This window comes from Neolamprologus multifasciatus, chromosome 22 (assembly GCF_963576455.1).
Source record: "Neolamprologus multifasciatus chromosome 22, fNeoMul1.2, whole genome shotgun sequence".
Classification (NCBI taxonomy): Eukaryota; Metazoa; Chordata; class Actinopteri; order Cichliformes; family Cichlidae; genus Neolamprologus; species Neolamprologus multifasciatus.
Genome location: NC_140459.1, coordinates 25566760 through 26143475, shown reverse-complemented (window position 1 = coordinate 26143475; position 576716 = coordinate 25566760). Strand labels below are relative to the sequence as shown.

Genomic DNA, 576716 nt, shown 5'->3' with positions numbered 1-576716 from the left:
GATTCGTGCTTAACCGACACACAGGCTGTACTTCAAAGGCCTTTGACGGTGTTTCAGCGCGCCATTTTGGCGTCACCTCATTCACGGCTAAATAAGCTGGAAAAATGGACTTTTACTGTTATTTAAGAGCTACCCTTGTGTTATTTTCGAATGTTTATGCACTTTATTTTGTTGTTATGGTAGGCCATTAAGGTTTGGATCGGGAAATGCCGAGCTAGAATCGGAGTTTGATCCGCTGAGCGAGACACAAGATGGCGAGCCACCCACGGACCCATTGGACTGTACCGAGCAGGAAAAGGGAAAACGCCCCCTGCTGGACGTTGAGCTCTTTCGCTGAAAAAACTGGTAGGATTAATCCATACACCTCTGCAAAAGAACAGCGGACTTTCAAAGCACTGGATAATCATTTGGAGTAATTCCAGGATTAATAGTTAAAGGACACAGAGACAACTTTCTTTTGTTTATTTGTTTGTTTAAGGGGATTATTCAGCCTTTTGCTGAATTGTTTTTAGTTTTTACATGTTTTTGTAAATTATTTTGGTCAACCTCACATTTTAATGCTCTAATGGTGTTAATGGAAATGTAAATAAGTTTGTTGGGTTAAAACAAAATAAGAACTGGTTGAGATTGAAAGGTGAACCTAGACCAACATTAAATTAAATCTTGGGCCTAAAGAACTGAACTTGATTTAAAATAACACAGTGTTAATGCAAATAGATCAAAGGATAAACTTGAACTTAGAACTTGAAATAAATAAGACAATAACCTAGGTTGAAAATAACATCCTTTTAAAGCCAAATAAAAGGTTTTGAGATAAATAGGATAAACTAACAGAATATACTGAACAAAAAGGGGAAAGAAAATATCTTGTTTTCCTTAAATGTGTGATGTTGGATGTTTTATGTGATGTGTGTTAACTGTCTATTCTCTGTCTTCACAAAATAACAAGCCGGCAATTTAAACGTATTTTCTGGTCTGTGGTCTTTATTACATGCTACACTCATTACTACTCTAGTAGTCGAACCTAACTGGTCCTAGTATACTGTAACGACTCCAGAAGTGTTACAGAAGTGGCGAGCCAGCCAGGAGTAGTAATTGATTCCTCAAGCTTGTTTTCCTGACCCAGACCTCAAAAATAGGCCAAGTCCAGCAAAATGGAAATAGTTGACAGAGAGAATGTTAAAATCCCAAACTCAGTTATTGTTAGTGGGATTACAGGCACAGACGCTAATGAAGCTTTAAAAGACTTTTTAAACAGATATGGTCGAACAGCGAGAACTCTGAAGATAGATGACCCTAAGTCTTCTTACCACAAAAATGCTATTGTAGAGTATGAGAGTGGAGCTGCTCTGTCGACACTTGAACCCTTACTACCCTACACACTTGAATGTCCGAATGAAGTCACTTATCAGATACGAGCCCTGTCACCTGAGTACATCGCAGCTGTTACCAACGTCGCCACCAACAGTTTTTTCAATGAACTGCAAAGCATTGCTAGACTTAGTGGCAAATCTTTTGAAACTGTTCTGCATGAACACCTTTCCCAATGTGCTCAGTCAGTCACACACAGCACAGAAGCAACTATCCCAGACTTACAAAGTGAACCAACAACCCAAGTACAAGCAAATGACCAACCTATCCAAAGTGAAACTGCAGAACCAATCAAAGCTAGCGAACGCATCAGCGATTCTGAGTCAGTCAACCAGACACAACCAGATCTACAAGCTACCATTCCACAGAGCTTTATAACACACCCTGATGTGCAAAAGGTTGTAGTAGAGCACATAGTGCGAAGTGAAGCTCTTGTCTCACCAGTGAGCGCCTCTTTCCGCCTCAGAAATTTTTCGGGCAAACTGCCCTGTCCTAGTCATGAGGTGGACTTTGATACATGGCGCCACAGTGTAGAGCTCATACTTCAAGATCCCAATCTGTCTGACTTTCAACGCTCGCGGAAAATCTTAGACAGTCTTGTACCGCCTGCTGCCAACGTGGTGAAACCTCTGGGCCCTGAAGCCTTGCCTTCAGCTTATCTTGAACTACTCCATTCAGCTTTTGGCACTGTGGAGGATGGCGATGAGCTTTTCGCCAAATTCCTCAACACATTACAAGATGCAGGTGAAAAGCCTTCACACTACCTCCATCGCTTGCAAACAGCTCTCTCAAAAGCTCTGAAAAGAGGTGGTGTCGTAGCTGGTGAAGCGGACCGGCACCTTCTGCGTCAATTCTGTCGGGGGTGTTGGGATAATGCCTTGTTAACAGATCTTCAGCTCGAAAAGAAAAAAGATAAACCCCCCTCATTCACCGAGCTGCTGCTACAGTTGAGAGTAGAAGAGGACAAGCATACTGCAAAAGAAAGCCGAATGAAAAAACATTTTGCTGCCACCAGACCAAAAGTAGCCTCTCACTCTATTGCTGCAAATGCTGACTTTCCTGCGCTCACCATGCAAAACGATCTTACTGAAATGCGAACACAAATAACTGCACTGCAGAGTGAACTGACAAGATTGAAACCCCAGAAAGTAGACCCATCAGTAGATGCTCAAAAAGATCTGGTCACAGAACTAAAGGCACAAATCAGTCAGCTTCAAAGCCATCTCGCAACATTAACCCTGAACCCTCCTAGGAAAAAGTCTAACCCTCCGAAAGCTAATGCTAAGACCAACTCTAAAGTACCAGAACGAACCCCTTTGACACCCCAAGCTGCGAAGAGTAGGCCCAGGCCTGGTTACTGTTTCCAGTGTGGCGAAGACGGCCATATTGTTTCTGTATGCCCAAATGACCCAAACCCGTCTTTAGTCACTGACAAAAGGAAACAGTTGAAGGAAAAACAGTTACTGTGGGATAGACAAAACAAGCAAACACAGCCTTTAAACTAAAGGGAGCTCTCATTGCGGGACAAATGGGTGCTACGGATAAAACTAGTCCCACTGAACCTTCACATAAACCCGGAAAACGATTCTCAAACAATAAATCAGCCACTGCGAAACTACCCAAGGGTCTAATTGGAGCTAAGTACACTGCTCAAGTAAAAATCAATGATCAAGCTTGCAACTGCCTTCTTGATACCGGATCGCAAGTGACTACAGTGTCCCAATCGTTCTATGAAAACAATCTAGCAGACCTTGAAATCCATCCAATACAGGACCTGCTAGAAGTCGAAGCTGCAAATGGTCAGAATGTCCCATATTCAGGCTATATTTGTGTCGACATTACCTTTCCAAAGAACTGTTTTGGTACTGAACTTACCGTGTCTTCTCTTTCATTAATTGTTCCAGACACACGCTCTAGTGTTCAGTCTTCTCTCTTAATTGGCACTAACACTCTTGACCTTGTCTTTGAAAGCCTCTCCTTGGCTGATACAGACCTCAGTATCCTGCCTTATGGTTATAGAGTAGTGCTGAGCGTGTTACAACAAAGACACAAGCAAAAAGAGGACGACAGCTTCGGTCTTGTCACTCTGTCAGGGAAAGAGCCTGAAGTCATTCCTGCAGGCCAAAGTCGAGTGTTAGAGGGTTTAGTCCACGCAAAAACTGAACACTCAGGCAAGTGGGTAGTAGTCGAGACCCCCTCTACATCCTCCTTGCCAGGTGGTGTCTTGGTCACCAACTGTCTACTTACCCTTGCTGAGAAACCCTCACAAAAGCTTCCAGTGGTCCTGCGAAATGAAAGTAAGCATGACATAGTTATCCCTGCGAAAAGTGTCATTGCTGAAATGCATGCTATTCAAGAGATCATACCAAACAGTCAGATCACAGAGCAGTCCAAACAGACTCCCAGCTCGAACCCTGCTGAGCTTAATCTTAACTTTGCTGATTCTCCAGTCCCTGCTGAATGGAAAGAACGAATCACACAAAAGTTAAGTGCTATGTCGGAGGTTTTCGCGCTACACAATACAGACTTTGGTTGCACTAACAAAGTAAAACACCAAATCAAACTGAGCGATGAAACCCCCTTTAAGCACAGACCCCGTCCCGTACGACCACAAGATCTTGACGCCGTACGGAGGCATTTGCAGGAGCTAAGCGATGCAGGTGTCATTCGCGAATCCGAGTCGCCATTTTCCTCACCGATAGTGGTGGTAAGGAAGAAGAATGGAGACGTAAGACTCTGTGTAGATTACCGTAAGTTGAATCTGAACACCATCAAAGACGCCTACGCGCTTCCTAACTTGGAAGAAGCGTTCTCCGCCTTAACAGGATCGAAATGGTTCTCTGTCCTTGACCTCAAAAGCGGGTACTACCAGATTGAGGTTGATGAGGCAGATAAGCACAAAACAGCCTTCGTATGTCCGATGGGGTTCTTCGAGTTCAACCGGATGCCCCAAGGTATAACAAACGCTCCCAGCACATTTCAAAGGCTGATGGAGAAATGTATGGGCGACATCAACCTTAAGGAAGTCCTGGTCTATCTAGACGACCTTATAGTTTACTCCGAAACCCTCGAACAACATGAGACCCGCCTTCTCCACGTGCTTAATCGTCTCAAAGAATACGGTCTGAAGCTGTCGCCTGAAAAATGTATGTTTTTTCAGACGTCAGTTCGGTACTTAGGGCACATCGTCTCCCAAAACGGTGTAGAAACAGACCCCGAAAAAGTAGCAGCGTTAAAAACATGGCCAAGTCCCAAGAACTTGAAAGAACTCCGCTCCTTCTTAGGGTTTGCAGGGTATTATAGGCGGTTTATTAAGGACTTTTCTAAGATCGTAAAACCCCTTACCAATCTAACTGCCGGATACCCCCCACTGCGGAAAAGCAATAGCTCGAAGTCCAACTGCGTCCAATACTTTCAGCCAAAAGCTCCTTTCGGGGAGAGATGGACAGAGAGTTGTCAGAAAGCGTTTGAGACGATTATAGACAAACTGACTTCTGCCCCAATTTTAGGCTTTGCTGATCCCAAGTTGCCTTACGTATTACACACAGATGCAAGCACAATTGGGTTAGGGGCAGCTCTTTATCAAGAGCAGGAGGGAGAGTTGCGAGTAATTGCATACGCAAGTAGAGGACTATCAAAAAGCGAAAGCCGTTATCCTGCTCATAAGCTTGAGTTTCTTGCACTCAAATGGGCTGTAACGGAAAAGTTTTGCGATTACTTATATGGCAGTCCTTTCACAGTAATAACTGACAGTAACCCTCTAACTTACATTTTGACCACTGCTAAGTTAGACGCGACGAGCTATCGCTGGTTGTCCGCCCTGTCCTCTTTCGAGTTCCAGCTTAGGTACAGAGCAGGCAAACAAAACGTGGACGCAGATGGCCTATCTCGTCGTCCGCATCTCGAGCCATTAAATGACCTTGTCTCCCTGAAGGAACAGGAGCGGATCCGTCAGTTTGTGCAACACCACTTGCCTGGCACCGATCCTTTCACTCACGTTCCCACTCAAGCTGTCAGTGCAATCTGTGAGAAACATCTAGTCCTCCAGTCTCTTGACACAGACCATGCTCTCGCCTGCCCACTCGTAACTTCACTGTCTATGTCCGTTGATGCTGTTCCCGACAGTTTCGACCAGTGTGATCCTTTTCTTGTCATTCCAAGCTTGTCAGAAGAAGAGATAAGACAAAGTCAAACAAACGATCCTGCTATCAGTGAAATCATACACCAGCTTGAAACAGGTGAAACATCTCCTCCTACTGTACGCAACGAGATCCCACAACTTAGCATCCTTCTGCGTGAGTTAAACAAACTTGAGTTGCAGAACGGGATTTTGTACAGAAAAAGGCAAGTAGGTGAAGAGACCCAGTACCAGCTGGTTCTTCCTGAAAGTCTAAGATCTATGGTTTTCAAAAGCCTTCACGATGACATGGGTCATTTTGGTCTTGACCGGACCCTTGATTTAACCAGAACCAGATTTTTCTGGCCAAAAATGGCCTCAGACATAGAGCAAAAGATCAAAAGCTGTAGCAGGTGTGTTTGCAGAAAGACCCTGCCAGAGAGGGCAGCGGCCCTAGTAAACATTCAAGTCACCAGACCTCTAGAGTTGGTGTGTATTGATTTCTTGACGATTGAACCAGATCGCAGCAACACTAAAGATGTCTTAGTTATTACAGATTTCTTTACGAAATATGCTGTAGCAATGACAACTCCCAACCAAAAGGCTAAAACTGTAGCCAAGGCCCTGTGGGAAAACTTTATAATCCACTACGGTTTTCCCGAGAAGTTGCATAGCGATCAGGGAGCAGACTTTGAGTCAAAAACTATCAAAGAGTTATGCGACCTAGCTGGGATTCAAAAGGTCAGAACTTCGCCTTACCATCCCAGGGGAAACCCTGTGGAGAAGTTTAATAGAACCCTGCTAAACATGTTGGGTACACTCAAAGACGAAGACAAGAAACATTGGCGTGACTTTGTTAAGCCACTCGTTCACGCGTATAACTGCACAAAACATGAAAGTACAGGGTTTACGCCGTACGAGTTAATGTTTGGCAGGCAGCCTAGGTTACCCATTGATCTTGCCTTCAATGTCCCCCTGAACCATCACCATCAGCAATCTCACTCACAGTATGTTAAAGCCCTCAAATCTCACCTTCAGGAGAGCTACCAACTGGCTACCAAAAATGTAAGCAAAGTCGCTGAACGTAACAAAACTAGATATGACAAACATGTAACCGAATCTGTCTTAGGTGTCGGAGATCGCGTGCTTGTAAGGAATGTTCGGATTAGGGGAAAAAACAAATTGGCTGATAAGTGGGAGTCCATCGTCCACGTGGTTGTAAGTCAAAAAGACAACCTCCCAGTATACACAGTCAAACCCGAGCATCACCATGGTCCCACTAGAACTCTCCACAGAGACCTTTTGTTACCTTGTGGGTTTTTGTCAACTGCCCCTGAAAATCCTCCAGCAGTCCAAGTAAAGCCTCATCGGCCAAGCACACGTCAACACCCAACGACTGATCCCGATGAACCTGAACTTGAATATCACTCTGAGGAGGATAACTACCCTCTGTATTACCCTCCACCTCCTCCCAAAGAGATCTCAAGGTCGATTGAGGAATACGAAGTAGTCTTTCCTCCCAAGGCTAAGTCAAACCATGCTAATGAGCAACCCAAATCAGACAATTCTCAAGTCTCAGAAAGTGTGACAGTGCCTGATATTGCTCAAGAGCACATGGACATGACGGAAACTGTAAACTTACCTGATACTGTAAACCTACCGGATATGGAAAACTTACCTGAAAATGACAAAATACCTGAAATGGAGAAACCACCTGAAATGGAAAACTTGCCTGAACCTGCAAAGGAAGGAGCTCAAATAACGCAACAAAATGAAATGGACAATGCATCGGATTCAACGAAAACTAATGATGAGGAAGCAACTCAAACTCACGTGAATGGAACTGAACCTGTAAACAATGAAACTGAAAGAAATGACCTCGAAGCAGAGCAATCAGTCAGAAGATCATCCCGAGAGAGAACAAAGCCCAAGCACTTAACATACCCTCAATTAGGCAACCCTCTTGTTGGCATAGTTCAGTCTTTGTTCCAAAGTTTAAGTGAAGCTGTCACAGGCTCTATTGAAATCCATGATATCCAGGTAGTCTGATTTATGCATTATGCAAAGGGGCTTGCATACATTTAAGAGGGGAGGGTGTAACCCTGGTTAACATAACTGCCAATAAATAAAAGCCTGTTAGTAAAAACAGTCATAAGAAATATATCACAGGTGATAAATAAATAGATCATAATGGTTAGAAAATTCATTAAAAACATCAGCAATGATATAATTCATGTTATAGGATTTCATTTGTGTTTAAAAACATGTTAAAAGAGTACAAAACTTGCTAATTCATGGTGTTTTATGTTAATTCAGGTAAAATGGCTAAAATATGTGTTGAGACTCTTATTGTGAAAGGGCACGCTGCAGCGTGACTCCTGTGATAGCCACACCCAATCGGGTTGTTCATTCTTTTTGATGCTAGAGAGGGAGAAATGCAGACAGTCCTTGCGGAGCTGCTGCCTAAACGAGTGAAAAAAGATTAAAAACGAGCCAGAAATCTACATAAAGCCATTTTTGTACTCTGGAGAATATATTTTTTGGTTTTCCGACCTGTCCTTGCCTCGGTGACGTTGTGAACATAACCGAACGGGACTTGGTGAGTTTAGAAATTGTATTTTATTTCATGCAAGAAATGTTTTGTTGTATTATATTGCTCATTTCATGCAAACGGAGAGCCAAGGTAGCAGATTTATGTTGTTTTATGTTAAACACGGTGGATTCGTGCTTAACCGACACACAGGCTGTACTTCAAAGGCCTTTGACGGTGTTTCAGCGCGCCATTTTGGCGTCACCTCATTCACGGCTAAATAAGCTGGAAAAATGGACTTTTACTGTTATTTAAGAGCTACCCTTGTGTTATTTTCGAATGTTTATGCACTTTATTTTGTTGTTATGGTAGGCCATTAAGGTTTGGATCGGGAAATGCCGAGCTAGAATCGGAGTTTGATCCGCTGAGCGAGAAACAAGATGGCGAGCCACCCACGGACCCATTGAACTGTACCGAGCAGGAAAAGGGAAAACGCCCCCTGCTGGACGTTGAGCTCTTTCGCTGAAAAAACTGGTAGGATTAATCCATACACCTCTGCAAAAGAACAGCGGACTTTCAAAGCACTGGATAATCATTTGGAGTAATTCCAGGATTAATAGTTAAAGGACACAGAGACAACTTTCTTTTGTTTATTTGTTTGTTTAAGGGGATTATTCAGCCTTTTGCTGAATTGTTTTTAGTTTTTACATGTTTTTGTAAATTATTTTGGTCAACCTCACATTTTAATGCTCTAATGGTGTTAATGGAAATGTAAATAAGTTTGTTGGGTTAAAACAAAATAAGAACTGGTTGAGATTGAAAGGTGAACCTAGACCAACATTAAATTAAATCTTGGGCCTAAAGAACTGAACTTGATTTAAAATAACACAGTGTTAATGCAAATAGATCAAAGGATAAACTTGAACTTAGAACTTGAAATAAATAAGACAATAACCTAGGTTGAAAATAACATCCTTTTAAAGCCAAATAAAAGGTTTTGAGATAAATAGGATAAACTAACAGAATATACTGAACAAAAAGGGGAAAGAAAATATCTTGTTTTCCTTAAATGTGTGATGTTGGATGTTTTATGTGATGTGTGTTAACTGTCTATTCTCTGTCTTCACAAAATAACAAGCCGGCAATTTAAACGTATTTTCTGGTCTGTGGTCTTTATTACATGCTACACTCATTACTACTCTAGTAGTCGAACCTAACTGGTCCTAGTATACTGTAACGACTCCAGAAGTGTTACACCATGAAAAAAGCTCTCAGAATTTTTTTTTCTGCTTTGTTCATAGTTTTCTTTTTCCGTTTTGTATTGCTGACATGGTGTGATTTTTACTTAATGTATATCATTTCAGAGCTTAATGTCAGAAAAGTCTGTGGTAGTTAAAGGTGGTATAAACAAATATTAGAATTCAGTATCAAATACCAAGTGAGGGCACTCAAAGCTGTCCTGCTGAAATCCCATGAAAGCAAGTGGATTTGCTGTTTGAATAAATGTCAAGGAAATGACTTTGTTCTGACATTTTGAGAGCTCTGCTTCATTCAGACAGTGTTTTGTTGCACAAATCTCTTTTCCCCAAGACATTTTTTTTCTTTCTCTCCAGGAACATTCTTTTGTTTCTTGCACAAAAAATGCAGACATCAGGCAGACCTGAGAAAATCATGAATGCACAGCACTGAAAATTGTCCTGAAATAAAATCCATCTTCTTATAATAGTTTAAAAAAACAAAACAAAAAAAAAAAAAAAACAATGAAGCATCTAAAATGACAGAATGGTCTGTATCTGCTGTCCCATCTGTAAAACAACATCAGTCTGCAAACATCACCCACCTCCTCCATGTGTTCTCAGTTGTCATGTAGGACACCATCAATAAAGTTAAAACACTGTAATAGTTTATTGCTGCTCTGTTTATCTGTCCATCACTTTCTAATTCAAAGAGTGATAGAGCTTCAGTGTACACAGTGACACACTTTTAGTTTGAGTATTGGAGCAACAACAGGCTGTCTGACATCACTAGATTTACTAAACCTGCGCAAATTTGCGTAACTTCCCTCAACCCAACACCTGCTAGAATTACTAGCTTTTTTATTTTCTGGTGCAAGTCCCGAGGTGTTAATCACCCCTGCTGAGATTTTCACAGGTCGTCAGCTCCATTCCATTGTCACTGTGTATGTGAGGGAGTGGCATTGCTTGACTACAGCACAGTGCTGTGCATAAAAGCAGACCGACCCAGGCGGGAGAATCATTTCTTGTTCGCATTTCTGAGAACGCACATCAGGATGGCCTCCGTATCACTGCCACGCAGGAAGAACCTCTCCACGCAACAGGCTTTGGCCTTGCTTCAGGAAATGGACGAAGCAGACTCTGATGGAGGAGAGGTTTCATTTGTCTAGCAGGCCACTGATACCTCCTCAGAAGAATCTGAAAAGGAGACGGAACAAAAACCCAACAGAGGCCCCGTGGTACTGGAAAGCCCAGCCAGAGCCAGACGGCAAAAGACGGCACTGTGTGGGTAGAGGAGGACATTGGAATGCCCAGTGCAGTAGCAAATCGTTCGTGCTTCACTGCGCAAGCTGGACCCACAGAGTCTGCTAAGGTTTGTCACTGCCATAGTAGATATGGTATTTATATAAACCCATTTAGAGGGAGGTTCATGTAAATTTACCATTCTCTATTTGTTTATCTTCCGACAGTGTAAAATTACAAGTGTGCTCCAAAGCTTCCTTTGCCTGTTAGACCTGGGAATGCTGCAGACCATCAGTGAGTGTACAGTCCATCAAGCCTGCAGAACAGAGCGGGACTGGAATTTGTCAATTGTTGAACTGATGGCATTCATTTCAATTTTGTTTGTAAGAGCAATCATGTGTCCCGTTGGTGCCATTCTAGATTGCTGGTCAGAAGGATTTCTGGTGCCAGTAATCAAAGAGACAATGCCCCGAGATAGATTCATTTCAATTATGCAACACCTTCGATTTGATGACAAGGACACGTGGGCAGAACGGGTGAAAACAGACAAATTTGCATCGATCTCTGACATCTGGACACGCTTCAACAAGAACTGTGCTAAGAGTTTCACTCCAGGAGAACACATGACCATAGATAAACAGCTGTTCCCTACCAAGGTTCGTTGTCCATTCACACAGTATATCGCAACCAAGCCAGACAAATTTGGGATCAAGTTCTGGATGGCCACGGACTTGGACACCAAATATGCCTGCAGTGCATCTTCTTACTTGGGAAAGGACCCCAGTCGTCAGAAGGGAGAGAGGCTGGCAGAGAACGTGGTCATGAAACTGATGGAGCCGTTTTTGGATGATGGGAGAAACGTCACAACGGACAATTTCTTTACTTCACTGTCACTGTCGCACAGACTGCTGCAGCGCAAAACAACATTCCTGGGCACGGTGAATAAAGTCCTGCTTGAACTTCCTCAACGTGCAAAAGAAACTGCACAGCGAGAGGTATTCTCCACTTCAGTGCTTAGAAGTGGAATGTTTACCTGTGCAACATGTCACAAATTCACCTGTGCCAAATGCAGGAATGATGAACTGGGTGTGCAAACGCTGTAAAGTTTGAAACACTTTGAAATAAAACAGACTGGTGTACCCATATATTGTGAATATGTGTCTTTTGTATCGATACAGCAGGAATTTCTGAAGGTTGTAACACAGAGATCTGGCCTGCCTTGGATCTGAGTAAACAAATGCCAATGTTGTACACACACACGCAGCAAATCTGCATTTATTATTATATATGTATATACATATATATATATGTATATACATGTATATACATATATATATGTATATACATGTATATACATATATATACGTATATATATGTATATACGTATATATACGTATATATATGTATATACATATATATACGTATATATATGTATATATATGTATATACATATATATACGTATATATATATGTATATACATATATATGTATAAAAGTCTATAACTAGACTTTATGTATATTATGTAAGGTGTGGATATATAAATATATGTACAACTCTGTGTATATATGTTTATGGACAGGCATGCAATGTAGTGACAAGGATTGACAAGAACTAATATTGCATATGATAAATATTGCACATAAAAACTAGCATGGTGTATTGTAGGCTGCAGGTACTTTGCTGTTGAGTCTGACAACGATTGGAAGGAAAGACCTTCTCCTGGTTCTCTCCTGTCTCCTGAATCTCTCCTAGTTGGGGGTTGGGGGACGGTATGTTTGCACAACAAAAGCAGGAGAACAATGGGGTGCTAGGAGGTGTTAGGTTCAGGGGAATTTACGCAAATTTGCGCAGGGCTAGTAAATCTAGTAATAGGGACTTGCACCAGGAAAAAAAAGGCTCAGCAATTCTATATGTGACTGTTATTAAGAGTTGAGAATAGGATTATCATTAAAGGTTACCGTGCAGTCAGAGAAATTCATACAGTGTGAAATTATGTTGTTTATTTGATCAAGTATTGGATGCACTTGGGGTCAGTGAAAGCTTACACATTACAGCAAGGGTGGGCAATTCCAGGCCCCGAGGGCCGGTGTCCCTGCAGGTTTTAGATGTGTCCTTGAACCAACACACCTGATTTAAATGGCTTAATTAGCTCCTCAACATGTCCTGAAGTTTTCCAGAGGCCTGGTAATGAACTAATCATGTGATTCAGGTGTGCTGACCCAAGGTGAGATCTAAAACCTGCAGGACACTGGCCCTCGGGGCCTGACATTGCCCACCCCTGCATTACAGGTATTATCACAGACTTTTGGAGTTTTTAATAGAAAATGGATTTTCCCCATTACAGAGAAAATGAAGGATTTTAGCTCGCTATTCTATAGTATGGCAATGAGTGATTTCATTAACTATTTATTCTCAAAGATGAAAATTGTTCTTGTGTAAATGGACCACGAGAAGGGATAATAAAGAAGTTCCAAAAGGTGCTAATAAAGTGAAAAGGTTTTATGGCTCAATGCACTTCTCTTTGATTATATGTGATATTCTAGAGGTGAAGGTGAGGTATTTCAAAACATGAAAAGGTGTGAAGGTGTTTGTATTATCATAATGTGGTTAGCCACAACAGAGCACTGTTATCAGTTGCACTGAAACTCTTAACATTCACCAAATCACAAGTGTTTTGTTTCAGTCACATGCTAAAAAAGAAAGTGCATTTTGAGAAATGAATGAGCTTTGTCTTTTGAAATTACTCACAGAGAAATCTTTGGCCTTAACTTAACCCTCACCATAACCTTAAAACACCTTGCAGGGTTGACACTGAATGGTCTGACCTTGAGGTGAATTCGTTGTGATCTTCCCCTTGGGAAGATTGTAATATCTGGTTTCTATTTTCCCTCTTACTTTTTACAAAGCAATAAGGGTGCACTTTCCTGTTAGTAGGACTGCACTGAACGCTGTAAAAATCTTCTTTTTCATATGCTATGCTACCAGTGAGGTTAGCAGCCAGAGAAAGCCTCTCGGTAAAGCAGCTTCATTTTGACCTGCTACATATTTTGGGGGTGTATTTCCTTCTCACTCTGTTTTAGTTTCCTTCTCCTTATCATATTATTGCCATGAATTAAGCACTGTGCTTCCTGTGCGTTTTGTACTAACCGGTAGATGATTAACTCATAAGCAATTTAGCTTTCTGTGAGCATTTTGCTCGTATGAATTCTACAGTGTGGATGAAAAAAAATTATTCTCACAGAGGAAAATGTCTCTTGAAGACTCCTGCTATAAAAAACAGAAAACATAGTTCCAACCTTGGCAAATGTCTGTGTGGGTTCTCAGTAATCCCGGTCATGGTGGTGTAAGGACCTTGGAAAGAAAGCAAATAGATTTCTTTCTTGTTTGTTGAAGATGTTTCACCTACCCTACCTACCATCTGTTGTTAATGGTTAAAACAGCTATGACTTTACAAAAAAAATATTTATGACAGTGTGGGAAAGCAATAGTTATGCATCCAATCAAAAATTACTTCTACATCAAATTCACACTTTGGCAGCACGAGGTGAGGAAGAATGGAGACTCTTCACAATTTGATAAAAACCCAACAACGTCACCCTGGCAATTTCACCCAGAGCTTACTGGATCGAGATGATACTAATCACCAAGAAGGCACTTAGGTTCGTTATACTCTGTACAGAGACGTGGTTCAATGAAGAGAAAAAAAAATACAGGTTGACATTTTGTTAATAATTATTTAAAACAACATATAAAAGCACAAGCATAAATATCAATATACAAATATTCTTAAAAAAAAAAAAAAAATTCTTAAAAAAGCACCCCTCAGACAGCCAAACCCATCTGTTCTCTGATTGTATTGTTGCATTTGTGATTGACATGACATTGACCAATCAGATGAAAGGAAGAAAAATCGGGTCAAAATTCCACACACAAATCTTTTTTACACACACACAAATCTTTTTTACACATACAAATCCCGATTTACAAGTACAAAACTGATTTACAAGTACAAAATATTTATGACCGCATTTTGAGCCCATACAGAGATCGTAACAAAGCTGAGTTACGTACCAATTAAACAGCGTCACTTGAGTAATGAACAGAGTGGCTCATAGGAGGCTTCTACAGCTACGACCTATAAACAACATTGATTTACCACAGAGTGAAATAATGTACGCACTGCATCGAATACACACATACCAGCCGTGATGGAGGCTTCAGGAAGGTATCTGCGGGTGATCTCTGTAACACGAACACCACAATCAACACAAGTACTGCCAATTCGGACTGAGGCAACAACGACATGTACGCAGCTCCTACCTACAACTCCGGGGGAAGTCAGGTGACCAAAAGGAGATAACAGGTACCAATTTGGGGATGCTCAAATGGCCATTATACCAGCGCCCCCTAATGCGCCTGACTAAAAGTGGAATCACATTTAATTTTCATCCTGCAACAACACAAATTAAACCTGTGAAACAGGGGCGATTTTAGCCCATTTTGGGGGGTGTTGTTATGTAAATGAATCAAAGCACCCCCAAAGATTTCTTACTTTTTTGACAATATTTGCCGTTTGTGGGACACACTACTAAAAATATAAAAAGCATACAGTACTTAATTGAGATGGAACATTTTAACAACAAAAGTATAGATAACCCTAGTAGTGCCCTTTCTGCCAGAGCGATGGTGGCTGAAACGCAGCAGAGCGGAGGTGGAAGTGCGTGGCTTAAAACAGGACATATTAGCTGCATTTAACCTTCAGTTACTCTTTATATAGTTAGGTAGGAGTCAGACCATGTTTCTATTTAGCTGAAAAATATTACACCCAGGTAACCTGCTGTGTTGAAAACGTGTTTCCCGACTATGTTTGCTACCTTACAATCCGTCCTACTCTGTAGTAAAATCAGCGACATTTGACCGTCCTGTTGCTCCCATTGGAATTTATATAACCTATTTAAAGTCTAAAACTTAAAATTGTCCGTAGCCTGCTGTTGTTACCGCTGTCCTGTTTGAAATGGAATGAGAAAAGCTGGTTATATTGTCATATGCGCATGTGCCGATATTAAACCCAAGGTACTAACTAGCTAACTGGCTGGATGCCCATTAACCTTATAACTCCTGTTGTGTGTGTGTGTGTGTGTGTGTGTGTGTGTGTGTGTGTGTGTGTGTGTGTGTGTGTGTGTGTGTGTGTGTGTGTGTGTGTGTGTGTGTGTGTGTGTGTGTGTGTGTGTACACACAGAGAGACAGCCAGGTTCATAATGGATATAAGGAAGTTTTTTCAAAAAGAGGAGCCACATTCAGGTAAAAGAGTAAGATCAAATCATCCATCAATAAAGGATAATGTTGGATCAGTGTTTCAATATCTATATCTTTTATTAGATGTACATGTGGTTTGGTTATTTGCCTTTTGGTTGAAAGTACTCTGAGAGAGGACTTTTTTGTTAGTGATCTTAATAGTATTTTTTCATATTAATGTAATTTTTAAATCTAATTGAATACAATCTATTTGTGATGATTGTCAGTCCAAAGAGGGAGAGAGGAAAGAGGAGGAGAAAGTACAAGGTCAGGGAGAACCAGGTAAGAAAACAGACAGGGAGTACTAACAGGCAAAACAGAAACTGTTAAACTGGCAAAGAAAAAACAAAAAACTAATTTTACTCATACAATCTGGAAGTTTTGTTCTCCCTATATTAAAGCTGCTATACAGAATCTGCAAAACAAACTGGGTTGTCAGCCCCGCCACTGCATTACCATATTGAACTTCAGTCAGAGGACGTCATGGTTGCCAAAAACGTTTTGAAGCGCAATTGTGAGGCTGGTGCCATTCCAGATATGTTGACATTGTACAATCTTCTGGATAATCAGATCTTCCCCACACTGAAAACTGTTATTCCGGTTGCCCTAACAAACCCAGTTAGCAGCTGTAGCTGTGAAAGGTCTTTTAGTGTCTTTCATCAGCTCCATACCTGGCTGAGAAGGACCATGGGTCAAAGCAGATTCCAGCACCTGGCTGTGATGTCAGTTGAGAAAGAGATGCTTGAGAGACTTGACCACCAAAATGTGATAGAAAGATTTGCCAACCTCAAGGTGAGGTGACATAGGTTAAAAGAAAAGAGAAAATCTGCAGAGCCATAGGAGTATCTGCAGCAAAGATCGTTTCATACCATTGTACCATAGGCCAAGGTGTCTCAATTTTTCTAATTTTTTTATTAATATTTTGTACATTTGTACATTTCAAGGACTCTTCTATTTTTGGAGTGTATTTTTTATGTATCTGTATTATATTATACATACGCATTAAAAGTGAATCTCTGTCCAAAAAATGCACTCAGTTTACTTTTTACTCATTATTCTCCCCCAGTAATTAAGGTTAGAATATGTTTTGTTTGTTTTTTTTATTCCAATCCATTCTTCTTTAGCAGCATTTAAATAACCTTTATCAGATTTGATGGTTTTGTTACAGACTTTTCAAAAAAAGTGTTTTGCTTTTCTTTCACAAATGTGGAGATTAAATTCAGTTAAAATATACAAAACAGTCATGTTTTGTGATGAGGACCTAGGCACAGAGAGACTTGATTAATTTAAGAATCTTATGATTTAACAAAGAAATTTGCAGACTTGCACAGAGATGGTAAAATTATGATGACTGATAACGGAGATGGAGACAACAGACAATGAGGACAGGGAGGAGGAACAGGGGTTTAAATGCACCAAGGAGACAGTCAGAGAGAACTCGGGACAACTGGAGACATTTAAGGATGCAGGGACTAACAGAGACGGGGATGACGTGTCATCGTGACGAGTAAAGTTTATCTTTCCTGGCTGGGCAGTTCTCTGGGTGCTCAGCACCCCCAAAGCTCTGATTCTAGAATCGCCCCTGCTGTGAAATGTCTCGTTTCATTTAACTACAAGCTCATTGATGATGTCAAGTACATAACTTTTGTAGTGAAGATATTATGCATATCAAATTTCAAAAAAGCAAATAGGTCAGTAGGCTAACATGATTTCAGTATAGGAATATATACAACATTTGATATTGCCTGCTGCTATTTTTATGTATTTACACAATTTCCAGACTGTGACTACAGGTTGTGAACACTGATTGGGCTGCCACTAAGAAATGATACTCCACATGGAGATTTTCATCCGACTTCCATCTGACCCATTAAAACAATCCTGAATGGGCAATATTTGTAACCGATATTTGTTGAATACCAGTTTTTACATGGTTACTATGTCTCATCTCAATGTCTCATAGAGATGAAACCTATGAGACATTGTGGGACATAGTAGTACAAAATGCCCCTGGGGCAACAAACAGGCTAGTACCGCCCCTGATTGCAGTCACATTATGTAAGGTGTGAGTGAGGGTTAAAATCTTTGGGAAGAGATCCAAGACTGAATTGTATGTGCTAGCTGGTGATATAAGCCAATACCTCTATATTAGTTACTCAGAGTGCGTAGGACATCCTCAGACAGGTGGATGTAGTTAACCAGGTAGAGCAGGTCATCTACTAATACAGTCCTGATCAAAAGTTGAAGACCACTTGAAAAATGGCAAACAATCATATTTTGCATGGTTGGATCTTAACAAGGTTCCAAGTAAAGCTTCAACATGCAACAAGAAATGGGAGTGAGTCAAAACATTTTTGAGCATGCAATTTATTGAAAACAATGCTTAAACTGAAACAGGCTGTTCAGCTGATCAAAAGTTTAGGACCACACGCCTTTAAAAGGCCAAATCTGTGCAAAAACGAGTAATCGTTGTAATTTTCTGTCAGGTAGACACACTGTCATGGCGTTCTGATGGCAAAGGCAAAAAAACTTTTCCTTTTTGAACGTAGTCGGATTGTTGAACTGCATAAGCAGTGCCAAGGTGGGACACAGAAAAACAGCGATTTGGAATTTCTTAAATGATCCTGAGGGTTATGGAACAAAAAAGTCAAGTGGAGCCCACAAAATAATTTCCACAAAAAAAACTGTCTGTTTACGCAAGACTCTTGCGACATTTGTGCAGTGGCAAATCTACAAGTGTGTGGAGAGTTTTTGTAAGTCAAAGGTTCATTAACTCTGAGCTCAGGCTCACAGACTCAAGCTGTCTCTTGCTCGGTATATAGCATCAGGTGGCATGTTACTCAGTCTTCAAGCATGACAGTAGATGAGCAGTACTGGTGGTTTTGCCAAAGCAAGGCAGATTCAGATAGATGAATGAATTTACCACATGCCATGATACATATTTATATTTTTTTCAGTAGTTGTCATAAGAATTGGAGCTTGGTAAAAAAATAAAATGTTCTCCTAAAGTAGCAACAGTTGTTCAATTCAATTCAATTCAATTTTATTTATATAGCGCCAAATCACAACAAAAGTCGCCTCAAGGCGCTTCATAGATACAGAGAAAAACCCAACAATCATATGACCCCCTATGAGCAAGCACTTTGGCGACAGTGGGAAGGAAAAACTCCCTTTTAACAGGAAGAAACCTCCGGCAGAACCAGGCTCAGGGAGGGGCGGCCATCTGCTGCGACCGGTTGGGGTGAGAGAAGGAAGACAGGATAAAAGACATGCTGTGGAAGAGAGACAGAGTTTAATAACAGATATGATTCAACACAGAGAGGTCTATTAACACATAGTGAGTGAGAAAGGTGACTGGAAAGGAAAAACTCAATGCATCATGGGAATCCCCCGGCAGCCTACATCTATTGCAGCATAACTAAGGGAGGATTCAGGGTCACCTGGTCCAGCCCTAACTATATGCTTTAGCAAAAAGGAAAGTTTTAAGCCTAATCTTAAAAGTAGAGATAGTGTCTGTCTCCCGAATCCAAACTGGAAGCTGGTTCCACAGAAGAGGGGCCTGAAAACTGAAGGCTCTCCCTCCCATTCTACTTTTAAATACTCTAGGAACAGAGTATTCCATTCAAGGTTACTCAGAAAGCTCTTACATCCAATGTCAAAATGGAGGTCAAGTGACAGAAAGGAGCTAGCTGAAGCAGTTAGCTAAAAAGCTCACTGTATACAATTAAGTGGAAATCTAACTAGAAGCCAACATGATGTTGTCATGGCGGTGTCCAGGCAGGCAGGATGATAGACCCAAGTGCAGGAAGCAAAAGTAAACCAAAAAAGAAAAACCTAAACTTTTTTGCTGGCACGTGTTACGGCCCTAGCAGGGCCTCCTCCTGAAGGTGCCTGTGTGGGCGTGTCCTTCAATCTCTTCTGCCTGAGGTGCCGCCTTTCTCTTTTACACAGCTGACTCGCATCAGTAATTAAAGGGATTTAAGCTCAGGGACAGGTGAGCTCTGGGCCAGGACCAGTTTTATGGTTATGTTCAATTATATACGGATGCATCGAAGGATTCACCCAGTCAAATTGGTGTAGCAGTTGTGGTCCCAGAGTTCATGGTTAAAATAAGAAAAAGGATCACTGATAGACTGTCAGTATTCACTGGAGAACTGCTTGCAATTCTGTTGGCGCTTCAGTGGGTGGAAGATATGAGGCCATTACAAGCTATTGTTTGTTCAGACTCGAGAGCATCATTGCTTAGTTTACAGTGTAGTCACTCAGATGCGAGAGCAGATATTCTGGCAGAATTTTGGCAAACACTATTCAGGATAAACATGATGGGTCTTACAGTTGTGTTTCTATGGATTCCAGCCCATTATGGAATAAAGGGAAATGAAATGGCAGACAGAGTGGCAAGCCACAAAACATGGGACAGTTGACATGGCGGTTAGTTTTGGTCAAGCTGAAGTGAAGAGTATCATACGGCAAGAAATGAGGGGTAGATGGAAAAAGCACTGGGGGGAGGAAAGGAGAGGATGGTGGTTGTATACAATACAAAGGGGGGTAGGAGAATTGAGGACCACTGGAAATGGTAAATGGACTGGTTCTTATATAGCGCTTCTACTCTTCTGAGCACTCAAAGCGCTTCATACAACTTGTGCATTCACCCATTCACACAAGCACATTTTTCCTAGGTGCTTTCTAACTGACATTCACACACATTCATACTCCGATGGATGCATCGGAGAGCAATTTGGGGTTAGTATCTTGCCCAAGGATATTTGGCATGCAGACTAGGGGAAGCCAGGAATCGAACCACCAACCTTCCGATCAGTAGATGACCTGCTCTACCACCTGAGCTACAGCCACCCCATGGAAGGAGGAGGAGAGAGGAGATGGTCATATCGAGATTGAGATTCGGACATACTTGGTTAAATGCTACATTATTTTTGATTGGGAAACATAATACGGGGAAATGTGCCTTCTGTGGAAACACAGAAACTATAGAGCATGTGATATTGCACTGTCAGAAATATCAGGTGGAGAGGAGACAATTATCCCAAAAACCTTATTAATATGAAAATGAAATTGGATCTGGTTGACCTATTGCAAAAGAATTCTGGCAGGCTTTATTTCAGCTTTTTAAAGCGGGAAGAGTGTTTGAAAGGCTTTGGTTTTTTTTTTTTTTTTGGGGGGGGGGGGGGGGCGTCATTCCAATCCACACTCCATACTAGTGGTGGCGGTAATGCACCAATCACTTGTTTGCCAACCGCCAATAACATTTAAGAAGAAGAAGCTCTGGGCCAGAGTGCCATGTGAATGGTTACAGCTAGTGAACTATGGGGTTTTTTTGTTTTTGGGTTTTTTTTTAGCTACAGAGCGGTGTGTTTGATGGTTGCAGCTAGTGAGCTGTGGGTGTTCTGTTGCGGCTAGCAAGCTGTGCGTTTGGTGTATTTGCAGTTGGTAAGCTGCTCTCTTTGGAGTAAGTTCCCTGTTGGGGGTAGGTAATTCAGGGCTCCACTCGCTGAAGCTTTGCCTTTCAAGTCGCCTCGAGCCCAGCACGCTCCAGAAGATAGGTAGGTATAGTTTGGTGTGCTTAGGAACTGGGTAAGTTGTATTTGTTAATGTGTATGCAGCAAGAGGTAAGTTGTTCAGTTAAAGTAAGTTGTGTAGTTTTCCGTTAATTGTTCAGTAGTCTCTGAGTGAGTTGGCAGAGGGGTGTGGTAGTGTCTTAATTAGGGTGTGTTTGCTAAGCCTTCTCCGCCCCCAAAATGGATGATACAGCTATCAGTGCACAGGTGTCTAGAGGCTCGTTTGTAAGCAATAATATCCACCTGGTTCCAGTTTTCTGTGAATCCAGTGTTGAGAGCTTCTTCAGTGTGTTTGAAAGCATAGCTACTGCATTACAGTGGCCTCAAGACGTGTGGACATGTTGCTGTGTAAATTCATGGGTAAGGCACAGGGAGCTTGTTCTGGTTTGTCTAGGCAGGACGGCCTAGTTTAAAGTGCTGTCCTCCAAGCCTATGAACTTGTACCTGCAGCCTATAGGCAGCATTTTTGAGGTTTGGAGTTGGCACAGGGTCAGTCCTACCTTGACTTTGCTAGGGAGAAGGCAAAGCTCTTTAATAGGTGGTGCTCTGCAAGCCAGGTTAATGATGTGGGGTCATTACGTGAGCTTGTGCTGGTGGAGGACTTTAAGAATGCAGTGCCTGAGTCTATTGCTTTTTATTTAAGTGAACAGAGTGCTTCCACTTTACAGCAAGCTGCCACCCTGGCAGATGAGTTTAAGCTGACTCATAAAGCAAATGTTCTAGGACAGGGGTGTCTAAACTTTTTTCACTGAGGGCCACATACATAAAAGTATAGGAGGGGCTGGGCCACTTACTAGAAATTAGGTATATAGCCTTAACTTTACTGTATTAAAGTTAGAAAATCACTTAAAAGTGGTCGAATATGTTATATTGTTGAATATAATTAAAGACAAAACTGACTTAACACAGCTTTCCATAAACGGATCTTTATTGATTTATTCAGAAAATGCTTTGGTAGCTCATTCTTAGAACAGCAGCCTCAGATTTCTTCTTAGACAGAAGATTTACAGCACAGAGAAAAAACGATAAAGTGGAAAATGGGACGGATACATTTCAAGTTTGTTATTTAAGTTATTAGGCTTATCAACACACCTATTAATGTTCGTTTGAAACCGTTATCAACATTAACAGACTGAACTGGACTTAATAACAGGAGTCCATATCATTTTAGTAAATTATTCTGGTGAGTATCAGCTGCGCTGGGTATGTAAATCGGGCCATCCAGCTGCGGTGCTGATCGCCACTCGTGCCAAAAATCCGGACAAATGTCACTTGATCAAGGAGCAGATCTACATCAGATGAGATCAGCTGACTGCGTGCGCTGTGCACAGCGGTGTGTACTCTGTGTGTTAACAAGAAAAACTCAAAAGAAAGTGGTGCGCAAAAGCAGGGTAGTGACAGAATTGTGTACAGCATGTGTACCTGCACGTGCATGGTTATTAACACATGGGTACTGTGGAATATATTTTTCTCACCTAAAATGCTCGTGCTCTCGTCCACTCCCCGCAAAAAAATAGCAGTTGTGCGGTGTCTGTGGCATCGGTGCTCTCATCACATGCAATGGAGTAAAAATCAAAAGCACAGCTTTATCAGACAGTTGCAGTTTAATGTTGGCTGACGAGTCTTCAGTGCGCCGCACAACTGTATTTCTGGATATGCTGACGTTGTTGAAGTCCTGCACATTATTTCGGTGACTTTAACGAGGCAGTGTTTTGAGGTCTCCATCTGGAAAAAGGCTTGCCATGTCTTGCGATGAGTTGGTTGACCTCATAGCTGGCTATTGTAGCCTTTTCTTGGACCTTTTGAGCATGAAAAAAAATACTGTTGCTGACCCTGCAGGAGAGCTACCCTTTGCTTTAATTTCTGCTCTCGCTCAGCACCAGTGTAGGATGCATAGGCCTGATGTTTGGTTTCATAATGACGTCGTACATTATACTCTTTCATAATTGCCACAGTTTCAGTGCAGATCAAACGGACACTTCCCCTTGAATTCTTTGAAGAAATATTCACTCTCCCACCGTGTCTGAAATTTTCTGCACTCACTTTCTACCTTTCGCTTCTTTGGTTCTGCCATGTTTAACAACTTGGGGTAAATTTCTTCTGTGATTGTCCTTTTTGGTGGAGCAACTGCCTTGATCAACAGTAGCTCCCCCTGGTGTTAAAACTAAGAAGTGCAATACACTCAAGCAAAAGTTGAAGTGCGGGTCATATTCTATTCTATTTACAGTGCTGGGAAGGTTACTTTTAAAATGTATTCCATTACAGAATACATGCCCTAAAATGTATTCCGTTACGTTACTCAATGAGAGTAACGTATTCTGAATACTTTGGATTACTTAACATATTATCATGCATTTTACAACTACGTGAATGTACTATTGCTGTGTGATTTATTACTGTTACTGAAGGTCCGCGGCTCCGAACCGTAGTAAAGGGACCTGACTAATACGGGTTCCGTGTCGGGCTCGTAGCCAAAAACTAGCTTTACTTTGTTGTGTGGGTCAACTCTGCTTGCGAGAGACAGAGAGAGGCGTTGAAAGGCTGCTCCAACGGAACTTATTGTTTCAGAGGAAAACACGAACAAAGTGTACAGTCGAGTTTTATACTTACTAATTGCATACTTACAACTGGGCTCGTCAGGCACTCTTCTTGGCTGCAGTGGTTATTATTATATTTACATGCTTCCAGCTCCCGTTTTTGCTCGATGACAGCTCGTACTTTTCGACTCGCCTTTTTCTCCCTCCTCGCGCTCACAGACACATCACGAGTATGGCAGTCCATTCTCCCTGCAGCACGGACTACATTGCCCATGAGGGTACATTCTTTAGAGCTATACCTGTAGCATTCTGCCTATTAGCTTAGCACAACAACAACAGGCCCTCTCTCACCCAGGAAACACGCAGAGCGAGAGCGTCACCCTGTAACCATGGCAACCTCAATGCTGCTGCCTGGAACTACAGAACGTAGCTGTCAAACAAAACCCAAACAGGCCTGACCCGCCACAATATGAAACAGGAAAGTACCGCTGTGTAATCCATTTATTTCAACAAAGTAACTGTATTCTAAATACCACCTTTTCAAACGGTACCTGTAACGGAATACAGTTACTCATATTTTGTATTTTAAATACGTAATGGCGGTACATGTATTCCGTTACTCCAACACTGTCTATTTATAAAATTACTTGCGGGCCAATTAAAAATGGACGGGCCGGAGTTTGGGCACCCCTGCTCTAGGACATGATATCCATCTGCACCATAGCGCATCCTGGACAGGTAAGAGTGGGCCAGCTAACAAAGCAAATGCAGTTATGGTTTTAAGATTTAGGCCCAAACTATGTTTTCTTCTGTCACAAGCCTGGCCATGTGGTTGCTAATTGTGTCAAACTGGCACTTAAGCAGAAAGCGCATCTGAAGGGAAGAAGGCCTGATTTGAAAACAGTTAGTCGTGGTTCTCAAACTGACAAGGTTGTCAGGCACAGCAAAAGACCACACTTGGGGCATAGTTGCTTAAGGGGCTCCTGTGGTCAGTGTAAGGGGTCAACTAGCCCTGAGCTGCTGCTGGTCCCAGATACTCAAAATGACTTGCAGGCGAACAGAGCATGTATAACACCACCACTCAGACCTGCACCCCTGGCTAACAAGCACACCCGTGACCTGAGCAATAGTCTGAAAAGCGTTTCAGTAAGGCCCACTAGCTGCCTGCTGGGTTCTCCACATGTAAGGACACTGTTTCGAGGGTCTGGGGCCACTCTCTGTCAATGTTGTGAACCCACTGAGATGGGGTTGGCAGCTTCCGCAGGAAATGCCTGACCGTTGCTATGGAGTTTGGTAGGTGGAATGCCTACAATTTGGTGATGAAACGGTTATGGACTTAGTTGTTTTGGTTATCGTAATCATTTGACAAACCACGGGTTTGTATTTATGGGAGGGGGTGTTACAGCCCTAGCAGGGCCTCCTCCTGAAGGTGCCTATGTGGGCGTGTCCTTCAATCTCTTCTGCCTGAGGTGCCACCTTTCTCTTTTACACAGCTGACTCACATCAGTAATTAAAGGCATTTAAGCTCAGGGACAGGTGAGCTCTGGGCCAGAGTGCCATGTGAATGGTTACAGCTAGTGAACTGTGTGTTTGTAGCTCATGAGCGGTGTGTTTGATGGTTGCAGCTAGTGAGCTGTGGGTGTTTTGTTGCGGCTAGCAAGCTGTGCATTTGATGTATTTGCAGTTAGTGAGCTGCTCTCTCTTTTTGACTTACGTTTTACTTTATTGACCAATGCTTGAGTTTTGTTTGTTTCCTTAAATGGTGGTAGCGGCTTGTCCGTCTCTTTTAGTTGAATATTAATAGAAACTTTAATAAAACTCTTTAAGTTAACGATTTTGCCTCTGTCTCCTTTTTCTGACCCGGACACATTTTGTTCCCCCCCCCCCCCCCCCCAATCGCCTAGAACGTAACACACGAGTAAATACAAAACTGAACTGGAAAACCTAGTAACACCACTATGAACAGAAAACACAGGCAGGTATGATGGTATGACACCACACTGGATGGTGAAAAATAGACAAGAAATGCAAGAAGGTAAATGAGAGAATGAAGAGCAGGAGGAAAATACAGCTGACACTAATTAAATAGGCAAGACCAGGTGAGACTACATTGACATGAGACCTGGACCTTTAAAGTAAAACAGGAAATACAACCGGCACTGGGGCACAGACTTGATAATATACAGAGGGGACACAGAGGATAGGGACAAGAATGATATGAGGAGCACAGGAACCAAAACCTAAGAACCAAAACTACAAAACCATGATGAAAACAGAGATCAATAATAATACAAATGTTAACACACTGGGTCACCAAGCCAGGACCGTAACAGATGTGCCTGAAACCCACATGATATCCTTACTGGAGGATATCAAAGTTCATCTGTATTAGCTTTCAGTCTACACAGAACATTACAAGTAAGTCTGGTTTCAAAAAGTTTAATTCATGAGCACTTTAGCAGACTTGTACATTTGTAGAACATGAAGTAAAATATGATTTTTGCTATTGTAAATACTGGCTTAATCTTTCTCTGTTCCCGATCTTTTTCAGGATCTTTGCAGTAAAATTAGTCAAAACCACCATTTTATATCCTCTGTTCTCTGTAAATCAAAAAGAAGGTGAAGAGCTCAGCATGCTTGGCTCAGATACATTTTAGTTTCATGTAGACCTTCATATACTGTCATGATTCCTGATGTAAATAGTGTTTTCAGTGTCATTTTATTAATTTCGATATATACGGTCCAGTTTGGATTGTACGGAATGTCCAAAAACTATTAAAAATGACCACAGACGGACTCTGTAGTGTTTATAAAGAAAGTTCAACTTCCTGTCTAAGAATCCTGCATTTGGGTCTTTCCTCCTGCCTGCCACACAGCAACCAAACGACCAAGTTACAACAAATCCACCAGAGATCAGAAAGCTTGAAATGGACTTTTATACAAATCTGTTTTCAAAAGCTACACGTGATGAGGCAGTGGTAGCAGAACTTCTTCAATTGCTTCCTCAACTCACTTCAGAGGATCAGGAGACTTTAAACACAGACTTGACATTGGAGGAGGTTACAACGGCTGTTACACAGATGTCATCTGGGAGATCCCCAGGAATAGTTGGTTTACCTGCAGATTCTTTTAACCATTTCTGGCATTTATTGGGGAAAGACATTGCTTTTATTTCTTGGGTAAGATAGACAAATGCTAGTTGGGTTGTGAAGGTGGCAGGTGGGTTGAGCAACCTTATTACTGGGCTTAAGCCCGAGTTGTTTTTTTCAGACGCCCGGGGTCTTTTGGAGTGTAATATGTTTCATAGTTAGATGCCTGACTGACAACTGTATAAAACAAAAACTTCACACAATGTTCGAAGCACATAGCGCACAGTCGTAAATTCCCCCTAATTTTGGTATGATCCGAGCTCAGGCACTAGGCAACTGAACACAGCACGTACGCATGTGAGCGATGGGAGAGAAGCTGGTGCCTGCAAGTTTTCTGTTGGAGAAGTGCAGACAGGCAGACAGAGGAGAGCTTAAGTTTGACCAGGTACCAAAGCAAATCATTCGTACTGTACAAATAATGTAAATATGGCGGTGTATCACAAAAGATTGATATCAAACTGATCACTTGACCCATATGATGTTACTTGCTAGTGAATTAACAAATGGTGAAATGAAAAGCCGAACAACAATACTGTTTTTTTTAGAGAGTCTTAGCTTACATGTGTGTTTATTTCATATTTTCAGTTGTTACCCTCCACAGCTAAATAAAGCACTCTAAATCGGTTTCAGTTATGTACTGATGAACACAATGGACATAAGGGGCTTCTTTCAAAGAAAAAACTCAGGTAGATGTTATTTTATATATTATGCTTTGTATGTTGTTCAGTATATTTCTATGCAAAACAAGAGTTATTTCAATACACAGCAGTATGTTCACAGTTGAAACCAGATTTTTACATACACTTTAGGGAAAAAACATTTTTTTTCTGTTAAACATCAATTTAGAGTAAACTTGTTTTGTTTTACATAAATAAATATTGAAATATCTTTTGAATTATCCATCCATCCATTCGCTTTCTCCTATCCTTTTCAGGGTCGCAGGGGGCGCTGGAGCCTATCCCAGCTATCATAGGTCGAGAGGCGGGGTACACCCTGGACAGGTCGCCAGTCTGTCGCAGGGCCAACACACAGGGACAGACAATTATTCGCACTCACACTCAGTGGCAATTTGGATTATCCAATTAACCTATCCCCACAAGCTGCATGTCTTTAGACCGTGGGAGGAAGCCGAAGTACCCGGAGGGAACCCACGCAAACACGGGGAGAACATATAAACTCCACACACAAAAACCCCGGCCTGATGGTGGAATTGAACTCAGGACCTTCTTGCTGTGTGGCAACAGTGCTAACCACCGTGCCACTGTGCTGACTAAATTAAAAAAGTGTTTGTGTTTTTATCTGAAGAGTATGTAAATATCTGGTTATCGCCTTGAGACGACTTTTGTTGTGATTTGGCGCTATATAAATAAAATTGAATTGAATATTTGATGATGTTGGTGTTTGGCTTGATTGTCAGCACAAAGAGGGAGAGAGAGGAACAGAGAGGGAGATGGAGAATGAGGACAGAACAGAGATGGAACAAGAGCCAGGTGCGACAGACATGTTAGTCAAATGGTTGTTTGCCAAAACTCATCAGAACATGTATCTAGTACCTAGTGTATATTTTTAGATACCATTTGTTACTTTTCAAATTCTATATTTATTAAGTTATGCAGGCTTGTTTGCACAACAAGGGTAAATAATTATATAAACTTTTCTGAATCTAAATGGTGTACTTTGGTAGAATTAAAAAATAAGTGTAGTGCAGGTCTATGATGATTTTTAGTGCTACTATCATCTAGTTTTGATTCTGGTTCTGTCTAGGTTAAGTCCTAAGTAGTCCTGATTTTGAACTGTTGTAGTCCTGTTTTAATTCCGGATCAGTTCTGGGTCTGGTTGAATTGGGGTTAAGTCCTCGTGTCTTGATACAGCCCTGATTTTGTTCTGCCTTGCTGCTTAATTTAAAAAAAAAACTATCCCGTCCCACATGCATACTACCCTGTAGGGCTAAACCCTGGGTGTATAAATCGTCGGGCTCCGCATCTGGAGTCAACAGTATCCATGACACACAACGTAATGTTCGATTATGTGTCATGCGCAAAAGCATCAGCTCTAAGAGCCGTGCTTAGAGAGTGCTTTGTAGTGAATCAGAGTCGACTTGAGCGAGAGCCGGCTCCTCACTTAATTTCCTTTCGCTGCTCAGCTCTCACACAGTAGCTCAGCTATGCTCCAATCCCTCCATATTGTGGCCAATCACATGCGAGGATATAGGATAATATCACTATGTGAAAAACAGAGAGGGTGAGAGACGCGACAGTCAAGTGGAGCGTGTGTCTGTCCTCTCAGTAAGTGAGTGAGACAGTAGACAGTGGTGAGGAGGACTGTGCGAGTGCGTCGCAAAAACACATAAATATGCCTGACACCCGTAAACAAAGCAGCATCTGGCTGCAGTTTAAAGACTTTTTTGTCTCTGTCTTGGTCTCGTCTCGGACTTTGTCTTGGTCTCGATAGCCTCTGGTCTTGGTATTGTCTTGGTCTCGGTTTAGGCGGTCTTGACTACAAGTCTAGTATGAACTGAGTGAGAGCTCAGCTCTGTAAGAAAAGGCTTCTTCAGCCAAAGTTTACTGGGACAAAAGTGAGGCCTTATTGGTGGGTAAATGGTGTTCAGAGAACATTCCAACCCTGCCAGCAAATTTCTGTTGGGGAAGGAATGGTATTAAGACATTGGGATTATTTAAAGGTAATGACCAATTTCAGAAAAAGAACTGGAAGGTATACAGGGAAAAAGTTGAGTCCAAGTTGTCTAAATGGTCTGAGCAGCACTGGCTAAAGGCATCTGTACTCTTTTTTTCCTGTATCACAGGGGAGACAAGGACCAAGACCTCTGCATTCAGATTACACACCGCTCAGAAGCTGCTTTATGGATGTAGTTACTGTTGGCTGCCTTTAGCTCAGCTGCTTCTCCAGAAAGCTGGACGTCTTGGACTGGATAAGCACCTGTTTTTGCTTAATACGCCGATTTGACAGGTTTAATACCATTTTATCATTCAGTGTTGGATGCTTGGAAAATCTTGAAGATTTTCCGTGATCCTGACCCTAGACCTGGCCTGTGGCTTTTTGAGGAACCATTGTTTCACAGTGATTTTGTTGCACGGGAGTGTTTTATGTCAACACCCACAATAAGGACCAAGTTCAGAGAAGGAGGAATCCAACCAACCACGGTTTTTCACAGTAGAGTTTATATAGGGTTTATAACAAGGGTTTTAGTCCACTGTGGCCTAATGTGAAAAGTACTTGCTGGATGAACTGTAATATGTTCTTCATAGACTTCAGATAGTTGATATGCAGTGAATATGAAAGTATCAATAAAAATCCATCTAGCCTTTTTCAAACCTTCAGTGCTGTCTATCACAACTTATCCCAAATGGTGAGGCTGGACTGAGATGTGGTGAAGACTGGAGCACAGCACATTCATGCTTTAACAAGAAGGATCCCAATATCAGTGTGATAATATGAGTTATTAGTCCTAAGAACACAATCATGATATTTTTATTAAAAACCCATAAGTTAAGCAATGCAGTTCAGCCAGAGGAGAGTTTCAAACATGAACAAAGCTGAACATTAGTTAGATATGCAATCAACTACAAGTGTGACCAATCACCAACCAGTCTTTGCACAATAAGACTGAGTGATTAGAGACCCTGAAAAATTCTCTGTGCATTAATCATGCTAGCATAAATAAGTTTGTCAAAAACTCATTAGCCTTGATTGAATATCCATTACTTATCAGTGTTTTCATTAAAGATGTGAATGTTTATTTAAGAAATGCTTACTTACTAACTTTTTACTCACATTCACCTTTACCCATGGTATAAAGCTTCTTGCTTTACTTTGCATGAACTCATGTTTGAGCTCAAACCAGTATAAGATTTTGAATGAACCTGTCCCCCTCCTTACTGACATTTAATATAATCAGTTATCTTCGCTTAACATGATCAGTCACTGCACATTTCAGCCAAATAGTTCAAATAGCTAATTTGATTTTAGTAACAAGTACTGTGAAAGAATAATTAATGGCCAATATAAAAGTTTGCTGGAACAAAATCAGTGTTTACCGTGTGGAATTGGAGTTTTAATAGATCCCATTTGTGATGTGGTGGAACAGCAGCCTGGCATCATGGATGTGCAGCTGATAAATCTGCAGCATTTACATAATGCTATCTTTAATTATGGACAAACATCTCTGATGAATGTTCCCAGCACCTTGGTGAATTTGTACCATGAAGAATTAATGCGGTTCAAAGGGGAAAAACAGACTTAACATAGTAGTAACCAGGTTTTTTCATAAGCTTGTCCTTAAAATCACCTGCCTTAACAGATCCATTTATAATAATAATAATAATAATAATAATAATAATGGATTGCATTTATATAGCGCTTTTTGGGGCCCTCAAAGCACTTTACAATTCCACTATTCATTCACTCTCTTTTTTTTTTTTTTTTTTTTTTCCCGCCTGTCCCATTTGGTTCTTTAGCCGTCAGAATTGTTGTCTGAAGACCAACAAGGATACCCAATGGATTTATTTTGCCAAATGGATCATCATGGCATTGCCGTATTGGTCCATTTGATCGACCTTTGTTTTTATTATTTATTTTATTTTCAGTTGTTACAGACGGGACAGACATGAGTGAGGGATAGGAAAGGGAGAAAGAAAGAGGAAGGAAAAGAAAAACAGAAGGGGAGAGGGACAGTGAGAAAGGGGGGAAGAAAAAATATCTCCGGGATCACCTGTTGAGAGAAAAAGAATAGAAAACAAGCAAAAAAAACAAAACAAAGCAACATACTATACACAACACCATCGCATTAATCTAGCTAAGTGTAGACAGCAGTAAATACTAAATATTGAATGTTGTTGTGCAGCACGCAGGACAGACAGCGCACAATGTGCTTTGAAGTAGCAGCCAAGAAAGGTGTGATTTAAGTCTACGAACAGTGAACACCCATGTACACACCTGTGTGGATCGGCGCGCTTGTATTCAAATGGTTTCCCCATGTAATGGTCTGCTAGAGGATGTAGAGAGCCATAGCCCTGTCCCCCAGGGCATGAAGCAGGCATGGAGGAGATCCAGGCCCCAGACATCCAGAGGCCCCAGAGTGCAAGAGCCCAAGGAGGACCACCGGAGGGGCATCCGTGCCACCTTCATGGGAAGGGCTGAGGATCCCCAGACGAGGGGTCACCCAGTAGCCACCGGGCAGAAGCTAGAGGGGGCTGCACCGGCGTGCCCGCCGGCTCCGCCGGCAGCCAGCTGTGCCAGAGTGAACCGAGCCGCAGGCACAGAGGCCAGAGGCCCGAGGGCCCCCCGCGCCCCGGAAGAGGCCTGACCGAGCAGCAGGCGCCAGGCCCCGCCAAGTAGCCACCGGGAGTGAGCCGGCACATGACCTGAGCGCCCAGCCCCGGACACCAAGAACCAACAATGCACCGACCCCTGAGGGCATCAGTCACCGGCAGGGAGTGTGGTGAGGGGAGATAGGCCTCCACACTTTGGAGGGCCTTGGAGTTCCCAGAGAGGTGGAGTCTAAGACCCGACCTGACATATAGACACAGACAAACAGGCACACACAGACACAGACATGCATTCCCACCCTCATGCACACATATACAAACACTCAGCACTCACCCAACGTAGGAATAAACGTAAATGGACATGTACACACAATCACACTCCCCAAACATACTCTATACCCCGGGTCCAGGTACCCTCACCCCCAGAGATGGAAACGGCACCCAGACCCAAGAGATGTTACCCTTCCCTCCGGGGTGGAGGCAAGCAGACCGCCCCAGGCTCTGCAGCAGCAGGGAGGCCAATCGGACAGCCAGCATCTCTTCCCAGCCCCCCCGCCCCGATGGCTAGCAGAGAACGGGGGTGTGTTAAGACCCCATACCTCCCTCCTCCCGCTCAAGTGTAGTGTTGCTGCGTGTTGCTCTAAAGTGTATTTAAAACAAGGGAGAGCATGGTGCTGCTGCCAGAGAGCAGCAGGTGTTAGCATGGCCCCTCCCGAGAACCCTCAATGTCTACATGGATTTAAAATTGAGAGGTGGGCACTGGCGCCAGAGGTAGGTTTGAATACACAGACCGTCTACTGGACGCCGTTAACGTGCCCTCCCTAGGGCCAGCTCCCCCGCTGACCCCAATATGCACCCCCGTCCTCTGGTATCCACCAAGGCAGGGGAGCCCAGGCCCATCCAGACCGGGGCCTACGGCAGCAGCACCGCCAAGCCCCACAGGACCCGGGGCAGCCCGCCCCACCCCACCGCAGAGGAAACTGTACCCACCCCAACATTCAATCATCTCCCAGACTACTCAAGACACAGACACCCAGGTTAAGTTTATTCTCCACCTCTCCTATGTCTCTCCCCCACCTGCAGAGTGGACTCCTGCAAAGATGGAACAACCTCCCTGCCAGTTCAAGAGCCCCCCGGTTAGGCCGATGCACTAGAGGCCCCCTGCGCCAGGGCTGAGCCCCCGAGCACCCACCCGCCCACAACCTCGGCGACACACCGACGAGGACCGAAGCCCCCAAGGCCCAGCCAGAGCCCCAGCACGGAGGCGAAGCACCCCCGAACCCCAAACCCCCACGCCCGCCCCGGATCCACTCAGGGGCGGCCAGGCCACCAGGCCAGTAACCTACGTTCGCCAGCACAGACCATCCTCCAGCCCCGCTGCACGCGGCCACGAGGAGAACAACCTCTGAGAGCGACCAGAGCCACTAACCAGGTTATGAACACAACCCCCGGGTTAAGCCCTCCAGGGATAACGTCTCTAGGGGTCCTCCAGGTGCCCCAAGCCCATCCCAACCTCCACATCAACCACAATAGCCAAGGCGGGACCAAACCACGACCCCCTACCCCCGCTAGGTGATGGAGCCGATCAAAGGAGCCCAGAGGGATTGATCTAATGTGGTGGCAGAGGCTATATCGAGACTTCATATATATTCATTCACTCTCACATTCACACACTGGTGGAGGCAGCTACAGTTGTAGCCACAGCTGCCCTGGGGCAGACTGACAGAAGCAAGGCTGCCATTTAAGCTGAGATTCTATGCACTTTTTTTTTCTGTTTGTTTTTTCTGTGTTGTTGTTGGTTTATTCATTCATTTATTTATTTATTTATTTTTTATTGGGGGAGGGGGCAGGTGGGGTTATTATCATGGCTTTAGTTTTATTACTGATTTCTTCAGGAAATAACTTTTCACAATACTTGTAAAACATGAATTAACCAATTGTTTAAGAATTGGTTAATTCATGTTATCCTCACTGCAAATGGTTAACATATTCAACATCCTTTCCCACTTTTATCTGGATTTCACTCCCAGATAAAACAGTTTCACCAGAGAGTCCCTTCCCTCTACCCTATCCCTCTCTCCAGCAAACTCCCCCAGCTCATCCAAGACAACACTGAGGCATTCCAGCCAGCCAAGAGATATAATCTCATCTCTGACACCTCTTCCCAGTAGGACATTCCCAAAGCACCTCATTTAGGAGACAACCAAATCAGATGTCTGAAGCACCTCATCTCTCTCCTTTCAATGTGGACAAGTAACAATTCTATGCTAAGTCCTTCTTGAATAAAAGAAGCTCAGTCTGCTGATTGTTTCCATGATCTCATTCTTTCACTAACAAATGCTCATGGTGAGCATGGTGAGGGTTGGAACATAGATCCATATGTTGATAAATCAACAGCTTCATTTTCAAAGTCAGCTCTTTCTTCACCACAACAGATGGATATAACATTTACATAAACACATATGTGGCATCAATCCATCAAGCTTCCACTCCATTTCCACCTCTCTTAGGAACAAGGCCCTGAGATACTAAAATTCCTGCACTTGGGGCCGCAACTTGTCCCTGCAACTGAACCAGGAAAATACAAGCATGTCACCTCACACAGAAGGCAGCTCCAGATTTGAATAGAGCCTCAGCCCTCTCCAAAAGACTGACTATCCACTGAGATGAACCCAGCTCCATCTCCATAAGAAGAGATCACCTGGTCAGATCGCCTTCTACTTTCTTTAGAAGTGGGATGTGGTTTAATTTAATTAAGTCTGAAAGCTTAGGAGAAACAATAATACCTAAATATTTAATATTTCCAGATTGTAGTGGGGCAGAAGATGAATTGTGGAAGGAGCAGTTAATGGGAAGAACTGTAGATTTTGGCCAGTTAATTGAATAGTCTGAAACTCTTGAAAACCAGTTTATTAGAGTAATTACCTCAGAGAGGTTGATTTGTGAGTTTTGCAGAAAAAGCAACACATCATCTCCATAGAGACTGATTTTATGTTCTACGTTATTACATTTTATGCCCTTAATTGTTGTAACCTGTCTAAGTGCTGCTGCTAGAGGTTCGATAAAAATTGCAAAAAGTGAAGGGGAGAGTGGGCATCCCTGTCTGGTGCCCCTCAGGAGACAAAAGCTGGAGGATGTCTGGTCATTTGTTCTGATACGAGCTGTTGGGGAATTGTATAATATTCTTATCCAATTTATGAAAGAGTTTCCAAAACCAAATTTGTGTAAAGTTGCAAATAAAAATTTCCAGTTAACTCTGTCAAATGCTTTTTCTGCATCTAGAGATAATATTATGGTTTCAATGTTTTTATTGTATGAGTAGTCTATTAAATTAAGAAATCTACAAGTATTTGTTGAGGAGTGCCGACCTTTTATGAAACCAGTTTGGTCAGGATGAATTAAGAGGGGGGTTATTTTCTCTAATCTCTTTGAGAGAGCTTTGCAGATTATTTTAAGGTCTACATTTATAAGGGATATTGGACGATAACTTGAGGGAAATAAAGGGTCTTTTCCTGGTTTTAGCAGGAGACTAATGTTAGCAGAATTCATATTTGGTGGTAGTCTGCCATTTTTCTTGATTTCCTGCAACATTCCATGGAATACTGGTGCCAAAATTGTCCAGAATTCTTTGTAGAATTCTGCAGGAAAGCCGTCTGGACCTGGAGCTTTATTAATGGGCATACTTATCAGGGCTTCCTGGAGTTCACCTGGCGTCAGTGGCGAATCCAGTGCCATTGCTTGACTGTCTAGTAATTTTGGAAGAGTTACGTTGTCAAGAAACAAATCAATTTCATTTTTAGACGGGTTTATTTGTGGTGAATATAAAGTTCCATAGAAATCCCTAAAAATCTTGTTTATTCTTCCAGGGTCATATATTGTGTTCCCTGATAAATCTTTAGTGGCACATATAGTTGTTTTTTCTTTATTTATTTTTAACTGGTTTGCTAGAAATCGACCTGGTTTGTTACTGTGTTCAAAATTCTGCAAGCGAAGTCTTTGTACAAGGAATTGTGTTTTTCTATTAATAATTTCATTTAATTCTAGTTTTGTTTTGCATATTTTGTTCATTATTTCTTGATCTTGGTGGAACGCGTAGGCTTCTTCTAAGGATTTGATGGTTTTTTCTAATTCCTGAATATTTTTGTTTTCTTCTTTCTTTTTGTGTGATGAGAAAGAAATTATTTTACCTCTCATCACAGCTTTTCCTGCTTCCCATAGAACAGAAGCAGATGTTCCGGGAGTGTCATTAAAGTCTAAATATGAAGTCCATTCCTTTTTAAAATATTTAATAAAGTCTTCATCTTTAAGTAGTGATGTGTTAAATCTCCAGTTTTTACTTGGCGTAGTATTATTCTTGTGTATTAGTGTTAAAGATACAGGAGCATGATCGCTGACAGCTATAGGGTGAATCTCAGTGTCTGAAATGTCACTCAGCAGTGAGCTGCTGACCAAAAAATAATCCAGACGAGAGTAGGAGTGATGAACATGTGAGAAGAAAGTATATTCCTTACTGTTGGGGTGAAGGGAGCGCCATGCATCGCAAAGGCCATAGTCGCTCATATACTGTTTGATTATATTTGTGGATTGCCAATTGCGCTGAGTTCCTGTTGTGTTGAGCCTATCCATTTCTTCATTTAGTCCAAGGTTGAGGTCGCCTCCAAGAATGAGTGTGCAATCAAGGTGTTCAGAGAGTGCACTAAAAAATCCGTGGAAGAATGAGGGTTCATCAACATTTGGACCATATATACTTACAATACATAGTTTTTTGTTCAATATTGATAGTTTAATAATTAGAAATCTACCCTCTGGATCCATAACTGTATCAAGTACTGTAAAATTAACATTTTTATGTATTAAAATTGCTACTCCTCTTTGTCTAGAATTATAACAAGCTGCAAACACATTAGGAAACTCAGGTGTTTTAAGTTCGTTTAAACCTGTAACAGGTCTGTGAGTTTCTTGTAATAAAACAACATCTGCCTGTAGTTTTTTAAGCTGGTTAAATATCTTTAACCTCTTTCCTCTGGTGCCAGCCCCATTTACATTCCATGTGACAAACCTCAGCATGCCCATAATTGTGTGTGTATGTCTAATGATGTAAGCTGGGTGTTCCGTTTAGACGGGTGGAGAAAATGTGGAAACATCACTTGTTTGTAAATAGAAAGAGAAAAAAGTGTGGTGATAGGCTCCATAAGTCTGACTATGTGTGTGACTATTCACTAATATGAACAAGCGTGGCTTGCGTATGTGTCCTGTAAGTCTGTGCTTGCTGTGAGGCTGTTGTAAATGTGCTGCCGTTGAGCGTGTGTGTTTGCGTGATCGTGGTGCGAATATATGGAGAAATAGAGGGTGTTGTTTGTAGGTGAGTGGGGAAGTAGGTGATCACAGCAGTGAAAGACAAGAGAAAGAAAGAAACCACATAAAGTGTGAGCGACAACAAAAAAAAGAAAAGAAACGGAAACATTCCAATTAAAGTAATGACGGAGGGTGACGGTGTTATATCTGCTATGACATCATACTGATATTACTAGGTTCAACCCATGTTAAAGGAGAAAGTGTGAATGAATAAGAAAAGAGTGTAGCGGGTTCTTATCTGGAGTGCAGTCAATATAACCACGGTGTGGTGCCGGGGTCGCGGTAGAGCTGTCCGTCCACGTAGAGCCGGTCCACGGCGATGACAGCGCGGGAGCCTTTCTGCATGAAGCTACGTCGGACTGGGAACAGGACCTTGCGTCGTTCCAGGATCTCTTTGGGGAACTGGTCGTTCACGCTGAAGTCCGTTCCTTTCAGTTCCCTGCCGCGACTCTTCACCTGTTCCTTCTGTTTAAATTGACCAAATTTGGCCACAATAGGACGTGGTCTCCCGGTCCGCGACCTCACGCCCCCCAAGCGATGCACTCTGTCGAAGGCGATGTTCTTTACGGTGTCCTCCGGCAGCTTCAGGTGGATTTTAATGAAGCTTTTCACCGTTGCCTCCGCGTCCTCTCCGGTAGATTCTGGAATACCAGAAAAAACAAGATTGTCTCTCATGCTACGGGCTTGTAGATCGATAACGGACTCTTTTATTTTTTTATTTTCAGTGTTTAGCTGGGTCACGTTATCGGCGAGAGATTTGACCGACTCCCGTAGCGTGGCATTTTCAGCGGCAAGCGTTTCCACCTGCTGCTGGCTGAATTCCAGGGATTCTCTCAGAGATTTAAATTCCCGGTGTAGAATCTCCACCAGGGACAGCCTCGCATCGAAACTGGACAATCGCTTGTCGATTGACTCCAGGATATCTGCGATGTCTTTGCCGGCAGGCGATGTTGTGCCGGGGGAGTCTGCCGGACGACATCTTTTCGATGACGGCGTCTCGGTTTTGGCCGGGGAAGATGCACTCTGGGCCTTCTTCATTACTAAATCTTGGAAGCAGCGTTCGATGTATTCTTGGAGAGCGTCTAAACTCTCCCCGTTGTCCTCCAGGGTGTTAGAGATGATAAGACAGATGTTGTTAGTTATATGACAGTTGGTTAGTTTATTTGGCAGTACTGAAGCTTAAGGAAACTTTGTTAAACTCTACGCTACCATTCGCTTTGTTTTTTCCGCCAAATCTCCGGCGTCTGACGTCACCTACAACATGGGTCGCTTACCTTACCCGTCGCTTACCTTACCCGTCACTTCCGATCTGACTAGATGGAAATCTCTACCCATATCACTCATGGGAAGGGTCGCCACTATAAAAATGATGATCTTGCCAAAAATAAATTACTTATTTTTAATGATCCCTAACAAACCATCACAAGATTGGTTCAGATCTCTGGATTCACATATTTCTAAATTCCTTTGGAAAGATAAACCCCCGCGCATCAGCTTAAAAACGCTACAAAGAACCAAGGATAGAGGAGGACTAGATCTGCCTAATTTTCACCAATACTTCTTAGCCAACAGGCTTCAGTTCATCTCAGAATGGTTAAAATGTACCCTCTTAGATGAGCCCTGGCTAGATGTTGAACAGGCACTATGCAATGATCTAGAGATTTCAAACCTACCATTTATTAGCTCAAACATCAAAAGACATGAATGCTTTAAAAGCATCAACATCAGCTTTTCTCTGTCAGCATGGTGGGAGTTTCTAAAAATAACGGAGTCTTCATTAATCCCATGCAAACGTACACCTATCTGGAATAACCCTGACATATTACAAAACAAAAATATGATTAATTTCCCAGAATGGAGTTGTAAAGGAATTAAATACTTAGAACATATATTAGAGGGAACAGAATTTATTCCATTTGACAGACTAGTTACACAATATGGGATCAACAAGAAAAGATTTTTAGAATATCAACAAATTAAATCCATAGTAAAAAAGAAATTTAACCTCAGTCAAGTTGAATTACAAACACCACCAAGTGTGGTTCAATTTCTTACTCTTAAATCCCCCAAACTATTATCTAAAATATACAGAACACTTTCGAAAATAGATGAATCAATATCCCTTCCTATTGCAAAGTGGGAAGCAGATTTATCAGTCAGCTTAGACCAAAACGTCTGGTCTCAGATTTGCTTAAAAACCTTTAAATTTATTAAAAATCCCAATCTGCAATTAATACAATACAAAATACTGCATAGAGTGCACTATACAGGTCATCGAATGTTTAAGATGGGCTTTACATCCGCCAACAACTGCTCACACTGTCAAGGCAATACACCAGACAGTTACATCCACGCTCTTTGGTTCTGTCCACCAGTGCAGAAGTTTTGGCACGAGATATGTGAGGACTTATCAAAGTGTCTGAAATGTAAAATTCCAACCTCCCCTTTAGTATGCTTGTTGGGAAATTTGGATGATGTCACTACAGAAATTAATACAGTCCACATGGTTTTTATTGCCCTATGCATCGCCAAGAAAACGGTCCTCATGAACTGGAAAAATAAAAATAATCTTAATTCTAGCCAATACAGAAACTATCTAATAGATCACATTAGTCTCGATATAGCCTCTGCCACCACATTAGATCAATCCCTCTGGGCTCCTTTGATCGGCTCCATCACCTAGCGGGGGTGGGGGGTCGTGGTTTGGTCCCGCCTTGGCTATTGTGGTTGATGTGGAGGTTGGGATGGGCTTAGGGCACCTGGAGGACCCCTAGAGACGTTATCCCTGGAGGGCTTAACCCGGGGGTTGTGTTCATAACCTGGTTAGTGGCTCTGGTCGCTCTCAGAGGTTGTTCTCCTCGTGGCCGCGTGCAGCGGGGCTGGAGGATGGTCTGTGCTGGCGGACGTAGGTTACTGGCCTGGTGGCCTGGCTGCCCCTGAGTGGATCCGGGGCAGGCGTGGGGGTTTGGGGTTCGGGGGTGCTTCGCCTCCGTGCTGGGGCTCTGGCTGGGCCTTGGGGGCTTCGGTCCTCGTCGGTGTGTCGCCGAGGTTGTGGGCGGGTGGGTGCACGGGGGCTCAGCCCTGGCGCAGGGGGCCTCTTGTGCATCGGCCTAACCGGGGGGCTCTTGAACTGGCAGGGAGGTTGTTCCATCTTTGCAGGAGTCCACTCTGCAGGTGGGGGAGAGACATAGGAGAGGTGGAGAATAAACTTAACCTGGGTGTCTGTGTCTTGTGTAGTCTGGGAGATGATTGAATGTTGGGGTGGGTACAGTTTCCTCTGCGGTGGGGTAGAGTGGGCTGCCCCGGGTCCTGTGGGGCTTGGCGGTGTTGCTGCCGTAGGCCCCGGTCTGGATGGGCCTGGGCTCCCTTGCCTTGGTGGATACCAGAGGACGGGGGTGCATATTGGGGTCAGCGGGGGAGCTGGCCCTAGGGAGGGACACCCTCCCCTCCCTTCTTTTCCTCCCCATCCCCGGCTGCCTCCCTCTTCACGCTCCACCACACCCACCCACACAGGTAGGGCTTTGGGGTGCGGGTGTGTCACCAGGGTGCAGGGGAGACATTCCCCCCCCCTCTGTCCTCTTCTGGCCACCTGTGCCTCAATTTTATCTCACAACTTAGACATCCACATTACTTACACTCTCATAACACACACATATATATATATATATAGGGCCTTGAGGGTGGGCACGTTAACGGCGTCCAGTAGACGGTCTGTGTATTCAAACCTGCCTCTGGCGCCGGTGCCCACCTCTCAATTTTAAATCCATGTAGACATTGAGGGTTCTCGGGAGGGGCCGTGCTAACACCTGCTGCTCTCTGGCAGCAGCACCATGCTCTCCCTTGTTTTAAATACACTTTAGAGCAACACGCAGCAACACTACACTTGAGCGGGAGGAGGGAGGTATGGGGTCTTAACACACCCCTGTTCTCTGCTAGCCATCGGGGCGGGGGGGCTGGGAAGAGATGCTGGCTGTCCGATTGGCCTCCCTGCTGCTGCGGAGCCTGGGGCAGTCTGCTTGCCTCCACCCCGGAGGGAAGGGTAACATCTCTTGGGTCTGGGTGCCGTTTCCATCTCTGGGGGTGAGGATACCTGGACCCGGGATATAGAGTATGTTTGGGGAGTGTGATTGTGTGTACATGTCCATTTACGTTTATTCCTGCGTTGGGTGAGTGCTGAGTGTTTGTATATGTGTGCATGAGGGTGGGAATGCATGTCTGTGTCTGTGTGTGCCTGTTTGTCTGTGTCTATATGTCAGGTCGGGTCTTAGACTTCACCTCTCTGGGAACTCCAAGGCCCTCCAAAGTGTGGAGGCCTATCTCCCCTCACCACACTCCCTGCCGGTGACTGATGCCCTCAGGGGTCGGTGCGTTGGTGGTTCTTTGTGTCCGGGGCTGGGCGCTCAGGTATGTACCAGCTCACTCCCGGTGACTACTTGGCGGGGCCTGGCGCCTGCTGCTCGGTCAGGCCTCTTCCGGGGCGCGGGGGGCCCTCGGGCCTCCGGCCTCTGTGCCTGCGGCTCGGTTCACTCTGGCACAGCTGGCTGCCGGCAGAGCCGGCGGGCACGCCGGTGCAGCCCCCTCTAGCTTCTGCCCGGTGGCTACTGGGTGACCCCTCATCTGGGGATCCTCAGCCCTTCCCATGAAGGTGGCACGGATGCCCCTCCGGTGGTCCTCCTTGGGCTCTTGCACTCTGGGGCCTCTGGATGTCTGGGGCCTGGATCTCCTCCATGCCTGCTTCATGCCCTGGGGGACGGGGCTATGGCTCTCTACATCCTCTAGCAGACCATTACATGGGGAAACCATTTGAATACAAGCGCGCCGATCCACACAGGTGTGCACATGGGTGTTCACTATTCGTAGACTTAAATCACACCTTTCTTGGCTGCTACTTCAAAGCACATTGTGCGCTGTCTGTCCTGCGTGCTGCACAACAACATTCAATATTTAGTATTTACTGCTGTTTACACTTAGCTAGATTAATGCGATGGTGTTGTGTATAGTATGTTGCATTGTTTTGTTTTTTTTGTTTTTTTTGCTTGTTTTCTATTCTTTTTCTCTCAACAGGTGATCCCGGAGATATTTTTTCTTCCCCCCTTTCTCACTGTCCCTCTCCCCTTCTGTTTTTCTTTTCCTTCCTCTTTCTTTCTCCCTTTCCTATCCCTCACTCATGTCTGTCCCGTCTGTAACAACTGAAAATAAAATAAATAATAAAAACAAAGGTCGATCAAATGGACCAATACGGCAATGCCATGATGATCCATTTGGCAAAATAAATCCATTGGGTATCCTTGTTGGTCTTCAGACAACAATTCTGACGGCTAAAGAACCAAATGGGACAGGCGGAAAAAAAAAAAAAAAAAAAAAAGAGATCACCTGGAGAAAGGCTGTAGGACTTGTGACAGGACTCCCCAGAATCTAAACATTGGTGTTGGTGAAGATAAAGACTGAGATTTGGATGGAGCTCTTACTGCGGTGTCTGTGTGGTGGAGATGGGGAGGAGGCGGGCTGCACGAATGAAAATGAGAATGCCAGAGAGAACAGATTTAAACCACACAAAGTGGAGGCTCATTGGTTCAAAGAAGGTGGGAAAGAAAATGACTGGACTAGAGTAACTTGCAAGTATTGATATTGACAGAATGGAGAAGTGGTAATGATATGAAGAACAGGAAAGCACCCTAACACCTAAGGAAGCTGACAGATTATGGCTATAGATATTTCTTATTGAACTTAAGAATAATCTTCATCTAGCTGGTATTGCTCAACCCTACACACTAGAATGGACTCCTTTCCCACCAAAGAGGTGACATGCAGTGTGTCAAGAGCAAGTTTCGACAGCTGGATTGCCAGGGCCTCCACCCTCAACTGCAATGCACCCAATGCCTATAGAGTTACCACGCTAAGGTGTTCAGGGTGACACATGACCAACTATTCAGCACCACCTCAGTAATCTCAATTATGCCATAACAGCTCTAGTCAAAGAACACTAGTGTCCTCGTGTTGCTTTAAAAAAAACCCTTGTTGATTCAGACTATTAAACCAGGGCAGCCTTTATAATTATTTCAGTTACTGTACCATTTCTGTCAGCTGTCAAACATTCATCATCAACATCTCTATCAGAAGACCAAATTTAAATCTCACCAGCAGTAGAATCAAATCCGGTCCATCAAGAACATAAAACCCAAGGGTGCAGTGGACACAACTCAGTAAAATCGAATAGTGGACTAAAGAAGACAGTCTAATGAAAATGCCATGGCTACTACTTGCTTCTAGCCTACTTTTAGGCTAAAGCCTAAATCTACTTCATATTATACACAAGAGCCATCCTGTTGCCATCTGGTGTGAAAGATGATGTGATGCAGTTACATTAAGATGAAGCAGAAGTTGAAAAACATTTTTTCAGTATCCTGTGGAATTCAAGGACTAAAGCTGTTTTGAGAGCAACAGAAATCCAACCTCTGCTATTAGTATGGTATTCCTAATAAAACTGCTATATGAATGTAAACAGTCTTTTCATCTCTGATGTTGAAAATACTCTTATACTTTGCTGATTACTGCTGCAAGATTACCTTGTCGTGGTGGCATCAGTGCCTTTGGAATTTATAGATGCCACCCAATGTGAACATACCGCTTGAAGCCACAACATTACATTCCTATCTTTTTTTAATCACATCTGGAAGGTATGTGAGAAAATTATATTTGCGTGCAGCAATCAGTGCCATGTAATTTGTTAGCCCAATGGACAGGATTATTTCGTGTGCTGTTTGCACGTGTACATGCACAATTCTCGGACTGATAAGAACAAAATGCTCTGGACAAATGAGTAAAAACTTGGGGACCAACAGTGCACAGAAAATGAGATTTTAAATTGTCTGTATGCAAGGTCCATAGATTCATGTGGGACAAATGCTTCAAGTACCACTAATTGATTTCAAGTTGATTGGAACTGTCCCTGCCATGATGAATGATGTTGGGTAATGAATTGATCACAATCAAACTATATGCAGCCATGGGTGCAGGGAACAACTTAGGATTTTGGTGGTCCTACTGTAATCCCTTATCGCCTGTGCATGCATCTGATGAAGTGTAAGGTGGTTGGTTGCCCTGTGGCCACTGTCTAATCAATCATGCCTGGGTCAAGTGTTTGAGGCTGCAGAGTGTAAGCCAGAAAGGGTCTCCAGGGGTGTTAACGTGAACCACGAAAGGCTCTGATGGAATCTGGGCACAGTGAGAGCCTCTTTTACCCCTTTTAGCTACTGTCACTGCAAGTGTACCGTGAACTGTCTTTATTCGACCTCACAGCCTGAGCTAACAACCGTGTTTGTTTCTGAACGCTTATGTTGTTGTTTTCTTCCTCACAGATGCCCAAAAAATAAAAGAAAAAGAAAAAAATATAGAGAGAAAAACCTGTGTGCTGGGAGCGATTTGTGAAGCTCTGTGCAGAAGAGGAATAAACAGCAGGTCATCTGAGCTGCTAGTGTGATGAGGAAAAATAAGTTTTCTGCTTAGTTCAGCCATGACAAATTGAGACTCTCTGCTCTGTGACCTGAGTTTGACACATCAGCTCTCTTCATGTTTATATACCTATTCAGTTGTGGCCAGATGTGACCTGCTGTCAGTAACCTCTTAAACCTGCCACTTTACATTGGTTACAGTTGTCTGAAACTTAAAAGGAAGCTCCATTTTATGAAACATTTAAATTTTTTCAGCAACCATGCTACATTCCTTGATGTTTACTTATCCATAAGTTATTGCACTTATAAGAAAGCAAACCATTGCTTCATACAATGCTCATGATTATGTGATAAGCACTGAACTTTGTGTAGTCATTGCGTTTACCTTCATATACTAGAAATGGTGATGAGCATGCATCTGGTGTATGTGAGTGGTCTAGGTCCCATTTGTGGGAAATATTTTTGCTAATGACCATACAGCATATGGTGAAGATTGGTTATTAGCATTCCTCCAAAGATTATTTTTGCATTCCAGCATTATAAATAATCACAATTCACATTTGCATGCATACTATAGTAAGCCATAAAAGCAGATGGTGTCACTATGGGTTCCCTATAGTTTGAAATTTATTTTTTTTACATTTTTTAAAAGAGTAGGGATAAATACATCCATGGCCTTAATAAATTAGTTAATAAACAAAATTATTCAAATACTGCACTTTATATTTACTATGTTTATTTATTTTAATTTGTTTTGTTTCATATCAAACAATGATGATTGATATGAAACATAATTGTGACAAATATGCAAATAAATAAGATCAGAAAGGGGGCAGATACTTTTTCCACAGGATTGTAAGTAACTATTTCTTTCATCATTTAAATACAAAAAAAAAAAAAAAAAAAAAAAAAAAAAATCTGAAACAGAAAAGGTCATAATTAAAATAAGCAGATCAATGTTCAGAGCAAAGGACCCTGGGAAAGGTTAGAAGAGGCCCAGACTACAAGCAGGCATAAAGTGCATTGTTGAATGTACATTAGTATATGTGAGAGGGCAAACTCCTCAAGATGGGTGGTGACCATTTAGAAGTCGGCCATCTTGGATACAACTTTTGTTTTTTTCCATAGGAAGAGGGCCATGTGACACATCAAACTTATTGGTAATGTCACAAGAAATAAGTTAGTATGCGTACAATAATAAGTGTTCAACTTTGATGTCCCCTGGTGATAGCATCAAGGAATGCATATTTGGTGCTTTCAGGATCCATTTGCACTAAGGCATTTGACATCAGCTACCGACACCCTAGGAGAGTAAAACACAAACAAACTAGTTTGTGTCTGTCCTCTGTTACAGAGCTGGAGATCTGTGGGTGCATTTAACTGAGAATATAATTGCATACAAGCTGATAGCCTTAGTTTTCTTTTTTAAATAATTAAATGACTGTGGTTACAGACATGTGTCTCTCTATGAATATGATGAAACCATCACTTATAATATTCTGCTAAATCACTTCAGTGTGTGTGTGTGTGTGTGTGTGTGTGTCCCCACTAAGGTGGACTAACACTGTCATACTTTCTAATATCTCATATATGAATACCTTTCCGATGTTTTAAATTGGTGCTTAAGGGGAAATGTTATAAGATGAAGTGACCTCAAACACACTAGAAAACATTAGTTCTCTTTAAAATCTCTCTCAATGTCTATGTTTGTGTGTCATGCACACATAGTGAAATAGGCTAAAAAGGTCTCCCAAAAAAACAACAAAAACAAAAAAAAAAACAAAACCCCACATCATGCCGCGATCCTAGAGAGAAACAAAATTAGGGTTACAAAGCCATTTCCTGACTGATAGAGGCTACGGGACTCTAGCCATTAAACACAATGGAGGAAACTTGGAACAGTAGTGAACCTTCTCAAAAGTGCCCAGACTACCAAAAGTACTCCAAGAACAAATCAGAGACTCATCCAAGAGATCACAAAATGACCCTGAAAGAACTAAAGGCCTCACTTGTCTTAGTTAAGATTAGTGTTCATGATTCAACAATAAGAAAAAGACTGGGCAAAAAGTGCATCCGTGTGGATGGTGAAAACCAATGCTGACCAAAAAGAACTCATTTGACCAAAAAAAAAAAAAAAAAAAAAAAAAAGCATTGTGATGTTCACCAAGATATTTGGTAAAATATTCTGCGTACTGACGAGAAGAAGGTCGAACTAAGGTTTTGGGTCCTGTTACATCAAAACTAACAACATTTCATAAAAAGAATATCATACCAACAGTGAAAAGTGGTGATAGTTTAATAGTTTGGGGTTGATTTCCTGCCAGTTAACGCAAACACGTGTTTGCAGTACTTGTGCAATCAGTTATTAGTTTTACTTGGCAATTACTTTTTCACATAAGCTCAGGTAGGTTTGAGTAGCTTTTTTCCCTTAATAAATTAAATCGTAATTTGAAAAACAGCATTTTGTATTTACATGGGTTGTCTTTTTCTGATTTTAAAATTGGTTTGACAATTTGAAATGTGTGACAAATATGCAAAAATCTGAGACCTTACAGCACTGTAGCTGTCCTCGTTTTGAAACAGTAATGTGTATTTTAGTACAGCACTCACTTTGAATGCTGTTGGTTATTATCAACACACACACACAGCTGCAAGTCACAGTTAGTGCCTGTCTGCTTGTTTGGTGTGAAGGCATTCAGATTAGTGACTGTTTTTTAAGGTCAAGATAGACCCAAGACCCATCAGAGTAGACAGAGCTCATTAAAAACTCACATACAACTTTTAAAATCTGCTTTCATGTTGCTGTTGGTTCTTTGACTTAGCTGTAGTGATATACACTGAAACAGCACTGTAGTAGCTTCTGTGCTTCTCTCAGCTTTTACATGAGAGTGCATCATTATAGAAATGTCTACCTCGGGGGTAAAGCAGGGCTTCCCAAAACTTTTCAGGTTTGTTTTAGCTCACGTTTATAGTTGTTAAATTGGATGCACCAATTACTAGCGTTGGATAATGCCAATGTTTGCAAGCTCATTTCCAAATGGTGTTTGTAAAGCACCATATCAAAATATTCTTCATCCTCCTCATGATGGATCATTTAAATTGAAACTGGAAATACGTTTTGATTAAATTAGAAAACACAACCTTGTCTCAATAGTGACTGTGGAATAATTGGAAACGATTTTTAATTTATAATATACATTTTTAATACTTGAATAAAAATCATTAGCAATCACCTGCTCCAAGTCTAAAAATCATGAGCATTCATATTGAGAGCACATACAAACACATACTCAATCAGCACCTGGAGCTACAAACACATTAGTATAATGAATAAAAGGAAATCAATACTCTGAAAAAGTATTAACTCCACTACAAAAAGCATCTGCTAAAGTGTACTATAGATAAATAATAACAAAAAGCACAAAGATGAAAAACATAACATACAAGAAAAGAATCGGTCATATTTAATAATAAGTTTAACGAAGTGTGAATGGTGGTCTGTCTCTCTGTGTTACTCCTACGTTAGATTGGTCACCTGTCTGGGGTGTTCCCTGCTTCTCACCCTATATTAGCTGGGATAGGCTCCAGCACCCCTGTGACCCTGATAAGGGAAGAGAATGGATGGATAAATGGATAAGTCTGACAACTCAAAACTGTCATGGACCGGGTGAGTGCCAGTGTTTTTCCCCAGTGTTACGCCTCCTCCTCTGGAGCAGAGATGGACGTGTCTTTCTCAGGAGCCGCACCTGAGGCCGACGATTTACGCTGCAGGATTTTTTAGTCCAGCCATGACAACTCTCAGCCAGGACATCATCTAACCAGCGTTAGCGTCGGCCAATTCACGTGTCTTGTTAGATCTCACGCTATTCCTTACCTTGTCTCCTCTTGTGCCTAATTCTGTCCACGGAACACTCATTCCACCCTTCTCTCCACTCGGTCGCTGGACTTCACTGCAGCCTTCATCACCTTCCCTCCCATATGGCCTCATTCTCTCTTCTCGCCTGCCTGCCTTCCTGCTTCCATAGTAAGATTCTCTCAGATCAGACTTCAACTCACCCAGATCTCCTCTGAACTTACCTCCTCCTCCCATGTGCCTCTCCCTGCGGACAAGTGAGCCATAAGATCAGTTTCACTGGATAGTTCCCTGCAACTTATTGATACTCCACACTGATATACCTGTCCTCTATTGCAGTCTCTCTGACCACTGCTCACGACCCACTCAATTATCCCAGCCTGCATTCACTCTCCGCTTTGGACATTATTACCCCAAGCCATTTCACTTCAGCAATAATCAAGTGATGGGAGACAGGAGGGGAACACACCTGGGAGAAATCACAGCTGACGAGACAGGGGAAACGTAAACTGAACACACTCACATAAGACAAGGACCTTCAGAATAAAACAGGAAACTAACAAACACAGAGGACCAGACAAGACACTGAACTCACAGACAGACTCATGAGCAGACACAGTGACACCATGGACAGACAGAGGGACCATAGGCAGGCATAAAACAAAACTCTAACACATAGCAAACCTAAACAAAAGACATAACAGAATAAACAAGAACATAGAATAATATGAAGAAACACAAAACGCTGAGTCGTCAGACTTGGGACCATGACAGAAAGCTAGTTCATGCATTTATTGCGTCTAGGCTGAACAATTGCACCTCATTACATAACTCATTATTATGTCAGACCAAAAGCTCCCTGAAAAGCATTTAGTTGATCCAGAACACTAAAATGAAAGTTCTAACTAGGACTAGAAGCAAAGACTGTATTTCTTCCATATTAGCATCTCTTCACTCAGAACTGAGTTAAACGTTATTTACTTCACATACAAAATCTTGAATGATCAGGTCTCAGGTTCCATCATGTCTTAAAAACCTCATAGTACCTTATTATTTTAGGAGAGGACTAGTTTTCACGGTTATGGTTCCTACAGTTCTGTAAAGTAGAATGGGAGGCTGTAGCTGTCTGGCCCCTCTATTATGGAACCAGCTCCAAGTTTGGATTCTGGAAACAGACACTCAAATGTAAACTCTCCTTTTCTGATAAATCTTATAGTTAGGGCTTGGTCAGGAAACCATGAACCATGACTTAGTTCGGCTGGCAGACTTCCCATGATGCAACGGTATTTCTTTTTCACTCATCATTTCACTCTCTGTGTGCTTATATGCCGTGACTGTTTTAGATCAGTAGCAGTTATTAAACTCTGGGGCTCTCTCCTATAGTCATTCTTTTGTCCTATGTCACATTGCATTTTTCTAGAGAAGCACCTTAATGTCAACCACATATATTTAATTTGTGTAATATACTTTCTATCTATCAGAGGTATTTTGTTATATTTGGTAACTTTGCAATATATTTTAGTATTTATTTAGTTTAGTTAGTTACTGTCCTTACTGTCTTTGAGCTACTGTAAACACCAATTATTATTATCAAAGTAGAAGTGGCACCACATCAGGTGCCACTTCTGTCAGTTTACAGGAGGAAACTGAGGCCAAATCTCACACAAACTCACCAAAATTGGTGACACTGCCAGTGCCATCCACAGTCACAGCAGTCAAGTGGTGTGCTTTTGGGATGTGGTCAAAAGGGAATCTGGATGAACAGCTAACGAATCAGCCATAACTATCTGATGCTATCAGGTTAATGTGGAGAAAAATCTCTGAGGAATGTTTCCAGCACCTTATTTAATGTATGGCATGTAGAATTAAGGCAGCTCTAAAGGCAAAAAGGGTCCAACTTGGTACTTGCAAGGTGTACTAGTACTGTAAAGACCCAAATCAAAAATATTCCCAATTAGCATTAATTAGCATTGTAATTAATTTGCATTGCACAACTTCAGTGAATGTTTAAAAAACACTTAGATAGCAACTAAAACAATACACAGTTGTGCAGTGAGCCAGTAACACTACAGAATGTTTGAAATGTTGATCCAAAGTAACATGCTTAAAGTCTGAAGGAAACATTTAGCCTAAGTAAAAGTCAGAAAACCAAAACTATGTTCTGCTCTTTCAGTTTCCATCCTTAAATCACAAGTCTACACAACAGACAAATATTACCTCTTTAAGTTTCTGTTTTTGGACAAATATTAACCTTAAAACACAAGAGAAATGATTAGACAGGGAGACGTGACTTAGCATTACTGAATACTCTTGATTGAGTTGACTGCTGCATGACAGCAAACTCCCCATTTTTCCAACCAGTTAACACAGAGGTCTAAACAGAGGCACTCGTGGTGAAAGTGGCACATTTTGTTTGCAAGAGGCTCCAACTGTGCCAAAACAATTAAAATATGAAACAAAAGCTAATTTTGCTTTCAAACAATGCAACTTGTGAACAAGTGTACGAGCTCTTCCAATCAGTCATTACACAATGGACAGCAAAAGACAAAATACAGCCTTCAGTGCAAATCAGTGCACCATTGCCCATTACATAGCCTTCATGCCAGTGCCATTTGTTATCTTTCTACATAGGCTGCGTCAAATTTGCCTTCTTGCAATGAATTGGATGCAGAATCAGAAATGCTTTGAGTCAAAAATGGGGAATATGCTGGGAGGAACTGCATCATTGTAAAAGGCTGTACTGCAAACCACTTATTGACAAGGTGAGAGTGATGGAATGCCACATTATCCCAGATAATGTCAAGAGTGGCATGCCAGGCCTCAACATCCGTCTCTCCTTAGGTGAGATCAGCCTCTCAGGAATGTTATGAGGTGTTCGGCATTGTAGGGGCCAGTAGTGGGGATATAGCATGGAACACCATCATTGGAGATGGCAACACACATGGTTATGTTGGCGCCCCTCTGTCCTGAAACTGTGAAAGTGGTCCTATACCCAGTGAGGTTCTTACCATGTCTCCTCACTTTACAGAGATTGAAGCCGGCTTCATCAACATAAATGAAGACATGATGTGCTCCCTCAGCCTCAAGCGCTATTATTGTTAAAGTAAAAAAGGGCAAAATACCAATGAAAACTTTCTCCAGTTGATTCTAGATGTATGTTTCTAAAAATTCCCTGATTTGATGGAGCCTTATGAAATTGTTTGCAACAATCATGCTCACAACAGCTGCCTCCTGCTCAGCACTGAAAATGTATCCTCTACACGAGAGAATGGCAGCCTTTGGGTTCTATAAAGAACACACGTAATGGGAAGGAGGAAATAATTACATAAAATGCATCACTGATGATATTTCTGTATATACTGCGTAGCAGCATTATCTGTTCTCCTGTTGAAAAATTCTGACAATGGATGCAACGGTGTTTCTGTTTAGAACAGGTTGTACTCTTTGTCCAGCCTCTCTAAGTAAAAAGCCATGTTTGGTAACGTGCTCGATAACAGTTGCCAGAATTTCTTCTCAAACTTGAGCCTTTCCATCTACACCTCCACCTCACACACAGATTCCTTTTGATCTGACTCTTCTACCTCTTCCTCTCACTCTCACCTGCCTTAGACCTCCTGCATTCATGTTGGTAAAGAACAACACAGACGTGGCACCTTTTACGGCCTGCAGACTGATTGCCAACTGAAGATTATTGTGAAGGAGTGTCAAACAGGTGCTTCAGTAATTTCATACTGACCTAGGTAGTTTCTAATAGTCAGGAATAGATGACTTCTGTTTGGTTACCATAGCTAAAACAGTGGGCTTTGGACTGCTTGAATGACATCCATTTTAGTTGTTTTGCAAAAGGGTGGGGAAAATGTGTCAATCCAAGAAGAAAGCGTTGGCGCGTTGTCATCTGCTCTGTAATCAAGATAAACTGAAAACCATTGTGATAAAAACGTGGACTTCGTCAGGCCAAACCATGTTGTATACTGCCACCTGTTGGTACACAGATGTTAGCTACGGTCTTCTGGTTTAGAAACCAGTTAACCTCTTAAGCCCCAAGCCTACCTGATCTCCTGCTTTTTTCCCCCATATCAGGGGGCGTTGGGGCTTAAGAGGTTAATTTGGGGCATTTTTAAATGTCAATAACTTCTATATTTGTAGTAAAACAACAAAAGTATACATTAATTCACAAACATATGATTACACATTAGTAGGTATCATCTATCTAAATATATTATTATTACTTTTGCTGAAGAGCAGTAAAGTGAGAAGGATTTTTATGAAAATCCTGTGGAGGGAAAATTATCTTAGATTTAGGACGATGCTAATGATGAATACGAACGAGTTTGCCCACCTTTTCACCTATCACATCATGACTGGTTGCATGCCTTGGAAACATTTCCTGAGCTCACTTTCACATCCTTCTCATTACCTGCTTTAGTGCGAGTCATATAGGAGAAACTCTGCTCATTCCCTGCCTCTGCTTATTTGAATTCAGAGCTGAATGCTGAAAATGTACTCCACCACTCAGTGCCTGAAATAATTACCCCTTGCCAGATCTCTTTTCTTTTCTGAATCATTTCATCATTTTCAGTTTCATACCTTTTTCTTCTTATTCATATGCTCAGTTAAAAAGGCAATGATGCACATTTTCAGAGAACATAAAGGGCACATAGTGGTCCCATCAAACTGCTTTTTAAAATTTTCTTTTCACTCTTTTTGTCGTTATACTGGTACTGAAGCCACACTTTTTGAACACTTTTCCAAGCATGAAAAAGTGTCATATTACTTGATAGCTTGAATAACTACCATCAACTTTTAATTAAAGAGATGAGGGAAACTATGATGTATATTTTAGACCTAATTAGCACACTAACTCAGGGGAGTGAAGTGATTAGATGAGTAAAGACTCCCAATGGATGCTGGAGACAAGCACATATACACATGCCTACACACGTACACACACTTGTATTCTGAAGGCGTTTGCACTTGGACTTCCATCCTAGCAGCACTTTGAGCAGTATTTCAATTTGGTGTGACATTTTCATTTTCCACCATGCAGTACTAGTTTTACAATCACGCCACAGTTTCCAGCTTTTTCCAGCTTTCTTTCTTTCATCAGCTGGAGTCAAGCAAAATTATCTATTGAAAGAAGAAGACAGAAAACATACACTGGATACAACAATCAATAACAATAACATCAGAGAGCTGTTATGTGTTTAGAATAGTAGCTTTCAGAGCCATTAGTGAAGTGACTGCACAGTGAACAAAAGAACAAGAAATGGAGGTTAGCCATTAGCAAAGCTTTAGAATGAAACATTAAAGACAACGGGAAATAAAAGTAGTCCTTGTTTTTTGTTGCTGATGTCCTGCATTCAGTAGTGAGATGATACAGGGGCATACCTTTTACAGAAATAGCCATATTGAAGTTGTGCGACACATCATGAATAATGGAGCAACACTGGTGTCTGTAATTAGCTGAATAAAGAAAAATCAGAATTAAAGATCAATAAGGCTACGTTCATACTGCAGGCGAAACCGCAGCAAATCCAACTTTTTTGACCCTATGTGACCCATATCCGATCATGGTATGACAGTGTGAACAGCCCAAATCCGATATTTTCAAATCCAACCTAGGTCCTTTTCGTATGTGGTACTGAATCCGTTACAATATCTGATGTTTTAGAAAGCGACTGCTGTTGAATGGTCATGTCGCATTAAATCCATCTTTTACGTCACTGACACAAGACAGACGCCAATTATCAGCGCCGGAGAAGACGAACGAGAAAGCATGGCGGCCATTGTTAAAGCACGGGCTCTCTTTTTTTCTCAGTGTCCTTCTTTCTCTAATTAATTTGTCAAAATTCTGTCGGTTACGACCAGTGTTGGTCAAGTTACTTGAAAAAAGTAATCCCGTTACTTTACTGATTACTTATTTTCAAAAGTAATTAATTACTTAGTTACCTAGTTACTTAGTTACTTTTTAAAAACATGATTTACAACCTGAATACGTGATAAAGCGATAGATCTTTCAGCCCAATTCTACTTTTTCTACATAATCCATCATACAAAATGTAATCAAATGGAAAAGTCTCTTTTTAAAACTTGTTTTATTAGTTTTAATCTTTTAACTTTATGCATCAAGCAAAAAAATAATTATATGCATCATTCTCTGACTGGAAGAAATTTGTTTAATATTTAAACCTATTTTCTGCACATTCCAGCACATAAAATAATATTTTTTTGTGTGTTTACACTCACTCTTTCAAATAGATGCAAGTAAAACACAGCAGAAAATAAATAAAATCAAACACTAGCGGTCCTTTTGCTCTATTTTCACCTGTAAAGCAGGAGTAGGGTAGGCGGAGGTTTACCCTGGTGCAGGTGAGCCGCAGTGGTCAGTGGAAGAATCTGCGAGTTTCTCTGTGAATTTCCCATTACGCGGTAGCGCACTCGGTGCTTGCTTGGAAGTTTAGGGGGTTTTTTTCGCTGTAAAAATAAGTTTTCTTCCCACCCACAACGGACGCTAATGTTTTTGTCACTTTTTATGGAATCAAACTCAAAGTAAGGTCAGTACTTCCACGCTTTAAATGCTGCACATTCATACTCTCTCCCGCACTCGATATATTATCCATTGTTGATCTGCACACAGCTGTTGTCACGAACGTTGCACTCACTTACATCACTATCATGAGACATTCTCGCAAATAATCACAGTTTTAGTAACGCATTAACGCAGCGTTCCTACGGGAAAGTAACGGTAAACTAATTACCGTTTTTGCAATAGTAATCCCTTACTTTACTCGTTACTTGAAAAAAGTAATCGGATTACAGTAACGCGTTGGGCGTTACTGCCCATCTCTGGTTACAACTGTGCAGAAATTGATAGACTGCTGCAACAACAGAGCGCGTTGTTCGTGACGTCTTCTTTTGCGCATGCGGGCCACTTTGAGTGCCATGAACCGTTCACACTACAGCGCATTTGCTGTCGCATTTTATTTGTAGTTTGAACAACCAGACAAAAAAAATCGTGTTTGATCAAAAAATCAGAATTGAGCAATAAGACCTCCAATGTGAACGTATCCTTAGTTCACTGGGTAGACACTCAGGTCAGGAAATCACCCAGGTGTTAATGTTCTCCTGCCTTGCTACTAACCAAAAGGCAACAAGCGCTACTAGGAAAGACAAGTACATTAATGACATCTTTGTCATGTGATTGTTGCTGGGTAACCAAAAGGTTCAGCAGGTGTTCAGCCCACTGATCACACCAACATGGGGACTTCACATCACACTATATTTACAACACAAATGCCACACAGCTCGTTTAATAATGGCCCATAAGACAGAGATGTCATTAGTAAAAATAAATACAACACTTGTACATCCCCTCTGCCTTACTGAACGAGCTGAAAAGGAGGGTCATCCCACAGAGAAATAAATTGTATATATTTATACTTGTTTGGGGGGGTAACTACACAAAGAACTATAACTGGTAAGCATAAAGTTATGACAATGATGCATTTTCCTGATATTCTCTGGCCTTTGATAATGTGTTTATTGTCTTTTCTCTATTTCTATTGAACAATTAAAGTTTCATGGGATTACAAGATCTGTATGACCACCTCCAAAGTGACAGATGAGCAGAGGGAGAGTAAGAGAAATGAAAAAGCCACAGAAGACCATACCAGGTACCACTCGGCTAACAACACAAAACTGAGGCTACAATTCCCACGGACTCACCAAAATTACCCAAAAGATCATTGAAAAAATAATGCCTGCTCTGATGAGTCTTAATTCCTGCTGTGACACTGAGATGACAACATCAGGTTGCAGCAGATGGCTGCCCCTGAGCCTGTTTCTGCCACAGGTTTCTTGCTGTAAAAAGGGAGTTTTTCCATCCCGCTATCGACAAGTGATTGCTCAGAGGAGTTGTTTAATTATTTGGGTTTCTCTCTCTCTTTAACCTATAAAATAAAGCATTTTGAGGCAACTGTTTCTGTGATTAGGCACTATATGAGCAAAATCGAACTGATCTGAAAAATGTGTAAAGTATTGAGGCTAGTAACAGTATAACGATATGTTTTGCCACTCTTTGGGCCCCTTACTACCAACTAAGCATCATTCAGAAATGAACCTTGCTGACAATGTACTCATCTTCTAAAGCTCAAATCATTTCAAACATACCGTTTTAATTAAATACGGCACCTTTGGTGGAGCAGGACATTCATATCACTGATGTATAGGATCACTAATAATGTAGTGATTTGACATTCATCCTATTTATCTCCATCTTTGAGTCACCAACTAGCAGTGATGTGCAGCCATATCCAACAAGAAAGTGGAACAGCACAGCAGAACTTTATGCTTTATATTTTTTTCCTGTTTAGTGCTTAGTTAAAACTCATCAATATAAACTATTGTTAAAAACAGAGAAAATCCTGTGAAGGCAGTCTATAGCTTCTCTGTGATGGTGACAGTCAGATATTTTGGGACTAAAATCAGGGACGTTATTAGCATACGTCTAGTTTTTAATGTGAGTTGCTAGGAACAGTTAGTAAACACAAATATTGTCATTAGGTATACTAAATGTTAGCCTCACAGATTTGTAACTTTGTTCAGGAGAATGCCGATATACGTTCATAGGATATACATCAGTGCTCTTATATTGACAAGGAAAATCTCCTGGTGAGACATCATGTTTTTTGAGTTGACAGATAGACTTTTCAATCTTACATACTTTAAGGAGAAAAAGTTAAGTCTGCTCAAAGACTCCCTCTAAAGAAAAATGTTAATATTTCCATATTATTTGTCAGTTTTATTTCATATGCTGAAAGACATATATGGAATTTCTTCGGTACAGTGCTACATATCAAAACCAAGGAACCAGTTCTACTTGAAGGGTGTGGCTAACTTGACAGAGAGTGTGGGAACAATGATAACTCAACATAAGCAACACATAATGACATACCTCTTAAATATGTATTTATAAACCCACCTTATGGGGTGGCTGTAGCTCAGGGGGGTAGAGCGGGTCATCTATTGATTAGAAGGTTAGTGGTCTCAGGCTGCTCCATGTTGGATAAAGCGAGAGAGCAGAAAGACACTATATAAGAATCAGTCCATTCACTATTTACCATAACTTTAGGCATAAAGATTTTTTTTTCTAAACTTCTAAATGAACTGTTTTGATGAACAGAGGGAGATCTTTGTCACTTTGATCTATTACAACTGATAAATTAACCATAACCAATTAACTATCTTTCTGTTAGTTCCCCTTACTACTTCTTCATTTGTGCAGCCCATAAAATTAATTCGTTTAGGCTGTTTTGACAATGGCCTTTCCTGCAAAACAACTGCAAAACTGAAGCACCTATATGTGTTAACATTGGCATCAAGCTTTCTGTGCACTCCTTTAAACTTGCCTTCTTATTTTTAGTATCCAGCTCTGCTGTATACATATATGTAGAGATGTTCAAACCCAAATGCAGTACCATCGGTGAATTGCTAGTACTACTCAGCTCCATAAACCATCAATAGCCCGTTTTATACGGTCATTTCATGATAATGGTGTTCACAATGCCCTTTGATTTGATGTCTTTACTTTAGGGATATACTCACTGTGAAACTCATGGTTGATGCTTCAATTTAAAGTAAAATTTTGGGACATAACTGATTCCGGTACTGATTTTTACTCATTTATTTATTTATTTATTGTCCTATATTTCTTCCCCTTTTTGTCGCAGAAAAAACATCAAATTCTTTATGGAAGAAAAATAAATAAGCTGATTTAAAGACAATGCTATATTTAAGGGCCACCTGTTCAATCATACAAATTTATGACATCCCATCCAAATGTGCATCACACACAAGACAGCAGCATTACTGAATTTATACTTATATGCTGGTAGCGATGAACCTATTTGACACACATCTGATGAATCTGTACCTCTTATATCTGTACTGTTTGTGTGAACTGAACCAAGCTGGTGAAATATTGTGCTTTGTGTGATTTTACATAGCATGCCAGTTTTATGAAATGAGAGACTTAAATTCATGTATCAGCTCTGTGTTTTACACAGACATCACTGCAGCTCTGGTGCTACCTCCACTATAAAACAAAAATCCAATGTTTCCACCTTGTCCTGGGTAGAAGGACACAGGGAAATAAATATTACTGTAGCATTCGTGTCAGTCACTCGATATGGGCTCCAGTATCAGCACGTCTTTTAATTTTGGTGTGCAATTTACAAATCTCTGAATTAACACCCTGGCTTTTATTTCACAGGCGTCATTTAACTCACCTGGGCTGTAAATTTTTGCTGTATCTTTTATAACCACCTTTTACGTAGCTAGTGGGCTCAAGTCTTTTGTGCTTGGCATAACTCGGCATAGCAGTATTGTGGGAACCTGATTAAACTGTTCATGCATTTCTTAAAGACTTTTACAGCCTTAAAAACCCAAAGTAATTAAATTCCAGTGTAATAAAATCAAACATATGCTGCCTTCATACTTGCTGCATGCAGTGGATTTTTAGAGCTCTGTGTTTTTATCAAATGTCTCATAAAGTACAAATGCAAGTGGTGCACTGATTGTGAACAAAAGCTCTTAGCATGTGAGACATTTTCAAACATTGTTCCTGGCTTTTGGTCCTTTTTTCTAAGGGGCAGTGGAGAAGTGAATCGGGAGCGCCTGCTTGCATCTGTTCAACTCCTGCAGTGCAGTGTGACTTTGCTGTGTGCAAAATAGAGCTTTAAATTCTTTCCCAGAGGACTGTTATGTGTGCTGGAGAGAACCTAATGTCTTATGTGAGTAAAACTATTCAACTCCACCAGACCTAGACTAGGCCAATCAATATGCTCAAATAACACCAATATATGTAGAATGGACAACTGACAGCTGAGAACTTTATTTGGAATTCTTGCCAAAATCTTTAGGTTTACTGGGGCAAATCTGTTACAAACTAGTAATAAATATATTCTAAACGTATTATTTTGACATAATAGTCTCATAAGCCTTCATTAGAAAACCTTCATATCTTTACAAAAGTCAAGCAAACAACCGAAGCCCTACTGTTAAGTGAAAAACTTTAGGCACATTATGAAGAATGACATGAAGTGATTGGAGTGATAGAGATGGCCAAAAAACTTTTGATGAGTCACTCTGATGAGTCACAGTGCAAAAAGGAAATTAAATTAATAGATGAATTAAATCTAAAAGCTACAGCAAAATGTTCAAAACATTAAGTCAGGTCAACATTAACGCAATGGCTGTTAAGTGTTTGGAACTACACACTCCTTTTTACCATTTACCACAAATTTATGCTTTATCAAAAGTAATAACCTTCTCTTTTTGCTTATATTACCATGTGTAGAAGAGTCTGTCTCCTCTATTGTATGCAGCATTGTGTGTTATTTTGTATTGTTTTCTTATGTTTAGATTGTGTTTAATTCATGTGCTATTCTTAAGTTAAGGGTTTACTTGAGTTATTTTGTATTTTGGGATTATTTATGAGATAATGTTAAGTCTTAGTATTATTATTAATTGCCTTGAGTTGTAGTCTGGTTTAGGCCCTTTCATGTCTCCTTATGAGTCTCTTCATGTCCCCTGGTGTAAGCCTGTCTGGTCTTCTGTGTCATGTCTGTGTGGTTTCATGTTGTCAAGCCTGTGTCATGTCTAGTAGACATGTTTTGTAGACGTCTTGTGTTCTATGTTCATTGTTTTAGCTTCACGTTCCCTGTGGTGTCATGACATTCATTTGTGTCAGCTGTGTCCCCATGTGTTTCCACTTCCCCTAATTACCTCCTGTGTGTATTTGGTCAATGTGTGGTCATGCAGTCTTTGTCAGGATGTCTGTTCTTCTCATCTAGTCATGTACCTCGTCATAGTTCTCATAGGTTCATAGGTATCATAGCGTTCATAGTTGTTTCTCAGTTTCAGTCTCGTCACAGCTTGTCAGTTATTTCGTTTTCCCCCGTTTATGTTTAGTTTTAGTTTTGCTCCACATTGATCTTGCCTTGTATCTATGTTTCTCTTGTATCAGCCAATAAAGGCTCCCCTTTTGTTCAAGCTCAAGTTCTGTTCTCCCGTGTCCACTCACGCTTCATAGCGTCTGCCTGCAGACTGTGATATCACTAAGAACTCTGTGTTTGTTTTATTTTGTTTTTCATTCTGATTACACAGCTAAGGCATTTTTAGTGGTCAGACTACAATAAAACAATATTTTGAGATTTAAAGGTAACAGTATGTTAAATTGTGTTGTATTTGGTGACATACTAAGAGTAAGTAATGATCTAACATCTAACATACCATTTTTTTTTCAATCAGTTTTACATGATGGAAAAAGTTTTCATATATAGATATAGTCATGCAAAAAAAACCTCTATCTTTCATTTTTAAGGTTTTGCATATAAAATATCCTTTGGCCTGTTACTGGGTTCTAAAATGACTTAAAACAAACTGCTTCTCCACTTCTGGCTGCCTGTGCCTCAATTTTATCCCACAACTTAGACATTCACATTGCTCACACTCTCATAACACATACATATAGGACCTTGGGGATGGGCACGCTACACGGCATCCAGAAGACCATCGGGGTGTACGACCTCAGCCCTGGCGCCGTTGCCCACCTCTCAATTTTAAATACACGTAGACACTGAGGGCTATCAGGAGGGGCTATGCGCTTACCTGCTGCTCTCTGGCAGGCAGCTCCATGCCCTCCTGGGTTTTAAATGCACCTTAGAACACACATGCATCAACACTACATATGAGCAGGCGGAGGGAGGTTTGGAGTCTTCACACACCCCCGTTCTCTGTTGCCTGTTGGGGCGGGGGGGCTGGGAGGAGGAGCTGGCCGTCCGATTAGGGTCTGCAATGTGGGGCCTCCCTGCTGCTGCGGAGTCGGGGCGGTCTGCTTCTCTCCACCCCAGGGAAAAGGGTAACACTACCTGGGTCTGGGTGCAGTTTCCCCCCCAGGGGCAAGGGTGCCTAGACCTGGGGTATAGAGTATGCTTGGGGAGGGTGATTGTGTGTACAGTGTCTATTTATGTCTTTCTCCACGTTGGGCGAGTGCTGAGTAATTGAATATGAGAGCATGAGGGTGGGAATGAATGTTTGTATCTCTGTGTGCCTGTTTGTCTGTGTCTTGTAGCTGGCGCCGATACCCTCTCGGCGCCAGCTACAAGGCCGGAGCTGAACAAAACACCCTGATAACGACTGTGTTTAGTCTGTTCCTTCCCATTCCATGCAAGGCCACCTGGGTTGGCTGGAAGACTGTTTACTTAGCCTGGCAGGGCGAAGGACACTGTCTCAGCTGAACTATCGACACGCACACACATACATATACTGATACTGATAAGCACTCACCGACGCATCACCCTCCCTACCCCGGATCCAACGCCACCTCCAACGCTTACTTCCCCTCTGATGTGGACATCGGGTCAGTTGGAGGCGCAGTCGAAAGATTGCAGCGGTCCCAGATCAGAGGTACACACTGGAACTCTTTCCCATGTTGCTTGTCTGTGTTTATTGTGCTATGGTGTGTTGATATCTGTGCATTCCTGTATTATCCTTTTGTGTTACACATTTCGATGGTTTGTTCCTCGCTACCTAGCCTGACCTGTCTCCCCAATGTGATGTTTGTGTATTGTATGTACGGTCGGCAAGGTCTGTCATCTCGGTTGTGGGCAAAAGACCTGCAACTGACAAATAAAGGCTATCTCATCTCATCTCATCTATATGTCAGGTCGGGTATCAGACGCCACCTCTCTAGGGACATCTCCAAGGTATGGAGGCCTATCTCCCCCCATCACTCCCCCTGCCAGTGGCAGACGCCCTCAGACATCGGTGCATTGGTGGTTCTTGGTGTCCGGGGATGGGCGTCCAGGTACACACCGGCTCACTCCTGGTGGCTGCTTGTCGGGGCCTGGAGCCTGGAGCTTGCTCAGGCCCCTTCAGGGGTGGGGTGCCCTCGGCCTCTGGGTCTGGGGCTCAGTCACTCAGGCACAGCTGGCTGCCGGCGGAGCTCACGGGCACGTCACTGCAACCCCCCCTGGCTTCTGCTCCGCAGCTGCTGAGCGACCCCTCATCTGGGGCTCTCCTCAGCTCTTTCTGGGAGAGTGGCGCGGCTGCCCCTCCGTTGGTCTTCCTTGGTCTCCTTTGCTCTTGGGGTCTCTGGATGTCTGGAGTTTTGATCTCCTCCATACCTGCTTCATGCCCTGGAGGACGGGGCTGTGGCTCCCCACACCCTCTAGCAGATCATTACATGAAGGAACCTTTTAAATACAAGCGCACTCAGGGTCGCAGTTGTACAAACGGGTGATCACACACACAAACTACACCCTTTTTGGCTGCTACCTCAAAGCACACTGTGCGCTGTTGATCCTACGTGCGGCACAATAATATTCAATATTTAGTGTTTACTGTTATATTCACATAGATCATTGTCATGATGTTGTTTATTATATTGCTCTCTCTTTTTTTGCTTGTTTTCTCTCTTTTTTCTTTCTCAACAGGTGATCCAGGTGATTGATATATGTATTTTTTGTCTGTTTGTTTTGTTGGTTTCTGTTTTTTGCCCTTTATCACCGTTCCTCTTCCCCGCTGTTTTTCTTTCCCTCTTTCTTTCTCCCTTTTCTTTCCCCCAGTCAAGTCTGTCCAGTGTGTAGCAAGTGACAATAAAATAAAATAAACTATAAAAGAAAAGGTGAATCAAATAAAACAATACAGCAAGGCCGGGATGGTCCATTTGGTAAAGTAAATCCGCTGGGCATTGTCAGGGTTCCTGGGTCAGTGACCCAGTGCTTTCCGTTTTGTTCATGTTCAGTTTATTTTGCCACTTCCTGTTTCATTTCCTGTTTGTTCCTGTGTCACCTCGTCTCGTGCCATTAGCCAGATTATGTTCAGCTGTGTACTCACCGGTCTCTCATTATCATCCTCATCAGTCTGTGTATTTAAGTCTTCTGTTTCCACTCGTGCTTTGTCGTGTCCTTGATGATGTTTAGGTTATGTTGTTGTTTCCGCCAGCATTCGGTCAGCCAGCCAGCCAGTCCTCCTTCGTTCGTTCGTTCGTTCATTCAGTCAGTCGTCCAGCCAGCCATGTCCTTCCTCTGTTCTGTGTGTTCATTCCGTCATCAATAAATCACCCAGCTTCACCTACCTGCGAGTCCTGCGTTTGGGTTCCTTCTTCCTCGCCTCCACTCCACAACGCCTGACAGGCATCTTTCTTTGCCTTTAGACAATAATTCTGATGGCAAAAGAACCAAACGGGACAGCGGAAAAATGTTTAATATTTTTTAGCCCACTGAATTGTGTTCAATTAATTATTTTTTGTAAATTAAAAACATATACCTCAAACATGCTCTATGAAAAATGAACCTTGAACCTTTTTGTGTTGATTGCCATGTTTATTTTGTGTATGCACTATATCTTTCATAAGTACACTCCCTGCATTTATAAGTTAAAAGTATTGGCAATACTGGCCCTGTATTTACTTGGCAGTAAATATAGTAAATGCAGTATTGCACAGTACTAGCATCCAGGTTCTGCAGCTGCAAAACAAGCCTAAATCAGCACCCCTCCACCTCTGTGCGTGAAAGCTGGCATGACATGTTGGTGCTTCTATACTGTTTGTTGCCAAAAGTGGCACTGTGCAACATGGCCAAAAATCTCTACTTTGCTCTCACCTGCTTAAGACACAATATTCTTGGAGTAGTGTTTGTGTTGTGAATTTTAAGATTTTGCACTATGCTAACTGTGGAGTAACTGAAATGTAACTTATGGGCTTTATGCAGTTTTTCTAAGCATCGCACAGTCAGATTTGGAATGAATTTACTGGAGCGTCCACTCCTGGGAAGACTGGAAACTCTCTTGAATGTTTTCTACTTTTGAATAATCTTCCTCAGTGTAGACTGGTGGATTTCAAATTGTCTGGAAAAGGCTTTATAAATGTTACTAGATAAATGGTCTTCTCTCGTTGGCATTAAGCTACTCACACCTGAATGTTCCAGATCAGCAAACTGCAAAGATTTATTCTATTAAAGAGTTAAGAATCTAATTGCTGATTATCAGTTTTTAAGTGCATTTGATTTTCAGTATCTGGTGAAACCCTTTTAATTGCCATAGAAGAAGAAGGATGTACATCTTCAAACACACTGTATTTGCATTCTCAATAAATGACAACATTTTTTGTATTAGGTTGTTTTCATCAAATTTTAGAACTTGGTAATGACAAGATATTTTTTATAATGTGCTGATACATAAAATCTGTGTGAGTGTGCACTTTCTTTTTCACATGACTGTAGATTCTGAAGTTTATTTTACTTCTTCAAATGGATAACAATCTTTTTTTCCTGTTTTTTCTGACTTATGAAGCCAACTATGTTGTCTACACTGTATTTTTTTAAGGATGTTCTTTGTGCCTTTGTGTGCATTCATTACTTTAGTGCAGCTATACGTAAAGACAGATCGGAATGTTTATAGATTGCATGCTCTGGTTTTGGTTATATAATGGGGGAAAAAGCAAAAACATAATCAAGAACTTCATTTTACCAGGTACATAGAGACAGCAATGCTTTAATCATTTTGCACTTACATCTCTCCCACTTTTTCTGATCTTCTCTCTGTGAATCTGACTAACCCTTTGAATTCACTATGAGAAGCTTCTTCGGTAGTCCAGAGTCAGAACATTACTGAGTATGTTTTTGGAAATGCAAACATGAGCATTTACAAACATGTAAAAGCTCATGTTTGGGAAGCTCATGTTCCAGAAGTGTAAGCTCTGTCTCACAGTGAAATGATTTTTGCCAGTGTTGTAGCTGACTGCCACACAAACAGTTTCAAAGGCATCATAGGGTTTTTGACCCCTAATTATCTTCTGGCATAGTGCTATTAAAAAGGATCTCCATATGCATATTTTTATATTTTACACTGCAGCGCCACATCTCTTTTGCACTATTACGCAGGCTGTATCCCAATTCAGGGTCTGCAGCCTTAAAGGCCGCATTTTAAAGCCGATTACATCACAGCGACGCGACGAAGGCTGTCCCAATTCGAAGGCTGCTCGAAATGCGGCCCTCAAATGCGTCCTTCATTTCCCTGAATTTTACGGACGTGGCGGTGTAGACTTCGTGGCCCAACATATCCCAGAATGCATAGCGCTGCGGTGGGTGTGGATAATTTTGCCGAAAAAAAACGGCAGATGAGGGGCGCCCAAAGAGTAACTTAGTAAACTAAGTACTGAATATTATGTCACTTATTTATGTGCAAATCTTTAATAACGAAGAACATTAAAACATTACTGTTGGCCACATGTCGGCAAAGTTATGAGACATTAGTGACGTTTGTACTAACTTGGTTTTAAAGCCTTTACTTTAAAATATACGCTGTTCAATAGCTGAGCTTAATCAGAAAATGATCAAAGCTCATGTAGAAACAAACAAACAAATGAACAAAAGATTTTCTCCTTCATTTCTGTCAAACAAAGCTGTATGAAACGTTTCCAGCTGTTAGTACCATGGTTGCTAGGCAACCTGGGCAGCGCAACGGAGGCTTGACCGTCCCATTTCACAAGCCTCGCACTTCCGGCCTTAGCGGTCTTTAAGTATGCGGCCCTTGAGGATCGTTGAGGCTGCGTACTTTAAGGCTGCAGACCCTGAATTGGGATACAGCCGCAGTGAGTGATTCACTGAGTGTTATGGTCCCCGTGTCTACCCGATTGGCCTGACAAGGCTTCATGTGTTTTTGTTTTGTTCTCGCTCTCTCTTGCTCTCTCTCTCACTTGCCCTTGGCCCATGCATGTGCGCCTAATCCTTGATCCAGTGTTGCGCAGCTAGGATGAAAACACCTCTCACCAAGAGCAATTCCATGTCAGTGTCCAGTCCCTCTGTAGGAGACTGGTTCCAGAGGCCTGGCATTCATTCTGTTAATGTCAGTCCGGCTATATCGAGCCAGTATCTGTCAAGCTCATGCACTAGCTTAAGTTCCTTTCCGCTAGAGAGGTGGTCCCAATAGCCAACCTCGATAGCTGGGGATCTAACCGCTAGGGGTTCCATCCCCGAGCACTACCTGAAATCCATTGCATCCAAACACTACGGCGCCTCCTGCAGACAGTGGGCATTCAGGAAGGCAGGCCAATATCGTCTCTTCGGGTTGTGCCTGGCTGGGCTCTATTGGCTAAGCCCCAGCCACAAGATGTTCTCCCTTGATTTCCCTCACCGGGTTTGGCTCCAGTGTGGGGTCCCAGTAACCTAAGCAGGGTAGACTTGTCCTTTGAATTAGTTTCTTTCATAGAATTCGATTATGATGTTTTATGAATATAAAATCATTAAATTTATAAATGGAATGAGTGTTTGAGTGTTTCACATTAGTGGAACCACAGAGAAATGATTCATATTTAATTCTATAATATCAAATAGAAATTGTTTCAGCATGTACTTCTACACATTTTACTTAATGTGAGATTTAAATAGACATGTAGATAAGCAGTATTTCAAATAGATATGGAAATAATTGTGATCTTTACTGAGGTACTGTGTTCCAGTTCCTCAGTAAATTAAAAGTACAGACTGTGTCAGGAAGCTTAGCCAAACTGTTTTCAAAGGTTTTTTTTTTTTTTTTGGTTGACCAGTTAGGTCTTTCTGAAAAGGCAACAAAGAAGTCTTTGGGAAGAGGACAGAATCTCCTTTTAATAAACCTTAAGTAAAGTGATTATAATTCAGCACTACTGAGTTTAGTGTGAATAGCATTTAATGTGAAGACTGAAATAGACACTTTTACTGGGATGACAGGTACAGTACCAGTTTCAAATTATGAATGAATTTGATTGGGGTCTTTTAATATTTAGATTCCAATGAGCCAGCCTTTGTTGGAATTTTAAAAGTAGTCTATGTTTTTGTAGTTCTCTTTGGATTGCTTTCTCACTCATTTTCAGAGGAATTTTTCTTTAGATATTTTGTTATTAACAGCCTGTTGCAAAAGCGCATTATTCGTTCACACTCCAGCTGATCCATCTACTACTTGCCAAGGCTTCATCTGAAACGGTCTCAGTAGAGGGGAGGCTGTCATAAGTATCTACCATCATCTCGAGACACTCACTGTCTTTTATGGTTCTGAGGTGCCACACACACACACACACACACACACACACACACACACATTGGAATACTATCAGACATGGACTGGCCTTCCCAGAGCCCAGGTCTCAGCATTACTGATGGAGTGTGGGATCATCTTGACAGAGAATCCAGAGAATTCATCCAAAGAAGAGCTTTGAATGTCCTTCAAAAAGTCTATTCCAGAAGAATACTTTTAAAAAATTATAAGAATGCTTGTTTAAGAGAGTTCAGGCTATGTTATGCAAGTAATCATACCAATGTACAAACTGGTAAGAATTGTACAAATTCTGATACTTATACTGTATTTCTGTGTATGTTTGCAGATGTTTCTTAACCATTGCACTCATTTCCCTATTTCTCATTTTTAGCTTTATAAATATTAATAACTGTTTCCCTTTGCAATGCTTAAATTTTCACTTTTTACATTTTTCCTTTATTTGTATTTGCTATTTTTCATATTTTGTTAGCATGTTTAATTTTTTTGCAAGTTTTTTAAATAGTAGTTTTATGCAAATCTATCATCATAATCAAAGCCATGAAGTGCTGTCGTGCCATGTGCTGTGAACCATGATATGAAGCTGAGGTGACAATGCATGGTAAACATTTGCCAAGAATAAATCATGCGAATAAGCAATAAAGGCTTTTTCAGCTGTGTATAATAGCGCTCAGGCTTCCTGTTTGGCACCTTAAAATGTTTGTATATTTGCAGCTTTAGGACAAAAATGAACATAATGTCACACCAACCTCCAGCTACATGGCTGGAGATGGGCCCATGCAAATGAATGCTATCAGAGACAAAGTGTGATAAATGTGGTGTCAATAGAGATAGTGCGGTGCCACATCACCCTCCCCATCACAGCTCAACAGAGCCAAAAGAAATCTCAGAGGCCCTCACAAGCAGCATCACACATCATCAAGTGCATGAAATGATGTGGTTCTGCAGCTCTCTGATAAACTCTATTATTTCAAGGTTTTGACTACATTATTCTATGCCTCAAAGATTTTGCCTTGTGTCTTTGCGGTCACTCTGTAGTAGCATCAAGTTTTAAGACCTACTTTTAAAATTCCCCTTGCCGTCCTAAAAATGCAGCATAGCTGGGGTTTCTGCTCTGAAATCACCGAGTACAAAGGCTTTTGACACAGTCCTAAATTATCAGTGAAATAGTCTGTCATCTTTTCTGAATAGGCTGTGATGGCAGACAATAACATACCTACCACTCAAGTGCTGCAATGTGCTATTAATTTTCTTGCCAGATCAATCCCACTTAAGCCTGCATAATGTCCCATTTTCAGCCACAGTCTGCGGAGATCTAAAAAAAGAGAGAGCGAGAGAAAATGCTGAACGTGCCCGTTCAGAGTTGTTGCTTGATCCTTTTGCCATTCACTAGCGTCCCTTTATCATAGGGGCCATCAAATATTCCCACAGAGCTGGTTTCAATGCCGTTCCCTGATGACTGAAATTATTTCACTTCTCTGACGTGATTACTATTTATGACCAGCTTCTCAAGATTGGTTGCTGATTGCTTAGATTTTTGAGGATGCAACAACAATAGGAAACTTGCTGCTGCAAAAATACAGGAAAAAATTTTAAGGTTTAAGGGGTGCACATGCACAAGAATATTTTGAAAGTGATGTGCAGTTTGAGTTAGGTGGGAAAGATTGTCCACTAATTTCAGGCTTAGTTGCATATGATGAATTTTCCTCAGGGTGGACAAAAAAAGGTCAAAAAGACGTACCACTGCAAACCATTTGCCAATTTAGGGATGTAAGTGGCTGCATGAGAATTAATGGAAGGCATAAAGACTCAATTACTATTTCTAGCCATGTGAATATTAAGATTATTGTGAAATGAATGGGAATAAGTTCAGATTTCTTTGCTGAGGTACTGGCTTGCGTTTGAGCTATTTTTGAAATGTGTTTAAGTAATATCGCATAAAGACAGAAATCTAATTTGTGTAGAGTCACTAATGATATAAGCCTAATGGGTAATAAGCACATGTAATATGTGCACATATGTTACCTGCAGTAACATGTGTAACATCACAAACATCTGTGTCTTCTAATCCAGCAAATGTTTTAACACTGAATGGTTGTCAGCTGGTATTCTTTGGCTGAAAAATGGTTCCAAAATGAAAGTTGAACCAATGTCACAGATCTTGCTTCGACATCAGTTCAAGGCACTTCTTAAATGTCAACTGGATGTCATTGACATTCCAGCAAGACAAAGTTTGTGTTCAACAATAGTTTTCTCCTGTCTGTTTAACGATTAGACTAAGAAGAGAAAGAAAACACACCTCAGGAGTGACTCAAGCTCATAATCTCACACAGATTACTTCAGATTTGAGTAACAGCGTTCCTGAGTTTAACATGCTTGCAGACAGAGTTGGATGCATTAAGTTCACCATGCAAAAAATGAAATTGAATCTGGATGTGCAACACAATAAATAGCTTTAAAGTATTGATTGCTTTTTTGCTTTAATAACAGTAGTCTGCATTGGTGGAACATCAGTTTATAACCATACACTAACCAGATTAGCTGCGGTTGTTTTTTTTTTGTTTTTTTTTTTAAAGACAAATGCATTTTCCTCTGTTTTTGCAATAATCTCATGCATATTTCTCACTTTCTAAGAGGAGGGCAAGCCACTCGTTCAAGAAAGTTACAACAGAATGGGCTTAACCTACCTATTATTATGGCCCAAAGCCATTTAACATACAAATGATGCCAAATATAAACCAAATATTTTGTCAAGGCAGCCTGTTGCAGTTGCTGTTCTTTTTGCTCAAAACGCTCATTTTTCTTTTTCATTATTGTCAAGCTCTTTAAGTTTGTGCAGCTTCCCCGCTTGAAAGGGATTGACGCATCTACCACAGGTGTTTAACTGGATTTCACTCAATGACCAGGCAGATCTTTTGTTTTCCTTTTTCTTTAATCTTCTTTTTCGGCCATAGTCAGCCATAGGTGAAAAACCTTTAAATACAAACCAAAACCCAAATTACAAATTATGTTTGTTATCACACATCTGCAAATATTGTAAACAATCCCAAACACATTTTCTTTTTTAAACACATCAATGCAGTGCGTAAGCTTTGTAGTACAAGTTTTACTTGAGTATTTTTAAATGTTCAAATTATGTAATTCACTAACAATTGTACATACACCTTGAGAAATACTGCTTTCTATTAAAGTGCCAAATTAAATGATCAATCTGCATTAGAACTTAAGCAGTACAATAGTGTTTATAACCAGCTTCTCTTAACCATATGCAAGCATTAACAGTCTTCCATATGCAGACCAACAATAAACAATGGTGCCGCTCGTAAACAGGCGACCAACTGACGGCACAGTGCTAATGCTACGTAAGCTAGCGGCAGCCGCGATTCTTTAGCAACTCGCTTCAAAGTCTTTTAACATAGTCAGCAACCATTTCCTTACCGGCTGCCTCCCTGGCTTTGTAGATACTTCAGTTCCACACAATATCTATGTTGGTAATAACTTATTGAAAGAATTATGCTGGGCTTTTCCCGTAAGTGGCAACTTCCTGTTGCTCCCCCGTTCGCCTTCTTTTTTCCTTCCCGACAGAAACCCAGACACAAGATTAGTTCCGCCCTCCAGTCTGTCACTTTTACTTTTTTGCCTCAGGGCTCTCCACCTCCTACTCGGTTTGACTTGACACCTCCCACTCGATCTTCCCTTGGAACACAGGAGATCGCCAAGTTCACAAGCAAACCGCAGTTTAACTCATCCCATTGAAGCATGATGCTGCCGGCTTGGTCCCATTTTGCTCCTCCACAGGTAACAGAACAACTAGACGTCTGACGTCTCTATGAAGGATGGTAGCTTGAGCCACCGGAGTCACTCCCTTTGAACCAGAGCTTAAGTCCTCCACTCTCAAGGACTTAGCCACAGAACCGCTGCAACTGGAGCACACCCGGACATTGACGTCCCTCACAATACCCTTTTTGTCTGGATTAGTGCTGACAACTATGCCCATCTTGAAGTGTCCTCTCAGCGCATTCTGATCACTTAACCAGACGACATCTCCAACAGCGACATTTCTGTGTGCAGTGTGCCACTTGCTCCTTACAAACAAATTGGGGCCAGCAAGTTGGCTCCAGGACCTCCAAAACTTGCTCACTTCTGCCTGAATCGCTTGGAGTCTCTTATAGGGGTAAACGGAAAAGTCAAACATCTTGAAGTCCCCATTTTGAGATGCTCGACCAAGCAAAAGACTGTTGGGTGTGACGTAATGAATGCAACCTTCCCGACTCTGAACTCTGGCATCAATCGGGCGCTCATTTGCAAGGTTAGCTGCCACATGGAGAGCTGTCTGGAACTCACTGTAACTTAGCCCAGACTCCCTTCCAAGACTCTGAAGTGCTCTCTTCACAATGCGCACAGCAGCCTCAGCAGCTCCATTTCTATGTGGGGAATCAGCTGGATTAACTTTCCACATCCACTCTGTTTCATTCTTTGCCGCAGTCTCCTCCAAGACAAACTTGTTCTGACTTTCCAAGAATCCGTAAAGTTCCTTCAAGACAGACTTTGCTACTATGAAATTAGTACCTGGGTCTGACCAGATCTTTCTTGGATGTCCTCTAATTGCTGTAAATCTCTGGTAAGCCATCAAGAAGCCTTCAGTCGACAAGGGGTTTACTAACTCCGTGTGAATCGCCCTGCTGGCCATACAACAGAATACAACCCCCCAAACCTTTATCATGACTCTTTTCTTGACGTCATCCTTCACTTGGTAGGGTCCAAAGAGATCCACTGTTGTGAACTCAAAAGGTAAAGCAGGTTGAGTTCTTTCCGGAGGTAAGTCGCCCATTATTTGCCGGCAACTCTGTGCTTTTGCTTTCCGGCAAACCACACAACCATCAACAACTTTTTGAGCAATCCTTCTCCCTCTTATGACCCACGCTTTCTTCCTCATTCTGAGCAGGGTCCCAGCAACTCCCTCATGACTCTCATTGTGGGCCTCCCAGGCTAACAGTGTAGACGTCCAAGCATCATAAGCCAAGATGGGAACACTAACCTGGTCTTTCTTAAAAGCTTGCACTCGGCCACCACAAACAAAGAGCCCAGAGCTTGGGTCTTTGTATACTACCAGTCTATCTGTAGTAGTGCTTGGGAAGACAGCGCTGTCTTGTGCTGCAAGGAAGATGTCTCTTAGGGCATCTTCACGTTCCTTCACCGAAATTACTCCTGCCAACGGGACTGCCTCCCACTTTGGGTCATTAGCAGCTGGATGTCCCCCAAGAAACTTTCTAGCTGCTCTCCAAGTCCAAGCAACTGATCTAACCAATCGAGTTAGGTCACTGAACCGCTTGACATCTAAAAGGTTCTTGATGACTGACCCCGCAGGTGGTCTTCGCTGCTCTCCCTGGGCCTCAGCCCGACTTTGCTTTTCTTCTTGCCCTCTTATCTCGGCCCTTGTCAAGGCAGCGACAAATGCCTTTCTTTGCAGCTTATTGACGTTTTCTTTGGCAGTGGCGGCTAACTCTTTAGCTGACCTAACTGGCCACTCGCTCACAGGCAAACTCAAGAACTTTGGACCATTTTGCCATTCTGAGTCTTCATCTAGATCTCTGGGACTAGCTCCTCTTGTGACTACATCCGCAATGTTCTGAGGGCCAGGGATCCACCACCAATCTTGAATCCTTGTGCTGCTCTGTATTTCTCCACTCCTATTTGCAAAAAAGGTCTGATACCCATAGCTCTCCCGCTGTATTGCCCCAATGACGGTTTGGCTGTCGACAAAGTGATGCCACCTCTCAATCTGAATCCGGCTTTGCGCCTCAAAGTATTTCTTTAGGCGTGAGCCAAACACTGCCCCACACAGCTCTGCTTTGACAACATCCCCTTTGTGGTCCAATGGAGTTAACTTAGCTTTGGACTCCACCAACCTGATGATTGTGCCCTGATCTGAATTCCACCTTAAGTACAACACTGCCCCATAGGCTTGCTCACTTCCATCGGAGAAAGTAATTGCCCAGGGTTCTTCGGTGAAGCATGGGGGAGTTAGCACCCTTGCAAATGTGACTTTGCTGAGCTGGGAATACTCCTCAAAAAGCCTAATGGCGTCCTCCCTCAGGGCATCTGAGAGCGCCATGTCCCAAGTGTCCTTGACCAAGCAGCTTTCTACTTTTGTCTCTTGGAATGCTCTGCGAACTAAGATTGCTCCCTTTTGCTTTGCAGGAGTGACCAAACCGACTGGATCATACAACCCTGACACTTGACTGAGAAGCTCTCTTCGTGTCAGTGGGTTTGGCGTGTGGGTCTTAATCTGCTCCTGGACAAGGTCTTGGCCAACTCGCATCTTTTTCTTCCTCTTAGAGAAGTTGATTGCTACCATGACATGAAGCTTGTCTTCTTCCACTATATAACCCAGACCAAGAGCTTTGTTTTCTTCGTCACGCATTTGGTTTGGTAGAACTATGGTTTTCATTCTTGTCTTCTCACCCTTGTCATTGCGCTTCCTCCTCCCACTTTGACCAGATAAGACCCAAGGTTTCAGCTCAAATCCTCCAGCCTTTAGAATTCGCCCAATGTTCTCTGTAATGACTTCTAGTTGATTCATGTCATTGTGAGAGGTAAGGATGTCATCGACATAGCTGTCTTGCTGGAGTACACGACGTTCCTCCTTGAGGTGGGAAAAGGTAGAAAGGCTGGCAGTTTCACGCATTGCCAGCTGTGCAATGCATCCTGCCGGTTTATCTCCAATATTCACCCTTGTGATGGCATATTCCTCTAGCTCGTCATCCTCAGAGTCCCGCCAGAGGAATCTATGCAGGTGCATCTCTTTGTCTTCCAACCAAACTGAATTGTACATCTTTTTTATGTCACCAAGGGCTCCGTACACTCCGCCCCTGAATCTGAGGAGAACCGCTCGAATCTGGTTGAGGACATCTGGACCCTTTATTAGCAGATCGTTCAAGCTCACACCTCTAAACCTCTGGCTGCTATTCCACACAAGCCTCACTGGAGTTGTAACAGAGTGGGGATTCGGAGCAATGAGGTGACTCACGTACCACACTGGCCCATCCCAGTTACTGATCATGCCCTTGGACAACTTGACTGCGGCTCCACGCTCCACCATGTCATGCACCTGAGCGGCATAAGCGACTTTCCATTCAGACTCCTTGGCCAATTTCTTCTCTGTCCGGAGGAATGTGCTCTCAACTCCTTTTTTGTTATCTGGTAAGGATGCTGGATCTTCAGCCCAAGGGTATTTGGCATGCCAGTGTGGCTCGTCGCTGTGGCCATCACCCATGACATAGGTGAGTCCTTCTCTTATTATTTCAAGCTCTCTTTCCTCAGCCAGTGTCATTTCTTTCCCACCTGGCTGGCAATTTCCACAACGGCAACCCCCACGCTTTGGCTCACATGCAGCACCAATGCTATCCCACTTCCACCACTCTAAGAATTCTCGACTGGCGGTTGAGGTGCTTGACCTCTGAAGCTTAGCAGGAACATGCTTCCTTGTTGAAGACTGGTCTGAGGCCTCGCCAATGAGCTCCTCATACTTGACAGCTGCTGCTCTCATTGACCTGGCAAAGTGTGTCTTGGACATGTGGGCAGAGACAGTGAGCTCCTCGAAGAGCTCAGGGTGAGTTCCCCCAACCGTCTTTCCAAGTGGCCCATCCCATAACACAAGGTCACCGATGACTCTACTCCTCTGAGGCGCTAGCCGACCTTCTTTATGACTTATAAGCAGATGAATGTCTTTTGGTCTTACAAGATCGTTGAGTGGTATATCCGGAAAGAACCTTTGTAGCTGACTCGGTGTGACATGTTTGTGGACTTCTGCTATGCTGTCGAGTCCATAGCAGACCAGTTGGTGTGACCTAAGGGTGCCTCTAGGCGTTCTGACTCGGATCTTTAAAAGATACCGCCTTGTTCTCACGTGCGTTTTCATTGCCCCTACTCCATGAACAACCAGAGTGATTTCTTCACTTCTTAGGTTAAGACTGCTTGCAGCCCTGTGGGTTATATAGTTGGTGTCAGAAGCCAGGTCAATTAATGTCCCAATCTTTTGCCCAGCATTAGCTGTGACCTCAAGGAGCATCATGATTACTGGCAGCTCTCGAAACCCACCTTCGAATAGGAGACTTGGCTGCTCCTTGGTGGTGCTGCATGTCCTAGATGCAGTGTTTGAAAATGCATCCCTGCATTCTCTTGCCAGTTCAGGTGACAGTTTTCTGAGGAACTCCTCCTGATCCTCCGTACATTTCCTGCTGACCTTTCCTCCCTCTGGATCAGATCTGTTTTGCCTCCCTGCTGCACTTCCCTTCCTCACCTCAGCATTAGGGCATAGGTAGTAATGGTGCTCCGCAGCGTGTGCCTCTTTGCAGCCTGGGTTTTTGCACAGATAAGTGGGTTTGCAGTATGACCCATTGTCATGAACCTCGAGACAACTCCAGCATGCGCCTAGTTTCTTAATTGCAGCCTTCTTTTCTGCAAGCTTTAATGTTTTAAATTGCCTGCAGAAGTAGAGTTTCTTTTTATGCTTTCCATCACCGCAGACCACACACCCTTCATCACTACCTAATTTGGTGAGTTTGGTTCTGGAATGTTTCAGCTCCACTCTTTCTCGCTTACTTGGCTCTTCCTCTCTCAGATGATCAAGCTGTTCATATATGGTTTTTTGCTCTTTGAGGAATTCCAGAAGACTATCAAATCGTTTTTCTGGGGTGACCATGTTTCTACTGTCAGCAACATAAATAAGCCACTCCTTTTTGAGTGCTTCTGGAAGTTTACTTTCGATTGACTTTGTCACCAATGGGTTTTTTATAGCTCCCGTGTCACCAAGGTCAACCAGGTCTTGAAGCGCCTTCTCCACAGCTTGAATTAATTCCACTATTTTTCTTGGCTGGTGGCTCTTAACAGCTGGCATTCTCTGTAACTCCTCCACTATTTCAATAGCAATTGATGTTTGATTGCCAAACCGATTCTCCAAAACACGAAAGATGTCATCTGCAGTGTTGTAAGTGGAGAGTCGAAGTTCTCTCGTTATTTTCTCATCCACACTATCAAGTAGCTGAAACTTTTTGATCTCTTTCGAACCAGATGGCTCCGCCTGCCCCTGAAGAGCCTCCCATTCCTTCTTCCATCTGTGGAAGTCTCGTTTATTTCCAAGAAACTTAGGAAGTGCTGTTGGTTTCAGCTTGATGATTGGCATGGGGCAGCTGGAGGTAGTTGGCAATGATAACAGGTGATCAGCATCCTCCTTTATTCTCATCTCCAGAAAGTCAGCTTTTCTGGAAACCAGCCTGGGGACGCAGAGTTCCAGCTTCTGTATATTGCTTTGAAGATCTCTCCGAACACCTGATGGGATCCAATGCTTCCACTTGCAATACCTCTCCTTTGCCACTTCCACCAGTTCTTTCAGGTGGCCAAGAACGAAATCATACACTTCATAATTACTGTCAGGCGTAATGGCAGCAACATGTTCACACTCAGCCTCTGCTGCCTGTAGTGCTGTGGACAATTCTGCACTTCCAAAGTTGGCCCAGAGAGCCTCTCTGACTAGGGTTTTTATTTCCTTCAGTTTTAACTCACATTCACTTGCAGTCTTTGCTAAGTCGACTTTCTGCTGTTCTGTCTGCACGACTGCTTCACTTGTGTCAAACTTTGCCTCTAGCTCTGTAATGAAACCGGCCTCTAGATCATCATTGGCCTCCATGACTTTCTCTGCTTCCATTGACAGTCTATTGAAACTATCTTTGAGTTCTTCTTCAGTCATATCCTCATACGTCCTCGTAATGCTATTAACCACACGAGAGAATGATCTCTTGGCTGTTGTCCTCACTCCTTTGAGTTGTTCAACTGACTTCCCAGCAGCTTGGTCTGCCATTTTTGTGTGCTCAGGCTTGAACTGGGGTTTATTTACTAACGGGAATGGCACATGCAACTTGAGGGATTCTCCGAATTTTCTCTTTGCACTAATTATTCCCTTTTCCCAGGACTCCAGGTCATTACTCCCAGATTTTGATTTCCCGGTTTTTCACTGTCAAGCTCTTTAAGTTTGTGCAGCTTCCCCGCTTGAAAGGGATTGACGCATCTACCACAGGTGTTTAACTGGATTTCACTCAATGACCAGGCAGATCTTTTGTTTTCCTTTTTCTTTAATCTTCTTTTTCGGCCATAGTCAGCCATAGGTGAAAAACCTTTAAATACAAACCAAAACCCAAATTACAAATTATCACACATCTGCAAATATTGTAAACAATCCCAAACACATTTTCTTTTTTAAACACATCAATGCAGTGCGTAAGCTTTGCAGTACAAGTTTTACTTGAGTATTTTTAAATGATCAAATTATGTAATTCACTAACAATTGTACATACACCTTGAGAAATACTGCTTTCTATTAAAGTGCCAAATTAAATGATCAATCTGCATTAGAACTTAAGCAGTACAATAGTGTTTATAACCAGCTTCTCTTAACCATATGCAAGCATTAACAGTCTTCCATATGCAGACCAACAATAAACAATGGTGCCGCTCGTAAACAGGCGACCAACTGACGGCACAGTGCTAATGCTACGTAAGCTAGCGGCAGCCGCGATTCTTTAGCAACTCGCTTCAAAGTCTTTTAACATAGTCAGCAACCATTTCCTTACCGGCTGCCTCCCTGGCTTTGTAGATACTTCAGTTCCACACAATATCTATGTTGGTAATAACTTATTGAAAGAATTATGCTGGGCTTTTCCCGTAAGTGGCAACTTCCTGTTGCTCCCCCGTTCGCCTTCTTTTTTCCTTCCCGACAGAAACCCAGACACAAGATTAGTTCCGCCCTCCAGTCTGTCACTTTTACTTTTTTGCCTCAGGGCTCTCCACCTCCTACTCGGTTTGACTTGACAATTATGTTTAATGCCAACATGAAAGGGCTACTTTTTCTTTCACAATCCTTGAAACGCCAGGTGTTACAAATCTAAGAAGAAATACAAAAGAATATTCAGGTGTTTGAACAATAATAAACTTAAAACACAGGGAGCACTGTGAGTGTAGTTTGATGTCCTTCATAAAACTCTGCAAGAAGACGTTACCACATTCACACTCCTCAGACCACAGTGTGACCGTACTTAGAGTTCTGACCTTGTGGGTGTGCAGAGACCTTCATCTGAGATGTGAAGGCATTTTCCTATTTGTGAGTGAAAAAAAGTGTAATCCTGGACATGTCGACAGAAGATGTTTCTGTGCCCTAAATATTGAAGTGCTAGCCGCTGGAATGTGTCCATCTAACTTGTGTTACTGTTTGAGTCCAGTTTGGATCAACACAGTGTTTGGAATCTTCTATCAGCGTGTGCAGAGGTCATCCGAGTGACTGTAGCTGTGGTAACTGGCTATAATTAGTGCAGTGGTTCCCAAACATTTTTCGCTGGGCCCCCCTTTGTTTTACAGAAGAATGTTTGCCCCCCCTCGCGTGCGCGCACATATGCATGCACGCACATATGCATGCACGCACTCACGCACGCACGCACTAACACATCCTCTAACCACACACACCCATATTTTGCTCAATTGCCGTTTATTTCACACCTCAACGCTGTGCGCCACGTTATTGTTTACATGAGATGAATTGCAGAATGGCAGATAGTCAGATTAACAGTATTTTGTCTCGATCTTCAGGTTTTACACACTTACATATAAACACGCAGTTACTACTACGCAGTTATTTTACATGTAGTTTTTTTTTGCTGTGTAATAATATTCAACATTGCTATCAATACATTTTTCAAAAAATGTCTCTCTGTAAAAAATGAGTTTAAAAACATAAACAACTGTGGGATACTGTTTGTTTGTGATTTGAACCGAGGGAACAAATCGTGGCAGGATCAGCCTGATATTATTTGTATCCTGCTGTAACTTTACTGTATAAAGAGCTAACATCTCCAAAATGTCAAGAGTAGTTAGTCATTACAACAAGTGTTTGTGAACTAAAAATCAAGAATGTGGGATACTGTTTGTCCGTGATTTAAACAGCCCAGCACTGCTCCCGACACAGGCAAAACCAATTCTGCAGGGGAGACCTACCTCGGCACTTGTGCAGGTGAAGCCAAAGGGAAGATATGCTTCACCATATTTTCTAGTCTTTGGCTTAGAATGAAGTTGGTTTGGAAACATATTCAGCGATGCTTCATCTCCTGCTTTGCGTTTGTCTAGGCGCCCCATGCTAGCAGTGTCCAAACGTTTTGGTTTTTTTCCCTTTTCATGCCGTGCCCCCCTTGCAGTGGCTCTGCCCCCCCCCCTAGGGGGCGGGCCCCACACTTTGGGAAGGTCTGAATTAGTGGAGCCTGACTACCTGCTGCACCCCTTCCTGGCCTTGCAGGCAAACACTTTCTCAAACATATTTTTTAGTTCCACTTCTATAAGCACAATTTAAAAAAATAAAATCTTTACACCCTCATACCAGAATGCCAGCATTCTCTTTAGAGTTAAGCTCTTCAGTAATTGTTTTTATTTGACCTCTTCCTTTAGTGTAGTCTTCTATCTTCCCAAGTTATTTTATTTTGCATACATTTAAATCAGGTTTTTAGCTGCTGTAACACAGTCTTCCCCCAACTTTGTAATAAATAAAAAATAAATTAAGAATAAGAAAAAATAAAGTATTATTTTCTTATTCTCATTTTTGCTTTGCATTGCTTTTTGCTTCCACTATTTAGAATCTGTAAGAAAATAATAGCCTTGCTTGTGGTGCATGGTGGTGAATGGTATTTCTGAGATTTAAAATGTATCCGTTTTTGCCATTTTAAATTCTCATGAATAATCTCCTCTGTGGGCAGAAGCGCTGCCTGACAGCAGAATATTATGTGTTTAAACTCAACGAATCAACAGCATTGTCCATAGAGCAGGAATATAAAACTATTTCAGCTTTCTAAAAGTTGCATGAGGAAAACAAATTTCATGAACGACATTCTTGTTAATCCCTAAGGATTTGTGGGACATTTCAGCCTAGAAGTCCTTGTCTGCAAAGCAATACACTAGAGTCTGACCCTGAAAATTATGCAGTCATCTCTTTATTTATGATTTCATTTTTACTGTAGTTTTCTGGACCTTTAATTCACCCCATCAGCAGCAGAGATCATCAACAAAGGGTACTGGTGGCACTTCGTGACTCATGAAGGAAACTGTATGTAAATTACTTTAAATATTGCCTCCCTTCTCACGATACAGAGCACATTCTGCAATCTGAATGTAATGGGTTGGCCAGCTGGAACATGTGTACTTCTCAGGGCTACATTTCTCAGTGAAATGCCCTCTGGTGTGTAGTAAAAGCTTGGTTATTCAACTGATAATGCATGTCAGTCAAGGCACGGGGGTGGGGGTCACTTGAAAGAAAGAGCTTGACGTGCTGGCAATCTGCTTCCTTGCACTGTTTGTTAATCTTTTCAATCCCGCCCGAGAGATATAAGATATTATATTAGATTGTTCAGAGGATCCTGCTGAGAAAACAAATTGCTGGTTAATGATCTGAAGAGGAAGGAGGATAACAGTTATGACAGGACAAAAGGGACACAACCATGACTTGATAGGCCACTGCAGAGATGTTTTATTAAAGAAATGTAATTGTTCCTTTTAACATTTGCTCTTAGATCCTAAGCTCAAAGTTCCCTTCTGTTTTACAATGAGCAGTTTTTCACAAGATTACCATCCAACAGCTTTCCGTCCCATTTGTCTACTGTGCCGTCATGAGGTATTACACTGGAGCAGCTTCTATTACATGAGGTCAGTGCTGCTAAATGATCCCCTTTCAACTAACTCATTCTCTTCCTTTGCATATCCTACTTCCAAAAGAACACAACAGGCCACTTTCCATTTCAAGAAATCTGACTTTTACTTGTTGGCTACCACCACATCTAACTAGTGACTCCTCCTTGCCACTGAGCAGTGTCAGAAGCCAATTGTCACAGTTCAGAAAGCTTCGAGTTTCATTCCAGCATCCTTTCATAACACCTCGGTAACCACAGCCAATATTGTGTCTGTCTTCTTCTATTTATGGATCGAGAAGCACAAGAAGTAAATGATGGGGAAATGCAGTGTGCCACACACAGAAACTGAAACACAATCTGACATAACCCTGCACAGCAGTACATATCTATTGTAGTGGATCTGTATGTTTGTTCACAAGAAGGCAAGATAAACTATTGTAACTCAATAGTTTATCCTATTGAGTTGCATGACAGAAAGACAATAGCCCATTCATAGGATTGATGAATAGCCACAGATTTTAGACCAATGGCGGCACGCTCCACAACCAACATTAAAGCAGCAAATCTCTGAATCAGTGCCTCAATGCATTCTCACTTGATCATCCAAGACTTTGCTAAGATACTTTATGTTGGTGTTTTCCTGAATTTATGATCCATCTATAGCAGGGGTAGGCAACTCCAGGCCTCGAGTGCCGGTGTCCTGGAGGTTTTAGATGTGTCCATGATCCATCACAGCTGATTTAAAGGGCTAAATGACTCCTTGAAGTTCTCCAGAGGCCTGGTAATGAACTAATCATTTGATTCAGGTGTGTTAACCCAGGGTGCGATCTAAAACCTGCAGGACACCGGCACTCGAGGCCTGGAGTTGCCTACCCCTGATCTATAGTTTAACATAGAGAATCACACACCTGCATATAAACATTGTCATCTTCTCCATGCTTGCTATATTACTATAGACATCCTTTGTACGGGATTCTGGCAAGAGAACTGAAGATGACGATGGTGCATAGTATGGATAGTTTGCAGTTTGTAATTTTGGAGTTTTATGTGGCTTCACTGATTTCTGATCCCTACACTCTCTCATTATGGTTGTAAGTTCACAGTTTTCAGTTGTGAAGCATTTCTCTTTACATAGCAAGCAAATGGCTCCTTGGCATCAACAGTAAAGAACCCAAACATTTCCACACACATGCTGAGTGCAAAGTACTGGTCAGACACCATCACAGACTGTGAAAAGATATTAAACTTTGAATAGCTTTTATTTGTGAAAAAAAAATTCTAATAAAATCTGTCAGCCCTCGCGCTCGTGCGCTATCCATAATATTCAGAGAGGAGATATTGTGCCGCATATAGTATTCTTACCTGGCTTGCAAAACGTTGATATGCACAGAAGCAACATTTTTTCAAAGCGTAGTCTGAGTTTGCTTTCATATTTTGTGTTATTTAGTTTCAATATAACATTATCAAGCCCATTCACATCGAGCCTACTAGTTAAAGAGTTCTGATGGAAGCACATGAAATCCATGCTGAAAGGCCCCGGGGAGTATTTCTTTTTTGTTTTAACTCTTCAGAACAGCATTACACAATCAGCAGAATGAAACGATAAGGGACAGATGAGTGGGTGGCATAAAATGATTCATCATGGTCTAATTTCACTTTTTTGGTCACTCTGAATCCTAATGTTGGAGCAATTTATGCCATCCTTTGGATATATTGACTGTAGCCCTCAACTTCAGTCTAAGGACTCAAAAGGCAAATGCACCACTGGCTTGCTGTCAGAGTACTACATCCCAGAGGTTCCTTAGCATCACTGCAAACTCAGACAAACATGTGCCCAGCAGAGTCAGTACAACAGAAGAGTCCAGAGTTTTGCCTCGGGGCGAGCTTTCATGTATTAACTTAAACTCAGTCATGCCAGATGACTACCGGCTACTCCAAGCAAGAGCCAATGCTTTGATAAAGCATTCCAGACCTGTGGGATGTCTGAGATATGGGTTTAGCAATCTGATAAATATTGAAGTTAAAAGTTCAGCACAGTTCACCGCTCTGCAGTGATGGCTAAAGTAAGTTTGTTTGGGTTGGATGTTCATCGGCTCATTCCACCTGGCCAGAGATGAAAAATCGGAGACATCTGTAATTGTCTGGCAGTCTTGCACATTTCCCCCTCGCTGCCGGTTTCCACAGAAACACATACTTTTTTTATCCTCTTTGTGGTTTGTTTCTCTCTCACCCTGTATAATATCATAGCTCAGCAATAATGATATAAACTGTTAATATTTCAGTGGGGGGAAAACCGCACTTTATTCCAAAATTCTACCAACTGCCAAACACTGACAGAATGTGGCTAAAAACTTGCCTATAGTGCTACTGAGAGATGTCAAAAGGCTGTGTAGGGGGAGATTTTCATTTGACAGTCACCAAAAGGCTCGACACTTATTTTCCTGGACTTCCTTACTGTGTGTCTCAAACACCCTCACTAAAAATAGATAAATAAATAATAATAATATTAATAATAGACTCACATGCTGAGGTCAAATGGGTAGATCACAGAATGGGAGAACTGCTAAATGTTCCCAATTAGGATTAAAAAAAAAAAAACTAGCTCGGTGTTTGTCTCAACTCTGAGCCTAGCAATTATTAAGAGTTATCATGTGAGATCTGCTGTACTCACAACCTAAAATCCACTTAAGAAACAATGGATGAACACAAGATTTATGATGGAAATAATGCACCCGAGGGTAAATTCCTCTAAGCTTGGTAAACTACCAAGACTACCCATGGTGAATGCAACATTTCTATAATCTCTAGTCTATTTGTAACAAGGTTTTAACCTTTGCCACAGAATCTACAGCCTCTCATTAGGAAATGGGATGTGTTTGAGCAGCTAAACAAAAGGAAGTCAAGAGTAAAATGATCCCTAACTGCTGAAAGTGTTTTTCACTGAATCTGACAATTTGCTCCAATTCCAATTCCAATTACTATACTACATACCTCAGGCTGCAAAACATTATTTTCAGCTTTGATTAATAAGCTGATTACTGTCAAAGCTAAAAAATAAAAAATAAAAAAAAGTCTACAGGCATGTTATCTCCAGCCAGGAGTCTAAAACTGTTCAATGGACTCCTGGAAGATTGAAACCATTGCATTGTTGACATTTCTTTTGACCTCAGTTTTGAAGCCTCATCATTGGCAATGATTGGAACAAAAAAAAAGGTGTTTTTTTTGTTGTTGTTGTTGTTTTTCAAAAGAAATGGGAGTGCAGAGCCAGGATGTCACAAGCTAACATTAGGTATGGATAGCTCAGCTGATTAACAAGGTGCATTTAAGGTTTAGTATATTAGTAGTGAAAAACAGTTTTAAAACCAAATGTTTTTGCCTGGGAAACAAAATGACTCTTAAAGCAGAGCTTGTCAAAGTTGCCAACTTAGGGAGAACATTAGTACACGATGCACTTTGTCTCTTCAGACGATTCTAGTATTTTATGTTGCCTTGAGATACAGTCATGAGTAAAAGTATAAAAGTATATCTTTATTGCTTCCATAAGAATTAAGAGCAGTCAGCAATGCTGGTAACCACATGTATTTGATTATCAGCACTGATCGTTGATCATGTGCAGTCCTTTTGGGTATTTAAGGAGCTATAATAAACTATTTAATATCAGACAAACATCAAAATATGGGTATAAAAGAATCTCCTATAGATCTTCCTGCTCAGCTGCAGGGAAGGAGTGGTGCAGTGGGTTCAGGGGTGGTGCCAGGGGAGGTGGGCGGACACAGCTGAAAGCGATGCTGCCTCCTGTATTTTAGTAGCACGCCAGAACCTGAGGGAAGAGAGTGGCCCGAGAGCTGACGCTGGGCAGCATGGCTGGAGTCACACAATAGCCTACAGGCAAACTGTGTACACAAGTTCCACTTTGTAAATAAAGACGCTTAAACACATCAGTTGTGCCAGTCTGCATTTGCTGGACTCCATAACCAGGATAAGTGTTAAAACCCCTTTTAATTCTAAGGTTTCTTAGGTTTAAGTACACCAACTGTGTAATGCTATCATATCCATATGACTAAAGGAAATGTAACAACTTTATTCCTTCTTTTACAGCTGTTCTGTCAACACAACATTTACATTTAACAGCTTACAACAACTTTAGAAAAGTCCAAATCTTATGTCTTAAGATTATGTTATGTCATACAGTGCAACGTCTTCATCACATTTACACTAAATTACATTTGAAATTCCACACAGCTTTTCAAGCCCTCAGGATCTGAGACGATATTCGCAAAACATCCTGAGGCAAAAAGAGGCTCCCCGTTTTTTTGGGTGTTGCATGAGTAATTCACAAAGCCCAAAGTGCTAAATGATCTCCAAAGTCTGACAGACAGAGGCAGTCCAGAGGGCTTCCAATCACTACAGACTAATCAACATAAAGTCATTTTTATAAGGGTCTTCTATCACTCACTTGTCTCGTGCTTTAATTTCTTTATCACATGTATATGATCCCTCCTACATGTTTTTTTTTATGTTCTCTTTCAATTTTTTCCATCTTAGGTGGTACTTACTTAAGCAGGATCACCACACACAGCTGTTTGTGTAGTTTATCACATAAAAATGTTGGTTTTGGTGATGGTCAATAACATACAAGCAATTTGGTTCACCTTCAGAAACTGCTGCTGACTCAGGATTCTGAGAACAGCTGTTTGTGTGAAATGAATGGCCCAAAAACCTCTGTGGAGCTGCTAATTAATTTAAGAAGCTAAGTACTGCAAAGTATCATTTGATCAAAATTTTACAAAAAATACATTAATAAGCTTTTTAAAAACTTACTGTACAGCCTGGTAAGATTTACTGGCTGCAAAACACACCAGTGTTGGTGCATATGTTGTCTGATAGGCTTCACAGTAGGATCGAATGTTTGGGATAGGCCTACAGAGGGAATGGTGATCACATGATCTGTCCAGCAGAATCACTATGAATCATTTTTCAGGACATGCGCCAGAGCAGCATCACAGCCGTGCAGACAGTTGTGTCAAGTGCAGACTATTCTGAAATATACTGCTGACAAGTTAACAAACTAGCTTTCCAGTGGTACCACTGAATTATATTTACAGCAACCACACCTGCAAGTAGTTGGAATAATTGACCAACTGGCCATCCAGATTTTGAGCATACAACAATCTCAATCCTTGGGTGACTAGCTTTGATCACAAGGCAATGCACAAATCACCTGGTCGGAGGCAACCCGTCTCGAAGCAATCACTGACTCTAGTCACTCAGACTGTTTAATTTCATTTCTAAACGCAGGCAAATTGCCAACACACTGCAATCAATATGAATCAGTCTGAACTAATGAGCACAACAAATCTGTAACATATGTCTTTGCAATATGGGGCTCAACTCAGTTTGTTGAAAAATCGTTGTAATAATAATAATAATAATAATAAAGCATTTTATTTGAGGGCACCTTTCAGAAACCCAAGGTCACCTTACAAAGAACAAAATTAATAAAATGAACAATAGTCATAAAATACATAAAATAAGTTAAAATTGCAAAACAGAGCTTGACAACAGATAAAATCAGCACTAGAGCAAAAAAGCCAGCTTAAACAAATGTGTTTTGAGCTGTGTCTTAAATACAGAAAGGGAGTCAATATTTCTTAGTGCAGGAGGAAGAGAGTTCCAGAGCCGGGGAGCAGAGCGACTGAAAGCTCTGTTCCCCACAGTAATAAGGCGTGAGGACGGAACAGTAAGATGAATAGCAGATGATGATCTGAGAGGGCGGGAAACAGTGGTGATATGGAGCAGGTCACACAAATATGAAGGAGCAGATTTATGGATGCACTTGTATGTAAGAAGTAAGATTTTAAAATGTATCCTGGCTTCTATGGGCAACCAGTGAAGCTGCTGAAGAACTGGGGTAATATGAGCTCTTAACGGAGTACGAGTTATGACCCAAGCTGCAGAATTTTAAAGAAGTTGGAGTTAATGAAGGGACCTTTTAGGGAGACCCAATAGGAGGGAATTGCAGTAATCAATACGGGACGTAATAAGACTATGGACAAGGATGGCAGCAGCATGGGGAGCAAGGAAGGGACGGAGCCGGTTAATATTACGTAAATGGAAGTATGCAGACCGGGTTATGTAATTAATGTGAGACTGGAATGAAAGAGTATTATCAAGTATGACACCCAAACTCTTAACCTGAGGGGAGGGAAGGGTGGGAGAATTTTCCATGTTAATGGAAAAACTGTGGGACTGGGTTAAGATAGATGGAGTACCAACAAGTAAAACCTCAGTTTTATTACTGTTAGGGTTGTGAAAATTGGAGGAGAACCAGGATCTAATCTCAATAAGACAGTTTGAGAGGGAGGGAGGTGGGAGAGATGAATTGGGTTTAGAAGAAATGTAGAGCTGGGTGTCATCAGCATAACAGTGAAAATGTATATTATATTTTTGGAATATATGACCAAGAGGGAGCATATAAATAATGAATAAAAGAGGCCCTAATACTGAACCCTGGGGCACACCAGCAGAAACAGGATAGAGACTTGAAGAATGGGATTTAAATTGGATAAACTGAGTGCGGTCTGAGAGATAGGAGGTAAACCAGGCAAGGGGGGTATGACTAATGCTAATGAAAGCTAACCGGTTCAGGAGGATATTGTGAGAAATGGTATCAAACGCCGTACTAAGATCAAGAAGGATGAGGATGGATAGGAGATCAGAATCAGCTGCCATCAGAAGGTCATTGGTAATCCTTAACAGAGCAGTTGTATTCTTGTTATACTCTGTTTCACCAAGGAAACAAGGTTGTGGAGCACCCATGTCATTTGGCAGTTATTTGTGAAGGAATTTCTGAATTTCTCGTTCAAAACTGTGAGGTTCTGTCTAGACTGTGGCTGTAAATAGATAATGTGAATTTTCCTGCATGCAGACAGGAACAGATTTGCAACGTTCACAAATTTATCACAGTTAATTATGATATTATCACAAACAGACTGCATGCAATTGGCAACCTGACCCCCTCTTATTCCAAACTGAAAGCTGACAAATAGATTGAGTTTGCCATTTTATCAGTCTTAACATACTAAAGTCCCTTTGAAGATGACAACAGATTGCAAGTGGTTGCAGACCCTTTCAACATCTTCAAGGCCACTAGATCAAAGATTCACTGCAGATAGTCACAGTGATTTTGGTGCTGTGGTTTCAACCACTCTTTTCCCTAGTGTGACTATAGCATAAAGTACAATGGTCGTATACTGGATTAAAAAAAAAGTGTTCAGTCAGTGTCTAAATTAAACAGAACCACCCACAACGAGGGCACAAATAAATAAATAAAGATAAGACAAAAACAAAATGTTTTTACAATATTTTGGCTTTAGAATAGTCTTATCTAGTGTAGAATGGTGCAGGATTACTCAATCAAAAAAGAAGAAGAAGAAAAATTGGTCTATCTATTCCATGCAGCTAAGTTTGCTTTATGAGCTGCTGTGTATAAATGAATCTTTCAAGTTACATTTTCCAGTTGGTTAACTTATATTTTTCATTTACTGGAAGTTTCCCTCAGGCGCTTTGGGAAAATATATCAAGAAGAGTTTTAACAATTTCAGAATGTTCTTGCATGAAAATGTGAATGCCAGGCAAGGAGATGACCATTCATTTATGCAAAGTATCTTTTAATCACTTTTTTTGAGCCCTTGCAGAGATCCTATGATTTTTTTTAAAGTATTTTTAAACATTTGTGTTATTTCTGTGCATCCTGATTTGGTAAAACAAGCACAACATTCAGGCACTAATTTAAAAATATGTATAAAAACAACAGTCCCTGTAATCCATAAGTGGATTCTTACATGAACAGAATAATAATTGGAAATATATTTTGCTGGAACCTTTGGCATCCTTGCTCTGCTTGGAGCTTGGTTGAGGTAAACAACTTTTTATAATTTGGGAAGATACAATTATTCTGCATATAACTAAAAAAAAGAAAAAAACACCTACCCACCACCCCAGCCCCATTCATCCATTGGCAAGCCACTGAAACAACATTCAGAGGGAAGCCAAGAGGATACTGTATTCATGTTGAGAAAACCTAATATTTATTGGCATAATTTCTGGAAGCTGTTTATGTATTCCATACACAATGAAGCTGCTTCTGAGCGTGATGCCATGCTACACGCATTTGCCACTGTAGCTCGTGGTGGCACGGTGTTGCATGAACACAGAATACTTTTGCTGTAACCAAGTAAAATTTCAAAAAGGTTGGAAAAAATAAAGGAGTCTTTTACTGAAAGTGCCAAATCAACCTACAAGATGTCTCTTGTTGCTTTTTTGAATCTCAAATATTGGTTTTGGGATGCTTAAACAAAGGTTATTTTATTTTAATAAATTAAATGTCAAATTGGAGGAAGTATTTTAATGTTAGCATCAACTATAAAGGTTATATTTATTCATCTATAAAAGGGGATGGTTAGCTCGCATGTTGGTAAAGGAATGTGTGATTAAAATACAGTTACTGAGAGGAAGGCTGTCCTGATTTTGATGCTGAATTTTAGTACACGTTTGGATTTCATCCTTATTCTGGTCTCCCCAGTGTTCTCTCATTATGTGATCAGTCCCCTGTGTAGATGCCAAATCACCTGTTTATGTTCTTTGTGGTGCTTCCTTGTTTGTGGTTAAATGCTTGTTCTTCATGCCTGCTTTGGACATCACATAGCATTTCGATCTTGACCCTGAACTCTGTTTTGTGGACTGTTTGCATCAGCTTGCTTTTTGTTTAATCCATTTTCCTTCCTGCATTTAGGTCCTCTTTATTCCATCCAACCTCCACGGATGATACTTCAGATCCCAGTTAATGTCAAAAAACACTGGATCGTGCATAAGTATGATGCTGCACATCCACTGTCTTCCAGATATTTTTCATTTATGGAATTATTTTCTATGCATTGATTTAACATAATAAGTTGCTTTCAAAATCAATCTTTTAATTATTACAATGCTTTAATTTGCTTACATTTATTTATTTTTTTAGATGAGGATGAGCACTAATGACTATACAAACAAAATTACCATGTAATTTTTCCAATTTAGGGATTGAGGAGGGTTTAAATATCTGATCCTTGAAACTGATCCTTTTTATTGTAAAGCATATATAATAGCAGCTGCATATGAAGCAAAATAGGTGTTACAGCTGTTCCTACTGTTTACTGCTCAGTTGTGTGAGTAAAACTCTCATCTTTGCTAAGAGCCCCAGACCCTTCAGGAGGACAGTATCTAGCCAAAACAGAAACTAATTGGTGTTGTGGAGGGCAAGTCCATAGCGTATGACTCATTAAGTTTAGTTTTAATGAACTAGTGTAGTGCATGATTAGGAGTGCAGGACAAAGACCTTCTACCCTGGCACATTAGTGTGCTTTATAGTCTGACAAGTTGGGAAGCACTTTCTGATGCTATGCATACATTTTTAGAGAATCTGAGTAGAGCGAGAAAACTTATGTTCCAGGTTAGTTTAATGACAAGCTCTAATGCCCACTTCCTTATCAAATAAATCAACAGCTGAGGGTAACAAATAATGATAAAGTTTACAAATGATTTGAAGCAAAGAAAAAAAAAGATAGAAAAAAACAGCTAGATTTTATGCTAATATGCAGATGTTAGCACTGGTTTATGTCCCAGGAGTTGTATGATCTGTGTACTCTCCAATCATTATACAAAACACATACATGTTTTTACTCAGCTTACATGCACATTTCAACATTGTATTTTAGTAGATGTTGCAATGTGGTTGCTAGGCAATGAGTGGTTCAGTTCTAAAAAGAAAACAAAGATTTACTGGCAATTAGTGATTAAATGAACATGCTGGCATTGATTTCCCTCCCAGATCTACTTTAATTATGGAGTGTAATGTTAGTGTTGCAGTTCTCTGTAAAAAGATAGCTGACTGATTCCCTCTCAGAGCACCTTGAAGTCACTTTCACGTACCGCTGAAACCTCAGCTAAGCAAATTAAACCACTCAGATCAGCAGGATCGGAGGGGGTTGCTGGGAACACTGAACTTGAGATACTGGGACACCACTGGTGATCTAGTTCAGCCAATGTTTGAGGTGAAAATTCACAAACCCCCAGATAAAGCCTCTTAATCTCTATCTTGCTTCTTCTTGGTTTCTATCTGCCTTTCCTATCTATCTATTCCTCTGCAGGGAGTAGAAAGCATTTGAGCCCATTACATCAGCCAATGCAGGTTGGGGGTTGAAAATGAAGCTGTGCTTTAGTCAGATAAAGACAGTAAAAATGTAAAAAAAAAAAAAAAAGAAGAAGAACAAGAAGAAGAAGAAGAAGAAGAAGAATGCATATAATAGTTTAATAAAAAACAAAAACACTATCCTAACAACAAATAATTAATTCAACAAAATTAAAAGAAATAAATATGCCAGGAACATATTTCAAAAATACCAGTAACTGACTTGTCCCACAGATAAAGCCAGAGTCGCTGGGTAATGCTTGATGACTACAAAAAAAAAACTGCCAACAAGGGAGCAGTTGCCCCCTGGCTGATTTCTTCTTATTTTGCATTTCTCACACTTGCATATTTCAGATCATCAAACACATTTTATGATTACAAAATCAAGTATTTACAAGCTTGATTCTGTAAATACAAAGTCAAGTTTTTTAAATGATGGCGTCACATCGTAAGAGGCAAAAAGCTATCCAAAACCATCCTATGCTTTAAGTAATTGCCCTCTTAACCTAATAAGAAGTTGTGCCACTTTGGTGCTCTCTTCTTTGTGGAATTGTTTTAATTTAGCCACATTGGTGGGTTATTAAGCATGATTGGCTGTTTAAGGTCCTCGCAAAGCATCTCAAATACATTTAAGACTTGAATTCGGATACTCTAGGATACTCTGAAACCTTCATTTTGTCTTTTTTTAAGCCAGAGGTGAACTTGGTAATGTGTTTCAGATCACTGTGCTGATGCATATTGTTATGTATGTCCTAAAGCAGCAAAACAGTCCCAGAACATCACACTGCCACTAAGTTTAAATGCTGGTGTGATGATATGTTAGATTATATGAAAATAAAATACTACACATATGACGATACTACAAATATCTCCTCTTAGGGCTTTGGCACCACATTTCTGAGATGACAATAGCTGAGGCAAAGCAGAGAAACCTAAAAACCAACCAATGTTGAATACACTTATCCTGACAAAGCTAACCCCCAATTCAGAGCCTCCTAAAAATATTACACAATACATCACTTTATGTCGAAAGACACATTATTGTGGAAAACAAGAATTTATGTTACACTCTGAGGCCACTGTAACTCAGTGTGTAACTCAGGTAAGTGATGTTTTTGCAATATTTTTTAGCGGACACAGCTGTAGCCAGGCTTCACAGAGAGGTTAAATGTAAATCTGAGGAAGGATTGAATACAGGAAGGAATGCAGTAAAGATTGCATTAATGTATAATATGTACATGTGACAGGCTGGGGATTTATATGTATACAGTTAGTGACTACAGCTCTATATCTCACTTAACTTAACTTAACTGGCAACTGTTCTTTCAACACCTGTATTAGTACAGAAGTACAGAAGCCACTTTATATTGGAAATATACAATATAGACCCTACAGACCCTACAATGAAACAATCAGGTGACTCCAAGGTAATGCCATCCAGAGTAAGTATCATGTTAAATGCAATGGTTCTAAGGTTTTAGGGTGTAGTACAATGACCTCAGTTTTATCTGAATTTAAAAGTAGGAAATTAAAGGTCAACCAGGTCTTTAATAGGTCTTTAATTGGTGTGAGTCATCTGGCTTAATGGATAGACAAACCTGTGTTTCTCCGAAGTTTGTAGAGGGTGGGTTATGGAGTCCTTTTTGAGTTCTTTCCACTTCAGCATACAATTTCCCAACTTTGTGGGAAAAGTTTGGGGAAAACCCCCGCCTGCTTCAACTGGAATATGTGCAAAGTAAGGTCCATAAAGACATGGATGAGCAAGTTTGATGTGAAAGAACTTGACTGGCCTGCACTGTCTTGACCTCAATCCAACAGAAGAGCTTTAGGATGAATTGGAGCAGAGACTGCAACCCAGGCCTTCTCATTCGACATCAGTGTCAATCTCACAAATATGCTTCTGGAAGAATGATCCAAAATTTCCATAAACACATTCATAAACCTTGTGGAAAGCCTTCCCTGAAGAGTTGAAACATTTTGTAGCTGCAAATGGTCGGCTGAGATCATGATAAAACCTATGGATTAAGAATGGGATGTCACTTAAGTTCATATGCATGTGAAGGCATACGAGTGAATACTTTTGGCAATATAGTGTAGCAACAACATATCTCCTTTTTAAGAGTTTTCTGTGTTTTCCTGAACAGATGGTTAATAATGATCCCGTGTAGCGGGTGAAATGACCATGTTACGCTCAGTATCCACAGACTAGTGGAGTGTGTGATACACTGAGCGAGAATAACAATAGTAAAAACCCAGCCTTTGCTATTTCTTCTCTGCTTTTATCTCAGTGCTAACCCACGTCCACAGTTTCAAAGTGAAGCCTACAGCACCAAGATGCAGAGTGCTTTCATACATCTGGCATAAAAGTAAAAGAAACCATTGATCATACTACTGTGTGCCATTATTCACTATCGTTCCCTCAGGTCCATCTCACGGGCACTGAAATTTCTTGAAATTGTACACACATATAAACACACACACACACACACACACACATATTAAAAGTTCAATGAAGATAGTAATAAAGACACCTTTCCAACAAATAACTGATACTTTTGATCATAACTTAGTTAACTATACATGTGCACCAATTCTTGTCTCTGCATAAATGAGATCATTTATGTTCCTTAATAATAATGTATACTTTATTGATCCCCGTGGGGAAATTCCTCTCTGCATTTAACCCATTCATAACCCATGGGTTTTGTCTAACAGTGAGTCAGAGGAGAAAACCAGGGCCAATAGTGTGAAGAAACGTATTAACTACACTTCATGGGCTGTCGTGTTTAAACACAACACCGCATCGGTGTGTGAAATCGATGCAATAGCTCAATAGTTCAATAATCATTTCAGAGGTGTAATGATATGTAGCACATTACTATAGAGTTATTGACTGCAAGACTTTCTCCAGTATTACTCAGTAAAATGGCTGTCCAGCATTAATGTTACATAGGCTACACACAGATACTGTGTACTCTCTACCTCAGCGATTCAGGAGCACTAAAGATACTGAAGCAAGGTAAGGCTGGAGTTCAGTGTGTTTAATGAATAGTGATGCAGCATTAGTATTCACCGCGTGCAAACAAACTGGCTTCTTTGTAGGCTCTCTTCCCTCTCCATTTGAATGACACAGAGAAATCAAAAGAGCACCGGAGAGGCACAGAGGCCTTTCATCTGCCACCGAGCAAAAGCAAGTGAAAGAACAGGGCAGAGAGTTAGAGGAAATAAGTCGCTGCTTCTTCTCTAGATTATCATTTTTGCTGCGCGCCAAAAATCTTCTATGGTGTCGCGTTTGCTTTCTCACTCTAGTCATCCGCCAGGCTCTGTTTGCACAAAAAAATGGAAGGTCTTCAGAGGGTGATGACATCAAGCTGAGTTCAGATTTGGAGTTTAAGTCACATACCCTCTAGAATGACTGTTTTCTAAAACTGAGTCATTTTCAGGGGGTCACCTTACACTGATAAGTTGAAATGTTTGCCTACTGCTTTAATAATGTGTAAATTATAGAAAATCTATACCCCTCATCTAGTAAAGTGGGATTAAGAGAGAGACTGGAGACCCCCGAACATACTTCTCAGACATCTGAGAGAGGGTAAAAGGTCTTAATGTCCAGCCTTTTATGTTTAAAATAATACAGAGTGCTATAACAGAGCTCATCTATATGTGCTATTGCTAATAGTAAATTATCTTCATTGTTAATCTGTGATATAAAGCAAAATATAAGCCTGAATAATGTGTTAAATGAGAAATTAGATGAGTAATGGAAATGTTTTTCCCAGGAGCCACTAATCTAAAAGAATGTCAGACTTTTTAAATGTACGATTTAATAAAATAAATTGTATTGAGTGTGATCAACAAAACCAGAGTTTTAAAGAGAAGAAGAAAAAGAAAGTACTCTTATGCAACTGGATTAAAAGGAGATTATATAGAAATAGATGCTCATGTGAGAATGAACTGAGGATAAATCTAATCAATGATAAATTGTATGAGCTGAATGAAACAGGAAGTGAAGTATATTCATATGTGACTAAATGTTCATATGTAATGGAATAGTCTATGTTAAGAATAACATAAAATAAAAAAAGAACATGTAATGAAGTGTTTTTGAGGTTTAATGTGGTTTCATCATACAATTTAAAACGTCAGATAGCTACAGAGAGGTTGATAAGGTGTGGCTAAACATCAGGTGATTAGATGCTAACACGTGATTGGATGAGATGACGTCTGGCCTCACCAATGGTAACAGGTGATGTGACGGCCAGCACGAAATTAGGTTAGAAAGGATGACCAGGTATAAAAGTGGTTCTCCCCTTTAACTGCAAGATGAGCAGGTCAGAATTACAGCAGAGACACCAGAAGAATCAACTACGGCTCAAACTGTGAACCTGCAAATTGGTTTTGTAGTTTTCTGCTTTTTTCTGCTTATTTGTGTCATGTTAGATTATAGAATCAAGAGGATTTGGATTTTCTCACAGTAGGTTAATGAGATAAGCATTCCCTTTTTAACCCTTTTGTGAAACAGTAAAAATAAAAATCTGAGGTTACTCAAGCCCTTTAAAAAGTAAGTCTTGGAAGTAAGGAAGTAAGCCTGAGGTCTAAGTGCTCTAATACGGTGATATGGTACTATGAGGTCTTTAAGGTTGGGCTTCGTTACTGAAGATGTGGGGAATTATCTTAAATTTGATTCTGGATTCAACAGAGACCCAATGAAGAGAAGCCAATATGGGATAAACATGGCCTCTTTGTTTCTAGTCTCTGCAGTATTCAGGATCAACTGAAGGCTTTTTAGGGAGCTTTTAGCACAACCTGCTAATGATGAATTACAATAATCCAGTCTTGAAGTAATAAATGCATGAACAAGTTTTTTAGTGTCACTCTGAGACAGGATGTTTCTAATTTTAGAGACAATGGGTAAATGCAAGAAAGCATTTCTGTATATTTGTTTAGCATGTGCATTGAAGGGTATATTCTAAAGCTATATTTTAGACAAATGCAAATGCAAAACTGACTGTTTTTGTAAATTATTTTAGATATTTATCACATTTTCTTTTTTCCCGATTGACAAGACTTGGTAGGACAATTGTTCAAATAATTACCAAATTTCTTATACGAATTTCCTAACCAAAAGTTTAATGATGAATGGACTGGATAGATGAATACATTAGTGGATTGTTTTCTTCATATAACCATTTTACCACAAAAGACTTTAGCTACTTATAGAAATAAAAATCAAAAGATATAGTTGACGTTATTTAAAAGTAGTTTTAAACAATTCATCTCACAAAAATGCATAGACACAGCCAAGTCTATGATTTGGTGGAACAAGAAGAAGACCAAAAAAGTTGTGCTGGACACATTGAAGAGGCTGTGGCAATCGGCATTTGACCAACACAAGTAGTGTTACCATGGCACAATGTTGAAAAAAGTGTGGAATAAGCTCAACTATGGCTACTTTTGTTCTGCTGTTTGTCCTTTAGTTTAGGCCAAAAGAAGAAGCCATTATATTCATATAGGAATGTCAGTGTAACATAGTGAAAAGAGTGCTCTGCACCGCAGTCATTGCCTTTGTTTTTGTACGCTTTCAAGCTCACTTTTCAGACAGTCAGCATTCTTCCTACACAGCCTTATTCCTTTTGGACTATGTGCTGTTGATTTTGTTGAGCACAGCACTGAAGGATGTCTGCATAGGTTGCATACACAAAACGAGGTGACAATGTAAGTTTGCACTATAAATAAATAAATAAATATATGCACTATAAATATAAATAAAAGTGAATTGAACGTATCTTTGTATGGCCAAATACTTACACAAACAGCCACAAATACAGTACTCAAAAGTAATTCCAAATGTAAAAGTTCTTTTTAGATTAAAGTCAAAATACAATTTTGAGAATAAAGTCTTATAGGTCCTTATACTGATCACGTGTATATCTGTGCTAAAAGAGAAATGATTTCCTTGTTAATGAAACAGATTCTGGAGTACAATTTCACTAACTTCACCTGTTGGCACAACCAGGTAGTGCAACAAATACCGAATACATTATATTGCCAGTTAATTTATATTTGGTGAAATTAATGGCACTTAATCAATTAAGAATATTTGTCACCAGCAACTTAATTGATATTGACTTGTAATATAACTGCGGATTTTAAGGTTCAACTGAAATAAGTTGGCAGCATGGTGGCACGGTGGTCAGCACTGTTGCCGCACAGCAAGAAGGTCCTGAGTTCAATTCCACCATCAGGCCGGGGTCTGTGTGGAGTTTGCATGTTCTCCCCGTGTTTGCGTGGGTTCCCTCCGGGTACTCCAGTTTCCTCCCACCGTCCAAAGACATGCAGCTTGTGGGGATAGGTTAATTGGATAATCCAAATTGTCACTTGGTGTGAATGTGCGAATGAAAGTGAGTGCGAATGGTTGTCTGTCCCTGTGTGTTGGCCCTGCGACAGACAGGCGACCTGTCCAGGGTGTACCCTGCCTCTCGCCCTATGACAGCTGGGATAGGCTCCAGCGCCCCCCGCGACCCTGAAAAGGATAAGCGGAAGCGAATGGATGGATGAAATAAGTGGAGAAATGATAACTAAACGTAAATCGAGAGAAAACGACTCCTGAAATAAGTAAGTTAGTAAGTAAGTTACTCTGGTGTTGTTGAAACTCCTGAAACACTCCAGCATTGATAGAGTGCCGCTCCCTCGTTCCTTGTGCAGACACCGGCATGCACAGAGAACTTTAACAAGACAACAGAAAGATTAATGCTAGCCTGTTATCAAGTTACCCACAGAATGAGCATTAATTAGTAACAGCTGATATGAGCCACCACTGGTAGCATTTGCCACTTTAATCAGTGAAAGCGACGATTAGAGACAGATGAATGTGGTAAGCTGCTGTCAATGTTCCACACACTGATCTTTGATAATGATAAGTAGCAGCACTGTTTACAGAATATATTTGCAAGCCTGAAGATCAAAACTCACCTATGCATCCCAAAAAAAATTCCGTGATCAAACTTCAATTACAGCTTGTATGCAGTGAAATGCTTGCAGCATAAAGCTCAGCAGGGGTAAAGGATAGTGTTTCAACACCAGCAGCCTAACTTGAATGAAATTACAACGGAGAAAGAATCAGATTTTAATCATCTTAATTTTAGACCATACTGATCCATTAAGATAAGCTAGGATCTGCCCCTACACTGGTAATTTTATACATTGCACCAATCATTCCTTGGTTACCACAGACCAGCTCCAAGCAAAGATGCACATCAGCTGAATATATCTTGCAAGATGTTACTTTTAAGCCACTTTGTGTATTTAAAATTGTTTAGAAAATATTTTTTTCTAAATTCTATGATTGTGCTCAGCTTGAACAAATTCAGTGGACCACAGATGCTCCCACAATAAACCACTGGTGTGGGACATTTTAATACTTTGAAAGGTTTGTGCTGGATTTTTGTTTTTCTCAATGGCAAAAGGTTCATTTCAAAGAGATGGCTTAGGCCTAAGTAACCTAAGCAAGGCTGATTAGCAACCTGAAAGACTGGAACACAAACGTCTTATGAACCACACAAAGAAATTTTTATTGATCAAATAATTCCATTTACATTTTCCAAAAGGCACCAACAGAATAAATAAGGTGGAGAGATCAGTCAGTTAAGTTAATCAAATTAGCAGAGGTGAGATAGCAAAGAGCTAATGGCACTAAGTGGCCACATCTCTAATTCCAGTAATCACAACAGATGTGTTTCATTAAAAACAAAAACAAAGAAAAACCAACAAAATCAAATGGTTTCTTCACTTGAGACACTTTGCTAGGTATTTTCAGCATCGACTTTAAGTTGAAGATTGTGTGTCGTTGTTGATTTGGTCGCTCCTAAAGCTTTTGCTGTCTCTGCTAGGTTTGTTTGTTTTTTGTTTTGTTTGAAACCTGGTCTTATTAGGAGGATGGATACCATCTCTGGTACTGGAGTTGTTTATGACCATGGTGTCCTTTAAAGCACATATTAAACAAATATGTAGAACTGCTTTCTTTGATTTCCACAATATCTCTAAAATTAGAAATATCCTGTTTCAGAGTGACGCTGAAAAACTAGTTCATGCATTTATTACTTCTAGGCTGTACTATTGTAATTCATTTTTTATCAGGGTGTCCTAAAAACTCCCTGAAAAGTCTTCAGTTGATCCAAAATGCCGCAACAAAAGTACTGCCCGGTACTTCATTGGCTCCCTGTTAAATCCATAAACGAATTTCAAATCTTGCTCCTCACATATAAGGTCTTGAATAATCAGGTCCCATCTTATCTTTATGACCTTATAGTTCCATATCATCCCATTAAAAATCTCCACTCTCAGACTGCGGGCTTGCTTGCAGTTCCTAGGGTATTTAAAAGCAGAATGGGAGCTTTCAGGACCCTCTTCTGTGGAATCAACTTCCAGTTTGGAACTGGGAGACAGATGAAGCTTAAAACTTTCCTTTTCGAAAGAGTATATAGTAAGGTTGGATCAGGTCAGCCTGAATCCACAGTTATCATTAGCAATTAACAAGCTTCAGCGATTTATCTTCGTAACCTTTTGCTGCTTTCCTTTTGCTCACCAACATGTGTGATGTAAAGAAGATGTAAAATATGTAAAAGATGTTAATAACCTCTTCTGTACATTACCAAGCAAAGCTTGGACAATAATGCTGAGGGGACTGTAATTCTGACCATGTCTGGTCTAATAAAACACCCAGTTATTAAGGTGCAGTCCCTGCCAGAGCTTTCAGATGTTTGACTGAATGTAATGAGTTGAAAACACTTCACCTTCATTTTTCATTGTTTTTATTCCCCCTGTAGATATTGACAGTAAACGATGTCACACACTGCTTAAGCCTTTCAGTTGATTTTTTTTTTTTGTTATTAATATATTTTAATATGCTTTTTCTTTTTAATTAATATGGAATCTTGTGTTTCTTAGCCCATGAAAAACTGTTTTCAGTTTTTTTTCCCACAGGTCAGCCACTACAAACGTTTGGCTTATAGATTATGATGCTGAACATTAAACAAAATATAAAGTATTTAAAATGCGCTCAACCTTAAACATATGCAGCAGTAATATTAATCCGTTTAATGCTGATGGGGAACGTTTTTCTGCAGAATAGTCATTTTTACTTTTGATATTTTATGCACAATTTTCCAGTAATACAGTTTTAGGAGCAGTGAGGTGTCTTCCATTGTGCTTTATTGCTTCCTCTCCTGAAAGAAAGTTTCCTTCACCACTTGTCAAAGTCCACTAATAATAAATACTTTATGGTAATATAGTAGATATTTATTTAACTATAGAAGTAATAACATGCAGACAAACAGCACAAATGTTTCAATCTGATCCAATTTATCATATTAAATTGTTAAATATTGGAGGAAGATCTCTTTGTCTGAGAAAGAAAGCTAATTCACAATGGCCTTATTGTTTGTGTGAGAAAAAAACTGTGGATTGGCAGTTACTCAGACCTTGGCCACCATCATCTCTAGGGTTTACAGAGAACAGTCAGAACACAGAAAACATCCAGGGAGTGGCAGTGCTCTGGTTGAAAATAAATACCTTGTTGATGCCAGGGGTCAGAGGAGAATGGCCAGAGAGCTTTGAGCTGATAAGAACGAAACAGGCACTCTAAATAACCACTCATTATAACTGAAATATGCAGAAAAGCATCTTTGAATGCACAGCCTGCACAGATGAGCAGCATACGACCACACCACTAATTCCTGTAAGCTAAGAACAAGAACCTGAGGCAACCCTTTATACAGAAGCACCAAAATTGAACAACAGAATACTGGAAAAACATTTGCTGGTCTGACAAGACTCGATTTCTGTTGCAATTTTTGCATGGTAGGGTCAGAATTTGGCTCTAATAAAACATGAAAACTTGGATCCATTCTGTCTCGTATTAACAGCTCTTCTTGATAGTGGTGGTATGATGGTATGGGGGATATTTTCGTTTTTAGTACCACCTGAGCATCATTTAAATGCCACAGTCTACCTAAGTATTGTTGCCAACTTTGTCCATTCCTTCATATGTCCATCTTCTGATGCCTGCTTGTATCAGAATGTGGCATTGTTGATCATCTCAGACTGTTTTTTCTTTTTTAAGATGAATTTGAGTTAACTGTACTCAAATGGCCTCTACTCACCAGATCTCACATTAATAAACATGTACTATTTGTAAACTGGCATTGAGTGTGATACTCTGGTTTCCCATTTCAGTTGATTGTGCAGCTCTTATGTGTTTAATCTTCTCTGAATTCTTTTTAAATGTGATTAATGCCTCCCCATCTGACGTGTGTTGTATTATGTTTTTTCACAAGATCATAAAAAGAAATTATCTCTTCACTTTTTCACCTGCTGACGGCTAAAAGAATGTGTTGTTTGCACTAATTAAGCACGCAAAGTTAAAAAACATCACTGAACACCTGCGTACAAGTGATGATGTTGTATCAAAAGGTTTTATAGACAGTGAATGTAGGAAATGTAGGAAACGAGTGTTCACACTGTGTATATTTAATGGGCCTCAAGGTCTTCTTGTTGTTTCAGTCTCTGCAGTCGGACTTTCTCTGCTTTGTTGCCTTGGTGGTGCAGGCTTCTCTCTTACAGCATTCAGTATTTTCTCTGCTTCACCACAAGATATGGGATAACACAACATGTTTCCTTGTAGAAAGACATAGGGGATAATATGCTGACTGCACAGCCTTGTTAATTTAAAATTATTCAGATTCACTAACATTCAAAAGATGGTAATAACAAAATCAGCTAGTGCGCACTTTTCATGAACCTATTAGTAATTTTGCATGTGCGCATATTTAAAGGTAAGAGCATTTCTGCACATATTCTGAGACATTCAGAAAGTTGTCCCAGGCGTAGCCAGTATAAAAGATGGATGTAGCCACCCATTAGTTAGTAACTATCTGTTACGAAGCCAAGAGGTAAGTCATCATGGATCACTGATAATCCTTCTTTCTCACTTATAAATTGACCTTCGAATTCGATCCTTTCGAATTCAATTTTAAACTAGTGATTGAGTTATGAATAGCATTTAACGAGGTCTTCTATACAACTGGGAGTATTTTTGAAGTCATATGAATATCCAGCTGCTGACAATTAAAAACAATGTAGGATGAAGGCATGTCCACATCGGCTTTATTTGTCAGATCCAGAAGCTGTGTCCATCTTTTATACTCCCAGGCTATGGTGGGTCACAAGACTGTTACATGTGTCAGTTTTGCAAGTCTCTCGCAGATTCTTTCACATCGGTCATCTTTCATCTGGATTAGTGCAAAATCTCGGTGTATACTCACCTAATAGGGATTGTGGTAGGGGTGTGGTCTCTGACTCTGCTGCAGTGGAGGGATGGTCGGGTGAGCTCACAGGGCTGCCCCGGGAGAACAAAGGGGACAGGTGAGAGGGATTACAACTAATGAACTCTGCCCTTTTTAGTGCCTGGAGTCAGGAAGGGAAGGAGCTGGAAAGATGGCTTCCCGTGGAATATATACAGTGTCGGAGCAGTGGGAAATGCTGTGTTTAAACATAAAGGTACTCAGATTGACACTTGAACACTGAGTGGGTCCTGATCATTTCACAGTGATTTACAACAAAATGTTTATATAAATTTAAAGTTAAGGAGTTTAAATTAATGAAGCACAAATACAGTAAATCATTGTGATGTCAGATTCACATGTAACTATATAACTATGCATGATTATGATGGTACAAAATGGTATAAGTGTACCAAAACCCCTGTTTCTCTATACCAGAACATGTTATGCTGTCATGTTAAACCAGAGCCTTGTGTTTTTATAATGCAGTTCTATTCTTACTGACCAGTGAAAGTGTTTTGTTTTGTTTTTTTACAACAAGCTATGTTCAAATACATCCATATAGCACTTTATTCTTTGTGCTTTAAGTGCTTTTTAATCTGTCATGTATGCTTTCCCACTCTAATGATTTCATTTCAATTTGGTTTTCAGTGTCTTGCCCAGGGTCACTGTGATATGTAGACTGGGTGGACCCAGGATCTAATTCTGGAAAATACAGCAGCTGTAGCTAGCAGACACAGTGTGTGACAAACAGTTGTGTGTTTGATGATATTTGTTGAGCTGATGGAAATGTTTAATTTAAAAGGACCTTCCACATTAAAGTGTTATGCTGAAGTACTCTGACCACAGTTCATGGGCATCTGCACAGAAAACACTGTTCCAAATGGTTCTGGCTCACTTTAACCACTCTGTATAATACAATAAAGGATTTTGTAAAATTATGTTGTTTTTCCTCTCTTAGTATGCAAATAAGTCTTGGTGATGGACGCACCAATAAGATTGTCCTTTCTGCCTTACCTCCACTTGTGCTCAAATCCAGTTGATTTTTGAAGGGTCAGTGACATGAAGTTAACAAGCTTATTTTGAAAATGTAAGGAGCAGAAAGTACAGCCATTTCTGTTAAAACATAAAAGTGTTCAGAAAACATAAAAAGAACTTGTTACTGAATAGTATTTGTAGTACTTGTGCTTTATGTCTGTGAAGGTTCTCAGTCGTCCAGGTCATCGTAGTCTAAGGAGCTTGGAAAGAAAAGCGTCTGGACTTCTTTAAGTTGCTTGAAGATGTTTCACCTCTCATCCGAGAAGAAGAGGCACCTCGACGGGACAAGACTTGGCTGTCCATCTGCATCTAAAGGGCAAAGGTCACTCTTTCGAGGATACTAACGTTCACATGACAGAAAAATAGCAGCAAGAACAAGAAGGTTTACAAGATAGAAGTCTTGACAATAGCCCTGCTTTGATGTATGGTCTGCATTAACAAAAAGACAGGAGGTGGAGGTAGCAGAGCTGAAGAGTGAACATGATTAGAAATGAACACGTTAGTGGGATAGCTCAGATTGAGTGGTTAGGGGACAAGGATAAAGATGGTTAGACGTGCAGAGGAGGGATGGTGGTCATAGTAAATAACCACCATCATTATATAGTTATAACAAAGGATGTTAAAGGTGGAGCCACCAGGTAGGAGGAAAAGAGGAAAACCACAGAGACGATTTATGGATGTAGTGAAGGATTCCATGCAGAGGCTGGTGTAATGGAGGAGGACTTCAGGGTTAGGGTGAGTTAAAGACAGACGATCCACTGTGATGACCCCAAAGAAGAAGAAGAATTTGGTAAATGGTAAATGGCCTGTATTTGTATAGCGCTTTTACTAGTCCCCCCTAGGGACCCCAAAGCGCTTTACACACCCAGTCATCCACCCATTCACACACACATTCACACACTGGTGGACGCAAGCTACAGTTGTAGCCACAGCTGCCCTGGGGCAGACTGACAGAAGCGAGGCTGCCATATCGCGCCATCTGCCCTTCTGGCCAACACCAGTAGGCGGTAGGTGAAGTGTCTTGCCCAAGGACACAACGACTGAGACTGTCCGAGCCGGGGCTCGAACCGGCAACCTTCCGATTACAAGGCGAACTCCCAACTCTTGAGCCATAAATTGATGTCATAAGAATTTGTGTTTACAATTCTGAAGTCGAGTTACAAAATAAGGTTTTCTTTGACTGTATGTAAACATTTCCCTGCATAGTGCTTTACAGTGCAGGGCATGGAACTGTGACAGTTGTGGCTTTATCAGAACTGAGGTCTATGTGCAGGTCAGTGTGTGCAGAAGTACTCATATGAGTCTCGTGTGTCCAGGTCACGCAACCTCTGACAGCACCAGCCTCTCTGGGAGCTTATTGTTCCACAGAGAGCTGAGGATGAAGATGCACGTACTATGCACTGTGAGCCACTGGGATAAAGCAAGTTCATTATTGACTCGCCCTCGGCCATCGCTTCACATCTTCCCTCCCCATCTGAGGATGGGGGAACAGTCTCATCAGTTTTGCCCCGCACTGCCACAGGCTACCCTGACTGATGTAGTGCCTTCTTACCAAACGACATATTTGCCGACCTTCATAGACATTCTGTTATCCTCACCTGACGTAATCAATGATTACCACACTGAATAAGACATTTTAAAATACACACACACGCACACAAACACACCAGCTTTTTAGCATTAGCAAACCTAGCATCTTGAAGTATGTTGCACAGACCTTTTTTCTAATGTATAGACAGAGCTTTGGGTCCATTTCCTTGTCTAATCTAATTTAATATACTGTAATGTGACATTGTGTCCAGCATAAGATGAATCTATGTTATGGATTTGGAGATAAAGCAAACTCAGATGGAATCTCCCAGTAGAGAGCAGAGCACATGCATACATCTTCAGTCACCCTCTCTCTCTGTGATCAATCTGCCAAAAACAAAAAACTGAAAACAATATTAATTAATTCATGTGGCTTCACATCACATGGCTTTAACCTTAACAGAAAGCCAGCAGGGGGGATGAGATGGATCTTTTGTGTTTGTGTTTGCACAGCTTGCCTTCTGCAGAGTCGTGATGCCAGGGTGCCAGGGTGTGCTACCCTCCAAACAGCCCCTCCTGCCGGCTCATTTGGCTCTTGGAAAACAAAATGCCATTTGATTACAGAAATGTAAAAGCTATGGACCTAACACAGCGTGAGATAAGGAAAAAAGCCAGCCCCACAAATCCTGATGAACTCATCCAAAGATGAGCTGTAAGCCACCGCCATCAGATCAGTCATGGAAATCAGCCCGGCATTATTTGTTATTGGCTTTGAGCATGCAACAGCGGCTCAATGTGTCTTCACTTTAATGTGGATATAAATAACTTATGAGTTGGGATGGGTATCGTTTAGGTTTTATCCAATACCAGTGCCAAACCGGTACTTTTCAAACGGTGCCGGTGCTTAAACGGTGCTCAAACCGGTGCTTAAAGAATGGAGAACACAAACTTTGTCCAAAAACCTCTCATGTTCAGCTGTTTTTTTGTAAAAAGATAACAATATTAGCCTTTTCTGCAGCTATGGGGCATATATGGTATCATTCTTGGCTGGAAGCAGTGCTTAATCAATGGAAAAAACACAAACTTTGTCCAAAAACCTCTCATGTTTAGCTGTTTCCCACTTTTTCTTTGGCCATTTTAGCCTTTTTGGCCAGGGTGAAGGGAGTATCTGCCATCAAACAAGAAGACAGCCGCATGTAGCTATGATGATGTTTGCTAGTTCACCTTACATGCATTAATGTAATAACGTGGTTAGCCTACTCAACGTAAATTACACATGAACAACATTAAGTTACTCACACAGAGAAGAACGGCTGCTGCTGCCATCATCAGCCGTCATCATTTCTGCTATACTGGCAGGGCTAGGGGCCAGGACTCTCCTCTTCGGGTTTTTGGGGGATGTTGCTAACTCCGGGTCCGATAACAAGCACCACACCCGCAGTAGATGTGCTCGGTGTGAGGTCTCGCAGCAAGCTATCAAATACGGTGCATTTCTCGGCTTTAACAAAATGCTATACGTCGCCAGGTGTTTCATCAGATTCGAGGTGTTACTTTCTTTGACAGTATCACAGTATCAGCTTAAAGCACTTGTTACAGGCTGCTGAGTTTGCATATTTTGCTGTGAAATACAGCCATACTTTGACCGCTTTGCCTTGGGCATTTTTAATCTGTAGCTCTGCTCTAAAAGAACACACGTACCTGGACCCGCCTACTATCCTCGGAAACATAAAATGATTGGTTAGAATTCAAAGTGTATCACAGCTCAGGAAAAAAAAAGCACCGAAATGTGCGCTGCTTTTCGGTCTGGTTACTACCGTTTATGTCAGAACCGGTGAGATACCGGTACCCATCCCTACTTATGAGTGAGAATTTGAACAGTCAGAAGGCTTGTATGAGCCTGTTGTCATCGCTGTTAGCATGAGGGTGTGATGATGAAAAAAGCAAAACAATATAAAAAATACTAAACTATGTCATTAATGTGGCTAGCTTTAGTCATTACTGCAGGTAACTCAGGTTTAAACAATAGTCCGCTCCCTTTACATAACAAGCTGATAATCTGCCCGAGAACAGTTTCCTGTAACGATATGTGTAAAAAAGCCCCGAGATGACTCAAAACCTCAAGATAAGCAGCTCCATATATCTACAGAGCCTCCTTTTTAATTTCACTCAGTCATCTAGAAACGTCTGAGTTCCACCACTTGAACACAGCCTTTCAGTGTGAGACAATGGCTCCTATAGTAATTACAGTAGACGCTGCTGCAACAATGAGTCTCGCACTGTTCTCTGAATCAGATCGGCGGTAAAAAGAAAAAAGGCAATAGCAGTGGAGGTAAATGAGGAGAAAAAACACACACACTTTTCCAGGTTTGTGAATTGTAATCTGACATAAACAGATGCTTTGAGGAGCGCGTCATCCCCATCCTTTTGTGTGCTGCACACAGTGGCACACACTGTTTCATCCAACATGTGTTATGCAGCTTTTCATCATTTTTAAATGCAGGGAAGGCAGACAGATTCATTTGAAAACACAAGAAGCGAACGCAATTGAACAAGGAAGACAAAAAAGGACAGGCCAACCAGACAGCTCAGTGTGACCTCTGACCTGTGTTCACATTCTTTCACTGTTTCTGGAGTTCATGCACCTGCTGTGTTAGAAATCCTGTCAGTGTCCTTCCTCTCCTTTCAAGGTCCAGTGGGAGTACAGTATATTGCTAAAAAATGGAGCTTGGAGGGTAGCAGAGGGTCGAACAGTGAATCAGCGAAGCTTTTTTATTCACTCATTTAAAAAAAAAAAAAGGAAAAACACTAGATGTGACATCACATGTGAAGCGCCACATGCAGATTAAGTGTGCCGGGCCCTCGATCAATGGGATCATCAGGACTCTCCAATTAAAGAGGTGGTTTAATACTAGAGGGTCTGTTTGGTGGTAGTGATAAAAAAAAAGTCCATTAAAGTTGCTAATTAAATGATAAGCGTAAATTAAAACACAGGTCAAGAGAGTGAACTGTCTGGTGCTTTTTTTTTTTGCACCAATATCTCTTGGATGTATGAGGCGGGGCTAGTGAGGGATTTTTTTCCGGTGCTGGTGGTTGGGGGAGGCGACAATCTTGTTTTTTTTTTAATCACAAATGCAAAAGTGTTTAAAAATGCCTTTTTGGACTTAAGCGTGCGTCTACCACACATCCATGTAGGACTCCGTGGGGGAGGGGAACTGGGGCATGAAATGGGAAGGCGGGTGTGTAAAAATGTGTTGAAGCTCAAGTTTTCTTCTTTGCAGTAATAAATCTGCATTATTATTAATTCAAGATGTAAAAACCGAATATTGTGATACAATATTAATGAGAAATTCCTATTTGTGGCTCAAGATAGCCTCCAGTCCTGGACACATTAACAGCCACTGGGTTGTGTACACAGCCAGATATGCAAAGGACACCCCCCATTCTAATTCTGTTTGCACTTGTTTTATGCGTCTTTATAGTCATGTTGTCAGTTTGCATCTTATTGTGGTTGTTTATAGTCTGTGGCTTCTCTAAGTTTCTCTGTAGTATTTTATGTTTCTTTGTAGTCATGATGTCATCACTTTGCATCTCTTTGTGATTGTTTTGAATGTCTTTGTAGTTACGCTGTCGACAGTTTACCTTCCTCTTTGCGATTTTGTAACTCATCTTACTGCAGGGCATGGATGTGTCCAGTTGATGGGTGGAGCTTACACATTGCGTAACATAACCGTGACGCTAACAAGAGAATCCGTTTTTTCATTCTGGAAGTGTAGGTCATAGAGGATGCCAAGATTTAGCCCGAGTTGTTCTGCTTGCGTCTGTGAAATGCACTAATAAAAACCTCTTCAAAAAGTGTGGCTATGCGGCAACAGCATATTTTATTTCTTTTCCTCTTTTATACACTATTTTGAAAAGAAAACACATTGAATAAATACAAATTTAGAAAGCGACAGATTTTCACTGTATTCTCACAGCAACACATGGTTACTTTTATGGAGCTCTCTCAGGACTAGCAGAGGGATTCGTTTTTGCAGAACCCACCCTAAAGCAGACTTGGGCCACACACTGCAATGGAACACTTAAGACTGGGCATGCAGATGTTGAACCCTACCCCTTTTACAGACACAGAGAGAATGGATTGGCACACTGAGAGACGTTAAGAACATCTAGAAACACCCGAGGGAAGGAAAAGAAATATCTATATACACAAAGAATAAATAAAGAGAAATTAGGTCCAACACAACTTCACTGTACAGATATGTCCATTGGATGTGACCGACCTCTTTCCAGCTCAGCCTCACGTAACCCTTCGACCATCAGCCCCACCCACGATAAATTCAAATATAATATAGTACAACATGGGATGTTCACCAACAGCAGATTGCACCATTTACAATGTTACAAACAAACACAAAATATCATCCAGTGCCTGGCCTATCAGTGTTCAACGTTCATAGTAAGGCAGGATACAGCAGAGATCTTTGTATCCAGTCAGTGAGTTGTACAACAGGTAGTCCGGCTTGCGTTGACAGTGGTTTTATAAAGTAAACTCCACTCCTGTAGTGTTCCACATTTTGGCAGATGTAGAGTGGCAAAAAAAAAAAAGAGTACGGGTTGGATCAGAGCGCAGAGGAAAAGCCAAGAAGGGTGTCAGTAGTATATTACAAATTCTCCCGGGAACTTTCTCTATCAGCCTTTATGGCCGATGTTTCATCCAGGCGTTGCAAACGAGAAAAACAGAGCTGCTTACACGGACTAAGGAGGCAGGAGCAAAGATCCAAGATGCAGGGTCCAGGATCTGGACCGTCTACTTGAGGATTGACGAGATGAAAGGGATAGATGCTATCTGACTTCCAAACAGTCCAGGTACTCCTGGGCCAGGTCATAGCAGAACCGGTACTGTTCCTGGAAACAAAACAGAGGCTTCTTTTTTCATATCATGATTATTAAATATTGTAATTAAAGTGGTTACATCTAGACTATTTTCTTATAAACAGTGCTTGGCCATGTCAAACATACAGTAATGTGATAACTCAATAACGTGTTATTCTTATCATATTTCTCTGTAAACATACTGTTTGAAAAGTTATTTTACAAACAAATTAGCTGAAACACGTTGGGAATGTATGCATTTCCAATCAACTCAGACTACGTTCAACTTGAGATAGGCACGTGCATGAGAAGACAAAGTAAGTCATCATCAATGACACTATGATTTACCACAGTAACATGTAAATAAAGACCAGACTGGCCAATATAATCCAGCGGATTATATTATATGTCAGTGCTGAGCGTGATATTCGTCATGAAAAACAGGAGAGATTTTAATCAGTTTGGTCCACTCTGTCATCATTAAAGAGAGAATAAAATTTTGATACAAAATATACATATTTTTATACTGTTTTTAGTTATCATTTAGGGTTAGGGTTGAATTTTGAATTTTGATTTGAAAGCTATGATCCAATAGGAACAAAATGTAGGTGACGGAAACAGAAGATAAAAATCAGGAGAAACAGATCAGACAAAGTTTATTTATAGATCTGTGGTTTTAGTTACCAGAGTGAAGCTGCCACAAAGACATTTTTAAATTCAAACGCGTTTATGTTTTTTCTTTATAATTCTTCAGTAGAAATCTAACGTACTGATGGTAATGTAGTAACCTAATTTTTTCTTTCTTTTCCGATACGAAATGTCATTATTTCTTCCCTCACTGGTTAAAAATGCTTTTAGCCCCAACCCCCCACCGATGCCCATCAACAGGTTCTCTTTATAGAGTCTGTTACCCCGGTAACAGAGAGAGTTTAAGTGAACTCTTTCCAGAACAGAAAAGTAGGAGTTTCCCCTCATCTCAGGGTTAACAAAATCAGAGCTATTAGCTAAACCTTCCTAGAATAGTCCCAAAGTCTCCTCCTTCTTGCTTACCATTGTCTCCACCATGTTTGGCTTAGAGTTGCGCAGCGTTTTGGCAGCAAAGAACACATCCACCATGCTGTGGTGTCGAATCATTTCCAGGATCATGGTGCAAGCACAGAAAGTACCGCTTCGACCGCCGCCATTCCTACTCCAGAAGGAATGAACAAAGACACACACAGAAAATAGAAGCATAAAGACATGAGTGACCTAATAAAGATGTGGTAGAGCAGCTCACGCAGCCTCTCAGAGGGGGAGCTACAGAGTGAAATGTCACAGTTTGACTGACCGCAGATCAAGCATGCTGCCAGAAAAAGGCCAGCCGGCAGTCATGCAAGATGAATATCTGAGTAAAGTTCTCATTAAAATACAGGAGCTGGGATTTAATCAGATATTAAATGTCTTACACATAGCCTGATCTCCAGAGAACAAAGGCCCTGACATGAGGACAGGGGACAGTAATTATGCGGCGCTGATGCCATATTTATTGGATAATATTTCTTCAGCAAAACTGAAATTTAACTGTTAAGAAAAGAACTTTCTGTAACCATTTAAAGAAAAAGTAGCAAGGCGAAAAATGTGAATGTAAGCTGTCATTACTCGCAGTACGGACTACTTAAGGTCAAATATTCAGAAATTCAGCCTTCAACAGAGTCTGAAAGAGACTGAGAACCTCAGCCTTTTAGACATGAAAACTTAGACCTGCTGTACTCATAATGCTAATGCTTGAACTCAGTAAATACTTTAATAGTGCATAGACAAATAAATGAAGTAAAAATTCCTTTTGCATGATGCAAATTACATGCACGGCACTGTGAAGTGTTTACCCTCTCCCTAATTTATTTCATTTAATTTTTAATGCAATTTTTGTAATAAAACAAATGCAATATTAGACAAAGTTTTTAAATTACTACATTCATTAAAGGAAAAAAATGTTCAAACCTATCTGGCCCTATGTGAAAAAAAGAATTACTCCCTGTTTGTCACAATGAGTCTTTCACATTGCAAGTGATCCAGGTCCTGAAGCAGGTACTCACATGGTGCCCTTATTTAGCACTTTGCTAGTCATTGTACATATATTCAGAGCACACTGTGTACTCTACATCCATGGCCAATTTAAAATTAGTTAACCTATCATGCGTATCTTTGGACTATGGGAGGAAGCTAAAGCACCTGCATGGTGAACATACAAACCTCACACAGCAGGCGTTTTAACCAGGAACTGTGGAGCTGTGATGCAACCTTCATACTTTCTACCCAGTGCTGGTACAAAGCAAACAACCCCAAGTGCTTATTGTAGCAATGATAGCTAAATTAAAGAAACAGAATGGATGGTGCAGGTGTATGTAAGCAGACTCACAGGCAATGAACAATGGTGCGTCCTTCCCCACACTCCCTCTGCCAGTTGTGAACCTGAGCCAAAAGGCTAAGGAAGGCTTTCTTGGAGTCGGGCACATCACGGTATGGAGACCAGCGCAGGAACTGGAAGTGACGCACAACAAGCTGGCCCTCCTGAAGCTGCACAGGAGAGAAGCAGAAAAAGGAAAAAGCTTCATCATGCATGCTTCACACACTACAAACCCATTCAGAAACATATGTGCTTATCAGCCAGAGGCAATTCTGTCAGCTCTCAGACCTGTTCTGCTTCTATACTTGTCTATTAGGAGGTTGTTAAAAAACACATCAAACTCAGTTATCAACAAAAATGTAAACATAGTTTAGAAGCCATCAGATTTCATATCTTCAGTACATTCCTACCAAACAGCACGTAAGTGTTGCAAGCAAGTATTTTGTCTAGTGTCAATTATATCGTCAGTTATATCGTTATTGCAAATTTTCAAATGTATATTGTGATAAATATTTTTGGTCATATCGCCCTGCTCTATTCAATACATTCCTACCAAACAGCACTAACCAAATCTTTTGAATTTAAAGTTACAGTTTTCTACATTTGCACCTAAATAAAATATGCAAAAGTTTTTTATACTTAGACAACTGTTGCTGATTTAAAACATTCGGGGACATGGAGAGACGCATTATCCATCTTCATGTAGTCATGTTTACAGATACTTGATGACTTTAGATCTAATAGCTATCCTCTTAGCTATAGTTTCACCTTCAGCAATTCCTGGTAAAAGGAATTTTAGCTGATAAATAGTTCACTAACGTAGCTATAAACCAGGTGCATCAGAGCAGAGAAAGTGAAATGAAAACACAACAGTTTCGGGCTCTTAAAAAACAGAGAAAGATGGAACAATCTCCTTTAGAGATTGGTTTTAATTATCTCTGAGGCTGTTAGTAAAATCACAAACGGTCGCTTGATCGAGTCATGTAAAAATAATGATTGGTGCAGCTTTAAAAGCATATTTTATTAGCGTATTTGATGGCTACTTGAATGTTTGACCTCACCAAAGCCCAGGCTATGTCCAAAAATACAGTTTCAAAATTTCAAGGTCAAAGGTGTGTTTAACTGAAATTGTACACAACCTTTTTTTTTTTTTAATTAAAGAAAATGTAGAGGATACTAAAACATTGCTTTATAGTGTTTTTAGTGAAGAAGAACTCCATAAGGAACCTTTAATTTTAAGGAATACAAGAAGTAACGATACCTCTGTTGTGAGGTAGAAGCACATCACAAATAAGATCATGTTTGGTAACATGTAGGACCTGTGCTATCTACTGGACAATAGAATACCTTCTTAGGACAGAGTTTAATGGTGTCTTGCTCTGGTGTTTCTGTCTTCTCCGGATCCTGTGGAGTGCATGTGGGAACAGTTTCTGACATGATGTTAAGATAATTGAGGGGCCGAGTGGGATACTGAAGTAACAGGGGAGGTTAACACTACTGTGAGCTAAAGACAAGAGACACATCTGCTTCTGAAAGCACCTACAGATGATTGTTGAGGATCTACTGAGGTCAAAGGATAAGAGGTGCAACTGCTGCTACAGGTCATGCTAAGCTACTCAGACAACACTCATGCACATGAGCGAACACAAAGACTCACTACTGGTAACACAAATATTTCAGTCATACTCAAATGTTGGATATGGTCAAAAAACTTTTTTAAAGTAATATTTGATCGTTAAAATCTCTTTCAGTATTGTATAATTGCTCAAATTAAACAAAAACTGCTTATTAAATAGGTCTCAGGACCACATGCAGCAAATTACTCCGACCGCTGAGAAGAACAAAATCAAGCTGGGACCTAGGTCTCCGTTCAGAATTATTATATGTGTCAGGCTTCAGTTATCCTCTTGAAAATAAATGATTTGATTGGGTGCCAGGAACTACAGCTGTAAAAAAAAGTTGTCTGCTGAGGTAGGGCTTGGTCAAGTGTTTTTGTCCATATTCAATGTTAAAGTAAAAACATGTCATTTGATAAGAAAATTTGATGTTTAAACAGCAATTTTAGAAATTAAGTCTGTCAAAGTGACATATCAAGGGAACCGAGAGACATGCAGGGTTTACACTTGGATCTTAATGTTTCTGATTCTGTACAGGAAAGAAAACGGAGGGAAAGCAATTAAACCCGTTCATTAAGTCAAGTCGGAGAAAATAGTTTGGACACTGGGGAGAAGTTAAATAGTTTGGAATTGTAGAAACCAGCAGTATCTCTCCATTCTGTTGCTGCCTTGTCATGGTAATTCATGAAGTACAAAATAACAGAAACATAGTTGAAATCTCAAACCCAAAAACCTTTAGAGATTTATGTAAGGCCTGCCTGATGCCACTCAGTTGTGTGCATGTAGAAATACAGGGCTTATAGGAAAGGTGGGCTGCCTGAGTGGAAAGTCTAAGTCTTTCTCAAGATAATAAAATGCAGGTTTTTTACTCTAATGATCGACACATATACCTAACCTAATAAGTCTAATAAGTCTTGATTCTATAATGTAGTGACTGAAGAAAACCACTGGCATTTAGACTGATTCCCTATAAGCCTCATTGTGGACTTCTAGAAGAACCAAAACAGGAGGACAGTTGTTGATTTGCAATATCAGGTATATATCTGTAGCTTTCCCCCTGTGTTTCTCTGTTACCTCCACCTGCATCTCATTCTCACTCTGTTTGTCACTCCCAGTGTATGTAAACTCTAGTCCTCTGTTCCACTTTGTAAACTCATCCGTCGTATATTCCTTACTCAGGGCCCTATTCCAAGAATTAGGTTTAACTAACAGCTCCAAGCTTGGTGACCCCAAATGAGGAGAACTTTGACTTTTCTGTTCCTGAAAGAGAGTTAAGCTTAATGGAGTACATGCTGTGAACCCTGTACTAGTGATTTCAACATGCCCAGGGTATGTTTCTTTATCTGGATTCACTTAACATAACACTGGTGTTTATTAGGATAAGTGGTCACACAAAGCTGGTGACCAGCTCACTATGTTAACCCAGGGTTCCCCCTATGCTTAGCTATCCCAGACTGTGTGAATGGCATCGCTCTAAAAGCTCTACAGCTGTGGAAAACCTACCAGAAAGCCTCTACAACAGTTGTCCACATCCAAACTCATGACTTAAAATATCATTAATCAGAGACCCTCAAAAAAGACTTGTGGGCCTTCTATGGCCACTTGAAAGCAGCGTATCATCTGTTTGCCGACACCCCCCTATTAGTGTTGTGAAGTTCAGCTGTCTGTGTGAATTTCACATCTGGCTTCTGCAGGAATAATGACATCCCCTTTGTGGACAACTTCACATCATTCCTTAACCTACGTGAACCTTTTAAAGCAAAATGATCTTCACCCAAATGACGAGGATTCAAGTATTTTGACCACAAATATTGATCTAAGCCTTCACTTGTGACTTCTACAGCATGACGGTGGAAAACTCCTGCTAACCCCTGCTCCATTACAGGTACAGTTATTTTCTTATCATTAATATTAGATAGATTTTCATCAGATAAATTGCACATTTGCTGTTCTACCACTACAACACCAAGTTTTTAGGTCTCAAGATCAGCCACTTCAACTTCACCAATGCCTGTGATTATAAGGCACAGATGGAAAAACCCACATTGACCATATTTCTACAGCCAGGTTTAATAATCTTACTGTACCATGTAAGTGTCAGCCACTGAAGCTCGCCTCTCCTGCAGTTATCGCTTTTTGTAAAAATAGATATTTTAACTCGTAAATCATTTGTTTATAACGGGTTTGTAGCCTGCAGTATCTGGTTCAGTTGGTTTAAACCAGGGCACTGCTGGTTTCAGGGAATTTTAGTCAGCCAACTACAAATTCTTGAATTCTTGATTCTGAGACTGTCAGGCAAACTAATGCTCTTGTAAACTAAGAGCATTAGTTTACAAGGATAATTTAAACTGTATTTAATTTTACTCATGATTCATTTCACACTTGCCGAGTCACTGCTTTTCAAAATTCAGTGTGAATATCCACTTTGCCTTATTGTTATCTACCAAACTCTTAAATCTGGTAATATTTCCGAATGAATTCTCTAATCTGCTTTCATCTGATTAATTTACACATTGATGATCCCTGTAACTGCACTGCCACAGATTTTCTCAATATTTCAAAGTCATTTAACTTAGCACATCAGTTAAATGACTAATGAGGACATAATGGTGGATGTACACTGGATCTGGTCTTGACTCTCATTATATCAATAAACCAATGTAGAATTTCTGACACTTTTACAGTCAGTCTTGTCTTCCCAGAACATTGTGCTAGTTTGATTAACAATAATATGCACAATCCAAGGTTCTTGTTCAACACAATGACACATTTTTATATTTTCTATCTATGAAAAGAAATTCTGAACGTTTTTGTTATCAAGATTAACTGTAGCAAGTCACAGTTTAGTTCTGTTTTTGTGCAACCTGCCCAACAGTTACCCACTACCCACTTCTGTTTTTCAGGGTTTTATCTGATTTTCACAACAGATCTCATTGATATAGTCACACACATGCACACTTCTTCCTGCCCAGCTGACATTATCCCTCCTAAATTGATTAAAGAGGTTTTACCTGTCATCTCCGCTTTACTTCTCTCTATTATAAACAATTCCCTTTTATCTGGCTGCAATCCAGACTACGTTAACCCTGCCAGTGTCTTCCCTCTGCTTAAAAAAACCTTCATAGACTCCACTAATTTACAGATTTACAGTCCTATTTCCAAACTGCCATGTTTTTCAAATATGTTTGTGAAAGTTGAGGCTCATCAGCTTCTTCAGCTGGTTCAGGGAAACAACATTCATTTCATTGATAGCACAATTAACGTAGAATTAGCTTATGCACAAATTGAATATATAGCATCCACAATTACAATGTACGTGACCACTTTTAAGATCACATACTAAAGAATATAAAAATTGCTTCAAAGGTTGCTGCAGCTGCTTTTTAAAAACATTTCGACCCTTTTACAAGAGCGCGCCAAGGTCTGAGGGATCTTCCAGGAACTGTGGAGCTTTTTTGTGGATAACTGATTGATCAGTAGGTGGTGATTTCATACCCACTGATCTCTTACCTCAAAATTAACCTGCTCCAAAGCAGGTTTGGTGTGCAATGTAAGTTACCATGGTAATGCAACCTGGTAAGAAGTGAGCCACCCTGTAATACTGACCCAGAAATAAACCTGAACTTACCTGGATTAAAAAAAGTGAGTATATCCATGCCCTGTGTGTGGGATTTTTGTCATGATGGAACAGGATGTCAGCTTGGCACTGACTATCAGATATAAGCCTTTGGATGTTGAACAAAACAAACTGTACTGGTATACTGGATTCTTGTCATCAGTAATGGCTCTCGACACAAAGGTGGTTGTTAGAGATTCTTGAAAACGTCAACATGGTCCCTCCAACCCACATAGCAAAATTGTTATGGCTCGGATCTGGCCAACACAATGTGCTTACACATGGCCCACATACCGCAAAGAATGACGGCCCTTTAGTGGTCCAGATCTGGTTTGCCAGAGTTGGCCCACACATGGGCCAGCACAAGGCCAGTTGCAGACACACTGACGGCCCTGTGCTGGCCCAGAACAGTTTCAGCTCTGGCCCCAAATGTCAGCCTAATGTGTACCACACATGTAATAACAACATGTGCCGGAACAAAATAGTGCAAAAGTAACATGACAAATCTCCCTTGAGACAGTGAATGGACTGATTCTAATGTAGTGCTTTTCTACTCTCCTAGATTACTCACAGTGCTCTATACAACATGCCACATTCACCCAATCACACACTTTCTCTAAACTGAGCGCTTCCTAACTACATTCACATTCAGTCACACTCTTGACATGCAGATTGGAGGAGCCAGGGATTGAAGTAGCTAACCTTCCAATCAGTAGGTGACCTGCTCTACTTCCTGAGCTACAGCCACCCAGTGGTAAACATGACTAAACCTTCACGAGGTTTTGGATAAAGTGTACACTCACAAACCTGTCAAACCTGCATTTGAAACGTTGGCTACCATAGCAGTATAGTATTGCAACATGACATTTGGATCTTCTAACTAAAACAGGAAAATAGGAACATAAATAGTGTCATCATTGCCAGACCTGGCCCACATCTGGTTGACACACACCCTGCCATGACACCAGTCAGTCAGAAGTGCCAGCTTGGGCAGGCCTGTTTTCTATGAGCCTGGGCCACATAAACCAAAGCACAATCGGGCCAGATGTGGCATGCCATCACATAGACAGTGCCATCTATGCCAGGCCTGGACCATATCTGGATGACATACCACTTACCATGCCAGAAGTCACCCAGCAGTGCCGGCTTGACACCAGATCTGGGCCAGACCTGTCTGCTATGTGGGAATAGTGCATGTAATGCAAATCCTAACATCAACTTATGGAATGTGGCTCCCGTTGTTGTGCATTATGTGTCATGTTTGCTCATGTAAAGCAGGAACAATATCAGAACTCCTATAATTGTTAGAAGAGCAGAAATGTGCTACTCAAACTAAATATTAATATACTGACTTTATAGCAGTTTCCCAGGTAAGAAGCTAAAATTGGTCTAAAATGTTAAGATTCTTTTTTTCCCAAGCTGAGTTGCAAAACTGTTGCAAACACAGTTTGCTGTTTCCACGTTATTGATTTTTCATAGCTAGACTTAGTTTTCTTAGTATAATCTGTCTCCTGATTCACCATACTCATCCAAATATCACCGAGTAGGCCTGGGCATCACTGTGATGTTTTTTGTTATGGTGGTTCCACCTACCCGAGTTATATTCTGAACCCGGAAAAGACGGATTATAACATCATCGTCAGCTGTCCTGGACAGAAGCTCCACGGTCATGGGTCCAAACTGCTGCAGCCCAGGTTCAGGCCAGTACTGCAGACAAGGCTGAGACGAGAGAGGAGGCAAGAAGAGAAGGGAGCAGGTCATTAGCCCACACTTGCTTGAGGCAGTGCAAATAATTATGTCAGCACCCAGTGATGGTGAAGCCAGTAACAAGACACCTGAGTATTGACAGGAGAGACAATTAGCCTAAATGACAATGATTATCTACAAATGGCAACTGTGAATTAAATGAGCAAAAAAACAAACCACTCGTCAGCGGGAACAATCCTTCACATAAGCAGCGGTCACCTAGCTTGAATTATTCATGAGTCCCAATCATTACCATTAGTACATTATAAATTAATGGAGTAAGAGACCTTGGCTGTGCCCGGGAGAGATAAACAGGAAGTTAGCTGAGAGGTTGGACGCTCACAAAAGACAAGGTCTCCTATCACTGCCACTTCAAAAGCGCATCCCCTGGCCAAGTGGGAGGGGATGGGAGGGGAGGGGAGGGGGGGGGGGGGGGCACACACAGGGGAGCAAGCGCTGTCATATGGACGTATTCTGCAGTGACTTTGGGGTTGAGCAGATCCTTAGAGTAGGAAGTGATAACGGCATTTCACACTGACAGAAGGGTATTAACCGGTGACATTGGGCAGGAGGGGCGATAAATATTTATACATCCAGGCAGGAGACAGGCAGCTCCAAGTTAAGAGGACAAATTGAGTGAGTGTGTGTTGGAGGGTCAAACTGTTAATCCACTGGTAGTGAGACAAGGAGGAAGACGAAGAAGAAGAAGAAGAGAGTGACAGAGAAAAAAGGACAGGTTGCAGCTGACAGGCATAGTGGAAATGGTGAGCAGGAACAAGACATGACACGGTGACAGAGGAGCGATAGCGAGACAGCAGAACAAACCCACGCATGAGCAAACATGGGCCCAAACGATAAGAACGTGTTCATGCAGTGACGGGCTGTGCAAATGAATTGGATGGCATGAACAGAGGATTGAAGCTTTGTGCAGATGACCTCTCCAAACTGTGTGTGACTCACATTCATATCTTCTTTTAAAGGAAACGAGGATAAGAATGACATGTTGACGCTGTTAGTGTCCATGCACTATATTAAAAAGTAAACCTTGTAAGCAGTAATCTTTGTTTTGCTAAGATTTTTAAATACAGGCTTCCCAGCTGTGACTACAAGTAGTGCTGGAGCCTTTTTTATGGATACATGTTCTTTTTATTTATTAGCTGACAATATAAGGAGTGTCAGCACAGAAAATGACAAACACTCTATTTCTGTGATTTCAGTTTTAGCAGTGCTCATTTTTAAACAGTAAAAAAAAAAGTCATTATACTTGTATATCGATTTAAGCAATCATCGAGTTTTAGTTTGTGATGTCATTAACAAATGGAATTGATAGAGCTGATTGCAGCATTCCTGTTTATTGTATTTATCTGAATGCTACTCAGATAGAATATTTTGTCTTTCTTCTGGCTGGTAACTTTATTGTTTTTTTATCTATTTATTCATTTTATTTCAAAGTGACACATTATGCCATTAAACGAATTAGCTATGGCCAGCAGTTTTTCAGGTCCGCTCAGAAGAAAATACAAAAGAGCAGGAAAAACTAAAAGGTCCTGAAAGAGGTTTGAAAAGGGGCACTTTTCATGCTCCCCTGATGCTACACTCTGAATTTCCTCCGCAAATCATAATATCGGTGCTGTGGGACTGATTTAACTGCAAAATGACACAGGCAGCAGGCAACCTCGCTTTCACTGGAAAACAAAAATCTGGCAACCAGTTGAGTCAAGTCTGCTGCTGCAAAGAGATGTGTTGCAGATGAGTTGTACTCATCAGTGCAGATGAACTCAGAATGACTGCAGTCTGTCTGCATTTCTAAACTAGAAATTATTTAGATAGATAATTATTTGCAAACCTGCTTGAGAGTAATTTCAGTCAGTCAAGTTGGATTCTTTAGAGTCAGATGGCCTCCCACCAGGTAAACTGTGCAGTTGCCTTACAATCGAAAATGGTCGCCCAGAGTTTAAGTAGGCAAAATCCTCCATATCTGGACACTGCAACTACTTGCAATTGGTCTCCGACAGCAAAGAAATTCAGTGTAACAACCAATTGTTTCTAGATGCAAGAAGGTTGACATCCTATTTTTTTCTAGTGTTACTGAGCCATTGATCAAACAGTTTTTTCCTCAGCTTGTCTTATATTGCATTGGGGGGAACCTGCTCTTAACCTCCTAGGACCTGGCGTCCACATATGTGGACATCACATTTTGGGTTGTCTAGACCAAAATACTCAATTTTGCTCTACAAGGGCCTGATATCCACTTACAAGGACATTATTCTGCCAATGTTCCATCAAAATTTAAAATGAATGTTCTTATATGTGGATCTATTTTTTCTCAGAAACAAAAATCAGGTAATTCTTTGTTTTTACATTCATCAGGTCCCAATCATCCCAAATAGCAAAGAAAAATTAAAAATGCATGCCATGAAAGGGTTTGGGTCTTAGGACGTTAAGACTGGAAACCTTTTGAGGAACTTTGATCAATTCATCCACTTTGTTATCTAATTCAGGGTCACAGGGGGCTGGAGCCTATCCTTGTTGTCGTATGCTGAACCTAATATAGGCACAGCACAGAGCAGAAAATTCTGGCATACTACTTCAAAGGCCACCTTAAAAGTTTCTAAACCCCACGAGCACTAATTTCTTTGTAGGGTAAAATGATCTCTTCAAAAGCTCCCAGCGGAAAGAACCTGGATGTGCTGCTCCAATCTCCAGGACACCTCGGGTTGTTTTAGCTCTACACGTAGCTTTTTATTCATGGTGTGATCAGCTTTAAATACAATTGATGACATTACAGTGACATGAAAGAGTTTTAAAAAATTATACGGCAGCCTTGGCCTCACTAAAAAGCCCAATCCAATAAAATTGGGAATGACAGTTTGCATGCACTGGCTGGACGCTGATATGCTTGAATTTTGACAAGAGTGTCTGTTAGAATTATTTATCAAAGCAAAAATGCTTTTCACAACCCAAATTAAGTTCATCCACTGATTTTTTTTTCTGAATGATGTAAATGTTTTATATTTTGATGCATCTTTTAAAAATTTCGTTTGGAAAACAAGGTGGCCAAGGTCCTCGAATTGCAGTATCTGAAATAGAAATGTTTCTCGCTTATATATAACAGTAAAAGTGCTCCTCATCTCTGCTGCTTGATTTCTGAGGTTGGAGGAAATGCTCCTTGCAAGCAGACTTAAAAGGGAGCTTGACAGCACTTTAGTTTACGGTGCTTTTTTCTGTTCTTTTTCTCTGCTCTTCAACTTAGTGCTTGCCTTGCAGTGCTTGGAAGTGGTAGAAAATTTGTCCTGGCATTCTTCTGACCCTGCATCTTCTTTAGATAATAAATACATTTCACAGGGTAAAAGCTGCACTGGTGGCAGCAGTTAAACCTGACTGTGCTGAATAACAGAAAACATACGATAAATTATATAGATAAACATAAAGCATAAAGCCAAATGCTTCTGTTTTTGGACATAAAAGGGTTTTTTTTGTATTCAGGTAAAAAGAAAATTCAGTATTGGAGTAATATGTATATTTGAGAGTATGCAACTGTATGGATTAATCAAAATCCTGCTGTACTGCAGATGTTCTCAGACAGTGAGACTTAATCGCTGATGTAAGCTGATGAGTTAGATATTAGAACTTAAGCTAATAATAAAATTACTTCCCCTTCCATAATGGGTGTGAACGGTTCAGTCTCAGTCCCTTTTCTCTTACCCAGGCTGAGTTGGACTGGTTGAGCTGATTGAGCATCACCACAGAGGTGCAGCCGTAATCATACACGAGCCTCCAGAAGTCGGTGGTTGTGCCGGGCAGTGGGTGTGGCGTCACCACAAAGGCAGCAGGCCGGAGGAAGCTGTCTGCGAGCGCTGCGTTGATGTAGTTGCTGCTCTCTCCCTCTGTGGTCACGAGAAAGGCCAGCGAGCGGTCCGGGGGCAGCACATCCATGCTGCGGTTCTTCTCACGGTTTCGGGGCATCAGGGAGATGCTGCACTCCTCCACATCCAGGTGAGGAGTCACAGAGTTCAGAGTCTGGGGAGGAGGAGGAGGACCGGGGAAGGTAAAGGAGAAAGGAGTGTGCAGAGAAGATAAATAGAAAGACGGGCGTGTGTTTGAGAATGTTTCCACATTCTAGATTGGGAGATAAAATGAAACACTAAGAATAAAGATTGTGATAAGAGGAGACAGACGCAGCGAAACAGAAATGGGATCAAAGAGGGATTGACAGAGGCAATGAAAATGTTCTCTGCTCAAGCAGCCTCACTGTCAATACCTGACAAGCATACCTATCTTAGAAAACTTTAAAACACATTCATTATCAGTTTAAACCCCCACAGGGTTTAATAGATAAAAACACATTTATTGCAATCTAATACACTACAAAAAGCACATTATCAAGGAATTGGAAATTGAAAGGGAACGATTATCTAAGCTGCCAGATAGCATTGTGAATGATGCCCCATTGGTTTAGATAAAACGAACAGAACTTGTAACCATAATATTGCATTTGGGGAACAAGTTGCCGTTATGAGCGGGGAGCCGCTACACAAAGGTCACCGATCAATAACACATGTATAAAGAAAAGCAACAATACTACATAAAGAACAAATACACAATGTGGATTTCAATCTCTAACGTAAAGCTTCTAGTGATGACTGAGTGATTTCGCACATCAACATGACGTCCAGATGAACAGAACTGACTTTCTGGGATTCCCTCACCTGGACGATCGAGGATGCATACGAGCTGTTTGTTCGACTGATACAAAAATCAAGTGTTTTCTGTTTGGGAATGTGGTAGTGAGTGTTCAGACACCTTCCATTGGAGTTTGTGATACTTTTAACTTTTAATAAGTAATTTAAAGTGTGAAGATTCTCAGGCAAGTTCAGAAGTGTCTTTTTTCCAACTTCTAAGTGGGTTTAAATCTTTATGGGTGTTTTGTTTTGTTTTTTTGCCTTTTGAATATTCATTTGTTGAACTGATTTAGGTGAGAAAAGGATCCAGAACACAGATTCAACAAATATGTGCCTCTGTAGACAACAAAAAAGTAAAAAGTGCTGATTTGCTGTGATTCAGCTAATTTCACAACATGCATAACATGTGAATTTTTAACTCTACCCCAGTTTGAAATGGAAAAACGACGACAGTAATCACAATCCCCGACTTAAACCGTCATCGTCTCTCAGTATTACCTGAAACTCCTCCTTCAGCTGCGAACTGTTGCTCTGTGAGTCGACCTTTAGCATTTCTTTGTAAGTGAGAGCAAACTCAGTCACAGGGATGGCAGTCTCTCCACACAGACAAGCCTCCAGAATGGCATCGTGGATGAAAACATACTGTTCCTGAAACACACACAGAGGGTAACGCATTCCCACTTTTCCCAAGTCACATAAAACCCCTCCGTCTCACCAAAGAGCGCCCTCACTGTTAATTGCCCACTCGTCAAAAACAATGCTGAATTTAATTAATGCTGTTGACTAACAGTCAGAGCTGTTCAATACTCTTCACATTACCATGCTGACACTCAGGTATTGTTTCCAAGCAGAAAAAAGTGTCGATAAAATGGGGTAAAAAAAACAGTCCAGCAAACACACATCAGAGGAGCTAAACACTGCCCACACACACCATTTAAAAAAAAGTCACGAGCTGTGCAATTAACGAGGAAACTAGGAAATCTGTTTTCATGTTCAACAAAACAACAGATCAAAGAGCTGAGGATACATTCAGAATTACAGACATAAAACTGTCCCTCCTCCAACTTATTTATCATTTTTAATATGCTCTATAATTGTACTCATATTTGGGTACCAGTACCAGTTGGTAGACAAGCTGCAGCTAAGAGAAGAGATGAAATTAAAGGGAAATAAATACTATTGTTTGCGTATTTACTGTGCCGTCTCCTATTCCCGACTTATTAAGAAGAGAATGACGTTCCAACTTTTAATAGTTTTATTTATTGCGGTAATTAATGTCTTTCTCCCGCTAATTTATTTGAAGATTGTGAGTTCACTCTAAGCACACTTTGAATAAAAAAACTGTGAGTTGTGAGTTTATTTATACAATTAAAGCATGGATTTTAGGAAATGAATGAATGCTATTTGTCTTTAATAAAAGAAGTCTGACACTGGTCTTCTACAATAATGTAGCTGTGTCTTTGCTAATTCAACATAATTACATTTTTAAATATATATTCAGTGTAGAATCGTTTTGGCATGAAACAGTTACAGATAATATAATTAGTTAAAGACAATACGTTGTACATTTACATAATTAAATAAATGTATAAACAGATGCGTGTATATGTGTATACATCATTTCCCTACATTTGGCTCCGTTGTCTCAAAAGTTGGACGGACAGTATTTTATAGAAATAAATCAGAGCTATAATATATATACAGCAATGCCTTGAAGGTGGCTTTTTACTTACTTTACTTCTTCATATTAACAATCATTTACATGTTTTCTTTCTTCTTTAAAAAACTAATTCTTCCCCATATTTTTATAAAAGTCAGACAGCACGGTTAATCACTTAATTTGAGCTGTTGCAATGACTGAAAACACCTGAATTCAAAGAGTAAGACCCATGACCCATCGCCTTTATCCATGCTACTTTTTTTGTCAGTTTGGCCTCAATCAGCACTATTGTAGGAAAAAAAAGGAAATGAAATGAAAAAACAATTTGTAATTTGTAAAGTTAGGCAGCTTTACAGTGTTCTATCAATAACTAATATTACAGTTGAAACAAAAATGATTTATGTTTATGAACTAATTGTGGTAAATATTTACTACTTATAGGCGGTATTCATAATCATCACCGTTTAAGGTGACTTCTAACTGATAAAATTGGATTTTTCAACTCAGGCTACGTCCACACGTACACGGAGAAATTAAGGAAAATGCTGCTAGGAACATGCCAAAGCAGCAGGTGGCGCTATATTCCTAACCGTGCAGAAATGTTGGCCAATCAGAAGTCTAAAAGCCTCAGTGGGAAATAGCAAACAAAGATGGGGCATAGCAGCAGAACCGAGTCGTATGTGTGGAGGGACAGTAACTGTGTGTGTATATGTAAGCATTTAAACACTGCAGAGAGTACAATTAACAGTAACAGTATTGTAGAAATTCATTTCACCGAAACAATAATGTGCCGCAGAGTGTGACGTCAAAAAATGCGCACACCTTTGACGCTGCGTTTTCTCTGTTTTTCTCGTCCACATGTAAATGCAAAAACAGAGTTTTCAAAAATATCCACCCTGGCCGGAGTTTTTAAAAATCTCCGTTTTCAGTGACCGAAAACGCCGTTTACGTGTGGACGAAAGGTGCAAATGCATAGAAAAATCTGCATTTTCAAAAATACCCGGGTACGTGTGGACATAGCCTCAGTTTGCTGTCTTAATATATGACATGCTACCACCAAACATTAAAAAATTTAATCCCAAAAGGTTGATTCTGTTCATCTGGATGCAACGTTTTCAGTGGGAGAAACGTTTCGTCACTCATCCAGGTGACTTCTTCAGTCTCAGCTGACTGCAGGTTTTCCCAACCTCATAAACAGTACATTTGCACAATGACTGAAACCAACCCACTGAAGGAACAATGGGCTGCGAGGTCTGATCATTAATATGCAAATCCCACTGAAAACGCCAGGTCCAGATGAACAGAATTAACCTTTTGGGATTTATCTCAACTGTTACATCAAAGACTGTGTGTGAACACCTCTACCTTCACCTGAATGCTGTTTCGGAGTCTCACCTTTATTGAAAAGAATACAGTTCTGATGTAAATGGGTTAGGGTTAGGGTTAGGGGGGAAGGAAAAAATACAAAAGATGGAAAATATGGGCCACCAGCAGCTTCCTGCTGTTAAGGCTAAACCTGTGAGCTTCTGTTAAAGCCATCAGCATGGCATCTCTAACCACATTTCCACTCTCCCACTCACCTCAGTCTGGATCATGTTGATGCGACGTGAGCAGAGGGTCTTAACACAGTTGTAGATGTCCACCACTCCTTCACACTCAGCCATATCCAACATGACATCTAGAACGATGTAGCAGCCGGTCCTGCCTGCCCCCATGCTGTCACAGAGGAGAGGGGAGATGGATTAGAAGACCTGAATATACCACTGAAAAGAAAAACACTTATTGGGGATCCTTTCATTAATAAATGAGATTCTTTAACTCGTGTACAAATGGAGCTTTTGTCCTGCAAATAAAGACAGTGGATACACTAACCTTCTATCTTCTATCATAGCTTGAAGTTTCTCTGTTGTGGCCTATGCTTTGCTTTAACACTGCTGTAAAGATGTTCAGATGTCTGTGAATGCTTCACCTCTTTCTAGGTAAAGCTTAGTTACTTTAAAACTGTGCCTGTGGGATATTCTATACCGCTGGGATATCTTATACCCAAAGAAATATTTGTCTTCATATAGCCATTGCTCTTCCACTGAAAGGAAAAAACACTCTCAGCAGTGCGCCAGTGTTAAAAAAGTATCACTTATGATAAAACGGAAAAGCATCACAGCTTAATCAGAATCTGAAATCCAAGAGAGGGTGTACACTGGCAGACTGAGCTAAAATAAAAACAAACACCAAGAACAGATCTCAGCATGTTGGTGATTATTACAAATCCAAAGTGACTCAGTGATATTTACCCCTGCTTATATTTCTCACAGTTGACCTACTATACAGTGCTGCTATTTTGACAGTTGAGTTTTTTGGACTGACTTGGTGCCATATAATACACAGTACGATCAGGTTATAAAAGGCAGACAGCACAAAAATAAAACTAGCTGTTTTTCCATATTATTGAACTAATCACAAGCTCTCTCTCTCTCGCTCCCACACACACACACACATACAAATGGCATTCCCATTTCTTGCTTTGTTCTCTCAGAAAAGTACCTGGCTGGCAGTCCAGTAATACAAAAAACAATTGCAAAAATCATGATTTATGTCCTGGGGTGGCTGTAGCTCAGGAGGTAGAGTATCTCATCTACTAAAAGGAAGGTTGGTGGTTTGACACCTTGCTCCTCCCAGTCTGTTCCCAATCCTTGGGAAAGATACTAATCCCAATTTGCTCTCGGATGCAGCCATATGTGTATATATATATATATATATATATATATATATATATAAAATCACTTAAAGTGCTTGTATGAATGGGTGTGGATGAGTGAATCAGGCACTTTGACTTCTCAAGTAGAGTAGAAAAGAGCTATATAAGAACCTGTTTATTTAATAACCAGACACTAACAAAACAATAGACATACATTTCATTAAAATGTAGTTCCTGACAGTGGAATTTTCCATCAGTGACTTACTTGTCTGTCTGTATGGCTGTATGTTTTCCTCAGGACTGAACAAATAATACCCCTTGTCATAAATCCATTCTCTAGCCCTGTTGGATTATTATTTTCTACAGCATCACATCACAAAGCGTTTAACTACAATACCGCTCACACATTTGTAAAAAGTAATTGTGAACAATAACTAAAAAGTAAAAATGTATTTTAATGAACTGAGACACAGGTTACCCAACTATCTGTTTATATTTAAAATATCTGTGCTCATTCTGCAGCAACTTTGGGGGCCGTTAATAATGGTAAGCAACAAAGAGAATCTTATGGGTCATTTATATGGATACACCGTAATAACATGGGAATGTTTGGTGATATTAAAGTCCTGTTTGTGGCACATTAGTATATGTGAGGGGGCAAACTCCTCAAGATGGGTGGTGACCATGGTGGCCATTTAAAAGTCGGCCATCTTGGTGTATCCAAGATGACTTTTGTTTTTTCAATAGGAAGAGGGCCATGTGACACATCAAACTTATTGGTAATGTCACAAGAAAAACAATGGTGTGCTTGGTTTCAACATAACTTTATTCTTTCATGAGTTATTTACAAGTTTCTGACCACTTATAAAATGTGTTCAATGTGCTGCCCATTGTGTTTGATTGTCAATGCAACCCTCTTCTCCCACTCTTCACACACTGATAGCAAAACCGCAGGAGAAATGCCAGCACAGGCATCCAGTATCCGTAGTTTCAGGTGCTGCACATCTCGTATCTTCACACCATAGACAACTGCCTTCAGATGACCCCAAAGATAAAAGTCTAAGGGTGTCAGATTGGGAGACCTTGGGGGCCATTCAACTGGCCCACGATGACCAACCCACTTTCCAGGAAACTGTTCATCTAGGAATGCTCGGACCTGGCACCCATAATGTGGTGGTGCACCATCTTGCTGGAAAAACTCAGGGAACGTGCCAGCTTCAGTGCATAAAGAGGGAAACACATCATCATGTAGCAATTTCAAATATCCAGTGGCCTTGAGGTTTCCATTGATGAAGAATGGACCCACACCAAACCATCACTTTTGTTGTTCCAACAGTCTTGGAGGGATCCATCCAATGTGGGTTAGTGTCAGACCAATAGCGGTGGTTTTGTTTGTTAACTTCACCATTTACATAAAAGTTTGCTTCATCACTGAACAAAATCTTCTGCGTGAACTGAGGGTCCTGTTCCAGTTTTTGTTTTGCCCATTCTGCAAATTCTGTGCACCGATCTGGGTCATCCTCGTTGAGATGCTGCAGTAGCTGGAGTTTGTAAGGGTGCCATTTGTGAGTAGCTAATATCCGCCGAAGGGATGTTCGACTAATGCCACTCTACAGTGACATGCGGCGAGTGCTACGCTGTGGGCTCTTGCTGAATGAAGCTAGGACAGCCACTGATGTTTCTTCATTAGTGACAGTTTTTTTTGCATTCACATTTTGGCAAATCCAACACTGAACCAGTTTCACCAAACTTAGCAAACAGTTTGCTAACTGTAGCATGGGAGATGGGTGGTCTCATAGGGTGTCTTGCATTGAAATCTGCTGCAATGACCCGGTTACTGCATTCACCAGATATCAACATAATTTCGATCTGCTCCTCACGTGTTAACCTCTTCGACATGCCAATGGCTGTGAACAAAGAGAAACTTGTAAATAACTCATGAAAAAATAAAGTTACGTTGAAACCAAGCACACCATTGTTTTTCTTGTGACATTACCAATAAGTTTGATGTGTCACATGGCCCTCTTCCTATTGAAAAAACAAAAGTTGTATCCAAGATGCCCGACTTCTAAATGGCCACCATGGTCATCACCCATCTTGAGGAGTTTGCCCCCTCACATATACTAATGTGCCACAAACAGGACTTTAATATCACCAAACATTCCCATTTTATTACGGTGTATCCTTATAAATGGCCCACCCTGTATTTACAAAAAGAGTGCCATGAAAAGTTTGTGTGCAGTGGAAACTCAGAGATTTCTGTGACTGACCCTGTTGCATCGACATTTCTCTGAGTTCCTGAAGGTGCAAAATATAGTGTGATAAATATAGTTTTATTGTATAAATAATATTTAAAACCACCTTATCACCCAAATATGGTCACTTGAGGTTAAGGAAGAACTAAGATGTGATGGCCAAAACTGTTAGGATGCCTGGATTGTTGACCCAGGGTTTTGAGTTTATATATATATTATTTATCATTTCTATTCTTTGGTTTCTTTGTTAGAGTTATGTCTTATGGTTTGTCTCTGTGTAATCCTTAGTTGCTTTCTCCCCGGTCTGCTATATCCCCGTGTCCAGTCATTGTCCGTCTGCCCTGGTCCCACGTCTCTGTTCCCTCTGTTGCAGTGCGTGCGTGTGAGTCTGTGTCTTTAGTTCAGTCGGTGTCATGTTTCCTGTTTTATTTTGAAGGTCCTTGTCTGATGTTAATGTATCTTGTTTTGCTTCCCCTTGTCTCGTTAGGCCTGATTTGCCCCAGCTGTGTTTCCCTCCTGTTACCCATTCCCTGATTGCTCCCTCTGTGTATTTAAGCCCTGTGTTTCTCTGTGTCCGTGTCATGATCTACCCTCATCTTGCTGTGTGTTCTGGCTGTCTGTGTAGGTTTATTTTGGGTACTCAGTTTTGTTACTTTTTTGAGTTTAGCAATTAAAGCTGTTTTGAGTTACTTTCTATCTCCGGAGTCTGCACTTTGGGTCATGACATTCATTCATTTCATTTGTGTTTCTCATTAGTTTTTCTGTTGTGAGTGATTACATACGGCAGCTACTTGTGTACACACACTGGATTTTTGCATTCAGACTTGTTTGTTGTAAAGCTGTTTGTTACTGAAACTGGCATTTAATTGATTCATATGACATTTTTTTGACTTTCATCCAGCATCTTAAACACTTTAGGGATCCCAGGTGTTGAAATAAAATAAATTTCATTGGAGCAGAGCAAGTCATGCTCCACGTTAAAGTGAAGGCTGTAGGAACAGTTATCCTGCACTTCATTGTATGTTATGACAAAGAGGTAGAGACAGAATGAAATAAAGGCATTTTCAAACTTGGTTTCGCTGTGAAGTATTGGCACAGGTTTGCTGCTGTCAAGTTCTCTAATGGATTTAATAAGCTGACAGGGTGTTACCATAGTTACCAAATGATTTGCACAAACAGAAACTATGTTACTTATACAGATGGCTTATTATAAGATGCACCAGAGTTGTCTGTGAAGGTTCTCAGTCATCCAGGTCATCGTAGTCAAAGGAGCTTGGAAAGAAAAGCGTCTGGATTTCTTTAGGTTGTTCAAGCAACCTAAAGAAATCCAGATGCTTTTCTTTCCAAGCTCCTTAGAATGCACCAGAGTTCAATTCACAGCTTTCACAGCAGCCCTGACAAATTGTTGGCAGTGTTACATTAGCAATTTCTCTACAGTAGAAGTAAGTTAATCGTGATTGTAGCATGAGAACCTGTTCTATATTTCTTTCTATATTTTCTATGTTAAAAAAATGCCCAAATGGATCAAAAAGAAATCTGTGAGCAAAAGCTTCTGCTGCAGGTCTAATAACAATTATTAGTCGCCAGAAAGCTTAAAAAAAATTCTTCCCTGAAAAGCCAGACGCTGTCCTTGTCCGTTGTGAAAAATCCTACCTCCTGCGTCTTTGTGAATGTTTTTTGGGTATGTGTGAAGCATTTTATTTTATCAACACTTTTGTGCTCTCCACAATACAAACACAGCACAGAGAAGCTGACAGTTATTTTGAGAAATGCAGAAAAACACAAACTGAAGCTAAAAAAAAAAACAATGCAATCTAAGCGCACTGGAACATGTTGAACATGGCGTATTTATAGGAGGGAGTATTTACAGCCACCATATCTGTTAGGCAATTTGCTTATTATCGGGACAGAAGGGATGTTACCTGCAGTGGACCACCACAGGTCCAGCATCAGGAGGAGTCGAGGCCTTGACCCGGCGCAGGAAAGCCAACAGGCCCGTAGCGTGGTACGGCACGCCGTGCTCAGGCCAAGAGGTGAAGTGAAACTGGCACACTTCGTGTTTGGCAGGGTAACCTCTCTAAAACAAACAATGAGTCAGGTGTAATGTGAAGTGATAAGTGATAAGAAGTGAAATGGCTGAAATAAAAAAGACATGAGAGCTGAGCTGCTGGGTACAAATGACGCACACCGGCCACACTCACAGGTTTGATATAAAAATAATGCAAGAGTATGACTCACCCTCTCCATGGCAAAGGTGCGCACAGTGTACTCTGCAAGTGTTTCAGTCTTCAGCAGTGTTATCTTGATGTCACCGTAGAGCTCTGTGTCATCGGGCCAATACTTACAGCACTTCATCTGAACAAAGAAAGTTCAGTTACAGGTTAAATATAGTTAATGTATGGCTGAATTAATATAACCAGGTATTAATTCAGCTCAGTTCAGTTATAATCACCTCACAGTGCTTTATATCATAAGGTAAGGAAGCTACAGTGACAGTGAAAATCTTAATAATCAGACGACCTCCTCTATGAATGAACACTTGGCGAAAGTGGGAAGAAAAACCTCCCTTCTAACAGGAAGAAAGCTCCAGCAGAATCAGGAAAGAGAGGGGCGGCCATCTGCTGTGACCGATGGGGGTGATGGCCTCTACATCATAAATGTGATTTTATTTCTTAAAAAAACACTAAATAAATAGCACAATGTATTTTGAATTGTACAAAAATGCTGGACGTAGAACAAGTTCTTAAAATAAAAATCACATTTATATTTCTTAATTTTTTTAATTGACAAAAGGTTTCATAAAATTTATTTAAAATTGATTCATTATTTCACAGTTCAGGCTTTTATATTTTTTTTGTCCCTGTTAATATGAGACCCTGGCCGACACTTGCTTTGACGTGTGATTGGAAAGTTATTTGAATTTCACAAAAAGAGATGCCGTTCCATTTGTATGCTTTATGTTTAATTTATGCTTCTGGAAGGGAAACAACTGCTAAACTGTAACTTCTATTCTAAAAGCCTGCTTGAAATTTATTGCAGTTTAAAATTAGTGAGAAGAAATCTGTGGAGAAGATTGTGAGGTGCAGGCCTTTCATTTATTTTCATGATTTAAAGCATTCTTTCCAGTAATCTGTCATGCCAACAGTCTATTGAAATGTACACAATACTAAACACAGCTATTTAACTAACAAACTTGCTAGCTAATTTAGGATCCAGAGACTGTAAAGTTAAGAAAAAATGAAAACTTAAATACGATCACTAACCTGAGCTGACACAAGATGTTTGTTTACTATGTACTGAAGTAAAACATTACACTAAAGCAATGTCAATCTAAATGTTCTTTTTAACTAAGCATAGTAAGATTTGCTACAGACTCAATCATATTTAGGGTGAAATACATATTAATATAAAATAGGTCAGTTACACACAAAATATTTAACAACCGCAAACAGTCAATTACTTTACTGGTTAAAATATTTCTTAGGTTTCAATAGAGCAACCCAAGAAACTACTTAGAAAACTACCTAAAAGCTCAGTCACACGAGAGTAAAAATGGGATGGCAACCTCCCTGCAATTAGGGACAAATTGCTGCCCAGAAATTGCATTGATTTTTTTCACATTCAGCAAACAATTGCAAGTAATTTCTGTGACCAAACGGTTGCCCAAAGCCTGAGCATGCGGCACCCTCAACTTCTGGGTAACCACTTTCGATCGCAAGATGAGTGACAGTGCTACTTGCAGTGCAACTTGGACTGCCTTCTAATTTATAAAATCAGACAAACCAGTTTGAGCCAGTCTCTGCTGATGACTGCAACTCTCTTTAAAACTTAACTGGTTGCCAGCTGTTTGTATTCTGGTCGCATTCCTATGTAAAGGCAAAGTTGTGGAGCAATTGTCTACACTTATGCCATTTTGCAGTTGTCCTGCAGCAAGTGCGTCATTCTTTGTGGAAGAGTTTCTGAAGTTCTCTCTCAACTCTATGAGGTTCTGAATGTGTACAGTTAATGTGAATTTCTGTGTAGATTGCAAGATGTTTGCAACAGATGCCAAATTATTACAGTTCACTGTTGTATTACAACAAACCAAATTGCATGTAATCAGCAATTTGTTCTTATTCAACTTTAAAACCGACATGTCCTCATGCACCAAAGCTGCTCTGAAGATGTAGATCATGTGCCCGAGGAACCGTTTCAAAGGCAAAGAGATCACTGCAAACATTTTGCAGTAAGTTTGGTTGTGTTGTGGGCTGTTTTTGCTGGTGTGACTGTAGTATAACAGTTTGTGGTATCCCAACAGTATGACCTTTTCTGTTCACTACTAATAATGCTTCCCTAACTGTGGTATCTTTCCTAGTTATGATATTTTAGAAATTGTACAGTTGCTTTTGTATACATTTTGAGTACAAACTGTAGCTTTCTGCATTCAGCAGATAGGAAGAGTATAAGAGTCTACTGTATTCCAGTACTTCACCATAGGCCTTCATCAACATCAAAGCTCTGACCTTGGACCACAGCCACCAAAGTAAAAGGTGATCACTCATGATGAGACAGCTGCTGCCATTTCCTCCCACGAAAACAGAGCGGAGCAGCTCTTCTAATATATAGCCCTTGATAAAGGGAACTTCAGAATCCATCTCTCCATTCATCTTCACAGGCGGCTAAAGAGGTCACAGGACAAAGGCGAGGAAAACCTACCCTGCCCACCTCCACCAGCTTGGTGATCATGACAATGCTGAAGCAGTTCTCCTGCCAAACCATCCGCCAGAAATCGTAGATCATCTCTTGCTTGGGGCCTGTGGAGGAGGAGATACACAACAGAGTTACAGATGGCAGAGTGGAAACAGGGAGGAAGAGGAGTTACAGAAGGAGAGAGGACGATATGGAAGGAAGAGAGATGATAATAAGTCAGAGAAAATAGCAGCAATAACCATCAATGTACAGGCAGTGTGTAATCCATGCCAGGGAATAGAGTAACAATGTGTCATTCATGAACTATTGCCCGCTCTCTGTTCTAATACTACGGAGAAATGTCATTTCAATACACCCACAAATCCTCCGCCATTGTGCAAATAAGCTTCTGTGTTGCCTTTCCCAGGCACCAGTGGCTGACACAAATCACAGCTTCCAGGAGAAGATGACACTTTCATTGATTTCATTACACTGTTGTGTTAATAATATCACAAGGTCCTCCTTCATACTGACTCCTCTGCCAAACACACTACATGTATTTCAGCGAACGAAGTATCGATTCATTTCAGCCCACACAGTTTGTCTAACAGAAATATCATCTTCTTTCATGTAACTGCTCTAAATGTCTTTGTATGCAAAAACATTCACATAGTAATTTTTCCTGTGTAAATCTGGGCCCAAGATCACAACTGAACCTCACAGACACTTAAATCATCAGGCTGATGATATTTGACATTTTCTATACTAAACAATGAAGAGTCACTGCTACTAAGCCATGACTGCATAATCAGATTCTTACACATCTTAGTCCTCTTTGCATGGAGCTTCACTGCTGTCCAGAAAATGTTACAAAACATGAGTGGGCCACACTTGGGCAGCGGTTAACAAAAAACCCACAAAGTACACACTGCTTGAAATTCTCTTTAAAGCAGCAAATAATTAAAAAAAAAAAAAGCTACTGGAAATACCCTTAAAATGCAATGATTTCCTTGATAAAGTACATATTATTCAAATCTTGAGATATATGTAGGAAAGAACAAGCACACACGAGGTGAAAAAAAAATCCTCTCAAAGCTGGGACTAACGCAAAAACTTCCACTGAGGCACATATGATTAGGGATGGGTACCGGTATCCGGTGCCATCATGGCACCGGTTCTGACATAAACGGTAGTAACCAGACCGAAAAGCAGCGCGCATTTCGGTGCTTTATTTCGGTGCTTTTTTTTCCTGAGCTGTGATACACTTTCTTCTTCCTTACATTTCTATTGGCGGTTGGCAAACAACTGAAAGGTGCATTACCGCCACCAACTGGTATGGAATGATACACTTTAGATTCTAGCCAATCATTTTACGTTTCGAGGATAGTAGGCGGGTCCAGGTACGTACGTTCTTTTAGAGCAGAGCTACAGATTAAAAATGCCCAAGGCAAACAGTGTTGCCAACTTAGCGACTTTGTCGCTATATTTAGCGAGTTTTCAGACCCCCTTAGCGACTCTTTTTCTAAAAAGCGACTAGCGACAAATCTGGCGACTTTTTCTGGTATTATTGGAGACTTATTTATGACGACTTTTTGACGTGAAAACGCGTATCGCTCTCACTCTCAACAAGCAGAGGTGCTGCCGTGGGCGCCTCACCCGTGCCAAAGCGCTCACGGGTGGAGGATAGTCCTCCCCCAGCTGCTATCAGGGCAGGAGACGTTCACACCTGTGCGTCCAAACTGCAAATGTATCGCGCATGAGTTCTTCTTTTACTGTTAGGCTGTTTTGTGGATCACAAGGTTTAAAACTACTTATAAACACACACACTCACACACAAAGTAACTCCACCAGAGTGCCAATTTCGGGTCACTTTTGCCAGTCCAGGCCTGGATAAAGGAGCAGGGTTGGAATTGTGACATTAAAAAACAATAATTGCTAAAATAAATTTAATTTGTAGTTCTAAATAAATTCTAACTGCATTTAGGACGTTTTTTACTCACTTTATGTCTCTTCCACAACGTTATTTCTCTCTCCAACAACGTAGGTTACAATTACATTAGCATGACAAATTATGCAAATTAGGTGATGACGTCATTTGGCGTCTTCTAGCGACTTTTAGGACAGCCAATAGCGATTTTCCTTACTAAGGAGTTGGCAACACTGAAGGCAAAGCGGTCAAAAGTCTGGCTGTACTTCACAGCAAAAGATGCAAACTCAGCAGCCTGCAACAAGTGCTTTAAGCTGATACTGTCAAAGGAGGTCACACTTTAAATCCGATGAACCTAGCCCTGCCAGTGTAGCAGAAATGATGATGGCAGCAGCAGCCGTTCTTCTCTGCGTGAGTAGCTTAATGTTGTTCGTGTGTAATTTACGTTGAGTAAGCTAACCGCGTTATTAAATTAATGCATGTAACGTGAACTAGCAAACACCATCATAGCTACATGCGGCTGTCTTCTTGTTTGATGGCAGATACTCCCTTCACCCTGGCCAAAAAGGCTAAAATGACCGAAGAAAAAGTGGAAAACAGCTAAACATGAGAGGTTTTTGGACAAAGTTTGTGTTTTTTCCATTGTTTAAGCACTGCTTCCAGCCCAGAGTGATACCATATATGCCCTATACCTGCAGAAAAGACTAACATTGTTATCTTTTTACAAAAAAACAGCTGAACATGAGAGGTTTTTGGACCAATTTTGTGTTTTCCATTCTTTAAGCACCGGTTTGGGCACCGTTTAAGCACCGGCACCGTTTCAAAAGTACCGGTTTGGCACCGGTATCGGATAAAACCTAAACGATACCCATCCCTACATATGATAATGGACTTCAAGATTGTGTGTGATGCTCTTAACTTTGTACTGCCCACTTTCTGCCGTGGCCAAACAAATTTCCCACGTGTGAGACTAACAAAGGTTTATCTTATATTATTTTATCTTCTCTAATAGTGATGGGATTTCTGGCTCTTTTTAGAGATCCGGCTCTTTCGGTTCGGCTCACTAAAAGTGCCGGCTCTTTCGGCTCCGAACCGGCTCTTCAGGTTGTTTTGTTGCTTTAATTAATTTATTATTAACAATAATATAAAATTATGCACAAAAGGAATTACTAACGTAAAAAAAGTGGTTTTATTTATATATGTTTATATATAGATATATGCGGTGGCCCCTAGAGACAAAACACGTACAAACTCCAAAACACATTTCTAGCATGAACTGAACTTCCAAAGCAGAGCTACTGTATCACTTAAATTACACAATTGAAAGCATGTGTGTATTGTTTGTGTATTTATACACAAGCACTCATATATATTCAAATAATTTAAAATAAATGTTCATTTACCTGTTATTACCACACACCAAATCCGGTCGTTGGTACTTGCTGGCTTGTGTAGCCACTAGGTAACAAAAGCTCAACACTGCCCCTAGCATATCCTGGAGCACTTCTGTTGTCTTTTGTACGTGTTTTGAGTTTTTATGTGCTTCTGAGTTTGTACGTGTTTTTACATGTTTTGGAGTTTTTACGTGTTTTTACGTGTTTTGGAGTTTGTACGTGTTTTTACGTGTTTTGGAGTTTGTACGTGCTTCAGAGTTCGTACGTGATTTGAAGTTTGTATGTGCTTTGTCTGTAGGGGCCACCGTAAATATACTTTTATTTATTCACTCCACATAAAATGTAATAAATAAATCATATAATACAAAAATCAACTATTCACATTTCAACTTTTAACTATTTAAATTTTCAGCTTTTTCCTTTTACAAATTTAAAGTGAAACAACACAAAACACTGCAAACCACAACACAATTAAATATAAATTAAAATATCAAAACAAAAAGAAGATGCATATTCTCTGTCATATGGACCTGCACGAATAAACTTTCTGAATCCTTTATCATCTGCAACTGAAAATAGTTGTGGATGATTACTTTACCTTTCTAAAGCGATGTTGTTGTCCCTGGCTCTCTTTCTCTCTCCCTCCTGCTCTGTTCCTGTGCTACTGAGTGTAACTACCGCCCCTCCCCCCTCTGCCCAGCGCAAAGCACAAGGCTGCATGCGGAGTGAAGCAGGAAAAAAGTGCGAGAGAGAGGGAGGCTGAGAGAAAGAAAAAAAACCCACGTGACGGCTCGCGATAAGGAGCCGGCTCGCGTTGTTCACGTCAAAGAAATGGCTCTAAGAGCCATTTCGTTCGCGAACGACCCATCACTATTCTCTAATATCTTATCTTATCTGACCTTCCAGTCCGTCCGTGCAAACTCACTGGCCACAGCTCACCAGTGTTTGTCTCAGCAGATTCCCAGATTTACTGGGAAATAGAAATATAGATGCACTGTACGTGCGGGTGGTCAGAAATTAACTTTCTGTAATGGTCATATTGATTAAGCCTCCAAATCCTTTTAATAAAGTCCTGCAAACTAATTCAAATATTCCCCTTTGACTGTTATCTCCAAACGTAGATATGTCAGGTAGTTTCATGCCCTGACACTGAGATTAAAAAGAGCAGCCTGACTGTTTAAAGTCAACTGTGTGAGAAAAAACAGTGTGTGATGTGAAAAAACACTGATCACTTAATCGCTCGCTTAGAATGCAATGTTCTGGTTGGAAGCCTTGGGTCCTGGTATTCCTGCAAGCATAATTCCATACAACCCTCCCACCCGAGCTCCACCTCCTGGATCAATGACATGTCGGCAGCAGAACCCTCCCAGCAGAGCAATGTGCCCCCCACATAGTGGAGAAACTGCTGAGGTAGAGTTCAAGGAACACAGTGAAGTTTTTTCAACAAACTTCAAGAAGTCCAGTGACCCTTAAAGTTTATATCTGAAAGAGCAGAAACAATTAATGCTTGTACACACTGGCTACCAAAAAGGCACTTCAAAAGTCCGTCCTGCCAAAGGAGAGAGAGGGCAGAGAGCTTCAGGTGTTTTTCTTTTTTTTTAATAACTCTAATTTGTGTAAAAATTAAATGAGAAAGGCAACACAGGGTTTCTGAGGCTTTGCGTTTCAACAGATAAATAAACAGAAAGAGATATAAAGCAGTGCTTGTTTTCACAGCTTTTATTTGCACAGTTGTGGAATCAAAAGCATGCCTTTGACTACATGCCCCAGGGCAAACATGCAAAGACAACAGGAGGAGGAACAGCGTTACTTGCCTGTTAAAATCAGAGCATGACAAGAGCTCTGGCTTTCGTAACAGCCGTGTACTGGTCTGTATTGATTCCAGGTGAGTCAGCTCCAGCCTGAGTACTTTTTAATGTGCGCACGTGGGCAGCTACTTTAACCACTGTTTTTCCTCCTCCTTACAGGTTATTCATGGCTCGCGCCCCTGTTAGCGATTGCTGCAGTCTTATTTTATGTGTATTAGATATGCGAGATGATAATTTTTCAGCAGTAGGAGAAGCGCACTAATACATCACCAGAGGGAGGGGACAGTCAGGCGAGAGATGGATCATGTTTGATCCCAGCAGCTGGGTAAATCTGTATGCACGGCATAACTTACTGCCACTGTGGACCGGAGTTTGTGGAGTACACTTAGCATTTCTCCTCCCTGTCTGCCTCTCCTATCACCCGTCTCCTCCCGCTCCCCTGGACATAATAGAGAGCTAGCCCAAAGCACCTGCTGCAAGAGCTCAGCTGTCTTACGACTCATCTAAGATACAACAAATCAAACCCAACACATCGCCACAGCTGACCACCCGGGGCTCACGGCACACGTATGCACAGCATGATGCTAGGAGTGTGCAGAGTGTGAGGGGCAAATTGCAGCTTTAATGATGAGTCACTGTATGTACACTCTACAGTACACGAGTCTCACAGCTAAAGTAATGCTGTTACCTCCTCAACTATAACTTATTTCCATAGTGTTATTTATAATTTCAGCTAGTTTTACATTTTACATATTTATGAATTGATTATGTTTCAAGGACAATTTACTACCTGGGCCCAAGTCCTCAGTTTAGGTTGATGGCATTTTTTTAGTAGAAAAAGCAAATGGCTTAAACATGTATTGAGCTGCGGTTTGGGGAAGGCCTCGGAGGGGACTGGCGGCAGTTCCCCATGTACTAATGAGAAGTAGGGATGACTATCTCACCGCTCACCAATGGGCTCTTATGGAGACGACTGTTGCCATCCTCGCCCCCTTTGAGGAACTAACTAAAAAAGTGAGCAGCTACGACGCACTAGCCTCTGATGTCATCCCAGCTGTGACTGTGTTTGTGAGACTTCTAAACAGAGAAACAGACGAACAAATTTAAAATTAAATTTTGTTTTTTTATAATTATTTATTCTGTAATATGTTGCATACAACATGCTTTTCATTTTAAATAAATGTTCTTAATTCCAAACTAGTCCCTTGTTTGTTTGTTTTTTGTTAAATTATAGGACTAAAGCTGTTACCTGCAAATTTAAATCATGTTTTTATTAAGTACTCGGTATCGGCGAGTACTGAAATGCAAGTACTCGTACTCGTTTCCAAAAAAGTGGTATCGGTGCATCCCTAATGAGAAGTGAATGATTTGATAAGGGGGAGGAAGGGTAGGGCCCCAAAAACAAGAGCGAACAGCTTGTAGAATTAGGGGGGGTCATATATAGATAAGAACCGGCAGGGGCGTGTTTGGAGGCGTGGTCCCACTCCTCAAATTCAGATAGATTCAGATCTCCAAAAAATTAAATATATGGTAACTTAGGAACCCAAACTCATGAATATATTAGACTACAATTGAAAACGGAGATAAAATAGACTTTCAGCAAACAGCAAATAAAGCAGCAACCTTCTGATCCTTAAAGAGCAAATGTATTTCAGAACTGAGTCCCCACTGAGGGACGCTGAAAGTGTCCAGGAAATAAGACCTGCTAAAAAAAAAAGGTTTGATGTCTATCGCTAAATTCTTTCTTCATGCCTTCATCACAACTCTATAGGAGAAGAGAAAAACAATAAGAAATTGCATTTTTATATAACAACCATTTAAATTGAATTATGGCTTGAAGTTATGCATGATTAAACTTAGTTCCACTAAGTTAATAGTGACACAGGCAATTATAGCTGCTAGTTTTCATTAAACGTATATTTAATATATTCTAAAAGTAATTTTCTCAACAAAAATATGTCTTGCTTTTTGCTGTAAGTTGCATCTAACAACTTACAATGTAAAGCGCTGATAAAGTCTGAGGTAACGATAAAGTCTAAGGTTGTCAGACCTAAGGCTGGATATCAAAGAATAATCAGTTATTTTCCATTTTAAATTAATTAATTTAATTTGAGCATCAACTACAGAGTTTGGAGCTATTTTTATTTCTCCATCAATGACAAAAGAAATTTTTTTTTTTAAAAGTATCATATTTGTGCGAGACTGGAAAGTCAAATTAACTTATGTTGGAGCAGGGAAAGAAATAAGAGCTGATCATAGTTTAATGGATTCAATTGAGCTTAATAATATTTTTGAAAAAATGACATCTTAACCCAAAGTAAATTTTTACTTCTACTTGAAAGTCACACTGGCACCCCTTCCACCTCCCGCCTGCGCCCGTGTGTGCACGAAGAGCAAAACGTTAAAGAAAGAGAAGGAGAGAAATTTTCAGAGGTTACTTTTGAGAAGCGGCAGAACTGAGAGCAAAGTGAAAGATGGGAAGAAATCAGAGGGGGATTACAGAGTGAAAAACACATTCGGTGAATAAACAGGATCAGAGTCGGCAGAGAACAGAGAAAATGTCTTGCTCTCTCTCTCGCTCAGTGCACGTCTCTCTTTCATTCTGTCTCGCTCTGAGTGAGGGTGTGCCTGACTGTGCCGCTTGGGAAATGCAGCCTATATAGTGTATCAAAACTACATCAGAGAGATGTTGTGCCACACATGCAGATGGCAGGGAGGAGAGAGACGGAAGCAGAACTTCAGACACAGCGACACTCAGCAGTTTACAGTGTCGGCTGACTGACGGGTACAGTCGGCTGCTCTGAGAGCGTTTCTCACAGATGGAGGAAAAGGCCTGTTTGTGGTGGAAATCCAGATGTGAACGTGATGCAACGCGGGCTCCTTGTTGTTTACACATTATTAATTCAGCTAACTCATTTTCATATTGTCAGCTGGGCTGCTGTTGCGCAAAGTGCGCTGCAAACAATCTGAAATACCAGCGGTGACACACTGCTGCTGGGTTTCGTGCCGTACACTCACCTTGAGTGGCAATGAAGTGGTTTGATCGCTGGTAGCCCTGTGGGACAGAGAGTGGAGATAAGAAAAAAAAAATGAAATCAGACAGAGGGTTAATAATTACAGGGATACATGATAACGTGAACTCTGGGACCAGCTCGGGCCTTGGTGGGACGTGGTCTGCTCCACCTTTGACTGAAGATCTTTCTCTTACAGAACTAATCTGTATGTGTGTGTTTGACCAGCCAAAGATTCTTTGGACTGTTTTTGGGCCCTAGCTCTGGGTGAAGAATCTCACTTGAATTATAATGCAGGAAGAAATGGCATTAATTCAAGTTTCTCTCTGCCTGTCTCCGAGCCAGGTCATTCATTCCAGAGCAAGGGAGCTGCATTTCAAAGGCAGCCTAGTGTGTGCTGCTTTGCATGCAGCCTGGGCTGCTGATCAAAGGTAGATTGACAAGTGAGCGATCTTCAGCTCTGGGAGTAATTCTACCTGAGTGACACTGACTGATCTGGCTGTCTCCTTTCTGCTCTGCTTGGCATTAGTGCAGTTATGATACAGTGTGCACGGCCTGGAAGGCTATTAGTGGCGTTCTGGCCCTCCACCAGGCAAAGACCTGTGTGCTGAATGCAAAGTAGTCGAGCGTGATAGATCCCCAGAATTAAGATTAGTGCGCTCTCTCATGAATCACAGGTAAAGTGATTGCAGCCGCTGTATTCAGTAAACATTTGTAAAAAATACTGTACAGACACACACAGAGCGCAGTCCCTGTAGCCCCTCGAGCTCATATACATGTATGCACTACTGAGCAAGCAGGAACACAAATTACATTCCATAACTGTCATGCCGGAGAGCAATGCCGAGATGGATGGTCAACACTACGAAAGACTGCAGCGAACCCATTCCCATGAGCCTCTGTTGCCGAGTTTCCCCTGAGCTGACCGGTTTCCTGTCTGTCACCTTGGCAACCACAGTTTCCAACAGCAGGCAAGCAGAAAAACACGAAGCGATGTGAATTCACAATGGATTGAAAAGGAAAAAGTAAAGACATGCAGACGTGGAACGCGTATCAATTCCATCACAATAAGACGAAAAAAAAAGATTCTCAGTTTGTTTTGCTTTGACAAATTTGTCTCGTTCCAACTACAACCTGTGACAAGCAAAACCAGGCCTTCATGAAATGAACTCATATTCATCGTGCATCTCAGAACTGCATATCAGAACCCCGTAGGAACTTTAATCATCCTCGCTGATAGCAGTCAAGGATGTCAGAGAGATTTTTGCGCCCTCCTTGTAAAACAGTGAGAATAAGCAATTCAGCCGAGAACCACGGCCTGCATTTGTAAAGCAGCTGCACGAGAAACAAAATAACTGCGGGTGTACGATGAGCTACTTAAGCATAAAAAAAGGCTAAGTATATATTTTAGCACATCTTACTCATATTATATTCAATACTTTGCTAATGTGTTTTAGATTCTAGGGGACACAAATTAATCCTGTTTGAAAGAAAACCAGAAAGAAACATCCTGTGGAGTTCTTTGTGTAAATGGAGCAATTACAGTACATCCCACTCAAAAGCTGCTACAAGATGTTTGCACCAATCTTATTATTATCTTAAAAAAAGAAACAGCTCCTAATATGTTCAATCCCGTTAACATCATTTTCCTCATGCTGGTATTGGTAAATAGAAAGCCTTTCCTAGAAAATGTATTTCTTTTTACTCGAATCATGTAGGCAGCAGCAAAATGCTCGAATCGCTTTGTTGGAAGTCATCTCCTACTGTTGCATGTGTGTCCTGCTCTCAGTAGCACTTCGAACAGCAAAACAGCATCTGCCCATCAATTCACGCAGAGCTTTCATACATGGTTGAAAATTTGGATAGAACTGCCCTTATTAACTGCAGACTATCATAACATTGATGATATATGACTGAATTTCGGGGTGAGGAGTCTAAAATTGGATCAAACTATAATGTTGTCCGTCTGTTCTATCTGTCCTGACTCCACTGAAGTATCTTCTCCACTGCAATAAATTCTCTAAATAAATACTTTAAAAAGCAGTTCTCTGCTGCTTTCAGGTAACAACTGCCTGCAAAATGTAATTCAGATAGGTTCTCGTCACCACTTAAGCGAACTCATTGTTCTGTCAGCGTTTGATTTGACAGACGTGTCGTTTAGCGTTTAGATTTCTGAAGACGTTGTGAAGCTTCAGACGCTTTTGTAGCTATACTTATACAGGTATAGTTCAGGAAGTAAACTGTTTGCTTATTGCCATGAAATAGATTTGACATTTAGCTAATATGGATGATTTAAGATTACTTGACACAACACACACAACTGTCAAATAACATTTTCACATCTTTAATTACAATATTCATCTTTTTTCTTCTCCTGACACAAGCCGGTGTGTGATTAATTAACCCAAAGATGACCTGCTGTGATATGAAACAAGGTCGCAGCAGTCAGATATTGTAAATTAACAAAAGTCTGAGATTTTATATAGAAACGGGTCAGAGCCCAGAGCCAGACAGCCCGCGAGGCTGCGACAGCAGAGATGCGTCAAGCTCAGGTGTTTTATCAACATGTGCATATCTATGACAGGCAGTTAGAAAGTTATTTTTGTGTGCTTTTGTGGCTTACTACCAGGTTAGCTTTTAGTCAAACCGACGATGACATCTATTTTGTGAAGATAATTGGTTTTTTTTCTTTTCTAGTGTGATCTTGCACCTACTATCTTACTCTGAGATGCCTGATAAATATGGGCTCTCATACCACTGGAAAAGCAGGGTTTTCTTTACTGTTCACTGTCACTGTATATATTTATAATGCCTCCTGTCATACTGTGTGTGTATAAACATGAGCTTTGACCTCGTCTTTTCTCCTCTGGAGTATTCTATCAGCCATTTTATACAAAAAAACTGAGACTGATGTTAAGCAAAAACTCCAGGTAAGCATTTGACTATGGATGAGACTGCTACGGTCAGTTTGGGAGAAAAAAGTTAAAACTCAGAGGAACAGTGAGGGCTAAAAGTGGAAAGGCTCAGCAGCTCAGAGAGGAAAAGCAAAGGAGGATGTGCCAGAAAAGAAGAAGAAAAGCCGTGGAGGGCTGGCAGGGAGAGCCAGAGGGGGCAGCATGAAAAGAAGAAGATGGAAAGCAGAAGAGAAGCAAGATACTTACTTCCCTGTTTATCCGAATCTAAGAGATGCCAAAAGGTTGAAAACAAGGGAGGGTGGGGAACAGAGAGAGATATAGAAGGAAAGTAGGGGAGGAAATAAGAGCTAGTTAATGTGATTAAAGACCAGAAGAAAAAGGTTATGAAATGGTTAGAAAGCAGTTTGCACTGGAAACCTGTGGAGAGAATAATGTCCAGAAATCTTTCATTTCCATGTTTTTGCGATAAAGGCCAACTCTTGTTATATAGCAACCGCAGTCTTTTAGTCATTTGTCTTGCAGGAAGAGAATGAGAAGTTTAATCATACGTCTTTACTTAGATTGTTAAAAACGGGCAAAAAAGGTAAAAGAGTGCAGCAGCAGGTCATCATCTGAGAGCAGCAAAAATCCAGCGTTATCCAAGCTCTTAATAACATCAATGACACTTTAATAAGTTCTGCAGAGAAGGAGGGAACATGGTGCCTTAGGAACTACAAAATGTTACTCAATACATGCTATGAATTGTTCATAAAATTGCAGTGAATTCAGAGATTCCATAGAAGTTATGTCCAGTCTGGATAAATTCTTATTTAAAATTTGTGTGAGAAAACAAATGAAGAGGGTGGAGTGGTATATATGCCATAACCACAGTTTTGCCTTAAATTAATAAAATTGTGTTGACTTTTTGACAGTCTAACGTAACAAAGATACCAGTTTTTTTTAGGCAGAAAATACAGTTTCTGTGTTAATTTTATGGTGAACTAAGCTGAGATCTGGGAACACAGAGACACTGCACAAAAAGTTTGAGCAACAAAACTAGTCTGAAAGTCACAGTTTATAATAAAACTAAGCATTTGGCCAAAATAATCTTTACAGGTTAAAAATATCATTTTGATTAAAGGGCTTGTGCATACTGGTGGATTAACCATTGCAGAAATATTAAATAATAGTAATTACCAATATTATTAAATGTGGGCAGCTGTTCCATAAACCGTACATTGGATGGTGGTTTTAATACATTTGCTAAACACTGCATGTACTGTGTTACTATTTGCAGCGTGATTGCAAATCGAGAAAGCCAAAAACTAAATTACATTCTAAATGATGCAGCTGAAAGTTGAATAAACTAAGCTGATGAAACCGGAATTGTTCTTTAATGGTGCTTTGAGTACCATGCAAAATAATCTTGGTCAGATTGCCTTCCCCAGGTGACGCACAATGACAAGTGAGACAATGACAAATATGTTATATTGAGCTTTTTGCTAAACCAGAATTTTATCTCGAGCTTTTTGATTGTTTGCTCAGTCATTCTCAAACTTCCATTTAATCGAAAGCAACCAACTGTAGCTGGCATCACTTCCCGAGTGCCTAACAGAATATCAAAGTCCCCTGAAATTTAATTGCATCTTTTGGAGTTACATCTGTCAGCCTAGATGGCAAAAACAAGGTTCATCTAAAGATTTTACAAAATAATGTCATGTCTTGCTACCCCTGCAAAATGAAAGACATGCAAATGTGCATGTGAATGAGTGAGAAGACTACTAAACTTTTCAGTTTAACCTTTAAAAAAAGCAATGTTCCATTATTCCAGCCTTGGCCTCCTCCATGAATCATTTGGAATCATTTACTGCAGTATTTTGAGCCAAGGGTCTTGGCATGACATGCAACTGGTGCTGTAACCTGCACAGTAAATGGCACAAAGGTCCTTGGAGCACTCGTTCTAATGGAGCCATCATGGAGCACTAAAGGGGATGAAGTGGCCACACACAGTTCTACCCGATGGGACTCGCGTATGCTGAGTCAGGCGACCGCAACCACAAATGCGCCTCTTACGTTTTCTTTTGTTCACAAAACAATTGCTAAAACAAAGGGTGCGACAGAGCAATCAGCCTATTATACGGGCTCATATTAAACCTGAGATTAATACTTCAGCAGACTACATAAAGGGAAGACTGTGGAGAGCTTTTTCAGAGTCCCCTTGAAGTGACCCTTCTATTTATGAGTGAGCGGCAGAGCTCACAGCCTGACCTGCGCTGAAGGAAAAGTCCTTCAGACACTGTTGCTCCATCTAATGCAAAGCTGCAGAGATTGCATCTCAAGGGAGAGCAAACTGCTGCTGGGACTGGAGAGGCTCCCTGAGACACTCACTCGAGCTGAACTGTAGGTGAGATCACAATATCTGAAAGTATATGAAAGGATCAACTGAGTTATATTGGGTCCAATTTCAATGCTCAATATTGCCTTACAAAAGCACTTGGGCAAGGCCTGCTGCTCAGAGCTTATAGGCTCTTGCTGGAACTTTAGAGATATAGCGATAAAATCTCATTTCAAAGCCTATATGTACTAACACAGATAGATATTATGGTACGCTGTGGATGTAGTCATTAAATGATAGTTCGGATTTAGCTGACAGCATGGGGAGGTGACTGCTGGTCAAACGCCAGGTTAACAAAAACAATAAAAGACAACTAATATGAGCTGTTAAGGCAGAGCTGTATGATCAGCAAGGCCAGAGATGTGGGAGTATGAGGCGACGCAGAAGGAAAAATAAAAGTAAAGGTAACTTACGTCTATGTAGTTGGCATTGACATAATCGGAGCTGGGATCTGCAAGGAGGGAGTGGAGCTTGACTCGATGACGGTCATCTACAACGCATAAAACATCACTTATCAGTATGTAGAGGTATTTGCATCCAGTATATATATATAAGTATTTTAGTGTTTGATTATTATCTCAGTCTGTCCATTTCCAAAATACTGGAGTACTGATTCTCCACCTGAAGGAAGGGAGTGTGTTTATTGGTTTGTTTGACTGTCTGTTTGCATGTTTGCTAGCAGCCTAACATCCAGAGTTTTTGTCATTTGCAAAGTTTGTGTGATGGTAGAAACCAAATTCAAGTCAAAGGTCGAGATCACACCAAATGTGAAAATCAGTAAAAACTTTATATTACCCACATTTTTTTATGGATCACCTTCAAACTTCACAGCAATATACCAGGCCTTGGGAGGCATGAGTCTATAGGCTGGGTAAGCATTTGACCTTGACCTTCATTGTTAGCCCTCAAGGTCAAAGCTGACCTTCAAAAAAAATGTCAAGGAACTATATCCGGTAATATACCATATCAAAGGGCACGGAGAGAGCTGTAGAACAAACTTTTTTTCAGTATGATCCCCTATGATGTCACAGTAACACCATAGCAAGCTGACGTCATCATGTTCTAAATTTTGAGCATTCCTTGCTTGTTATTCATTGTACATTCATCCTTTTTGAACAATGATTTATACAATTAATAAACTGTCAGGGTTCAGATTTACCTTTGCTGGGTCAAACAAGCCACTGGTGTTGGGTATCGGTTAGCTAATAATAAAGGTATTAATAACTTTATTGCTATAGCATTTTTAAAACACACAGTTACAGTCAAGCGAGCATATTCATACATCCAAACACATGGCCTAATTCATTCCTGCATACACACCTGTACACACATATTAGAAGAACAAAAGACCAACAAAGAGAAGCCAAACTATAGATATAGGGCGTCAGCAGTCAACAGCCAACCGAGCCTGAGTCGAAGAGAAGCTGGAGAGGCCGCCTACAATTATAAGCTCTCAGTAGCTCTGCTATATATACGCAGGACTCTGGCCATGTAGGGCACAGACATTTGGACAAATATTAAACAGTTAAAGATTAATAACTGATTCAACAACAACAGTGGTAATTACTGTTTTAGGACCGACTGATGATCAAATGCTCTGCATATATTTTTCTGGACTACTTTCCCATTCCCCATGATTACATTTGCATTGCCTGGTAATATATTTTGACTCATCTGCCATAGTGAGATAGAGATGCTGCTGCTGTGCTCACAGTGAGTCGCTGTGTGCTCTTTCTTTCACAAGGAGGAATGAACAATATCCAGTATGCCTCCTTTACCTAAACTATTGGTTTAATAGAACTAAAATCTACCACTAAAGCAATGGTTTACCTGGATCAGGCGGATTCTGAAAACGATTTAAAAATAGCAGAGAAGGATTAGGAGAAAAAGCAAAAGCAGTCGTGACTCCTGCAGATTGCTTTATGACACAAAAGTAATTTCTGACACTTTTGTATAAGGGCTCTGAAAAATACAATAAGTAAGGCATTTAGTATTCCTCCTATAGAGGCAAACATTTCAAAAACATCATTAAACACACGGTTAAACAATCAATTTTAATTAATCATACCTTAATCACATATTTAACAAGAATCAACAGCCATTCCATTGGGAGTAAAAGCAATTACTGGGCACCTCTGGCTCACGGGATACAGGCAGTGGCATTGTAAAATGGTGATTTACTTTACAGTGTGCATATAAAAAGAAATGGTAAGGTATGCTGTAACTTACAGTAAAGAAAAAAAGTGGAACACACCGAAGCACAAACACAACTCAACACATCAGTAGACAAATACTCACGGCTTAGCAGGCTATCGTGCCTCCCTTTGGTCTTGTCCTTCTTTTTTGTGACATCCCAGCCGTCGAAAAAACTCTGCAGATTAAAGAGAACCAAAAAGTTTTCAGAAACAGAAACAACAGGCAGGGACGATGCGTCTTTTGGGCTTCTTGACACTCAGAATGGGAACAACTTTGCTAATGCACTCCAAAGTGTTACCCTAAGGTCGTCTTAGTAGCTTCAGTGTTATAGCATCTTGCCAAGTCATCAAGAGACATCTGCCACAACATAGCGGGGAGCAACTGAGGCTGAGAGACGACATGCAGACGGCGCTGAGAGATGGCTGTGGCCTTGGAAAGGAGAAGGTGGCCCCCTCTGCAGTCATTCTCATTCTGAACACAGTGTGGGACTCGCTGCTTGCAGAAGCGCTTGCTATATAATACCTCGGTGTTAAACTGCCAAACTTGTGACAGCTGTTTATGACACCCATCGACTAAATCTGTTGGTGCAGTGAGATGAGTCATTGAATCTGAATCAATACTATAAGCGAGCAAGATGAAAAATAAATAAATAAATAAAGCATGGGCCTGACATGAGTGGTGTCGTATTCTTTTGCATTTTAAAAACCAGCCTGATCTCTCTGCTGTATCGGTGGGCACATCCAGGCTCTCATACTGAGGCACGCTGCCGCTCGTCTACAGCAGACCAATCTGTCCCGGGCAACGGGTGTTGAATTGGTACCACCTGACATCCGAGGCGAGCAGGAGAAGGAAAGATAATCTGAGGATTATATCAGTCACTGACATCAGCGCTGGTAATGCCTGATTTAATCCTGCTTAACAAACCTGTATTTGTCCAAAACTCCTCGTAGATTTTGGAAACAACATTCTGTTGACCTTCGTGGAGATTTATTCATTTCTGAAAGTATTTGTTTGAGACATTAAGGATTCTGGACTAAAGAAAAAAAAAGATAATGCTCGGAAATAATAGGAGTGTTGGAATGCCATTATATCAGTTTTCACTGACTCTGCCAGCGCAACAAATTACTCTAATCTTCCATGTAATTTTCAATAAAATATATATTTTGAAAAACTGCAAAAAGACATCAAAGGACAGACTTGGGGATTAAACCTCCTGTTACCATCCCATAATCTCATGGCACTGTATGGCAACTACGTGGGAAATGGAAGCCATTCTTCCTTGAAAGTAGTTGCCCCTGACTATATGAGTTCTGGAAATAAACTGAAAAAATGGAAACATTTTGGGTTTCCATGTTAAAAACCAATAAACCTCCAACAGTGAAAGACGAGTGAGACATCCTGCTGCAGTATTTCTTTCATCTTCTGATTCTCATATGAGTTTACTTTATCTCCAGTAGTTCGAAATTCCTGTCAAAACTTTTGGCAACATTTAATGTACATTTATTTGGGTATATATGATGACAGGAAAGTGAAGGGAGAGATGGGTGGATGACTTGATGTAAATGATGAACTCAAACCCAGGCCTCTGCAAACAGCCTTTAGCACCAAGCGTACCATATGACACACAAGTACACAAGATTAATCCATACTTGTTGTTTAAGATCAAACAACTAAGTATGATTGTGTCATTTTAGATTAATCATAAATAGTTTTTAAATATTAGATGGGGGATAAAACAATGAACTGTCAAACAGAATTATTCCCACTATATCTTTAGTTTTTAGTTTTTTTTTTTACTTATCTGTACATAGGACACATACTCTTTGTTCCACCTATGGAGTTATTCTATTTATTTATTTACCTGCAATTCTGACACTTTGAATTTCCTTGAAATGGAACTACAGCCGTGAAAGTTTTCACAGGACTTTCTGCAGTCTAAACAACTAAGTTCACCCAAAGATGCAATAGCTTATAGTGCCACCTTTAGCAGCAGAACTTGAAGTAACTGTTTTTGTATGACTTTATCAGTCTCTCACATTGTGAGCAGAGGTCGCTGAGGTTTGCGGGCCTTCATTTAATATATACAGCTCTCTCAGGTTCACTAGTCTTCCAAGAGATAACAAAATGACACAACATCACTTTTAAGTAGCCACGTCCTGGTGAAGGGGCACAGGTTCTATCCTCTAGTGTATTCACTGACTCTTGCTCCAGATGTTGACTTTCACAACACATACTGTACCCCACCTACCCCAGGGCCTGACTCATTCATAACCCCCCCACAATGCCTTGCAACATGTCTGATCAATGGCAGCAGCAGTGTGACCCTGTGGGAAATAAGGGTTATGAAGTCTGACAGCAGAGTGCAGGCTGATCCCCTTCATCTTGTTTATTTCTCCAGGCGATGAGGAGCCAGACTGAGGAGTGAAAAAGCAACCCATATATTGATTTTGGAGGAGGGGGGATTTGTTGGCCCCTCAGGTGATAGCTTAATGAATTGAAAAAGTGCATCTGGCTTCCTGCAGCTGTAGGTGCAGAGAAAAGAAAATTCCTATCACAACTGGATGATGTTGAGAATTTTATATTATATTAACCAGAACTCTGAGTGGCGTAACTTTGGAAATAGTAATTAGTGCTCTTATAAGAAGAATGTTTAGTATATATGCATTAACTCTGTAATGCAAATGAAGTCAAAAACATATTTTACTGCTCATGCTCATGAATATTCAAGACCCCATTTAAAATGCTTCAAAACAGACAGCACTGGTCTGGAATATTATACAGATGGGTCTGTACACTGTAACATATCGGGAATTTTGACGTGATGCTATCTGACAAATGATTCACTTATTTTTCTCAGCTACAAAAAAATAAATGAAATTTCACAGGTATGAGGCCCTTAGGTGTAATGTTCTTTAAAGAGGTGTGTTGACCAGTGACTTTTGCTCTGTGCAGGTTCTTCAACTTCAAGCTAACAAAATCAATTTGTCATGGAACTGGCTTTGTATACTAGAAGTTGACAGCAAACCAATAAAACAAATACGGAAGCATAATATGATTCAACACTTTGAAAGACTGTAACTTTGTCAAATCAAAAAAGAAAAAACCAAACAAAAACAGCCAAGACCAAAGGTACATATGGCTTGGCAGCTAGCACCAGGACTAGCGACAGGTCATAGCAAACGGTAGCTAGAGAGCATCTGGCAAAAATAGCTCAATTAATTAAAACAAACAAAAAAACACAAACTTGAATACAGAACTGAGTAGTTTGGAACTGATTTAATAGATAAATTGAGTAATAATTAGATGTAAAGTAATAATTAGATGCATGAGAGCAAACTAATGATTGGGCTAGCTAGCAGTAGAAATTTCTAGCTAGTAGAATAAATAATTAAAACTACATAAGTAATTTCTATCGTCTGAATAAACCATTGAATTTGATAGCTAATTTTCTAGAATATAAGATAAACTCTTAAAATGCCTGTCAAAAATGATCAACATTTTACTTACTTCAAAAGTGAACTACAACATTTCACATGTCTTGCTAGTAGGCCCATTTTGTGAACTTGTCAAGTCCTTGACCAAACATAATACTAAAGTCTTATAGGTAAAGATGACAGCAAACCAGACATGAATATCAGACTACGACAAACACAGGCAATGTCATTGCCCCCCCCCCCAAAAAAAACCTAACTTTAGGCTAGTCGGCTAATAGTCACAGAATTTTGCATTAACATTTAATTTACAAATTTCGTGGTAGTACTTCCCCTCTAGCTACAATACTGTAAAAAAGTCTTGTGCTACCCCTCATTCTTACATTGCTTTTTGAGGGACAACCCTCTTCTTTGATTTTTTACTTCCCTTTGTGTCATTCTTTGTCAAGATAAGCTTCAGTAGTGCAGAGGTACGGGTTCTATAAGGTCAATCCATAACTGATAGAGTTCCATCTTTGTGTTTTTTATCCAGTGACTTTTACTCCATTGGGATGAATATCATACCGAAAGATGAAGCCAATCAAATGCTTTCCAGGTGGTATTACCATGGTAGATCAAAATCTGACAGTATTTTTTGGCAATTTTAATTCCATTGATTTTGACAAGGTCCCCAACACCTCGGCTCAAATGCAGCCAAAAAACATGACTGCGTCGCCACCATGTTTTACAGACGGTTGTTGACACTCACTGCTGCACCTTATTCCTGGCATTTCCATTTAGACTGACAACAATTTTATCTCAAAATGTCACTTTTGGATTCATCATCGAATTGTTGCCACTGATTTTCAGTCAAGTTCTTGTGTAATGTGCCAATCTAACAGGACTGAATATAAAAAAGCCAAAGCCTAAAGAAAAACTTTGAAAGACCTTGAGAAACCCGGGAGAACCACAAGACCACTTTAAAATTTTATAAGAAAGTCTGGCTTTTTGGAAGGAAAATATGAATACATGAGGGGTAGTTTCAAACCTTTGCATCACGCTGTATGCTTAGAGAGAGAAGTATACAGTGTTGCACACTATATACCTTTGACTGTTAAATACTGGAAAACTGACATACTCATGGCTTATATTGTGTAGTCATATTTGTTAGTGTGGGTGTACATACTCAAAACAGGGATTGAGACACATTGGACTATGTGGATACCATTAAGCTAACAAAGTGGATTAACAATTTAAATAACTACATACATTTACAGATAGACAATTAAAATTGCAACATAACAAAAAACTAAATTTTTAGCTAAACCTAATGGAAAAAAAGCACAAATGAAATTGTGTGATTTTCATACATGCCTTACCTCATACTCTTGTTTGAAACCATATCCCTCAGCTGTCTTCATCTGGTTGATGTGCTGGAGGAGGTCAGCCACCCTTACAGCAGGATGGAGCTGACCCGTGTGATATGGCGAGCTTTTCCTCCGACAGTGACGTTGGGGTGAGCCTCCCAGTAAACTGCTAGACTCATTGACAGAGCTACGCTGCTCATCTGGGAACACAAACATACAGTTCAAGGCATCCAGCTGACACTGAGGATTCTGCGGCACATGCTCTGTTCTTTTTTATTAATGTAAAAAAGTCTAGGGGGCAGCTTAAAGGAAAAAGTCAGCATTTCTGCAGAGATGTGAGCGCTGACTGGTGCTGCAGTATATTCAAACAGACAAGAGCCTTTCAGGAGATTTCTCTGTCCGAAGCATCTTACGTTTTGACAGGACAGATTGGATATATGTTTGCAAACATGGCTGAAGGTCAGAAAGCAGGAAGCTGCATTCTCTCTAGACACTTTCTCAAAAGTACTCATGTGGTCCTTGCTGCCTTACTTCGAGCATTGCAGCCGTGGGCATCCATGAAGGAGTGGGCCATCCTCTCATCTTGCTGGAGAGTGCTCTGCTCTGTCATGCTGCAATCCAGAGAGCTCAGCTTCCGACTCTTCTCCTGCCTGTAGGACATGGCTGCCTTGTTTATGGCCACCTTCTTCCTACTGTAGAGAGGCAGGAAGAGAGGTGGGAGGATAGAGAAAGGCAGGGAGCAAATACAGACAGAGGATGGCAGAGAAGGTGAGAAGTGAGAGAAAGACAGGCAAAGAGATAAGGAATAAAGGAAAGGAGGGTGGGTGAGGAGATGAGAAATTGGAGTGAAAGGGAAATATAAGGGCCACAAGATTGAAACTGGACGAGGGGAAAAGTGAGATCTGGTGATAGCAAGAGTGTGTCATTGGTTGCAGTAAGGTTCTGCTGAAGTGGTGTGTGTGTGTATATGTGTGCTTGTTTGTGTGTTTGTGTGTGTTTGGTGGTGGGGTGGGGGGTCGATTTGAGAATGTGGTGGAGATAGCAATGCTTATTTCCACTCTAGTAATCCTGGGTCTACAAAGCAAGGGGAAAATGGCATCAGGGTGGAAGATGGAGAAAGGAGTAACTTACGGGTAGTAAGGGTAAGAATAGAAGTCCCTTCTGATTAGCATGAAGGAGGAGGAAAGGAGAGAGACAGAGAGTGAGGAGAAAAAAAAGAGAGGTGACGATGGTTTATCAAGATGGACATCAGAAAGATAAATGAAGATGCTCAGTGTGTTGGAATGTTCCTGGCTGGCCATCGTGAGGCAGAAGACAGGCTCACCTCATAACACAACTCACATTGGGACCAACAAAAGATTTTTAAAAATTTCAACTAATGGAGGTCTAAGAACAAAAGCATCATAAATAAAATTGATAGTATAGAGGTGTGTGTGCATCTTTCATTTGGATTAATCTTATTAAATACATTGAAGGTGCCTTATGTATTACATTTTAGGGAACTAAAAGGGTTTTTTTTTCTAAAGGAAAGATTAATCATATCACATTTTAAAAATCAACAAAGCTAGCTTTAAAAAGATCTGTATTCCGTCACTGCTTTGTTAATCACTGGATTTCCTTTGCGGGTCTGTGTTGTGTTTATAAGCAGACTGTGTTAGGGTTCCTTGGTTGTTGACCCAGTGCTTTGGGTTTACTTTGTGTTTTTGGAGTCTTATTTATTCGTTATGTTCTCTGTGTATTTTATATTTCCTAGTTTAGTTTGCTTACACCCTTGACTTTATTCAGTGTTTCTAGTTCAGGATGTCTTGGTTGTTATTTGGTTCCATTCATGTCTCGGTGTCCTTCCCTCAGCCTTCCCCCAGCTAGGTCTTTATGATTGTCCAATCATGTCTGTGTGGGTGTGTCTGGTTTTTCTCACCCTTTCTCGTCATTTGTCCCTTTTGTCCCTCACTCTCTCTTTCCTCCCTCTGTTCCCTGGGTTCTATCAGTCTGCGTCTCAGTGTGTGTGCTCCCTGTACTTCCTGTTTTACTTTGATAATCTCCTGTTCAGTGTCCATCATGTTCAGTTTCGCTTCCTGTGTTAGATTGTTGATTTGATTGATTTGTTTTAGTTCATGTGAAACTGATCTAACAGTTAAGTAGTGTTGCGAAAAACAAAATATAAAATTTGACTCATTTTTCATGAAGTTACAATAAGAAGAATCACAACTATCCAAAAACAACTGACTTAATCTATGAGATATAAAAAGCAATTAATAAAAAAGCGGTATTTTAAATTGTATGCTCAAAAAATATCTAATCTAATCGAATCGAATCTACCTGACTGTGGCATCTAAATCTATCAAGACTTTTCCATTTTTCATATATTTTAGCTTAATATTTAAGTTGATTTCATCCTTAAATGATGGATTCATTTTTTTTAACACTTGTTTATTTTGCTCTTAGGTTCATTAGCTTTGAGTGAGCCTGATTAAACATAATGAGCTGTTGTCTCCTCCACCTTCACTTCGCAAGTGTTCCCATTAATATCACAAAGTTTAAAGTTGGTTTAAAGCTGAAATGTGGCATGCAGCAAGCACATCCTTTGTTTTTGACTCCTGTCTGCATTTAACCAGCACTCTCCTGAATATGCCACTATGCAGGGATCTCTGATATTCCAAATGATAACTGAAAACATTAATGTATACAGTCTCTCTTTGTACATGCAGAGAGATAATATCGTGTGCCTAAATATAAACAGGTCTGCTCCCATTGCACCCGTACGGCTGTCTAGTTTCTATTGTGGTGGCTAGATTGGCCCAGTGAATCTTATCAGTCACCGCCTTCCTCCAGACATCCCCATTCATTCTCCCTCTATTCACAGCAAAAAAAATTCCTCAGGGCTGAGGAGCCCACCCCTACCCACTGCCTCAACAAAAAAAAGCAAAAAAAACAACCTTCCTAACCAATTACTAGCCCATCCACTGGCACCTCACAGCTGCTTGCCTCATGTAATTGAGTGGGCAATGGAATAACATGCCCCTTGATGAAATATTTCACACTCAGATGAGTGTTCCACTATTGCCCAGCGAGCAAAGGAAGAATACACTGCAGGTGCGATCGACGACAGAGGTAATTTGCAGGTGGAAAGCAGCCAGCGATTCCAGTGCGAACAGGCTGCATTTGAATGTGTTCAGCCAACACGCAGACCTTGAAATTAAAAGATGAGATGAGAAACACAAAAGCTCGGCTGAGGCAGCAGTGGGAGAGTTTAGGATTAATGCTCTACCATTCCACTAACTCTGGTTGTAATTCACTCTCACTGCCAAATGCTTTCCTCAATAGACCCTAGCTGCCAAGTGGGATAGAGATAAATTTACTCCTCTGGATGGCCTATGCAGGAACAATAAGACTTCAAACCATAAATGTTTAACCGTGAAAAGCTCTAACCCATCTCATGTCGGCTGGCCGGCACACAAACATTTTCGCAGCCACTCACCCCTTCTTGACGATAATGACGATGGCCCCCAGCAGTAGAATGAGGACCACGAGGCCGCCGGCGCAGGCTCCAAGGATCAGACCCATGTCCTCAGCATGCTGGGATACCTCCAGAGCCCTCTTCGAATCCTTACAAGCAGCTGCAAATTAGCCATGATGGACAGGTGAGGAAGCGAGAAATTTACAAAGACAGCCTCCACTATCAATAATTATTCATTTCTAAATGCAAACTCTAGGCGCAACAGTTAGTGATTCAGTGTCAATAAATGATCGATTTTGGATCATTACCATAAGCAAACAAAACCGTAAACACAATTGACTTTCTCAATCTGCTGGAATCTTGTATTGATTTTTGGCACACCACAGGATTATTATCACAAACAGAATGTAAATGTTGACTCACCGCAATGACCAAGAAAAGATGATTTACTCATACAACTCAAGCTTGAAATGACTGATTTATAACAGCAGAAGGATGGAGTGGACTGTTCTGGCTCTGAGCTCAAATTTGCTACAAATCTGGAAGTGATAAGTAAAGTATCTCGCAGAGCCTACAGGTAGATGTTGATGTGGTGGAGGAGTTATGACGACACAGAGTGAGGGAGGGATGGGAAATGAAGGTGTGTGGTACATGACGTTGTATAGCTAAAGTCGTGGAGTAGCAGATTTCTGTTCATGAGATGGAAATATTAGATTTTTAACTTTTTAATTTTTTTCTTGGATTTTGAAAAGATAACATTTTACAAGATAACATTAATCCTTCAGAGGTGGAAAAGGAGGACATACTGTGGAGGTCCATTTATTTGTATTTCCCTGTTTTGACGTTGTGACAAAACAGGTAATAATCTTCGAGTGCATGCGCTGCACCTCCTGGTAAATATAACTCATCTGCGTCCTGGTGTGCTGACATAAGAAGCGATCGTGCACTTAATGTTGCTGTTGATCTTTTTGCTCCATATCTTTATAAAAGCTTTCTCTTTTCTGTGTATTAGTTAGGGTGATGGAGTTGTTCTTGAAAATGTCATGTGTCAATGGAAAATTGTACTTAGTAGTCAGTATAATCTTTTAATGATATAAGTTTGAAGATGGTAGAATACTGCATGTAATCATTTGTGTTTAGAAGTATATAGTTGGTGGCATATTGAAAGAATGTCTCATCCCAGGAGGTCTGTAACATTCCAGGGTGTTCTGGCGTTCACCCCCACATCCTAGGAGCATGGGAAAGGTTGTACCTTGTCTTATTGTTTTACGGTAGGATTAACGTAGCTATGTCAGTTTTAGTCTAAGTGCCTTTTTTACATATAGATGAACTGTTGGATTTTCCAGACCAGCAGGTTTAGGGAAGTCATCTATGGGGTCACACTCTTCCCACACACACACACACACACACACACATGTACACCTCCACATTCCAATGTAAGGAACAAACGCTCACTGAAGTGTATAAATAAAGGACCAGGGCAGTCCTCAGTGCTTAGTCTCTGAGCCTCACTCTTGGAGTGTGAGTTCTGGAGGCTGCCCTTGCTAGCAAGAAAATCTGTGTGTTTCTCTTCTCTGATTCTCTACTGAAGAAGTGTTTTAGAATATATCTCTTAACATTATGCTATCAAATATGACGCTCAGAAAATTCAAATGACAGGTAACCAGAGAGATGGATTCCTTAGGGTCTTTCTCACTCGACAGCTTCTGAAAAACATCACATACGGATAATATTCCCTCCCCTGCAATTAACTTGAGTTGACACATTTTTTGTGCCATTGTTTGATTTAAAATTCAACCGTACGTCTTCTATAGGTGAAAGAGTACATTTGAGTAAACAAAGTCGTCACTCTTTATTGAATCTAGATTAATGACTGGGGTAGTGTTTCACATTAAAAAAAAAATCATCTAATTATGGAGGATTGCTAGAGGGAAATGCAAAGCAAGATTTACCTGATATGGCATCCTATCCTAATTGTATGCATTTCAGATTAATTTGGGTTGAGCAGCCTGCTGAGAACAGCTTCAAAGAATCTGCATTAAATGCTTCAAAGATGGCCCAATATGAACTAATTCATATAATGTTCAGTTATGCATTCAAACATTATGGCCATGCTAGAAAGATTAAAGAAACTATTCGAAAGGCTGATATAAGCAAAGCTGAGTATTGAGGGAAGTTCAAAGTTATGCAAGACTGTCTCGGGCTAACGTGCATGGTCGTAAACAAGCAAGCCAGTGTCTCATCATTAAAATGACTTGTTGTACTTAATCGCTAGAGGCTGCCCAAAAATAAAGCCCTTACTAGAAGATATTTGGAAAGGCTTGAACAGCGTTCTCATGCGCTGACATCAGTGTCGTGAATACTCAGCTTCTCTACAAAGAGAAGCTAAACATACTTGGCTTGGGAGAAAGGATGCGGGGTCGGTTATCTCACTGAGCTGATGCAAGCTCTCAATCAGGCTGCTATTTCCTTCCAACCCATATGTCACATTCACATGTCTGTCTGTGCTGCCATCTGAGCTAGACAACAGAGCGGAATTCTTCTCTCTCCATGAATCAGCAGAGCTCCCTGTGGTGTTTTATCAAAAGGTGAAATATTGTTATTAACTATCAATGAATTGAAGAAGTATTATTGCACTCGTGACATTATTAACAAGCCACCTCTTGCTGATGAGAAAACAAATAGAGTTGGGAATGAGAGAAAATACAGAGAAATGTAATCATCACGGGGTCCTGAGCCTGTCTCAGCGTGCTTGGCAGAGCAGGATAAAGGCTCAACAAAGCAAAGATGTTTCAAATTGAAGTTAGTGCCTTCTACCGAAAAGACTTGTGTGTATGCGTGTGTGGAGTGCGGTGGGGGTGTTTGCAGTGAGGCAGGATGCTGAGTTTGGCTTGATAAGCTGTGGATTGGTGGTGACTATAGCTCCTGGCAGAGAATACAGCAGCCTGACAGACTTGCCATAATCACGCAAATCACACTGGGTGAGTCATTCTGTCTTTAGAGGCATATTTAGAAAATGGCTAGAATGGTTGAATTCATGCCAGTGGTCATCAACAGGAAACCATGGGTGCAGTAAATGGCACGTCTTGCCATCATTTATAATTTCCTTGTGTCGGTTTACCATTTATCAGGCAGGACGCATTTGGCTAGGATTTAGTATGCACATAATATAAATCCAACAAACTGGAAAAAGACTGCAATGGACTATAGCGTGCAGGTAAATTCAGTACAACAGCAAATGTCACAGTCTCCACTTTTTGCAAAGACTCTTTCATAAAATTCGTTGCTATCCTCCTTCGCTGAACTATCCAAACTCTTGTGCTTTGCTCTGTTTTCAGTCAATGTTAAGACAAAGTCAAGGAAATTAATCTTTTGTAACTTACATTATTTGTCTGAAATAAGTTATGAAACAAAAATGTAACAAAAAGTGCAGAAACAAATTTAAGAAGTAGCACTCAGAGTGCAAACCTGTGCCAAGGCAGCTCACTCCCGTTAACATACTGGGCAGCTAACGAGGCACATCATTCTCTGTGTCATGACAATACTTTCTTTAAGATATAACGTATTCTGGGATCAATTTGAAAGGAAGGATGTGAAATAGGAAATTGAGTTTAGAGGTCAAATGTGACAAACTATAACGTGATATTTAGAATCCTCATATACCATTATCCTTTCCTAAATGCTGCCAATACAAAGACAGGCAGTAGAACTTTAAGCGTTGTGTTAAAGATAAGAGACAGTTTATCAATTTATTTTCCTCATTTGACCCTAAAGAGGATGTCAGAGGCCCAAAGTAACTTGATATTTAAGATCTCCATATACCATTCTCCATATGTTGCCAATAAAAACAATGGCATTAAGGAAAAAAAATCTTTATATAGCATATCTTAAGATCAATCTGTTGACCTTAAAGGAGAGGTCAAAGGTCAGATGTGACATGATGTTTAAAATCTTTATACTGCACTTTCTATATGTTGACAATAACCACCACACTTGTAAGAATATAAGGCAAATTTAAATGGATTGTTACCATGACTCCACTCTACAGCCTACAAATTTTTATCAGAATTCAACTAAAACTTTCTGAAGACAGACAGAATGACACTGACACTACCTAAAACATAACCCTTGGAGGCAGTAACTAGAAAACATCACAACAGTACAACAGTACCTTCCGATTAGTGGGAAAAAACATAATTGCAAAATGAACCGCAACCAGTAAGTAAGAACTTTTATCTCCAGGAGATAAACTCAGAGAGGGAACGAAAAGCACTTATGCATAGTGTCAACACACTGCATTGCCTTAATACAGACTGGAAGAAAATTCAGCATAGAACAAATTGGAATACGTTAGCCAATAAGAAGCCAGAGCAGAAGAATGACAAATGTTATTAGACTGAATGCTAAAGCAGATTTCATCAGGAGATGTAGGAAGTGTCGACTCTGCATTAACAGCAAAACAACATCAGCAGCAGCTTAAAAAAGGAGCAGATCAGAGACCCTCATGTGACAAAATACACACTTTCCTGGTCACATATTACTTGAAGCTGCCAGATAAAAAAAAGAAGAAGTTGTTTTTAAAAAAAGATCTGCGTCCCTCGATACCTGCGGTAAATAAGAAAAAAAGTTATTTAAGAATTGATGGTGTGATGTGATTCCATTCAGCTGTCAAACCGATTTTAAGCAGAAATCTCAAAAGCTAAATGTAAGATTCACGCCTTTCTTGTGGCTGAGCTGAGGTGAATAAACACCTCCTCTTGTCACAGAATAAGGTGTCTTCTTGAGACAACTTGATGTTTAATGAAAATGTTATTGTTCTGCACAGTTGGCCAATGGAATATTTCTGGGGACAAAAAAAGAAGAGAAAAGCACCAAAACACCAGGAAGTAAAAAAAAAAAAAAAAACACACCCTATAATTGGTGTCTTGGTGACATAAGAACCTGCAGAAATGGTCTTATAGGGACCTCCAAGAGAGGTTTAGTAATATCAGCAGGTTCTCTACCATATGCACAAATACAGTACAAAATATGCCTCCAACCCACCTCTTCTGCTTAAGTGGCAAGCTGGCAGACAATAGTATGGCAGAATTCTTTGATGGCTTAATGTCACTTCTCATATGAAAGAGTTCACAGGGAAGATAATGCAATTTAACTGCCACCGTTCTCTAGAGCATTACTAACTTGAAGCATAATTCAGCAGAGAAGAAGGCTGGAAAAAGTTAATTTCACCTGCTGTATCTCTCCCATCCCCTGATTGTTTGAACTGAAAGGCTTCTATCAGTGTCTGCCTGTCAAGCAAACACTCCTGGTCGCTTCCTCTCTCAGGCACAAGGGGCGGTGGGGGGAGGGAACCTTGTTGCACTGTGGATTTCAAAGCCATCAAAGCCCAAGGAGAGGGGAGGTTGCCAAAATGTCAGTGTCAGTGATTCAAGAGGTACTGAGTGAGAACAGTGATGCATGTTTGCTTTCACCTTTTCTCTACTGTCTCGGGGCTGTGGGCAGATTGGCAAGAGAGCTTCCTCCCTGCAACACCCAAAGCAACACTAAGGCCGTGTCAAATATCCTAAGCCTGATCCAGAACAACTGACAAACTCCCTGACATGCACCCTGCACCACTGAAGCACAAAGGATGTAGTGGTAGTAGTGGTTACGTTTACCTAGAGATTTACTTTGACTTATTCAACATTATGGTGACAAGAAAAAGATGACTGGCACCCTCTGAGTCCCCTCAGTGGTGGTGCTAATGTTTATATAAACTGCTTCTGATATAACTTTTACTGCTTATAGTCATAATGATGGATTCCACAAATAACTGTGCATGTATGAGCAAATAAAGTGCAACATAAATACATAAATAGTGTATCTGAAAATATTAATAAGCTGACAACTGTAAATTTAGATTTTCCTTTACATGGTTTTGCTTCAACTTGATATAAGTTTGAACAAAAGCTGACACACTGAAGTAGAAAAAAAAGGTTTTCAGATGATTTGCTGAATTCTTCAATACAAATAGGTACAACTGCTCGTTGACACAAATATCAGCCAATTATAAGACAGCAAATCAACATGTTCAGGCATGTATACATGATCACGATCATGGTGGGGAAGAAAAGCGATTTAAGTGAATCTGAATGTATGCAGCATGACACCAGACACAGTGGCTTGAATGTTGTGGACCACTCTGTCTATTAGACCACTAGATCAGCAATCACACTAGATATTACTGATCTACTGGAATTTTTTGCCACACATTTTTATAGATTTATAGAGAAAGGTCCATGAAAGAGAACGTATCCAGTGAGCAGCAATTCTCTAGGAGGAGACAAGGACAATGGCCATACTGCTTTGAGCAGATAGGAAAGCAACAGTAACTCAAATAGCCGCTCATTATAACCAAGGTAAAAAAAAAAAAAGCACCTGAGTGCATAGCAAGCCAAACCCTGAAGCTGGTCAATACAGCAGCAGACTGTACGGGGTGTTGCTGCAATTTGGCTCACGAAATTTGGGCAAGAGAAGATTGCAAAAACGTTGCCTAATCTGATGACTCTTGGTGTCTGCACGGGTGCAGAATTTTTTTCATTTAGAGGCCACTAAAAATGGTGGCACACCAAAAACAGAATTTCCCATTTTATTTTACTATTTTGCTATTTTGCTGTCAAATATAGATTACTTGAAAAATATGACAAAAAAGAGAGAAAGAAAAGAATGATATGACTAGTTAATTTCCTGATATTAAAATTGATATCACTGAAAACAGGTACACATGACAACCAAATAAGATTTTGAAATCAATAATAATGTTTCTTTAAAGTGACTGATTGATTCAATGGAGGGGCCAGCAAATTTTAGGGGGTGGTCAGCAACAATTCCTATGTAATATATAATGTAGTACCCAAGGCAAACTTTGAGATCTTGTCCTAAATTATTTGTCAATTCGTTTCACACATAAATAAGAGGGAAAACATTTCTTGAGGGAAAGAAACAAACTCATATGTACAAGTTTTATTGTGACCTGTAGAGGTCCACGTCTAGAATGAGCTCATTAAAAAAATCTTTCTCTGTCTTCAGGAACAGCTGAACAGGAACTGGCATTTTCAAAATCTACTATAGTGTCACATGTAAAGTATACTTTCCAATTTATTCAGAATACGATTTCCATGTGTCAGTGTCTTGATTGGTATTATTATACTGTAAGATCTTTAAACTAATTTTAGGACATTTTTGAGAACGTACAGTATTATAATGATGTTTGAAATGATACATTTGTATTTTTAGGTGTTTTATCTGATATTTGGAATTATTGGACAGCTTGAAATTACATTTTAATTGATTTGTAAATAACCTTAAACTGAACTGCAAGTGATGTCCATCTCTTTATCACCACAGTGTACCCATCTTCTAATGGCTGCTTCCAACAGCATGACATGGTAAGTCACAAAGCTTTAATCATCTCATACTGGTTTCTTGAACATTCAGCTCAATTATATTCATACAGCGCCAAAGCACAACAGTCACTCAAGGCACTTTATATTGTAAGGTAGACCCTACAACAATACATACAGAGAAAAACAACAATCATATGACCCCCTATGAGCAAGCACTTTGGTGACAGTGGGAAGGAAAAACTCCCTTTTAAAAGGAAGAAACCTCCGGCAGAACCAGGCTCAGGGAGGGGCGGCTATCTGCTGCGACCGGTTGGGGTGACATGACAATTAGTTGCGCTTATCTGTACTCTAGTCAGTGTTGGGACTAACGCGTTATTAAGTAACGCGTTACAGTAACTACGTTATTATTGTGGTAACGAGCACGGTAACTAGTTATTATGCCAAAATCAGGAACGCGTTAGTCGTTACTGGGATTTAGATAGGGTCGTTACTCGTTACTTCGTGTGGTGGCTATCGCGGAGCTTCCACAGATTCAGTAACATTAGCAAGTGGTGGAGGCCAGCAGGTGGATGAGAGAAAGGGGACGCAGAAGGAAAAGAGACCCGAGGCAGCCGCCGGTCCGAGTGTGAACTGAACTTCAGGTAAGAAGTTATGACCTGCAGGCTATCTGGGTCAGATATAAACCAAGTTTAGGTGGAGTTTATTTTCGTTATTCTGACTTTTTCCGTACTGCGTACTAGCTAGCATGACGGAGTTTCTATACAGCTGGGTGGGTGCTATGAAGTTAATGATGTTGAACTTTATTTTGTTCATAAGTTATTAGAGTTGCCAACCGTCCCGTCTGGTATTCCAGAGAAAATATTACGCGTTTCTTATTGAGGCGAAAAGGAACAGTTTGTCCCGTAATTCAGCTACAATGAAAAAGGCACAAAGCTGGAGTTATTCTGTGTTTGCTGCACAGCTGCCTCTTCTTCTTTCATTCTCCCCCCTCCCTCTCCCGTTTCTACTTCAATCATGAAAACTGATCAATGATCAGCTGATCGGCTCTCTTGTTTGTTTATCGGTCACTTTGCGCCAGAAAGAGGAAACCAGCCGATGTCGCGTTAAACAACAGCAGCACGTTTAAGCTTGATCAGCTGTTGTTAGAACTTATTTAATATTAATTTCTAGTATCAGCTGATGTTTGCTGGAGCCACAGCTGCAAAATAGCTGCTGGTCATGATGTCGGTTTGGTTATCTGGTGAGAGGGAAACATGAAGATGAAACCAGGAGATGTCCTTACTGAATCAGAGCTGAACAGGTGATGGAGAAACAGGTTTACCTTTTAGGTGACATGAATGAGTTGAAGGGAAGTTATGAACTGATTCTGAGAAACAGATAACCCCAGGATCCTTTTTAGGTAGCTGACAGCTGGTAACTGTGCAGGGGCGGATCTAGCAAAGTTTTGCCAGGGGGGCCAGGTAGGGCATTAACAGGGAGAGGTGGGCACAAAGAAATACTTTTCTTTCTTATTCTCATTTAAAATGTCTAGCTTTTAAAAAATAATTATCTGAATCTTACTACAAACGATTGATAGATTGATGCATATGTACCATCAAAACAGTGTACATCACTGTCACAACAGCGTTTGTTTTCATTCAAGGCTTTATGATTTTTCCTATAATGGCGGGCCGGTCTCTAGTCAAAATGCCCGGGCCAATTTTTTGTCCCCGTCCAGCCCTGTATGCAGCTCATCTGCAGTCTGGTGTTACCTACATCTTCCTATTCAGAAGAATTTCCGAGTTCTGAGTACAATCGAAAGCACCACGACTGCAGTTTTTGTGTTGGATGTAAAAGGCGCACATGACGCTGTGACGTAGGCTAGTATCATGGCAGCAGTCAATGACGGTCCAGGCGTGGGATTTCTCTCGTGGAAATATGCACATTATCTTTTCCTTTCTATTGGTAGGTGGCACAGTGCACTTGTGGCAAGTAAGCAAGCTAGAAGACTGGCAAAGTTATGGAAGCAACACATTAACAAGAGAATTCTGAGTAAAACCAAAGTTACTTTCCCTAGTAACTAGTTACTTTGAAAGTAACGAGTAACTTGAAGTAACTGAGTTACTTTTGATAGAAGTAACTAGTAATGTAACTAAGTTACTATTTTAAAGTAACTTACCGAACACTGACTCTAGTGGCCTCCACAAACACCAGATCTCAATTGAATAGAGCATCTTTGGGATGTGGCAGAACAGAAGATTAAAGTCATTGATGTGCAGCTGATGAATATGATGTGCTGGTGAAATGGGAAGTGAGTATATAGCCACTGCTGTGTAACATATGGGTGGCCTTAAAGTGGCTACATGCACTTATTATCTATCTCCAGGAACCACGGATGTCTGTCATAGAAAGAGCCAGAGGCTCACCAAAGTCTTTAGAGGTCAACCACTGGGACCATGTATGTCATGGAATATATCAAACAGCATTTATGGCTGTAAATAGTTATTTCTGTATTTAAGTAATTCTGAAGTGATAACTAATGTGTGATATTATAGCTTATTTGGTGTGAAAATGTAAGTTTTACCTTTGCGAGCAATCCGAATGCAGTTTATTCTGGTCTCCTGTGGATGAAGAAAAAACTGAGTGAATCATAAAGACACACACTCACAGACATCACATTGCTTCTTAATTATGAGTCATTCTGTTAAAAACAACCACCTTGTGTAAAATGTAAAACACATGCAGCCCAAACCACTGCTGTGTGGAGAAAATAATTGAAATTTCCAAGTGCATGACAGCTCCCTGTGATGTGCGCAACCTCTGCTCCCCTTCACAATGCGAAGCCACTCCTTCCCAAAACAGCCATCTCTGTCCCACAGACAGAGGGGCAAGTTTCCAAATTAAGATTTAAGGAAGCTAAATTAGCCTTTATGGGCAATTATGCTAATCTGTGCTCTAAGATTGGATTCTGACCCTTTCACCTAAAACGTTTGCCAAATTGCCTTTTATAATTGGAAATTTGTTTCAAGTGGATTCTCATCTTCTTCCATCTTTTATAGTGACAGATAAGTTATATTTACTTCCTCCCAGAGGTTATTAAAGCAGCGAAAGGTAGTATGTCATGAGCTAGCCTATCCTCTGTCAAGATGGGATGTAGGTCTTCTGAAACAAAAATGCAAACAACATGCAAGCAAAGTAAGTGATTGATATGAGCTCTAAGTCATCATGTGCAATGACCCTGACCCTAACACTTTTTCTTCATACTTAGCGGACAAAAAACATGCATCTGACTTGCAAGATACAAGTATAGTAGCAAGTATTCTGCCAAGTTAGCCATGTTATTAATAACATATCATTAACGTAAAGAAAACTCTGGAGCATACTAAACTCAGTGTCAGCTGGTGGTCTTGTGGTGTAATAGGAGAGCAATGCAGACTCTGTATATGCATTTATACATTGATGCTGGCGTTGGCCTCCTGCATATCTTAATCTGCATAGGTTAAGTCCAATCTTAACCTACTCTGAGATTAAAAGCAAATAAATCCATCCAGTTTTAGCCTGATATATCTCAATATCTACTCTCCATTTAGTTCTCGATTTGTTTCTTTAGCCATTATATGCTTTCCTGTGTTCATAGGATAGTTGCTACTTTTGTTTTCTATAACATTCGAACTTTGCACACAGATTTATTTATTAATGCATTAATTTTTATAATCTCTTTATAAATTTATTAAAACTTCTTAACTGAAAACAGATGCCTGATGCTAAACACATGGTGCTGAATGTTGATCCTAAAACCCAAAAAATAAGCATAAAGGTGCTAAAGGCTTTAACGGCTGAAAGAAAATTATATTAGTTACAAGCTCCCACGGCTTGTTTACTGTGGATAATAACTCTCATATGACTTATTAGTAGTGCTTAATAATGTGTTAAAATCAAGAATAAAATAGAGGATTGTTTCAGTTTTAGCAGCATAATTAATAAAACTGCAATAACAAAATGATGGCAGTCAAAGAGTGGCGTCACAGAGGTTCCTTGACACTGCATGACTTTTGGAACAGACTGGTTAGCAGGCAAGTTACATATGGAGCTAATGAGTAATAGCTTGCATAAACTGGAGACACGTATAGTTGACATTTAACCAAGAAGCTGAAGTCAGCACCGTCTAGAAAAGAAAGGCTCCCAACCTTTCTTTTGTGCAATAATATTTGCTGAAGTGATCAAAAGTGATAATAAAAATGTAAAAAGAAATACATCCTTTAGCTTAGCAATGCTAGCTATTTTTTGAATTTTTTAAATGTATTTATTTAAAAGGGACATATTAGTTAACATATATCCATGTAAATATGCCAGATTAAGCCAGAAGGCTACATCTGTCCATATAAATATCAGCATAAGTGACACGTAACCCCACATAAACACATTTAACAGGGGGAGATTTCGTTGTACATGACCATAAATGGCTATTCTATTCTATTCTATTCTACTCTATTCTATTCCGAGATCTCAGCATGCTGATGTTTTCATGTTTCAATTCACAGATATTTTGGCAGTAATCAAGATTTTTCTAAAGTGGCCCCTACAAAAATAACAGACGGGGAAAAAAAACACTTGGAAAAGTGTGTTTGTTTCCTGGTTATGTGTTTCACAATAAACTGGCAACACCAGTCATGCGTCTTTCAAGCCCCACTGACAGCATATCTGCCAAAGCAATTACGGTTTCAATTCAGTGGCAGCTCATGGTCCACAGTATGCCCCGTACATCTAATTTATCCAGAGTAATTGTCGAAATAATTAGGTTTTTTCCCTCTTTCTCTCGGAGCTGCCCATCGCTCATGAAACACAGCTACAATTTAGAAAACAGACTTGAGATTTTTTTTTTTTTTCCAGGACAAAAAAGAAAAGTGCAAAGATGAATTATAATATTCGGATTTCTAAAAGCTGCTGCGCCAAAAGACGCTTTCGATTGATTTTAGAGACAGAATCATCTCAAATGCCAGGTCACAATGAGAGAAGCTAACTGTTGACATCAGTGATTTCACTTGGACAGGCAACATCTTGTTTTTCACTAGGACCAGACACTGACTGTATTCATTTATTCTTTTAAGCTCTTGAGGTCCACCCAATTAGACAAACACTGGTTGCATCCTGTAAGGACTGAGACAGCTGGACAAGTGTATAGCTGAGATGGTGGAGACAGGTAGGCATGCATAACAGCCATATGTGCCTAATGATTTAAAGAGCATTTGCTTTCAGTGTTTCTGTGGCTGCTGTCCAGCACTTTCCTTGTTAATGCTTCAGTCATTTTTTCAATAGCTTGAGGAGTTTCTTTTCCGATCACTTTAAGTCTGGGGGAGAGTGTTTGACTTTTTTTCCCCACACAAAATTTACTTTTAAAGAGCTTAAATATGAGGCAATCTGGCAACTGAAAGATTACTAATGAAAATAAAAGGTGCAAACTCTATTCCACAAGTAATTATCTTGTAAAAAAATTCAGCCACTTTGCTCATGTAATGTCTTTAAGTGTTTTAGGTAGAAAAAGGTTTGCCTTTCCATTTTCAATGACAAATAATGTACGATTAAAAAGTCTAAAAATAGGGGCTAATTTAGGCTTTCTAAAAGGCAGATCATACAGTAATGTGCCAAATTCTTGAGTCACCCCTCTTTATATTCTGCTTCCAAACTTTATTTACATTTTTAAAGTAGTTTTGAGCAATAGTTTTCTAGTCTTTCTGAATATCTTTCAAATTTTCCTTTCAACACTGTCTGCTTTTCATTCAGTTTTAGTCCAATCCTTGCTTTATGCACTATATTTCCAAAAGTATTTGTTCATCTGCCTGCACACACATATAAACTTGAGTGCATTCAATTCTTGATCCATTGGGTTTAATGTGATCATGGCCCACCCTTTGCAGCTATATCAGCTTCAACTCTTCTGGAAAGGCTTTCCACAAGGTTTAAGAGCATGATTATGGGAATTTTTGACCTCTCTTCCAGAGAAATATTTGTGATATTGGACAAGAAGGCCTGTCTTGCAGTCTCCACACTAATTCATCCCAAAAGTGTTATTTTAGGTTGAGGTCAGGATTTAAGGCCAGTCAAGTTCTTCCACACTGGAGTCGCTCATCCATGTCTTTATGGACCTTGCTTTGTGGTCTGGTCGTTGCAGGAGGAAGCGGCCATTCCCAAACTTCTCCCACTAAGCCAGGAGCTTAAAATTGTCTAAAATATCTTGGTATCTAGAATTATCAAGAGTTCTTTTAATTTTAATTAAGGCAGAGGCCAACTTCTCAAAAAGCAACCGCACACCATAAGCCCCCCTCCAGAAAACTTTAGACTTGGCACAATGCTGTGAGACAAGTACTGTTTGCCTGACAACAGCCAAACCCAGACTCATCCATCAGATTGCCAGATAGAGATGCATAGACAAGAACATCTCCACTTCTCTAGAGTCCAGTTTTGGTGTGCTTTACACTAGTGCTTTACATTGCACTTGGTGATGTAAGGCTTGGATGCAGCTCTCTATGTTGCTCTCACTGTTCTTATGCTAATCTGAAGGCCACGTGAGGTTTGGAAGTCTATAGCGACTACTCAATATGTTCCTCAGCATCCTCTGACCCTGCTGTGAGTTGATGTTGTTCCTAATCACTTGCTCTTTGTTACAATACCAATAACAGTTGACGGTGGAATATTCAATGGGCTGCAACACGTTCTTGCTCCCAAAGCGTAATATTTTACGGTAGGTGACAAATTGTCAACATATTACGCTTCCAGGCACCCAACACGTCCCTAAATGACGAGATCGGAAAAACGAGGAAACATGAGAACCGTTTGGAATTAATCTACACATGTTCATTCATTTTACTTTAATCGCTTTGGAGAGAATGAGAAGGGCGAGAGCGGATCGTTGAAGGAAACGGATGAACCAGAATTGGTTTGTAAAAATTCTGCAACTTCAGTGGTGTGGAACTGGTTTAGCTTTCGTCCATCAGATACACAACAAAGCACTATTTTTTGTAGAGCATGCTAGCGAGCTGTCGTTATTACCGCGTTTTTTGGAAAATACGGCACACTTAAAATCAATCCTTTGATTTTTCTGAAAATCGACAGTGCCCCTTATAATCCCATGTGCCTTATGTATGAATTCTGGTTGTGTTTACTGACCTCGAAATGATTTTATGTCGTACACGGCGCTCGAAAATCTGTCAAATGTTTTAGTACGACTTTGCTAAGCTACGAACCCGCACCGCTTGATGGATTGTCGGAGCATTACAGCTATCGTAGGCAGGAGTCTCGCGGAGTGATACGTACTGTGCTTCAACATAATATTACTGTATTGTGTGTGTAACACCTCTTTTTAAGTTTTGTGGATATTATACATGGTTATGCTGAGGATATGTCGGCCAGTTTCCACTCGAAATGCCTTTTGGTTAAACTGTCAGCGAGGAATTTGCACTGTTACATTTTTATATAACTTTAATGCACATAAAACTTGTTTAAGTAAAAATACATTGATGGGTTTTTTTTGCACTAATAAAATTGTGGAATTGTAAAATATTTTGTCTCGTGTCAATTATATCATCAGTTATATCGTTATTGCAAATTTTCAAATGCATATCATGATAATTTTTGGTCATATCGCCCTGCTCTAGCTGGAACATGTATTACCGCGGGACTGTCATTCTACTACATTTCACCCATAACCCGGCACGCAGCATAAAAACGAGGAAGGTCACCTTTCGTGTTTCTCAGGAATGCCGTGGGTCATGACAAATCGTTGGGATGTTACGCACTGGGAGTGAGAACAGGCTGGAATCTTTGGTAGCGAGGAAATTTCATGACTTATTGCGCAGGTGGCTATCACTGTACCATGCAGGAATTCACAGAGCTCCTGAAAGCAACACATTCTTTCACAAATATTTGTAGATGGAGTCTACATGTGGCCATGGAAGTGATTGAAACACCTGGATTCAATGATTTGGATAGGTGAGTGAATATTTTTTGCAAAATAGTATCCGAGTAGCAGAGAAAAAAAGACATTGTAATGGTTCTTACCCCTCTGAAGTTGCTGGTGGCCTGGAAGTAGATGAGGTAGTTCTTGGTTGGGTCCAAAGGACTGTTCCAGTAGCCATTGTAGGTGTGATTATCACCCACTGTGAAAGGCGTGGCCTCCGGCAGACTGCTGGGAGCCAGCTCAGCTGTGTAGTAATGTGAAGCCCCTTTGGCCTGAGCCTCGTTGTGGGAATTTGGAGTAGGGAAACAGTCCACGGTACCCAGCTCCCTCCTCTTCACATGACGGGACCCATCCTCTTCCACCACCACTACCTGGTAGGCACTGAAACAGGACAATGTGGACCTTAGTGCCCCAAAAACCTATCATTTAAATATCATTCTAATAGTATATAATATCGCTGTCAATAGTCATAATGCCAGGAACATACCATTCAGATCACACTGTGTTTTTTGCCCTTGTCCTTAAATTGTAGCATCATCATCATATATCCAGTCAGAAAAGTAATATTACTCCAGTATTACTCCAAAGTTTTCGATACATAAAATGGATTAACTTTGGAATGATCTGGCTGAGGAGATTCCGGCCCACAGAGCCAGTGACCTTTAAATTCCAAATTAAAACAAGTTTTTATAGATTGAATTTTACCTGATATTACTTCATGTTATGTTTCCTTTTGAAATCCTGTAATGTGTGGCCATTGTTTTCAGTTGTCTTGTTTAATATTTCTGGTTTCTTTGTTAATTATTTCATTGGCATTGTTTACTTTTTGTAATTTACCTCCAATAAATTGTTGCTTTTAACTCATTAATGTTGAACTTTATATACACACAGATTTGAATATGCCATCTACAGTGTTCATGATTTATTTTTTTTAATTAAACTGTTTGGACTACAGTGTTCATTTGAAGATGGCACCCAACTGAAACCCAAATTCATAAATTATATCAAAATACAAGAAAAACTCGCTATTATTGAATTTCAGCTATTTTTTATTATAATTGATCTGTATTGGATATGTATATTTATTGAATAACACCACTTTTAATTATGTGATGTTTTGTTTAACAATTTTCATCAATGTTTTTTTTATGTTTTTCATCCGCGCTCTGCCAGTTAACTCTTTCCAAATCAGCCTACCAGGTGAAAGTAAAGAAAGTACAAGCAGTAATTATATGCAAAGTAGCATGATTAGTCATCCAGAGAACTCATGCTAAACTTTAAAAAGACTGCATGGTAAGTAGGTATCATATGCAGGTCTGTAAGGCTCCAAACGCAATATGTTATTCCCTGTGTATAGTGTTTATTTAGAGTAAAAGGATTACTTTAGCTGCTGTTGCTTTAGCTAACAGGTGCTAACTAGATCCTTCGAGTAGCTCATGAGCTAGTGAAAGCGCATGAGCATGTGACTGGTTCCAAAAAAGTCTGGCTACTGTGTAAAGTGTGAATCATAACAAAATCAACATATTTGACATTTTCTAAACAATAAATAATTGAAAATAGTACAAACGTATGAAATTGGAGTACGGTGGCTGTAGCTCAGGTGGTAGAGCAGGTCATCTACTGATCGGAAAGTTGGTGGTTTGATTCCTGGCTTCCTCTAGTCTGCATGCCAAATATTCTTGGGCAAGATATTAACCCCAAATTGCTTTCCGATGCATCCATCAGAGTGTGAATGTGTGTGAATGCTACTTAGAACAATGTGCTTGTACGACTGGGTGTGAATGGGTGAATGCACGAGTTGTGTAAAGCGCTTTGAGTGCTCAGAAGAGTAGAAAAGCACTATATACAAACCAGTCCATTTACCATTTACTCCAGACAGGAAAATTAATGAATTTTAGCAGATAGCCGCCCCTCCCTGAGCCTGGTTCTGCCAGAGGTTTCTTCCTGTTAAAAGGGAGTTTTTCCTCCCTCCTTGTCACCAAAGTGCTTACTCATAGGGGGTCATATGATTGTTGGGGTTTTCTCTGTATGTATTATTGTAGGGTCTACCTTACAATATAAAGCACATTGAGGTGACTGTTGTTGTGATTTGGCGCTGTATAAATACAGTTGAATTGAAAGATATGTCCCAAATTGTATATCAGCAGTCACCATTTACCAAACTGTGTTTGTTTGATTATTAATTTCAGTTATGAAAAAATGTTTTTACTACTCATGGCCACAATGAAGAAGCAATATTGTCACGAGATTCTTTCGTTTTGGCTTTAACAGAACCTCACCATGTGATGAATATTTTTCTATTGCACCGTTATATCACTCCCAGAGAAATGCACTCCATGAAGGATTGGATGCTCTTTTCTAGTTGAAAGCCTGGTGCTTCAATTTTTTCTCAAAACCTGAGGTTTTACTGAAATTGAACCAGTGGCAAGGGCCCATTATGGTGACACAATGTCTAACAGTCAGCATACGAATGGTTGACATGGAGCGTCATTCTAAAGATGGGTGAAATGGTGAATTAGGCTTCAGGACGGAATAACGAATAACAGCCCACTTTTTATTCCCTCTTGCTGTTGTGCCAACACATCAGAACGTTCCGATGTCCTTGACCACTGGGCAAACATTAATGAGGAAACCTAATATTAATGGCTTGCATTTAATTTTGAACGCTTTGTGAACTTTGCAAAATCATCATGTTTCCGTGAAGACCCACTTTCTGGGACTTCATGCAAGAACAATTTTCTAGTGCTTCACAGAGCTCGCTTTGACTGCAGCTATAAATATCAGAGCCTGGAAGAGCACCAAATGAATGTCAGTGTAGGAGTGAAGCATGCATTGTACCTGACAGGAGCCCCTCTCCCCAGGGCTGGGCGCAGCAGCACGGTGATGGTGCTCTCCGACTCACTCAGTGGAGAAGGGATGTCTTCATAGTCAAACACCGGAGCTGAGGGCAGAAAGAAAAGTGGAAAAAAATATGTGTCAAAACAGGGCTAACATATGTAGAAAAAGAGCAGGATGATTTTCCGTACTCTTTTTGCAAAGATGAAATATACTCTGTTTAGATTTGGGAGATTCAACAGACACGTGGCTCCACTGCTCAATATTTTAGTAATGTTTTCTCCCCTACATTAAAAGATAAGAGTGTACCATCTTTGTTCATTACCCGCACTTGTCCCCAGCGTACTAGTGTGTGCAGACCTCCCACACAGTGCCATTGACTGATGATGACTAGTAACAGCAGCCAACTACAGAGAAAACAAGAGGCTCTTATAATATAATTAGGACAGATCTCAATGCTGCACAACCTCAGCAAAGCTCTGGGGACAAAGGGGTTGAGTGTTCCCATCTCTGTTTACTACAGGGAGTGAATTAATTGGAGTACGTAGTGAAGCAAATGGTTATCCTGGTACAACAGATAAGCCAAAACAAAAAGGTTCCGTAATGGAAGTGGAAAATGTTTCTGCTGAGGCAAGGCATTAATGCCCGTCGTAAAAACCTGCTTGTGTAACCTGTCATCCGCAAAAACACACACTCATGCTTGCACACAAACATCTGAGGTCTGCATTATATGCAGTCGTGCTCAGGAGTGTTTGAGCCAGTGTGTGTTAGGTGGTTAAAGCCAATGAATAATGAAAAAACTAACGAGTACAGCATTACACTTGCATGTGTGGTACTAAACTGGAACGGGAGCTGGCTGCCCAGAGCTCCTGACAGCACAGCCAGGTGGGAGCATGTGATACTATAGATTTAATTGTACACTCTGACATCTGCAAGCCCACATAAGCCACTTTCTAAACCGAATGGAACAGGTACAGATAATAGAGATGGATGCTGTATTACATACAGTGTGGGGGTCAAAGAATTCTCCTGGAATATAAAAAGCACCGAGATCCAGCAGAACCAAAAGGTATTTTTATTAAGACAATAACGTTTACAATCCACCGATCTCCCTGTTCGGCATTAGAAAACACCAGACTAAAATCAAAATGTTCAATATATTCTGCATGCCTAGGGATAAAGTTATATCATTGTCTGCTTTAGGAGACAGTAATAATAAATAGACATGACACAAGCACACTTGAATCAGAGGAGAAATCAAAAGGAAAAGAAGCAACAACTTTAAAAAGAGAAACTGCTGTAAACCATTAAACTGCCATAAAAGAAACAAATTAATAAAACTTTAACAATGAGCATTTTTTTATATTTTACTTGAATGCACTGATTCTATTACTTTAATGTATAATATTTAATGTATTTAATGTATGAATGTAAAGGAGTTACATTCAAAATTTGAAAGTGCACTGCAATAGCTCAAGGTTGGATCTAGAGTGACTTTTTCACAAATACGGGATACCTATACCACACTAGACAATCCAAAAGTCATTCAGTCTTCCTGAAAATGTGCGCCTTTAACCCCAAAATTAAACAGTAATGTGTCCCCTTAAAAGCAGGTTTTCAACTCTGCATTAGGCTGTTCAGAACAACCATAAACATGTTTGACTTTCCCAAATTCTGAAGTTAACAAGAAGCACTCAGAGAGCGCAACCCTCGGCAAGGCAACTCACTCTCTGGGCAGTAGTGACTTTAAAGGAATAGTGTTGTATTTTGTATAGTTTCATTTTATTTTCTTTGTTCTTTTTTAGAAAATACTTTAAGGAGTTTGTAGTGGAGTAAAAAGTACAAAAAGCAGGCTTTGTTATTTGCATTGCTGAAACCCCTTTTAACTTAATTTTGAGTGTATATGGATTCATTCGCGTTCTCTTGACAGTACTGTTTTTTAAAGATATGACATATTTTGGGGTCAACTTGCAACAAAGTCATGTAAAAGTGAAGTGTTACATTTAGATTTGATATTTGGATGCAAACTAAGACAGGTGCAGTAAATATAATGGCACGTCTTGCCATTATTTATAATTTCCTTGTGTCAGTTTACTATTTATCAAGCAAGACACGTTTGGGTAGGATTTGGTAGGATTTAGAATGCACATAATGTAAGTGCAACAAACTGGAAAAGGACTGCAATGAACTATAGTATGCAGAAAAATTCAGTACAACAGCGAATGTCACAATTTCCACTTTTTGCAAAGACTCTTTCATAAAATTCGTTGCTATACTCCTTCGCTGAACAATCCAAACTCTTATGCTTTACTCTGTTTTCAGTCAATGTTAAGACACAGTCAAGGAAATTAATCTTTTACATTTTTTTGTTTGAAATAAGTTATGAAACACAAATGTAATAAAAAGTGCAGAAACAAATTCAAGAAGAAACACTCAGAATGCAAAACTGTGCCAAGGCAGCTCGCTGTCTTTTACATACTGGGCAGCTAACGAGGCACATCGTTCTCTACGTATCTCTACGTACAACGTATTTTGGGGTCAACTTGAAGGATCTTGAAGGAGAGGTCAGAGGTAAATGAGACATATTTTAAATCTATATGCAGTATTTTATTTTGACTATACACACCACACTTGTAAGGATCATAGTTAAGTTATGAGGGGTTTTTTTTGCCAGTTTTTGACCAATAAATCATTAAGTTGACCTTGAAGACCTCGGTGCATGCAAGCCAAATTTTAATGAATTGCTAACATGACCCCACTCTACACCCCTACAAAGTTTTATCAGAATTCTTTCAAAAACTTTGAATGGCACATGTGCAAACACTGCCAAAAACATATTCTCCTTGGCAGAGGTGGAAAAATGTGGCAAAAATAAGGGGGACAAAAAAATAGAAGTTAAAGCACTTTCTAATAACCTAAACAATATGTCCAGTTCAGACTTTGTGTGCTGCCAGGACCTGCGGGGGTGCAGTGTTCCATCTCTGGACAAAGATCCTGCATAGATCAGTTTGTTCTGGAAGATTTCTAACCATCCTGTTGTTGGACCATGATCTGTCGTGAGGTCCCATCGCTAACCGCTGCAGCCCTCAAGCTGCTTCAGAAATACTACCTAATTATCTGACTTGCTACCTAGACCTTGAAATACACTGCTGTCACACAAAAAGTCAACATCATTAGCTAAACAGCCTTGTTTAGTTCTAGATTTGGCACACAGTTAATTGTTTTTAGGCACTCAATATGTAATTTGACAGAAGAAAATGTCCTTTTGTTTTGCTGTTCGGATTAACATAATCAGGTCATTTTAACAAGAAGAAGCCTGAAACATTATTAAAGCCTGCATCAGGAGATTTTCTACAGATACATCTCCAGAAAGAAGGAAAAAGCAATAACTGCAGACCTTTTGAGGAAGCTTTATTTTCTTTAACTGCTTTTGTGTGTGGATTCCTGAATGAATCCAAATCATCCACACACTCCATTTACCCCCCACGTGCTGTATGAGGGAGACACAACAATAGCAAGTGATGTTTCATCAGAGTAAACACCATTAGTGAAAATGGCCTGCAGACACCAATCAGGGGGAGAGTGTTTCGCAATCCCCACAGACAGAACAGAATCTTGAGATCCATAGCGGTAACCTCTTCCCTGACAAACACCGCTTGTCTAATTTCTGAACAGCTGCGTGTCCTTTGAATGGAAAACGCAAGCCGCGGTGATGTGAACAAAGCTGTTTTCAACCAAACCATTCAAGCTGAACATTTGTACTTGGCTATAATTTGTGCTGCTGTTATTCTATCAAACTAAGCCAGTGTGCCTCTGAAAGGTGTACAGAATGAAAATAATTTGTACAGTTTAAAATTAAATGTGCAATTCAACCAAAGTTCTTCAAAGGGAGGGAATTACATATCATGACATAGTCTCCTATCATTAAAAAAAAAACATGTTTTTTTTTTTCTTTAGACTTGTCCTGTCACAGCCACTGAAAATCTGAATTCATCATTAAATACCAGTCAAGAGAAAATCTCTTACGCACATGTAGACACACACACAGCAGTCAGTGCAGAGACTCACCAGAAATGTTGGTGGTGATCTCAGTGAGTGCAGTCTGGCCAAAGCCCTTGGCAGTTCTGGCCCGGACAGACACCAGGTAGGTGGTTCCAGGATGGAGGCCGGAGAACATGTGGTAGGTCTCATTTCTCAGCTTGGACACTGTACGGCGAGGACCTGGCACATTAATACCTGGATCTGATGACTCAATACTCTGGTAACTGATCTGAAAATAGAGAAAATGATGATACTGTATTAAAACGGTCCAAACCTTATCTAATCTAATCCAGACCTGTGCAAGTCTGTTCTTGCTTTTTTACCAGAAAGGTTCAGGCTCTTTTTGACCTTTTTAACAGGATATGATGTTCTTTTCATGCTTTAGCCCCATGTGACCCTGAACTAGATAAGCTATTAAGAGAAGGGATAATAATGTTAGCATATTAATATACCACTATGACAACTCATAGCATTTAAGAGGGAGCATGTAAGCCTGGGGGAAAATGGTGTGATCGATCCACTATCAAGTAATTTCACCTAAAAATAGAAATGATGACAAATAAAGCTTAGTTGATCACAAAACCCACTAAGCTTGTCATTTTGTGGTTTCCATCAGTGAATCGCAAACTATGAAACTTCTTAGATACACTAATATGCAAAAGTCTTGAGACACCCCTCATTTTGTTATATGAGACTTTTTCTTCTTGATGCATTCTCAATCATCCAGGTAAGTAAATCCCCAAAAGTTGATTCTGTTCATCTGGACGTACCGTTTTGTGGGAGAAACATTTCGTCACTCATCCAAGTGACTTCTTCAGTCTCAGCTGACTGCAGGTTTCCCCAATCTTATAAACAGTACATTTGCATAATGACTGAAACCAGCCCACTGAAGGAACAATGGGCTGAGAGGTCAGTTCATTAATCTTAATTATGCAAATTCTCATGACCATTGATCAACAACCATTGATCAACAACCACTGATCAAAGACCACTGATCAATGAGTACCATTCACAGAGAGTTGGGGAATGGCTGCAATCACAGTATTGTAAGATGGTGAAAGATGTACCCTTAGGCCCCCTCCTCGATTCAGAGATGGTCTTTCCCTTTTCACGTAAATGGCCTCCTTTACTCCATGCTTAAACCAGCGTTCTTCCCTGTCCATGATGTGTACATCCTCATCCTTGAAAGAGTGTCCACTGGCCTGTAGGTGTAAATAGACTGCTGAGTCCTGGCCTGACGAGGTAGCTCTTCTGTGTTGTGCCATCTGCTTCGCCAGAGGTTGTTTGGTTTCCCCGATGTATAAATCCTGGCAATCCTCCTGGCACTTAACAGCGTACACTATGTTACTCTGTTTGTGTCGGGGGACCCGATCCTTGGGGTGGACCATTTTTTATCGCAGCGTGTTTTGGGGTTTAAAAGCCAGAGAGAAAAAATGTGTCTCAATTGCTCCGATAATCCTGACACATACGGGATCACTACAGGTTTTCGCTTAGGCAGCAGTTGTCCTTCTCTCCTGGATCGGCTGGAGCTTTCTTTTGGCACCTCCCCACCTTTGACAAAAGTCCAGCTGGGATAACCACATTTACTCAGGGCTTTCTTGATGTGCTGTTCTTCTGCTTCCTTCTGTGTCAGTGGGGATGGTGTTCACTCTGTCTTGTAGCGTCCTGATGACACCCAGTTTGTGCTCCAGTGGATGATGAGAGTCAAACCTTAAATACTGATCCCGTATGCGTAGGTTTGCATTACACATCAGCTTTTAGATGTCCCCCATTACTGATGGAAATCTCTAAAATGAAAATGAAAAGTCTAAGAAGGCTAACTTGCCATTTTTCATATCCTCCCTGGTGAACGTGATGTGTCGGTCCACCGAGATAATGTTATCCGGGAAATGTGGAACGTCCTGAGACTTGATTTTCACCCAGGTGACATCCACATATCTGAACCAGTGGCTTGGTGGTGTTCCAGGGTAGGATAGCAAAGCCCTCTTTTCTACTTCTTCCATGTACAAATTGGCCACGATGGGTGAAACTGGGGAACCAATGGCACACCCATGTTTCTGCCTGTAGAACTGACCCTTGTATGTGAAGTAGGTGGAATGAAGACACAGTTCCAAAAGCAAACACACTTGGTCGATGCTGAGAGTGGTCCTGTTGTTGAGGTTGGGGTCATCCTGTAATCTCTTACGCACTACCTCCAACGCTTCCGTGCTCGGGATGCATGTGAAGAGAGATGTAACGTCGTACGAGACCATGGTTACATCTGCCTCCATAATGACATCTCTCACCTTCTCAACAAAATCCAAAGTGTTCTGGACGTGGTGTTCAGAGCTGCCTACCAATGGGTTGAGGATTGAAGCCAAAAACTTGGAGATGTTGTAGGTGACGGAGTTGATCATACAGACAATCGGTCTTAAAGATGCACCCTGTTTATGTATCTTCGGTAAACCATACAGACTTTGTGTAGACTCCCCTGAGTACAGCCTGTGGTATGAGGTCCGGTCAATAGCCTTGTCTTGTTCTAACTGCTTCAAACAATCTATCACCCTCTTCCTGTATCCACTTCCTGGGTCTCCTTTCAGGGGCTCATAAGCATTTTCATCCCTGAGTAGTGACAAAACCAGCCTTCAGTGGGTTGGTTTCGGTCATTATGCAAATCTACTGTTTAGAATATTGGAGAACCTGCAGTCAGCTGAGACTGAAGAAGTCACTTGGATGAGTGATGAAACGTTTCTCCCACAAAATGCTCCATCCAGATGAACAGAATCAACTTTTGGAGATGAGAATTTTTAATTTTTTTCTCAAGTGGTCTTGAGAAACTTTTTTTCAGGCCTTTAGAAAGTCTTTCTCAGAGGAAAGACTTCAGAGGAATGTTCTTTTTAAAAAAAAATTGTTCAGCCTCTTAATATCGACTTACGAATCATTCAAGCTTTAAAAATGCACCTAATTCAAGGGATGAACTGGTATAGTCAATACAGACAACTTAGAAAAGAACCACTTTTACATTTTGACACATTTTATTACAAATCCTTTCCCACAAAAACACATAATTTGTTCCAATTTCTTTAGAGACATCTATGAAAAATGCCAAAGATAACACAGTGTGACAGGCATACAATAGTATTTTTGTCCCAATAAGATGATTCCCAAAGAGCTGTTAGCCAAACTTCAGTGTGCCCTTAAAAAACTGAGGAAACTGAACAAGTGGGAGGACAAAAGAAGAAGGGGCTGTACCTACAGCAGGCAAACATGAAAGCCATGACCTTAAGAAGAAGGAACAAAACAGCAAAGACCCAACACAGGACCTGATGCATGTATCTGTTCACTGTCAGGCCGTGCGTGATTATACAAAACACAGATTTTCAAGCTCAAAACCTTTTTTTGCTAGGCCCTCCTTTGTTTTACAAGAAAATTGTTTGCGCCCTCCTCCCCCCCACGCTCGCGCACACACGCACGCACTAACACATCCTCCAACCACACACACCCATATTTTGCTCCATTGCCGTTTATTTCACACCTTTAGTAAACAATTAAGTAAATACAAGTAATCTGCAATAAATTACAGGTAGTAAGAAAATAAACTACTAACTTTTTTACACTACCTGCACACCTACAGGGGTATTTTTGAAAACGCAGCTGTTTCGTCCACACGTGAACGGCGTTTCGAATCACCAAAAACTGAGATTTTTTTAAAACTCATTTTTTGCGTTTATGTGTGGACGAGGAATACAGAGTTCGTCACACAACATCAAAGGTATGTGCCTTTTTTCACGTCATGCTGTGCGCACGTTATTGCTTACATGAGAGGAATTTCAGAATGGCAGATAGTCAGATTAACAGTATTTTGTCTCTATCTTCAGATTTTACACGCTTACATAAACACGCAGTTACCGTCCCTCTATTTAGAAAGGCAGAGGCGTCACGGTGTGATTATTTTATGTGTTTTTTTCCCTGTGTAATAATATCCAACATTGCTATCAATACATTCAAAAAATGCCTCTCTGTGGAAATTGGTTTAAAAACATAAAAAACTGTGGGATACTGTTTGTCCGGGATTTGAACCGGAGGAACACATTGTGGCAGGATTAGCCTGATATTATTTGTATACCACTGTAACTTTACTGTATAAAGAGCTAACATCTCTAAAATGTCAGGAGTAGTTAGTCATTACAACAAGTGTTTGTGAACTAAAAAGAATGTGGGATACTGTTTGTCCATGATTTGGAGAGCCCAGTACATGCTCCCGATGCAGGGAAGACCAATTCTGCAGGGGAGACCTACCTTGGCACTTGTGCAGGTGAAACCAAAGGGAAGATATGCTTCATCATATTTTCTAGTCTTTGGCTTAGAATGAAGTTGGTTTGGAAACATATTCAGCGATGCTTCATCTCCTGCTTTGCGTTTGTGTGAGAGCCCCGTAAAAAAACCTGTCCATTATGCTAGCAGTGTCCAAGCTTGTTTTTTTGGGTTTTTTTCCCTTTTCATACCGCAAACCCCCTGCAATGCCTCTGCCCCCCCCCCCCCCCCACACACACACACACACACACACTTTGGGAAGGTCTGCATGTATGTTTGCACATGTTTCAATAAACTGCTCTATTGCCCATTTTCCTAGCAACATGCAAAGAAATGTGGAGTGGCAGAAGAATTAATTACTAAGTACTGTAATTCCCATGATATTTGAAAACTCTGATGTGCCAGAGAAACACTCGAGAAATAAGAAGCGTTATAAGTTACCTAGTTAAAGTTAGTTTTAAGCCTCTAGGGAGCATGAATATCTAATGTCTGGAACACAGGAAAGATTTCTAAACCCACATACTGTTGGATGCAAAATTAAAAATGAATGTGACACATAGCAGCTTTGCAGTTATGACAATTACATAACATTTTTACATAACAGTTGGATTTTTAGCTGCTGTTAAGCACGTGTTCATATAAGGGAAAAGCGGTGTAGCAGTGATAACATTCCTAGGTCAGACCAGATCAGACTGTATAAGCTCATACAGCTTGTGTGATATGCTTTACAGAATCCTTACCTTGTTACTCACACCAGGTAAAAGATTAAATTTAGATGGCATTTTATTTGAAATCCTTCTCACAGAAATGCCTCTCAATTAATCTTAAGGCTACTGCAAAGCGATGTCGACTCACGGTGCAGGTCTAATAAATCTTGTGCTACAGTTAGCCACAGATAATCAGGTAGACTTAGTGTCATATCTACGTTCTATAGCACTCGCAGGCTGATTTTACACAGCATTCAGGATTAGGTGATAAAGTAAAAACCAGAGAAAAATAACACATACTAAAGATGACAAGTATGAATTAAAAGCAGTATGAGGTTGTTTCCTTGTTGCTGTTTGATGAATGTGTGCAAGTCTGTAAATCAAGAAACATAAAACTGAGGAACTCAGGTTGGCTGTAAAAGAGCCTCTTCCTTCTACCTGACAGTATCTTGACACTGAAATGTTAACACTTTACGTCGGGGCAGTTGGCAGTGCAACCCAAAGCTCTAATGATGTGTCGGTCATGAACAAAATGGCTCTTAGAGCAAGATCTTTGATGTGAACGCAGTGTTGCCAACTCCTCAGTAAGGAAAATCGCTATTGGCTGTCCTCAAAGTCACTAAATGACGCCATTGCCTAATTTGCATAATTGGTCATGCTAATATAATTGTAACCTACGTTGTTGGAGAGAGAAATAACATCGTGGAAGAGACATAAAGTGAGTAAAAAACGTCCTAAATGCATTTAGAATTTATTTAGAACTACAAATTAAATTTATTTTAGCAGTTATTGTTTTTTTTAATGTCACAATTCCAACCCTGGTCCTTTATACGGGCTTGGACCGGCAAAAGTGACTGGAAATAGGCACTCTGGTGGAGTTACTTTGTGTGTGTGTTTATAAGTAGTTTTAAACCTCGTGATCCACAAAACAGCATAAGAGTAAAAGAAGAACTGACTGCATTACAGTCAGTGCGGGAGCAGCGGCTTTGCTCATGCGCGATTCATTTGCAGTTGTGAGGCATAGGTGTGAACATCTTCACTTTTTAGAAATAAAAGTGCTAAGGGGGTCTGAAAACTTGCTAAATATAGCGCTAAGTTGGCAACACTGCGTGAACGGCGCGAGCCAGCTCCTTATCGCGAGCCGTGGGTTTTTTTTCCTTCTCTCACCCTCTCTCTTGCACTTTTTTTCGCTTCACTCCGCCTTGTGCTTTGCGCTGGGCATAGGGGGGAGGGGCGGTAGTTACACTCGCAGTAGCACAGGAACAGAGTGGGAGAGAAAGAGAGCCAGGGACAACAACCTCACATTAGAAAGGTATAGTAATCATCCACAACTATTTTCAGTTGCGGATGATAAAGGATTCAGAAGGTTTATTCATGCAGGTCCATATGACAGAGAATATGCATGTTCTTTTTGTTTTCATATTTTAATTTATATTTAATTGTGTTGTGGTTTGCAGTGTTTTGTGTTGTTTCACTTTAAATTTGTTTAAAAGGAAAAAGCTGAAAATTTAAATAGTTAAAAGTTGAACTGTGACTAGTTGGGTTTTGTATTATATGATTTATGTATTACATTTTATGGGGAGTGAATAAATAAAAGTATATTTACGGTGGCCCCTAGAGACAAAGCAGCACGTAAAAACTCCAAAACACATAAAAACTCAAAACACGTACAAAAGACAACAGAAGTGCTCCAGGATGCTGAGTGTTGAGCTTTTGTTACCTAGAGGCTACACAAGCCAGCAAGTACCAATGACCGGATTTGGTGTGTGGTAGTAACAGGTAAATGTTGTGTATAAATACACAAACACTCATATATGCTTCCAATTGTGTAATTTAAGTGATCTAGGTAGCTGATCTAGGAAGTTCAGTTAACGCTAGAAATGTGTTTTGGAGTTTGTATGTGTTTTGTCTCTAGGGGCCACCGTATATATTTATATATAAACATATATAAATAAAACCACTTCTTTTTTTTTACATTAGTAATTCCTTTTGTGCATAATTTTATATTATTGTTAATAATAAATTAATAAAGCAACAAAACAACCTGAAGAGCTCTTTTTAGTGAGCCGAGCCGAAAGAGCCGGTTCTCTAAAAAGAGCCGGAAATCCCATCACTTCAAAGCTCAGATTTGGCTGGTTTGTCTCTCAGGCCTTATTGGTGTCCGAAGGAGTTCAGGTTATTTAACCATGTTTGTCTCCCGAGGTGTGTTTGTTGTTAAGCAGTTCATGCTGGGACCATTTTCTATCACCCACTCCATCCATTCATTTATGCATTTAACCAAATATGAGGTCTATTATTGTTATTATTATTATTTTTTATTATAATTGCACCTAAATATTGTAATATTAGGGAACAATAGGACAGTTAAAGGTGAGAAAACACACTATGTTTTATTTCAGTAACCTCACTCAGACTCTATTGGTTTCACCCTCTTCAACAGATTTTAGCTGATGAGCCCAGCTTTTCTATGTGATGCCTGTATTACATGAAACCTGTTTTACTAAATAAAAAGATTGCTCTAACAAATGGGTGGTTATTATCATAAATATAAAAAAACTTCAATGAGTATTATAGTCTCTTTTCATGCTGTCTGTACGGACTGTATCTGTGGTTCTGAATTGCGGTTAAAATCAGAAAATTAGCAACAGTGCCCTCATAATAGGAAACATCTTATTGAACTAAATGTGTTTTTCTGAATTACCTGTTTTTGCTAAAGCCATGCTTACGTGTTTATAGGAATTTTAATGCAACCAAGACTTTGTGCATATATAAGCAGTCGGAGCTAGAAAAAAGATATATAATTTCTTTTGGGAGAAATAAATCAACTACTTTAGACCTCTCTGCATTGAATCATACTTGTTATTAATGGCTGGCTCTCTTCCACAGCATGCCTTTCATCCCGTCTTCCTTCTCTCTCCATAACCGGTCGCGGCAGATGGCCCCGCCCCTCCCTGAGCCTGGTTCTGCCGGAGGTTTCTTCCTGTTAAAAGGGAGTTTTCCCTTCCCATTGTTGCCAAAGTGCTTACTCATAGGGGGTCATATGATTGTTGGGTGCTGTCGTAGGGTCTACCTTACAATATAAAGCGCCTTGAGGTGACTGTTGTTGTGATTTGGCGCTGTATAAATGAAACTGAATTGAACCAAATCCCTCTCAAGTAAGCTCAAAAACAGTTAACATACTAGTCTCTGTGTGCATAAAGCAAGAATGAGAGAAGGCAAAGTTAAAATTAAAAACAAAAGAAAAAAATACTTTTATTGATGAAAGAAAAAAGAAGTCCAATTTGCATGGATGCAAAAAGCAAATTACAGGCTTGAGGCAGTTCCATACAAAGTCACTGAATATAACCGATGACTTTTACATCACCGGATGGTATAAATGGAAATTTCTGGAGAAATTTCTGCTTATTCTGTTGCTTTACGATAGTGCTTCAAAGATACAGAGATAAGAGAAATAATAAGAGTGACTGGGTGGAAATAACAGATGTGCTTCGTTTGAATGGCTAAAGTCTGCACAGATGGTGCACTGGCTGTTTGGGGAAAATTCACAGGGACTGAAAAACATTCCTGTGGTCAAATTTTCAGAAAAAATCATTTTACTGTTCTGGATATTCAATTTTCCTTTGACAAAAAAAAAAAATATTGCTAGCAGTTATTTCTGAGCAAACCGCAGAGGTTTTTATTGATTTTTAGAGGGCAAGACTTCTGTGGAATCACCAAATACGATGTGAAATTCAGAACACTGAAGGCAGCAAGAAGCAACAGTAAAGGCAGGCATTTATTGTTCTCATTAGGAGCTTTCTTATCACAAAATAAGCAATTTCTCAGCAACTGTGTAACAGCAAACAAACATATTGTTTTCACATTTTGGTTTCAGCCTCATAAATCCAGAAGTGTAAATTCACTGCACTAGCAGTTTGGAGGTTTGGGGCTAAGGCGAATCATCTGTATGCACACCAAGGTTACCGCAGCACTCGATTCTCTGCCTGGCTCCTCACTTTTCAGGCCTCTGCTTGTGAAAAGAATCTCGTTTTCTCTCCCTGCCCGGTGACCATGTGTTAAGCCACAGTGGGTCTTCACGTGTACTTACACAAAAAAAAGCTCCGAAGCCTGTGCTACAAAGGTCTGTAGTTGATATGGGGCCATCAATAATTAATTAGAAACATTTAAAGTTGCCCCCTTGTGGAGGCATCTCTTAGGCAAATAAGTAATTAGAATGGTTGTCCCCCATGTAATTACAGCCTGAAGTCTGGGCCGCAGCTTCATTACCATATGAACACGTACAGTAAATCCTATGAACTGTGAAAAGTGAGTCCTACCTACTCCAGAAACTCAGCCTTATGTGTGCTATTGGGATTTAGGCAAGACACACAAAAACAGGCCTGGAGGAAATCAAAGAGGGGGAGCAGTGGAGTCTTTAAAGCCCGCAGAAGAGACTTCGCATTGATCTGAGTCATTTTGCTGAAGGAAGACGAATAAAACTAGATATATACAAGGCAAAAATAACATCCTACCCCCAGTGAGGATAAGTGTGCGTTATGTGAATTCAGTTGTTGTCATTGTTGTGGACTTTTTTGCGTTAGTAATGAGGTTAGCTTACCTCATACTGTGTGATGAGACCGTTTGGCTCTACGGGTTCCTCCCACTTGAGGAATATCATGTCGTCGAGCGGGGTGAAGGTCAGGGACTCTGGAGCGATGCCGCCAGGAACTACGGCAGGAGAGAAAACAACCTTCTTTGAAACAAACATTCCACTCGGGTCTCGAGTTAATAGACTCTTGGGCAGGCATGCCGGGGGCTAAAAACACCTTTGACAGAGTGAAAAGGCACAGGGCCAAGGAGGGATGGAGGAGGAGGACAGGGAAGGGAACACAGAGACAGAGCAGAAGGGGGTGATGAAAAGAAAACTCTGAAGCAGCTTGCTCCCAGCCCTCAGGATGAATTGAGATTCTGGCTAATACTGTCTGATAACAGAGCACCGTGTCTCAGAGGATGACAGCAGATTTTTCTTCTTTAGCACCGTACCGACAGAGAAACAGTAAAGTAATCCAACTGCCTGAGTACCCCTCTGCATGTTGTGGTTTAATGAGATGCATCTACATCTATATGTATCTTTTTTATTTATTTTTTGTGCTATATAGATATTTTTTAGGCAGGTGTTGAGCTGGCCAGTTTAGGTTCTGAGAATAAATGAATGTCCAAAGAAACCCTTTGGCATTGACAGCCACTAAAAGGGTGCTGAAAGAGTAAAGTCCCATCTAGAAGTGAAAGAAAATATTCAGCACTGTGCTTTCTGGTTCTGCAGTTAGTGATGTTGAAATAGGTGATGATAGAGCTTTAAAAAAATAACCTCTCTGCACCTACTTCCTCTGTGAGGTTAGCATTTGCTAAATGCTAAAGCTACAGTGGCAGATCTGAAACCTGCTGTTCACAAACGCTGTTTGAGCTGTTTTGCAAAGAAGAATGGGCAAGAATTTCAGTCTCTAGAAAAGCTGGTAGAGACATACCCTAAAACACTGGCAGCTGTAATTGCAGCAAAATGTGGTTCTACAAAGTACTGACTCAGGGGGCTGAATAATTACGCACACCCCACTTTTCAGTTATTTATAAATGTATGATTTTCATTCCACTTCTCACGTGTACACCACTTTGTATTGATCTTTCACGTGGAATTCCAATAAAATTAATTCATGTTTGTGGCTGTAATGTGACAAAATGTGGGAAAGTTCAAGGGGGCCGAATACATTTGCAAGCCACTGTATGCCCTTGTTTGTATTGGCAACATTTAGGAAATGATACTGTTATATGGGGATTGAAAAGATCACATCATAGTTTGAGTCCAAAGATCATGTCAGATTTGACCTCTGAGCTGACGTTTAAATTTCACATCTACGTTTCTTTCTAATTGACCCCAAAATGCTTTATTTTTACTGCACTAAAACTTTTAAAGTACATTTAAAAAGGAAAAAAAAACCCAGAATGAATGTGCACAAAATGCTGTTCCCTTTAAAGTAAATGCTGCCCAGAGTGAGCTGTCTTGGCGGGGGTCTGCTTTCTCAGAGTGCTTCTTGTTTCTTTTTAAAGTTATTTGGTAGAATGACTTTTACACTCAGGGTTATTTTCTTGGTGCATGCCTTATTTGCTCTTCAGATTCAGTCAGCTGTCAGAAGTCTTGATGATTTGCTCGTATAATTTTAAATCCATTGGTCCATCTATGGCAGCAGGCCATCGCATTTCAAATGCAGTAAAACTTGACCAAAGTATGAAACTATCACTGTCATGTTTCACAGATGGCATCAAGTTCTAATGCTTCATCTAAAAACGTGTGTTTGGTCTCATTAAAGAACAAAAAAACAAAAGCATTACTCCAACTGTTATCTGGATTCTCCATCAGAGGTTTAGTGAAGTGCAGATGGTCAGCAGTGTTCTCTGCAGAGAGAAGCGCTTTCCTCTCGTAAGGCTGGCATGAGTGCCATTGTTGTTACCCAGTGACTGAGCACAGTAGTACACGCCTCACCCTGGAGTGATGTGATAGATTAACAGTAAAGAACCTTTTAAGTCTTTTAATAAGTATAAATATAAGCTAAGTACCTTTTTACTATTATTTAAAGATCTTATGTTTTTGGTAATGACATATGAAAGACCCACTTGACAACAACTTAAACACCATTACTATCATTTTACAGAACTCAAAACTTCAGTTATTTTTTTGTGAAAAATCTCACATTACTTTCAATAACAATAAAGTATAAGTTCTGTTTCTATCAGTTATGATGAAAATACATTTTCCCCTCCAAAAATGCACGAGCAAAGTCAGCAGAGGAAAATAAGCTATCACAAAATAAACAATTATCTAATCCATTTTATATTGAAGGCTCAAAATAGTTATTCATTGTTTAGACCTCTCAGTGTGCCCCTGAGAGACCAAAAACAATTGCTCATTGTCCAAAGTTATGGCTGGTATCACAGCACAAGCACTCTACCAATTTAATTGTGTACTCCTGCAAAACTGTCAGAGTAATGACCGAGTTTATGTTAAAAATAATAATAACGTAGGCAGAGAGAGAAGCTGATTATGGTGCTAAGACAATCTGTTGTCTGGCTCTAGGTGACACCCACACCTTTATAAAGTAAAATCATTTTATTGTTGCTTTAGGAGGTATGAGGTTTCTGTCCCATGCGTTGTTCTACACAGTATCAAATCTCCAGGCGCTACTTCGTTATTGTGGGGTGAAGTTGAGGGTGCTTCCACGCTTTAAGCCAAAAGACCCATTCTGGTTGACATCAGTGTGAATGTCTTCAGGCTGAAGGAGGGAGACTCAAGTTCAGATGTTGAAATGTACTTTAAATGAGCTCTAGCAAAATCAGGAAGGGACAAGGGTGCATGGGGTTAGAGGTTAGCGTTGGGATCATCACCAGTGACGACTTAGACTTCACGGGTGTGGAACTACTCAGGATTTGAACATGAACTACAGATTATTTTGTATTTAAAATGATGCGGCACTACTCCTAACTAGTACGAGAAAGAGAAAAATTGTTATACCTGTGCAAACTTCCCTGCAATGCCTTCCCGACACATACAGGATGGATTTGAATGTCTTTGTTATTTGTCTATAAAGCCCTGCCTGGGTTGGCACCTGGGAACATATCAGAGCTTCTATGCTCCTACTGCACCACTGGGACTCTTAGATCCTCAGAATAACTGCTTTAACTGTTTCATGATTGAGGTTAGGGGGTAAAGAATACTGTGCTTTAGCAGCTGTGCCTCTAAAAGTCCTCTCACAATAACATGTTCAGCCTCTTCTGGCACTTCAGAGAAAAAAAGAGGGATGTACATTCTTTCATTGGCCTTTCTTTGCCCTTCGTGTTCTTGACATTTAAGCATTAGGTAGTTATTTTATTTGATCATTTAATCTTAGGCCTTTTTATCCTGTTATCACTTGCTTATCTGTATTTGTGTTGATCCGAAAAAGTGCTACGGAGGTAAATGCAATTTAATGCAATTTGATAAAAGGTTCTCAGAAATGGCTTCTTCCGTTTGTGCATCAGCTATGACTGAATTACCAAAAGCAATTCTGCGGCAATATCAAACTTCTTCGAGCTGTCTGTTTCCCTGAGAGAAAAAGCTGAAGCCGAGGAAGGCGAAGCACCACACATGAAATTCCTGCTGTATCTCTGACAGGAAAATCTCCTTCCTCCGAGCGGCAGAGACGCAGTGCGAGAAAAGCGCTACGCCAGCGTTTGATTGTCGAGCCCAACAGGAAACAGGCAGGAGGAACTGTCACCAGCTGTGGCTCAATTACTGTAGTTGTGGAGGGTGATGGCAGCTCGCCTTGTGACAGGGGGATTGGGGACTGTCACACTGTCAGTCTGCCATTCAGTGGCTCGAAAGCAAAACTTTCCATTGGTGCTGGCATTCAAAATATCAAGTAAAGTATGAAGAAGGAAAAACCCTCTAAAACAATCATAGCTTGTTTTTTCTGACACGCATGTTTTAACTTGTCACTTTGAAACCAGTAAAATCCCACAAACAAAATCACAACACCATGCTCCTGTCTGTACGTTTTCTCTTCATTTATGTAAATGCATTTCCTCCTGCCTTCGAGACAGCAACGTGTAGGAGTTGGTAATTAGGAGCGCTGTCTGTTTGCTTCATATCTCCTCAAACGATTTGTGTTTTTAGGTGCTGATATAATAAAGTCATGCAAATCAATAGTACATTTTACAGGCTGCTTAAATGCATTTTTAAGATGCATTAAGAAAACCTTGCCACTTGCTCATCATCCCCTCTTACTCTCTCCACTGGGTCAAAGCTATCCCTGAGTGGCTTTCTATTACACTGAAAATCTTGCTTTCACTCCATAACAATGCGCGTTTGACCTTCTGTACTTCTACCAGCAATTTGCATTAGAATATACTTAATCTGCTGATGTACACAGGAAAATATTAATACAAAGATAAGCAAAATCATTTTACCATTTTTTCTGCCGGCCATGGCTCAAGCTGATTAATGTTCCACTGGTCTCCATTTAAAAGGCTGATCCTCCATTTACTTATGCTGATCCAGCCTATTCTGTGAGTCAGTATTTGTGTGTGTGTGTGTGTGTGTGTGTGTGTGTGTGTGTGTGTGTGTGTGTGTGTGTGTGTGTGTTTCTGTTGTTTGTTGTTACTGAATGACTAAAGGCATACATTTGTGTAAGAAGTGCACAATAATTATCTGAGCATGAAGGAGCAACTGCACATTCAAGAGGTTCTGAAGCCAGAGCTAAGTAACAATGACAATAAAGAGCTTCAGTGCATGCATAAAAAAGCATCGCTGTCTCCCATAATGATGGTGCAGTTAACAAATGCGAGCCATTTCAGCAAAGCCCTGCATATGTGAGTGCGAGCATTCACAGGGCAAAAATGAAGCTGCCCACTCACTGTCTTCTTCAGTCTGAAAGGTGACGTCTCTGCTCTCCTTCTTGCCCTCTGGGTTGGCGAGCGCTAGCCGAACGTGTACCGCACGAAAGGGTGGCAGGTCTCTCAGGGTAAAGTGAGAAGTGTTGCGATCCACAGACAGGCATTCCCTGACGGTCGCGTTGTTTCCTCCACTGCCCCCTGTTGGCATTGAGTAGCGGTAGCACAGCGACAAGGTGTAGGTGTGACAGCGGGTGAGGTTGTATCCCAGTGGCTCCCACTGGAGGGTCAGCTGCCGGGGCTGGATCTCTGTGGCTGTCAGACCACGCAAGGCACGCATGGGCTCTGAAAGTGGTAAGGAGAAGGAAGTTAAAAAGCCAACACTGTGGTCACATTTACCAGTTTAAAACCCAAAAGCACAATGAAGCATTTTTTAAGTGATAGAACCAGCTGGACTGGATCTTATATTTCACATTTCTACTCTAACTGATCAGTGTGCTACGCTCATAGCTTCCCCTTGGAAAACAACGTGTTTCATTGTGTGTAAATCATCTTCTTTTCTGTCTTTATTGTTAGTTTTGTATTTAGCTTTCCCTGCTCGTGCTTCGTTGCTTCACTTCCCATCCTTGTTCCTCTTTTATAATTGCCTGCCCCAGCCCTGTTGCTTTCAGTTGTGTTCATTAGCTCCACCTGTTCCTCCCAGTTTACTTACAATGCACTCCTTTAACATAAGAGTTATAGCCCACTATATATTTTCCATGTGGTTCCTCGAACCATGGCATGCTGTCAAAAACTCAAAAAATCGATGTATTACAGAAGGACAATAGAGTAGAGCTCATCACTCCTCATAATCATTTTGCAAATAAAACTGACCAAAAAAATAATAACATTTTATTTATAATGATAAATAAAAAATTTTTTTGCTTAAATCATTCACCAAACGAGGAATGATGTAATGTGGGTGACACAGCTGAACTTTCCTTACACTGAGCAGAAATACATGTCCACCTGCTCTGTCTGTGTAGTACTTTCTTTCTTTATTGACTTCTAATGTACTAAAGCGATAAATACACTTTGACTGACACTGTGCGTCTCAGGTCAAGTTGCTCAAATGTAATATTGTATGATGACTATCTCACCCTTTCTTCTGTGCTTGATGACATATATATATATATATATATATATATATATATATATATATATATACACACACACACACACACACACATATATATCCAGTGTATTAAACTGCTCTGCAGAAGGTGATTTGCTCATCAGTTTCACATCAATCTTCTCCTTCAGTTTTCATCAGTTTTGACCCAAGGAAGTTCACAGGTATAAGTCAGTCAAGACTAGTATTTTTTAACTCTGATCACATAGCCTCAGGGATGTGATGGGGACACATGGATGTAAAGTTGTCTGATTTACGCTGGTGCTTTTCCACACAGTGGGAAAAAGTCAGAACCAGACTCTTAAAGTGAACTCTAAAGTTGATGGGGAGCCAGTGTAACTGAATAAGCAACAGTGTGAAATGAATAAACTTAGGGGACTTATTCAGAAGCCTCACAGCAGCATTCTGAACAACCTGGAGACACTACAGGGATGTTTTATTAAGACAGGTGAACAATGAATTAGAATAATCCAGACGTGATGACACTCAATTTGAGAATATTTTTTAAGTCATAAAAGAAAGAGCAAACCAAAGATTAAACATGAGTGTGAGTGAGTGAACGCTGCATCAGAAGTCACCTCAAGGTTCCTGACAGGAGACGATTTAGCAAATGTGGAAATGGGACCTAGAATTTCCATTATCTAAGGTACAAATCTGTCAGGGGCAAAAAGAGGACTTCTGTTTTCTCTTCATTAAGATGGAGAAAATTGTCAGTCATCCAACTTTTACCAGAGTCTAAGCATTTATGTAGGATGTGTAGCTAAAAGAATCTTGGGGCTTAAAAGAGATATACAATTGAATTTCATCTGCAATGCAGTGATAAAAATGTCTTTAAAAGTTCTGACGAGGGAACAAATATAACAGAAACAGTAAATATATAACAGAACCCTGACGCATACCATAGGGAAGAAACGTGAAAGATGGCCTAGAAGCAGCCACACAAAATCATCATTTGGATAATTTAGAACCACTCCAAGAAGAATTCACATAAGAAGAATAGTGTTTGTTAAATGGACACAGCAACATTTGCTACTGACTTTTCAAACTTACACTATAAGGTTAGTGAAACAATGGAAGGAAAATGTAACTGCCTTAAGAAGAAGCTTGCAAAACAACTCCTCGTTGCTTGTAACACAAATGAGGTTCAGCCCTCGCAGAGAATCACATAAGAACGATAAAGCCTAATTACTGCTGTCATGTGTGAACACTGTGATTGCAGTTCTTCTCGTCCCTGTGACACAGAACGTCCAGTTTCAAGCACAAAGAGGTTATTTCTGTCTCCAAGGTTGGCCCGAATCTCCAAGTGTACCGCTGAGACGTTAGATAAACCAAGATGAGGGCAATGCCCTCAGCACATAGTGGCAAGGCGGTACAGAGCTGCAGACAGGGGAAGTAACAGCTATAGCCCTGCTGCTGCTGCTGCTTCACTAAACATAGATCAGAAGCTGAGACGTAAAAGAATAACCAATGTCACGGAGGAGACATCAGCTTTGAGGGGACAGAAACAAGACAGAGAAGGAAAACTCCTGAGAGACCTTGCGATTTAAAAGATGTTCTTCCCAAAAGGGCAAAATGTACCGAGTTAGATTGCTTTGTCCTCTGACAGCTGATATAAGCGAAAACTTCCCCATAGAATAGCAACAATCAATCATAACAAAGAAATTTAATTCCAAAAATATGTATCATGCCCGTCATATCAAGGGTGGCTGAGTATAACTGGATTGATAGATTTTTTTTAACACCCGTGTAGCAGCCCAATCCTGTTAAAACCACGTCTGCCACCAGCAGCTCACTGACTGAATGTTCACCTTCTGCTCCAGACACCATTACTCATCATTAGAGCATCACCACAGCAGTCACTGTCCTGTCCTCTCCACCCGCCTGTCCTCAGCCAATCCTGCCCCAAATCGACATTCTGCTTGATTAGCCTAATCAGAGGGATTAGCCAGAGGCAGAGGGAGTGATGGAGGGGCTGGACAAGAGATGAGCACTGGAAGAGGAAATGATGAATGGGGGAAGAGTCCCAGTGGATCTGCACATTTCATGCCATTGTCCTCATCTTTAACAGCTGCCTCTGTGAGCTGCCACTGAGGTCTGTCCCTCTTGCCGGCAGCTATGTTAAAATTATGATGGACTATCAGTTAACACCCTCGTAGTTAACAGTGAAACCACATGAGCTTTAGACTGCTGACATCTTTGAATGGTTTCTATAGACATTGGCATCTAGAAATCTAACTACTGATATTTAAAGTGCATTGATGTTCTATAGCTTCATGACAGCTTGTTGATGTTTTGCAAAAATATATGCATTTAAACAATGTGGGTAATGGAGTGTAGGTCATAAAAATACTGCCATTACTGGTAAAATGACTTATTTGAAAAGCCATCAAACAGCTAAAAATTTAAAAGATGTGAATAAAATTTTACCATTGGAACCCATTTGCGACACTCTTATTTCAACACTTATATGATAATAGCTTTGGCCATCATATTTATTAGTTATGATAACACTAGACTCCAGATAACATACATTTGTGTAAGAAGGGGCAAAAGGTTATCGATGACAGAAAGTGCATCCTTTTCCAGAAGCCCGCTCTCTCTGATGCTGGCTCTGATTGTTCTGTGTACATTTTATATGCTTTTGTTGAATTGCATGAATGGTAAAAATAACACACTATTTTGGAAAAATCCTTGTAGAGGACGTGTTACATCTGTTTTTACATAAACAGGTGTTCGCACTGCTAGACAATCACTGTGGCAGATGAAGTGGAGGGAGGATTTTCTTTTGTAGATGAAGACCCCAGAATTCCAAGTTGGATTAGAAAGCTTTGGGAGATCTGACAAACACTTTATTTTAGGCATTTGAGATGTATCAGCTAGAAGCAATGTACTCCATCAAGTATTAATAGGTTAATCTCTTTCTCCCAAAGATAAAACTTGAACATATGCTGCCTTAAACAAGAAAAGGAAAGAAGATATTAATGCTGGAGTACATGGCACATCTGCATTCATGCCAAGATCTCCCTTCTGCAGCCATACAGGACACATTTAGACCTGAAGCTAAAGCAGATGGGCACATCATTCACTTAGCATTTGAACTGGAGGTCTGTGTGGTCAGCAATTCTGAACAATAGCCCCATGGGATTTTAATACTCTGCACCAGCAAGGATGGAATTGACCAGTGTCCAAAACGAAATGCTCTCTGCTAAAAAGAAATGACTCCCGGAGACACATTAGGAAGAAAAATTCATCCAGAGTTTGGTGTCACCGGTCCTCTGCTGTCTGCCGCTTTCTCCCTGGGGATAAAGCTTCAGATGTGAGCAATGGGAGCCGACAGGAGGTGGGCAAGTGAAAGACAGTGACAAGAGCGGATCAAAGAGTGTGGCAGGTGACAGGGACGTCATGCCATCTACTTGACAGAGCAGCAGGGTGTCTTTTTCACCAAGATGAGCAGCACTGCAGTTAAAACACAGATGAGAGGGAGAGAAAAGTCTCTGCCCTCTGCTTTGCATGGCGTAACATGAAAAAAATGGAGAACCTTTATACTCCACAACCACTTGTGCTACGCTGTAGTTGATGGCTGGGCGTAGACCGGTCCTAAACCAAAGAATTTGGTGCTTCAGCCTGATTTCTGTACACATCATCCCCTTCTCACTGAACTCTAATCGTGCATGTAAATGAGTACTGATGAAAGCATGGCTAGATCCTGTGTTTTCATTATGAGCCACAGTTAAGTAGAAAGCATCTGACAACTTCTATAACAACAGAAACACCTTTAGTTCTTTTGTGGCTGCAGGCGAAGTACAAGTTAAGTGATATGTCATATCACCACAGAAGCTTGTGAATCTAGATGCGCATCAGCACAAGAAAGTCTTTTGTTCTCTGTATGTGTCATAGCAACTCATCAGCTGTCAGATGTATAGTTACAGTTCCTCAACCTCTAGCATTTTATTAGATATGACACATAGTCACAAATGCTAACAAGCTAATCCTGAGCATGTGTAATAGTTACCGTGATCAGCATTTCAGTGTGCTAACATTAGCTAATCACAGCTAAACACAAAGTTCAAGATGATGTGGGTTAATTCTGCAGGTACTATGGTACTAGGTTTTAGATGTGTCCTTGAACCAACACAGCTAATTTAAATGGCTCAATGACCTCCTCAGCATGTCTCCAGAGGCCTGGTAACAAACTAATCATTTGATTCAGGTGTGCTGACCCAGGGTGAGCTCTAAAACCTGCAGGACACTGGCCCTCGAGGTCTGGAGTTGCCCATCCCTGCCATAGAGTCTTATATTAAAATGGCATTAAAAACATATTTAGGGCTTGAGAAAAAGTTTTGGTCTATATGAATAGTTTGCTCCTTAACACATCTTTACATTGGGTAATTTTCCTTTTTAATGACTAGTCCACTTAGATATTAGTAAGGCTTCAAGTTAGCGGTATGGCTGTTTTAATTGACACATGTGCCGACACAGACAGCTGTTGTTCTATGTCTACAATCTAAAACATTAAAGTGAACCTTGTGAGTGTGTTTGTGGCATTGGTGCCTTATCTGACAAATAATAGACCCGGAGAATGGTAAATGGCCTGTATTTGTATAGCGCTTTTCTAGTACCTAAGGACCCGAAAGCGCTTTACACAACCAGTCATCCACCCATTCATACACACTGGTGATGGCAAGCTACATTGTAGCCACAGCCACCCTGGGGCGCACTGACAGAAGCGAGGCTGCCGGACACTGGCGCCACCAGTAGGCAACGGGTGAAGTGTCTTGCCCAAGGACACAACGACCGAGACTGACCAAGCCGGGGCTTGAACCGGCAACCTTCCGATTGCAAGGCAAACTCCCAACTCTTGAGTCACGAGCGCCCCATTTGATTGAAACATTTGACACTAACCAACTAAAGGTTAGTGTGGCTGTGCATTGTTTCTATGTAGTTCAAAACTTTATCTTCCACCAGAAAAATGCCACGATGATGCTAACGTCCCAAAAATGCTTGCCAAAAAAGTGCAGAATTTAGTGGGTGCCTGTATACCTATGTTGCTTTATATTCTAGCAAATCTCAACTCTCAACTCATGCTACATTAGCTTTTAGCATTTCCTCTTTGCACTGTGACCTTGGATATTCAATAATTGGAGATTATGTATCGAAATTTCAGGAGCAGGACTACTCCTCCAAACACGCTCCTTCCGGTTGTCATCTATATAGGTTCCCCTAGTTCTGCAAGCTGATCATTCTCGTTTACGTGCCCCACCCTTCCTCCTTCTTCTCCATTCTTCAACTTCTTCATTTCTATTTAGTACATGGGGATCTGCCAGGCCCGTGAGCCATCGCCAGTCCCCTTCAAGGCCTTCCACAAACTGCAGCTCAATTCATGTGAAAGCATTTACTTTTACCTACTAAAACGCTGTCAAACTTAGATGAGGATGTGGGCCCAGCTAGTGAAATGGACATTATGTAAGAGGACGTAATGCTGCACCAATAAGTGTTAGGTTATACCTGACAGACAAAAAGAAGCATAGTCTTTTGATTCAAGGTCATCTTTTGAGCATTTCCCATTATCAAAAGTGTAAGAATTTGCTCCTCTTTTCTGCTGTGTAAGTCTAAATTTAATGTCCATTATTTCTATCAACCACACATTCTAAAATGTAAGGGTCTTAATATATATTGTCCCACCTATTGAGGTTTATTCTAACTAATGAGATAATCTCTTGATGCCAGAGCAGCTTTCTTTCTGTCTGTAATTGAAGCCTAATTAACTTTGATGTTGTATACTCTTTTTTTGAGGACACTGTGACCTTTAAAGTGACTTACCTGCACACTTTGTCCTGCTGATCAGTGGGGGCCCGGGTGCTCCGGTGCCTCCTTCCCCAGGCCGGGTTAGCAGGACACTGATGTGATACTCTGTGTCTGGCTCCAGGTGCCAGACCTTGTATGTAAGCGAACCCACACCATGAGTCTCTGTCCAAGTGGACTGGCTAGCCCGGTACTGGATTTCCCGCCGAATGACCGGTCCATCCCCCACGATGGAGTTAGTGTTGAGCTGGATGATCAGATAGGTGGGACCTGCCCGCAAAAGCTGGGGGGGTGCAATCGGTGTTGGTGGCACTGAAAGGCAGAAACCAAAATAATTTCCTCTACATTTTTTTAAAGTACTTATTATTTTAAATTCATATTAGAATCAGGTTTTGGAGGCAAAATTAGAAACAGGAAAAACTCAATTAAAAAATGCGAGTGCGTCTGATGGAAAACAAGTTTCATTTTTTCAGCAGAAAGGAAAAGTCGAAAAATAGGAAAGGAGAAGTAAAGGATGTCTGACATGGATTTTCTCTCTTTGTTTTACAGTTTCAATAACATTATTTCTGCTCTACTGGAGCATTTAGTCATAAAAATCTTTTAATCACATCAGTACTAGGAGAAAGATAGATAGAGCAAGAGTGTGAAAGGCTCTTGAATGCTGAAAAATCTTAATTTTCACTCTAATGATGCTGAATAAGAGCTTATTTGCATGAATAATTGCATAACTAATTCAGTACTCTATGCGCATAAAAACCTACAGCCTTGATAGATAATATGACCCTCATCAACTAGGCGAACATCAAATTAATTCATCACACGACGGTGTGGGTGAGAAACTGGGTGTGCAGTGATTCTGACTGATATATCGCAGGGTTATAACACCTGCCTAAAGATGTTTTATGACATGACATATTGGGACGTAAAGAACGAGACGGTGTTTCAACAAACGATTCCGCACCTTTCAAAACACACCTATTTTATTTTGACAGACAGTGTCAATGATGTTTCTGTTCTGCTCACTCATTAGCAAATGTCAGTGACAATGAAAGTGTAAAATAACCGTTATTTTGGAAAGACTTGTTGTTATTTTACTCCATCACGTGTAGATCTGTGCAGCTGAATTCACCCAACACTGAAAAAGCTTGTTGAAAAGGTGACCATGTCAGATGTTGAACACTGAAAATCGTAAAAGGTAAGAAGGCTAGAAAACGATAAATACATGTGTTTCAATTTTGTCAAAAAGGAAACTAAAGCACAAAACCTCTGCAAACTCTACAGAGACCAGCAGATTTGAAGCTAGGCTCTTCTTATTTCTTGCAAGGCAGCACCGCTTACGCTTTAAATAACAGCCACACAGAAAGACCAGTCTGTGGGTCAGAGTGGGTCAGAGTGGACACTGCGTGACGGTCTGATCACAACCACTTAACAACAAAATTCAATGTCAGTAAACAGATAAAATTAGATCAAACCATTTTAGGGTATTTTCCCCATATCCTCTAAAGGATCTCTAAACCTTTTTCTTCTGAACCAGATTTAGATCTGACATCTTCAAAGGCTACGACTGAGCTCTGACTGGCCAGCACATTTACCCACATCAACAACACCTAGTGCTGGCTGGGACACACCTCTTTAAGGACATCTAGGTAATCAGAATCCAAGGTAATCCAAAATCATAGCTTTTTTAAAGGTATGACTTTGGTCTTGCTTATTAATTGTGACAAAAATGCTTCACAGCTGCTATATGGCAATACCACATTTTGTGGTTGCCAGTTACAGCATTGAGATTCAATACTGCACTGTTTCCAGAGTAAGAGAGATTTTTCCACTGACAGGCTCAATAGTTCTGTGACTTAGGACAAATAATTGAAATTAAGCACCTGGCACATCTCTCCATTTGGGATACTTGGTAGCTGAATTCATACAATTGACATAATAAGTGACATATTTATTAGGGGTGCAACAATACTCGTATCGATATTGAACCGTTCGATACAGTGCTTTCGGTTTGGTACGCATATGTATCGAACAATACAAAATTTTTTATTTATTTTATCAACTTTCCTTCTGACGATGCTGTCTGTGTTGAGAGCTCAGTGGATCTGCGCTCGACAGTGCAGCCTAGGCGGAGTAGTCGAACGCAGATTCACTGAGCGCAGGGCAAGCTAGCAAGACAGAAGTTAAGCTCTCCTTGCAACATGGCAAATTGAACCTCCCCCACCCTCATTCAGATCTGGCGTTTGGAACTATTTTGGTTTTCATGTGACGTATGACCCTGAAGGTAAGCGCGTCATGGACAAAAGTAAAACAGTATGTTGGATGTGCCAGCAATGCTCAATTACATTGCTGGGAACTAGTGTGTTAGCGCAGTTAGCTCGTTAACGTGTTGACGCCGTCCAGCCCCACGCACGGGAAGATCTGCGGTAGCTCGTTAACGGAGATTTGCCGTGTTGTGGCGTTAACGTCATTTCAACGAGATTAACGCTGACAGCACTAGTGGGAACACAACGAATATGACTGCACATTTACTCCGACATCATCCTCGTGCAAAGACAAGTGGAAGCAGACAAAAACAACAAGCAGGCATGCTACAAACTTTACCCGAGTCATTTAGACAGCCGTTAGCACATGATTCTCCTTATGGGGACCTGATATGTTTAATATGCTGCTGAGAATATAGCCCAGAAGAAGCGTATAGTATAGCTTTTATTTTGGAAAGAGCCATCTCTCTGTAACAAACTCTCTTTTCCAAAGATGAGTGATTTCTCGATCAGATAGATTTATTTTTTTTATTACTTTGTTGTTTTAGCAACATTAAATTTAAAAACTGTACTTTTGAGTTAAAATATATATTTATAATTTTAATAAATGACAAATTAAAAAAGCATGAACAATTTTTTTTGTATCGAAAAAATATCGAACCGTGACACCAAAGTACCGAACCAAACAAAACCGTGAATTTTGTGTATCGTTTCACCCCTAATATTTATAATATCACACCCATCTCCGCAGTTCAGTTTGTCTACAGACGGACTTTCAACAAATCAGTAGTTACATGTAATGGCAGATGACCCTGTGGACCGTGACAAGGATGCTGTCAGTCTTTTCAGCTTGATGATCACTGCTATTTATTTGAGTGCACAGACAAGGAGCTAAATGAAAGAGAAGCTGGGACTCAGTGGGTGAGGGAAGAGAAAGAAAGACCATTTCTCAGGAAGCTGGAAGTGCTTCTGCATTCATTTCTCTGCTGCTCAGTGAGAAAGAAAATTCTCTCTGCAAAGAGTGGGACCTGTAGATACCAGGTATGAAAAATTTCCATGTGTCAACTGATGAGAGAAATCCCTGCTGTGCAACTCCAAGAATCTATGGCTTGAATAAAAATTGCCCCCCTGGAGATGGTGTTTCACCTGCACAAAATCAACCAGAAGAAAAGACCAAGACCGCCCAGACTGATGGCGTTGCTCTAAATATGGTAACGCTGCATGTTGTCATCTTATTTGTGCAGGGGGGAACTTGCAAACTCAAACTATTTCATCTGGTGTGCTGCTACGTCTCCAGTAAAAAGACAAGCTGAACAGAGGGCTACCCACGGTCAACAAAGCAAAATAAGCAAAAGAACATGTCAGCGATTGGGTCAGCCAGCAGGTATCCTTGAGATCTGTGCCAGGCAGCTACTTTACATTCAGTTATACAACAATCTACAGCTTCTCGGTAGAAGTACACACAAAACACTTTTACTTTGACACATTCAATTGCCTCGCTGGATTACACTCGAGTTTTTTTGCAGCTGCCGGTAATAGTGTCCTCACACAGTACTGGACTGACAAAGCTTTCCTTCCCCGTTAATAATTTAGACCCCACAAGGTGGGAAATAAACACCAAAGTTTCCTTTTAGTTTCCTCCCAGCTTTCTTAAGTGCTCAGAGAACAAATCTAATGATTTATGCCCATCTGGACGGGCAAATGTGTTGAATAAATGAGAGAAATCAGTAACACACTCAGAACAGCTGATTTTTGCAGAGACAAAACTATGATATCAGAAATAGATGAAGCAGCTAAACACATAATGCACAGCGAAAGTAACACAACTGCTGCAGAAAAACCGAGGAGACCAAACTGAACCAAACTCTTTGTTTATTTCTCTTAAAAATCCTGAAGATTTTACTGTTTTCCACTCAAAGCATTGTATTTCATCCTCGGATATTTCCCATTATTGTGGCTATTGCAGCTGTTTGGATTGCACAAGTGAGCATTTGCTGGAGAAAAAAGGATAATCTACGTATAGCTTATGTTCAACATTTTTCTGGCTGAATGTGAACAGAAATGGGAGGCAAATGCTGATTTTTGCTGACTGAAGTATGGATCTCTGTTGCAGACACTTTCTTTAATTTCAATTTTATATACACAGCACCATATAACAAAAAAACAGTCTTCTTAAGCCACTTTATATTACAAAGTAAATACCCTACAGTTCTCACTGACCTAATCCCAGTGCGTTAGGTGACCCATCTGAGGTTGTGGATGTCTTTCTATTTAGCATGTGTTGTTGCTGCAGAGCTTATGATGAGACATCCATCACATAAATTGCTCTTACCAGAGACACAAAGAAGACATACGGCCCTCTTCTTAACAGCAAAGATGAAGGCAAAAGTAAAACTAAAAAGCTCATTAAAAACTTATTTTGAGGCAAAGTCAGCAAATCTCATATACTGTACATAAACGATGGCCATAGCCACAGGATATCAAACGTGTTTGGATTCTGATCCTGCTGGAGGTTTGTTCCTGTTTAAAGGAAGTTATCACTTTCTACTGTCATCAAGTGCTTTCTCGTAGGGGGTCATCTGATTGTCGTGGTTTTCCCTGTATTATTGTGCATGAAAGTGTTTACAGTTTACCTCTGACGATTAGTTCTCCAAAGTTGGACACGGCGGCACCTCTGGGGGACAGGGTGATGCAGCGGTAGAGGTCCTGCTCTCCACGCTGTGCCTCCACCTGGAAAGTCGCCATCAGCCGCTTGTGACTCAACCGAGTCAGCATGGACGTGTCCAGCAGCACGCCGTTTCTCCGCTGACAGCCAGAAAAGGTCCACAGAGAGAGAGAGAGAGAGAGAGCATTGAGTGCACCAACCCAACCGTATGTGTTTACCTGCATCTGTCCAAGTCATTAAAAATAGGTAAGCATCTGAGAAGCAGACAGGAAGACAAAACAGGGCTGGAATTAACCTCATGGGAGGGCAGGTTAATAAATGTGATAAATGTCACTGGTCACAATAGTTTGTTCGCTTTCAAGACCAGTAACACAGGCCTCCCGGGTTGCTGTTGTTTCCAGCACCGGGGCTCGAGCTGGCATCTCCTACCATGCTAATGTGTCAGCGCTCCAGGCACACTGGAAATTGGCTTAAGCGGTGGAACAGGAAATCAGAGGCCAGCACTCGGAATGAGCTGTTCCAGGTGTGAGATAGAATATATACAGCCTCTCGCACAGTATAAGTAGATTATTATGTAAGCTGTCGCCTGCTTACACTTTTCACCAGCAAGTGGGTTTGACATCCGCATGTTTGAATTGGTTTAGGAGGATGGGGGGGGAAATACACTGCTGTTAGAAAATATGAAATTAGATATATAGTGCCAGAATACTGCCTACAGCTACAGATTATACTTCAATTTAACTTTAGCCTTGGTATCAATAAAATCTGCAATCTTCTTTTATGTAATATCTGTTTAAATTTGTTTCCTACTTTTTTGGTTAAAAAAAAACAACACTTTTTTTCATCAGTTTAACATGACTTTTTAATGTAGAGCATACATACAGTTTATTTTGTTGTTGTTGTTTGTTTGTTTGCTTGCTTTTTATGTAAACTTTAAATCCCACCTGCAGGCTTTTAAAGCAAAAATGCTTCTGTTTGCCAAGTGTGCTGCCGTTCTTCCTGTCTGGCAGCAAGCCCTGCGTCATAATGCAATTAAGAGTTTGTATAATGACTAACTCAGGTTTGGATTCGGCACATGTTGATATTAAATAAATAGCATCTGAGAGTGCCGTCTGCGATTTTTGGGCTCGTGGACAGCAGAGGAAATATGATGTAAATGGATTAAGAAACATTATGCTAACAATTTGTTTGGACTAGCTAAACAGAAGAAAGAGTGGAGGAGAGCAGCTCCAGATTGGTCCAGAGAGGACCTCTGCATTGGCAGGGAGATCAAAGAGAAAACAGCAATTAGCAGTCTCGGTGCTGACGATCAAACAGGCCCTGAACAACAAATGGAGGAACAGAAGGTGGTAATGGCTTATGATATGTCTCCGCTCTCTGTTGTTACCAGTTTTTGGTTTTTTTCCACTAAATGAGAGGAGCAGGGAGGAGTGTAACATGTGCTGACATGGGCTGAGAAGTTGCAGTCAAATTACAGAAGCCTTCTATTGTTTCTTTGCATTTCCACATGTGTGTATAGCTCAGTCAACAAATTTGCAAAGTCTGAAAGTGATTTTTAAAAAATGGCTCTTTCACACACCGATGATCTTCAAAGGCTTCGATACAGAGAAGAGAGGGTGGGGGGTGAAATAAAATTGAGTGGAAACACAGGGGATGGATCACCAAGTATACAGAGATCTCATTTGCAAAGTGTCTTCTCCCTGCTGCTATCATTTCAAAAGCACTTAGATGTGCAGGCTTCAAGGCCAAAAGAAGGAGTGGAGGCATTCAAGGATGGATTTATGAAGACTAATATTAGCTCATATTCAAACTATGAAAACTATTTTCAGTTGCATGAGAGAAATGACTTGAGGGGCTTTTGTAAACTAAATGCCATCCCAATCAAAAAGCTGGAAATGCAGAGGCACAAACTCTCAAACAGCTCTGCGCACAACACAACCATTAAAAGGCAAAAACTCTGAATCACAAACTTTCTGAATTATGTAAGAATGCTAAATCGCACTACTATTACTGACATAAAACATAATGGCTCCCATTTTCTTTAACGACTACTGCACAGTTAATTACGAGGTCAGAAGAGGTGGCTTCACGTCTTTGCCACCAGGTAATTCTGCAATTGACTATTAAGAGACAACCGTATTGACCTTCCATGAAGTTAGAGGACTTGAAATTTTAAACCAAAAAATTTGCATTTGTTAGCATTTTTTTTTCTTAGAGCTCCAAAGCAGGGATACTGCATGAGAGAACTTCAGACGCCAATGAGTTTTGGACACGGGAGGATTCTGGGTAAAAGCCTGACAAAGTTTGACGAGAGCCATATGCTTATGGCTAGACGCCTCGGTCGGAGCACGTCTGCTCCTGTAAGGTGCGTCCAGTCAGCAGTGACAAGTACATGCTGGCAGTGAAATGTGGACAAATCAAAAACTAGCAACAGGGTGCTGGGCCGCTTGCTTCACAGTGGCTTCGCCATCTCTTATAAAATCTGCTGCTAACTTCTTGATGCCAGATACTAAGGGCACCTTCAGAAGTCCTGCAGAGTCCGTGCAACGCCACGCCAGAGAAGCTTTGGTAGGATGCAAATGACTAACCACATATTTTGCAGGGGTACTTTTAACGTTGTGTCAGATCAAGTTTGAAAAATCTATTTAAAATTTTAAGCGGTTTTGGTTTGAAGTCTTCTGAAGTGATGAGCTAAATTCATATACTGAATATACTGTTGGGAGTTCAATAAACTTAATAATCCAGCCTCTGGAGGGTGATGATTTTAAAAGGCTTCCAAGCATGTGGTGTTTGATGGTTAAGACTCTTGAGACCCTTCTGTAGTTTGAAGTAAACAGATATGATGAAGAAAACTGGCTGTGCGAACAGATGTGATATGGTTAAAAAGGAAATAAATAAATAAATATATAAATAAATAAATAAATAAATACTGCATTTCTTTTCTGCAGTATCTGCAGAAAAGAAATACATATTTGTACTGTACCCTACAAAATACCCGATTCCAGTTTCATAACCACCCATCCATTACCATTGTTTCATATTAGACATTAAAATGGCTAAGTAGACTGTGTTGCTAGCTCACAATCAAGTCATTGTTCTTTTTTCTGGTAAAAATCACAACAACACTAATCAGTGACAGACTGCTGGTTCAGAACTATCTGTCCAAAATCTGCGATATAAGTAACTTCTGTGGCCACAGTCATCAAATATTAATACAGATATCAATATCTTATATTTAAAAAAATGCTAAACTAATAGCATGTAAAGGGGCCAACAGTCTATTATTTATTCATTATCAGTAAACACTCCAAATTTATTTTAAGCACCAATAAATAATTTGCAAACATGGGATTCAAATATTGCAGCACTAAGAGCAGTCTCCATGATGATCATCTCTCTGATCCACTTAGCAGTATTGAGCTGTATCAATACTAAAACATAAGATTGTATATCTGTAGTCAAAATGGTACGCACGCTTTAAGTTTAAGTTTATTTAACTTCCATCCTTTCGCGTATCCCTTTTTCAGGGTCGCAGGGAGGCTGGAGCCTATCCCAGCTATCTTAGGGGGAGAGGCAGGGTGCACCATGGACAGGTCGCCAGTCTGCCACAGGGCTAACACACAGACACAGAAAACGATTCACACTTTTAGACAATTTAGACTTTCCAATTAACCTATCCCCACTAACTACATGTCTTTAGACTGTGGGAGGAAGCCAGAGTACCTGGTGAGAACCCAACACACCGTGCTAACTGTATAAGTTGCATTTTCACGTCATTAGAGAAAGTTGGACACAGTTCATCTCAGTCACCTGATGTGATGTAACACAACAGGTTTTAAATGTTTAAAACCTTGTGGACACTTAAGTCATTCAAGTTCAACACCCCTCTACCATATCCAGACTTTAGCTGAAACTCCTATTGCTTCTGATTAGAAATGATGTTTGATGTTCTTCAGCTAAGGGTGAAAACGTGGTTGTGTTTGTTAAGCTGTGTTGTGTCAATCTGAAAATAGGCCCACCATTGGAACACAATAAGTGGTGATTAAATACCCAATTTCATGATACAAAGCCCCTGTCCACTTGAAAAGCTAGCATGGTGTGTAAATAAAAAGAATTTTCCCTTAAAAATCCAAAACTATCCCTGACCTAGACTAATTTCCCCTTTAAAGTCATCTCCTTGTGCATCCTTACATCTGTTTCTTTGCAGGTTCTATTGTTAGATTTCTCATTGGATGTCCCACAGATTGTGCTGGTGTGTTTTCAGTTTGTTGTATGCTGGCACACGATTACACAATGAAATGCAGATTGACAATCTGGCAATTGGAGCAGTTTGAAAGAGACGCTGATTTCTGTGCTTCAAGCAAGTTTTAAGTCCACTGCACCGTGCACAGTGCAAGGTCAGAGCGTGACTTTCGTGGAGCAATCTAAAAGCACCAGCAGCATTAAGAAACCAAGAGATGCACAAGAAGAAGATCTGGAAGGAGACAAATTGCTGCATTTGGGAGAATTAATGGACATTTTTTTAGGCTCTGGTTTGTATTCTGCTATGTTTGAAAGCCAAATCACAAACAAATCTCTAAATCTGAAACAATCACCATATTGAAAAGGAACAACGATGCAGTCTACACTTAGCACTGCAGTCCTCAGTATCCCTAAATTCACTGCGAGCAAATGTTTAATGGTGCGTTTCAAAACTCCACATCAACCCAATCGGAAAAAATCTCATTTACTTCTTTCAAGGTTTTGTGCTCTGGTGGACTGAACTAATATAAATGCCAATGCACAACTGGAATAATGAAGGATAATCACAGATACCACCGTTTTGTCCCTGCTTGCAGCTAGGGCATCGAGTCTCAAGACTTTTCGGTAACACATAGATTTATATTAAATCACAACAACATTTGTGAAATTTTCATACATCATCAGAATTCATTTAAAAAGACAACCCTGTTTATATAATATATCTTAAATCTAGTTACTCTCTAGTTTTTGTTAAAGAAAAACAACTATTCAATAAAAAGTGTAGATTTAAATTATTATGTATGTAGATTATGTATCAGAGTTTCAGGAGGACGTGGGCCTCATTTTAGGTGTTATGTAGAAGCTTAGCTGTGGCCTTGACTGTGCGAGCGAAGATAATTAATACAAAGAAAACACAAACACGCTAATGTGCACAATCCCTCTGTCTCACCTCCAGCAGGAAGGGCTCAGCCTCAGAGACTTTTCCCGTGGCGACACACTGGAATGAGGCATTCTGCCCGGCATTCACCTCCACGTCACCCAGCCGAGAGAAATGAGCCACCTTGTCTGTGGTAGGAGGACAAAACACACACACAGAGATACGCAGTGATGAAAGTGCCATATCTGGAGCTGAGCTTTGCTGTCTAAATATACTGAAAACACAGATGATAAGTTTAATTTATTTAGAGCCTGCACATTAAATATACACCTAGATATAGATAGAGGCTCACAAACATCACTACTGGCTTCTGTTCACTTTTCTAAACAACTATAAATGGTTCACATGAGTATTGTCCAAAGCACTTTTCAAAAATATTTAACCACAAAAACAACAAAAGCTCCGTCGATCAGTTTGGAATGGACATCACAGCTGTTTCATGGCAGTTATGTGGCAAAAAACATGAAATAGGTGAAATATAACTATCCATGTGTCCCTGGAAAAATATGAAAAATGTTTTTTGTACCATTGGGTTTTAGAAAAAAAGAAAATGATGGGCTTTACTTTTATGGACTGCCATTGTCACCATGTCAGCATTTGAGAGCAAAAAGACACAGCTAAGGCTGAAGGCAAACCATTTTTGGAAAGCTGTATTTCTGCGAGATCAAATATTTTTGCTACTTCCTTAACTTCAACTGCTCTTTTTAATGCCAAATTAAGAAGAATGGTAGTAATAACCTAATAATATTCAGTGGAATAAAGTAAAATGCAAAACAGTAAAGCCAAATTTCAAAAACAAGGCTTTTCTTACCTGCTGTTGTTTACATGGTTACATGAAGGGATTCATAAGAGGCAGTTTGAAAAGCGTCTGCATTGTGCTGTACACCTACGGTCAGTCACAGTACTCTCTGGCAGTATATAAAACACAAGTATGTTCGTTCACTGTAATGTGTGGAACACTGCATCTGCATATTGCTAATACATCTATACTGCCTTCTGCTATTTTGAACCACATTTTCAGGTCCTTTCTTTAAGCTACCTTGTATATTTATGAAAGAAAATGCATTTGGTGTTTCTGTAACAGAGGTTCACTGCAATCTTTCTCATAAAAATTAATACAAACATGATAACTGAATTGTTTTTATCAATATTTCCATCTGTTGTCACTTTGTTGACAACTGCAAGGTCAAATCCTGATGAATAAATAAAGAAAAGAATAAATGTTGATGCACAATCAAAATAGGCATTTTATTAAATATGTGTCAGTTTAAACATTTGATGTTTTTTTATTTCAGGAAATATATTTATGGGAAATATATCATTTTTAAAACTGACTTTAAACTGTTTCTGCAATAGCTAGTAGTGGTAGAGAAAGGATACTTTTCCTGTTTGTACAATATACTATCATGTTTGAACAACATAATATCACGTTATTACAATATACATAATTATCACGTTCGTACAATAAAATATTTATATTGTAATAACGTGATAATTATGTTGTTCAAACGTGAAAAGTATATCGTGCAAACATGATAGTATATTGTACAAACAGGAAAAGTATCTTGTTAGAACAATAAACTTTTCACGTTATAACGTGATACACTTGTATTTTTCTTTTGCCTGGTTGGCAGCTCTACGCTTCCGTAAAAACAGGCACTGATGTAACATTTCTTTCTTTTGGTGACTTTCTAATGTGCTCTACACATTAGATTAATGCAACAGGTGAGTTATAGTTTATTAGATAAACCTAACTTAACTAAACACTGTTTAACACAAGAGTTACTGATTGCTGATTTTTTTTATTATTATTATTTTTTTTTAAATTTGACCAATTTGACTACATAATGGTGAATAGTGAGGTCCATCACCTCATTTGATGTAGTATGTTGATAATTTTGGACCAAAGCTGAGCGTAATTATGAAGTAAAAGTGTCTAAATGATCTTTAATGAATTAAAAGAGCCTCTTGTTAACTGAATTTAATATAACTACAACAACTGTTTGTGGTTCCAATGGTTCCCGGCCTCTTCGTGGTTCCCATTTGCCTATAGGATTCCCCAGCTACTTGTAGCTGTCCTCAGTGTCTGTAATGTTGCCTTCTGGTTCGATCCCCTCAGTTCTGACTACTTTCTCTCTCTTTGTTACCAGCCGACACTTCTTCAGTCCGAATCACATTCCTATGTCCTTGCTGTATATCCTGGTGCTGTGGATCAGTGAATCAATGTCCCATTCACTCTTGGCATACAGCTTGATGCCATCTATAGAATGACATCAGTTGATCTCATATAGTTCTAGGCATTAGAGGATCCACGTGTGGGGCATCGAGTCATAGGCCTTCTTGTTGTCCAGACCTTCCCAAAGTGTGGGGCGCAGAGCCATTGCAGGGGGGCGCGGTATGAAAAGGGAAAAAACCAAACAAGGCTTGGACACTGCTAGCACAGCGCTCCCACACAAATGCAAAGCAGGAGATGAAGCATCATTGAATATGTTTCCAAACCAACTTCATTCTAAGCCAAAGACTAGAAAATATGATGAAGCATGTCTTCCCTTTGGCTTCACCTGCACAAGTGCAAAGGTAGGTCTCCCCTGCAGAATTGTTTTTCCCTTTGTTGGGAGCAGCGCTGGGCTGTTCAAATCACGGACAAACAGTATCTCACATTCTTGATTTTTAGTTCACAAACACTTGTTGTAATGACTAACTACTCCTGACATTTTGGAGATGTTAGCTCTTTATACAGTAAAGTTACAGTGGGATACAAATAATATCAGGCTGATCCTGCCACGATTTATCCCTCGGTTGAAATCACAGACAAACAGTATCCCACAGTTGTTTATGTTTTTAAACCCATTTTGCACAGAGAGGCATTTTTTGAAAAATGTATTGATGCAATGTTGAATATTATTACACAGCGAAAAAAACAACTACACGTAAAATAATCACACAGTGACGCCTCTGCCTTTCTAAATAGAGGGACGGTAACTGTGTGTTTATATGTGAGCCTGTAAATACTGCAGATAGAGACAAAATACTGTTAATCTAACTATCTGCCATTCTGAAATTCCTCTCATGTAAGCAATAACGTGCGCACAGCGTGACGTGAAAAAAATGAGTTTTAAAAAATCGCAGTTTTCGGTGATTTGAAATGGCGTTTACATGTGGACGTAACAGCTGCGTTTTCAAAAATACCCCTGTAGGTGCGGACGTAGTGTAAATTAGTTAGTAGTTTATTTTCTGACTACCTGTAATTTATTGAAGATTACTTGTATTTGCTTAATTGTTTACTAAATGTTTGAGGTGTGAAATAAACAGCAAAGGAGCAAAATATGGGTGTGTGTGGTTGCAGGATGTGTTTGTGCGTGCGTGCGCACGTGGGGGGGGGGGGGGGGGGGAGGGGGACATTTTTCTTGTAAAACAAAGGGGGGCCTAGCAAAAAAAGTTTGGGAACCGCTGTTGTAGTCAATCCAGGCGGTGCACAGGTTAGTCAGTCTGCTCTTGCAGTCTTGGGCGACTGCTCTGTCTACTGGCTGTTGTTTCGCTCCTCTGGTATTCCTGCTCTTTCTGCGCCCCGCTCATGTACTGAGCCATACATGAGTTGATCTTAGCCGCAATGATGCCAGACAGAGGCATATTTCAACATTTGCATAGATTTGTGCATTTCCATTACAGGAAATACAATATAGTATCTTAAAAATACTATTAAAAATACGCAATATATCACAGACCCACCCAACAGCCAATCTAATTTCTCTTTGCTTGTTTCTGCAGGCTGTTAGAAATAGAGTGCTGGAAACATTTCTAGACTAATTTTGGCCTGAGCAAGCATTCATTTAGGTTTTCACGCTTCCAAACACTCTTTAAACAATGAGAGTGGGTAACAGAGCTACCCCTTAAAACAACACTAATGAACAACATTCTGAATATAATGAGAAAATAATAACCTACATTATATAAAACACAGAGCATACTGAGAAATTCCCTCTGTGGCGTTAGCAGGATATGTACTGTGGGAATTATTTCTACTGGCTAACCAATGTGATGGGCAAAATTTAATTCAGACACTTTCATGCTTGGTTTCCACGGTAACTAACAGCAACATCTGCAGAGAATGGGATGATAGAAACTGCATCGAAAAAGTTACCTTTTTGCTCATGTTTCTCTTTCCTTCTCTCGGCCTTTTGGTGCTCCGTCCATTCAATCAGCATAGTAACAGTAAGTAATTTCAGGTGCATATCTCAAACCACAACTAGCTCATTTCACACCATAAGTGATAAATTGGGAAGATGGCTAACGTGGCATTAAAAGAATGAAAAATTAACAGAATGGATACCCAATGGACTTTTGTTGTTGTGCCACCCTGAGTATTTTGTATGGAGAAAAACAAGCCAACTTTAAAGTCTTCTCTAAAAGACTAACAGTCTCAGGGCCAATTATAGAAGGAGTCATTTGAGGATGAGGCAGTTGCATTAATAGTGACAGAGAAAATTTAATTTAAATCTAAAAGCCTAGTAGGTTGGATATGTGACTTGGTGAGCCTTAATTAATAGTGTTAAACATAAAAAGAGCCAAGGTAAATTGAGTCTCAAATGTATTCTGTCTGTCTGAAATGCTGGCTTTTTAAATTAGTGATGCTGCCTCTGCCTCCATGATGCAGGAGAGATTGGTTTGACTGAAACACGTGTTTAGAATAAAGGCACGGACTCCAGGGGAAAACAAGACAAATGTCAAATGAGTGGGAATGTAAACCGAGTAGCGGTTGCTTTTGAGCTGAAGCTTTCCTAAAGGGGCATACTATTATTCTTGTTGCCTGCAGGGAAATTTGCACTGCCTTACTAATGTTTACTTACATCTTTGTATGAGTGTGTATGTGTGTGTGCATTTGCTGTTGCAGCTATACATCAAGTGCAAAACTCTGTGCATGTGTATGCGTTTTTCTGTTCTAGATTTTTGTTTGTGTGTGGATATGCTTGGTTGAGCACAGATGAAACACATGAATCATGTGCTTCATGATTCATGTGTTTATGCTGCACATATAATATGTTGCAGCGCCTTGGAGGGACATTGTCCCCTAATGTGAGCTTAGAGGCATGTTGAGCATCCAAACGCCACCATCTGCACGAAGGCTAAACTCAGCCTGGCTCACATATTGAGGGGCTTTGGCAAAGGCACCTACCACCACTCCATCACTAATCACCATGGACAAGTATCCTACTCCTCTCAGGACAGGGTCACAGAGGGCAAGTGCTAAAGTCTGAGCAGAGCTTCGATTCGGAAAAAAAAAGAATCTGCATGCTGGTTTAAGAAAGGGTTTTAGCTCCTCTGTCGGTTTCCCAGTGTGGATTCAAGGAATTATATAATGTGGCCTCGCTGATTTTTAGCAGTGCCAGTAGCCCTAGAAAACGAGATCTGAATTTCATGAGCTCATAAATACTCCACATTATCATTCATTAGCATTTTCCCACATTTAAGCAGCTAAAAACAATATTTCCATTCCCGCTCCCTTCTTACTGAAAGCCAGACTGGATGTTAGTTATAAAGATTGGAATACAGAAGTACTTGGTTTCTGAACAGTATGGATGTCGGTATTTCTGGGTCGTTCAAGCACGACTTTACTATTCTATTTAAAGCCGCATGAAGAGATTTTTGACCACAAGGGGGCAGTGAAACAATCTAGAATACAACGCATTACAGCGCATCTGGTAATATCATTAAGGGCTTTGTCTTTTTGCTTCTCTGAACAGGGTTACTGGTAGACAAGTAGCCAACTACAGTCTCATCAAAAGAATGGAGTTTGATGGCAGTACATGAGATATTAGTGAAATACAAAACGATTATGCTTTGTTAAAAAAAACAATGCTTTAAAGTTTAGCACTAGTTTTATATTTTCATTCACTGAAAAGCTACTGTAACTGAATAAGTTGAAGAATAAGCGCACTTAACTGCCAACAATTAGTCATATAATATTTATATATGCTTGATTTAGTTTAAAGATATACCAACACCCAGTGCAGAAATGGCTTATTACAGAGTAATTATGTAATCTAACACTCTGCATCATATCACAACTGGGCAACAATAATTGGTCGAAATTACAGCATTTAAATGACTGAAACTATTATTTAATAAAACACTAACACCGAGCCCATTATCAGTTGATTCTCAGTACTTGCTGTTTTGGCTCCACGTTATCTGTTCTGGAAGTCAGCATGCATTACTGAAGCTTTTGCAATGACCTCTGCTTCCAGGCAGACCAATCAGTTCACATTAAGCTTTTGTCTATGATGCCCAATAGAGCTAATCATCTTGGTAATGGCACAGCTGTGAAGAAAAAGGTCTCCTATGATGGATCCAGCATCAACTACTGTACACACTAAAACACAGTCGGGGAGTGTAATAGTAATTTAACAGAACATAACAGAATTTTTCAATAACACCCGTAAACCACCAGCCTCCCGATATCCCAGTGATGCCAAAGAAAAAAACATCTCCCAGAGAGGATCAAAGTACAAACACTAGCTGTCCTTTCCCTACCCGTAACATCACATTAGCTTTAAAAGCACCCGGCTGGGAGCATAGCGATCAGTAGAAAAGGTCGGCTGCTCTTCCAGGACAAAAGGGACACCTCCCGCTGTGTTATTGTGGGTCTGACACTTGGACATGTACCAGGTATGTGTGCCGCGGTTGCCCCGCTGTCACCAGAATGGTTTCATAGTCTTCAATCACTTTTCAGAAGCTGTTGAGTTCTGTGGCCTGGACCACCATTGTTATGAGTTGTACAGAAGTGGGTACTTACAACAGGGGTAATTGAGCAGTACTATGTCGTCCAAGGCAATATAACCCTGCCGCTCCTCAGAAACAGTCGCTTCAAAGATGACCTGTGAAGACAAAGGGTAAATTAAATGACTACACCCCGCTGTATGCTGAATGGCAAATAAATTGGTTAAAATTAATATCTAAACGCCTTGCAAGAACAGAAAATTCACATGTTTTGTTTCACTTAGTACAAATTTAAAGGGGAATCTTAATTGTAAAGTTTTATCCTGGCTTTACACCATAATCAAGAATGTTTCATTTCCGTTGTGTGGTATTTTTCAAAAGCAGCAATTTAATCACAGCTAAATTAGCATTAATTATTAGCAGAACCTTTTCATCTCTTTAAAACACCAACAGGGAAATGTCAGGCTTTAGTGTAAGCCCTTCAGAATAAAGACGCCAGAGCCCTCTAGAGCCTCTTTTTGTATTAAAAGGTCAAACAAGCGGCAAAGATACCCATTTCAGACCTAAACACTTCTGAATGTAGGCAGCTACAAAGCAGCTTTTTGCAGAGATAGAATATCTATGCCTAAAAGTATTATGTAGGGTCGACCTTACAGTGTGAGGCGACTGTTGTTGTGATTTGGCGCAGTATAAATAAAATTTAATTAAATTGAATGAAATGTATGCATATATGCCTAATGTACAATGCAGAGCACTGCCACTGGTAGCCACTTGATTTTTTTAAACATAAACATGCATGTTGTCACTTATAATGTATGCTACTATCTTTATAGAACATGTTGCATGGTGTCATCATATAGTAGCTTGTCCAGCAGAGTGGTTCTGGCACCCGGTAGTGGTGAAGTCATGGGAATATAATGGTTTACAATAAACACACAAATGCCCATTTGGTGCCCATTTTATTAATCTGCTGTCTTGGACAGAGCTTTGGAACATGCTCCTGTTGTTGGAAACTGCCAAAGCACGTGCCTCCAGATAAAAAACAACAAAACAAAAAAGGTACATGACGTTGAAAATCCTGAAAAGCAACAAGTGGATCTCTGAGTTAGGATTTCTCTGTCACAAATAAAAGGTAGCCAGCACTACAGAACAGGTGGAGGGGGGGACTTAGCCACTAATAGCTGTCATTCTGAATAATAGTAATGCCAGAAGTAGGAACTGCTCAAGTACATGTACCTACAAACATTCCATCATAAATGCAAAGTTAACGCAATCTTGCTGCCTTAAAATGACAGAGGTCAAAACACTTTTGTTCAATGCATCACCATGTCTCCTCTGTTGACATATACTGGTGAGCAATAATCAAGTTAAGTAATCTTAACTTGATTACTCTTAAGACGACAGAGCAATTTGTGATCTACTAAGCCCAAACGTTCAAGGTTTAGGTGCTGTACAATTTGATATGTTATAAATGTAGACAAAACCCCTATGAATCCTTACATGACTAAAGATCTCTTTCCGTTCCCCGTTGGCCCTTTTATTAAATCATCTGCAGGAGTTCTTAAACACAGCCTAAATATTCAGTCAGTCATCTAAATGAGCCAGCCACACACAGCGACTCGGAGTGAACGTGCAGGCCTCCCAGCATGCAACAAAGTCATTCTAGGTTTCCGAGTAGTAATTACAGTCAACAGATCACAAATCATTCCCGCCGCAAGCAACTCTTCACTTTGTACTACAGTATGACAAACTCTGAACTTGGGGATTGAGTGCATTAACACCTGGTAAGATGAAAGATGTAGCTGTGCTCTGATTCAGACATTTCACCCACACTTAATACTGCTAGTTGTCTATGCTAAAGTCCGGTGGAAGTCAGACTGTGACCGTGTACTTAGACAGGCAATAGAGTGCAATGTTGACAATACATCAGGCTTTAAGTGCCTGAGGCAAATCAATAGCACAAAAGGCTTTGGCAGATGGATACAGACTAAGGCTTTCTTTCCACTAATTTATTTTTATTTTTCATTCCTATGTCAGGCCATTAAAGACGTCTGACCGATTAACTCTACAATTCATCACGCGTCAACACACCCACCACCATCGATTCACTCAGCTCCATGCTTTGAGCCATCATTAAGCCCCTCCACATCTGCCCTCACTTATAGACGAGTGTGTTTCGCTATGACTGTGTCAGACGCTGAGGAATAATGTTGGCATGCAGTAGCTATGCATATTCACACAAGTCATTATACAAACGTTACAGTAGAATCCCCTTGCAGTATTTACAAATAATATAATAATACCAATGATAAGGACTGACAGAGAAACACTACTGGTGGCCAGAAGCTTGGTGCCACTATCAAAGCTATAAACAAACGTGTTAAAAAAAAAAAAACTAAATCAAAACTGAAGCAGACTGTATGAAAATCAAAATTGCCATTGCCAAATCTATCTATCTATCTATCTATCTATCTATCTATCTATCTATCTATCTATCTATCTATCTATCTATCTATCTATCTATCTATCTATCTATCTATCTAATTTAGACCTGCAATGCATTGCATTGGGTTTTATATATGATTGCAAATATTTTGTATAAGCTACTCTATGTATATAAGCTGTATTAAAAGACAGAAACAATTCATAGAGAGAAAACATATAATACTCATATAAGTATGAACAAAGCAAAATCTATTTCAACAAGCAGTATAAAAGATGGATTTGTCTAACTGAAAATCTCAAATTCAAGGTCATTCTCCAGCCTTCTCTCAGCTTCGTTTCTGTCTACTTTGTTATGACAAAAACAGGCCATGAACAACAACAAACAAAACAACCAACAACTAACGCTGCAAACACACCTGTGATGTGTGAATAAAGGTTTGGTGTACTGCGAGCAGCAGGGTGCCATCTCTCAGGAAGGAGCCCTATGTCATTGTCAGCAACCAAAGGAAATGACATGAGAAGCGCATCCAAATCCGAAAGCAAGCTCAGCTACGAGCCAGTGGAGACAGTTGAGAACAGTGCTGCACAAGGGCAGTTACATTTGAGGTAAAAAAAAATCATGCAAGAATTTTAATATGCACCTCCTGTGGCATCGTGTTTGGCTCATAAAATTCAATGCTAGAGAATTGATAGCAGACTAACAAATAACACATTGATAGTAGACTAACAAAATCCATACAACGTCCCATTAGGCCTTCGCTATGAATACATAAAATGAAGAGTGGAAGCTGTAAACTAGATTGCAATAAAAACAAGATTTGCACAGTAATTAATATTTTTAGCTTTTAGTTTTTATTGCAGAATTGCAGGAAACATTTTTGTGTGCACACTAATAAAGAAGCTACCATTTGACACAGACACCAACATTCTTCATGAATTTATTTAATTAAACCAGTTATTAGAATTTTTGATGAATGTGTTGAATAAAAATGAGAAGGCTGTCCTGTTAATTGACTTCTTCAAGTAAACTTAAACTAACACTACTGATCTATATTGGCTTTGTCGCATTAAAACATAAATATATAAGAAGCAAATGGCGCTGCCACTTTCCTTTAACAGGCTGAGGATGAGTACAGTGCCTCCACTGCGGTGTGATATAAAGGACCAGACAGCATATGCTGAAGGCTTTCTTTCCTTCTGTGTGTTGACTTAAATGTGTTTATGCAGTCACATTGAAGGGACTTGAAGGGACACAAAGAAAGAACCCACGATATAAATCATGAAATTTTAAAGGGAAAACTTAGTTTAATGTTAAAGTAAGGTTACTGTTAGGTTCAGGTAAGTCTATGTTCCTTTGAAATGATGAAAATTGAACTGTGCGTGTGTTACATTTTCCAAATATTTAGTCTTCAAAAATCTAATCATGCAGAACAAACTGATAAAAACTGAAAATGTTCCACACGGCTTGATGCATAATAATTTGGACAGTAACATTATTGTCACAATGGGAATCACCAACTGCTCTGTCTCACCCTGAGATACTTTTTGAGATCCAGACAGTCGCTTCTTGTGGCTGATTGTTTGTAGATCAGTCTACCTTCAGATTTGTCTTCAGTAAATGGAATGCACATCTAGTTAGGCTCTATCCATCTAGAAGTCCTAGAACTGCTTTTGTGGCATATTCTGGGTCATTATTCACTAGCAGTACATGCTCATGCTGAAATATAGTTTGGTCTGTTTTTCCTGTTGGCTGAGAAATGAAATGAAAATTACAGTGCTTTTAAAAAGTCTTGTAGGTGCAAAAATGCCAAAAGACGCTGCAAAAACTGTAAAAACATATTTTAGCCCATTGCTAGGTGGTTACTAGGCGACAAGACTGTGTAGTCATATATCATGTATAGCTCAACTTTTGAGCACATAAATAAGATATGATTATTAAAACAATAGGATCCTTTCATAAAGCATTGTAGGTGCATAAATGCGAAAAAATGGTCATTTTAACATCATTAACATAAACCTTCAGAGTGAACTGTTGTAAAATGGCACTATATGAATAAAACTTATGTGAGCTGAATAATTTTGTAATTAAATGAATATAATTCTACAGATAACTAGAAGAGAAATTCTTACTTAACCTCTTATATGTCAGATAGGAATTAATACAGTCAAGTTAACAATGTCTGTTGCTGTTAATGCTAACTGCAGTTGCAGTTGTATCAGTTCTTTGCATTAATACAAATTTCAGGAGGATGATAATAATATGAAAAAGAAGCAATATGGTGCTCTGTTTCAGTCAGCATTAAGTGAATAAAGCTTTGATACACTGGGGAATGTGGAGCTCTTATCAGTGAGATAAAATTGTGCTGGGCTAGATTTGGAGTGAATCCCTCATGCTTAGGTAAGCTATGTGATGGCAGACCTTGCCACTACCAATAAAACAACTATGAGAGGTAATAGCTTAATGCAAATACATTGAATGACTATTGCAGAAATAAAGAAATGTTGGAAAGACAATTTTCGTCTGGTCTGTTTTCTTTTCTTTTTTTTAAAAAAAATCCAATTTACGTAAGCTCTTCTGTAAACTGGCTTTAGAACATCAAGACATTTTTCCAGAAGTCCAACATTTACAAATTTTGTTTTAAAAGTGTCTAAAACAAAACAACAAAAATTCTCTACTAAGTAAGAGAGTTAAGTAACGAAGGAGAGAAGGAAATTTATAGGGGTATGGTAAGGGTGTAATACTGAGATACATTCAGGATTAAGACAATGTGATCAAGAGGACAAAGAGTAAAAAAATAAAGGGTTAATTTTTTAAAGAGTGTTACAGAGAAAAACCTTTTTTTTTTTTCAAAGAGCACATTTTTTTTCTTCCAGAAACCAAGATGACAGAGAATGAGTGAACCTGTCTGAACTCATTTCTCTTCTGTCCCTCAAAGTCCACTCTCAAACAGCAAGTCTCTTCACCAGAGTCAAGCAGAGTCAGGCAGAGGGTCATGAACTCAGTCAAATGACACCTAATGATTTAATCAGAGACTCAGCAGTGCAAGCTTATCTTCCATTACAGGTGCAATGAAACACGGCTATAGTCTTCATCTTTTAAGCTGCGAGAGGAAGGACCTGTTAGTAATGGTTATTAATTGACTGATAAGGCCGCATGTTTAGGACACCTGAGTGTTAAAAAAACTATATACAAAGTCTGAATTAAACAAAATATACACAGAATTAGTGACAAAGGGCAAAAGTCCGATTTATTCTCGGCAATGAGGACCAAGCTCTGGCAACGGTTGTACGGGGACCAGATACCTCACAGCAACAAGACAGATACCCCATACGCCAGAAGAAGCTTCCACAGGACACCCTGAGGGACGAGGTTCAATACCTACAGTCTACACGTGTTTGTAGACTTGTTGGGCAAACCCGGATACACCTTCAAATACCCTTGAGGGAATACTCCAGTGTTCCATGACCAGGACAAAAACCACAATGTTCCTTCAGAATCTGAGGTTTCAACTAACAGACACACTCACCTCCTCCTGGCATGGGCCTACCCAGTAAAGCTGAGAAACCCCTGAAGTTTGAACACACTCGCCAGCCCCCCTTCATGAAAAGGGAAAGTAGAACCACAGTCTGCTAATCCAGAGGCCCTGTCACCGACTAACACACAGTGTTGTAGAGTGGTGTCAGCCACAACAGCATCACGATATCTAGGGCCCTGATAAACTCAGAGAGAATCTCACCCACCCAAGAAGATCTGCCACTAAGGAGCTGATTATTTACCTCAGTGACCTCACCCTGAGTGATTTGTTCCTATGCTCTCGGTCGACTATAGAAGGCATGTCAGGGGGATTGAGGAGCTCTTCAAAGTAGTTCTTCTATCATGTCCTCAGTTCAGCAGAGGTCAGCAGAGTCCCATCAGCCCTCCTTGCTTTGGCCACTGCCAGAGTTGCAGCAACCTTACTGCATGGTAGCAATAGTCCTTATAGGGGTTTTTTGTCCATAAAATGTTTGTAAAGCACATTTAGCCTGGCCCTTCACCTAGAACACATAAGACCCTACAGGGCCAACGACAACACTGCTTCTAGTATCACCAGGGTACACCAATCCCTCTGCAAGATAAGGTGGTGATTCATTCTATTTCAAATGAAAGGATACAATAGAAATAAAAATAGATATAAAAAAGACATAAAAGCACACACAGCAATTATTATTGTTTCATGCATTACTGGGCTAGTCTGTTTTCTGCTTCTGGACGAGTGGTTGAAGAATCACTTCTTCTTATCAGAAACAAAGTACTTCTAAAATGTATGTGTGCTCATGGTGCAGAACAATATATTTTAGACTCTCCAGGACTCTAAGTACTTGTCTCCTAGACTCCTTAATTACAATATTTGATTAAACATACTTTCACAGTTTGAATTAAAACTGGATCTTTTTTATTGTCATTTTTGATATAGTCTTTGTGTGGCTGTGTCCTGATCCAAGATAATAAAGCCATGCTAACTTAAACCTTGATTTTTGTATAAGAAACTGTTGGTATGGAGCACAAAAGATTATCATACAGTTTCCTAGATTAAATTTTTTTCTAAAACTACATTTCCTCTACTACAGCCCACAGAGTTGGACAGCTCATAGTTTGGATAAGTTGTCCTGTCTCTAAATAGATGTGTATCATCTTCTAAGAGGACTTCCTGCCCAAAAAGTTGGATACATCAGAAAATATCCTATTTTCAAGGATTCAATTATATTAACAATGGACATGTAGAATCCCGAACTATTGGCCACGAAATTTAAAATCTTATATCAGTTAAAGCCTAAATGCTGAAGGCCAAGAGCACCTCAGATCACGATCCAACATATCTCTGAAGCAGCCTGTCTTCCCTCAGGAGGTGTTGACACCCAATGTTTATTGGGTATGCTTTGAATTTAATCTATTTAATCTCTACCACCAGTACCACCAGCAGCTGCTTAGGGATGCACTTTCTCCCCCGAGTCCTCTGATATGGTGGTCCTACCCCTGTGTGGAGCTGCTGCTCTGTGGCCTGCTGCGGCTAATCTGTTGGCTGGCAGTGCTGGACAGTGATCTTTATCAATAGCACTGAGCAGATGGATGTGTGGACCCCTGTGGGGCCTCCGGAGAATACTAAAAAGAGGCACAGAGCCTCTCTCTAGGCTCAGCCCTTCGCGCAACAGATAGACACACTTGGTTCCTTTGTTTAAGCCTCTTCACTCATCTGCACACATTTACCTGCTTCATTACCTGGTGCCAATCATCCAGGTTTATAGGACAAATAAAGCAATCTGTCCTGTGTCTACATGTCTGGTGGAAGGACTTTAGATAGAGGTGCCTTCTCATCACTCGCACATCTTGAACATACGTCACCGAGGTAGTAGATTACATTGCTTATGCATGCCTGCATGAATGGTAAACACTGCAGAGCTAAGCAAACTCCCCATCTGGTCTCACTTGTCTGATTGTTCTCGTTAGCTCCCCCCTCCTGCCTCCACCTTCCCCTTTGCTACAGTCCGTGGCATGCAAACTTCTAACATCCATAGAGAAAGGAAGAAAATCATTACTTTAAATCATTTTGGCTGTTGTGAGAGTCGCTCAGGACAGAAGAGCTGAGGATGGTAAAGCTCAGGCTGTCCTCATTGATCTGTGCAACCCTCTAATCTCATTAACTGGCTCTTGATTTATTGAGATGGGGCTCAGAGTGCATCAAGGTTATGGAAGCAAACACCCGGACTGCTCCCCCGCGCTGAGGGTCGCATGGAATTGAGGTCAATTGACTATTCGCTGCACCCACGCTCCCACAATCCCTTACACCGGCTATTGCCTTCTCATTAACGGCAATTTGGGGGTGGGGCGAGGTGAATGGTGTTGGAGGCGACAGGCTTAGTGGGAAGAAAGAGAGCATTAGGGGATAAATTATCAGCCCTAATGAGGTGAGGTAGGACTGGATCCAGTCATCAGAATCTTACAAGCTACACAACGGTGCTAATAATGCAGCACCGACAATACAGGCATCAAACATAGCTATTGATTACACTGCAGCACACAGGTAAATTGACCAATAAATAAAGATACAACCCAAACACACACCCACTGTAATTATACAGCTATTGAGCCACTGTGATATATGACAGAGGCAATTTGCTATTTGTTGCATATGGTTTGAGTAATTGGGAGCGCGATAATAATGCTGTTACAGCTGACAGCAGCCATGTTTTAATAGCTATAGCGCAGGTGTGAATGTGTGCATGAATGGTTGTCAGTTTCTCTGTGTTAGCCCTATGATAGACCAGCGAGTCCAGGGAGTACCCCTTGCCCTATGACAGCTAAGATAGGGTCCAACACCTCCATGGATGAATGGATGGATGGAGGGAGGGATGGAGGGATGAGAAATTGGCTTAAAAGACTAAAGCTGAAGACGAGCTGATAATGCCAAAGGCTGACAAAACCTCACCTTGTTTCCACTGACATCTCAAGGAAGGAAAGAAAACCTTATGACTAAATAAATAGGCTAAAACTAATCTGCACTGGAAAACACAGTGTATATATGACATCAGTGTTAAAAATATTGATATAACTGCCACTAAAAAAAATGCAAAATGGTGCATGAAAAACAAACTGTGTGTATCTATTCCTGAAACTGTTTTTATTATATTAGTACGTGTGATATTTGTCCAAAGTTGATTCTGTTCATCTGGACATAGCGTTTTCAGTGGGCGAAACGGTTCATTCAAGGGACTTCTTCAAGTCACTTCCTTTCTCTATAAGCCACAGAGACAGAGACTAAGCGAAAACCTGTAGTGATCCCGTATGTGTCCGGAATATCGGAAAAGTTGAGACGCATTTTTTCTAAACATCAGGTCTCTGTGGCTTTTAAACCCCAAAAAACGCTGCAACAAAAATTGGTCCACCCCAAGGATCGGGTCCCCGACACAAACAGAGTAACATAGTGTACGCTGTTAAGTGCCAGGAGGATTGCCAGGATTTATACATCGGGGAAACCAAACAACCTCTGGCGAAGTGGATGGCACAACACAGAAGAGCTACCTCGTCAGGCCAGGACTCTGCAGTCTATTTACACCTACAGGCCAGTGGACACTCTTTCAAGGATGAGTATGTACACATCTTGGACAGGGAGGAACGCTGGTTTGAGCGCGGAGTCAAGGAGGCCATTTACGTGAAAAGGGAACGACCATCTCTGAATCGAGGAGGGGGCCTAAGGGTACATCTTTCGCCATCTTACAATGCTGTGATTGCAGCCATTCCCCAACTCTCTGTGAATGGTACTCGTGGCCATTGATCAGTCGTCTTTGATCAGTGGGACTTGATCAATGGTCATGAGAATTTGCATAATTATGATGAAGATGACCTCCCAGCCCATTGTTCCTTCAGTGGGCTGGTTTCAGTCATAATGCAAATGTACTGTTTATAAGATTGGGGAAACCTGCAATCAGCTGAGACTGAAGAAGTCACTTGGATGAGTGACAAAACGTTTCTCCCACTGAAAACGCTACGTCCAGATGATCAGAATCAACTTTTGGAGATTTACTTACCTGGATGATTGAGAATGCATCAAGATGTGTGATATTTGTATTTGCTAAATGTCTTTTAATCACTGTTAGTTATCATTTTACTAACAGTGTAACATCAGTGTCACTCACGGGAATACAGTGGTTCTATTTTGTACATCCATAAAGTCAGAGTAACGGGAAACCACAGAAGAGAACTGCAGCAGCCTTGAAGAGCAAACTGAGCTTCATGGTAAAATCAGATCTGCAATGCTTTAACAAAAAGTGAGTCACAGCTCTGTGAGGGGCTCCTGTGTTTATGTCAAATTTACATTTATTTACATGGATTACCTAGAAGCACAACATAGCTAGATTGAACCAGCTTCAAGCTTAAATGTTGCTCCCCTTCCATGTATTAAAATGCATCAAAAAACAGTCGGGGCTCTTGGCGTTGTTTTTTACACTAACAGTTTTTGACTCCTGTAAAAATGTGGTTGGTAAGTGCGGACATCTCCATTGTTAGGCTCCAACTTGCTAATTTTTTGTTCTTTTTCCAAGCAGAATACGGCAGGAATACAAATCATCTTTTTTATGGTCACATATTATTAAGATCAAATGAATTATCGCTCCTGCAAATATGACTTTATGTTTAAAGGCATTATGTTCACCTGCTTCTGCTTTGTGATAAGAGATTTGTGATTGAGAGCAGCCAGGCACACTGGGAAAAGAGACGCCGTCGTCGTATTTAATTCAAGAGATGAATGAATTCTGATTGGTGCAGGTAAGTAAGTAACATCACAAATAAGGGAATTCACATCTGCAAAACAAGCTAAACTTTTTCATTGTAGCAAAACCAATGATGAGTTGATGGAGAAGCTAATTTTAGATGGAAGTCCGATTCTGACCACTTACACTGTTTACTGTCATTTAACCTCAAATCAGAAAGAATACTCTTTTAAACCAACTCAAATTTAGTATGGAGAATCGCCACTGCTAATGAGAGTGGGGCTCTTTCCACAGCTAAGCAATCTTCAGCAGTTTTAGGGAAGGCACAGCATCAATGGAGGAGTCAGGCAAAGGCCATGTTTGCCTTTGTGGTTTTTTCCCAACATGTATCAGCTGTGCCGTGTACATTTTTCAAATTAAGGTTTTTCCTGTGTCATTTGGGGCAAACAATTTGAAGTGTGTGATAGTGCCATCTTGTGCTGATTCTAAATGCATTGAAAACACGAGAGATTTCTGGACACACAAACATAATCTTTCCTCACCACTTGGATCACTTGCTAGATTCGGCTCCCTGCAGTTTTGTGTACTTCCCAAAAATCAAATGTGGAAGGACTTTTGGTTTAACAGAATGGAGCCACTGAGAAGATAAAGATACAGGGTGTGCTGAAATTCATCCAAATGCTGATTTTTGCTCATTTTCCACCATGTTTAGAATGAATTAGGGAAAAACTATAGATTCGAGTTTAATTCTGTTTTCTGCATGAGCACAATTTATTCCATTCCAACTTTTCATTAAGCCAAAAAGTTCATATAGAAGTGAAGTAGAAATGAACTGGATGAACTTTGCCTACAAGTTAGAACCTGCAATAGAACATGTAACAGACCTGGGTCATTTTCACATCTGTATGCTGCTGATCGCAACAAATGAAGAGGGGCTCCTCCCCGCCTCTACAAAGATCTGCAGATGTGGGTGATGCACAGTCTGACACGAAAGCAGACTGTTTTCTAAATTTGTCATGTAGGAATCTACTATAGTAAAATATTTATTTGTTGTTGTTTTTTTTCCATTATAATTGACATACTTATATTAAATACTGAGGTTATATGGCACATTTGGCTAAATAGCATGAGTGGGACGGGGATTTCAGTATTGTGTGTTATTGAAATTGGTGATTGCGACTATTTGCAATGACTGGCAACCACTGATATTTTCTAGTCACGAGGAGGTGTTCTATTTTTACTGTTTTGCGACTCAGCCATTAATGTCAGAACTGTTTTGCTGTTAAACATCTCACCAAGACTGTAGCTGAGCAGCAAACTCCATTAATCAGCCTTCCATGGTTGCATATGACATATGCGGACGTATGAATTTCCTTGTTCCAGATATGATCTAGAACAGGGAATACAAACTGTAACGATGAATATGATAGACTGAAGGAGTCTTGTGTAGTTGTAGTTCATAAAATAAATCCCAAATAAAATGTAAATGAATATGATTGCATATTGTATTATTTCGTTGCTGTAATGGTATGTTAAATGTATGGTACATGTATGTACTGTACGTTACATATTTATTATTTAGTTGTGCTTGAATATTTTTGTTTCTTGTGCCCAGTCTTCCCTGGCCCAGACAAGACAATATCTCATCATCATCATCATCAGCATAAGCATCATCGTAATAACTGTAATCATCACCACTAGTGGCTGGCACTCACCACATCATACCACAAGTCCTGCAGTTCAGTTGTCTGACCATGAAAAATGTCCTTTGTTATTAAAGCTGACGTTCACAGGTGGGGTTGTTCATGTTTAGTCAACCTGACAATTAAACACTACCAGAAATATGAGAATATGAAAAAGCATGAAAAAAGCAACAGCTCTCCTCTCTCTTTGATGGGAAGTTGTAAACAAGCTAGACAGAACAGAAGACTGCACCTCAAACCAGCTCGGATCAGAAGTATTTTTAACTACAAAAGTACTTTGTTCTGGGACTTCACTGCCCTTCCATGCACATACTTGGAAAACATAAGAAAGCCAGAGCACACCGGCTTTTTACAGAGAACGGAAGGGAAAGCAGCAAAAAACGTCCAGGCAATACCTGGGGGCGATCGTGGCTCAAGAGTTGGGCGTTTGTCTTGTAATCGGAAGGTTGCCGGTTGGAGCCCCGGCTCCGTCAGTCTCGGTCATTGTGTCCTTGAGCAAAACACTTCACCCGTTGCCTACTGGTGGTGGTCAGAGGGCCCGGTGGCGCCAGTGCCTGGCAGCCTCGCCTCTGTCAGTGCGCCCCAGGGCGGCTGTGGCTACACTGTAGCTTGCCATCACCAGTGTGTGAATGGGTGGATGATTGTGTATAGTGTAAAGCGCTTTGGGGTCCTTAGGACCAAGTAAAGTGCTATACAAATACAGACCATTTACCTGACGGACATCAGCCACAATATATTTGCCATTTATGAAACATGTTTAACCACAGCAAAAAAACTGTGGCCAAGCTTTCTGAATGCTTTCGCATTAGTAGTCAGTGAATCTCTTTTTTCTTCTTCTCCCATTTCACTAATTAGGAAATTAGTGGGTAGAATCACCAAGATTTTTTACAAGATTGAATACTAGAAATTTCCAGTTAGCTACCATCTTATATAAATTTATAAAATATCCAAACATAATTCACCTCAGCTGACAGCTGTCAGTAGTCTTTGGCTCATTGTTGTATTTAACAACACAACTACTGAAACCTCATGTGCTTATGTGTTTGTTACCAGTCTCTTACCTGGTATTCACTGGGCCAGAAAGTGCTCACAGCAAGCTCCACCTGGTGCCACTGGCGACCCTGGGAGCCTGAGATATTCCAAACTGCACTGCCCTTGGGACCCGAGTTTACCCGGACATAGACTTGGAGGTCCCCGGGGCTGTGGCCATCACGGCTGTATAGGAAGTAGCTGAACTGGATGCAATGAGTGTCGTTCTCACTGAGCGGGAGCAGAAGGAGCTGAGCCCTTTGGCCACCATAATGCTGCGAAGAATTCACCATCATGAAGGACCCTGGTATGAAAAAAAGAAAATTAACACTGATTAGAGAATAGCCTGTTTTCTTTTAACTTTAGTTCTCAGTATCACAAAAGACTGCACTCATAGTGTTCATTTACTATCGGCAGAGTCTCACAGGCAGCATACTGAGAGAACTTGGACAGAGAAAGGGAAGTTTGAAAGTTTAGCGCTGATAAAACTAAACGTCCTTGCCAAGCAGATTCATCTTCTAAACAAGCGGCAGCTACACTTACACCCACTTTACAAACAGCAGCCATTTCAACATTTTCACCTGCCATATAGACATAACTAACCTGAAATATAAAGAAATAACAAGATCCAAGTCTTTGGGCTTCACCTGTAACACCTCAGCCACGGATAGATATGTCAACCCTAGATATGTTAGTTTTGAGCCGCTGAAGAATGTCTGCCTTCTTATTATTTTTAAACTGCCAAAAAAGAGCCTGAGAGCTAAAGTTGACAGGTTCAAGGTTGTTACCCGGAATATCTGTGAAATCCTCTCTGGCTATTTGTCTGTATTTGGTCCGTCTCTGCTACCTGCTTTCACAGGGCCATCGGTTTTGCAGCACTGTCTCAGATCTGGTGTGTTCAAAAGGACAGAGTGGATGTCAGATTGGACTTTCATTTTGGACTGAGGTTCACAGAGTCACTGCTGGCTCTCTCATCCCGGCAGCACACCAGAGATTCCCTGGCCATGAGAAGAGCATCACATTATACAGTGGGGAAAATAAAGGGTGAGGCTTGCCTTTGACTGTGGCCTTCAAAACAGTATAAAGTCAGTTTAAAGTGGGAGAAAATGGAATGGAAAATACAATCTTTATTTATTTATTTATTTTACCCGTGTTTTCTGCCACAAGCAGATGCCTATTCAGTATTCAAAAACAGCAACATTTCAACATGACATCTTAATACTTCTACGGCCAACATTTTTTAAACAAGCCCAACCCTATATATCAAAGCAAAAACAGTCAAAAACTCACTTTAGAATGAATGATGATGAAATATTATATGGAGGACAAATAGCTTTGAGTTTGAAATTTCCATTGAAAGAAAGTAATTAAAATAACATTTAGGGATGAGTGTGGATATGGAGTATATAGATAGAGGAAGGTCTAGCTTATGTGGCAAGAGTGGTTTTTATAAACAAGTTCTGCAAACAGGTAACCATGGAATTTAAAATCGATAAATTGAAATTTTGAAATATTTGGTCACTCTTTGTATGCGTAAAACCCATTTCATGTTTGAGCTACAGCGGTAGTTTAAGACCCTATAAAAAGCTGTTCATCCTGTAAGAGCTGATTATAAGATGGATAGGCAGTGGCATTTGAGCTCAATAAATAATTCAAATTACACAAAAAAACAGTCATAAGCAGTTTGCAATGTTGCTTTTAGATGTCTTGAGTAATTTCTAAAGCTCTTCTTTTATCAGAATTGTTTTAAGCTGAACTTTTTTTTTGTATTACTTCTAGAACCAGTTTATTATTGGGCTGATATATGTATCAGTATCTGCATTTCTAACATCCGATAAGTAACACCAGAAACACCATTTACCCATGATATGAGTGTTGACGTTACATAGTAAAGGTCATTCTGCAACTTCCCATTTGCCAGTACACGTTTGGAATGCCACATGCTCCAAGCAGCGTCAGGCTGAGCATAAACATATAAACAGATACTTAATAACTAATGTTAAATAAATTTGTTTGTTTTGATGTTGTAATATCATATTTTTAAATCAGTTGAAATTACAGGTCCCAAGGTCAGTGCACTTTAGAATCACTTAGAATATTATTTCATTACTTACTTAATATTATACTATCACCATGAAAAACAACAAGCTCTTTCACTGGTGGAAAATCGGTGGAGATACAGAGAAACCTAGAATCTGAAGAAAAGAATGACAGCTGTACAGTACAGTGGGAAATATAATTATTTGATCCTCTGTTTCGAAGTTTGCTGACGTACAAAGAACAATCTCTATTTTTTGTGGCGGTTAATCTGTACCTCTAGGAGAAAAGCAACCCCAAAGCATAATGTTTCATACTTGGGTTTGGGTTTCATTGGATCATACTCTGCATTTCTCTTTTACCAAACATGGCAGGCCCAGTTGATGGCAGATAGCTTAATTTTAAATCTGACCCCAGAATTTTCTACCAATCCTCCTCAGAATCATTTAGAGGGAAAAACGTAAGATGGGCCTTTACATGTGCCTTCTTAAGCAGAGGGACCTTGCAAGATTTAAAACCATTATGGCGTAGCGTGTTACCAGTGGTGTTCTTAGTGACTGTCCCCCCAACTGCCTTCAGATCATTAACAAGCTTTTCTCATGTAGTTTCAGGCTCATCCACCACCTTTCTTTCTTTCCTTTCATGCTCCAGATCAAGAATGGCTTTGTAATCCTTTTCAGCTTTACACCGATCTATCATCTTGTCCCTCACATCATTTGAAAGCTCTTTGGTCTTGCCAATGGCGGTGGAGATGCTGGAAGACATTGATTCTGTGGACAGGTGTACTTTACACACATAAAATACTAATTCCGCTCACTGGCGTGCCAATCATTTTCTAACTTTTATCTAACTTGTTTTTCCAGATCTTTGGTTGACATTTTTTCTATTTCCATTAAAATGAAACTAACCTAAAATTATATTTTTATGTTTGTTTTTTGAAAGTGAGCAGACTTATGAATTCAGCAGGGGGTCAAATAATCTAAATGGAAATGTACAGCTTAGGACAGTGGTTCCCAAACTTTTTTGCTAGGCCCCCCTTTGTTTTACAAGAAAAATGTTCTGCCCCTCCCCCTCCCCCACGCACAAACACATCCTCCAACCACACACACCCATATTTTGCTCCATTGCGGTTTATTTCACACCTCAAACATTTAGTGAACAATTAAGTAAATACAAGTAATCTGCAATAAATTACAGGTAGTAAGAAAATAAACTACTAACTAATTTACACTACGTCCGCATCTACACGGGTATTTTTGAAAACGCAGCTGCTTCATCCACACGTAAACGGCGTTTGGAATCACCGAAAACTGAGATTTTTTAAAACTCATTTTAAAATGAGAAAATGAAAACTCACATGTTTACGTGTGGACGAGGAATACAGAGTTCATCACGCAACGTCAAAGGTATGTGCCTTTTTTCACGTCACGCTGTGCGCCACGTTATTGTTTACATTAGATGAATTGCAGAATGCCAGATATTCAGATTAACAGTATTTTGGCTCGATCTTCAGGTTTTACACACTTACATATAAACACACAGTTACTGTCCCTCTATTTAGAAAGGCAGAGGCGTCACGGTGTGATTATTTTACGTGTAGTTGTTTTTTTCCTGTCTAATAATATTCAACATTGCTATCAATACATTTTTCAAAAAATGCCTCTCTGTGCAAAATGGGTTCAAAAACATAAAAAACTGTGGGATACTGTTTGTCTGGGATTTAGACAGGGGGAACAAATTGTGGCAGGATCAGCCTGATATTATTTGTATCCCACTGTAACTTTACTGTATAAAGAGCTAACATCTCCAAAATGTCAGGAGTAGTTAGTCATTACAAGAAGTGTTTGTGAACTAAAAATCAAGAATGTGGGATACTATTGGTCCGTGATTTGAACAGCCCAGCGCTGCTCCCGATGCAGGAAAACCAATTCTGCAGGGAGACCTACCTCGGCACTTGTGCAGGTGAAGCCAAAGGGAAGATATGCTTCACCATATTTTCTAGTCTTTGGCTTAGAATGAAGTTGGTTTGGAAACATATTCAGCGATGCTTCATCTCCTGCTTTGTGTTTGTGTAGGCGCCCCATGCTAGCAGTGTCCAAGAGTTGTTTTTGTTTTTTGTGTTTTTCCCTTTTCATACCGCGCCCCCCTGCAATGGCTCTGCGCCCCCCCTAGGGGGCAGGCCCCACACTTTGGGAAGGTCTTGCTTAGGAGATGAGGTGTGGCAATCAGTGGGGAAAAAATGATAGAAAAGAGCAGAAAAGAGCTATCAGCAGGTTGTGATGTTTCTGTCAAGATCTTGAAATTATTCAAATCAGACATTCTTTAAAAAAACTTTTAGAATAGCCCCTAGAGTCCCGTGAAAAGCTGTGAGGGCATTCTTAAACATGCTGGTTTAGATGAGGAACTTGGAGTGATCTTCAAAGAAAAGTAGTCGAACACCACTAAATGAAGATTAGATAGCCCTAACTTTTGTACCTTTATATATGTATGTATATATATGCATATACATATATATATATACATATACATAAAAAAAAATTCCCCACTTGGCGGTCAATCCTTCAAACTCGGGTCCTCTACCAGAGGCCTGGGAGCTTGAGGGTCCTGCACAGTATCTTAGCTGTTCCCAGGACTGCGCTCTTCTGGACAGAAATCTCCGCTGTTGTTCCCGGGATCTGCTGGAGCCACTCGCCTAACTTGGGAGTCACCGCACCTAGTGCTCCGATTACCACGGGGACCACCGTCACCTTCACCCTCCACATCTTCTTGAGCTCTTCTCTGAGTCCTTGGTATTTCCTATTACTTGGAAGTGTTCCTTCTTCCTGATGCTGCTGTCATTCTGAACCGCTACATCGATCACTACGGCCGTCTTCTTCTGTTTGTCTACTACCACTATGTCCGGTTGGTTAGCCACCACCATTTTGTCCGTCTGTATCTGGAAGTCCCACAGGATCTTAGCTCGATCATTCTCCATCACCCTTGGGGGCATCTCCCATTTTGACCTCGGGACTTCCAGGTTATACTCGGCACAGATGTTTCTGTACACTATGCCGGCCACTTGGTTATGGCGTTCCATGTATGCCCTGCCTGCTAGCATCTTGCACCCTGCTGTTATGTGCTGGATTGTCTCTGGAGCATCTTTACACAGCCTGCACCTGGGGTCTTGCCTGGTGTGATATACCCCAGCCTCTATGGATCTTGTGCTTAGTGCTTGTTCTTGTGCTGCCATGATTAGTGCCTCTGTGCTATCTTTCAGTCCAGCTTTGTCCGGCCAGTGGTAGGATTTCTGGATATCAGCCACCTTCTCTATCTGCCGGTGGTACATACCGTGCAGGGGCCTGTCCTTCCATGATGGTTCCTCGGCTTCCTCCACTTTCTTGGGTTTCTGCTGCCTGAGGTATTCACTGAGCACTCGGTCAGTTGGGGCCATCTTCGTGATGTATTCGTGGATGTTCCTTGTCTCATCCTGGACTGTGGTGCTGACACTCACCAGTCCGCGGCCCCCTTCCTTCCGCTTAGCGTACAGCCCCAGCTGGTGTTTTGCGCCTCTGGTATTCTTGCCCATCCCTTTCTGTGCCCTGCTCATGTATTGGCCCATGTGCCTGTTCCTCTTAGCCGCTATGATGCCTGACAGGAGCTTCCACGTGGTGCTGAGGCAGGTTATTGGTCGGTAGTTGGATGGGACCGGTCCCTTCTGGGGGTCCTTGAGGATCAGGACTGTCCGGCCTTCGGTTAGCCATTCCGGGTGTCTCTCATCAACTAGCAGCTGGTTTATTTGTGCTGGCAGGCACTCGTGGAGTGCAGTCAGCCAGTAGGCGTGAACCATGTCAGGGTCTGGTGCTGTCCAACTCTTCATACTGGAGACCCTTTCTTGGATATCGGCCAGAAAAAAAAAAAAAAAAAAAAAAAAAAAAAAAAAAATATATATATATATATATATATATATATATATATATATATATGTGTGTGTGTGTGTGTGTGTGTGTGTGTGTGTGTAGATAAATTATCACTAACTAACTAACGTTTTTTAAACCATTAATGACTACAATGACTTTCAAAATGTTGATGTTTTATTAAAGAAATATTGAAAAGATAGGAAGACAAAGCAAAAAAGACACATACAGATAATGCAGAAAGTAAGAATTGTTACCTTGCAGTGCTAAAAGTAGCTTTAAAGATCAAATAGTTTCCTCTTTAATTTCTAATCTTTCAGTCATCATCAACATCAGATGGACTCTGATGTCGCTCACAGGAGGGTGAAAGCATGCTAATTGAACGGATAACCTTCACATATGGCACCTTGTGGCGGGTGATGCTACTTGACATGGCCACGGAAGACAAGCACATGGGTAGTGTAGTTGCTTAGGTACTGTAGTTTAGGGAGAGTGCAATCAGAGGCCTGCCTCCTGCCATTAATCATACTGACATAGTTATTAGGCTATAATGGCAACCGAGGGAATGCTTAAACCGGAGAGATGGCTGTAATATTTGCACGGTGACGTGTAGGACACATACCAGCACACACACTCCTCGCTGAAACACACATAGTTTACAGCATCAGAAGCAGACCTGGGGCCTAGTCACACTGACCTTCCCTTGAGAAAAGTGGCTTCTTCTTTTAACTTTCCCAGCAGTTCTTCTACTTTCTTTTGCCAACTTACATTCTTATTCTTTTATATTTTAAGCCAGATCTATATTTTAATTTCCCCAAATACATGCGGTCTTAAACAAGTTGGTTCATATATTCACATAACATTCACCATCTGTTTTAACGTAAAAAACCCCAAAACAAAATCACATCATTAGCACGCCATGAATGGACTCCATTCCATTAAAAAAGGAGACATTTTCCAGAATGCAGTAGGTATTATTTCAGACTTTAGAATGCAGTGTGCTGATAAAGTAGAGACAATCTATTTACACTTTAATGTGCTCTGAATGAAGAAATCTTCGACTGAGTGCAGTTATTTATTTAGGCAAAGGCAAATGTGAAATGAACTCAATTACACTAAGTGTAGTTTGTGTTATCAAGTAATTTTCCATGTCTCAGCCATGATACAGTGGCATCATTTGGAATTCAAAATCATATTACCAGGAGTCTGATGTAATGCGTAGCCTTGAGTGTGCTCAGCCTGCTCAGTCAGGGGCTTTTAATTCCATTTATCAGCTGCTTTCTTTCGAGAAATATAAAAATGAAACGGGTCAAAGGGTGAGACAGATGCACGGACAACCTGGATATCTTTGAGATTTAACATGCATGTCACAAAGCATTGTCGACCAATGTACATTCCCTCCCTTGGCTCCTCTTCTCTGCCCCCAGAGCACGGATAAGACGTCAAACTGCCAGAAATATCCTGTGATAACAAGCAGCTGCTCTCCTTTGAGAACTCATGGTATTCTTGGACGACACTGAAATTTTTCTCTGCTTCACCTGCTTGCAGGCGAAGGCCGTGCAGGCTCTGGCTAAGCCCCCGCCGCTGCTGCTGCTGCTGCTTTGATGTGCGAGTTCTCCAGGCGGGGCTCTTTGGCTAAATTGCTTTTTCTTCAGCTATGAGAGCTGGAGCCTGTCATTGTTGGAGGGCAAGTCTCCAACTGTCCTTATGACGGGATTTCACTGGGAAGTGTGGGCGCTCGGAAATTACATAGGAAGCAGCTACAAGTAACGCTCTGTCTCTCATTTTACGGAAATATCTTTAAGCAACTTGTCTCCTTTGTTACTGAAGCTCCAGCCTCCATTTGATTGTACTGAAGCCATCTGGTGGTTAAAAGAGTGAAGGACACAATAAGTCCTTCAACCTGAACAAACTAGGTTAGGTCTTAGTTTTTTAAATTTTTCCTTTGTGCTCCACCACAGTGCATTTTAAATCAAACAATAAATTATTAATAAATAATAATAATAATAATAAAATGATTTAAGTGAAGACTTTAATTTGAGTGGGTTAACAAAGGCCTTGCATTCATTGTTAGAGAATTATGACCAAATCTATACACATTCCAACATTTTCAGAGACTATATTTGGACAGTTATCTGAGAAATAGTTTCACGGTTCAGTAAAACCGGTTGCCTTGTTATTAAGCGCATAAAATACACTATATTGCAAAAGGTATTCACTCACTCATCTAAATGGTTAAATTCAGGTGTTTCAATCACCTCCATGGACACAGGTTTAAGCCTAGGCATGCAGACTACTTCTACAAACATTTGTGAAAGAAAAAGTCACTCAGGAGCTGGTGAATTCCATCGTGACACTGTGATAGGATGCTACCAGTGCAACAAGTCCAGTCGTGAGCCTAACAAGAGAAGTGCAAGCTGTGGTAGCTGCAAAGACTGAACTCACATATATTAAAATTATTAAACACTGGATGTCACTCCAGTTCATAGGTGTCTGAAAGCAGACAAACAATTACTTTTGGTAATATAGTGTATCTCCTGTTTATGTCAAGCATTGAATTTGCATTTCATAGCTGTTCAGTGTGCTCTCAATATGCGTTCCAAAGAGATTTTAAATTCAGTTCAATTCACTTTATTTATATAGCAATAAAATCAAAACCTAAGTGGCGTCAAGGCACTTTTTAGTGTAAGGTAAAGACCCTACAATAATATAAAGAAAACAGAGAAAACCCCAAAAATCATATGACCACCCATTAGCAAGCGCTTAGGTGACAGTGCGAAGAAAAAACTCCCTTTTAAGAGGAAGAAACCTCCAGTAGAACCAGGCTCAGGGAGGGGCGGCCATCGCCCACGACCGGTTGGAGTGAGTGGAGGAAAACAGGACAAAAGCATGCCGTGGAAGACAGCCAGAGAGTAACAGTAAATAATAATCAAAAGCAGAATGATGTATAAACACATAGTGAGGGGAAAAAAGTGACTGAAGAAGAAACACTCAGCGTAAATCTGAATTTAGAAGCAGAAAATTTGAGGCCATCCAGGTCTTTAAGTCGTTATACGTCTTCTTGAATAGAAGTCATTTGCATTTGTCATTTGCATAGTAGTTCAAATCTATGCTCTGCCTTCTTATGATACTGCCTAAGGCAGGGGTCTGCAACCTTTAAGACCCAAAGAGCCATTTGGACCCGGTTTCCCCGCAAAAGAAAACACTGGGAGCCGCAAATACTTTTTGACATCTAAAATGAAGATAACACTGTATATATTGTTTTTTTACCTTTATGCTTTGTGTGAACAACTAAGGTGTGTTGCTTATGAAATCCACGAAGTGCTACAGAGAAAATCACATTTTATTTATGTAATTAACACATTTTGAACTTTCTTAAAGAAATATAACAAAAGGAAAGACACCCAGCTGAACTAAAATGATCCAGCAAACAAAAACTGTTGTGAGCCGCCACCCTCATATCGCCTTTGGACTTTTGGAGCCTTGACCTGACTTTTAAAAAATAATTGGAAAAAAGCACTATGCTGCTGAAAAATTAAGAATAGATATTTGCAAAATTGTGCTTAAATATGTATTTTATCTGGTTAATGTGTGTGGCGGGCGTGGTCTGCAGCGCCGCTGCAGGGCAATCACGCCGCCTTAACGTCTGTGCCATCTATGCTGTTGTGTTGGTGTGTGTCGGGCTGTGAGCTGAAAAGCTACAGCTGGCTGTATGCGTACAGCAACCGTGTGTGAAAAGTGGTCAATAAAGAGATGCTGAAAAGAGATGCAAACATCGTCGGGTCTGCCGTGATATGTTTACAATGGAACTTCTGCTCCTGAACCTCTGCGCACAGCGTCTGAAAATCGGGACTGTACGAAGTCACTTTGGGTGTTTGTTTTTAACATAGTTCACGGTGGAGAACAGCTGCCGACATAATGCGGATCTGAAGATCCATAATTGGCCTACCTGGGGTTGAAAGTCTCAATAAATGCACGGCATTTCGGCGGGTATACCGGCTTCCGCGAGTGTGACGCTTATTTTGAGCGATGAAAAAATAATAAAATATAATTTTATTTTTACATTTCAATATCACAATAATCTTCCAATGTAGAACTACAAGTTAAAAAAGAACTAACATAAATAAAATACTCTTCAGCTAAATACTTCTAATTTATTTTCTCAAACCACGCGGAGCCGCACTATAAGGACTAAAGAACCGCAGGTTGCCGACCCCTGGCCTAAGGGAAGCATGTATATTGTAAACAGAAGTGGTCCTAGCATGTAACCCTGTGGAAGTCCATAATTAACATTAGTGTGTGAGGAGGACTCTACATTTACATGACCAAATTGGAGTCTGTTAGATAGATGTGATTCAAACCACTGCAGCGCAGTACCTTTAACACCTACAGCAAGCTCTAATCAGTGTAATAAAATAGCATTAAACGCTGCACTGAGGTCTAGCAGGACAAGCACAGTTCACTGTCCAGAAGGTCAAAGGTTAACTTCAAGTTCAGTGCAGCTTCAATTTATAAATAGCAATCTAATAAGTAACGTATTTAAAGACCTAATAAAATATCAGCAGTAAAGGAAGCAAGCTCCTGAAGGTTAGTACACTAGCGCAAATTTCTCAAAAGCATTCATCGCACCTCTTTCCAATTTAGGTTGATGGAGTAGGTCAGCATGATTGATGCAGTAATTAGAAATTTGATAAAACTCATGAAGATATTAAAATCTCAGATAACCTTACTCAACATCCTTGAGGACACAGGCATCAATAGAGACACCGTGTATAAGCACAGACAAGCTTCTGTAAAAAAAAAAAGAAATAACAAAAAAAAAAACACCCAATGCAGAGAAATTCTCCATAAATCCATAGAAGCTGATAAGGCTCCATCTATTTCTCCCCTGACCCTGCCAAGGGCAAGGGAACATGCATTAAGAGATTAGGGGACGGCCTCGGTTCCCTGAATTCATATCAGAATGTGGGGTGGAAACCTGAGTCATAGGTCTGGCCGCTTTTATCACACTTACACCAAGAAAAACACGAGAGGAGCTGAAAGTGGAAGGGACGAGCGAGAGAGTACGGCAAGAAAAGAAGGAGCGATAGCGGGGTGCTTTTATCTTTATGTTTGTCTCTGTCATTTTTGGTTAGCATCCCTCTGCTGCCATCAATAACTCTTTGTACAACTCAGGCAGGCCTATTCCACACAATGACAACACCATCATTTCTTGAAAAAGGCCAAGCATAACCTGATGCATTTTAATCAAATTGTTATCTAACATTTTCTGCCTCCTTATGCCTCCACGTAGACTCGCTGTGAATACCGGTTTATAGCCTGCTTTCTCGTCATTTTGACTGTGTGATTGATGAGAGCAAGCCCGATCTTCATTGACGCTCCCTCCTCCAGGACACCTGCAGAAGGTCATTCAAGATTTTCAATTTGGACTCTGAATTTGGTCTTTCAGATCTCCATTTGCTTTCTGCCTTTTATTCTTTTTTTTCTGATATTGCAACTTGGAGCTACTCTGACCACAGATGATATTGCACACCCAAGAGGAGTGAAGTGCGGCCAGTGTAGATGATTAGGAGGGCGCAGATTGGTCTCGCTGTTTGCTGCTCTTTGTATCTCTGGAGGTGGTGTGTGAACTGCTGGCGGGGACAGAGGAGCTGGGGCTTGTTTACTGGAGCCAAAAGACAATGCAGATTTTACCACTTACAAAGTCGCACAGTGCTTGCTGCGTACAAATGGGAAATCTGCAAACCAACAGCAGCTGGTCATGAATGCGACACTGGCAGAGCCTAAACGCCCTGCAAACAATACAACTCTGAGTGCAGCTGACGGCTCCAGCTAATGAATTCTACAGGTGAGAGTCGAGAGCCAGGCAGACAACCTGGAGACCGCTGACAACAACAGAGTCATTACTGTGTTTCTACGCTGACACTTCCAAGACGCGCTGATTAGCACCACATACTGAGTGAAATGTGCCAACAATGCGTGCTTTCATTAGACTATGCAAATGCTGCATCGCATCACATGGAGCTGCATCACCTGATCTGATAGCAGATTAAAAAGATGCACAAGTCAAATTCATTAGTGTTCGGTTGCTTCTCCAATGCAGTTGATTAATAAATAATTAAGTCAGCTAATTTTACTTTTTTTAGTGCCTCTAAAATAATATCTGGCCTTTTCAGCTGCTAAATGTTTACTGACTAATCGCTAAGTGTGTCTATCTACCATTTTGCTGCTCAGCAGGTAGTGCGTAGAGGGATATGAGAGATTTCTTTGTTAGAAAACAGATGCCTGCTGTGGCAGAAAATGTGAAATTGGGAGTCAGAAAGCTAAGCAGACAAACAAATAAACAAAAAAAAAAAACACCCACAAAGCCCCGTAATGCTTAGGAAAGCTACAGATCCTCTGATAGTCTCTATAGGTGTTCCACTATGAGACACATATATCATACTAGTGTCATTTTAGTATCAAAATAGTTATTAAAACATGTATTGATGTACTATTTAGGATCTTTGTGGTAGAGATTAAGTAAAAACACTTTTCATGAAATTGAGCCAGGGGTGCACACTTTGTTCAATAAACCTATAAAGACCACCAAGTCCGCCAGAGCTTATAGTTTACATTTTTACATTTTTTAGAGCATTTCAAGTTGCTATACATCAATACAACTGCTATATCCCAAGTTTTAATAATATGTATTCATTAAGTCCATAGTAACTGATTGAAATTGAAATTGAAAAAAATGCAATAAACTACAAAAAAAAATCATGTTTTGTTTTGGGTTTTTTTACACATATTTCTCATTTTTCCTCAAAACTGTAAATGCAAAAAAGTTGCACAAAATAGTTTCTAAACACAGGAAATTTATTTTGAGTGTCTCACGTTTTGAGATTTTTTAGATTTTTATAAACTGCAGGGAAAATGAAAATAAATATTGTTGTGCACAATTTGCAACAAAACAACATGTGCATCAAAATAAACTATTTCCAACAGTGCAATTTAAGTTCTCAGCATCCCAGAAACTATACAAAAATAAAGTCAAAGCATAAAGTCAAACATGACTTTCAAAAACGCCAGTAAATCTTTGAAAGACCCTGTAGGGAAAACACAATGACATTTCCCACAAAAAGTGACATCACTTTCAATTTTTGCAGGTAGTTTATGTGATAGTTCACGCTAACAACGTGATGACTTTTATTCCAACATAGGAACTGCTATGAACAGCTGATCATACCAGCAAGGTGTGTTTCTGGATTGTAATGTTTTTGTTGTCACCAGCACCTTTTACAAAGTCATTTGTGAAAGGAAAGCATAACCTGGGAAAAGTTGAATGCATAAAATGTAAGTAACACAATGTATTTATCAAGTGTCTGTATTAAGGGTGCACTGTAACAATAGAAGGGTAAATAAGATTTACCCAAGCTGTCCAAAGTAGGATTTGAATAAAAAAGAAAACACTGTTGATGTAAAGTTTTCTAACATTCTTTGTATACTTGTCATGATTTTATACCCAGCTCAAAGTCAACATCACACTCAACAATAAGTCCAATGAGGCAATTGAGAAATGCACAGCCAAGTTGTAAACACCCCACCAAACTTACTGAGCTGAATTTGCCTAAACAAGGCAGAGTTTTGGATAGTAGGTCTCTTTTTTTCCTCTTGTACTTTCCCACTGTAGTGTATATTTCAGTGTTTGTCTGTAACGCTACCGATCTCCCACTTGTATCCCCATGTAATGTCTGTGTTGCGTGTGTAAGGTCGGGGGGGAGGGGCATTTCACTGCAGGGCAACCTGCTTGTGGCGAATAAAGCTTTGATTGATTGATTGGTTGATTGATTGATTGATTTATTGATAGTGAGAATGCATCTGCAGGATTCCCCTGACATTTTCTTTGTGCAAACAGCCTTAATAAAACCAGTATATTGTGGATGATTGATATGGTGACGCCACTCAGCTTTTGCTACAATTAAAACTCCACAGCAGCTCAAGAACCATTTTCATCCCAGAGTATTTCTTAGGAGGATACTTCTATCAGCAAACAAGGTCTTCTGCAGGTTTTCTGACTATCCAACACCAATGTATTTCGTTCAGTGGCCCATGCAACATGTAATTCATTAAATGTAGAAATTCTGCTGTTCTAGTACACAGTTCTTTTCAATACATGCATGACATATGGCTCTAGTACTATATGAGCAGCCCTTATTAATGCCAATACAAAGTATGAGTGTAGAATAGCTTGTAAAGATGTTCCAACAGCGTGGGATGAGGGTAGTGATATGGAATTTAAAAAATGACACTGAATAACCTCTGTTGGAGGAAATTTAGCATGGAATTCAGCAGTGGCATCAAGTAAAGAAAGAACAAATCATTCATTATTTTGCAGGCACTGTTTTTGAGGCAATTATATCTGCAGCCTCAAAAGAAAACGTGTTCTCAAAATTTAAATATGAAAAGCTGCAATCAAGATTTTGTTTATTTCATCCTTGCATGGCTCAACTACTATTCAGCAGCATTGTTTCAGCAGCAGATCAAGGAAGCCTGACGCCAATGACCACTCAAAAAAAAAATTCAAGCTGGTTCCAACTTCTCAAACATAAAAGCTCATGGGCCACCCACATGTCAGTGTACTCTCCCTAGAAGAGGTGCTTAGTTATAAGAGATGGACTTCTTGCAGTCATTGGGAGCGTGGATTTATTGTTTCCGCCAAGAATAAATCCTGATCCTAAACTCAACCCTAAACATTGGTCCTAAGTCAGCCAGAGTTCAGGACATCTGACAATGACATGAGTTAATGGAAGTGGACTTACGATGCAGGGGAATCTTCTCAGTGGCAGAAATCAATAGTGCATTAGCAGCCGCCCAGCAACAACGTGTGGGCTGACTATCCTTTCTCATATACAACTACCAGCTCTCCACCCCTCTGCTGCATCTTGATATATCCCACCCGCCCTCAGCGTCTTCATCTAACTCCTGTGATCTACTGTTTGTTTCATCTCGGCATACTGAAGGCCTTTGGGGGAGCTGCTGCTGCCCTATTTCTTCTAGGTTTCTCTGGCCATTTACTAAGCAGAGCGTGTCATTTCCCAGGCTCAGTCTCTCACTTGTGCTACAGGATCAGGGCTCAGAGCAGGGAAATGGTGGACTAACAGATTCAGCAGCAGGGAGCTCTCCCATGGGGCGAAGAATGATGTATACTCGCTGAGAACATTCATCACCATACATGGTTTGACAAGGCTGCAGCTAATGTAATATGTGGAATCATGTCTTTTCTCTCACAGTCATCGAAATCCCCCCACCTCTATCGAAGATGCATTTGATAGCACAAAAGGCAAAGGTGACATAGGACAATCAACATACATGTGGTTTCAATCAACATACAATATATATACATTTATTTGGGGGGTTATAAGAGATTACAATGATTCTAATACAAAATGTTCCCCTTTTCTTTCTCCTTTTTTCCTGTGAAATACTCGAGAGCAGCAGTGTAGTGGTGCGTATACACAGATATACGATGTATACCCACTTCGACACAGGGGAGCTGTTTTCTGTATACTTACCTAAAAATAGGCACAGACACATCAGTGCACATCTTGCAAAGCAAGGCTGCACTCAATCATGTTACGGTCTATGCAATATGTGGTGTTTTCTGTGCAAAGAGACGTCCTTTCTAGCTTTAACCTTTAAAAAAATACCTCCTAAATAGCTAAACTGTTGAAGTTATGTGATACACGGTGACAATATTGCTTTACATTGGGAGCAATATGGGTACAATTTCATGTGGAAAAATCCAGCACAATCAGTACATATCCTCCTGCTTTTAATCAGGCTGTATGTGTAGTTGTAGGAACTTAGAATTTATGTTAATATATGCTGTTTTTACTTATCACAAAACTGAACTATTCACTAGAAAGCATATCTTGTCTTTACACCTTTGTGCCTTGGTTATTTTATGTTTCCTTGTCTGGTGCTTCTTGTTAAGTGTTAGTATTCATGTTGTGTTAGTCTCTATTGGTTATTTCCTGTGTCTTGTGTTAGCTTTGCTTTCTGTCTGTCCTTTCCTGGTTTCCTGATTACTTTCACCTACCTTTCATTTCTCACCTGCTTGGCATTCCTATTCAGGTCTCAGTACATTTAAAGTCGTTTTCTTGTCCTTTGTTATGATATCTCTGTACTTGTGTGTCCAATCCTTTCCTTTTAGATTTTGGGATTTTAAATTTCAGTTTTCTTTGCCTTTGGAGCATTTTTTGTATCAGCAAATAAAAGCTCACTTTGAAATCATCCTTGACTTTCTCATATCTGCGTTTGATCCTCAATATGACACATATTGAAGGTATTATCAAATGTACAACAAGTGTATAATTGTTCTTTTTGTATTAAAAAATGTACTCACCACTTTTTGATTTAAAGGAAATAACAAGTATATGAAGCCTAGCTGCTCCCTTACTGAGTTGTAAAAAAAAAAGAAACAATATCAAAAATTACTTTTGGATTACATACAATACAAATAGTTCCCTTTACGTCGCCCATTGACACAGCTTCACACATTGACATAACCAGTAGCTCCAGTCCAGTCTCCAGTCTCATAAATGTAAACACTGCACATGCTAAAGTTACATGTTTAATACTAACAATTATTTGATGCCCGCATAAGATAGCCTTTAAGTTATCATTTAAGTAGCACCAATAAAATTAATGTGGGTGCTAGGCATCCAATGATACATGTGTAATAATAATAATATATTATAAATGTTGTTGTTTGTACTTTACTAGTCTTTATATATAAAATGCAGACAGATGCTCGTATTTGATTCTGTTTTGATTTTTACACCAGATGTTGGATGTCCATTCATCCTTTTGGATGTCAAAGAAATGTCAGTATGTTGTATTCAAACTATGAAACATTTATTACACGTCAATTTTGTGAAATCCTAACACGTGATAGCCATCTGTTATGTTATATCATTAGACACCACTTCCTGAAATGAGTTAACACGACTTTTTATGAACCATGTGATATATGGATTGTGTTTAACCTAATTCACCAACCCTGATAGACACATTTTAACGTCATAGTTAAAACACAAACTCTCTGCCAATGAAAATGAAAATAAATAAGAGAAAAAGCTTAAAGGGGAAAATGGGGAAAACACACTGTCTGAGCCTATGCATTTCTTTGATATGCCTTGGCATGCCACATAATTACTTTCTTTATAAAACTAATGGATACAACTAAGGTGAGAAAGGTGAGAAAAGCGTATCCTTTAGAAAGAAAGCATATGCTTCAGTCAGCAATATTATCAATTTCTTGATGAGTATAATAGGGTTTGTAGAGGTGCAGAAAATAGACACGGGTCTAGGAGGCTACGATATGAGAGGCTTCATCTCAGACTAGAAGCTGAAATCTCTCAAACATCAAAGAAGGAAAGAGGAGACTTACAACATCCCCTAAGTGCAAGGTACATTACACAATGCAACATGAGAGCGTGTTCTCAGGTAGAGTAACCTGAGGTAAAGGGAAGGAAGAAGCCAATCGATAAAACTGGGTTCTGTGCCGGATCTGTCTGAAGTTCTCAGCATTTCTTGATGCTTGGCAAAGACAAACAAGGCTTTCTGTTCCCTGAACCTATCCTCTCAAGCTAAACCATTTCCTTGGCTGTATTTGCCCTTCACTGATAGGGACGGTGAGAAGTGGGAGGGAACTTAAAGCCTGAAATCTGATTTTCATCAGTTGGTGCACTGCAGAGCTGCAGCATCTGTGTAGAGGAGGAGATGGAGGGGTTATCTGCCAGGTTGGATCAAAGCCCACTGCAAGTCCCACTGCCCACCTACCTCTGCTACCCACCTCCACACTCAGAGCTGCTGTGATAAGACCCTATCAGTTACAGTCCTACAGTGTGCCAGCAGTAGATATGGCAAGGTAAAGTGCATCCGGAGGAGAGAGGCTACCATCTGGTCCAAATCACCTTCAAGCTGCAAGGACCAATCACGTCTTTCTCTGCACCTGTCCCCTTCCATAGCCCAGCCACAAAGCCCTGACCCCAGCAACATACTGTCAGCCAGGGTTAGCGTGGGCAGGAAAGTGCTGAAATACTGAATGTGGGACAGCGGCAGCAAAGCCAAGGAAATTGAAAGAAGCATTTCTGCACAATACAAGGTTTTGAAGTCAAGCACAGATACAAATGTTTTTTGACTGAAACTGCTGACAGCCGTGAGTGTGTGTCACACACAAAACCTCTTTGACTTCACAAAAATCCCAAATGAAATATTTCAACAAGAATTTTCTTCATTCATTGATACACAGAACCAAAGAATGAAATAAAAAGCTGTAGGAACTGAAATGTTACATGAATGACAGACTATAATTTATAACCAAATAATAATAATGACATTATTTTAACACAACAAAGCAAATATCTAAGAGTATCTAAAATAGTCTACACTTATGAGATAAGAAGTTTGTAGTGATTTTTATTATTATTAATATCATTATTTTATTCTGAATGAATTTGAAGAGCTAACATTAGATGCATGTAAGTAAGTAAGTAAACTTTATTTATTAAGCGCTTTTCACAGACAGACAATCACAAAGCACTGTACACAATTATTAAAATATTAAAATAAACAATAAAATCAATAGACATTATATACAATGTAAAAGATTAAATGTAAATAATGTAAAAAATATAAAATATGTCGATCAACAAAAGGCTTGTTTGAACAGAAGAGTTTTTAACTGTTTTTTAAAAGAATCCACAGAGTCAAGCAAACGTAATTGTAGTGGTAAACTGTTCCACAGCCTTGGTGCAACAGACTGACAGACTTGGTGCATGGTGTGTACAGTGAGTGCTATTTAAAGGCTGTGCAATATACAGCACTGTAGTTACTATTAAACCACTATTCACACTGAACATATGTAAAAATCCAATAACCCGCCATTTACTGCATTACAACATAAAAGAAAAAATTACACTCTGGCAGTAGGGGGCACACTAATGCTGGCATCCAACATTCACTTCAGGCTCTAAAAACAACGAGTGCGTGTGTCCTTAATCTCGAGCCAAAAGACATGGAAGCCTGTTGACTTGGGGAAAAAAAACAAAAAGCGGGGTGTTTTAAATTTTAAATGTGTCAGTGAAAGGCCGACCGTTAACTGTCAGGAACCCTTTCAAATCCCTTTTGGGACTGAAGCAACGGACTAACGGCTTAGCATACCCCACACAATGGTGTGCCTGTGAGTTATTCAAAATCTCCCACACTTCAACCCAGTTGGCTGCAAGAAGACACAAAACCAGCCAATAGACCCGCTGCAGGATTCAAATGAGCCAAACAAAAAGCAGCCAGCACTTTCAGTTCATTTGTTCTCACAGATGAGCACACCACTCACTGTTGTTCATTCAAAGGTCATTGCTCTGCCAGACACAATTGAAAGGCATTTGTAATACCCAGGATCTTAATTCATATCCTGCGAAGCTGCAGTTTTAATGGTACAGTTTCCAGCAAATATGGGGATGGAAATTTAAATCAATAGTAATAAATCAGCATAATAAGCACCTCAGCTGAAGTTGGAGGGAAAACGCATACTGTTCTTAAATTTATCATTTGACATTTATGAGGGGAACTCTTAATCCTCAAATCCACTAACTGTCGGAGCAGAGCCGTCCAACAGACTACAAATCGTAGCCATTGACGTCCATAAAAGGGGATGCAAAACCTGACCCTGCATCAGCAGTAGCCTCAGGTCTGTAATTAGAGGCAAACACAGAAATAAAATCCTCTGATGAACGTTCATACGATGAAAATATCCACACAAAGTTACATTAAAAGTCCCACAAGTAATTTTGGGGGGTTATTTCACAGAAAAAAAAATATGGCACTCATAAATATACATTGATTAGTGTGTTTTTACTTCTCCCAACAAGCCCATAAACGTAATTAATCCATTAAAAATACATAGGAGGGAGTGCTGGTTTATGGAAACCACCATTTCACCACAATAAAGACAGTGGCCAAGATGGGCATCGGCATTCCAGCTAACTGTGTCTAGTGACTGGACACAATTATAGTACGTCTGATAATTTGGTTTTAATTCAAAGTTCACAAGTAGCTCTTTAACATTTAACATTTGTACATGTATATTTTCATCATCTGTTTCTCATTATGTCTTTCTCCTCTTAATCTGTCTCCTTCACTGCTGCTTTCTCATCCCTCATTCTCATCCCCATCCGTTTCTTCCTTAACCCCCATCTCCTGACCTGAAGTCAGGGCTCTAAAACATGAAGAAGTGCCCAAACATCCCTATTCATCCCGATATTGTCACACTTACTTACTGTCAGCATATTAGATGTGCGACACAACACTTTGATAAATAGTTTGATTACATTTTCACATCGAATGGGAGTTAATTCACTAAATCTTCAACAATGTTGGGAACTCTTCAAAGGAAGGTTCACCTATCACCAGCTGACTCTATGAAAGTAGAGTCCTTAATGCATCACTAGCACAATATTTATTTATTTATTTATTTTTTGTTCCCAACAACATCACTACAGCATGTTGGGTAAAGCCTCATCAGCCAGAAATTCTGACTTAATCCGGCATGCACTCTAGAAAAACAGAATTCAGTTGACTGCAATGTGCAATCTATTGACATATAAACACCTTTTAATACCTTTAAATTCATTATTTTGCCCTGAGATCACAGTGTGTTGGGTGCAAGTCCATGGGCTCCAAAGGGAATGGCTGAGGACAAACACAGAGAATATTTTAGCATGATCACTATACAAAAAGCATTGGAGACAACCCAAGACAGCTCTCTTATCACTTTTATTACAGGGAACCAGACTTTGGTGACAGAGGGGAGATGTGCTTTCAGCCTTACAGTCTGGGTAATTCCTTGTCTCTTCATCTGTTGCGCACTACAGATGAACTTAACACCAACAGCCCTCCAGTGTGGTCCCAAAATGCCACGGAACAATAGCTGTGGTGGCGACTGCATTGTGTGTGTCCGTGTGTGTGCGTGTGCGTGTGTATCAGAGTTCAGCAGGGACTCCGGCTTTGTTTGCCGGCTGTTGCCCTCCTATGGGAAGAGTGACGAAGGGGGGGTGGCAAGCAGACAAAGGTTCCTAACAGATTGGAAATGAGGTAGCTACTGACACATTAAATCCTCTACACACATTTGACGACACTGTCTCTCTCTCTCTCTCTCTCTCCCTTGCACACGCACGCACACACACACACACACACACACACACACACACACACACACACACACACACTATTATACACAATCTCATGACAGTTCCCAAGTGGAGCACGACGGGAACGAGGAGAGCAAACTGGAACTGGGTCAAAAATCCAATTAATCCATGACAGAAGAGATGGTTTGAAAGATACCCAGATAGATGGTGGAGGAAACCACAAGAGATAGGAAACAATACACCACTGCCCCTTGACCTGTGTGTGTGTGTGTGTGTTTGATCAAAGACAGACTGTGTTATGTAGACCTGAAGGGCTACAATAGAACTGGAGATAATGTACTAGAACTGTTGGTATTTTCCATTCTACCCCAAACTGTTCATAAAAAAGCAGCTCTGACTTTCAGTGTTTTGTTTAGGTGATTGCAGAGATCATTATTTCTCCTACCACAGCCACATTTTCTAACGGTCTTTTCTAATCCTTCCAAAGCTTTACACAAATCCCACCCCCAAAGCATTGGGAGGCCATGGCTGCGGAACTTTTGAGGCTGTTCACACTGGGTGAAACCGTTAGGGGAAAGTGCATGTTTGGGTCCCCAGGGGGATCTAGACATGTTAATGTGGGACGAATGGGTTTCAGCAGTTGGGTGACAGCAGGGATGTCAGCAGGACTGCGGAGCAGTCACTATGGGTGATAGATGTCAGCTGGGAAGATAAATAATGTAATGTCTGTGGAATGTAATAGCAGCTGTATGATTCAAGCCAGTGGCACTCCTGGGGAATGTTGCATTCTAATGGAAGACAAATTCACACCCGTCAGCTGCTGCTTCCAGAGTCAGTAGCCCACAGAGACAAAAATGAAGGAGAACAGAAAAGGAAAAAGGAAGAAGAAGAAAGAGATAGAAAGGCACACAGCAACATTTAGCAGATAGTTAGTTTAGCATTGAAAGAGTAGATCTACACTGAATGCTGGAAATTATGCTGTTTCTAGTCAGCCCAGCTCCCCATGTAAAATGAAATGTGTAGCTTTTTGGGATTCAGTATAGATTTAACCTTAAAGCCTATGACCAGAAACACGATGATGCTGGTGACCCGTTCACTGGAATTATTTTGTCAGCTGTCACAAAGAAACGTGTCCCCGCCACTCCCCGGTGACAGTCAGTCTATCAGTCAATCATCTTGGAGTCTTGTGTCATTCAACAACGCTCAAATACTTTGTTACGTATGACATAAATGACAACCTAAACTAAACCACGAGGAGCAATATCATTATCAGTAGGTAATGCTAAAAAGTAGACAAACCGTAATAAGTTTAAAGACCCTGGTCAGGTTACCAATCAACAAACTTGATATGCTGTTTTATAACCATTATTCAGTGTTTACCTAACATATCCTGTTTGACCCCACACCCTCTCTGTGGAGGTGCACCCTAAATTTTCTGTGAGCTCTAAATTGTTTTTCCCATGATTGAGATACAAATGAGTATCACTATTATCTACTGCATGTTTAAATGTTATGTCTACACTGGTTTGCTGAAGTTATCCTGTTATCCTGTATAACTGTTGCAACATCTTATTCTGCATAGTCTGTGAATCTCTAAGCTTCTGTGCTGATAGAAAAATAGCAATAAAAGTTGCACAACATCGCAGGTTACAAAAATCAAGAGGTGCACAAATGGTGGCTTGTGATATTTGTCACCAGATGCTCTAAGACTGTATGTTACTGACCAGAAAGCACCACTGTCTGTTCTATCACATTGCTGGAGACCCTATTTATATCAGGGATAATATGGTAACCTCTATGGCCAAAATCTGGGCTTGCCCCTCTTGTTCAGACCACCATGAAGGTTATTTTAAAGGAAGATAAATAGGTCCTTCAATCTATTTACCAGCAATCTGTGCTCAGAGAAGCATAGAGCATACTGAATGACTTATCCTTTGTCCTAATTCAGTAGCTTTTACATTTTGACCTTACCCTTGTTGGTTAAGATGGATTGGTTGTGCAATGAGTTGCCTTATAAAGCTTTAAATGTCATTTGAAGCTTTTACTAATGGCACTAGATGGTATGTATATATAAATGATCAGTTGTTTGAGAATTGCAAATTGTGTCATATCATATCATATACCTTCTTTTCCATAATGGAATAATTCCATTCAATTCGGTTCAATTAATTTTATTTATATATCACCAATTCACAAAAACAGGCACCTCACAGTGCGTTATATTGAAGGGTAAAGACCCTTCAATATTAGAAAGGAACCCCAATAATCAGACTCCCCCATGAGTGGCAACAGTGGGAAGGGAAAAAGCTACCTTTTACCAGGATGAAACCTCGGAGAGAACCAGGCTCAGGTAAGGGCAGCCATTCGCCATGACCCTTTGCCTTCTCTCCCGTTTCTCTATGCTCTCTTCTCTCTCACCCCGAGGACCAAACAATGGGAGAGAGTGCCAGAATTTCATAATCACTAATTATTAAATGCTGTAGTGGTGTATAAATATGGAATGAGTGCAAATGCTGAGATCAAATGCTCAGTGCAGAAAAGAAACCTGGGCTTGTTGCTGTTTTCATCTATCAGTGATGAGAGCTTTTTTGTGGAACAAAAAACTATTTTTCCAGACCAGACAAAAGTCTTCTAATTTAATGAAACATGACTTATAAATGAGCTTGAAAAGAAAAGCGTCTGAACTTCCTTAAGTCTTCTTGAAGACGTTTCACCTCTCATCCAAGAAGTTTCTTCAGTTCTTCTCAGACTCTTCCATTTGACCTCAGTAAATCTCATGACAGGGTGGGGCTAGGTTTCACAGTGGGTTCACCCGAAACCTTGGCTAATTGTGACCCACACCCATTTTCACACCTTAACTCGTGTGATTAGGTAGAGGATCAATAGGGGGTCCATGACCCTCTTGGGGACACTCCCATAGGGCTTAAAATCTGTGACTCTCCACCAATTTGGCTTAGAACTGAAGAAGCTTCTCGGATGAGAGGTGAAACGTCTTCAAGGAAACTTAAGGAAGTCCAGATGCTTTTCTTTCCAAGCTCCTTAGATGACTTATAAATTATCTGCTTTAATCCATGCATTTGTGAATAATACCATGCAGTCAAGCACATTAGGTTTGTTGCTTCCTTTTTCAGTAGAGCCAGAATATCCAGCAACCTCTGTGAGAATACAGTTTAGATAGCCGCTCTGCATCGTATTGGCACATGGTATTGAATAAGATAACACCGGAAGAATCACTTCTTTAAACTTTGTTACAGCACTTTCAGAAAGACATCTACTGTAATGACATTTTTTTTGTAGGGCTATGTAGTCCATTATTGTAAAACTGAATATTATCAAATGATGGTAAGACAAAACAGGGTTTTAAAGAGATACTGTTCAGTTCGGTTTGTATGCCATATGTCAAGACAATATTGAGAGTGCGATTCAAATGAAGACCACGTACATTTTAAGAGAAGCCAATTGACTCGAAAAAAAAAATGTTGCCAAGGGTAAGTCTTTTAAATTAATTAAAACTCTGTCTAGGTTTTTGGCTGACTGATAAGAACGAATGAAAGATGGCTGCAATTCCTCTTCCTCAGCCTGTGCTCCCAGGATTTTGACAGTTAGTATTATTCATGGGTGTTGATTCCTTTAAGCTAAGATTTAGCCCCCTATAATAATATTTCTCTGAGGCAGAATAAACCAATCTGCTGATTAATTATTAAAACATTTACTAAGAGGAACAGACAATATGTTTAATAGCCCACATCTAATTGATTTACTCTTTGGTACCATTGAAGGTAATATATTGTGCTTTCTTTGTTAATTCTTACACTTCAAGATATTTTTGTCTTTTGGTTGTCTGGGAGCAGACATTGTGTCTATGAGGGTGAGGTCTTGGGGGAATGACAGTGTAAGGGAAGTTGCAAAGAGGTGTGTAAGACTGTAATGCTGCTTCCTAGTCTCAGCTCTGTGTAGTTGTGTTTTGGGGTTTTAATAAATTCAGCAAAATTTCTAGAAGCTCTGAGTTCTAGAAATGAGAGCTACACTAGCTAAACTGAGACGGATGCCGTCAGTTTTGACAAGACCAGGTTTTCCCCAGAAAGTTCCCAATTTGCTATAAAGCCGACATCATCTTCTAGACACGACTTAGACCGTCAGCGGTTTAAGGACAATATGTGGCCATGCATGTCATCACTACTCAGACTGGCGAAGAAAAGTGACCACCGAAGCAACTGGGTGTCATTACTGTCAATGTGGGTTACAATATTACCAAATCAATCTTGCAGAATCGATGCGTATCTTTAGCATGCAGATTTAAATTTGCCTCGGTGTCACCTGCTCTGGCCTCTGGAATATGTTTGACTTTCCTCGACTGTATAACATAGACAACATTTGCAGCAAACTCAGGAACGAGTCTGGCAAAAATCTATAAAAATTTTGACGGTTTTAACTTTTTAAACATACATGAACAAAGTGAAAGAATAAACAGGACAAAATAACAGACAGAAAGGTGAATAAGATGATATGCCAATATGGCTTGCTTGAGAGGTGGGGAGTGGAAAAGAAAGAAACCAAATGGGTGAACGAGAGGGCGGATAGATTAATCTAAGGAGCAGAAGGACATGTGGAGTGAGACAATGAAAGAGAGAGAACAATTTTTGAGAGGGTGCAGCCTCTAGTGACACTCATTTCTGGTGTCGTCTCTGCCTTAATCAAAACTCTGAGGCATCTACGGGTGCAGCAGAAGGCACCAGGAATGTGCTCCTGTAGTCTGTAGACGGGTGATCAATCAGAGCTAGTGGTCGCCACACAGATGCTCTGTTACACTGTAACTAACACACACACACACACACACACACACACACACACACACACACACACACACACACACACACACACACAAAACCCCTAAAAGTGACAGTGATGAATTAGGAAACGCTCAGACAGTTTAGGAGTCACTGGCTTTCCTCATCTGCATAATAAACTGTCGCATGATCTCATCTTGCTTTGTCCCCCCTTTTCTCCTTTTCTCTTCGTCTAACCTTTGTCTGTTAGGTTCCCCCTGACTTAACTATACTCTTTGTGTTTTAGAGGCTAGCTTGAGTTTCAATTTGTCTTTTTTTAATTTACTTTTATATACATATATTTTAGAACGGTTAGAAAATATAGCTTGGTAGGTATGGGTAAATGTGAAAAATGGAGACAGTTTTCTCAATCTGCATCAAAAATTAGTTAAAATAAAGTTATATTATATATATATATATATATATATATATATATATATATATATATATATATATATATATATTACCCAAACATTACACTAAACATTTAAATCTGCAATAAAAAAAATAAATAGAATGCACTTTAGGTGGTTTCTGAGAATATTCTTACTGTGGCACTTTTCTTTGTCCCCAGCTAAGCAGAAAGATGCTGCTCTTCCTGCTACTGTGGAACCAGGGCACCTTGAAAATAATGAGATCCAGTTGGCGAGAGAACGCCTTCTCATGACATCCCACTCAAGTTTAGTTGATACACAACGAGGTCTAAAAACAAGCACAACTCCTCAAAAACAGAATGAGTGGGAGGAGAACAGGAGGATTTAATACATACGCAGTTACAGAGCTACTGTCAGACACAGGAACAGTAGTGAGTGTATCTAAAAACTCTTGCATACTTGTTATTTGAAGGTGAAGTTTAACCATCTAAGAAGCTAGTGAGAGGTAAAAACAGCACATATTTATGATTTATTTGTATTTTTGCACTTCTTTCCAGCCATGACAAAGATTACATTTACAAACATACTAAACCTATAATTACCCAGGAAACCAGACTCAGCAGGCCCTACGGCCCCAAATTTTAAGGCAATTTGAATAAGTGCAAATTTATTTCAAAATAGGAACTTAAAATGCACTAGGATCAAGGTGCATGTATGCTGAGTCGGCAACTTCTGATTATATTTCTGTGTAACCTTTATATTTCCCAGAGGACGTTCCCAAAAGACTGACATTCCCTTACCCCTTCCCAAAGGGATTTACTGTTCAATAACTGGAATACCAAGGCTAAATAGTAGGGGTCATAGCTGGACTGGCCATTGGGCATACTGGGCATTTGCCCGGTGGGCTGCTGGCGATTTTTTGTTTTTATGGGCCGATCGACTTTTTTTTTTTTTTGGAAGGGTATAAATAATGAAAGGTGTTGGATTGGCCAATTGGTCATGATCGACTCTGGGCTGGACCAATTACAGCCGAGGAGGTCGGATGCACCCTCCCCCTTGTTTAGCAATCTTATAGGCCATCCATCGGCTTTGTTACTTCGGAAACATGGCTTAAACAATTTCCACGATGTAATCCGATAACAACCGATCTCTTTACCCGTCGGCTTCCCGTGGCTGTCACGCAACAGGTGTTGTGCCAAAAAGTGATTGCCTGCCAAAAACTGATTTCCAATGTTTGTGTGTATTTTTTATGTGTAATATCTATGTTGGTAAATAGACTTCGGTGAACAGCGTTTACAAAGGGGCTATATATGGAATTAAAAAATTATCTGTTTTTTCAAGTATCTTTACAACTCTGTGTTATTGTACTTACATTATAACCAATCCGGTCCTTTATTCCCACTTTAAATATTTTTACAGAACTACTGTAATATTTGAGCCATTTCTGCTGTTCAACTACTTCTTTTTTTTTTTTTTTCCGCCTGTCCCATTTGGTTCTTTAGCCGTCAGAATTGTTGTCTGAAGACCAACAAGGATACCCAATGGATTTATTTTGCCAAATGGATCATCATGGCATTGCCGTATTGGTCCATTTGATCGACCTTTGTTTTTATTATTTATTTTATTTTCAGTTGTTACAGACGGGACAGACATGAGTGAGGGATAGGAAAGGGAGAAAGAAAGAGGAAGGAAAAGAAAAACAGAAGGGGAGAGGGACAGTGAGAAAGGGGGGAAGAAAAAATATCTCCGGGATCACCTGTTGAGAGAAAAAGAATAGAAAACAAGCAAAAAAAACAAAACAAAGCAACATACTATACACAACACCATCGCATTCACATGTTCAACTACTTCTTACAAAAGACATTTTTAATGTTAATTAGACTTTTTTTTAACGGCATAAATAAAGGTTATATAAAAGTCACTGCCAAAGACTGATTGCGGCTTCTACCTTGTTACACTAATGTTGTTTGTAGCTCAATATGACTTTATGTCATTCATGAGGGATGCATTTGACATATGTTTCACATATTATAGCCCAACAAGTTACTTACAGCAATTTAAATACGAGCAATCAGTTTTTGGCAAATACCGGAAATCAGTTTTTGGCAGACAATCACTTTTTGGAACAACACCGGCTATTGCAGTTAATAATACAACAGTTTCTTGCCATTTTTTGTGTTTCTTTTTATCGCTGTGTAACTGAGTTCAATTGAAAGCCTGCATGCGCTAGTACCGCTTGCCACAAGTTCCCAGAATCCTTTGCGGTTTTACCCCTGAGTGACGTCACATTTTTGGTGGGCCGGTCTCTAGTCAAAATGCCCGGGCCGATTTTTTGTCCCAGTCCAGCCCTGGTAGGGGTGCAACAATACTCGTATCGATATTGAACCGTTCGATACAGTGCTTTTGGTTCGGTACGCATATGTATCGAACAATACAACATTTTTAATTTATTTTCTCAACTTTTCTTCTGACGATGCTGTCTGTGTTGAGAGCTCAGTGGATCTGCGCTCGACAGTGCAGCCTAGGTGAAGTAGTCGAACGCTGATTCACTGAGCACAGGGCAAGCTAGCAAGACAGAAGTTAAGTTGCAACGTTGCAAATTGAACCTCCCCCACCCTCATTCAGATCTGGCCTTTGGAACTATTTTGGTCTTCATGTGAAGTATGACCCTGAAGGTAAGCGCGTCATGGACTAAAGTAAAACAGTTTGTTGGATGTGCCAGCAATGCTCAGTTACATGGGTGGGAACTAGTGCGTTAGCGCAGTTAGCTCGTTAACGTGTTGGCCGTCCAGCCCCACGCACGGGGCGATCCACGGTAGTTCGTTAACGGAGATTTGCCATGTTGTGGCGTTAACGTCATTTTAACGAGATTAACGCTGACAGCACTAGTGGGAACACAACGAATATGACTGCACATTTACTCCAATATCATCCTAATGCAAAGATAAGTGGAAGCAGACAAAAACAACAAGCACGCATGCTACAAACTTTACCCGAGTCATTTAGACAGCCGTTGGCACGTGATTCTCCTTATGGGGACCTGATATGTTTAATATGCTGCTGAGAATATAGCCCAGAAGAAGCGTATAGTATAGCTTTTATTTTGGAAAGAGCCATCTCTCTGTAATAAACTCTCTTTTCCAAAGATGAGTGATTTCTCGATCAGATAGATTTATTTTTTTATTACTTTGTTGTCTCAGCAACATTAAATTTAAAAACTGTACATTTGAGTTAAAATATATATTTATAATTTTAATAAATGACAAATTAAAAAGGCATGAACATTTTTTTTTGTATCGAAAAAATATCGAACCGTGACACCAAAGTATTGAACCGAACCGAACCGTAAATTTTGTGTATCGTTGCACTCCTACTAAATAGGGGTATAGCCCCAGTCACTATAACACTACTTTTTTATGTGTTGCAAGGGTGTGTTTGACTTGACTCTTTGTCAAGCTTTTATACCTCTGACATTTATTTCAATTATTATTTTGTGTTTAAGAACAGTTTTCTTGTTGGCAAGACAATCATATGACAATCTAGGAAACATGCATCATTGGAAAAATACATCAATCTTCAACTAGAGGATTTTTACATGTTGATTGATTTCATTGTTTCAGTTTGACATTTACAGTGATTTGGTTCAGTCAAGCGACATCCCATTTGATTTGTCTTCATGATAAAAATTTCTTAATGCACTTGCTGGTCACGCGTATTGTCATTTTCGTTTTATTCATTACAGTGTCTACTGAAAGACTGTCATACACACCCAAGCAGAATTACAGACTAGTAATCCTCACCATGTTCTGCACTCTGAACATTGGCAAACGCTGAGATGAAAAAGGGCTGGCCTGGCTGAGCTAAGATGGGAAAACAAAAAAAAAGGATGATCCCAGTTGAGACACTAAAGATTTTGAGAAAGGGTGAATTAATGTAAGCTTCTAAGGAGTAAGTGCGTATTTTACAACTTCTACATATGTCTTTTACATTTATATGTAAAGATTACAAAACAATTGGTTATATTCCTTTCCAAATTTGTATCCAACATAAAAATCTACAAGCTATAAATTGATGGCAAATCCATTATGAATTTTTTTTTATATGCTTCAATCAAACAATGATAATGGTACAGGATATTTAATTGACAGCAAATTATTCAAATTATATGAGAGAGGTAATTGCTCAGTAATTTATAAAAAAAATGCTTGAATGGTTTCACATGACCATATTAACATTGTTAAAAGAAGCCAGTCTAATACAGGCTCCCGTAAAACTGTAAAATTGTTTTCAAGGTGACTGATAATCTTACAATAAAGTATTTATATATGGTTTAACAGTGTGTGAGCTCATCTTGCAATGGTCGCAATAAGGAGCAGTGTAATGTTGGTTTTAATAATTTAAAGTCACCATCTCTCCTCTATACAGTACGCTAAATAAGAAACGGTATCTGATTGTGGAAAAAAAACAACATTCTTGAAGAGAGTTGCATGTGAAGTGAGATTGAAGCAGTCAATCTGAAGTAAATCTGAAGTCTGAAGCAGCAGATGGAGAATTTGAAGGGAAAAAAGAAACATTTTACAGGCTGTAAACAAGGCATATTTTATCACTTCTGGATGGTTTTTGCTACAACGGAGCTTCCTTACCTTACACTAAGTATTTAGCAGTTTCATGATCTTTCTGGCCCTTACCCCAATTAAATGAGAGGCAGCAAGGAAAATGAGAACCTGCACAAATTAAATACTAATTCATTATAATTCCTTTACAGATACGGCTAATGTGGCATTCAAAGACCACTCGCAGGCAGAAATTACTCAAAAAACTAATTCAATGTGCAGCGCCGAGAGAAACTTTCTGGAATTTTAATTACTTTATCGCTCTCATTTCCTCTATCTTTACAGTATTTCGGTGTGAACCAGAGAAAGGAAAATGAGATAGACCAAGAGCAAGAAAGCAAAGGAGGAAAAGTGAATGGGTCGAGGTGATCTATTTTAGAGTTGTGGACTATTCTCATTCTCTTCTATGACTTTTTGGCCCCAGGAATAGGGTTGTTTTGGATTGCGGAAAACTGGATTACACAACCCTCTCTTGTCCAATTAATTATCCACCTGTTTGGGGAATAAACCCTTCTTATCTCCCTATGCCCTCGCTGTGGAACTATTCACCTTTTTCTGACGGCTGGAGAGTTTCAAATCCAGCTCTAGAGAATATTGGAGAGCAGATGAAAAGACCTCCACCAAGTCCAACACGGTCTAATCAGAAGGGATTGTTCCACATCCAATTAAAACTGTACAGAATAAATTACCAAGCTTGGATTCATCTAAGCTATTGTTGAAAAGTGATAACGCAGGCCTAATTGGTTTTGTGAGGAATTTTAGAGATTTCTCTTGACCATCTCTACAGTTTAATGAAGTGGTGTACTTGGTTTTTTTTTCTGTTTGAGATTTTGGGGTTTTTCTTTTTGCAGCAACTCTTTGAGGCCTTTGTTCTCCTCACAGAGCACAGAGAGTGCAGAAAACAAAACTTGGTGCTTATCTAAGCCGAAGGCAATTTTCAAGGTCACAACCTTCTACTCGTTGTTTCACTCTAGCTCGCAGCAAAAACTGCACACCAACAACTATAATACAGCTAAACCCCCAGGTCTTGCCAAAAATTTGCACTAGTGTGGGCAGTCAAATCAAAGTCTTCCATGCTTCTCCGTGAGTGCTGCAGTCCCCAGTTAAAGCAAGCAGCCTGCCATAGTGAATCCCTGAGTCTGAATTAGGGCTGCCAAGTACAATTCAAACATTAGTTCCAGTAGCTGCCTGCATATTTCCAGTAGTTGTTAAACTACTGTACCTTTGCTTTCCTTATTTTAAATGTATCTACTCTCACCACTCCTAGCACAAAACCTTAAATACTTTTAAATATTAATGACCATAGTAATAATAATAATAATTTTTCATTATTTCTATAGAAAAACAGCAAAGAAGCATAAAAAATTCTCAAAAGAATCCAGTTAATTACCACTGTAGCAACGCAGTGTTAACCTTAACTTTAAAATTATTACAAGCAAAAGTTCTTCAAATGCTACTTCACTGGCTGTTTTTCTTTTGGCAATGACCAAAAAACTCAGCACAAGCTTCATTATAATATAGTAATATATTAGTAATATATTAGTCCAAATGGGTAAGATCACTGGTTTTCCTTCCACCACTGTTACACACACTGACTTAACCATATAATATAAAGATAGGTAACACGGCATTGGCATAGTTTCCTATATTTCCTCACAGTCCTGAATATAAACTTTCAGGATTATCTCACTCCTGAATCCCCATCTTCCATCTAACTTTGTACTGTTCAGTGTTTTTCGCATCAGTGTAATAAAAATTAAAAAACGATAATCCCTTAAAATTATGGACATCAAATTGGTGCACAAAAAGTTAATCTTTTTTCTCAGCCATTGCAAACTGTCCATCAGAGTGTTTCTGACATGACATATAGGAATGTTTTACAGTTTCAAGGGCTACAGGATCTACATGGTGGTATGATGTTGGTACATATACCCTTGCTGATTAAACTAGATTTGAAGTCTTTTTTTCACTCAATGTTTTCTTTCTCTGTTTTTGTTTGGTTTAGTCACCAGAAAGCTTGGTTGAGGTTACGAACACATTGTGAACACTGTTTAACAGGTTACCAGGGGACCCAACCCATCGCAGCAGATGGCCACCCCTCCCTGAGCCTGGTTCTGCTGGAGGTTTCTTCCTGTTAAAAGAGAGTTTTTCCTTCCCACATAGGGGGTCATATGATTGTTGGGTTTTTCTCTGTATGTATTATTGAAGGGTCTACCTTACAATATAAAGGCGCCTTGAGGGGACTGTTGTTGTGATTTGGCGCTGTATAAATAAAATTGAAAAAAGAAGAAGAAAATATTCTCAATCTTGCTGCATTTATAAATTAAACAGCAATTATTTGCAAACCTTTGACAATGCCTCCTATCCTGCAACCTGTGTGATCAAAAGTGGTCATGAACCCTCAAGCTCTAGACAACCACTTAGTTTCATTCGTAGAATGTGAAAAAAATCAATACAATCACCAGGCAGCCATCATTCATCTTTTTATTTTTAATTTAGTTTTTGTGGATGCAAGGAGGTTGATGTCCTATTTTTACTCATGTGACTGAGCCATTAGTTTGATTTGAATTAGGAGATAGCTTTGTCAACCTAAGTGTGTCCAGTGTTGGGTAGTTTTTATTTGAGCGGATTTAATGTACGTTTGCTTGAGAGGGAGTGATCATCAGTCAGCAGAAGGCAAGAAGATGACAACAACGGTGAGCAAAAGAAGAAGCCCATTACCCTTGTGGGGAAGCCGATTGTAGGGAACTGATGCGCATGGGCTGCCTGTTCTGCCTGTGTCCGATAACCCCCCCCCCCCCCCCCCCCCCCCCCCCCCGTATCATCACTCTGTGTCAAGCTGTATCTAGCACTTTGGGCTTGGAGGGAAAAGACAGTCAAAGCAAAGGCAGCAACAACCTGTGGCAAAAGAGAGCCGAGAGCCTCAGACAGAGACAAGAATGAAGAGAGTCAGGCAACCACAGGGTAACCAATATGCAACACATGAGCTGAAAGGACATGGAGTAGTGGGAATTACTATGTGTGTGAGATTAATCGCACACAATTTGCTATGAGAAAGCAGGACTGCAGGGAACAAATGTTACAGGCATTAAGATTCTGGCCTTTACCACTACAATGGTTTTGTTGTTTGTCAATAAGCAAGGTTATAACTTTCTGAGTTATTATATCTGAAATGAAATGCAAACATTTGCTGAATATACTTGTCTTAACAGGATAACATTTCTTGCGTCATGGCAGCCAAACCAAAAATTATGAGCTTCAGCTAAAAGGCCAACACTGAAGAAAACATGCAGCCCTGTAAATACCACAATATACCAGCTTTTGACTAGTGTACAAATCAATTACAAACTTTTATCCCATTGCTGTTTCAAATAAAAATGCAAAAGATGAAAAGAAAGAGAATATTTAATTATTTAATATTTAATTTAATATGTAATTATATTTAATTACTCCAGAGTAATTAAACTGCTGACGAGCTGATTATTTACCTCCAAAAATCCTTCCAACATTTTGGTGGTATGGTGTAATGGCTGTACAGTACATGTAATATCTGTTGGGAAGGTGGCGCTCCAGAGGGTTTTGGTATAAAAGAATAAAAATTTTAGCTTGCCCCAGTACAGTGTAATGCCATTTAGACAAGCTCGGCATTGACTGATGGCATGAAATCCACACTGAAATGAATTCAAAAAAATCAAGTGTACCTTTGTAAGCTGATCTAATGTGTCAAAATGCTAAATAGTAAATAGACTCATAGTTACATAGCACCTTTATACTATATTTGAGTACTCAGTGCATTATACCTTGAAGAATAGTACATTGTACAATATAATAGATAATACCATCACCAAACTGTCTCTATTTGATCTAATTTACATACCCAGGTTTTTTTGCACTATGGTATAATGGCTGTGTTCCAACATCAGGTCACTTACTAACTGGAAAGCTGATGGTTCAATCCCAGTTTGCTCCAGTTTGCATGCCAAGTATTCTTTGGTAAGATACTAATTCCATGTTGCTCTCTGATGCATCCATCAGAGTATGAATGTGTGTCTATATAAGAGCACTATATAAGAACCAGTCCATTTACCAACCTAAATATAAGCTTGGTTAACAGAATACATAGTGCAACTATTTCTAGACTATGCAGCCTGGAAAAGAGAAAATGAAAAATAAATGAGTAGGTTAACTAATGAATGACAAATCATTGCTTGTCCGGTATATGTGGAGTTTTCTTAATACCAATACTGGGCTGTACAGATCTTGTAGTTATCGATATTGACACTGTTACTGGTCAGACGTTGCTCCCTGAAAGGCCCCCCAAAAATGGGGATGGATCACCCTTTTGCAGCAGAATCTGCTCTCATAACAATCCGTTCTTAGTGACAACTCCTGAGTGAAAGAACCACATACAGAAAATAAGAAACACATTCACATTCCATACAAATGAAATGACTTTTTCAACTTTTTCAAAACCTTTTAGAAACAGAATGCCAGAGTTAGTGGGGGTCAGAAGTTCATCGTTCTGACCAGTGTGGCTCCTTGCATTATTCTGCTAGATACCTATTTTGAATCTGAACAAAAGCTAATGTGTAGAGTGCTCACGCTGATCTGCTATGATCGCCACGCCTGAAATGAGTTGGTCCTCTCATACACAGTGCATTCCCACAAAGACTGTATGAATCAAAGTGTTTTTTGTGGAACAGTCCCCACTGTGAACCGAGCCAGAAGAGACAGAAACACACAAAACACCCATTTATTGGATAGGTCTGAATTTCTGTGGAGGCAGCACAGGCAGATATGAATATCAGAGTTTGAGGATCAGGAGAATGCAAAGAGGAGGTGGAAGCTCCCACAGTGTCACACAAAGCATCTAAATGAGATAGCACTCATGGAATCTTAGTCAGTGACATGGTAGGAACACAGAATACCCTAAGTGAGTGTCAGAGGAAATTAGAGGCTTACGTGAATAAAGCCCTGCTGTGTAATAGCTGATAGGCTAGCGGTAGCCGTGGGAATAGCTGAGCAGACTGAATCAGAGTTAACAAAACTCAAAATAAAGACGCTTATCTGTTTAATTACCAGACAGTGTCAACATTAAATCACACACACTCCCACCCTGCAGACATGTAGTCTGAGCCCAAGTGCAATGCAATTAAAATCATGCTATTGGTGCTAAAACATGACTTTTACAGTACATTAAATGCCACAGTGCTTTGGCAAAGGTATTTGTTTTGTCTGATTTAATTTCTGTTAGAGAAAAACACACAGTGTGAGATGAACAGTGGGCGACTGAGCATGAGACGCTGCAGCTTTGGAAGAAGCTGGCAACCTTATTGAATTCGAAAACCTGCTATGGAAAAAAACATAATCATTTTAGAGCTCATTGTTGTTGTAACCTAAAATATAAACTGGCAGAGTACAAAATACATGTGGCAGCTGATGTGGGCCACAAATACCATAATCACATTCGAGGGCTTACATCAGTCATCCAATTACAAATTTTACTTTCTACAAATAAAATGTTGATTGATTGAGTTTACGATGCAGTTAACTTCCATTAGAGGCTTAAACATTTACTCAAAAAAAGTTCTAGTTTTTAAATGTGTCAGGTCCTTTTGGACCACAGGCCAGACCCTGTGGTCTCAGCAGGCGCTAGTTACAGGAGTTACAGAGTTGGCAAAGTTCTCTGAAAGATTTTGACTTTGTTCTGGAGTTCAATGGAGCTGTGCATTTCCTGTGTGTTTTCTTTTTGCAAGCTACATAGCTCCTGAGGTTTTGATCTGGCTGGAAAATATCACTTATTGTGCATTATTTAAATGGTCATTAGTCCTGGGAGCCTCATCTTTCCTGCACACGGCTCTGGGCTTTCATTATTACATCAGTTATCAACCCATTATATGTAAATGACTCATGCTAACTGTGGAACGTATAATATATAATGCATCAATTACACTGATGGCAAGACGTTAGCAGTGAAGGGATATGGAAATATTTCCTAAAGATAGCCTGCCAGCACCTGAAGGATGAGAGGAAAGGGAGGGCTAAAAAAGGGGGTTGGGAGGAAAATAGGAAATGTTGAAAAATCAGAGCTTTGCAAATAAGATGCAGTTAAGTCCAGAAAGATTTGGAAAATAATACGTTTCGTGATTTTGGCTTTTTAATGAAATATCTGACAGAAGTTCAGATTTCTAGACTGTTTATAAAAAACTCTCAATATGAGGAGGGGGAGACCATCAGTAATCTGGAAAAAAACAAACACAATAAAGCAACCAGAAAAAGAGAAAAAAAAAACACTTCACAAATTGCCAAATTACTAATCGGGTAGATTCTCATAAAAACGTCATGACCTGGACAATTCAGCAACACCAAAAGACCCAAAAGAGATGATAAAAGCTGGGATAAGGGAAGAAATAATTAGGAATAAATATATTAGTGTTTTATCTTTCTTTTTTTTGTAATTTTAGTAATGTTCTCTTGAAATATTTTCTCTTCTACTGTAAAGCAGATTAAGTTGCACTTGCTTTGTGAACTGTCGTGCATAAATAAATGTATTAGAATTATCATTACTTATGAGCCGTAGCAGCACCTTTTCAAAATTATGAAAAATAATAATAATAGAGCCATTCTCATTGCATTGTAAGAAAAAAAATAATGTTAAACTACATACACAAATATTAATATATGGTACAGCAACAAGTCTTACAATTTAAATGGGATAATTACTATAATTATAACTGTACAAAATGAAAATGTGTGATACATTGATTTGATTTGATTTGATATACCTTTATTAGTCCGACAAGGGGAAATTTCATAAGGCTGCCGACCTATTGCACGCAATGGCGGCGCCATCTTACCCTGCGACCATACATACAATTACACAAACATCACATGGGGAAGACAGGTCAGAGAGGTATAACAATGGAAAAATGCACCACATGAGGAAAAGATAGGAGAAAAAAAAAAAACTCCCCCCAGACTGAGCTCCAACAGGGAGATCAGTTTGAGAACAGAAAAAAAAACACCTCTGCACATAGCACATGAAAAAATTCTCACACCAAAGAAACACATGACAAGCAACAGGGGTGGGTAAAGGGTGAGAGACAGCCGAATTAGACAGTACATCCTTTTTTTTTTCTTCTTTTTTCCAGTTTGATGATTTTCCACAGAGAATAAAAGTAAAATATAATCATGAATGGCAAAATGTCAAATAGTTAAAGTCAAATTATGCAAATGACCCATTCTTTCTTTCAGAACTACCCTAATCTATTATAGACATTATCCCTTATCCATTATAGACATTATAGTGTGTTGTGAACACAACACACTATAATGTCTTTTTTTAATAGCCTGTGCAAATACTATATCAAAGGTGAAATATGAATTAATGTATCAGTTCAGGTATACAGGGATATGGGTGGTCAGGATATGAAAATGTTTGCAAATTAGCAGCTTAACCTGAGAAAGAATATGAGCCATAAGCCACAACGCTGTGCAAAAACCTGAGTACTCAAAGCTCCTGATTTATGCCACATAGCAATCCATTTGTAGGTATACTGTACTCTTCGCTTCAGAACATTGTTGCCATAAATAAACCTAGAATGATGCAGGATGTGGAAAAATATCTGGTGAGCATCAACCTCCTCCACCTGGAATTTAGTTCAACAACAAGCCTACGTAGTTTGTATATTTGCATTGACATACATATCTATCTTCAAATTTTTTTCAGCTGCTGTTTTCAGGATCTTTCATGTGTGACTCTCTTGGCTGTTTACATTAGTTAAATAATGAAAGCAACTACAAACACTCAGTGGTAGCTTACATGCATCTGTGGGTGTATGTGGCAGTGCGTGAACGGAAGTGCAAGAACAGAGATAAAGCAGTCAGAGAAAGACGACAGCAGGGAGTATGAGCAGCCATATAATAACCAGTGGTAGTAATAGAGAAAAGAGGCTGATTTGAAGAAGTGGGACCTGTTTGTAGGAAGAGTTGCTTGCACTGCAACGTGCTGTTAATACCAGGTATTAAAAGCTCAACCAAACATTGAAGGGCATAGGCACAGGCTAATAAATAATGCAAATCCACTTAAATGCCTTTCATAAACTGCAGAGAGCTCAGACAGGGCACAGCCAATGACCTCCTTGTTAGCATATAGGACTCACGAGCCATATTTGAAGGCATAAAAAGTGAAGCAAAAGAATAATAAAACAAAAAATTTTGCTAAGGACACAAGGACACTGATTACCATTTTGGAGGTCTTTTGGTCATGGAAAACTTTCTATGATTATAGGCATTATCTAAGTGTCAAGAGACTATTTTACTTTGAACTAAGTCATTAATAGCATGTCTAAAAAATTATTTTTGTACATCTTAAGTTATACAATTGCTAACTCTCTCCATATTAGCTTGCTTACTGTGCAGTAATGTGAACTTATTATATTTAACAGACCTAATCATTAGCAAAACAGAAAAAAGACAACAATTTCAGGAAAAATATTAAATTAAAACTTTTGCTTGTTTATGCCATATTTCATCAGGGTAGTAGGCTAGCAAACCAAAAATAAAAACACTTAAGGATGGCTATCGTGTGACAAAACATTTAATGTGACATGACATGAATGTGTATGACAGCTCCTTTGTTTAAGGTAGAGAGATGTATGTTATGTGGAGTACACTAATATCATTTTGGGTACACTTTAGAGAACCCTAAAGCGTCATTAGCCGTTTCTGTGTCCGAACTCCGCTTCAAGTCCCAAAGTCAAAGGAACACTGTGGCATCACTGAGAGTTACAAATTGTCAAAATTTTATCTTTAATGTTTTATTAAAGTGTGTGGCTGCTCTACCAGATGTAACAATTAAGTTTAACATGCAGGCAGTTAGAAGTTAGCAGGAAGTTAGCTTGCTAGTTTCCACCTAAACATAATATACCATGTTCTGACTGAGGAATTTCTGAAAAAAATTAAAACATACAGCTTTGCTATCACTTCTGACATAAGACAGGAAAACTAAACAGTAATGACAACTGTAGGATTATTGAAGTTGGACTAGCTGGTATTTAATGATGTGCTTCGTGGTCACTAGCTACACAGCTATGGTTAGCATAATCTAAACACATTAGCACAGTGAACCTGGAGGATGAATGCTAACTTTTTTCTACTCAATAAAAGTTAACGTGAGGGTTCCCGATGGTTAGGCACAAACACAATTGCATGGCAGGATGCTTTATAAACGGACCAAACTTCAGTCAGGAGAAGAACTGAGATAATCCATCCACAATACGAGGTTAGGTTATTTGTTTATTGCTGCATGAGCTGAGCTGTCGATACATTGTAAGGTTTAAAACTGAGCTTTAAAACGAACAATGTTTTAAAGCTCAGTTTAAATAAAAACCGAGAGAGGTCGACAGTGATCACTGTCTTTTTTAGGGACTTGTTCAGATTAAATGGAACAAGATATCATGCATTAAAAACATATTAAAAAGACAACAGCCTTATTAAACGCCGCGTAGTTTGAAACCCGGAAGCAGGTTTTATCAGGTCTCACTTAAAGACCGGATGGTTGTGGAAGTACTAAGAATATTTGTATTGTAAATTCAGCAGCTGCTTCCTCCTTGTCAAAATGGCAAAATAGCAAGTGGGTGTCTAAAGCTACTGTATGCAAGGCAAAATTTTGTGTTGTGTTTGGTATAAAGACAATATTAAACTAACTGAAGGTAAATGCATGTGTCACACACCTGAAGCTTGAGAGACACTGGCTATGTACACTGGCTATGTATGTCACCATGTTGCACTACAACAGCTTTCTGAAATAACATACCTGCCTTAATCCAACACGTGGGGTCCATCTGAACACAGAGACAAATGAGAGAGGGCTGACATCCCACTTCAAATTGTCTTCACACTAACAAAATAATGGCCAAGGCCATTGGGAGCAAAAAGGGATGTTCTAATGCCGTGACCAGTTTCACACTGGCGTCTATTTACAGGCCTATCACTACAGTTATGATAATTACAGAGCAACAGAGTTATTATCGTACCTGCTGCTGAGATAAAGTAATCGCCTGTATATGTGAGGACAAAATAGACACCTTAATTTAAAATGCTAACCCATGCCTGAGATTGAACACGGCATGGTGTTCTATGGAGGGGAGGACAAAAAAAAAAGGAAATAATTTGCTCAGCACACAGTCAGTAGCTGTCATTGTCAAGACCAAACTATCTAACATACACAGCTGCAGTGTGACTCTGTGGAATTTAGCAGAATGAATCTCATTTGGTATATGAATTTACCAAAGATGGGCACTTTTGGAAAGAATGATTCAACTGCAAATAATCATTACATTTTTGCCACACATATTAATCACTTCAAAGGATAGTTGTGTTACGGCATGTGCCACTGGAAAAACCTGGGTCAGAATCAGCCGATTATGGTGGTCAGCTTTAAATAAACAATGTTGAATCAGATGGAAGCAGCCTAATCACATCTCTGTCTAGGCGCATAATAAGACAATCAAAATGCGCCGTCAACATAATTTCTCGAATCATGCCACTGATTCACAAGTCTAAAAATTCCTTTACCACTTGATGACATGATGTAGTGCACAGGACCGGTGGCTTAGGGACAGACGACAAGGCTTTTAGAGGGCTTTGTTATCTTCAGTGTTCTTCTATCGCAAAGTGCAATTTCACTGTTTGTCCTGAGCCTTTATCATTTGATGTACCACAAGAGGATAAGACCGAGTCAACCAGTAAAAAGTTCCACATGGAAAAATCTTACCATGTTTCTTGACTCAGTCTATCAACCCCATATTTACGGGTCTCGGTCTCTCTCATCAGTGACAGAGACACGCAAGATTGAGTTTGATCAAAAGAAGCGGATTTAGAACCTCAGAGCGAGCAACAAGTGCAAAGTGTAACTATTCAAAGGAGGCTAAAAAGGTCAAGAGTTCTATGCTGAATAATCAGAAATGTGTTCCTCAGAAAATATGCAGCACAGCGTGACACTAATTCATAAGAGGCAAAATCTGATGTAACCACCACATTTTTTTAGAAGCAGAGCTTAAAATATTCTTTGATGAAATTATCTTCCAAAGAAGCATGAAATGGGTTTTGACTATCACTAGTACAAAAACTTCACGGACGTTATGACACAAATATCAATGACCAATTATGGCCGAGTCCCAAAGAAACTCTAGAAACCAAGTATCTTGCAGATTATCTTAACCAACAGTGTAGCTTTCCATATTAATAAGATAACAAAGATAATTAATTTGATTCAGTTCCACTTCAGAAGGAATTCATACTCAAAATAAGCTGTCCTAAACTTAGGCCATCTTTAGTAAACTCTGCTTAGTTCTGGGAACTAATTCGATTTTACAGTGTGGCAACAGAAGCCGGTAATAACAGTTTTTCAGTTGCTAATATCTGATTAACTTATATCTGATTGGTAGAACCATTACTGTACCTCCACAGCATCATTTGTCAGAGTCTGACAAATGCAGATAAATTCAAATAAGTAACAGGATCAAGAGAAACTGCTTTCTGTTAATGCTCCATTTAAATGCAGAGTCATTCTGCCTCCCCTAGTTAGTGTTTCTACTTTGCACACTGGATCATCAAAGCAAGCAGAGCCAGAAGAAAACCCGGCAGAGCGGAGATAGGGAAGAGGGCAGAGGGAGGAAAAGCCCTAAGAGGAGGGTTTCAAATCAGAGGAGCCACAGAAGTCTGCTTAGTTTTACTTGATTTTTCCCAAGTTGTTTCATAATGGACTATGTTTTGCAAAGGCATTCACATTCTCAAACATGATATATCCTGCATCGAGGTTGCTTTTAACCGAGCGACTGTTTTACTTCTGCCTAAAAAGGCTGGGGTTTTAAGGAATCTAAAATCAGATGCATTCTCAGAATAGACGCTTGTGCTTTTACGGCCCCCATTTACTGTGACAAGGTTTACTCTGCTCAACACTTATGTGTTTCCAGAAACATTTCAAAGTTGATGCAAATAAAAAATATATAAACATGTCCTCTTTCATATTTATTTTGAAAGCTGTAACTACTGAACAACAGTATCTGTCAAACTGCCAACACTCAATTAACGTGTTCTTGAAGTCTAGGTGATTACCCTCATTTTTCAGACTGGTCTCTGTTACAAAAATTATGTAGCACAGTGGGGCGTGTCTGACTTTGATTTACAGGTGTGGCTGTACTTCTTCAAGCACAAGAAGATTGTCCCAATGAGATGAGGTAATTAAGTGTACTGTTATGAAAAATAGACTAGCTGCCAACTTGGTGTGGTTCATTAAACTGTAATTAAATTACCTGACAAAAGCTTGTCATTTCAAAAACACACTCAAGATGCTCCACGATACAGATGATGCACAAAAAGTAATTACTAATGGGGTCAGCACCCGTAGCTGTACCAGTTACTATAGATGGATATTTTATATTAAATAGAAGGATTCCAATGAACAATTTTGAACAATTTCTCTGCTACCAACCTGAAATAAAGGAAGTGTCTTTTTTGATTTCTAGTAACATTTATGAATATTTATCACAAAGGACATTAGAACTATGAAAAAGGAAAAGGTAGGTAACAAAAGGTTGCACATCCAGCTGTGTGGATTACCCTGGTTTATGGCTCAAAAAGGAGTCCACTTTACTCTTGACCAAGAAATATCTTCCGGTTACCTGTAGAACAACTGGCATTTATACCTCATACAGCATTTTTAACTCTCGCATCTCTTGCAAACCTGAGATGTAGAAAAAATTTGGGGGTGTTGCCAGGTCTCAAAGGAGGCACACAGCCACTCAAACTTATTTTGACAACATAAAGAACATTTAACCATTTTGTATAAGAGTTAAACTAAATTTAAACACCATATTATATAAACAACAGCAGAAACACTCTCATACACACCAATCATGTCCCATTTTCTACATAGCTCCAACACTGAGTCTTGGGATCTCACTTCCTGCATTACAATGATGCTGGAAGGTTCAGAAGAAACTGAAGGGCGTAACGTGTTCCTTTTTAGCTGCAATGTTTCATGTCATTGGTATTCTACTGGCTGGTGGGCACAAATCAATACTATTGAGCTGCTGGTGCCCAATAAACTAAGTTGTTGTCTCAATTGCAGTCTCTTTAACATCTCTGAGAGAATTTAAAGCCCTTGGAAAAATTCAAGGTAAAATGTCTATCTGCAGGGTTATCACACAAGGTGTCTTGAGAAATGCTATAGCTGTGCATAATTACCCTGGACTTCAGAATGGACCAGAGGCTTGACAGGCAGATGGTTTTCTACTGATGCGTCAAAACAACAGAAAAAACCCCACAACACAACAAGACAAACATGTTTTTACTTTAGCAGACTGCCTGACAGCCAGCTTGAACAGCAAATCTATTCACTTCCTGTGTTACATAATGATGCTTTGTTAAAAAAAAAAATAAAAAAGGCTGATGAAGGCTAATGCAGGAATGTAGCTCTATGTATTCTAACTTTTATTTTCATTGAGCTTTTTTATATATTATTTTATATATTTTATAAGATATTTGTATGGGAAACTTTCCTTAGAAATGTTTCTCTTTGGAATGGTTGTTGATTGGTGGTTTTAAGGGCTGCTAGTGCTGGTGATGCCGATGTTGCAGTGGTAAAAATACATTAATATTTTTGCATTAATATTAGTTCTGCATTAATAATATGTGTCAAATAAAAGCAGTCATTGCTATTAAAATGCAAGTTAAAGTAAATGCTCCCTCACTTTTTGTCATACATGTACTGGGACTGGTGTATGTTCATATTCAACAATGCCATAGTTTCAAATAATGAGCGTGCAGAGTGATCCTCACTTTTAAACACTCAAACAGTATCTTCTCTGTTTGCTGTGCACATTACCGGGGTTGATTGTAAAGGAAAGTTACATTTATTTGGTTTTCCTAAACAGAAAACACAAGAAGTGTGGGAGTTCAATTTTGGCCAACAAGGTATGCTAAAAAAGGTACTGCTGCATCTATAAAAGGCATTGTTAAGGACTCAGAACCACAAGCATCACTGAAATGTTTGTTTAGTGTTGAAAATCACACCAAATGGCTTGTGAGTACAGTTTTACTCAAGATAATCTACATGTATAATGTAGCTAGGCTGTGTCTTCAGAAGTTTACACACTCTTGCAATTTGTTTCTATGTGTGTAAGAGTGATTAAAATTAATTGTAGCCCAATGAGGCTTCATAAAACCTACTTAGTAGTTTTTTTTGTTTGTTTGTTTAACTAATGGATGATTTATCAAAGTAGAAAGGGGAGCAGTAAAGTAACTGCAAGAGAAAGAGGTGATTCTGACAAGCACCAGTTTGTGTCAGTGGTAAACAGGAAACAGGAAAGGGGCAACCAGTCAGAAGAATGTGGGCTTTCGGGGAGGGATGCCTGGAAGAGCTAAGAGGATGAACACAGGGCCTGCAGAATGGGCTAGTAATATGTATAGGTTAATAACATAAATGTGGATAACAGTATATCATGCAAAGCTATTCTAGTGGAATTTAGCATATTAGGTTGCCTTTAGTATCAAAAAAGAACCATCATTAGATGCATTATGCTGTAATTCATTAATTTCAAAAGAAATTGTGCAATAAGTAAAGTAAAGAAAATTTTAGCTGTCCGTTTCTTCTGCTCATTCAAATAAGTTTATCCAATCCCCGCTGCCATAGGACGAGGGGCAGGGTACAAACCCGACAGGTCACCAACCTGCCACAGGAGCTTTAAGAAGAATATATGTTAAATCCTGAACTGACAGTAAAGTTAATAACAGAACTTCGAAAGTATGATATTTAACTTTGCTTTCTTCTGTTATGACCAAGTACCAGTATGACAAGTGAGACCTGGAACACTACAGTATAGAGGTTGTGAGTAAATGTACTTACACTGCACCACTTACTCTGGTTGCGATTACAAGGGCTTGCGCTAGAAAGGCTATTTTTGATTAGTATGCAGCATTTAAAAATGAAGTGTTCCTTTGAAATATAATTCACATTGAACTTTTGTTCCAGGAATACATTAACTCACTGTACCACTTTCTACCAGATAACACACAAGTGACTGAACAGAGGCAAGGCTGGAACGCAAGAAAACAAATTTATATTACATATATGAACTCAACAGCCACTTTTTTGGGCATACTCGCTAGGTCTGTGTTGGATGCCCTTTTGCCTTAACTGTTTCAATACCATTCTGCAGGTATTTTGAAGTATATTGATGCAACAGCATCATAGGGTTGCTGTAGAGTTGTTGGCTGTTGGCTATGTCTGCTACACTCTTAAAAATAACAGTATTTGCTTGGTTACTGCTATTCTACATTGTAAGGCAACAGTCCTTAACGCAGTGCATTTTTTATGCATGACCTCCAGAAGTGGGCTCACAACAGGCTCCTCTAACAGGATCTCACACAGTTTTATATCAACTCTTCATCTGTTATCTAGCAGAGGAACATTCAACTCATTCGAGCATGTCCTCATCCCGTCTGAAATCGACCTTCTCTAATGGGTCAAAGGAAGATGAAAAGCGAGTTTTGTGATGCTGCTGCCCCCTGAGAAACACCAGGAAGTGTAATCAGCAATGACCCATGCTAGACTCCTCCAATCCCAGGGAGTTCGTTAACATACCCATTCTGGCCCAGGGGAGGTATGCCCGGAACAGCGGAACAAGCACTTGACAACAGCAAATGAATTATGAAATCCCGGACGTCTGCCAGCTCCTTTCACAAATCGCAAACAACCCAACCACTTTAAGTCAGCAGCCTATAACAGGCATCACACGTTTTCCTCTTACATGTGTGCTTTTACTACGAGTTCCAAAAAATAAAGTCCCCCTAAAATGAACATATATGTGAAGAGAAGATAAGAGCCCCCGCCACCTGGGGCTGACATGTGGACAAACTTGAGCATAGAAACACAGAGACTGAATGTGGGGAAACAAACTGTCAGTAGGTTGATGTTGCAGCAGGTAATAAGATTGTTTTGCATAAATCACTGGGAGGAACCTAGTGAGCAATCAACTGGCCTTGTCTGTCAGTCCAAGCATTCCTTCAGACCCTGTCTCAATACTGCGAGAATGATTAGTTTTTCTGCAGGCGATCACTGCGCAAGAACTCAGGCTTCTTTTTTAGTTTCCTGGGGTGATCTTGCTTTAAGTATTTTTTCATTAGTTTTTTACTAAACATTAAAATAGTTGAGGTGACCGCTGTGATTTGGTGCAATATAAATAAAAACGAGACAAAAGGGTATCTCTATAACGTATTTTCTTTTTATTCTAAGGGTGAAAATCCCAGAGTAAGATTAAGATTATTTATTTGTCACTGCAGAAAGATAGAATGAATGATTTGGTGGCTATTTTTAATGTTTTTGTTTTTTAAAATGCACAAAAAATAGCAGTAATAACAAAAAATAACTATTCAAGAAAATAGCAATAAAAGAATTATATATAAATATTTAGGAGGCATAATAATTTTTTTTTAATTGTTGTTTCCCAAAAACACTGTAAGTTTTTTCCTTAGGCCCCTGTAGCACAGGCCTAGAGACTGGTTGGCAACTGTTGTTAACACCGTTGGCTTGTGAGTTTTTGCTGGAGGGTTGCTGATAGTCACTGTGTAGTCAACCTCTAAAGCTCCAGTCATGAAGGCCTAGAGACTGGTAGTCACCAGTCACAAGGGAAAAAATGCATTGTAGTTGCTGGAGCTTGTTACCAACAACTCACTAAAAGACATGGAAAATTGCAACACACACTGAAAACAGAGACCGCTTGCCTTCAAAAGTAAAACGTGTACCTTTTGGTTTTCAGGGTAACTTTAACACAGAGTGTTCTGTTCATTAGGGCTTGTGTAACTTGTTACATGTTAGTCCCTTAAAAAAGCTTCTTTTTGAGATTCTGATTGCTACACTGCATATAGTTATTAAAGAGGTTTAGAGTGACTTTTTTTCTATACGCCAGAGAGAAAATTTCCTTCATAAAACAGAGGTAAAACAAGAATTACAGACTATGTTCAAAAACACATTATGTTCCATATGAATGGGAGCAGTTGTCAGTCCTTTTGGCGTGAATCATTCAGCCACCAGGAAAAATAACTGCTAGCTTTATGTAACACATTTGGTTCCCTGTAGCTGTGTATGGATGACGTTAATTGAGCTCCACCGGCTGTAGAATGGAAGAGAGCACTGGGGAAAAACCAACCACAATTAGAAAAAGTTCCAATAATTTCGGTTAAAGGATATTTTTGGTGCATCTTTGCTTTCTTTTCCTTATCAACCTGTCAAACAAACTTTCATTAAAAGTCCTAGAGATCAACAAACTCTAGGTGCCACTTTAGCTCAGTTACCTGCAGCCCTCTACTTCCTGCCTATGTTCACCGCTCCACAATGTAATGAAGCTAAAAATGCCCCAAAACTAATAATAAATAAAACCTCAACAGTTCTTTGTTGGCAAATGTGAGGGCGAGCACTTTTGTTCTTTTGGGTCACTGGTAGCTTCACCTTAGAACTCTCCCATGGATGCCATTTTTTGCCCAGTCCCTTTCTAATTGCTAAATCATGAACGACTGGCAAGTTAAGCCTGCAGTTCTTTAGACGTTTCTCTGGGTTTTTGTGAACTCCCAGAGAAACGTGTAATTTTGGTAGGATGGCCACTCCTGGGAAGGTACATACATTGTTCGGTGGATAATGACTCTCAGTGTGGTTTGCTAGAGTCCCAAAACCTTAGAAATGGCTTTGTAACCTTTAGAGAGAATGACTGTGATTTTCATCTGTTCTGGAGTCTCTTTAGATTGTGGCATGTTTTTGCTTTTTAAGATATTTTAGCTCACTTCCACTTTGTCCTTAGGTCTAGTCAAGTCATTTCTTGATTCAACAGGTCTGAGGCAGTAATCGGGCCTCAGTATGGCTAGTGAATCTGTAATCAGCTTTCCAAAAGTTGTGGTTAACCACAATAATTCATGATTCATCAAGGGAGATGATTACGATTACTTTTTCTCTTGGTGCCAGTGAAATTTAGAATTTTTTGGATAGCTGTTTACCCTTAATACATGCTGTCTTTGACTAATGAAACATTTAAGCGTGACAAATATGAAAAAATATAAGAAACTGGACAAACACTTTTTATAGCATCGTACATAGAGCAACATTAATGGTAATATTCTACAGCTTCCATGGAAACTATTTGCTGGGCTTCCACTTGCTTGTAGTAAGTATTGTCTGGACTGTTGTTGTCCTCGCAAATTTGTCTATAGATAGCAAAATATTATCAAATGAAAGGGGAAAACAAAAAAGCATAAAATGCTGTGGGAGGAAATTGCTCTGAAAGTCAATTTAAGAAGCTCTTTATGTGGTCCATCCAAGAGTCCAAAAACACTTAGTAAATTGTCTGTTCTGGATACAAAGGCATCCCAATAAATAAGGGCTTCACAAATCCGTTAAAAATTGAATATAAATTTTTAATGTACACCTTGTTGATTAACTGGAAAAATTTGGGTCGTGCCCCACTCTTCTAAGGTATGCTAAGGAACGATTTTTCCAAAATCTTTTTACTAAATATACAGTGCGTAAGATGTCAGTGCAGATTGCAGTTAGCTGAAGTTTTAGTCAGGCAAGAAAGAGCAAGAACATTCAATTGTTTTTAATTTGTTTGATCTGAAAATACATTTTTTATATCCTCTATATTTTAAAACATTTAAATAATATCAACACAAGCAACGAATCAGGAACAACAAACACATATGTGTCAGTTCAATATCTTGTGTTTTTTTTTTTTCGTTTTTCCTTTGAGTCCCTTCAAAAACTCAAATTCAACTTTAGTAGTTGTACTCAGTTATTCTGGACTGGATTTGCCCTGCAGTTTGTCACTCTCTAGGTAGACTGTCAGTCCACTGTTTACCTTGGTAAGGTGAGTTCATTGAGGATATTCCCCCCTGAACCTTTCATTAGTAAGATTCAGCGTTGCCTTTTTTCTTTTCTGTTAGCTGCTGTTAGCCAGAGTGACTGATCCATCATTGAAGTGGATCTAAATTGTTGGAATCTTTATCACAGGGAAAGCATGATTTTAATGTTAGGTTCGGGACTCAAGTCTAACATCACCCGACATAACTGAAAACCAGCAGCAGTTATTGTTTAGTCAGCAGTCTGAAGATGTTTGTTGCTAAAGACCGGCCACATTTGTGAAACATGATTAGTTGGAAGTGAGACATTCTTCCTAGTCACGTCAATAAAATTCGGCAGGGCAACAGGGGGGTTCAATAAACTGGTGCCCACTCCTATGTATTTTTCATGGATTAATTCTAGTTCACAAGAAGGCATTAATTTGTTGGAAGACGTAATTACACACTATGCTATGTATGTTTATGAGTACATTATGAGTGTCCTTTTGTTCTATTTAATCACCTTAAAAAAATTACCTTTAATATTACATGTAAGTAGCCCTGCGGCAGTATGCTGCCTCTCGCCCTAAGACAGCTGGGATAGGCTCCAGTGCCCCCCCCCCCCCCCCCCCCCCGCAACCCTGAAAAGGATGAGCGGAAATGAATGGATGAATAAATGGATGGATACCCCCCCCCCCCCCCCCCCCCCCCCCCCCCCCCCCCCCCCCCCCCCCCCCGCAACCCTGAAAAGGATGAGCGGAAATGAATGGATGAATAAATGGATGGATGGATTAAATGTAAGTAAATATTTTACCTACCTTTTTAGTGCATTTTAGGTGTGAGTGTATATGCATTTCAATATGTGTGAGGCTTATAAATCAGACCTGGTACATACATGAAGAAATTGTAACTCCTAGTGTTTTTGTTTGGAAACACCTGCCTGCTACTGAAAACAGGGCGAATAACACCTACAACACTGAACCAAACTGTACATTTACCAAAACAGTAAGCTTAATAAACTGAAATTATTTCACCTAAATCAAGTGAAGAAGAAGAGTGGGCGATAATTTTCTGTGTGAGCGCAACCTTGCTCACATTACAAACAGTCATTTGTCCTATTGTTTAATAAAAAATATTCATTACTGCAGCTTTAAAAAGCTATATACCTTTTCTGCATTCAATCTAAATGACAAAAACCCTGTGAAAATCAGTTTGAATTTAGAGCCACAGTCAGAAATGCTCGTTTAATGTTCTGCAGCATATCTAAGAACCTCTATTCTTCACACCAAGGGGCATTTTGGGTATTTCATTCAAAAGTGAATAGCTTTCAATAAAGGTGTGAAAGAAGCCAGAATACAAGAATTCATTGGGCCCCGATTCCTCACAGCACATTTGAATGGCATACAGTAAAATCAAATGCCTTCCTTAACTGACTTGCAAAACTAGATAGTGCACTGTGCGTATAAGGCAGTCAAAACACACTATTTGCCATACAGCTCGCAGAAGGTGATGAAGGTCACTGATCCCCGAGTTATCATTTGCAGCAGCCTATCTGAATATCGTTTGCAGCGGCATGGCCAAGCACAAATTCTGCTTTTCTGCTTAACAGCATCAAAGGTTTGCAGCTTATGATTTAAATCAACTACTGCTACTGGTTTACTTGTTGTTTCTGCTGCATTTCAATCAAACTCTGACTATGGCTAACCATGTTAATCTAATTATTTTTTCCTTTTGCCCTTGTTGGACTGCCATGCTTGACAGTTGGTATAAGGTGTTTGTGAGGTGTTTAGGTTCGTATGAGGTGTTGTTGCTAAATGTGGTGCTGTGCATTAGGAGTATTTCTCCACTTATGTCCAATCAGTCCAAAGGAAATGTTTCCAAAAGTGATGTGGTTTGTTCATCCTGTCATGCTGTTCTTTTTAGAGGAAATAACTTTGTCCTGGCAAACCTTCCAAATAAGCAGTATTTGTTCAGTTCTCTTGTAATTGCATCGGATGTTTATTCTGAGATGTAGCTCTTGGGCTTTTTGCAATTTCTCCTATGTTTGACTCTCATTGCACAGTCTGACCTTAGGATGACTTTGATGTGAAGTCCACTTATAGAAAGACTGTGGCATTTTGTTAACACACCTGAATGTTCCAGACCAGAAAACTACCAGAAAGAAGCTCTGGTTCTATCGGGTGGTTGCACTTGCAGATGATCAGTTAATCGAGTGGACAAGATTAGAAGCACCTGGCTGCTACTTACCATCACATTTCCTCATGAAGCACTAAGGTCATATTAAGTTTTTCACAGGACTTAAGCCATAAAATGTCATATAAGGTTTCAAACATTATTTCTGATATGCAGTACTGCAGTACTGTACTATATCAGAAATCTTTCTGATATAAGCCTCGTACACATCAAATAGCTAAATCTCCAGCTGCCAAATATCTGGCAGCTGGAGATTTAGCTATTTGATGTGAGCTTTGCAACCTGTTTTATACCAAACTGACAACTTGAAAAGTCTGGAAATACAAAATATTTGGCAATATTTGCCACATAACATAACTTTGAATTAATAAACATTGTAGACAAATACACATTAAAAATATATTATGTTTATTCAATTCTAGAACTACATTTACTTTCAAAATCTTGTGGTTGTTTTGGGCAAAACATTTGAAAATATCTGTCATAAAACTAGCAGCAACATGAGTGTAGCTCCCTTTTCTTCACACCCTCCCCAGTTGAGAAACCATTGAGTTATCCTGACAGGATTGCTCCGAAATGGATTAAGATTTGAGTTTTGGACCTGAAGTTCCCCTCCAGAATGACAGAATGCCTCAAACTAATTCGCAGGAAATTTGTTTTTATTAAATATGTCATTATTTTAGTGTGAACATCCACAGAGTATAATGAACCATCTGGAAAATAACACAGCACATAAAAGCAGTGGCAAGCCATTTTATAGCTGAATGGTGGGTTATTCTGCATTGTGTGTTTTTGCACAACAACAGTACTGTTTATAACTTGGTATCTGGGCTAGATGGTAAATGCCTCCCAATGTGAGCCTTGTGGGGCTCACATTGGGTTTTGCAAAATAAATAACTCAAGTATCAAGAACGAGACTGCAAAGCTAAGTGGGTTGATTGATGCTTTTCCATGAGATTGGAGTTTTAAATGTGGGTGCTGTACATTTTTTGTGGTTGTGTACAGCACAGACAAACATTTTTCTCAAGGCTTATGGCACAGAGGTGTGCCAAAAATAAGACTAATGAGAGGCCAGAGGAGCGAACGTCCATGCTGGAGCCAGAAATCTTTCAGCGACTAAGCTAATGGTGAATAAGAGACTGGCAGTGGAAGCTGGAAGACCTGCAGGGATCACCTGCAGCTTTTCACCTACTTGGTTCAAATATTCATTAATTACCTCAGCAGCCTTTGGGATATATATAACATAGTGTCGCAAGGAACTGCAGATTATCATTCCTACTGATGAGCAATAATTTTACCTCTTAACATCAGTGCACCTCTGGGGTCGGATTTAGGGGCAGAGTTTAGGTTTGTCATAGATTTTTCACATATTCAGAACATCCAAATGAAAAAGCTTCTAACAGAAAAAGACAGAATCTATAAACTGTATGAGACTTTACTTTTGATAACATGTAGAATATGTAGAATGTGGCTAAAACACATTGTTTAACCATTTTACCCAATCACATTAGATCTATTATGTGACACCACACTGCATTAGAACCCTTATATACCCTTATCTCCAAAGAACCCAAATTTTTGTGGTCTGGAGGAATAGTTCTCAGGCTGGTCCCTGAATCAGCAGTTTAAGTTTGTTGTGGACTCTTATTGCAGTACTTAATAGATGACTTAAGTGTGAGTTCTGTATAGTTTAGCTTTTCACTCTACTGCATCTGAGTTATTTCTAGTTCTGGCTTTTGTTATTCCTAGTCTCATCTGTGTCTTACCACCTGCATCTGCTTTGTAGTTTTTCTTCAAAAAATTGTCAGTTACAAGAATAGGGTAAGCAAAACTGAAGCAAAAAAGAAAGAAATGTTTAAAGCATTATTAAGCTGCATGGCTCGCTGTGGCTGTAAGGCAGTAAGTAAAGCCAGCAATGGACTGTCAGCACTTTCAGGCTTTGGAGACAGCTGCCATTAAAATGACAGAAAGGAACCTCCAGCGGGTTAGGCTTGTTAATTTTAAGAATACTTCTGTTGGTTTATGAAGCAGTTTAGGACCTAAATACACTTCTGAAGTGCATTAAGAAACATCTCCAGTGGTCTGGGACAGATCTGCCTACTGTGTCCTATCTCACTCAGCTGTTATAAACTGGGTTGAAATGTAAACTTGTGTTCTTATCTGTTATATTATTGTTAGTCCGTTAATTATAGTCAGTTACACTTTTCTCTTTCTTGTTTCTTATACACAGTTTTCAGCGTTTCAGCCTTTTCTGTCTCTGCTGAACTACTTTGAATTGCTTATTGCTTTAGAGAGGATCTACAGACAAATACACTTCCCTTAAGTAGTAAAAAGCCAAGCCAATGATGTCTAAATGAATTCTACCAACCACAAACCCTGTATACAAAAACATCCTGCTGCTTTCCTCTGCCCATTGCTCACTTAAAAATTGGTATGCTGTATATTTGCAGCAGAAATTCTTTTTTAGAAGAGCTCAAAGTACTCGGTGTAGAGCAGATGTTCTTTTCCAGCTGCTGCTTTTCACACATGAGAGCTACCCAGCGTGAGCACACTCTATAACTGGTCTGGACTGAGCTGCTCCACTGCGGCAGGTGTGCAATAAAATTGTGATCAGTGACACAGAGACACTAACACAACTACACTCCTGCCTGTCAATGGAGTTTTTGGGGTCAGTCTAAAGCTGGATTTATGCCACTGTACTGCGGTAAATGTTACATTGACAGTTTTACAATTCTGTTAAAATACACACCAATGTGTCAATAAGAAGGCTGCAACAGGTTTGGCTTGCTGCAACAATCTGCCTGTACACGCCAGCGGTTGTTAGACCTGAATTTTTGCATTGTCCAAAGGTCCACGAAACGTTTCTCTGTCATGTTGGGAGAAGTACTGCATAAAAGGATGTTTCTTTTGTTTTTAGTTTGTTTGTTGGCCCGGTCATGAACAAAGGAGGAACTGTGTGAGGGAAGACGAGTATGTTCATGTTTTTAAATCACTGAATGTGTGAACAGACTTGTGGAAATTGTGTTGCTGTCAATGACTTTAACTCTGACACCCGCAGAAGCCTACCTCGCAAAAGATCCGGAGTTGGATGTGGCCAGTTGTAGGTCCTGATCAGCTGCCAGTCAAAGTCATCTTCTTGGCCCTGTCGATATTCACACAGCCCAGGGTCCGAGTCCTCATCAAAGGTGCAGCCAGCTACAGCAAGGGGCAGAAAAAAAAGCAAACTGTTTCACAGGAAGTAAAAAGTATGAAACTCGTAGCTATCAGCAATGTGCCTTTACAACTTGCTACCAGAAGAAAACTGGTGAAGGAATGCATCACAGTCTCCATTATTAGTTATATCACCACAGGCCCATTGTAAATGTCTAAATGCATCAGCTCCTCTAGAAGCTCTGCAGCAGTAAACTAAATTGCAGCTAATGCTTGGCACCAGGCGGTCGGCATGAAATGCCTATCTCATCTTTTCCCTCAAAATCTATCACCATTTGGTGCAATTAGCCCTGTGGTGTGAAAATGACACAGTAGCCACAGGTCACCCAAAGCCACAAATAATGGGCAACAGTGCCACAGCAGCGAAAGGGATTCTTCAGCTGATGGAGGACAACAAGCCCAGCTCTCAGCCTGTGAAGGTGACCTAACCCTAGCTGCCATCTAATGGTCACATTTACCATTGTGCCATTATCACACAAACCACAGGCTTTTAGAGGCACCAGCCGGGCTGTTAAACGAGGGGTCAAAAAAATGACATGTTCTATTTTAACTGGTCAGAAAACACAGGTGCACATGAGAAAATGTAAAAATTAATACTCTGGACTTGGGAGGACCAATTTGTGATCATACATGCGTGTTAGCCATATGCTTCCATAAAGAGTCACAACTAACAATTATCTTTTTTATTTCTCTCTAGATCATTCTATCAATTCTTTATTCAGTAAACGGAATCACAATTTCCCAGAGACTCTGTGAGATTGCTTGTGGTACCCAAAAAGCAGTCTAAATAGCGAGATAGTTTCAAAAGGACAGAAAACTCACAACAGAGAAGCCAGAAAATGTTTGCTGCCAATGTAATGACTTAATTATCAGAATTGTTTCTGTGGGTCGACTCGTGGATGAATCGCTTGCAGAAAAGCATTGGTTTCATTTCATTTCATTATGTAGCCATTGGTTGTCTCCAATATGGAAACAATGTCTGAGTAATTGCTCAGATCTTCATCATTAACTGTGGCTCCTTGGGGGTAGAGGAATGATGAAGAAACAAGAACTCTCGAGTGCTGCACAGGTATGAAGATTCACATAAACAAGAAAGCAGAATAAAACAGAGAGCGTTAGGATAAAAAAAAAGATTTTAGATGTGCACGCTTCCAGTTTCCTTTGCTACAAGTAATTGGTACTAGCAATGACCTTTGCTTTTAGCTTCAAAAAAAGAGAAAGCTAATCAGGCTAAATTTGATTTTCATGACCTACCTAGAGCAGCTTGCTTGTGCCCAGTTGCCCAGGCAATGTCATTATGTTTTGAAATTTTCAATTCCACGTTATTTATAATGGCATCGTAATCAATAGGGCATATAAATGGAGCAATAACAAAAAACCTAACTTGGAATAATCCACAGCTTTCCTAAGGTGACTTTGTCAACAAGGTCCTTGTTTCTGCAGCCCGAGCAGTCAAATTCAGCACAAATGGAAAAAGCAGGAATGAATCTAACCAGTGCTTCTACAGACTCAAATGAGTCTCCTCAGGTTAAAAAAAAAGTGTGATCTGTGCAGCTCCACCTGCCCAGAGAGTAGTAGCATGGGACCTGCTGCCAGAGGGTAGCTTAGAAATAATGGTGTGGGATGCAGGGGAGATACTCATTTATAAGACATACGGTGCAGCACCAGCCTGTCACCAATCCTCTGAAATAGCCATTTCTCAGTCTGGCCCTGGCTTAAAGACAGGCCTAACGCTGTTCTGTCTAACTACAAACACCCTGAGCTCACTGCAGTCCCAGGACCCTCTTCACTAACAGATCGTATTAAGGCTTGGCAGCCATGCTGCTGGTGTTAAAGAGCTACTCTGACTCTGTGCCAGCTTCAGCTTAATAGCATCCCGTTTGGCTTGCTCCCTCAATACTGCTTTTGTCTTGTGCGTAGAAGCTCCATCTGTTTTCTGTAGTAATGTATATGTTTTGAAGTCAGAGGAAGTGTTGGATGTTGCATTAAACTAGCAAGGCTGCTAATTTTGGACCGCTGCTTTCTCTATTCCTGCTGACAAACAAATATCACCACCACACCACCAGTGAACTTCCCCACTGCCCCGGCCTTCTTCCCCTCTGCCTGCAGCCAAGCAAGTGTTTCCGGGTGTGTAAGCATATCAGAGCCTTAATTGCCTCCTGAGTATGGGCTGCTTGTTGTGCTGCGTCGTGCCCGGTTATCTGAGGATGAGAGGGCTGGGCAGTGGAGCGGGGTCTGCAGTTGAGGCCTGCTTTTCACTGAAAGCCCTCCAGCTCCAGGAAGAAACGTCACCATCAGACACGTTTCACTGACTCCCCTCATTAAGGCTCATCCTTCCAAGTCTCCTTTACTTTTTAGCACACGCGTTCCCCTCAATGCCCAAACGAGCTTCTCTGGCAGCAGGAGGGAGAGCCCATGTAATTAGAAAAGCCACATGCGTTCTGTTGAATTCATAGTGATGTGTCTGTGTGTGGACAGCACACGTCAGACACACGCATTAGCTGGGTGCGTTGGCTGTTTTGATGTTTTCTTAAAAAATGACTAAAATTATAATGAATCTGTCAATGTCCCACAGGCTGAAGCTGTAACATCAATGGGAATTATTTGTGTTCATCACAGCAACGGTGAATATGGCCAACGTGAGTGCATGATTGCTGCTTTTTACAAATAATATCTTGAATGTGAGAAAAAAAAAAAGCCTTTAGAATGCTAATTGCTTATCAGAGGTGAGCGCAGCCCTTTTAGGCACAGTCCCAGAGCAACGTAGGACCTTGCAGAGCACCAGTAACACCCAGAGATGTGGGCCCTGAGGTAACTTTGTGAAAAATTGCCACATCTGACAAGCTCCTCAAGGGGAGAACAATAAAAAGGAAAAAATGAATAAAATATGCAAGAATAAGGCAGTTGCCTTTTTAAAAGGTAGGAGAGGTAAACACAACCTGAGCTTGTTCAAAGATACAAAACAGAGAATATGTTATCTGTCTGGGTTCCCCTTAGAAAAAGTATTCAGGGACACCCAACTTGTAACTATGGACTGTTATAACCCTATTAAAGCAGACATTTAAATTATCAAGTCATCCATTATCCAAAGCTTGAGGTTCATTTTGAAGTCGCTCCTTTGCTCCAGGCTTAAATAGATTGCAGTGTTTCATCAGATCCCACGTTGGCAAGCCATGAAATGTGTTTTCTTACTAGTTTTGTATGAGACTGATGCTCAGAGAAATCCTCCTAGAGTTGTATGGTGTGATTTTGTCTGAATTCCAATAAAAGTAATCCTTCTTATGTGTTTTTAAATGTGTTAATAAATATCATGTTCAGGCTTCTTTCGGTTTAGGTGGCGGTTTAGAAAAGCAGTCGTGCGTTGTAGTTTTTACCAAATGTTGGCAATGGTACACTTTGTCTAGGGACTGTTTTCAGTAGTGGATTAATACTCTGCTGTTTTTGTAGCTTTATGTGACAAAAGAATGCACAAGAAATCCATACGTGTTTTTTTTCCCGTCTTACCATGAGGTTTGCTTACAATAGCAGGAATATAAAGTATCACCTGTTTCAAAATTTGAAAACATATTTAATGTAATGATTTTCAAATATTGTCATTATTTTACATTGGTTGAATGCAATAACCTACAGTAAGCCATTATGTGTGTGAAGCAAACTAATATGCGCAGAATGTCAGTAAAATAAAATAATTCACCTGTGGTTTCATATGATTTAGCATTGCTTCAGAAGCAGGACATAGTAATCACAATGCCATCACGTTGAATATTCACAACAAGCAGCCAGGGAAGGTTCACCTTGTGCTGCCCAAAAAGGTTCTGACCTGTGGACACCTGTCTAGCACCAGTTTAATTGGCAGCAGATCCTTTGCGTTGCGAGTGGGGCCTCCGTGGATTTGACTTGTTACAGTGGATCCTGTTAACCTGGCCTTCAAACTCCCCTGATCTAAAGGGCTTGTGCTCTTAACCTGGCAACAGAAGTGAGATAAGTTGTACCTAAGGCGTTTTGTTGAGATGATTGTCCTGAGGGAGGAGGCTGCTCAGCAACAATGAATACCATGTCCCAAATGTTAGTAGAAAAACATTGCATTGTAACAGGATGATTAAGATTTTATTCATCAAACAGTGAATTTTGGGGTGTGCTCCCATGTTTAGTTTCCTGATTTATTTTGCTAGTCTCTTGTCTCGTGTGTGATCTGTGTAAATGTGATTCCCTTGGCTAGTCAGTGAAAAGGGGCCAGATGTGATGAATTTTCAATATTCTATTTTTAAATGATTTATTAAAGTGTGTTTCTTTTTTTCTTTTTTTTTGTCAATTGTGAAATCATTTTTTAAAAGTATGTGATGACGTCTTCAATCTGAGATAGGCTCTATTTTTATACCTTTTTTACTGACATGTTATCGAAAATTCATATTTTATTTTTGCATCATGTTCTTCTTCTACAACCCCAATTCTAATGAAGTTGGGAGGCTGTTTAAAATGTAAATAAAAACAGAATACAACAATTTGCGAATTGTTTTCAACCTATATTCGTTAAATACACTACAAAGAAAAGATATCTCTCATTTTGAATCTGATGCCTGCAACACGTTCCAAAAAATAAAGCTGGAACAAGGCAGCACAAGACTGAGAAAGTTGAGGAATGTTCAAAAAACACCTGTTTTCAACATTCCACTGGTGAAAATTTTAATTGGAAACACTTTGTCATGATTGGGTATAAAAGATACATCCCCAAATGGCCCAGTCGTTCACAAGCAAGGATGGGGCCCGAGCTCATCTTAGATGGACTGACTCAAAATGGAAGTGTGCTGTGGTCTCACGAGTCCATATTTCAAATGTTTTTGGAAATCATGGACTTTGTGTCTTCCAGACAAAAGAGGAAAAGGACCATGCAGATTGTTATTACAGCAAAGTTTAAAAGCCAGCCTCTGTGATGGTATGGGGGGGTGTTAGTGCCCATGGCATTGGTAACTTGCACATCTGTGAAGGCACATACATGCTGAACGGTACATACGGGTTTTGGAGCAACATATGCTGCCCTGCTTGTCCCCTCAGCAGTACAATGCAAAGCCATATTCTGCATGTGTTACAACAAAGTGGCTTCATAGTAAAAGATTGTGGGTACTAAAATGGCCTGCCAGTAGTCCAGACCTATCTCCCATTGAAAATGTGTGGCGCAATATGAAGTGCAAAATATGACAATGGAGGCCCCGGACTGTTGAGCAACTGAAGTTGTAGATCAAGCAAGCTACAACACACAGCTTCAACAATTAGTGTCCTCAGTTTCCAAACGCTTATTGAGTGTTGTTAAAAGTAAAGGAGATATAGCACAGTGGTAAATATGCCCCCGTCCCAGCTTTTTTGGAACATGCTACAGGCATCAAATTCAAAATGACGTAAGGTTTGCAAAACAACAATAACATTTATCAGTTGGAACATTAGATATCTTGTCTTTGTAGTGTATTTAATTGAATATAGGTTGAAACTGATTTTTATTTATGTTTTACATGCCGTCCCAACTTTATTGGAATTGAGGTTGTACAATCAAGGTAATAAGCTGCATTAACTGTATGGGTGTTGGGACTATGACCAGTAAAGGCAGCGAGCTGGCTGATATGATGGTGAGAAAGAAACTTGTAACTTGAAGGAAGAATATGTCAATTGTGTTGTGGAGGTGAGGAGTGTCAACATCATGACTTTGAAGGTGGAAGTGGAAGGGGGGATGTCCAAAGTTTTCAGTCATACCACAGGTTGGCAGTCAGAAGAAAGAGTGAGTTCTGGAGTAAGCTGAAGTAGGGGAACCTCTGGTTGTCCCCAGGGGGAATGTGATTGGTGATTCGAGCAGACTTTAATTGGCGTGTAGGTGAAGGGAACACAGGTGACAAGAAGGCATGGTTTTAAGGAGGTTTTAAGGAGAGAAATACATACGGACAGATGGTAGTGAAAATTGCAAAAAAAACAGTTGATATAATGAACACATACTTTAAGAAGAGAGAAGAACATATAGTGACATAAAATAGTGGCGAAACCTTAACTCGTCTTAGATAGGAGACTGCAAAGTGGTTTCAGTGCAGAATGACCCTCTGTGTAGCAAGTTTGGGGGGAAAGGCAGTCACCTCAGATGACAAATCTGTGGAGGTATAGAGACGTGCAGGAGAGCGAGCAGTGAAGTTTCTGACCAGACTGTTTAACACAGTCTTGGAGAGGAATGGAGTAGAAGTGTATTGGCACCAGTTTTAAAGAGAAAGGGTGATGTGCAGAGCTGTAGTAACTGCAGGGGGATAAAGCTGATGAGCCATACCATGAAGATATGCGAAAGGGTTGTTGAAGCTAGGCTGAGAAAAGAGATGACGATCAGTGAGCAGCAGTGTGGCTTCATGCCAAGGGAGTACTACAGATTGATTTGAGAGGGTTGGGGAAGTATAGAGAAGGTCAGAAGAAGGTTCACTGTGTCTTTGTGGCTCTAGAGAAGGTACGTGAATGGGTGCCATGACTTTCTCATGCTGTATGTGAGGCTGGGGTAGGACATGTATTCAGTTCAATTCAATTTTATTTATACAGCGCCAAATCACAAAAACAGTCGCCTTTATATTGTAAGGTAGACTCTACAATAACACATACCGAGAAAAACACAACAATCATATGACCCCCTATGAGCAAGCACTTTGGCGACAGTGGGAAGGAAAAACTCCCTTTTAACAGGAAGAAACCTCCAGCAGAACCAGGCTCAGGGAGGGGCGGCTGATCTGTCGTGACCGGTTGGGGTGAGAGAAGGAAAACAGGGCAAAAGAAATGCTGTGGAAGAGAGACAGAGATTAATAACAAGTATGATTCAATGCAGAGAGGTCTATTAACACACAGTGAGTGAGAAAGGTGACTGAAGAAGAAACATTCAATGCATCATGGGAATCCCCCAGCAGAAAGACAGGTTGGAATGAGGACAGTGAGACAGTGGGGAGGTGTATGGTAGGAGTGACAGATATTTTCCTTTACATGAAATAATCTAAATGATTTGAAAACTGATGCACCCATGAAACTTGATCTAAAATTTTGGTTTGTCAAATCTAGGTCTTAATTAGAAAACATTGGGGTAAAATTATCAGCATGACTGATAACTGAATGACTTTGTCATTCTGGACATTGTTGCAGATAAGGGGGTCAAAATCACACCCTCTTTTCCTGTTTTATTGCATCTTTTCTTTCAGTACTTGAAGGTTCTGCCAGCATCTCTATAGAAGTGAATGAGAAACTTTTTAATCAGAGCAATAAGGTAGCTAATAGGACACTCTTTTGGGGCAATGGCTACCCTAAAAGACGAATAATGTGTTTTGGATTTACTATGCTTTTAGCATCCACAGAAAGTGTTAACTGAATTAGCAGGCATGTGTAGGGTTAATGTCAGGAAGTAACAGGAGGCGCATAACTCTGAGTTGAGCTCTGAGTTGCAGTGAGACAGCTAGGAGAGGTAGTGTAGTGAGATTAATGGCAGAAGGTGCAAACCAGAGTGGCTGTGGAGGACCCCGGGTATGACTGTCCAACTTAGCACACTTCTACAGTGAACACACGACCCTGACTAATAGCCCACACAGCAGGCCCATCATAAATACGTTGTGATGGAGCGGGAGGAAAACACAAGCCTCTTACACAGTATTTATCCTGGAGAGGGAGAAATAAATTACAGGGGCGAGACAGAAAACGTGAGCGGGGTGAAGAGCCCTCATACTGAAAGAGGAGAGGGAAAGAGCAAAGCCAAAGAGGGGTGAGGATAATGAGAACAAATCAGATGTGGTGCACAGCATGTAGAACAAGAGGATTCATGGGAAACAAGACTTTTCTTCATCTCAGATGGCGTACGGTGTAAAACACCAAGAGGTAATCAAAGAAATCTGAAATGTGAAAGGTTTTCGATTGATCACACTGTTCCAAGCTGTGCAGTTCTCAGACTTAAATCATCTATATACAGATTTAACAAGGACATTCATTTGCAATTACTCTAACATGGATAACAGTGATTACACAGCACAGGGCAGAGTGGCGAATTTTCTCACCAACATAAATCCCAGCTAGTATGGATGGCTGCCAAACTGTGAGATTGCCCTTCACTGCTCATTTGAAGAACATGAACTTTAAATAGAACTGAAACTCCCATTAAAACAACACTGTTGCCTCCGTCTTTCCAGATTAACTGAATTGCTGCTCTTTTTTCAGTTTCAAGGAACTGAAACTGAAAAAAAAAAGGAACCGCTATTGTTGTCATCTGGACTAGTTCAGCCTGACCAAAACTATCATTCTGATCATTCAAAACAATCAGATAAAGCTATGCCACTGCTCTGCCACTTCCATTCAAGCATTTGTAGGCAATGTATCAGACCTGACAAGTTTAGTTATGGGGGGACGGGGACAATACAGCTCATCAATACTCATCCAGCAGGAGACTTACAAGCACTGCAACTGCATTCTCACAGGCCTCAACGAGGATGATTGGAGGCAATGCAAGAGAGGGCCAAAGAAAACTAAAGCACACAGTATGACAGACACACAATCATCTTTGTCAGCTGTTTGATCGACATGGGTTTCTGACAACAATGCCAAAAAACATGGCACCCAATATGTGTAAATCTGTTATACCTTTTCATAGAACTTTGTTTCTGTGTCGTCTTATTAAATGTTAAATATCATGAATTGTTCACTTGGAGCTGCTTTTTTTCTCAGCTTTTCTGTAACGTGATGTCTTTTTACACACTAGCAATGCCAGATTTTTATTAATGCTACCTGCGTGCTGTGACGTCCATTCTTGTGCATGAGCCAAAGAAAACGAAACATTTGATAATAAAACTAGAAACACTGCATGATACCTTTAACTCGAATATTTCACATATACACATGGTATTCTCCAATAAAATGGTGTTACTGTAGTAAAAGGGAAATGAAGTGTGTGAGAGACATAATCCAGAAAGAAAGCATTGTTTTAGAATCGAACTGTGTTGGCTGTTTTACACAGTCAGCCCCTGACATTCAATATTACCTGGGAAAAGAACAACCTTTGTGCCAGTTTCAAAACACTAGGGGGAATAAAACACATTAACAATAAAGATATTTTTTGTGCTATTTCTTCTTTTTTCCTCTTTGTTTTGTTGCCTCTGAGTGTTTTTGTACCTGTGTGCCAGCCCTTTCCATCCTACTTTTTGTAAATATGATTTATCAGGCAATGCTTGGAAGGGATATAATTACATTTGGCACAATTGTCCTCTTGCACTCAAGGATGGTCAGAGATTAAGGTCAGTGCGACCTGTTTTGGGCCAGAATTCAAGAGTGAATAATTTAATTATGACAAATGGCTCAGAGAACAAAATGTCCAGAACAGTAATGATCAAATCTGTATTTGTAAATTCAACAGTTTCTGGGATTTTTGTACACTCAGTACACTTTACCAGGAAGATTTACCAGCTTAAATAAATACTAATCTATCAAGGGCAGCATATAAATTCACTTTAACCAAGGTTTTTTATACTTAAATGACGACAATAGTTTCAGTGCACAACAGCCTGAGCACACACCCGCCCACATGCACATTCAACCTTTTTGAAAACAGAATTAAATTAACAAGTGATCCCACTTAAAAAAAAATCTTATGTCTCAATCCAGGGGTCGTAAATACGCAGCTCTTTGGCTTATCTCTTGTGACTTCCTTTGACTTCGACAGATAAATTATAAGAATATCAATACATTTTAGAAATGATTTTTTTCCTGCAGTTGTAAAAATGTGTAACCTAAATGGTCAACTAAATTGTGTATTATAGCCGTAAACATAGGCTAAATAGCTGTCCAGCTATGGGTTTCAAATCCAAGAAGAAAAAAAAGATGGCAGTGGAAAACAATGCTGCTAGCTGGAGTGGTGGTGAGAAATTTCCAGAACAAGCACACTGCATTTCCTGTGATGAGTCAATGGACCTGAATGATACTGAACAGACAGCACTGCTGTGCAAAGATGTGAACTATGATGTGCAGCGGATGTATGGGGAGAGGACATTTGTGAGACTGTTTAAAAGGCAAAGGAATAAACACCAGGCACATGGTGTCAATAGCTGCAGATGGGGCAGCCACTATAAAGGAACACAGAAGGGCTTTGTGACTTTATTGCAGAAGTGACTGGCTCAAAAACTGCTCACGTTTCATTGTGTCTTACAACAAGAAGCCCTGTGTGTGCAAACATCCTGTCCTGAGTGTGGAGGTGATGAGCCTCATCATCCAGATTGTGAATAAAATAATGGTTTACACAACCATCAGTTGTGCCCATTGCTAGATGACCCAACAATGTGTACTCAGATGTGCTGCTGCACATCAAGTCCAGTAGCTGTCTAGACAGCTCAAAACTTTTATGCATAGCAAAGCACTGACCTACATGCATCAACAACCAGCAACTAAGGGATCTAACTTGTCTGAAAAAAACAAGCTTCACAGTGGACATGAGGCATTATCTAAACACACCGAACACACAGAACAAAAGTCTCCGGAGAAAAGGAAAAATAGCTCTGCAGATGCTGAAAGATGTGTTAGCGTTTGAGCATAAGTTGACAGTGTTCAACAAAGATGTACAGAGAGGCAAGCTCTTGCACTTCCCCTCCCTGAGAGAGTTCAAAGAGGACACAGTCACCATTTTAATTATTTTCAAAGTGCCACCATTGGAATTTAAACTGCATGTGTTTCTCTGACCTCTGGATGATGACCCATCCCTGTTAAAGATGTCACTGTATGCCTGTATTTAAAGAAGACCTTGAAATTGAACTGCCTGACAAATACTTCTGAGTAGGGATGGGTATCGTTTAGGTTTTATCCGATACCGGTGCCAAACTGGTACTTTTGAAAGGGTGCCGGTGCTTAAACGGTGCTCAAACCGGTGCTTAAAGAATGGAGAACACAAAATTGGTCCAAAAACCTCTCATGTTCAGCTGTTTTTTTGTAAAAAGATAACAATGTTAGCCTTTTCTGCAGCTATGGGGCATATATGGTATCACTCTTGGCTGCAAGCAGTGCTTAAACAATGGAAAAAACACAAACTTTGTCCAAAAACCTCTCATGTTTAGCTGTTTTCCACTTTGTCTTTGGTCATTTTAGCCTTTTTGGCCAGGGTGAAGGGAGTATCTGCCATCAAACAAGAAGACAGCTGCATGTAGCTATGATGATGTTTGCTAGTTCACCTTACATGCATTAATTTAATAACGTGGTTAGCCTACTCAACGTAAATTACACACGAACAACATTAAGCTACTCACGCAGAGAAGAACGGCTGCTGCTGCCATCATCATCCGTCATCATTTCTGCTACACTGGCAGGGCTAGGGGCCAGGACTCTCCTCTTCGGGTTTTTGGGGGATGTTGCTAACTCCGGGTCCGATAACAGGCACCACACCCGCAGTAGATGTGCACGGTGTGAGGGCTCGCAGCAAGTTATCAAATACGGCGCATTTTTCGGCTTTAAAAAAAAACGCTATGCATCGCCAGGTGTTTCATCAGATTTGAGTTGTTATTTCCTTTGACAGTATCACAGTATCACCTTACTGTCACGGACCCGGCTCTGGAGGACTCAGGGGTCCGTGAGCAGTGGTTATTGTTATTGTTGTTATTATTATTATTATTATTATTACAACTATTATTTGGGGGTCTGTGTCGTCTACTGTTCTGTCCACGTTTGTATGTAGAGTGCGTGTGTCTGCTTCTCTCTCTTCCCCCCGCCCTCGGGGCTGTTGACGAAAGCGCGCATCGTGGGAGAGGCGTGTCCGGGCGACTGTCGTCATCGGGAGTCCCTCTTTGCTGTTGCAGCTGATTACCTGACCAGCTGGTGGTAATCATCCCTATCCCTTAAAGAGATATTTAACCTGGACTCGCGGCGACAGTCGACTTGGGATTATTACTCTTGACCGGTATAGTCTGTGCTAGGCGTGTAGTCTTGATAGTCGGCTAGCGTTTGTGGCTGATTGTGGTTTTTCTTCTCCAGGAAAGTCGAGCGAAGAAGCGAGGGGAGCACACAAACTAAGGGAGCTACAGCACGGGACGCACTGGGAGCAAGGGATGAGCACCAATGGCGAATTACACCTGAGTTAATTGTTGGACTTACCTGTCTATTCACTGTAAATAAAGTGCACTGTGACATCGCAGAGTCCTGCGTTTTGGGTCCTACTTTCCTCATCCCCACGGTCTGCCAGCCAGACCGTGACACTTAAAGCACTTGTTGCAGGCTGCTGAGTTTGCATCTTTTGCTGTGAAGTACAGCCAGACTTTTGACCGCTTCGCCTTGGGCATTTTTAATCTGTAGCTCTGCTCTAAAAGAACGTACGTACCTGGACCCGCCTGCTATCCTCGGAAACGTAAAATGATTGGCTAGAATTCAAAGTGTATGAAGTGTATGTCAGGGAAACAAAAGCACCGAAATAAAGCACCGAAATGTGCGCTGCTTTTCGGTCTGGTTACCATCATGGCACCGGATACCGGTACCCATCCCTACTTCTGAGTGTCGAAGTTCAAAAGTCTGACAGCGGAGCTTGAAGAGATTGCATCTCAGAAAGCCACAAGTAGCGCAATATTAAAAAACTATAAACCTGACAAACTTGTGTTTGAAACATGGAATATTAATTACGACAGTTATATGACCACACAGAAGTATGCATTTGGTGTCTTGTATATCTTCAGGTCAACTTGTCCCAGCATGTTTTCTCAAGCATAAACTATATGAAATCCAACTATCGGTCCCACCTTATTCTCCTGTGTCTAGATGAAAAGTTGCACGTTACAGCCCTGATATTAAGATAATCTTTAATTCCACGACAATGAGTTAGTGTCATTTACAGCTTTGCGAGTTCATTGCTGTGTGATGTGTTGAATGTTGAACGCATTCAGGGCCCCAAGTGTTAAGATTCAGATGAGTTAGCATTTTGTTTTTAAGATTTTATTTTATGTTGATTGTTGAGCTGTTAAATTGTTGATTGAAAATTTTACACTTTACTTTTTTGGCAATTTGTAGCTGCAACAAAATGCAGCTACAACATTTGGTTAATACTGTATGACCACTGGCATAAAGTCCTTCTACATACATATTATAATTTTTGTGGTTAGACCCGTCAGTCTCCATATAATTGGACAAGTCCAAAGTTCTAAAAACGCCATACATTTTTCAAAGACATCTGTTCCTCCTACTGAAAAGAAAAATAATGGATCAGTCTTGCAAGCCCATTGATGTAGCACATTTGTCCTCAGGAAACTAATACGGAGGACAAATGAGAACTGAGTTTGATGAGAGAATATGGAGTGAAAAAATGTAACCACATAGCTACTTTTCCACATTTCCTGACTGTGGTACTTACGTATAATAAATAGGGAACAAAGATTATACGGATAAACATTAACTTACAGTGTTGGAGAGTAACGGAATACATGTACCGCCGTTACGTATTTAAAATACAAAATATGAGTAACTGTATTCCGTTACAGTTACCGTTTAAAAAGGTGGTATTTAGAATACAGTTACTTTGTTGAAATAAATGGATTACACGGCGGTACTTCCCTGTTTCATATTGTGGCGGGTCAGGCCTGTTTGGGTTTTGTTTGACAGCTACGTTCTGTTCTTCCAGGCGGCAGCGTTACGGTTGCCATGGTTACAGGGTGACGCTCTCTCTGCGTGTTTCCTGGGTGAGAGAGGCCTTTTTGTTGTTGTTGTGCTAAGCTAATAGGCAGAATGCTACCGGTATAGCTCTAAAGAATGTAGCATCATGGGCAGTGTAGTCCGTGCTGCAGGGAGAATGGACTGCCATACACGTTATGTGTCTGTGAGCGAGGGAGGGAGAAAAAGGAAAAGTACGAGCTGTCATCGATCAAAAACGGGAGCTGGAAGCATGTAAATATAATAATAACCACTGCAGCCAAGAAGAGTGCCTGACGAGCCCAGTTGTAAGTAAGCTATTAAGACTCGACTGTACACTGTTCCTCCAAAAACAATAAGTTCCGTTGGAGCAGCCTTTCAACACCTCTCTCTGTCTCTCGCTAGCAAAGTTGACCCAGACAACAAAGTAAAGCTAGTTTTCGGCTACGAGCCCGACACAGAACCCACCGTATTAGCCAGAGGTCCCTTTACTACGGTTCGGAGCCGCGGACCTTCAGTAACAGTAATAAATCACAGCAATAGTACATTCACGTAGTTGTAAACAGCATGATAATATATTAAGTAATCCAAAGTATTCAGAATATGTTACTCTCATTGAGTAACGTAACGGAATACGTTACAGAATACATTTTGGGGCATGTATTCTGTAATCTGTAATGGAATACATTTTAAAAGTAACCTTCCCAACACTGTTAACTTATTATGATGGATGCAGCTTTCAGGCCACAAAAGTCAAGCCAATGCATTAGTGTATTAAAGCACCTACAGCCAGCAGTGCCTATTCTGGTTGCAACAAGTGAGATTTTCTATAACAAAACAAACCCTCTGGCTCCACTGATTTATGATCTCAGCAAACACTTCCCTGATATGTTTAATGTATCAATCACTTGTTGTAAGTGTTACTGAACGCAACATTTTATCCATTTTGCAATCAAGGTTCCTGTTAAAGTCAAAAAGGATAATAAAGCCCTCATTACTTGGTATCTATGTTAGTTTCTCAGACAGATTGAGCTTGAGCTCATCACTCCTTTTTCAAAACCTTAAGAAAGGAGTGACATCGTGGGTGATGATCTGGACCATGGCATCACTGACCTCCTGGACAGTCTGAGCTGCAACCTGGCAGCATCACAGAAACCAAAACAGCATGGGGACCAGTCAATGTTATCAATTCCTTCATCCTTCAGGAACTGCATGTATACTCTTGTGCACGAGCGGGAGCCGAGAACCCACTGCACCAGTGTAGGGTCTGACAAGAGGTCCAAGGATTTTACCCTAATACCCAATGGCAGTCATCCTATAAATGTCTGTGTGTCCCTCCATGAATACCACCACTGACCTACAGCCAAACCGGTCAACATTCTCGACAACTTCTCCAGACACTTTCACGTCTGTCACATGTGTTCAGGGTGAAAATACTCACATATGTGAAAAGCACAGGGCACCAGTGGTGGACCAGCTCATTCTGTAGCAAATATGTTGCCCTGGTGTCTGGCACTGAGCACAGGGCCCATTAGAGGCCCATTAGAGTCACACTAGTGCCTGCTGGAGGTACATTTGTAGGGCTCTGGCAGTGCTCAGCATGTTCCTCCTTGCACAAAGGAGCAGATACCGGTCCTGCTTCTGGCAATGGCACATATTGATGAGCAATCCTGGGGGAGTAGAACTATTTGTGCAGTCTCTGTAGGCTGTAGTGACACTGACCCTGACCAAATGCAGAGTAAAAGAAACTGTCAAAAAAGTATTCCCTTAATTCTTAGAGTGTACAGGGCCCATTATCATCACTATAACGAGGACGAAGTTGATGATGACTGACTTATCACTGCCATTTATGGTTTCCAAGTAATCTAATAAAGAATTAAAAGGCAAATCACACAAATACAACACAGTGAAATCATTTTTCTTTGCCTTTCCACACCCTAACAGATCTAAAGACTTGTGTAGCTGTATTGACATGCAAATAAGTCACTAAGGGTGTGTCAATGTATATTAACTAAAAGCATACATGTGGCAGAATCAAGTGGGTGACTTCTTTAGAGCACAAAGCTGTATAAAGCTGCATATGAGAAAAGAGATCAATCAAAATATACTTGAGGAAGCTACAGGTGCATTTATCATCATTTATCATGATGGAGGCATTGACTAGTGGCATCCAATCACGTTATGACTGATGAGCTAAACCGCTGCACTCTTGTGACCTTTACAAGACAGTAAATGTAGAGCAAATTATCTGGTAACAGTGATATGGCTGCCCAGCCTGAGACAAACCAGGCCAGAAGTCTCCATTAAATGAGGACCACCCATGTCTCTTCGATGCCGCGTCCACATTTCTTAAGCACTTCATCATCCATATTTTGCTAAACTTCTTCTTCCAACCTAACATATTGTGACTCACAGCACTGGACTGAAGTCACGATGAGCAAAGCAATGAATGGCAAAAATCTAATTTCCCTCTAACTGAGTGCTGCACTTTTCCCGCTTGGGTTGGGAGCGGATGGCAAGATTGGCACTGCAGGGCATACGCTGTTGTGTGAAATTGTTTCATTGCTGGTCCATGATGGGTCCGGTCACTAACTGCAACACAGAGAAGCCAAGGCTTTCTTAGATCATCTAATATCTTTGAGAAGGTAATGGCTATTTTTTTTTTAACCTCATAGCACAAAGTAAGAATAGTCTGCCTGCAAGGACTGAAGGAGCTGTTGATACACACAGCTCAGTGATTTGCACAAAAGAACTGCAGCTCCTGTTAAAGGTTGATAAAGGACATTGATTACCTAATGTGCTTTAAATTTGGCTAAATTCCTGGGCAGAAAAAGAAGAATAATGTTTCCACCGTTTTGTTCCTGAAGAACCTGAACTGACACTGCAGCACAGACGAAGCGGCCCGTGCACTGCGAGATTAAAGGAATGGCCCCATGATGCACCAACAACCGACTAGAAAAACAGATAGATAGAGAGGGAGGGAGAAACGGTTGTGGCTGGGAGATATACAACATCCTTTGTCAGCATGGAGAAGCTGTATAAATTTTCTGCCAACAGTTTATTTAGGTAGGAGAAGAGAGCGACAAAGCACAGACAGTGGACAAAGCAGATACTTTTCATTAGGCCAGGCACTCCTTTCATTTCTCATTTAATCTGTCCTTCTCCTCCACACTCTCCACAGAGACATCAGTTACAGAACTCCATCTCCTGCAATGTGAAGCTGCGCCCTAAAACCTATCGGAACTGCTTAGTCTGTTAATGCCATTGTTAGAGATGACATGAGGAGAGGGCTGCATGAATAGAGGTTGATGAATAAAAACAGACCTTGTCCGATGAGGCTCAAATCGCGCTAATTAAGAAGACGGAGGGCTTATACTTCAGCACCTGCATTACAGCGCTGGCTCGTTTAAACTGATGGAGAAAGGGAGGAAAATGACACATACTCTCATCTACTGTTACATATGAAAATTTAATCTGGAGCGCTGGAGGAGACACTGTTTCCCCTTCGAGTGTAAAGCTGCTGGTAATGTCAAATCTTTTTCATGCCCCGCACCAAGAAAATTCATTTAAAGAGTGACCTAAATGCATTTGTTGAACGCGTTACATATCTGTGTATTAGTGATGTGTCTCTGCTTTGTGCTTGGATTCTTCCACGCCAATTAGAAGGTGCATTTTAATCAATGGTAAGAATGTAACACTGTTCAGAGAAGGCGTGGCTCCACTTGAGAATCAAACCCATCTAATCTTTAAGACTTCAACTGCAGTGGCTGCAAACATAGCCTGCATCTATCCGCTGAATGCTGTTTGCACTTATGTCATCACATGCATAGATTTATTTACACATGATGGTGCACGATGTTACAACAGCCAACCGCCCGATGGCTCCGATGTCGATTTCCATACAATCAAATGATAAAAATAAACACTCGCGCCGGTTTTGAGGAGGATGAACTCAGTCATGTGAAACGACAAATGAACAAAGATTTCTACTGCACCAGCACTGATTTGGAAAATTATTTTTGGCAGGTTGCTTTTTTTTAATACTGGCTGCAGAATATGTTATGTGCCCAGGCCTGCTAATCACAGCGGGTGGTTGGCCACAATAGCAGGATTTTTTTTTTTACTATTTATTTATTTATTATTAAACACTATACCCAAAAAGAAAAATCAAGTAGAAAAGGAAATGTGCCCAGAATACCAAGCGAAGAGATGCAGGGATTTAGATGACAACCCCCCTCCTCCCTCTCTCTCTTCAGAGATCCACAGGCCCCAATGCCACTGCTGCAGATCGTCCCATGGGCTCTACAAGCAGCTGCAGGGCCTGACCCCAATTACTAAGACAGGGCCTGCACTGCACAGGCTCTCTGCCATCTCTGTCCCAATAGGCACATGGCTAGACAATACACCTAAGCACACCTCTTTCCATTTATACAAACAGTATGCTCCCACAAGTAATTTCGCATATCAGGTCCAAAGAGTGTTGACGCTCCTTAAAAATTGAAGACCTTACAAAAAAAACTTCTGCACCAGCATTTTCACAGATTACTTTTACAGTTTATTAAGGTGATCAGTGGAGGAGGAAATATTAAGAATTCAAACTTTTTTCTTAAGTATAAGCAATATTTACTGTGCGGCCCACACTAGTAAAACTGTTAGCAAAAAGTCAGAGTCAACAATGAATATTTGTGTGTAAGTACTTTTGACAAAAAAGCAGATTTTTTTTATTCAATGTGACACAAGAGTTCATAAATTCACAGAGCTCGTAAATTCAGCTGGGAGGGATTTAAAGAGGTAATGACAGTAATGTGTTTTTAAATGGACTTTGATAACACCGAAAGTCTTTTTGCAACCACTGCTATTGCCTGGTGGCCTTCAATTAGAAATCAGATTTAAGGCACTTCTGCACTGGTTCAATTTTTCTGACCTGTAAGCTATGTCCGTTTTTTTTGTCCTGTTTATAATTTCCATGGACATTCAGAGGGTGTGACAGGATATGCTCCCTCCCAATCCTCAATTCTCCGCCACCCTTGTAGCGTCAAAAGAGCACAGCACCACTTGACATTAATCAAAGAAGCCCACTAATCACTGACATGTATAAAAATGGCTGTAATTTTTAAACAGTTCCTGCAAAATTGCCTTAAAGCTCTTTGAAATAAAGCTGAAAGCATGTACTTGAATCTCAAATTGATTGCTTTATTCACAATCCACTGTGGTGGTGTACAGAGGAAATGTAGCACAACGTAGCGACAATGTAGCTAAATGGGGTAGCTAGCAGATCATCTTTTTTCGCAACTGTGGTAAAGTTAGCTAATATTAGCCAAAGGAATTATTTAGAACACTACACCCAACTACACAAGTGAAGGCTTTCTGGACAAATCTGAACATGCCCAAAGTTATAACGACTACAACATCATCAAGGCATTTGACTTTTGGAGAGAACTGGAAGGAGATTTGGTTTGTCATGATGAAACTCAACACCAAGTTGCCTTTTTATTGCCAGGGTTACATTATGCTAGCTTAAATGCTAACTCGAACCAGCTACAAGCTAGATGGAAATGCACCCATTACTAATACATTTGTGTGATGCATTGTGTTTTTACTGGACAATCAAATTCATATTTCTAACAAGTTAATGTGTACTGTATTGGAAATAATTTCAAACAATTACCAGCCCGATCCCTTTTGTACAATGTGTATGTGTTACTAATGCCAGAAGGAATCATGAATAGGAGGATTTGAGTAGGGCACTTCCAGGACTCTGTTGCATCTAGGCCAAATAATTAAGCCTTGATTACAGATGAAAAAACACCTGGCACCATTGTCAGGTTAAAATGATCACAAATATGCGGAAATGCTGCTGTGCTAAAAAAACAGCAACTGTCAAATAGTTAAGGAAAATATACAAGACCCCCAAAAAAGCTGTTGTAACAATAGCACGTGATAAAAAAAATCCACAGATACACTCATTTGCACACACAAACAATATGCTAAACTGGCATAATAGTAACCACAGCGATGAGAGCCTCTTTATGAAAGAGATCAGTGCTCCTCAGAGATAGTCGCACTGTCTTTTGCTTCGACTTAATTACAGCTCACACCTCCCCTCTCACTATGCAGAGGAGAGAAAAGAGGGCTTTGATTCTGATGCCCTGTGGAACACTTGATCCTTTCCTTCCGGCATTTAGTCACTTTTCTAAGCAGTTTTGTCTTTTGCGCTCACGTTCTACTTTTTCTTTTCTTTTTTCACGCTTTACCGAGGATGTATCAAGCATCTTTCTTGTAGCGGCAAAAGGTTATGCCATTCAGCTGCAGATGTAAGAACTCTAAGACATGGGAACAGAAAATGTTATGGAGTAACAAGAAGCTTTACATGACATTATAAGGAGCGCTTCCTTTAGCACATACACATTTAAATGAGCACTTGTAATAAGAGGCTTAGCCATGAGAATGCTGTCCTTTATTATGATAGGAAAATCCTACCCAAACGTCCAAAATGTTCAAATAGCTGCTCTTCCGTTTTTAGAAGTATTTTATCAGCTCTGTCAGCTAGTTGCATCCAGTTGCCTGCAGTTTGTCAGAGTAACCTTGAATTCTGTGCATAAGGTAGAAGTAGAAACTGTTCTTTCTCATGATAAAACATCTAAATGCTGCACATTATTCAACAAGAGCCTGTTACTCAACCACAGACTGCATATGGACATACTCACCATGATATCAATCACTGGCTAGAAAATGTAATCTTTGAAGTCTTGTGCTGAGCCTTTTTGCCACTGACAAACCTAACCGTGAAGCAAAGGGATGCAGAATATTCACAGGGTAGCAACTTGTCCCAGCCTGTATATCTAAACTATATATGAATTAAATATCATTAAACACTAGTTTCATGCCTTTTGCTCTGAAAACCTTTCACTTGGAGTATTTTAACATAGACAACTGTGTTGACAAGTAACTATGGAATCATTACAAAATCACCAGCAGCACAAGTCAATTAAATGCCTCACACAGCAATGTTTTTCATATACTCACCATAAGCTTTAGGTCAAATCAGACTAAAAGGCCGTCAAACTGGCTGAGCAACGGTGTTATTTATTGCATTTCTTTTCAGTCGCAAGCAGAGCTTCTTCTTCTTTCACAAGTTGTTTTATTTGGGTTTGACACTGGAGGAAAAATACAGATTTCACCGAGGTGAAATGTTCTCTTCAACACAAGGAGGTGGCTCGCACAAAGGCAGCATCATATAACTGCTCTAAAGACACGGGGAAAACAGGAGAGGTTCGGAAGGTTGAGACTACAAGATTGTATTGAGCAGGGAAGGTCACGATGGGCAGAATATCTGTGGTATTGTGCAAAGCTGCCACTATGTATTGGCCACAAGCTCAATAAAGAAAGGAGAAGGTGTGTAAAATTACAGTCCCTAGATTTTTTTTCAAGTTTCAAGCTTTCCCACAATGACAGTCCACACTGACGTGAGAAGGATCAAATCATGGTCCTGTACCTAGAATGATGGTTCAAAGGCCTAATGTAATTTCTGAAACTGGAAAATATGAAATCCGCTCTAACACGATTGTAGCAAGTAAACTAATAACACAAAATTTCATCAGAACCGGATGCTTATATACGGCGCTTATGCAGCTCAGTGTAAAAGCTTCTGTTTGAGCATTTTTATCCAACACTATGTGGAAACTGTAAAACGATTACACAAAGCACACTAGCTAATACAAGCTAGTGCAAGATAGCTTTATTGCACCTTTCGAAAAACACAACAGTTCACATTAAACTATTCTACACAGAGATATTCTATAAAGAGCCTCATCTAGGACTGATGATGATAGTTCAACACAATGGTAAATCTATAACACACCAACAAAGAAGAGGTAGTTAATTTCACTTTAAATGGATCATCAAATCAGTAGAAAACAGACTGCAGTCTGCTGGTTTACGTTTACCTTGGAAATAATTTTTTTCAGCTGATGCTTGGGCAAGAAAAAAAACATCCATTACCCATACAACTCCACACGGTCACAATAAATCCGTTACGTTGTACAAAAATTGAGATACTAAAATATTTAGGATGACATTTTGAAAAAAATAAATAAATAAAAAGGCGTTCTGAACCCTCTGGTATCTTGACAAAGTGTGTAGCAGTGTGAAGCCGTCATTTTAAGCATCTCATTGCTCAAGAGCCACAAAAGAAATACACTGATCGGTAACACTATCTAAAATATGGATCATCTCTTTATAATGCAAAGCTCCAAGAACACCAAGGCACTGAACCAGCTTCCAAAATTCTCCGATCAGTTCCAGCTGAGCATCTTTGGGTGTGGCATGGTTGGCAGTACGAGGTAGTGCTGCACAGCGGTTTCATTGTTGATACTATTATTGCATCCTTCTACTTTAACTAAAGTACTTTTTACCATATTGACCCATTCATATAGTGCTTTGATTGAGTTCTTTGAAGAATCCTACACACACAGTCAGATCCACACCTCAGGGACAATTTAGAGGTCAATATATGACCGAGGACATGGGAACTAGAGGAGACATGGATCAAACTACAGCCTCCCCATATTCTGGTGTAAATGTTCAAAATTAGCTTGCATGCTACTTAAAGCCTGAAACATCCAAATATTACAAACATTCGCGCTAAATTACTTAATATTTTTAACTCTCATGTTCCCTTCCAGGCAGCATCATAACCCCTACATCGATTGCAGCCAGGCTACAGACACACACAAACGGAACAATATAAAAGAAAACTATGTCTCAGATATAGCTTCTGCAGCAGGGCCTGTAATTACCACAGCCAGGGGCCAGCTCGACTTCCTCTCTTGTGTTCAGTGGGCTGGCCTTGACACCTTCACAAGGGCCCTCAGAAACCACAACAGCAAAACGACAATGTCAGCACTGCCCCTTTTCTGGCGTGCTGCACAACCCTCCCGTATGGCAGATAATAGCCTCCATCAGGGGGCAGTATAAGCTGATAATTAGGTGCTTAACTCATGCAAAAGTGCAGATCTGATATATAGGCCTGTCAGGTCACTGGGGAAGAGTTAAATGAGTGTAGAGCAAGGGTAAAGTATTACAAGGGATGGGAATTAGTGTTGCATATTAATAGTGGACAATATAGAAACCAGTGCCCTCAGCCCACATGGCCATCTGGGCTGAGCTATAGAGAGCAACTGGGACTTGGTGGAGGCTAACTAGAACCCGTGTGTGTGTGTGTATGCGTACCTTTATGTGGATGGCAACCATGTGCATAAGCCTATGCCTAATGTCTTTGGAACATTAAGCAAGGAATGCAATCTTGTGATGTGTTAATGGCCATTATGACACTTAAGTCGCTGTTCAGATAATATTTTAAAGCTCTCTGTCACCCGGCGTGGACCACTGAGATCCCCTGACAGCCCAGATCCATTCTTCATTTAACATCGCTCTCAAACAGCTGTCAGTACTTTACATTGCATCCAGGCAAGGTGGCCAAGAAGACATTTCGTTTTGCTCTTTAAAATGTACAATTTGGCATCTGACCTTTTCAACACGAGATACTTTCACATAACAAAGTGAGAAAACAGTTTAAAACAGAAGAAAAACAGTGTAAGCTCAAGCTAATCTTCAATCACAGCATGTTCACACCACATAACCTTTAGTTCTGGGGTCAACAGACTGCAATCATTTGTTTGAAAGTGAGGTTATTGTGTGGTTCAGGCTTTCAGAGAACGTCGCTTACTGCCAGTGGCCGTTTAATGTCATCACACTGTAATGATTTTATAGAGTTATCATTTCAAGTTTGTCACAACTGATAAAAAAACTGGGTCATGATACATCAGCTGATACTGGTGCGCATTTGAAGACACTGCGTCCTTTCAAGGTGAGGTCGTGGGCGTGCTGCCAGCAAACTCCCTCAGCAGGCAGTATAAGAAAAATGTCATGAACTGAAAAATCCATATGTCTTCCACTGATCAGGCCAGCTATGTCAGCAGGCAGAACACAGAGAGTGGCCTCTCATTCGAAATAACTCTCACACTCCATACAGAGTATTAACATTGTATCAAGCTAACGACTAAGAAAACATTCGCTTTATAGTGGTAATTACAACTACGGTGTGAAGATGGATAGATACATTTGCTGATAATGCCATCATCTGAGTAATTATGTGGGACCACACAGAAAATGTTTTGGGGATTTGGGTGCATTGACCATTGCTTTGGCCTCTCTTGTAGGTAGCAACTCATTTTATCTAGTTGACTGAATGAGGTGCGACATGTAAAACATATTACATGTCAGTTTTATAGATACCACTGCTTTCCCTGATTGCTTCAATCCCAGTGACACAAGCTGAAATCAGTTTTGTCTTCCAAACCATGTTCTGCCAAGTCTCAGTTGATGCATGGTTTATTTGCCTGGGTCCAAATTTTTAAATTAGTCCACTCCCCTCGTTGCCTTTTTCATCTGGCTTTGTGACACAAAGCAGCGTTCTCTTAAATGAAAAAGCAATTAGTCCAATGACGGCCTAAAGGGCCCATTATATTCAATGTCAGCTAAAAAATAATCCATATTTATCTTATTCTGAGCCTTTGTCCACTGTGTGTAACACACTGTTTTAGCTCTTCCTCCATTAAGGCCATGCCTCTTTAAGCCAACTTGATTCTCTTTTGCTGCTCCTTACAATCATGGGGTTTCAACAGAAGGCAGGTGGGGCTGCTGTGTTCACAGCCAGAGCTGCGTGGTTGAAGTAATCATCATAAAGAGTACAAAAAAAAATTGGGAACTGATATTTTAGTGGAGTCTGTGGCCTGAGCTTCTGGCTCATCAAGATTACTGCACTGTAAACAAACGCTCAAACTACTTTTCTATTTGAGACAACAGAACTGTTTTTTAATCAGACATTTTCTTCCATTTGAGTAAGTTCAACTTTTTATTTTTGATCAACTTCAACTATTTTGAATATTAAGTACCAGCTAATTAAATTGATTTTACTCATTTAATTTTACTCATATATTTAAATTATGTGGCAGACATCTTTAGAAGGTTTTGATTCCTGAAAATAAAAAAATATTATTGTTCATTTAAAAAATCTGCATAAGCTGTAAGTTTTAATGACAGTCAACTGACCTTTTTATCTAGATTTTAATTGGGGTTTTTTCTTCTAATAAAGACTTCATTATTGAGGTCATTTCCTGATAAATATGGACGCCTGCCCACTTCTCTGCAGTTGTTTGGTTTTGAAATGTGACCGGGACTGAAGACTCATTAAAAAGAGAGAAACACCGGGTGTAAGGTGGCTCTTCAATCATCACTGTAGACCGTTACCAGCATTGCCTGTATCAGTAAGTATTCTAATTTTCTTTAGATTTCCCATTTTTCAAGTCATTTTAGTGAAATGTCAGCAAAGCAATTCTCCTTCAGTGGTACTGTTAGCTAACAGTTTATAAGCTAGCAGCTAATAAGCGGCGTTCACCTCGGTACCTGAGACAGACTGCTATGTTCTTAAACTACAGACAGTGTGTTATTCTGAGATATTTGATTTTTTTTCCCTTTTTTTGATACAATGCTTTGTATTGTATAGAGACAATATGACAAAGTCGTTCTCATTTAAAAGGGATGAAGTTAATGAAGATAAACTGATGAAAAAGGACGGGATTAATCGTTGGGTAAGTGACATGAGCTGGTAGAAACAAAGACCATGTGTGATAAGATCATGTAGAAAAATGGTTGAACCTTTTGCTGCTGTACGTCAGCCTTTTGAAAGTTAGAATACAACATCTAATATTACTAGAAACAAATGTGCAAGCTCACTTTGTTGTCACCATAATAAAGATGCTGGCAGGTCAAAACTTGGCGCATCCCGTTCACTTGCATTGAGGAGCAAATGTCAGTGTATGGAGAAGAGCCCCAATTATCACTTCATTATACTTCAATTAAATTAAAACTGACCATGAGCAGTTTTGCTGTATTGAACTCTTCATTTGTCCCTCCCAAATGTAGGAGTACTCAGAGTTTCAACCTCCAACAGAGCACGACCAGCACATTCTACGTCAAATTTGACAGCTGTGTTATTCAACTGATTATTTTTTTAAGTACAAGGCTCCCAATACAGATAAGACAGCAAAGGTTTTGGCTCAAATGTAAAACTTGAGAATAGAAAGTGATTCAACATGAACGTCACACTGAGATTTTCAATTCTAGAATTAGCCCACTTGGTTTAAAATGATTGCTTTCCTCCTTCTTTTCTCTTGCCGTTCAACTCAATGTTAAGCATCCTTTGTTCACTATATCGACTCTCCCTCCTCTGCACATAACCATCTCTCTATTGGTCACTTGGGTTCAGTAGCCTCAGAACTAGCTATTGTCTAGAACACATATTATCAAGTTATACCTACCCATATGTAGTTTGCACTCAGAACAGCTACAAAAATACAGAGTTGTAACTAAAATAATCCAAGCTTTCAAACATAACAAACATAATTCCTACACATCAAAAATTGTTGGGTGACGGTTAAAGAGATAAAAGTATTATATGACGATTTCCAGAACCAGAACTAGTATAAACCGTCTGTCTGTTGAAGATAATGATGATGAATTGGGGAGATGATTTGTTATAAAATCATCTTGTGAGTTAGTGGATTAGTTTGTGATCACTCTGTCTCGTTCATTCAGGAAAAGTCTGTTTAACCAGATCAGAGCTGATGCAGCTACTCTGGTTATAGTAATCCATGACAATGACGCAGTTCATTACCAGCCTGTGAAACCTCTGTGGAGGTCTCCCAAAAACTGCTGATGAGCGTTTTGGTAATGTTTAAGTGATCTATGCACTATATGTACTACTGCAGTTAATACCAAGGGACTGAATAACACTGTATTCATTCACAGTACAGTAGTCTGGATACTGGTAGAATCAGGAGTCTGAGTCACTGTATAAAAGCACAGTATCTTGTTTTGTTTTTTGTTGTTATTTTATTGAATTTTTTGGTTGCAATAACTGGATTAAAATACATTTTTGATTATCTATTATTTCTGATTATTATTTTCAATATAAATGTTAAGAATACCAAGCAAATAAGAGAACCAGGACAGTGCTATATGTACATTTAAGACATTTACAGTGTAATTTATCAAATCTGCTATTGAGATATTCAAAAGTACGTTTTAAAATTATTTATTTTAATATTTCTTGAATATTGACAGTGCAGTATGTTATTGATGGAGGCCACGAAAATACTGTTGAACTAAAGAAATGTACTTCTTTTCAAATGTAGCCGTACTTAATTTTTTTTTAAGTTTTGGGAGAAGTGTTTTTGAGTTTTCAAATTTGATGTTTGACTTTTGTTAAGTTAATTGTCATTTGAAACTTTGTCCATGTTTAGCGTTAGTATCTGTGATGATACAGAATCTAATCATATATGAAATAAGGTCAAACAAAATCTGTTGCCTTTATCAGTGAACCTAATTGACAACAAGTTTGATCCGCACTAAGCTAAATTCAGGGTATGTCCAAAACATAAATTGATTCATGAAACTCATTAACCAAATTTTCCTATACTACTTTAGCTTTGTATAGTAGATACTTGCTACTGTGACAACAAAAATAATATAGCTGAGAAAAACAATAACACTATTATCCGCTTGCTTTAACAGCATCAGTTAACATCAATAACTTAAGCCATTACATGTCATTGTCCTGAAAACACATCAATATGTATGGGTTTTGTTTTTGTTTTTTCAGAAAGAGCTGCGCATCATCAGAAAACCTCCAGGGAACTTCGGAGTCAGAGATGCTATGAGAAACAAGCATTATTGAAACACTGATGCATGGAGATGGTTAGAAAGGACTCACGAAACCCTGCGGAGCACTCATGGGCGATAATGACCATCAGCTCTCTGTGTGGTAGAGTGTGGCTTCAAGAGCAGATCATGGGGAGGACAAGCAGCCAGGCACGCTGAACCATTGAAGGAGTGAAATAGGGTGAAAAGGAACTGGGTAGCTTTCAACATTGCTTTGGTCCTGGGTTCTACAAAAAATAACTCCAAGTCTTTCCACTACTCCTGTCTCCCCCCGTTCATAATCACCATTGGTGGTGTTTAGCTTTTCCTTCAATAGCAGATTCCCTTGTTTCCTTCTTTCTTCCACGAATTTCATCTTCATTATCCACAAAAGCTCTTGTTCTGCTTGGTGTCTTGCTAATCTCTCAGTGAGTGCCCAAAGGCATAAACTCGTGGCAGTCAAATATGGCGTAAGTGAGTGTGTCCACAGTGTGAAGAGAGGCCTCTATTGTATTTGCAAATGAACGGGTGACACATGGGACAAGAAACACGTGTGCTTGGAGAAGAGCTGCTTTTCATTAATCTTGGAGAGTAATGAAAAAGCACATTAGCACAAAGGCTAATCAGCCCACCAACCCTCCCAGCAGTGGTTCCACTGAAGCCATTGACCGTGTTCCTGGCTTCATTCAAAAGCAAATGGGATGGAAAAAAAGAGTGGTTTTGTAAAAGCGAGTTTCAGTACAAATAGGCATGAAAAGAGAACAAGGAAGTGTTTACTTTATCAGGCTTTCTTTGCACCTCTCACATCTGACTCTGTGCAAGTGAAAATACTTTGAACTTCCATTTTTGTGGAAAATGATGCCGTAACATAATGGATGGAGTGAGATAAACATGAGCCTCCAGGCTGTTCTTTATATTTTTTCCCTCATATCAGCACAATCTGTCTTCTGTAAATTGTGAAAACAATCATCAACTGCTTTTTCCCCCCTCTCTGGGCTGCTATTAAATGACATTAAATGGCAAATTTAATGAGCACAGGAAAGACAGAATTGAAGCAGGATATTTGCTGCAAAATAAACAGAAATAAATGCATTTCAGCTGGCAAACATGCAGCGGTATTCCAAAAAGTGCTGAAACATTTGTCTAGCTCAAGAGCAAAAGAGCAATACTTTGGAATAATCCATTTAACTCGATTTCTCCACATCATATTGGCGATGGTCTCAGTACATATGTCTGTCACTTGATCCCATTAAAGACAAAATACTTGTGATTTTAAAATTATAATGCACTCCTGTCTGATCACAGCCGTTTTGCATGAGCAGGCTCTTTCAAAGGCATTTCTCATTTCAGGATAAAATGTCCTGTGATGAGATTTACAGAGCAAAGCTCTCTGCTCTCCAAAGACAAAATGAAATGTTTTGACTGGGAAGTGTAGGGGGAATTGCCATTTACCTTTCTACCAGTCATGTAATTGATATAGAACCTGTCGTCCCCTGTGGATAATTCAGGCCGATCGACATACTGGTATCGAAGTAGATTAGTCTCTAAATTTCAAGACTTCTTAATAGAGAAAGATCAAAGATTTAGTCTTGGAGATAACATAAACTCTGTGTTTTCATTACAGCATAGAGTTTAGTAGAGTGAAGAGGGTTTTTTTATTTCCAAATCTTTCTAAAATTTACTGCTCATTACATATTTTGATAAATAAAATAATGGACTTCTTTTAATACCATAAACCAGTGTAGGACGGTTAGCATCAGCCAACCAATCTGGTCATGTCATATTCTGGATTATATCATATTAAAATAGATGTTATAGAAAAAAAATAAGTCCAGAGAAGCCAGGCTCCATAGTGTAAATTAGGCAGGTGATGTTTCATGTTCACCTTAAGCTCTCCTGTTTAAATAAGAGAGCTTAATAAGACATTGCTTGAGTCTTATATGATGCAATGCTACGTGTTTTATTTTGCTCTACATAATTGCACGGGACTCAAAGTATTTTCCCCAGACAGTCATTAGTGTCTACCAGGCCAAAGCCTTGCTCTGCCAGGCAGCACCCGTGCAATGATCTAAGAACACAGCAGGTGCTGACTGTGTAGCAGCAGCACTATAATGCTGCGCAGCCCTTTGGAGAGTAAAAGAATGCAGCAGACACTTTGGAGGAAAATAAAGAAAGGAGGATGAGATCAAATGAAACATTCATTATTGCCCTGAGGAAACTGAATTGTTGCAGTAACAAAATACCAAAGGAATGAAACAAAAAACAGAATGGAAAAGAATGATGGGGAATTGATGTATGGTTGAGCATGGGGTAAACAGGGAAGATTTAATCATCCTGGAGCCAACAGTCTGGCTGTGTTACGTTATGATGAAATGTATGGCATCACGTCAGGAGCTGTGCCGAGAAAAACTGAAACTATCACATGGTGTTTCATATGCAAACAGTGTTATAAACAGTGCAAATGCTACATTCAAAGCACTGTAATTAAAACACTAACAATAATTAAAATCCTATTAGTTTTTCTTTAGTGAAGATATTCTACTTAATTGTTGTCGCTCATTAAAAGCACAAGGAAAGCGCTATCCTTTACCATTTTATTTTTTAATAAAGTTCAATTTAACTGTTTTTCCACAAGAAAATTGAGTATAATTGGACGTTCAGCGTTTCTTTTCATTTTTAACTTCTAACACTACGTCCAGCTGTTTGAAACTGTGCAGATAAAAACAAATAGCAAAGTAGCCACCCTGTAGTCTGAAAGGTGAAACACAGGTCAAGAAAATTGTTCAAATTACATAATTGCTATCAGTGCGGGAATCACTAAGAGGATCCTATATTTTATCAGCTACTTGCTTCTTACCTGAATAATTATGGTTGAGGTAAATGGGCATGTCGTCCGCAATCCATTAAGCATTAGGCCCTTAAATCTGCCCATTGTTTTAACTGACTGGTCTATAAGACATAACAAAATTGTATATATCACCAGTTGCAATTTCCCAGAGTCCATGAATAGATCTTTAGGTAAGGTCAGCACATACTGGTCACTTACAAGACTCACTCAACAGTGAGACCTCATTGCTGTAGCATACATACATATGTAATCACTCAGCATCTGTCTGGACATACAGAGGTCCTCTGTACTAAGTTTAGGAGAAAGGCAACATGCCTTCTCTACCAGCTACATACTTGATATCTTGTATTTATGACCGAAGAGAGTTGGGATGTTTAGTAGTTTTAGTAGTTTTTACCAATATTAGTAGATTTCTGAATACCTACTGTAATTCAATATCAAAACAAAATGATAACCCTGTGTAATTATACACAGTAGGGCTGCTCGATTATGGCAAAAATGATAATCACGATTATTTTCACTGAAATTGAGATCTCGATTATTTGACGATATTTATTTAACAATAACAATGTAGTGAATAATGACTTTAAAGATTGTCAAAAAATAATATAAAATAGTGTGCAAATACTGATAACAGTGCAAATGTTTGCAATATAAAAAATAAATGAAAAATGTAAACATCTATGTTTAGTGAACTTTGCAGTGTTGCTCTGTGGTGCAGCTATGACACCGTAGCAAAGTTTACACACTAAGTCTACTTAATCCACGTCTGACTCCGCGAACCCATAATGTTCCCACACCACTGAAATTTTTTTTTTTACCTCTCTTTTCAACCAACGGCAGTCACTCTCCTCTCCAAATAACTTCTGCTTAGCTTTCCGAGCTTCCCTCGGGTCCTCTTAATCCCCAAACCCCCGGGCCTCGGACCGGTACCGGTCCGTGAGTCGTTTGGTACCGGGCCGCGAGAGTTGAGGATCAGGTGTGAAATGTATAGTTTTCAGGGTTTTTATCGGTTTTTGTTATCGTTTTTATCGTTTACTCGGTTTTCCTTGGTCTTTTCACGTGTGTTATGGATAAATTTTCTTTTTTTCGGTACCAGTACTAGTTTTATTTTGTTGTATTTATCCGCGACACCTTAAAGGCCGGTCCATGAAAATATTGTCGGGCATAAACCGGTCCGTGGCGCAAAAAAGGTTGGGGACCGCTGCTCTTAATTGTTGTGACACGTGTTCGAAATGCAGAGAGGTGCGCTCGATTTGCCACAGGGAGCAGCGCGAGAGTAAAGCACGAGGGAGGGGCTAATAATCGGCTCAATAATTTTTAATGATCTTTGAAAGCCCAGATCATAACCGTGATTAAAATTCGATTAATTGATCAGCCCTAATACACAGTGTGTTGACATTACACAGACTGAATGAATGAATGATTAGAATGGTTGTTGAGCAGCCTACTGATGTTACTATTAAGTATAATGTTTGCTATTTTAGAGTAGCTTAAACATTTTCATTACATTAGCCATTAAAAACATCTTAGCCAATGAAACGTTGTTGGTTTTGCTTCTTCAACAAATAAAAATGGGTAGAAAGCTTGAAGAACTGCAGTGTGTGCCGTATTTAAAACAAAAGTAAAAATAAAAATAAAAACCTGTACTGTCATGAATTCAGAATTGTAGTATTGAAAGGTATAGTAAGCATCACTTCTGGTGACACTGCTGGCATAGAAAGGAATGTATTTCTGTATGGTTTTCAGAGTGGATAGTGTATGATCCTATATCCCTGCTATATGTATTTTTCTGATTGAGCCAGCTGTGCTATTGTGTATCATTTTCAAGTTTTCAAATTTGTCATATACAGGTAACAATGGCACATCACTCCCAGCAATGACATTCTTAGGCTCTGAGCTCCCCTAAATATCACATGTAAAAGAAAGCAAAAATGCACATAAGTAATACTTTGAAAATAAAATAAACAAAGTATATATTTATGAAAAAGAGTGGAATAAATTGATACAGATTATTAAAAATACTGTAGTGGCTGTAGTGCAGAGGTAATGCCATATACATGTACAGTGTTCTTCCTACCTGAGAAGATCTCCTATTTATGCCCAAATGACATTTTGTCTTCCAGTATGCATGTTGCGCATACATGTAGTCACTTACTAAACAAATAGACACCTGAATACTAAAGTGTTACTAAGGAAAGGCCCATATTTATATAGTAAATGTAGTTAGATATATGTAATTATTATATACTTATTATATTTCTATTGGTTAATCAGCCATAACTTTTGCAGTAAAAAATTTCACATTCATCACGACATTCACATTGGACATGTGTTGTGTGGATTGGGCTTCTCCTGATGCAAAACATGGGATCCAGGGAATATGGAGGCTTTGTCATTTCCCTGAAATCCTTGTCCTATTCTTTCGGCCGGTCCTGTAAATTGTTTTGCTGTATACCAAGGCAAATCATCCCACTTATCTGCAGCAATATTTGGCAGTGTAGTGGCATAGAGTCTCTACCATCAATCTGAAAAGTACAGAAAGGTGTTCAGACCACAGTCAGACTTCAACTTATTCCAACATATGTATTCTGATCGGTCAAAATGCTACTTCAGTCAATCACTTGAGAGCACGGTGATATCATGTACAGGAGAATTTGTACATAAGAAGAAGAAACTGTTTCTGTGAGCCAAACCCAAGACGGATTCGCTCATGTAGGAAATAAACAAGATGCAGGTCTGTCAATATATGATGATGTATGATTTAAAATGCCTTGAAGGAGGACTGGATTCATTATCTGTGCAGATGATAAAAACACTCTCAGACCATCATACATACATACACACATGGAGAGGGGAGTGCAAATGTATAACAGATAGGTGCTCAAGAGAGCTTACGGCAGGAAGGCTCGAGTGAGCTTAAGAGGCGAGAATGTCTGAAGTGAGAAATGAGACAGGGGGAGAAGAGGGGAAGTGAAGAAAGAAACATAGCTAAGCTGCATTCATGTGGGAATCTCTGTTGGAACGACCTGATTGTTAAAAACAACACCACAAAAGTGTTTAAGTGTGTTTGTAGTGTTCCAAAGCCACCGAGTGAAGGGTTCTCTAGAGCTCGCTTGCCCAGTTTTTTAACATTTCACTTCTGAAGTGGCACATGCAAGTTCTAGTTCAGCTTTTAGAGCAGCTCTGTCACATAAAACACAACACTCTGTGAGCAGAGTAGGTGGCAATATAATGCACCATGGTGCTTATGCACATTTAAACACCTCGTTCAGCTGGAAAAGTGAAAACACCTGGTGGTTTTTTAGATGCTATAAAGTAAAACTCTCTCAGCAAAAAAAAAAAGAAAAGAAAAGAGAAAACACCTGCCGATCACATTTCTCTCATTTTTCTCTTTTATCCTTTGTTCCCAGCAGTTTTTATAGCCCTGCAGATGCTGAGAGTCAAAGCTTATTTGAAGGCTATTAAAAAATTACAGATTGTCAAACAGGTGAAACTACAATAATTAGTCAGCTCAGTTTAATAACAGGGAATGGGTGAAACATCCTGGTGTAAAAATACAGAGATACAAATCAGTACTGATTAGGTGTTGGGGTAATTTTCAACCAAATATGCTCAAGATTTCTTGCTCCAGAAATTTTATATATAACATATAGAACAATGATATGACAATAAAAAAAACTGTGTAATTCACTGCAAGACAATTCTGCACAATATAACACAATATGCATGCAAAGTCAAAACATACCAGCATGAAAACTGCAGAAACATAAACTGAGGTGTTGATGTACTGCTGTATTAACAGTGCTTAATGTAATTTAAATCCTATGTTTACCCTTTGTGTCTTCTCCTTCACCTTCATTCAATAAGAGCCACCACGAGGAGTGAAGAAGCAGCAACTGTTTATAAACAATCTGTTTATATTATATTATATTATATTATATTATATTATATTATATTATATTATATTATATTATATCTGAGTTTGATTAATATAGCAACCTATTATATTTCTACCATATTTGTTTGAGCTGCAACTCATGACAACTGATATTTTTAATATATTTTTTTAACACATTTGGATTAATCTGGATAATAAATCATCATTAGATTCACATAAGGGAGGTGGTGTGGTAGAATCACTAACAAATGTTTAGTTGAACTTAATATACTTTTAATGAACAATGCTATTTGATCCCATTGGAATGAGAATGTTCTCATCAATTAGTAAAAATCAGAGCAACAATTGTTATCATGTGTCAAACATGTAATCAGACAGAAAGTACTGATGTGTTTTCCATAACACCATCACAAACTAGTAATCTATTACAGAACTTAAAAATATAAATAAATTCTAATGACTTGTAAACATCAGTAAAATTTCAATTCACTAACTACTAAAATACTAACTAATTACTTATCAATTTACAATTTATTATAAATTATTATCATGGTAAAAAAAAAGAAAAGAACATAATTACTGAAGAACATGCAGCTTTTCTTTTTCCTGCCTGCAAATGTAATTATTTGTCAGGATATTGGACTGTTGGTTGGGGAAAAGCAGGAAATCTGGAGGCATCACTTTGGGATCTGGACGACTGTAATAGTTTGCTTTTCTTCAGTAGATAAATTGATACACATGAGCTGCAGGCCTACTTTTGGGGTAAGTTATATTTATGCATTGGATTGGAAAGACAAACTGCACAACCCTGCACTCATTGCTAAGCTGGCACTTCTTTTAATTAGAAACTAACATCGAGCAGAAAATTAAAGACTATTAGTAATTTGCCTCAACAAAACACTGCTTATGTTTTAGAAGCTGCCATTTCCTGCGTCCTCTAAACACAGCATCATTCGTTCTTCTGAGGTTTTCTGTTCTTCCCTGTTTTTTTTTTTTTGCTCTCGCAGGAGTTCACACTGCCCCTGCTGGAGGAGACGCGTCCTTACTTACTCCTTGTCGTCACTGCAGCATTCGTCTAAGTCACAAGTGGTAATTAGTCATGTGACAAGTTGAAAAAGCAGCCCCACAAGGATGCAGGTGTTTGCTTCACAGGCTTATTTGCATTTGCATTGCTATCATTTAAGTTACAATTCTCGGTGGCGAACACCACGTTTCATCACATGTGTGAGGGAATAGAAGGATGAAGGGGAGGAGCAGCCTCTGATGATTCAGCACCCCCTCTGCGCCTCCAAAAGTCTCTAATTATCTCCATTTACCCCCCACAAATCCCTGTAGGCCTAGCAGAGGCTTCCTTTCCCTTGTACCCCCCACAGTGGAAGAATTATCCCAACCATCTCCCATCCCAACTGTAAAACAGCGCATCTAGACAACACCCAGCCACCCACTTTCTTCTTCCGGATTTCATCACCCTGCATCTCAGCAGAACAAGGGAAGATTTAAAAAAAAAACAAGAAAAGACAGGAGTGAGGATGAGCACCAGAGATGTCGGAAAGAGTGATGAAACCTGAGATGTTTTTCATGCAATGGCGCGCCGCATCTTTGTGTACAAAAGGCAATTTAGCCTGAATGAAGCAGCGGGCGCTGAGATTTGGAGGGTATGCAATTTCAGCAGGTAGGGCCGCGAGGGGAGGCAATGGGGCTTTTGATGTACTCTGCTTTGACGTTTATGGAGAGCAATTTGAAAAAGCATGCATTTACCCAAACGCAGAGACAGATGGAATCACACAGCAACACTTCTGCACAGCAAAAATGTGAGAGCACGCGCTGTTTATTGGCACATATGTGCACATCATCACCTAGGCAAGAGTGTTCGTACACCTTCATGGAGAGACTGAAAATACTCGGCAGCTAATATGCGCACTGACACATAAATATAAGCAGTAATCCACAGTATTTTATGTGTGCATAACTGTGTCGCGGTAACAGACAAAATTATACAACAGTGTCTGGCAGCCTCAGATGGCAAGAGGATGTTCAAACTGTGCAACTATTGATCTGATGATACTTTGAAAAGGCTTCCAAATGAAGCAAACAATCCATAGCTGTAGTTACTGTGTCAAGTCATTTCCAGAAAGCGCAGAGGGGAAAAAAAACAAACTAAAAGAGCAGCCTGTGTCCAAACATTAATGGAGCTCAATAAAAACCTGCGTGAGCCACATCAAGGCGGGTTTAGATTGCTCACAGCGGGTTCATTAAGGTAACAATGCTGCTCTGTATAAAAAACACAAACAAACACTTGGCTTCTGGCTGCTTTTTCCTGGGAAAATTCTCTGTTCCAAAGGATGCGGTGTATTTTAGTTCATGTTTAAAATAAATAGATCTCGGTAAATACCCAGAGCCCAGAGATTTAAGGAGGATTCTGCTCCATTATAATTCTGCTCGTGTTCTTATCCAGAGGTAGGAGGAAGTCATATCCCAGCTCTTGGACATGATATGCGGTGCCCAGTGAGTTAACCAACTCATGCCTAATTTATCACTACCTGCTAATGACATCTAGGATGTAAACTTACATTTACTCTATAGCTCATTTTTCACAGCCCAATGCACATAACAGTTTGGGGATAATTGGAACACGTGACATAGTTTTCTTTGTGCACTCCAGCAGATACTCACATGCCTCTCCTAATTTTACAAGTTTCATGCAAAATATATCAACATCTGGGTTGTGATTTGAATACATATCATCCATATGGATATGGATGATGTAGCCATTTTTTCTAAAGAGGCAGCACAAAAAAAATGAACCTGCTCCTCAGTAATCACTTTTCTGATTAGTTTATTGTCTCAGTAGTAGTTTCACTTCTCACTGATTAAAGCATTATGTTCATTTTGTAAGATACGGACATATTTACAGTAAAACAGACACTAAAGCAGGGCATGATACAGTGTAGAGTGCAAGTCACCATCATATGTCTTCTCAGTTGCTCATCAAGTTTAAAGTATACAAAAGCACAATGCTCAACACAAAGTTGAGAAGTGACAACTGTCACTTTAATATTCCAGCATTAATTAAGGCTCAGTTGGAGATGGGATCAGAGATGACCTCACAGGACATAATGTAAGGGGTTTTCTTTTGTTTTGGGAACACAGATATGACTACATTACAAAAACATTATGAGCTTTCCCAATATGCAGTAAATTCTTAGGTGCGTTTGCTGTTTTGTGCCTGATATATAGCATGTGTTCCGCTTGAAACATGTACTACGCCTATTTAATCACCTTTACTGTTACATGCAGTATGCTGACTTGGCTTTTGCTACAGCTGCAGCTACATGTGCGAGTGTTTATTCAGTTTAGCTGTAGATGTTAATCGGGAACGATAATGTGAGCTATTGTGCGAAACCACACAGGGTAGAATCAAAACAAGCAATTCCCAAGCATCAAGGTCATCAAATCATCAAGTCCCAGGACAAGGTAATAGTAACGACTAACATCCAGAACTGCAGGGTTTACAATACAAATGTGTAGTGCTCTAATTCCTGAACACATGACCAAGTTAAGTGACGTTACTGCAGTGGACAGTATTGTTGTCAAACTTTGGAGCATTGTTTGTGTGGAATACCAAACATTTGTGCATTTCAGTCCAACTTCTTCAACATATTGAACTAGCAATTAAAGCTACAGAAGAGAGGAAGGTTTAGTTTTTCATCACACATGTAATAAGATCAAGAAAACATCTAGGACTCCAACAACAGAGGCTCTGGCCCCTACATCGCCTTAATTCAGCCTGGCATTACATGAAAAGGGCAATGACACCGGTTGTAGTTCTCCAGTACCTTTTTTCCACAGATGGTGGTGGTGGTGCCAGTGCAGAGCCTGTTCTGCCTTATGCCACAGTCACACTAGGGAAAAGATTGGCTGGAGACTAATGCCAATGTCTTTGAAATAGCTGCTCATAAGACAACGACCGGGTATGCGGCCACTAACAGTCAGCTGCCACCTTCAAAGCAACTTTGGTCCATCGAGACGTAAAATTGGCAAAATGCTAAAATCAACCTGCTGTCAGTGTGCTACAGTAAAAGGTCATTATTTGCTAACTTTCTCCAAAAGTGTTTGCAGTTAGTCTGCAATTGGTTGAAGCTAGGGCTGCTCAATTAATCGAATTTTAATCACGGTTATGATCTGGGCTTTCAACGATCATTAAAAATGACTGAGCCGATTATTAGCCCCTCCCTCGTGCTTTACTCTCGTGCTGCTCCCTGTGGCAAATCGAGCGCACCTCTCTGCATTTCGAACACGTGTCACAACAATTAAGAGCAGCGGTCCCCAACCTTTTTTGCGCCACGGACCGGTTTATGCCTGACAATATTTTCATGGACCGGCCTTTAAGGTGTCGTGGATAAATACAACAAAATAAAACTAGTACCGGTACCGAAAAAAAGAAAATTTATTCATAACACACGTGAAAAGACCCAGGAAAACCGAGTTAACGATAAAAACGATAACAAAATAACGCTGAAACCCGATTAAAAACCCTGAAAACTATACATTTCACACCTGATCCTCAACTCTCGCGGCCCGTTACCAAACGACTCATGGACCGGTACCGGTCTGAGGCCCGGGGGTTGGGGATTAAGAGGACCCGAGGGAAGCTCGGAAAGCTAAGCAGAAGTTATTTGGAGAGGAGAGTGATTGCCGTTGGTTGAAAAGAGAGGTAAAAAAACTTCAGTGGTGTGGAAACATTATGGGTTCGCGGAGTCAGACGTGGATCAAGTAGACATAGTGTGTAAACTTTGCTACAGTGTCGTAGCTGCACCACAGAGCAACACTGCAAAGTTCACTAAACATAGATGTTTACATTTTTCATTTATTTTTTATATTGCAAACATTTGCACTGTTATCAGTATTTGCACACTATTTTATATTATTTTTTGACAATCTTTAAAGTCATTATTCACTACATTGTTATTGTTAAATAAATATCGTCAAATAATCGAGATCTCAATTTCAGTGAAAATAATCGTGATTATCATTTTTGCCATAATCGAGCAGCCCTAGTTGAAGCAATTTATTTTAAATCAGAGTGCTTAGTGATTTATCTGTGAAATTGGTGATTGCACACAGAATAATTGCAAGATGATTGCTTTGAGACAGGTATCGCTCCTCGTGAAATTGAGGGTTTTGCATGCTCAACCACGGGCCAACTAGTTGGTCTCCACAACTACCTGATGATAAAAATCACTACAATCAATTTTTCATAATCACCGGGAGGTTGGTGGCCTATTTTTACTTTAGTGTGACTAAACCCGTCCACGAGTTTGAGAGGTTTGAGAAGGATGTGTTAGGAAGGATGTGAGGACATGGAAGTTGAAGGAATTTTCTTGGAAGTAAATACAGAATGCAAATGATCATTAACTTAATTTTAGTGGTTCCATGTTTTGCAACCTGAAATTGTGTGGTGGTATTAAGTAAGACATTTGAAGAGATCTTTACCACTAATAAAGATTGTTTTTCCTTTTGCATTTCTGCATCACATTGGCAAAATTCAGACAGATTCTCTTTCTTCATTTTTGCTTTGGCAATGCATAAGGCACAAGTCAAAATCCAAGTTGTACTAAATATAAAACCACCTACAAGAGAAAATCAAAGTAGGAGAAAAAAACGATTACACAACTGAACGCTGATCTCAGGGAACTGCAGTCAAAAATAATGTAAATCGAAAAGAAGAAGAAGAAGAAAAAGTCTTGAGCATTATTGCTGTAAGAGGAGTACTGTGAATCTTCAAGACTAAAACCACACAGTGTTTGCACTGTGGAAGGAAGTTATTCAGAAATGAGCCAGTGTCTGAAAATCACCGGTCCAATCATGAGTGTCCTGCATGCTTTGTGCCCACAAACAACAAAACAGACCCAATATACGAAAAGTGGTTTAAATCGTGCATTTGTACCAGCCAGACAGGTTAACATTAGCAGATGGGGACAGTCGAAAGCAGCTGAAGATTTGAAAAACAAATGACAGCTAGAGTCTTCATTGCAATGTGTCGTTACTTCTCCTTCCAGCATAGCCATCTGTTCCATTCTTAAATTCAACACTTCCCTGCAAAGTGTCGTCTAGATGTCCTAACGCAATTTTGGCCTTTGCTTTAAAAACCAAAATGAAAAGCGCCCAGGAAAAAAACATGACAGTGCCATGCAATCAAGGCTGCCTCCGTCTGTGAAAAAGACTGTCAAATCTTCAAATCAACTTGAGTGAAGGTAAACACCAATCCTTGCCCTATTCCACATTTCAGACCGTACAGCAGAACAGCAGCAGTTTCTCTTAAATCCCTGCGGTTCATAAAATATTAACCTGTTACTATTGGGAAGGTGGCTGGGCATCGCCAGGTTATTTGAGGGTGGAGGCAGAGGCCCCACACTGAGGCCCCGCGAATGCACAAAGTCACACGACCTCAATTAATCTCTGTCAGTCCTTGGACAATGTGACCTATACCTGTCCCACCTCATGATGGAGTTTAATGGGTGTGGGTGGCTTTGCTGTGGTCGCCATCATCCACTCAATTTATGGATATTCTATAGCAGGCTGCAGTGCTGAGCCTGAAGGTGGAGCAAAGTATTGATTTAGCCTTCAGAAATACAGGCATTACATCAGCCATTCACAGAATTAGTTTAAAAGTCTATTACTCTGCTGCTTCACTGTCTCTTCTCTGCCAAGGATGAAAAGGAGAGCTGAAATAATGTTTGAAATAATTTAATAACCCGACATTTTTTCTTCCCTTCATCTCCCTGAGCCTCAAAGCAGGCACGTCCACCCTCTGAGAGACATTAGCACGAGATGCCGTGCGATACTGCCACCCCGCCATTGTTAAAGTGGCCTTATAAACAGCCGGAAAAACACAAATAAGCTCAAGACACGAGGTCACTGAATTAAAGGAAGCCCATGTTGTTCTTACATTTTCTAATGCCGTCTAAATATCTTCAGCTCAGCCCATGCTTTAACAAAAATAAGACAGCTTACCTTTTAAAATATTTTGCATGTTTTATGGTAAACATTGGCAATTATTTAGTAATGAATATTCCTTTCCTTGTGTGTGGAAGGTATACTACAGCTCTTAACTAATTCACACATCACATAGACCCTTGGGAGCTCAGCGGAAACTCAGCCAAGGACAAACAGAGGACACTTCACTCACACATTTCAGCAGTGTAGCGACATATCAATACAAAGTCCTTTCTTCAAATGGAAATACAACACAAAGTAGAATTTAGTCATGTTTGTGACTTGAGGAACGCTTAGGACATTATCACATCCCACTAATGGTCAGCCTGTAAAAGGCCACAAGGAAAAAAGATAATTATTATATATTTAAAAAATGGAGGCAACACACAACGCTCTTCCTGTCTCTGGATTGTGCTCTCTCTTGGTGCCTTGCTCGAGGTTGCGCCCACTGTCCATGTTTGCACAGTTGGTGCTGCGCCACCCTGCAGAGGGCAAGCCACACTTCATCTCGCGTTACCATCACAGCAACATTTGAACAAGAGGCATAGCTGGGCAAAGCCATCATCGATGCAAGTGCAGAATAATGTTCCAGCATGTGGGTCCCTTCGTGCTTATGCATGTACTCACAGCTCATGTTTGGTGTGCGTTAAGGAAAGGAAAGAGAAGCGGGGACGTGCAGTTTTTGTAAAACAGACAGTCGATTCTGTATGTGTGAGTTTTCTAATCCACTTATGTTTGCACCCTTAGGCTATCACAGAGTGAAGTTCCAGAAGGGAGCACTGAATTAGGCTAACCTGCCAGCTAATGCTTTATTCAGGCAGAGAGCACTGACACAACAAAATGAATCATTTATTCTCGGAGAGGTGGAACACATAAATACATCTTGACCAACCATGGCTCTGACAAGATTGGTCACAGTGTTGAAATCCATAGGTTCAAGGATGAGGAGGAAATAAAAGGAGATGACTTTAGCTGCAGGATGTCCAGCAGCTGCTTCACCTCAAGCAAGGGTCTGTAGCTACAGACTAAATTAACTACCTGTTAACTGCTCCATCTGGCCAAAAGCCCCAAAGAGCAGCAAGATCGTTGATAGATTCATACTTGAAGCTAAATCTGAGAGGTGATTTATGACACTCCCTGACGCTGTTGACACAAGCTGTGTATCCCATTTGAAGATGGGCAGCATCTTTTCTGTCCAGGCTAAGTGGAGAATAATTCATTTCTAACTCAATGAACATGGGAGTCACTTTCTGGAGAGCAAGACATTAGCATTACACTTTCACTTACACAAGCACAATTCTTCAAAGACGGGTTGGGAGTGCATCGTCAGAGCTTATTAGCTGAACTTTTGGCTGCCAGATCTGCTTGGGTGCGCAGGTTAAAGGTCACCCCACAATGGACTGAGAAGAATGTGGTCCAGTTACACCACACTCTTATACACACATTAGGGTTGCAACGATACACAAAATTCACGGTTTGGTTCGATACTTTGGTGTCACCGTTCGATATTTTTTCGATACAAAAAAAAATGTTCATGCCTTTTTAATTTGTCATTTATTAAAATTATAAATATATATTTTAACTCAAAAGTACAGTTTTTAAATTTAATGTTGCTGAAACAACAAAGTACTAAAAAAAAATCTATCTGATCGAGGAATCACTCATCTTTGGAAAAGAGAGTTTATTACAGAGAAATGGCTCTTTCCAAAATAAAAGCTATACTATACGCTTCTTCTGGGCTATATTCTCAGCAGCATATTAAACATATCAGGTCCCCATAAGGAGAATCATGTGCTAACGGCTGTCTAAATGACTCGGGTAAAGTTTGTAGCATGCGTGTTTGTTGTTTTTGTCTGCTTCCACTTGTCTTTGCACTAGGATGCTGTCGGAGTAAATGTGCAGTCATATTCATTGTGTTCCCACTAGTGCTGTCAGCGTTAATCTAGTTAAAATGACATTAACGCCATAACGCTGCAAATCTCCGTTAACGAGTTACCGCAGATCGCCCTGTGCCTGGGGCTGGATGGCGTCAACACGTTAACAAGCTAACTGCGCTAACGCACTAGTTCCCACCAATTGAGCATTGTGTGGCACAACCGACATACTGTTTTACTTTTGTCCATGACGTGCTTATGAAGACCAAGATATTTCCAAACGCCAGATCTGAATGAGGGTGGGGGAGGTTCAATTTCGGGTAGCGTTGAGGCAGTTGCCATGTTGCAACGAGCTTAGCTTCTGTCTTGCTAGCTTGTGCTTCGCTCAGTGGATCTGCACTCGACAGTGCAGCCTAGGCGGAGTAGTCGAACGCAGATCCACTGAGCGCTCAACACAGGCAGCATTGTCAGGAGAAAAGTTGATAAAATAAATTTAAAAATTTGTATTGTTCGATACATATGCGTACCGAACTGAAAGCGCTGTATCGAACGGTTCAATATCGATACGAGTATTGTTGCACCCCTTCATGGGTCCAACTGAAGGTCAAAAGGTCTTCAAGAATCCAGGAGGTAATGCCACTTATTTGCCATCGGTGATCAGGTGCGTCTGTCATCGCTGAAAAAAAGTGAGACCAGGGACACTTAAAGCTAAGAAGATCCCAGTCTGGTGATAGGGGCTATAAAGCCTTCTGCAGCCCTCAGGCTAGATTCTCTAGTAGGGAGAATTAGGGCCTCTTAATCTCTTTTGTCACTGTTCCACTGAACTCAGCCAAGAGACAATGACTATTTCAGAGAGAAAAGGGACTGATTTTCCACATTAAATACAATAATGGCACTCCATGGTTTGATTATTTTGGGCCCTAAATGATAGAAAAATGAACCAGTGTCAAAGCTGGCAAGGAGAAAAAAATGTTCTCACATATCCTGCAGTATATGCTTATTAAAGGGTACGTTTGAATGTAAGTGGGAAGATCTGTCATTTAATCTAAACATGCATAAACATAACCAAAGATTTTAGATTCATTCTGCAGCAACATTAGGAGTGAATGTAAAAGCACCAAATCGAATCCTTTTTTTCTACTTTTATTGCCGATATACAATAGTGTGCAAAAGTATTGAGCCACCGCTCATAGGCTTGTATTTTTGCTTCCAAAAAGCCAGACTTTTTAAAGTGCTCTCCAGCAATATTTCTCCAGGTGTATTTCTTTAGATACTGCCCTCATTTTCACTCACTTGCAGTCTAATTCTTGTACCTGATGATTTTCAGAGGAATTTTTTTGTGAAGCCACTTAACACTGACCTATGAATCATTCAAGCAAAAAAAAGGCAGCCAACTTCAGGCATGAACCAGTTTGTGTTTACACATAATAGACAACTTAGAAAAGACTCATTTTTACATTGTATCTTTAGGCCCAAGCAGCCTGTCACAAAAATCACACAATTTGTTTCCATTTCTTTAGTTGAATCTGTGAAAAATACCAAAGATAACAGAGTCTGACAGGCATAAAATAGTATTTTTGCACCAACAATGTGATTCCCGAAGAGCTATTAGAGGAAATCTTGGCACATCTGTCCAGCGTGTCCTTAAAAAAGTTGAGGTAACTGGAGAAGTGGAGGGCAAAAGAAAAATGGATGGCCGAGAGAAAAAAAAAATACCTACAGCAGATGAAAAGTATCAGAAAATAACTTTCTGAAGAAATAGAAAAAAATGCAACAAAAGACCTGAGAGATGCATTTGGCCCTTTGCTTGATCCATCTACTGTTCACTGAAGCCTCATCAAAAATGGTTTCAGTGGAAGGGTGGCTGTCAAAAATCGGTTCTTAAGGCAGGGAAACTGGAAGAAAATGGGTTCATGGGGTGATGAATCCTAATGGAAACTTTCATGTTAAAATCACTGTCAGTATGAACAGTGGAGGCTGTTTTCAGCCAGCAGTGTTGGACATCTTATCAAAATTGATGGCATTTCAAATGTAGGAAAGTGTATCACCTTCTGATCCTCCCTGCTGTTTCATCTAGAAAGCATCTAATTGGCATGGCTTCATTTTTAAGCATGACAACGATGCTACACACACTTGATTGAGTAATAATGGAACACAATCAGTCGTGGATTGGCCTCCCCAGAGCCCGGACCGTTAGTGGACATTTTTGAAGCAGTGTGGGATCATTGAAAGAAAATGGAACAAAAGGGAAGAAAATTCCAATGACAAGCTTTGGAATATCCTCCAAGAAGCCTGGAGACTGCTTCAAGAAATTAACAGAAAGCTTGCCTAAGAGTTTAAGAGCGTGTTGAAGAACAATGGTGATCTTGCCAAATATTGGCCTTCGAGGATGTTAGAATTTAGCCTCGTATATTATATTTTTATTTGTTTTTTGGGCATGTTTTCCTCGCAAAATGTAAAGAAATGAGGGGTAGCTCAAGGCTTTTACACAGCGCTGTGAGAAGACTGTACATTTGTAAGCATTACTACAATCTCTAGACAGTGTTTTGCACATGCTGTGTCTCAGCAGTGATTAGCATGTAGCACTAGGCGGGCAACTTGGAGACGCACCAAACCGCAGTCCATAGGGAATGAATGGATGCGATCTCCGTAATCCCGGATCATCCAGGCCCTGATTGAGGTAAGAGCCAGCCGTGTCTCTGTGCATCGCCCATCCTGTTTAGCTACCCAGACGCATTAATGCCAGTCATGCATGGGAATCAATCAGGGCCCGTGGACATAATCCTTACCCGAAGCTGTGTAAATAACTCAGCTCGGCTCAGAGGGGGGCTACGACGGCAAAGTCACATACTGAGTGAGGGGGATACAGTTTTGGCATTCATGAATCCTTGTGTTAGGCTTTGCAGAAAAAAGCTATTGAAAGTCACTCAATATGCATCAGTGAGAAAGCGTTTTGAAATGATCCATTTATAATGCAAACACTTGTGTGTTTGCTGCTCTTATATGTATATGTGTGTGTGGGAAGGTACATATTGCTTGGGCGTCTGTATGTTTAAGGGTATTTGTACTTTTTCCCACTCTGTCAGCACTTTGGTATGACAGCGCTGCTAGTGAAAGGACAGGGCAATCTTACTTGCTGTTTGTTTGGCGCATTTCTCCCTGTCGCTCTGTCACTCTGATTCAGCATCAGAGCCTCTGACTGAGATGCTCTGACGGCTCCTCTGTCACATCGGCAGAACAGCGGGAAGGCTGACTGATGGCCAAAACAGGTAAGAGGTGTGGGCTGGTGAGTGGGTAAGAAGCAAAGCTGAGCAGAAAACCCCCACGTATTTGTCAATGTGTGCATTAGAAAGCACAGAGAGGAAAGAAAAAAGTCTTTGTCGAAGCACAGCGATTGTGCATGTAAGGGAGGACGAGAGAGATGCCTTTAGCTATTCCTGTTTGTCTGCTTCTGTGGCTCATAGTTCTGAGACTTCATGAGATTTGAATCATGTTGCAGCTTCAGCCAGATTTCCAAAAAAACAAAACACAAAACCCAGATAGATAGATTGATGTTAAGTTAGACTCTTTTTCTCCAATTGATCTTTCTGAGTTAACTTCAATAATTACTTCCTCCAAAGCATCAACGTGTCTTTTAGACCCCATTCCTACAAAACTGCTCAAAGAAGTCCTGCCATTGATTAATTCTTCGATCTTATATATGATCAACCTATCTCTAATAATCGGCTATGTACCACAGGCCTTCAAGGTGGCTGCAGTTAAACCTTTACTCAAAAAGTCATCTCTAGACCCAGCAGTCTTAGCTAATTATAGGCCAATCTCCAACCTTCCTTTCATATCAAAAATCCTTGAAAGAGTAGTTGTCAAACAGCTAACAGATCATCTGCAGAGGAATGGTTTATTTGAAGAGTTTCAGTCAGGTTTCAGAGCTCATCACAGCACAGAAACAGCTTTAGTGAAGGTTACAAATGATCTTCTTATGGCCTCTGACAGTGGACTCATCTCTGTGCTTGTCCTTCTTGACCTTAGTGCAGCATTCGATACTGTTGACCATAATATCCTATTAGAGCGATTAGAACATGCTGTAGGTATTACAGGTATTGCACTGCAGTGGTTTGTATCATATCTATCTAATAGACTCCAATTTGTGCATGTAAATGGAGAGTCCTCTTCACACACTGAGGTTAATTATGGAGTTCCACAGGGTTCAGTGCTAGGACCAATTCTGTTTACATTATACATGCTTCCCCTAGGCAGCATCATTAGAAGACATAGCATACATTTTCACTGCTATGCAGATGACACCCAGCTCTATCTGTCCATGAAGCCAGATAACACACACCAATTAGTTAAACTGCAGGAATGTCTTAAAGACATAAAGACTTGGATGGCCACTAACTTTCTGCTTCTTAACTCAGATAAAACTGAGGTTATTGTACTCGGCGCTGAAAAGCTTAGAAATATGGTATCTAACCAGATTCTTACTCTGGATGGCATTACCTTGGCCTCCAGTAACACTGTGAGGAACCTTGGAGTCATTTTTGACCAGGATATGTCCTTCAACGCACATATTAAACAAATATGTAAGACTGCGTTCTTCCATTTGCGCAACATCTCTAAAATTAGAAATATCCTGTCTCAGAGTGACGCTGAAAAACTAGTTCATGCATTTATTACTTCCAGGCTGGACTACTGCAATTCATTATTATCAGGATGTCCAAAAAACTCACTGAAAAGCCTTCAGTTAATCCAAAATGCTGCAGCAAGAGTACTGACAGGGACTAGAAAGAGAGAGCATATTTCTCCTGTTTTGGCTTCCCTTCATTGGCTTCCTGTTAAATCCAGAATTGAATTCAAAATCCTGCTCCTCACATACAAGGTCTTAAATAATCAGGCCCCATCTTATCTTAATGACCTTGTAGTACCATATCACCCTATTAGAGCACTTCGCTCTCGCTCTGCAGGCCTACTTGTTGTTCCTAGAGTATTTAAAAGTAGAATGGGAGGGAGAGCCTTCAGTTTTCAGGCCCCTCTTCTGTGGAACCAGCTTCCAGTTTGGATTCGGGAGACAGACACTATCTCTACTTTTAAGATTAGGCTTAAAACTTTCCTTTTTGCTAAAGCATATAGTTAGGGCTGGACCAGGTGACCCTGAATCCTCCCTTAGTTATGCTGCAATAGATGTAGGCTGCCGGGGGATTCCCATGATGCATTGAGTTTTTCCTTTCCAGTCACCTTTCTCACTCACTATGTATTAACAGACCTCTCTGTATTGAATCGTATCTGTTATTAATCTCTGTCTCTCTTCCACAGCATGTCTTTTATCCTGTCTTCCTTCTCTCACCCCAACCGGTCGCAGCAGATGGCCGCCCCTCCCTGAGCCTGGTTCTGCCGGAGGTTTCTTCCTGTTAAAAGGGAGTTTTTCCTTCCCACTGTCGCCAAAGTGCTTGCTCATAGGGGGTCATATGATTGTTGGGCTTTTCTCTGTATCTATGAAGCGCCTTGAGGCGACATTTGTTGTGATTTGGCGCTATATAAATAAAATTGAATTGAATTAGATATGGTTTCAGGGAGACATGGTCATCCAGGCGCCTGAACAATTAGCAGTAACACACTTCTAATGAGCAGCTGAACCTTGAGGAAACTGGCAGCAGAGGGCCGTGCGTGGGATACAGCACAGCCAGCACTGAGTTCATGTGTTTTTCATACATACAGGGCACTAGCACTTCATATTTGCCGGGTTTGTATGTGTGAAAAAGAATATATTGCACTTTTCTTAGAAAGCGCTTATACATTAGGTTTTACAGCCACTCTTAGTCTTTCAACTATCCAAACTCTTGTACAAAGTCAAGCAAGAGGCCATACTGATCGAAAGTGTGTCTCTAGGTACTATTAGTCCAGTAACAATGTAACAATATGTTCCCTAACTAGTTTTGGCTGAGATTAAATAAAAAGAAATCATCTCATTTAAGAGTATATATTGAAAATACTGGGATAAATACTGTGATACAATTCTGAGCTTTAAGAACAAGAAATTTAACCTTCATGACTGAATCTCACACATAACACAATGAATGCTGGAGGAGCTGTGAAGAGTTAAGCTTGGCTACTTTGATTTTTTTCCTGCTTTTTCTGAAATTATTGAACAAAAAAGGCATTGGATTAATTGCTGAAAACCTTTGATACGATCCCGCCTGGATTACGACTCTGACATCGGACACTGGACTAAAAACAGTAGCGGAGCTCACTGTCCACCAGTCAAAAAGCAGTTAACAGTTGGCAGAACAGACAGCTGACCAGTTAACAGCTGACTGAATTTGCTTACCAGTGAAAACAAGTTGCGTGCATGGAGCCAAAGAGGATTCCAACGGCTGAGGAAGATGAAGATATTAAAAAGTCACTGGAGTTCCAAGCAGAAGAGATTTCTGCTATCATGCTACAGCAGAAAAGTATCCTGGACATTGTCAGTGCTATATGTGTTAATTCTTAACAAAAAAAATCAGCTTGGTTCATTTACAGTGAGGGTTACAGGGATCATACAGTACATACTGACTATTCCTAAATCTTGAAATATAGAAATTTGCACATCCAGGGAATTTCCAAAAAGCACAAATAAACTATGGGACATATTCATTGCAAGTTTTTGGTAAGAGGGGAAATTATAATTTAAGGGTTTTTGCAACTTCAAAACTGTTAATAATGTGCATATTCAGAGGAACAGGTTTGGTGTGTGGAGTGAAATTGTGGAATAGTTTAAGAGTGGAGCTGAAGTACAAACGTAAAGCAATTCAAAAAGAAGAAGAAAGAAGAAACAAAGATATTACATTTTGATGAATTTCTCTCTTTATTTGTTATTTTATGTATATTAAAGTTCTGCAACCCACATTCTACAATTGGAGCTTCTTGTCTTTGATGAGTGGATGTAAAGATTTATAAAGAGTTTATGACTTATGGAGAAAGGGTGAGAGAAAATAAGTGTGTGCTTCTTCCCACTCCTTTTCAGGTATGGAAACGAAATCAACAAATGTGCAGCAATATTGTAGTATACTTAGCTTCATGTTATATATGCTTTCATCTTTTTTTAATCGCTCCTAAATGAGTTTGTGAATACTGCTTACATGTTTAAAATAAGTCACTGCTATTAGCAGTAAGAGAGTTTGTGGCACCTTAATCCTGTTAGAGTAAAATAATCAGGAATCAAGAAAACTTACTAGAACTTGGTGCAGACATTTTGTACTTTAATACTTCACTGTGCCACTTCAGTTGTTAACAATATTATTTTCAGTCAGTTGAACTGGAGCAATGGTGCCATACTTACTTTAGCTCATTTGAATATAAGCATGCCCCCTTTTTTTATTTGTGAACTATGAGGCTCTAGACTATGTAACCCTTTTACGTTATTTCATTTATATTTTCCTATAATGTTGTTATTATAATTAAGTGTTGAGCAGAGACTAATGCAAGTATCCATGGCTGTATCCGTTAAGGGTTTTCTTTGTTTGCCAAAAAGGAGTAAATCAAAGCATCCAGCTGTGTGTGCTGCACGCAGAATAAACTACTACTGCTACTAAACTCAAATGATATTTCTGGGCCCCTGAATTTTACCATTTTTATTACTTTTATCATTTCCCTAAACACTTGAACCCAACTAACACACTGAATTCGAAATTGGCAACAAAGAAAATATTTGTTCGACACAATATGACAACATGAAGTTTACCTTTGAATCACTTGAAACACAGAAACACAATATAGCAACACAAACTTTACAATAAATGACCTAAAAGAAGGTAACATTTTGACACTGAGACCATTTACAAGTGGAAACGTAGGACCAGACACGGTTAGGATTTTCCTTCTGTGGTACAAATTTCCAACAGAGCAATCGATACCTGTGCAGACCATGTGACACAAATCAAATCTGGGACTTCCAGGCTCCTGGGGTTGGATTCAGTGCATGTATGTTTTTGGTGGGGGTTTTTTTGCATATCATATTCAATAACATTTTACAGACCTTTACAATGAGGTTAAGACACAGCAAGGATATATATTTTGTAAACAGCACATTTAAAATGGAGCATTAAACAGTTTATATAATGAAATATGATGTGTCATTGCAGCAGCTTGCACTGTATGACGGATATGTCACTCAGTGTCAGCGGTGTATCCACTGGAGAGTTGCCCTTTTTAATCTCATGTATCTCATGCTCAACGACTTTTATTCACAGGCAGAAAAACAGTTGTCAGTTTCAATTTTCTGTATGAATTTTCTGTCCTTTTTCATGAAACTATAGATCCCTTTAATTTTGAAGTAAATGTATCTCCTGAAGCAACCTGTTTTATTTACTATTTGATTGTTTACTTATTTTCGTTTGTATTATTTCCAAACATTCCCTGGCCTCTGGTTTGAACTTCATCTGTCCACATGTGTCTTCTCTTCAGTTACTCCAGCTTCATCCCACAGCTCGAAGCCGTGTATTACACTAACTGGTGATTCTACAATGGCCGTGAATGCGAGGGTGAACTGTAATCTGTCGTTGTCTTGACCTCTTCAGAGTGCTACCCGCCTCTCAACCTACGACAGCCGTGTCAGCTCTGAATGGCTTTTCATCAATAGATGGAAAATAGATGCTTGATTCTTTTTTAAATGGGCCCATTTACATTTATAATGAACTGAAAATAATATTTTTACTGCACTGAAGCATTAATTTCATTCTTTGCACATTCTTCATGTTTCATAATTTGTTTTATGTTACTTGTTAATTAGTAGTTAAACAGATTTTCACAGATTAAAAAAAAAAACATTACAGAATAAACCAACATATTTTAAGGTCAGTGTACCCATCAGGTTCTAACTTATATCATCCAATATCCACCAACGGGATCAATCTTATTTTATTTTATTTATTAATGTTTTGAAATGGGATTTTCTGAGACACCCACAGAGTGTGAATGCCATCTCAGTGCCAGGAACATGCACTGCTTACAGACAAAAAAAGATAGACGTGTACACTCACATCCTTTCTCATCTAAATAGACAGGAGAGTCTAAACCCTGAGGATAATGGGCAGACAGTGCTGTGTGTCTTCTTTCACGTTGGCAGTAAGAAGAAATGAGAGTTAAGACACTCTGGAGACACATTCTTCAAGTAGACAGATTGCTTCTACAAATACACCAGTCTCCCTGTGGAGGAGCATGTTCCTCAGAGGAGGAGCTACTCTAAAGATATTCAGCTGAATTTACTTGAAGATCAGAGGGAATGGAAACAGGTGGGGTGGGGCAGTAACACCCCCCCACCCCCACCCCCACCCACATAAACCTGTCTTTACTTTAAAGTACTGACTAGAATAAATCGAATAAAGCGAACAATGCATAGTGCCTCTAGAGCAACAGGCAACATTCACTGATGGAGAGTCTAAGGACATTTCTCAGCAAAGCCAACCCACTTAGCCATATAACACATTTCTCTGAACCCTTGAGAATGATTATAATCATAGTCTATTGTATATGAGTCATCAGGAAAGTGGGTAATTTATTTGTAAGACAGATGATATGCTAACTTTTCCTGTAACCTCTTCTGATAGAAGCCTTGATCATTGGTTTGTTAATGAGGCATCAATGATTGCTAGTTCAAATTTTATGATTTTTAGGGGAATAAAATCTGCTGTTAGGAACTAAACACCATCAATTTTCTTATTTTGTGTTCTCCACTCAATAAAGCAAAGTCTATATTACATCAAAGCAGCGTTATCAGCATTAAGATCCATTTCAACACGAATCTAGAAACTTGGCAATCAGCAGCACATGACATGAAGCATCACAGCCAAGAATTATATCGTCTGATGTTCTCCAACAAAAGCAGTTTTACAAGTTTTCAGTAATAACTCTTATTCATGGCCGAGGGTCTTTGCAATCAGCGCTGCTTGTGCTAACTGGCTTCAGCAATCAAGCCTATTGCACCGTGATCAGCAGAGTCTGGTTAGTGACACGGCAGCAGGTATGATGGAAAATCCACAGGAAAAAAAAAACGTCCTGTGCTGGCCAAGTGAAACACAGCAAAACCTGTGAAAATGAACGAAGCTATAAAAGGTTTGGTTGATTCAAAAGAATGGGAACCTGAGACATCAGCGCTCTGATTTAGAAGCGTTTGTGTAGCAGACGTTGCCATGGAACTGCCAGCAACCTTTTTGTCTATATTTACGGTAAATCCAATCTGACACGTATGCAACATAAACCTGTCTGATATATTTTCAGCCTCCTGCTCATATATAATGCACGGGGCTGTCAGTTGTGACAGCTCACATTTATTCCATGTGCACACTGACTGGCATCAAAGGCACAATGGAAACAGTCATTGAGTGGTATGGAATGGTGGCTACATCTGGTATGGCATGAGTTTCTACTTCCTGCTAAATTATCAGAGTATTCAAACCCTGAAAAAACTCTGCATCTATTCACTGCTGTTCATCATTTCACAATTTCACCATCTATTAACCACTGACTAGAGCGGCTGCTACTAGATCTGATTATATCTGTTGTTATAAGTGCAATCTGTTAACTACAATGGCTAAACAAATTAAAAACACCACTGGGTAGGAAGTCTAAGGGGAGTTTAAGAGTTAGATAAAAAGACTAATCTATAGCTGTAAATAGACTGTGGTTTAAATGGCTAACTAACATCAATGAGCTGACCACAGCTACCTGACTACACTTATTTCTTTCATGAGAAGGTTCAAGTCAAGCTACTGGGATGGAAATATAATAAAGTATCTCATGAAAAATGAGATTTAAACAAACTACGGTGAACCTACGGTACAATGATTTTGTTAGGACCGTAAAATTCTTTAAGTATTGCTTTTCTCTTCAAAACAAACAACAGCAGAATTTAATATACACCTCGCTATGAAATAAATTGGGTTAAAAAGGGACTTTGAAAGGATGCAGACCTAAAAGAGATTTGACACTGGATTGAGATTTGCATTGAATTGCATCCAGGATGCCACAAGAGATTGACACTAGCTCTCTAATATCCTTTTAATAACAGGTATGTATAAGCGAGCCAATTCGTCACCCTAATAGTTGCTGCATGTCGCCCTTCATTGCATCTAGTGAAAGTGGAAGCAAGAGATCACATCCACAGACCATCAATCAGTCTGGAGTTGGGTAGCTTCCTCACATTCGACCCAAGGTCAGGATGTACAGTCCTGGTAAATTCTCCACTTGAGGACACACTCCTCGAGTTTGTACATTCATCATGTCCAACCCTGTAACAGGCAGGCAGACAGCCCCATGAAACAGCCCAACTGTTGCATCATTTCCACAGTTAAAACTAGTTAAAACTGACTTTTGGCACACTCCTATTTGAAGGACAATACTTTAGTGAAGATGCCCCAGAAAGCTGCTGAGCTCATCCCCAAGTAGGAGTGTTGTTAACTGCATTTTCAGCTACAGATAGAGTCTGTTACACCACATGAACTGCTCCCTGTCTCTTACACCTGCTTTACAAAAATGAAGATTCTCCCTTGGGTTCTTCGTACTTTTGAAAGAAGGCCAGGAGAACAAATATACCAAGTTTGATGTTCTGTGTGTCTATGTAAATGCACTCAGTGTGACTATTTTCCACAAGGGAAATTGTCCCAGTCCCAGTTTTAAACTATCAGTGGACTGACTTTGCATCAAGTGTAGCGCAACGGAGAAGACGAATAAGGCGTAATCCCTGCATTATCTTGATAAACGAGCAGTTCTTAGCAGGACGTAATGGTCTCCAAAATGAGCCTTGTGCCATTGTGCACATTAATGAGAAACCTCTTTCTGCGTGTGTGTGTGTGTGTGTGTGTGTGTGTGTGTGTGTGTGTGTGTGTGTGTGTGTGTGTGTGAGCTTGTTTGTTTGGATACACGGCGTCCCAGAAATGGAGCTCCGCCACAGGGCCCATGCAGCTGCAAACAGGGGCTCTGCTGTGTTCAAACAGTGGACAACAGGCTCTCTATCCTTTCCACTGACAGCCTTCTCACATTCCTCCTTTCTTAACCTCTTTTACTCTTTCCTGACATTCTGCTCTCAGTCTTTTTCTATCATTTTGACTCTTTGTTCTTTCAGGTTTTTATTCCGGAGCCTTTTCTCTCCATCCATCCCCAATGTTGCAGTTTCCTGTAGACTCTGATAATGAGTGTATGGTTTTGCTTCCCTGCTCTCATTTTCTCTGTGAGTTGCATGTCGTTATGCCATCGCAAAAGTGGTTTAAATCCTCCGGCAGGGCCCGCCAGCGCTGCTGCAGCTGCCCACTGGGCCGGAATAAATCCAGGAGCCTCCAGTCTCGCCTCTGAATGGGTCCACACCCCTGAAACCGAGCCCAGAACAAAACATCCACCCGCATCAATCCGACAGCAATGAACCCAAAAGGCCTTCCTTTGGGGGGTTAAGCTTCCCTCCCTCACTTCCCAACCATGCTTTCACAAAGGATGATTTCAGCTGCCTAATCAACTAGAAAAAAACTTGTGCCCTCTTTCCAGTTCCTGCTACAACCACTTCCCCCCGTCTTCCCCTCCCTTCCTCCTTTAACACGCAAATTTCACATGCCAGTGATTTTGTTTTTCATTACATGAACGGAGAGGGTGATTGCTCTGAACAACATTTTCTCCCAAGCATATTTGAAATGCCAACATCATTAAGACCAACTGTCAAAGTCAGTGACAGTGAAAGGGCCTCTACCTACCCAATCATTACAACCTTATGCCAAGTCTTTTTTTAAAAAAATCTGGAGAATAAGGTTGTTTTTTTTCTGTCAAAGCTCTGCAGGCTTACGTCCCCTCCTCCACCTGCAAGGGCTCAAACACCTGTGGTAATGATCTCGGTGACAGAATCAGGCAATTACTGGACAATTTTATTCACGCCCCTGGCGAGGTCAGAACTCACACACGCACATACACCCACACGTTTGCAGATTCCCTTTTCTTTTCGGCAGGAGATACGAGATTTTGGGCAGAGCGTTCAGCCGCGGCGCCCTCGGGCAAACCCAGTCGCCGAATTCCCCTGAGCCCAGCAGTCTTGTGTTGCGCCAGCAAAACTTAGAGGTCAGGCCTGAATCAGGTGTTCAGTACCCCTGTCAACTCCACCGAGTTGACAGGACTTTATAGCTAGGGTCAAAGCTGAGGGAAGCCACAGGGGTGTTAACACAGCAGCACACACTTTTATATAAAGTTGTGGCTTCAAACTATGGTTAGAAAGGTACAGTAGCATGCAGACGTTTTTTTCAAAATTTCTGCTACTACAAATATGGCCTGATTTCAGAAAGGAATAAAGTTAAAGATGCCACGGTTCTTGGTAAATGGCCTGTATTTGTATAGCGCTTTTACTAGCCCCCCCTAGGGACCACAAAGCACCCAGTCATCCACCCATTGACACACACATTCACACACTGGTGGAGGCAAGCTACAGTTGTAGCCACAGCTGCCCTGGGGCAGACTGACAGAAGCGAGGCTGCCATATCGCGCTATCGGCCCTTCTGGCCAACACCAGTAGGCGGTAGGTGAAGTGTCTTGCCCAAGGACACAACGACCGAGACTGTCCAAGCCGGGGCTCGAACCGGCAACCTTCCAATTACAAGGTGAACTCCCAACTCTTGAGCCACGATCTTCCGTTTCTTACAGACTTAACATTTTAAAAAGGATTAGGCTCACTGCAATGTCGGGTTAGGTAGTAACACCCTCTTTGGTAAGTTTCAGTTCTTAAAGGTTTTTTGCCCGTTCCTTTAGTTCAGCAATATTTTAGGCACTCTTTTGTTTGAGGTTTCATATTTTCAAAGATATGTATATTCTGGGACTACGAAAGCCTACACCTCCTGTGGTTTTTGAGGTGAAGTCATCCTCTTTACAGCAGTTTTACAGATGCTGTAATTAAGCTAATTCTTGGCTCAATCAGTGAAACGATTCCCGTATTGCTGGTAGCAGCTAGAGCCCGACCAATATTATCAGTTGATATTAGATACGTCAGTATCGGCAAATAATTTCATTTATCAGCCAACAAATGAAAATAAAGCTAAGCAAGTAAAGCAGGGATGGAAGAAACACCCTTCAACCATGTTGAACCATGAGTGTTGATGTTGAATAGGTTGTCTACAAAGGACCTATTTGGGAAGTACCTCGGTAGGTTTCCAGGTTTAGCTAACATCTCTGAGTTTGTTAACCCTGGATTGTCTGTTCCCAAAACACAGTTAACTTCTTTTCTCAGCAGTAACCAGGGTAACCGACTCAGTGAACTAGACTGGCAACAGTTTCTCTACGACTCCTCCTCTCCTGCCACTAACTTCCTCATTTATTCAGTTACATTTTTACAAACACTGAAATGCCAGTTAAATATTGGTTTCCTATTTTTTGTACTTTACATGGGAAAGATGGAGATTATGTAACAGACATTAAAAATGAGCTCAGAATAAAACCTATATTCTCCATCTTTCTTACTCTGTGATTCTGTGGACAGTGATGCATCTGTCAGCCTGTCAGCTGAAAGCTACACTGCAAACAGTTACTAGATATCACAGTTTAAATAAAGACAAAAATTATTTTAATTACTATTTCAATAAAAATGATCTTTGTGGAGCTTTAGACACAGAAAACAGTGACCAATCAGCTGTCGTGCTGTAATCAATCACACAGATGAAAGAATGTCTGTCACAGCTGACATTTTGCAGATGTTTGAGTGAAGATGAGTAAAAAAATCCCTGCTATGGCTGTAAGAGAGCACGTATCAGTAAAGGCTGAGATTACTCAGATTAAAATGTTTAAAGTGGAATATTAAAGCAGAGTTTTTCTGTAAATGTCATTAAGGATTTTTATTCAGTAATGGCAGTAATAACCTCGATAAAAAATACGATTGTTACATTCCACATCATTAGATTACACTTTAAGTGAATAATTATTCAAGCAATGAAATGATCATAAACTGTAGCAAAAACACATTTTATTTAATAAAAAACTCTCTTGAGGGCAGATCCGCTCCGGGTTTATTGCTTTCTGGGTGACTCATATCACAGGTCCATCGGTAAACTGTGTCTGATCTCTACAATTTCATCTTCAGCTCATGTTGCCTACATGTTGTTCCTGTCAGGTTACAGCTGAATACTTAACCTCCTAAGACCCGAACTCTTTCATGGCATGCATTTTTAATTTTTCTTTGCTATTTGGGTTGATTGGGACCTAAAGAATGTAAAAACAAAGAATTACCAGATTTTTTTTTTTTTTTTACCTCATTTTTGTTTTTTGAGAAAAATGAGATCCACACATGAGGACATTTGTTTCAAATTTTGATAGAACAGTGGCAGTATGATGTCCTCGTAAGTGGATATCAGGCCCTTGTAGAGAAAATTTAAGTATTTTGGTCTAGACCTCCCAAAACGTGATGTCCACATATGTGGACGCCAGGTCCTAGGAGGTTAAATATGAAAATAGCTTCGTCTATTAAAAATTCAAGTTGAGTAAATGATGACAGGAGACTCTCACGGCCGTGACTCTTGGTTTGGAGTTTTCTGTTTATTATTACTTTTGGATTTTCTGAAGTGATACATGTTCAAGTTTGGAGGGGGGGGGGGGGGGGAGGGGGGTGTTGCTGCCTTTTTGTATTTTGCTTATTATCTGAAGTCCTTCAGACTGCGGCTGCTTTTCACTACAGCAGCCGTAATGCTCTGACAATCCATCAAGCTGTGCAGCTTACCAAAGTTGTACTAAAACATTTTTTAACCGAAATCGGTTCGAGGTCAGTAAGCACAACCAGAATTCATACATAAGGCACACTCTCGATTTTTGAGAAAATTAAAGGATTTTTAGTGTGGAAAATACGTTATACAGAAGAAAAGAATATATCGTGATATATATCGTTACTGCACATGCTTCAAATTATATCGCGATATGAATTTTAGGCCATATCGCCCAGCCCTATGATTAGCCAGTATTTAGTTTCCTGGTTAGGTCTTGTCCTCATGCGTTTACAAGTCTTGTTTATTTTATAAAGGTTCTTTATGGTGGTTTTACTACTCCTATCCCCTTTAGTTTGGTTTATTTTCCTTTTTTGTGTTTCCATTCAGTTTCTGTATTGACTTGTCTTTCCAGGTTTCCCTGTGTCAAGTTAATCCTTGTTTCTGCCGTTCCTGTTTTATTTGGTAATGGTTGTTCTCTGTGTTTTGTGTCGAGTTTACTTCCCTGTCTCATTATGTCTGTTGTCTCCAGCCATCCCATCTGTTTTCTCCCTCCATGTTATAATGTCAGTGTGTATATTGTCTTGGCCTCCCCTTGTTCATTGTCCCACATAACTGTTTGAACTTTGTGTTCTCCTGCTCCCAGTTTACCTGTTAATCCACTTCCTGGTCATTTCTAGCATATTGGAATTCCTCGATCAGTTCCCTGTTTGTTCCTGCTCACACAGACATTATTAAAAACAATTATATATTTTCTATCAAAATGTGTTCAGCCTGTGATGATGGCAGGGTGGCACAGCTAATTAAAATGACTCATCTTCCCCCGCTCCTTTATTTCCACACTAAATATCATGGCCAGCAGTGAGACATGCTCATATTCCTTGGTCCACTGGATTAAAACAGACTTATTTGCCACAATGAATCCTGGTGTCAGAGCTTTTCTTTCCCTTCTTTTATTCTGATCACTTCACTAACAGGAATTTCAATCACAGGCACCCAAATTTTCCATCTTACTCTGTTTATGGCAAAAATATGAAACATTGTTTTAAATTAACTGAAGACTTAATAACACAAAAGTCCCCCTGTTGTTGAGTGATTACTGATTAAAACATGAGTAGCACTGTCAGCAGCCTTAGCATAGTTATACCAACCTGAACCTTTTTTTTTACTTTTTCATAAATAAGAAATTGTAAATATTATTTTTTTGATTCTTCTTTTGAATTACTCTTAGTTTCTGAAGCTGAAATAATGATAAAAGTGTCATAAAGAGTTAGTGGAAGTGGCAGGGAAGATTTTCTGGATTTGTCCTTAAGGGAACAAAGCAGAATCAATCTGTTAGAGAAAGTGCTCACCTGACCCACTACAAGTTGAGGAGCTGAACCCAATGCTACGCACAGAGCAGACCACCGCAAAGCACACTGCATTTGCCCCAACAGACTGACTGCACACAACGTCCTCTCGACTTCCTTTGAAAACAAAGCCTGCTTATCCCTTTCTTAGATACAGCCTGTGTGTCGTCTTCCTGTTCAGCCTCCTGTCAATGTGGGGACCCGGCTGTCTGTACTATTCCAAGATAGACACGGGCCATGTTATTCTGAAGTCCATGACCATCCCTTTAGTCTTACTTACATTCAGAAACAGAATATTTTCCCCAGACCACTCAACAATATCACACTTTAGTTTTCCCGTCCTTCTACCCAAACACAGCAGAATTGTTTATGTAGGTGTCAGGATCACGGGCTATACTGAAATTCTCAGGTGTAAAAAAAAAAATCAAATAAGACAAATACAACGCAAGACGAGACAAACATAGAAACCAACCAAATGATAATCAAACTATCTTACATCAAAGCCAGAGTAAAAAGATGGGTCTTTAAACGAGATTTAAAAGACTGAACAGTCTGAGAAGAGCGAATGGCAATAGGGAGGTTGTTCCACAGTCTAGGAGCCACAATAGCAAAGGCACGGTCGCCTCTGGTTTTCAACCTAGACTTAGGTTGCATTAAGAGCATCTGGTTAGAAGATCTTTTATAGAGCTTTTATAGGATTATACAAATGAAGAAGTTCTGTTAAATAGCTAGGGGCAGTGTTATTTAAGACTTTATAAGTGAATAAAAGAATTTTAAAATTTTATTTTATGCCTTTCATATAAAACTAAAAACTAAATGTTGTATAAACTGCTGGATTTTGCACGTTTAGTTGATGCCAGCTTTGGTTCAGCAAAGCTGTGATGGGAATTTCTTCCTGTTTTTACACTGATCTTGACAGATTAGTTGTAAGCAATAGCTGAAACATTAGTTAAAGCTGAGTTCCTAGACTATTTGGCAGCATTGAAAGTAGCTTTACTGCTGAGCAGTAGTAGCATTAGGTAACATATATTTGTTGGAGCAGTAGCAATGGTGTTAATGCTTTGTGTCAGCAGTAATAAAGCAAATTAGTGCAATTAAGTCATTAGCAGCAGCAGCAGCAGCGTTGCAATAACTATTACTAAAAGCACGTATTCCTTCTGCTTGTCAATAGTAGTAATGATCACAGTGCACATATGTAGCAGGAGTAGTAATAGACTTTGTATTTAGGCCAACGCCTAAAAAGTGAAAAGTGAGAAATTTTTTATTGTGTGACATGTCGAAAGGACACATTTTAAGCATGTCTATCCTCATTTGTTCCTGAGAGGGCAGTATTGTTGCAGGCCATTCTCACATCTGTGCTACATTAAGCAGTCCAGTAGGTGAGCTATTCAAACATGCCTCTAACCTAGTTGAATACAAACAAATCAACAGAATTAGACAGGGGACTTAAGTAAGGATTTGCATGCTGGTCTACCCATGTAAAGCACAAACCTGTTAGGCTTCAGTCACACAGGAAAGGATGTCTGCAATACTAACCCAAACCAAACCCAACATCATCAATTCTGTGCCCAGCCAACCAGCCGCACTAAACCTTCTATTAGTGACTCGACTTAAGGCTCTAATTTCTTCGCCTTCACAGATTCACCCTGCCTTGTACTGTAATCCCTCTCCAGCGGATTTTTAATTAAACACAGACGACACATGTGGGTCAAAGACAGCTGCCAGGCAAGGACATAGAGGCAAAAGGAGACTTGTACCTGTGTCAAAGTAAACAGAGCTCATCAGCCAAAATGTATGCCTTTCTCTTTAAACGGGCTAAAAATGAGACGTCACTTCTGACAGGAGCCCTGATCCGCACCCTCGGTTAATTGTTCCACCCTCCCAAAGCACACTCGTGCCTTCATACACAATCCCTTTTTAAGTCAACTGTTACCATCCTTGACCACGACCTCTGAAAGCAGTCAGCGCTATAAAACAATCTCAGGAAAAGTGAGGGACTCTCCATTTCCTCTTCCTCCCCAGTTCTCACCTTCTGTCACTATGATTGGCAGCTTTGATTAACAATCTAGTGTCCTCGCCGAAAGTGGGTGACAGAGTTTGGGGAGGGGGGGGTGAAAATATGAAAACAATGCATAGCCTACTTTTGTGTGCATATAATTAGAGATGTCTGGGGCTTGCTGTAGAGCCCAGTGGGCGTGGTACAGACTCAAGCAGGAGCAAATTATGTCCAAATCATCTCTTAGGAATGACAATGAACAATGAACATGTCACACATTGTTCTACTTAAGTGTCCCTCCACTCAGCTAACCACACGGGGGTCTCTATAGCTCTTCCCTGCACTTCAGCAACAAGTTAAAATAGTAGAGACCAGGGAACATGGTATGTAAAGAAATGTAAAAACTTTTTTTTTTTTAAATTGAAAACATAATTTTTTTCTGGTAGCTGTATCTGAACAATCTACTAATCTGCTGCTTCAAGGCTAAAGTAAAGCTTTTGCATTCCATGTATAACACGGCTTGATACAACAGTAAAGCACCAAGCTTTATTCACTAGCTCTGTCACTGCACAAACATTACAATCTTGAACTACACAGAACGTAACTTAGGGTAACTTACCGTACAGCTTTTAAGAAAAAACATGGCCAGTTTCTATATCAGTGAGTTTCATTTTGGAAAAAGGACCTTTTTGACATAAATCATCAGTTTGAGCAACATATTAGCTTCTCACCTTAAAGAATTAACTGTGGTTAACCTTTTCTTTGTTCTCTAAATTAAGAAAAAATGTGTTTACCTTAAAGGGATTTACTCAAGGCTGAACTTAGGATTTGGAATTGAAGCTGAATAGACCAGTAACAATCTGTCCTAAATGAACGAGTCATCTTCAAAAGACCCATATCAGCTAAACTTTACGAGTAACCTATTTCCTACACAGAGCCGGTGCTCCACTCTTGGCAGTGCTCCTTCTTTAGTTTCATAATACATTAACACTAGCACAGAACTTCCACATGAAACAGAAAAAAAATCACCCAGTGAAGCTTTTTGAAGGCAAGCGTTCTGCTATTCTCATCACTTTTCTAGGTCAGCATACAGGATGCTGTGTTTAAAGCAACTCACAAACAACATATGTCAACTGTTGCCTTATGCAAGGGCAAACAAAGTAGATCTGGTTTTAATGTCTACTCGGGTCATCCCTGAATTATCCCTCTAGTGTCTGGGCCAGCGCTATCATCCTCAAATGCCCTATTATTATTGTGTATGGGCTCAGTGACCCCAGCTACAGAGCCATCTGCTCAGAGTCTACTGATGCTCAGATTAGGGGTGTAGGCCAGAGGAGGGTAAGGGGACACACATGTTTAGTTGCTGAGATGCCTCTTCTAGGTGCTGCTCTGTTAGATCAGGTGGTAGGAAGATGAAAGCTAATACGCAAAAGTTTTGACACAGACAGGAATCCAACCACCAGCTGATTTCCATGCTGTTTTCCCCCATACAGCTTCTACCAGTGTAATCAATACCCCCTTCCTGTACGCCACACGCTCCTGTCCTCTCCCACTTCCTTCACTTCACTGTCTGGCTCATTTTCCACCATCTCCACCTGAGATGCAGTACCAACACTTGACGGCCTTGCTTACTGAATCGATGATTCGGGGCCTCCTGGAACGGCAAGCTTATAAAACCCACAACACTGCACTCTGTGTGCTGGCGGCGAAACATCCTCATAAAACAGAATGAGGATTTTAGAGGTATATGCCTCCAATCATCCTTGGCTTTAGTAACACGTTCTTCTGTGAATGTAAAGATGCTTTAGCTTGCTCATTTCCATGCAGTGCATGAATGTAATCCTTTATGTTTATCTCTCTGAGTTCGGAGGCCACGGGGGGCTGCAGCCCACTGTACTTGCGTGATGCATACGCCATTTGAAAGGCACACGCAGCAGATGCTGGCCCAAGTGCAATTACTTCTTATAACTGCCAAACTATGGCTGTTGCCTGAATCATTGCCAAGGTGTCCCAAAGTGTCAGAGGGACAATAGAAACAAAAGACCCAGAATTTTTAAAGAAATATGCATGCCAAGTTATTTATCATGGAGTTAGAAGTAGGACAGATGGATTGGGAGACGAGAAGGCCAAGATGCATTAATACTGCCAGGTTCACAGGGCTGATTATCAGTGGGAGCGCCTACACTGGAAGTGTTTATTCCTTTCTCTTTGAAACTTGTTTATCCAGGAAAATTCAGCTTTGTCACACATCACGCTGAAAACTCAGACTGAACTACTACTTTTGAAAGTACCACTGAAATATGCATCAAGCATCTTGGCCAGTTCATGATCCACAATTTCATTTCAAAAACATTATAAACTGACTGTTTTCTCTGCCACGCACACTGCGAGTCATATATTACTTGACCGCACACGCAACAGGCGGCTTGAAATTCATATTGCAGCCATGAATGCTTCCCACGTAGAGATTTAGACACTTTGAGACTCGGGTCTCATAACATGACATACAAACTAGCAGCCATATAGGAGCTGTGCAGAAAAGTCTGGTTTTATGAAGCATGTGAGGCGTACCTGGATTTGAATGGTAAAGTATTACCTTGACCTGCACTTTGAGGGTCTCGCGCTTCATGTGCAACAGGAGGAAAGATGCATGGAAAACAGCAACACCGAGACACAACGTGGCAACGCTAAAGCTTTACTGACAGAGAAGGAAATAAGAAGCTGGTGACCAAGACGTCCCGCAGTGATAGCAGGTGCACAGGTGCTGCTGCTCATACTGCATAACCTCCCATGCTGTGCACAGGAACCCTGACAGGGGTGAGCAGGCATTGCCACAATGCCCTTGTTTGCTTCAGTGAGGGGCATGTTCTATTATTTATTTAATAATTTGACTTTTTTTTCCTTACAAGTTTCCTTTCAACTTTTAATATCTCTCATGTGCCACAGGGACACTGGGAGGCCCACCAGTTTGATAACTTTAAATGCCTACTTTTTAAAGTGTAATATCTACAGCTACCTTGGGACCTTGCTCCATATCGGTGATTTTCTTTTTTCTTTTTTCTTTTTGCTATCTTACAAAAAGTGAGGGGTAAGATATAAGAAGAAGTGAGTTTGTGGTTTGGCAGTTAATCTAACTTGAGTTTATCAGCGATGTGGTTTACTACATTAACGACACGGAGGACTAAACATGTGAGCCCGAGAGGGAAAACTCTGGGAGATAAGGAGCTGGAGGAGAAGGTAGCCGAGCTGAAAAGAAATAGCTTTTGGCATCATGTGGTTATTTTTCTCCAGAAGCTTCAGAAAGGAAAGGAAGCATGAGGAATGCCATTCCTGCAGTTTGCCCTCAGATGTCATTTCAATCTAAAGTGACATTTGCTGATAGCACCGACGCAAAATCATCCCGCAGCCGAACTCTGACCCCGTCTGCTGAATCTGCTGTTCGGTCATCTCGCGCTGCAGCGGTAACCGAGCGACAGTTTCCACTCTGCTGCCAGCACCACCGCTGGCATCGACCTGTCATCAGACTTGACAGTTCCAACCAGAGGTTTCATGGCCGGGGAATAGCTTGGACAATTGGTTCAGCCGCAGAGAGTAAACACACTGTCAGCTAGGCAGAACAAGTGACAGAGGAATATTCATAAAGATTATTCATGGCTGGCTGTCAGCAGCGGTGACAAATCTGGGAGGTAATGGCAGCAGCAGCCAAATCTGACGGAGAGCAGGACTGGACTAAACGGACAGGCAGCCATCACTGCAGAACAGTCATGCTCCTGCATATCTCTTCTCTGTGTGCACCTCATCCCTAATACATGTGCCCAGTCGTAGCAACAACTGCATCATCAGTCTCAACTGCCATTCCTAACAAGTTGGCCCCGTCTGTGTGCTGAGAGCAAATGCTTCCAGAACCAGGGGGTAAATTATCCTTGAAAGGAAAAGAAATCCTCCCTCAAATACTCCACAATGTTATCACCATCAATCTGTGATGGTGAGAGCATTCTAGGGTTGAAATTTTGACGAAGTGCTCTAATTTACTTTTCTGCTATACCCACTTTCCCTCAAATTTGTTTTTTACTTCCTCTTTTTAGGGCTGGGTATTGCTTGGAATTCTGGGACGAATATCAAAGTTTAAAGCTGAAATTTAAAAAAAACAAAACAACTGTGCTCTTGTTTATAATTTCCATCCAGGTCTGCTGAGTAGATTGATGTGCTTTAAAACCTATGCTCACCTCTATAATATCGTAATATGTACATTTTTTACTTTACAGAATGTTCTCTGAAGTTCATTCAACAGACAAGATATATTATAACTGGCCTATAAAAAAATAATAATTATAGAGTTAATTTTTTGCATTTTTTATTGAGTCAATCATCATCTGTACCTTTTATAATTTAGATTTTTTTTTTAGAGCTCCACCAATTGCAAGATTCTTGGGTGATTCCAATTTACAATTATTTAAGTGTGACCTGACGATACGGATGTTTTCTGAGTTTTTTCTCGTTTAAAAACAAAACTGAACTTTTCTTCAATGCTATAATTTCATTTTCAGAACAAAATAAATAACATTACAATTTGTTACTACAGCGAGTTACAGGATCTTCTTTTACTTAACCGAAAAAGTTCTCTAGTACTGGAAAGATGTCAAAATAATAACCTGAAAATTGGCACCCACCCATCACTGGGCTGGCTGTGGCTCAGGGCAGCCCAGTGATGAGCAAGAACTTCAACTTCATTCAATATCAAGCAGTGTGTCTGCAAACTTTTTGATTATACTTAACTTGCATGGCCCAATTCCATTTCGTATCACAAAAGCAATAATATAAAAAAGCCTCACCATCAAGGGATACCCAACAGTGTTTAAAAGGTTTCAAGTGTTCGAGGCTCACTCCGTCACTTTTGACGGGGTAAGTGTCGCTGCCTGGTGTGATATTTCCTTTCTGAAGGCTGTTTGAGGAATTAAGAGACACTTTTGCTGACATAAAATGTAGTCAAGTTTTCAGAGACAGTGTTGTCAGTGCAATTGCTGCACCGTGATCTGGTAAGCTGCCTCTGCAACTGCTTTCAAACCATCAGTGCCACACGCTCAATGCTTAGTGGACAATTTGAGACATGATCTGTGGCAAACAACGAGCTCTCAGCCTCTCAGGAGAAAAGAGGGGTTGGAGGAGTGCAGAGAATTTATCCTCAGTGCTCGGAACTTCCCAAAATTTGGCAAAGAAACAAACAGACGTCTATCATCTGAAGGTAAGAAAGTCTGGATGCTTTACGCTTCTTGGCTTTTGTTGCCCCAGGCAACAGTTCCGTCTCCTGAGACTCTATAATTGTACAATTAACATCACTTTACATACCTGTGACACACAACAGCCTCCAATATCAAAATTCCACCCACAGATGCGGTGTTCATGCTATGCGGATTTATTATCTTCAACGTTTTACTGATTTCACAAAACATTTCATCTAGCGCATCATTATATAGATGTCGAAATAAAAGGCAGAACTGTGTATGCAGTAAAATGAGTCACTGAGGAAAAACTGAGCAAAGGCAATCAGAAACCCAGCAGCTTCCTTTGAAGTCATCTAAAGTGAACTCCAATGCAGGCATTCATTACTGACGTAGAAAAGTAAGCAAATTAACTTTAGCGTCTAAACATGTTTAGAGATCAGCTTGACAGACAGCATGGTGCCTGCTGGCATTCCTCCATCTGCTCAATAATGATTTGTTGTAGATGGGGAAAAAAGTCAACACAATTGTAACACCTGGAGAGTCGAAGTTAGCCTCGTATCTCTCCACAATGACGCCTCACAGATCCAGTCCAAGGCCGGCTGGTAGCAGTATCAGCTTCAATAATAATGTGCTGGAGTTACCGGCATGAGCCAGCTTATTGTAGGTTGTTGTCTTAAGGGTTTCTGCAACAGACAAAAATATTTCCATAGTCTACATACCACCAATGAACCATATTTAACAAAAACAATGCCCTGTGTTGTGAAATGTACTTAAAAGTGTGTTTGAAAATCTACCAGGTTACTGTACAGATTCATTACTAGCAAAAGCAGTTGCCCATTACATTGACATAAAACAACCCTGCCTGATTATATTTTTTTTAAAAAGCTAGGTTGGTATGAGACTGCACTGGTAGTTCTCTGTAATAAATAAAGGCAAACATAATTCTAGCATTTTTATGCTCATTTTTTGGAGATTAGCATTAAGAATTTCAAGTGTGCATTTTCAGTAAAAACTAAAGCCTACTTAACCCTATAATTCCCTTTGTATCATGTTTGATGCATGAGTTTCTAAGACCTCTATCTCATCAACATGATCAATGCTTGCCATAATTGCAAAATGTTATGGACAAAACTCTATATTTTGTCTATAATTGACACTGTTGTTAACAAAAAGTTCCCAATGTATCAAATGTGATACAAAAAATATATAATAAATATATAATAAAAATATATCATACACAACATGATATAGCAAAAAAAATGTGGATTTTGTTATAAGGGTAAATAAACATCTCAGTTCCAAAAAAATCAGAATTTTCTGGCTATAGTAAATTAAATGTCAATTGCAGCTCTGCCACATCACATGTCCACAACACAGATATAGGACTTACACTAGGACTTAGCACACACAACAACAAGACAACCCCAGACTATTATTATTATCCATCCATTCACTCTTTTCAGGGTCGCGGGGGATGCTGGAGCCTGTCATAGGGCAAGAGGCACCCTGGACAGGTCTGTCGCAGGGCTAACATACAGAGACAGACAACCATTTGCGCTCACATTCACTCACACATTCAGACCTATGGACAATTTGGATTAATCAGTTAACCTATCCCCACAAACTGCATGTCTTTGGACGGTGGGGGGAAGCCTGAGTACCCGGAGGGAACCCACGCAAACACGGGGAGAACATGCAAACTCCACACAGAAAGATCCCGACCTGATGGTGGAATTGAACTTAGGACCTTCTTGCTGTTCGGGAACAGTGCTAACCACAGTGCCACCGAGCTGCTAATATTATCATTATTATTATTATTATTATTGTTGTTGTTGTTGTTGTTTTTAAACTTTCAAAGCAATTCTATTTTACTTTTACTTAAGATTTCTAGGATACCTTAGTGCTTGCATCTGATTTATGCAGTGTCACTGGATGTATTGCGGAGTCACTACTATTGCACTATAGTGCTGCTGCTGCTGCTGCTGCTGCTGCTGCTGCTGGCACTTTGATGCAATAGATTCACACTTATGAATTAGGTAGTCTGTCACCACTGACAGTAGTTGATTGGAAAAGAAGGAATGAAAAGAGACTTCATTTTGCTTGCACTAATAAATACATGCTGCTGCCTACAAGGTGCAATCATTGATCAAATGTCATCCCCTTATTTTTCAATATTGTCATAAATACAATTATTTCAAATTTCTTGAAATATTTTAATATAATTTTGAGGCTATTCATATGTAATGCAAAATAAGGTATGTGTGAGATGATCACTGTAAAATAAGGTATGTGTAAATGGAGATCACCTATCTGTCAACAACCTAACATAAAGGTAAATGAAACCTGACCCTGTATTGTGTATTTATTTACCATGAGTCTGCGCTCATTAACACGAGTTACAAACTTTTCCATTCTGGACATCATTGATTTAACTTTGATATTTTTACATTCTCTAACATTTATGTTTTAGTTGGCTTTACTTTCATCTTCTTTAATTTCTCTTTTGCTTTATAAATAATTACCTCTTTGTAAAATAACTCATCTTGAACTGTGGGCAGTGACATACTTATGTCAATCATGTTTATGAAAAGTGTTACGCAACCCCGTGATTACACATTATTTTTTACACTTCGTATTCAGTCATTGTGTTTTGTTTTTAACGCTTTGGTTTGGTTTAAGCACCAAAACGAATTAAAATAGTTTTGGGTTCAAACCACAGACAGTATAAAAAGGCAACTATTGCCAGCGTGATGTCACATGATTGTGAAGTTCTATTATGAAAGCTTAAACTAGCATTTTCACCATTGCAATCTGGGTGTCCTAAAAGTGGACATGATGAGTACAGGGGACTGACTATGACATAGTATGGACACCCCTCACTGATTGTCAAGCTTGACTTGTGATTGATAGCTACATAGCCAATGCACTACCCCTGGATAATCCTTCTCTCTGAGTCTAATGATGACCATCATTTCCAAAAAGACCAGAAAGCAGCAACTGAGACCAAAAGTATAGCAGGAAAGTTTTTACTGTGTGTACAGAGAAAGGGAGCAGGTGGACATTTTCCCACAAACTTGAAAGGTAAATCCATTTTCCATGTATTTTTGCTAGAGAATGAAAACATTTTTTTTAATTTAAAAAAACAACAACAAAATTTAGGACAGTAGAAAAAACTTGTTATTTAAAAAATTGCTAAACAACAGGGCTGGGAAATATGAAATTTGTTTTAACAATGCTAAATTCATTGCATGGGAATGAACATTGGATGTAGAGCAGGGCGATATGACCAAAAATATTTATCACGATATACATTTGAAAATTTGCGATAACGATATAACTGACGATATAATTGACTCTAGACAAAATGCTTTACAACTCCACAACTTAAAAAAAAACAAAAGATCAATGTATTTTCACTTAAACAAGCAGCTGTTTTTTATGTGCATTAAAGTTATATAAAAGTTATATAAAAGTTTTATAAAAAGTTAACAGTGCAAATGCAAATCCCTTGCTGATAGTTTAACCAAAAGGCATTTCCAGTGGAAATTGGCCGACATATCCTCAGCATAACCATGTATAATATCCACAAAACATAAAAAGAGGTTATACACACACAATACGGTAATATTATGTTGAAGCGCGGTACGTATCACTCGCGAGACTCCTGCCTACGATAGCCGCAATGCTCCGACAATCCATCAAGCGGTGCGGGTTCGTAGCTTAGTCGTACTAAAACATTTGACAGATTTTCGAGCGTCGTGTACAATATAAAATCATTTCGAGGTCAGTAAACACAACCAGAATTCATACATAAGGCACACAGGATTATAAGCGGCACTGTCAATTTTCAGAAAAATTAAAGGATTGATTTTAAGTGTGCCGTATTTTCCAAACAACACGGTAATAACGACGGCCCACTAGCATGCTCTACCAAAAATAGTGCTTTGTTGTGTATCTGACGGACGAAAGCTAAACCAGTTCCACACCACTGAAGTTGCAGCATTTTTACAAACCAATTCTGGTTCATCTGTTTCCTTCGACGATCCGCTTTCGCCCTCCTCATTCTCCGTGGCCGCCATGCTTTTTCCGCCATGTGCGTATGAAAACAAAGGCACTGCGCATGCGCGTTTTACCCATATTCTATCGCGATATTTCATTTTCTTATCGTTGCCCAACATTATACCGGTATTACCATGAACGGTATGATATGGCCCAGCCCTAGTTGGATTTAGATTCATCTGCATAGTGAGTCAATTCTGCCAACTAATAGCAATTCTAATGAATTGGAGGGTGATGTGAATGCTTTATCCAACTTAGTTAATATGTTAACAGCTCAAACATTCACCAAGAGTAGTCCGGTGTTAAAACAGAAAGCAAAGTGGCAAAAGACTAAAATACTGTATACAACTGATGACTACTGAAGATACATCATACTGAAAGATAGATGGAGCACAAGAACCCGGCGTTCAACCGAGACGGGCACAATGAAGTTTGTTGACGGCGAAACTGCATTTCATCAACTCCAATTCCATAGAGAAAATTGCCTTCAGTACCACAGCGGCAGGCCTGACTTCTCCCTTCATGATAAGAGGAAATCATTTGGAGATAAACTGAAGTAATCATGCTGCAGTTATATATGTATAAAAAACCACTGAAGTTTGTGAACTCTGTCTGCCATTCGCAGGTCTGAGAACTTCCAAAAAGCCCATGAAGTCTTCACACTGTGATGATTAAAACTAAAATTTTAATTTGGTGAAACACCTTTACAAGTTTGCTTTTGCCACGCTGCCAATGAAAGTCTGAGAGACGAACAGAATGAGTGACAACTAACAGCCAAGGCAATTAAAATTTCTCAAAAGCCATCAAAGTGGAGGATTGCACTGACTTCCACCTCATTCAGGGCTCCTTAGCTAGCACTCATTTGCCTGCCAGCCTGCTACTGACTGTCTGAATATGTCTACACATTTGATGCTTGACCTATCCATTTGAAGGGAAAAGAAGCCCTCGTGTGTTCTGTAATATTTATCCCAGTTAATGCTATAGTGCTCATCAGAAAGGTTAAGAGTGAAACATTGGCTGTGCTTTATCATTTCAAATTGATCTTTTTTGCCATTGTATCCATTTTATTCAGCCAAACACATAATTAAAGCCAAACTATCAAACGGTCATAACTGAAATTTTTGCTCTTTCAAGGCTTCTAAATGTCCAGTAGAATATGCGGATAGGTTATACTAAATCTATACCCTACATTCATTGGGTTTTTCTTCTTCAGTTTGAAACAGCACTTGCTCTTTTGTCATCTCATTATTGCAAGCTGCAATTATGCTGTACTCATTTTCTTTAAAAACGTGCAGCTATTATGGAATTCACAATTTTTATATTAAAAAATCTTTTGTTATTTCCCCCAGTAAAAAAACACATCTCATTTTTGCTTTTTGTGTGAACACACACGCCATTTTCTCTATTTACAGCCCTCACATTTGCCCCAGGAGAGCTGTGTGTGTGTGTGTTGGACTATTTTAGCACTGAGCTGGATCCACGCCACTACACACCAAGAACTCCCCTCTTTACATCCTCCCAACAGACCATGAAAGCGCACCTTCTCGTGTCAGCGCTCACTTTCGTTGCGATCTTTTCCAGCTTACTTCCTCCAATATCAGAATCCTTGGAGCCGCATGTCAGCGCTGCTCAGTGTCGGAGCTCACTCACGTGGTTTCGTTTCAAGATTAAATTACATTCTTGCTTTTACTCCTCAGAGCCCCCGCTAACAGGGGGCCGGGCACCTTTAAACAACACGCCAGGTGTCACCTCAGCGATCACACGTTCTCTAGGCCAGACTTTGGAGCTGAGGTGCAAACACAGCTACACTCGGCAGAATTAGAAAGTGGGGCTGCCACTGCACCTTCTTGTGTTTTTGCTCCGATCAACATTAAAGCTGCATGACACAACTTCTTGGCAGCCTCAAAAGGCAGCAAAAGGGATATGTTAAAACTTCAGTACCTGCAAATCCGACAACAAACTGCCAGGCTCAGTCTTTGATGATTTATTCCAAGAGCTGTGTGGGGAACCTTAAGTACCAACCAAAAGTGTTCTTAGCATCACATAACTACAATTGACAAAAGTTTGCAGTGACAGCTTGGTCAGATGAATGACAAACGAACTCTGTAAAACACAACTCGAATCATTTTCCTTCCACCTTAAAGGATTTTCTCGAAGAATTTTTCCTCATGTGAATCTACTGTAGGTTGCAAAGCCTAGTTGCGAATATCAAGGGGGCATAAATAGAAGCAATCTGATTTATATGTAAATCTCAATGTGTACCCACAAGTGGTAACCGTGATGATGCATTACAGTCCTATTTCCAAACGTTAAAGCATTAGTGTCTTAGCAACTCATAGGCAGCCTGTCACGCAGACACCTAATCTTTAGGTCACTGTTGTCACTGAGAGATTAAGTTGCTGACCCCAAACTATAACGGCTCTTAACTTGAATCCAGCTGGGGAATTAATTCACAGTCTTTCACTCCCCTCAAGTCTTAAGCATAAAATACATTTCAAAATGAAAAGGCATGTTACCAAGTTCGCTTTACTTCTGCTTGCATTTCATTCAGTTCAATTCAGCTTTCTACCTCAATATACTTGCAATATTAGAAAGAAAATTCAACAATCACATGGCCCACTATGAGCAAGCACTTGGTGACAGTTGGAGGAACAACTCCCTTTTAAGAGGAAGAAACCTCTATCAGGACCGAGCTCAGGGAGGGGCGGCCATCTGCCACGACTAGTTGGGGATGAAGGGAAAGAGAAGCAAAGAAAGACGGGACAAAAAAGGCAAACTGTGGAAGAGAGAGTCTGCATTTAAGAATTCCTAATGATTAAATGCAGTAGTGGTGTATAAACACACAGAGAGCAAAAAGAGATGAGGGAAAAATGAATGCTCAGTGTATCATGGCAAGTCCCCCAGCAGCCTAAGCCTATTGCAGCATAACTAACGTCAGGGTCACCTGATCCAGCCGTAACCATACGCTTTATCAAAAGGAAAGTTTTAAGCCCCATCTTGAAAGCAGAGACAGAGTCTGTCTCCTGAATATAAACTTGGAGCTGTTTCCAGAGTAGAGGGCCCTCACGCCTGTTCTACTTTGAAAACTCTAGGAACCAAAAGTAAGCCTGCAGTCTGACTCTGAAGCCCTCTTTTAGGGTGATTAGATACTATGAGGTTGTTAAGTTATGACAGAGCCTGATTATTCAAGATTTTCTACTTAAGGATAAAGATTTTCACGGAGCCCTGCAGGGGACATGGGAGAAAAAAAAAATTAAGACGGACTTTTGCAAAAGTTTTTACGAGATCTCGCAAAACAAACTCGGGATCTCGCAAAAGTTTTAGCTGCATTCTTCGGAGGCCGCCAGCTCGAAGCCGACCGGGAGGTCGAGGCACGATGTGCCGGGAAAGCGGTGTTCCACCCGGCTGTAGTAGGTCTCGACCTCCCGTTAGCTTCGAGCTAGTGGGTGTCAGATCTCCGAAAACGTCGTAGCACTTTTGCAAATATGTGATGTCTCGTAAACCGAGCAGGTATCTGAAGTTTACACAACTACATTCACGCCTCAAAATATCTTAAAAGTGTATTCTGTGACCCAGAAAGAGTAATATTACAACTAAGTAGCTGCCGCCATTGTTGGAATTCAACTTTTGCGAGATCTCGCTTTTGCGAGATCCCGAGTTTGTTTTGCAAGATCTCGCAAAAGTCTGTCTTAATTTTTTTTCTCCCATGTCACCTGCGGGGCTCCGTAGATTTTAAAGCCAATGAGGAGAAGAAGCTAATATGGAGGAAAAAAATGTTCTCTCAAGCCAGTCCCATTCTAACTGTTCAGCATCACTCTGACACGTGATGTTGGTAATTTTTGATTTATTGCACGAATAAATGAAAACAGTCCAACATATTTGTTTAATGAGCACATTGAAGGACATATCTTGGACAAAAATGACTGAATTCTTCACAGTGTTACTGGAGGCCAGCAGTACAGTAACCTTAGTTTAGTGTGAATCTAGAATTGGAAAAGTAGAGTTCATCCAGGTCTTTATGTCTTTATTACTTTTCTGCAGTTTAACTAATTGGTGCAGTTATCTGGCTTCATGGATACATAAAGATGCGTCTCATCAGCACTGCAATGAAAATGTATGCAGTGTTTTCTAATAATATTGTTGACAACTTTAAACAACATGTAGAGGTCTTTATTTCTGATGCTATTCAACATGCTAAGGTTACTGCTACCATGATTTTTGTATCAATAGAAAAAAAGCAGCAAAATTTGCAACAATCATTTGATTATCTGATCCAAAGATAACTAATCGGTGAATATCATGGGTGGTGAGCTGTCTTTAGCACTGAAACAACATGAGCAGTATCTCAAGTTATGATGCAGTAGTGCAAAATGCTTTGACCACGATGATGCAAAATGCTTTAAGGAGGTTATAAACACATGGAAAAAAATGTTGGCAAGTAATGATAAGATTTAAAATTCCAGCACCCAATCAGAAGGTCTAAGAGTGCATGAGAATGACTTAAACAAGGGACATCAAGGATGTGCAAACAATCTGGACAGAAGCAAGAAGTAGGTACTCTTTCTGATATACATCCATATATAGATTAGAGCTGGGCGATATATCGAGTTTTTAAAAAATATCGATATATTTTTATACGAGATATAAGATGTGACAATATCCTTTATATCGATATAGTCTATGTTACTTGTGGAGCCGCAAGTTTGCCTCTCTTTCGTCCACTTTTGTCTTTACGCAACATTACTCGGCCTCGCCCCTCCTTCACTGAGCACAACTCCCCCTCCTCCCCCATCGCTTCACCTGCAGGAAGCGACAAGATGGACACGGCAAATCTCCGTTAACGAGTTACTGCGCATCGCCCCGTGCGTGGGGCGGGACGCCGTCAACGTGTTAGCTAGCTAACCACGCTAACGAGCTAACCACGCTAACGCCATGCAGCCCAGAGGCGCTGCACAGCCTAAAATCCTTTCATTTTCTCAAAAGTTGACAGTGTGCCTTATGTATGAATTCTGGTTGTGCTTGATGGCCGCGAACCGATTTTATGTGGTACACAGTGCTCAGCAATCTGTCAAAAAATGTTTTAGTAAGACTTTGCTAAGCTACGGTGCTGCACCGGTTGATGGATTGTCGGAGCATTACGGCTACCGAGGAGCCTCGCGGAGTGATACGTACTGTGCTTCAACGTAATATTATCCTACTGTGTTTAAGGACCATAAATGGCACCTGCTAAGAGACGTGGTTATGAAGAGGATTTCAAACTCAATGCTGTCAGTCACACAGTAGAAGTTGGGAACAGAGCAGCTGTGAAATCTGTCTTTGTTATTATGCTCAGCGTCTGTTAGTTTACATTTTGACTGCACAATTGTGAGCTTTTTGTTATGCACAAAAACAACATAGTTTTCTTTTATTTATGGAGCATTATTATTTAATAAATGCTCATAATTTATTTTTGAGTAAATTTTATGTACATCTATGCTCTATGTTAATAAAAGTGCCTGTGTGACATCTGGGACACAGCTTTGACTAAGAACTCTCTTTTTGTTCTTACTTTATGGCTTTAAAAAAAAAAATCGAGATATATATCTTATATCGCCATCCAGCTAAAAAGTATCGAGATATGAATTTTGGGTCATATCGCCCAGCCCTAATATAGATATTCAAAATGTTGGATTTTTAAAAAAAAGATTTATCCGCATTTGGTGATGGCATTCCAAATACGAACGCTGTCGACAGAGAATCTGCTCAGTGCCCTCTGGTGGACAAACCACTACTCATAACGTATAACTTTTTACATTTTTCATGTATCAACTGTTATTAAAGCCGATAGATCTGCAAATAACTGATATTGTTCGATATATGGGGCCAATCATCTTTGGGGTTTGGAAGTGAACTGACATTTGAAGAAAATGTCTTGAGCTGTAGAAAATCACGTTCATTTTTTCCAATTTTATGACAAAGTCACACCATAAATTCACAAATTCATCTATACTGCATTGCAGTTTTGCAATGACAGCGTTCTTTGACGGATATACTTAAAAGAGAAGCAGCAGGTGAAAATGCACTTAGAAGAATATGATTTAAATGTGAATTTACACACTTTTTCACTCCTACTGTGTGACAACAGCCTTCAGTCTGTCACAGAAAGGGCCTAGGTCCACCGCAATGACCCAAGACATATGCAATTAGAACTAGCTTTGACTTTCTCCATGGAAATCAGTGTCTATTCTTGGTGATATGAATAAAAACGAATGTGAATCAGTGGTCTTGAAACATTTTGTCTGCTATTTCATGCGAGATCAGAAGACAGGTGGCTTTTTACAATAAATCTTGCCCACAGAATCCACTCGATCCTAGAGAGCAGGGAGTGGCTCGGTGCACGGCTGTTCAGCAACTGGCTCTGGTGATCGTGTAACTGATACCTACGTACCAAAGTATTTATATCGCACTGCCAACATTCACACAAGCTGAAAAGCATTTGAGAAAAGTCAACTTGCACTTTCACATGAGACAAACTTGATAAGGGGCTGACTGGGGGCTGTTTTTTTTTTTTTTCCTCTTTCTAATCGTATTCCACAAAATCCTTTAAAAGATAACGTCCCACGGCCTTTAGGAGTCTTCACTCACTACTAGCCATTTAAGTGTTAAACTAGCCACAGGCAAAATGAAAAGAATTTGAACTCACAGCTCAGACGGGCTCTGTGGTTTTCAGGTAATATAGCTTCAAAATGTGTTTTCCTCTCTGAGAATACTTCAAAACTGTCTATCAAGAGTTTAACTGATCCACACAGAGAATATCTGGACCAGCTGTCAGTGCGGTTATTCCGAGCACAAACACTGACATTACTAATTCATCTCCACGGTTGCTGCTTTGTAGCAGCAGGCAACACACTCCAAAACAGCTCTGAGGGATGACTGTGTTACAAAGTGAACAAATCACCCGATGCATCCGCAACATAATCATGCAAGATGTTCCATCAGAGCTATTAACACACAAGAAAGTTAAACATCTGCAATATAAGATCCAATGAGGGATGACTTATTACTGAGAGGAGATTTACCTTCTGTGAGACATTGGTTTAGAAAAAAAACACCTAATGAAGCCTGAACAACTGGAAAAATAGCAGTAAACGTCAAACGCAGGCAGACACTGCTGAATCCTCTTTTTTCGAGCTTTTTGACTTTTTATATCTGATCTTGAAAACCGAGAACATCATCTGAACCCCCCCCTCACACACACACACATACACACACAACACTGAGCACTGTCATAAAATGATGCTGTGAGGATGCAGGCAATGTCACGTTTAATGTCCAGTGAAATATTAACGTGCCACTGTTTGCACAAAGGAGAAAGTTCACAGCACCGAAAGCGAGACGGGAGCGCGTTTAAACAGTTGAACGCGCACTCAGAGGCAACTTTTTTTTTTAGTTAGGGAACCACAGTCGGAGCAGAAGACAATTTGACTTCAGCATAAATCTGTAAATTGCAGGGACATGGCGGTTTTAACACCTCACTGTCAACTTTAAGACTGTAACTCTTGCCTTCGGACTATGCCTCGCCATCCCCAAACTAAGTATTTCTCTTTTCTCTTCTTTTACCTGTTGGTCCCTCCATGCTATCTGCGTAGATCCTGATGGCCAGCATCAGTAGCAATGCTGCTGAATACATGTTGGCAGAAGAAGTAAAGTCCAGCTCGTCACAAGAAGCAAATCCTAGAGGAAACTCCAGCAGCAGGAGCAACAACAGCGGCAGGACTGGAGAGAAGTTGCGCGCTCAGCTCCATTCATCGCCGCCTGCACTGATCCCTCCACATCCCGCACAGGGAGCATCTGATTTCAAGCTAAAGCGTTCAAAAGAGCCCCCCTTTCCTGTAACGGCTCCGCTACTTTTTTTTTTTTCTGTGTGCACTGTGAGCAAGCGGGACGCAGGAATGCGGGTCTGCGGCGCCTCCATGTGGCGAGGAAGGGGAGCTCACGGTCGGAGAGCCACACGAAGCCAAGCGCTTGGTTTTAATTGCGCGGAGGCAGTCAGTTTCTTCAAGAATCACGTTTAACTCAATAAAAGAATGCAAACATAAGGAGATAAGCCATGATGAAAACAAAGAATATAAAGTCATAATGTTTATATAAATATTTATTATAAAAGGCAGAATTCATTTTTAGGAATTCCAGATGATGAAATGATAAGATAAATATTAGAAATATCAGATTTAAAAGTCAAAGTCATGAGCTAGTGTAATGAAAATAAACTTCAATTTTCGATTAAATCTGAATTCTGAATAAGAAAATTTTCAGGCAATGGAAAATGATTATTTGAGATTAAAAAGTGAAATGAAATCTGAAGCTACAATGGCCATTTAGTCAAACAGGAGAGAACAGCTGGTCATGAGATAGCTCAGTATGAGTCAGGGTTTGTCCAGGTCCAGGTGTCCAAGTTTAAAAATATAAAAAGAGTTTATACATAAGTTATTATGGAAATGTTTAAAATATTAAATAATAATTCCAGCTCTTACTGCAGTTTTGAATATGACTTTTTCTTTTTTAAAAAAAAAAAGCATAGCCTCCAAAGTTTGTGGGGGCGAGCTGTATCAGCACAATATTAAACATACATTTCAGGGGGATATTTTTCCTCAGTCTTCCCTTTAAGTGCATTTTTGGCTTCCAAGCAGCTTTATTTCAGCTTGGCCCTTGCTCTCCATTATTATGCTAAAAAGCAACAGATTAAATTCTGACTCACTTGTGGTGAGATATTTAAGCACTAACACCTTGCCAAAGGCTGCCAGAGCACTGTCTGCTCTCTGCGGTTATATATGTTATATTATATTGTGTATTAATATGATGTGGAAGTAGCTGTTCTCTCTGTCAATATCTAGCATGCTGCTTTGTGGCAGCAGGGTGGCGATGTGATGAAGTGAGAGTGTGTTGTACCTGGACAGCTTGGTTTCAAGCCGCCGATGAAAAGCCGATGGCAAAGTCAGCTGCTGATTCTCATCTTCCAGCTCCAGCAGTGCCGTTCTGCAGGTGACCTCTGACTTTGCCTCTGGGGTTTGTTTTAATTAATGTTTGCTTAGCAGACATCACCGGCTTCTTCTTTGAAATATTTTTGAAATATTAGATACAAATAAATGATCATTCTTTATGAATGCATTCTGCTTCTTGTCTTTTTGGTCTTGATGATTTGATCCAGTCTCACTTTTCAGATTTAAGTCAGCTTAAGTCAGAAACAACAACTCTTAACCCAAACAATGAGTTCCTCAGTTTTTGAGAAGCATTTTTGTGGTATGGTTTTGGTCCACTTGTGCCATTTGATGGCAAGGGTCACTGGAAATTAGGCCAGTAGTTCTGAAGTTTGTCCTATAAGGCAAGATTTCTACCCACTTTGGAGTGATCCATTGGAGGATGATAGCGCTGTCACAGTAATCAGATTTTGACAGTGTTGACAAGTGAGATTTAAACCACTGCCATCAGCAAAACACCAAATGAGGGACTGCCTTTTGGAGAGCAAATGATTATTGCCTTCAGCAGCATTTTAGAGTCTTGTAGAAAGAAGTGTACTGAAAATGTTCTGACAGGTTTTTTTCTTGAAACTGTCATTCATCTACATTATGACTTTCAAGATAGAAAGAGCTGGAGGTACAGATTTAAAGATGGTTTGATTTTCACTCGGAATGACCAGGATTAGAAACAAGTATATCAGGTGGGCAGCTCAGGTTGAGCAGTTTTCAGGCAAAGTTGAGATGATTTGTGTGCAGAGGTGAAAAAATGGTGACTATGAAGCTGCCAGGAGGGAGGAAAAGAGGAAGACCAACTAGAAGGTGAATGGATGTAGTGAATGAGGACATGTAGGGGCTCGATGTGACAGAGGAGGATGCAAGGTAGATGGATGATCAGCTGTGGCAATACCTAAAGGGACTTGTCAGAAAAAGAAGAAGAAGAAGAAGTAGAGATATGGCAATTCATTTTTCCCCAAGTATCCAATGGGAGGGGAGGGGGGACACTCATTCCAATATTTTGTGCATATAGCTTTCAGCAAGCAACATACAAAGCTTGATATATGATTTGTACATTCAGATTTAAAACAGCAATTCACGTCAAGATAAGTAATTTATCTAACTGCTGAACTACCTGTGACCCTTTCCATTGGGTGAAAGAAAAAATCAGACAGGCTTTTATGCTCTGCAAGCCAACAGAACAAAACAGGTGAAAACTGCTGAAGTAGACGTAATATCAGCTGGAATAATACCCAGATTTTGAGGCAGGGTCACTCTGTGAGATGGAGCTTTAGATGAACCTGGCAAAAAAAAACCCAGTGGTGATAGCTGACATGCTGTTTTAGCCTACAGGTTGTTTGGGAGGGTTCCCTTTTCTTTTTTGATGTACACGGAGGATTCAATTCCCGAAGTGTGACAGACTATAATCCTTTCATTTAGTTACCAAGTACATGAAAACTTCTCCCTTTTTTCACTCTAGTTTAGGAGGAAAGACCAACAGGGCTACTGGAAGAGTTTGTAGACCTTTCTTGCAGCCCTAGAGTTGCAATGCAATGGGCCGATCGTGGCTGAAGAGTTGGGTGTTTGTCTTGTAATTGGAAGGTTGCTGGTTCGATCCCCGGTGCGGACAGTCTCGGTCGTTGTGTCCTTGGGCAAGACACTTCACCTGCCGCCTACTGATGATAGCCAGAGGGGCCGATGGTGCGATTTGGCAGCCTTGCTTCTGTCAGTCTGCCCCAGGGCAGCTGTGGCTACAACTGTAGCTGCCTTCACCAGTGTGTGAATGAATAGTGGTATTGTAAAGCGCTTTGAGGGGTCCCGAAAAGCGCTATATAAATGCAATCTATTATTATTATCATTAGAGTTCTTCAAGCTGAAGCTAGCATTTAGAGGCCACAAAGCTAAAAAATAGGCACATGGCTCTGAAGGCTGCTCTCAAAATAAGTTCACCACAGTTATTTTATTGTGAATAATCCTACTACGGTTTCTAATATAATATTACGTTTTTCTATATATGACTTTTCTGATTTATAAATTGTTTAAAAATAGAATACAAACTATAATTAAAACATCTAAAGTGTATACATAGAAGTAAAATGTGAATAATATAATAGCTTGGAAACCACAACTTGCTATTTTAATTCAGCACATCACAGTCCATAAGTCTCTGAGACAAACTCTGAAAACCTGCTCACAGGAGCATTGTGGATCGCCAATAAAGCCAGCATGGAGATTTACCAACAGTGTTAATTAGAACCACACAAATGAGTTAGAAAAAACACTCACATTACCTGGTGTTGTACCACCCTTGTAGCAACATCAAGAAAATGATCCCAATATACAGCATACAATATAATACCTGCTTGTCTTCACATTTTTTGGTCTGAAAGTGAAATGGACTGTTGGTCCTTTTATTGATTTGAGCTCGGGTAAAGTAGTCCTAAGCCCTTACAGCTAGAAAGGCTGAGTAATGCAATGACCCAGACTGTGAAAGGTACTTTTATCCTCTGGCCTTTGATTCTCTGCAGGACCATTTCAAAGTGACAGGGCCATAGTTTGGGAGTCGGTGGATAAATAGCCATGCAAACTCTGTGATGGTCACTCAGCCTTTTATTTTGAAAAATTAACAACCAACTGCAGGGCGAAGTGCAGCCAACTCTTCCCTATACCTGTTAGATTTGTGCACTGGCCCATATCCACTTGGCTGTAGCTTCAGATGGTAGTGAGCCATGTTGCTGCTCCAAAGACAGGAAAAGCAGGATCAAGACTCTTTATTACCCCCTGCCTATGAAAAATTGATTTTGTGGCCTCAAGGCTTTTAACTTGTGTCTAGGAGATATTTATTTTAAGACGAGAGTAGGAGAAGGGAGGACGGGAGAGCTGCTTCATTTGCTAGGCTGTAATAATTCAATGTAATTTTTTATACTATTGGGAGAGATTGATATATTGGTGTGAGTGATATAGTGGTCCACATGCCCTTCAAGTCTAATAACTTCCTCCATGTTCATGTTAACAGCTCGGCAATAAAGTACTTATATTACATGTTATATAACCAGTTAATTTGTTCACAGTAATTCTGCTATATTTCATGTCAGCTGTGTCACCTGTATTGTAGCTTGGAAACTATAAAGGCGGTAAGCTCAGAGCCCCAGCTGGTGATCATGATTAGGCAAACACCCACCAGCAGAAATAGCAATTTGTTACATCTGCAGAGAAGCACAGAGTTATTCTTCTTACATGGCCCAAAGTACCTATTTTTAGGGTTTAAATCACTTTCTTTCTTTTGGCCTGTTGCAGTCTCATGTCGGGCTTAAACATGAATTGATTTTAATTTGAACTTTTCTTCTATCAGAGAGAATTGTCTACTTGTTACAGAGTATTCCCAGTCATTCCCAGACATTGTCTCCACTTTAATTTCTGTGGGGAAGAGTATGTGATTTCCCCTAACCACTGACTAAAGCGTGTAAACAACTTGATGACACTGTTGGTCCCAAACATGGCGTTGACTGGCTAATTGTTTGTCTTCCTATGGCACTCGCTGGACTTGGGTATCGTGTTTAGACTAATTATTCAACTCAGTAAAGTAGATGGAGTCTAAGGGATGATTTTTGAAAACAGTTTGTGTGACTCTGCAGCATTTTTGTGCATAATATTTGATTTTCAAAGAGTGGGTAAAACCATCTTTGAATATGCACGAACACCTTGAGTTGGTGCTTGACTACACATTCTCTTAATTTTAAGATTTTACATATCAGTACATAATATGTTTCCAGTCCTTACCTACATTTTGGTTTGGTTTAGTTTTTTACTAAACCTCTGAATAGAGTTTGGGAGGGGAAAATTTTGTGCTTTCTATATTATTGTTGCAGTTTTCAAGTCAACTAAAGCGTGAAACAAAAAAAGAACAAAAAGCTTGTTTTTCTACCACTTTGTATGTACAACCAAGTGCAACTTTTTATTGAATTTGTGTGTGAAAAGCTCAATTCACATATTGAACCAAAACATACTGAGCACGATAACGGCTACTTTCTTGATGTTTGAGAACTAATGTGTGTTGGCATCAGTCTAAAACAAGTCAGCAGGTCAGTTAGTGCAAAGCTTTGTCATAGTGAGTCTGGGCAGGGTCAAACTGACAGTTTTCATTGTCAGTTTTACAGTTTATGGTTTATAAGGAAATCTTGTTGCACCATAGGATACTTGTGTCACTTGTTGCTTACAACAACTTGCTACACTGTGGCTTAAATACTGCTGAGCTACCAGCAGTGTTCCGTTCACTGTCTACACTATGCTGTAGAAATTTCAATTGGAATCTGAAGGCTTGCGAAATCGGTTTAACTTTATTTTACTCTGTTTGGTTGACCACTCATCTCACAGGTGTGGGTGGAGCATTTCAAAAGTAAAGGTGGCTTCAAGTCCTCATTCTCCAAAGGTTTTCAGGCAGGAGCGTGGGACAGACACAAAGTTTAAGTTCTCTGTCCTGAGTGAGGACGTTAAATGGTTATCGAGAAACACAGCTGAGTAACAGCAGATCAGGATGGATAAAAAATGAACCGTGCTGATATAAGCAGAAGAAGACATTGCCAAAAGATAATCCTGATCAAAGGGGTGACATTTTCTGGAGCAGCAATCAAAACCACTGTTTTGCCCGCAATGCGCTGTAAGAAATTCTTCTAATAGCACTAAGGCAGTCAAGCGTAGCCTATAGGCCTCATTAGGAAAAATATAGCTGGCTGTCGTGGCAAATATAAAAGGGATAAAGGTTTGGCTCCAGAACCAAAACAGTGAGAATGTCTTCAGTAGAGATGGAAAGCATCTGTTATATAACATTTAAATATTTTAGTGTGATGATCATCTGTGCCAAAAGCAGGCCTGACTGAACACCAGAATCAGAAGGCATTAAAGGATCATTTGAAATCCTCAGAGGGGTGCTTTCAATACAGAGGATCATTGACAGTGGTGGTGACCTACTAATCATAAGTCATAATTAAGACATAAAACTAATGATCAACAGGAACATCTTTCTTCCTCTACATCAACATTTTATTGACCTACCCATTGACCCTGACCTTCTTGAAGGCAAACATATTTTTGAGGCAATTTGTGAAATAACTGATGATGTCTCCTAAGACCAGTAGAGGTCACTTAATAAAATGTAACTATGGGTTGGTTCATGTAAGATATTCATTTTCATTTTTTATGGAGAGCCATTAGGGACAGCTATTAACACCGTTTCTACCTGACATGCTCAGGCTACACATTTCTTTTTAGGTATATATACACTCTTACAGGTGCAAGCTTTAATATGTTAGTTGGTGAAGGGAAACTTTAATTTCAATTCAACTCAATTTTACAGTTTCATTATTTAATAAATAAAGTATTTATTAATGCAATTTTATTTCTCTTGCACCAAATCACAGCATCACCTCAAGGTGCTTTATATAGTTAGGTAAAGACCCACCAATAATACAGAGAAAACCTTAACAATCAGATGATCCAATATGAGCAAGTGCCGTGGCAACAGTGGGAAAGAAATACTCTCTTTAAACAGGACAGAAACCTCTGGCAGGACCGGGCTTGGACAAAGACCTGATGCGGAAGAGAGCCATAAATTAATAATAACCAATGATTAAATGCAGAGTCGTGTATAAACAAATAGTGAGTGAAAAACTGTGAATAAGGAAGAAACACTCAGGCCGTCATGAGAAGCCCCCAGAAGCCTATAGGCCTATTGCAGCATAACGAAGATAATTGCCTTCATGGATAGATAAAGTTGGGTATCATCTGTAAAGAAATGAAAATGTATGCCATGCCTTCTAATGATACTAAGGCAAGCATGTATAATGTAAAGAGAAGTGGTCCTGGCACTGAACCCTGTGGAACTCCATGTGTGGAACTCTCCATTTACATGAACAAATTGGAATCTACACAGATATGATTCAAACCACTGCAGCGTAGTACCTTTAATACAACATGCACTGATCACAGGTGGTCAACAGTACTGAAGGCTGCACTGAGGTTAAGAATGACAAGCACAGAGATAAGTCTACTGTCAGGGGCCATAAGAAGATCATTTGTAACCTTCACTGTGACTTTAATACCACACAGCAACATATATGCATGTAAATTTACTACTTTGGTTATCGTGGCAATATTGTTTTAAGTTGATATAGAAAATTCTCCCAGGAGAACCAGAGCAAAATATTCTTTTAAAATCCTGTTTTTTATCAATTAGTTCTAAATAATAAGTAATCAAAACAACCACCAAGGATCATCTGTATATACTGAATTCTTGGCCAGTTTTCCTATAATTTTACTTAAACACTGGACTATATTACACAGATTAAATCCTATCGTACATCGAGACCAGTGCACTCCTGGTGTATGGTGTTCTAGTTTGGGTGCACAAAGCTACGGACACCCTACCAGGAGTGCACTGCTGCTGCTGCTGTTGTGGTGTTTGTGTTGCATTTGAAGTGATTTAATATGAGTGGAAAGGTAAACGGGGGGTTGCAGAGGAAGCTTTTGAGCAAGCGGATGCTAAGCTGCTGCGGTAGCACTTTTTATCACACGCTTCCTGAGTCAGACCTTTAGCTGTGGTCTTATTATTCACAATATGTTCTGTATACAAGTAGCTCAGTAGATATAAGTCACTGGTCAACATAAGGTCTCGGCTGTTTCATAATTTATCTGGGCAGCAGAGCAGATAGCCTGAGTTTCCACTTGTTACTGCGCTGCATAAATTACATCTACCATTTTAGTATAAACAGCCTGTTTTTAATGTTAGGGTGGCCTATTTTTAATCAGTCATGTGGTCAAATATTCACACCAGATTGTGTTTTCCTCCACAGCCAACAGATTTTTTATTTAGAGCGGCCTGCTTGACAAATCTGAATTGGTACAGAACACAGCACAAAAACAGTACTTACTTTCATGCATTTAAAAAAGTTTGACCACTCATTTTTCACAGTTATTATAGTGCATGGTGACAAATTATAGGCTCAGTTATGTAAGCACTGGGTATTCAGCACAGTTCTGCATGCACCTGTTTTTAGCGAGTGATGCGGGTGGGCGGGAAATACCAGTGCAAATGCCTGGGGTGGTATGCAGGGAAGTAAAGTTTGGAGCGTTAACTGCAGTCACATCACAGTGTCTACAGTGGGTTGACATTTTAACCGCTGTTCTGCTAATGGAATGTAAGCAACACCTGCAACATTTACAAAAAATTTGTATGCAATACTCTCTACGCATTGGTTAATGTGCTCAATAAAAAAAAGAGAGAGAGAGAGAAAGAGTGTCATGGTCCCCATGCCTCGCCGGCTGACCCCACGCTAGGTGACATGTTTTGTTTTCTGCTCCCTGTCTCTCTCTCCTCTGCTGGGGCAGTGCTCATTACTGGCTCCCACCCATGGCCCAAGCCCCTGTGTTCAGTCACCACACCTGCTGATGATCCCCAGTACTCCTGAGTCCTACTTAATAATAATAACAATAATAAGAAAAATCACGCTCTCCAACTGTCTTTTTTCTGGCTCTAGGAACCTCTAGAAGGCCAGAGTCCTGAGATCGTAGAGCACGGGATGGAACATAAAGGTGTAAAAGGTCGGAGAGGTATGAAGGTGCCAATCCATTTAGAGCCTTGTAGGTGAGCAGCAGGACCTTAAAATCTGCTCGAACCTGACAAGGTAGCCAGTGAAGAGATCTCAGAACAGGTGATGTGCTCAAATTTACCAGTTCTTGTTAAAATGCGAGCAGCTGCGTTTTGCACCATCTGTAGACCCCAGAAAGAAGAGCGTTACAATAATCAATACGTGAGGACACAAATGCATGAACAAGAACCTCTGCAGTGTCGCTTGACAAAACATGTCTGATTTTGGCTATGTTCCTCAAATGGTAAAAGGCAGTCTTCGTTATCTCCTTTACATGAGACTGGAAGGAGAGCGCCATGTCGAACCACACGCCCAAGTTTTTTACCTTGTCCCTGAAATGTATGGCACTGTCATCAATTTTCAAGATGAAATTTTGGGACAAGTGCTGAAATGTTTGTGGTCCAATGACCATCAACTCTGTCTTATCAGTATTTAGGAGCAAGAAATGATCAGATAACCAGCCCCTAACTGCAGATACACAAGATTCTAGTTTAGAGACTTCAGCACAATTTCCAATGGTTAGAGGAACATAAAGGTGCAGGTCATCAGCGTAACAATGAAAAGTTACATTAAAAGAACGTAAAAGAACACCAAGAGGCAGCAGGTACATACAGCAACGGTCCAAGTACGGAGCCCTGAGGGACCCCATGCTTCACTGCACAGGTCTCGGGGAGATCATAATTAAAACGAACAGTCTGAGACCTCCCAGACAGGTAGGATCGCAGCCATGATAAAAACATTTCCTGTAACTCCAATAAAATGTTCAAGCCTATCCAATAAAATACAGTGATCCACAGTGTCAAACGCAGCACTTAGATCCAGCAGTACTAAAACTGAAGTGCGATCGCTGTCTGCATTTACCAGCAGATCATTTACCACTTTGACTAAAGCTGTTTCTGTGGAGTGATTTGGTCTAAAAGCAGATTGAAATGGTTCAAACAGATTGTTTGTTGACAAATGCTCAGTGAGCTGCTTAAAAAAACACTTTTTCAAAGACTTTAGACAAAAAAGACAAATGTGAAATGGGTCTATAATTTGCAACCATGTCAATGTCCAGTATTGGTACTTGGTACTACCACAGCTGATTTGAAACATTCAGGGAAGACTCCGGTCATCAATGAAGTATTTAAAAGAAACAGAATGTAGGGTCCCAATACTGACCACAACTCCTTTATAGCCCAGGCTGGTAGAGGTTCCAAAGAACAGGTTCTACATCGAGCTGCTTTTACAACCTTAGTTAATACGGACAGAGAAACAACCTAGAAGTCAGAGAACAGTTCATCAGTACCAACAGGCAAAGCAGCTGAGTAGTCTGACGAACAGCTTGAGGAGGGAGTAATCTGAGTCTTAAGTGTTTCAGCCCTGTTTCTGAAAAACATAAGAAAGTCATGAGCTGTCAAATTAGGACAGCAGAGAGTTGACTTACTCTCTGTAAGTTGTGACACTGTGTTGAATAAGAGTTTTGAGTTAGGCTTATGACTCATGATGACATTTGAGAAATAATTTCAATTCAATTCAATTTTATTTATATAGCGCCAAATCACAACAAAAGTCGCCTCAAGATAGATACAATTTGCTGTCTTTACTTAAGACAGCGGTCCTACACTACTCATCGCTGGATCATTGAGCAATCTGCATCTTTCCTGGATCTGTCCCTGCAAACCTGAAAACCCTACCCTGTGCGCGAGAGGCTGCAGAGGAGTGGGGGGGCACTGTCTTAGGGCGAGAGGCAGAGTATAGCTGGACAGGTCACCAGTCTATCGCAGGGCTAACACAGACACAGACAACCATTCACATTCACACTTATGGGCAATTTAGTTCCCCCAATTATTACTTATTTTTTATTTTTCTTTATTTTCAGTTATTACAGTCAGAACTGACAAGAAAGAGAAAGAAAGAGAGGTTAGAAAGAGAGTCAACAGAAAATTGATCCATACTGTAAAAACTGAGGTGGTTGAAAAAGTTTTGAAAACAGTTTCCAAAATCTTTCATTCTTAAGGAAAAGAAACCTCAAAGGTGTAGTCTTAGTTTAGCAGTGTTAGCTTTGGCTACATGAAGGCAGCAAACAAACCTATAAACACAATGACAAATTTTGTTGAGCCTATCAAAAGGCAACAGAAAAGAAGTAAAACATAAAAATAAGAATTAAAAACAAAAAAAAACATAAAAATGCCAAAAACAGTTTCAAAAGCAGTTTCTCAATTTCCCACTTCAGGCAGGTCAATAACCACAAACTGGTCCTAGTGAATTCATTTTCATCACTACAAGCATTCTGACAATTTCATCAAGTTAGTGTCAGACAGACACAATTTATCTTTTGTAATAAAAGCAGCAGTTTCCAAGGCCCATTTTACAAGCCTTTAAAATCCTAATATTCCCTGCAGTAAAAAAACAAAAACAAAACACCCTTAAAATACAGTCGTCCACTTATTTATTTCGAATGTAGCACTTACCCAACACAAATAATAAGGGTTGATAGAGTTTAGTGCTTGATATTAAACAGTATAATCTGTTTTCCATTTTCATGGCCACAGCGTCACCCAGCTCCTCCATTTCTCCAGCTGAGCAACAATGACCAGTCAAAAGACCCACATGATTTGCCGTATATAAAAGGCTTATTTCTTTGTCGTGTTGTGCAGCATGGCCTTCAGCTACATTAGCATCAGCCTTCAGTTCCTGAAAACGACAACAGTGAAAGTGTTTCTTATGTGTTGAATTTTCCATCGAACCCAATTGCAAAATGTCTCATACATGTTCTCAGTCTGTGATTTGGTAACTTCTCTTGTTGCTCTTTTTTAATTGTAACAACAACAACAACAACATAGAAGAGTCGGCATTCTGGCAAAGGCAAACTTGGCATACATTAAAAGAACCTCTGTTTAACATACAAATCTTTATCCGGTCGTTAAGTGATGACGTGACGAATCCTACTTCCGGGCCTAAAGTAGCCTGCGTTTAATATGGCTTTTGTGTTGTTAACATGTTTAATGTTTTGTATTTTCTTCTATTTAATCTCAAAAAGCTCCTAAAACAGGCAATGATCACTGTTGGCCTCCCTCTGCTTTTATTACCGCTAATCATTTATTTAAGCTCAGTTTTTAAAACCTTAGGATGTAACTACAGCCCAGCCCATGCAGCAGTATATGAATGACTAACCTCGTATTGTGGATGGATTATCTCAGTTGTTCTCCTGGCTGAAGTTTGGTCCTTCTACAGCATCCTGCCATGAGATTACATTTGTTCCTGACCACCGAGAACACTCACGTTAACTTTTATCGAGTGGAAAAAAAGTTAGCTTGTTTATATTATGCTAACATAGCTGTGTCGCTAGCGGTCACGTAGCACATAATTATATACCAGCTAGCCAAACTTCAGTAACCCTACAAACGTCACTGCTGTTTAGTTTTCTGTCTTCATTTATTTTGGAAGTGATAACAGAGCTGTACGTTTTAATTTGTTTCAAAAACCCCGCAGTCAGGAAATGCTATATTGTATTTAGATAGAAGCTAGCGAGCTAACTTCCTGCTAACTTCTAACTCCGCTAATTGTCATAAATTCCGTTTTCATGGATGCCTGAATGTTAAACTCAATTGTTACACCTGGTAGAGCAGAACGCTGATCATTTTATTAAAGATGAAAGACTTTAGACAGTTTTTCAACTCTCAGTAATGCCATAGTGATCGTTTGATATATGGACCTGCAGCGGAGTTTAGGCCCAGACACGGCTAGTGACGTCAGACTTAACGATAGTGAGACTACAAACAAACTCGTGGGGACAAAACATTCAAATATTTCAGATGAATAAACCCAAGTTAGTATTGATTAACAAAAAAATTTGTGCTTTGCTATTATAATCTTTTGCCTTGCTGGCTTTGCAACAGTCACACTACGGAAAAACAATGGTTGCAGATTTTGGCAAAACCAAAATTATTGCAGCTATGTGCAAAAAAGTAGCAGTCTCAGTCTCATTGCCTCTGAAATGGTTTCTTTGCAGGACAAGTCTGCAACTACTTACAGTCAGTTGAGGTCTTCAAAGCGACTTTAGTCCAATAAGATAAAGTCTGCCTGTGATCAGTCTGCTATGAGTTTGGAAATGAATGGGATCAAGTTGACAAATGTATACAATCTGTTTATGATAAAATATTGATATATTAGCAAAAATTGCTAATTTGGTGCAGTTTTTTGCAAATATGTTGCTGTCAACACACACAAAAATACACTTTGAATATAAATGCAGAAATTTGAATGAAATTGTGAAATATCTCCCCAAATAGTGACGACAAACAGAGGCCCGGCAGATGACTTGGGATCATCTGCGCATAGTGGCATTGATTACAACGTACTGGCAATCTCTCTGCATTTTTAAATTAGACGCTAATTACCTGCAAACATTAGTCAATCTGTCTGAGAGTGATTGCACTCAGTATGTTTTTGAATACAGGTAGTACAAATACACAAATTACATATTCCAAATAGATGTGGTGACTCAAAACTCTTTAAACAGTACAAAGTCTCAGTGGATAAACAGTCTGGTGAATTGTTAAGCCTTAATGTGTATATAAGTCATAGCAAATGACCACATGAGTCCAGATGCAAACGGGCCTACATAAACAAGTCAAAAGTCTCATCCATTGGTTAGAATCTGAAATATGTTATACAGATAATTGTTGGGTTTTTTTATGTTTTTATAGTAGCAGAGTGTGTACGTTCAATAGCTGTTGCACTAAAGCTGTGTTATCATACTCAACACAGTCTACTGTAGCCCTCAGAATTCATGCTGTAGTTTGATCTTTTACACCAAAAATGTTTGATTTTTCTCCAGCAAAGCTCTTAAAGTTCCAAATACAACTGACATCTCTGAACTGACCTTTCGCTCAGCCTTCAGTTCAGATCACAGCCAAGTCAAGAGGACATTTAAAAGTAAGTAGTAGAGTTTTTATTGAGTGTGGCACAATTCCAACCTTTTGTAGTGTAGTTCAGTTAGTGAGAAATAAAAAAAAAGCCTCTCATTACTCTGTTGTATTGATTCAACACTGTAATTATGGAGCATTTGGTGGACAACGTTTTTTATTCCCACACATCAATTTTCCAATTAACCTGACAGAGATTTGAGGGGGAATTTATTCTGTGTCAAGAAAAAAAATGGAACTGCTGTGCTAGGGAAACAAACGCGGTGGGAATAACGTGTTAAAGGCAGTCACTGTGAGAAGAGTACTGATGCTTATTGGTGCTTGAGTAAAGCAGGCGTTGCACATGTCAGGGTGTATAGGGGTCGTTTGAGTGACACATTTTGAAAGAATGAACAAAACCAGTCAATAAAATATTTACTGCATGCACAATTGTTATCCTAATCTCTGCAGTTAGCTCATGGGTGTGCTATCCTGGTGTCTAATTGTTGCTAAATCAATGGTGAAAAATGTGGTGCACTGTTGCCTCACACTAAGAAGCTTTTCCCTGTTCCCACATTTTCTGTTGGCTGCATTTGTACACTCCCACAGTAGGGAGGATAGGTTAACTAGTTTCTTTAGCAAATCTATGAAAAAAGTGTTAGATTTTAATGATAAAAACAAAATCATAAATTTGTAAAGAAACACTCACTGCCACATCCAAACATATGTGAGGCCATTTTTCAATGAGCACAGCTGTCAGAGTCCAACATCTGAAATATTCCACAAGACCACAATTAAAAATTGATGTTTGATGTTTTCACTGTCATGGGATGCATGTGGTTAATATCTTGGAAGCGTGTATTTTGGCACAAATCATTTTATGTGATTGTCTCCTTTGTCTTCTTTCCCTGTCTCTGTAATTTCCCTTTGCTGTCAGATGGAGTCTAGGCAGGACTCTGGCTCTCTGGCCCACCCACAGGTGGCGTCGCTCCTGCCTCCTGGTTCAGCCTCGTGGTCCTGCCAGCTCACCTGTTTTCCATTAGCTCAACACCTCTCAGGATTTAAAATCCCCATTCTTTGGCAGGTTGTTGTCACCCTTGTGGTGGTAATTAGGTGCCTTATATGTGGCCAAGTACTCAAGTGAAACTGCACCAACCAGTCCTCTGGTGCCTCACTGCTTGGTGTCTGTGCTGAAAAGCCTTACAGCTTATACTTACCGAAATCCCAGGCACTATTTTCCTGATTTTCAGTTCTTTTTGTCTAGTAATTATGACATTTAAACCCCGAACAAATATGTCTAGATGCTAAACCAACCAACCAGTAACAGAAAAGCAAAGGTTTAACCAGGGGTATTGGAAAAAGATACAATCATACATGCACTAAAGTATGATAAAAGTTTTACCATATTGGCAACAATTGTCAGGATACATTTAAGCACAATATGCAGTAAAATCAGCATAATACCCTTCAGCAGTCCAGTTTAACTGCATTAGCAACGAGCAGGAGAGACTGCAAAGAAGAATGCAAATTTTCCAACCAGAATTCATAATGAGACATGATAAAACATACATTTTTGTTATGCCTACGTCACAATTTTAGATACTGGAAATTTTGTTTGGGAGTTTTTCAGCACTCATTACAGATACTGAAATGCACCAGGTAGCAATCCTAAGATAGCATGAGTCCTGAAAAAAGTGCAGTGCTGTCAAAGAAAAGGACCTTGTAGTGACCAGTAACTTTAAACCCACTATTTTCTCTACATAAGTGAATTTGATCTCACTTTGAATGATTAACCACATAAACACAATCGTCATAAAACAGCTACTTTAAAGAAGTCTAAAAAAAAAAGCAAACTATGAAATGGTGTCTTTTGATTGGAAATAAACTGGCAAGTAGTAATAAAAATAATCATCCATCCATCCGCTTCTCCTTTTCAGGGTCGCGGGGGGTGCTGGAGCCTATCCCAGCTGTCATAGGGCGAGAAGCGGGGTACACCCTGGACAGGTCGCCAGTCTGTCGCAGGGCCAACACACAGGGACAGACAACCATTCGCACTCACATATTCACACCTGATGGTAATTTGGATTTTCCAATTAACCTATCCCAACAAGCTGCATGTCTTTGGACGGTGGGAGGAAGCCGGAGTACCCGGAGGGAACCCACACAAACACGGGGAGAACATGCAAACTCCACACAGAAAGACCCCAGCCTGATGTTGGAATTGAACTCAGGACCTTCTTGCTGTGCGGCAACAGTGCTAACCACCGTGCCACCGTCCTGCCTAAAAAATAAGAAATGCCTAAAAAATAAAAAATAATCATCAATAATCATAATAATCATAATGATAATGTTAAAGCAATCCACTGACCTACGTATTCATTCACCCATGTGTATGTACTAACACGAACTGCAAATAACTAAGTCAGCATACTTTCAGTGAAACAATCTTGATAAACCATAAATAAATACAAGCAAAAATACAAATGAAAAGTAAAGTACAGTGCTTCTCTGTATCTGACTTCATAAGATAATGCATTTTGTTTAAATAGTTCAGTTTCTACTGATACAAAGGCTAAACAGTCCTGCATGTGTTCTTGTTTTTAAATGTGACATTTACTGTATCACTGGTTAACAGCAGAATTGGATTGTGAAGTAGTAGCATAACTTTATGTTTTACATAAATAATACCATGGGTCAACAAAATTTCAAGGGAATGTTAAGGAAGCTAGCAGGCAGTGTGCCGCTTAAAATATTCCCATAATATTCAAATGCTGAGGTCACATAGAAAAAAACATCACTCTCATGCAAAGACAGCCTTAAAGCAAAAGCGACAGATGTCAGATGAAAGTGCTATTACTGACCAAAACAAAGCTGGACTGAAGCTTCACAGGGAGGCAAACCCACCATGAGGCCGAAAATCAGCAGTTGTCAAAGTGGAATACTGGGGACATGTTGCCTTGGCTCTGAGCCTCATCTGCCCTGGCCTCAGCTCTGATCCAAGAACCAGTCACCTCCCCCCAGGAGGGAGCAACTTTGGGGGGGGGGGACGACACTGAAGCTGAATAGGAAGGCTGAGACGTAGGGCTGCGTCATGCATCTCAATGCAAACCAGGCACGTCGGCCTGTCACCCCCAGAGAGCTATCTCTCTTCCCTGCCCGACACCCCAGTGTCTCAGCCAGTTCAACACTCGTCAGCATTTATTTTCATAAGCAGAGGAGCGCCAAGCTGTCACCGTCCTGGCGAGAGCGCCACTCGCATTTCTGCTTATGTGTGTAAAGCTCTCACACAAACACATGGGACACAGGAAGTTCCACTTTGAAAGTTTGCTACCTTTATTGTCTTGTTAATGCTACACTGCCACAGAACACATGCACATACAACTGTAAGCTTTGGTAACTTTAACATAAAAGGCTTCAAATGTCAGATATTCACCTCAATCATCCACAGACAGAGGATTAACAGCTTAAAAACTCTTTATCCCCAAAGAGATGATTGACTTTGTCGTCTTTCAGCCCTGGCTCAGCTCAGCAGGAGAAGGTAAGGCCATAGACTTTCTCCCATCATGTCGCACTGTTAGTTTCTTTATATTCACTGGGTTTTTTTGGTTTTTTTAGCTGCACTTCCATGGGCATAATTGTGGTATGAGATGGTTCTCTGAGCCGGAGCTGTTCTCATCAGCACTGAGCAATTACATGTCCCCCTCGGGGTGTTGATAAAAACACACGCTGAGAATCAACTCTACAATGCCAGGTGATGGCGGGGAGACTACAGCAGGCCCATATTAAACAGAAGCGGCCACAACAATGTCGAGGTGAATACAGATCACTTCCAGACAGGCAGAGGCAGCCCACACAAGCCACAGCAAGCAGACAGTTCCCCAGTTCCAGACCGGGACACTGGGTTTTGTCAGTCTGCTGACCTATGAAAGGAATCAGTCTCCATCTCCCTCGCCTCATCATAGTGGCCAGCCAAGCTGATCGAATAGCATGACTAAAAATATCAATTCCTTGTGGCAGTGTATCTGTATGTATGTGTGTGGAGGGAACACCAGGTGTATGTCTTTCTCGCATAGTACACCAATAATCACTCATAATAGACAGGTGTGGATTATATTGTGGGGTTGAAGTGATTTGTTTAATTTCACCTCCACCTTAAATCTCTGTCAATTTTTCATGTTAAGATTAAGTGTTTGACACTTTCCTGGTAAAAATAAAACAAGATCACAATTACTGCAGACCCTTTAAGTCGGCAGTACTGTTAAAGCTGCAGCTTGTGGCCCATGTGTCAGTCATGGACTTGGTGTGACTTAAATATGCTTCTCTTAGGAATACGCCAAACATGGCTGTGCTGTCCTCAGATGCCAGTGCAGAACTGGAGCTGGCATAAAACTGCATGCATCACATGGTTTTTACAGATACATCACAGAATTGTCCGTGCATTTCGTGTTGTTAAAATGTCTCAGGATAACATTTTTATGGAAGCCACACCAGATTTTATAGAGCAAATGAAAAGGGGCACTATAGAGAATCAGGTCGATTTTCAGTACTAAAGATCTCCTGCTCTGTGTCTGGTGTAATCCCAGAGTTAATGGTACTGGCAGTTACTTCTAATGTACCCACGATTAGAGCAGGGCGATATGACCAAAAATATTTATCACGATATACATTTGAAAATTTGCGATAACGATATAAGTGATGATATAATTGACACTAGACAAATTACTTTACAACTTTACAAACAAGCAGCTGTTTTTTATGTGCATTAAAGTTATGTAAAAATTTTACAGTGCAAATGCGAATTCCTTGCTGACAGTTTAACCAAAAGTTTCCAGTGGAAATTGGCCGACATATCCTCAGCTGGCTGACCCCAATTCATAACTAAAAATCTATAGGTAGTACATCAAGAAGCTAAAGGAAACTGTCTTGTGTGAAACAGTTTCTAAGTAACCAAGGTAACAAGGTGAAACTGTTTCACACTACCCAGTAATGAATGAGAAACACTGAAATGTGTCACACTTAGAGTTTTAACTGAGGCATCGATGACATAAATAAAAATGTAAGGTTATGCTTTTGAGATAAAATAAGATGGGAGAAAAATACGGTGATCTGGCATTAATTATCGTATTGTTGTATTCAAATAAAAACTCTTTTATGGGGATGTAATGTATTGACTTTTAAAATAGCATGGGTGAGTTATCTACAGCTCCCTTCTGTTGGCAGAGCAATAAAATTCAGTGCAGAAAAGCAGACTTTGTTAAAACAATTGGCCAGGTTATTAAAATGATAAAATGATCTGATAAAATCAGATACATATGATATTTTGCTATCATATATTGCATAGAATTTTGAGACATTTAAATTATTGGAGGTGCAAGATGGGCTGACTTTGACAGTGTTTTTAAAGGGTAAATCCCTGTTTGAATGCTAAAATCACAAAGTATAATTCTGTCATAACTTAAAAGAAGAGTAGATAAAAATTCTGCTATTAAACTGCCAGGAAGTTTGTGGGCAATAAACAATAACAAAAAAAGGACTGGATGGAGACTGTGAAGATTAAAACTAAGAGCTATAATACACCAAATACTACTTGGTTGCATTTGAGGCATATGTATTAACAGCCACCTCGACACTCAGCTGGGAAAAGGTGAGTCTAACTGCCCACGTGTGGCTTTAGTGGGCAGTGTCGACAAAGACAGAAAGTATTCATTGGCCAGTGTTGTGCCCAGGTGAGCAGCAGGGAAAAACTCCCACTTGTGTTTTGTGATGGAGATGGCATGAAGCATGCAACAAGAACACAAGTACCCTGTGGACCTGGCTAAATGCCATCTCAGCTAAAATATGATGCACATTGGCCCACAGGTAAAAACAGTATCTGTGTGTGTTTTGCAGTGTTGCACTGCTCACAGCTAGGCTGTAGAGAGACGGGGCAGTGGTCAAGAGGAGAGATGTTTATTTTGACATAGCCATGGACCGAAAGAAAAAAAAACTTTCTGGAAGACAGTGTGCAAAAACACTTGTTTTAGTTTCCCGTCAAAAACCTCTCTTCTAACTAATTGGTTGTCCAGTCATTCAGGCAGCCTTTCATCATCCCTCTGTCCTCGGCATGCTGGCTCACCATTTTCAGTGTTTCACTCCTCTCAGCAGTCTCTCTTTCTCCTCTACCATGTGTGTGTGTTGGTTTTGGTTCAGAAGCAGGGCCTTCCACTGGTTCCCATCTTCTGCTTCCACGCACTTTGTGCAATCACACACCTGTTCCCGATATTCTCATTTGTGTTAACTACAGGCAGACCTTCAGTCTTCCCTGGATCATTGTGGTTAAAAACAGTGAGTGTGGCTCTTTTATCTCTGTGTATGCGCTTCTTGTCTTACCTGTTGTTTCCTTCTGCTGAAGAGACCCTGACCAAAGAACACTGAGTTGTTTTGTGTTCTTGGGAGTGAATTATTGCATCTGTGTGGATTTGTGGATGACTCTATCATGCAGAAATCCCAGGACCTTCACTAGTGTTGATCTTCTGTTTGAAGTGTTTTTTCACTGTAAATAAAAGCACTCAACTGAGCGAGTTTTGCATTTGAATCCTATGTTTGGTTTCAGACCTATGATGCTTTACTCCTTTCTAATATGACACACTATTCAAACACATTCTATTTTTTTTATTTAGAATGCCTTCCATTTAGTTCCTCATAACTTTAATTGATTATCCCTATCTTGTTTTTTCTTTTTAATCAAACTAATGTAAGGTTTAAGCTTGCACTTCTATAATTTATATTCATCTCAAACTGTAAAGCCTACTTATTTGATAGGTTACTTTCTGCAATATTTCAGATCAAAACTCTGATCTTTATGATCTGGCCCATATAATTACATATTTCAATTAGCTAAACCATTACCTAATTCCTATATTAGGCCTACTGTATTCAGTTGTGTAGCGAGACTCGGGTTGCAGAGTTTAAAAAGCAGAGTTGGTATGTTCTGAGGGTCTTGGGAACATGAAAAGTAATTTTATACATATTTGTAAATTAGTTTGTAAAAGAGCCAAATTGCAGCATCATTAGTGACTACTAGAGGCCAATCAAGCTTTTTACCACCATCACATTTTCCGTTGTCTGCAGTCTATTGTGCTGTTTACTCCCACATAGCATTTTGTATCATTCTGAGCAAAAACGTTCTAAATGTCACATTTAAAACGTGATCACATGACTGGATTTTTATAGACCCATTTTAAATTGAGAACACTGACTGACCAGGTGGCAAATGTAATAGTAACTGAAAGCACCTTTATGGAGAAATTGGAAATGGTAATTCTACTTCTGCTAGTTGTGAAAAGAAGCTGATACAGACAATACTGTACCTCATGGCTATTCAACTACGAAGTTAGTTGGGCCAGATTTTCAAACCGAGGAATTTATCTGGGCCAGATTTTTTATTTTTTTTGAAGCCAGTAAGCAGCAGATCATAATCAATTTCAAATCCACACAACTGTATTGAAAAACAAGTAATTTTTTTTATTCCTTTTCCCCTGTAAATCTGGTGACCTCTCACAAATGCACACCAAAAGGTCCATTTTAAAAAAAGGGAGCTATAACTAAACTATTTTTTGCACATTTGAAATAATAATAATAATAACAAAAAACATTTTGATAATTCCCTTTCAAATTAAAATAAATATTTCGCTGACCACTCACTTTTCCTGCCATGGATGGAGCCCCATCCGTCACAAGTATACAGACACACATATCCAGACCATTTTCCTCAAAAAGAGCTTAAATCTTCTCAAACATTATTTCGCCAGCTGTGTGTCCCTCTAACGGTAGTAAGCCGTGAGCTGTGATCTCCTGCTATAGACATTACATCAGTTTTCTTCAGGTCATCTAACAGCATTTCAAACTCGTCTGACGCCAGAACTTCAACTCTACTAATATTTGAACTGTCCTACAGGGGTACGTTTTTAATAGCAGATGTCACACTTACTTTAATTTTTTCATCACTTTTCACCGCATCCACCACAGCCAGCATGCAATATTTCACCGTTTCAGAATCTGTGAAAGGCCTTTTCTTCTTCGCCAAGAAACAAACACGAAGGGAAGATGCTGCAGCTGTCTCTTGGGCTGTACAGGACCCTCACCATGGTAGTACAACTCCGGTTGTAATATTATTAAACTTGGTAAAATGAATAAGTATTTGTCAGTCCAGGCAGGGTTAAACCGACAGTTTTCATTGTCAATTTTGCGCTTTTGGAGTGAGAAAGACATGCTGTTGTCGCATCATATATTACGATGATTGTTTAATATGTTTACATCACGGTGCATTGTGGGTTAAATATTGCTAGGCTACTAGGAATGTTGCATTCACAGTCTACTCTACGCTGTAGGAATTTTTTAATTTTTTAAAAAATTAATTAATTATTTTTTTGCGTTTTCTGTGTTTCTGCCAGGACCACAGGCAGGGCCACTCGCAGGTTGCTTCTGGGCCGCATTTGGCCCGCGGGCCGCCATTTGAATAGGCTTGCTGTACCTGGTAAGCTCCACTCTAGCATTTTTCTTTCTTATACAAGGATATTGTTAACTCCCTGTACCTTCCTTACAATCAATAGTTCTTGAACAACAGGTCACATCCTTGTTTTAAAGTCAGCCAGACATTAACAGTTTTTTATATTTTACATGTCAAAGTTCAATCTTGAGTTGAGGCTAGGGCTATGTCCACACGTAAACGGCGTTTTCGGTCACTGAAAACGGAGATTTTTAAAAACTCCGGCCAGGGTGGATATTTTTGAAAACTCAGTTTTTGCATTTACGTGTGGACGAGAAAAACGGAGAAAACGCAGCGTCAAAGGTGTGCGCATTTTTTGACGTCACACTGTGCGCCACGTTATTGTTTCGGTGAAATGAATTTCTACAGTACTGTTACTGTTAATTGTACTCTCTGCAGTGTTTAAATGCTTACATATACACACACAGTTACTGTCCCTCCACACATACGACTCGGTTCTGCATCTATGCCCCAGCTTTGTTTACTTTTTCCTGTTGAGGCTTCTAGACTTCTGATTGGCCAACATTTCTGCACGGTTAGGAATATATCGCCACCTGTTGCTTTGGCATGTTCCTAGCAGCGTTTTCCTTCATTTCTGTCTTTACGTGTGGACGGGATTATTTTTTAAAACGAAAACGGAAAATCTCCGTTTTCAAAAATACCCGTGTAAGTGTGGACGTAGCCTAGATCAATTCATGCTTTGAAATGCCATACTAAAATTATGGTACATTCACTTGCACTTTGAAGATTTTAAACTACCACCAGCACAGGTTTATATGAGTGGGGGGTGGGGGCAGACTTTTAACATTATACCTACCTCTAAGCTAGTGGCACTGTTTTATTTGATTTTAATTATTTGGGAAGGTAGAGTTCTTTGACTGGAGCAGTAGGAAGCTGGTTCGTGGTGTGTATTGTCAGCCACAGCGGGTGGAATTCCATTCAAGTTTTCTACTGTCATGTTCTGTGTGAGGAGAGCGTTTCCTACTGATCACCATACACCAATGTTTCACTAAATGAAAGTGGACGGGATTCTCTATTTCAGGCCCAACTACATTCATTGTGCTCAAACATCAGGCAGCACATCAGGGTGTCAGGCAGTAAATCATATCTTTTCCACTTAAAACAGCACATCATTTTATATTTCACGTATCTGACAAATGGCTGACATTGACGTTGGTTTTGATGGATGCACCTGGTTTAGACCTGACATGCTCAAAGTCACTGTGGAAGTTTTTGGAAACACGGAAGAGTGGTAGAGAAGCATCTAACCCGTGTGACCATTGTTCTTCTTAATCTCAGTTTACCTTCTCAAAATCAACTTTCCTTTTGTTCCATTCTGTGTTACAGCATCGATGGGGAAACACCAAATATTAGTAGGAGGCCATGATGAAAACTATATCAGTAAATAAGTACAAGTAGTAAAGGCATACATCTTTTTTGTTGACTCAGACTCTAAATCCATGTACATAAATTATGTAGCTATAGGTGCCTCTCATGGTTGCTACTTTTGTGTTCATCATAGCACCGTAGCACTGTAGTTCACAGAGTTGGGGATGGAGAGCTTATGTATTGTGTAGGTTTGAAATAGAGATTTGTCTTTAAAAGTTTGTCTCTAACATTACGTCTTGATGCATTCTCAATCATCCAGGAAAGTAAATCTCCAAAAGTTGATTCTGTTCATCTGGACGTAGCGTTTTGTGGGAGAAACGTTTCGTCACTCATCCATCCAAGTGACTTCTTCAGTCTCAGCTGACTGCAGGTTTCCCCAATCCTATAAACAGTACATTTGCATAATGACTGAAACCAGCCCACTGAAGGAACAATAGGCTGGGAGATCAGTTCCTTAATCGTAATTATGCAAATTCTCATGACCATTGATCAACAACCAGTGGTCAGTGGTCAGTGGTTGTTGATCAATGGTCATGAGAATTTGCATAATGTGGCTCCAGAAATCCCACGTTAGCATTTTTAGCAAATTTGTTTTACCATGCTGTTGTTTGCATTAGCTCCAAGCCACATGTATAATTTCAGAGGTGCAAGCGTTGCTGTCTCTAGAGTTTGAACACCTGGAGTTTGGCACATTACATTTGTCTGCTTTGCTGAATCTGTCAGAATGCAACACGCTGAACGATTTGCTGTTTGTGACCTGCTTTCCTAACAAGAATCAATACAGCTTCTCTTCATGGTTTGAAAAAGACATAAAATAGATTTTTTTTTCTTTTTACTGAGTTTTAGTCAGTAAGACATACGAAGGTATGTATCTAACTCAGTCTTTGCTTCTGTTTTTAAATTCTTTTTAAGTGACAGCGAAATAACAGGTGTATGCTGTTAGTGATATACAGGCAAGCTGCGATATTTGTTTGAGTAGTTTCATAGACGAACGCAAACAAAACTGAAAACAGACAAACAAAAAGCTCGACTGCACACTCTTCTTGTTCTCTGCTTTCTGCATTGTGTTGCTGTCTTATCTTTTGACACTATGTGCACACAAACACGCACACAGCTTTTCAGTTTCAAATGGGAAGTCCCAATCTGTGATTGACAACATTTTTTCTTGTGTTTCTTTTAATGGACAAATAAGAGGGAAAATCCTCAGCAATTTTGCAAAATCCTCTTCTTTCTCTACTCATCACTTTCCTCCTCTACTTTTTGCTTCCTACAATAGCAGTCATCAATTTATGAAAATGTTTACCTCCCGGGACTACTCTTCTCTCCTCTCTCTGCTGCTCTCGCCCCCTCAGTCCTTGAAATTTATATCTAGAGTAGCTGTCCATCACTAAAATGGCACATCCGCACAGCCTCCTTATGTCCTCGGGCTTTTTGAACTCTTCTCATGCAGTGTGCGCTTCATTACTCTTGTGTGCTTCCTTCCTGTAGAGCTTTATTTGTCATTCGTTTTAACCTGCTCGCCGTACTTCTTGCAGATGATATCACGCTCCCTGAGTGGCCATGTTGAATCTGACAAATAGCTGTATGTGTTAATTGGACAAGAAAAGCATACTGTCAATGTCCTTTCACTTTTGCTGATGTTTAGCGCTGTTCAACATTGAAATAAATGCTCCATAGAATTTTTGAATCAGACAAATATCTGTGATCCCACGAGTTTTGTCGTTCGTGTCGTTGCTGTTGATTATTTTTGTAATCTCACAATGCACGATGGACACACGGGAACAAAGGGTCATGGTCGGCTAAAGCATGTGGTAATGAACCAAATGTGAAAACAACCCACGAGTTGAAAGGAGCTGAGCGGACTGGACAGAAAAATAACAGGAAAAACAGCAATGGTATGGCTAAGGGAAACAATTTATGGTGATGAAGCTACATCAGGTCTCTGCAGCTGAGTTGCTGGTTGTCTCACAGCGAGATAAGAAGAGGCAGATAGGCTCTTTCACTGACAGACAAGGTGACAATCCGGCCTCAGTTTGTGTAAACAAGAACGCCACTATCTCTCCCTGCCTGACCACGGGGTTAACACCTCTGTCCATCAGCCGGGCACCCATCATCGCTCACCGGGGCCCTCCCGTCTCACCCGTCTACTCGTCGAGAGAAGAGAAGTCGCACCCTGTGCTGAAGGCGTGTGCCAACCAGAGTGAGACGATGTGGCAGAACAGGCTGCCACAGTTTTATTCGTTCCCCCGACTCCAAAAAAAGATTCAGACGAGGTTTCTTATGTTCCAGTAACACATAAAGAGAATTCAGAGCGGCTATGGCTGAAACTTAAATCCCAGCTGTAAAAAAGTGGACCTGCTTAAGACCTACATCAGGACTTGGAAATTTTCTTTGAAGTGGAGGACTTGGATGCTTAGTAAATAAACTGTCATAAGATGTGAGACTATAATCAAACTGTTTATCAGATTTTTAGAACTCTCGATTAATTCAAATTTGCCTCTATGGCACATAAACACTACCTACACTTGTTACTGGTTCAAATACATAAAACGTAATTAGGCGGAAAGGTGATGTCCATCTTGGCCACAACACATTTATGATGGCAGGTTTCACAGACCCGCACCAACTCCTATGTATTTCTAATACATTAAATCTAAGTTTATGAGAATGCATCAGTTTCTTGGACGACATAATTAAAAACTGACTGTACCTTTAAGCTTTTGTTTCCTCCTAAGGCGGGTTACATTCTTGTGATGCTAATTTTATCTAAGCTAGTTGCCACAGCACTTACTGCAAAGTAGCGAAAAAAGTTTCAAACATTATTTAATTTCATGTTTAATTGATGATATGTTATATATCATTGCATAGGGCTTATTCAGTCAGACACATTAATTAGTATTCATCAGGAATGTTTCTAATGAAGTTTGGCACTCATGCCTCAAAACAAGAAGGCTTTGGATTTGAAACTAGTCTGGGTTCCTCATGTGTCTACATGTGGGTTCTCTCTGGGTACTCTGGTTTGTTCCCACAGTTCAAAAACGTGCATGGGTTAGGTTAATTGGTGATTATAACTTGACCATAAGTGTGAAAGGCTGTCTGTCTGTATCTGCTGGACCAGACTGGAGATTCAAGACTCAAACCCTGGACAGGTTACCAATCTGGTCACTGGGCCAGGCACGTACACACAGACAACCATTCACTCACATTTACATCTCCAATCTGATTCACACCAGACTGTCCAGCCTGTCTCTTGCCCTATGACAGCTGGGATAGGCTCCACTGCCCTGAATTGGATAAGCAAACAAAAATGGATAGAGGGAGTCTGCTGTGTTAGCCATGGGCTAATTTTAGCAGAGCAATAAAAGACACATCATCAGAAGTCACAGGGGGAAAAGTGTGCATTCTGCGACAAGTTAACAATTGGTTGCTGGAGCTTGCTGGTAGTTTCTACCATGAAATTGGTTACAAAGAGATACACTTTGATGCTCTTTGTGGCTTTGTGGCTGAATTCTGAGATTAAAGTCAGAATTCTGACTTTAATGGCCCTGTGGCCCTAATCCTCTTCCGTAGAGCTGCTAATTTTTTTGCGGGGAGTAGACGAGAGCACGAGCGCTTTAGGTGAGTAAAAATATATTCCACAGTACCCGTGTGTTAATGTGCAGGTACACATGCTTCAAATATCAATAATGCGCATCAATTATGTCACTACCCTGCTTTTGCGCACCACTCTCTTTATATGCACAGTGCACGCACATGTAGTCAGCTGATCTCATCTGATGGAGATCTGCTCCTTGATATAGTGACATTTGTCTGGATTTTTGCCACGAGTGGCGATCAGTACCGCAGCTGGATGGCCCGATTTACATACCTGGCGCAGCTGATACTCACCAGAATAATTTACTAAAATTATATGGACTCCTGTTATTAAGTCCAGTTCAGTCTGTCAATGTTTATAATCGTTTCAAACGGACGTTAATAGATGTGTTGCTAAGCCTAATAACTTAAATAACAAACTTGAAATGTACCCGTCCCATTTTCCCCTTTATTGTTTTTTTTCTCTGTGCTGTAAATCTTCTGTCTAAGAAGAAATCTGAGGCTGCTGTTCTGAGAATGAGCTACCAAAGCTTTTTCTGAATAAATCAATAAAGATCCATTCATGGAAAGCTGTGATGAAGGCAGTTTTGTCTCTAATTATATTCAACAATATAACACATTTGACCACTTTTAAGTGATTTTTCTAACTTTAATACAGTAAAGTTAAGGTTATATACCTAATTTCTAGTAAGTGGCCCAGCCCCTCCTATACTTTTATGTAAGTTTGGACACCCCTGGTGTAAGCAATGCATTTACAAGACACTGCAGCAATCTGCATCAACCAAGACAATAGCAAGGAGATTTTGGGTACAGCATGCTTGATCAGGATTTATTTTAGAATACAGAGCACTTCATCATCTAAAGCTTGGTTCAGATATGAATTTTTAACTCTTGAGATTCTTGTGACACTCGCCTCACCTTACCTCCAGAGCTGTACCTGGCTGTCCTGAAAGGCCGATCCTCATGAGTATTTTTTTAAAATATGTCACTCAGAAAACATAGAGCTAATGTGACATTATTAAATTGTATACTACAAGCACCAAAAGTAGGGGTGAAGATGCTCTGTCAAGTCTTTTGGCAGCAGCAACAGCCATCACTTCCTCTGCATAATTGCCACTTGAGGCTGATAAGGGAGGTTTAAATCCTGCTTAGTTAAGCTTTAAAGTGCTGCTTAAGAAGGCCGAGGCTGCGAGCCACAATGCTCGTTTTGTAGGCTTTAAATGAGAGCTGCAACTAATTATTTTTGTTAAATTCACAGTTTGAAGATTAGTTTTCAATTAATCATGTAAATATTTTTCTTTAAAACATTAGCAAACTGTGAAAATACCCACAGAAAGTTCACACGGCCCTAGGTGATGTCTTCTTATTTCTTTTTTGTCTAAATAAACAATAATCAATAAAGTATGATACATAAAATAGCATTCAATAAAATATCAATCACAGCAACCCAACAGAGGATCTTGACACTGAGGGATGGTACAAGGCTCAGAATACCTCTGTAAATGCTGAAAATTGGTTTCATACATGAAATTGGTGCCTTAATGCAAAACAATATTTGCATCTGGATTATTTAGTCATATTTATTTTTGAAAATATCAAGAGAGTGCCTCCCATTTGTTCTTTTTCCAATGTGATGTGTTTTGGTTTAATCAAGATATAACATATCTAAATAAGGTAATGAACAAATATTTCTGGTTCAGATCTGGATTGACTCCAAATGTTTGTCACTTGTAAGCAATAGTTAAAGTGGTAATTACTAATTTGGGGGTTCTAAGATCCTGTCTGTGTCATGTAAACACAGACTGCGCAACGTAGGCTCAAGGCAGTAATGACCTCTGATCTATTGATTCATATCCTGGAACATGATTTTTCATCTCTCTGGTTTCATGCGTACTGATTTGTGTCCATGTAATTCAGATTTTCTTTCACAGGGTGAGAAAGCTGACATTTGGAGGTCTGAAGGACGGTTTAGTGGTGGGGTTATTCAATTTGCCACTCAACCCAGAGACCCAGGTTTGGATAACACATGTCACACTTCAGTTTAGTCACTTTTTCAATACTTTACGAATTAATGTATTTTTTTCAAGATCTCAATGTATCTTTCCCCTTTTCTGGTCAAAATATGTGCTGATGGTGTGAAATATGTTGCTAGAATTACATCAGTTACATATTTGTTACAAATTCCTGTTCATGACTAAGAACACATATAAATACATTTTTACAAAATTCCAAGTCCGATATGTTCTGGCAGTTCTTTTCCTCCCCTGGTGTTATAGATATAGCTTGAAGCCACCTTGCCTGTAGGGCACACTGACTACCAGATGTCAAGTTCAAGGATTTATTCTCAGCTAAAGCTGTTAAGGCCGAGGTGATACCGACAACATGTCAGCCGTGGTAACCTCTCTTTTAACAACCTTTTATCGCCTCCAGAGACTTTAAGACATTTCAGATATGCAACTGATGCCTGCGCTCAGCCTGATTTCTTTGTCTTGTGCAAAAAATGCGACGCAGTCTGTTGAACACTTCATGATTATTCCTTTTTCACACCACACAGTGTTTATACTGTTTCAGTGTCTCAGCCTTTTAGCATTAACCGGGCCCCCCAGCTGCTTGACAATCAAACCACTGATGCCTTTTCCCTTTTTGTACTCCACATATAATAAGGTCGTCTAGGTCTTTCTCAGCCTTGTGGTTGTGTATTTGTCTGTCTTTGCACTCAACCAAAATCCTCACGCCTTCCCCTTATGTAGCCTGTCGGAGAGCGTTAAGGGCTACAAGAGCAGCGAAACGTAATAACCAGTGAAGCCCTGTGCCCTGTCAGCACGACTCATCCTCCAAGAAGGCCTGCACATCAGTCCATAGCAGCCCAGATTAAGTCATGCTCCACAATAAGTCTGACACATGGAGCAGTTGGAGATTATAGCAGCAGACCATTTCCACCATCTACTAATGCAGATCGTCTAAAGCCCGTAGTGGAGTGATCAAACAGCGCACTCTGGTGGTGAAATAAAAAGAAATACTACTTATCTTTTTTTGGTTTTATTTAATCTGATATTAAAACACATTACAAAGTCAGTATGCAAATACTCTCATCTTTTTAAATTAAATTATTGGAAAAAGCACAAGTCATGAACAGGTTTTTGTTGATGTGAACTTTAACCAAGAGCTCAAATGAACCCATATCTGCTCCTTAAACTTCAGTTTTGAAAGCTAATAAATAAAATACTACTTGACAAGTGTAAAATACAGGCAAGTCTGACATTGAGTATATTATGTTCTTTTATATCCTCAGTTGAACAATCAGTCCAGTAGCTCACACCATCCAAGATACGGAAAAAAAGCAACAGGTGTTCACAATAAATGAAGAGTGGAGAAGATTTATCAGGCAGCATGAAACTGATGAGAATACAGTATGTGGATAAATGATACCGCTCCAGTAAGGAGTTCAGTCTGTTTCCACTGAAGTGTTGAGAGCGAGAGCAGGCATCACTGCCAACATCCTCCTATAGTCCCACGAGGATGTCACACAGTGCAAAAACAAAAACAGTTTGCCAAACTACCACGCAAAACAGAGTGCAATTCCTCCTAGCCTCAGGTAACACCAACACTGTTACTGGTAACGAGTCTGATGAACAGAAGGGACTTGCAGACTGCCGCTGCCCAATCTGACTGATCATCAGCACCTTTTCTAAAGCCGTCCATGTTGACTTTACTGTTACAGTGCTTTCTATGGCCTCAGGTTGTTAACAGAGGCTTGAAGTAAAATTATAGTTCATAAAGACAAGATCCCATTTGTATACTTTTGGCCATTATTTTCCTTTTTATTAGACCCCCAGGGACCATCAGTCCATCAGCAGAAAATTGAATAAATATATTTATAATTCAGGTCATTTTCAAGTAAAACATCCAAGTATTCTCTTATCTTATCTGTCAGGATATGAAATATTTAACAATGTTTGATGGATATTTTACTGTGCCTGTCTGGTTAATCGGGAAAAAAGAGACATGAAGACATTGTGTGAAACAGTTTGATGTGAACCAGACTGATGGTGTGGAACAGCTCATAAACAAAATATGTGCACCGTTTTAAGATCAAAGTATGTGCTGTTCCAAACTCTATGTAGACATTGTAATCAAAGTAAAAGTGGGGATTTCGCACAGCATTTGCTTCACTTCAACATCATCTAACTGTGCGTGTTAAGCTTTTAAATACATTTATCTTTATCGCATCAAAAATTTGTGGATTTTAAAGCGTACAAGTTTCTTTGAAGTCACAGTCCCAGTGTTCCCAGATTTCAGTAGCAGTTACTTTGGTGAGTACAGGGTTAAAATAAAAAAAAGAACAGAAATAATGGCCAAAACTATACATTTTAGAGCCAAGTCATTATATGCTCGAACCTTCAACTGGAAAACAAACAGAAGCATTTCATATATTGCAGATCCCTCTTTGCTTCAATAAAAATGAACAAGCTTAGCGGAGCATGAACAAAGACACAAAAAAGGAAAAATGGCTACCCTAAAGCTTGGTTTTAGTCCAAGGCAATTTGTGGATTTAGAAATCCTGTGTATTTACAGTTTGTCGAGTCCGTGATGGCTCAGTCCATGAGTTCATACCTGCTGTGCTGGATAAAGATGGTTGTGTCTTATTTGACCTTGTTTTCTTCCTGAGTGTTTTCTCCTATCACCACTATCTGTACGTGCGACAGCTGTCCGCTAGCATCCAGTTGCATCTCCTGAACCCTTTCAGTGTGTGCCTCCTGCAGCTGGTGCTGAGTCTCCTCCTCCGTCTCTGCTGACATGGTCATCTCCACCCCACTCTGGACCACCATGGTGGCCCCTTCTCTGCCTGACTCCCCGGTCAGCTGGAGCTCCATCACTCCCACTGCCTGCTCCACAGGAGTTGGATTGATCTCAATGACCGTGTGTTCCTGGCTGCCCTCCACTTCCCCCTGCATCACCTCCTGTTGCACTAGCATGGTGCCGTCTACCACTTGGCCTTCTATGGGCACCACCTCTGCACCGCTGGCCTGCTGGCTTAGCTGCACCAGCTCCATGGGGCTCATTACTGTGCCCAGTTGGCCGGAGTCCTGCAAAGCGGTAGTGCCAACCAGTGTCAAACCTGAGGACGGATGCAGGGTGATGGTTTCTGTCTTACCATCTCCAGCCACCATGTAGCGGGTGAAGACCTGCGAGCCGGCAGGGAGTAATGTGACTGTGTTGGAGGACTGGGACAGCGAGGCAATAGGTAGGCCTGCCACGGTGAATGGCTGCCCCACTGAGGACAGCGAGATGGGCGAAAGAACGGTGAACTGCTGAGGCTGCAGAGTGGCTTGCTGGTTTATAGAGGTGGTCAGGAGGGTGGTGGTGGAGGCAGGTCTCTGGAGTCGAGGCCGCTTGGTCGGGCGTTTAGTGGAAGTTTTGTTTTTGGCAGGCTGGGGGCAGGTGAGAAGAGCTCGTACTTGCTGCTGCTTCTTCTGTTCTTCCAGCTGCACCTCCAGGTCTGCAGAGACATGACAGGACTAACAGTGAGGGCTGAGTCAACCACAAGAATGCATTCATTTTCAGCCGGGCAAATTTTTACAAGATTACAACGTGCACGTTCTTATATTGATCTCTAATATCAATATTTGTCAGACAGGCTAGGCATGTATAATCCAGCAAATGTCAAATCTAATTTCACAACATAAACCCTGACTCAATAAAAACGTCATTCTTCATTTTAAGTATTCAAAAACAGTTTTGAGTTACATGATAGATGTGAGTGAAATAAAAATATATTCACACAGGAATTTTGACTGTTAGGATTCTGAATTGATTTACGACGTTACCCACCAGAGCTGTTATTTGTTAACTTTGACTGGCAACAGAAAGTATTTAGTGTGAACTTTGTCACATTGGGTGACACAGTGGTGTAGTGGTTAACACTGTTGCCTCACAGCATGAAGGTACTGGGTTCTAATCCACCAGCTAGTCGCGGACTTTCTGTGTGGATGTTCCCTCCATGTCTGCTGGGCTCTCTCCTGGGACTTTGGCTTCCTCACATAGTCCAAAGAGAACATATGGAGTTGGGTTAACTGGTGATTCTAAAGTGACTAATATTAACCAGATATCCAAACCTCTTATGTGTTCTCTGGATCCTTTATGCAAACTGTGTCTGCGTCTTTCTGCATTCACGTAATTATTTTTTTCCTTATTTTCTATGTAGCCAGTTAACTCTCCATCAGTGTTCAGCATAAAAGCAAAGCTTCCATTTGCTTCCCTCTGGGTTCAAGGAGGGCCAACCGAGACCATCGCTGTCTTGGTTCAGGCAAATGATAAATCTAATTTAATTTCTATACAGCGATGATCCTACCTTGTTTGTGACAAAAATAAAAAAATTTAAAAAAAAAAAACTAAAACAAATACCCCTAAATTCTCCGTAAACTTAGTCCATAAATGACAACTAAAAAATGACTTGGAGACAGAGGTAAATAAATAAAAAAATAAGAACCCAAAAATGATATCCAGTCATGGAGGAAGCAAGACTGTACACCATCTGGGAAAATGATCTTGACTGTTATTACCTCGGATGGGAGCAGTGGGAGTCATCACTCTTCTTCATTATCAATATAGTCAGACTCACAGCACAGCTGCTGCCACTGACCTGTGTCACTGCTCATTTTATCAGAAAAATGTGTAAAGAGAACAGTTATAGTGTGAATGTGGCTGCATTTTATTTTTTTAAATGATATAGTGATAATAATGATGACTGTGAAGGATGATCTGCAGCACACAACCTTTTAATTATTGCTGGGTAATGGTGTAGTGCATTTGGGAGCAACAGCCTCACAATCAGGAACTGAAAGATTGCAAATTAGAACAACTGTCTGAAGAATTTTGCTTAATCAAAGAATGGAACTCAAGATGGACTGAAACCAAATTTTGATTCTCTATTTTTGTCTTTTTCTTTTAAACCTCATGTCTCTCACCAATAACAAACAAAAGTAACTTGTTTTCCTGCATATATGTAACAATAAAGTCATTGACTTTGGGCTTTTTGCCTTTTTGAGGAGTAGACAGGAAAAATGGGGAACGTGAACATGGGAGACATGCAGCAAGGGGTTGGACTCAAACCCAAGCTGCTAAATTTGATGCATGAAACATGCCTAAACAACGATTTACTATGAGTGGCATTATCTTGACCTTCAATAGCACTGTCAGGAGCCTTGGAGTCATCTTTGATTGGGTTTTTCTTTAACTGACACATTAAACAGACATCTAGGATTACCTTCACTTGTCTCTGCACTATGACAACATCCTGACTCAGAGGGATGCTAGTTCATGCATTTGTTACATAGAGGTTGGACTAGTGTAACTACTGATTATCAGGGTGCTCTAAAAGGTCCCTGAAAAGGCTACAATTCATCCAGGACACAAGCGCAAGTGTACCATATGACCACATGTCTTCCTACCAGAAACTACTTCAAGATCATTCTCACTGGCATGTGCGGAGTCCTAAAAGATTGTCCCTAAATATCCCGAAGACCTCACAGTACCAATTTATCCCAGTACAACACTTACACTTCCTAATTTCCAAAAGTAGAATGAAAGGCAGAGCCTTCAGCTGTTAAGCCCCTCCCTGTGGAACCAGCAGCCAGTTTGGATTCAGGAGACAAATTCAATCTTTCGATGGTTTTGAATTTAGCCTCAAACCTCAACTGTCACTTAACCATCACTTAGTTATGCTACTTTGGGCTCAGGCTGCTAGGGGATTTCCTAGGATCCACTAAGCATGTCTTCTATAAGCTATTCAGGGTCACTCTCTGTGCTCTTTTTTTTTTTTTTTTTGCCTTCTTCATCTCCTCAATCCCCATCAGCAGAAGGCTGCCCCTCCTTTCCTGTTAAAAGAGAAATCTTCCTTCCCACTCTTGCAAAAGTCCTTGCTAACTGAGACTCACATGATTACTGCAGTTTAATTCAATTACCCTTTACTTTATTACCTAAAGCCATGATTGTTTTTAAGAATTGGCTCTATACCAAATGATTTAAATAAAATTCGTATAAATTTAGCGGCTCTATGTGGCAGCTCCTGAAGTAGAGCCTTGTTTGTGTTCTGTACTCACTGGTGAGCATGCTGAGCACCTGCTCCTGACTGGGATCCATCTGCTGCTTCCTCCTCTCCACAATCTTCTTGACCACATCAAGCAGATCGAAGACCTGGGCGAGGTTACTGAGCACGGCCACCTCTACCAGACAGGAATCTGGGATCAGTGCAGCAAGCAATCAAAAAAAAATACTTGGTCAGTCAGAAAGGAGGAACAGATTCAGCTGTTTGCACAGTAAATTGGTGTGGTATTACTCTAAAAGAAGCTTTTCTAAAAAGCTTTCTGCTGTTGGACAGTCATTTTCAGTTTCCAACAGCAGCTGAATTTGCTCCTTCTTTCCATGCATTTCTTATTCACATAGGTCAGAGTGTGTCCCACACAACGCCTCTGTTTTGGCGATGCAGTTTCCCAGTGCATGTTGGCGTCGTTCTGTACCTGTGTCCTGTAGGCTGGCCGGATCCATGCGCTGCTGCACGCTGTTTAACAGCTCCACAAGCTCCGTGTTGATGTTGGTCACCACTTCGCCCAACAAACCCACATCTGCAATGCCCTTCCAAAAGTTCAGTGTGTCCTCTGCGGACAAACAGACAACACAGAGCAATCTTACTCATTAGTGTACACAGTGTTACATATATCTATGCTGTTGGAGATGATTTCCATCTCTGTGCTGTTATTATACTCTTAATCTGTGTTTGGATGTGTGCTCAGTGTTACCTGAGATCTCAGCTGATCCCTTTTTGTCTGCAGACTCCGATGAACTTGAGCTCCAGTCCGACTTCCCGCTAAGGACCTTTGCTCGGTCTTCTGCAGCTGCCCCACCATTACCCAGGATCACCTGACCTGTAACTTGTACAAGACAACAGACATGACTGAGGAGAAGAATTTTAAATGCAATTCTGGATTTAAGAGGGAGCCAAACTTCAGTGTCACATTCCCCCACCACACTTCTTTATCTTTAGTGATCTTTTCTTTTGTTGTTGTTAATTTTACCTTATATCCTGCTGGGCAGCTTTCATCATGTCTCACAGTTTATTAGCATTTTTCTGTATCATATCATTTCTCTGTGTGGGCTGAATAATCTAAAGCATTAAATGATATGCAGTGTATTAAACACTGATCACAGTGTGCACACCCAGCAGTAGTTTGCAGGAAATTATAAAAACATAAAAGATCAAGGCAAACTAAACAAACAATTTGTCTGCATACAGACAGATTTTTTTTTAAATTATTCTTTCATTCAGCTGCGCTGTCACTGTAAAACATGTCAGTGTTGGATGAAAGCAGGTGAAAATATTGCTTTTCTTCACCACTAAGCTTGTTGAACAGGTGGTTTGATAATACTGCTGTTGGCTCTGTAGCCATGAAGGTAACAGCAATGAGCCCCGTTGCTGTCAACTCTAGAACAACGCTCTCGTTTTCTCCAGCTGGGTTCAATGTCTCGATTTTGTGCTGTTTGCGTCAGACAGAGAGGAGAGGCTGCGCTGTAAATTACACCACTAATGACAATGTCATCTTCACTGTTGTTGTGTTATCAAATTTTTGTTTAGAAAAGCAGAAGCAGCTTTTTGTTGTATAATAGTTTACATGCGCACAGGTGCACCTAAACACATTGTGCAGTTTGCACACATTTATTTTCAGTCTAAGGCTACGTCCACACGTACACGGGTATTTTTGAAAACTGAGATTTACCGTTTTTGTTTTAAAAAATAATCCCGTCCACACGTAAAGGCAGAAATGAAGGAAAACGCTGCCAGGAACATGCCAAAGCAGCAGGTGGCGATATATTCCTAACCGTGCAGAAATGTTGGCCAATCAGAAGTCTAGAAGCCTCGGTGGGAAAAAGTAAACAAAGCTGGGGCACAGAAGCAGAACCGAGTCGTATGTGTGGAGGGACAGTAACTGTGTGTGTATATGTAAGCATTTAAACACTGCAGAGAGTACAATTAACAGTAACAGTATTGTAGAAATTCATTTCACCGAAACAATAACGTGGCGCACAGTGTGACGTCAAAAAATGCGCACACCTTTGACGCAGCGTTTTCTGCGCTTTCTCCGTTTTTCTCGTCCACACGTAAATGCAAAAACTGAGTTTTCAAAAATATCCACACTGGCCGGAGTTTTTAAAAATATCCGTTTTCAGTGACCGAAAACGCCGTTTATGTGTGGACAAAAGGTGCAAACGCATAGAAAAATCTGCGTTTTAAAAAATACCCGGGTACGTGTGGACGTAGCCTAGAGAAACGCTCGTATTGTGGAGAGCTCCACCACCAGCATCATCCTCCTGCTTTGTTTTCCATGACACTAAAAAACCTCCACATTCTTTCAGCAAGCTCATATGTTTCTTTTCTGTAAAAACGCAGACCGCATAAAAGACTTTTAAATAAGGGTTTAGAAGTAAACTCGTAACTGTGCCTAGTAGAAACAGTCAGTGGCCCTTATGTTAAACCTATCTTTTGACTGAAAAACACAACAAATATAACAAAATACTCAGTTATGGAATATAACATCACTGCTGTTTAAATGAGCAAATCTGGATTCACTGCACCTTCTATTCAGTTCAATTCAAATTTATTTATACAGCATGAAATCACAACAACAGTTGCCTCAAGGCGCTTTATATTGTAAGACACAATAATGCACTATATTCTGATTTTTACCTTGAGAGGATGTAGGTGTGGTAAGTCCGGTGCCATCTGGAGGGAAGCGTGTGTTGTTTATTAAAAGGTCAAACTTGGTGCTGCGACATGTGTTAGTGCACAGAGTGCTGTGCTGGTAGAAGTCCAGCTGACCGGAATCCATCATTTTTCTGGAGAACAGAAATGAGGAAATATATAAAAAAGGGGAAAACATGTTTGTTTGACCAGAGATGCTATCATCGTTGTCAAAAACATTTGCATCTTTTAGAAGTGAAGATCCATTACTGACCAGCATTTTCTGATTGGCAGTGCAGTGCCTTTCTTTCAGTACACTTATTCTGTTTGGAACTAATAACCACAAGAGCAACTGTGTCAAGTGCAACAACTAAGTCGTGTCTGAGAGTTGCCCACACAGATATCCTGGAGAGAATATTAGAAGACGTTTACATAAAATGTGCAACAGACTTAAGCAGTGCGTCTGCAATATCTGTATGCATTTAAATGCAGTCCTTTCCATACTGGCAGGGCAAAATCCACAGTTGGTGTTCTGTGCAAACCTGTATTCTAGAGTTACTGTGAAGCTGATAGAAGCTTTAGAAGGTGCATGTTTTAAAGCTGCTGCTATTTTTAGTCTCTCTGTCTTTGTGTATCTCTGAAAAGTATTTCCTGGTTGAATGACAACAGTCCCCCCCCCCCAAAAAAAAGGAGTTTTATGCCCACTGCCTTAAGACACTTCATAAAATGTGTCCCAACTATTTTGTCTCATGCCAAGGACATGAGACAAGAACATGAAAAATGTTGGTCTTGGTTTAAGTGTGTGCATATTCCTGCATTTATTTCCACTTTCTTATTTTAACTCTGCTGTAGGGCTATTCCACATGTTAATTTAATGCTGTGTTTTAGTGCTGATTGTTGCCAGCTTTGCTGGACTGCATTATATCACTGATCTCCAGCCAAAACAGTTGTAAAACAACAAGTGCTGCGAGAGCACAACCCTCTACCAAGGCAGCTCACTCTCTGGGCAGTATTTACTTAATATAATGAAATCCTATTTGGTATTATTTTGAATGTGTAGCTTTCATTTCATTGTTTAGTAAATTCATTTAAATGTTCAATAAAAAAACCCAAACTTGTTTTGATCACAAGTTTATCTCCCCCCCCCCAAAAAGACAATACTCAACAAGGAATATTATACACATGTTTTATATTTCAGTGGTTGAGTCATAATAAAATAATGTGTTTTTATATCATATTTATATTTCCTATATACATACATCTTGTCAGTACACACAGTGGCAGTAAGCATGATTTTAAATAGCTCTATGTAGTGTAACTATCACTTTGACCTTCAGATTAACATTTTGCTCTTGAACCAGAGGCGAAAGGTCAAATGTAAAATCATATTTTAAATCCTTATAAATGACATATTTACTGTCATATACACTTCAGCGTCTGGCACGTGTTACTTTAGCCTAAGCTGTTGTTGTGATGAAGGTAGAAACATTTATCTGGATTGTTTCTGCTCTCCTCCAGTACATGAGGAAAAATATCTTCACTCCTAAATGTTCAAGACGTTCTTCAGAGTTAGCCTTCTCACATGCAGCAAATAATGTACAGCTTTAGCTTTGGACATCTGCCATTTCTGGAAACAAGGTTGAGACGAATAGTTTGTTTGGATCAGAAAACAACAGGTCCCCTGAAATGTGTACAGGGCTTAAAGTAAGGGTAATTTCTTTATGAATGTCTATTTTGGGATTATTTTAGTAAACAATGTATTATTAACTATATTATAGAAGCTATATTACTTCTCAAACACTTCAAACCTAGAAAAAAAAAGAATCTGTTGGCTCACAGCTTTCTTGCTTTTGAGACTTAGGATCACCCAGTGCTACTACCTTCTGGCTCTGGCTGCCTGCAGTGCGTCCACATGACAGGAGATGCTGTGCCATTGCCAGTAACCATATAAGAGTCACTGGTCAGAAGGAGACACTGTTGCATCTATGTAAAGCTGCAGGGGTTTTTTTGATAGTCAAAATCCTCTGCTTCTCCTGTGCATCAGTGGCGCATATACAGATGTTCTACTCAGTAAAGAGAATCTTAACCCTGCACATTGTTGGTGACAGACTAGTAACCTTTAGACTGCAAGAGAGACTGAAAATAGCTGTGACACAATTCATCAATTTGAAATAGAAAACTTAATGTGAAAAAAAACCCACTTTGCTCATTCTTTCCCTGCCACCAACAACTAATTTTATCCAAGTCCAGACACAAATGTCAAAGGCATGAAAATTATTCAATATCTGTCAAACTGAGTTGATCACTACACAAGATGTAAAGCATAGATAAAATATTGTTGTCAAATGATGTCAAATAAATCCAAGAAACTGAAAAGTGTGTATAATAACGCAAACTGTATTATTTGCAGTGCAGTCTTCCAAAAGCCATGTGATCACTGAAGCAATATACGGCTAAGTCACAGCACACACAGAGGGTTTTTTACATTAAGAAAATAAGTCTACTTTACTCATCCAAACGGTAGTGTATCCCTGAAACTAAATAATTATCCATGAATTTATCTACAAGACACAATGCCGCAGATCACAGTCAGGTTTTCCACTACAGGCAACATCTTCCACAAGCGCAGCTTAAACATGATATAGAAAAATCTATTTCGACCAGTCAAAGAGACAGGAAGGCCCGTGGTTTATCGTTATCATCTCACTCGCGCTCAGAAGTGAGGCAACAGTGGCTCGTTAGTTTCCTGTCACAGAGCCACAGAAGAACATTTGAATATTTATTCTAGATGGATGAGTCACATCTCAACTCATTACCACGTGGTGCAGTGCAACCAACCAGCACTTGCTCATCTAAGGGCCATAGTATGTCAGTGTTCTGTCTCAAAAATAAATCCCCTCACCTCAGCATGACTCCCCCCATCCTGATGGCTCTCTTCCAGTCTTTCAGAGTAGCTTTTCCAGAAATGTGCACAAACTGCTTGGGACTGATCAACTGGTCTTCATACTAGTGGAGAGATTGCCAGTTTAGTAAATATGTTCAATAAGTGCAATGATGAAACAACAGAAATAACTAAAAGCAACACATTACAGTATCATATGTCTTGTCTTTGGCCTTTAATATGAAATGTAATAGATATGCTGTGGTTCGTGAATCATGCGAGCAATTGTAGCAGCTAGAATAGCGAAATAATTTTTTACTGTTTTATATCAGGAGAAAAAAATATAAAATATGCATAAGTTTTCTCAACTTTAAATAATAATTTTCATGCGATGTACTGAATTCTGTTTTTTCAGTGCTACACTTCCTATTTAATGGCAGTGTATGCTCGATGCTCACAAGACAACAAAGAATTTCATGTGGATCAGAAGATTGAATGGACTTAGTAGTTCATTACAAATACAGTCTGACCTATGTAATTCAACTCATAACACTGCGATCAAAAAATGAGCATTGTTGTGAAAGCATGAACGAGAACATTTATCTCATAACTGCTCGGTCGTTTCATCCATGTCTGCTTGGAGCATGGTTATTTGAAACCTGCTACTTGCAGTGAGAAGAAATGAACTGGATGACTCTGTAGATATAGTGGGACACTTGTCAGCGCTACATGTTTATTTCCTGCTCAGAGACTATTGAATGACCTAGTTGTCACGTTGCTATATTTGGCAATGTTTTAATGATTTGTCATTTTACTCCATGTGAGCCAAAAGAAAAAAAGGGATACTAACCTTCACACATTTCACATTGATTCCTGGGCACACAAACTTTTTCACTAGCAACACAGCTTTACAGTCACCACACGTTATAGGGCAGCCAATTTCAACGTCGTCTCCCTCAGTTTGCTCTACAGGGAATAAATGTATGCAACATTTACCAACAAGCTTTATGTAATGGAATCTGCAAAACTCATGGATCATTAAGTTCACTCAAGTTGTCTGAATCATTGTGACAACTAGGGCTGGGCCATATCATACCGTTCACGGTAATACCGGTATAATGTTGGGCAACAATAAGAAAATGAAATATCGCAATAGAATATGGGTAAAACGCGCATGTGGAGTGCTTTTGTTTTCATACGCACATGGTGGGAAAAGCATGGCGGCGACGGAGAATGAGAAGGGCGAAAGCGGATCGTTGAAGGAAACAGATGAACCAGAATTGGTTTGTAAAAATTCTGCAGCTTCAGTGGTGTGGAACTGGTTTAGCTTTCGTCCGTCAGATACACAACAAAGCACTATTTTTGGTAGAGCATGTTAGCGGGCCGTCGTTATTACTGTGTTGTTTGGAAAATACGGCACACTTCAAATCAATCCTTTGATTTTTCTGAAAATCGACAGTGCCGCTTATAATCCCGTGTGCCTTATGTATGAATTCTGGTTGTGTTTACTGACCTCGAAACGATTTTATGTAAACGGCGCTCGAAAATCTGTCAAATGTTTTAGTACGACTTTGCTAAGCTACAAACCCGCACCGCTTGATGGATTGTTGGAGCATTACGGCTATCGTAGGCAGGAGCCTCGCGGAGTGATACATACTGTGCTTCAACATAATATTACCGTATTGTGTGTGTATAACCTCTTTTTAAGTTTTGTGGATATTATACATGTTTATGCTGAGGATATGTCGGCCAATTTCCACTGGAAATGCCTTTTGGTTAAACTGTCAGCAAGGAATTTGCACTGTTACATTTTTATATAACTTTAATGCACATAAAAAACAGCTGCTTGTTTAAGTGAAAATACAGTGATGGGTTTTTTTTTTTTTTAAAGTTGTGGAGTTGTAAAGCATTTTGTCTAGAGTCAATTATATCGTCAGTTATATCGTTATCGCAAATTTTCAAATGTATGTTGTAATAAATATTTTTGGTCATATCGCCCTGCTCTAGTGACAACCACTTACCTGGATGAGATTCAACAGCCATGACAGCCGCATCTGTTTCAGCAGACTCGTCTCTGAAAAGATAGATAGTTGGGACATTTTCTCCTGGTACAACAGAGTAAGCATGGGAAATGAGATGAGATGAGATAGCCTTTATTTGTCAGTTGCAGGTCTTTTGCCCACAACCGAGATGACAGACCTTGCCGACCGTACATACAATACACAAACATCCCATTGGGGAGACAGGTCAGGCTAGGTAGCGAGGAAAAAAACATTGAAATGTGTAACACAGAAGGATAATACAGGAATGCACAGATATCAACACACCATAGCACAATAAACACAGACAGCAACATGGGAAAGAGTTCCAGTGTGTACATCTGATTTGGGACCGCTGCAATCTTTCGACTCCGCCTCCAACTGACCCGATGTCCACATCAAATGACTAACCATCTGGAATCTCTGTAGCTCTGATTGTGGTCTTATACAACTTTGAAGTGAATTGTAGTTTCTCAGTACATACCCAGTGGTGATTGGCTGGAGCTGGAGGATGACCTGAGTCTTATTAGGGTCATCGGGGTCACCTTCACCACTGTCGTCCTTTACCATCACCACTTCCCCCATAGGTACAGTGACCTCATCAGTGGTCGCCATCACACTCATTGAAGTAGACTAGAGGGAGGGGGCCACTTCTGTGCAACAGCTACCTAGGGGTTTGTTCATCTGAAAGGCCATAAATATATTAAAAAGAAAGTCAGATGATGGTTATAAAAGGTTGTACAGTTTTCTGATTGTTTGCATTTCAGTTCAAACTGAAATTAAGAAAAAAATGCTTCACCTACAAATAACTGAATATCTGAGCCCTTAACTCATCTTTAAAAGCCCACCATAGGTATATTTGTTAACTTCTGCTAGCTAACATCGGGTGAGCTAACTGACTTGTATAACATTATAAGAAAGAGATGTGACACTCCAAAAATACTAAGATGCAATTTATAGCAGAATTCCAAAAAAGCTCAAAGAGGGTGGGAGCAGAATAACCTCAAGGGGATAAAATATTTTTAAAGCCTTTTTGAGCTAAAGTCAGAAAACTTTGATAACCCATCTTGAAGTATCTCTAGGCATCCCAAGATGACTGATGAGTTAGCGAACTTTGTCCTCAAAGGACAAAGAAAAAGCCTGAATATTTTGTGAGCCTCTGCACTGATTACATTCAATTCATTGAGGTGTTCCAGCTGAGATGAGAATGTAAGTGCACACGTGCCTACAAATAATAAAGACTAGTTATGTAACATATATTGGCATCAGCTGGATTTACTCAGATTTAGTCAGCTGTATTGGCTAAAACAGCAGAAGTTGGACCTCAAGATTTGGACTACCTTTATTTATTTTGACAGGAACTGTGGGGCCTTCATTGTTCTTTCCATAAAACGTTACCACTGTGCTTGGAGAACAGGAAACGCCTGATGAAGTTTGACCCTACTAAAAAAAAATTTCTTAGTTACTACAATCGACTTCTTTACCTTGGCTGACTACTGTGTAAGGCCAGATCCTAATAAGCTTTTGTGAGTCATCACTTTCAGCTGTGTTTTTGTATTGTAGTGGCTTAGATAAAAGAAATCCTGGTAAGTTTCAAATATTTATTAGAGATGGACTGATCCGATATTATGTATCGGTATCGGTCCGATACTGACCTAAATTACTGGATCGGATATCGGAGAGAAATAAAAAATGTAATCCAATCCACTCAAAAGCACCTCACAAAACTTGCGACATAGCGTAACCCAGCTCATAACCTTAGCACGTCGGAGGAGTATGCGTCGTGATAGAGCGGCTGTGGCATGCGAGACCTGTCGGTGGTCTGGTTGGGGATTTGGAGCCTCGCTACCAAACCGGAATTTAATCTCAGAGAAAGTTATCCCAGATAAGTAAAGCGTGTGTTAAGTTCATCTCTGAATGTTTGTAAAGCATTCCCAGCGAATGCTGGGAGCGACTGCCTCTCATTCTCTCCCTCTCCTGCTGCTACTTCAATCATGAAACTGATCAACGATCAGCTGATCGGCTTTTCTGTCGCGAGTCCGTCTCTCTTGTTAGTTTATCGCCTACTTTGCGCCACAAAGACAAGCTGTTGTTAGAATTTATTTAATATTACTTTCTACACCAGGATCCTTTTCTACATAGCTGACGGCTGGTAACTGTGCAGTGGCGGGTCTAGCCAAGTTTTGCCAGGGGGCCAGGTAGGGCATTAACAGGGAAAGGGCGGCACAAAGAAATACTTTTCTCTCTTATTGTCATGTCTAGCTTTTAATAAATAATTATCTGAATCTTACAACCAAAGTTTTCATCTGATGTAAAATGTATGGAAATCCATTATTAACTATAAAGTCAAATTTATAACCTACTAAGCTATAGTACTTTTTCCTTTGGGAAGGTACCATCTGTGCAGTCTGCAATTCTGATGAAGAAGGATGTTGAATCTATTTAATTATTATAGAAAAATTATTGATTTCTGTGCGTTTTCTTTTACATGTGCATTAAATTAGAGTTGATTATATCAATTAAACATTATAGGGCAGAGAGTGGGGGTGGTTCCCTATATTTTTTTTTCCTTTTTTGCTCGAAGTTGGCAACCTTATCAGTTAGGTTGCTTAATATTTCCACTAAGTACTCTTTAAAATACCAGAATAGGGAGGATGGTGTAGGTTTAAGTTTATTAGATTGATCAGTATTTCTGATCTATGAAATATTTGGGGTGCAGTGTATTTTTTGCATACAGGTATAACAGAATAGCTTTAGTTTTGCTTTGTTTTTTAAACTTGAGTATGAACTTATACAAAATGCAACAAGATATTTAAAAAAAACATTTTATTGATTATAAAATACGCTATATCGGATTTATATCGGTATCGCAGATATCCAAATTTCTGGTATCGTATTGGACATAAAAAAGTGGTATCATGCCATCTCTAATATTTATGCAGCTATATACAAGCTGATTAAAAAATAAACAACAAAAACAACCTAACACTATTTGTTTCACCCTGTATATATTATCCAGACAATTGTAGCCTGCTTCAAAATCTGACAATTGTGCCCCAAGAAATACTCATAAGATGATTAATGTGAAATTTTCAAATCCTGTTATTATTATTATTATTAATAACTCTGTTTAAATGTACATATTTGATGCAATTTAAAAACTAAATTACACAAAACTACTTGTTTCCTTTTACTTAATTGTTAGTGACTTCTTAGAGACCACTTGTTGAAGGAAAGCTCCTCGCTTCATGGCCCACTCTTTGCGAAACTCTGCTACTGACATTAGTTGAACTCATGTTACTTTAAATTGGATTGGAAAAATATCTGCCAAGATTAAAATATAAATCTTATTTCAATGTTGACGTGATGTTTCCAAGTAAGGTGAGCTTAGCTAATTCAAACCAAAGAATGCCGCGTTTTGTAAATGGCCTGACTGGTTGTTTGAGACTAATATTAACTGGAGAAATAGAAGTAATTTTTACATAACGGTTTGCTAGTGTGCACGTAAGGGATACACGCGAGATTATATAGGCTAGTAAATTTTCAGAAGCTGTGTTTTGCCGAAATGTGAAACCACGATAGTCAGAAAAGCAAGCTACTTTTTTTTAAAGGATAAATTTTCTTAACGGATAAATTTTCTTAGTATGATAGAGCAAGAGTGGGTTTTTCCCACGCGCATTAGGCGTTAGAAACCGCAGTTTTATGTGTTTTGGGGGCTACTAACCAACAAGTGGCTATAAAACCATTCACAGCTCAATTAAAAGTACACCTTTACGTTTTGCTGCAGATAAATTACTTTTATTAAGTTGGCTTGGTTATCGCTACCGCACTAGCCAGCTGACTACTTTTCGCCGTCGGAGCTCCTCAGACCAGGCTCGGCGGTAGCCATTACTGCTAACACAAGGGCGTAACTTGATGTGTGGGAATCCAAACAATAGCGTGAACTCCACTGCCCGAGACGGGTAAAGCTTTGCATTTACAGTGTGACGGCTACGTGCCGCTTGTCTATGAACCGTACGTCCCTTCGTAACTCTGCATTTTAACTCTCCGCTCCCCCTCAAAATGACGTCTCCCTGTGCGGCGGCACGTACAGCAAACAACGGCACGGCGACGGCGTTGCCCCTCCATTCAGTTCGAGCCTGGCTGACTGAACCCCCTCCGCAATGTACCCAAACCACCCCGCTAAAACTACAGCTTGTGTGGTGAGAGCGGTCGCTATTTTACAGTTGTGTATATTTAAAAACACACAGTAAAAAAATAGCTCGTTCTTACCGTTTTAAGAAGACAAACGCATCCCTAGATAGAGGAGAGCTGCGGAGCATGCGCACTCAGTAGCTATAGTTCGACTTCCTGCTGAACAGCGCTCGCCCTGTTTTCACTCTCGTGTAAACCCTGTGTAAACCGCAGGTTTTTAACCAACACTGTGACTCCTTATTAGCGAACCTATATATGCAGGCGAGAATAAGTGGGTATTACCTTGATATATGTTTTATCTGGTCATATCTCAAAGACTTGTATGTTAATTTATAATAGAGTGTACTCTACATAGATCATATTGGTACTATCATACTTATATTAAACTTAAGAAGACAAATGCTTATTTCTGCAACGCGGGAATTATGTGTATTATCGCCAATAACGAACATGTATCCCAACATGGTTTGTTTTCCTGTTGACAATAGATATTGGGGCGCCAAGACATGTGATCATCGGCAGCCCCAGAAGTAAAAATTATGCTTCCGAAATCTCTTGATGGCGATTCCGCAAAAGAAGTGGAGACCCCACCTCTCCTGTGCCAAACATGGCAGAAGCCCTTTTTAACAGCTACGCCGGACATCCTGCGAGCTCACCAGAGGTAACCTATTCTTCACTCAGGGTTCATGATGTATAACCCTCAAGTTGGCACAGAAAACTTTCACAATATTTTGTATAACTAAACACGACAAATCAGCCCTTTATCTTTCATTTATATATTTATATAGTCAACGGGAATAAAAACTTGACCGTATTTGGCTATTTAGTTTTGGACACCGAAAAGCATGATGGGTAAAAAGGGCGGGGCAATTGACATTGAATGCTGCCATTGGGTGCTACATGCACTCGAATTAATGTTGCATTCATGCAATGTGGGAAAGTCAATTACATGGTTACAATCGTAATCGTGAGATTTTGTGAGATTCTTTCAAGAGCGATTACAAAATCTTCACAGTTTTTCGACCTCTCCGTGAGCCTTACATAGATTACCGAATTTAATTGAAAAATAAAACTTTGTTATATTTAATTTTATCATATACTGTTTACGCTGAATTAAAAGTGAATTACACATCAATAGAAAGATCATAATACTGTGGTGTGTGTGTGCAGTGTTCGTGTTCTCTGTTGCTCAGATTCCCAGGCACAACTTGAGGACCTTTACTAAGTTATCTGAATAGTAGCATATACGATCATATACATTTAAGTATTGCAATGATCTTTTATGATGTTCTCATAGCTGAAGAAAATACATCTGCTGAGGCATCAGTAATATTCTAAAGCTAACCTAGTGTAATACAGGTCCTAATTCTTGGTTTGGATCGACCTCACCAACAACATTTGTCCAAATTTTTACCCTAACTACCATAAATTAATCAAATCCAGACAACGATGATGGTTCTTAAATCTGTCAGAAGAGGGCGCCAAATCCTTTTTAAGAAGACCATCCAGTCCAAACAATATTCAACGTACATCTATTTATTCATTTAATAACCAATATCCCTTATACATAACATAAAAATAAATAACATTTATTCAGTAATACTGTGGAACATGACCATCGGGGGATCAGAAGCTGTACTGTTGATGTTACATGGTAGAGAAACCCTACCTGTGATTATTTTGATCAGTTCACTGGATATGACACTATTAATTACATGGGTGATTTGTTTCTTTTTTCTGTCTTTTTTTAAATGTTCTTATTTGTTTTCTTTCTAAGACTGACGAGAGATAATTGGTATCAATAGCTGCTTTTCCACAACAGGAACAACAGTGACTATGACCTTTGGATGGACTTGCTATGTTGTCAAAGTAAGGAAAAGGGAAGAATTATTTGACCGACCAAAAAGTCCATACACAGAGGCATGTAAAAAGCTTTGGTAATACTTTTCAAAGTTTCAGTGGGCTACAAGGGGGTCGGGCTTTTAGAGCAGGACATTTCTGATTGGTTAAATAGAATATTTGGAGCATTTCATGCTGTTAGTCACCTCTGGCTCCTCTTGGCAATAGATGTTTATTTATTATGTTCCACGGAAATAGTTGGTTACTGATTCTAAAGCCCAGTTTGAGGGACAATAAAGAGAGAAAGCAGCAGTGGTTAAGTCAGTTAGAAGAAAAATGTGTACTGGAGAAAAAAAGGTTATTTTCTTTTTACCTTTTCTTTCTACAGGTGTTAAAGTCTAAAGCACAGATATACAGATTCTCTGTGGTCAGTAAAGAGATAGAACTGCCAGTTTTTGTATTCCAAAAAGCTGCTCACAAACTAAAATATAAAAATGTTAGGTTTTGGCTCGATTGACCAAAAAATAGTTCCAGAACGATAACTCCACTTACATATACAAACTGAAACATTTACATATTGGTGAACTTTATGAAGCTAAATTATTGGGCCAGAAGTGAATAATGATCTTCTACTATTTATGTTCCTATATAGAAAAATTAAACAGAATTTTGGTGATATGTTTAAACATAAAAATACTTTGTGGAAAGTAAACAGGAGTTAAACAGCACAGCCAAGGGTATGCACAGTTTGTAAAGCAAGACAAACTAGTAACACAGGTTTTCATAAACTGAATAGAGCTACCGTTTTCCTTTTTGCATTAAAAAAGATGCTAGAATAGCTTTGGATTTCAGTTTAACATATATTATACAAATAATGCTGAAGCTGAATCCAAGTGTAATATAGTAAAAAGGGATACTAAACCAATAAACTAGTGATGCTTAAGGAACGATAGGAAGTATGTGTTTTACAGCAAAGCTACATTTAAATCATACGTTCAACAAAACTGGCAGAATGAAATATATCTATTTGAAGATAGAATAATTAAAGATTATTTGTCTACATGTGCATCCCCTGGAACACGTTAGGTTGGCACCAAAAGTTCAATATTTAAATCATTTTTTCGGGTTTGGAAAAAGTCAAAGACAAAAATTAAGATTTTGTAAACTAAGTGCGTGTCTGCTACACGATTCAGCTTAATGTCTTCAAACTATGAAGTCTGTTTGGTCAGAAGTGTTCGCTGCTTGGTGTTTTTGCAGTTCATTTGTTGAAATAAGTCAGATGGAGACCGTCATTACCCTAAGCTATGCTAACTGCCTCCTGACTCCAGAACACTAGAAGATAATGTCACATCAGTCTTGTCATCTCACTGGGAAAGAGAGATTGGAAAGAAAGCAAATAAGAATGTTTCCACAAATTGTTTTCAAATAACACAGAGAGAAGCTAGAGTTGGACTGAAAGTTAGTCATTCACCTTCATTGTAGTAATATTACTACTTACAGTAGTGCTGTTTGTGCTGTAGTTGATTTATATATATATATATATGTATATGTATATATATATATATAAGTTTTCAATTGGTCTTTTTATCCCATAGATTCAATCTTTCAAAATAATACTTCTTCCTGTCTTTCCAGTGTTTTCTTCCCGACTACACGAGTCTGTAGTCGTCAGTAACGCTCACAGCACAGTGCTAACACACAGTATCATACAATACAATGTAACCCTTAGAGGCAAAAGTGAGAAAGGTAGTTGTACAGACTGGTTGGTTTTCATTCAGCACGATTTCAAGGCTCGCCACCCCAACACTGTATTCCTCACCTATACCAAGAACTCAAAATGATAACAGTTGATTGTCAAACAAACACAGACTTTCACCAGGGAAAAAAAATGCAGTTTGAATTAGTGCAAAACAATAAATGAAAAATGAAAGGGGATTGCAGAAATGAGTTAGAATACATTCCTTGTCAAATACTAAGCTGCAACCACATGATGTACATTTTATTAACTGTCTCAGACAAATGAAAAAGAAGTGTCAGACTGGTCACATGAATGCTAAGTAAAAACATTAGAATGCATATTTTCTTGCTGTTTACAGTGTAGTGTGTGTTGTAGAAGCCCCAGGGAAAGCAAACTGTACGCAACAAGATCCAGGCTGGTAAGCAGCAAATTATTAGCCTCTAGAGCCTTAAAGGAATTCATGATCCTCTTTGTTAAAGGTATTCACTGCAGGTTTTGGAAGTCATGTGTGCAGACACCCAATCATTCTCCATTACAGCTGAATAAAATCTACAGTACATTAGTTAGTTAACAAACAATGTGAGCAAGATTACCTTGCACTTCTTAATTATATATAGGTTGGTAAAAATTCTGCTTTTGAACATTGATAAAAGGGATTTCTTCTGTTATACTTATATAACAGCTCTAAAATAAAATAGTCTACTACTGTAGCCCTTAAAAAAACAAAAAACATTTAATATTCTTTAGGATTTTGCTGAAAAGATACTGATATGTGGGGGCCAAAGAGGCAAACTAGGCTAACTCAGCATGAAGACTGGAAGCAGGAGTGACAGCTATCACAATAGCTAGCGATACTAGCGCCTCTAAAATGCACAGCTTATCTTCCTTGTTGAATCTGTGGTTAAAAAAAAAGTCTAAATCATCATTTTTTTCTTATTAATAATTCAGCAGGGATTCTGGAGAGAGTTTTTGAGTGTCTCCAGCCAGCAAAGAAAAACTAAAGTCACAACAAAGATTTGATCACATTTGTTAGCTAACAAGGAATTTTAGTGACTTTGGGTGTGGGTATACTGCAGCTCCGAACTGTTGTTTTAGAATTATATTTATGTGCGTAAAATCAGCGTGAGAAAATTAATAATGGGAAATTCCTTTGTCACATTTATATAACAGGTCTAAAAACATCATAAAAAACACAATAACAACAGAACACTTACATTAGTGACTTTGGAAAACAGTTGCGTATTAACAACTTAACTGGTTGAGTGCCTCCAGCTGTTGAAGAGTAATAGATAAACTTGGTAACTTCATATTTTAGTGGCTTTTCAGACACGGTTTAAACAAGAAAGTGCCAGTTTAGGGAACCAGTAGGCAAGTGATACACATACAGGAAAAATACACACAAACCCTTTTAGTTGGTGTTCAGAGGGAGGGGTTATAAGTTGTTAATTGAAATTTTGTCTGTTACATTTTTTGACAACTTTAACTGTGTTTTATATAGCTGTCCAGAACAAAAACAGACAACAAATGCTCTATTTTTTTGATTCTGTTTTGATCCAGCCACAGAACATTACCAAGGGCCACCACTGTCCCACAGGCCGCACTTTGGCAACCATGAATGTAAACATAAAATTATTTTGCTTAAACATGTTACTACTCTCAATTCTTTATGCTAAGCTAAGCTAGAGCTTTTCTCTAATTCTCTAAGCACTTTTAAGGCCCTACAAAGAATTTTTATCAGGTTCATTTGTACAGCAAAAAGAAAATGAAAGCAAAAAAGGCAGAAAATGCAGCTAAATCCTTTGTCATGGTTTCATGACATGACATTTGTTGGGCTGATGGCCCAGATAAGCTGAATTAAAGCCAGTTTAGAGGCCTGCAATAAACATATCAAAGCTCATTAGCTTTTGCTGTGCATATCGTCTATGTCTATATCAATGGGGCATATTTAGACCTTAAACTTCCTTTTCTCACATTGCCACTTACTGCTATTGTGAATGTTGTATGTTACACTTAGTCTAATTACAATAATCTATGTTTATGTATACACTTTTACTACAAATAATCTCTACCTTTTTACAAAAAAAACATTATTAATCTATTCACAGAATGGTCAAAGGTCAATTTGGCATAAGTGCACACACAGCTTACAGTAGCAGGAGGAGCACATTGATTTAATATGGTGACACTTATTGCAGAGTGCACTGTTCACACTATGAATTAAATAGCTTTCAGTCACCTTTAGCTCTCATCTTTATAGATTTAACTATTATTTACAATGTTACAGCCACTTAAGACTGCAGGCAAAGCATTGCACAAACTTTTGACAAGTAGAAACCCATAATAGTACCATATGAAATGTGGATGATGCCAGACCATAATAGTCCATTTGTACTTTCTTATGCTCAGTAGTCCTTTAGCTCCATTGCTATGAAAAGGAGTACTGGCTACACTTTAAGCAACAACACCTGATCACATTGGCATGCTTTCTTTTTTTTTTTTTTCTTGAGCAAGATGAGGCTCAAAACAGCTCGACTCATGCTACATCATATCAAATGAACAATACAATACTTTCCCAACAGGTACACATTGGTATTTACTCTCGCATCCTGATTGAAAATAATGGTCTGAAAAATCAACACAGAAAGGGCACAAAACACAAGGTGAGGAAGTGATGGATGGTGATATCACAGGGTGCTAAGCCTCAGTGATTTGGTTTTGATGATCGGCTGTGAGACAAAGTGAGCTCTTGGTGTGATAGGATAGTGTCGGAACACAAAGACTTCTCAGTCAGCAGTGGCAGCTTTTTTCAGCTGATGGAGGGGCCAACTCCTCTTCATCCTCTGCAGAGTAGAGAACCTTGGCAGTCAGGCCGCTCTTCACGCCATCCCACCCATCACGGGTGACGATCTCCCCCATCTTCATCAGCTCGTAGATGTCCCTGGTCAGCAGCTCAAAGGCCCGGTCCACATTGCTGTTGCACTTGGCCGATGTCTCCACATAACGAATGCCCAGCTCAGCGGCCAGCTGCTCTGCCTCATCCCTGCTCACCTTCCGGTCCTTGTTGAGATCACTTTTATGGCCGATGAGGATGTAGACCATGTGGTGAGGCAGGATGTGCTCACTCACCTCCTTGTGCCATTCCCTCACATGGTCAAAGGTTTTACGATTGGTGAGATCAAAGACAAGCAGGCCACCTACAGAGTTGCGGTAATATGATGTTGTGATAGACCTGGTGGAAAGACACATTACTGGTGTTAGAAACCAAAGACAAACATCTCTAGACTTATAACTTCTAAATGTCTTGGACAGCTCTATGAACTTGGATGGTTCCTACCAGTTTACTACCCTTATACTGCTGTTTGTAACATCACAATATGAGTTTCATTTTTGTGGTGGAAAATTCATATCACTTGAGGTAAGTCCAAGTCTTCTCTTAAGAATTGCCAAAGCAAGTCAAGTCAAACCCTGAGTCAAATCAAGTCTTTGAAGAAAAGGGGTGGCTGTAGCTCAGGAGGTGGAGCAGGTATTCCAGTCTCCATGTCAAAGTATTGTTGAGCAAGATACTGTACCCAACTTGCCTGATGCGTTTTTCGGTGTGTGAGTGTGTGTAGGTGAATGGGACATGTATAAAAAAGCGCTTTGAGTGCTCAGTTACAATAGAAAAGTAGTCATAGTTCCCGTTAATCAGTTTATAGAAAACAAACTTAAATATTATAGCCAAAGTGAAGCTCAAATGTCAAGACAGCAGAAACTAAGATAAGATCAAGTCCCATTTGACACAATCCCAAATCAATTTTCACAGACTGTTTTCCAAGTCAGTCAAGGAATGTGGTTGCATGCTCTCTTTTAAGTCTTTCAACTGTCTATTTGCAAGCTAACCACTTAAATGACACAAGAATTTCCTTTCAAAGCTGTGTTACTGGTGTTTTACATTAGTAAGACTCATGGAGTTACATCTGTGCTTTAGCTGGCCTTGCCATTCAGATGAAACTACTTATTGAGACTGTGTGCTCAATATGAGGGGAGTTAAATATGTTAAAACTGAAGCATACTTAATAAATTGTGTAAATTGTGTACTTAAGTGAATTGTGTCAGGACCTCATTTATGATGGTAATATATCACTGAATGGCATAATACATAATTTGATAATAAATTTGGACCTCACCCAACATTTGGGACTTTTTTGTGGTCAAAGTCCATGAAATGTACAGGTCTAATAAATATATCCAAGTCATATTGCTATGGAAGGTCTGTTTCTCTTGGCTTCTTAAAAAAATTCTGTAATTTTATGAAGTCAAAACTTGCAATGTGAATGCTTAATTAAATGGAAACTAAACAATGCCATCAAGTGAAATAAAATACAAAAACACAAAGGATCCTTTGGTTCATAACATCTGGTGCATTATATCATTCTATTTATGAAAATATATGCCATACAGACTCTGATCTCTGCATTTGATGCTTTAAAAACCACAGATTCTACAACCAGATAGGCAGAAGTGAAAGACAAGTGAAGTGAAGCCTGGAGGAAAACACCCTCAGAGGCTTCAAAAGGGAAAGCAGATCTAAGAGCTTCTCCAGACACAGGAGTTCTTTATAGGAAATGATCCATGACAGTGGGCATGAAAAGCAGAGCAAGCAACAGGATAGATCAATGAAAACAACAACAAATAGATTTGGATCGGGACTTGTCATCCCCGCGAAGGCCTGGAAATTGTATATGAGGGAATCAAACTGGGGCCTAAATATGAGGAGGCTGCCCATCATCCATGAAAGCATGATGTAAGTCGCCGTGTCCTGTTGTTATACAGGTCAGGACATCGTAATATCTTCTATTGGCCTCCTTTCTCCGCTGTCTAAACTCATTTCATTACATGCTAACGAGACGGGAAAATGGCCCATATTCAATTTAAAGGGACTGAGAATAGTAGCCAAACACGACATTAAACCGAGGGCAATTATTTATTTAAAAATGTCTTTGAAGGACTATGGCTGTATACATATTTAGCTCAGATATATTCTATTTAAGATACATTTCACCTCATTATACCTGAATCGTTCCTGGCCAGCCGTATCCCAGAGCTGGAGCTTTATTTTCACCCCGGGTTCGATGTCAAGCGAGCGGGCATAAAAATCTACCCCGACCGTCGGGTCCGCCACATCGCTGTAAATTCCATCCGTGAAACGCTTCAACAGCGAGGACTTGCCCACTGTGGAATCCCCGAGTAGAATGATTCGAAACTGATATTGCCACAAAATATCCATGGCATGACTAGAGGGAAGATACCTGCGGAGTGAGTGTGTGTGTGAAACAAAGCCCTGCGCGCGGCGTGTTTACATGGAGCCCCGGTTGCTGCTACTGCCTTCTGTTCAGGAAGAGACGCGGAGCACAGAGCGGCAGCAGCAATCATGTGATAGACCTATGCTCTACTAGTCGAATATCACTCCAATAAACCCACTACAACCTCATCTGGCCTGTGTATGTTGTAAAATAATCTTATAGGGGTTTAAAAGCAGCAAAAACAGAACAATATATCTATATGAGGTCCGACTTGGCCATGTTTTGAACAGTTTCCTTAACCACCCCATTTATTTAATATATCGTCCACTATTGATATCACAAAACCTAAAACACGCAGTGTGTTGCTGTCCGTGGTTCTGAAGTAGCCTATATTCACTTCCAACGATGGTCTGGATTTGCAGCATATTTCTCTAATTGCACACAGTTTATTCTGTGCCGTTGTACTCTGTGAAAAATGCGTGGCTAGTTAAGTGTAAAACTCTATTGCCTGAGTCTAAGTAAACTTCAATAAATACAGCAGGCGTTGCTTAAAAAAAGAAGGAGGAGTGTGATACTACATATCCCACTATTCAACCGGTCCGCGTGAGTAATGCGCGCCAATCAGCGCGCCGCTGCCGGACATCAGTGTGAGTCAGAGTGAGTATATAAGAACAGCGGGCCTTGCCGCTTTCTCTCTTCCTCCTGTAGTCTTCCATGTGAGCGGAAGTCCCCAAGAAAGAGCTATGGTAAGCTTTATGCTGGTGTTGTCGATTATTAAGGTTATGTGTCCAGGTATTTAAATTAATTATGCGCAGCTTTTAAATCCAGTCCATCTTGACACAGAACTCATTATTTAGTTATAACATTAATATAGCGCTTTTAGCGTAAGTGAGTGAACGACCTTACGTTAGCTTGTATCTACAGCCATAATGCTTGAGTAGTTAATATTTTGGGATATGTAGTATAGTCTTGTTTTTATAATCAACACTTCTTGCTGACTTGTCATATCATTGGGAACTCGACAGTAGATGTACCTAGGCTTTAGTGGCCATGCTAAGGGTTAGCTATAGCTTAGCTTGCTGATAACTTAGCTTGGACGCTAATGGGTTTGTACCACGTGGCCAGGGGTGGATCTTGAGAAATTCTTAGGGTGGCATGGAAATCAGATTAGGTGGTAAAATCAAAGCCATTTATTTAAACGCATGCAGTTGTTACATACTTATGTATTATATATGTCATTATGCAATATATTGTTTTAGGATTTGTTTAATAATTGTAGTTTGGCTCAATATGTTAATGCTAGCTCATTTTAATAAACATTAGCCTTTAAGGCCTCTGACGTTAATAGCATTGATGTCATTGTAACAAACTTAAACTACCCTTAGAATCAAAATTAGACTAGATGCAGTTTGTTATGAAAGGTGATGGCACAGGCAACTGTTTTCAACACAACTAATCTTTAATCTTCTTTATTTTGTCTCTAGGGTCTATTTGAAATGGCAGTTCAACCTTGTTTCCCAATATGCAGAATGCAGGTGAGTCTTTAAATTAAAACTAGTTGTCCCATCGTGAAAAGGCTCCTATCGAAGCCGTTCATGCTCCCATGTAGCAGTGAACGGTCAAAAGGAAGCCGACATGAAGACTTTCACCGACGGTCGCTGTTCGGTTTTGAAAATGACTGCTACAGCAACATTTAGGGGAAGGACATTGATCAGTGACTTATCCCAGGATTAAATGCAAACTTTCAAAGAAATGTAAGTGATTTGCCTTGTCTTCCAACAGGTACTGGGCGACACCAAAGGTGCAAGGCCAAAACCATCAAATGAGAACACAACATGCAGGTAACTCTTCAAAATATTTCAGACAATCCTGGCTGTGATGACAAACTTGCCCTCACTGATCTAGTCTTGATTGAGACTTATTCTTCCTGAGCCACATTTATTAAAACTTGATGGGATTGACTGACTTTAATCAATGTTTGTTGGGGCAAAACGACTGACCAAATTTTCTTGTTAGGTGAATGGAGACCTGTCGTTTGTAAATGAAAACTGCTCATTCAGGTAAGAGTTCACCTTTTACTTCTATGTTTTGTAATTTTTTTTTATTTTTTTTTTAAAGGCCACTTATGTCCCTGTTCTAGCATGCTATCCTAAGGGTCGGTGCTTGTTTGTAGCGCCATGCTCTCCAAGTGCATGCAAGAAAACAGGGTGGTCTTTGACTGCTGTGGCCACTCTGTGCCATCAGCAGCCACTCAGCTGTCCTACAGACGTCTGCTAGAAAAATAGACTAAGCTAACATGCAACTTGTGATCTCACTTTTTTTTTTTTAATTGAACTTTAGGCGTCTATCCGCTTGACCTCTTGGTGTTGCAGAGCTGTAACGAAGTGCATTCACATCTGTAATTTACAGGTATGTTGATGCTGAAATTGGTCAGTGGTTATTTTGATCTATGATGACCTTAATACATTGTTGACTTCTGGATGAAGCTTGCGGATATGGGACTGAGATCAGCGCATAATGAGAATGTTTACAAAAAGTTTCTGAATTTGGCTAACCTGAGGTGTTTATTTTTCAGGTATGGTGCTACGTTGGGAGTGTCGTGACATTTCCATGAGAGAATGCTGCCAACTTTCCAGCTAGGTACAAACACTACTGAAGAAAACCAACTTGGATCGGAGCGTTCTTGCAGCTGTGAAATGCATGAATCAGTTGACCTGGCTCTTTAACCTCCTAAGACCTGAACTCTACCGTGGCATGCATTTTTAATTTCTCTTTGATATTTGGGCCGATTGGGACCTGATGAATGTAAAAACAAAGAATTGCCAGATTTTTTTTATTTTATTTTTCAACCTAATTTGTTTCCAAAAAAAAGACCCACATATGAGGATATTCATATAAAATCTCAATAGCAGCAGTAATAGTAGCAGTACAATGTCCTCATAAGTGGATATCAGGCCCTTGTAGCACAAAATTGAGTATTTTAGTCTAAATAAGCCAAAATGTGACATCCACATATGTGGACGCCAGGTCCTAGGAGGTTAAGGGCTGAACCTAAGAAAATGAACCCTGTGTGACGATTGCAGATTGTAATAAAGCTGACTTGACTACCTCTGGAAACTTGTCTGTAACATGATCAAAAGAATGGAGACATTGAACTATGCTACAAACCGTTTGTAGCACATTTATTTACATTAAGGCCACAACAGTACTGTGGTGGTAGAGTGGCATCAGAAACAAAAATAAGTTTCTTTACAACAGTATGCCACAGGTGACAAACCCTGTGAAAGTCAATGAGGAAGCTGGAGTAGAAAACTAATCACACCATGCTGTATGCCTGCAGTAGGTCACCTAATTGGAAACCTCAAGACTTGGAGTTGTACAAATAGCAAAATAGGTAGACTATAGTCCCAATTATTGCTGACCTGTTGCAATAAATGTGAAGACGTGAAGCTAAACTTCAGATATGATCGTTAATGAATTAAACTTACAAGATGGATAATCGGGAAACCCATAACTCCCATGTTAAACCAGTTTCTAAAGTGCTGTTGTAGAAATGAGTGACAACTGAAGTTAACCACTCAAATTCATAGTTCTGTGTTCTGTAACATTTATAGGAAGAGCAAAAATGAATATTAATAGTTTAAATTTTATTTAAACACTACGGTTTTCAGTGGTTTGTTTCATGAGCGTAGTTTACTCTAGAGCTGAAAGTCCCATAACTTAATCTGCAGCTGCCTGTAGTCACTTCTTTACTCTAGGAAATGCCAGCCCTATCTGTGTGAACAGTACAGTTTTCCAACACTTGAGACAACTGATGGTAGGACACTTAATTAAAAAATGTGTTAAAATATCTTCCACAGATGGGTCATTCATTGGAGAGTGAAGGAAGTTTCAGTTCTGATATCTCAGAGTCTGGTGTGCTGCTGCCGCTCCGATCGCTGTATGTGTCCCTGTGTGGCACAGAAGCAGTCTCAATTAGTATGCATACCTTTAGAACATGAGTAAACTGAGACATACACTATTTACCGTGGAGATAGACGGCAGCCTTTCTGTAAGTAGCTCTGCAGCTTTCCAGCAGCAGCAAGCAACAAACCAAGGTAGGGGGGTGATGGCTTGATGGGGCGTGAAGTGAACTCGGGATGGTACTGCACACCAACAAAATAGGGGTGATCTGGAAGAGGAGAAAACAATTTTAAACAGAGTCTGTTGAAGGTTTCACAGAAAAGGTTGATATATTAAAACTGAAAATAATTCTGTTTGCTTTTCTGTACCATCAAGCTCAATGACCTCCATCCTCTCTCCTTCCACATCCTGACCTACGAAGCGGAAGCCGTTCTCATCAAAGTGGCTCTTAAGCTCAGGGTTGACCTGTTCACAAAAACGAGGTATACATTTGGATCACAGGTTGAGCAGGTGACCATATGCCAAAAGATTAAATGCGGTGCTTTGGGTTCAACCCTGGATCGGCCCTTTGCTTATACGTCTGTCCCCCACTAACTCTATCCAATTTCCTGTTTCTTCACTGAACACTTAGTGATGATGAAATATTAGTTCAGCATTACCTCAAATCGATGTCTGTGCCTTTCATCCACATACTCTGCATCTCCATAGAGCTTTCCTGGAATACAGAAGAGCTGTAAGCACAGAGCAACAGTTCATCACCGGCTGGTCCAGGTTGAACTAAAAGCTTTTCTTACGCAGTGTGCTGTTGGTGGTTTTGAAAATGGTCCGTCTTTTCCCAAGCCTCATGGTGCCACCCATCTGTCCGGGGTTGTGTTCTGGCATATCAATCACCTGCAAAGATTAAAATGAAAGGATGGATTTTAATATACAGTTACAGTGCATGCAGGAGTCAGGTTGTTTGTGCAATGCATAAAACTTACCACAGGATGCTTTGTTTCCGGGTCAAATTCAGTCGAGTTGGCATCTAAGTATGAAACGGAACAATCTGCCATTAGTTATTTTAATCAACAGTCAGCCACCAGTGCCCACCTTTTGTGAGTAGGAGAGGCATTTCAAGCTGAAAACTGACTATGCTTTGAAGAAAGCTCCCATTCCCACACCTCTCTCAAATAACTATGCTGTATCAAACACGTTGTTTTGACAGACTATCTTCTGTATTTTCAAGGTTCAATATTAGCATTACGGCTGCTGCAAAGTTGACAAGAAGGCGGACACTGGCTGGAACCAGTGTTTATGGCGTGAGTTTATTAATTTATTGAAGTTAGAAGTAATGTTTTTGAAGATCAGAAGGTTAGGTTTAAGTATTATAGGAACCGCCTTTACAAAACTAAAAGTACAAGAACTGGACTGATGCACAGTGGGAACAGACATCTGAACCTTTGCTAGTTAAGCTGCTAAAGAAACAAGTACTTGTTCCCCCCCAAATACATTTCCAGGCACAACTGGCGCTGCAATTTCCCACAAAAATAGTATGACATAAGAAATTTTTTTTCCCCCAATTCCAGGCGAACCTTAACAATTGAGATCGAGGGTATTGCAGGAAAATCGGGACTTTTGACTGAAAAACGAAGAAGGCAATGTGGTTCTTTTTTATTCCTCCACACACAAGGACACACAATCAGATTATAATGGTCCTCTTTGGATCTACCTATACGTACCCACAAACATTCTCAATGATGAAACCTAACATAGATCCTATGTTCATTACCTATCCATCCAAAATTATTGTATACATGGAACAATATACACTTTTCATCTATGAAATTTCAGTCATTTATTAATTACCTACATCACTCGGCATTCACATTAAAAGGTAATGTAAATAACATTTAGCACAATGCAGCGTTTTCCTGCTTTGTTTCTTCTTCTTTACTGTGAAGATAATATCAAAAACATTACCTGTCCAGCCGAGCACGTTCCTGGCAAACTCGCATACAGCCAACTGCATTCCAAGACACACACCTGCAGAAATATGAACACCAGTCAAGTAGTGTTTCTGATGCTGCTACTTACTGACATTAAATATGGAGTAAGATAATAAAACATGTAATGTGATCCGCAGAAACTCTTGTACCGAGGAAGGGTTTTTTCTGTTTCCTGGCCCAGTTGATGGCATGAATCTTTCCTTCAGTTCCCCTCACACCAAAACCTCCAGGAACCAGGATGCCACTGAGGACAGTGAAACATTGTCATGTTGATAAAAGTCCCATTTTAATATTCAGGCTAGATTATCTAGTGAGACAGGACATTGTACTCCAACAGGGCACTCACTCAGAGCTGCAGAGTTTCTGCCACGCTTCGTGGTATTTCACTGGGTCCTCCTGCAGAGTGCTTGGCTCCAAATTAGCAGAGTCTATATACTGAGAAGAGGAGATGTTCACAGCTTACATGATTGGTCTAAAGGCACAAGTCAAGTTGTTTAAAACACCCCCCCCCCCCCTCCCAAAAACAAACACAACCAAACAAAAAATCCCAAACTAAAATCAACTATTTAATCACTAATCATAACTATCAACACTTTCCCCTACTCTAGAGCCATAATACCTTTAAACTTCAGGGTACTGCAAAGACTGTCATAGCCATGGAATACAATGAGGAAGCACTAAATCTAGGAGGAGCTGGCTTCACTTTGAACCATGTCTAGATCATTTGAGCTAAAGACTATGATTCTGTGTACATACCTTAACCTCCAACTTGTGGCTGATGGCGAGTGCAGAGTGTTCGAGAGCCTTTATAACAGAAGCATAGGAGTCTGAGAACTTTGTGTACTTCCCCACCAGTGCGATAGAGCAGTGCTCTAGCAGTCTGTCTGACCTGTGAGGAAAAACATGGGCATCCATTTATTTCTCGGTCTTCTCTGGAGGACAATGACTTCTCATGGGAAAGGTTCAACCCACAAAGGTGCTCACTCACCTGTCAGACATCTCCTTCCATTTAGTCAGCATCTTCCTTGGTCTGGTCTCTATTGGCATATTCAGTCTCCTGCTCAAGTAGCTCACCACACCCTGATCTTCCAGCAGTAATGGCACTCTGTAGATAGATGACACATCGTGCACACAGATGACCTGGAAGAAGACAGGTCATCCATTTTAGATGTTTATGGAGAGAGCTTTATGGCTTAATCGAGCCTGACAGGTGTTTCACCTACCTGCTGAGGCTCCACGTGGCAGAACATTGAGATCTTTTCCTTGACAGAGTTCTCCAGCGCAGTCGTACAGCGGCACATGATCTGCCAGTGACAAACAAACAAACAGAAAAACCTTTAAAGATCCGATTCCAAGTTTGTCCAAATTTGAACTTTGCCACATGTAGCACACATGAGGCTGGGTTCAAGTAAGAAAACATGTGTCCTCTTGCATGACTTCTCTTTTTAAATTTATAGAAATCTGTGTGAGCACCTTTCTTCATCTTACAGTCCTGATTATATGCAAGCTGGCAATGGCCTTCATCTCCATTCTGACTAAATTTCTCTTTTTTTGTACTGTGACTTGTAGCCAAGGAGGCTTTAATTTTTACTTGATTTAATGTTTCAGCAGGATCATGTCCATTCTGTTTCAGCAAAGCTTCCCAGGAAGTTAAAACCATCATATCATCAATGCAGAGTACCAGCATGAACGCATCACCCCACTATACCAGTGATCTAATAGTCTTGCTTCATCCTTTAAAGGGGTCATGTTTTAGTGCAAATACATCATGTACAAATACAAAACTGCTTGCAATATTATCAGAATGCTAGCACTCCAATTACTAATCACAGTTAAGGGTCCGTGGTTGGTTGATGGTGACTGTACAAAGAGTTTGCACAATTTTTCCATACAGCGGTAATAAATGGTTAATCCATTTTTCATTTGAAGAAGCAGATTGGAGCAGCATTTAAAGTTCAGGCACCTGAAGTGTGTCAAATATGGAAAAAACAAAACAAAAAAACCCCAGATAATCAGAAAAGAGGGCAAATACTTTCATGGCACTTAATCCCTGGTTGCCTATAGTGAAATTATGAATTAAGAGTCAAAGAATGTTTTGCACATAAAACATCTGAGTTTCAACATGTAAAACATGCCACTCAAAAATCCATTTTAATTCAGAAATGTAATTTAAATGCAAATGAGGCATCAAACATGTTTATGTAATAGCAACTCACTCACCAGATCAGGAGACAAGCCTAGGCCTCTCAGCTCTCTCACACTGTTCTGTGTCGGTTTGGTCTTTTGCTCTCCTGTTGCGCTGGGCTGGACACAACCATGCAAACAACAAACCGGTACATAATGAGACAGTCTACAACAATCACCCTCTAAAAGCTAGTTTTAGAAGTATCTAAGCAACACCTCATTAAAGCAGAACAAAAATCTGGGCACAAGTTTCAGTATTTTTCTTACTAAATACTCACCTTTTTTTGAACAGGGCTGAATAAGAGTGCATATTTGCATTAAAGCCACATTCAGGTATGCAGCAGTTTCACGTGTTTGTTAATTGTGAGGTGAGATATAAAGTATGGCTGTCTTACCTGTGGTATCAAACTGACATGAATGTTACAGAAATTCTCCCTCTTCACTTTAAACTGGAACTGCCTGAAGGCCTCGATGAATGGCATGCTCTCTATGTCTCCAACAGTCCCTCCCAGCTACAAACACACAAACACTGGCAGTGACCATCAAGGAGGAGGGGGGTGGGGGGGATTACACAATATTAAAGCTAGACTCTAATGACATTTAATCAAAATACAGGGAATCTCTGGTGATCAATAACAGTTATTCAGCCCTTAACAGCCTATTGATATTACACTTTATGGCATACCACACTCCTGAAAATGTACCAAGTGAGACACTATAACAGAGCAGATTATCCTACCACACTCATGAGTTTTCCCTCCCGCAGACCGATGGTGTGGACTATAATTTGCTTTCAATACTGAATAGTGAGGGTGGTTTTTTATGCTCACAGTGTGCCCCCTGATGCATATGTCGTGCACCTCTCGAGTTTTGAAACCTGGCACATTTGGCTGGAGCTGTTGTAGCTGGGCTGAAGACACGAATGTATTATGTCAGTTTTTACTGCCATTTTATTTACATTCCAGCACAGAAGCTCAGAGATATACGGAGGGAGATTGTGTAACTATTTGAACACCCCCCCCCCCCCCCCCCCCCAACCAACCAACCAACCACCTGAGCAAGTCGTATTCCCACAATCCATCCCTCTGTATAGCCAAACAATGTAAACGAACACCAAGCACCATAAAGTCTGATTGATGCAGACTTTTTGGACGTTCTGTAGCAGACGAGGTCTTCCCAGCTGTTAACCCTAAAATACACTGGATGTTGTTGTGGTGGTTTTATACTGAAGTGGTCCAGAAATGATTGCGCACACACTCAAAACAATGCTTGTGACTCCACCAGATCTACGGCGGCGTCCCAGAAGAGGCTTTCCACTCAGCATAATTTAAAATAGGTTTTCTTTTGTTTTGTCTTTTTAACAGATGCCACCTCAAGCTGCACGGAGCAAATAAAAAGGGCAGGAAGTCAGGCACAACAGTACAGAAAATTCAGTCATTTTTCAAAATACAAGACCACACGCCGAGTAAGACAGAGCTTCTTCTGAAAGATTCTTGGGAGTCCTTTTAAAACCAGACCGAGGAAAGAACGCAACTGTGCTGGAGACATGATGTTGCAGAAATACAGCCAGTGTATTTCAGGGTCTATCTGATACCCTCATTTAGGTGGTGTTCCTGCATTATGACAATAATGTTGGTCCAGGAACAACATTGCAACTGACCAATCATGTTTGATTGGTCAGTTGCTCCTAGCCAAATTTAGGTTACTCATGTTGGTCTGATTGTGATTTTTTTTCAATAGCATCAGGTAACTTCTTGTAACATGGGGATATCAGATTGTGCATACAGTGGCTTGCAAAAGTATTCGGCCCCCTTGAACGTTCCCACATTTTGTCACATTACAGCCACAAACATGAATCAATTTTATTGGAATTCCACGTGAAAGATCAATACAAAGTGGTGTACACGTGAGAAGTGGAACGAAAATCATTCATGATTCCAAACATTCTTTACAAATAAATAACTGAAAAGTGGGGTGTGCGTAATTATTCAGCCCCCTTTGGTTTGAGTGCAGTCAGTTGCCCATAGACATTCCCTGATGAGTGCTAATGACTAAATAGAGTGCACCTGTGTGTAATCTAATGTCAGTACAAATACAGCTGCTCTGTGACAGCCTCAGAGGTTGTCTAGGAGAATATTGGGAACAACAACATGAAGTCCAAAGAACACACCAGACAGGTCAGGGATAAAGTTACTGAGAAATTTAAAGCAGGCTTAGGCTACAAAAAGATTTCCCAAGCCTTGAACGTCCCACGGAGCACTGTTCAAGCGATCATTCAGAAATGGAAGGAGTATGGCACAACTGTAAACCTACCAAGACAAGGTTGTCCACCTAAACTCACAGGCCGAACAAGGAGAGCGCTGATCAGAAATGCAGCCAAGAGGCCCATGGTGACTCTGGATGAGCTGCAGAGATCTACAGCTCAGGTGGGGGAATCTGTCCATAGGACAACTATTAGTCGTGCACTGCACAAAGTTGGCCTTGGAAGAGTGGCAAGAAGAAAGCCATTGTTAACAGAAAACCAGAAGAAGTCCCATTTGCAGTTTACCACAAGCCATGTGGGGGACACAGCAAACATGTGGAAGAAGGTGCTCTGGTCAGATGAGACCAAAATGGAACTTTTGGGCCAAAATGCAAAACGCTATGTGTGGCGGAAAACTAACACTGCACATCGCTCTAAACACACCATCCCCACTGTCAAATATGGTGGTGGCAGCATCATGCTCTGGAGGTGCTTCTCTTCAGCAGGGACGGGGAAGCTGTCAAAATAGCCAAATACAGGGCAAACTTGGAAGAAAACCTCTTGGAGTCTGCAAAAGACTTGAGACTGGGGCGGAGGTTCACCTTCCAGCAGGACAACGACCCTGAACATAAAGCCAGGACAACGACCCTGAACATAAAGCCAGGACAACAATGGGATGGTTTAAAACAAAACACATCCATGTGTTAGAATGGCCCAGTCAAAGTCCAGATCTAAATCCAATCGAGAATCTGTGGCAAGATCTGAAAACTGCTGTTCACAAACGCTGTCCATCTAATCTGACTGAGCTGGAGCTGTTTTGCAAAGAAGAATGGGCAAGGATTTCAGTCTCTAGATGTGCAAAGCTGGTAGAGACAAACCCTAAAAGACTGGCAGCTGGAATTGCAGCAAAAGGTGGTTCTACAAAGTATTGACTCAGGGGGCTGAATAATTACGCACACCCCACTTTGCAGTTATTTATTTGTAAAAAGTGTTTGGAATCATGAATGATTTTCGTTCCACTTCTCACGTGTACACCACTTTGTATTGATCTTTCACGTGGAATTCCAATAAAATTGATTCATGTTTGTGGCTGTAATGTGACAAAATGTGGGAAAGTTCAAGGGGGCCGAATACTTTTGCAAGCCACTGTATTTCACGGGTTATCCTACCTGGCTAGCTAGCATTACATTTGCATAATTACACGTTAGAATGGCGTGGTGGCCATTCTAACGTGTAATTATGCAAATGTAATAATACATGTTATTGAAAAGAAACCTGTTTTTAGGATTAAGAAATCAAATCAGCATAGAAAAAAAATGCTTTTTTCATGTAATCATACTTCATTCGAGCAGCCAGCCTACCTCAATTACACACACTTGAGGTTCTATATCGTCATCATCAACTGGTACTTGTGCCTGTTTCATAACCCATTCCTGGATTGCATCTGTGATGTGTGGCACCACTGGAAAAGAGCAAAGCATAAAATGCGTGTTCGGTTAATGACTCCTCTTTGACATTACCATCCTTCTCTAAATGACCTGACCGTTGCATACCCTGCACAGTCTTGCCCAAGTAGTCTCCCCTCCTCTCCTTGTTGATGACTGACTGGTAGATCTTGCCCGTGGTTAGGTTGTTGTCTCTTGTCAGCCGGATGTCGAGGAAGCGTTCATAATTCCCCAGATCCAAATCAACCTCACCCCCATCATCCAGCACAAATACTTCACCTGGACAGAGTGAGGGGTAAACATTTAGATGACAAGCCTGCACATGTTCATTTATACTGAATATCTCCGCTGACGTACCGTGCTCATAGGGCGAAAAAGTGCCTGCATCTATGTTGATGTAAGGGTCAATCTTAATTGCAGTCACGTGCAGGCCACATGACTTGAGGATCGTGCCCACACTGCTTGCAATGATGCCTTTGCCGATACCTGAGATGACTCCTCCAGTTACTAGGATGTACTTCATCATTGTTGCTCTGGTACCTGGAGGTAAATGAGTGATTAGAAAGCAACAGTAAACCACTAATAACTAGTCAGACATTTAAAATAGTCATTTTCAGAAGCTTACCCGCAGTAACTTATTGGCCCACGTTAAATGTGAATTAATAATTCTTTGTTTGTTGATAACATATTTGTTCAGTTGTTGTTGCTGTTCAATTTCCTCCAGGCACTTTGGTCTTATTGATGCATTCACTGACTATTGTTCCTCTTAAGACCTTATCAAAGTAAAGGTCCCTAGATAGGCTATTATCATATCATGCGATAAGATGAAATACCAGAATTGCCGGACAAAAACAAAGATAAGATATGATTATAACAATGTAGCGTATTAGCAAATATTGGCTTCAACCTCTAGTTGCGGTTAGCCATTACATTTGAGCATGAGTGACTACAATCTTGTTTCCCTTAAAGAGTTATCATGTGGCCAAGCCAAATTCTACTTTGTTCAGTCTATGACCAAAAACAAAAAAAATCACTGAGTGTCTTCACTTGTGTGCGTGCGTGTCTGTGTGGCTTCTTTGTAGAATAACTTTAGCATATCAAATAAAGTGAAGCAAATTGCTACCTTCATCCTAGGGCTGTGTTGTATCATATTGTCTGCGATGACACCAGTACAAATTTTTATGCTATATAACAATGTTGTATTGAAAAATTATTGGTATAGCAAAATCATCAATCACACGTAAAGTGCAACCAGGCAGCAAAGTCTGGGATGCTAGTAGCTGGTGTATTATAATTGTAACCCCATTGTAAACAAATGACTCCACTGGGAGTCGCTGGAGCACTATTTACATTACATACCACATGCAGAGAAAAATGGATGGAAATAACTGATGTCACTTCCATATTGCAAGTTAATGGCAAAATCCTTTTTGTTTTCTTCCTCAACTTGAGTCTTAATACAGTGGGATATATGACAGTGAATAATCCAATGGTACCATTTTAATGTTTTTGATGTAAAAGACCAGTTGTGTGTCTGTGTTCTAATAATTCAGTGGGAAAAAAAAGTTTTTGTCTTTTTAGGTAAACTTTAACCATGTGGGACATGTGGCTGATCAAAACAAGATACATTACTAAAAATAAGAACTTTTTTAAAACATTTTCTTCATTTTCATAGCAGACTCAACTTGATTGTGTATTAAAAAAATACTGGAATGAAGGAAAGGCCAACTTGCTAAAGAATGAAGTAGTTAAAAGCTTTGGAATTTGGTGAAGTTTTGCGGCCATTATCATGCTGCCTATTGACCTGGGTTACATTGCAATATACGTATGATGTGCAGATGTTTAACAGGAAAGCTAAATATGAACAAATCAGTATTCAGCAAAGAAAAACTCAGTAAAGTTAACAGACCAGACCACGTATGTCCTCCTCCTTGTACAAAAAAATGGACCCCCACACTAATTTTGTTGTTTCCAGGTAAATAGAACTTAAGTAAAAATAAAAGTAACGTTACATAGGCTCGAAGGTCGACAACTAAATGTGTTTCAAAGTATGTCTAAAAACACACTGTGTTGTATTACGACCCTGAAAAACTTCGGGGGTTTTGTTTTTTATACATGAAGCATGGCTCTCAGGAAGCACGAGCAGACCCGCGCGGCACAGTTGCAAATTTAACAAAACCAGCCGGTACAACTAGCTTTTAGCTAATGGTCAACATCGTTACGGGAGTTATTTTCAGCTACAGCAAACCAAGGCGGTCATTAGGATCTAAAATAGACAAAGGAGATGCATAAGATTTGCTAAACAAGGTACCAATTTCGTTAGTTTCTTTAACTACAAAGGGTGGCTAATGTTCCATTTCTATCAAGCCTGCCAAATTGTTACGATACCCAACAAGGCTTTCAAAATAAAAGCGAAGTTGGGTATTTAAAAACGCGCACATAACAATTTATATTCTCAAATTTCTAAACGTTGCCAACCAAGTCTAAACTAAGCCCTATGTTTCTTGTTACGAGAATGTGAGCTGTAATATAACCAATCATTTCTACAATAATATTAAGAAGATATTCCGAGTAGAATTTTATTTTGTTTTATTCTTACCGGAAGCGAGACGTATTCGTTTACCTTGACATAATTTTATACCTAGCCAACCACAACCTCTGTATCTCTATCAGATTTCAACTCACCGAAATATTCCGCAACCAAAGACTCCTCTGTAAAAGGATCGTCAGCGACGCAAACAGTTAGCAGGACCTTTCGAAATTTCGAATTTTGGTACTGTGATTCTCTAAAATCCTATCTATCCACAAACTAGCCCCACACGTGTATGAAGCACGACTGAGGGCTGTTCTACGTCATTCAACACGCTTACGACAACGATATGTTACCTTCAGGTACGCCTCGGAAACTACTGCGGCCTTCGGGGGGTTTTTGGTTTCCACGAGGTTGACCAAATAAAAGCCTGTATGCGTCCCTGTATGCAGTTCAGCACAGAGGAATCTGACTAGCTGACAAAAGACAAACACCTATTATCATAGAAAAATGCTGATACTTAAATAAAAAAGAAAAAGAGACAAAAAACCTACCTGATGCAAATTAATTAATAAAGTGGAGACTTTATTTCTGAGAGGCCAGTCAGAATAATTTTTAATCACATTGTCTGTAGAACCACTTTTTTGTCGTTTTTTTGTGCGATTAAAAAATGTATTTATGTTTATTAAGTCCAATTCCTCAGATTTACAATGACCTTTTTGTTCTTTTTTGTTGTTGTTTTAAATCATTGGCCCTTGAAGGCAACACTGTTTGTATTTTTGGATCAGCAGGGGGAGCTCATGTTTCATGGTTAATGGGCGGAGAGGGAAAAGATGGCATCCCCACTCCCCCTCACACACACCAGGCATCTATCTGCCTTATATCATCTTGCTTGGAGCCCCCTTGCATTGTGCATATTTTAAGTAGCTGAGAATCTCAATGTCTTGCACAATTTATGTGAAAACAAATTTGTTCACACCGCATTCATTCTTTTAAGTGCACACTACACCAGAATAAGTACAGCACAATCATTGTTCAATAATAGAATAAGCTATGGTGTCCTGACAATAGACGTAACAGTGTATCAGTGTGAATCCAGTGATAATGGATGTTTCACAGAAGCAACAAAGCAAAGCTCAATTGGTCTTGGAGCAGAAACACATAAATGGCTCGAGGCAGAGTTGAGGTTACAGCACACCAGCTCCCCCTTCTCCTACTGACACAGAACGAGACTTTATACAATAAATGACCAGAGTGCAAAGTGGTTAGTTACAGTGTGCTGCGGAAAGGTCAACGATCTTGTGGTGTGAATCGTGGTGTATAATCTTCATTATGCTCAGTGAGATATGAAGTCTCAATTTTGCCACACTGTGACTCACTCAGGTTGAACAACAAGATGTCCACAGCTTGTTTGGATCATCCACAACTAGGTTCATTGGGTGCACTGTGTGGGTGAGTGCTGCAAATTAAAATAACAAAAATGATGGACTTAGTGACTGATGGCTGACTCACAGACAGATAGCTCCAGAGCTGACTGATGCTTCTGTGTAACACCCAAATCATACTTGTGAGCCTTAGCAGCCAGCTTAGTCTCTGGAACACAGGAGGGGGGCTTAATGAGAGTTTTAATTCATTTTTGACCAGCGCTGTGATTGAATTAAACTCCCACAGAAGGGCTGGATCCTCTCCTCACCACAAGCCATTTCCTCCTATTAGAGATGTAACAGAAGCAGCAGGCAGGGAGGCAGGTCAGTCTGATATGACTGTATTTTTTGGGGGGGTAGTGTTTTATGGAAACATATAACAGGGCTTACGTGTCTGCTGCTAGCTTTACCTTGTGGTCTGCTAATGTGTTGATGCAGCTGCATGGTGTTCTGTTGTATGTTTTTAAGGAACCTTTTCATTATGCGGGAAAAGAAATGACCAATGTTTTCATCACAAATATTATATTAAATATACAATACAATAGGTTACTGTCAAAGAGCTGTTAGCCGATAACTTGGCATGTCTTAGCATGGTTTGGAGTTGTATTTCAGTCAGTTCTGTCTTTCCAAACATCTTTCCAAAACTGATGGAATTATGAGCATAGAGAAGTACCATCAGAGTTTGATTCACCACGCAATACCATCTGGAAAGAATGTGATGGGCAACAACTTAAGTTGTCAGCATGAAAATGATCCAAAACTCACTGGAAATATAGTAAAACCATACCTAGCTAGCATAACACACAATGGGAGACTATCAGTCATCATGGACTGGCCTCCTCGAGACTCCAGACTCAAAATGAGAGATAGCTAAAGATTTTTGCACAGTGCTGTAATATTTAGTTCGCCCCACATGTATCACTGAACTTCTGTCAAAATATTGCCCAGGTTAGCCCAGGTTAGCTTAACCAGAATTAGCTTCATTGTCATGCTATTGCTCTCAGGTTCAATTAAATGTGGTTGAAATAAAATAAATACAGCCAGTAACATAATTAGGGCAGAACAGATACATGGATTTTAAAACCATTTAGATTTTTTTCTCCAAGACCAGGAGGTCATGTTTCTACTGAAAGAGAGCTGACCTGTGTCTTCTTGTTTCACATTCTTAATGTCTAACAGCTACTCTGATTTGCCCAAAGCCCAAAATATTGGATTTAAAATGTGCTTTCAGTTGTATTTTGTTGTCCAACATAGTCAGACTAGCTGTTCACATTTCTCTAGGCTAGCCTCAACACAAACTCCAACTCTGTACTCTCTTTAGTGCTCCATGTATATAGTCACACTTATTCTATGATGGTGGATATCAAGGTTTAGTTTGCTATTTTTTGTGACTTCCATCCGTTCCTGAGCAATTTTGCACCAAGAAAGAAATATATATATTTTTATGGTATACAAGCAGTAATTACATAACATAAAGAGTAGAAGAAGGGGCAAGCAACCTTGCTCTGTGCAAAGTGAAAATGTATATCACACTGAAGATCACTAATTACTGTGTGTTTTCTTTGCTTAACCTTCATGTGTGACCTAAACAGATGTCTAGTCAAAACTACGTGGCTATGTATGACCTTTAATTTTAAAGTTGTGATTCCTACAACTGTGTACTTATACCTGAAAGGGATATTTCTTCTGCTGACAAATTTGAGTGTGGGAATATTAGACAAAATTTCTTCACTAAAAGTATTAAGTCATACTGAATCTGCTGTAAAACTAGGGTCTGTGGTGAAAAAAAATATAAAAATCTATACTACTTTGTTTCGTAGAAGGTTGACGCACCTTTATTTTTGCTGCACTGCTGAATTTTTCCATGTCCACTTTAATTTCTTCCATATAGCAATATTACCGGGTATCTCAAATAAGGTCAGCCGTAATCATTATCCTTTCAAAATCTGTCATGTTTTATTAACTTACAAGAATATTTCTCCTACTTCATATCTTCCTGCTGCTCCGCTTCCTGCTTTGCTTAAGAAACTCATGAGCATCTTAAGAGCCTTCCAACCAATTTTGCTTCAGAAAAGAAGAATCATTAGTTAAAATGCTAATTAAAAACCATTCTAAGACTAGTTCAACAATGGGGGAAAAAATCTGATGTAACAAATAAAAAACACTTGTGTGTAATAGATTATTACCTCAAATATATCCAATTACAGGTCACTTTATTGGGTACACCAGATCATTTGCGTGTTAATGGAAATATCTGATCAGCCAGTCACATTGCAGCAACTCCAAGCCTTTAGAAATATAGACATGGTCAAGATGAGCTACTGAAATTCAATCCAAGCCTTAGAATAATGGAAAATTCTTATTTAAGTGACTTGTTTTTTGATGTCAGATGGACTGGACTGAATATTTGAGAAACTGCTGATGTATTGGGTTTTTCCTGTGCAACCATCTTTAGGGCTTACAGAGAGTGGTTCAAAAAAAGTGAAAATATTCAGTAAACAGCAGTTAATTGGGAAAAAATGCATTGTTGATGTCAGCAGTCAGAGGAGTATGGTCAAACTACTTCAAGCTGATAGAATGACAACAATAACTCCAATAACTACTTGTTACAAAGTATATAGAAATGTATTTCATAATGCAAAACACATTGAACATTAAACCATATGGGCTACACAACAGTGAGCTAAAACAGGAAACATTGGCCATAATTCACACATCCTCATCAAATTAGATAACAGGGAATTGTAAAATGTTGCCAGTCCTGATAACTTTAAATTTCTGCTGCAACATTCGGATGGTTGGGTTAGAATTTGGTAACATGAAAACATGGACTGATCCTGCCTTGTATCAATGGTTAAAGCTGGTAGTGATGGTGTAATGGCGTGGGAAATATTTTCTTGGGACATTTTGAACCTCTTAAGCCTCAACTATACTTTCAGCATCCATAACTCTGCTTGGATGTGCGGACGTCCATGTATCTGGCCATTTTTTTTTTTGACTGCACAGACCAGACTTGTCCACCAAGAATTTACATTGCAGTGTACCAACTGAGCATGCACTCCAGATGGCAGTCTAACAGGAATGATTATTTGGTCATCAGGTAAGTCCAGCTTTCTATGTCTGCAGTGGAGTATAATCAAGGCTTTAGTATAATCGAAGCTTTGCGCATCTTTTAAATACCACAACCTACCTGAGTATTGTTGCTGACCGTGTCCATCACTTTGTTACTACAGTGTACACATCTTCTGATGGGTGCTTCCAGGGTGATAATGTACCTTGTCACAAGTTCCAGTCATCTTAAACTGGCTTCTGGAACATAACAAAAGTAACTTCATTCCATTCAAATGGCCTCTGCAATCATCAGTTCTCAATCCATCAGAACAACTTTGAGTTTGTGGTGGAACAGTAGAGTCACCTCATATGCAGCCAACATAACTACAGCAATTGCGCGATGCTATGATATCAATATGGACCTGTGTCTCTGAGGAATCTTTCCAGCACCTTGCCGAATCTATGCCATGAGGAATTAAGGGAGTTCTCAAGGCAAAATAGGGGCCAACACAGCACTAGCAACATATGCCCATGAAGTGAGTGTATACTTAAAAAGTGATTTATTAAGGTTAACAAGACTATTAGTAAATTTGCAGTATTTATTTATTTAATGCAATTTGTCACCATCACATTGAGTAAACATTAATTATCAAAATAATTTACTGCTTTATGTGCAGTGGAGACTTGCTGTGGAGGCTGTTTCCAAGCCAGTTTGTGTACACTGCAGAGATCAGTGTCCCATTGTACTGTTTTGAATTGTTTGCAAAGACATGTTGCCAATTAGAATACACTGAATTTTAAACTGTATATTGATTGCTGACTTGTTTCCCAGGCATTGTCCACTGAGGCACAAAGAACATAACAATTTTTCATAACAATTAATTAGATATTTACCGCCAATTTAAAATACTGATCACATGTTTTGTGTGTTGTACTGTGTTATATTGTGGAGTGTCTCTGAATTATCTATGAAGACCAACCTTTTCTATTCTGCTATTTGCAGTGGTTAAGCAGTTTTCTGTGGTTGTTCTGTCTTGGTTGCATTTACAGCTTATAATTTCATACCAGTTAATTGATATTTAGCAATTACCCAGTTACTTTGACTCAATTTAACAAAGAGTTTAATGTAAAACATTTTGTCTGCAAATTTTTTAATACTTATTGTTTAGATTTGAACATACTATCGATAATTTTCCTTGTTGGTCCTACACTTTTCTCTCTTATTATTAGGGTTTGCACATAACTGATTTCTAATTTAAATATGTACAATCAATCTGATACAGTATGTCACAAAAATTAGTACAGCCCTCACATTTTTGTGCACATTTTGTTATAAGGGCAAGATCAAAGTAGCATGGAAGGAGGTTAGCCAACTATCAGAGTTGCAGAAAGGTGCGACAAAGAAGGTGCATAACAAATACAGCAAGCTGTCCATACCTGAGGCCTTGGAAACTGCCAAGCAAAGACTCACAGCCTTGGCCAGCTGCTTGAGGAGGTACACCAGAGAGATAGAAGGCAGGAGAATAAACCAGCTGTACCACAAGGTGTACTCTCAGTGGCAAGGGAACAATACGAGAACGGCACCACCAAGGCTGGAGACGGAGCAATACTGGAAGAGCATATGGGAGAAGGACGCAACCCATAACGCAATGCTCAGTGGCTAGCGGATCTGAGGGCAGACCATAGCAACCTCCCTGAACAGGGTCCAGTAACCATCACAGTGGCAGACATCCAAGCAAGGGTCTCTAGTATGAAGATTTGGACAGCACCAGGCCCCGACATGGTTCACGTCTACTGGCTAAAGAAGCTGACTGCACTCCACGAGCGTCTGACAGCACAAATGAACCAGCTGCTAGTTGACGAGAGACACCCGGAATGGATAAATGTAGGCCGGACGGTCCTGATCCTCAAGGACCCCCAGAAGGGACCGGTCCCATCCAACTACCGACCAATAACCTGCCTCAGTACTACATGGAAGCACCTGTCAGGCATCATATCGGCTAAGATGAACAGGCACATGGGTCAATACATGAGTGGGGCACAGAAAGGGATTGGCAAGAATACCAGAGGCGCAAAACACCAGCTACTGGTAGACAGAACAGTCAGCCGAGACTGCAAGACCAGGCTGACCAACCTGTGCTCTGCCTGGATTGATTACAAGAAGGCCTATGACTCAATGCCCCACAGCTAGATACTGGAATGCCTAGAATTGTACAAGATCAACAGGACCCTAAGAGCCTTCATCAGGAACTCAATGGGGATGTGGCGTACAACACTAGAGGCCAACTTCAAGCCTATAGCACAAGTCACCATCAAGTGCGGGATCTACCAAGGAGATGCTCTATCCCCTCTGCTGTTCTGCATAGGCCTGAACCCCCTCAGTGAGATCATTGACAAAACTGGCTACGGATACCGACTACGGATACCGACTAAGGAACGGAGCAGTTGTCAGCCACCTCCTGTACATGGATGACATCAAGCTGTATGCCAAGAGTGAACGAGACATCGATTCACTGATCCACACTACCAGGATATACAGCAATGACATCGGGATGTCATTCGGACTAGAGAAGTGTAGTCGGATGATAACAAAGAGAGGGAAGGTAATCAGAACTGAGGGGATCGAACTACCAGAAGGCAACATTGCAGACATAGAGGACAGTTACAAGTACCTGGGGATCCTGCAGGCGAATGGGAACCATGAAGAGGCCGCTAGGAAAGCTGCAACCACCAAGTACCTGCTGAGGGTCAGGCAAGTCCTGAGGAGCCAGCTGAATGGTAAGAACAAGATCCAGGCTATCAACACCAACGCCCTGCCCGTGATCAGGTACCCTGCTGGGGTAATAGGCTGGCCAAAGGAGGAGATAGAAGCCACTGACATAAAGACAAGAAAGCTCCTTACCATGCATGGAGGGTTTCACCCCAAGTCCAGCACCCTGAGGCTGTACGCTAAGCGGAAGGAAGGAGGCCGGGGACTGGTGAGTGTCAGCACCACAGTCCAGGATGAGACAACGAACATCCACGAATACATTGGGAAGATGGCCCCAACTGACCGAGTGCTCAGTGAATACCTCAGGCAGCAGAAACCCAAGAAAGAGGAGGAAGGCGAGGAACCATCATGGAAGGACAGGCCCCTGCACGGTATGTACCACCAGCTAATAGAGGAGGTGGCTGATATCCAGAAATCCTACCAGTGGCTGGACAAAGCTGGACTGAAAGACAGCACAGAGGGACTAATCATGGCAGCACAAGAACAAGCTCTGAGTACAAGATCCATAGAGGCTGGGGTATATCACACCAGGCAAGACCCCAGGTGCAGGCTGTGTAAAGATGCTCCGGAGACAATCCAGCACATAACAGCAGGGTGCAAGATGCTAGCAGGCAGGGCATACATGGAACACCATAACCAAGTGGCCGGCATAGTGTACAGGAACATCTGTGCCGAGTATGGCCTGGAAGTTCCGAGATCAAAATGGGAGACGCCCTCAAGGTTGGTGGAGAATGACCGAGATCTTGTGGGACTTCCAGATACAGATGGACAAAATGGTGGTGGCTAACCAACCGGACATAGTGGTGGTAGACAAACAGAAGAAGACGGTTGTAGTGATCGATGTAGCGGTTCCGAATGACAGCAACATCAGGAAGAAGGAACACGAGAAGCTGGAGAAATACCCAGGGCTCAGAGAAGAGCTCGAGAGGATGTGGAGGGTGAAGGTAACGGTGGGCCCCGTGGTAATCAGAGCACTAGGTGCGGTGACTCCAAAGCTAGGCGAGTGGCTCCAGCAGATCCCAGGAACAACATCGGAGATCTCTGTCCAGAAGAGCGCAGTCCTGGGAACAGCTAAGATACTGCGCAGGACCCTCAAGCTCCCAGGCCTCTGGTAGAGGACCCGAGCTTGAAGGATAAACCGAGCTGGGTGTTTTTTTGTTATATATATATATATATATATATATATATATATATATATATATATATATATACATAAAATCACGGTTTCATTGCTATGTAAAGAAACAGTTGTGATTACATTTATTCATTCTGGTTATTTCAAATTGGAAGACAATCCACTGTTATATCTAAACTAGTGTGAAAGTTAAACCTAGAAACGTTGACCTTAAAAATCACAATAATTCTATACTGACTATGAGAATAAAATTCAGTCATTCCACTAGATTTATTTATGATATTTTGTGGTGTAGCTACACGTGACCTTGCAGTGTCCGTCTCATAGCTAGCACCTTCATGTGTCAGCTTTAATTTATTTAAGTACTGTAAATGAAACGGTGACCAGAGTCATGGTAAAAGGAGATATAGATGTTCTTCTTCCTCCATCCCTGTCTTTAATATGCGCATAATCTGTGGAGCTGCTCTAGCAGAGATGTAACAGAATATATTTGTACCACAAAAACACAAGCCCAGCCACAAAGCAGCACCACACTGATGCGGTTGTTGCCCTTTAAGGCTTATTGCTTCTCTTTCACATTTATCTCATTTAATTATGCTGAGAGGATGACATCAGAGTGGGACATTAGTACACACTGAGATATAGCTCTGTCGTGTGGGAACATCAGTGGGCAACGATACCCCCCTCTCATGCAGACTGATCTTTCTCCATCTTCCTCCGTTCATTCACTTGTTAATTACATTACTCATCTCTCTCCTGGCCTCAGCTGTGTCAATGAAACAGCTGGGGTTGTTCCTAGGGTACCAATCCTAGGAATCATAAATCAAAACCTCTCCTGCTGCCATCAACTAAGACCCAGGGAAGGGAAAAGTGAGCACTCCTCTTGTTATCTTTTCTTATATTTTAGGACCTCAAAGAAATTGAGAGAATAGTTAACAAGTCATACATGCTGTCCTTGATTGTCTTATTACTTTTTTTTTTTTTAAACTTGGCTTAGAGAAGGGTTAGTGTCTATTAATCACTCTCATTTTGACTGTCCTGACTGTGACCATGTTATACTACATTTGGTCATATCATTGTTTAGACAACAAAGGTACCAGATCCAGCACAGCACTCAGGGCTGGACTGATAATCTGGCATACGGGGCAATTTTCTGGTGGGCTGACACACTTTTGGACTGACGGGCCAGCCTGAAGGGCAGCTGCACACGGGGTGTGCGAGCACTGACAGCAGCCCCTTCATTCATTTTCATGACTGATGCTGGATTTCCCAATCAAATCTCTTAATGAGATTGGCCCCTACCCTATCTTTGTTGTGCGTCATGTAGATTGGAGAAAAAGTTTAGTTTGGAAGAAGTGGTGAAAAGGTGGAGCTGGAAAGCTGAGAGAAAACAATAAAAAGAAACTAATAATAGATGTAGCAAAATGTACAAAATTAACCAACAGGTTAGCTGTCAGTGCTCCTGCACTGTGAACAGTGGTACCAGCAGCAATTAGTAACCGGGCCTCCCAGTCACAGGGGGCTGTTGCTGCTGGCACCAGCTGCGGAGAAGAGAGGAAGAAACTAAGGCTACGTTCACACTGCAGGTCTTAATGCTCAATTCCGATTTTTTGATCAAATCCGATTTTTTTGTCTGCTCGTTCACACTACAAATAAAATGCGACAGCAAACGCGCTCTAGTGTGAACGCTCAAAACGGCCCGCATGCGCAAAAGAAGACGTCACACACAACGCGCTCTGTTTAGACCCAGAGCAAACGATATTGTTTGACTGATGGCCCTTAATATAAAGACTTCAGACTTTATGTTTCCCAATTTTTGCTTTAAGTTATTTTGCTATTTACATAATAATGTAGATAACCTAATAATTATCCTTATTGCTGTTTTAGAAAGGAGCGGTGCTTCAAAGGATAGTTGCAGATTTCTGTCAGAATCTGCAGATTATGCAGTACAAATAAAATGTTAACGTTTCTCCAATGTTGTCTTCCCAGCAGTTTCACCGGATGGCCAGGAAGCGTTCACGATGTCTTCTCGGGCGCTTCTCTGGCGCTGATAATTGGCGTCTTTCTTGTGTTAGTGACGTAAAAGACGGATTTAATGCGACATGACCGTTCAAACAGCAGTCGCTTTCTGAAACATCGGCTATGTATCGGATTCAGTACCACATACGAAAGTGACCCAGATCGGATTTGAAAATATCGAATTTGTGCCGTTCACACTGTCATACCATGATCCGATATGGGTCGCATAGGGTCAAAAAAAATCGGATTTAATGCTCTTTCGCCTGCAGTGTGAACGTAGCCTAAGAAGGGGAAATTCACTTGGTAAGAAAATACAAGTACAAGAAGTAATTAGGAGCACATACACACACGTACACGCGGCTTAGGCATAACCGAAAAAAGTAAAGTTCAGGAATTTTGTCATCAAGTATTATAGTTATGAGGACAGGAATGACGATGACCATGGTATGCCAATCAGAATAAGATCAGTACCATTTGAGCTGTTGAGCTATGTTCCCACTTGTTAGCATCATAGCGTGCTGAGAAACCAATGGGAAGATACTCAGTGTAGTGCAACAGCCAGAAAACATCAAGCCATATTCCATAAACCCCTGTTTATTAGCTCAATCCAAGTCATTTACGGAAAACAGGACTTTCTTGTATGTAGCAGCACACACAGGTCTTCCATGTAATAAAAAGACAAGTTGGCAAAGGTGTTGAGATTTTTACTGGTTCAGAATAAACTGTATTGTTTTAAAGGATATTAGATACTTTCTTCTTGGCAAATTCACACTTCAGTTAGGACTCTGGATGTTGAGAAAATATTTACACTTCAGAGCATAAACTTGCACATGCGTAAGCCCAGAGTGTATAAAGTGACCAGGTGTCAGGTGTTCCCCAGGTAAGTGAGTCACACGCACCCATTTTTCCTGATTCTAACACATCTACTTGGAGAAAATTTTTTTACTTGCTCTCTTATATACTGCTCCCCCTAACAGGTGCCATTGTGACGAGATAATCATTCACATCACCTCTAAGTGGTTATAAATGTCTGATTGCTGTATATCAGTACAGAAGCTCAGAAATTCACAGATCATACAGACAGAGAGATGTTACAACAGTTTGTAAAGATGAGACTTTGTTGAAAAAACGAATTCTTTGCTTCTGGACTTCTTCTTTTCCTCCTGTACCCTTGCTGATGTGGAGGTTTTGTCTGGGTGTCAACACCTATCATTCAGGAGAAAAGTGCAGCAGGTGCCTGCTGATATCACAAGTGACCATTGCGACAGGTATAATTGGGCTCTTGTTTAACACACTGAGTTGTTCTTCCTGCTGCTGCAGACCACCTAAGTGCCTGTTTGTTATATTTTCCCTGGGAGAAATAGCCCTGTGGTCACATAGCTTGGTGGTTTTGAGAGATTGGGGGAGGGAAGCAGAGGGGAAAATCACATGGTCCCTGGAATGTTCGGCTCTGTTGTGGATGAGCAGCAGGAAGCACATAGCCATTAGAATAAAGGAGAGGAGCTCAGTTAAGCTGAAGCTGAAAAAAAGGGATAATGTTGCTGAACTTTTCACTATGCTTAAAAATAAGCCGCCAATGCAGCAACATTTGTGTCTTGATAATATACTGTATTGTCTTTGACTCACTGATGATAGGTTTACAGTCTGCTAAGAATGAACAGACTTTAGCATAGTCAATGAAGTCATGTAAAAATTTACACTCATACTATTACTCTTAAGAAATTAATTTAAATATATATATAATTTGAGACCATATTATTTTGAAATATACAAGGGCTAGCTAAGTGAAAAATACAGGGAGGGCCATTTATATGGATACACCGTAATAAAATGGGAATGGTTGGTGATATTAAAGTCCTGTTTGTGGCACATTAGTATGTGAGGGGGCAAACTCCTCAAGATGGGTGGTGACCATGGTGGCCATTTAGAAGTCGGCCATCTTGGATACAACTTTTGTTTTTTCAATAGGAAGAGGGCCATGTGACACATCAAACTTATTGGTAATGTCACAAGAAAAACAATGGTGTGCTTGGTTTCAACGTAACTTTATTCTTTCATGAGTTATTTACAAGTTTCTCTTTGTTCACAGCCATTGACATGTCGAAGAGGTTAACACGTGAGGAGCGGATCGAAATTGTGCTGATATCTGGTGAACGCAGTAACCGGGTCATTGCAGCAGATTTCAATGCAAGACACCCTACGAGACCACCCATCTCCCATGCTACAGTTAGCAAACTGCTTGCTAAGTTTCATGAAACTGGTTCAGTGTTGGATTTGCCAAAATGTGGACGCAAGAAAACTGTCACTAATGAAGAAACATCAGTGGCGGTCCTAGCTTCATTTAGCAAGAGCCCACAGCGTAGCACTCGCCGCATGTCACTGGAGAGTGGCATTAGTCGAACATCCCTTCTGCGGATATTAGCTACTCACAAATGGCACACTTACAAACTCCAGCTACTGCAGCATCTCAACGAGGATGACCCAGATCGGCGCACACAATTTGCAGAATAGGCAAAACAAAAATTGGAACAGGACCCTCAGTTCACGCAGAAGATTTTGTTCAGTGATGAGGCAAACTTTTATGTGAATGGTGAAGTTAACAAACAAAACCACCGCTATTCGTCTGACACTATCCCACACTGGATGGATCCCTCCAAGACTGTTGGAACAACAAAAGTGATGGTTTGGTGTGGTATATGGTGTACAACGATAGTGGGTCCATTCTTCATCAATGGAAACCTCAAGGCCACTGGATATTTGAAATTGCTACATGATGATGTGTTTCCCTCTTTTTGCACTGAAGCTGGCACGTTCCCTGAGTTTTTCCAGCAAGATGGTGCACCACCACATTATGGGTGCCAGGTCCGAGCATTCCTAGATGAACAGTTTCCTGGAAAGTGGATTGGTCATCGTGGGCCAGTTGAATGACCTCCAAGGTCTCCCGATCTGACCCCCTTAGACTTTTATCTTTGGGGTCATCTGAAGGCAATTGTCTATGGTGTGAAGATACGAGATGTGCAGCACCTGAAACTATGGATACTGGATTTCGTGCGAGAGAGAGGGTGAGAGAAAGAAAAAAAAGAAACGAAAACCCACAGCTCCCAATAAGTTTTTTTTTCTTTCGCTCGCCCTCTCTCACGCACTTTTTTCCACGTCACTCCACACGTGAGCCTTGTGCTTTGCGCTGGGAAGACGGGGGAGGGGCGGTAGTTATACTCGCAGTAGCACAGGAACAGAGCGGGAGGGAAAGAGAGAGAAAGAGAGCCAGGGACAACAACATCACATTAGAAAGGTATAGTAATCATCCACAACTATTTTCAGTTGCAGATGATAAAGAATTCAGAAATCATTATGCCCATATGACAGAGAATATGCATGTTCTTTTTGTTTTCATATTTTAATTTATATTTAATTGTGTTGTGGTTTGCAGTGTTTTGTGTTGTTTCACTTTAAATTTGTTTAAAAGGAAAAAGCTGAAAATTTAAATAGTTAAAAGTTGAAATGTGAATAGTTGGTTTTTGTATTATATGATTTATTTATTACATTTTATGTGGAGTGAATAAATAAAAGTATATTTACGGTGGCCCCTAGAGACAAAGCACGTACAAACTCCGAAGCACGTACAAACTCCAAAACACAACAGAAGTGCTCCAGGATGCTGGGTGCAGTGTTGAGCTTTGTTACCTAGTGGCTACACAAGCCAGCAAGTACCAATGACCAGATTTGGTGTGTGGTAGTAACAGGTAAATTAACATTTTTTTAATTATTTGAATATATATGAGTGCTTGTGTATAAATACACAAACAATACATATATGCTTTCAATTGTGTAATTTAAGTGATCTAGGTAGCTCTGTTTTGGAAGTTCAGTTAATGCTAGAAATGTGTTTTGGAGTTTGTACGTGCTTTTTGGAGTTTGTACGTGTTTTGTCTCTAGGGGCCCCGCATATATTTATATATAAACATATATAAATAAAACCACTTTTTTTTTTTACATTAGTAATTCCTTTTGTGCATAATTTTATATTATTGTTAATAATAAATTAATTAAAGCAACAAAACAACCTGAAAACAACCCGAAAGAGCCGGCTCTTTTTAGTGAGTCGAGCCGAAAGAGCCGGTTCTCTAAAAAGAGCCGGAAATCCCATCACTAATCCATTGGGTATCCTTGTTGGCCTTCAGACAACAATTCTGATGGCTAAAGAACCAAATGAGACAGGCAAAAAAAACAAATAACCCCCCCCCCCCCCAAAAAAAAACCTATATATTATATATTATGTTTAATCTACAATTATATTCTCCAAAATCATATGTTATTAGTGTTGTTGTTCGTTTGTGAGATTCATACATATTGCAAAATAATTCAATTCAATTCAATTTTATTTGCATAGCGCCAAATCACAACAAAAGTTGCCTCAAGGTGCTTCATAGATACAGAGAAAAACCCAACAATCATATGACCCCCTATGAGCAAGCACTTTGGCGACAGTGGGAAGGAAAAACTCCCTTTTAACAGGAAGAAACCTCAGGCAGAACCAGGCTCAGGGAGGGGTGGGGCCATCTGCTGCGACCGGTTGGGGTGAGAGAAGGAAGACAGGATAAAAGACATGCTGTGGAAGAGAGACAGAGATTAATAACAGATATGATTCAATGCTCTCCCTCCCATTCTACTTTTAAATACTCTAGGAAAAACAAGTAGTTCTGCAGAGCGAGCGCGAAGTGCTAATAGGGTGATATGGTACTACAAGGTCATCAAGATAAGATGGGGCCTGATTATTTAAGACCTTGTATGTGAGGAGCAGGATTTTGAATTCAATTCTGGATTTAACAGAAAGCCAATGAAGGGAAGCCAAAACAGGAGAAATATGCTCTCTCTTTCTAGTCCCTGTCAGTACTCTTGCTGCAGCATTTTGGATTAGCTGAAGGCTTTTCAGCAAGTTTTTTGGACATCCTGATAATAATGAATTGCAGTAGTCCAGCCTGGAAGTAATAAATGCATGAACTAGTTTTTCAGCGTCACTCTGAGACAGGATATTTCTAACTTTAGAGATGTTGCGCAAATGGAAGAACGCAGTCTTACATATTTGTTTAATATGTGCGTTGAAGGACATGTCTTGGTCAAAAATGACTCCAAGGTTCCTCACAGCGTTACTGGAGGCCAAGGTAATGCCATCCAGAGTAAGAATCTGGTTAGATACCATATTTCTAAGATTTTCAGGGCCGAGTACAATAACCTCAGTTTTATCTGAATTAAGAAGCAGAAAGTTTGCGGCCATCCAGGTCTTTATGTCTTTAAGACATTCCTGCAGTTTAACTAATTGGTGTGTGTTATCTGACTTCATAGATAGATAGAGCTGTGTGTCATCTGCATAGAAGTGAAAATGTATGCTATATCTTCTAATGATGCTGCCTAAGGGAAGCATGTATAGTGTAAACAGAATTGGTCCTAGCACTGAACCCTGTGGAACTCCATAATTGACCTTAGTGGGGGAAGAGGACTCTCCATTTACATGTACAAATTGTAGTCTATTAGATAGATATGATACAAACCACTGCAGCACAGTACCTGTAATACCTACAGCATGTTCTAATCGCTCTAATAGGATATTATGGTCGACAGTACGAATGCTGAACGCTGCACTGAGGTCTAGCAGGACAAGCACAGAGACGAGTCCACTGTCAGAGGCCATAAGAAGATCATTTGTAACCTTCACTAAAGCTGTTTCTGTGCTGTGATGAGCTCTGAAACCTGACTGAAAACTCTTCAAATAAGCCATTCCTCTGCAGATGATCAGTTAGCTGTTTGATAAACAAATAAATAGCTTTTATGCTCAAAACTGAAACAAAATGTAGCTGTCAATGTGAATGGATAGCTGAATTAAACATTATCTGACTCCATGTGTTAGCCTTTAAGATATTGGTGACCTGTATGTATCCTGCTATGTATCTTGATTTCTTGAAATTGATTCTTGATTATTTTTTAACCCTTGGTTAATATCGATACAATGTGGAAATTCATGCAAAGATCAACTGGACAGTAACGTTTTTACTGATATAAAAAATAGCAAAATGCTAATATTAATTGAAATATTGTACTTGTTTATCCACAGCAAGATGAATAATGATACTGATTATAACATATCAAATCTTACCATAAAACAACAGGCTGTAACTACACATCAGTTAAAAACACAGGGTTATTCCAGAGCATGTGACCATAGGTCAGGGCAGGAACATACATCAACCAGTAAATTGAAAGCTTTGCTTTTACCACAACAGACGGATGCAGCTCCATTCTTCTCTCCTCACTCATGTACAGACCCCAAGACACATAAACTTCGTCAACTCGTGCCTGACCTGGAGTAGGCCCTCCACATTTTCCCCGAAGTGGAAGCCTTCTTCCACCTGGCTACCTGGCCTGTGAAGTGCGATCGCTCGGTAGCTGGAATAAACCTCCAGCACCTCTTCTTAAAGACAGAGACCACCACCCCAGTCTGCTAGTCCAGAGCCAGTGCCCCACATCTCCACATCACAGTGTAGAGGCGTGTCAACTAGAACAGCCCTACAACATCCAGGGCCTTTTGGAACTCAGGGACCAGACCACCAATGTAGTAGTTTAGCTGCCTCAGTGACCTCACCCCACTGATGGGCAAGCTGCCCCCCTCGTCCCTAGATCCTGCTTCCTCTACAGAAGATGTGTCAGTGGGATTCAGAAGGGGACATCCGCATAGTTAGCCAAATCAGCCCTCGTGATCAACTGAGTGACAGATGTTTCACCCAGATCGCCCTGGCATCCAACAGAGGTCCTTAAAGTATTCCTTACACTGAATAACTATGTCACCTATCTGCTCCCACACCTGAGTTTTTGCTTTAACTACCACCAGGGCTGCATAGTGCTTGGCCTCGTGGTACACATCAGCTGCTTTCAAAGTACAACAGGCCAAAGAAGCTGGAAAGGACACCTTCTTCAGCTTGATATCTCCCTTCAACTCCCTGGTTCAGGGATTAATACTATAACAGGCACCAACCACCTTGCAGCTGCAGCTTCTTGCAGCAGCTTTAGCAATGGAGATGTGAAACATAGTCCATTTGGACTCAATGTCCCAAGCCTCTCTTGGAATGCTGTTGAAGCCCTGTCATGGTGGGAGATAAAGATCTAACTGACCAGGGCCTCTGCCAGGCATTCACAGCGCATAGTCAGAATACATTTAGATGTGCCAGGTCTATCCAGTATCTTCTCCTACCAAATGATTCGACACTTAACCAGGTGGTGATCAGTTGATAGCTCAGCTCCTGTATGCACTTGAGGGTCCAGAACATAACATATGGCTGCAGATCATTTTTATTGATCATTATTATTATTGTAGGGTCTACCTTACAATATAAAGCACCTTGAGGCGACTGTTGTTGTGATTTGGCGCTGGGTAAATAAATTAGAAATGGGTCGCATAGATCACCTGATATGACTACAAAATTGATCTCTGACCTGTGATATAGGGTCTCCTGGTGCAACATGCACTTATGAATATCCTTATATTCGAACATGGTATTTGTTATTGATAAGTTGTTTTGCTCAGAAGTCCAATAGTAGAACACCACTTGGCTTCAGATCAGGCAGGCCGTTGTTCCCAATCCAGTCTCTCCAGGTCTTCCTGTTATTGCCCACATGAGCACTGAAGTGTTCCAGTAGGAAGAAGAAATCACTAAATGGAGCACCCTTGAGCACCACACTGAATGACTTCAAGAAGCCTGGGTACTCTGAACATGATTTTTCATGATTAGACATACAAGTCCAATATAGGGCAGCACAGTGATATAGTGGTTAGCACTTGCAAGAAGGTCCTGAGTGCAACTCCACCATCTGGGATGGAGGAACAGGAACAGTTTTCAAAAGGAACAGTTTTACATGTTCTTCCTGTGTTTGAGTGTGTTCTCTCCAGGTACTTCGGCTTCCTCCCACAATCCAAAGTAGTGCAGTTAGTGGAGTCAGGTAAATTAGTGACTCTAAATGGACAATAAGTGTGAATGCATCAGTCTGCCCCAGGGCAGCTGTGGCTACAACTGTAGCTTGCCTCCACCAGTGTGTGAATGTGTGTGTGAATGGGTGGATGACTGGGTGTGTAAAGCGCTTTGGGGTCCCTAGGCGGGACTAGTAAAAGCGCTATACAAATACAGGCCATTTACCATTTACCAATGCTTGTCTGTGTTTCTCTTGTTAATCCTGTGTCAGATTGCTGACCAGACTGGTGACCTTTCAACTTATGGCAGCTTGGATAGGCTCCAACAGTAGCTTCAGATCACCAGTGTGTTTTTTAATGGTGTAACTACAGAGGCTGCATTTGATTGTTTACATGGTTTGGATCTATTAATTACATACATTTACTTTATTCAGCAGCTAAATGCCAAAAGTGGAGGTGGCTGGGTGCCTTGGTGGTGGGATCTTCCGTGTGTCAATGGTTTACACCCCTGGTTTGAGCGGCACCTTAATATGAGTGTATTTAAAGGTAAGCTGCAGATGAGAATGGGTGATTCTCTGGACTTGTCTTCCTTTTTGGCATAAATTTTAACAGTATATGTGCAATTAAATTACAGAGTCTTCTATTTGATGTATGTTTTATATATGTGCCCAAAAAAAATGTATGCTCTGCATCACGTCTCTGTCTCAAGTATACCAGACTTGAGTGCCTTCTTGGTAATTAGCACAGTTTTAAACTAGATATTATCTGGGTGAAATTCCCAGGGTGACATTGTTGGGTTTTCCTTGTAATTGCAAAGCCTTCAAACTCCCAATCAACACACTACAATCTTTGCATGTGTGACATCATCCTTGGTTCCCCTTTCTGTTTTCCTCATCATTTCCCCCATTTGTGTTGCCACACTCACAAAAATGTTCTAAACTTAACAATGGAGAGAGCTGGCATTCAAAATATCTAATATCGAATTTCTTTTCACCATCTTTTGCAGTAATGACAGCATCCCACACACTGCTTAAAACAATATGGGTTGATGTCTACTATACTTGACTTTCTCAGTCTTTAATCAGTAAGGTCAGGCTACTGTGGTAGAAAGTCTATGACATCTGTATATGTCTGAAATAAAGATACAATAACAGTAGTTCTTGCTTGGTTCTGAGGTCTAATAGACTCATTATTGTTCCTCCGTATGAATCATTCAGTACAAAATATGCAGCACACAGGGTGGAGCATGTCTCTGAAGGATTCCAGCAAACATTAACAAGTTGGATAACCACTGCCTAAATGGTAAAACAAAATATCAATATCAATATTTAATATTATTTGAAAATGTAAGTTGTACCACTGTCAAGGGCAAACAGTTGAACGAACTTGAAGGTTCTAACGAGTGGGAGAAATAATCTTTTCTTATCAAGCAAATTGATCATTCCACAGGTTAAAAATTATATACAGACCCTCTGACCTCTGTCCCTTGTCTTCTGAGTCAGATGGCCTCCACTTCCAACTTCGCTAGTCTGTCCTGCTTGTGATGTTCAAGCAGGACCATTTCCGGCTGTACCTCAGGGGTAGAGCAGGTCATCCACTAATTGGAAGGTTTGGTGGTTCGATCCCTGGCTATTTCAGCCTGCATGCCACAATATCCTTTGGGCAAGATGCTAATCCTAAGATTCCTCTCCAGTGCTACACTTCTGCCCTTTTGAAAAGTTTTGTTGTTGCTGGCCTCTAGCCAAGCCTCGTGAGGGATCCCATCCACCCTGTGTATGCTGGCTGCCAACCGAGTCTTCGGAGAAACTCTGCCTCCTTTGCCTCTGGTCACCTTGTAAGCATCCACTACTGGCCTTAAGGTAAGCCTCTGGAAGGATCCAAACTTCTATTAACTGCCACCTTTCTGGCCCCCAGAAGGGGTCAATGTCCTTTGTTACTGGCCAGCCTCCTTCATCATTGCCTGCTTCCTATACCTCTAATCATTGAGAGCCAACTCTCCTCTCGGGGAATACTGAGGCATTCCCAAGTCAGCTAAGGCACATAAACGCTCCTGTGTCAAGGGTGCGTACCAACTCCTTACCTTACGACATTCAAGGCATTCAAGAGGCATCTTGATCAGATGCCTGAACCACCTTAACTAGTTTCTTTTGTAGCTGTTATCGTCCCTCCTGAATGACTGAGTTCCTCACTCTATCACTAAGGTGAGCCAGGATCCCTTTACAAGATACAAGAAGCAATTTGTAATCTTATTATTCTGGTCACTACCCACATCTCTTGATCATATGTAAGGCTAGGAATGTAAATTAGTCAGCTTCACCTTCAGTTGGTTTTCTCTTCATCACACTTGTAAACTCTTTTTAGAGTCAATTTATATGTATAAAGATGCAAAAGGTGAATAAAAAATAAGTATATTATCATTTCAATCTGCACAGGTGGATGACATCACTTGGGCGATAATTACCTATACATTGACATTTCCTCTACCGTGATAACTTTGTATTCACTGAAAAAGATTGTCTAATCTTCAGCTTGTAGAGTTTCAGCTCATATACAGAATGAGAAAAGGCCCTCCATGATCCTCATATATACAAGAAGTTTGCTATTGCCTCTGGCTTATCAAATTCCCTGTAGTCACAACAGGAAGAAAATCCTAATTGACAATTTCACACTGGTTCATTCCCTCCCCCATTTTTCATTTACTATCATTAGTGCTTGATGGGTCTTAACTGTATTCCGTCTCTTTATTAAAATTACTTACACATTTTCTCCTCTTCCCCATATCGCCAGCACTTTGCTTACTGCTATGCCCTTGTGAGGCTAGTCTTTGAGAAGTGCTGAATTGGTTGTGTAATTGTCTGTTATGTAACTGGGTGAATTAGGCAGGAGATATGTTTAAAATGAGGGCATGGATTGGTGGCAGTGAAGAATACTGTGTTCTAGCTTTTTGCCTCACAGTATAAAGGGGGTGGAAGGTTAGTCCATAAATGTGTGTGTATGTGTTTGTGTTTGACTGTCAATGTGCGTGTGTGTGTGTGAGAGAGCAAGACAATAGCAGAGAAGGATGGGGAGGGAAAGGCAGAAACAGATAAAGCGGAGTGCAGCAGAGGCATAGATGCGTAGGCATGGTGTAACAGCATGAGTCATCACAACTTAGCTGATGGACGTGTGGCCTGAATCTGAAGAGGCCCCTCTCCCTCAAACCTACTGCGTATCTGAACCTTTTACTGTTAAACTGTTTAAAGTGGTAATCCCAGATTTTTTTTAATCCTTAAAGATCACTTGTCAGTCAAAGTAGCTGTAGGATTGTATACTGCATACTGGAGTTTTTATTACTCATGCTGTAATTTAGTGTATGTTCATGAGGCACAGTGGGTCAAAAAGACTGTATGTTAAATGTGCTGTTCCTCAAATTTGCTATTCCTCGTTCAATTCAATTCAGTTTTATTTATAAAGTGCCAAATCAGAACAACAGTCACCTCAAGGCGCTTTATACTGTAAGGCAGAGCCTAAAATAATATATACAGAGAAAAACCCAACAATCTTACAAACCCCATATGAGCAAGCCCTTTGGCGACAGTGGGAAGGAAAAACTCAGTTGTAACAGGAAGAAACCAGCAGAACCAGGCTCAGGGAGGGACGGCCATCTGGTGTGACTGGTTAGGGTGAGAGAAGGAGGACAGGACAAAAGACATGCTGTGGAAGAGAGCCAGAGATTGATCATCATCATCAAACCTCTTCAATTGCTTGCTAAGCAAACTTCTTAATCTGATTTTTTTTTTTCAAGTAACGAGTAAAGTAAGGTATTACTATTGCAAATAAAGTAATTCGATTACTGTTACTTTCCCATAAGAACGCTGCATTACTGTGTTACTAAAGAGAGAGACACTCTCATTGTCATGAGAGTGTCTCATGACAATGACGTACAAGTGTGTGACGTCTGTGGCAGCAGCAGACGTGTGTAGATCAACAATGGATAATATGGAGTGTGGGATGATATGGCTCATAAATCTTCCATTTGTAAAGTCTGTAATCTCTAACGGTAAGCAGGAAAAGTATTACACAATTTAACATTACAATAATTTAAATAAAGTTCAAAGAGCGACCAGTATAAGGTTGGTAGTGCTTCTCACTGAAGAAAATGTCTGTATTTAAAAAAAATAAACCAATATATTTAGATAATTGCTGCTTTAGTTTCAATATGCCTCTCAAAATTCAGAAATTCATTCATGTGAACTCCCCCCCAGAATTTCTTTTTTGCAAATTTTATTCACTTAATAACCTAAACAGTTATGTGGATACTTACATGTGCATCATTTTTCTAGTTTCTGTTGGAGGGAAATATAATTAAATCTGTTTTTCTAACATCCATCCATGTTCCTCCGCGTATCTGGGGCTAGGTCGTGGGAGAAGCAGCCTAAGCAGAGAAGCCCAGACCTCTCTCTTCCTGGCCACCTCCTCCAGCATGTCCTGCCTCGGGGCCTTGTCCCGGTAGGACATGCATGGAACACCTCAGCCAAGACGTATCCTTGTCAGATGCCCAAACCACCTCAGCTGGCTCTTTTTGTTGTGGAGTAGTGACTCGACTCCGAGCCGCTCCCGGATGACCCAACTACTCAACCAGCAGCTACCATTTGGAGAAAGCTCACTTCCAACAGTTGTATCCACAATCTCGTTCTTTTGGTCACGAACCAAAGACTGTCACTATAGGTGAGGGTAGGGATGTAGATTGACCAGTAAATTAAGAGCTTTGCTTTTATGCTTTGCTTTTTGGTCTAATTTTGAGCGCACGTAAAAGAAAATTTGAGTGAACAAAATTTATTGCTGCATGCAAAAAATGTATTTCAGTGTTTGCTGTTATCCATACACACACACACACACACACACACACACACAATAGCAGCCCCTTTCGCTCAGTTTTTGCATTTGCGCTTGCTCGCATTGTGTTGCTCGCGCTCTCAACATCTCTGCCCGTGCGCGTTCAACTATTTCTGTACACCGTTATATTTGTGCCACAAAACCAGCCAATCACAGACTTGGATGCAAAAAAATCTGATTGGCTGTTTTGGCCTCCAATCCGCACGAAATGACAAAATGCAATATCCCAGAATCCATCAAGTCCAAATCTCTAACAAAGCAGTGGCGGAGGAACACAGAGAGGCGGAGTTTAAAATATTACTCTTTCTGGGTCACAAAATAAACTTTTAAGATATTTTCATGTGAGAATGGTGCTGTGTAAACTTCAAATACCTGCTCGATTTATCAAGACATCACATATTTGCAAAAGTGCTCTAACGTTTTTGGAGATGCCTGTTACCCACCAGCTGACCGCATAGCTGGATTGGCCATTGGGCATACCGGTATGATTTTTCATTTTAAGTTTGTTTGTTTGTTTTTATAACGGTATAAACAATGAAAGGTGGTGGATTAGCCAATTGGTCATGATCAACTCTGGCCTGGACCAATTACAATACATCCGTATTGAGGGGAAAAACGCGATTCGTCCCGTACTTCAGCTAGAATGAAAAAAAGACACAAAGCTGGAGTTATTCTGTGTCTTTGCTGCACAACTGCCTGTTCTTCTCTCATTCTCTCCCCTCCCTCTCCTGTTGCTACTTCAATCATGAAACTGATCAATGATCAGCTGATCGGCTTTTCTGCCACAAGTCCCGTCTCTCTTGTTTGTTTATCGCCCATTTTGCGCCAGAAAGAGGAAACCAGCGGATGTTGCGCTAAACAATAGCAGCACGTTTAAGCTTGATCAGCTGTTGTTAGAATTTATTTAATATTACTTTCTAGTATCAGCTGATGTTTGCTGGAGCCACGGCTGTAAAGCTGCTGGTCATGATATCGGTTTGGACATGTGGTGAGAGGGAAACATGAAGGTGATACAAATCATACATATATAACAACAAGACAGTGTACATCACTGTCACAACAGCGTTTGTTTTAGTTCAAAGGCTTTATGGTTTTTCCTATAATACCTGGTGATTTAGTCGGCCGGTTTTTTGTCAGTTCAGCCTTATACATTATGTTTAACCCAAGTAACCACCCGGTCAGCTGGTGGGTAACAGGCATCTCCGAAAACATTAGAGCACTTTTGCAAATATGTGGTGTCTTGATAAATCGAGCAGATATATGAAGTTTACACAGCACCATTCTTGCATGAAAATATCTTAAAAGTTTATTTTGTGACCCAGAAAGAGTAATATTTCAAACTCCACCACTCTGTGTTCCTCCGCCACTGCCTCGTTTGAGATTTGGACGAAATGGATTCTGGGATATTGCATTTCGTGCAGATTGGAGGCCAAAACAGCTATTCAGATTTTTTTGCATCCAAGTCTGTGATTGGCTGGTTTTGTGGCACAAATATAACGGTGTACAGAAAGAGTTGAGCGCGCACAGGCAGAAATGTTGAGAGCGCAAGCAACACATTGCGAGCAAGCGCAAATGCAAAAACTGAGCGAGAGGGGCTGCTATTGTGGGTGTATATGGATAATAGCAAACACTGAAATACATTTTTTGGACGCAGCAATGAATTTTGTTCACTCAAATTTAGCTTTTCTTCGCTCAAAATAAATTTCTCCTCAAAATGCAACACTTGCACCTGCAAATGTTTTTTTATGTGCGCTCAAAATATTTTGACGTGCGCTCAGAATAGTGGCACAAAAATAACGGCATATCGGTACAGTGTCTGCATTACCGCAGCTGAAGCACCACTCCATCTGTCGATCTCTCGGTCCCCTCCCTCTTCTCTCACAAACAAGACCCCAAGATACAGAAGGGCAGGGATAGCTCAGTAGTTAGCGTGATGGCCCTCCATGATCGGAAGGTCGGGGGTTCGATTCCGCTGAACAGCTACCCGGAGCAAGGTACTGTCCCTACACACTGCTCCCCGGGCGCCCAACGGCTGCCCACTGCTTCACTGAGTGAATGCAGAGAGGAATTTCCCCACGGGGATCAATAAAGGATACATAAATTAAGTTGTAAAGCAATGTGAGAATTTTAGTTGCCACTTACTAATGTGAGACCTGTCAGTGAAGAGTTGGGATGCTTCATCCTGATTGTATACTGATTGCAAAGTACTACAGGAAGATCAGTAAGTGCTCTTCATGGTCTAATCAGGACTAAGCATGGGTTTTGTCATACAACTTACCTTAATAGAGGAGTACATCTAATGAGTAAAGGAACTCTTTCAGGCGGCTGGAAGATTGCACTTCAAACACACAATTTCTGCTTGTAACCTCGAAGGACGTGACAGAGCCCAGAATGCTCACTTTTGGCTCTTTATTTTATTCACAATGACTGTGTTGTCAGTTTTTCGTTTCACTTTTCTCATTGACACTTCGCAGTGCTTACTGCTCCCGTTCTCTGCTGCAGCCACTCTGTCCTCCTCTCCGGCCTGGCCGCTACTGAAATAGGGGTTTGATGAGCAGATTAGATGTTCACCGGCTGCAAAACCCAGCCTTCCCTAACACCACACCCTGAACCCACTGCTCCACTCCTCCTCTGCAGCCAAGCCACCAACCACACCTTGCCCCACTGGTGTTTTCCAGAAAATAGTTGACATTACCTGATTCAAAGATTCTGAGTTGCAAAAAATAATAACAAAATTTTTTAATCATGCAAAGCTTTGTCACAAAATGTGAATTTTTCACATCCTAAAAACTGCCGGAGGTCATGTCTTGTGGTCGGCCCAGGGTATACCCAGGTATGTCACAACAGCCTTTAAAAACTGTGTTTACTTGTTTAGCCCAAGCCTCTTTGACTCTAAATTTAGCAAGAAGCAAGGTAGAGTGTATTCAGGTGGTCAGACCAGCATGATGAATATACTACAACATCATCCAAATAGACATTACAGTTTTGGTATGTCTCCCAAAATACCTAGTGCATTGCACATTCTGAAAGCCATCACAGTATACTGCAAAAAAAGTGATCTGGGGTGACAAAAGCTGAAATCTCCGAGGCTCCTGAAGTGAGAGGAACCTGCCAATAGCCTTTCAGTAGATCTAATTTTGCTATATATTTAGCTGCTCCAATGCTGTTAATGCTGTCTTCTATACAGGGTAAAGGAAATGAGTCAGTCACTGTAACTGTCATGTACCGCTGTAAGAGGCAAGGCAGCATTGGAACCAGAATGCAAGCCTCTCAAGCAGGACTGAACTCAAAACTCAGCTTTAGTGCTGGAATTATATGAACCGAGAAAGACACAAGAAACTTAAACTGAGACAAACTAAACAGACGGGACACACAGCCTGAGGATGAGGAAAATTCCAACAAGGAACACAAGGAAATGCAGACAATAAATACACAGAAGGGCAAATGACGGAATAGACCACAGGTGGGAACATAGCTGACCATCGTTTAACTAACGAGACCAGGAAGCAAAACTGAACAAGATGCACACAAGACAAGAGACTATCAGAATAAAACAGGAAACACAAGAAACCCACAGAGATACTTACCGACTAAATACAGGGAATAGAGGGAGCGAGAGAAACACATACTGGGGAACATGGAAATAAACATGGGGACAGAGACAAGACTAGAACAACACAGAGTGAGGGTCAGAATTTACCAGACATGATAGACTACACATAACCGGGGGAACAGACAAATGACCATGGACACAAGACTGACTTCACAAAGAGATACCAACACAGTACACTATACACAAGAGGACGGGACACAGACGGGGAAATGATAACAGAACACCTAAGGCTAGATAACAAACTGGGAAACATCACTGGTAGATTCAGGAGAGTTTTCTTTAGTTGAGTTCTTTTTAGCATTTTCCCTGCAATGAAACTGCTTTAGCATATTCACATGACACAGATGTTTCTGGTGCCTCCAGTCAGGCATTTTAATAATGTAATCTGTGTCATTTATTTTGCTTTTCACAACATATTGGCTTGTAAACTCTGCTAAGAGGGCTGGACCAGGGTTAGGCACCAATACAACTTTGTCATTGGGTTGGAATGAGCGTAGTACAGCCTCCCTGTCCTAAAGCCGCTTCATATTAGGCTGAAAAGGTGACACGGAGGTTCTGGCTATGGAGGCATGATGTAGACGCTCTTGACATTGCGTGACAAACTCAAGCGCATTTCTTTGAGATCGTGAGTCAGCATCCAATTGTGCCTTAAGTACCTTTAGAAGCCCTCTGACAGTATGCCGAAACACAAATTCAGCAGGGCTAAACCCAAGGGATTCCTGCTTAGCTACACAAGCAGCAAAAAAGAGGAAAAGTAGCCCTTCATCCCAGTTTCTTCAAGTCCAGACAATATTTGTGCATCATGGCCTTCAGAATTTGATGCCATCTCTCTAACACAAGTTAGGACTGGGGATGATAGGGACTAGATAGAACATGCTGATTGCCAAATAACTGTAGTATCTTTAAAAATCTTAGACTGAAAATTAGTGCCTCGGTCGGTCTGCACCACACTAGGAAGTCCAAATATTGTTCAATATTTAAGCAGAGCTTTTGTTTCTTTAGGAACAGTGATTGTCTGGTGAGGAATAGCCTCTGGGAAATGTGTGGAAGCACATAATGGTAAGTTAAAACTAATTCCCATTTTGGGGGGTTTTGGAGCAGGCATACACAGCCTATAAACACACGTTGAAAAGATTTGCCAACCAATGTTTGAGGGGTACACTTGCTACCACTTGGTTGGGTTTACCAGCAATTTGGCAAACACTGCACATCTTAAAAAATCTGGCCACTTTTAACTTTTTTATACACCAGAGAATCTTAAACTGAAAGAGCTGCACAGATTTCTTGTGTTTTATCAACCAGTTTGCATTGTAGAAAGAGATCAAGAGCAGAGCCACAGCAATGCATTTAAATGCCCTGAAATAAGCTTCAACCTCAGTTTCTCAAAATGGAGGAACTAGGGTTATGTTCTTGCTCACATCGAAGGCTGAAACAGAGACATAAGGAGAGGACACAGCGGGAGGATGAGTAGAACCTTGACAATCCTCCACAGTCAGAGGAGAGGGCTCAGTGCAGACCTTTTCAAACTCTAACTCCAACTGTTGCATTCTAATTGCAGTTTCAGCTTCAAGCTGTCAACACTTGAGTTTCATTCCAACTTGTCCTACACATATAAGCAGTGTTGGGACTAACGCGTTATTAAGTAACGCGTTACAGTAACTACGTTATTATTGCGGTAACGAGCACGGTAACTAGTTATTATGCCAAAATCAGGAACGCGTTAGTCGTTACTGGGATTTAGATAGGGTCGTTACTCGTTACTTCGTGTGGTGGCTATCGCGGAGCTTCCACCACAGATTCTGTAACATTGGCAAGTGGTGGAGGCCAGCAGGTGGATGAGGGAAAGGGGACGCAGAAGGAAAAGAGACCCGAGGCGGCCGCCGGTCCAAGTGTGAACTGAACTTCAGGTAAGAAGTTGTGACCTGCAGTCTATCTGGGTCAGATATAAACCAAGTTTAGGTGGAGTTTATTTTCGTTATTCTGACTTTTTCCGTACTGCGTACTAGCTAGCATGACGGAGTTTCTATACAGCTGGGTGGGTGCTATGATGTTACTGATGTTGAACTTTATTTTGTTCATAAGTTATTAGAGTTGCCAACCGTCCCGTCTGGTATTCAGAGAAAATATTACGCGTTTCTTATTGAGGCGAAAAGGAACAGTTTGTCCCGTAATTCAGCTACAATGAAAAAGACACAAAGCTGGAGTTATTCTGTCTTTACGCTGCACAGCTGCCTCTTCTTTCATTCTCCCCCCTCCCTCTCCCGTTTCTACTTCAATCATGAAAACTGATCAATGATCAGCTGATCGGCTCTCTTGTTTGTTTATCGCCCACTTTGCGCCAGAAAGAGGAAACCAGCCGATGTCGCGCTAAACAACAGCAGCACTTTTAAGCTTGATCAGCTGTTGTTAGAATTGATTTAATATTAATTTCTAGTATCAGCTGATGTTTGCTGGAGCCACAGCTGCAAAAAAGCTGCTGGTCATGATATCGGTTTGGTTATCTGGTGAGAGGGAAACATGAAGATGAAACCAGGAGATGTCCTTACTGAATCATCAGAGCTGAACAGGTGATGGAGAAACAGGTTTACCTTTTAGGTGACATAAATGAGTTGAAGGGAAGCTATGAACTGTTTCTGAGAGACAGATAACACCAGGATCCTTTTTAGGTAGTTGACAGCTGGTAACTGTGCAGGTGCGGATCTAGCAAAGTTTTGCCAGGGGGGCAGGTAGGGCATTAACACGGAGAGGTGGGCACAAAGAAATACTTTTCTTTCTTATTCTCATTTAAAATGTCTAGCTTTTAAAAAATAATTATCTCAATCTTACAACAAACGATTGATGCATATATACCATCAAAACAGTGTACATCACTGTCACAACAGCGTTTGTTTTCATTCAAAGGCTTTATGATTTTTCCTATAATGGCCAGTCTCTAGTCAAAATGCCAGGGCCAATTTTTTTGTCCCCGTCCAGCCCTGTATGCAGCTCATCTGCAGTCTGGTGTTACCTACATCTTCCTATTCAGAAGGCAGAATTTCCGAGTTACAGTACAGTAAGTTGAGTACAATCAAAGCATCACGACTGCAGTTTTTGTGTTGGATGTAAAAGGTACACATGACGCTGTGACATAGGCTAGAATCATGGCAGCGGTCAATGACGGTCCAGGCGTGGGATTTCTCTCGTGGAAATATGCACATTATCTTTTCCTTTCTATTGGTAGGTGGCACAGTGCACTTGTGGCAAGTGAGCAAGCTAGAAGACTGGCAAAGTTGTGGAAGCAACACATTAACAAGAGAATTCTGAGTAAAACCAGTTACTTTCCCTAGTAACTAGTTACTTTGAAAGTAACGAGTAACTTGAAGTAACTGAGTTACTTTTGAGAGAAGTAACTAGTAATGTAACTAAGTTACTATTTTAAAGTAACTTACCCAACACTGCATATAAGTGTCACGATTTTTAACTGAGTAGTCCAAATAATCAAATAAACAGTTATCTGTCATCGAAAGTCAAGTAAAAAACAAACAAACAAATATCTGGATACTCTTGTTGGGTTCAGTTAGGATCATAAGGAGACTGGCAATGGTAACTCAACTTAGAGAAAAAACCTCCACTCAAAATGAGACACTGACAACAACTTAAAGGGAAAAAGTCATTTAAGTGTATTCAACATTTAAATTGTCCAAAAACATAAACATGAACAAAACATTTAAACCATTTCAACATTTAGTTCACCTCAATGATGTTACCTTCAACAATGTCCAATATCATCACTTTAAGTGTCCATGAATGTGTTTGGTACGCTGTCCATTTCAGGTGAGTGCACTCAATATTCAGTATTTGGTAAGAGTTCAAAGTTATTTGGATTGTCTTTATTCAAATTTCTGCTGACCCCCTCCCCCCCCCCCCCCCCAAAAAAAAAAAAGTAGCAATATGAATCCTACCATCCTCCAAGGAAACAGGTGGCCTTAAGACTGAGAGCATACTTCTAGACATCTCCAATGGCATCCAGTCCTTAGATGGCACTACTCGGTCCTTAACAGCAGATTTCTACCACATATATAAAACCAACAGCCTGGATATTCTTCACAGAATATATTAACTCCGTGGCTCAGCACGTTACAGGACTGAAAGTTCCACAACAGCTTTGCACACCTTGAGCAGTGCTATGGTGTGTTTACGGTACATGGGAAAACTCAACACTTAACAAAACAGTAACACTAAAATAAAAGTTAAAATAAAATACCATTGGCAATAAAATAACCATGGGTTACACAGGCGTACCTTTAGGCATGCTCCAGCAGATGGATTGCTGGTTTCAGAATAAAATGGCTCAAACCGAGGAAGAGCAGAAGGTAGCTTTATCTCATCAGGTTTGGCAATAATGGATGTACTCATCCTATCCCCAGATGTAACATCAGGATGAGCAGGAGCTTCTGCAGCAGAGGTGGTAGCAGCTTCTTCATTTTCCCTTTCCAGAGAGAGCACTACTTTGTCAGTCAGCCCCTTTAAAACAACAGATTTAAGTTCTCTTTTGGGCAATTATTTCAACATAAGAATTTTATAATGAGCAGCAATTGCACAGAAATCATCCTTCCCACAAACCTGTTCTTTGGTAGGATTCACAACAAAATTCCCCAAATTAAACTCTGCCATGTTCAATAGAACAATCTCGGATAAGCCCCCGCTTACGTTAAAACCCTTAGTGTGGAAGTCTAAGAGGTACAAGGTGTGACACAAAATCTATAAAGTAAATCTAGCAACCCACAACTTCAATCTACTGAACAAAATCCAGCTCAGCATTCTCTGATTAAAAAAATAAAAACAATTCTTTTCCCACAAAGTAAAAGTACAATGCCCAAACTCCCTGGCTGGTCACAAAATAGGAGAAAACTAGTTTAAAGAAAATGACAGAGAGCCCCTACCAAACTGCCCATCTAAAACAGAAAATCCCAACACAGATCACCAAAAAAACAAACAAAAATAACCACAGAATTACACTGGGTACACAGTAGGCCTCCGAAAAAACAAGATGAGAAAAGAAAAAACTCCATTCTAGTAAATAGTGCACTTAGAGGTCAATGGCTGGCTTTAGAGCTGACTGGTACACACAAACCATTGCATCAAAAACACCTTTAATACCAACACAAAAGACAAAGGCATGACCCACTGCAATGAATGGAAAAAGATCCTTCTCGTGATGCCTATAAAAAGAAAATCTGGTTCCTGAAGGCAGGAGGGTTTTTTTACTGAGCCTAGACTGGCGCAACTCAGGTGCTTCCTTTGGCAGACCCAAATCTAATACTAAGTCTTTTAACTCTGGCTGGGACAATTATTGGGGGCCCCAGAACCACTTGAAGATGGCTCTTCAAAGTCCTGATCACTAGAACATTGTGCATCTGGAGATAAAACATCATCAGACTGTTCGCTATCATCAGCTAAGCCAGGAAAAGGTGGAGGTAGTATTTCACTATTTCACTTCTGGAACTGTATCCAGAAATACTGACTAAATAGTGACATGAAGTGTCATCAATGTTATTCTGTGGCTCCCTCAATACCACTGAAATACCCAAGAGCCCAAGCTCTTTCTCTTTCCCTCAGTCCATGCTTTAGATTAATTCAGGAAACTTATAATAATAATAATAATAATAATGGATTGCATTTATAGTGCTTTTCGGGACCCCTCAAAGCGCTTTACAATTCCACTATTCACTCACTCTCACATTCATACACTGGTGAAGGCAAGCTACAGTTGTAGCCACAGCTGCCCTGCGTCAGACTGACAGAAGCGAGGCTGCCATATCGCGCCATCGGCCCCTCTGGCCATCACCAGTAGGCAGTTGGTGAAGTGTCTTGCCCAAGGACACAACGACCGAGACTGACCGGCAACCTTCCAATTACAAGACGAACACCCAACTCTTGAGCCACGATCGCCCCATACTATGGGTTATCTTGGTTGCCCAATTTCATAACAAAATGAGCAAATGTGTTTTGTTTTGCTGCTGCTTGGATGTAGAAAAGCATTCACAGGTATAGCAAAAAACATCTGGACACATCATGTTTACAGCTGGTAGAGTAAAACGGGTATTATTTCTGAAATCAGCAAGCCCATATTACTAAAGAGCAAATGATGCAGTGTGGTGACGTAACCCTATCACCAGATGTGTGAGTGTTCTGTTGACTCATCTGTTCTACTTCTGGCTGTCTCGTTGGGGAATAATAATGATGTTAATGCTGTAGCTAATAGTTGTTGTAAATGAGCCCAGAATGTTTAATTTCCCCAGCAGAACTGAATGCGTACATAAACCAAAGGAAGAGAAGATTTCCCTCATAGAAAACTAATTGATTGTATAATTTTCATAGAAAAATGATTTCTTATGTCTGCTGATACAATTCAAGCTATTGTTCATCACTTTTGTATTTAAGGAGTGAAAATAATTGAAAATACTACTAATATGATCCAGAAAAAACTCCCTGAAATCTACGTTTTCAAATTATTTTCACGTTTTAAAGCAATTTATTTAATTCAGTTTCATTTATATAGTGCAGATTCACAAAAACAGTTGCATCCACCTGTTTTTTAGCCCGTGAAAAACACACACACATGAACGCGCGCGCGCACACACACACACACACACACACACACACACAGTGGCGGTCCTAGCCTGTTTAGCGCCCTGGGTGGACACTCCCTCTGGCGCCCCCCCCCCCCCCCCCCCCCCCCCCACACACACACAGACAAAACATATTAAGGATTGTACATTAACATAAAACTGTTGTACACACACATATGAAGAGAGAGAGAGTATGCATTGTATGCAAACGGCTACCAAACAGCCATCATAATTCATCATACAATGAGAACAGGATAAATCAACAATTGATGATGACTAATTAATATTAAAATCTGTAACATAATGAATTGTTTGGAGCTTAGTGTGTTACTGTTGCTATTTTTACCATTTCTTCTTGGAGCAACTGTAACCCACATAATTTCCTTAGGGATTAATAAAGTATTCTGATTCTGATTGTTTCAGGATGACCTGCCATTATCCAATGACACATCTGCTTACCTGTATCTTTTGCTCGTTTCGCTTCCTCTTCTTTTCTCTTTTTTCTAAAGTGAGCACCTGGTGGCTTTGAACTTTTCTTGTCCATCTTCCATTGGTTATAATTTTGCACTCCAGTATGAACACCCATCCCTCAACTCGAGGATCACCACAACATAATCTAACACACCTACACCTTAGTTCACAGATTCACTTTGTCTAGGGTTTATTTCTGAGATTTCACACAACCCAGGATTCAAATCATGAATACATAATGGGCTTGGATTTACAACATTATAAATGAAATGTGCTCTATTTGGAAGCAGCAGGGCCCCCCTCCCCTTTCGACGGGTTGTGTGTGAGACTTTAAATCATCAAACTGTGAATTTTAAATTGTTATTGATCCCTTTACCCCTGGTCTTAAAGTGTATATTTATTTTCTTACTCTTCTTAAATATATTTTTTGTTTACTTGCACTGCTGTAACTGGAGCCTCGTCGTCTCGTCTCTCTATATACTGGACTGTAGCGGAGATGACAATAAAGTTTACTTTGACTTCAGCAGCGAGCAGGCGCACCGAGGGCTCTCGCGCTCACTTTTCGTGTATAGAATTTCGAAAAAACATCGGTGCAAATTATAAATCTGTATCATGATGTCTGGTGTTTACGTGTTTGTTGTTTTGTTTTTATTTTGTTTTATTTTGCGAGTTGGTTATTGGATGCTACTCCAGCCGTTCAGAGAATCCCCCGCCACCCCGCCCTGTCCTCCCTGTGCCGCAAGCAGCAGGCGCACCTCGCAAACGAAGGGCGCCCTTACTCCCAGCAAATGGGCGATAGAAAACGATCGGTGCCTATGCCATTCCCAATATGCGCTGGCTGACGTCGGGGCAGCATTTTTTATTTTTTTTTGCCGATGCCCGTGATGCCGCCCCCCACCACGATGCCGCCCCGGGCAACCGCCCGTGTCGCCCGTATCTGAAACCGCTACTGCACACACACACGCACCAGTGACTTTATTAGGTACATTTGCTCAGCAGCTCATTAATGGAAATATCAAACCATGCATCAAAATGGGGAAGATCAATGCCAGACAGACTTGAGTATTTCAGAAACTGCTGATGAGTATCTGGGTAACTGCTGATCTACTGGGACTTTCCCACACAGGGAAAGAATGGTTCAGAAAAGTAAAGTGAAAATATCTAGTGAGTGGCAGTTCACTAGGTGAAAATGCTTTATTAATCCCAGAAGTTAGAGAAGACTAACCACACTGGTTTGAACTGACAGAAAAGGCCAGTAGCTCAAATACCCAATCGTTATACCCAAGAACATTTCCAAACAAAAATTGAAATAGTAAAAGCAATACTTTTATATAAAGCAGGTTACAGACATCATTTTACAATTACAGGCCTCTTTTTTATTTCACTCTTGGTGACTGTAATTAGCTAAGTTTCTTTAGCGATGACTCCATGTTTGTGACCATTTCTGTAGAGCTCTTAACGCGTGACGGGTGTATGTTTAATGGTCACGTGCTGTGAAAGGGACTGAAGAGCGGGTTGGCGTGAGTAGTGACAGTGTCCTAACAGATTTCAAAGTTGTTAAGTTTATACTGTTATTCACTTTGCAGAACTCTGTATGTTTCTGTTTGCTTCAGAGGGGAGATCACTTGCTGTGTGATTCCTGCGAGTGTACTTGTCCTAGCAAGTGGAGAAACCGAAGTGAGTTCATGATGTTCTCCCATAGAAATGTATGTTTAAAAGAGAGTTTACAGTGTACTTTATTGCCAGTTGAACTGCAAAGTTGTGGGATGTAAACAATGTGTTTATTTGTTTTGTTTTCTCTATTTTTTGTATTTGTTTCTTGACAGGTCACTACTGTTGTCTATACTGTTTGAATTTAACGTGTACATATGATAGTTACTGTTGTCTCAGACCATGAAAGACAGTTTTAGGCCGAGCCAGTGGGATAGTTAAATTTTGCAGTTTCACTCAAAACTACAGAATTAAAACTTTGCTCCTCCAAGTACAGTCGGAGAATAAAAAAGCCCACAAAAGGGTATTTCCTGTGTCCTGTCTCATTCCCCATGACCGGACCACATAAGTTAGGGGGAAACCTGAAGGAGTCGCTTGTGATGAAACGTTTCTCCCATTGAAAACGCTACGTCCAGATGGAGAGAACCAAATATTTGGCATAAAACAAATTTTAAGTTTAATTAAGAGTTAGGGCATCAGAGGAGCATCTCTAAATCAAACCTTAAGCAAGACAGACTGAAGCAACCAGAGACCACACAGTGGGCCCCTCCAGACAGCTGAGAACTTAGGCTACGTTCACACTGCAGGCGAAAGCGCATTAAATCCGATTTTTTTGACCCTATGTGACCCATATCCGATCATGGTATGACAGTGTGAACGGCGCAAATCCGATATTTTCAAATCCGATCTGGGTCACTTTCGTATGTGGTACTGAATCCGATACATATCTGATGTTTCAGAAAGCGACCGCTGTTTGAACAGTCAGGTCGCATTAAATCCGTCTTTTACGCCACTGACACAAGACAGAAGCCAATTATCAGCTCCGGAGAAGCGCCCGAGAAGACATTGCGATTGCTTCCTGGCCATCCCGTGTAGATGTCAGTGAAACTGTTGGGAAGACAATGTTGGAGAAACGTGAACATTTTATTTGTACTGTATAATCTGCAGATTCTGACAGAAATCTGCAACTATCCTTTGAAGCACTGCCCCTCTCTTAAACAGCAATAAGGATAATTATTAGGTTATTTACATTATTATGTAAATAACAAAATAACTTAAAGCAAAAATTGGGAAACGTGAAGTCCGAAGTCTTTATATTAAGGCCATCAGTCAAACAATATTGTTTGCTCTGGGTCTAAACAGAGCGCGTTGTGTGTGAAGTCTTCTTTTGCGCATGCGGGCCGCTTTGAGTGTTCACACTAGAGCGCGTTTGCTGTCGCATTTTATTTGTAGTGTGAACGAGCAGACAAAAAAATCGGATTTGATCAAAAAATCGGAATTGAGCATTAAGACTTGCAGTGTGAACGTAGCCATAGACAGCATAAAATATGGACATGTAATATCTCTCACCCGTTTCCTCGGTTGCCATCTTGGTAGCAAACAACTGCATATCAAGCTTAATTTTTTTTTTTGAATTCAACTTCTTAACCTTCATTCATATAACAAATTTAACCAGCAGCCTAGCTCAGAAAACTCAGCTATGGTGCTGTTTAAGTTTTCTTTTTTCCTCCCAAAACCAAATCCACTCATTACCGTCATTTGATTAAAATTTGACAAAGAATTTGAGCATTTTAAATGCTGATAAAAAAACAACAACTGAGCTTTGTTCTATTAGCACAAAATTAGGATGTTCCTGCCTTATTACTACATTGGCATTTACAGTTTAAACTGCTCTAAATCAGACCAGCATCAGATTGATGGCTTCCTTTGACCATTATGTACTAGAGATAACCCATAGCTCTGTGATTCTAAACATGATATGATCTAGTTGTCCACTTATAATTAGGGATGCGTTCCCAGCAGTCCAGTTCCTTGGAATCGTTAGTCTACCTGCCTATCTGCTTATTGCTCTTACACTCTCGCTACAGTCAGCTGATTTCAGTTTGTTGCCGGAGGAGGAAAATACTGGCGCAGTCTGCAGTGTGGATATGGACGCTGTTGCACAAAAGCTCATGAGCATGATGATAAAGTCAAGACTGTTCAGGGACAGAAACAACTGCATCATACTGTTAACATAACTCAGCTCTTTGCAAGCACAGACAGCATGCTAACACTAAGCAAGCCAAGAACCCAGAGTGATGCTAAACCTGAATAAATGCTGACACCAGCCCAGCATCGCAATAAAGAGCCCTCATTTGTGGTGAAGTCAGCCGCCGCTGAACTTCAACAGGTAACAAACCGATGAGCAGTCAGACCGCAGCCGCCGTTTCTACCATTTCAAGCAGAATCACCACATTAAAGTCTCTTTGCACTGGTTTTCACCTTTGCTTTGTGCTCATACCTAAAGACTAAGAGAAAGATCATGTGTGTCCTCATTAGGATAGGGATTTGTGTTGGTGTGTGGGGCTGTAGCTTCAGGTTTATATTGTCAAAAGGTAATTATGAGACAGTGTGCTTCAGATCATTTTACAGAGTAACATGAAAGTAACATAACAAGTAGTATAACAAATGTCTTTCTCCTGGTCGTAATTAAGTAACATATTGCATTACTTTTAAGAAAGGTTTTCTGTGTAATATGTGTAATAATTACTTTTTTTGAGTAATGACCCCAACACTGATCACAACAAAGAGGGGAAATTCCTCCAACATGCACAAACATTTGATGCATGTAATTATTTTGCATGAATGTGATGTCTTGGATATGCTGCTTAAGGTGGTGACTCTCAAAGCAGAGCCAATGGGAATCGATAAGGGAATTGATAATGGGATTGGAATCGCTAAATTCTTATAAGGATCTCTTTCATATCAGAATCTCTGTGGTTATTGCACTTAACAAGTTCTCCTGAGAACATTTGTTCATGTGCTGGATGCATTTTGTATCAAGACAATGACATGTACTGCTGATAGAAGATAAACAGAGTTGTCTGATGCCTTATAGTACATCTTATCAATGAAACTAGCTTCTGATTGGCCAGTAGTTACAAGTGAAAGGCCTGACATCTCTGTAACTGAATATGAATGAGATAATAGTTTACAGTGAACTAAGTGGGGAGCTGAACTGACTCATCACTGGTTTTCCTTGGGGCATGTCTGACTCTGCTTGTTTGACAAAATCATTTTAAGTTCAAGTGAGGACAATCCTCATCAAAGGCTCAGTAACTAAAGCACAAACAAAAACTGGTCAAGACTGCTTCTGGCAAGCCACATGTGAATTATTAAAAGGTCACCATTAGCTTGATACGGGCAGACAGATCTATTGGTTCCAAATCTACTTTGTGTACCAAACGATGACAAGTTGTTTCTCCCAACATGACTCTGTAGAACAAAATGTTTCACTAACTTGGAACACACAGAGCCTGCTGATAAAGCTTTGGGTTTGCATGTAAAAACACTCATTATGCTGTTGTATTCCTTTTCTACTTCCAATACAAATTCCTGTAAATCTTGTGTCATCATAATAGGGGAAAACAAATACACAGCATGAGAGCAGCAGAGAAAAACACACTCCTCCGCCTGAGGAGAGTTCCATAAGTGAGTTGTGAAATGTAATATTTAAGCTTGTTTTTTAAAAAAATAAAAAGCCTAGTCTTTTCTTTTTATTTTATTTTATTACAATAGAACAATACAGAATGCATAAAACTAGTAAATAAAACATATGTAAATATATTATGAACAAAAAAAGGGGGAAAAAGAATTACATGGTTTAATTTGAATGCTGTGTGCTCCTCTGTTCTGTTTCCTGTGTTTCCAATTGGCCTCTGCCCTCCTCTGCATTATATTTTGTTTTCTACTGTGAGTTACCAGAAATAAAAGCTGAGTTTCGAGTTCACATTCTGTCCCCCAAGTCCTGTATCTGGACCCAGTCCTGCCTACTGTATGATACAATGAGACAAGAAGAAAAATAAAACTGTAGAGAAACTATCATAATGAGTGAGACCATGTAGACACATAAATGAACTTAAGCTAGGGGAATTGACAGGAAACACTGAGGGAACAAAACAAGCACTAAAACTAGGATTGGGTTATATCAATAACTGAAGTCACTAAAATGCTGACTAAAACAAATATTAATAAACAAAACAACGAACACCAAACACACAATACAATGCAAAAGGCTCAAAAACCCTGGTAAATGACCCTCCAGTCCCTGTCATGATGACAGGGACACTAGTGAATACCAGTGGTGAAGGAGCCTGTCAAACTGAAGAAGGATACTTTCCAGGCTTGGTAGGCTTGGACAAAAGGGGCAAAAGGGCTGGGGTTTTACCAGTTACAGAAGCAAAATGCTGGGTGTGAGAGACGTTTGGGAAGGCATCAAAGATGTTATGGCAAGGCATCCAGCAACTCAAAAAGGAAAAGCAGAGTATTGCTCTGCTTGTGTTCAGTTTGGGAGGAGAAATACTGCTTTAGAGTCGGGATACTTTTGACGAAAGAGCACTTTGGAACCCCTAAGCCTGACCAAAGCATCCTATGTGAAGACGACAGAGCCTGAATACTTGAGGTAACTCCCACCATGGACCACTAGTCCTTCAACATCCCAACGCTCATCTATGGTGAAGTGTAACATATGAAAGAGTAACCTTTGAATGCAAGCAGCCAAAATGAGTTTCCTGTGTAGGGTTGATGGGCTCAGCCCAAGAGACACATGGTGTGAAGCTTAGACATCTGGAATGATCTTGAAGTAGATACTCTTTCTTCTGTGAGCCAGCTGAGGTCTTTTAGGTATCTGGTTAAATGCCTCCTGGGGACACCTTGAAAACAAGTGAATAATAGTAATGTCTTGACTTCTTTATCTAACTTTCCTGACTAAATACCTGCAGATCCAGTGATGTTCCAGTCACCCTCAGCTGTATTTGAGTTCTGTGCTAATTAACAAATGTTAGCAAGTTAACATGCTAGAAGATAGTAACTGACAAAGAAAAATTGCTCAACTATTATCATTTTGCAATTGTTGAGATGGTGACCTTAGGTTTTGCAAATAATGCAGAGAGATACCAGCGTGACTGCTACATTTGGATGAGATTACCATTACAGGGTAAGAGTTATTTTTTTAAAATGTAGCATGTTATAAACAAGGCCACTCAAAAATAAAAAGTTTTACAAAAAAAATAGTATTAGTACTATTAGTACTAGTAAAATAGTATTATCTATTATAGTAGAATGACTGTCCCAGCATGTCGAAGCAATAATTAGCATCTGCACCTGGCTGCACTCTGCAGAACTGTGGGACTTTGTTTTTGATTGCTTTCCAATTTGTGACCCAGTTTTGGGTGTAATGACGCACCTGCTGAGAAAAGCCTGGGTTGATAAATGTCTAGGATTCAAGATAAATACTGACTGGAGATAATGGTTTACCCACCTTTGACTTAACAGTGCATCATTGCTTAATTTCACAATCTTAAATGATCCTTTAAAATGCTCTTTTCCTCCCAATTTCCCCTCTCTCTCTTTGGTTCCCATTTGCGTCAGTGATCAGACATAATTGGTTCTGATTCACAATAAGCCGACGGCTTGAATGTGCTGTGCGGGGAGCAGTTGAGTAGTTAGAATGCTGACTAAGAACGAGTTGCTCTCAGGTCCAGAACGCTGGTGTTTATTTCTGCAAAGAATCCGAAACACTTTAATACATACTCACACATTTATCCTTCCCACCCTGACAAATGTTGTAACATTGTAACTCAGTGTCTTCCTCCTCTTGTGTTTGCTTTAGATGATATTGTTTTAGTGATACATTAGGAGGTTTTTATTGTGGTCATAAAAATATCAATCAGAACCAGTTTAGGGCTACTGCAGGGACAGACACCCCTACTTGATTGTGTTTTCTGGGGATACAAAAAGACATATGGAAAAGTAGTCTTGATTCTCTGTGACCTCAGTAGAATCTCCTAATGAATTTATGAGCTCTGTCACTATTTTCACAATTTTAAGCGTAGAGGCTAAAGATGTGAAATAAAGATGGAGTTTGGTAGTTTGTTCCCTGGCCACTCCAGTCAGCATGCCAAATATTCTTGGGGAAGATACTGAACCCCAAGTTGCTCTCCGATGCTTTTATTGGAGTATAAATGTGTGTAAATGCGTTGGAATGTTAGACAGAAAGCACTTAGGTGTAGAAAAAAGTGCTTGAATGAATGGATGGATGAGGTATTTTGTATAAAGCGCTTTGAGTGCTCAAGTACAGAAGAAAATCACTATATAAGAACCAGCCCAGTTAATAAAGTTACATGTGCACTACATATGCTGCTCTCACACTTGGCATCAACACTGACACCATTGATTATAGTGTAAATGTAATGCTGCAGCATCTTCTCCCTATTTATATATCTTCCATTCAGTATAGCAAAGGGATTAAAAGTGTAATTTTAGTAGTAAAGCCTGAAGCTCTAAATAGAGTGTTCAGTAAACCCAGTCACAGTTACAAGTCATTCCTATGTAGCTACTGCTTATGTCCAAAAAGAAAATGAACAGAAGACAGAAATTTAAACCAAAGTATAATCAAAGAGATCAAAATTCAGTGCTTGTTAACGATGAATTTTGTAAAAGAAGCCTGTTTACTTTGTCTATCATAAAGTATTATGAGAGGTCCATATGTATAACACATTTTAAAAATTGTAAATAAACAGTGGGTGACTGAACATTTACCAAATATGAAAATCAGAAAAAGTGAAATAAGTGAATAAAGAAAAAAAAGGATAAAGGTGAGCTAATCACATAACAGGCCACTTGTGATATGGCTGGGAAAAAAATTAATTAAAGGTGAACAACAGGTGAAGACAATCATGTAAGACACAGGAGAAGCTGCATTCAAAAAAGGGACTGAAAGACAAATAAAACCGAGACCACATTAAAAACAAAAACGGGGCAGCAAGAACAAGAGGACAAAGGCATAAATAAGACACAGATAAAAAGAAGGGGAAGAAAAGCAAAGAAACACAACACACACAAATAAAATACAACCAAAGCAGGAACCATAAGTCAATAAACGCAAGAATCCATTAACAACTAATCTGCCACCTCAGCAATAATTGAGAATTATCTGAGCAGCCTATGTTTTGCAGGTGTCAATTTTTCATTTGTATTAAGCCTGTGCCCACTGGCTCATATCTGGTCTTGCCTGACTTGACTTCTGCTATTGTAGCCTATTCAACTCATAAGAATGTATGCAAACGCTCCTACTGAGATGGTGTGTAAAATTTGGTTTGTAGTTTAAAGAATATATTGTGTATCAACACACTAATCTTTAAACTAATGCATTCAACAAGATGCACATACAAACAATCTCTTACAGTTCAAGGATGTCTTTACTATCATTATACAGTAGCAACAAAAATTAACTTGCTACTTTTGGGCAGTGCAACTGCAATTGTAATTTTCCACATGTCAAGAAATGAAATTATTAAATTATGCATGGAATCCTAATTTGCTAACAGACATTTATTTTTTCAAATGAGAGTGAAAGTATCAGTATTCAGTAAAGCAGTAAATCAGTAAAGCCATCCTGGTCCAACTATAATTTCCACTCAACAACAGCATTATATGTGTAAGTGCTCTTCTCAGTCTCACCCATCACACCCCCGCATATGATAAAAAAAAACACACAGTTCACATTCGCGAGCTTCGCAAGAGAACAGAAGCATATTCCTGGGTCCCTGTGGGAGCAGATGTCACCAGCACAAACAAGCGACAGATTGCCTCAGCCCATGGACAGGCTGAAGGTGCTCTGCAGAGCAGAGGGAGGTCATTACTGCTGGGCTGCACAAGAGGAGGAATCATAGAGTGAGTGGTGGGCAGGGGCATAGAGGCTGCAGGGGCTTCATACAGTACTTATTCTCTGGTAGCCCCTTTCCTCTGTTAAAACCACTTATTGAGAGTTTTTTGTTTTTTTTTTAACCTGCAGCAGATCAACTGTGAGGCCATTTAGTTGCTGAGGCATAAAATAACATAGACAGAAAACTCAGGGGGAAATATTTGCAAACTGGAGAGATGATGACCAGCATGACCTGTGCTCTAAATGCCAATGAAAGATTGCAAATGAAATACGCTAATGCAGATCCTATGCGGGACCTCTGTGTGTGTATGCTTTACTACAATAAACTAAGTATCTTGCTATTTCTACTATATTTATCAGTGAAGAGTCCACAGGATAATGTTTAGATTTTCAATGTGAGCTTTGGGGTTTTGGAGGCCAAATTACAGTTACAAGTGGGGCTTTATTATTATGGCACCTTGTGTACACTGTACAGTTTAAAAAAGACAGATGGTTTGTTCAGAAGGGTTGCCAAGAGAAAGTTTTTTTTAATCTAACAAGAACATGGTAGTATGGCTTATGCACAGTTGCAGAGTACAATTGACCAAACCAAAAAACAAACACAGCTTACAAATACCTCATACAAGCTGTTAAGGTGGAGAAGTGACAATTTGGGCTTGTTTTGTGACCACAAGACCTTGGTACCTTGCAGTCACTGAGTCAGCCGTGAATTCCTCTGTATACTTAAGTATTGTAAATTGTGAGGCCATCTTCCTGACAGCTAAAGCTTGACTGAAATTGGGTCAAACCTTAGCTTGATTAATGATCATCCTGTTGATCAATGATCCGAAGCACACTAGGAAATCTAACTATCAAACTGTTACTGGCCTGGAGATTTCATTAATATTTACTTTCTGTTTTCTTTTCCTTCTTTTGGATTTCCACTTTCATGTCAACAGTGTGGAGTTTGCATGTTCTCCATATGTCTGTGTGGATTCTCTTTGGGTACTCTGGCCTCCTGTCTCAGGTAAAAACAAAGCAAAAACAAAACAAAAAACCAACAACTTTGAAGTAGTTCCTGCTGTTGCATCCATCTAAATTGATCTACATATAAGCAAAGAATGATGACAGTCATGCTAAAAGCTGCAGATGTGACACTGGATTAGTGATCTTCTCATCAAAAAAGACCCTGAAAAAAAGAAACAAACAAACAAAAAAACCAGTGTAAAAGTAGGTCAAATACACAAACAAATCCAGAGAGCTAAAGGGAGTAGGTCGCAGTCAAAAGGAAAGAGAACAGAATAAAAACTAGAAATGCAACAAATAAAAAGGACAGGGATACAATGACCAGTCTTGGCAAATGTAAATACTAAAAATACTCAATAATTGCATTTTAGTTGTTGTAAGTTTAAAAGTTTCTCTAATTATACTGTAGCTCATCCATATATGTAAGTGTGTTCTCACCAGTATACTTTAATGTTTTTGAATTTAACACTGATAGTCCAGCAGTCAGAGCAAAAATTATTAACTTCAAAGAGCAAATAAAAAAAACAACATTTAAGAAAAACAACCAGAGGGACTATTTGTCTTCAGTTGAGAATTTTTCTCTCAAACTTATGTTTAAGTGACTGTGGGTTTGATAAAATATATTTAATTTTTCTTGTCACTGGAGCCACAGCTGCAGTCTAGTGGCAGCCTAGCAGGACATGCTCCACTGCCTCTAAGTCTTCCCAGCATCAAACATTATATAGTTTAAAAGATGGTAATATTTAATGACAAGCCACATTTTCCCTCTCCATAAGGAAAACTTTCAACTACAGGATAAATGGCAATGAGTGGTGCTTTCAGGACATTTAATGTGGTGATGTAGTTTGTCTCACACTCAGAAGGTAAAACAAACATTTCAGATCACTAAATGAAACATTATCTCTCTTACAAGCTCATCAGGTCAATCCTTATGTTCCTTGGCACTATGTTGTGTGGCAGCTATATGCAGTTGTTTTTGATTTGTTTTAATTTTAATGGCCATCTCATTACTCTGACTTTTCTCGCTCGCTGTGATTAATGTGAAGACAGAAATAATTACTTTTTGTTTTTGTGTAAGTCTTATGAGGACATGTTTTACAAATCAGCTAGTAGTTTTTCATCAGCAGTGGTTATTGTTCTCTTGATATTGGAGAATCTTCATCAGCACTGATAGTTCTACTGCCTGGTATGAGGTCTGTAATCCCAGGGGAGCTGCAGAGGAGAGAGACTAAGAGACTTTACACTCTGTTAAAGAATAAAGGTGGTCATACCAAATATCAACTTATAGGAACTTTGCATGTTTTCCAATGAATCACAAGCTATTTCCCATTTTCCAAGCAAAAATAGAGTGGTTTCTCAAGACTTTTACACAGTACTGTACACTGATCAGACATAACATTTTGACCACCTCAATAATATAGTGTTGGAAGCTGTATTGCTGTCATAACAGCACCAACACATTAGCAACAAATCCTTTAGGTCCTGCAAGTTGTGAGGTGGGGCCTCCATGGATAGGACCTGTTTGTCTAGCATATCCCACAGAGGCACCCTGACTGGTCTACCTCTATGCATCCCCATATGGAGCAAACTATGCACTATGTGTTCTGGCATCTTTCTATCAGGACCAATAGCAATTTGAGCTACAGTAGCTCGTCTGTCGGCTCAGACCACACAGGCCAGCCTTTGCTTTGCTCCCTATGCATCAGTGAGCCTTGGTGGCCCACTCATTTGCCACTGTTCCTTCCTTGGATCACTTTTATCAGATACTGAGCACTGCAAATCAGATACATCCCACATAAGCTGCATATTTGGCCCTTATCAAATTCACTCAAATCCTTACTCATTTTTCTTACTTCTGACACATAAAATCTCAGGACCTCTCTCAGACTTCATATATTGACAGCTATAGACCAGGTCCCTTGACTGATCAATGGCACATCAAGGTGACATCAATCCTATGCATGGGATGTTAGATCAGACCACAATAATCTAATAATAAAATGTGTAAGTGATAAAAAAAAATACTTTTTATGTTATTCTGAAATAGAACATACAGTTTTATTTTGATGTGGTTTTCCATGGTGTTTATTAAGCTGTTATTCTCGTTTCATCTTCAATGAAGATGTGCTGGAAGGAACATTCCAGTAGAGGAGGGTAGATTTTTTCTTATCGTGTAGCATTTATTCTGTGGTCTTGGAGAGCTGAATCATGGTTGTCCAACTCTAGATGCTGGCTTGTTAACTTGGTTCAGACACAGCCAGGTGGAAACCTTTTGAGAGCCATCGGTTTCTGGTCCAGTAGGGCACGGTCCCTCTTGTAGACCAGGTATTCAAGTCAAGGATGTCAAGGGCCATGGAGCCTGTAATCACAGGCTCCATGGCCCTTCTTCATCAGGTCTTTGTCTGCCATCAGGGGAGCTCCACCGGTGCAGTTTGGTCATGCAGTACCAATGCACCTGACACCCAAGGAGGTGTGCAAGTTCTGGCCCAAGCTGAAACTTGTGAAGAGCTGAAGTTTTTTTGTGGGGTTGCATAGTGTGTTTTATTTTTTACAACTTTGGCCCCTAGAGCTAGCTCTGTTCCTTTTCACTGAGGGGAGCATTGAAGAATGTCGATCCCCCTTGATACAGCAGCCAGTCATGGACGATGCCAGATGAACTTGCTTGGCTGAACAATTTAAAGCCCCACTCATCTGGTTTGTTGGCAATATACTGATGGAGAGTGCCAGCCCTGTTGGCTTCATATGAAACCATGACCTCAAACACACTGTGGTTGAAGGTGGATGGTATCATGAGTATCATGACACAGGACCATGTGATTTTTAGCCATATAATTGTTTAGCGTCCATATCGTACTTGTTAAACATGAAATTATAATATAATTTTGACAACTTAGTAATATTAATTTACCAGCTGCTGTAATTTGATTAAAAGGTAATCAGTTTTAATATTTGTGATTTCCACATGTTATTCTTGATTTTTACAATATTTACTAATATTAACTCAGAAAGTTACAAAAATGACATACTGAGGAAATGATTTCAGCATATTCTTGCTGTGCTAACACTTAATGTGATTTATCAACAGCAATGGATAAACAAAATGGGTCTAGTGGTCTGATTTTATGGCAAATAATCAATTTTAATAACATTTAGGTTATGTTAGCAGAAGCACCATAAAGTGACAAATCAACCGTTTGGTTGACCACTTTTTAAAAAAATTATTAAACTTTTTTAATGCTGTCAAGTGACATACATAGCCCTGAAATACTAGAATAAATATTATAATATTATTTATATATTATTTTTTATACTTTTACATTATTTTATTTCATATACTATTTAGCACTATAATACATTTTCAGGGCTGAAAGCTATTCCAGTTCCCAAGTCCAGGCTGGCAGTCCATCACAAAAATACATATTGATCACCAACAACTTCACATTCTGTGCAGGTATGTGGAATGTTGTGGTTGTTAAAGTTGCTAAAGTTGTTGTTAAGTTGTTCTTCTATTGAAACACTATTCATCTTGACTCCTGTCATGCCATTTACACAAACAAGTAGCATTACATTGATATATTTTGTTGTTTATTATTTGACTGCAAAACCAGATTATTAGAAGCAACACATTTTCTCTCTACTTTACACAAACTCACCAAGTCATGCATACAGATCAAGGACAGTGAGTACAGTAGCCTCAGGCCCAGATAGTGCTCCTTCTCAACCAATGGTGATGTTACATAATTTGTCTGAACCCAAGAACAGAGGCCTGTTCATCTGCTTTACCGAGCCACAGTAGGGAGTGGGATGCTTTCTGTGGAAAAAAGGAAAATCAGAGAAAGTGGTAGTGGTGCCGGTTCAGGCAGTGCTGAAGACTAGAGAGACAGACACGTACAGTTTTAAATAGCTGTAGTCCCACCCCCCATCCTTGCACATGCAATCAGCCACTTTCCTGCCACGGGGTCTCTGACTGACAGTGAGCTATCAGGCATCCACAGATACTCTCTGCTCTTCTATGGCGTGTGGGTGGGGAGCAGTATCTGGACATGCACAGCTGTGTGCGTCAGGTGGTTAAAAGACGTTGGTGTGACGTGAATGTTTAGTCTATCTCAGTGGGGATGCTGGGACTTAAAAGTGAAGGACATATTAATGACCTTGTGTTGTGATAAAGCCAAGAAATATGGCTGTTGTGGTACAGATTCTTTCTCTGGCTTTATTTGAATGATGTTAACTTAAAAAAAAAAATCAGCGATTTAAAAAAAAAGACAAGGTTATTGTATTGGCCATCTGCTACTTTCATGCAAGTAACCTTATGCATATCCAAATTTTGTATTCCTTTAATATTCCCTACACAACGACACTAACACAGAGGCCAGTGGAAAAATGCCATATGTTTACAGCTCATCCAGTGCTCCATTTCCCTGCCTGCCTTCACCTGTCCATCACATTATCACTACCTCTGTTCTCTTTCTCCTTCTCTACTCCTTTCATTCATTTCTTTTCTCCAAGGTAGCCATCACCTCCTCTCATTGTTCCCCACTCTTTTGTCGTCCTATTCCACAAAAGAAAAGACTTAAAGCTGTAATGTGTGTGTATGCTTGCATATAACAATGGTGCTTCATTTCCTTCAGACTTGCTGCCCAGATATAGTAGCTGGTCTTCGACTGGCTGTCTATGTGTTTATGCGGAATTAGCACACTGTCTCTTTAAGTCAAGAGTGTGACAGCTTGCAGCTATGCTCGATCCTTGCCCCCCTGCCATTACGTCCACACAATGCTGTTTGTTGTAACACACACACACACGCACACAGTTTGAATGCCGTGTCTCATGCACAATGACACACAGACAAACAAAACCAGCCCACCAAGAGTGTTTTACATTTGTTATTAACATATTTTTAGTGGCTTTTTAAAATGTTTTTTTCTGCACTTTGCACAGTTTTCAGTATGTGGTAGCTGCATGACTGTCTGGAAAAAATGATAGTTTTTTACATTTAACCATAGAGCTTAACAGTCGTTTAGCCTGCCCAATACAGGCTAAATCAAATAAATGTAGTCTGTGATCTGCTTAAAACTCTGGTGTCAAAGCTATGGGACTACAATACTTAAAAACTTTGTTAAAATTGTTTAAATTACAATGGGTTTCAATCATCAATAATCAATTTCCTCCTGGAATATAATTGCTTTGACATTTTTATTGATGCTGTCAGAGAAGTATTTTAACACAGATAACTCATTTAATTACAAAGCCCCATCATGAACTCAGTAACATCTTTACTGCTGCGTATGTAATTATTTAATATCCCCACATAAATGCTGTTTGGCAGGAAAAAACCTTTTTCAGTAGCTCAGATAATCTTTTAAAAATGCCATGGTAAAGGTAATATGTTACCTATGAATTACAGCATTTGTCATGGATGTCATTCATTTACGTATCTCACCCTCTCTGAGTCAGCACTCAGCGATACATATTTATACTTACTAATTTAGTCAGCAGTGCTTTTAGCACGATATTCTGGCCTCACAAATCTCACGTATTCCTTCAGTTCAATGAATAGCAGTTGGAGGAATTCAGTACATGAATGAGTCTTAATTTGGAGTATTCTGAATCATCACTATCACTAACTGAATCAATAGGTTTTTTTCACTGAAGCTTCTCTCAGCTGCGACTGAAAGCTCAACACTTAAAAAATTCTACACAGTTGTACAGTCAGGGAAAATATGTATTTCAACCCCTGTAGATTTTGTAAGTTTGCCCACTGACAGAAAAATGTTCCGTCTATAATTTCAGTGGTAGGTTTATTTGAACAGTGAGAGACAGAAAAATAACCAAAAATCCAGAAAAGTACATTTCAAAAAAGTAAGAAATTAATTTGCATTTTCATGAATAAAATAGGTATTTGATCCCCTATCGGTCAGCAAGAGTTCTGGCTTCCATGTGTCTTTTATATAGGCAACCAGCAGATATTGGGAGCCTTTTACTTGTTACTTGCATTAAAGAGAGCTGTCTACAGAAGCAATCAAACTACAGGGTGGGCCATTTATATGGATACACTGTAATAACATGGGAATGGTTGATGATATTAAAGTCCTGTTTGTGGCACATTAGTATATGTGAGGAGGCAAACTCCTCAAGATGGGTGGTGACCATGGTGGCCATTTAGAAGTCGGCCATCTTGGATACAACTTTTGTTTTTTCAATAGGAAGAGGACCATGTGACACATCAAACTTATTGGTAATGTCACAAGAAACACAATGGTGTGCTTGGTTTCAATGTAACTTTATTCTTTCATGAGTTATTTACAAGTTTCTCTTCGTTCACAGCCATTGACATGTCGAAGAGGTTAACACGTGAGGAGCAGATCGAAATTATGTTGATATCTGGTGAATGCAGTAACCGGGTCATTGCAGCAGATTTCAATGCAAGACACCCTACGAGACCACCCATCTCCCATGCTACAGTTAGCAAACTGCTTGCTAAGTTTTGTGAAACTGGTTCAGTGTTGGATTTGCCAAAATGTGGACGCAAGAAAACTGTCACTAATGAAGAAATATCAGTGGCTGTCCTAGCTTCATTTAGCAAGAGCCCACAGCGTAGCACTCGCCGCATGTCACTGGAGAGTGGCATTAGTCGAACATCCCTTCGGTGGATATTAGCTACTCACAAATGGCACCCTTACAAACAGTTCAGTGATGAGGCAAACTTTTATGTGAATGGTGAAGTTAACAAACAAAACCACCGCTATTGGTCTGACACTAACCCACATTGGATGGATCCCTCCAAGACTGCTGGAACAACAAAAGTGATGGTTTGGTGTGGTATATGGGGTACAACGATAGTGGGTCCATTCTTCATCAATGGAAACCTCAAGGCCACTGGATATTTGAAATTGCTACATGATGATGTGTTTCCCTCTTTATGCACTGAAGCTGGGACGTTCCCTGAGTTTTTCCAGCAAGATGGTGCACCACCACATTATGGGTGCCAGGTCCGAGCATTCCTAGATGAACAGTTTCCTGGAAAGTGGATTGGTCGTTGTGGGCCAGTTGAATGGCCCTCAAGGTCTCCCGATCTGACCCCCTTAGACTTTTATCTTTGGGGTCATCTGAAGGCAATTGTCTATGTTGTGAAGATACGAGATGTGCAGCACCTGAAACTACGGATACTGGATGCCTGTGCTGGCATTTCTCCTGTGGTGTTGCTATCAGTGTGTGAAGAGTGGGAGAAGAAGGTTGCATTGACAATCCAACACAATGGGCAGCACATTGAACACATTTTATAAGTGGTCAGAAACTTGTAAATAACTCATAAAAGAATAAAGTTATTTTGAAACCAAGCACACCATTGTTTTTCTTGTGACATTACCAATAAGTTTGATGTGTCACATGGCCCTCTTCTAAATGGCCACCATGGTCACCACCCATCTTGAGGAGTTTGCCCCCTCACATATACTAATGTGCCACAAACAGGACTTTAATATCACCAAACATTCCCATGTTATTACGGTGTATCCATATAAATGGCCCACCCTGTATTCAGATTCCACACTCTGCACCATGGCCAAGACCAATGAGCTTTCCAAGGATGACCGGGATGACAATGTGGACCTACACAAGGCTGGAATGGGCTACAAGACCATCTGCAAGCAGCTGGATTTGAAGGTGACAACAGTTGGTGCAATTATTTGCAAATGGAAGAACCATAAAATATCTGGCGATCTCCAGTGGTCTGGAGCTCCAAGCAAGATCCCACCTCGTGGAGTTTCAATCATAATGAAAATAGTGTGAAACCAGAACTACTTGGGAGGAACTTGTCAATGATCGTAGGCACAACATTATTATTCCACAGATGTTTGACTGGATTGAGATTTGTGAAATTTAGAAGCCAAATCAACACATCAATCCACTAAAAAAAAATTCTAAGTCTGCTATGATGATAGCTTTATCCTTCTTCCTCCAGAATGTCATCTGCTGCATGTCTAGCATCGTGTTACCACTGCAATCACTACTGCTGTCTGGGAGCATCCTACAAGCCATTTCTACAGAATATCCTGACCTTAATAACAGACTCTTTACTTACTATGTTAGAGCTTGACATGTTTATTAAGGGTTCATGAATTTAAGGTTTACATTTCCACCATATGGTAGTTGTAAAGTCACTTCAGTTATTGGTCCATGTGATGGCTGTATCCCATGCACCAATACTTGCATGCCACATTTTAGGTCTTTTTTTCTCTTTCTAAGGATTTGTTTTAAATTAAACATTTCCAAACTGCATGTTTACACACCAACCCTCTGTCTTCTCCTCATGGCATATTAAATTATATCCAGCTAGTCACTAAAGACATCTCTGATTTTCTTTTTCTGGAGGGTGTAAAAGGGTGTTAAAAATGATATATATACACTCATGCCTTTCGATATTCTTGTGGTGCTGCAACTAAACAGATTATTTGATTAGTGTCTTCAAGATGCAATAAAATAAAGCAGACTTTGTTCTGTGTTCCATCTTTCTCACTGCCATCCCTCCTCCTTCTCCACCCAACAAGAACACGGTTAATGATTCATAGACTGAATGCACTTGCTATTGTAACTGTAGCATTGTTATGTGGATGTACAGAGAACAACATACCACTTTCATTAGGGGTTGGCTGCTAAGGGTTTGTCAACCCATTGGTTGGCATTAACTAATACTATGTGATCAATACATGATTCCCCCTAAAGAAAATGTAAATTCTTATTAAATTAATTTTTAGAACAATCTGAAAGCTAACTAAATCCTACTTTTGTAATATGGTATAATGCCCTGAGTGGGATTAATTTCTGGAGAGATCAGTATTAGTACAGACATGATATTCTCATCAATTTGTGCAAGACTTGCATGGTTAAGCTTTGCATGTAATTATATGTGTGAAATGTAATCATTGATCCTCAAGTCTAGCCAGAGTTTTGCATCTCTTTTTGTTCTAGTTTCTCATTGTCATTTAAACCCAGTCAGATAATTTTCTCTGGCTCTTCCTCAGATGCTCTCTCTCCCTCTACGCTTGCATTTTACTCTTTTAATCTTGTTCTCTTTCTAAACTTAACACCCAAGGGATCCACCTCTTCTTAGGTTACAAACTTCCCAGCTGCCGTGCCTTCATTTGCTAATATAACCAAAGAAGAAAAGAAAGCTGTCTATAAGCCTTCTTAAAGTATCTCTGCTTAACAGACACCTACAAGGGAACAAAAGGAAATGGAATCTTTCTCCAGCAAATCTTTCCATCAACTGGGAACAACGATAAGAAGCTCACATCCAACAGTCTCTCAAATACTTTCTTTTCTCTCAGGCAGTGGACTACCTACTACAATACACAACATCTTATCCATAGGCTGCTGACATTGTTCCCACTCCTTGTATTTGTGAGAAGAACACTCGCTGGGAATGAAATTAAAAGAATTTGCCATGAACTTAATTGTGGCACCAATTCAGCCTTAGAAATTAAATTTAGAACATGCATAGCTCAACCAGTGGATCTGTTGTGTATTCATGACATTTCAATATCTCAGATTCTTTGAATGTTTCATTTTGAATTTGAGTAAACCAAGACTCTCACTGTATAAATTCAGCTTATGTGTAAGTTCAAAAAGGAAGCTCTGTAATCACTCATTGGCCTAATAGTCTGTTCTTTACATCACTACCACTTTCTCAGACTGTTAAACTAAATATTGACACAATCATACTAGTCTAATCATTCTTTTACACCAATCAGCCTGTGCTCTGCATAGTTAAAAACCCTTCTGCTCTCCCCTCTGTATATAGCCCACACTTCTTCACCGTCACTGTATATCACCCTCATGTTTGCTGTAAATAAACTAATTTCACGTGATTTAGTGTTCGCGTTGAATCTGTCCTTGGATCTCATGTCTGACAGCGTTTGCAGTGATACTGATTGTCCTGTCCTGTCTCCTGATGTGAGACAGGTAATAAAGGCAAAAAAAAAAAAAAGACACACCTTTTTCTGTTTTTGGGAGTCAGTTGGATATTCATCCCCCACAAATTATCTACTTGTTGACTGTGAAAGGAGTGCTGGAGCCAATTCCATCTGCCAAAGATGATGAGAAGCAGGGTACACCCTGAACAGGTTGCCAGTCTGTCACAGACAGGGGTCTGTAACTGTAAGTTGCTGAATCAACAGAGGTGTCGCTCAATAATGCAGTATATAGTGTGCGTATGGGTGAATTCCACAGACACAAATATCTGCCATTTCATGTGAGATAAGCCTGCCAGGATAATTAATCACAGATTAAGCCACATCATATTCTTTGTCAGGTAGTTACATTAATTATGATTAAAGACTCCAGCACCACAGACATGGACAAGCGATCCAGTTAACCATCCCGATGTCGTTAAATCTACTCACTGAATGAAGTTGTCTAATAATGACAACTGTGAGCCTAGACAGAATTTTAAAAGGCATTTAAGTCTTGTTTGCTATGGTAATGGACAGGATAACAGAGGAAGACAGGAGGAAGTCTCAGTGGAATATGATGCCTGCAGATAATATTGCGATCTGTGGTGAGATTAGCGAGCAGGTGGAAGAGAGTCAGGAGACCTGGAGGTACACACTGGAGAAAAGAGGGATTACTTCCCCCAAAAAGTAATCCCGTTACTTTACTGATTACTTATTTTCAAAAGTAATTAATTACTTAGTTACTTAGTTACTTTTTAAAAACACGATTTACAACCTGAATAGGTGATAAAGCGATAATCTTTCAGCCCAATTCTACTTTTTCTGCATAATCCATCATACAAAATGTAATCAAATGGAAAAGTCTCTTTTTTTAACTTGTTTTATCAGTTTTAATCTTTTAACTTTATGCATCAAGCAAAAATTTAATTATATGCACCATTCTCTGACTTGAAGAAATTAGTTTAACATTTAAACCTATTTTCTGCACATTCCAGCACATAAAATAAAATATTTTTTGTGTTTACACTCACTCTTTCAAATAGATGCAAGTAAAACACAGCAGAAAATAAAAAAAGTCAAAGACTAGCGGTCCTGTTGCTCTATTTTCACCTGTAAAGCAGGAGCGGAGTAGGCGGAGGTTTACCCTGGTGCAGGTGTGGCGCAACGGTCAGTGGAAGAATCCGCCAGTTTCTCTGTGAATTTCCCATTACGTCATTGCGCACTCGGTGCTTGTTTAGGGGGGTTTTTTTTCGCTGTAAAAAGAAGTTTTCTGCCCACGCACAAGGACGCTAATGTTTTTGTCACTTTTTATGGAATCAAACTGAAAGTAAGGTCAGTACTTCCACGCTTTAAACGCTGCATGCTCATACTCTCTCCCGCACTCCATATATTATCCACTGTTGATCTGCACACAGCTGTTGTCACGAATGTCGCACTCGCTTATGTCACTGTCATGAGACATTCTCGCAAAAAAATCACGGTTTTAGTAACGCAGTAACTCAGCGTTCCTACAGGAAAGTAACGGTAATCTAATTACCGTTTTTGCAATAGTAATCCCTTACTTTACTTTAAAAAAGTAATCATATTACAGTTACTGCCCATCTCTGATTATGACCATAAATGCTTTTTCTTTGATGCAGCAGATCTTGTCATTTAAAATTTCGAGCTTCTCCCATAGGTTCTTTGTTCCAAAAAGATCATTTAAAGGAAATCGATCTGCAGTTGAAATTGAGTTGAATGCCCAATCACACAACAGGACCAAAAAAAACCCAGAATATTTTGTTGAGTGATGAAACTCAGATCTCAGTGCAAAATCTCAGCTTTAGTTTCTAATGACTAACAACATTCTTGCTGGTTTAACTGAAGACAATTGACTTTCTGCTGTCAAATTAGATTAACTATTGTTACAGTGGCAGTACAGGTAAAGGCTAACTGCAATAAACTGATTTTTAAAATTTGGGTCAAGCCAACTCTTGCAGTCAGAAGAGTTGAGGTTGATCACTAAAGACCACCCGCTGCCTGACCTGGCGCCTGCTACCAACAGATGATGTGGAAGAGACTGTGTGTGCTGAAGGGCTCTCAAAGAAACACAGAGACTCCATAAGAAAGGAGAGACTGTCTGAAACTTCTGTTTTTGACACGGCTTTTATTCAGCAGCATCTGCTCTATCCCTTCTGTCTGTTTCCAGCCAGATTCAATTGGCCGGCAAGAAAACAAACCCTTCCATTATGGTTTAGTCAATAAACTTGTTCAAATGGCAATGACTTGATTTGAGTACTGTGACTTTGTAGGGTATGACATGATAACTTCACTTTTCTAGAATAAATGGTGTGTCATGTTACTGCAGAAGCTTAGGGGCAAAACAAAAAACAATCCAAACCATTATAACTTGTAATTTTTGGAAGAAAAGTGTTCAGTGAGATGCCAACAGGAGCTCACAGGATAAGTGAAGAACTATCAGAAGCTAAGAATTGCTTTCTGAGGGTTACAAGAAATCTGGGGAGTATAATGTAGCTATACTCTGCCAGAGGTAGGTATTATAAAAAAATAATTGATTAATTTTAAAAAATGGCACAAAAGAGGCAGCTAAAAGGGTGCTGAATGGTCTTTAAAAAAAGGGTTAAAAACATAACAATTAATTAGATTGTTTTTAAGAGTATAATTACCAAAATAATTTTAAAGGTGAACCAACATATAGACACTGCTATTTTAAAGGGCAGAACATTTAAACATATCCTGTTTGTGCAATAATAGTCATAACAGGAATGACTATGGTGGCAAAGGCATAGTTCATTATATACAGAAATGCCAGCATCTTTACAATGCCTTGTGGCTTCTATAGTCATGAGCTTTTATTTTGAAGAACACACTATGTTTAACATACTATTTTGATGGTGAAATTTTTGTTGAAGGCTTATATTAGTGTTTTTAAGACATTATTTTTTTAAGTCCTAAAAGTTAGCATCATATACATCATGTCATAACCAGAACATTTCTGAAGAAATGCTGAGTGTGCAAATCAACTGAAGGTTGCAGGAAGTATCAATTGCATATTGCAGGTAGCTGGGAAAATGCTAGAAATGTGTGTTAAAACCTACATAGCAAGCAGGTCTGGCCCAGATCTGCCAGCACTGCTGGCTGACTTCTGGCATGGTAAGTGGTATGTCATCCACATATGGGCCAGGCCTGGCATAGATGGCACTGTCTATGTGATGGCATGCCATATCTGGCCCGATTGTGGTTTGGTTTTTGTGGCCCAGGCCCATAGAAAACAGGTCTAGCCTGGATCTGGCATCAAGCTGGCACTTCTGACTGACTGGTGTCATGGCAGAGTGTATGTCAACCAGATGTGGGCCAGGTCTGGCAATGATGGCACTATGTATTTTCCTATTTTCGTTAGAAAACCCAAATCCCATGTTGCAATACTATACTGCTATGGTAGCCAACGTTTCAAATGCAGGTTTGACAGGTTTGTCAGTGTACACTTTATCTAAAACTTAGTGAGGGTTTACTCAGCTTTGCCAGTTTCCTTTTGTCCTTTACCTTTCCTGCATTCCCACAACCCCAGCTCTTTAATATTTTGAAATGAAGCCATGGGAAAGGTGAGCACAGAAGGACATTGCATATGAGGGTTGTTCATATCAGCAAATGTGGAAAAAGAAGTTTCTTCATAAGTGTAGACGAAATCACCAATAATTAATAGACGTTCTCTTGAGAGAAAAAAAAAGTCAAGTATCAAATTTCTGTTGAAGCAAAGTGTCAAATTTTCTGTAGCACATGCTGTTATAACAAGACAGTTTTAATGGTTAACTTTTTGTTGGAATATACTCAGATCACAGCTGGACCTTCATGACTGTAACCTTAAAAATCCATGGAGTATTGAGCTGTAGCAGCTTGCGCAGACAGGTGGGATGAAGCAAAGAGAGTAAAAGAACAATGACTGAAAGCCACTGAGCTGCATGGTATGCCAGGCTGAGATCTTGTTATTGAATTTGATGTCAAGCCCTTTAAGAGCAGAGATCCTGTAAGACAAACAGAGAATTAGATTGGAAACATGGCCTCAAGTCATATCTGTCTTACCTCTCCCCTTCCCATCTCTATCAGTTTGCTCTCTCTGGATTTCCTGTTGCTTTTTTTTTGCCTGTGTGTGTGTGTGTGTGTGTGTGTGTGTGTGTCAAATGGAGCTTGGTTCATGTATTCAGAGGCTAAAAATGAGGAGGAAATAGTTGTTTCAGTGAAACAATGAGCCTGCCTACATGCGCACATACTGCCTGGGGAGGCTGAAATTGACAAGGCAGACAAATGGGAAGAGAAATGAACAGAGAAATCAAAGGGAGATAGAAACAAGCATATCTGTCTCTGTCAGGTTTGTAGAGCCAGAAAAAACTTAGAGGGCTGTTCAGTGGCTTGTTCCCAGAGGCAGTGGTTGATATTTAGGTAGATATTGATTGGTTGAATTTAACTATTCACCTGATAAAAGATGGGTAAACCCTCTAATAAATCAAAACAGCAGCATTTGGCGGTAAAATCATATTCTCAGTAAACTAAAAATGGAAGCTGATTTAGAAGATGTGCCATATGTGTGCAGAAATTACCTTAACTTATGCACACAACAAAGGCTCATTCAAAATAAGCATCAGATTCATGAAATGTGTGGACTGGCCAGTTTTGTTCTCATCACTATGTTCAGGCTGGTGAATCAGAATAATTCTAAACTGACAGGCGTGTGCTATAGTGTACACTCATACACTCAGCACAGGCATGAATTTTTAATAACTTCTTTGGACTGTTCCTTTTCCAGGGTGGAATGATTGCACTGCAAATTCAACAACTGGGTGCACAAGTTTTGTTTTATTTTGGATCTTCTCTCATCCATACATGATCAAAAGTATACATGCCATTAAAATGTTTGCATGAAAGCGACTCAAAGACAGACTACTGAGTTTAACTTGAGAAACAAAAAACAAACTCTTTAAAGCAAAGTCCAATTAGGCAATAATAAGTCCAAAATACGGGAGATAATCAGAGAGAGTGGAAACACAAGTTTACCAGGGCACAGCTCAACTTAATTAGGATAATACCAAAGGATATAAAATTAATGACAAGGCACAACAGACAGAGAACTAACAAGGATTAACAAGGAATAACAAAATACAACAGAAGGTAACTATATGGGAAATCACATTACAAAAACAAAGACTAAACAGGAAGGGGAGGCTACAATAACTAAAGCACAAGGAATCAAATATCTATAACAGAAGTCAGTAAACACTAAGAGAATTAAACTCTTAGTGTTTACGCTTAGACTCTTAAATTACCCAAGTAATTTAAAAAACTAAAATACAGGAATAGTTTGATACAGGACTGTAAATTATAAATATACTAAAATAATAACTCTCCGAAATAACAACCGTTCTATGTCAGAACATGACATACAAAATATACTTACATACACTAATCTTTTAATAAGTTGGCCTGAAAATTCTACAACATTTAATGTAATGATCATGATCGACTAAAACTCATAAAAATGTATTAAATAATGACTATCAAGCTTTCCTTAATCCCCTTGCGTTAGAAAAACAAAACAAAACACTGACACCATACAGACTGTCATGGTCTGGATAGTTTTCCATAGCATCGGCTCCTCCCCACTGGGTGGAGTCTTTGTTGTTCCTCACCTGATGGCAATCATACCGGCAGTATTTATGACCTGCGCACTCAACTGGTCTTCGCCAGATTATCTGCCAACCTTAGTTAGTTCTCAGCCTCACGTCTGGTCCTTGGTGAATCATCGTGTGTATTAACCTTATTTCCTCTGTTTTCTCGTCAGCATCTGAAACCCACCTACCAAGCTCTCCTGGATTCAAGTTTGCAGCTGCCGGTAACCTCTCCCTTTTCGAACTGCCAGTCTCTCCTGCCTGCCTCCCTGCATTGCATGCAGCACCCACCTGGACCTCTCCTGCCTTCCTCCTCCAAGCAACCCCCACCTGCAAGCTTTGCCCTGACCAGCCACATTTTCCCCTGCCCAGCCCCTACACCCAGTTATCCCTGCCATCTAGTCATAGTTTTTTCTCTCGCCTCAGACGTCTAGTTTATGTTCCTTAATTCTAGTCTGAGATTTCTGTTAGCTTCTGAGCATTGTGAATAAAGACTCTTTTTGTTACACCGCACCTCTAGCCTCCGGCTTTGAAACTGCACTTGAGTCCATCCCATTTCCACGGGCCACTGTGCCATGACACAGACTGACTAACAGTCTACACAACTGTGACTCTTAATTATTTCCATATCATATGTTGCTATATTGATATAAACAGTCCTTTTTGTTGCTCACCACACTACCCCTTTCCTCTGTTACATTATCCAGGCATTCCACAAAAAAGGAAAAGGTAAAAAAACAACAACAATGTTCTGTGCCAGTATTCCACAGTCGATTAGTGCATCATTCCCTTTGTCCTTGTACCTGAAGTGGATTGGGGAGCAACAGTCTCCAAGCAACTCAGAGTGAAGAAGGCAGTGACAGCAACCTCCAGTCACAAGATCTAGAGCTGATAAATGGCTGATCAGTCGCAGAGACGGGGCAAAGACTGCAGGTCAACAGTGGCTGAGTGGAATGCAAAGAGCAACCACTTACTCACTTTAAACCACACACTGACCAATTCTGCGGGCATTATAGCACTGTATTAAAAAACTGTAACATATTACTAAGCTGTACTATATAGTATATATATATATATATATATATATATATATATATATATAGTATAAATACAGTGCACATAATAAAATGTAGTTATGTCTTGTATTTCTCTACTATTTGGGATGTTCCTGGTGACAAATTTTTTAGTGAACTAAACGAGGAAAACAAATTAGACTAACCAACTAGTCTAACACTTAGAAACACTCTGAATAATTAAGTTTAATTTAAAAACCACTTAATGAACAAACAAAGGCATTTAAAACCATATAAACACATTGAATCCACATGAACACAAAACCGCATGAACACATGAATCATGCCACTTGTGTAATATTACTTCAAACACACAACAAAGAAGAAAACCAATGTTAAATGTGATATAAAAACATAATATTTCAAAAGATGTTGTTAAAATCTATTATTAAAATCGGACAAATTACCATCGTAAAAAATGAATGGTGTGTAACTGAAAAGTGTGGCGCATGCACAATGTTTGAAAATTCATGACAAACAACATCATAAATTTTAAATCTAAAAAAACAAAACAATAAAGCATCCATGCATCTTCTGCTTATCTGAAGTTGGGTCGCAGGGGCAGGGAAGCCCAGGCCTCACCATATCACTAAGGGAGAGCCCATCAACCCTTCAGAGAAAGCTCATTTCCATCACTTGCATCAGTAAACCCATTCTTTAAAAGAACTAACAATAATAGACTTAACAAAAAGATCAGGCCTTGATTAACAGATTTAAGGCATTTCTCAACAATGAAGTTTCATCTAGTGGCAAATGGCTGCATAACATTTAGGACAGAACAGTCTAATGGCATTGAGCATCAATTGAAATGTAAAACAATTAAGCAACTAGTACATCTGATAACAATTAGTGACAATAGTGGCAATTACTTGTCTAATCAACTAGTTGCAAACATCCCTATTTGCTGTATAATATGTATCTTAATATAATGTGTATAATTATTTGTATACATTGATAGTTTCAAATAGTGTAATGTATAACTATGCTTAATCATTGTGTAAATATATAATGTGCTATAATAACTAGATGCTACACTATGGCAATGATGTTGGGTGGCAAAAAAAGAACACAAAAAAGAACAAAAAAGAACAAATGTACTGTATTTTTCACTTTTGTACACTATACAACATTAGGTTTTTATACTGTACTCCAGCGGTCCCCAACCCCCGGGCCTCGGACCGGTACCGGGCCGCGAGAGTTGTGGCTCAGGTGTGAAATGTATGGTTTTCAGGCTTTTTATCGGTTTTCAGCGTTATTTTGTTATCGTTTTTATCGTTAACTTGGTTTTCCTGGCTCTTTTCACGTGTGTTATGAATAAATCTTCTTTTTTCAGTACCGGTACTAGTTTTATTTTGTTGTATTTATCCGCGACACCTTAAAGGCCAGTCCGTGAAAGTATTGTCGGGCATATATCGGTCCGTGGCGCAAAAAAGGTTGGGGACCGCTGCTGTATTTGGTTACTGTTTAACATAGAATAATATTTCATTGTATACAGTAAGCTGGGCTGCATGGTGATGCAGTGGTTACTGTCACCTTACAGCAAAGAGGGTTTTTAGTTAGAACCCAGAGGCAGCTAAAACAAAAACACCTCTATGTGGAACTTGCATATTCTCACCTTGCCTGTGTGGATTCTTATTAAGTACAGCAACCTCCTCTAGCTGATCTGTGGGAACACCTAAAGATTCCCAGTCCAGGTGAGAGACTTAATCTCTCCAGCTTGTACTAGATATGTGATGTTAGATGACAAACTATATGACAAAACTAAATTAAACTATTTGAAAAAAGGAAATCTGTCATCCCCATTCATCCTGTGTATATTTGAAAATTGCAGCCATTGTTGGTAGATTAGATTCTAAACTAAACTAGTTACTTTTTTTGGTTCAGTGTTTATTTAAATTTAAACAAACAGCTGATAGCAAAAAAAATAAAATAAAAAATAAACAGGTGTTTAAGGGTGACAGTGTAATCTAGAGAACTTGAAAACCAATATTTTTATCAGTGCATCATGGAAGGAACAACCAGACAACCAGATCAACAAAAAGAGGAAGAATATTCGTCAATTGACACCAAGGACTTACTCACATCCTCAACAAGCTGGATCTTCTGGGCATGATCTATCAGAATATAAAAACACTTAAAATAGATCTTCAGTGTCAACAAAATTGATGCAGATAGAAATTCAAAAACTGAGAATAAAAACAAACTGTCCTAGACATACAAACAAGAAGTATGCAAGATAAGTCGATTTTCTCAGAAATCCACAAAAATATGACAGATCATCTGGAAACACTGATTAAAAACCTCATGCAATCCCCTCAGACATAAGGATATACATTTCTTCCTCGTCGTGGATAAGCTCTGCACTGATGGACGGCTATGTCGAGCTTACATGACTCTACATAGGGGATTTCACCACTACCACATGGCTCCTCTGAAAGGATAAATAGACAAAATAAATAAATAAAAGATCTCACTGGGTAAAAGAAAATAGTTTCATGAAACTCAAACTTATTCTTTTCTTTATTTCTTATCTCTCCTTTTCACTCCTTCACACTCACATATCACTTCCTCAGAAAACAAACACTATACCGTCTCCATCTGCTTTCTCTTCTTGTATCTCTTTGTTATGGTTAATTGTTTTGTTGCTCATATGCCTCATCAGCACCCCTATATTTATAACCCAACGTCTCACCACAGTACACTCGCATGACAGCCACTATAGATGCATGGCAGCTCCCCACATACAAGAAACACTTTCATAGGTATTCATTAGGGGTGCAACAATACTCGTATCGATATTGAACCGTTCGATACAGTGCTTTCGGTTCGGTACGCATATGTATCAAACAATACAAAATTTTTAATTTATTTTATCAACTTTCCTTCTGACGATGCTGTCTGTGTTGAGAGCTCAGTGGATCTGTGTTCGACTATTCCGCCTAGGCTGCACTGTCGAGCACAGATCCACTAAGCGCAGCGCAAGCTAGCAAGACAGAAGTTAAGCTCGTTGCAACATGGCAACTTGAACCTCCCCCACCCTCATTCAGGTCTGGCGTTTGGAACTATTTTGGTCTTCATGTGAAGTATGACCCTGAAGGTAAGCGCGTCACGGACAAAAGTAAAACAGTATGTCGAATGTGCCAGCAATGCTCAATTACATGGGTGGGAACTACTGCGTTAGCACAGTTAGCTCGTTGACGCCGTCCAGCCCCGCGGTAGCTCGTTAACGGAGATTTGCCGTGTTGTGGCGTTAACGTCATTTCAGATGAACGCTGACAGCACTAGTGGGAACAAAATGAATATGATAGCACATTTACGCCGACATCATCCTAGTGCAAAGACAAGTGGAAGCAGACAAAAACAACAAGCACGCATGCTACAAACTTTACCCGAGTCATTTAGACAGCCGTTAGCACATGATTCTCCTTATGGGGACCTGATATGTTTAATATGCTGCTGAGAGTATAGCCCAGAAGAAGCGTATAGTATAGCTTTTATTTTTTGAAAGAGCCATTTCTCTGTAATAAACTCTCTTTTCCAAAGATGAGTGATTTCTCGATTTGTACGTTTGAGTTAAAATATATATTTATAATTTTAATAAATGACAAATTAAAAAAGCATGAACATTTTTTTGTATCGAAAAAATATCGAACCGTGACACCAAAGTATCGAACCGAACCGAACCGTGAATTTTATGTATCGTTGCACCCCTAGTATTCATAAACTATAGGTTAAACAGACACACATCCAGATCTCATGCTGTATATTCACACAACAAAATTTCTTATGTTGTCTTTAAGTTTGGTTTCATAGAATGCATGTGGCATTCATTCACAAGCAAAAAGAATAAAAATTCCAGAGTACATAACAAAATTAAAGGCAGATATTCTCCTGCTAAAAGAAACTCATCTTCAAAAATCTAAAGTAAATCATCTTATAGTTTCTAATGTTACCCTGGTCTCAAAGAAAAAAGGAGTTTCTATCTATGCTTTTGCAAAAACATTCAATTGTCGGTCAATATTCTCTTAATAATAATGACCCAGCTTCTTTCATAGAGTTTTTGCTCAAATATCTGACGTTACTACCAATTCAAAAATCATTATTTGAGGAGATTTGAATACTGTATTAAACCATTTAATAGGTTGCTCCACTCGCCTCTGCTGTTGCTAAGATGAACTAAAGTTGACTAAAGTTAACTGGTCCTTCCTATTCATGTTTCTTCACAAATCTGCCTTTGGAAAATCATTTATTTATTGGATAACAGCTCTGTATAACCTCATCAAAGGGCATTATGGGATGATTCCACAATGTTTTACCCTTGAAAATGGGGCCAGACAACGGTGCCCACCCTACTTTTTCATGAACAACTAGCCCCTGAAATACATTGTAATTTCAGCATCAAACAGGTTGACAACATTTGGTCCTTTGTTCTAGAACACAAAATACATTTATACACTGATGATATATTACTGTATCTACAAGAACTCAGGACAGGGAGTATTTAATCTCATAAAAACTTCCTCACAAATATCAGACTAGACTTTACTAATAAATTGGTAAAGAATCAATTGTTTTGATAACGGAGAAATCACGGAATCAGCCCACATTCCACACCTTTCTTTCCCAACTGGCAATATCAAGTACCTAGGTATAAATGTTTCCTTCAAATTGTCAGACTTCACTTAAACGTCAATCCACTTTTAGATAAGATCAATAGGAACATCAAATGCTGGAATAATCTTCTGATCTTCTTATTAGAGTGAATAACTAAGACTGAAGTTTTACCCCAAAGTATTTTTTTCTCCATGATTCCATTCAGATCTACAGCCAAATGGTTTAAATCAGTAGACTTCTACATCAACTGGAAAAACCAAAAATTTTAAATCCACTCTTCCAAAAAAGGCAAGACAATGGAAATGTTCTTTAGTATCAGCAAATACAGAACACAACAGGACACCTGTTAGTACTTTCGTTTTCAAAAATCCTTTTTGTCATTGTACTCTATATTGTACTCTAAGGTACTTCTGTGTTGTTTTGCTTTTCTATTCCTTATTGTGTTCAGATGGCATCATTCAAACTATGAATGTTTGTTATATATTACCTTGTTTTAGTCTAAAGTACTTATGTGAAAGCAAGTGGCTTTTTGTCCGGTTGTTTGAGATCTTATTCTACCTTTGCTGAATTTCTCACACATGATTGCTTTTTCAATATATGTTTTCAGTCCAACCAGCAACTGGTCCTCATCTACACACACAAACAATAAGAGCAGTGGCAGGGCGCCACTCAGGCTTGCATCCCGTTGTGTCACTGCATGCTTCTAAATAATTCAGTGTCACTCAAATATTGATATGGAAATCACAGCTGACTGAACTGACAGTGAGCAGAGAGAAAGGCAGCAAAAATCTACTGTCCTAATTCAGCAGTCCCTTTCTTTTAACATCTCTGCTCCATTTGACTGATACGTTTTTATTGCAGCAGCTTTTGATCCTTATTTTATGGACATTTCACATGCAATAAAACTAAAAGATCATCATCTGGTTATTGAAGCCCATTTTACAGAAGAACAAAAACATCTCCTGTGATTTGAGCACTTGATTATAATGCACGGCCTTGTGTCTTGAATTGTATTGATCCACTGCTGCATGACTCTGATTACAGAATCAGTGCTTCCTTTTCACACCTCATGGCTAAATGAATACTGACATGCAACACTCATCATGCACTCAGAACCTACACTCATGAAGATTACTAACAAAATCAATTCTGCAGTGTGAAAGACTGATTTTGTTTTTGCTAGTTGTACCTGGAAGGGATAGCAATGTGTTCTCACTCCTGTGTTGCTAGTGGATTATTACCTGATTAGAAGTACAATAGCGAGAGAGTGAAATGAGTTCCATTTTAATTCTATGTACATAAAAAGGATTATAAAAAGCTTGATTTCCCAAAACACTTCCTCAACATAGACAACCGGTTAAAAGTTTTAGGACACCCCAGTTTTTGTAGTTTTTTTTTTATTGAAAAATAAGCAATTGGAAATTTATAGACCAAAATGTATTCTAAACTTTTGGCTCATCAAAGTAGCCCCCTTTGGCAGATATAACAGCTGAACACACCTGTGGCATTCTTTCGTCAATAGAAATCAAATATTCTTCAGAAAGTTCCCGTATCTGTTGCAGAAGTTCCCATAAGTGTGGCACTTGTAGGTTGCTTTGCTTTCACTCATCTGTCCAGTTCATCCCAAACCAGCTCGCTGGGGTTTAAGTCAGGAGACTGTGCTGGCCACTCCATGTTTTCAAGCTCACCATCTTGTTCTTTTTCCAGAGGTAGTTCTGGCATAGCTTGGATTTATGTTTTGGGTCATTATCTTGCTGTAGGATGAACCCCTGACCAACTAGGCGCATACCAGAGGGTGAGCATGGCGCTCACTCTGTACAGGTCACCAACCCTGTATCCAACAAAACAGCTCCAGACCATCACACTTCGTCCTCTCACCATTTTTGTAGCAACATACTACTCTCTGAGGTACAATACTGTTCAACTGATGTTCACAAGAGTTAGTACCACAGTGTGTTCCAACACTGCTTTTATCCCTGTAAGTAATCCCGAAAAGATGGAACACCTGTAGGAATTAGTAGCACAAGCTTTCAAGGCTTGATCAACCTCCATTGCTGCAGAACAGCTTTAAATTGTTAACCCATTTTGTGTTCCCTGAAAAATGCCATTTAGTATAATTCTGAAATGAACATTATTTTTTGGTTTGGGGTAGCCTTACCTTTTTTTAATCTCTGGCAATTCACCACTTACCTTCGTACCATTTCAAGCTATTCAATGGACTTGAATGACTTGAATTGCAATAAATAACTGGGAAAAACTGGGGTGTTCTAAAACATATTATATTTATTTCCCACTGCTGTTTTTTTTTCAAGAAACCTAGTACAGCTATACTTCTTTCAGACTAGAGAGCCAAAAGTCTAAGTGAGAGGTCAGGATGCGTCTGAAATTAGCACGTAATTGAATCCAGTGTTATTTTTTCAATAATCTGTTGAGGGAAGTGTACCAACATTTCTTATTTGGAATTTCTCTCATATCATTTTTATATGAATTTTACATAAATTGATTTTTTCCAATTAATTTTAGGTACAATGCCATTACTTTGTAGATTACAAACCAAGGAAAGTAAGATTTTTGGGTGTAGGGGGTATAATGGGTATATCAAGCATACACCGAGAAATGGTGTATCATTTAGTCAGGAAAATTCCTGGAGATATTGAACATAAATAAACATGTTAATAGTAACAGTCATTCTGGACTGTTACTATTTTACCTTGCTCGAGTATCGGGGTCTTTCACTTATAAATTATATTATTTTTTAGGGTACGTTCAACTAACACTTAGTCATTTTAGTAATTATAACATAAATATCAGTCATAAAGATCAGTCTCAAAGATCTACTCTTTACTTTGGGTGAGTTATGGTAAAACCAGAAAAGTGTTCTGGTTTTACTTTAACTTTATAATTATATTTATTGAGGGTTTTTAGTTCATTGGGCATTGTGGAGGTTTCACCTTTTGTATTTGCGGTAACCATTATTTTACCTGCCTGCAAGAAACATCCAACACTGAAGTGTGACTGAACATTCCCACTCGCTCTGCCCTGTAAGTGGGAACCTGTCCTTCACTCTCTGCCCACTGACTAGCTTTCATTCTGCTTTGATCATCTCTGCAAGTACAAGACACAGGCTCTCTTGGCAAACAGAGGAATGGGAGGTTTTCTGAATAAAGCTTGGTCAATAACACCCACATGGATTATTTGTACACCCAAACTGTCACATCTGTGATACAGACAGAACTGCCTCTCCCCCTTGCATCATTGTAAAGTATATTTATAGTGTATGCAGGTATTATGATGGCAAATCTGTTACATAAAGGTCTTTCAAATCCAGGTTTCTTTGTGCTGCTCTCAGCTATATAGTATGCAAACAAACAGGCACACAGAGGACTGTGCGATCCAGACAGATTTCGATTGGATAACAACTTACATAATCAGGCTGTCTGGGAAGAGTAGAGTAGAGGGCATAAGGCAAAGACAGTCTGTGTCATCCAAGTGAGATGGTTAGAGAGTGAGTATTTCGAGAAGATTCACCAGACTACCTGGTTCTTAACATTAATCTGGCTAAGTGTGCAAAGTCCTTCCAAAATGTAGTAACTGCAAGCTGGTTTTACTCTTGTGACTTATTATATCTTGTTGGAGCTTTACTAAAACAAGATATGCTGTCTGAAAGAAGATATGTAGTGTGACCCTATCAACATGATAATGACTGACTTAAAAGATGATGGGCAATCATGATCAGAAATGGGCCACTAACACCCTGCAACAATCTTCAGCAATACTAGCAGCTCTGTGAAACTATATTTGAGCAAAACAATGGTTGGAGTTAAATTGTAATGTAAGCATAGAATAGCATGTAATGTCCACCCTGATACCCAGGCAAAATATTACACAAACCTGAAATACTTGTGGTGATAAAAGAAAACTACCAAAATCTAATTTTATGGGACTCTATTAAAAAATAAATAGAAAAAACATATTATATCACATCACAGCTGTGGTGGGTTGTTGATGAGCAGCACACTGTTGCCTCACAACAAGGTCCTGGTTTTGAATCAACCATCTAGCTTTCTGTGTGGAGTTTAAATATTCTCCCCTTGTCTGTGTGTGTTCTCTTCAGGTGCTCCGGCTTCTCCCAAACACATGCAGTTAGTGGGATATGGTTAACTGGTGTCAACATAAGTGTAAATGGTTGTCTGTGTTAGCCCTGTGACAGACCTGCAACCTGTCTATGGTGTGCCTGCTTCTTGCCCTATAGCAGCTAGAATAGGCTCCAACTCCCCTCCGTGACCCCGTGTAAGAAGGAGAGAATGGATGAAGTATTGGTCGAGAGACAACAGAATCCTTTAGATAAAAATACGTTTTATCACTATATGTTTGTGGTCAATATTGTTGTCAAGTCATATGTTATGTTCTGTCAACCACATTAATAAATAAATGAATAAATAAATTGGCAGCTCCAGTGTTTTCCTGCTGCTCTCATAAAGAAAACAATCTGCTCTGAGGACAGATTTCTTTTACTGCACAGGAGTCATCTGAGATCCTGCTTGAAGAGCTGCAGATCTTCAAGCAGGAAAATGGCAACCATCCTTATATTTACTGAGATGAACAGAAGGCTTTTGGAAAAATCCTGACACAGTGTCGGTAATTCCAACTTGTATTTGGATTTCATCTTTTAACATAGAAGTGTAGTGGCTCATTCTCAGTTGCAAATGCCAGAAAATCAGTGCTACGTTTTCTGATGTCACAGAATGAAATATATGGAATTCTGATTTAGAATATTCAGGTAAATGTTTGACCTTGACACTAATTTGTAATATTTGTAGGATTTTTTTGTGAGTCTTGTAAAATATGATAATATGTTACTTCTTTGTTTGTTTATTTATTTTTCATTTATGTTTTGCCATGCATTGTCTAAGGTAGATTTGGACCAGAGCCAAAAAAATCACATAGGACGATGTCTAAGGGGAAATGCCAAAGCCTGCTTCTCCCAAAACACTTTCTCTGATTCTTGTAGAAGTTCACCAGGCTGTTTCTGAGACAGCCAACAGAAGCATTCTCTACAGCATACCCTGTGTGTGCTCCAGGATTTTCTTCTGGTACAACATGCCCTAAACACTTTACACAGGAGTTATCCACAAGACTGATTTTTTTTTTTTTTTTTAATCATTGCAACTGGGTCCTTTTGATGCAAAGAGAAAACAAGCAGACAACGCTAATTGGTTGACCAGTGGGCCAGAATAGAAAAATGAGCAACAGCGGAATTGAACCATGAAAAAAAATTAAAAGATCAAAAAATGCAGCAGGAAAAGCACAGTTGGTGGCTACAGTGGACACTTCATTGTTTAAAACACTTGAGCTCTTTGAAAGTTAAAACTTTGCAGCTCCAACGACAACACAAGCAAGATGGACCCAGACACCATATAGTACCATATAGTTTGTATACTTCCTCCATTTGGCAACGGAACTATCTGCAGACAGACAGGCCGCCTGTTGGCAGGCCAGCAGGCTACCTCTCACCCAAACCTCCTTTGGAATGCTCTGGAAACTGGCTGAGTATCAGCCAGTTCAGACCCTCTGCCAAATGTTCCCAGGACACGCTCAACCCTCATTTTCACATGCCACACCTGTCCTGATTTCCCACCATCTGACCCTCACCATCAGGTGTTTATTGGCTGTTATTTCACCTGAGTGTCGGCTGCATACAGCCTTCCACTTATTGTTTTCTGGTTCCAAGTATGTTTATGATCACCCAAATACATGGCTACAGTGTTTGTTATGGAGAAACTGTCATTAGTTCCCAAGTCCAATAATTACAAACATTTTTTTCTATGTTTGTGCTTTCTATCTTAACATTCACACATGATCAGCCAACCTTTTGATAAGTAGATGACCTGCTCTACCGCCTGAGCCACACAGTTCAATTCAGTTCAGTTTTATTTGGTTGTACCAAATCACAACAGCTGCTTTTATATTGTAATGTAAAAACCCTGCCAAAATAGAGAGAATACCCTAACAATCAGACAGCCCACTTTGAGTAAGCACTTGATGCCATTTGGAACCTCTGGCTGAACCAGGCTGAGGGAGAGGCAGTCATCTGCTGCTAAGCAAGGGGAGGGAAAGAAGACAAAGACACAGTGGAAGAGAACCAGAGTTTAATAATAACTAAAGGTTAAATGCAAAGTAATGTATAAATACATAGAGAGTGAAGAGGTGAATGAAAAAGAAAATAACTCAATCCCACTGCAATAGCAGCCTCCAAGTATTGCAGTGTTTCTAAGGAAGGGTTGATCCAGGCCTAACTATAAGCTTTATTAAAACAGAAAGTTTTAAATTCTAATCTTAAAAATAAAGTGATTGTCTGTTCCCCAAACATAATATCTAGCAAACATAATAACGTCTTCAACTCTTCTGGCATGGTTTTCCACAAGCTTCAAGGGTCTGCTTATGGGAAGTTTGGGCATTTTTTCAGAAGCGCATTTGTGAGGTTGAGGTTGGATGAGAAGGTATGGCTCTGCTCTAATTCACCTCAAAAGTGTTCTGTCAGGTTAAGGTCAGGGGTCTGTGCAAGCCAGTCAGGTTCTTCTACTCTAAACTCACTCATCCATGTTTTTCTGGACGTTGCTTTGTGCACTGGTGCCCATTCAAGTTGAACAGGAAGGGCCATCCCCAAACTGCTCCCGGTCTTGTTATGCAGAAACATTAAGAGTTTCTTTCACTGGAGCTAAGGGGCAAAGCCCAAAATCCTGAAAAACATTTCCACAAAATGTTTCCCCCTTCCACCAAACTTGCAGTCAGACAAATACTGTTTTTCTGGCAACCACCAAACCAAGACTTGTCCATCGGATTGAGAACTGTGAAAACTGTGATTTGTCACTCCAGAGAACACATTTCCACTGCTCTAGACTCCAGTAGTGCCATGCTTGATATTTGTGCTTCCAACACTTAGCATTGTGCTTGGTGATGTACGATATGGATGCAGCTGCTTGGCAATGGAAACACATTTCATGAAGCTCTCTATCCACTGTGCTTGAGCTAATCTGAAGGTGACCTCTGCATTCTATATACTTCAGTTTCTGCTGTGATTTACATGATCTTTACACTTTGTTACAATACTATTAATAATTGAGTGTGGAATAGGTAGTATTGAGATAAATTTCTCGACTGCACTTGTTGCACAGGTGGCATTTTATAATGGTACTAAGCTGGAATTCACTGGGCTCCTGTGAATCAGTGAACCAGGTTTTCACAGATGCCTGTAGAAGAGTTCTGCATGACTGGGTGCTTGATTTTGGATAGGCAAAATTGCTATATGCCCCACATAGACTAGCCTACATGGGACCAACATAGGTTTTAATTGGTAGCGTATAATATTACCCAAAGATGGTAGTGGGTTTGCCCATTGAAAACATATATAGTGTCCCCAAAGGGCAAAATTGTACTTTTTGTGCCTTTTCTGGGCACACAAATGGGCGTTTGCCATAGATTATCACTTTAACAGGAAGAAACCTCCGGCAGAACCAGGCTCAGGGAGGGGTGGCCATCAACAGCAACTGGTTGGGGAGAGATACAGGAAGACAGGATAAAACACATGCTGTGAAAGAGAGACAGAGATTAATAACAAGTATGATTCAATGGAGAGAGGTCTATTATAATATAGTGAGTGAGAAAGGTGACTGAGGAAGAAGTACTCAATGCATCATGGGAATCCCCGGCAGCCTACATCTATTGCAGCATAACTAAGGGAGGATTCAGGGTCACCTGATCCAGCCCTAACTATATGCTTTAGCAAAAAGGAAAGTTTTAAGCCTAATCTTAAAAGTAGAGATAGTGTCTGTTTCCTGAAACCAAACTGGAAGCTGGTTCCACAGAAGAGGGGCCTGAAAACTGAAGGCTCTCCTCCTATTCTACTTTTAAATGAGCTAAACATCTACTGATTCATATGCTCTCCCCCATCCTGCTTTTAGTCCTTGCAGTTTTTTTTCACTGGACAAAAGCTGGTCACTATTTTCTACTGCTGAGTGAGAACCAGTGGTCACTCATGTCCTGTTATCTGTGACACAAGTCTGTCACGGCATCCTGACACTGCTTTAGACATGGTCAGTTGGGCTGGTCATGGGAAGACAGCTTGTCTTCTTTCTACACACAGCAGGCTTTGTACAAAAAAACATGGATCAGTTATGAGGAACCTATCACTGTGAATCAGCTCCTGTGTCCACAGCATAAGGGATTTATTCACTGTGGATGTTCTTTCAACAAAGCCTTTGACAGTGTGGAAGACCCCTGGCTGTGCTGCAGTGGGGGAACAGAGCCATACAGATTGAGAGGGGAATACCACTCGGTTTGTACAGCACAGAGCAGCATGTCTAAATATATCTGTTTGATTCCAGGCTACAAAGGAACTCTGGCTTCAGCGTGGTAGGCCTTGTGCCTTTATCATGACTGACTACTGAGTGTATTCCAGCACACATGCAGTGGGAGAACAAGAAGAGTATAAATACCACACTACAGAAGGGCTAACTTTGAAATATGTAAATATATTACAACTACATTGGGACAGCTCCATTAGCTAGGCATATGATGATGTTAACACTATGTGCCAGCTTGAAGATTGAAGAAGTGCACTTGATGTGCAGTGGCGATTAGAGCTGATAAGTGTAGAACAGATAGTCCCTAAACACCTAAACTCTCAAGCTTTGTGCATGATGTTTTCATGGCAGGAAAATGATGGAGAACAGAGCAAAAACAGGAGAAAACACTTTTTGTACATTTTGTCTTGAAGATTAAATTTTTAATATCCGAAGACTGCATTTTTCCGCAGTGAATAACTTTAGATAATGAGATCAAAGATCATAAACTGAAATCTCTTATTTTCAAAAGGTCACACCCGTTGCTATGGCTCCAAATTATATGTATCTAGAACTTTAAATCTACTGAATAGACACAGACTCGTTACGTTTTGCATCGTTTAAATGTTCACACATCTGTGTACATAAAAGATGACTACACAATTAGGTCCATAAGCGTTGTTGTTATCCATCAATTCTCTTCTGCTTATCCTCATCAGGGTTGCGGGGGTGGGGGGGTGGGGGGTGGGGGGGCTATCCCAGCTACCATAGGGCGAGAGGCAGGGTACACCCTGGACAGGTCTCCTATCTGTTACAGGGCTAACACAGAAACACACACAACCATTCACACTCACATTCGCACCTATGGGCAATTTAGAATCACCAATGAACCTAACCCCACTAACTGCATGTCTTTGGACTGTGGGAGGGACCTGGAGTACCCGGAGAGAAGCCACACAGACATGGGGAGAACATCCAATTTTCACACAGAAAGGATTTTTCTGGTCAAGTGAGGTCTTTTTCAATGTGTTGGAAAGATTTGGTGTAGAAAGTACACAGCACTCACCACAACTGACTGATAGAAAATCTCCAATATTTTATTACTTCCACTGAAGGATCTCAGTGGCCCTATTAAATAAAACCTGTCCATATCCTCATTTTGTAGACAACCACTGTGATTTTTCCAGTACTGCTTGCAGCAATATGAGCAGTATCAAGAATGACAACATATGCCAAAACGAGTCAGCACAGTTGATTAGCTTCTAGATATTCATACAGCGCAAGTTGTTTACATATACAGCTAGCTGTTTCATATTTTTTAACTCACCACTCTAAAAGCTCAGAGTGACAGATCTGGCAGAAGTGGTGATATGGCTCCTCTCATGCATCTGTGATAATGAGATGAGTTGGGATTTGCTACAGTCTGTGGCTTCTGCTGCTGCCATGATCATTTGTGTCACCAGATAAGCCTCCCATTGATTAAGGCTGTGAACAAGCCTAGCCAAGCTGGTTTGCTCACTCTGGCTGGCATATGTCAATCCTTGTGTGACTCTGCATGAGACTTTTTTTCGGTTCTCGTCAATGCTCAGCATAAAGGCTTCAGTGACTTTGAAGCAGACATTAGGGGAACAGGCAAAATCAAAACATAGAAAATAAGTAAATAAACAAACACTGTCAGATTCATGAATGGCCCTCTTCCTGTACTTGAGAGCTGATTAACAGGACTTTTGCCCACTAATGAATGCTTTCATATTAAGCATTCTAAACTATTGAGGTTTTCAGACTGAAATGCTCTTAAATTTATACTCTGCTGACTTCAACATCATGAAATTGTGTCTGTTTCTCTCTTTCTCTCTCTCTAGATAGAGATATATAAAGATAATATAGGGTCTGATAATTTGAGACTTTGTACATGAGGAGAAGGTATAGATTCGATTTTGGATTCAACAGGGAACCAGTGAAGAAAATCCCTGCCAGTACTCTAACTGTGTGAAGAAAACATTGATACAAACAAATGTAGGTCTATTCGACATTATTCAAATCACAGGAGCACAATACATTTAATACATATGGTGTGTTCTAATCTTGGTAGTAAAATATTATGGTCAACAGCTCTGCCAGAGGTGAGGTTTGAACATCTATAACCGAGACCTCTGCCAGATGTTCCAAGTGCACCTTCACTAAGTGTGCCATGTCTATCCAGCATCCTCCCTCACCAATTAACCGCAGGTGATCATCAGTTGACAACTCGTCTGTGTCCAGATGTGTGTCCACTCAAACACCCCCTTCAGTGACCCAAAGAAGGATTCAAAGCCACAGGGAGGGACTCACTTTCCACCAGGAAAAACCCAGACATACTGGCTGCAAGCCAAGGGGATACAGGAATATCCACGCCTGTCCACCGCCTCTCACCAAGTGCAAGTACACTGGTCCTTTAAAAATCCTTCTGTTCTTCAGGGTACATAATGCATGAATCATCGCCTTTCTGTAGTTTTGGGATTTATCTGTCCCAGTGATCCTATAGGAGCTTTGTTGTGGGGAGTTTGGTATTGTCTCCCAAGCCAAATTGGTCCTGAGTGAGGGGCCAGATGAAGAGCGGTTCAGTAGACCCCTATGGGTGAATAAGGCTGGTCCAACTGACACAACAGAGTAGACTTTGTCTTATCTGGGGTAGAAATTTTATAGTGCTGCTCTGATGTATTTCACAAAACAGACTAAGGGCTAGGGATGGGAAGCAAGTAGTCCAATTCCTTGGAATCTTTACTCTGCCTGCCTACTGATTCCACCTAAATGTTCTTGGACTTTCGCTATGATCAGCTGATTTCAGATTGTGTGTCGAGGAGGAAAATAGCGGCGCACTTTACAGTGTGGATATGGACATTACTTTTATTTATATTGCACAAATCTTTTGAAATCTTTTTAAAACACTGTAACAGTTTTAACATAAACATCTCCCACAGATACATCCTATCAAAATTGACTAAGAACATAATGAAAAGGTAAATTACCATTACCGTCTATTATCATAACCCACGCATGAATCAAAAACAGATGAGATGAATGAATGAATTAACCACAGAAAATCAAATTAAGTTGTTTGTACTTCTGTCCTTAGCAGTACTGCTGACACTGTTGCAAGACGTTCAACCGGCCATTACAAATAGCTGCCATGAGTTCTACTTCACCATGGACTCAGAGAAAAATAAAGAAGCTCCTGCTCAACATTTGCAGCTGCCCATATAGACAAGCCAAATGTCTTCTGGAGGAAAGCTTTATGATCAGATAAGTCAAAGATTGAGCTATTTAGCCACAATGACAAAGGTATGTTTGGAGTAGTAAAGATGAAGCTTTCAAACCTAATCACACTACTATCATGCTTTTTGCTGCCAATATCACTGGCACACTGCACAAAGAGGATGGAATGATAAAGAAGTACTACCACCATATTCTTCAACTTCACCTCAAATCAACAACAAGATGGTTGAAAGTCTGAGACAAATATGTGTTACAAGAGGACAATGATCCAAAACACACATTAAAACTGGTTTTGGAGTGGACCATGTGAACTATGTAGCATGGACATCTGAGTCCACACCAGAAATCTAACCAGTTTAAATGAGCTCTACCAAGGAAGAGTGGCCAAATAACCAGCCAGCCTCTTCTGTACTCTTGTTCTTTAGAATTGTTCCATTCTGGGGAAAAAAACCATTCAAAAAATGATTAAAGGCCTCGAATTGCTGTGGCATTCATGCCCATTATTTAAAGTTCTGCCCACTTCAAGATGGCCTCAAAACATTGCTTAAGCAAACCTTATTTGCACACCTGTAATTTTTAGCAGCAGCTTCAATATGTCACCAGTTTGTCTTTCACTTTGTTACAAATAGGAACAGTGGTAATTAAAGTAACTATGACGTTAGTCATTAGTGTTAATTAATTTGAACTGGCTAGAAATGTCTACATCTACTTATCTATAAGTATGTTCTTCTGGTTACATGCAGTCCGGTGATGTAATGAAACCACAAAAATGTATGTCTGCACGATCATGATTAAAAAGTGTAATTTAATATTAGTTGGACCAAACTGGAAAGCATATTTAATTTTTGAATTATACAGGCTAAAGGTCTTTATGTCTTTATTTTTATTTCATTATTTTCAACTTTGCTCTGCCATTTGCTACTCTGCTAACTCTGCAGCTACTGTCGCTTCTCTCTGAATCAACATCTGTTTTAGTCCCTGCAGGCTCAGTACCTGCTGGAACAAATCACTCTGCTTTGATAAAATGCTGCCCAAATACATAGTGTTACTGTGTGTCATTGTTCCGCTGGTTGAGTGGTTTGGAGCTGTGTAACTGCTGCCCCACATTGCCTAAGTGTTTTGAAATTGAAGGTAGAGAAGTGGGTCACAACACAAACAGTAAGCAGTGACGTTGCCTGTGGATAATCAAAACAGTTTACAGCTGTGGATAGCAATTGCTAACACTACAGTGACACATAATAATGATGTTCTCATCAGTAATGTTCAAGTTTGGTATTTACAATGTATTTTTAACTTAAAGAGGGAATGAAGAAGGGTTTTTTTGCATTAACTTGTGTTTAATTAAATGTGAAACGCACACTGTTATGTGTCTAGAACAGTGTTGGTCTGTTAATGGTTTAGCAATGAAACACATTACTACAGTTGTCACATTACATTTGTTTGTAAGGCAGTGCTGTAATGCATTATTTTTCTTAAACTGAACAATCACAATGTGAACACCAAGCTCCAAGCATCACTTGAGTGATGCTTGAGCTAATGCTCTCCTAATGACAACTATGTAATTCAGTCAAACGCTCCAAAAGTACAGAATGTATATAGGCAGGCATACTGTTCGTTGGTAGTCTTACTGACCACTGACTACTACTTTAAACTGCACTGTATATTTTGTATGAAAGATCGCTACAACCGCCATCATGTCAACCAGTGGTTAGCGGAGTCCTTATATTAAGCTGAACATTTCTGTCGCTCACAGTCTAACTAGGCCTAAACAGGGTCGGATCTGACTTAAAAGCCAAAGGATGTTGGATGTTCTAGTAACAAAATTGTTGATCACATGATAGAACCACCCTAAAACCGGCTGCTGTTTATTATGATTGTTGGCTTTAATACGGATTTAGTTTTTCAGTTCTATTTATATAGCTCAAATCACAACTCAAGGCCCCTCAAGATGCTTAATATTGTAATATTTAATATGTAATATTTACTGAGGAGAATGCATATGACTTCTGTACAGTGACTGTTTTTTGCAGCCATATAAATCCCCTGCTGCTGGAGATTAGAAAGAATGCAAGAAGGAACTTCAGCACTGGTTTCATTTTCAAAGTCTGTGTCTGAAACCAGTGACTAAGATGCATGTGAAATGATTCTGAGTATTTTTCCCTATTTGTTAAATTTCTATTTGTAAGAAATTAATGAAGCCATTACTAGTTAAGATTAAAGGATTTTTGTCAGCCTGGGTACAGAACTGAAGAGAAGCATTTTCTTCAATCAGTGATGAAATGCACCATGTTTAAGCTTTACAAAAGCCTTTTTTATAGAGCAACAAGCTATTCTTCAAGGCTAAATGAAGGTCTTCTATATTAGTGGGATGCCATTTCCTCTCTTACGAGTGTTCTGCGTAAAGATGTACGTTTGAGAGTTAAGCCAGGGAGTCAAGTGCTTCTAAATATAGGCTTTCTTTTTCAGAGGAGTCCCAGTATCCAAAGCCAGTGTGAGTTATTTCAGGTAGCTCCTCTGAACTGCCTTGACACATGGAATTGAAGAAGATAAAGGTGGAGGATATATCCTGAAACTTAGTTACAGTTCTTTCGAGAGACATCGACTGTAAATGGAAATGAGTGCGATTAAAGTTGTGAGTGGGTTCTTTTACATTTTAAGAGAAACCAATCGGTTCTAATAATTAATTAAATACCATATTGCGTCTGTATTTTCTGGTATCTACATGGATGCTAAAATCACCAACATTAATTGTTGTTGAGCACTAAGTAAGATAAAAAGTCTGAGAATTCAGACAAAACTTCTTTAACGAATATAATCATCATGCTGTAACCGGATTTCTGTAAGGCAGAGTAAATCAATGTGTTGATCAATAATTAATTCATGTACTAACAGGGTTTAAGAGGTGACTTAATGTTTAATAATGCACATGTCACTATTTTACTCTTCGGTGCAGTTGTGGATACCATATTGTTCTTTCTTTGTGATTTTTTTTATATATTTAAATTATTTTTTGTTGATTTTAGGTTTGGTTTTTGGTGGTCTAAGGGGATGGTGTTTTGGGGGATAACACTGGGAGGGAAGCTGCAGAGAGGCGTGTAAGAGTGCAACTGCATTACCTTGGACTCCAGTAACACTGTGAAGAATCTTGGAGTTGTTTTTGACCAGGATATGTCTTTCAAATGTGCATTTTTCTAAAATTAGAAACATATTCTTTCAGAGTGATGCTGAAAAACTAGCTCATGCATTTGCATACTTCTGGGTTGGACTACTATAATTCATTGCTGTCAAGATGTCCTAAAAACTCCCTGAAAGGCCTTCATTTGATCCAAAATAATGCAACAAGAGTGCTGACAGGTACTAGAAAGAAAGCATATTTCAAAAACTGGCTTCTCTTCATTGGCACATTGTTAAAGCCACAATCAAATTTAAAATTCTTCTCATCATATGTACAAGGTCTTGAATAATCATGCTCCATCTTATCTGAAAGACCTCATAGTATCATATCACCCTAATAGACCACTTTGCGCCCTGGTTAGTGGTTTATTTGTGGTTTCTAGGGTAATTAAAAGTACAGGGTGGGCCATTTATATGGATACACCATAATAAAATGGGAATGGTTGGTGATATTAAAGTTCTGTTTGTGGCACATTAGTATATGTGAGGGGGCAAACTCCTCAAGATGGGTGGTGACCATGGTGGCCATTTAGAAGTCGGCCATCTTGGATACAACTTTTGTTTTTCAATAGGAAGAGGGCCATGTGACACATAAAACTTATTGGTAATGTCACAAGAAAAACAATGGTGTGCTTGGTTTCAACGTAACTTTATTCTTTCATGAGTTATTTACGAGTTTCTAACCACCTATAAAATGTGTTCAATGTGCTGCCCATTGTGTTGGATTGTCAATGCAACCCTCTTCTCCCACTCTTCACACACTGATAGCAACACCGCAGGAGAAATGCCAGCACAGGCATCCAGTATCCGTAGTTTTAGGTGCTGCACATCTTGTATCTTCACACCATCGACAATTGCCTTCAGATGACCCCAAAGATAAAAGTCTAAGGGGGTCAGATCAGGAGACCTTGGGGGCCATTCAACTGGCCCACAATGACCAATCCACTTTCCAGGAAACTGTTCATCTAGGAATGCTCGGACCTGGCACCCATAATGTGGTGGTGCACCATCCTGCTGGAAAAACTCAGGGAACGTGCCAGCTTCAGTGCATAAAGAGGGAAACACATCATCATGTAGCAATTTCAAATATCCAGTGGCCTTGAGGTTTCCATTGATGAAGAATGGACCCACTATCGTTGTACCCCATATACCACACCAAACCATCACTTTTGTTGTTCCAGCAGTCTTGGAGGGATCCATCCAATGTGGGTTAGTGTCAGACGAATAGCGGTGGTTTTGTTTGTTAACTTCACCATTCACATAAAAGTTTGCCTCATCACTGAACAAAATCTTCTGCGTGAACTGAGGGTCCTGTTCCAATTTTTGTTTTGCCCATTCTGCAAATTCTGTGCACCGATCTGGGTCATCCTCATTGAGATGCTGCAGTAGCTGGAGTTTGTAAGGGTGCCATTTGTGAGTAGCTAATATCTGCCGAAGGGATGTTCGACTAATGCCACTCTCCAGTGACATGCGGTGAATGCTACGCTGTGAATGAAGCTGAATGAAGCTAGGACACTGACACTGATGTTTCTTCATTAGTGACAGTTTTCTAGTGTCCACATTTTGGCAAATCCAACACTGAAGCAGTTTCACGAAACTTAGCAAGCAGTTTGCTAACTGTAGCATGGGAAATGGGTGGTCTCGTAGGGTGTCTTGCATTGAAATCTGCTGCAATGACCCGGTTACTGCGTTCACCAGATATCAACACAATTTCGATCCACTCTTCGTGTTAACCTCTTCGACATGCCAATGGCTATGAACAAAGAAAAACTTGTAAATAACTCATGCCACAAACAGGACTTTAATATCACCAACCATTCCCATTTTATTACGGTGTATCCATATAAATGGCCCACCCTGTATAACGGGAGGCAGAGTCTTGAGTTTTAAGGCGCCTCTTCCATGGAAACAGCTCCCAGTTTGAATTTGGGAAACAGACAAATCTTTTCCCCAGAAATGGATATTTTTATTTAATCTGGGTCAGAGCAACTCAAAATGCTTTTATTTCAGTGACCAGCTGCAGCCCGTATAGAATCAGAATATTGTTACAAATTCATATGGAGCAGTTTATGCCTTTTACTGGTTAGAAATTCCATACAAATGCTGTTTGTCTTATACGGTACAGAAGTGTGTGTAGGGTGCAGACTGCCATGGATTCTTGCACCAGTTATGGTATACCCATTATTTAATATTATGGATCTAGAGGTTGAGATCACAGGCTGTATAATAAAGATGTACATACCTGCTATCAGTCACTGGTTGTTAGACTACCACTTTAAAGCCTCACATTGGATGGTGAAATGTTGTTCTTTTGATACCAGATATAATTATATTCAGATGCAAATGCTACCTATCTTGGTTTAGTAACTGAGACCATAAACTCATTGAAAAATGCCCTCTAAGGTACTAAATTAGGATTGGGGTCATCGGACATGTTTTATCACAATAGGAGTTAGCCCCTGCTAGGCAGGTGTAAGGCACGTCTCCTTGGGCTTCACCTTTCAGACTTAGAATGTATATAAAAGATGGAGCTAGCTTTTAAGGTTTAGCCCTCAGACATAGAAAGAGAAAATACAACTCTACCCTGCTTACACTGCTTTATTCCTGTCAGCATCTATGAATGTGACATTTTTGTGTTCTGCTGTCATGGCAGAGGGCATCATATGCATGACATATAATTTAGTCTTTTTTTTTTTAACACCCAACTGCCTGAAATTCCCCAACTTCAATATTTGTCTGCGTCGGTGTCAGCAATTACTAAAGACATGACTCAAAGCATATGCTGGATGACAGTTATACAGGGGTTTTTTGAGATGTCCAGAGTGATATGGTTCATTTTGATAGATTTTTTTAAAAACATTTTATTATGATGAAGTATGTTGAAACTTAAAAAAAAATAGAAGTGTTCTGTGGAATTTTCCTTCCTTCCTTTGGATGGTTCACAGTGGGTCAATCCATTATTTTCACTCCATCTATCGACCAATGACCAACAAAAACATAGACACTGACAAACATATTAGCTGAAGGATGACCAATACATACCAGCAAGTTTTGTGCCATCAGTATCACCAATCAATCTTCAGACCTTCAAAAACCCAGCTTGATTGCTTATGCCCAGTCATTGCAATGGTGACAGTGTGCCAACAGCAGTTTGATAAAGAAGGGGGAGACATGAGGCAGGGGAAATTAGAAGCACAACCAGCTACTGTGACAAGTCAAACCAAAACCCTGCAAAGACAATACTCATGACTTTTTCTTGGTCTGAATGACTGTACAACATACCTGTTTAAGAATAAGAAAAAAATATGAAGTTGTTGCACAACTTTTGATTTTTTGCCCCCCAAGGATATGCATGATCAGAAATGTACAAACAAATACTGAAGGTCAGTATGACACAAACAAGTGCAGGTGACCTTTTTACTCTTATTACGCTGTCATGCTTAAACTGGTATTGTAATTTATTTTTTCTTATTAACTAAAGACATTTTAGTTTATTTCTATTTCTTTGGTTTGGGGGTGTGTTTTTAAAGTCCTGTAAGCCATTTCAGCTCTGTTTGTATTTTCTTTACTGGCATCTGTACAGCTATTCTCTTCATAACTAGCTGAACAATCAGAAACTGATTAAATCACTGTTCAGAGTCAGGAGTTATGAGCAGAAGAGTAAAACCTTGGTGCATTATTAATAGATATTTGCATAGCAAAGCTTCAATGGAACCAGATATGCATTCCAGAGCAATTTCCGGCATATCATGGTGTTAAAAATAATTTTAGTATAATTTTTGGCAAGAAAACACATCAACAGTACAAATGCACCAGAATAGATTTGCTTATATCTTTCTAAATGTATTTTAACCCTCTCGGGGCAGGCGTTGCCGATTTGCAACAGTTAAAAACTAACAACCTGATTACCCCACATACATATTTTATACATTTTTTACTCAGAAGTACCACTGCAGGACTTGGTTGTGCATTAGCAACAAAAAGTTTAATTTGAGCCTGAGAGGGTTAACACACTATTAGTCTTGATAATCATAAGGAATTAAGCCTACAATCCACGAAGACTACATGTCTTCCTTGATTCAACTATATCATATCTGTGAAGATTTTCCTCCTCATATTGAGGATTTGTACAGTTAAGCTCATTCATTAACGTCATTATGTCCCTTATGTCCTTTAACACAAGGTACAAGGGTTCATCAAAGGGAACAAAAACATTGCCATGCTGTCCTAGTGAATGTTTGAACAACATGCAGTTCTTTGGAGTGTGGATTCATTCACAGTCCAAGTGACTCAGCACTTGTGCATCAGCTGGCTTTGAGAAACACTGCCACCGATCCCTGGTGTGGAGGCTGAACATTGGACTCCTCCTCCGCCTGGACTTGTTTATTTGTCATCCCACAATGCACTGGGAAACAAGGGAAGGGAGGGGCGGTTGGGTTGTTTAAAAGAACAACAGCAGGGATCTTTCAGCCAAATGGACATGTATTTACTTTGAGATATTTCCTCATCAGTCACTGTAATGAGAATGACAAAAAAGACAGTTTTCTTCAGAGGTCTCTGTACAGCAGAGAATCTGACACCGCAGATTTCCCAAATATTCTCTTTCATTCTGGTGAATGTGTGCAGCAGTGAATGTTTACTGGCAACATACTTTTTATTATTGCCTTTGCTCTCATTTATAGGATTTACAACATTACTTTTGGACACGAGTCTATAGCCAGCTGACAATCAATCTTTTAATTTAGCTAAAATGATTTTAGCTGATCAGTATTCTAAAATAAGTAGACTTAGATTTCCCAGTAATGCCACACATGTACCCCCACCTGTCACTGAACAACCAAGCAACCAACCAGCAAACAAGGTACATGCAGGCAGCTTGTGAAAACCTCCCAGATCATTGCTGACTTCTGTTTTGACTGTGTGAGGCTGAGCCCCCAAAGGAAATGCATATATAATTTCTGTTCCTCAACCTGATAAAAACAAGAGCAGCAATGGCATCCTGAAAATATACCCTTCAGGGGGATTTATTCACACACTGATTTTAAAATTAGTCCAACAAACAAGGAGACAAAGAAATGCTTTCTCATGGCTGTTGATTTGTTCAAGTCATACCATGAAAATGAAAAGATTCAGGAGGACTGTATACCAGCACTATACAACAGCCATTTCTTATAATGGCCATTATTGTAATGACCTTGATTGTCTTGTTAAACTGCAGGATGTAATATTTGGCAGTATTTTTTTAAATCAACAGTCAGTAAATTGACTATAAAGTGTAAAATGCAAGGGGTCAAATGTGAAATTCTGAGGAAAAAAAATTCTACAGCTCCATTAAATTGATTTATTTTTATATTTATTGTTGTACACTCTCATAACAAAAACAGCTTAAAAATTACAAAAAACAACTGTACTAATAGCAAGTGGTTAAGCACCGGGATAACTTAAAGGCATTAACCAGTGGTAATGACTGTGCTAAATCATATATGAAAATGGTTTCTGAAAATCAGCAAATTGTTGATAATGTTGATTTTAAGGGGAATTTTTTTTTTTAACAACTTTGACTTTTCTTATTACTTTTATTGTCAGAGTACAGTTTACCTAGTTGTACCCATGACTGTTTACTACATTAGTTAGTGTACTGAAATGTGGTAATTAAAAGCTATACAGAAATATGACAGAAGTGTGCTTATAATTACAGAAATCTGATTGTGATTAAGGTGCTTAAGTTCCCTGGGACTATCAATGTCTGTATAAAGATTTTACAGCAATGCATTTAATAGATATCATCATAAGGATTCCCTCTGGGGTGCATGGCTATATACTATATATACTATACATACTATACATTGTAGTGATATTTCCTTAAACTATGGATAGTCCACTCTGTAAATGATGTATATTCCCAGAGTTCGTTATGTATATGCTGTGTTATTACTCCTCAGGGTTGATTGTGCTCCACAATGAATATTTAACAAGCTGCCTATTTATGTTATGTTGGCCTGGTGAAATTAAATAGGACTTAAATCATTTGATTAGAAATGACATCAGTATCTCTTTTTCTTCACAGCTTGCAAGCATCACACTGCTCTTTTCTTACCTCATTATTGTGTTTAGTATTAAAGAATATACCTAGGGTGACCACATGTCCCACTTTAACTGAGACTTCACTGCATTTTTTCAGTGTTTTTCTGTGTCCTAGATTTTGAGACTATGTCCTGCATTTTGATCGGTTCTACAGTTCTTAAAAATCAGTTTTGAATGACAAACAGCTTTCCAGAGGCTGGCTCTTATCCAGTGACTGCAAGAAAATGTAAGCGAGGTTGCCTCCCCAGAGGCTCCATTTGATGTCAATCACACCATGAACATCAGGGATTAAGCACATCTTTCCTTTGCCCGACTAAGAAAATTAGGAGTCAATACAAAGGTAAAACATTAAGCAAATTTCATCAAGACATGATGAAAATTCTCCCAAAGTAAATGTGAAAATATTTTTACCCAGATAAAAATGGCAGAAGGTAAGTCTCAATTTTTTTTTCATTTTCTTTGACAGTTATTTTTACACTTCACATGAGGAGAATATGAGAGGCAACATATGAGTCTCCAAAAGAGTTAATATGGAAGCATTTCAGCTCCAAACCAAAACTGATAAATGGGAAGATAATGGAACAGCAGGAAAAAATAACTACAGATCAAGAGAATTTGAGAATGTGGTCATAATAATGACTTTTAAGTATACTGTTGTAGTTCAGTATATAGATCTACAAGAAACAATTGAATAGCTTAAACATTATTGTCTGGAAGCTTGTTTCTGACACTGGTTTCAAGATACTATCACATATATTATGCTATGATCTCAACATTTTGAATTAAAAGATATTGAAATTTAATATTGAAAGTTTTACGAAATTTTGAGTTACTTCTAAAAGTAACTTAAAATTTTGAGATACAATATTGAAATTGTCACTTACAGTAGTGGAGACAAGCAGAGAAAAGCTTTCATATAATTGCGTCTTGAAGGCGATAGTACAGCTGAAATTGTTGTCCCTGTATTTTTTAATCTAGATTAACTGCTTTTAAAGAGAATTGCTGGATGTTTTCTTATTATGATAGAAAGACACAAGGGCAGACTGCCACATGCCACAACAGCAAAACCTAATACTTTGCTATGCTGATATTTTGCTATATCAAAATTTTTAACTACCACACTCTGAGACACAACAATACATCCCACGTTACCCAACACAAATAATCTTTTCATTTCACTTGTGATTTGTTGGAATCTGCTGCTCCTAATAAAACAGCTTGATTTAACCAATTTTGTCAAATGCACACTTGATACATTTCACATTAGTTTGTGCTGAATTCGTGACATTATCAAACCTCATGATGTGTAATAAACAAATTCTGGACAGAGACCACTCATTCACCAGCAGCCTATGTGTTGCAGCTGCTGATCAGCTCCAATCTTCTGTTTTTGATTCAGATTTTTTTTTCAGTTTTGTTTATAATTTTCAAAAAAGATAAAATGAAATAATGTAAAAAAAATAATGATTAAATTTTAATTCAATAGTAGCGGTTTATTGTAATTGTTTCTTTTTATTTAAAGCAACAAGATATTTGTCAAATTGAACAACTGTCTTTTAGATGCATTTGTGTATTTCTTTTGTACCGTTTTTCTGTGCCAGTTGCAGCAAAGTCAAGTCAACTGAATACTGCAAATTTCCCACAGGTATAGCGAGAGGTATAGGTGAATAGGCAAGGTACTTTCCTACCTGTTACCCAAGGTATGCTGGGATTACCTCCTTGAAACCTAATCCTCTTTCCATTACCTTAAGTAGGAGAAGATGCATTTATTCACATTTAGATTTGAATAACTATCTGATCTAGTAAAAGGAATTTAAAAGCTTTGATATTCCAAGCAGGGGGACACAATAGCAAGTCTTGTATTTGCCACTATGATCTTATGTAAACAGTGTGTGATCTCAAACTTGGAAGTATTTCTCAATATTATAAATATTGGTTATAATGTACAACTGTATAATCCATGGTCTCAGATCTTCATTACCAACAATAATAATTAGCAATGATATTAATCTGCTCTGAATATCTAAGGTTAATGAGTTATTTGTCTTCAAAACCAAACAACTTACCACCTCATTATGATTTGAAAGCATAGACTGTCATGCTACGTGCCTTAGCTGTTGTGTTTGTGATAAACAGTCACAGCAATAAAAGTCAGTGGATTGAACTGTGAGTCAGGGAGCGTCTCAGGTCGCTTGGCACGTAGCACCACGCTGAAGCATGATCACTAGGGTGGGGGAGGGCAGGCACCACTCAAACTATTTCTGCTCGGCTGAAGCACTCAGTGTAAAAAAAAAAAAAAGAGGAAGCCAAGGGAACACAAACAAAGACACAGCCCAACGGCTCTCTCACCACACTGCCAGGAAACTGGGTTGGGTTTATATAGCATGGGGGAGGGGGGCAGAGGGGGAAGGGGAGAGGGAGGGGCGCAAAGAAGGAGTAAAGACAAGACTCGGAGTAGTATATGAAGGGATGAAGGACCAAAACCCAGCAGGTGTGCTCTAGCAGCATGTAATGTGTCAGCATGGCTCAGTGCCAAACCCACTGTAGCCTCTGCAGCACAGAAGTATACACTGAATTTTCAACAAAGTTGCAGTGATGTTGATTTATCTTTCACCTTGCTGAACAGTGCTGTTAATTCGCTCATCTCTGAGCTTTGGCAGAGTTCCTGCATCTAATATCATTTGATTCCAAAATGTCTGCACCCACTCATATAAACGATCTCCTTTCTTAGGTGTGATAAATTATTAAACTACGATCACATGGCTATTAGTTTAGAAGGAAAATTGATCTGAAATAATTCTCTAATGTAATTTTCAACTGCACCTTGTTGATTATCTCTGTTAACACAGATGCTATTTGTAACATTAGTTGGTATGGATGTCAGAATTCCCCAAAGGATTGCACTCTTTGTGTAATCTTTGGACCAACATGCTCCATAAAATACATGCGCAACAACAGACTTATACCAACAGCCTACAACTTGTAACTCAGATGAATACGATGATTATGAAGCCAACAAACGTGTTGGCTATAACTTTAGCACTGTAAAAGAGGAGTTGTTCTCTTTGCTTTGCCTGGTTAAATAAGTGAAATACATATTAATAAATAATTCCAGTATATGTGTGGAAAAGTATAGACTACTGATAAAGCACTTGAACATTTTTTTTTTTTTTCGTTTAATAGAACTGGGCATTTGGGTGTTTTTTGCATTTATGTTAATTACAACATCAATAAATTCTTAGCTGCTTATGCATTTCACATCAACCGTTCCCAAAAATTAGAATGATAAAACACCTTTTTATTACAACAGATAGTTACTGTATACAAGTAATATGTCTTTTAAGTCCAAAGTTACTGTGTTGAACACCGCATTATAAAGTCCAGCCCCAGGCTCTCCAATCATAACATATGGCATATCTTATCATTCACCGTCACAGTGAAATTATTTACAAACAACTGTGGTGCTGTCACATGGATCCAGCACTGTTGCTGTTACAGAGGTGCCTCTTTTTACCTCGGACAGCCTCCCTCTCTTCCCACATTCAAGTCGTCACTCTACTTCCCCCATCCCCCTCCCCCATCCACGTGTTCTCTCTCTCATCTGGATGGGTATGTGCAGGGCTACTTCAAACACGTGCTCTATGCCACCCTGCCCCCTCCCACTACCACCCCCACCACCTCTCTCCTCTCTCGCTATCAGCCTATTTTCCTTTGTTCAGCCCATCCTGCGCTGTGCTGTGTGATTTACTAAAGCCTGGAAGACATGTGATCACTCTGCTGGATACCAAGAACTCCAGGCAGCCAGTGTTTTCAGAGGAGAAGGAAGAGAACGAACAAGGAAAACAATCTGACACAAGCAGCCGACTACTAGGACATTCTGTATGATCTGAGAACATGTTGAATCTGCTAGAGGACACTGATTATGCCTAACAGGAATGAATGTCAAATGAAATGTTTGAGTACTATATGTGACACTGAACGTAATTCACTGCACCAATCCAAAACATTTTTTTAATATCTGAATATCTAAACACCTACTCAGCCAACAAACTGGGTTGACTTTTATGATGAACACACAACATATATGATTTTAACACTATTTTAGATTTTGGATTTGTTTTAGGTTTTTAATACCATGGAACAAGGGATGCATCAAAAGTGAGACTAAAAGGGAAGCCTAACCATCCTACTGGCTCTGTAACTGACTTTGCTTATAATCAGAATTTCTGAGTATGTAACTGCAACTATCATAGCCATTAACATTGATAGACAACAAATGGCACTTTATTTATTGGTTTACCAATTTACCCATTTTACCTTCATATTAGGACGCCGTAAATGCAGGGTTTTTAGAAAGTGCTTTGGAAAAAAACATTACTGGGTTGCTTTTCAGCGTTCTCCTGCTGTCTCTGCACTCCATCCTCCCTCTCCAGGCCCCACCATGCTACTGAAAAATGGAGACACCATGGAAATGATGAGGCTCAGCTGGTGGTGACAACTGTAGGAAATGGAATATATTAATTTACCATCAGTTACCATTGCTCTGAAATTCCATTCAAGATGCTGCCTCATGGGGTAAGAATGATCATGAAAATGGTGGTGGATAATCCCAAACTACATCTAAGGAACTTGTTAATGTTCTCAAAGCTGTTGGGAACACAGTCACCAAAAACACCACTGGTAACACACTATACCATAATGGACTGAAATCTTGTAGGAGTCCCCTGTTCAAGAAGGCACAGGTACAGGTCTTAAGTTTGCCAACAAACATCTCAAATAATTTAGAGAAGGCTTAGGAGAAATTGTGGTCAAATAAAACCAAAACCAAGTTCTTTGGTATCAATTCAACCTGCCATGTTTGGAAGACGAAAAATGCTGAGGGTACAGGATGACTTCACCTTATTGAGGGGCCAATGGACGGGGCCATGTATTCTAAAATCTTGGACAAAAAACATCCTTTCCTTAACCACTGACCACTGTCTGAAATGTGTTGTTGTTGAAGCAGTGAGAGTTCCTTTTGCTGAGGGCAACTCCTCAGAAACAGCCACTTAGCCCAATGCAAACACAGACACCACTGCAACCAATGCTTTGCATTGCGCATGGTGATATGAGGCTTTATTCAACCATTAAAATCCCTTTCATAAAGCTTGTATGCACTCTTCTTTTGCTAATCTGAAAGATTAGCAAAAGAAAGATTTATATTTCTTCTGTCGTTAATGTTTTACGAGAAACAGCACTGTAATAATATTTAGATACTCGGAAAGACTAAGTAGTAGGAACTGTCTTAAATGATGATGCACTGCAAGGTTAAGTGCTGAGCCCAAAACCACAGCTAAGGAACTTGTTAATGTTCTGAAAGCAGTTGGGAGGCCATGTAAAGAGTGTAACTCTCCTCCACACAAACCTTTTCTAAAAGACTGAATATTAAAATACACAATTACCCATTTGTACATTTCACCTTATTGCCTTATGAACTGCAGAGCATGCTGTTATAGACTTCACATTCAGACAAACTTTTACATTTGATGGGAAACATCAAATGTAAAACTTTGTCTGTGATCAATACGTTTTAAAGATTATATATAGTATTTCCTTATTCTAGAGATGGCATTGTGCTAAACTCAAAGGACTTTGTTCATTCTTAAAGGAACAAAGTATTTTGGGTCTTCTTTTGGGAACAAATATTTCAAGCTGAACAGAATTTATTACTTCTTGTTTTTTTCATGATAGTGAACAGCTTGTTATTCATCTTATCGTCACAGGCCTCAAGGGCTGGTTGTTGTTGAAGAGCAGCCAGGCCAAAAGTTTCCTAACATGACTGAACTGAGAAAAAAAAACAGAGCAGAGATACAGCATTCCAAGAGTGCTAAGAATAGCGAAGTGGACCCTGTGCTCGCAGTGCTAAGTTCACAACTAGTCTTGGGCAACAGGCAGAGTGAGTCTGAGCATATTGCCAAAACTGTAGCAGGTCGATGTGTGCGTGCTCAGCTGAATGTTTGCCTTAAGTTCATTTAGGGTGACGTATAACATCTGTTATTTACGTCTAAGTGATTTGATGCCATAATTTCCCATTAATGTGTCATTTATGACAGAAAATGGCATTTATTAACCCTTTTGGTAAATGTAACAAGTAGTTATAATAATTCACACAGTTTTTATTTAAGTTTTTATACTAGTAATTGTGTCACCATTCTGACATTTGCTTCAGAGATAAAATTGGTATATTTTGTTAGCTACCCGCAAGGATTTATCTTCCAGATAGATGTTCAATGATGATGGAAAGATGTTCAATCTGCAGAGGTTTATGTACTCCTTTGGTATAGCAGTGTTTCCATCAAAATGCAGCACAAACCTTAATTAAATTTTAACAAAATCATTTGTCTTTTGTTGTGATGGGATTTAGGATTGGTTCTTGTAGAGAACCTGTTCCCAGTAGATCAGTTCCTTGGAACTGTTAACTACCATCCATTCTGCTTATCAGTTCCACTTCCACTACAATCAGCTGGTTCAGTTCATGTGTAAAACACTAAGCTAGCCCAGCTACAACCCAGTGTGATGTTAAAGATGAGTGAATGCCAACCTCAGTCCAGCAGCCATATCCTGATCTTCAACAAGTAATAAATGGATGAGCAGTCAGGCTTGCAGCTTCAATTTGTACCTGTACATTATTTTAAAAGAGAATCATTAAGGTGATGGCTTTGAAGTGTCTTTGCTCTGGTTTTCATCTTGTCTTTGTGTTGTTGGCTTTGTGTCCTTATTAGATTATGGATTTGCCCAATTATATTTATAAGCAGAAGAAATGTCTGACAGATGATCAGTGGAAACACCTGATCGGAATGTTATGTGTCACGGTAAAGACTAAAGTACATGTTATATTTTTGTTTTTTATTTGTAATAAATTTGCAAGAATTTTAAGCAGAAATTATTTACTTTGTCATTCTGTTTAGAATGTTGAGGCAAAACATAAATTTAATGTTGAAAAAGTGAAGCACTTTGACTACTTTCCGGATGCACTTTAGGCTTCAAAGGTACATTTGAGCTACCCAAGCAAAAGGCAAAATTGTCCTCTGTTCTTTTCTTTATGAAATATGTTATTAGGTGAGGACAAATGACAAACACATCTTACCCACAACCAAACACATCTGTACCAGTGTCTAGGTACTGTCCCTTTAAAAGAGCCAAGAGCCTTTTTTTCCACTTCCTCCATGTACAACAGGTGACACTGGGGAGCCCATGGTACATCCATGTTTTTGTCTGTAAAAACCCTCATTGTGCTTAAAATATGTTATGGTAAGGCAGAGGTCTAACTGGGGTGAAGTTGGTTCTGTTTTCCAAGCAGGTGTCTTGTTGTACTGAGGAATGGCTTCTTTTCTGACAGTCTCCATTACCTCAGTTGTAGGTATGAAAGTTAAGAGAAAGACCACATCAAGGGACACTATGGTTTCATCTGGGTCAAGAGTAAGTTTTGATGTGCAAACTGGAAGCTGGTTCCACAGAAGAGGGGCCTGAAAACTGAAGGCTCTCCCTCCCATTCTACTTTTAAATACTCTGGGAACAACAAGTAAGTCTGCAGTGCGAGAGCAAAGTGCTCTAATAGGGTGATATGGTACTACAAGGTCAAGATGGGGCCTGATTATTTAAGACCTTGTATGTGAGGAGCAGGATTTTGAATTCAATTCTGGATTTAACAGGAAGCCAATGAAGGGAAGCGAAAACAGGAGAAATATGCTCTCTCTTTCTAGTCCCTGTCAGTACTCTTGCTGCAGCATTTTGGATTAACTGAAGGTTTTTCAGGGAGTTTTTAGGACATCCTGATAATGATGAATTACAGTCGTCCAGCCTGGAAGTAATAAATGCATGAACTAGTTTTTCAGCGTCACTCTGAGACAGGATATTTCTAATTTTAGAGATGTTGCACAAATGGAAGAAAGCGGTCTTACATATTTGTTTAATATGTGCATTGAAGAACATGTCTTGGTCAAAAATCCCTCCAATGTTCCTCACAGCATTACTGGAGGCCAAGGTAATGCCATCCAGAGTAAGAATCTGGTTAGATACCATATTTCTAAGATTTTCAGGGCCGAATACAATAACCTCAGTTTTATCTGAATTAAGAAGCAGAAAGTTAGCGGCCATACAGGTCTTTATGTCTTTAAGACATTCCTGCAGTTTAACTAATTGGTGTGTGTTATCTGGCTTCATGGACAGATAGAGCTGGGTGTCATCTGCATAACAGTGAAAATGTGTACTATGTCTTCTAATGATGCTGCCTAAGGGAAGCATGTATAATGTAAACAGAATTGGTCCTAGCACTGAACCCGGTGGAACTCCATAACTGACCTTAGTGTGTGAAGAGGACTCTCCATTTACATGAACAAATTGCTAGACTTGATGGAAAGCATTAACAACATGCTAGCTCCAAATAATCATGTGCAGTTCTGAAAGCAGTCTATGGACTAACCTCATTCACACGCCAGCTAACAATGTTAACTTGGCAGCGAGTAGCCTTCAGTAATAGTAATAAATCACACAGCAATTGACTATGTGCACGTCAGCATATGCTACTTCCGGTGCGGAAACTCCTGTGGGGAGCTTTGTTTCCGGTGTCCTATTCACGCCTTTTTTTTCTGTCCAAAACAAGTTAAGCAAATGAATGAATCATGTAAATCACGGAGATTTACATTTCTATAGATGTCTTGTGCATTTACCCAAAATATCTGTAAATGACGTTCATCGACTTGTCGATATTTTTCCCCGCGCCTCAGAGCAAAAGAGAAAAGTGATTCAAATGTTATATTTCTCAGCTGTCCCTCGTTTATCTAAAAATAACCAGCGATAGGTGAAATCAAGTAGCCAATTTTATTTTTTGATGGTGCAAAACGTTTTGTGGACATCGTGGACATACAGTACTGCACTTCAGAGTCACACTGCTAGCGATCGATGCAGCGATTCTGTACTGTACAGGAGAGACGTCACAGAGGAGATCGTCTGCAGCGATCAGGACGCAGGACACAATGTAACGTAAAAAAAAAAAGCATGCAAACTTGCACTAAAAAATCTGCGAAACAGCGAGGTGAAAGGTGAACTGCGTTATAGCGAGGGACCACTGTAATTTTTAAGGTAAGTCACAACATACCCTTCGTAAATACTAATCTATAGAAACCCTTACCAGCAATCATTCATTTTTTGTGTGGCTTTTTTCACGGTTTGTTAACATGCTGTGTAGGTGTGTACTTGACAAGCTGATCTGACATAATGGGGAAAACATCTGGTTTGACTATTCTTCACCTGTAGTTTGAATGCTGAACATTTGCCTGTTTAAATCATAAGACCAGTATGTGTCTTCTGCTGCAGTAATGCAGTTCTGCTTGTGTTGAGTGATGTAAACAACTGATTGATCTAAACTCTTTAAACGTCAAAATTGATCATTAGATTTTTTTATGACACAACAGTGGTGAGTGTTCCCACCTTCTGCTCTTTGTAACTTAACGCGATCTTTCCGTTTTCGAGTTTTGGACATGATTTTGGAGTATATCTTCGCAGTAGCGATTGACCGCAAAGTAAAGCTACCGGAAATGTACAACCCCACATCCGGTCTCAAACCAGGAAGTTAGCATTTTCTCGTGCACAGGGTCAATAGTGCATCCAATATAGTTGTATGTGGAATAGATTTTAAAAGTAACTTCCCAACACTGAAGCCCTCCCATAGGGCTTAAAATCTGGGACTTTCCACCAATTGCTCTTAGAACTGAAGAAGCTGAAGATGAGAGGTGAAACATCTTTAAGGAAACTTAAAGAAGTCCAGACAATTTTCTTTCCAATCTCCATTGCATTAGCTAGTTACACAGTTAAAATGAACTTATTACAGACTAAGCAACTTTTTCTTTATAAAAATAACTATGGTTTAACTGATCTAAAGGACTATCTAGTCATGTATTAATCAATATTGTTTGACCCTGCGTGACAAGTATTCTCCCATTTTGAAACAGGACTTCTGCTTGGACTTAGACAGCCTTACATTAATGCATATTATCTTTTTTGAGTCTTTGCAGTTGTATTTCCACATTGTTACACTTCAGTTAGCTAAGTGTTTAATTTATTAAGTCCTGTTTGTGGTGTTGTTTTAAGCAGATTTCTTCTGAGATATTTGTGTTGGCTATAAATTGGTAAAATAAAATTAATTCTCCACCAACTATTTCCCCAGACCTTTTCCATTTCCATTTCCAAGTTACGGACACTGTTGGAGAGTCATTCACACTTTTTCCATCACGTGCTGGACAGTCACAGATATACATTTAGCAAAAAGCTCAGTCCACCATGATTTGCCCATTTCTACATTTCTACTTAAGGTCACCAGACTTGATGGATGTACTTTTTATTATATAATGTGGTAATAGTGAGGTAATAAGGTGGAAACAGGAATATAGTATTGATAGATAAAAAGCAAGTAATTAAGGCTATATTAGTAAAGTCATACAGCGAGGACAAACAATGGAAAATGGATATTTTATCTCAACAATAGAGATAACTGAGTAATATGGCACTGAACTTCATATAAATTACTAATAAATGAGACAGTCATTTGGGGGTGACAATGTGTAAAAACATATGCCTGTGATAATAATAATAATAATATAGTATATAATAAAATGTAAAAAATATAATATATAATATTACATCTTACTGCATAAAGTAAGATAGGAATCATGAAAATGTAATGCAAACAAAAACATTTTCAGTGAACTGATAATGTCTTAAATTCACTTCATGATGAAAAATATACTGTTCATATAGTCCAAGACATGTTATCTTCTGAGAGAGGTAATGTGTGTAAGACTATGGTTTTGAAGTAATGTGATTAAAGTACACTAACCTGTAATGCAGTAAGAATAGGGTGTTTGAAGAGGTTAACCTGTGGTATGAAAGGGTCAGACACAACCCCAACAGGCACTCGGCAAAAACATAACTTAAGAAATGTGTATCTGGTTAATAACATTCAATGACATCTTCATGCATTGTATATACATTGGTACATGTCTTTTGGAAATGCGTATTTCAACAGAGATCATGCAGCAGTGACTCATATGGCAATATCACAAGTCAATATGAAAAGACAGTTTTGATGACTATGTACGAACAGCCACATTATGCCACTATTAGTCATTACACTGTAAAAAATGTCCATCTAAACAAACTATTCAAGCTGTATTTATATGTAAAATTATACAGTTTTCAAATTATATAGTTCCATTCAAATTGTAGTGAAAAATACATCTAAAAAACATAAATTAATAATTGAATAAATAAACAAATAAATATGCTCATTGTTATTTAGCTTCTTTTTCTTTTTAAGATGCCAGGAAGCAAGGCTGTTGTCACACACCTGTTTTCACGTTAATGGAGGAGAAGGGTGCAGCATAAAAGATGAATCTACAATTGCCACATCAGACAATAGAAAAATGTATACATTTGAAATAGAGAAACTTTCATCCTCTGTCAGAGTAAGAGCATTTGTGTACTGACAGCTCTAAGACTGGTGTACAAATATTTTTTTCAAAAGATCTCCAAGATATACTGTAAACTGTGAAGATATTTATTTAACAAAGTAAAACAAAAGTGGTAAATACTGCTAAATAAAATGCCCATAATAGAAAATAAACCCCCATGATTGCTATTACCAATGCATAGATAGAAAATACAATGCTTAGTTACAATCAGTTTCAATTCATATCTCGTACAAATGGTTGTATAATTTGAATTTGGAATTTGTCGACACTGCCATGACAAGAAAGAAATCCTTATTCGTTTGACAGCTTGGCTGATGCAGCATCAGCGTGGAGCACAACCAAACCCACCGAGCCAAGAATCCAAAGATCCAAAGAATGTCAAACAACTAAGGCTGGTATGTGGGATGATCTCAAATCAGTCAAAACTTGTAGTTTCTTTTAAACAAATGTTTTTTGTTTTGAATGTGTACAGGAGAAGCTTAGTATAGGTACGAAAAAAAAGATGTGACATCTTTTATTCTTACTCTGATGCTACCAGCAAGGTCTGCTCAACCTTGCTGTCAGCTCACATTGGTATCAGATACGGGCTGTGTCCTAGAATAGATATGAATAGTCATCCAAAAGAATCACTAAGCAGTAAAGGTCTGTCTTGTCAAAAATTTATTTTTCTAAATGCAAGTAAAAAATACTGTCAAGAGAAATGTGATCATTCTCAATAAGTCCTTCAACACCAAAATGACAAAATAGGTCATTTTCCAAAAAGTCCTGCTAGACCATTTGAAAAATAACTCATTATAATCGTTATAAAGCTGTGGTTATGTGATTAAGCTTAGGCTACATGTGACACTTTCTGTTTGGGGTAACCTTTAAGCAGTGTTGGGTAAGTTACTTTAAAATAGTAACTTAGTTACATTACTAGTTACTTCTATCAAAAGTAACTCAGTTACTTCAAGTTACTCGTTACTTTCAAAGTAACTAGTTACTAGGGAAAGTAACTTTGGTTTTACTCAGAATTCTCTTGTTAATGTGTTGCTTCCATAACTTTGCCAGTCTTCTAGCTTGCTTACTTGCCACAAGTGCACTGTGCCACCTACCAATAGAAAGGAAAAGATAATGTGCATATTTCCACGAGAGAAATCCCACGCCTGGACCGTCATTGACTGCTGCCATGATTCTAGCCTATGTCACAGCGTCATGTGCGCCTTTTACATCCAACACAAAAACTGCAGTCGTGGTGCTTTGATTGTACTCAGAACTCGGAAATTCTGCCTTCTGAATAGGAAGATGTAGGTAACTCCAGACTGCAGATGAGCTGCATACAGGGCTGGACGGGCATTTTGACTAGAGACTGGCCCACCATTATAGGAAAAATCATAAAGCCTTTGAATGAAAACAAACGCTGCTGTGACAGTGATGTACACTGTTTTGATGGTATATATGCATCAATCGTTTGTTGTAAGATTGAGATAATTATTTTTTAAAAGCTAGACATTTTAAATGAGAATAAGAAAGGAAAGTATTTCTTTGTGCCCACCTCTCCCTGTTAATGCCGTACCTGCCCCCCTGGCAAAACTTTGCTAGATCCGCACCTGCACAGTTACCAGCTGTCAACTACCTAAAAAGGATCCTGGGGTTATCTGTCTCTCAGAAACAGTTCATAACTTCCCTTCAACTCATTTATGTCACCTAAAAGGTAAACCTGTTTCTCCATCACCTGTTCAGCTCTGATGATTCAGTAAGGACATCTCCTGGTTTCATCTTCATGTTTCCCTCTCACCAGATAACCAAACCGATATCATGACCAGCAGCTTTTTTGCAGCTGTGGCTCCAGCAAACATCAGCTGATACTAGAAATTAATATTAAATCAATTCTAAAAACAGCTGATCAAGCTTAAAAGTGCTGCTGTTGTTTAACGCGACATCGGCTGGTTTCCTCTTTCTGGCGCAAAGTGGGCGATAAACAAACAAGAGAGCCGATCAGCTGATCATTGATGAGTTTTCATGATTGAAGTAGAAACGGGAGAGGGAGGGGGGAGAATGAAAGAAGAAGAGGCAGCTGTGCAGCAAAGACACAGAATAACTCCAGCTTTGTGTCTTTTTCATTGTAGCTGAATTACGGGACAAACTGTTCCTTTTCACCTCAATAAGAAACGCGTAATATTTTCTCTGAATACCAGACGGGACGGTTGGCAACTCTAATAACTTATGAACAAAATAAAGTTCAACATCATTAACTTCATAGCACCCACCCAGCTGTATAGAAACTCTGTCATGCTAGCTAGTATACAGTATGGAAAAAGTCAGAATAACGAAATTAAACTCCACCTAAACTTGGTTTATATCTGACAGATAGACTGCAGGTCATAACTTCTTACCTGAAGTTCAGTTCATACTTGGACCGGCGGCCGCCTCGGGTCTCTTTTCCTTCTGCGTCCACTTTCCCTCATCCACCTGCTGCCTCCAACACTTGCTAATGTTACTGAATCTGTGGAAGCTCCGCGATAGCCACACGAAGTAACGAGTAACGACCCTATCTAAATCCCAGTAACGACTAACGCGTTCCTGATTTTGGCATAATAACTAATTACCGTGCTCGTTACCACAATAATAACGCAGTTACTGTAACGCGTTACTTAATAACGCGTTACTTAATAACGCGTTACTTAATAACGCGTTAGTCCCAACACTGCCTTTAAGTAATAATTACACATTTTGGGAAATACCTTATCTGCTTTTGCTTCTTAAGTCTAGCGTCACTCAAGTGTAACAAGTATTGTTGTATTAATTTCTCTTAGATCCAGATGTCTTTCTCTGGTGTTGCAGTCACATCTAATAAAATTCATTCCTGGATTTTGCTGGTGGAATTTCACATTTCCATTTGATGACTGTCATACATGATAGCAAAAGTAGGCTAATCAGAAAAAGACACAAAAAAGCGAACAAAAAACAGTCTGTATGCAGTTCACGTGTCCTTCCCATGCTCACACAAATTCTCTCTAAATACTCTGGCTTCCACCCACAAACCCAAGAAAGTCATGGGTTAAGTTTACTGCCGCTTCTCAATTGGCTGTGGGTGTAAATGTGAGTGTGATTGGTTGTATGTCTCTGGATTGGACCAGTCTAGACTAGTGACCTGTCCAGGGTGTATCCTACCTTTGAAAGGTGGGATAGAGCCCATCACCCCATGATCCTATGTTGGATAAGTGTAAGAAAATGGATGGATGGATGGATGGATGGATGGATGGATGGATGGATGAATGGATGGAAATCCAGGGGTAAGCAGGATATGGTTAAAGTGAGAGTACAAGAAAAGGCTACAGTGGTAGCTGGACACCTCTACAAAACGAAAAGCACGTTTTTAGTAGCAAAATGTTTTTTTACATGGGAGAGCACTAGAGATACACAGTCCATTCCCCATAAAAATTTGAATTACGTAACTCTTTCTGATAAACATAGCTTGAGATTTGTCAGTGTGTTTCTCTCTGAAAAGGAAGGTCTTACGAAACACTATAAATAAACAAACAGTATTACACTAGTTCCTGTAGCAGCTTTGTGTTATTGCTTTTCATATACAGAGCATATTAGTAACAACCTCTTCATGTTAATCTGCAGGTGAGAGTGTCAGTAGGCAATAAGCAATGACTTAACAGGACCAGACCTGATCCAGGCAATCAAGACTTGCAAGGATTGCCTAATGGGGGCCGGATGGGGTGGTGAGACAGGCCAAATGGAACTGCTGAAGCACAACACAGCTCACATCAAGAGACCGAGGAATTTGAGAGCAAGACCCCCTTCCCCCCATGCTAACACAGACATTAGTAGAGAAACAGCAACTTGAGCACAGATGCATGAAAGGATGTGGTAGCACACGCTCAAACATAGGGTTATAAAACAACATATGCCCTTGTTTCTACTACATGGAGCAGCAGGTGTAGTAGCAGGTCGGTCTAGTATAAGAGAAAGGAAAGACAAAAAAGAGCACTCTGCTATTCACAACAAGGAAGCAAATACTGTGCATACAGTATATATATTTCCTTGTTGTAAATCAAACAGTATAATGTATAAATAATTAAATTCTAATTATTTAAGGATCCTTAAAATTGCAAAAACTTCAGTTTAAAAAAAACATTCAATGAGTAGAAGCAGTAGCCTATTATACTGTAGTTTTCCTTGCTGTACTGTCGACTGAAACACATTTTACTGTACCTAAGAGGCAATTTATTTCAGTGACCTTTTTACAAATCTGTTTGATGGTGCCTTCTCTCCCTCTCTCCCTGGATGAGGCCAATTGGCAGAGAGGGACAGCAGCTGGAGCAGTGGTCTTTTATACTCTATGTGATTACCCTGTGTGCGGCTCTGTCCTATTGCTGACAAAAGTTGCATTTTTTTAAATGCATTAATTAATGAATTAATTAAAGCATTTTAAAAATGCATTAATCATGTTGTGGCAATACATGAAGACCTTATTGGAATAAACATGCAACAGAGTGATATTCAGTGTGAATGAACCAGGTTGAGTAGCGCTGTGGGTGGTTGGAAAGAAAGGGGTAACAAGAAGCACTCGGTAATATGAAACCTGCACATATACAGCGTGAGGGACTAATAGAAAGAAAGAGTGCTAAAGAGTCAGAAATAATTGGTCAAGGGATGGTTTTGTCTTTTATCTGCTCAGATACATATAAACAATTTACATCCAATCCAGAAGTTGCAGAGAAGCTATGGTCATTACATAATGTTGCACAACAGTAATAACATGTAGATACAAAGCTGCAAAAGCATAGTATGTTGGACCCCTGAGTCATGGTATAGATGGAATGCAGTCTACACGAGTAAAGATCAATACCAAAGTGCAGCTGTGTCATTGGCTAACTGTCAGAACACATTTCCTGTCTCACTAAGATCAGCAAGTAATTCTCAGACAAGGTCAAATAAGCAGAATAGTCTGAAGAGTGTTCCCATTATTACATGCAGTAAAATGTTGCAGTTTTCCATAGAATTCCATAAACAAATGAGTTACACATTGTCCTGGAGTATAAAGGCTCATATTCTTATCATGAAACAAGCAAGTTGTCTTTTATCATCACACCTACCTAAACTTAAAACTGATGAAGATGTATTCAGTCGATTTGCTTAAGTCATGTGCACATGTGTTATTTGTCTCCCATGTGTGGAACCTCATACTGGAAGCATGGATGTTTTCAGCCTATGTGCCACTCTGCAGCTCATAATGTCAACCTTTTATATAAGTCTGTAAATACTGAAGCCTGAATTCAGTCCCAAATATACTGTGTCTACAGTGTTGGGGAGTAACGGAATACATGTACAGGCATTACGTATTTAAAATACAAAATATGAGTAACTGTATTCCGTTACAGTTGCCGTTTAAAAAGGCGGTATTCAGAATACAGTTACTTTGCTGAAATAAATGGATTACACGGTAGTCTTTTCTTTTTTCATATATTAGGCTGTCCCCTCTCTATTTTTGGTAATTCCACGCCATTAAGAGGCTCTAATGCCTATGTCTCAATCTCGCGGCCCATGTCACCCCCACTTGCGGCCTGCATAATGACGTGAAGAAATATTTTTTTTAATTATTGTTCAAAAAATTATTTAATATGAAGGCAACAGGCAGAGCCCTAAAGAATGTAGTCTCATGGGCAGTGTAGCCCAGTTGTAAGTAAGCTATTAAGACTCAACTCTATACTGTGTTCATGTTTTCCTCCAAAACAATAAGTTCCGTTAGCGCAGCCTTTCAACACCTCTCTCTGTCTCTTGCTGGCAAAGTTGACCCAGACAACAAAATAAAGCTAGTTTTCAGCTACGAGCCCGAAACAGAACCCGGCATATTAGCCAGAGGTCCCTTTACTACAGTTCAGAGCCGCAGACCTGTTTTATATATATGGTTTTCTATACGAGATCTAATGACCTAATGTCCACCCTACTGTTACTCATTTTATATTACGATTTAGAAATCCAGTTTGTATTGCTATGGCGAGTAACCTTCAGTAATAGTAATAAATCACACAGCAATAGTACATTCATGTAGTTGTAAAAAGCATGATAATATATTAAGTAATCCAGTATATTGAATACATTACTGTCAGTGAGTAACGCAACGGAATACGTTACAAAATACATTTGGAATACATTTTAAAAGTAACCTTCCCAACACTGTGTGTCTACAACCCAGAAGAATGCTTTGGCAAAACTGTTCACTGAATGGACAGATAGCATAATAATCAGGCATGTTCAAATGTTTGTGGTTAAATCTATTACTGGTAAAACAATATCTGTAGTTTAATATACTACTGAGATGAGCTCAAATGTGAGGTCATCTTTCCAACAGCTGAAACTTGGTCGAACCTGCTTTATTTAAAAGGACAGTGAAGCCACGCACACCAGCAAATCTACAACAGAATAACTAAACAGAAAAGAATCAAGCTGTTACAATGGCCCCAGTCAAAGTCCAAATCTTCAGACTGGACTACATTGAGTCCTGTGAAAACTTTCCTTTTCACATCAGTATAGTTATGCATTGGCTTGGGAGGCAGAGTAGGTGCTCAGAGGTTGTTTTTTAAGATTCCTTAGGAACCATGAAGTTTGGCTTAGCAACACTAACATGAGGACACGGCTAATCTGCCTCCATACAAATGTAACAAAGCTGCCAGCATTTGTAAATCCCACTCATTCACTTAATTTTCCATTTTTAAAAAATCTTAAAATTAACACTTGCTATTTTGCACAGGTATTGGATAATTTATTGACTAAATAGAGTGATTCTCCCCAGTTTAGTAGCCACATAATGAGCAAGAATTCACTCTTCCTAGCTGAGAAAGTTGTAATAAGTGTGATTTAGAAGTGACTTTGGGTGGATTTATTTTTCTTTAATAAAGGCTGAATAAAAGAAGAAAAAGCCAGCTTGGCTATGTCTAAAGATAAAATAATCTAATCTATATAGCTATCTAGCTATCTATTCTATCTCTCTATCAAGATAGATGTGTAAAAATTACAAAATATAACTTTATATCTGCTTTCCATATATGTGAATTATACAGTCTTGGCTTATATTCTTCTCTCTCTAAAAGTCTGTTCTTATACAGCACACAAAATTTAATTTTGAAGAAAATATACTTTGTCTGAGACTATGTTTGTGCTGTTTCAAAAACACTTTGTAATGAACATATCTCTATTATTTAGTTTCTTTCTTTCCGGTTATTATTCGGATAATAATCATATACTGGATGGATTGGGACTGCTGGCCAAATAATGTGAAATTAATTTAAAATAATGGTTTGATATAAGTGTTGAAGACTCTTTTCCTTGGCTGAACTCTTGAGGGGTTTCCAGAATGGACTCATCTTTTGAATTCTAGATTATGTGACTACAGTAAAACATGTTTCCTTCAAAATATAACAGAAAATGAATTTTAGCTATACAGGAACTACATATATCAATCAATCAATCAATCAATCAATCAGTCAGTCAATCAGTCAATCAATACTTTATTTGTATAACACATTTAAAAGACCAGAGGTACTCCAAAGTGCTTCTCAATAGTAAAATATGAAATAAAATGAATTACATATGGGTACAGATACATAGAGTGCAAATACATTTCCAGACAAAACATCTATCTATTATTGTAAATTATTAACTCGTTACATTTATGCATTTATGCATTTATGCATAATGCTATTTTAATTAACTTACTTATTTAAAAGTAAGTTATAACAGAATTAAATAAAGGGCAATAATTCAAGTGAGAGAGGCACAAAGTACTGAGAAAGGAAAAGTATTCAGTAATTGAATCTCTGGAAGTCTGCACCCTAAAGAACTACAGTTGTAGTTGTATTCATCAAAATAACCAGTTGTACTCACTGAAATCAACATCTCCTAAATAAAGTGAAGAGCCTGTGGCTGCAGACCAAATCATACAGTCTTCTCCCAGACAATAAACACAATGGTCAAGTGAAAAGAGGATTAGAAAGAGGCTGCGAGTCTGGATGACTTTAGGGGCCCAAAAATAGGACACATTCCTCTACGGCAAAGGGTGTGTGTGTATGTCAACAGGAATACATACCAAGCTCCTGCTGAGGGGGCCTAACTTTCCCCACACAGGAAGACAGCCCAAAAACAAAAGAACTAGCTGGTGTGAGCTGGCTCTGGAACAGGACGGAGGTGGATTGATTTCGGAACACAAAGGATTTTCTGAATTTTACTTTGAAGTTTTGACATAAGTACCAAGATATTTCACTGTGAAGTTAATGCGTAATTTTTTTGTCTTTGTCTGTTAGTAGTTTAGTGCAACACTGTCTCCTAAAAATAAAATGTATTTATCTTATATTATGTATAAGGCAAATTATATTATAATGTCTGTGAGGGGTATACAGTTTGAACGGTGTACAATTTCCTCATGGATACGGTCCAGTGATTTTATTTCATAGTTATTATTGTACATGTACCCTTACATTATTCTCATACCTATATGCTCAGGACAAAAATGCACTGATTATGGCTTTAGGTAATATTATTTCCTCAAGCTAATAAGTCTAGGAACAGAAAAACTGTGAAATTTTGCAGTTGCAGAAACTGGTGCTGTATTTGCAATAACAGTAACAATAATAAAAAGTGCTCCATGTCCCAACTGTTTTAATGATTCCTAAATTCTACTTGCTAACCTTTAATTTTGTAGTGAAAAATCTCTCTATATAGAACATGAGTATAAATGTGTGCGTGAAAGATTTCAGTGTGGTTTTAGAGCTCAACACAGTTCTGAAATTGCCTGTTAAGGTGGCACATTAGGGTCTTTTAACAGCTTATGCTGGTTACCAGTCCATTTCAGGGCTCTGTACAAACCTCTGCACAGCTACCACAAAGACATTTCTTCTGCTGGCTGTGGCAAGTGCAGGTATTATTATTAAAAGGTGCTATGTGGAGGTTCTCGTGGTTGTATGAGTGTTGCCATTTTTACCTTCGCTGTTACCCGACACCTTCATAGAAAAAAGGATAGTTTCAGGGCATACATCCATACATTCCATTTTTTGTAGATATCTTTAAATAGCGTCAGTAGTCATTTATTTCAAAAAGAATGTAAAAGGTGCTAAAAACAAAAACATATTGCAACTTTTCAAACATCTCTGCACTTTTGATGTTTTATTTATAAAGTCCACAATGGGGTTGGCCCAAGGCATTAAAACTTTTAACCCTAGGCGTAGTAGCCTGTTCCATGTAGTTCATAAATGTAGCTCTTCTGACTATTCCTAATGCTATGTTTAGACTCCACAATAACAACATGGCAACAGGAAAATGAAATGTAAAATCAAAAAAGAAATCACCAACTGTATCATTGCATTATCAGTGCAATTTGTATCGGTGTAAAGTAACTACATCCTTATTTAGAACGCTTCTCAACAGCCAGCTAAATAGACTTATACGTGGTTGCTTTAGCTTTCTTTATTTTACATACACACGACAGCCAGTATCATCCCAGCCATTGTTTGTTTACATTCCTGTTTTAGGTAGTCTTTAATGGCACGTCATTAAAGATGACATCACATAGGTTGCCAATGACAACTGGCAGGCAAGCTACAACTGGTTGGTGACTAAAGTCAAGTCTTCCTTTAAGCTTGCCCAGGTCCATGAAAGAACGTGCCAGGGTGACCTTCTTGTGCTGTGCAGTGTGAACTTGTCATATGCCTACACTTAAAAACAAAGGAAGCAGAACCTTCACAGTCCTAGCTGAACAGCCTACCTGAAGTTTAGACTGACTTAGAGGAGTATTATACTTGGTTGTGCACAGGAATACAGATAACTGCATAGACACCGCAGATAAGTAGTTAGTCCTTTTTTTGAAGTCTGCCTAAATGGCTTACATAGTTAGTGTAGTCACAAGAAACTGGAAAGCATAGAGGACCCTCGCTAGTATGGTGGATCTGTTTTTTTTTTTTTTTTAAACTGTCTAGATTAAGATGTTAGCAGTTTCAGAGCCTGGGTTTGGTTTATGCTACTGTGTCCCTTAACGTATATCATATTGGCCATTGTTGTAGACTGGCAGTGTGACCAGGAAGCAGAGGGTTGGTTGCTTATGGAAAATACTACAGAATGTAAAGTGGACATGGTAATGACAAAACCAGAAGCATCATCAAAGGTTGCAAGAGAAAGCCACACAATGGGAAAGCAGCCCTAGCACCAGAGAGATGAAATGACTAAAGTTCTGTAAGCTTATCTACAAGCTACAAGTTACACAATGGAATTTAATAGTAATTTGTTGGAATTTACTCTAAATCCCCGTCCCTTTTGTAATAGCCTATTTTAACATTTCCTTCTAGCAGTTTGCTCTTTGTCTTTTTTGTAATTGTAATTTTCAGCGGGTTAGTTTTTTTTCTGTTCTCCTATTCTATGAACAGTCCATTTATTTACTGTTTCTTTCCACTGTAAACACTTTTTAAAAAGTGCTCTATAATGAAACTTTATAGTGGACTTTACAGTACAGAACTATTCCGGAGTAATGCTGTAAAACACCTTGCTCAAATGATTTCCTCTACAGCTGTGGGGCTTTTGCTTTGCCTACAGTCTTTACCGATGCGCTTTGCACAGAACTCTTCCAGTTAAGAGAGTATGGATCATTGCTAATAAAAGTATATAAAGTGTAATGAAAGCAGGCGGCAGTGAAATCACCCCGGGACCACAGCGGGGCTGAACGGGTCTCTTCTGCTCTGGCGTATCCGTGGAAGTAGTTAGCGAACGTTTCTTTGCACAGTGATTAAGGGGGCGGACCAATAGCAACAAAGGAGACGGAGAGGAAGGTGGCTCCTCCTCTCCCTATCTCTCTCTCGCTCTCTCTGTGCTTTATAGATGTACATAATCCCTGAGATGACCCAGAAAACAAACTCCTCTGACTGCCGAGACATTGCAGAGTTCGCCGCAGGGCTGCATGTAGCCGGAGCATCAGCTGAAGGAACTACGCCGGCACTGATCCAACTTCTCAGCCGATTCCACAATAAAATATCGGGTAGGTGTCATCTTGCTATTTAAAACAGGTTGAAAGGCACCTCTTCGCCTTTGTCCTGTGGAGTATTTTCGTATTTCGCTACATAATTACACATAGAGAGACTGGTTGGATTCGGACGGAATCAATCATATTTCACCTTGCCACTTACTTTAACGGCATTATAGGTTTTCTGTTGCGGTCTTATCGCACCAAATGATAAAAAGAATCCGTAACGATGTGGATAAAAAAAGAGGTTTTGTGCTTCTGTAATAATGACTATTATCGTCCCTCAGACTATCAAAGTGCCATTTGAATTATAATAACGATCAGTACATAAGCTCCACAGAGGGGATATAATTAGATATCACAAGAGCAGAATATTATAAGGATGGTTTAGGCTATTGAGGAAAGTCTCTTGTTTTATCAGCACTAAAAGGGTTGAATTGATACAAGCAGCCAGGGGCAAAGGCTGAGTTCATTCTAGGATGGTGGTATTTTAAAAACCTGAAACCTCTTTGTTTTTCCACACTCAAGCATTCTTTTCATGGTTTGCTCTAGATCTGTTTTCACAACCATCCCATTTAGAGGCAGCTCATGGAATAATGTCATCATTTTAACAAGCTAATTATGTTCACTGAGTAGGATCTGTTTGCCATGTAGGAAATCTTAATGTGAGATGTTTAGTAAGGACAGAGGTGTTGTGTGTTGAGCTTGAGGGGGGTGGTCTTGAAAAGCATTTCTCTGTGTCCTTTGGGCTGCAAGGGTATTGCTGCCCTCCCTTGTTAGTGTGAGACTGAGGGGTAATTCACTGATGGTGTAATTTTGGAGGCTTTGACTTTTCTTTTTTTTTTCCACACAGGAAATTAAAGTGTTCAAATAGAGAAGCAGAAATCATAGAAGCGAGGAAAATAAGTTTTGAACCAATTATGTTTGTTTTGTTGTTTTGTTGTTTCAAGGGACTTGAATTAAGTGATGCAGTGTCACACCTTTGTTAAATCATAAGCCCCCGAAGAGAGGCATGACAGCAAAATGGTCTCACCTGATCAGCTAAGATCAAGATATCCCAACTTGGTCACTGAATCGTAGTTTTTCCATCATCTGCAGTCAGTTTTTGTGTGTTTCTGTGCCTTTAACTGGTAACTGAGATTTTAGCTGTCTTAATTTATACATGCTAACATATAGATGTGTTTATAGGTGTTATTTGAAAAGACTGTAGGGACCTATACAATAGATTTACAGCACAATTGGGTTAAAATATTGTGCTTGGTCAGCATGTTTTTATATACCGTTGTATATGCATACACATACTTTTTAGGATCAAGTTGGATATAGCTGCAGGTTTAAATTGTTATTTTGCTCTAAAATTATTTTTATAAATCATATGTAAATAGCTGGAGCTCCAGGAACATTTCATGTGTCTAAATTATTACATGCAATGGTGACATAATTACATGGAAAATGCAAAAATGGAGGTTTAGATAAGATGCACAATTACTTAAATAAGCTGGTGTAATACATACAGCAGTCCAGATCTTCCACACAACTTTTGTTTGTAATGCAGGTTTTTAAAGTTTTTATGTCCAGCCCAAATTAAACCTGTTGACAACACTTTTTGGTGAATTGTACCAAATACAATTGATTTTTTTTTTCCTTTACCAAATATTAGATCATTGGAAGATGTTCAAACGGTTAAATTTAATTTAATTGCATTGATGAAAGTTAACAACTTTAGCATTAGCTATCTTGGCAATCCAAAAAACCTGCTTGAGTTCTCCTTGAGTTATTCCTTATTTGTTGTTCTAGAAAGCCCTTAAAAAGCTGGTTTCTCACTTGTCCTTATGAATAAATAGAACTTTTGCAATATGTAAAGTGGGTTCTTGCCAGTTTAAACTGTACATATATTAAACTTGTCTACTTTATGCAATGGGTTCTATTTCAAATCTAATGGTATATTGTGCTGGTTGTTATTGTTTTGTAGGGCGACATGGCTGAACACATGATGATGCCCATGAACCATGGCTTCAGGATGGGCATGACTGGGCCACCACAGCACAACTGCCAGCGCAGTCTGCCCAATGGCCAGGTAATGCACTATGGCAGGAACCCTCAGAGCAATATGGAAGCTGCCATGAGACAGAGACCGGGCATGGTGGGACCTGGAGGGATGGTCCCTGTGAATGGAGCTCCCATGGCCAACCACCACCACCAAATGATGTCTGGTAACATGATGTACAATGGCCAGTGTCCACAGCAACAGCAACAGCACCACCACTTGCACTCTCAGCAGCAGCAGCAGCAGCAGCAGCAGCAGCAGCAGCAGGGAGGACACCCACAGCAGTACCTCCCTGGGAATCTCACTTCGCAGCAGCTCATGGCCAGCATGCACCTGCAAAAACTCAACACTCAGTATCACGGACACCCGCTGAGCTCAACTAATGGTCACCATCTGCCGAATGGTCCACAGTACCGGATGGGTCCGGCCCAGCTTTCCAGCATGCAACACATTAGTGGGCCTTTGGGGCTGAATGGTATGGACATGGATCTGATCGATGAGGAGGTTCTGACTTCACTGGTACTGGAATTTGGTTTAGATCGCATTCAGGAGCTACCTGAGCTCTTCCTAGGACAGAATGAGTTTGACTTCATATCAGACTTTGTGTGCAAACAGCAGCCGAGCACAGTGAGCTGTTGAGGAATTTAGTTGAAAAGTGTTTGGTTTGTTTGGATTCAACAGCCCAAAGAATGACTGAATGGCCACAGTAGCACAGCGAGAGGAGACAATCCCCCTGTTCTGTTTGGGTATTTCTGTATCTGTGTATATGACAGTGTCTGGTACAACGTCACGATGACATGCCTGTGAGTTGTTGAAGAACTGTAATGGGCAAAAACGCAGAAAAACCACCAGGTTTCTCTGCTTTGAGACGGTGCCAGCAAGATCCGCTGCCTTTGGCCAAATTGGGGCATCCTGATGCAGCGGGCTCCGTCTGTACCCATCTGGCCCACAGCACATGTGCCTACAGTGCCAAGGCTTTTGGACAATTGTAAATTTAACAAACACAATGAGAAAAGCTGACCTAAAAGACTGTCATTCTGGGTCCACCAGATTTGGTGTAATCTTTTAAAATGTTTTATCTCTGATGACAATTTTAACTAGTAGCAGACTATAGATCATACAAATTTATAAAAAGGTAGTTCTCTGAATTTGCTTATATGAGGAAGTAAGGATTTTTGTGTGCATATTGAAGGCTGGCTCTTCAAAACGGACTTTCTTCAAAAGATGACATTTCCTTGAAGAGCAGGGAAATGAAGTTGTGCATCATTCCAGAGTGGCACATTTTAGTTTCTTTTGTGGGTAAAATGTGCTTCATTGATTATTTCACTTATAATGTCATTTAACTGACTGGCTAGGTGAAATCTGCATTGCATCTGTTTCCTGCTAAGTAACCATGATTGAAACATTGGCAAAGTAGCACATTTCCTTGAGTCTTGGCTTTAACAAAGCTTTTATTTGTGCATCAGTCTCACCACTCCATGTCTGACATTCATATATGTGTTACAAGACAGGTTACTGCTGTATAGAACTGCAAGAACAGATACAAGGTGAATGCCCTCTTAGCATCTCAAAAACTGCATAATTATGGCCTATTTAAAGTGTTAAGGAAAGTTAGACCCACAACAAAATCAGTTACTGGTGGCATAGCTAATGCTTAAATTTGTTTTCCAAAACAGGATTTTTAAAAAATGCATTTGATTGCAGTCTTTGTGTGCTTAGTGTGTACGTTTGTGGAATTAGGTATTTAAATCCCACCGAAGGGCATCCTCATCCCAAAAGTCATCGGTTGGTAAACCGATCAAGAGACTGCGCAGAGAGAGGGAATGATAGAGAGAGAGAGTTTGGCCTGTGGACACAATGCGTGGACACAGCACTCGGTGCAGCACTTAGTTTAATCATTATTTAAATCTGTCACTACCTGTGGCATTGATTTCATTAGACTGGAAGAGCAAACAAGTAGCAAAGCTGATGTTTTTTGCCATAAATGAGCTTGTTCTGCTGTGTTTCTACTGACAGGATTTGAATTACATGTTCTCACATGCTTGTCTTTACTGAGGTCGGCTTGTGCATTCTCTAGTGACTCCGTAATTATAAAATGGACATATATGATGACTTTTTCTAAAAGTAATTAGGTTTTTGGTCAAAGGTGAAGCCTTTCCACAGCAGGTTGGATGCGTGATAACTTTCTGTGCTCTTTGTGGAACTGTCAGAAGAGCCAGGGCGACACTGTGTTAATCTGTTCCAACACACCTGTGCTGCGATTCCTGCGTCTCACTGGAGATCTGCCATCTTGAAGCTCTTGAGTCCAACAATGGGCATTGAAATGCTGTTGTAAAGAGAGAATAAGTGCCAGCACTCTGCTTCACTTTCTCCCTGCCAGAATTGCAGACACACTCACAACCTCATAGTTAAGGTGGAACTTCTTCTGGCCTTAGCAAGACAGTGGCCTCTGATTACCGCTGTATCAACAAGCGCAGCCTTTTTGTGTATTGTATCTTTGTACTGTAGACTAGAGCTGAAGCTGATCTAGATACATTTAAGGTACTTTCAAAAAAAATGTTTAAAAAGGCATTTTCAGAAATAAATGTAAGTCAGTGGCTGATTTTGATGTATTGACAAGAGATTATATCCTACTTTTTTTGTTTATTTGTTTGTTTAGCAAAAAAGTGTGTAGATGTTTTTGGGTGCAGGGCGTGAAGCTTTAAGACCAAGTGGACTGCATGTGTTGAAGGATGCAAGAGGAATGCCACTGCTTTCTCACAAAGCAGCTGAGAATGTACAGCACAGTACTTTGTGGGAGCTTGTCTTACAATGGTAGATAAACATGTGAGATTGTAATCCTTATTCCAAATTACACACCATTAATTTGGGTGACAACCCACCCGCCTACCCTCCCCCACACATTCTCCTCATCCTCCTCCTTTCCCACTTCCACAAAGCTTTTGTAATGTTATTGATTATATTTGAAGAAAATGTATTTATTTTCAAATAAAATATTTATTTAAAGTGCTGTTTTTAATTGTATGTCAGTGATTTCTTAAACCACTCTTAAAAGGAGCCAAACATGTAACTTGTCATAAAGATACAGCACTGTTGATATATACCGAGAGCCTTGAGAGATGCTCTTTATTTGCCTGATCTTTTTTTATTGGTTCTCAAGACTTCCACACCCACAATAAGCAAGCAGAAGAGCAAAGTACAAGTTACATATCCTAAATAGTAGTGAGTCAGCACTCTGTCAACACAGAGAATGTTTTTGTTGATTCATTGTGTTATATAATTTTAAAAAAAAGTTCAACAACCTGCAAAGTAACAGCATACCAGAGTAAAGATTTATAAATACATACATACTAAATGGCTCAAATGGCTCACAGAGACATCCTCCCACACTGACATATTTAAATGACAAGTCTTGTTTTCTCTTAAGGCCTTTATTTCTCTCTGTTAGAGCTGAATAAAGAGCTCACTGCACATTTCCAGCTAGAAGTTTTGCTCTACCATTTTTCTAAAAGAACAGCTCTGTGGGGACTTACGATTAAAAAAAAGTCTAATTGAAATTCTAATTAGCTGTGCAGTAAAGTCATACTACTAGACCTCAAATACACGTGCTGTTTTACATGGTGTTCGTCAAGGCAGGATTTTGTCCTTGAGCTGTTTTTAATAGGTTGCTGAAAACTGTGAGAACTGGTGCAGGCTTGCAGGAACCCAAATCTGTAGAAGGACAGACACTAGTAGCATCTAAGATTTGTGCCACTAGCCATGGGTTGCAGACAGTCAAGTGCTAAGTAACCCAAACCAAAATGTTGTCCATCCTCTAAACAATTAATCCATGATGTTTTATTAAGTAAAATCTAAGAAAGAAGCCTGCATTACATTGCCTACACAATTAAAGTTATTTTAAAATGACTAAAGTAAATGAATTAAAACACATAGGCTTTATACTGGAATATAATGAATTGTGAATAAACACTATGTAGCAGGTTCAGAAATGTGCTGGACTTAGGAAACATTTTTGTCTTCATGACAAATGAGAGAAACACAAATAAAGATAAATAAGGTGTAAAAACAAAGACTATATAAAATAATTTAAATAATGAAAAGGTAATGCTATGCAGCAATGTGCAAAACTTTTAAAGCCCTTGTAAGGATGCTTTCAAAGTTGCAGTGGTTCAATCAGCTATTTCATAAAATTGAACTCAAATCACTTCTCATTGACTAATCTGCATATAGTTGTTAACCCTGAAGTCATCATAGGTACACTATGATGCAGTCTCCCCCAATAGACCGCTGAGACCACCAAGAGTCAAACCCACTGCCTTTCGGTTTCATCTTGAAATTCTCTCCAGGAAATTTCTAAACAAAGTCATGGACAAAGTCTGAGTCCAAAGCTCACAGGGAACAGTGCTGACCAAGCTGTCAGTAAAGGTGGAAAGGACTACAGACTAAGCAGATTTCAAAGACGTATACCAGGAATGATTACTTGGCCATCATATCTGTCTGTGTATCTATCTATAATTGTCTCAATGTCTGCAACAGAAGGATATAATCAAGGCTTCAAACCTCAGACTGTTAAGGTTGTTCCAATCACGTTGGACAACTTGGAAGGTTCTGCGGTAACAACAACATTTCGGGCTGAACATTCGCTCTCTTCTTGTATTTGCAGCTACATCTTTATGACTCTAGCTAAATGAAAGTCTAAAGCAGCTGCACATAATTCTTTGCTAATCTATTAAAATGTAAGCCTTGCAAGCTGAATTAAAGTACCACTATGGTGCCTTACACCTGTTTCCTGTTCTGAATTAGGTTCACCTTTTTCTACACCAACACTTGCCAGCAAATAGTTGAATAGATATTACACATTTAAGAAAAAATAACAGTCTCTAATTATAACAGACAGAATATCAACCAAATAAAAAAACAGATTATATAACAGTTATAAATTGATTTACAAGTCATTGAGTGAAATTAGTATTTGATCATTAAGCAAAACATGGCTTAGTATTTGGTGGAGAAACCCTTGTTAGCAAGCATATCTGTGAAACATTTCTTGTTACCAGGTTTGCATACATATCAGGATACATAGCAGTAAGATTGAGACTAGCTAGGCCATTCCATGACCTCAGTTTTTCATTAGCCACTCCATTGTTGCATTGAAGGCCGATTTAAGATCCATCGTAAGTGTTCTAGCTAAAGGAAAGAGGTTTTCTTAATCTGTTACTACCAAAAGGGCTTTCTGAGCTCCCTGCTCGAACATGACATGCCCAAAATGAATGGAGTATTTCTCTGCAAAAACAAACTCTGTGTAAACAATCTTGGTATTAAAATAAACTAACACTTGTGAGATTTCATCAGAGGTGTAAATATTGCAGCAGATGTTACTGTGTCAAAGTGAATAAGCTGGAACACAGAAAAAGTAAGTCAATTTTTTCCTCCAATTGTTTTTATTTTTTAGCATATAACCCCTTTAAAATTATGCTTTAGTTCAGATTTTAATTCAGAAAATCAGTAATCAACATATAAACATCCTCTGTGCAAAGATTTATGCTTCTAATGTGAAACAGTGAAAAATGACTGTACATTTAATAAATAAATATTCAGGCATTGTGCAGTTTGTCCAATTTTGGCACACTAGAGACCATATGTCAGCTGAATTTTTTAGGAAGTAAACAGAAAAAAATATTTAATTCCGTTTGAATGCCCAAAATAATGAATCAATGAATTGGCTTCTATTGGCTGATTTGCAAGATTGACACCGCTTTTTAATAATTTGAGCCAATAGAATCACGGTAATGATGCCGCGTTCACGTCAGTTCCACCAATCACAAGTTGCAAAGCGAAAACCCCACATGGCCCTAAATTTACAACAGGTGGCATAACTGGGCTGAAAATGGCGATTGTTGGCGGAAGTGGCTCAGATGCATGGTGTTAGTGAGGCAATTATCAGAAGCTACATCTACTATCTACAGCAGCTATCAGCTACTGGTGAAAAACAACAAAGGGAACCGGAAATGCAAGCAAAGCTTTGTGTTAGCGCATTTGTTAAGCTACACATTTTTGTGATTTTCTTTCTTCTATTGCAGCTGGTTCAGTGAATTTTGGCCAGAGGATGGTGAAACTTGGTGTTTTGGAATCTGTGAGAGCTCTGCTAGCTAACCAGGCTTCGTTTTAGTGATGGGAATTCCGGCTCTTTTTAAAGAACTGTCTCTTTCGGCTCTTTCGGCTCCCAACCGGCTTATCAGATTATTTTCTTGCTTTAATTAATTTATTATCAAAAACAATATAAAATTATGCACAAAAGGAATTACTAATGTAAAAAAAAAAAGTGGTTTTATTTATATACGTTTATATATATATATATACGGGGCCCCTAGAGACAGAGCATTTGATTTTTTTTCAATTATTTGAATATATACATATAGATATATGTAGCCAAGTGAACTAATACTAGATATGGAAAGGGTTTAAAAAGAGGGGATTGTGTTTTTGACTGATTGCCTGTCTACCAGAGGTCTGTTGTAGAGTTGTCATGGTGATGACTAGACCTCGCATTTTGGGGGTACACTGTCCCTTTAAGAGACACTGTAAGCCAGAGCACGCATGCACTCAAGTTTGCGTCACACACTGAGTGCTGTGAGCGGGAGCACTGGAGAGTAACGGTGTGTTCACACCGAACGCGATGGACGCGAACAAAAACGCCCCAAACGCCCCTAATTTGACGCGTGCACATTCGCGTCTCAACGCGTGTCCAAGAAAAATCCAACGCGCTTCAAAATATGATATTTTGACGCGCGTGAACCGGAAATGTGGGAGGGATGTGGGAGGAAGTTGTGCCAGACCGGTATCTTTGCAAGATGGCAGCTGTCGAGTTAGCGCTTGAAGAGAGAGTCTCCCTTCTGTATGTACTGTGGAGAGCAGAGCAGCGGCGTAAAAGACGCCCTCGCCGTACCTGGGTCCATCAGGTCCTCCAGAGGCGTGAGCAGTTTGGTGAGTTTCACCATTTGCTCCAGGAGCTCCGCCTGGATGACGGCCGATTTCAGCGATATCACCGTCTTTCACTCGGCCAGTTTGAGGACCTGCTTCCCCGGGTCGGTCCCAGAATCGCCCGCCTAGACACCAATTACAGGCGCTCAATCCCACCTGCAGAGCGCCTGTTCATCTGCCTGAGGTTAGTAAAAGTATTTAATACGGTAGTCCTTTATTGATACCTGTGCTAATACATGCTAAACTATCCATTTATACACTGCTAACATGGATGTGCTATGCTATCAGTGAATGCTCTCTGTGTTTACTGAAAGCAAACTGTGGTACGGAGACGACTGTTTATAATATTTCTAGTGATACTCAGAAGGTCTCATCAAGTCCTGATTTAATTCGATTTATGCTGTTATCAGTGTTTGAATGATAGCATAGATGTGGTGTCATATCAATGTATGCGCTCGGTGTTTGCTGATATCAAACTGGAGCATTAGGACCACTGAGTTAACCTTTGTAGTGATACTCACTCCTTTTTATTTAGACGGAGCGGAGAAGTGTGTGAAGGCAACTTGTGTTCTCCACAATTTTCTGCGCTGTGTGGACGAGAGAGGGGCACCTGCTGTGGTGGAGCCGTTGCAAGGCCTGGGTCGTATGGCAGCAAACAACTCCTCCAGAGAGGCTGTCCTGGTGAGGGAGAAATTCATGGCTCACTTCTCGGCGGAGGGAGCTGTGTCTTGGCAACCAAAGGAGTAGCCTGTTTGAAGTCCGAGTGACTTCCCCACAACGGCCACCCACAAACCTCTAAAGAGTGTTCCTGTCCTTTTAATTTTTTCTTAATAAATGGAGCTCTACTCCAAAATAAACGAACCTATTTTTACTCTCTTAAGTAACTTGTCTTCACTATGTTCCTATATACAGTGGTGCACAAGTTTGGGCAACCTTATTAATAGTCATTATTTTCCTGTATGAATCACTGTTACAATGAAAAATGTCACTTACATATATCATATAGGAGACACACACATTGATATACACTAAATATTTATTTCATTTCTCTTTTTTTGTGTTGCCAATTTATGCACCTGCTTGATTTAAACAGTTATTGCACACTTTCTGTAAACTGCATTTCACTTCTCAAATATCACTGTGTGTGTCTCCTATATGATATTTAACTGACTATTTTTATTGTGACAACCAATGATTTGTACAAGAAAATAATTACTTTTCACAATGTTGCCCAAACTTTTGCATCCCACTGTATTAGTATGTTTTGTCATTAGTATAATATGAAATAAATTCTACTTGTGTCAAGTCGGGTGCCAATATTTGCTGTGTAGTAGAACAGAGACATTTTGTCATTATAAATGTTTATTTGAAAAAATATAAATTCATTAACAAAAACATTTATCATAAATATATGAAATTTAACTATTTACAGAGAGACAGGAATAAAAAGGACCCAGCTTGGAGTGGAAGAGCCTCAGGGAGAAGGAGGAGAAAAATAAGAACATTGTTTCTGCCCTGGAGAGCTGCTGCCTCATCAGAAAACTACTGATCATTAGGGTCCAATGTTTCCAAATTTAACACAGCTGTGCTGTTTTCAAAAACTAATTTATAAATTTGAAATTTCACGAATTCTCGTGTCTGAGGCGGCATGCTCTCCAGAGCAGGAACAAGGCCGAGGAGGAAATGTTCAGTTGGAGACGGGCGTGGCCTCTTTAGGGACTCCAGGATGGCCAGCTCCACCGCCGATGGACCGTCCTGGGACCCGTCCCTCGCCCGCCTTCGAGCTGTCCTCCTCTGTGGGCCTGTAAAACACAGCACAAAACAACACAAAGTAATGAGAAGGCTGCTACTAGATTTTCATTTTCAAAATTGAAAAAAAAAAACAGGATATAAACTGATTGGTTGTAGATATTTAGTAAAGGTGATCACAAGGGAATTCAAGCAAGTAAAAAGCTGTCAGTGCTTGATGTTCATACCTGTGGGTGCAGCAGCAGGAGTGGAGGGACCAGGGACTGGAGAGCCAGGAGAAGAGACAGCTGAGGACTCTGCTGCATGATTACTTGACTCTATGAAGACAATATTAAATGTTAATATTATTATTAATGTTAATATAGGTTGAAGACAACAGTCATAGAGAATATTATATTATTATATACTTATATACTTATTATTATATACAGTGGTCTCATTTATTGCAGCACATGAACAGTAGTCACAGTTCTCACAAGTTGATTCTCAAAGTGAAAACCTTTGTCGATTTTAAAACGTAAAAGTATTATGCCGCGCTTTTTCTCCGTCTGCGGCGCCACTTTTGTGCGCCTTTTTTGCTCCCGGTGCAGGTGTGTATTTCCGAATGAGGCTCATAGTTATGAGTGTTTTTGTGCTGTTTTTTTCTATTGGACATGATGGTTATCAAAACCAAACATGATAAGTTTGGCAAGCGCAGGAGACACGACATGGAGGAGATTTGTCATTTGGGCTGCAGAATGCAATGCACATCGTTGAAAGCTGTACGGTGCCATAAAAAAAATCAGCGAAAAGGCAGGCAGTGACGGATGAACAGCGGGACTACTGTATACTGTTTATTAATAAACAAAATATGTTCCTGTATGACAACACGCATAAATTAACTGCCTACATTAACTCAATGTAAACATACCTTCTGACTGACACTCCCCTGCTGCCTCTCCGGGCTGTCCCTGGTCCTCGGGGGAGAAGTTCTCCACGGTCCGCACCATATTACCGCTAGTCTCCCGCGGGGTGAGGAAGGGGTCCAGAAACCCCATGACCGCGAAGAACTTCCATTTTCTCCCCGATCCTGCTGCAGACCCACTCCTCTTCTCCTTCTCTGTCTTCTTCTCCTTATTATAAGTGTCCCTGAGGCTCTTCCACTTTCTCCTGCAGATGTCCTCTGAATAAACGCATTATCTTGTTAGCGGAAAGGTATTTGTACATCAGTGGGAAAATAGCGGGACAGTAGGCGGGCTTGCTAGCTTTTGCGCGGGTTCATCGGGTCAGTCTGAAAATTAAAAAGAAGGAATGAACTTACCAGGTTGCCCGATCTCCTCACTTATGTGTCTCCAAGCTAGGTCCTTTTTATTCCTGTCTCGGTAAAAGTAGTAGCTAGCATCGTACAGCTCCGGGTGATTAGCCACGGCACTGATTAGCTTTTCCTCCATACTGAATGAAGAATGAATTCGGGCTTTGGCTGGACCTGCCCCTTTGACCTAGGTCAGAGCCACGTCACCAGGCCCCTGATTGGTTGTCGGGGCGCGATTTGACGCTGGAGTTCAGATTTTTCCAACTCGAGCGGTAGACGCGAAACGCGCGTATGCACAAAATGCAACACAAAAACTCACGCGCGTGGTTTTATTCGCGAGTCAAACGCGCCAGACGCGCTACACTGACGCGCGTTTCACGCGTTTTGGCGTTTTCGCGACGCAAATCTGCTTCCGAATTTTCGCGGGACCCGCAATCGCGCGTCATCGCGCTTTTCCATTGACTTTACATGTAAACCTGACGCTCTATTCGCGTCCATCGCGTTCGGTGTGAACACACCGTAAGAGACTGCAAAATATTCTGTGGCTAGCTACACAAGAGGTAAATGTGCTAAAAAAGTGTAGCATACTGCAAAATATTGTCACCAGTGTTGTAGTAGACTGTAATTAGCTAAGTTTCTTTAGCAATGACTCCAGGTTTGTGACCATTTCTGTAGAGTTCTTAACGCGCGACGGGTGCATGTTTAATGGTCACGTGCTGTGAAAGGGACTGAAGAGCGGGTTGGCGTGAGTAGTTACAGTGTCCTAACAGATTTCAAAGTAGTTAAGTTTATACTGTTATTCACTTTGCAGAACTCTGTATGTTTCTGTTTGATTCAGAGGGGAGATCACTTGCTGTGTGATTCCTGCGTGTGTACTTGTCCTAGCACAGTAGCTGTGTGGAGAAACCGAAGTGAGTTCATGATGTTCTCCCATAGAAATGTATGTTTAAAAGAGAGTTTACAGTGCACTTTATTGCCAGTTGACCTGCGAAGTTGTGGGATGTAAACAATGTGTTTATTTGTTTTGTTTTCTCTTTTTTGTTGTATTTGTTTCTTGACAGGTCACTACTGTTGTCTATACTGTTTGAATTTAACATGTACATATGATAGTTACTGTTGTCTCAGACCCTGAAAGGCAGTTTTAGGCTGAGCCAGTGGAATAGTTAAATTTTGCCGTTTCACTCAAAACTACAGAATTAAAACTGTGCTCCTCCGAGTACAGTCGGAGAATAAAAAAGCCCACAAAATAGTATTTCCTGTGTCCTGTCTCATTCCCCATGACCGGGCCACATATATATATAGCGCTTTACTAGTCCCTAAGGACCACAAAGCACTTTACACATCCAGTCCTGGCTTGTGTAGCCACTAGGTAACAAAAGCTCAACACTGCCCCTAGCATCCTGGAGCACTTCCATTGTGTTTTGGAGTTTGTACGTGTTTTGGAGGTTTCACGTGCTTTGGAATTTGCATGTGCTTCCGAATTTGTAAGTGTTTTGGAATTTGCATGTGTTTTGGAGTTTGTACGTGCTTCGGAGTTTAAACGTGTTTTGGAGTTTGTACGTGTTTTGGAGTTCGTACGTGCTTTGTCTCTAGGGGCCCCAGTAAATATAAAAACTTTATGAAAAAAAACCAAACTTAAGACGGTTCTATATATGTGCCTCCTTGTATAGGGTAACCTTGAGCTGCAAGATTTCAATACATTATGGTGTAGTGTATTACCAATGGTGTTCTTGATGAGGCATGGAGCTCCAGATGAAGGGCAATTGACGGTGAGTTTATATTTCGTCAGTTTTCACCTTCTGAGCAAGTTTGTCAGTCAATGTTCTTGCCCCTAATGTCCTTTGTTGAACAGGTTGGAATGGAAGTAATTCTGACTTTATATTCAGTGAAGTGACTTTAGGAAGTTCAGAACAATTGGACAACGGGACAAGAGAATTCTGCATCTTCAAAAAACCAAAAAAAACTTTTGAAAGGCCAGCTGAATCCCAGACTGCATCAACGGGTCCTGTCCAATCCAAGCCAGAGCCCCTAGGTCCTGAGCTGCCTGACCCTGAACCATAATCCTATGGATCCCGAGCTACTTGAGCTTCCCAAATGTGTGGACCTAGATCCCAACCAGTCCTGTCACCCTTCATCTTGACCCTTGAGAGTCTCTTCATCCACCTTCCACCTCCTTTTCAACCAGATGGCTTCTTTCTCCACCAATGCTAGCCAATGGTTGGGGTTTACTGGCTTCCTATGTTCCCCCTGAACTGTTTTGCCTCCTCTACTGGCTTCTTGCTAAGATTTTAGAAAAGGTATTTGCTAAACACCTTACAGCTTATAGTATTTGACTTGGACAAACTACAGTACACTTGACAAATGTCAATCTGGCTTTCATAGAGCTTATACTACTGAAGCTGCGCTTCTTAGAGTGTCCAGTGACATTTTGATACAAAAAAATGCAGGAAAATGTTCTGTTTTGCAGATGTTGGACCTTATCTGTGCTTTTGATACTGTTGACCACCACATTTTGCTTGATAGATTGAAATATTGGATGTATCTGCTTTGAAGTGGCTCACATCATGTCAGTCTGAACTGTGTTTTTCTGTAGTTGTTTCTAAGTACAGGTCCCCAGCCTCTTCTCTTAGCCAAGGTTTTGTATTGGGGCTTCATTGTTTCTATTATATCTCCTCCCTCCTCAGGCCACTATGAGGATATTTAAGGACATTTGCTAACACTGCTATGCAGATGACATTCAATTAGGTATGTCTTTTAACCCCTAGGATAATTCTAAGCTGCAGATCTTGAATGGGTGCTTAGACTCTATTAAAAGTTGGATGACTGATGACAGGCAAGATGGTCAACCCAGTTGCCACCCGTCAAAGAAGGCCTTGAGTGACCAGTGAAACCAATCGCACATGCCGTTAGCCTGCAGGTGGTACGCCGTGGATTCGGTAGACCTTGACCCCCAAGCTCCGAAACGAACTGGGGGCCCCTGTCCGAGGTAATGTCAGCGGGGGGACCAAAACATGAAACCCATGTCGACATGAAAGCCCTGGCCACTGCCTACGGCCTCGTGTAGGCCGGGGGATCGCCTCCGGCCACCTGGTTGTGCGATCCACCACAGTCAAAAGGTGTGTGAAACCCTGCAACTGCGGAAGAGGGCCAACCAGATCGACATGCACATGGTCGAAACGCTGACCAGGGACGCGGAAGGGTTCGAGGCGCGCCTGCGTGTGTCTGTGGATCTTTGAACGTCGGCATGGAACACACAGTCCTTCACCGATTTCTGCAGGCCCGGCCAAACGAACCTGGTGCTGACCAGCTTGACTGAAGCACGTACACCCGGATGAGAGAGGGCGTGGACAGAGTTGAAAACGCGAAAGGAGAATGACCGGTCGCGGGCAACCCGTAGAAACGTCGCACAGCAAACGCGGACCACCCTCCCACACCGGCGTGTCCTCCAACACGAGGCCTGTCTGCGCGGAAAAAAAGTGCAAGGACGTCCGGGTCAGCGCACTGCTTAGTGGCCATGGCGGCATAGTCGACGCCGACGTACACGGGAGAAACCAACACGTGGGACAGACAGTCAGCAACCCAGTTGGACTTACCAGCCATGTGCTGAATGTCCGTCGCAAACTCCGAAATGGCCGCTAACTGGCACTGCTGGAGCACGCTCCAAGGGTCCGAAATCTTGGACATAGCGAAGGTCAAAGGCTTGTGGTCGACATACGTGGTGAAACTGCGACCTCGCGAGGTTTAGAGCCAACAATTCTCTATCGAAAACGCTGTACTTGCGTTCGGCGTCACAGAGCGTGCGACTGAAAAAGGCGAGTGGCTGCCAGACGCCGGAGATGAGCTGTTCCAACACGGCGCCCACCGCGACATCCGAGTCAGTGTCAACAGAGTCCATCAGGCGCTGAAAAGTCTGCGCGGCACCTTTCAGCCGGTATTGGCATGCATAGAAACTCAAACAAACCGAAGGGAGTGATGATGGCAGTTTTAAGAACGTCCTCGGCGCGCACCAGAACCTGGTGATACCCCTGCACCAGGTCAATTTTTGAAAGCACAGAGGTACCAGTTCAATTCCTTTGAATTGTTTGCCTTTTTTGCAAACGATTCCCTTATCGATTCCAGTCCCCCCGAATGACGTCACCACGTTGCGGAGCGTCATTTACCTGGCAGGACACATGGCGGCTCAAACGCTAAAAAGTTTGGTCATACTTTACGAGAACAGATGACAACAGGGTAACTTGCAATACTTGCAAAGTAGATATTTCATTTAAGGAAGGAAACACTACAACTATGCAAAAGCATTTGCTCACAAAACACGCGATAACCTTAAAATGAATGTTGTGTTTTTAATTCCGCTCCGGACTCGTGAATCTCAACCCAGCAGCAGCAGTAAAGTTGGCACGTCCTCTTCCGTTAATGCGGCAGGTAAATAATCAACTAACAGTGCATATTATGTTAGCGCGATATGCCTACAAAACCTGCCATTACTGTGCATTTAGGTGACCATGATGAGAGAGACAGACAGAGTCTGGCTGGCGCTCGCTGGCAGTTCTTGCTGCAGTCTACCGGTAGCGTCTCCTTTCAGGCCAGGATAGACGAATGTCACCGAGCAGTGACTAAGTTTGTGGTCAAAGGCTGCCACAGCAGATGCCCCCGATTTTTGGTAAGTGAATGTGTTTAATTGTAGGCAGGGACATTACTGGATATTCTTATGTAATTGCTACAGAATAATTTATGTTATACTTTGTTATTGCTACAGAAGAATATTTATTTTATTATTTTACATTTACAATTTTTTTCCCCAGGGACCCTGTGACACCCCATTGAAGAGGCATAGGCTGGATCTCTTAAGGATCTCTTAAGATCTCACTGTTGGGTTTGTAAGGCCATGCTACTCCTAAATTTCTATCTTGTTCAAAGAGAAGATATAAAACAAAGTTCTAAGCTAATCGACCTTAGTGTTCTCCTTTTTTTTTTAAAAAGAATCGATAAAGAATCGAATCGTTAAACAGAATCGAAAATGGAATCGGAATCGTGAAAATCTTATCAATACCCATCCCTAGGTACCAGCGAGGTACCTAGGGATGTCCTGAATGTGTGTAACGGGGGTAACGGTCATTCTCTGTAATGTTATTTAAACACAGAAAATCCCTGCACGGACGCCACCGTGCGTCTGGTTTGGGAACCATGTGAAGTGGAGAGGCCCAGGCGCTGTTCGAGCGTTCCACAATGCCCATGGCCACAAACTCCTCTTGAGCGACAGACAGCTTCGCGGGGTCGAGGCAGCGCAAAATTCTGCCAGGGGGACTTTAAATTGGCCATAGGTGTGACTGTAACCATGTATGATTGTCTGTGTCTCTGTGTCCTCACAGAGTGTGACTGAAGATGTGTTCACGGTGTACTTCACCTTTTGACAGCTCCCTGCATGGCCCTAATTGAGTAAGTAATTAATAAAATGCATAGAAAAATTTAGGTACAAACAATTCTCTGTCATCATTCAAAACATATGAAGAAGACATATCTCTGTTAATGTACAGTATTCTGAAAATACAGACATAAAACCAAGACTTTCTGTTTTTTGTTTTAATTAGAGCACACTGGCACATTTACATATTTTGAAGTAAATAAACAAATATAGGAGGAGCACCATTAATTATATTTAAGCATTACAACAAAAAATAACTGTACTGCATGGTTGAGTGGCTGGCTAACTTAATAACAGCCACTCAACCATGCAGTTGTTGGAGCAGTCACATTAATAGGAATAGGAAAATAAATTGCACCAAGGTTATCTTTAAGTTTCCTGTACTACAAGGTGTCTGCTCTGACAAGAGTTTCATAGAAAATGAGGCTGTATCTTGACTGCACAGGGTGACTTGACAAAATAGGTGTATATTTGAATAAAAATAATGTCTTCTGTAGCTCCAAAATTGCACTGCATGTATTATTATAAAAATCTATGACTAAATCAATGTTTACATTAGCAGTAACTAGATCAATCTATTTGAATGATTATACACAGTTTTCTAGGCAGCAGGGTGAAGCGGTAGTGTAATAAGGAAAGAAGAATAGGGTTTTGTTTAACCAGTAGTTTCCGATGTATGGAATTTCAATGCAGCAATTATAAGGTTACCAAGACAAAACTATCCACCAGGTTGACCTAAGCAGAGAAGTCTCACACATAACTCTGTAAATCTCCAATCACATAGGCCAACAGACCAGTCAGCAACTCCCTGGTAGCCCCAAATCCTTTGCTTTCTCCTATCTCCAGCACACTATGTGAGTGGGGTTTTAAATGTACACATGAATATGATAAATGTTGAATTCCATTATTGGTGGTTGTGGCTCTAGATGTAGAGCATGTCATCCACTAATCATAAGATTGGTGGTTTAATCAATCAATCAATTTTGAGTGCTCAAGCAGAATAGAAAAGCACAATCACTTTCCACAGAAAAGTTCTGGTTTTAAAATTATTCTGTTTTAGAACAAACAGCTCTTGTTATCAACATTGTAGCGTCACTTTAACAGTACTTTTTTCCTTCATTTCAAACAAGCTGCAAGCTTTTACTGACTTTTGCAAGTTGTTATATAAGTCCAAACAAAGTGGCAACATCACAGTTTTAAGGTTCTCATTGTGAATGCATTTCTCAGATCCCTCCTTTCTCCTATTCCCTTTCTTTTGTGTCTTTGTGTATGTGCATGTGTAATACTCTGAAACAATCCTGACATCAGGATTTAAAAAGTCATAATACATAAAGTTAATAATGGCCAGGTACAATGTCTGATTTTCTGAATACTTTATTATCTGTGATGTTTGGTGATTCATTCTTCAGAAGAAGACAGCAGACAGTCTCGCCTGTGCTCCAGTGAAAAGATACATGCTCAGGCGTGTCCAACATTACCTTAACTTATTTGAATGTGGATTTGAAGTGGTATTAATGCTTAGCATTCATATCTTAAAAGCACTTAAGTTTTGTATGTTTGGACAGAGTATGACTAGCTGTTTACCAATGGTTACCATGGACTATAAATAAAAAATGCATTAAGCTTCCAGCTTTGAAAAATTAAGATATTGTGGAATTGCTTTAAATCTGGTATATATTATTTAGTTGAAAAGAAAGAAAATGATCTTGCTGTACCAAAACACTGAGAAAATTCATTTAATATGTATGATTGATGTTTTGGATATTAATAATAAAATAGAATAAAAGGATGAGGCACAAATAGAAAGCACAATGGGTCACCAACTGCTGCACCCGTAAGAAAACAAACAAACAAACACACCCTCAAAGAGATAAATATGAAACAAACAGATGCGTGTGTGTGTGTCTTTTTTTACAAAACATACTTGATAATGAGGGTGAGAAGCTGCAATAACATCCCCTACAAGCCAGAGGCAGACAAGAGACCTGGGAGATCCGTGCCATCCCAACACACACACACAAACATCTCCTTTCTAAGGAGCAGCAAACTTAGGATGCAGTCAGCCTAGCCCCCAAACCTCCAACAGACTCCTGCCAAGCAGGGTGTATGAAAGAGGGGGCTAGGAAGATCCTCCCCACTTACCCCCCATTCAGTATTAATAGTAGACTTGTAGTCAAGACCGCCTAAACCAAGACCAAGACAATACCAAGACCAGAGGGTATCGAGACCAAGACAAGACCAAGACCAAGACAAAGTCGAGACAAGATTGAGGCTGAGACAAAAAAGTTTTTATACTGCAGCCAGATGCTGCTTCGTTTACGGTTGTCAGGCATATTTATGTGTTTTTGCGATGCACTCGCACAGTCCTCACAGCTATCTACTGTCTCACTCACTTACTGAGAGGACAGACGCACGCTCCACTGTTGCGTCTCTCACCCTCTCTGTTTTTCACATAATGATATTATCCTATATCCTCGCATTTGATTGGCCACAATATGGAGGGATTGGAGCATAGCTGAGCCACTGTGTGAGAGCTGAGCAGCGAAAGGAAATTAAGTGAGGAGCCGGCTCTCGCTCAATAGGAGTAGACTCTTCTGATTCACTACAAAGCACTCTCTAAGCACAGCTTTTAGAGCTGATGCTTTTGTGTATGACACATTATCGAACGTTGCGTTGTGTGTCATGGATATTGTTGACTCCAAATCTCCCTCCCACTATGTCGATCTGAGACAGTGAAACCGAGACAGCGAGACCAAGACAAGACCAAGACCACATAAAAGTGGTCTTGAGACCGGTCTCGAGACATCCAACTCTAATTAAAAGTAATATGCTGGGGTGCGTGATTATATGACGTGTAAAGCATGTGGACAATTCTGTTAAAACTGAGGGTACAGATGTGTATGAGTACCTGACTCCTGGTCAACAGCGCTCATCCACACCTGGCCCCCAAGAGCCTCAATTTCTGAGCTTCAGATAAAACTGAGGGGCAGATAGCAATGAAGAGGTAAGCTGGGCCACTTCAGCAGTCCCACCAACCAACCTTTGGGCTGGTTGGTGGGACAACACACCTGCCCCTCAAGACCCCAGATGTATATGATATGTTATGAGCCATAATGACTACTATATAATTAAAAATGAGGGACGGATCAGCACACAGCAGCCAGCAAAGCCAAACAAATGGCCCTACCTACTGTGACAAATGTGGCACACATCCAATGCAAGACTCTACATGTGTGAGTGATGTGCTGTTTGAGGGAGTCAGGGGAAATGAAGGATCAGGACATACTGTATAAGAACAAGAGGCAGAGAATTACCCTTTATGTGCCATTTTAAAGGAAGAGATCCAGGTCCGACCAAGTTTCTTAACTCTTAAACACAGTTTTCTGTGAATTAATGATAGTTCTGCGTTGTCTCTTCCAGTGCTTTGAGCAGTAATAGTAAACTGATAAAAGTACACATTAAAAGTAAAATCAATGAGTTGAGTGGTTACTAGGGACAATATGATTTAAGAATGCCAAAGAGTGAGCCCCACCCTTTCCCATGCTCTGATGTCATTAGCTCCAAGCTACTCTATGAACAGTTTTGACAGTCAAGTAGATTCAGTTAACTCACATTGCCCTGAAGCAACAGTGATAAATATCATGGCAGTTGCTAACATCTGTTTTTCACTCTTACTTTACAGCTGTTTCGTTGTCTGAGAAAAAGCCAGTCATGGCATCATTACCGCGTGCTCTTGCTTACTATATGACTCATTCCAGTACTCTAATGAAGTAGCTGCTTCAGGGTTAAAGGCAAAGAAAAGTGATGATGCACAAGTATTCAAGGCATGTGCCACAAAAAAAACAGACTTTATTGTTAAACTACATGAGGTGGAGTAATTTTGATTTCCGTGACTCTTTATTACTGCTTTTATCACATCAAGATTTTATTATTCACTCAGTTACTCGGTTAGTTAATTTATCAACTAAAGAAAAAGAGTTCTAAAACAACCACTGGTTGGATTATTGACATCATTTTGGATATTTGGATTTTCTGCTTTAATTCACATAATCTTAAGAAAGGGAAGTAACATTTGTTTTCATTTTCATGTGGATGTGCCCACATTAGTTCAATCAAACTCTTGAGACTTTGGAGACTACTCTAGAAGTAACTATGTAAGATTGTATGCATGCATGTAAACATATTCACAATGCAAACACACACGGTTTTCCAAATGTGAGCATAAACAGAATGCAGTAATTTTCTTTTTCTTTTTTTAAAGCCAGCACAGATGCATGTGTATCACCTTCTGGTTACTACTTCTTTTAACAACACCATATCGATTAGGAATGTAAGAACCCTGCTGCAATTTTGAATGCTTAATGGTATATTTGAATTATATCTGCTAAAAAGGGTTCAAAGTTTTATAATGCAATGAATGGTTTGATTTTAACAAGTGCCTTCTTGTGTCTTCTTTTTAGTCATTACTTCAGCACACAGACAATTTCACTACAGAGCCACATTGGTAAAGTGCATGTAGAATGTAGTTTGTTGGTGAAAGTACAGGGTTTGTATCTTGCTCCATTGACATTAACAGTACTTTAACAGGTGTGTAGGTTACCGATGCATGATAAGTGCAATAGTTCCTCTCATCGTAGGCTCAGAGGAAGAAGGTTATAAATGATCTTCTTATGGCCTCTGACAGTGGACTCATCTCTGTGCTTGTCCTGCTAGACCTCAGTGCAGCATTCGATACTGTCGACCATAATATCCTATTAGAGCGATTAGAGCATGCTGTAGGTATTACAGGTACTGCGCTGCAGTGGTTTGTATCACATCTATCTAATAGACTCCAATTTGTGCATGTAAATGGAGAGTCCTCTTCACACACTGAGGTTAATTATGGTTCACAGGGTTCAGTGCTAGGACCAATTCTGTTTACATTATACATGCTTCCTCTAGGCAGCATCATTAGAAGACATAGTATACATTTTCACTGCTATGCAGATGACACCCAACTCTATTTGTCCATGAGGCCAGATAACACACACCAATTAGTTAAACTGCAGGAATGTCTTAAAGACATAAAGACCTGGATGGCTGCTAACTTTCTGCTTCTTAATTCAGATAAAACTGAGGTTATTGTACTCGGCCCTGAAAATCTTAGAAATATGGTATCTAAGCAGATTCTTACTCTGGATGGCATTACCTTGGCCTCCAGTAACACTGTGAGGAACCTTGGAGTCATTTTTGACCAAGACATGTCCTTCAACGCACATATTAAACAAATATGCAAGACTGCTTTCTTCCATTTGCGCAACATCTCTAAAATTAGAAATATCTTGTCTCAGAGTGATGCTGAAAAACTAGTTCATGCATTTCTTACTTCCAGGCTGGACTACTATAATTCATTATTATCAGGATGTCCTAAAAACTCCCTGAAAAGCCTTCAGTTAATCCAAAATGCTGCAGCAAGAGTCCTGACAGGGACTAGAAAGAGAGAGCATATTTCTCCTGTTTTGGCTTCCCTTCATTGGCTTCCTGTTAAATCCAGAATTGAATTCAAAATCCTGCTCCTCACATACAAGGTCTTAAATAATCAGTCGCCATCTTATCTTAATGACCTTGTAGTACCATATCACCCTATTAGAGCAAATTTTCACTCAGTTCACTATGCGATACACAATGAGACAGAATTGTAATTTACAGTTCAATTATTTGCTCTCACACCATGATATGTTGTTGCTGAGAATTGCTGGTCGTAGACATTTCACAGAAACACAAAGTATAAATGTCATCATAGCTCAAGAGAAATAGCCATCACCAAAGATTTCGTGTATATTTCAGTCTTGATCAAAGGGGTGGATAGCCTGTATCATTGTAAGAAAAATTGATCACAACTTCCTGAGAATGACAGCTGTGAAAAACGAGGTGAAAACACACAGACACATACAACATAATAATCAGCACCTGTTTAGGTGCAGTCATGACTCACACACAGAAATAATTGAAGGTTTCTGTGAACGTCAAACCTGTCTGGTGCTTCTTCTTCCTGATGTCTGAAATATGCAAAAGTTATTTTATGACTGAGTGGATACAGTGGTGACACCATAATTAATCAGACACATAATCATAATCGTCCTTGTCCATTTGCATACTGTAAGTACAAATACATTACTATTTTTATTCTAATACTTTCAACCTTAATATTTGACTCTGTAGTATTTAGGATGGTTGCAATTCAACTCAATGTTTGTATAAAAAAACATTATTGCACATTAATGTGATATTACTGTGGAGTAATAAGTCTTGGGAATGCAGTCAGTCAATTCACCACAACTCTTCATCTTACCAAATATTTGATGGCATTTTTCATAGAGGGCCCCATGGTGGCATGGTGGTTAGCCCTGTTGCCGCACAGCAAGAAGGTCCTGAGTTCAATTCCACCATCAGGCCGGGGTCTTTCTGTGTGAGTTTGCATGTTCTCCCCGTGTTTGCATGGGTTCTCTCTGGGTACTCCGGCTCCAGCTTCCTCCCACAAAGACATGCACTTAGAGTGGATAGGCTAATTGATTCATCCAAATTGCCCATAGGTGTGAATGTGATTGGGAATGGTTGTCTGTCTCTGTGTGTTAGCCCTGCGACAGACTGGTGACCTGTCCAGGGTGTACCCCCTATGACAGCTGGGATAGGCTCCAGTGCCCCCCCCTGAAACGGTAAGCGGATGGATGGATTTTTTCATAGATGGCTGCATTAAAAGCAAATACACCAGGGTGAAATAAACCAACACTGGTTACACAAACGATGTCCTGACTATTAGACTGAGCCTACATTAACCACGCTACAGTGACACATATCCACATCAAACATTTGAGCTCATTTCTGAAAATACTCCTATCCACCTAAAAAATACAAATAAAAAAAATATACCTCTTCTCCTGCCATATGGAAAAAGAACACATCATTAAGCCAGCCACAGAGAACCTGCTAATATAACTATAAACCAACACAACATGGAAGGAAACGCATCCCTCAAAGCTTTCAGGTGGACTACACCTCATTCGTCACTTCGCTCACAAGCTACTGGAGGTGTTTCATCTCCTTCTTTATTGATGCACCCCTGCTAAGGCTTCTTAGGCACATCATCTTCTCTACCAGTGTGACATCAGCTGCCAGCCAAGTCTCCTGAGGAGTCTGGTTTCTTCTGGTCTCCACTCTGGCTACAGAAGAGTCTTCACAGTGTCTGCCACCAGCCTTCACATACACAGGTCTTTGCCTTTTTTGTTTTCAAAGCTCAGCAGAGAACTGTCAGCCCCGATTAGCCTACAGGCTGGTCCCCAGAACAAATTCATCTCTGCTGTTGGCCTCCAGGCTGGTCTCCAGGCTGGTCTCCAGGTTGGTCTCCAGAGCTGCTCTGTCTCCTTGTTTTGTGCTGTGGCTAGGTCAAACCCCTGAAATGTCTTTTCTGCTCCATGGACTAACCTACTCTTTGTTTCCTTCTGTTTCAAGTGTGTATGTGTGTGTGTGTTAAGGGTAGCAGGGGTGTGCTGGACTTTTGAAGAGATGAGCAGCAGTGGTGGAAAATTCAGGCCCAGTACCTGCTATATTACTAGAGTTGGAGGTGGAAGTGGAACGAGTTGTGAATGCATTCTGCAAAGATGGTGCATTCATGTAGACATGTAGAAAATACACGTCATGTAAGATTCAGGGTCAGTAAATGTTTTATATTCTTTAGGTCGGCTATATATATATATATATTATATTTAAATCCTGCACTTCTAATTTACTATTTGTCTCATTTAGTAAATTTGCCCCAGTGTTGCAATGGGATCTCACCAGTCACACCTTTCTACATGCTGATATTTGACCAGTGAATACACAGCAGAGTTACATCAGCATTAACTTGCTGCTGTGTTGGCAAAATCTGTTACAACAGAAAAGCTCTATTTGTGCTATGAACCTTGACCTTGTGAAGCACTTTCACACACATAGTTAAACAAGTGAACATCTGACATGGCACAGCTTCTTTGAAATTTAAATTTAAAATTTGAGTTGTGTGGAGCTGTAGCGGTTACTCAGCAGATAATTATATCTATATCGAGTCTTATGGATGTTGCTTCATTAGGACATCACACCCTGGAGTATTACCACTTTAAGATGACAATCAAATCTGCTGCATATGAGTCAGGGTGAAAAGTTTAATTTGTCTGACTATTTGACCATTTTCCAGGATGCTCTCCACTTCTAACGAAATGATTCTCTCTTAACCCTAAACAAAGATGAAAGTAGAGACTTGTGCACATGTGTGCACATATGCAAAGAGCAAATGTGTGCATTTGTGCAATGTGTGCACTATATTTAAGCCAGGTGCAGGGACAAGACAATGTTTGCAAGCTGAATTACACCTTCCAAACTTGTACTTACTTGTTGAAAAGTAAAACGACCTCAACGCTTTTTCATAAGCTCCCACATTTTGCTATTTTTCTTGCCAGTTTATACTTTAAGGAATGAAAAAGATGACTAAACTCTACAATAGTACAAGACACATGCAGATTTCTACACCTTTTTGCTCCTCAAAAAGACCTGGTTGCTGCAACTAAACTGCTGAATTAAAAGTCATTTTACCACTTCAGAATTCCAGTTGTTGGGTGTCTTTCTTTTTTTTTCTTTTTTGGTCCAAAGAGTTGTCCTTCTTTTAAAGATCTACTTTAGTAGTTTGTGACAAAAGAAATATGACTTGAACATTTTTTATGTTGAGATGAATCTACTACTTGAAATGCAGGAAAGAAATGTTTTACATTTATTTCTTTGGTGTTTTTGTAGTTATTGCTACAATAAACGAATAGAGCCATTTCCTATATATGAGCACTATCTCAGCATAATACATCTGATGACATTAAACAGGTTTAGATGGCAACAAATTCCACCAGTTAACCCTTGATATAGCTCAACTGTCATTTGAAACGCATTCTAGTTGACGATCTTAGTGCAACCTAGAATTGGTGACACTAAAGAAAGGATCACTGGAGACTACAGCACAAGATTATTGCCAGTGTTTGCAATATACTTTAGATCTTTTTGCCTTTGTTGTTTCAAAGATTGTTTCAAAGACTGGAACCAGGTTGCAGTCAGAAAAAGTGACTTTTGTTTACCAAGACGAGTGCGTGTGTTATCAGCATGCTCTCAGTTTGGAACTGAATGCAGTCAAGTTGCAACTGTGATAAATCTGTAAAAACTGCAAATCTGGTGGTGTCTGTTACAAATATCCAGTCGTCTACATATCTGTAACTGTGTTTATTTCACATTGAACAGAAATTCACGCTTCTCGAGAGGTTTTAAGATAGAACCTAATATTAAACTGCAGTTTTTAATGAAAAAGAACTGACAATGGTCAGGTACGCGACTGGCTCGTTTTTGATGAGAGCAGCCAGTCAATGCTTTGTTCCAACTGTTGGTTGCACATGCTTTCCAGCAGCAAGACGAATAGCTTCAATGACCACAAATTGTCTAAAGGCCTTAAGGAGGTGAAATGCATCATTCGATGAATTGCAGCTCTGGAGAAAACAGTCTGTGTTGTATTACATCAGTCTATATAAGTACACATGTATGATAAATTGTTAAATTTATTTGCACTAATTTTTTTCTTACAGAGGTTGATTGTTCGGGTGGTGGTGGTAAAATAGTGGCTGGTTAAAATGTTTGAGTAGCTAAAAATTTCCACCCCTGAACACAAACCAAAGAAAAACTGTTAAAGCTCATTTGCAATCCATCATGACAGACAATATCATGTTTTTCATAAATCTTTTTTGAAAAGAGAATGCATACTGTACAACCCATTTTTCATACCACGAGACATGCTTTGCTATCTGTCTCCAAAACTCCCTTGGTAAGAAGTTGTTCTTCACTTAAGTGGATCACTCTGTAAAACAGAGGCAAGTGCTGCCAAACAGCCAAACAAAGAAATCCAAACTTGCCGTTTGAGCCTCCCTGGTGCTTCATTTCATCTTTTGTCTGGAATCACCATGGTTCACTGGGCACACTTTGGAGTAGGGCCATCTCCTTGGTTTCCTAGATTTGCATGGCTGTCCACACGTCAGCAGCCCCCCTTTCCTCACCCCTCCACCAGCTCCTAAATGCGTCAGCACTCCTTCCTCCCACCCCTCCTCTTATCCGCACTTGCTTCCCTGCAACACCTCAGCCAGGCTCCCACATCACACTGTGTCCTTGAGTATTCACTATAGGCTCCCCTCCACCAACTCATGTTCTCTCTTTCATTTTATCCATTGTTTTTACATCTGTGCTACTAATAAATACTAATTATTGTTATTTAAATACAACTGACATCAGAATTAATTAACCTACAACAACTATATGAAATTTCTGTCATTCATGTCATTTCCACAATTTTACAGAGATCTAGTTTAGGTTAATCTACCTGCATAACACAGTAATGCATAATGTAAACAGTAATGTACAGTCATGAGTTTTATCTTTTGTATTTGCCACCATTATCGCAACACCAGATCATCACCGTTATCCTAGAAAACTGGATAATTACAGGAAAGGTTCTTAACAGATTTTTAAATACTTTTAACATATATAATCAATTTGTCTAGTCATTGCAGTTGCATAAAAATGTTTTTTTGTATTGCTTCTAACCTTTATTGATTCTGAAAGTCAGGTGTTAAAACAGATGTTAAAATGCACCAGAAGATTGTGAAAAAGGTGTTATAGTGTCTGCATCTGCAAGTCCACTTCGGTCTGCTTTTGTCTATATATATATATATATTAGGGGTGCAACGATCCTCGTATCGATATTGAACCGTTCGATACAGTGCTTTCGGTTCTGTATGCATATGTATCGAACAATACAATTTTTTTTATTTTTTTTTATCAACTTTTCTTCTGACGATGCTGTCTGTGTTGAGCACTCAGTGGATCTGCATTCAACTACTCCGCCTAGGCTGCACTGTCGAGTGCAGATCCACTGAGCGCAGTGCAAGCTAGCAAGACAGAAGCTAAGCTCGTTGCAACATGGCAACTGCCTCAACGCTACCCGAAATTGAACCATTCAGATCTGGTGTTTGGAACTATCAATTCAATTCAATTTTATTTATATAGCGCCAAATCACAACAAAAGTCGCCTCAAGGCGCTTCATAGATACAGAGAAAAACCCAACAATCATATGACCCCCTATGAGCAAGCACTTTGGCGACAGTGGGAAGGAAAAACTCCCTTTTAACAGGAAGAAACCTCCGGCAGAACCAGGCTCAGGGAGGGGCGGCCATCTGCTGCGACCGGTTGGGGTGAGAGAAGGAAGACAGAATAAAAGACATGCTGTGGAAGAGAGACAGAGGTTAATAACAGATATGATTCAATGCAGAGAGGTCTGTTAACACATAGTGAGTGAGAAAGGTGACTGGAAAGGAAAAACTCAATGCATCATGGCATACTATACCCCGGCAGCCTACATCTATTGCAGCATAACTAAGGGGGGATTCAGGGTCACCTGGTCCAGCCCTAACTATATGCTTTAGCAAAAAGGAAAGTTTTAAGCCTAATCTTAAAAGTAGAGATAGTGTCTGTCTCCTGAATTCAAACTGGAAGCTGGTTCCACAGAAGAGGGGCCTGAAAACTGGAGGCTCTGCCTCCCATTCTACTTTTAAATACTCTAGGAACAACAAGTAGGCCTGCAGAGCGAGAGCGAAGTGCTCTAATAAGGTGATATGGTACTACAAGGTCATTAAGATAAGATGGGGCCTGATTATTTAAGACCTTGTATGTGAGGAGCAGGATTTTGAATTCAATTTTGGATTTAACAGGAAGCCAATGAAGGGAAGCCAAAACAGGAGAAATGTGCTCTCTCT

The 576716-nt window shown here is 40.1% G+C and overlaps 7 protein-coding genes, 4 long non-coding RNA genes and 4 other non-coding genes across 26 annotated transcripts; 6 read left to right on the top strand and 9 right to left on the bottom strand.

Moving 5' to 3' along the window:
* Positions 1-70898: 70898 nt before the first annotated feature.
* LOC146493621 (uncharacterized) lies at positions 70899-78983 on the bottom strand. Of its 3 annotated transcripts, none has more exons than XR_014872025.1 (3): positions 78715-78983; positions 71525-78258; positions 70899-71059 (listed from the first exon to the last, which is right to left on the bottom strand). XR_014872025.1 is itself a non-coding variant. In XM_085149115.1 (3 exons), exons 2-3 carry the CDS (start codon positions 77943-77945, stop codon positions 73048-73050), a joined length of 4827 nt encoding a protein of 1608 aa, XP_085005241.1. In that variant the 5' UTR covers positions 77946-78258; positions 78715-78983; the 3' UTR covers positions 72949-73047. The 3 variants fall into 3 exon arrangements, 2 of the variants coding, with proteins under 2 accessions (XP_085005240.1, XP_085005241.1); XM_085149115.1 differs by lacking the exon at positions 70899-71059 and having other exon boundaries at positions 72949-73053; positions 73125-78258; XM_085149114.1 differs by having other exon boundaries at positions 70899-78258.
* Positions 78984-107658: 28675 nt separating this feature from the next.
* LOC146493618 (receptor-type tyrosine-protein phosphatase U-like) lies at positions 107659-368261 on the bottom strand. Of its 7 annotated transcripts, XM_085147848.1 has the most exons (32): positions 367952-368261; positions 288888-289016; positions 233836-234107; positions 220459-220540; positions 213678-213793; positions 208455-208626; positions 203579-203872; positions 196612-196932; positions 191789-191898; positions 182219-182420; positions 178154-178256; positions 175417-175696; positions 169946-169982; positions 160019-160157; positions 157672-157701; positions 157072-157232; positions 156553-156740; positions 151866-151938; positions 149981-150057; positions 147440-147457; positions 144286-144322; positions 136166-136263; positions 133709-133825; positions 133393-133547; positions 128101-128236; positions 125359-125508; positions 123884-124198; positions 120026-120151; positions 114548-114604; positions 113213-113370; positions 111865-112000; positions 107659-110847 (listed from the first exon to the last, which is right to left on the bottom strand). In XM_085147848.1, the coding sequence occupies exons 1-32, from the start codon at positions 368019-368021 to the stop codon at positions 110785-110787; spliced, it is 4422 nt and encodes a 1473-aa protein (XP_085003974.1). In that variant the 5' UTR covers positions 368022-368261; the 3' UTR covers positions 107659-110784. The 7 variants fall into 7 exon arrangements, with proteins under 7 accessions (XP_085003974.1, XP_085003971.1, XP_085003969.1 ...); XM_085147843.1 differs by lacking the exon at positions 114548-114604 and having other exon boundaries at positions 109283-110847; positions 157072-157229; positions 367952-368260; XM_085147842.1 differs by lacking the exon at positions 114548-114604 and having other exon boundaries at positions 109285-110847; positions 367952-368260.
* Positions 162198-169939, bottom strand: LOC146493620 (uncharacterized). The gene is made up of 2 exons (XR_014871830.1): positions 169546-169939; positions 162198-167723 (listed from the first exon to the last, which is right to left on the bottom strand). It is a non-coding gene; the product is annotated as an uncharacterized LOC146493620 (long non-coding RNA).
* Positions 261102-280628, bottom strand: LOC146493619 (uncharacterized). The gene is made up of 2 exons (XR_014871832.1): positions 261964-280628; positions 261102-261574 (listed from the first exon to the last, which is right to left on the bottom strand). It is a non-coding gene; the product is annotated as an uncharacterized LOC146493619 (long non-coding RNA).
* Positions 368262-398407: 30146 nt separating the features above from the next.
* gmeb1 (glucocorticoid modulatory element binding protein 1) lies at positions 398408-415603 on the bottom strand. 2 transcript variants are annotated; one of them, XM_085148384.1, is made up of 10 exons: positions 415312-415603; positions 411524-411723; positions 411022-411074; positions 409851-409966; positions 409022-409125; positions 406126-406274; positions 404183-404314; positions 403904-404041; positions 403487-403624; positions 398408-400884 (listed from the first exon to the last, which is right to left on the bottom strand). In XM_085148384.1, the coding sequence occupies exons 2-10, from the start codon at positions 411661-411663 to the stop codon at positions 400028-400030; spliced, it is 1827 nt and encodes a 608-aa protein (XP_085004510.1). In that variant the 5' UTR covers positions 411664-411723; positions 415312-415603; the 3' UTR covers positions 398408-400027. The 2 variants fall into 2 exon arrangements, with proteins under 2 accessions (XP_085004510.1, XP_085004511.1); XM_085148385.1 differs by having other exon boundaries at positions 404183-404308.
* A 122-nt stretch (positions 415604-415725) lies between these two features.
* LOC146493616 (U11 spliceosomal RNA) lies at positions 415726-415858 on the bottom strand. Its single transcript, XR_014872165.1, has one exon. It is a non-coding gene; the product is annotated as a U11 spliceosomal RNA (small nuclear RNA).
* Positions 415859-419056: 3198 nt separating this feature from the next.
* rab42a (RAB42, member RAS oncogene family a) lies at positions 419057-424235 on the bottom strand. Its single transcript, XM_085148389.1, has 2 exons — positions 423862-424235; positions 419057-422039 (listed from the first exon to the last, which is right to left on the bottom strand). The coding sequence occupies exons 1-2, from the start codon at positions 424074-424076 to the stop codon at positions 421598-421600; spliced, it is 657 nt and encodes a 218-aa protein (XP_085004515.1). The 5' UTR covers positions 424077-424235; the 3' UTR covers positions 419057-421597.
* Positions 424236-424706: 471 nt separating this feature from the next.
* LOC146493611 (uncharacterized) lies at positions 424707-427201 on the top strand. The gene is made up of 6 exons (XR_014871903.1): positions 424707-424838; positions 425577-425627; positions 425875-425933; positions 426109-426152; positions 426433-426501; positions 426668-427201. It is a non-coding gene; the product is annotated as an uncharacterized LOC146493611 (long non-coding RNA).
* LOC146493614 (small nucleolar RNA SNORA16B/SNORA16A family) lies at positions 425665-425802 on the top strand. The gene has a single exon (XR_014872153.1). It is a non-coding gene; the product is annotated as a small nucleolar RNA SNORA16B/SNORA16A family (small nucleolar RNA).
* On the top strand, positions 426230-426360 carry LOC146493613 (small nucleolar RNA SNORA44). The gene has a single exon (XR_014872159.1). It is a non-coding gene; the product is annotated as a small nucleolar RNA SNORA44 (small nucleolar RNA).
* On the top strand, positions 426534-426605 carry LOC146493612 (small nucleolar RNA SNORD99). The gene has a single exon (XR_014872157.1). It is a non-coding gene; the product is annotated as a small nucleolar RNA SNORD99 (small nucleolar RNA).
* A 523-nt stretch (positions 427202-427724) lies between the features above and the next one.
* ctps1a (CTP synthase 1a) lies at positions 427725-438693 on the bottom strand. Of its 2 annotated transcripts, none has more exons than XM_085148386.1 (18): positions 438537-438693; positions 436209-436391; positions 435960-436130; positions 435768-435868; positions 432560-432676; positions 432201-432284; positions 431204-431284; positions 430969-431120; positions 430737-430869; positions 430327-430415; positions 430130-430224; positions 429955-430017; positions 428976-429019; positions 428790-428886; positions 428655-428710; positions 428364-428460; positions 428119-428263; positions 427725-428042 (listed from the first exon to the last, which is right to left on the bottom strand). In XM_085148386.1, exons 2-18 carry the CDS (start codon positions 436375-436377, stop codon positions 427958-427960), a joined length of 1779 nt encoding a protein of 592 aa, XP_085004512.1. In that variant the 5' UTR covers positions 436378-436391; positions 438537-438693; the 3' UTR covers positions 427725-427957. The 2 variants fall into 2 exon arrangements, with proteins under 2 accessions (XP_085004512.1, XP_085004514.1); XM_085148388.1 differs by lacking the exon at positions 438537-438693 and adding an exon at positions 436477-436606.
* A 108529-nt stretch (positions 438694-547222) lies between these two features.
* Positions 547223-554281, top strand: LOC146493609 (cbp/p300-interacting transactivator 3-like). Of its 2 annotated transcripts, XM_085147854.1 has the most exons (3): positions 547223-547398; positions 548344-548350; positions 549352-554281. In XM_085147854.1, exons 1-3 carry the CDS (start codon positions 547238-547240, stop codon positions 550063-550065), a joined length of 882 nt encoding a protein of 293 aa, XP_085003980.1. In that variant the 5' UTR covers positions 547223-547237; the 3' UTR covers positions 550066-554281. The 2 variants fall into 2 exon arrangements, with proteins under 2 accessions (XP_085003980.1, XP_085003979.1); XM_085147853.1 differs by lacking the exon at positions 548344-548350 and having other exon boundaries at positions 547261-547394.
* Positions 554282-556103: 1822 nt separating this feature from the next.
* On the top strand, positions 556104-560696 carry LOC146493607 (uncharacterized). The gene is made up of 4 exons (XR_014871829.1): positions 556104-556591; positions 556943-560007; positions 560123-560192; positions 560286-560696. It is a non-coding gene; the product is annotated as an uncharacterized LOC146493607 (long non-coding RNA).
* Positions 557752-559586, bottom strand: LOC146493608 (uncharacterized). Its single transcript, XM_085147850.1, has 4 exons — positions 559457-559586; positions 559067-559318; positions 558384-558473; positions 557752-558209 (listed from the first exon to the last, which is right to left on the bottom strand). The coding sequence occupies exons 1-4, from the start codon at positions 559584-559586 to the stop codon at positions 557950-557952; spliced, it is 732 nt and encodes a 243-aa protein (XP_085003976.1). The 3' UTR covers positions 557752-557949.
* Positions 560697-576716: the final 16020 nt, after the last annotated feature.

What these genes read in the sequence shown, in the direction of transcription:
- LOC146493609 (XM_085147854.1), top strand. Translation starts at nt 547,238, where the DNA reads ATGTACATAATCCCTGAGATGACCCAGAAAACAAACTCCTCTGACTGC.
- LOC146493621 (XM_085149114.1), bottom strand. Translation starts at nt 77,945, where the DNA reads ATGGCAGACCAAGCTGCTGGGAAGTCAGTTGAACAACTCAAAGGAGTG.
- LOC146493608 (XM_085147850.1), bottom strand. Translation starts at nt 559,586, where the DNA reads ATGGAGGAAAAGCTAATCAGTGCCGTGGCTAATCACCCGGAGCTGTAC. An exon ending in TGAGGAGATCGGGCAACCTG is followed by an intron (nt 559,319 to 559,456) that starts GTAAGTTCATTC and finishes GCGTTTATTCAG; the next exon opens with AGGACATCTGCAGGAGAAAG. An exon ending in AGGGGAGTGTCAGTCAGAAG is followed by an intron (nt 558,474 to 559,066) that starts GTATGTTTACAT and finishes TTGTCTTCATAG; the next exon opens with AGTCAAGTAATCATGCAGCA.
- LOC146493618 (XM_085147848.1), bottom strand. Translation starts at nt 368,021, where the DNA reads ATGTATTCAGCAGCATTGCTACTGATGCTGGCCATCAGGATCTACGCA. An exon ending in ACTGCTCAATTACCCCTGTT is followed by an intron (nt 213,794 to 220,458) that starts GTAAGTACCCAC and finishes CTCCTACCACAG; the next exon opens with ACAAGGTGGCTCATTTCTCT. An exon ending in TTAAACTCTGTCCTAAGAAG is followed by an intron (nt 113,371 to 114,547) that starts GTATTCTATTGT and finishes TCTCCTGTGCAG; the next exon opens with CTTCAGGAGGGCCAGCTTGT.
- ctps1a (XM_085148386.1), bottom strand. Translation starts at nt 436,377, where the DNA reads ATGATGAAGTACATCCTAGTAACTGGAGGAGTCATCTCAGGTATCGGC. An exon ending in GGCACAGACATCGATTTGAG is followed by an intron (nt 428,461 to 428,654) that starts GTAATGCTGAAC and finishes TTTTGTGAACAG; the next exon opens with GTCAACCCTGAGCTTAAGAG. An exon ending in GGCTGCCGTCTATCTCCACG is followed by an intron (nt 428,043 to 428,118) that starts GTAAATAGTGTA and finishes TGTGCCACACAG; the next exon opens with GGACACATACAGCGATCGGA.
- rab42a (XM_085148389.1), bottom strand. Translation starts at nt 424,076, where the DNA reads ATGGATATTTTGTGGCAATATCAGTTTCGAATCATTCTACTCGGGGAT. An exon ending in GCTGGCCAGGAACGATTCAG is followed by an intron (nt 422,040 to 423,861) that starts GTATAATGAGGT and finishes TCTTTCCACCAG; the next exon opens with GTCTATCACAACATCATATT.
- gmeb1 (XM_085148384.1), bottom strand. Translation starts at nt 411,663, where the DNA reads ATGAGTGTGATGGCGACCACTGATGAGGTCACTGTACCTATGGGGGAA. An exon ending in TCAATGTGAAATGTGTGAAG is followed by an intron (nt 409,126 to 409,850) that starts GTTAGTATCCCT and finishes TCTCTCCACTAG; the next exon opens with TATGAAGACCAGTTGATCAG. An exon ending in GGGATCAGCTGAGATCTCAG is followed by an intron (nt 404,042 to 404,182) that starts GTAACACTGAGC and finishes GTTTGTCCGCAG; the next exon opens with AGGACACACTGAACTTTTGG.